Below are 517,970 nucleotides of genomic sequence, written 5' to 3'. Positions count from 1 at the left end.
CTTGGACGGGGCATGCAAATTAAGTCAAAACAATTGTGCACACACCTCCAGGGGAAAGACACTCCACACACACGGATGATGGAAGGGACGGCACACTGAAGGGAGTCCATTTTTTATACATTATAAATACATATATTTATATGTGCACTGGAAGAAAAATCTAATGCATTTCGAGAGGGTAATCGAATGAAATGTGTGTGGTAGGATAGCCCCCTCAGTCAGTACGGCGTCCCTACTCCATGAGTGTACGGCCACTCTAGAGAAAATACCGAAGATACGGCCACATAGAAAGTATGTAGATCGACGCTCGATTATTCCAAATGGCCCCTTAGGAAAGTAAAGTCGTGTTCGGAGATGTAAAATATCCAAGAAGTATTTCTATTTTCTCACACATAAAGATAAAAAGATAAGATCCGTGGTTTTGTTGGCATGTAGGTTTGAGAGTCCACGGGATCCACAATTCTTAAATCGGGATCCCATACAAATCAATTATGCGTTGATCTATTCGTGTGGGTGTGTTATGTGTTTTGCGACTCGAAGACTAAGACCAGCCTTACATTGGGAACATGCGAAATAGTGTACCAGAAAGAGCAGATGATCGAATCAATCAAGATAACACAAATGTGCGTGTGAGCAAGTCGCAATTAAAGAACGGAACGCCCACAACTACGAGTACATCAAGCATTAACATTCGCTTTGTTTCTTCGTCTCCCATTCGAGTACGAGTATTGAGTGTTCCGCTCATCCGAAAGCGCTGATTGGTGCTATCAGGCGCTCAAATTCAAACAGGAGTCAGATGGTATGTACCACCATTTAATCACTTGCTTCAAACATGCTCCCGAGGTCCATTCGCATATGAAATTCATGCTGTGAAATGCTGGTTCCCAATACTGTGGCAAATGGCTTTGGCGGGTCAGCTGGTATATGCCTGTCCAAGATTATTTGATTGCTTTGCAGTTGGAAGGTATTCGTAGATAATTGCTGTATCTATAAGGAATACAAAGTTTCATGGCCTCGTAATTGTGGATGGTATCATCAATAGGGGTATTCCCTTAGCCAAAGAACCACTGAAACCGGAATTCTTTTTGCGCAGTGTATTTGTATAAGTTTTTTACGCTCGCCGCATAATAATGTGTCCGTTAAGGCAAGGATAACGTAATAAAATAAAAGCCACTTCACACATCGTCAACGGGGCAGGATACGGACACTCCGGACACTCCGGACACTCCGCTTCTCCGGTGCTGTCCAGTTTGGGTCCTGTCCGGTGTCCGGGTCGGTCATCCTGTGGCTCTTGTGGCTGTGGCCTCCACTTGATATCTTTTTTTTCTGCGCTAATTTGTTTTACTTTGTTTATATTAAAAACATTGTTTGCCTCGTGCCTGCCCCGTGCGCCGCCCCGTGTGGCAGCAGTGCGGTGCAAATGTGTTAACCGCAAAGGATAACATTTGCCCAGCGGATGTCCTGGCCCTGGCCCTGGCTCTGGCTCTGGCTCTCGCCCATTGTCCTTTCCCTGTTCGCTCTGTGTTTGACATTATGTCAGCAATTAAATTGTCATGTGAGAGGACATTGTGGATAAGTAAATTATGCGGCAAGGACATCTGTTTCTGCAGTGGAAGATGCTGCTGTTCGGCTGCTGCTGGAACCCCAAATTAGAGCCAAGCCAAAGGGATGCTGATATCCTTTTTGTTCCGCTGCCAAAGTATCCTTCTGTTTCTGCTGGTTTGTCGGCTAAGTGACCGGAAAATTGGGATCCTTTACGGCACATTTAATTCACACATATGAGCGGGGCACAATTACCCAGAGCAGAGCACACGCCCAGGACATCCACAGATTTTACATGCCGCATGCCGCTTGCCGCTTGCCGCTTGCCGCATGCCACATGCCACATCCCTTAGCCCCATGTAAACGTAGACAAATAACACTTAAGTGTGAGATGCCAACACTGGATTCCAGCGGCTGCTCTTCATGCCCCAAAAGCCACTGCCACTGCCACTGCCACTGTCGCTGCCACTGGATGGAAGGAAGTGCCGCTGCTGGTTCTGGTGCTGGTGCTGCCCAAGAGGCGTGCCGCGTGCCGCAGCTTGCCACAGCTTGCCACAGCCGCCGCACGGGGAGAGATCCACTCAACTGCAACCTCGACAAACGACAACGACGAGGTTTTTTATATTTTCACGCACACAAATTTATACAATTCTCTCTCGGAGGTATGTGCCCCACTGTGTGGCAAGGAGTTTATCCTAAGGACAGCCCCAGCCAAGGGACGCCACGGCGTGGTGTCGCGCAGGCAGTAAGTGGCATAAAAACATAAAATCTTTTTCTATATATATATATATATATCGTACATATAGAAACAACAAATGCCTCGCGGAATCTGAGGGGGGACGAAGGGAGGGGGGGGGGATCTGTGGCACACAGGCAGCTGTGGCTGCTGTGGCACTTGCTGGTGGTACTTGCCGCCGCCTCTGGGTGACAGGCTGACAAGCTTGGGATGCCTTTTGGGTCGTCGCGTGCTTTGCTTGTGGCAACAACAGAACACAGCAAAAAAAAAAAAAAGACGAGGAGGAAAAACACAGCAGCCAACGGAGCAGAAAAATGCGCTGGCTTTGTGGTTGACTTTACCCTTCACAAAAAAGGACTACATTCCTGCCACAGGAGTTAAGGATTATTTAGTAGATATTGCGACATCATTAAGGGATCATCACGCCTCAAAATAGAACATCCAAAAGAGCTGCGATGATTTCTTTAGGCGAAATGCGATTGGATATGCCTGTGGTTTTGTCCTTCTGGAAGGAGATCTTTCAGATCAGTTCAGATCACACTTAATGCTCAGAAATCATGGTAGAAATGAGTAGATACCATAAAGAATCGTATATCCCTTGGGACTGTATCGAAAAGTATCAAAGATTCTGCTTCGGGGAGGGAATTTTGGGACAGTTTTAAGACACTTTCGATACACCATTGGATGATTATTATTCTTAGCATTTTGCAGAGTGAAATCTACTGAAGAGCATCCATTATTCACTGACCTGCACAGATTTTTCCCAGCTCCGCTTCTGGCTGCTTTTCCTGCTTTTCACGCTTTCCTCCGCTTATAAAGATGGGCGCTTAGCAGATTTATTTGTGTTAAAACAAACGGCTTATGACTTCTATAGAAATAGAATTCCTGCCGGGAGAGGAGCAGCAGCAGCAACAATGGGGCAGCAGCCACTTGTTGGCATGCCCCATCGCCGTTGGCGCCCGGCGAAAAGGGGGGAAACGGGAAATGGAGAGTGTAGATTGGAGATTGCAGATTGGAGTGTTAAATACCCATTTAATAAGAGCTCGCTTGAAGATAGCTTTGCGGTTGCTCGGGATTCCCCCCCTTTCAGCTGAAGGATCCTTATGGCTTATTAAAGGAAAAATACAGACTCTCAATGGAAATGGGGCAAAGGATACTCGAATGCAAACAGTATCCAGATGATGTACCGACCGGAGGCATGGGCGTTAGCCGAAAATGAGGAAAAGCCAAAACGCATAATCAAACACAGAAAAAGGCAGGTCGAATATCCTCCAGCAGGCTCCTGCTGGCCGTGCCACCTCCTTTTCGACCTGCTTCACTTGCAGCCTGCCGCATTTACCTGTTCGATTGTACTTTGCCTCAAACAACATTCTTGTTTGTTGTCTTCCGAGGCCTGGAAATTGCGTTTCCGCTCGAGAAGGCAGCCTCTGCCGCTGCCGCTGCCCCCCAACCACTGCATTTCCTACTCGATTACCGGAAAATATTCCGGTGCAAAAATGTTGTCTAGAAAATCCAGGTGGAGATGCGGACATTTCCCTTCGGTCTGCAGGCGCAGAGAGAGAAATCTCTCGACTTTCGCCTGCCAGCCAGCTCTCGCTTTTCTCTCAGTGTCTTGGGTCTGCTTTTCTCTCAGCGTAGTGCGTGGTTCTTTCTGTTTGCTTTTGGGTTTTTGGTGGAAATTTTGCGCCTGCAAATCGCACGGAAAATTTTGTGAACGAAGCCTCCTTCGGGGCGAGGCCGGTGCCTCCACCTCCACCTCCGACTCCGACTCCGCCTCGTTTGTTGGTTTTGGGCTTGAGCATTGGTCCCCTTTCCGTGCCGCTTTTGCCACTGCCACACATGCCCCTTCGAAGAGGATTTTCATTTCGCAGCTTAGGCCGGACGATGGGGCGGGCCGGGGGGACTGGGCAGGGGGGAGTGCCTCTGCTTTTCTAAATAATGGGATTCGCGAGCGGCAACTTGGAGGCACAGTCTGGCAGCCACCCTGCCAGGCCCCCCGCCCGTATATGTGGCACGAACAATGCAGCAGCAGACGCATGCATGGAGCAGCGGCAGTGGCAACTTGGACCAGCTATCGATTGAATTTATTTGCATTTGCAACGGCAGCAGGATGAAGGAGAAGGACGAGGAGGAGGGGGAGGAGGAAGGGGAGGGGGAGGCCTCAGCAGCAACGGCCTCCTGGTCAACAATTCTTTCGATTTTCATTTCCGTGTCCTCTCCAGGCACCAGAGGCAGGCATCAGCAGTGCTACCACCAGCAGTGGCATCAGGCAGTGCCATCAGGCAGTGGCTGCGGCAGTGGCAGTGGCAGTGGCAGCAGTGCCAACAACAAACATGGCGCAAAAATCATTAGAAACTCTTTTGTTAGCCAGGGCGCAGCACGTTTTCCATCCTCCAGAGCCAGGAAATAAAACTGCAGAGAAAACTCCTTTCTTTTTGTCGAAGGATGAGGCATCTGCCCATCTCCATGCCGCTAGCTTCAGTTCCATCTCCATCTCCATCTCCTCCTACCATCCGCCGGCTCAACGACAACGATGATGGGCGACGACGTCGCGTATGCGCAATTTTCCAACAAGAAAAGTTGGTGACGCCGGAGGGCGGAGGCGGGGACGGGGACGGGTGCGGGTGCGGGGGCAGGCTACCCAATTGACCGAGGCGGCTCGGGGAGAACCAGAAAGGACCTCGAGGGCCAGTCGCTGCCATTGCCACTGCCACTGCCACTGATGTGGCTACTTCTATTGTTGCCTGCCCCGCCACGAATGTGAGTGCCCCCCCCCCCCCCTCCTCCCTGTGGCACTGTGGCCAGTCTCTCAATAGCCATTTTTTCCTGCGCCGCTGGCCGTTGATTCCAGCATGAGCCATACTTTAAGAAGACCTTCCTCTGCGAAAGCTGAGGGCCGCCCTTAGCCGCACTCTGGATCTTCAAGGATCTTTTTTAGGAGTCCTAAGTCCTAGAGCACCTTCTTCTTGCTCAAAGTTTTGTCAGTTACCAATGCAATCCCCTGGCTAATGCCTAGAAGCCAGCCCCAGCGCATCCTTGTATGTGTTTTTTCTATCTGTTCTCTGTCCTTGGGCTCTGCTTTGGCCCGCTTTTCCACTTCAAAATCTTGAAGGCGGCTCTACTGTTGCTTTTTCTTTTTCCTTTTGGCAGGAAAGAGGAGCTTCAAGAGGCCTTCGAGGGCATTTCAATAGACGCTTTGCACAAAACTGGCAAAAGTTTGAGAGGTTTGTTGTCCACTTCGAAGGGACACGAATGGACACGCCACAGCAGGGCGATGGCCATATTCCAATATCCTTTTGCCCCCCTCCCCCCCACACCACCACCTCCTGTGTCCAGTAGGCTTTTAGTAGGTCTCTGTTTTGACTAAGTTTTTCTTGCAAATTGTGGGCTCTTTTCGAAGGGAGTGTCGGTCAGGAATCGAAGTTTGTAAGTCTCTAATTTATTTATTTAAAAAGATTTCAGTAATGCGGCAAAGTCGAGGATGTTCTACGGCCCAACTTAGCACACTTTTAATTTATTTTGTGTTTTTTATTAAACACTTATTGCCTACGATTCGCGTTTCTTTTATCCCGATTGACGACAATCGATTCATTTTCGATATATAATCGATTTCGTTAAAAGAACAAATATTTTAAAGATATTTCAAGATACAAATATTTATCGAAATCGATATACAATTGTTCGAAATTTATAAATAAGTGAATAAATATGATTAATAATTAAATAAAAAAATAAAAAAATATGTAAATATATTTACATTTATCTGATTTATATCGGGATATATTTACATAAGGGCATTCCCGTTCTAGCGTTACTTTACATTCGTAAATTAAAATGGTTACAAAATAATGAAAAAGTCCAATTTTGAAAACAAAATGATTCTAGTTGATTAATATTTGGTGGGCCCTATATTAATCCAAAAAATGACAAATATCGAATGTACGGTTTTAAAGATATAAGCCAAAATATGAACTGTCCTCACGTTACAAAAAACAGAAGTGGTTAAACTTTTCGGATCGGGTAACATTTTTTGTATAACTTTTTGTGTGCTAATATATAAAGTATTGAGTGTTCATTTTCCAAGATATTAAATGTAAAAACCTTTCCTGTTTTTTGGATATAAGTCCGCGGTTGGATCTGACGTGGGTTACTGGCGTTACGCTACCAAACTCTGGGGTAATAAGAGTTTAAAAATATATCGTTTCATTACCCGAGATTGGGGCAATTTTCTAGCGGTTTTTTTTTTAATATTTCAGCATGTTAGAGAGTCTTTGAGGAAAAACTTTCATTAAGAAACATCTTTCTTATAGGAGATAAAAGTAGAGAAAAAGTTAGGCCCTCAGCGGGCCCTAAAAAGGCCAATATGGCCCTTAGTTATACGGATTCAACAAGTAGAGGAAAATATGACTTTAAAAACACCAAGAAGTGTGGAAAAAGGGAACTTTGAACTATTTTAATATGCTTTAAAATCAAAAGTAATGAATTTATATGCCAATTGTTTGAATTATTTAAGTTTCATTCAATTTAGAAAATAGTATCTGGACAAAACCATATGGAAAGCGGATTTCATTGCCCTTTAATGTTGCGGAAATGCGCATATATCATATATATATTGTGTATTGTTAGATATGTAAATATATCAGATGTATATCGGGAGGATCTTTCACTTCAAATCAGATCCCTTTGAAACATTTTTCCTGGAGATCGAAGAACCCTTTCGGAAAGATAATGCAACATGCTTCGAGTATAGTTTCGCGTTCATCCGATTCTTTTGTATTTCAGATTAGCCTTGAGAAAGATCTTTGAAGGGTTTTTGCCTCTAGGAATTTTCATAATGGTCCACTTTCATCGTTCCTCTCCTCTTCCCAGCATTCCTCACAGCTCCTGAAGAAGCCAATTCCTTGGACGAAACCCCTCCAAAGGGTATTCCAAGCATCAGTAGCCTTCATTTGCGACTTGTCTTTCAGTGGCTTTCGTCATTTCCTGTCGCCATCTCGTCTTTTCTTTCTTTTTATCTTCTTTGCTGTAGGTGTAAAAGAAAGGCCAAGTATTGGTGTGTGTAAGAGCAAGTGTGTGTGGGGTTTTTTTTTTGCATTTTTTGCATTTGGCCGTTTGGCAATTGCGAACTCTTTTCGCTCTTTTGCCGGCGGATGTCCTTTAACGTGGTTTCCAGACCACTGCCCAGCATGCTTTTGCTTTCTTCACGCTCTCCTCCACGCTCCTCTTGCAGTAATTTCACTTTGAAATTTCCTAGTCGCCGCTGACGGAACGGAAGCGCGCTAGTTTCCTCTCCCAGAGCACCCAGAAAGGGGGAGAGGGGGACAGGGGGACAGGGGACAGGGGACCTGTTAGTTAACTCGTTTTTTTTTTGCCATCTTTGGACTTTTGAAAAGCGGAAAGGGCCTTCATTTCCGCCTCGAAAGCGTGGATTCAGCGTGGGTCCAGTTTCGTTATCAGAGTTCATCGGCAAAGGGGTCGGGGAGGGGGGGGGGGGGGTGGAGTACAGAGAATGTTCCACTGAAATCATTGGAGTATACTCTCCAAAGCCTACGCTGCCCAAAGTACTGCCTTCGTTCATTTGTCAGGGAAAAATCTTTAAGAAATCATTGGAGAAGCATCTATTCCAGGTAGAACTTGATCTTGAGAGCCCTTAGAGGTGCCTTAAGTGTACTGTAAGTGCAGATTGGAAGAAGGTATCTGCCAGATATGTAAAGATCATAGAAATCGTACTCTACGACTACTAGAATCGTCAGAATCCATGATTATTCCTTAGCACTCTTCAGGGATGGATCTCTATATGTTTTAGAGATCCATTCAATCCCTATCCATTGCAGCATACTTTTCGGTGCCGCAGAGAGAGTCCTTTGCGTGTGGCTTTGTTTCTTGCATAGTTTTGTGCTCCCAATATTCAGTCCTCGAATCCCTGGAGTCCCTGATTTCCAGCCCTAAGAAATCTCATCTGGTTGCAACATCTCAAGGCTTCTTTCTTGGGCCTCCATTTTGTTTTCTCGAAGAAATCGGGACAACAGAGGCGGGCGGGGCCTAACAAATATTTTGTACGTATCCCCAACGTTTCTTTGGCCCCGAACACACACACACACACATCCGCCCCATATATATATATTCAGATATATATATATATATTTGATATATATTTTATATGTCGGCGACCAATCGGCGTCGAGCACGAAGCTGGTGGCACACGAAGGTCACACACAGAAAAAAGCGAGAGCGCAAAATGGAAATAAAATATGCAAAATATACTACAACAAAATCGCATCGGATATATACACGGGGGAGAATATATTTTAAGTTGTTGTTATTGGTTGCACGCACACACGCACACATGCACACGCACACACCTGTCACAACTTGCAACAACAACAACAACAACAAGCAGTGTGCAAAAGGCCTACAACAATGGAGCCGACGACTATTAAAAATGCGTTCGTAGGCGCCGCCTACCGCATGACGTCATCGGAGCACACACACGAGTGGCAGCAACGGCAGCAGCAGCAGCAGCAGCAGCATTGCACTTCCTTCCTCTTTTCTGCAGCAGCAACTACCCCCCCGCCGTCCCTCTCGCTGGGCGAGTAGTTGTTGCAATTTCTTTCTTTCGCAATAATTTTGCTCTTTTCGGGCACCACCTCCTCCAAAGAGCAAGAGGCATGCAGCACCAGCAACAGCAGCAACAACAACACCAAAGGCCAAATGGCAAGAAGACAGAAGAGAGAGAGAGCGAGAGAGTGAGTGATAGAGAGAGAGAGAGAGAGGGAGAGCAAGAGCTAGAGAGAGAGAGAGAGAGACAGAGACAGAGAGAGAGAGAGCGCTTCGGCTCCATTCGTTTCGTTTCGTTTCGTTCGCTTCGTCTTTTTGCGTTTTTTTTGTTGTTTCGATTGGGGGGCCTTGGTGCCCACCGCCCCTCCCCCTCGCCGCTCCCACTCTCTGGCGCTTCGGAGGGAGCACCAACTAAGCTTGCGCACTCGCTCGCACCCATGGCATTGGCTGCTTGATGGCCAACTTTCGGGGGCGTGGCCAAGTCGTGCCGTCTCGCGCTGGCTTTCAGTAGTTTTTCTCTTTCTGCTCTTTTTTGCATGGCCATAGTTTTGGGTCTAAGCAACAGCCCCATGCGCCTCACCTCACGGTGATGCTGCCCCATGCTGGATGAATGGCTGGAGACGATGCCGGATGCCGGATGCCAGATGCCAGAGGGGTTGGCAGGCGGCAGCAGCACTTCTTACTGGACATTGGCCAGCCGTCCTCCGTCTCTCTTTCCTTCGGCCTAGAAGCTGCGATCCGCTCCGCCACTCCTCTGGTCTCTGGGCCAAGGTGCAAGTGCAGCAGTAGCAGCAGGTGCCGGGTGCGTGCCCCCCCCCTCTCTGGTTGCGTAGGCATAGTTTTTCTTTTCCCTCTGGAGGAGGCTTCGATTGGGGCAGCTAAGCTTCGATTGGGAAGTGGCAGAAGGTGGCGGAGACCCAAGCCAATGGATGCAACGGATTGCCTGCCACTTGGAGACTTGTCCAAGGCAGATCTTGGACCTTCGCCCTTCTCCCCCCCTTCCCCTCCCCCTCCCCCATTGGAGATCCCCGTGGGATGCTCCGATCATAAAACCTCAAGCGAAGCCGAAGAGAAATCCACTCCGGAGCCCTCGCCCTCTCTCTGTGCCTTCGGCAGCGTGCTCTCTTACGAAATGCCAGACGAACGAATTCGCCGCACAAACCGGAATGTGACGACGACGGAAACGACGCCGGCGCTCTCTTCGGGCGCTCGCTCGCTCTCTTCTGGCCCGCTGCGATGGGCCGGGGGGGTGGCTGCGGCGAGCGGCCAGACACAGCGCTGGCGGCGCCGTCCGCGCCGACTGCGACGCCGCTGTGGCAGCAGTCTCGAGTTTCATTCATTGCACGAGGCGGCCGACACAACGCGAGTTCATTCGAATTTCAACTTTCGCCGTGAGTGCAACGTTTTCTGGGGCGCAACAACAACAACAAAAACAACAAGAACACAAGAGAACGAAACCGTGCAACAGTGACAACAGAGTGGCAACCGAAAGTTGCAAGCAGCATTTGTTGCATGCAGTGATCAAAGCACAACAACAACAACAACAAAAACAACAACAAAGCAAAAAAAAACACTAGAAATATAAGTGGTGAAATATTCGATTAAGTCTTTGGCCGATTAAACGGAACTCCAGGCGATCCTCAAGCGATCCGCAGCAACCAATCGACTCCCAGAGGCGCCTCAAAAGTGTACGTGCAACTGTTGTATGTTCTCTATTTTTTTTTTGTTCCGTTTTTTTTCCTTGTGCTGGCGATTATTATGATAATGATGGTGTTTTATTTATGACAAATGACAAATGACAGAGTCGGAGAGGGAGAGGGGACGGTGAGGGACGGTGAGGGACGGTGAGGGACGGTGAGAGACGGTGAGAGACAGTGGGTGCACTTAATAGTCGGCTGCATGAAAATCGATTTTCCTTTCTTACATTATCAAGTGGCGTCGCACAATTTTCCGCGCATTTTGCTCGGCTTCTTCTCCCCAAAGAAATTGTAATTTATTAATTTATAACACAATCCACCCGAGCCCGCACCCGCACCCGCCACAGTCCCTGCCACAGAGCACACAATCCACACCCACCCAAAAGGTCGTAAAAAGTGTTGTTGCCGTTGCTGCCTCTCCTCCATCTTATGCCCCAAAGTTGGGAGCCCAGGAATTAAGAAAACTTACGCGAAGGAGAAGCAACTTTTCCGAGCAGCAGCAGCAGCAGCAGCACCCCCACTCCGTCCGAGTGGGTGGCATGGTGGCACGCGCCAAAAACAGTTTTGTAAACAGTTTTCCACGTACCACACAGAGTTCGTAGGAGAGCAGAGGCACAGACACGAAACACGGCAGCACAATTCTGAGGCAGCTGAGAGAGGAGGCAGCAGCAGCAGCAGCAGCAGCTGGAAGAGAAGTGGCAGCCGCTTGTGTAATTTATTACAGACTGCATAAATAATAAATAAGCGTTAATAAATAAATACAATATAAAATATATATAAAAGTGCCTCCGTTTCTCCGTTCCTCCGTTTGTTCGTTGTGTGCCCTGTGCCCCCTTTCCCCACCTCTGTGTATGTGTGTGTGTGTGCCTCCCCCCCATCACCATCCACGTGCAGATGAGGACCCAAGCGAAAATAAATTAAATAAATAACTAAAAAAAAAAAAAAAAAAATAATAATAAATAATTGAAAAGCTCAGAGGAAAAGTTGTTTCGTTGCCGTTGCCATGTTTCCCATTTTCTGACATAAATTATTTATCCAAAATATATATATATAGAAAAAAAGAAGAAAAATAAATAAGAGGAAGAGGGAGAGGCAGCTGCTCCTGAGATTCCACAACAGGAAGTGCCCAAGCAATTGGCAAACAAAAAGAAAACACACACAAAAAATTGATACGAAAAATGAAAATACAGATTTCCAAGAAAACAAGTTCATAAAAAAATTCCACTCCGCCACCAAATTTTGTGCTTAGTTTTCGCCGAAAATTCCACTATTCCACAAGTTTTTGTCTCAGTTTCGGTCTGAGTCTCAGGCTTTCTGCATTTAGGCAATTTATTCATTTATTTTTGTTATTTATTTATTTTTGGGCGCTGACTTTTGTCCAAAAAAGAATCATCAAATTTAATGCGTGGCATGGCAGTGTGGCAGACACATGAATAAATGAGCGGCACAGGGGGGGTGGGGGCAGGGCGCAGGGAAGGGCGGGAAGTGCCATAACAATAAACCAAAAGTTGCCAAAAAGGCGAAAAGGAAAAAGCGGAAGGAGCCCCACAAAGACAGAGAAAGGAGAGAAAGAGCGAAAGAGAGGAGACTGGGGGGGGCGGGAGAGAGAGAGAGAGCGAGTATTTTCTTATTTTCGCGGGGGGTGGGGGGTGGGCCAGGAGTGGTCCCTCGACGCGAGACTCCGTCTCCGGTTGTGTGCACCATCTCTGGTTCGGTTTCTGGTTCTCCAGCAAACAATAAAAACAAAAACACACCAAAAACATGCCAAGACAGAGGGATCGAAGTGCTGGATACCCTTGAAAAATGATCGTTGTTAGGGGGAGATCCCATGAGCTTCCATTTGTGAGGGAATTCAGGCCAAAAAGTACCCAGAATCCATCCGATTCCGATCAGTTTTTCCCATTTCCTTTCTCTGTGTGTCTTAAACATCTGCCCAAAGGCATAATACCCTTCCTCTCTCGCTCCCTCGCTCTATCTCTCTCTAGTTATCTGACAAAAAGGGTATACAAATAACAGGCGACGACATCGACTCCGTGTGGCATAGCATTTCGTGGAGTCGCGTCGCGTCGCGTCGCGTCAGCCGCAAGATTTAATTGGAATGAAATAATAATAAACATAAAAGTAGCAACGGAACGAATAAGAAGAAGCAGCCGCAGCAGCAAAAGCAGAATTATAATAACAATAATAATAAATATAATTAAATTTGATGGCAGAAACGGCAGCAAAAGCAAAAGCAAAAGCAACATTTCCACCCCGAAAGGCACAACAAATACTACATATACCCCATCCCCCCGCCCCCCTCCCTCCAACAGAGTCTTTACTCCGCCGCTACCCTCCCCTACCCGCACACATTCGAAATAAATTAAAATTATACAACAAAAAAAAAATAAGGAGAATAATACATATTTAAATAAATATAATAATTACTTGCGGGGCTACCCGCCGCTCCCAAATCTCTCCCTCTCTCTCTCTCTCTCTCGTCACAGCCATAAATAATAATATTTAATTAAATATAAATCTATGTGCGCAGGGAAGTACATACAGACCCGCTCTGCCACTGAAAGTACAAATAAATAGATATAGATATAGATATAGATATAGATATATATGTAGATACAGCAGGTACAGCAGCAGATACAACAATCGTTTTGGTGGAGAAAACAGAGCCACAGAAAGCACTAAAGTACAGTAGAGTGCAGCAAATAATTGTGGCAGGCCGGGCCGGGCAGGGTGGCAGGGGGCAGGGGGGGGGGGGGGGGTTGGGCCGAACGGCTTCCACAGTACGAGGAGAGTAATATAAATTAAGCCGAAATTAAACATAAATAAATGTGTGCTTAGCTTTTAGCTAATAAAGCACATTTCGCACAGGCCGAATTCCAAACATAAATTAATAGAAATTCATGGAAATATTCCGCACAGATGGGGGTAGGCAGTGGCTGGGGCTGGGGATGGGGCAGGGGCAAGATTAATAGGCTTATTTAATAGAATTATGACTCAGAGATACAGATACGGATACGATGAGATTCCCTTACTGGGGGGAGGGGGACGGGGGGTTTGGAAAATCAATTGTTAATTCCATTAAATATACAATAAGAAAATGTGATTCTATTCCAGAGACATTTAATGACCTTTTTCCCCACTACCTTGCAGGGCTCGAAAACCGTTGCCAGCACAGAACCCAGAGAGCTCCAGCATTCAAAGATGTTTTGAGCAGCCAGCAAGCCAGCCACAAGTACAGTGAATCCTCTGCCACAGCATACTATCACATAATGGACATGACCAAGCAGATAATGGACTTTGAAATAAAGTCAGAGAGCGGCGACTGCGAGGCCAACGACTACACAATGGCCACGGCCACAGAGGACCCCAAGGGGGCGCCAGAGCCACCCACCCAGAACGATGGGGACACCAAGTCCTCCTCCCACGAAGAGGAGGAACACAGCGCAGAGGCAGCCACAGGGACACAGGCCATAGCCACTGGCCCTGCCACAGAGAAGGCAGCGGCCGATATGGACGATGTGGACGAGGAGGCAGCGGAACCAAAGCAAAATCTGATCAAAGATCCACCATTGACACCGCCACCGAGGCCTCTGACCTCCAGCGAAGTGGTGGGACTGCGGGATCCCGACGATCCCGAGCTGCGCCTCCAACTGGAGGCAAAGAAGTCCCGATCGCTGCCGGTGTCGCCACAGCCGCAGGCCAGCCACAAGCTGGCGGCAGCCGCACTCTTCGAATTCGGACAGACATCGCCCGATCGCGGATCGGTGGAGCGGACTCCCGTGAAGTCCATCAAGCCCGACCAGAAGGTGGCGCCCGCCAGGCGGCGACTGCCGCCCGTCAGCGGAGGCGCCACGGACAACCAGCAGTTCTGCCTGCGGTGGAACAACTATCAGTCGAATCTGACGAACGTCTTCGACGAGCTGCTGCAGAGCGAGTCCTTCGTGGACGTGACCCTCTCCTGCGAGGGGCAGTCGATCAAGGCCCACAAAATGGTGCTCTCCGCCTGTTCGCCGTACTTCCAGGCCCTGTTCTACGACAATCCCTGCCAGCATCCGATCATCATCATGCGGGATGTCCACTGGTCGGACCTCAAGGCCCTCGTCGAGTTCATGTACAAGGGGGAGATCAACGTGTGCCAGGACCAGATCAATCCTCTGCTGAAGGTCGCCGAGACCCTGAAGATCCGCGGCCTGGCCGAGGTGAGTGCCGGCGCCAGTCGCGACGGCGCCTCCGCGCACCCCATGCTCCCCGATCAGCGGATGTCCGTCTACGGGGAGGACGAAGAGGAGGACGAGGAGCTGGCAGCCGCCATCTTGCGGCAGGATCACGAGGACCCCGAGCCGAAGAGGGCCCGACTCATGGCGGACACCGCCCTGGACCTCAACCAGCGGCAGAGGAAGCGCTCGCGGGACGGCAACTATGCCACGCCCAGTCCGTTGCATGGCGAGACCCTCCGCCCCGACGTGGAGTCCGAGGCGTCGCCGCGGACGGCCGTCACGCCCAGCGGCCAGAGCCAGCCCACATCGACGATCGTGAGGAATCCCTTCGCCTCCCCGAACCCCCAGTCGCTGCAGGCGCACCTCCTCACGGGCACAGGCACCTCGTCCTCGGCCTCGAGCAGCAGCTCCGGAGGAACCTCCTCCTCCACCGTGGGAACGGCCGCCGTGGGCACATCGTCGTCGTCGGCGGCCTCCTCCTCCTCGGCGGGCACGTACCGCACCGCGGCCCGCAGCTGCTCACCGCCACCCCACCACCAGCACCAGCACCAGCACCACCACCCCTCGGGCAGCAACGGCAGCTCGGCAGGAGCCCTGCTCCACTCGCCCACTGGCGGGGGATCTTCGGGCGGATCGCAGTCCTCGCTGCCCCCGCACATGGCCGCCGCAGTGGCCGCTGCCGCACATCATGCCGCCGCCGCTGTGCCCCAGCAGGCCCCACCACCGGCCATGCATCACCATGCAGCGGCGGCAGCCGCCCAACAGCTGGCGGCCCAGCACCAATTGGCCCACTCGCATGCGATGGCCAGCGCCCTGGCGGCCGCTGCAGCGGGCGGCAATGGAGGCGGCGCCGCCGCTGCCCCGGCCAGCGGTGCGGTGGGGGGCTCGGTGCCCTCTGCCTCGTCGGTGGGATCGTCGCATCACGATGACATGGAAATCAAGCCGGAAATTGCCGAAATGATACGCGAAGAAGAGAGGGTAAGTGCTCGCTCGCTCGATCTTTAGATACTTACCGAATAGAAAGATACAAGATACAAGCCATAGATGGGGCGGTACACATGTGTGTTCTAAGTGTTCCCATTCCTTGGGTTTCTGCTTGACCTCAGGGGGCATGCGCCACACCGAAGAAAAAGCTCTTTACATAATGCGCATACGCCCGGGCGGACAGACGGGCAGGCAGTGCAACGAGTGCATGCATATTAACGAAATGCATTTTAGCATTTACCTCCACAGCAACAACAGCAACAGCAACAACAGCAACAACAGCAACAACAACAACAATCGAATCGACAACGACTTTGGCGACTTAAGCGACTTACGCGAGAGAGTCTTTACCTCGAATGCGATGCGAGTCTTGTTATTTCTATTAGATTGCAAATTAAAGCTGATTTTCTATTTGTATAAGAAGCAGTTTACTAAAGAGCCAACAGGGTGGGAGGGGCAGGGGGCAGGGTCGAGAGACATTAAGTGCGTCAGCGACTTGAAAAATAATTCAACAATTCAACAACATTTAATGCTAATGACGAAAATTGCACAATGCACGCGGGCAGGGCATACAAAATGCCAAAGACAACTCACAGCAACGATGTGGGGCACAAAGAAGAGAGAGAGGGTGGGCAGGGGGGTGGCAGGGGGGCGGCTGCCGGAGAAGAATCAACAAAATTATAAACAATTGCCATAAAAATTGATGGCAAATGCAAACAAAAGTCGCAGACAAATATTTGATTTGTTGTGTGTTGCCTCTCGTGCATTTGATTTGCAAAATAATTGTGGCCTAATGTGGCCTCCCCCATTCGAGATGGATTCTTCAGCTCCACCGAAACGCTTGACTCTCCTCCGAAGGTGCATTCGTAGGCCTATCCAGGGGGGCATTACCAGTGATCAGAGGTGTCCAGCCCTCCCACCTCCCCACTCCTCCTTCTCCTTGGCCAGCGTTTGGCCCCCTCCAAAGAAGGAGAAACCTTTTCCCTTTTACGACTAGGAGAATGGATGGTCGCCGCTCCCTGTTTGCTATCTTTTTGCACACAATTTACTCGAATTTCTTCTGTTAATTTATTGAAATGAAATGAGAAATAAAATCAAGAAGAAATGTACGCTCGTTCGCCCGCTCGTTCGGGTAATAAAAACAAAAACACACACATACAAAATTGCACAGAGACTTGAAGAAGTTTTCGCACTGGCATGCCCCACCCCCGACATGCCCCGAAAATCTGTGGCGACGTCACTGAGGGAAGCCCCCTTTCGGTGTGTGCCAAAAAATATATAGACTCAAGACAGACGATGACGACGACGACGACGACGACGGTGGCGATGGATGGTGCGTGTGGGGTGTCTGAGGGGGGAGAGAGAGCTGAGAGCCTGTTACTTAATAGAGTGTCTTACTTCTGAGAGAGGGCTGCTCTCTCTCTGGTGCTGGCTGGTGCCCCCCAACTTCCGGCCGAAAAACTTTCATTCACAGAACGTCACACAAAGAGAGAGAGAGAGAGAACACACAGACATGCCGAGAGCGCCAGAGAGTGAGGAGACACACACGCAGCATTGTGGCAACCCAGCATTCAGCAAAATGTAGCAAGTAGATGGCTCCATCTCGTGCGAGAGTTCCTTGACTTTTCCTTGTATTTACTTTTCCTTTTCTTCCACTTCTTTTGTGCTCTCCGTGGCTTTGCCAATTGTTTTTGCAAAAGAAAATTACTGGAAATTGCCTGAAGTGTGTGGAAAACTTGTGCGACAGCCGCCAAGGGCGGGCTCTGCTCTGCTCTCTGCTCTCTGCTGCGTCTAGTGCTGCTGCTGCTCGCTCTTTGTCTCCCAAATATTAGTCATAATTTGGGCTATATGCTAAGCAGGTGGCTTGAACTCTCTTCTACAGAGGAAATGGGACTGGGAAAGGTCTGGGGCCAGCGTGAGAATCTCCCAGATTCGAGAGCTGCTGTTTCCTGTGCGGTGCGGCGGGTCTTTTTGGGGCTCATTAGAGGCTCATTTTGATTGATTCGAGAGTCTTGGAAATAAATCAAATTTATGTTCCGATGGGTTTTACCTAGGAGGAGAGTGGAAAAGTCCCTCTTATCTGTCACACATAAAAAACACGGCATGTAAGAGCCCCCTCCCCCCTAACCCATGAAGATTAAAGGATTTCGTAAGGCAAAGTGCCGCAACTCGAATCGAATCGAATCGAATGGAATGGGAATTATATATGAGAATTCTATAATTTACGAGCCAATTTCGATAATTTCTTTAGTTTTTTGTGGGGGCCCACAGAGTCCCGCCATAAAATGTTGCAGCAATTGTTCTTGGCATTTTTTTTTTTATATTTTTATTGTATATATATACATGTATGTATATATGTATGTGAAAAGAGGGAATTTCGTGTCGCTTTGTGGCGGGGCCACTCGAAATAAATAAGTAATTTATTTTATGGCCATGGCGATGGACAAATGGGGGGGCTGTAAACCCACATAGATCTTATCGCCCGAGCTAGAGCCCGGGCAAATAATACAACAATATAATCATAATAACATTTATTTGTACGTGTAATCTTAAGTCGCGTCGATTTCCACCTGATAAGATCCCCACGACAAACCCAACACCCCCCCCAACCCGCCCCACATTTTCTAATTCTATTTCTATATCATTTCGGACTCGGATTTAGGCCCTGAATGACGCAGTGAAAACGCCGTATAGCCCCACTTTTGGCCAATTCATCTTTGAGCCTCGTCTCCGTGTCCGCTGGCGGCTCGATTTACAGGCCGACGGTGATTGTTTAATTAAAGAGACTTTCCAAATGAAAAAAACAAAACTAAAAAAAAAAAACGATTATCGTATGAGGACTGCGTATGGGGACAATAGAATTTTTATAATGCTCGTATATCTGGTGGGAATTTTAGCGGGGCAGAGTCATGGTCTGACAACGTGCCAAGAGCCCACTCGTAATTATAGTATAAATATTGTATTTTTTTATATGCACCTTTAGTGGTGGCCAATAATAAGTATTCTTTGGTTTATGGCTCGAGGCAGAAGGACCTTTGAGGTCTTTGATTTGATATCGGAATTGGTTTCGTTTGTGGACTTTGCCCGATCTATGTTGTTTCTCCGGTTTTCCCCAGTTCAAAAACTACATATATCTCCTCCATCCATTCGAGGGCCTCCTCCTGCTTCTGCTTCCCTCTAGCCATACCAGCCATTCCGGCTTACTTCTCTCTGGCATTCTTTTTCTCTATTCTTTCTCTTTCTCTTTCGCGTTTCCCTTCAATTTGTTTTCCTTATGACGATGATGATGGCTGTATTTGGGTTAAGTTTTGTTATATTTTCATTTATTTGGGCAGCCTTTTGTTACATTTTATTTATTTATTCCGCACTTACACACACGCACACGCACACGGGGAGTAACTGTATCTGTGTGTGTGTGTGTGTGTGTGTGTGTGTGTGTGTGTACGCGTCGTTAGTGCAGTCGCGGCGACTGTTGTCTTTATGACGACAAAAACAACGTCGACGACGACGACGACGACTACGACTCCAATGACTCCAACGATGATGATGATGATGATTATTATTGCCATAGCCCGTTTCTGTTGCCGCTGCCGCTGCTGTTGCTGCCACTGCCACTGGCACTGCCACTGCTGTTGAGAGAGAGAGAGAGAGAGAGAAACAAGAGACACAAGAAAATTATAGGTATCTGCCCTTATGGCGCAGCGCAGCGGAGCGAAACAATAAAATATAAAATAAAATATGTACGAGTCTGTTTACGCAATTACAAACAGAGACAAACAGAGGGGCAGGCAGGCAGACGGAGTCGTATCTGAGACTCAAGAGATACAATATTTATAACCAGCAGATACAACGCAGGCACAGCCACACAGCCACAGAGATACAGAGATACAGCTACAGATACAGATACACGTACGCGTCTTGCATCTTGCAGATACTTTTGCCAGCGCACAGCTGAAAGACAATGTTGCCGCCTGCCACAATTAGGGGCAGCCAGAGATAAGAGTAGTAATGAAAACTCCAAATGAGTGAAAATTATCCCCCCACATTCCCATAGTTTTTCAACGTGCAACTGCCACAAATGGCATTATAATTCGTGCTATAATTCGGAAATGCTTGTGCAACAGTTTCCGAAAATCCTACCCACCTCCATTCTGCCACAGTGCCGCATCAAGAACCCTCATCATCTCTGTCTGTGTGTCTGTGTGTGCGGCAAACAGGGGAAATCCTGCGTAAAAAAGGACTCTCTGTAAATGCCTCTAATTTGGCAATCAACTACTACTGGAAAAAGGGGGGGAATACCCCTAATCCTTGTGCTGCACTTAGCGGGCAAAGCGATCTCTCTCTCTCTCTCCTCCGAAGGGCATAATGGTGCATGCCGCCGCACTTGCCACCCATTCGCACTATTGGCGGCTCCGCGCCACTTGAGGCACTGCGCCCGAGCGGAGCTGTGTGCCGGCGTGGCATGCTACAAGCTCCAGTTTCTTTCTTTATGCAAAGGCAATTTGCTGGAAAGGTTCGATTTGCGTGTTCTGCACTGAGAGAAAAATCATATGTGTTTTTAATGAAAATTTGCAAAAAATATTCCAGGCATAATTCGGGGAATATTTATTTAATATTCATATTTTATTTGTAATTTTTATTTTTTTTTATTTTTAATTTTTAATATCTTAAGAAAAGAATATTTAAATCTAGTTTATTTTGAACCAAAAAAAATTGCTTTCCAACTAAAATTTTCCGCTTTTTTCCTAGATAAATTCAAGAAACCACCCCTTTTTCTCTCAGTGTACACTCCACTAGCTCTCGCTGGTGCTGCTGATGCGGCTCGTGGGTTTTCCAGTTGCTTAGGCACTGCGGCCGGGAATCCTTTTGTGGCAGCGTCTCACCGGATAGCAGCAGCGGTAGCGGCAGCAGCATCCTTGTGGCAGGAGCATAATTTGGTGTGAAATTAGTGGCAGTGGCAGTGGCAGGCAGGCGGCAAAGTGAGCGAAATCGAGGAGCGGAGTCCATTTCTTGTACAAGAGAGTGTCTGTGACTGTGTGTGTGTGTGTGTGTGTGTGCGTGTGTGTGTGTGTTTTCCAATGTTTATTTATCCCGCGATTGCATTCGATGGATGTTGCATTTGCTGCTGCTGCATGCATCTGGCTGTAAACACGGCATTTCGACCAACTCGACTTTTCCTTTGAAGTTGCGCTGCCACATCGCTCCATCTCCCTCATGCCACATCGTTTGATGCATGGATCTTTTGTGTATTTGTTGCGCCGGGCATTTGATTTGTTATTTTATTACTTTACGAATTTTAACACATCTGCTGCTGGATGCTGGATGCCTCTGCTGGCTGCTGCTGGCTGCTGCAAATGCATCTGTGAATTATTAAATGTATCTTGTGGATGTGTATCTGTGTATCTGAAAGGAGAAACACATGTAAGAGGAATGTTCTTGCACTCCTCGCTGCCCTCTCCCTCTCTCTCTCTCTCTCTCTCTCTCTCCTTCTCTTTCGGGAACATCAATATTTATTACTTTGTGTACATTTCCCGTAGAACAAATTCTCTCTCTCTTTTTTTGTTGTTGTTGTTTTTGTTTTCTGTGTTTCTTCTTTCATTTATTTATTCTCCCGCTTGCACCCCGCAGGCCTCCTTCTCCTGTTCGTTGCATTTCTTAATTTAGCCATTCCTCTACCTCTACCTCTCCATCTCCTCCTCTCCCCCTCTTTCCCTTCCCCTTCGTTGCAATTGTTCTTTCTGTTGCACCCCCGCTTGGTGGCCAGAAAAGATCCGAATGTAAGAGTCCGAGGAGGCGGAGGTACGCTGCCACATGAATTTATCTCCTTTCTCCCTCTCTCTCTCTCTATCTCTCTTCTCCCTCTGCTTCTCTGAGGCGTATAATTATTACGATTGGATATATAATTTGTAAAGCGAAACATATGTTTCCATTTTTCCCGAGTTTTTAATGCTTTTTTCTTTTTTTTTTTGTCTGTAATTTTTCTGGGGTTTTTCCTCTACTCCATTTTTATGCATTTTATTAGTTTTATGAGGCATGCGGCATGAGGCAAGAGAATTGTTTAGAAAGTCGTTGCCCAATACCCTGCCACAAGGGTGGAGGGGGGGGCATCATTCTTTTTAGCAAGAATTGGGTCTAGCAGTGTGTATCTTGTGGATACACTCCACTCCAGAGACACCTGCCACCTGCCTGTGCCGCAGAAAAATGCAAATGCAAGTGCAGGCACTCCTCATCCTCATCCTCATCCTCTCCATCCCCATCCCCCCTTCCCCCCTGGTCTGCTGTTCCATCGGTTTCTTTCGTGGACAAACAGCAACTATCGCATTTACAATATTTACTCAATGAATACGAATACGAATACGAATACATTCATTTTCCATTCAATATTTATTTAACGGCACAAAACACACGGCGCACACGGCGTGTCAACAGACGTTAGAGAGCCCTGGCTATGGCCCATGGCCCCAAGGAAATGGCCTGGCTTAAAGACAAAAGCCAACTTCGTGGCGGCCTCTGACCACGCCCTGCCCTGCCTGCTGCCTGCCTGCTGCCTGCCTGCTGCATGCTGCATGCATCTGATGGAGAGTCGCTACGCTGCGGTTGCTAAATTGACACCGTTACTCGCGGAGAGTGTGTGGCAGATACAGATACATGCGGTTCTTGGCTGCTCTCGGACACACCGCATCTGTAGATGAAGCTGCTGCTGCCGTTGACAGGCCGCAAAAGCCGCACGGCGCACAGTTGTGCCCCAGCGTCTTGTCACGCACTTTTTGGTGTCACTGTATGAGAGTCGCGAGAGTCGAGTCGCCTCGCGTCGCGTCTATTTGTCTGCAGGCGACAGATGCATGCAGCAGTGGCAGTGGCAGCAACAGATACACGCAGCAGCAGCATTAATTCTTAAGCAATATTTATAGTTGTATTTTGTCAAATATTTGCACAGTTTGTTTTCTGCGCTGTCAAAGACATTTATCAAGGCACTTGCCCCAGTCTAGAGGCACAGCCACAGCCACAGCTACAGTGTCCACAGAAGATACAGATGTATCTGCAACTTCTGTTGGCTGTTGGCTGCTGCCTGCTAATTGCACTCGCAGCCGTTTGTCATGCCTCTATTTGGGTTCTGCCTCTGCTGCGGCTCTCTCATCTTCTGGCATTCATTCATTCATATTGTCGCCTGTCTTCGCCGAAGACTCTGTATCTCTGCGTTATGTCTGTATCTGTATCTGCATCTGTATCTGTCTGGTGTCTACATCTTTGTGAGGTCAAATTTACTTTATTAATTACAAACGCAACAGCAGCGGCAGCAATAAATTTAAATGAATCGCAAATGTGTGCCGCCGCTCATTTTCGGTATTAAAAACACGACAAAAATTGAAAACTAAATGCTGTCTAATTTTTCCTAAATGCCTCACGCACAGCCACGATTGGAAAAGCTACAGGGGGAATGAGGAAGGGAGGGGGTGAGGGGGGGGGGGGGGGGAAAGCCTCCATTGGCTCTGCGGGAGAGGCAGCCCAACCTTTTGCTAGCTCTAGCTCCATCTATTTCCCCATCTATTTGCTTATTTATTTGCCGCATTTCCAGGAATACTTTTAGTTTAGTCTCTCGCTCTCTCGCTCTGGCCATATAATTAATTAAATATTTTTATATATCGCACATAAATGTGCACAGCAATATGTTTCCCCCTCTCTCCTACCATGTGTGTGTGTGTGTGTTTGCCTACTTTATAATGGACTGAGGCACAAAACTAAATAAATTCTGCGCCCGAGCTATAATTAAATTTATGTGGCTGAGTCATTTTCCGTGTAGCTGCTGCCTGCCACCACTGCTGGCGTCTGTCTATGTCATTTAGTAGCATTTTACAGGGTATCTGCCAGCCTCTGCCTCAAACTTGCACCTTGGAAGACCTCTTTCTTAGATATATACCATTTATAAGCTTAAGGCCAGCACATTTCGCCGAAATTTATTTGTATAATTATAAGATTAAGTCTTAAGACCCGATCTGATCTAGGGTATTTCTTTGGTACATTTCTGGCATTATTTATGCACATTTATTGCACAATGAAATCGGTTAAGCATGGCAAAACCGCAGCGTCAGCGACTTGCAATTTAGACAAAATAATTCCCACCAGATCCGTATACGAATATCTGTATCTATCTATCTTTTCCCCTTGCTGCAGCAGCAGCGGCAGCAGCAGCAGCTGGTGGTGGCATGGCTGTATGCCCCTCGCGTTTCATGATAATTAATTGCTTGTATTTATTATTATTCATCTGTTTGAATCGCCTGAATCTGTTCTGTGATAGTTTCTTGACATTTAGTTTATATATGTTCGCCGGAACAGGTCTTTGAACTGTCTTTCGCATGTGCGCCAGATACCAGATACAAGATACTCACTCATTCGACGGCTTCCTATGCCACTTCCTCTGCCCCACAATGTTTGCCTTTTGTTTGAGGCATAATTATGTATGTATGTATGTGCAAATGCTGACTAAGAGATGCAAATGCAGACCTTTTGGGGGGTGCAACGGCTGAGAGGATTCGAGGAGGAGCAGGCCAGGTGATGCTGCTGATTCATGTCAACGGCTTACAATCAAAAATTGGTTTATTAAGTGTGTTCGGGGAGTGGTCCAGCTCCAAGTCCAGAACGGTGACTCAGGCATGCCTTGATCTGTGTCAGATCTGTCTCTGCCTCGTGCCCCAAACCTCCTGTTTAAAATTCCCTTTGAAAACCATTTCTTGTGTCTCTAATTATTGAGCGCATAAATTGTAATTACCTTTTTGGTATTTTGGGTATTTGGGTGTTTTTTTTTTTTTATTCTATTGAATCCAACAATTAAAACTTTGTGTAATAAATACTACATACGTATAGAAATTACAGACAGACAGGTGCTCATGTCAATTGAAAGCCAACGCCTGCCGCATGGTCATTAAAAGTGGACACCCCCCTCCCACCCCCCCCACCCCCTACCACCCGCCCACTCTCGAATATGAAAGTGGGAGAATCGCATCGCATATGCATAGCGGCCAGAGACCTGGAGACAAAGAAACAAGCGACAATCCTCTCTCCCCCTCTCCCCCTCCCCCTCCCCGTCCCCGTCTCTGGCTCTGCCGCACTGTAATTATAAAGAAATTTAAATAATAATAATACAAAAAGTGGGAAAACTTTTACGTCGCCAGCAATTAAAAATATAAAATGTAAAAGAGCGAAAATACCAAGCCCCTCCCCTCACCGAATACAATAAAATATGATCGTGTAATTTTGTATTTTTTTTTTTTATAGTTTTTAATTAATGGTTTTTTTTACCCCTCCCCTCTGCGCTTTCCTGCCATAGTTTTCCCTCATTTTTGTCGGTCAGTTTGAGGCACATTTATTTGTGCGGAGTAATTATATAGTTTTTCCACTGGCTAAGATATATGGAATACGAATACGAATACGAATACGAATAGTAGTAGGAGAGCCAGTCCCGCCGTTGCTTTGTCATCGTGACGAGGCTGCTTTTGATGCTAGAGGGGGCAGGGGGGCAGGGAGGGGTGTACTTCTCTCGAAACATTATTATTTTTTGTATTTTTTCGAGCCATTTTCCTGCCTTCTAAGCCCCCCCTCCGGTTTGTTTCCCTTCTGCCCCCTGGGGTCTGGCGGAAATGAATGAAAAGTCGTTTTTTTTAGTGGCAAATCTACACAGGACATTCCTGCTTAATATTCCCCCCAAAATTCCGTTATTCAAAGTGGAATTTATACATTAATCAGGCACTCCAACCATTCGCCACTCTTCTCTTTATCCATCGATCTGCCCCGATCTCGATAAACGACATTCCCGTTACTCAATTAACATTTAAACAGTTAGCCACATAATTATTCGGCCCCCTAGAACATATGGCACCTGCTGGACCTGTAATCGGTGCTCGTTTGCCATTCCCAAAATCCACTCTTGAACTCCAATTCCCATTCACATTTAGGCATTCATCCGGAGACTCATTCGAACGTTGCCTCGTTATTTATAGCCCTCGGCCTCCCGCTCCCCCCCCCCCCCCCCCCCCCCCCCCCGCCCCCGCCGATCAACCCCGAAAGTGGCGTTATTAATAATATTTATTTAAATTGTTACTTTATTAATCAAAAGCGCTGTTACACGTGCGTTCTGATTTTGTTGTATCTTCTTTTGTTCTTCTTCTGCTTTTGTTTTTTTTTTTTGGTTTTTTTGGTTTTCTTTTTTGTGGATCGTGTCGCTGGCTTTTTGTGTGTTTATTTGCATTAATTATTAATTTGCTCGTTTGGCAGTTTGCGCATGCGCAAATGTTATAAAAAACAACAACAGAGAGAGAGAGACAGAGAGAGAGAGAGAGAGAGAGGAGGAGTGGAGCCCCGCAGACGGCGACGAAATGTTTAAATTTTATTTTAATACATTTGCTTCGGCCTTTGGGCCAGCGATCTGCTGCCCCCCCCTGGGGCCACATCCCCCCCTCCGAAAATTGTTGCTACTTTTTCACTCTCCAATCACACGATCCCCAGCCTCACCTCTCCATCGTCAGCTGTTTGTTCTGTTTATTTTTTTTTGGGTCCGACAATCGGCGTGTGGCGGCTGTCGAGTGAAAAATCAAATACAAAGTTTAGCAGTGCTTAAAAATAGCTACGTTTTTGATTGATTCACACCTCGGGCTCGGCTACGTGCTACGAAGAAAGGCTGCTGGGGCCGCAAGCTAATTATACAACTCCCCATAGCGGGGGGGGGGCGACCTAACGAGGCTTCGATCGAGACCATTTCTAAGACAAATGCTAAATGAAAGCATTTCAATTGTCTGCATGAATGAAAATAGCCCCCCCCCCCACACCCGCTCCCCCCATTCCTCGTCTCCAAAACGAAACAAAAGCCACAGAGCAACAAAGCGACAGAGCGGACAGAGCGGAGTCTTTTTTTTTATGGTTCGCTCATGACGCGGCGCGTTTTGTGCGCGACAATAAACGCGCTGAACTGCAGATACATCCCATTTATGGGCCAGAAGGGCGGCAACATGGGGCATAATAATAAAATAATAAAACTTTATACTAAAAGAGTGTTCCTTTGTATGAAATATCAAAGAATATACCCGCTAAGCGTACTCATCTCCTGCTCACCCCCCTCCCGATGTTTTTGCCATAAAAACTATCTTAAACAGATGGCCAGATGGATCATAAACATATATGCATATATATAGATCGTAAATCCGAGGTATAGAGCCGCATTTATTAATCAAAACTATGTTGTTTGTACTCTAACCCCCGAAAAGAGGGGTATGATGATTGTGTTCAAGAGGAGGCCTTAATCGATCCATAAGCCATCTAAAATATGGATATTTCCAAGTGCTTTCCATAACTAAATGAGACTTTAAAGGAAATATTTCTTGTAACTAAAGAGGAACCACAAAATATCCTCAAAATTCAGAGATCCATCGAAATATAATCCATATATCATCACCTGACCATCTTATACATCGTTTATCAGCCAGATATCATATCCCCAACGACTCTCAAAGGGTATCTAACGCTTCTGGCAGCATTTTGTGGGTTTTTTGTGGAACAACTTTGTAGTTTTTGTCATAGAGCACGGCATATTTGCTCGTCAATTTTTACTAATAAAATTTAATTTATTTAAATTTCAAACGCCAGCCCATAGATGGGACATAAAAATCGAAAATCAAAAATCAAAAATCAAAAAAACAAAAAAAAACAAAAAAAAAACATTGTTAAATGAAGCGAGAGATAAAAAATAATCATAGAAATATACAAAAATAAGGAAAACAACCAGCAGTCCAACAAAAAACAACAAAATTGAAAGAAAACTTGAAGCCAAAAATGAGATAAATAATTTATGCCCAAAGACATAATAAAATATCAGTCGTTTTGGTGTTTTTGTTTTTGTTGTGAAACAAACAATGAGAAACGCATCGAACGCGATGTACCCCTTGAGAAGAGTGGCAGGCGCAGAGGCCACGGGGTCCAATATACCCCATCGAGGGGTAGGCAAAGGCACAAATTACACAAATTTAAAAATAATAAAACTAAAACGTGTCTGCATAAATTAATTAATAAGTCAATTTTCGAATGGGAATGTGAATGTGAATCCAAAAGGCGAATGGTAGATGGCGGATGGCAGACAAAAGCGATGGAAATACATTTAAATATAATCCACACTGCAGATAAGTCGCTGAAACCCAATGATATTCGTCGAAGATGAATCTGGGAAGGAGAGAAGGACTTGAAGATACTTTGGGTGCACTACACCCCCCCCATCCACCCGTTTTTATAGCCTTTAGAGCCCCCAAAATGCCTGTCATTGGCCGGCCATAAAAAAATAAACGTAAAACATTTTAGTTAATGTCTAAAAACAAATGAAAACCTTCAACAAAATGGGTATAAAGTGGGCAAAAAAACAATATGGAAAATGGAAAAATAAAACTACAAGAAAAAGTAGAGCCCTAATAGCGGCAGCAACATTTTAGCAACTCACGAAAGTCCCCATCCCAAAGCCAAATATAAATCTGTGTGCGGCTTTTCGCGGCGGGCGACTCATTAAAAGTAAATAAAAAAATCAGATACTAAAACAATCGAGAGAAGCGTTTCGTTTCGTTTCGCATTGCGATGGGATGGGTGGGGTTTGAGGGATGCTTGTTGAAAAAACGATGTTAAATAAACAAAAAAAAAATAAATATAAATATATACAAACAAAAAAAAGACAGAGAGAGAGAGAGGAACAAATAAAATATTGGAAATTCAAAGAGCAAACATTCAAAAGGCTAGTGGACAGTGAAGATCGTATACTACGGACAATAGATGATGGGATTGGGATTTTGGTGTAAATTTATAAGACCAACAATCCATCCAAATACATTTTAAGATACATACATACATATATGTACGCCCCCTAATGGCTTACGCATTTCGCATTTCGCATTTGGCTTTGAATTTGGTTTCATTTTCGAACGAGGATTTTTGATTTATTTCTTTTTAGCTGCGATGCTAAAAATACATAAATACCGCAGCAAATAAATACAAATCTAGTTTTTGTTGGCCATTTATTTATTTAATCAATTTTCGTGGGGGGCTGCTTCTTGGCCGTTTTTTTTTGGGTGGTGGGAGGGGGATTTTGGCTTTTTCTTGGGAAAACGTAAATGAATCATTTATAAAGATATTCACTCAGATGAGTATGAGTACACGCACGAGTACGTTTGTATTTATTTCGAGCGTTTATGTAATACGCGTTTTATTATTTCATTTTTCATTTAATTTCTTGCTCATTTCACAACAATGTGCCGCCCCTGTGCCGCCCCTGTGCCGCCCCTGTGCCCGCCCCTGTGCCGCCTCTGTGGCTGCGCCTTTTGTTTATAATTAAACGCAGAAAGGCAGCGTATTTCTTAATTATTTATTTTATTGTTGTTTATTTTTAAATGGGCTACAGACAATTTCCGTGCACTTTAAGCGAAACAAATAAAAGTGACGCAGCCTTTTGGCACAGACTGTGTTCTCGAGAGGAAGGGGAAAACTACTGCGGGGCGGAACTTTGCCACAATTCTTTGCCTTCATTGGAGCCGCCCTGCCATAAATGCCTCCTTCGAGAGAATTACCAAAGCCGAAACATTAGCCATATATTTTGGACTTCAAACAGATTATGAATCGGTATCAAACAGAGATAGAGACGAATGCTTGCGGCAGGTCGTCTGGGCAAACAGCAGCCACACACCCACACACACCCACAAACACCCACAAACACCCACGCATAGTGGCCAAGCCGCTCCTCAAGGAATCTCGAAAGCAAAGCGGAGAGCCTCCTTCGGGCCTCCTCTGCTCGGAATGTCCTGCTCCTGTCGCTAATTGCCAGAGAGCGGTTCCTAATGCAAATTTAATCCATGTGTGTGCGTGTGCGTGTGCGCGTGTGTGTGTGTGCTTCGAATTATTTTCGCTGTTTCCGCAGATGCGCGGCAAAATCAATTCCAAAGCTGCCACAATCTCTGCTGCAATCTCAGCTGCAACATGCAACCTGCAATTCTGCGGCAAGCTCTTTGTGTGTGTGTGTGTGCGTGTGTATTTACATATGTAATGGTTTCCTCTCTGTGTGTGTGTGTGTGTGTGTGTGTATCTGTGGGCAATAATTATCTTGAGGCAGACAGCGAATGGCGGCGGCGACTCTCGGCCTAAATCAATATTATGGCTGACTAATAAAGGTGTTGCTGCCACACACACACACCCACACACAGATACAGATGCATCACAGATACAGAATTTCAGAGATGCGAAATGCATTTGCAATGGACAGACTTTTGACAGGAGGCCTGACAATTGGCATTAGAAATAAGTTTGAAATAATATAAAATGGAGAGACCGGCGACCGGCGACCAGCGACCGGCGACCAGCGACCAGCCAACGTCACGTCACGTCATTAAAGATGCATGCGGCCTGTCCGTTCGATGGCTGCTGCTGCACTTGCCCCGCTTTTTGGGGGAGCAGTAGCTGTACCTCCATGATTGGTATTAATTACACGTACCCCATGGATGCCTCTCTAGGATGCAGGACCACTCTCTCCACTCTATCTCTCTCTCTCTCTGGTAGAAAAAAACAATCAAATATGCATTTTAAAAGTTGGCCGAAGCCCCCGACTTTCGAGAGTCGAGAGTCGAGAGCCGAGACTCCCCCATGGCCCCGTGTGCAACTCAAACAGCAGCCAAAGGCCCCCAGACCCCAAAACCGTTATTTGTCTAACCTGTGAGCACACACACCAACACACACACACACACACATGGATATAGAGTGGGTGGACGGGGCCGTGCCTCTATTTACCCAGGACCCCCAGTAGCCAGAGCCCAGAGCCCGAGTGCATGCTGCGCTCTATGTTTTAGACAGTGCCTCCTGCCCCTGCCTCCTGCCTCCTGCCTCCTCTCTCTCCCGCTCTCTCTCTCTCTATGCTATTCAAAAAATTTAATGGCATTTTAAATAAGAAATTACACAGGCCTTGCATATTTCATAAGACTTTTCCGTATAGCTCTGGCGATGGGCTTCTGACGATGGCGGCGGCGTCGGCTCAGAGTTCGACTCTTTCTGCTCTCCGGTCTGCTCGCGACTCCCCAAAGTATCAAATGGGGAAAAACTCTGTGCAGCGGGGGCCCCAAAAGCAAAGAAAAGCGTGCCATGGCTGCAAAATAGTGTTGCAGTTTTTTTTTTTCCAAAGCCAAAATCGAAAGTCGAAGACTCGGCGGATACCCTGCAGCGCAAGCCGGGGGTATGCCCCTTCAAGAGCGTGGCATAGGCTGCCCCGTAGCCTTGCATACCCTCGCACATGCACAGACACAGAAATAATGTCGGAATGTTAGCTGTAATTCTACTTGCAACACACACGGAGAGGCTCGGGCTACCTTTTTTGCATAGTAGCTTTTGTGCCTCATTTAATATTTATGTCTCTCTAAATATTAAATATTATTTCAAGGCTTTGCTGTGCGTTGCACCCTCCACCCCTTCCGGCGATTGCAGTTGCAGTGGCAGTGGCAGCGGCAGTTGCATGGTGCGGCACCGGTGCCTCTTCGATTGGCGCACAAAAAGCGTAGCATACATTTCAGCGCTTGACCTGAAGACAGCGGCTGGGCAGGGGGGGCCGCCTTTTGGGGGAGGGCGGGGGGGGTTTACTTTCCTTTCTTTCTTGCTTTCTATTTAAACTTAAGAGATTTGCTCGCACATGAATAATGAGTGACGGCACCTCCTGCCCCCCCCCGCCCCCTGCTGCATGGAGGAGGCGTACGTGTGTGTGTGTGTGTGTGTGCCTTCTCCATGGTATTTTTTTCCAGTCGCTTGTCTGTCTGCTGCTGCTTATACAAGTATTCATATTTAATGACTGTGTGCAGCCGTTTTAACACTTTGTAGACTTTCTCCTCCACCCCCTGAAGGGTGTGGGGGGGGGGGGACTGCGCTTTCAATCAGCTTTCAAAGGACACGCAAGCACCGCAGTCCAAGAGGCAACTCCCAAGTCGTTACAATCCAGCAACTCGTCGCAAAGCGCAAGCTTTTGGTGTTCCAGCCCCAGCCCAAGCCCCATATATCCTCATTATCCCCTCATGCTAAACAACAAAAAGAAAGAGAGAAAAAAACAGAAACAATAAATTACTATTTGCAAGAGGTTAATTTTTACTGTGGAAGTGGCAGCCACTGCCCTTCCCTGCTGGAAATTACATGAGCAACGCAGCAAGCGACGGGCAGAAATTGTTACAATTGTTGGCCCCACCATTCGCGCGGAAGCCTGGGGCCTGGGGATGGCATCGTGACACCCCCAGAAGGCTTGAGTATACAGGCAGGCCGATAGATGACAATAAAACCAATTGGATCTGCGATCAATATCCTCATTTAATGTGCAATGAGAGGGAAATTGATTGAATACGAGGGATATTGGGGTTCGATAGATCATAAATATATCCTGAGAATACCATAAGAATATTCCAGGAATAAATATGCTTGGTAGATCCTTTTTTAGTTCAGTTCACGCGTCATCCAACAGCTACCCTCGGTTGATTGCCAAGGCAAGCCTCGTGTCACGTTTCCATCAGTGACAAAAGGCGCGTCTCTCCACTGCAGACCGAATGAAGTCCAAGTCCGAGTGCCTGTACTCCTCCTCGCTGATGGAAGGCAAGAAGGACTCGCCTTCAAGCGGCTGAAGGAAGAGGAGGAAGTGCAGTCCACGAAAGGACGAGCGCTCGCAAGACAACGCCTGGACTCTGTTCGGGGGCGCCACAAAACAGTACAAATAGCACACAAACAGAACAGAACAAAACAGAACACAGCAAAAACCAGCGAAAGGGAAGAGTGCCTGCCCCTTTGGATCGCGCGTTGTGGCATTTTTCGAGGGTCTGAAAGAAGGCTGGCGGCTGGCGGCTGGCTGTGTGCTTCTCTGGCTGTTCTGTTCTGTGCCCCTGCATTTGAATGTTTTATAGCGAATTTCAGTTGTCGGGCTGTGGTTACTTCTGTTCCGCGCCTCCCTGCCCCCTTGCCACCTTTCCCTTTTCCCTTGTGCCGAGGCATTCATTCCCTCTGGTTAGAGTTGGCAACTTGACACACCTCAATGCACGTTGCACGTTGCACGTTGCACTCAACACTTGGCGTATAATTATTTATTACATTTAAATTATTGTTGGCTGCCATTGTGTTGTGGCTGTTGTTTGTACGAGTGCTACCCATTATAAAGGGTACTACGGCTTACGGGAGATGTTTGTGGCGCTTCGAGGGAAGTCTTTTTATTCCCAGAAAATTTTATTTATTCAAAAATATTCCATTTCAAAGATGTCTTTATTAAACATTCAACAGACTATTTTTTTCAGTAGTTTGTGTATTTTCGATAGTGTTTTAAGTATTTTTTATAGCTTTTTTTAGAATTTTTGATGGCCTTTCTAATATTTGGTATAGTATTTCTAGTATTTTTTATAGCATTTTTATATTTTCGATCGTTTTAATGGTATTTTTTAAAATTTTTGATGGCCTTTCTAATATTTGGTATGGTATTTCTAGTATTTTTCGTAGCATTTTAGTATTTTCGATCGTTTTAATGGTATTTTTTAGAATTTTTAATGGCCTTTCTAATATTTGGTATGGTATTTCTAGTATTTTTTATAGAATTCTAATATTTTTGATCGATTTTAATGGTATTTGCAGTATTTATGATGGCCTTTCTAGTATTTCGTATGGTATTTCTAGTATTTTTGATAGTATTTTTTCTATTTATGATTTCTTCAATAGTATTTAGAGTACTTTTATCGCTTTTCTAGTATTTTAATGGTATTTAGGGTATTCTTTTTACCATTTATAATATTTAGATGGTATGTTTAGTACTTTTGATAGTATTTCTAGTATTTTCAATAGTATTATTTTTAATTTTCAAAAGGACTTTTAGTATTTTAGTACTAGAGGCTAGTATTTTTGGTATTTCGATATAATGTATGGTATTTTTGTTGGCACTTCTAGTATATTCGTTGGTATTTATTGTATTTTTGGGTGGTACTTTGCACCTCCTCCAACAATATATTACTAAAGGGTATCCAGGGCTGAGCTACGCTCTCCATTTCTTTTTGTAAGCTAAACTTTCCCCCCTCCCACCTTCCCCCCAGCAGCGAAACCAAGAGGCATGCGGCAGAGAGAGTGAGCTTCATGCACTCGCACTTGGCTTTATGATTGCTACAATTATTTGTGGCATATGTTGTTGTTGTTTTGTTTCTGTGTTGTTGCAACTATTTCCCGACGCCTCCCTGCAATGCCTTGGACCCTGCCCCTCCTGCCACACAGCAATTGTTTATGGCCGCCCTGTTTGTTGTTTTGCATTTCATTATTATATGCATTCGAATACGCGAAACGATATATAGAAAACAGAGACAGCCACTGCTCAAGAAGAAGAGTTAGAGAGAGAGTTTTCCCCGCAAGGGTGTACACCTTGCCCCCCCCCCCCCCCCCCCTCAGTCCACACCACTCCTTTCTGCACCTTTCCTTGTGGCACTCGCTTTACGAAATGTGTTTTTCACATTATTCCCATGAATAATGCATTCGGCCAATATGCATATTTTATGTGAAATTCGTGCAATAAAATACTATTAAATATTTAGTTGCTGCCACCGCTGCCGCTGCTTCTTCTGCCTGCCGCTGTCTTGTGGCGCCCCCCCAAAAAAAAAGGAGAGGCAGCTGCTATTACTACTTTTGGGTGTCCTGCGGGGCGGGGGGAGGGACGAAGGGGATTTATAAAAATGCAAATCGATTCGCGGTGCCAAGCCAGCAAGAAAATGGGTCTAAAGATACAGTACAGATCCACAGATACACGGTGCTGTATCCCTGCTGCAGTGCGGAGGGTCCTCGATAATTGTGGATTGAAGTAACTTCCGATTGTCGATGTTTTTGCCGTGTAGCCCCATGGGAGGTGTACGCTTTCAAATGAATTATTTCTGGAGCGTCTTATAAAATTAATGAATGGCACGAGGCATGGGGCATGGGGCATGAGGGGGCACTAAAAACGAGCGAAGGTGCGGCCGTCGTCTTGCGGCGTAACAGGAATCGCAGAAGCAGGAGCCAGTAGTTGCAGAAAGCAAGAGAGAGAGAGGGGCAGAGAGATGGCATGCGTGTGGTTTGGTGGCCGAGAAATACTCGCACAAATAAATGAATGAATGAATGAGCAGAGAGCAGCAGTAGCAGCAAAGATGCCACAAGGAGCGACTGAGAGAGAGAGAGGGAGAGCACTCTCTCTCGTCCGAAAGCAACTGAGAGACAAGTGAGAGCTCTAGAGAAAGAGAGAAACTACTGGAGGCAGTAGTAATAGTGAAGGCTAAAAGGGAACAGGCGCCCATCAGCCAGAAGCAGCAGCAGAGGCAAAAGTAGCCCCGGAAATGGCAAGGTCCTTGGGGCGGGGGGGTGGTGCCAACAGGGGGATGTTGGCGTGTGAGTGGGTGGCACGGCATGGCGGCTCTGTGGCAAGCAAAGCAACTTGCAGACAAGAGAAATAACAAACTTGAGACACCGCCGCCGACGCTGCCACTGCCGCTGCCGCTGCCCCTGCTGCCACCACGGTAAAACACGAATCGAAAATGAATAATAAATAAAGTGTTATATAATATAAGAAATATACAGGCAGAAGCAGCGGCAGCAGCAGCAGCAGCAGCAGCAGCAGCAGCAGCAGCAGCGGTAATAGAAATGGAGGAAAAAAGGAAAGGGAAAACTACAGCAAAAGTTCGGTTAAGGAATACGCGCGATGGTCGGAGGGGGAGGGGCAATTGGGTTGGGATAAAGGTCTCGACACCCCCGCCCATCCATCTAGTTTTTAGTGGTATATCTTACACTTGGAGAAATAAGGGCCTCAAACGAAAAGGAGTTCTGTTTCCGGACCAAGAAATTAATTTTCCTACGAAAAAATTGAGTATTTTTGTGGTCTTTTTTTTTGGTACTGATAATCCATAAAGGGGGGATCCCCCTTGTTTTCTCTCTCTGTAGCAAGGGGAGTGGCTGGGTGGGGTGCGGGGGTAGTGAGGGGGGAATCGAGTGCTGAGTTTATGTGCGCGCTTGAAAAATAAAATTAAAATTGCATTAGAATCCAAAGGGGTATTACAGAACAGTGGGAGTGGGGGGGCGGAAGAGAGGAGTGGTGGGGGGGGGGTAGTGAAAACTTGAAGGCTGTTGAAAAGGTACGGGGTGGAGTGGGGGGTATTCCTTTCCATGCATTTCGATTGATGGCAAAAAGAGTGTGTGAGGGTGGGTTGGGGGATGGTTGGGCGGGGCGGGCGCGTATAATAAATTTATATTTTATTGCCAACAGACACACACACACACACACACACACACACAGAGACAAGCAGAGAAAAAGTTATAGAATTCTATATGTAATCCACAGATATTCCCGTACGAATGAGAATGCATGAGTGGCGGTTGGGGCGGGGGTTGGGGGGTTGGGGGGTTGGGGTGGATGGTTTTTCCTATATATACAAAAATATTGAAAAAACCAACTCCACAAATATATTCCTTTTTCGTTTTCTCAAGAAGCAAAAAAAAAAAAAAAAAAAAAAAAGGAAAAAAGAAATCAATAAATTTTTGATAGAAAATTTTGTAGCCAGCGGAAAAGTTAATTAAATAAATTATTATGTGAATGGGGGGCACACGATGAGTAATTGGCAAGAAGAAGAGCCGGCAACGAGCACTGTGCGGCAGCAACGTCAGCGTCAGCCAGCGGAGGCGCCGCAAATTAAATTAAATGAGTTGAAAGAAAGTTGAATGCGCGCACACTTCAGAATTTGTTTTTGTCGAAGGAAAATTCAGTGGGGGGAAAATACACACACACACAGTACGGTCTAGGGGGGGTGGCAAGACGTTCGGAATTGAAAATTTAATTAATTAAACATTTTTGAGAGCCACAGAGCAGAGACAGAGAGAGAGACAGAGAGGCAGAGACAGAGACAGAGACAGAGAAGCTCGTAATATTTTATTATTATATGAAATTGTACGATGCGCGAGAGAGTAAGAGAGACAGACGAAGAGGGATAGATGGCTGCCTGACTCTTGGCGGAAGGCAGGTCACGAGGTTGGGGCTGTGACTAATGCCCATGTGGATGATGGCAGCAGATGTAGATCACATCAGATCAAAGCCAAGAGTGCGAGGGCCGAGGGCTTAAGCGATAGACGATCCTCAACAGAGCGTTCCCCCCCCCCCCAGTCTAGAGACTCGCCCATTCTCCCATTACCCCCCCATTTGTTCTTTACAGCACACAATAAACTGTTCACACTGCCAGCCATAAGTCAGTGTACATCTAGAGCTGGTTGCAGGTGGGGCAGTGGGGCTGGGGGGGGCAAGCCTTCATCATTAACAAAGTGTTTTACATAAAATAGCATTTTTAACGCCATATTCCTTCGTTACATTTGTTACAGTTACTCGTGCAACTCGTGCCACGTTGTTGTTGTTGTTGTTGTTGTGTGTTTTGGTGCCTGTAAAAAAATGTAAAAATGCTTCCGACTTTTCAATTTCAATTATTCATACGTTTTATGACCTTTTTCCTGCTGCATGCCAGTCGGCATGTACATACGTACACATGTACATGGCTTCACTGTACCCTGTACAGTGTGCCCTTCTGCCGTTTCTGTAGCGGCGGCGCCTACTTTTCAAATATTTAAGACTTGCATTATATTCGTTTCTCTTTTTTATTCCGCCGCTGCCGTTGCCCTGCCGTGCCGCTGCCTTTCCTGTTTGTGCCTCATGCCTCTCCTCGTTGCACATAATTTGTATTACGCCCCAACGTGTATATAAAATGCATGGCTACGTGCCTCCACCCAGCGCGTTGGGGGGCGTGGCCTGGAACTGGACTTTGAGGCTCCGCAGAGCCACGGAGCTGCTGGTCAGGCAGGCGGGCGCTTTATAGCCTCCGCCTTAGCCATGGCCGCTGCACGTTGCACGTTGCACGTTGCACGAAACGTGCATCAATTTTAACTTTTTTTTTTTCTATGCTCAGGGGAGAGAGCGGGAGCAGAGGCCTGACTTTGGATACACTCAAAGAATGATCGTTTGGCCAAGGCCATCAAATATCGTTTAACTTTCGATTAATTCTCGATATTTTGGCCTTAAAGGGAATTTGGTGTAGAGAAAAAAATAAGTATTTCCCACAAAAAAGGTGTTTTTTTTTTATCATCTCTTTTCGATTAATTTCGATTAAAATTTCGATAACAAATTGCTAAAGCCACGTACATTTTAGGGTGTATATTAGCTCTAAACTAGTTTTAAGAACGCCTAGGCCCTTGGTAGCCATGGGATAAAGACCATATGTACGATATAGAGCGCCGATCTATGGATTTTTTACTTTCTTCCAACCAAAACAGGATCTCTGAAGGGTTTCCAGCAGTTCCAATCAGGAACAGATGGGAAAAAGAGCTACAAATCGCATCGATTGTAGTCTCAGATGGAGATCAAGAACCTACCTCATATCTCTGACGTTCCTCCAACAGAGTGTACAGTGGAGGAGAGGAAAAACTCCTTTTCTGCCAGGAGTAGGCCCCGCCCTGCCTTTGGGCTTAACCCTTAAATGGTGCAGCTGATTAAGACAGCTTAAGGGTTAAACTCAGTCTCAATTACAAGGCAGAGTACTGTCTCCCTTCCTAGTTGTCCCCCCACTACCGCTGAATTCCTAATAATAGCAATAAATAAATGGTGGCCCCTCTCTCTCTCCCCCCCACAACCTTTTGGGGCCATAAAAAGCCGCCAAGACAATGGATTGGGAGGTTCAAAGGGGGGCTGGTGGGGGCTGGGTGGCCCCACTTTGTATACTAATTTGCTTTTTGCATACGAAAAATGTGCTTTTGGTGGGACAGCGGCAGCAGCATTTATGGCAAACATAAACTTTTACGGCTCGGGGAAAATGTCGCGAAAAGCCAAACCGAAAAGGAAACGCGACTAACTTCCTTGTTTTTTCCCATTTTCCCTTTCCATTTTCCAGGCAAAAATGATCGAAAGCGGCGGCCATGGCGGCTGGATGGGCGCTGCTGCCGCGGCAACAGGCGCTTCTGTGGCGGGTAAGTGTTGCACCTTTGTCCCCCGGCCCCCCCTCCACTACCAGCGTTTGCATTCGTGCCTCTCGCCCTCTCTGTCCTTCCAGCAGACAGCTACCAGTACCAGCTGCAGTCCATGTGGCAGAAATGCTGGAACACCAACCAGCAGAATCTCGTGCAGCAGTTGCGCTTCCGCGAACGCGGACCCTTGAAGTCGTGGCGCCCCGAGGCCATGGCCGAGGCCATCTTCAGTGTCCTCAAGGAGGGGCTCTCGCTCTCGCAGGCGGCCCGCAAGTTCGACATCCCGTACCCGACGTTCGTGCTGTACGCGAATCGGGTGCACAACATGCTGGGGCCCTCCCTCGACGGCGGCACTGATCCGCGGCCCAAGGCCAGGGGCCGGCCGCAGCGCATCCTCCTGGGCATGTGGCCCGAGGAGCTCATCCGCAGCGTCATCAAGGCGGTCGTCTTCAGGGACTATCGCGAGATCAAGGAGGACATGGGGGCACATCAGTACGCGAATGGACAGGCGCATGGCGTAAGTGGAATCCCTCAATCTTTCACTCAATCACTCCTTCATTCGATGGTCATTTTCCCGTCTAACTTGTCCCTAACTGTTTCCTTCCTGCCGGCGGCCGTTTCTTCCTCTCTTTAGACCTACATCGGCGGCGGCACCACTTCCAATGGGTATCACAGTGCCGCAGCCGCCAAGATGGCCGCACAGAACGCCGCCCTGGCCCCGCCCGATGCCAGCAGTCCGCTGAGCACCATGACAGAGTCGCTGCGCCGGCAGATCCTGTCGCAGCAGCAGCAGGCGGCCCAGCACCAGCAGCACCAGCAGCAGGCGCCGCACATGTACAAGTCGCCGGCCTACTTGCAGCGCTCGGAGATCGAGGACCAGGTCTCGGCGGCAGCGGCTGTGGCAGCAGCGGCAGCCAAGCACCAGCAGAGCGGCGGCGGCGGCGGCAGTGGCGGCGGCCGGGGATCCGAGAATCTGCCCGATCTGACGGCCCTGGGGCTGATGGGGCTGCCGGGCCTGAACGTCCTGCCGTCGCGTGGCGCCGGCGGCAACGGGGGCGGTGGCGGCGGAGCGGCGGCTCCCTCGAGTGCCGCCAGCTATGCGCGGGAGCTGACGCGCGAGCGGGAGCGGGATCGGGAGCTCAAGGAGGCCATGCAGGCGCGTCAGTACGGCAACCAGTCGCGCGGCAGCGGTGGCAGCAACTCCTCTGCCAAGGCACAGTCGAATCGTCCTGGCGCCGCCTCCCCGTACTCCTCGCACTATGCGAAGCAGCAGCAACAGCAACAGCAACAGCAGCAGCAGCAGCAGCAGCACTCGAAGCAGCAGGAGCAGCATCCGAATTACGCGTACAACAAGCGCTTCCTGGAGAGCCTCCCGGCGGGCATTGACTTCGAGGCCATTGCGAACGGCCTGCTCCAGAAGTCGGTGCAGGCCCAGAACAAGAGTCCACGCTTCGAGGACTTCTTTCCGGGGCCCGGGGGCCCGCAGGACATGAGCGAGCTCTTTGTCAATTCCGATGCGGCGGCGGCGGCGGCAGCAGCAGCGGCAGCCGCGGCCTATGCCCCCGTCCGGGAGTCCCCTCTGATGAAGATCAAGCTGGAGCAGCAGCAGCATGCCACAGAGCTGCCGCACGAGGATTGAGGGCGGCATGGAGACCGCGCGCGAGAGAGAGGAGAGGCAATGGAATGTTTTTGGACTGCTACTTGAAGAAAACCCCCAACGTTTTTTTTTCTTAGATTTTAATTGAAAATCATGGTTTTTTTTTTTGTCGGCTAGGATCTAGAGGATATACAGATATATATGCGTATAGGATATAGGATATATAGAGGATTCTTAAAGAGGTATAAAAAAAAAGTATTAAACAAAATGTAATCTTAAAGGACACCAAAACAGGATCCCCCACCCCCATCCCCACCATGCACACACACCCACACACACACACACACACATACATACTTCGGTACTTTCCTTTAAGGATAGGATCTCTCGTGTTTTTTTTTTTTTGGTTTGTTTACGTATTTATTTGTTTGATTGATTCGATTGATTGATATGATTGGATTGATATGATTGGATTGCCTTTTTGTTGCCACGCATCGTACGAGAGTGAAGAAATAATTATGAATTAAATAGAGCTAAGGATACGAAAGAGAGAGACTTGTGCATTTCTTAAATGTAGATTAAAATTAGTTTAAAAACTCATTCACACACACACACACACACTAACAGACACACACACACACCATTGAATAATCTACAATTTAATATATATATACATATAAATGTCTAGATACATATACACATATAAAAGATACATCTACATAAACTATCTACAATTATACGGATATGATATATATATATATACGATATATACGATATATATCGTACATCAATTAATGGAATTCCCCCGATGTAAATAATGTACAAATTTCCCAATTAGCTTTAGGCTTTTTTTCATCTCTAGATCATAGATACACACTTGACAGATACAAAAGTATCTAAGGGCAGCGCATTGACATCTATTGAATGCTCATCCCACAAAAGCACATGCACACGCCCCCTACTACACGCCCACACACACGCACACGCACACACACACACACACACACACGACTGTATCTATTGTGAGTGCAACTAATATTAAATACAATTTTTTTTTATTACCATAATTATTATTATTAACGTCTATCCAATGGAAAGCAGAGATGCAGCTGCTTAAGGCATTCTCTTCAGAGTTTTAGGTAAAGCCGTAAATTATAAATCAACAATAAATACAAATAAAAACAAAGAAATAAAACCACAAATGCAAAACTAAATGTAAAACGTGAAAATGTTTGTCTTTTCTTTACCAAGGGAGGGGGGGGGCAAGGCAAGGCAGGAGCCTGACAGATCTTAAATGATTGAAAGGTTCAATGATATATGGCTTATTGCTGGAGAGAAAGAGGTTCTTGGGGTGGAAACGCTGGAGCTACGGGACAGGAACCTAATATTATAGAATCAATCTTAATGATTGAAAGGAAGTTCAATGGAATCCCTGCCAAAATATGGCATTAACTTGAACCCAAAGAAAACTCCAACAGATGGGAAAAATGAAGTTAATTCCATGGATATTTCGATGAAACATGGCTGAAAACCCTAAAGCAGAGGACATTCCGAAGTGCCGCAGTTCCAGTTTGAAGTTCCGAAAGAATGTGAGACAGGGACTAGCGATTAATGTGACCAATCTATAAGAATTTCGTATGCCTTTGGATATGTTAGGGGCACGTATCGGCAGCGTCTACAGATCTGCAATGCGCTAGAATCAATAAAAGATACTTGCAGCCACAAAAGCAGATATCATTCATAGTTTTTACCAATTGAAGGTTAGGGTGAGGGCCAGAAAAGGGTCATCATGGAAGGGAAAGAGCTGGCTCTGGGTCTGGGTGAAATGTTGTGGGAACTCTGGTCTTCCGTCGTCTAACTACGGATCTTTTCATCGACCTACCTTGACAATTTTTGGGTCAAGTTAAAGCTCTCACTCCGCCCACCAGCCGTGGCACCATTGTGTGCCACTAAGTAGCCTGATACGGCTGCTCCCGCACACCCTCGAAGGGGCAGTGCAAGGGCAACAACCGAAAGAGTGAGAACACTGCACTCCTTCTCTTTCTCGCTCCCACACAAAGACAGAGAGAAGTCTCAAGGTCAAGTGGCAAAGTGAAAGCAACGTCAAGCATTCCATGTTGCCCCATGGCCCATGGCCCGTGGCCCGTGGCCCGTGGCCCATTGTCCTTGTTGTTGCTGCTGTTGCTGTTGCTGTTGTTGGACGAAAGAAAACAATTACTTTGGCACTTAACAGCTTAACACATCACTTTACACTTTACACTTGATGCAAAACTCTCTGCCACTGGACTCCAGACTCCCCTCTGCAGTCTCTGTGGTCCTTTGGTCCTGCTCTCAAACATCCTTAACTGCAAACTGCAGATAAATAGAAGAGAAGGCCAGAAGCCAAAGTCACAGCCAGCGCCAGCGCCAGAGTCAGAGGAAAAGCCATAGCCGAAAGCAGGCGATAGGCGGCAGGCGGCAGGAGGCGTGGCAAGGATAGCAGGGACGTACATTTGTAATGCTCTCAAGGTCATTCCGTAGGAGTTGTGGCAGCAACGGCTGTGTGCCAGTGCTAATGCCAGTGGCTGTGGCAACTCCCAAGCAAAAGCTGGGTCTCGACTCGACTCCACTGAATGCTGGCTGGAGGGGAGCCCAAGTGGCTTTCATCTTGTGAGACACCCACCCTGCCACACACACACACACACACAGACACACGGAGGGTGGGCGGCTGTGGCAACCAAAAGGGTCGAGAGAGTCGTCTCGGGTCTCGGTTCGGTCAGCCTTGAATGCGACCCACAAACAACTTCCTTCCTTCCACAGCAGCAGCAGCAGCAGCAGCAGCAGCAGCAGCTTGCCACGGCCTGTGGTTGCCACTGCTGTCTGTCTTCCTTGTGTTCCTCGTCTCCGTCTCCGTCTCCTGCTCCTGCTCCTGCTGCTGCCACTCCTCTGCTGTGTGTCTGTGTGTCTGGAAGTTAAGCAGCATTTTGCGGCTGCTTGTAGCCCAAAATCCTGGGCTGTCTCTCCCTCTCTCCCTCTCTCTCTGTCTGCCTCTTCGCTGTGGCAGCCACAACTCGGCCGTTAGCCGTCTTGACAAGTGCTTTGGCAGCCCTTAACCCACTGAGAGCCACAGAGGCTTTCACGGACATTAGCTGAGTGCCCTTCTAAGCGTATTATTGCGTAGGACTCCAGCGGGCTGCAGCTTCCGCTTGAATCCGCTCTGGCAGGATATCGAAGCCCTTGATACCCTGGGTGGCGCCTGGGATCCGGGCATCTCCTTGGGTTAAAAAGTGCAACAAAATCGGCTTTCTGGAGCCGGGACCGTGCCCCAAGTTGCCTGCTTGCCTGCTTGCTGCTGCACTCGAGAAATTACAGATAATTTGTTAAATATGTGGCACAGCATGTGGAGATTTTGGGGCAAGACCAAAAGCGAAAGTGCACACAGAGGGGGAGGGGGAGAGACGTCTCCTGCTTCCTGCTTGCTGCTTCCTGGTGCTGCTCTTTCCTTATCCTGCTGCTTCTTTCCTGCCTCGTGCTGTTGCCCCTCCTGCTGCTGCTGCTGCTGCTGCTGCTCCTCTTGCAACATGGTTGTGTCCTTGTCGTCGACTTGAACACTGAGTCGGTCACAGAGTCGTGCCACAGAGCCAGAGCCAGAGATGGAGATGGAGACCCTGTGGAGGAGGCGGCGGCTGGAGTGGCAGGAGTGGCAGGAGTCTGGCAAGAGTCGAGAGTCAAGAGTCGAGACATTTTGCCAGACACTTTTGCCTCTGCCACCCTGCCACACGGCCGCCGCTCTGTGTTGCCTCCGCCTCCATGAGGGGCATTCCTCAAGGTTGTTTCAATTTTACTTTAGTCCTGAATGGGCGTGCGAGTGTGCTGTGTGTGTGTGTGCCACATGTGGCAAGCTATTAAAGAAGAGGCCGTGTGTGTGTGCGTCAAGGCAGGAAGCTGTTGATAGTGTAATGTGGCAACATTATTTGCTTGATTGCTTTATTTTACGCAAAAGGTGTTTGTGGCTTGACACCAGACACACACACACACACACACACACACACAGACACACAATTATTCACTTATTCCGAGAGAGAGAGAGAGAAACGTCTTCCGATGTGGCAGCTTCTCTCTCTCTCCCTCTCTCGCCGCTCAAACGTTTTGCTTAAGTAAATGTTTGACCTGTTGAAATTTTCTATACATTTATTAGCTCACTTCACTGATGTTGCATGCCCCACCCCCCTCCCTGTGCGCCAGCATGTGCGTCTCTGGCATCTACGACATTTGCCCCGAAAAATAAATTCAAAGAAAATATTTTCTGTAAATAGGCCTTTCTCCTGCTGCTGCCTCTGCTTTCTCCTGCTGCCGCCTCTGCCTCTGCCTCTGCTGCCGTTGCTGTTGCTGTTTGTGGCATAAGAAAGCAATTGAGAGATTTATTCGGATATAATGCACTTGTGGTCTTTCTGGTCAATGGACAGACACACACACACACACGGAGACGGAGATGGTAGGATGTGACGACAGGACGACTGACGGCCAGTGGCTGAGTCTGGCCTGAAGATTCTTCTTCGATTCTTGGCTTTGTGGCAGACGTGTGTGCGTGTGTGTGTGTGTGAAAGTGTGAAAATTCCCTAAGGATGCTTTTGCTGCATAATTGCATGCGATTTATTGGCATTGCCACAGCATTTAGGGGTTCGGTTGGGGGCAGGGCAGGGCAATCGAAAGTGAAATTTGTTTTTCTTTTTTTTTGTGTAATTCTTGGCATTTCATTGGCCAGAATGCAGGGCAGAAGAGGCGCCCGGGGATGGGCATGGACATGTTGCAACATGAAACGTGGCCAACCGACCGATGGGCGCTGCTGTAAGACGCGTGCTACGTGTAGTCTTGAGCTGGATTCTTGGACCTCCCTCTCTATGGCTCTTCCCCATTCTTCTCTCTTTTCAGATTGTATTTCAAAGATACATAGATACACTGTTGGAGGGCTAGATACTTCTAATCCCCAGAGATCTACAACAACAACAAAAACCGTCTGCCATCGCTCTCAAAGATAAAATGCACAAATCAAACAAAAACTTCTATGCATACACCGCCTGTGCGCGTCCTGCGCGTCCTGCACGTCCTTCCTGCATATCCTTCATCCTTTTGCCAATATTTTAATTAAAAATTCAATTTTAATCAATGCATTAGCAAAATGTCTCGCTCTCAAGAGCAGCGCAGCGGCGGAGGAGGAGAGAAGATAAATGTGGAAACAGTGTAACGAGGTAGCAGGACCCAGGACCCAGGACCCAGGACCTAGGACCCACGTAGAACAGTGCAAGGGAGGGAAGGGGGTCTTTAGAGGGATCCTCTGCTGCTGCAAAAAAAACACAAGTTTTATGCGACGTCGAGTTTTGAGCATTGAAAAATAATAAAAAGAGCGCAATCGAGAAAATAAAAAATAATACCAGAGAGAGAGAGAGAGTGAGACTCCTGTGTTGTATATACAACATGCAACAGCGGGTGGGGGGAGGGGTAAGGGGCAGTGGTAGCTAGAAATGACAAAAAAAAATATGTTGCCGCCGCACACACTCGAAACCAATAACGAAGGAAAAAATCTATGGAAAAGTAGCCAGGACCTGGCCGCACCACCCCCACCCCCACCCCCCCACACACACACACACACGGGGGTATTTGTATGTGGCACATAGTGTAAGTGTGTGTGTGTGTGTGTGTGTGTGTGCGGCATGTGTCTGTAAAATGTGTTGCATTTTTATTATAACTTGAAAAACGTTGATAACTCCGCCTACGAGTAGCAGAACGAGGAATAGGAGAACGAGTAGGAGAACGAGTAGGAGAGCGAGTAGGAGAACGAGTAGTAGAACGAGTGTGAGTGCGAGTGCGAGTGAGTATTTCTCCAACGAATGTACGCGACACGTATACGTATACGTATACGTAACGAAAACGAAACGAAAGCAAACGTAACGGTATACACGTCCAAGTGGCAGTGGAGTGTGGAGCCCAACGGAGAGACGATGGGTGGCATGGAAACAAAAAAAAAAAAAGGAACGCAATCTGCAGGAACAGGCAGGCAGCATCGTGGGGCATACAGAATACATTCGATTGAATTTAATATGCATGCATACAATGGCAGAAGCAGCAGCAGCAGCAGCACACATGGACATGGGGCATGAACATGGGGACTGGCAGCAGCAGCAGCACCAGAGAAGATGGGAGTCTGGGTGTCTGGGAGTCTGGGTGTCTGGTGTGGTGGCAGGAAGCCTGGAACATCCTCGTAGTCGTAGTCCTAGTCCTAGTCCTGTCGCTGCTGCTGTTGCTGCTGCTGCTGTCGTTGTTGTTATTTTTAGGCCCTGATTTCCCTATGTATTCGTGGGGCAGTGTGTGCAGCATCAAAAAGCATCAGCAACAGCAACAGCAACAGCAGTGGGAGCATTCGATGGGGCGATGGCGATGGCGATGGCGATGGCTTAGGCCAAAAGTGCGAGACAGAAGAAAAGCAACGTCGATGGCGACGACGACTCCAAACGATTGGCGACATTGGGCGACTGCTTTTTGGATGCCTTTTTGCTGCATTCCATAGTCGATGCGATACACTGAGAGAAATCTGAGAGGCAGAGGGAGGAAGGCAGCAGAAAGCCCAAAATTCATGGCACAAAAAAAAAGACAATTTTTGGTATCCAACAAATTTGAAATTTCCATTAATTTTTAATAATAGAAGGTATAGAAAATTAAGCTTTCACATAAAAAAAATTGTTTATCTTAAAAAAAAAGTATTTTAAATTAAATAAAATTAAATAAAAAATTAAATATTAAAAAAAATGTTTAAAAAGATTTTAAATGTAAAAAAAAAAATTAAAAAACCGTTAGAAACCTTAAATCTAGTAACAAAAAAAAAATTTTTTGGTATTTAAAAAATTTGAAATTTCCATTTATCTTCAATAAAATAAGGTATAGAAAATTAAGCTTACAAATAAAAAAATGTATCATAAAAAATTTTTTTTTTTAAATTTAAATGTTAAAAATATTAAAATGTAAAAAACCTTAAATCTAGTAATATTCCCTATATTGGCCATCATTTAATCACCAGCTACCGATGCGAATCCTCCTGGAACATGCCCCTATTCCATGCCCCGAATATCGCATCGATTTCGAACGGATTTCCCTGTGTTTCAGTGTTTCAGTGCATTTTATCAATATTCCACGCATAAATGGAATGACTGCTGGGTTGCTGGGATGCTGGGTTGCTGGGTCCTGCTGCTGCGGTTCCTCCTCAATCATTTGGTGGCGGAGAGAGGGCCAGAGGTAGGCGCCTCTGTGCCTCAGAGGCAGCAACACACACACACAACCATAGAAGGGGAGGCACAGCAGTAGAGGCAGGAGCAGGACTAGGACTAGGACTAGAAACAGCAGAGGCAGAGGCACAGGCAGAGGCAGGACTCTCTCCACAAACACACATGAAGCAGCATCGAAAGCCGCACCAATGCCCACGACAAAAACAACAACAGCCAAGCGGAGGGCTGTCCCCCCTCCCCCTCCCTCCATCGACGCCACCGTGTGGGGCAGACGACGATGGCCGCCACGACAGAGAAATAGAAAATGACGTTGGGTGTTCCTCTCCGGCTTCCCCCCACCCCTTACCCCTTACCCCTTTCTGGTTGCTGTTCCTGTTCCTATGGCTCCATGGCGATGGCTTTGGCTTTCGGACGATGACGACGACGACGACGCCGAAAATTTAAACTCGAATGCGTGTGCGTTACGCCCCCGAACCCCCCCCCCCCCCCCCCCCAAAAAAAAGAGGGGCAGGGGCAGGGGCAGGCATGGTGGCAATGGGCACATAACTTTTTCCCTGCCAAAAAAGGGAAAAGGGTGTAGAGGGGCGGTGGGGGGTGGGGCGTAGGCCCATGCATTCGCCCATTTGCAAAATTTCTAATATGTAAAATGTTCAATAGAGAAAACTATGTATGCGAAAGGAGCAAAGGAGTCGCCTCCTCGGACTGGGCACAGGCGTGTGTCAGTGTGTGTGTGAGTGTGTGTGTGGCATGTGTGTGGGTCAGAGGCAAACTAAAAACGAACATGGCGGCGGCGTCTGCTCTTTCTCTCTCTATCGCTCTCTCTGTCTCCCTCTGTCGCTGATGATGATTCTGCCCGGGCTTGCCCCTTGCCTCACTGCCACATCCTGTGTCCAATGTGTGTGTGTGTGCTGCTTGTGCCTCGAAAATCGAAATCTATCGCAAAAGAAATCTCGCAGGAAAAGATGGGGAAATGGTAGGCCCAGGCATTGGCCATGCAATATGCAACACCAACAACAACACCAACAACAACAAAGAGGCAACAACAGAGAGGATAACATCAATCATTCATTCGTCATATCACCTTGCAACGGACGACTCTCATTAAGGAAATGCCAAAAGCCGATGGCAGGTACCTCATTTGCCTACCGCCTCTGTACCTGCCCCTGCCCCAGCCCCTGCCCCTGCCCCGGCTGCCATGGCATAAGATTTCCATTGATAACTAGATGGTGCCACATCTCTTTGACCCACCCTTCAGCAGCATGCCATGCCGCCTTTCCTTTTGCTCGTTTTACAGGCCGCCGTCTACGGGTCCTTCTGCGAATCCTTTGCCTAGTTTTTGCCCCTGATCGATGGACGGGGACGGGGAGGGACGGGGGGCACATCAGATGCATCAGATTCGGGACTGCGTTTCAATTAGCAGCACACACCATCAAAAAGCAGCAGCAGATGAGGCAGCAGCAACGGAAGAAGGAAGGAGGAGGAGGAGCAGGCAGCATCCAGGACTAGCGTTACTTAAGCCATCGACAGGACATGCGAGGACATTGGCAACTAGAAAACCCGTGCATCATCGCATCGCATCGCCTCGCATGTCCTTTCCGCTCCTTTCCTTTCGTCCTTCTCGCACGAGCACGCACAAGGCAATAATTGAGTTTTCATCAAAGAGCAATCAGGCGAAATTTTGCACACCGAACGCGTTCTTAACTAAAAGGGACACCCACCCCTCCTCACATCCTGGCTGTGTCCTGGCTTTGAAGGACCAACCGACGGACATTTCGAGGATAAGCGCCACGCAGCATCCGCCTCCAAGTGGATGCAGCAGGGCCATAAATTTCTGTAGGGGCCACAAGGACTCAGCCGGAGGGGGTGGGGTGGGACAGGGGCGGGGGTGGGGGAAAGGCGTCGAAATGGTGGCATAAAATAAAATTTAATTAGAAACGTAACCCAGGAGCCCTGGCTACGTTAGGATGCTGGACACAGCACGCAGGACCTCCTAAAACGAGGCTCTGGCTTTGAAATATTTCCCTTCTTTCGATGGCTGAGGGAGTGGGGGGGTGGGGGGGGTGTTGGGGGTGTTGGGGGCAAATGCATTTTTGGCCGTAAACGAAAATTCAGCAGGAAAATGCAAGGCAAGCGAGAAGCCACAGCAGAGATGCAGAAAGCGGTGGGAAATTGGGTGGGAAAATGTGGCAGGAGTGGCAGCAGGCAGTGGGCAGTGGGCAGGGGGCAGTGGGCAGGGGGCAGGGGTAATGTATGTACGCGTTAGGCGTGGCACGCAGCGCTGGACCCCCCCGTTTGACACAAGACGCAGGACACTCACATGAGCGGCAGGAGTGGCAAGTGGCAAGTGGAAGCCTATGTACAGGCCCTGTTTCTGGATTGAACAAAGAACAAGTTGACGGAAACCACGAAACTAAATTGCCCCCCCCCCCCCCCCCCAGCCCCCAAGGAGCTGGCTGACCAGTCAACGTGCGAGGATATGCGAAGGCAAAAAGATAGCGCACTTTTCTGCGCAGCCAAAGGCTCCTTCGGATCGGCAGCAGCGGCACGCGTGTGTGTCTGTGTGTGTGTGTGTGTGTGTGTGTGTGTGCCGGACATGTGATGGAGGGCGTTGTCTAATTAGAGATTTTCCCCGGCCAAGGCATAAGAAACGAAGGAAAATCAAGCAAAGAAATGCCACGAACGGGATTTCCTTCTGTTTCGAGTTATTGAAATTGATTTGGCTTTGCATAAATTCCATTCAATCCGCCGCCTCCCCCCCCCCGCAAGTAATTACAATATATCCTTGCACCTGGAAACCGGAATCTACACCCACCCACGAATGGGGGGGGGGGGGGGGGGTTCTACCGTTTTTACTAGTATTTTCCCTCTTTTCTGTGTTTTTTTTTTTGTGTCGTTTCTTTTTGCATAATAAAAAACTCTAAGTAAATTTAAGCACATGAAAAACTGTGGCCAAGGGGGGGGGGGTGTGGGGGTGGGGGTGCCTGGTTATATACGATTGCATACTATATAAATTGCAAGCTTTAGTTTTTGCAACTCTTTTCTGCTGAAGAGTGCCGCCCCTCCTCCTCCGCCTCCTCCTTCACTCTTTGCGATTTTCCTCCATTTTCCAATTGTTTTGGTTCGTTATTCGTCACGTCGATTGGCTCTTTCGGATGTCCGTTGCAGAACCCCCCCCCCCCCCCCCCCCCCCCCACCGCTGTTCTTCGCCCACTTTTCAGCCCCTCTTCACCCACTTTTCAGGCCCCTCTTCACCCTTTTTTCAGGCCCCTCTTCGCCCACTTTTCAGGCCCCTCTTCTAGTACTGCCTTCAGGCCCTCTTCTTCTACTTGTTACCCCTCCTCCTCCCCACCCCCTCCCCCTCCTTCTTCCCTTACTTTTGAGTGCGATTCTTTCTCGTCTTATATTTGCTCAAGCTTTTCCTTCATTTCATTGTAGTTTTTTAATCGCATAATCCTTCACATTTCCTTTGAATATTCTTTGGATTTTCTTTGCACACTTCATGCATGTGGCATGTGATACAGGAGACTCCTCCCCCTTTCGAAAATAACTTAATAAAGGAGAGGCCTCCTCCAACCGGTTCGCCACTCCACGATCATTACGGAGCCTCCTCCCCGGCCTCCCTGGCCTCCCTGGCCTCCTTTCACTTATTTTCTGGGCTTTAGGCTAGAGAGGGTCTCTGCATTTAATGCACTCCCCTCCCCCTCCCCCTCCCCCTCCCTGCCCTGCCCTGCCCTCTGTGAGAATTCCTCTGAAATTAGCAACGCCTTTGGGGGGCAAGCACTTTACATGACATCCTTGCCCCTGCCCCTGCCCCTGCCCCTCCCTTTGCTGCCGTTTGCTCCTCAAAAGTGCAATTAATGTAGGCTTTTACCCACATCTATGGAACACGCTTAAGGCCATCTCCTTGGGTCTCCACACGGGGGTCAGGGGTCACTCTGCCGAGTATCTGCAAAAGTGCACCCAATTATGGCCCATGGCTTCCACAAGTAAGTCCCTGTCCCCTGTCTATGTCAATCCATAAAAATCCATTTGGCTGCCGTTCGAGGCGCCCTTTGCCCTCCCCAAGCCATCGGCCAAAGGTGTGACAAATGTGAGCGCCTCCAAGGAGTGTAGGAGGCGTGCCACACACACCCCCCGCCCGCAGAGCACATCACGGAACGCTGAAGCTTTCAATGGAAATTTGTGCCTCGACAGAAAACAATTTTCTAGGCCTTTTCCGTGTAGCATTTTTCTTTCTGGCAGGCTTCGTTTTTTTTTTTTCCAGCATAACTTACATCATGGGGGGGGGGGGGGGGGCACGGGCAGCAGCTCAGACATTGATATAAAGCGCTTTGGCTTAGAGGGAGGGCTATGGTCCAGAGCATGCGTCGGAGTGGCATGCCACCAGTAGCACAAAAAAGAAACAAAAAGAGAGCGAAACGAATCTACAACTAAAAAATGTATATAAAAAGGAAATGCAAGGACAAGGCAAACATAGAAGGACCACCGACCACCAAAGGAGGCGACTCCCCCCCCTGCCACATGCCCCATGTAGCTGTAGCTGAAGCTGAGACTGAGGCATGGGGCATGGGGCATGGGGCATGAGGCATGGCGAGCCATTCGATTGGTGCTGCAGCAGCGCAGGCGAGTGAGTGGCCGGCCAGGAACAGGAGCACCAGCAGCAGCCTTGGGGCAAGAGACTAGTGCGTGTGTCTGTGGCAGCAAAGTGGGGAAAACCAGCGGGGGGAGGGGGGGAAAGGCGAAAAGGAAAACGAAGAGGCACTGGCAGACACACGAGAATCTCTATTTATTTTCTTTTCGCTCTTTTTTATCCCCCCCCCCCCCCCCCCCCCCCCCCCCCCCCCCCCCCCCCGCCTCATACATTTTTGTGGCAGCTGCTCTTTACTTTGGTGGCATCGTCATCGTCATCGTCGTCAGGCTTTTAGCGCAAAAGCTTTGTCGCATGCAAATTCATTTATTCCGAATGCCCATCATCCCTGCCCTGCCACATGCCACACATGCCACACATCAGATCGGATCACATGGGGTTCAGAGACCTATACGCAGAACATGCCCCAGAACATGCAGCCGAACATGCCCCATAACTAGCCAACAATTAGAATTCGAAAAACGGGCGCAGGAGCAGGAGGCGGCGCACAAAAACACGGCGGCAGTGGCTGTGGCAGTGGCTGTGGCAGTGGCTGTGGCAGTGGCAGCATAATAATAATATATTATAATAATTTTCGATGCTGAAAATATCTTATGATTGCATGGGGCAGCTACTGCTGCCTCCGAGACTCCTGCAACATCTAACAGACAAAAAACAAAAACAAAAAACGATGCCACAAGCAGCAGCAGTGGCAGTGGCAGCAGTGGCAGCATCCATCGATCAAGCAGCGGCTCTCAGGCAAAAGTCTCAGCGCCAGTGGAACGCCCCCCATGCCACAGACTCTCGACTCCCGACTCTCCACTCCCGACTACTGTTTTAGAGGTGCAGCATGAGAGGAGCATCCCAGTAGTAGGTTGCAGGAGCATGGAGCAGGAGGGCAGGAGGGCAGGAGGGGGGGGGGGGCCTTGTCAGACGGCTTCTGTTGTACGCAGTAATTTCGCTGGAAGACGACGACTCCTTCCACGATTCGACGATGCTTTGCCTTTGAGGCAGCAAACTGCTTATTACCATTAATTTTGAATTGTTTTTCGTGATCTTAACGATTGCCGCGATTTGCAGCTTAACAAAAAAATAAAGGAGCGACGGAGAAAGGGAGGGAGGGAGAGAGGGAGAGAGGGAGAATAGAAAGGCAGAGGCAAAGAAGAGCCACGGAACGGAATACCCTTGAAAATTCAAAAGAAATAAATCTACAAAAACAGAAAAACAACTAGCAGAAATCCTCAAAAAAGTGTCTGAGAAGAAGGCATATTGAATGTTATTGCTTAAAAAAGGAGTAATATTTCCAAATCGATCCCCAAAAAAACAGGAATACCTCGGCATCGAATGGAATGGAATCTACAAACGAAAAGGGGCTCCCAGAATATATCTAGACATTTTTGGGAGTACACTTTGAAGGCCTTTGGTTCGCAAAATGATGGCTGCGAAAGAGGAAGAGGAATACAAGGCCCTCGAAGAAAATATCTCTCTGGAAATTGGCCATCTTTTGTATAGCAAAGCGAGTGTGCAGGGGTCCTTGGGCAAATAGTTGCTGTACGTAAATTCTTGATCAAAAATGCCGGTGCCTCGATGGTCCATGTTTTGTTGTTGCGTAGTGCATAGGGGGCTTGCCTCGGTTTATTTTTTTAATTTATTTCCATCTATTTTTTTTAAATCAAAAATACAAAATATAATCCTAATTATAATACAAAAAAAAAATTAAAATAAAATATATAAAAAAGATACACATTCCTTTTTTATTTTATTTTAATTTAATTTAAAATAAATAATGTACAAATAAATTAAAATAAATTAAAAATACCTTTGCAAATTACGAAAAAATAGTAAAAAAAAACAAAAAATAAACCAAAAAATAAATAGAAATAATAGATAAGAAATAACATATAAAAAATAAAATAATTAAAAATAAGAAAATCGTCTAAAAATTTTGGAAAAAAGACGTTTTCTAAAAAAAATAAATTTAAAAAAAATACAAATTACTTTTTTATTTTATTTTAATTTAATTTAAAAGAAATAATATATAAATAAAATAAAATAAATAAAAAAATACCTTTGAAAATTACAAAAAAATATTTAAAAAACAAAAAATAAACCAAAAAATAGATAGAAATAATAGATAACAAATAACATATAAAAAATTAAATAAGTAAAAATAAGAAAAACGTCTAAAAAAATTAGAAAAAAAAATAAGTTATTTAAAAAAAAAGTTTAAAAAGATAAATAAATAAATACATAAATATATAATAATAATAGCTAAAATCCAAAATTTTGTTCAATCGAAATTAGAAGGAATAAAAGGGCCAACACTTAGAGATCTTCAGACCCAAAAAGTGTCTCTAAAATGCGAAAAATCTTGCACGCTTTCAAAGTCCGTGTCTTGGGAGCTGTTTAATCCGCATAAATCCCGAAAGAGTTGGCAGAACGATGGATCCCCGTTTGTCGGTTAGAGTATCACATACACAGAACTAAAAAAAAAAAAACATAATAATATGAAAATTATACATATATTTGTGGCTGCTGCGAAAGTGTGCGTGTGTGTGTGTGAGTGTGTGTTTCCTGCCACAAAACCAAGTTCGTGAGTGAGAACTGTACAGCCAGCAGTGGGTTTCTGCCACACTGCTTTGTATGCAGCAGGAGATCATCGTTCTTAATAGACCATTATTATTGGTGGAAGATCCTGCTGCTACAATGTACGAGTATGTATCTTTCGATGGAATTACTATGTATCTCTCCGTTCGCCTTTAGAGAGAGATTATCAGATTATTGAGCAAAAACCAGGCTGCAACTTTATAGAGGAAAATGACGAATGGAAAAACAAGCAGGAATTAAATGGGGAAAATACTTACCAGAACAGAGCAGAGCAGAACAGAAGAGATTCGCAGATTCACAGCTTCACAGATCGATCCATCGAAGAGCAATGCATTCATCGCATACTTATTCCTCATTATTCAAATCGCATATATCGGGCTCCTTTCGGATGTCTCTCTCCTTATAATTTGCCAGAGCCATTTGCATGTGTGGCAAGCGATCTGTGGCAACAGCTCCCTTTCCATTTGCTGCTCCCCTGTTTTGTGCTGCGTGTGCGTCTGAATGTGTGATTGTGATTGTTAATGACTTCGTTTTGGGCTTCTCTTTTTATGAGTTTTCTTTGGAATTATTTATGTGTGGAGTTTTTTTGTTTTGTTGTGTTCCTGTGCGTGTAATTACAGTAATGCGTGTGACGGTAGGGGGCAGGGGGCAGGGGGCAGGGGCAACAAAAAGAGAATCAAATTAAGCGTTCGATTCGTTTCGTTTCGATTCGATTCGATCGATTCTTTGGCAGAAATCATCGCCCATTAAGAAAGTTGAGGAGATCCAGAGACCAGGCCAGGCCAGGCCAGGCCAGACGATGATGTTTCCAATTACAGTGCACGGTGCACTCTCCCCTCCCGGCGTATACACTGCAAGAAATCTGAATGGTGGGGGCTGCAATTTAGAATGGAATGGAATGCATTATGAAATTAAATAAATTATTATCAACATTCGCATACAGGATGGCTGGCAAGGTGGCGAGGGGGCAAGGAGGCAAGGGGTACGGGGCGGAGGGGCATGCCACGCATACGCGGCGTATACGCTATTTGAGCTATTGAATATTCATGCAGGCGAAACCCCAGCCCCCCCCTCCTTCCCCTCTCTCCACACTCTGTTGGTGCCTCTGCAATGTCGAGTATTTCGGCCAGAAATGCAGTTTGTTATATAACACACATAATTATAGGCAAATCGTGGCAACGAATTTTCGCCACGCACACACACGCACACACACATGCAACAAATACATACAAAGCGCGAGGCGAGGCGAGGCGAAGCGAGGCTTCTCTAATGCAAACTATGGAGGCGCCACCCCACGATCCATTCCTCTCTGGCTGTCAATGAGGGGCAGTGGCAGCGGGAGCGGGAGGGGGAGGGGGCGGGGGAGGGTGCGGGGGCACTTATGTGGCATTTGTGCTGCATTTTGGGTGCTGTGCTGTGCTGTTGCTGAGGCGCAGAGCGCAATGGACACATAAAGAGTGGAATGGATGGGCAGGAAGCGGGGAATCGGGGGAACAGGGGAACAGGGAGGTGGCATGCGGTACATCTCTAAGTATTATACATGCCTCCCCCCGTACCGCCGCACCCCCACACACACACACACACACACATAGGTGCATATGTAGGTGTGTATGGGCGTATGGCCCGTATATTTGTATGTTTTCTGACCATTATACATGATTTCCTCGCTTTTGTAGGCCTCTCCTTCTCTACTTACTCATCAGTGTGTATGTGTATGTGCATGTGCATGTGCATGCGTGTGTGTGTGTGTTTATTGGTAGAATGTTTGTTGCATTTATGGGTACTGCTCCTAGCAGTTGTTGTCCTCCTGGAGGAGCAGCAGGCCTCTGCATCGCGCGGCAAAACGAAAGAGGATTTTCAATTCAACGAAAAACGATTCGAAATTCATTATTTACAAAGGGGGGGAAAGGGTTTAGGGGTTAGGGCAAAGGCGGTGGAGCATCTATCGATTGGAGAAAGAGGATTGGCAAGAGGAGATTAAGGAGATTCGAAGAGGAATGGGAATATGGAGTCTTCTAGTAGTAGTTATTTTCAAGACCCTCCTGAGATCAAAGAACTTCCGTCTTCAAAATGATTATAAGAAAAGCTTAAAGAGATCTTCGGCTAAGATTCTTTTAAGGTTTTCTCAAGATCTGACTGCAAAAGATGCTCCAAATCAATGGGAATATATTTAAAGATATCCATAAATTTCCATTTATTTCTTACTCTAGAGTTTGTTCAGAGATATTCCCAATATCAATGGAAAATATCTAGAGATTTCCCTTAAGATGCACATCGTTAATTCTTAGCCTCAAGAAGAACTCACAGAATCCTTTCTGGAAACTCTGTCTATCATTTAAGGCACAAACAAGCTTTGAGCCAAGAATTCTCTGGGAAATAGTCCTCCAAATATTACATATATCTTACCCAAACGATCCACAGATATTATCTTTGAGGAGACGCTTCAGGAGAATTGAAAAGTGACAGAAACAGAGAGATGGACAGACAGTTCCAATGCCTAAAGACAGAGACAGAGAGAGAGAGTGAGAGTGAGAGAGATAGTAATCGAAGAGGGTGAGGGGGGTGAGGAGGGTGAGGAGGGGTGGTGGGGTGGTGGGGTTATATTCCCGGGGATAATGGAAAAAGCGCACATTAAGTTTTCTGCCAACTTTGGCCAGGCCTCTGCTCTACTGCATGCGGCAGGCTCCATGCTGCATGTTGCTGGTGGCAAAAGAGTTGGGTGCAACCCCCATCTCGATGCCTGCCCCAAAGCCACACGCACACACGCGGAGAGGCAGAGGCAGTGGCAGAGGCAAAGGCAGTGGCAGTGGCACACAGAGAGAGAGACGCATCAACAGTCGAGGCCCAAAGTCAGCGCGTCATCGATATGGCGACTGCAACTGCAACTGCAATGGCGACTGAAGCTGCAAGCGATGGCAGGGCAACGTGGCATGGAGTGGGCTAGGGGCACACACACTCACACACACACACACACACAGTACTTCGGACTCCGTTGGTAGGGACTAGAAGAGAAATTGGATGCGTGTGCAAAATGCATTTTCTAACACAACGACGATGGCGATGGCGATGGCGATGGCGACGACGATGCAGCGCGAGATGCAAATGCAGGAGGCACACACGCACACATACACCGACACCGACACAGGGGCAGAGGCACAGGCAGAGGCAGGGGCAGAGGCAGACAGGATCCAGGATGAGTGGACCTGGTCCATGGGTCCCTGGGTCCCTGAGTCCCTGGCAACGTTTTTGTGATTTATTTTTAATTGAAATTCTAGAATGCGTGCAAAATACGCATGCAAAGTGTCTGTGCGGAGAACGGAGAACTTTTTGGGGCAGGCAGGCAGGCAGGGAGGCAGGCAGGGCCCCTCCTGGCCCAGTGCGTGCGTATGTATTGGTATTAGTATTAGAGAGAGTCCTGGGCCGGCCACCGCCCGCCTCTGTTCTGTTTTTCGGGGCGGGAGGCTGCCTCGAGGCCTGCAGGCGCAAATTGCATATGCGTAAGCGTACGATGGGGCAGGGCGGAGGACTGGGCCTACCTCCGACTGCACCTAAAGAGGGGTCCGGGTCCGGGTCCTGGTCCGGGTCCTGGTCCTGGTTCTGGCTCTGGTCCTCCGCATGCAAGGCCCTGGCCAAAGTCAACCAAATGCTGTAGCTCTCCCTCTCTCCTTCTCTGTGCGTGTGCGTGTGTGTTTGTGCCGAGTCCTGCAGAGTCCTATGTGTGCGGTCGTCGTCAACGAGTCTCTGGTTTCAGATTCTGTTGTTGTTGTTGTTGTTGTTGTAATGTTTTTGGGCAACGCCAAAATTTTCTACAAAAACAAAAATTGGAATTAATTTTGTTTTAGAGAAAATTTCGCTTGTAGGCGCGACAAACGTTGCATGCACCCAGACTGTGTGGAGTCTCTCCATGCGTGTGGCAGGTGGCAGGGAGGCAGCCTGCAAGTGGGTGGTGGCAGGCAGGCGGATCTGCCTGCTGCATATTTGCTGATAATAATTAAGTGCAGGAAGGCGTATAAAGGCGGGCCCCGGACACCGGACCCCGGAACCCGGACTTCGGACCACGGACCCGAACCTGTACCCGGATCTGGTCCACAGATGCAGTTCTCTGCGGCAGGGAGGGGCTATGGTGGTAGGAGGTAGGGGGTGGGGGGTAGGGGGCTGCAAGTTTAGAACGCAGCCAATGCATTGCGGTATTGATAATTGGCCAAACGGGCAAACGACTTTTAATATCACTGCCATTGCACGGTGACGGGGGCGGGGGCGGGGGCAGAGGGGCTTGAAACATAAAATTCGAAGAGAAGGGAAGTACTTCTATGGGGACACGCCACACCGCTTCGATCGGTGCTTTATTTTGCAATGGTTTCAATAAAAGACTCTCCAGATACTCAGGAAAGATACAAAAGTATCTTTACATACGAAATATACAAAAGTATCTTTGCATAGAAAAGAAATGAAATAAACTTTGAGCACAAGCAAGATTCAGAAGTATCTTTCGATTCCAATAAGCTACAAAAGTATCTTTAATACCAAATAAGATACGAAGGAATTTTAAGACATCGAAAAGATACAAAACTATCTTTGGAAACCTCAAATATGCAGAAGAATTTGTTCACCCAAATAATATACAAAAGTATCTTTTGACCTCAATACGGTACAAAAGTATCTTTTGACTCCAGTAAATTACAGAAGAATCTTTTGACTCCAGAACGGTACAATAGTATCTTTAATACCTCATTAGATACAAAGGCACCTTCAGACATCGAAAAGATACAAAACTATCTTTGGAAACCTTAAAAGTACAGAAGAATTTGTATTCCCAAATAAGATACAAAAGTATCTTTTGACTTCAGTACGGTACAAAAGTATCTTTTGACTCCAGTAAGTCACAGAAGAATCTTTTGACAATAGAATGGTACAAAAGTATCTTTAATACCTCATTAGATACAAAGGCACCTTTAGAAATCGAAAAGATACAAAACTATCTTTTAAAACCCCAAAAATAAAAAATCATTTATATGCACAAACAAGATACAAAAGTATATTTTGCTTCAATAAGCCATATCTTTAATCCCACATAGGATACAAAAGTTATCGCCAGATTCTAAAAATGAACGAAAGATACAAAACTAACTTTAAAATTCTGAGAAGATGCAAAACAATCTTTGGACTCAGAAAGATACGGAACCAAACAAAATTAAAGATACAAATATCAATAATTAGAAATGTAAGAAATGCAACTATCCTTAGCAATTTTTAAGATACAGAAGACACAAAAGAGATACAAAAATGTATCTTTGGATAATGGCGAGATGCAAAAAAATCTTTGGATAAGAGAGATGCAAAAGAATCTTTGAACACAAGCAAAATACAAAAGTATCTTAGGACTCAAATATAGTACTAAAACTATCTTTTACAACTGAAAAGCACTGAAAATCATCAAAAATAATCTTTAGACTAAAAATTACAAAAAGCTATAGACATAAAAATAAAATAAATATCAAAATAATATTAAAAAAAGTATCTTTAGAAATGGTGGAGATGCAAAACTAATCGAAAACAATTAAAAGATACAGAAACACACACAAAATATGTACAAATCTGTATCTTTGGCGGCAGGAAAGATTCCTGGGGCCACTTAGGATAAAAGGCAGAAATATGATTTGATCTAAATAAAAATATGTATCTTTACAGTCAGTTACAAAAGAATTTTTAAGTCATCAAAAGGTATGAAATATTTGTTCGATCAAAATGATTTGGTTCCGCCAAAGATCTAAGGTAAAAGAATCAATCTATGGGTTTGTTTTTAATCTTGGAACAAAGTTCTTTCCTTCTTTCTAGAGCTCGTTAGGTTTTTGGCGACCGATTCGCTTTCGATTTGATTCCAAGCACGATCTGGGGGTGGAGTGGACCCCGTCTTTGAGCTTTGAAAGAAACTGATTATCATTCTTCTACGGGGGTGCTGGGTCCTGGGTCCTGGGCGCTGGGTCCTGGGTGCTGGGTGCTGGCTCCTGTGTCCCCTTTCTCGTCGTAGGGGGCTCCACTTCCTTTGCCGTTCAATCCGTAGGAAATTTCGTTTGGATTTGCTTGGGCCGCTTCGTCATTTCCGGCATTGAGGTAACGAAATTTTATGCATGGCAACTGTTTTTGTTGCTGCATCTGATGATGATGCTGCTGCTGCTGCTGCGCCTTCTGGTGGCTGTGGGAGTGGCTGTGGAGGGGCTTTGGGGCAACGTCGTCGTCGTCATCGATAACTGTGTGGTGCCCTGAAAAGTCCAGCGACTTTGACCAGATGAGGCGCCCTCGAGCGGAGGCGCCACCCTTTTGGATTCAGCTTAGGCCTCCACCAATACACAGACACACGAGCACAAGCACAAGCACACGCACATATTTACAGAGGGTGTGGCATGTGGCAAACTGTAGAAGCAGCAGCAGCAGCAGGAGCAGGAGCAGGGCTCGGAGCATAGGATGTTGGTCCGTAGTGCAAATGTGCAAGCTGGCATCCGTTTTCTCATTTTGAAAGATTTTTGTTTTTGTTTTCTCTATGTTCAGTCGTTGCATGCCCCACGCTAGTGCGGGGGGTCGACTGTGCTGCACAAACACACACACACACACACACACGGTGAGGCAGGGGCACATGCATACATAGAGGCACGCACGTTTGTCCTCAGGAAACGGAAACGAAAATTCTGCGAAAAACAACAACGAAGAGCCAGAGCAAGAGGACCCAGGATCGAGTATCCAGCATCCAGCAGCCAGCATCCAGGATGCAGGCGTAGAAAAAGCAGGCAGGAGGCACGAGGCATGTGGCATGAGGCTGGGTGCCTGCCGCAGGAGGAGCACAAAAATAACGGCGCAGCAAACATCGCTGATGACCAAACAGCGTCATAGGCATCGCATCGCATCGCATCGCATCGAATGAAGCAGCCCCCACGGAGGCCAGCAGAAAGATCCAGAAGGAGGCGCCACAGTGGGGCAAAGTCAATGGGAAAACGCCAGTGAAGAGTGAAAGGATGTGCAAGGGAAATGCACGTGTCTAGGCATATATATTTTGGAGGAATAATCATTCAATAAGGATTCATTTAGAACTGGCGAAAGATCGGAAAATAAATCTGAAAAAATCTATAAAAACGTTGCCCAAATGTATATTTTCGAGTCCCTTCGACACTCGAATATTTCCTCTTTGCGCCACTGTCCACCATCTTTGCCACTTGCCACACACCCACACGCAGGACACAAAAACGCCTAAAATCCATCTACGCGTAGCTTGAGCGATATTTGAAAAGGCTTTTGCCCCGAAATTTCATTCGCTGCCTTTTGTTGTTGCATGCAACTGCCAGCCTGCCTGCCAGTTTGCTTGTTCTTCCATCGCCATCGTCAGCTCCATCTCCAGCTCCAGCTTCTGCTGCTCCTCTTCCTAATGCTGCTCCACCTCCTCCTCCTTCTGCTGCTGCTGCTGCTACGAATATCCTACGACGACAACGATGATGACGATGGCGGCTGTTTGGATGGCGATTTTTCAAGCCGCCATTTTGCGACTTTGGCGGAAACACACACGTACACGCACACAACAACAAACACTACACACGGACACACACGAACATCGACTCTCCCCAGGAGACGGACGAACGGACGGACGGACGGAGGAACGATGGACGATGGCTTGGCTCTGTGTCGCTGTCGCTGTCGTTGGACTTGGGGACGTGGGGACGTTGCCGTGGGTGTCCAAAATCGTCGAACGTAGACCAAAATGCCATTACCGCCACCGTCAACTTTGGGGCCACCTTCAACAGCAACGGATGGCCGTTAGTTTTCCTTTCCTCTTGCCACAACAAGATGGAGTGTATCCCCACCCCCACCCCCCTCTCCCCAATGGCTGGCCCATTCAGAGAGGCTTCAGTGTGTGTGTGTGTGTGTGTGTGTCCAGGGAGTGCCTGCCTATCTGTGTGTGTGTGTGTGTGTGAGGATGCGTGTCCTTTCTCCCCGTGTATCTGTGCATGTGTGCGTGTGTAGCGTGTTTGTTTTCTGCACATTTGCATTTTACGAATATCCTTGCGCATTAGATGCCGACCAGCAGAGCAGAGCCAGAGCCAGAGCCAAAGCAACGAGCGACATGCGACTCCACTATCCACTCCACTCCACTCCACTTTCTATCCTCCACTTTGGTCCACGTCCACGTCCTCGCCCTCGTCCTTCGGCTCTTCATCTCAGCCGAAACCCATCCTAAGCATCCAACCGTCCGCATCTCTCACTCGTTCTCTGGCACTTTGGGGCGCGGTGCTTTCATTTCATTTGCCAGGACGCCCCGAAAATTTTTGCCTTCTACTTTCCAGAGTCCCGGACGACTCCTCGATGGCGGCGGCGTCGTTTGGCTAACGCATTTTTCGCCAATGTCCAGCACCAGGACATGGACACTGGACATGGACATTGACGGACGGCCCTCCGCCAGAGAGCAACAGCAAGTGGTGCGTTGTGGTGCGGGGCGGTGCGGTGTGGTGTGGGCTTTTTGAATTTCAAATTCAGTTGCAGTCCTCTTTCTCTGTTGCTCCTTCTCTTGAGCCGTCTCCGGGTGCTGGCGCTGGTGCTGGCGCTGCTTCTCCTTTGCCTATTCCTTCCAGAGTCCTTCCCCGAGTGCCCAATGCCCGGTGCCCGGTGCCGCGCCTTTTTGTGCGAAAACTGTTCAACTTTTTCGAAACAGTAAAGATTTTTGGTTGGCTGACGCAGCCAATGTCCGACGAGCAGAGCGGCCCATGCGTGGGCGAAGGCGATGGCTGATGGGGAGGCGCCTCGAATATGCATATGTGTATCCTTTTGGGGCACTAAGCAAAGTGTGTGCTGCCTCCACCTCCACCTCCTCCTCCTCCTCCTCCTCCTGCATCTAATGTGCTTTCTTTCTTGCTCTCTCTCTCCCTCCCTCCCTCTTTCCTTAGCTCCAGCCATCTCCATGGCGTATGCGCCAGCGATTGGCGCACTGCAGATTATTTTATTTATTCATTATTTCTACTCTAATTCTTGGGGTTTTTCATGGAATTTCAAAGGAAATTCTACAATTTATACCAAAAAAGAAATACCAAAAAAATACTACAGATACTACAAATGTATTAGTTAATAAAATAAGAAAATGAAAAAAAAAATATAAGAAAAAATACCCGAAATAAAACCAAAAAAAATTCTAAAAAATAGTACAAAATATCAACACATTCAATCAAAAATAGGAAAAGAAAATACTTGAAAAAATACTAGACAAAGTAGCAAAAAAAAATACTAAAACAAATACTAGAAGAATAACTACAAAAAACAGAAAATTACCAAACAAAATACATAGATAAAATGTAAATATATTTACTAAAATATTAATAAAAAGATATCAAATTAATACTAGATCGTGACTCCAATAGGACTCGCATAAAACCATACAAAATATAACCATTAGATACTAGATGCATGCAATAATAATACTAGAATTATCTAGAGGTTCTAGAGGCTTCTTTTTCGCACTATTCCTCCTGCTCTGAGACTCTCCTCTGTTCCATTAAAATCTTTTAATAACATATTTACTTAAATATTAATAAAAAGATACCAAACTAATACTAGCCAGATACCCCAATATGCCCCGCATCATGCCATTAAAAATATAACCATTAGATACTAGATACATGCAACAATAATACTAGAATTACCTATAGGTTCTAGAGGCTTCTTTTTCGCTCTATTCCTCCTGCTCAGAGACTCTCCTTTGTTCCATTCAAATCCTTTCTGAGTGCGCGGCTGCATTCCCTGCCCCAAAAGTTCTGTATCATTCCATCAGACTCTCATTCAATCAAGCAATAGATAAATAAAATACCATTAAATGTCTTGATTTTCTGCCTCGATTCGCTGGACATCGAAGATCGCGAGAGCTAAAGACCCGCAAGAGCAGAGGCAATTAATTAATTTGTTTACATTGCCACAAAAACAGAGCCACGAAGAAATAGGAAGTTGCTGCAAGATCAGACGCAGATGCAACATCAGCAGCAGCAGCGGCAGCGGCAGCACCAATCGACGAAGCATGCATTAAAACATTTTCAATGGAACTGCAACAACAGTCAGCAGTCAGCAGGCAGCATGCAGCAGGCAGCAGGCAACTTGCAACTGGCAACTGGAACTGCACTCCTCTGTCGTTGCACGTCTGGTGTTCTGGTCTCTGTTCCCCATTCAAATAATTAACTGCAAGAATGCAACACGAGCAATGCAAAATGCAAAAATGGAAAGCAGCTGGAGTTGCTGTGGCATGCTGCAACATGCTGCTGTCCGTTCAACCAGACTGCTGTTTGTTATTATTTTTAATATTAAATTGCAATTGCTGCGTTGATTTAATAAAAGGCACAAGGGGCGTCTGCACATGCAACAGCAGCAACAGCAACAACAGCAACAACAACAGCAACAATAACCAACAGTAAACAGCACGTTGCAGCGATTTTAATGACCGAAAAGAGAGCAGGCAGGCTGGCTGGCAGGCAGGAGACCCGTCGATCGATGTGCGGATCACTCGATCACGCGGATTGCGATTGCTGATCCCAAGAACCGCGACTCCCAGAATCCCAGATGTGGGATATTTTTACAATGTTTAGCCAAAGCAAACACCACAGCTCCACACGGATTTAACTTAAACAAAACTTGCAACGGAGGCATTGCCCTGCCCATGTCCCTGTCCCTGCCCCTGTGTGGCATGGGGTAGCAATTTGAAGACTGCACACAAAATAAACTAAACATTAAATAAAATATTTTATTATGTTGAAGCGAAACCAGTTCGACAAAGTCATCGTCATCGTCATCTCGTTGTCACACACATATTGCCACACACCACAATGTTGCATGTCCACAGAGACACACACAGAGAGAGAGAAAGAGAGAGGGGGGGACGTGCCCCAGCTCCAAGTCCAAGTCCAGTTGATGGCAAAATTCATAAACAACTCTTGAGTTTTTCTTTGCAGTTCAAAGTAAATCTATGGCATATACATACTATATACCCTATAGGGCGAGGCCAGGGGACTTTCAGTTCGTCAAATGTCTCATTCGAGGCCTCGATAACAATCGTTTGATGGAGATCATACCCTTCTGTGGGGTTTTATTCCCCTATAGGCAGATCTTCGCCACCATTGGATCATTGAGCTTCTTGCTCGAATGTATCCTTTGTTTAGGAATCGCCGAAAATCTGCAGAATATTCTTCATGAAAAGTGTAGTATTTATTCCACAGCTGTTTCTCCCACTTGAAGCTCGTTTTTCATACCAAAAGTAAGTATTTGTATTGGCCTGTTGCTGGTATTTTTGCTCCTACATATTATTCTGCCATATTTCTGTATTTTCTAATATTTTTCTAGTATTTTCTAGTATTTTCCGATATTTTTCTAGTATTTACGGGAATGTAATTTTTCTAGTATTTTCCTAGTATTTTCCGCAATTTTTCTAGTATTTTCAGGTGTGTATTTGTTCTAATATTTTTTCTAGTATTTTTTCTGACACTTTTACCCAATTTTCTGGTATTTTAGTAAAAGTTTATTTTATGGGATTTTTTCTAATATTTTTAGTCTTGCTTTTTTCCAAGAGGAGTTCCTCTTTTGGAGCTATTTTTTGACCACCTTCCAAAACGTTCAGTCCGTAAAGGGTATCAAGCACGTCGACCCCTGAAGACGGGGGTGCACGTTCCGTTCACGTTTTTTTTGTTTCGATTTGCAATTCAATAATTTGTACGCATTATTTGTTGCATGTCTTTCTGTCGTCTGTCAATATGCTTTTTATTGAAATTGATATAAGGAAGTTTACCGCTAGACGATGACGATGACGATGGTCCCTCGATCGTCATGGATCGTGCAACATGGAATGGCTTGTTGGTCGATGGTGGTGGCGATGGTGGTGGCACGCAGCAGATCATTGACTTGCGCTGCCAGCGGAAATAATTTAGACGCTTGCAAATAAGTTTTGTTTATGCCTATGGGATATATATATATATATGTACATATGGGATACAGATACAAAGATACAAAGATACTTACATATGTGCGTCTGCATTTTATGATTGGCCTTTAATTAAATGACAAAATATGTGGCGACTCGTAAACAAGTCGTGGCAGAGTGGAAGACAGCTGCAGAAACATGAATTATGCCACTAATTGAGGAACGGTGTGGGCCTGAGGCACGGTACGGGGGACGGTACACGAGACCGAGACCGAGACGGAGACGAAAAACCGGGTGTTGCATTTGGGTTAATAAAACACTTTAGGCCATCAAAAAATGTGTTGGCCAAGAGGCGGCAGGTCCATCAATTGCCAGGAAATATTCATATTTCTGAATGTGTATTTTAAAGGTAAAACCTGATCTGATCTGATCTGATCCCCCAATAAGCATCAGGAACCCCCCCCCCAATCGAAGAAACAGAGGGAGAAATCCGAATTGCACTGAGAGAAACTATGTTATTTTGAGGGGGGGGACTTGCCAAAAGATTTATCCGATGATTCTCGGCTTGAAAGAAGGTACCTACAATGTTTTTGTTTCTGCCAGTATGTATGCCACTCTCTGGCACTTAGGCAATGACGATTCTGCTGCCGCTAATCTGTCTCTGGGGATTATATCGGCGGGAGGGGCACCGGAATGGATCTTAGAACAAGTTCAAGATACGCGCGGACTTCGGGCCGTGTTCTAGATTCGCACGGCTGTGCCTGTGTCTGGCTGCCTGCAACAATGTTGCGGCAACTCGTTTGCCACAGACAGACACAAACACACGCACACACATGTCGATTAGAGACACAGTTAGGCGAAGCTTTAGTTAGCATACGCTTGCCTTTTGCATTAGTTTAGTGTAATAAACTAGACTGCTTTATAGAAATGTTGCAATTTAGTCAACAACTGTAGTGCTTGAGTGCCACCTGCCCCCTGCCCCCTGCCCCACTGCCCCATGCCACCTGTAACCGTTTTGCTTGGTCGTCGGCAGGCCCCTTTGATAGAAAGGCGACACTACAGACACAATCCCACAATCAACAGCGGAGGGGCACAAACACAACTACTACCACGACTACTATGCATATAGAGAGTGTCTATCGTATGTGGTGGAGTGGAATGGAGTGGTGTGGTGTGGTGTGGAGTGTGCTGTTATCATATCTTTCACTTAAAATAAATAAAATTACAATTTAATATTATAACGACAAGGGGGCTTTCGCCGCTCTTGCCCCATGACACCTCCGACGCTGTGTCTTTGGTGAACGAAAGAGGGAGCCGACACTCGAGTGCACAGCACAGCAACAAATAGTCAATTAATTATTGCACTAACAACAATACTAAACGGTAGAATGCGCCACAAAATACAATCGAATATTTGGCTACCCTGCACGGGCCTTTCCATCGCTAGTCATCTGATTGGGATTGAAATGGTCAACGCCCAGAGAAATTTTGATTAAATATATTTCCCACAAATTTAATATATATTTTATATATTTCTATTTAATTTCAGTATTTTTTTTTCATTTTAAACTGATTATTTTCGTTAAGTTAATTTTTTTTGCCATTTTTCTTTTAGTGAAGAGTTTGTGGAGTTTTGGTTCAATTTCCATAGAAAATATTGTTCTTTGGCAGGTCTTTCTTATGAAGACTAAAGTGGTATAGTGATCCTCAAATTACCAGCTCCGATTTCTAGAGAAAGAAAGAAATTACAGATCTGTTCTGATCTTAAATGGAAACACTAGAAGTAGTAATTTTTTAGTAATTTTCTACTATTTCTTTGGTATTTTACTAGTATTTTCTGGGATTTTTTAGAAATTGTATAATATTTTCAATTTTTTTTCTAGTATTTTCCGGTATTTTATAGTATTTTGTGGTATCATCTGTCATTTCTAAGAATTAAAATTATTTTCTGCTATTTCTTTGGAATTTTCTAGAATTTTTCGTTTTTTTTACCTTTTTTTTTTGGTATTTTCTAATTATTTATAGTATTTTTAGTATTATGTAGTATCATCTGGTATTTCTTAGAATTTTAAAATATTTTCTGCTATTTCTTTGGTAATTCCTAGTATTTTTTTTGTATTTTCTGGTATTTTTTTGTTGGTATTTTTCAGTATTTTTTTGGTATCTCATTAAATTTGTCTTCTTCTGGTCAATAATCATCATACCCTCATTACCAAGAGCAGCCTTCCCACAATGGAGCTCCCGGCGAGCTCTTCTTACGAAAGTGTTTTAGTATCATTTTTTTCCACCGATCACCTCCCAACTATATTTTTTGTTTGCCGTGCGTGTGCGTGTGTGTGTGTGTTTTTGCGCCATGTCTCAAGCACATAATTGAAACTTGTTGAGATACAGATACCGATACCCCTCTCTCGCCGACACGCACTTCACCCTTCTGGCGATTGATTTTTACCTATTTTTATGTTAAGTTTTTATTTGCCATGCACCTGATAGCCAGCCATGCCCGCCCCACCGCCCGCCCGACCGCCCGACCGCCCTTACACGCTCCCCCGCCCGCACCCGCCCCACCCGCTCCACCAACGACACCTCCATCGATCGCTGGTGATAATAATAATAATTAGTCATTTTATTGTTCAAAAAAAATAAACTTGTTTTTAATTGCTTGCCAAAGCAGCATGTGGAGTGGGTGGAGGTGGGGGCGGGGTGGTGTGGTGTGGGCGATAAGGAGGACATGACTTGAGGAAAATATCGGAAATTATACGAAAATAATCAGATACGTATACGTATAGAGCGTGGAATGAATTGTCGAATAGTGGCATGAATGCCCTTAAAGAATGGCAGTACATTAAGATTGAATACAATTTCCATTTCCATTATGAATCATTGGGTTTTCCCCTACCCCCTCGACTCCTCCCACACGCATTTCGGTGTCTCTAATGAATGCAGTGCTGTGGCTGCGCTGCTACATTGTTGCAAGTACATTTAATATTTGGAAAAAACATCGCAGCAGAATCTGGCCATCATTCCCATTCGCTCATTTAGTTTTAAATTGCGTGTACTACAAGGCAAAGCAGCAAAAGGAACAACAACAAAAAAACAGGCACCACCGAGAAAGAGAGCTAAAAAGTTGGCCCATAATCAGGGCCATAAAAAAGTGCAGCCGGAAATTGCATGTACATATAAAATGTTGACCCTCATTCCCATTCGCATTCGCTGAAAATTTAGAAGGGTTTTGCCACCCGCGCTGGCAGAGCGGCAGAGCGGCAGAGTGGGTGCGGCGGAGGCGGCAGGGGCATCATTCCAATAGTTGTTGCAATAATGACCTCACTGCACTGCACTGCACTGCACTTTGCTGCCCAATTGGGCAAGTGGCACTCTCTGGAGACAGACCCCTCCTCCGCACTCCTTCTCTCTCTCTCTCTCTGTCTCTCTTTCTCTGTGGAGAACCCATCGCCTGCTATAACACCAGAGAGTTTATTATGTCTGCACTTGGGTTTATTTGCTTTTACTGCCTTTTGCTGCGGCGATTTGTTCTTTCGATTTATGGCAGGGTCTGGCGGAACTGTGGGGAATGGGGCAACATCGTCTTCGCCGGTCGCCTCTCCTATGCCGCGGCGGCATGCAACATTGTTGCTGTGCGGAGGGACAGCGACTCCGCCAGAGCTGCAGAGCGTGTGCAAAAGAGCGTATAAAACGTATAAATAAAAGAATTCAAATAAAATTTTTAATAAACGAGTTGCCATTAAATTTATACATTAACTATAATTTTTATAGTTGGCGACTTTGTTTTGTGTATACGACACAAGGGGCTGGGGCAGGGGCAGGGGCAGCGGCAGGAAGACATCGTTCGACGGAGGACTGCGGATTGTGGATGTGGCATTGCCTTTAGAGTCCAGACGCAAGGCAAGGCAGAGAAGGAGGAACTTTAACGATGCAAACGACTGCTTTTTTTCGACTTCATTGTATTGCATATTGCCATTGCCCCATTGGCATTGCCCCATTGCCAGTGCCCCATTGCTCTGCGGCGATCTTAATTGTGTTTAGAATGGCAACAGAATGGGGCAAGCGAAAAACCGAATTATTAATAAACTGGAAAACAATTTCAAGACAGACATCTGTGCCGCCAATGGATGCCCTACGAAGGGAGAGCTTTAGGGAGAGTATATGGAGGTATCCCAAAAAACTCTCGATCTCTAGAAGAATCAAACATTCGAGATGAAACAGTGGTCTCTATAGAGATCTCTAGCGGTCGCGAATCCCCTTCCAAATGAAGCACGGTAGGGTAGGGTATTCAATATACCCCCTGCCCGAATCTACCGAACCCTTTTTCTCAGTGGAAAAAATATCCCAAAAAAATAAGGAGATCCCAAAATCTCTTCGCTTCTTTCGTTCTCATGGCCTGATCCGTTTATTTGTTTAGTTTTATTATTGACAAAATCCCTCGACGACTTTGTGGTTATTTTTTTCTCTACCCCCGCCCCGCCCGCCTGCAGCCTTTGATCTTCAATAAATGTTGAGTAAACAAATCAAAAGAAATCAGCAAGGCAATGGCAATCCACTGGCAAAAACGAAAACAAAAGCAAAAACGGAACATGCATGATCTTGTGCGTTCTATTACACACCCCCACCCCCCTCGGCTGAGCCACGGCTGATATTCGTTTCTCCCTTTCGCTCTGCCACACCCTCGCCATTTCTTATCTCTTGATCTGTCCCGAACATCAAAAACGCAACAGCAAAACATTTGGCAAATGCAAATGCATTTTAGGGCAGGGAGAGGGGGAAAGCGAACCTCGCTCTCGGCAATCGTTTGTTTGTCTGTCTTTTGTTTGTGTGTGTCGCTCTCCCGCTCTCGGACTCGAACTCGAACTCAAACTCTTCTGCTAGTTCCACCCCTTACCTCTCCCGCTCCCTCGACGACGCGTCGTCGGTGGCGGCGTTGGCGTTGACGCCGACGCTGGCGGCGCTCTTCTTTGAGCCTCAAGAGCAGCAGCAGCGAAGAAGACAGAAATCTTGACAGAAATTTATAATTAAACAAATGCGGCGACGACGGGCGGTGTTGAAAAAATATTGTTCCATTGGCTTTTAACATGGAAATTTTCTTTAAAATTTTCTCAACTGTCTTCTCTCCCTCTCTCTCGCTCTCTCGGCACCTATCTTTCATTTTCTGTGTGTTTATATAAACAAAAGCAATTTAATTTTGTGCTGATGAATGTTTGGTGTACATTTTGGATGGGTTTTACTCGGGGTTTTACTTCTGACTCGGGCTCGGTCTCGGGCTGTGTCTCTGCCGCTGGCTACCCTTTAGGGAGAGGGTATTACATGATCGGCAAGCCATTTGCCACAATATTTTGAGCTGAAATGACTTTAGGAATCTGGCCCCCCCCAATCAGCACTTTCGGATGAGCGGGAAATTCAATATTTGTACGAATTTCACAAATGTCTTACTTCTAGATTTTTCTATTCAAATTTCTATATCTTTTTCAAAGATATCTCAGGCCTTACCTTTTTAGGGGCACATTATAGAAAGATAATCTTCAGGATCTAAATATCCCAACCAAAGAGTATCTCCACAGAGTATCTGTATCTTCGTTCTGACCAATATCGAAAGTGTTTTCCTTCGCGTTTGATAATTGAGTTGTTTGGCTCTGGGCTGTATCTCAATCTTTAGATGTATCTCCGTATCGGTGTATCTATGTATCTGTTTCTGTTCCTGTAGTCGTTGTTGTTCTTTTCTTGCTGCTGTTGTCTCTTGGCGGCGGCGTCTGATTAAAGAGCATTGGCGGCAAACAGATTGTTTAGTTTTTATGCGTTTTGTTTATATAGAAAATACATACAACCCCCACCCCCACCCCCACGCCCCTTTTTGCGGCACATTCATCTGGGTAGGCTTTCCCTTTGGTTTGTATTTATAATTTCTGTGGTTTTAAATCACATTTTGGATTTCTTAAATGCATTCTTTACCCCCCACCCCCTCGTCCCTCGACCCGCGACCCTGTCCCTCTCTCTCCCTCCCTCTCCGTGCGCCTGTGTTGCAGTTGCAGATAGAATGTATCTACATCTGCCTCTCTTTCAGTGTGTGTTTCGATTCTGCTCCGAAAAACCGAAAACCCGAAAATCGAAAACAAAACTTTGTGAATTTTCGGAAAATTGCATTTTGCATCATTAACAACGCATTTGTCAAATGTTGCATGTACGCCTTCCATCCATATTGTGCTGCGATGCTGCGATGCTGGGATGCTGGGGCGTGGCATCATCATCCTCATGCCTGGGCACGTGGGCGTGTGGCACATGCCCCAGTGTGTGCCTGTGTGTGCCGTGTGTGTGTTAATGACATGCTCACAAATTCAAATTAACATTTTGCAGCGAAAGCTCGGCTGGCCCCCCGAAAATGATGTGTGCGTGCCACAGTGTGTGGCAAGTGTATGCGGCCAGCGGAAAAGTTCAAGAAAAACCTTTGCCGAAATGCATTTTCGGGCCGCCAACTGGCGTCTGGCACTGTAGCTACATTTGTCATTTTTGATCGAGCATCAAGCAAACAATTTAACAGGGGCATGCCCCCAGCCACCCACCGCTGGGGCACACACACACACACACACACGGCGGAGCGGCTGGAATGAAGCACATTGCACTCGTCGCTGGACAATACTAAAAATCACATCAGAAATGCAACAATAATCGCAAAAACTACAAAAGCAACACAGAACGAGACGAACGTTGCAGCCCCCGAATGATGGCCCCAAAAATGATGCTACGATGATGATGATGTTGCACCACCCACTCCCCCCCCCCCCACGTTTGAGTATCACGATGACATTGGCGACGACACTGCAGGCCTGCAGTGCAGCCTCTGCTCGGGCCTCAATCTGTGCACCCGTTTGCCCCCTATTCTTGCCTCCTTCTGCTGCACTTGGGGGGCGGGGGGCGGGGGGTGGGGGGGTGGTGATGCATTCGACATGCATGAACAACAACGAAGAGAAGCGGACAAAAGTTTGGATCTGTGGAAGTTCCTTAATAGAATTTTTGAATACGCAAAAACACTTTCAAGGAATATAAATAATGACCATTCAAATTATCAGGCAACAGGAGCAGCAGGAGTTGTGCACTGGGAGGCCACTGGGAACATGCGATAACAATAAAACAAAAGACATTTTGGGCCACCTACAAAAGAGGATTTAGCGCCGAGCAGGAGAGAGAGGGAGAGAGGCTCGAGGCTCGAGGCAGGATTATAGCAGAAGCAGTCTCTCGCAGGTCCAGGACGAGTCTTAGTTACTGTTCCTCCTGATGACAATAGTCGTTAAGGGCTTGTGGCAAGAGCCGCACGGCAAATGGCAGCCAGAGATGCCGCCTAGGGAGCCCTCTGGGGAGCCCCCTGGGTAGTCCTCGTTTCTCTCTCGGCGATCAATCGGCGATCAATCTTGGGATTTGAAGGATACAGCGCACTCGGCAGGAGCCACGAAATTACGAAGAAGCAAAAAAGACCAACAAAATAAATCATAAATCGAGGCGACAATGGGGTCCTGGTGCTGGTCCTCGTCCTCGTCCTCGTCCCGAAACCAAACAATCCCTGCCCCTGCCCCTCCCCCCTCTCGAAAATATGCATTGACAATTAGATGGGTGCCACCCCCTGCACCCCCCTGCTGCCTGCAGCAGCAATGCGTGTGTGTCCTGCGCCCATCATTATTTTCAGTTAGGAGTCCTTTTGGATTTCACAAACATTCACGCAAATTACGCATACGACAGGCGAAGGCGGAGGCTGGAGGGGGGCGGTGGCCGACTGTGATTGAGGATTTTGGGTGCATGCCCCAACCAATTGGCAGATGGGGAGTGGGGCAGTGGGCGTGGGGCGTGGCGGGGGCAGTGATATATTTTAGTTTTGTAGAATTTTGTAAATGCAAACCGCCGCAAACCGTTGGACATCGTCGTTGCAACGTCGTTGTCGTCGTCAGCAGAGCGAAGACAATATCTGTGCAGCATGAAGGGGCACGAACGGGGGCGGGGGCCCGAATTGGTTGGCTTTTCTGTTGCCTCCAGTGGCGGGGCGTGTGGGGCGTTGATTGCAACCGCAGTTGGCAATATCCGCGTTAGAATGAATGACTTGTTGTGTGCCCCACTCGCCTGCCCCTTGCCTCAATAACAAATGAACACTGTATGAACCTATGGACCCCCCCCCCCCCCCACCCCTCGTGTCTATGCATATGGAATGCAAATCAAAAAACTAAACAAAAATATGGGGGAACAAAGAAGAAGAAACGATACAAAAGGGAGCCAAGGGGCAGACACAAAGGAGTTGAGGGGATGGGGAGGGGAGGGCACTGGGGAGGGGACTGGGAAAATTGCATAAGAAATCAAAATCAAATCAAAATTGTCATAATAAAACTTCGCATAGCCGGCAAATCCCATACTTTATTCAAGAGTCCTGGAGGCATGAGGATTCCACTCGTTGGTTGCAGCATGCGGCAGGCGGCAGGCAGGCAGGCAGCAGTGCTTTATGTAGAACAAAACAAATTAATAGAATTGTTAAATGTGACAGGCAAATGTGTGGCAACGTGTAGGAGGCACACACACACACACACAGGGACACAGATGCGGCATAGAAATGGAAAATGAGAAATGGGAAAAACTTTGACTGCAAGGGGGAGGCATGTGGCATGTGGCATGTGGCAGGGGGCATGGGGCATGGGCCAGTAGTATATATGGATTTGTCGTTTCGTTTCTGGCTGCGTGGTGCATACAAAAAGCGCAGACAATGCGATTAGTTGTCGTTGAAGGAGAGGCACCAGGCACGGACCTCCAGTTGGAGGCGCCCCCTTCACAGGGGCAGGCGGCGGAGGCGGCACGAGAAGACCAGGCACAGAACGCAACGCAACGCAACGCAACGCAACGCAACGCAAAAACCAAATGACGAATGACATTTTATTACGGCACCCCAGAGGGGCATGCAACGCACGCACATGTCGAATGGGGGGTGGCTGTGCGGGTGTGTGGGTGTGTGGTGCCCCCACCATGTTGCACGGACAGAAACTCATCTTGTATGCAAACTCAAAACTCAAAAATTCCTAGACAAAAGAGTACACACACAGGACATGCAGGACGTGGCAGGACACGGGGGCACGAGGGGAGGGAGGCAGGACCGAGGCAGGAGCCAGGACTGTAGGTAGGCACAAGGCTTGGACGTCGCTTGATGAATTGGGGCCTAGGTCTAGCCTCCAGGAAGCGGCGGCGGCGGCGGCGGCAACGGTTGCCATGCCACTGCCACTCTGCCACCAGAGCTGGAGTTGCAGTTGCAAGTTAAATAAATATGAGTTCAATTTTCATTTCGTCAGGAGTCGCCTCGCCTCGACTCGCCTCGACCAAGCGACCATGCCTCATCCAGTGTCCAGTGTCCTGTGTCCATGCCACTGCCACTGCCATTGCCACTCTGTGTGTGGCACCTGGCAACGTTGTTTTTATTGGCGGTTTACTGACCTGCCCCAACGGCAACGCACGGTGTAGCGTTACGTTACGTTACTACTGCCACACAGCCAAATCCTTGCCACATTGCGCATACGACGCATAGGCCTACTGCCTCCTGCCTCCTGCCTCACGCCTCCTGCCTACTGTCAAATGCGTGAATTCATTTCTGATTACTCTTTCCCCTTGCCCCCCCCCCCCCCCCCCCCCCCCCCCGCTGTGGCGAGACACGTTAATAACGAAAGATACATGCCACAAAACTATCGACAGCCGCACAGATACAGATGATGCAAATGTTTGCATAATGTTGCACCCAAAAGAGTGCTTTTTGCGGCATTCATATTGTGCGGCACACACACACACACACACACACACACACAATCTTGCCCCCAAATAGCTCGCCAAAAGATACTCGTATCTCAAAGATCTCACGACCGATAGTAAGGGTCCACCGCCACCGAATCACCGTTTCCTGCTTGCAACACACTCTGAGGCACCGATAGAGAGAGAGAGGGAGAGGAAGAGGGAGAGGAACGAACAATTACCAAACATCATTTCCTTTGAACATATTTATTAAACCTCTGTCCAAGGGGCACAAAATGATGCACTGCCACAAATTTGGGGCTCGGGGAGCCGATTGGTTTTCTAGGTGTTGCAAACGAAGCGCACAAGCATTAAAACAAAAATCCCAAATACAAAGGGACTATTTATTTTGTTGTATTAAAAAAAAGTGATTTTTTTAAATATTTTTAAGAAAAAATTCAAGCAAATTAAATTAAATTAAAATCAGGATATTAAAATATTTTATAAAAATTTATAATACAAAAAAATAGCAAGCAAAAAATTATTTCTTTAAAAAACTAAGAGATTACAAATATTTGAATTAAAGTTTAAATACTATTTTTAAGAGGATTTTGATCGATAATTTTTACAAGATATCCCATAAAAAAGAACAAGCTAAATTTAAAAGAATAAAAAAATAATGTAATAAAAAAACAGTGTTTGTCAAACAAAAAAATTATAATGAAACAAGACATTCCACAAAAAAATAAAAAAATATTAGCCTTAATTAAGAATGTAAGAAATAAATTATTGATTAAAAAAATGTAAGATCAAAAAAAAAGTAAAGGAAGACATTCGAAAAAAAAATATCAAACCAAATTTAACAAACAAAAAATAATGATAGAAGACATTTCATAAAAAAATTTAAAATAACAAAAATATAAACCTTAATTATGAATGTACAAAAGAAATAAATTATAAAAAAAAATGAACGAATAAAAAATAATAAGAAAAGAAGACATTCCATAAAAAAATAACATAAATATAAGCCTAAATTATGAATGTAAAAACTAAATAAATTATTAAAAATATACAACAATTCAAGAAAAAATAATAATAATGATAAAAGACATCACAAACAAAAAAAAATAATACAAAAAATATAAACCTAAATTATGAATGTAAAAAATAAAAAAATTATTTAAAAAATGTAAGAACAAAAAAAAAATAAACGAAGATATTCAATAAAAAAAATAAGAAATATAAAACCTAAATTGTAACTGTAAAAAATAAATAAATTATTAAAAAGATTTAAGGAAAATACAAAAAAAAGATAGAATTAAAAACAAAATAATTAGATATTTTTGTATGCAAATTTGGAAGGCATTTTGTATAGGCGAAGAAGGTGGGGTAAAATATGTATATCAGATTTTCTTCAAGTGTAAGCCACCGCTGCAGCGCTGAGTCTGGGATTTGAGGTGGAGTAGCGGCAGTGCCAGTGGGGGTGCAGTGGGGGGCACTGGGATGGTGGATCGTCTAACAATTGCAAATGAAGTCAATTGCTACTGAATGCAGAAGAAATGAATGCTCTGGCAGCAGCGGCAGAGGCAGCAGCAGAGGCAGCGGCAGAGGCAGCAGCAGCAGCGGCAGCAAAGAGACATCGAAACAGCAGACAACCAACGGACAAACATATGATGTTTAAGGTTTAGTTTCACTTCGTTTCCCCGTTCAGCAATTCGCCTTAAAAAAGACATTATACTCGGTAGGCAAGAAGCCAAGAAGGGGCAGAGGGGGCAGCGGGGGCAGGCCACATTGGTGCATGGAAACGAATGCGAAAATACCTAGGCTTGAAAGATCTTTGGGTCTTGGCTTCCCGGAGGCCTCCTGGGCGGACTTTGGATCGGCTTCGGAGAGATCCTTCTCCGCCCAGAGAGCATCCCCTCGCCCCAGTGTACATTCCAGGGTATTCCCCCAATTACATAGTGCCCCCATGCCGCCCCCCCCGCCACCCGCTGCCGACCAAAACAGATTCCATGTTGCTGCCACAGTAGCAATAGCCATGGCCGCCGCCACCGCTGACGCTGCCGCTGCCGCCGTCGCGGTGGTGCACGTTTTCTCATAGGTTGCAACGCGGTGCATCCTCTTGGACTTGGGGGGATTCTGATTCCGACGCCACCGCAGACGACGCGTCGTGTTTCGTCGTGGGCGATGCCACAGAGAGAGAGAGAGAGAGAGAGAGAGACATATATTTTGGCTGCTACTGTGCCACACAGCCACAGCCTGTTGCAAGCTGCTTTGCATGCCTCGTTGGGCACGTCGTTGCTGCTGTTGCTGCTGTTGCTGCTGTTGCAGCTACAACTTCTTCAGCATCCATCCTGACCGAAGATTGTGTGGCATTGTGTGTGGCTATTGTTGCATGCCCTTCTCCCCGTACAGGGTATGCCGGCGGGCCGGCAGCACGCCACAAGGCAGCATCTCTGGCTGCCGCAAAGTGTATCTTTTGCTTCGTTTTCGTTCATTTCTTTTTCGGGGGATTTACGGATTTTGCATATTGCTGCAACTTGTTGCATGGGCCACAGAAAGAGTGGAGCAGGGGGTGGAGGGGAGAGGGTGGAGAGGGTGCAATTGTTCAAAAATTGTTTTCGAACTGCTACCGCATGCAAAATATGTGTGTAATTGTTTTTGATATAAGTTGTTGCAGCGGCAGCGGCAACCATCGGTGGCAGCAACAACAAACAACAAACAACAAACGACCAACGACGATGGACTAAAAATGTGGCCCATTGTTTTGTGGCATGATTTGTTGTTGTTGCTGCTGCCCCTGCCCCTGCCCCAGCCCCTGCCCCAGCTGCCGCCTCTATGCCACCCGTTGGCCCGCATTTATTGTTAATATTTTTCGCATATTACGGCCTCGTCGTCATATGTTGCAAGTCTCGATTTGGACATTTCGGAGGGTGCCCCATGCCCCATGGCCCATGCTGCCCCACCGCTTCACTTAATCGTTGAATGTTTATTATAGTTTATTATTTGTACCGCTCCTCCGACATCTGCATGGCCTTTGTTCTGCGTCGTCGTGTCTTTCCGTCTGTGTGCCCCTTCCCCACACTGCCACTGTGGCGTACAATCATTTTATTTGCAGTCCAAGACGCTCAGCCCCCCCCTTCGACACTCCAAAACCGCAAAATACTTTCCACTTTCAGTGCCTCTGATTTCCCAGAGATTTTCCACTATTTTCCCCACCTATTTTCCCCACTATCTTTTCCAGAAGGGAATATTTCGAATCATCAACTGGGTTGAAAAAGGAAATGCTCCCATATTTAAATTAAATATTCGATTTTTGTTTACAAAACTAAGGAAATTATTTGGATTTATTTCTAAATGCTTAATAAAATAGTGAACAAAAATATTTTAGTAAATATAAAAACCTTTAAAATAAATATAATATAAAGTGTTAAATTTGTAGTTTAATATTTTGAATATTAATATGGAAAAATGGTAGGATAGATTATATTATATTTTTATAATAAAAATTAAATCATAACTTTTATTTAAAATTTTTGTAATAATTATTTTCAATAATTTTTATGTGTTAATTTTTATATAAAAACTTATATATACAAATTATTTTTTAATTTTTATCATTTAAATTAATTTTAATAATTCAAAAAAATTTAAAACAAAAAATTGCTAATAAAAGTTTAGCCTGTTTTGAAATTTGCCGTCAAACATTTTCTATTTTCTTGGGGGTTTTTTTGTGCCTCAATTTTTTTAGACTCATAATTATTATTTGCGGTCCCTGTATATAATTGATAAAAATTCTGGTGAATAAATTTAAACTTAATACAAAAATTAATTTATTAATTTGAAAATTATTTATGAAATTTATTTATTCTATAGGTACATGAAATACCCGATTTTTAAGGTGCCAAAACGATTACGTTCCATGCTGTTCAATGACTGGTTGCTGTTGCCATTTTTGGGGATAATCTTAAGACTTTTAAACTCAAAAAAGCTCGGGTTCTTGTCAAAGAACGTCTTCTGTGAAGCCAAAAGAAAGCAGAAAAAACGCACACGGGCAGCGCTTACCAACACAGCACCAACAGCGGGTCTAGACGGGCTCGACGGGCTCGACGGGCTCGACGGGCTCGACGGGCTCGACGGGCTTGTAGGTCATCGCGTATTCGCCCAAATAATGGCCGATCCTCTCGGGTCTAACCCCAACCTGGTTGTCCACTAGGACACCGATCATGTCCCCTTTGGCTGCCATTGGCTGGCCCTTCAGGTCGCTGGAGAAGCAAGAGAGATCCTCCAGGTTGTGGGTCCAAATCCACAGCGCTGTAGGGGAACTTCCTGAAGATGCTGGTATGCCGATGATCCTATCAAAATTTGCGACGACGGGTTGAGAGGTGACCCAAGTCTTAAATATTCGATTCTCAGGGCCGTCGTACTCCCTCCAGGACTGAAAACGTGAGGAATATCCTTCTGTATGCCTTGATCTCGTGGTTGCCTGGCGAGTGCTTTACCCAGGGCTACTCCCTACCTCCCCTCCTCCCAGTCTCCAGTCCATTCTGCCTTCCCTCGCTCTCTGATCAAAACGAAAGAGTTCTGGAAAATTGGTTTCACCATTGAAAATGGCTTTCCTTTTAGTTCCCCTGCCACCCTGCCACCCTGTGCCCCAGACTGTGCCCCTGCCCCTTGGACCGAGGCAGCGACATATGACAAAAAAAAAAACAAAAAACTCATCGCAGTACGTTAAATATTTCCATTATATTCTTTGAAGCATACAAAATATTAATTTATGTGCGTGGCTGTTCGTTTTTTGGATTTTACAAGTCGATTTTTTGGCCAATGTCCGATGTCCGATGTCCGATGGTGTGTTAATTTTTATTTGATTTATTTTTAATGTCCAACGCAGAAGCGGCACCCCCTGTCCCCCACCCCCCCCCCCCCCCCCCCCCCCTGCCCCACCTGCCTGGTGCCTGGTGCCTGCCACATGCCATTTTCCATTTTGATTGCGACTCAAGCAAATGGATGTCCGACTCCACCCCACCCCCCTTCTACCCCTTCCTCTCGGTTGTCCTTTTGCAAGGCTTGCGACAGGCGAAAATCAAAGCACAAAAACGCATCCAGGCTACCCTTCCAAGCCTGTGACTCTGCCACAGAGATAACACACACACACACAGAGAGAGAAGGGTGGTAAGGGGGTGGGGGGGGGGGGGGGGGTGGGAGGGGTTGCCTGTAGCATGTGCAGGCAGAGTTTTTCCGCGTACTAGAAAATCAACTAAAAATTCGCGAATTTTTTTGCCACACAACAAACCAACTCCCCCCCCCCCTCTCCACCCCTCTCACACACCCTTCGGCCCTTCCTTCTCTTTTAATTTTTTAACATTTTGCATATTATTTTGTGTTTGAAACGCAGTTGTTGTACGATGGATGTGTCCCCCCCCACAGAACCCTTCCCCTCTACCCCCCTCTCCATGTGTCAAACATGCCATTTCTATGCGAAAGGCAGAGGCTGCTGCAATGCTGTCTGTGTGGGGCATGTGGAAGGATTTTGCAGCAAAACATTTGCCAAAAAACATTTTTTATCAAAGCCTTCAGCTGAAGCCGAAGCCGAAGCTGAAGCCAGGAGCCAGCAGCCAGCAGCAGCTACAGACTGTAGCATGCCACAGCCACGACACGGCACAACGCATTGTAAAAGGGCGAGTGGGCGGGGGGGGGGGGCAGGGGGCGGGGGGGGCAGGGAAATTTGAAACTCAATAGACAAAAAATCGACACAAAACGAAAGAAAAAGTAATAGAAAAAGAAAACATATAAAAGTGTGGCAGAGAGGCACAGATAGATGCCTGCCTGCCTGCCTGCCTGCCTCCGATCTTTTTTCGCTTGATTTTTACTGCACTCAGGATTCGTTTGGAGTCGCCACCGCCTGCGCCGTCTCGTGTCTGCTTTTCCCTTTTTCGCCTGTCGATATTTCTATGCCGACGCATTGCGTTTGGGTGGGGCATGGGGCATCCCCCTGTGGCAATAAAACTATGGGAAAAAACGCAGGCCCTGACATGTGACAGAAGAGAGACGCCACCTTCCTGCAGGACTGGAGAGGCATGGAAGGGGTGTCTGTCTCAGTGCTGCAGCATGGCGGAGGCATGCCACAAAAAGCTCTAAAAGAAGAGGGGGGGGGGGGGGTCCGAAATTGGTTAGATTTTTAGAGACAGCAAAGAGGCAGCAAATTGTTGCATGGCCCGAGCAGAGGTGCTGGAGCATTGCAGGCAGTGTTGCACCTAGTTAAAGGCGCCCCAAGGCGCCCCAAAAGGTAATCCATGAAGATCTTAATGCGAACAGCGTTGCAGCATGTGGCAAGGGCCTCGTGCCTCGTGCCCCTAGAAATCTCACATGTTTGCCCTTTTAATCGGTTGCAAATGCGGCACTAATAAATGCACTTGGCCCTGTGACCCATGCCCCATGACCCATGCCCCATGCTGCATGCCCCCGAATGCAAATAAAATGTGCAACAATGTGCCACAAAACGCAGCAACAGGAGGGAGAGGGGGCGGCAGCAGCAGCATCAAGTGGCAGTGACTGATAAAAGTCTGCCACAAACCACCCCCTCCCCACTTCCCCCCTTCCATCCATCCCCCCCCCCCCCCTCAGCCAACGAAAGCGAAAAATGCGTGGCGCTATCAATTACATGCGGATTTTTGTCCATTGATGTGGCATCCACAGCGGGGCAGAGGCAGAGGCAGAAGCCGGGTGGCATGCAACCACCTGCAACAGCTTTATGTTGACACGTGCAACATGCTGTTAACACCAGCAGCAGGGCCTGCAACAACAGCACACACATGTGTGTGTGTGTGGGTGTGTGTGTGGGTGTGTGTGGCATGCAACACTTTCGCTTTCAAACGCATTTCGCGTGAATCGCGCGCGCAAAAAAAAAAAAAGGAAATAAAAATAAAAGAGAGCTGCCGCTGCCGCTGTCGCTGCATGCATTTGTTGCATGCCCCACACTCGCGCGCTCTTTCGATTTGTGTGCTGCAGTGAAACGCACTGTTGCATGCACTAGTGGCAGCCACCGCATGACAGCAGCACTTTTTACGTGTGTTTTTTTTTTTTTTGTTTTTTTCGTTGCCTTTGCCCCCACGTTGCACGTCCTCCTGCTGCATGTGTGTGTGTGTCGCTTTTTCACACGCAATTTGTGCCGCAGCGACGCCGACAGCACTGCCACGCAATTGCAGTGTTTGTGTGCCTGTGTGTGTGTGTGTGTGTGTGTGTGTGGTTGTTGCAACATGCCACTGCCACTGTGTGTTTTTGTAGTGACATTTAATAGTCACATACACAGCGAGGGAGAGAGAGAGAGAGAGGGCGAGTGATGGCTAATAGTTTTCCATGTTGCAACATTGAAATTTCATTCATAAAACGATGGTCTTTGAATGGCACTTTGCAGGCCACTAAATGCCACACGTATGCGGCCACCGATTGATACGAATCACAGCTGATTGAGTAACTGCCTCAAAAGGGGGCAGGGCCAGGCAGGCAGATGATCTTCGGGGAGAGACAGTCCTGGCGTGTGGCTCCTGGCCGCTCACAAGCATCTGAGAGATACACTCGCGTCCTGTGAGTCACAGATACACAGATACAAGTGGAAAACGAAGGTGGATCAAGCCCAGAGACAGGGAGGGAGACAGGAGCTCCTCTTGGACACCCAACGGGCCACAGATGGCAGCCACTCTAGGCCTTCTTTTAGGCTGGTTATAAATCACAGAATGCCCCAACCCCCGGCACAGATAGTCCTCAAAGAGCGCCCCTTTGGACGGTAGATTCTAGGTCTAGGCATCCCGCATTTCAGGCTGATTCGTGGCCATCGATTTGGCTCATTAGAGTGGAAAAGAACTGCAGTTTGGGGATACTTTCCTCTCAGAAAGGTTTCTTCGTGAGGAGAGGCTCCTTTTGGGTTAAAGAAGCTCCACTCCTTGGCATCGAAGCCGCCTCTGTAGGCCTTCGTCGCTGAGGAGAGACAGACAGGCTGAAGGATTAAATAACTTTCAGTCTGTTTCCCATTGGAAGCCTCACAAATTTGAAACAACGACTGCCACACGAGGAGGACTCCAATCATCCATTCATCCCCGTCATTGGGGCCTAAAAAAACGGATGTCAATCGGGCCGTCCAGCCATCCAGGATATTCCCCAGCCAATCAGTGGCCCCCTCCCCACACCCCCTCCCCCTGTTGCATGTTTTCATCGCGATGGATAAAAATCAGTTGTTGCAAAAACGCCATCGCTGAGGTAAGCCACAAATTTGCGGTCAATTGGGTTTTTGGGGCGGAACAAAAGGGGGGGGCACGGCAGGCCTCAGTGCTTGTTGCATGTGCAACAAAAATGCAGCATCAACGCGTTTGACCAGAAAAGCCATCACCAGAAGGGGGCACCAGGAGGTGGCAGGCAGTGTGGCAGTGGCAACCGGCAGTGGCAGCACCGGCAACGTGCTCCCATTTTCTCCTTTTTTTTCCAATGCATTTTCACACTTCAACAGCAGCGGTGGCATGCCCCTCGCACTCTGCAGCTCCCCCCCCCCCCCCCACCAAAAAAAGGCGACACGCCGCGTTGCATAAAAAGTGCAACAATTCAAATGGGGTGCAGGGCGGGGCACGGCGGGGCGGGGCAGCCTACTGCAAAAATTCATGGGCAAAAATCGAGGCCCCCCCCCCAAAAAAAAGGAGAAAAACTCATGCAACATCAACCGCAAACAAGCGGCCATCCGTGGGGGTGGGGGAGCCACAGGGGAGTGGCAGGCAGGCCGTGTGTGGCAAGTGCAGCGTCGATTGAAATCCCTAATAATCGCGTTGAATGCACTTCTCCCCCCCCCCTCCCCCTCCCACTCACCCCCCTCTCCGTGCCTCATAAAAAACGAAACAAAACTCCAGTCCGGAAAAAATGCAAAAATGCGAATCGAGTGCCTGCCCCATGGATGTGCTGCAAGTGGCAGTGGCAGGGGCAGTGGCAGATAGGGGGCATGTGTATAGGCCATGAGGCATGAATGGAAATGACCTTCACTTTCCCGTGATTTTTGCATCGTTTTTTTTTAGGGGGCATGCGGCATGCGGCACGCGGCACGCGGCAGGACATTGATATGCAGCGCAGGATAATCGCAGGACGGGCCGTCAGTGCAATCAAAGTGCAACAGCGGCAGCAGCACCACGGGGGGGGGGGGGGGGGGACGGTGGGCTGTGGCAGGGGCAACTCCCTTTTTTTTTTGGGTGATTTTTTCCCGCGGCTGCCACCAACTGTTGAACACACATTTGCCGGGAATTGCAGCAGCACTCCCGTGCAACACGGCCCTCCATGCAACACACTTTTTGGTGTGGCAGGGTTGGTGGGAGGGTGGGGGGGGGGGGGGGGAGGGGGCTGTGCCGTACGCACGACCTTGACGCGTGTGCCGCATGCTGAACAATCGAATGGACAGCAAATTGGTGGCATCATCATCATCATCATCATCCACGCTTTTTTCGCGAGGGATGCTGCCACACACACACAGGCGGTTGGGGCAGGGGGCAGGGGGGGGGTTTGGGGCAGGTTGCACTTCTGTTAGGCTGCACCTCTCATCGTCGTGTTGTGGCTGCAACGTGGCGCTTTTTTCGGGTCGCGTGCGTGGCGCTGCATGTGGCATGTGGCATTGCGCCATCCCATTGCACTTTTTTTTTGTTTTGTGTTTTGTTTTTCACGCGCGCAGTAGCTGCAGCCTGTGTGTGTGTGGCGTGCAACAAATTTTCATTCATGCATTTTGTGGCATGCGTGTGTATGCGTTTCATTCATGCCTCATTCATGGGTTTCATGGGGCACAGACCCCGCTTTTTTTTTTGCACAGGTGCCGCACGTGTGGCAAGCATCTTGAGGCTGCCCCGAGAAACTTTCCACCCCTCGAGGAGTCGAGTAATCATCTCTCCCCTCCCGCCCCCTCCCGAAGGGGAGTTCAAACGACAATTCCCCCGACAATTACGAATGATTTCCCCCCCTCCCCCTCCCCCCAGCCACCCCCTTTGCGCGCTTTTCTTCCGCCTTTTCTTCTCTTCTGATTTTGTCGTCGTCGTCGTCGTCGTCGTCGGCGGTTGCATTGTCAAAACATCGGTGGCACGCGGTGGCAATTAGCAGGCAGGCATCTCCTGCCCCCCCCCCCCCCCCGCATCTGTGGCACGAAATATTTCCTTAGATTTCCGCCCTCCCTTTTTTGTCATTTGTTTTTTTTTTGTGGAATGAATGTTTTTTTAATTAGTCTGCGAAAATCTTTTGAGGCATTTTCTTGAGCAAAAAACTTCAATCAGCGGATCAGCCGCCTGCCCCCAGCCCCTGCCCCTGCCCCTTAATGAGGCATCCTTTTTGATTCCTTTGGAATTATGTCAGGACTTACGGCTACCAGGGCCGTGGCTTAAAGACCACGGGCTTTAAGGATGCATTCGAGTGGCGGGAGGGGGGGATGCCACACCCAAGTGGATGCTGCGTCACATATGCGACTCGGTGGCCCGGCCTCTGGCCTCCGCCTCTGCCTCCGCCTCTTCTGGCTAACTAATCCTCTCTCAATCCCCACCGTCAAAAGAGGCTGCAGCTGTGCCCCTTGCAGTGACCACATGCCCCTCCCCTAACCCCCCACCCCCTCGCCTAACAACTTGCAACAACAGACAAACGACAGAGGCCACCGAAGCCGTCTGTCGATGCTGATTCTCTCTCGCAAATACAATACAAAAAAAAAGAAGGGAGATCTACCAGTCGGAATGGCGGCACAGCCAACGCGACATCAGGATACTCCGCAGGATCCCTGGGAAAAACCCCACAAATTGGTGGACTTTTCATGGAATAGCCAGAAGTTTCGCTTCAGCTCCCGCCAGAATGCCTCAAGCCCTCCCTCTCCCTCGTTTCCCTCTCCTTTGGTGCCACAAATCGCCTCAAAGTCCCCATGGCCTCTTCTAAAACGAAGTGTATCGAGAGAGAAAAAGGAAAAAAAAAAAAGGAAATTATTTGCCTGCGTCTGGCACTTGAATGCCAGGCGGAATGGGGGCGTGGCAAAAACTAGAGGCGTTCATTTGTATATAAATGAATGAAGGGGCACAAGCACAAGAGGCAGGCAGCAGGAGGGGGAGTGGCAGAGGCAGAGGCAGAGGCCAGAGCAGCAGCAGCCAAAGGAGCGGCGACAATGCCGCCAAGTGGAAGCGGAAGCGAGCGACGCAATGCAATCAAATGGCGCAGCGCGCAAAATCTACAAAAACACACACGCACGCATGTGGCAAGGAGGCAACAGCAGCAGATGGACACTGGAGGCACACACATGCAGCAGCAGCAGGAGGAGGAGGGGGAGGGCATAGGCAGGGCAGGGCTGGGCAGGGCAACTTGCAACGCACGCGAAAATCTTGCCAAAGGGGCACGGCACCCAATGACTGGTTCCAGGATCCTGAAACTGCGACTGGACCTCCTCATCCTGCACCTCGTGCTCGTCCTCGTGCTGCTGCTGCTGGTGGTCCTGGTCCTGGCTCTCGGTACAGTTGCGCCGTCTAAGCCTTGCAACAGGAGGAAGGAGCAGCAGCAGGAGGCAAAGGAAGGAGCACCAGAGGCCAGAGTAACACCAGTCCTCCCCTACTCCGCCTCCGCCTCTGCCTCCGCCTCCGCCTCTGCCTCTTTTTGACCATCTCTCTCTGGCCATCCCATGTTTTCGCGTTCGTTTTGCCGCGTTAACTGTCCATCAATGCGGGCCCCCCGCCACACCCCCAGGGGGGGGCGGCATGCACTGAGAGAAATTACATTTTAGAGGGAAAGAAACAGTTCAAAGGGGAGTTCTGGCGGGAGAAGAACCCAAATACAAATACAAAAGTATCTCAACAAAAATAAATATCATTTTTTTACAAAAACAAGATAAAAAAATATTGTGTAACACCAGAGTATCTATAGTATGTCCAGATACAAAAGTATCTGTTTAGACATAAGTTATGCAAAAGTATCTTAGGACTCAAAAATGATGCAGAGTATATGAAGATACAAAATATACACCAAATAGATACAAAAATATCTTAAGACACAAACTAGATACAAAAGTATCTGTAAGCGAAGCAATGGATCTCTAAACGCATAATAGATACAAAAGTATCTCTAAAGATAAAATATAGATTTAAAAGAATCTTTAGACACAAGATAGATACAAAAGTATCTTTAGACTTAAAAACTATACAAAAAAATCTTTTAGAGACAAAAAAAAATACAAAAGTATTTCTTAAGGCATAAGTGTTAAAAGTATCTTTAGATTAGAAAACGATACAAAGTATCTCTAGATACACAAAATAGATACAAAAGTATCTCTAGAGACAAAATATAGAAAATATAGAATCTTTGAACACAAAAAGATACAAAAGTATCTCAACACGCAAAATGGATAGATAAGTATCTCTAGACGCAAAATAAATAAAAAAGTATCTTTAGACTCAAAAAACATTCAAAAGTATCTTTCCGCCCAAAAACTCATCTCGAAAAAGATACAGAATCCCTTGCACAGCAGATCCATCCCCGAGATAGATACCGACTGACGTGTTCCGCGATCTAAGCACCACTCTCTATATCTTTTGCCTGGACACAGCCTCGCTTTGGCCTCCCCAAAGACTCCCCCCATGTATCTGGATATTCCCCATGTTTCTGGCTCTCTGTTCCTCGACCTCCTGTCTATCTGTTGTTGTATGTGGCGTGTGCGTGTGTGTCTGTGGCATGCACCCCTCTGCCTGAGCCCCAACTCCTCGGCGAACTCCACTCCTCGATATATGCCACACACTCAACGTTACGCCACACCATGCCACACCCCCTGCTAGTTTTTGCCCCCCAGCTCCCAGACCCATGCCCCATGCCCCAATCCAATCAGACAGCCCAGCGGCGTCGGCGGCGTTGGCGTTGGCGGCATCGTTAGCAACGCAGCAGCGCGACGTTCGAGGTCCTGCGCCTGCATTTCAAAGTTCGTTTTGTGGATTTTAGAACAGAACGAAACGAAACGAAACGAAACTGCAACCCCCCGATGGTCAGCCTTCAGCCTTCAGCTCCATCTCTAACTCCAGGGCCCCCCGGCTTGGAGTGGGGTAAGCCCTTTTTCATTGCCTCTCTGCCGCTGCCGCTGCCGCTGCCCCTGCCGCTGCCGCCGATGCCCGTGTGGCCCTCGGGGGCGCTACGTTTTATTGCGCTAGGCATTTTTGCATATTTGAGGCATCATCGCTCATCGCTTTTGTGTGTAAGCCAACTTTTAGACAACGGTGGAAGGTGGACAAAACAACAACAGCGACCCCATGCCCCATGCCCCGTGCCCCATGCCCCAGAAGCAGCAAAGGGTTGTGCCGCTTTCTCTGCATTTCTCTAAGCTGCAGCCGTGGAGGTTGCTATCCGTTGTCCGTTGTCCGTTGTCCGCTGTTGCACTGTTCTATTTGCCGTTTTAATATGCAACATTTTTTGCCGCTGATCCTCCCCTTTGGGTCGTAGCGTAGTCGTGCCACAACCAACCCTCCTTCTTCTTTTGGCGCTTCCTCAGCTGCTGCTGCTGTTGCTGCCACACACTTGTGTACGTTTGGTCACCTCCACATGCAACACACATTGCCTGAGCATCATTCTGCACTTGAAAAAATTAAGATACATTTCGAACAGCAGCTCAAAGCAGATCGATTTGAGAGGCCTATCTTTGGGATGCCTCCATGAATGGGAAAATGTATTTTGGGGGAACATTCCATTCGGGGGAGAAACATCATTTTTTTCAGTGCTTCGCAGCGAACCACGGGGTCAGACAGCGACAGTCGACCGTCTCCCACTGTCCGCCAAGGCCCCCTGCCACGCCGCTGGCTCCGCGCCTCTGAAACTTTGTCTGTTGTTTGGTTCAAATGTTGTCATCTTTCCCCCCCAATGCCACACGCCACACGCCACACCCCCCGGCACAGCCCACACTCCGACTGGCGACTGCCTCTTGTCGCATAGGCTTTCGTCGCTTTTTTGTACCAGCATCATGCGTTTCCCCGCTCCTCGCTCCACGCTCCTGTGTGTCCTGTGTGTGTCCATTTCCATGTCCTTTCACGTCCGCGTCATCGTTTTGCTCGTCAGCGTCGTCGTCACCAGTTAAATACATAAATTCTCGTATAAACGCGCTCTGCAGCAGCAGCCGTACGCCTTGCCCCTCCCTTGGACGGTGGGGGGCATCGGGCGGGGCTGTGCGGGGAGTGGAATGTGGCATACAACAAACAACTTGGAAAATGCGCGCAGTTGCTGCAGTTTCGCTGTTTCGGTCTTTCGGTGTTTGATCCAAATTCTGTTTGCTATTTGCTGCAATTCATTTGTTGCAAGCAGAGAAGCTGAGGGCTGGCGGCACAGTGGGGCAGGCACGGCGCCAGTGGTGGCAAATACGGGGCACCAAGACGGTACCTTTAGACTCCAAAGAAGGATTCAAATGTATCTTTGCATGGAAAAAGATACAAAAGTATCTTGGGTTTGAAAAAAGATGCAAAAAGTATCTCCAAAATAAAAACGAAATAAAAAATCTTCACATAAAACCAATAAAAAAAGTATCTTTGGACACAAAAAGATGTAAGAACTATCTTTAGACACAATAAGATACAAATGTGTCTTGGAATGCAAAAAAGGGTAATCAAGATACAAAAGTGGCTAAGCAAGTATCTCAAGATACAGCAAAAACACAAAGTATCTTTAGATAGAAGACAAAAAGAAAACTATCTTTAGGCACACAGCAGATGTAAAAGTATCTTGACAATAAACAAGTGCAAAAAGTAACTAAAGATACAAAAAGTATCTAGAGATACAAAAAGTGTCTAAAGATACAAAAAGTATCTAAAGATACAAAAAGTTTCTAAAGGTACAAAAAGTATCTGAAGATTCAAAAAGTGTCTAAAGGTACAAAAAGTATCTAAAGATACAAAAATTATCTAAAGATACCAAAAGTATCTAAAGATACAAAAAGTATTGAAAGATACAAAAAGTATTGAAAGATACAAAAAGTATCCATAGATACAAAAAGTGTCTAAAGGTACAAAAAGTATCTATAGATACAAAAAGCATCTAAAGATACAAAAAGAATCTAGAGATACAAAAAGAATCTAGAGATACAAAAAGCATCTAATGATACAAAAAGCATCTAAAGATACAAAAAGTATCTAAAGATACAAAAAGTATCAAAAAATACGAAAAGTGTCTAAAGGCACAAAAAGTATCTAAAGATACAAAAAGCATTTAAAGATACCAAAAGCATCTCAAGATACAAAAAGTATCTTTCGAGCAACTTTGAATTCTAAGGCGCTGCGAAAGTATCTTCAAAACGTATCTCCCTCTCACCTCACACGCAAAAAGCATCTTTTGTATCTGTATCTAAAAACTGAATACTGTGCAAAGTATCTCTCTAGCCTGTCTCTCTTTATCCGTCTCTCCATCTCTCCCGTCTCCATCAAATGTTGCCAAAGTCAATTATCGTTGAATGTCGCGCGTTGATCGGAAAATACATTCTGATCATTTTGTTGCCCCTCCGCTGCACCCACCGCCACCAGCCCCACACTGCCCCACCGATGATTCCATGGCCACAGAGCGCTGTGCTGTGCTTTGCTTTGCGGTGCTGTTTATTATTATAATGTATCCCCGAGATGCCGCCATTTGCCAGTCACGAAAAAATTATGCATAATTTATGACTGGCCGAGGCTTCAGAGCAGCGGCAGCGGCAGCCTCGCCTCCGTGGCCGCCTCTTTCTCTCTCGTACCTTTACCTTTGCCTATACCTCACTCGCTCGCTCTGTACGAGTATCTTCATCTCTTTCTGGCATATATTTTGCTGGATTTTTCGTATTTCTTTTTATTTTTTATGCATATTATAAATGCGCAAGGCAAAAACAATAATCACAAAAACTACAAATGCAATTCAAACACGAACACACACACACCCAAACACACACCCACACACACACACACCCAAACGCGAATATCTGACCAGTCTCAGCCATCAGTCGGCCCCCCTGCCCCTGCCACTGCCCTACACCCATCTGGCAAGAGCGAGAGAACAGAAAAAGAAGCAGCAAAAAATAGTTGCTAGCCCCAAAAACTGCAGGTGCAGCCAGGCAGCGGCTGCGGCGCTTCTCTTAAGAGCAGCAGAGCCAAAGAGAGCAAACGAAAACGAAACGAAAGACTGCGGCGAATTCGCGTCGTCGTCGTCGGTCGTCGGTAGTCGGTCGTCGGTCGTCTCTCATCTTTTTCGCCTAAGCATTTGTTTACAATAAACGACGACTATGGCGACGCGAACGTTGACGCTGGCTGCGCTGCCGCCGCCGAGAGCCGGAGCGAGAGATGGAGCGAGAGCCGGAGCCGTAGCCGGAGCGGGCAAGAGAGTGGGTGGGCGGTGGGTGGGTGGCAGAAAACGGAACTAATTAATGGAGAATCGCTTCACGTGGGCGAATCTTTTTCTTTGCCGAAGAGCACGGCGAAAGAGAGCCACAAGGAAAGTGAGCGAGAAAGAGTGAAGATCGGAGAGATGCTAATTGGAGGGGAATAAAACGAAAGATCTTTCATTCGAGGTTTCCTGCCACCAAAAAAGTATTAGGCCTAAGCGACGCCATGCCACATTGCTCTCTGCATTTTCGGGGGCAACTTCCGTTTCCTCACGCACACACACACACACACACACACACACACACACACACAAAAAGAGAGAAGAGGCACACGCATCGCATTGACTGTGCCTCTTGCAAACTTGCATCTCGCTGTATGGGTGCTGGCGCTGCCGCGGCCGCTGCCGATGCCTCATTTTTTGGGGGTTGCACGAAGGCCGAGGACGAGGACGAGTTCGAGTTGGAGTCCGAGTCCGAGTCCGAGTCGGTGGCGCCGCACCGAGTCGTTTATCCGAGCAAAGGAATGCGAATGCGAATGCGAATGCAACGTTTGGAGCCGGCGTTTTTTGGCGCCTCGGACTGCCGCTGTCGCTGCCGTCGCTGCCGTCGCTGCCATCGCTGCCATCGCTGCCGCTGCTGCTGCTCTCCGCATAATATTTTCGTGTCGTTGCTGCTGCCTCCGTCGCTGCCAGTGGCTTTTCCTTGGCAGAGCGGAGGAGACTCTCGCGAACTTTGTCGCTGGCAGTGCCTCAGCGAATTCGCATTTGCAACGCGAGGAAGCTCAGCGGCGGCGGCACAACAACTACAACTACTGACAGAGCCGGTGTGGCAGCAACAGACAACAGACAACAGAGGCACCAAACACCGCGTTTCAGGCACACGTCTCCCCATCATCGTCGTCGTCGTCGTCGTCGTCTCCCTATCGTCGTGGTCGTGGACGGTGAACGTGGACGTCGTCGGAGTCGTTGTAGTCGTCGTCGTCGTCGTCGTCGGAGTCGCCGTCGTCGTCGGAGTCGCCGTCGTCGTCGTCGTCGTCGTCGTCGTCGTGTGTGCCGCATGACTCTGTGTGTTGCCGCCTCTGGTTGCCTCTGCCTCTGTGTGTGTTTAAGTTTTGTTTTGAGTTTTTCCGTATCGAAATGTGCAAAACGATTTCAGTCTAATTCAGACGCTCGTGCTGAGAAGACTTTTGGCCCTGTTTGTTGGCCAATACACACACACACACAGCAATCCACTAACCACAGCGTCACACGGGGCAGGCAACAGCCGGCATTTTGTTGGTACGAAACATAGAACAACACTGCAACACTGCAACAGAAGAGAACAGAACAGAATAGTAGTGTGTGTGGCACGAGGCGAGTGGCAGACAAAAAACTAATTGCCAAAAAGGCGGGGGACCTTTACGTAGTGCGCGTAACGTAACGTAACACAGACACACACACACACACACACACACACAGATACAAACGTACACAGATACAGATACAAAGATACTTAACACAAGATCGAGATACATTTACATGCAACACTCTCCAGTGCAATGTGAATGATAAACGCGCGCTTAGATCGTTAATCGATAACTATCGATAGTTCGATAAACACTGAAAAATGGCTTCACTGGAGGTGCAGCTCGACGCGGAACGGGGCAGCACCGATAATGAAACGCAGTCCAACGCCGAGCAGGCCCAATCCGCCCAGAGGCAACGCAGTGGCGGCACACTCTCCCCCCAACAGGGGGGCAGCAATCGCAGCTCCCCCACGACGCTCCACACCGACGATCGCCGAGGATCGGAGGAGAGGGGAGGAGCACCAGGAGGAGGAGGAGGAGGAATCGGAGGAGTCGGAGGAGTATCCAATGAAGAAACCGCAGGCCCCGGAGGATCATCGTCACCTGTGGCCGGGTCGCCCTCTGCCTCGGGCTCCCCGCCGTCCACGCCGTCGTCGCAACAGTTCTGCCTGCGGTGGAACAACTACCAGTCGAATCTAACCACGATCTTCGATCAGCTGCTGCAGAACGAGTGCTTTGTGGACGTGACGCTCGCCTGCGACGGCCGCTCGATGAAGGCCCACAAAATGGTGCTGTCCGCCTGTTCGCCGTACTTCCAGACCCTCCTGGCGGAGACGCCCTGCCAGCACCCGATCGTCATCATGCGCGACGTATCGTGGGGCGATCTCAAGGCCATCGTGGAGTTCATGTATCGCGGGGAGATCAACGTCAGCCAGGATCAGATCGGGCCCCTGCTGCGGATCGCCGAGATGCTGAAGGTCCGCGGCCTGGCGGATGTCACCCACATGGAGGCGGCCACGGCGGCGGCGGCAGCGGCCGCCTCGGAGGCCGCCAAGGAGACCACCCACCGCGACACAGTGGAGCAGAGGGAGGCAGAGGAGCTGCTGGCCTTCATGCAGCCGGAGAAGAAGCTGCGCGGCGACTGGGACTATCATCCCTCCTCCTCGGGCGGCACCAGTGCCGTCTCCACGGCGGGGGGCAATCTCGAGCTGCGGCTCTCCCCGCTGGAGCGGCAGCAGGGCAGGAATGTCCGGAAGCGACGATGGCCATCGGCCGACACGATCTTCAATCCGCCCGCCAGTCCGCTGAGCAGCCTGATCGCCGCCGAGCGGCTGGAGCTCGAGCAGAAGGAGAGGGAGCGCCAGAGGGACTGCTCCCTGATGACGCCACCGCCCAAGCCGCAGTTGCAGGGATCAGGCGGCGTGGGAGGAGGCGGGGGCGGTGGCGGTGGCACCCCGAGACGCCTCACTCCCGCCCTGGAGTCGGCCATCCATGGCTTGGATATGCCCTCGCCAGCGGCCACCCCGGGCCCGCGATCCTCGCGTGCTTTGGCCCCCAGCCCGCAGCAACACCACCAGCAGCAGCAGCAGCAGCAGCAGCATCCGTTGCATCTGCCACCTGTGCCTCCGCATCACTCGCACGCACAGCACCTCGGCCTGTCGCCCGTCTCCTCGCAGCACGGCGTGTCCTCGGCGGGCGCCTCCCCTGCCGGGGAGTCGCGCTATCCGCTGGGACCCACCGCCGCAGCAATGGCCGCTGCCATGGAATTGAGTGGCCTGCCGCCGCCTGCAGAGCCACGCCTGCCGCCGCCGCCGCCCCACCATCATTCGCAGGGCGTGGGAGGAGGAGGAGGAGTGGGATCACAGGGCGGCGGCCCTTCGGGCTCATCGCTGGCCGATGACATGGAAATCAAGCCGGGAATAGCGGAAATGATACGCGAGGAAGAGAGGGTGAGTCGATCATTCGCTTTAACTGTACACCCGCCCCTTCCCCGCTCTCTTGACAGCTCTTCCGCTCTCTGCTCGGCTCTCTTTACGTTTCTTTGCAATTCATTCACAAAACACGAAAAGAGAGCGACTTTTCAATTCGCCGTCGATCGTTTTCGCCGCTCTCTTTCGCTGCCAATGCGCTGCTGCTGCGCAGTCACAGCGCTGCTTCACTCTCTCGCTCGCTCTCCCTCTCTCTCTCTCGATCGTTTGTTTTGATTCACGTTTCGCGCGCCTTTCGGTTGGGATTTTTATTTCCGAATTCGAAGACGAAAACGATAATTCTGCCGGCGGCATTTCGCTGCCTCAGTCGTGACGTCACTGCCGTTGGTGCCGCCGCCTCGTGTGGAATGTATAGGGGGGTGGTGGTGGGGGGGTGTTTGGTGGGTCGACGCAGGCCGTCTCATGATTGACAGCATTCACGTGCTTCACGTCGCTTCATTGTCGTCGCCTCTCTCTCTCTTTCTGTGTGTGCCACATTTGGTGCGAGGGGGGGTTGGGGGGGCGCTACACTCCTCTGTGGATCTGTGTGGATCGAAGATTGCAAATTCCTGTGGCCCTGCGGTCGATAGATCTTTCGATTCCGATTTCATGGATCCATAAGTGTGCTTCAATTAGTGGCCTTACAGTGGGTCGATTAACCGGTTCTTCCGCTCTTTTTGTTCTCCCATCGCGGGCTCGGGGCACCACAGAATTCGCACTTTAATAAAAATTTGTATTTATTTATCTAATAGACGTCGACGGGCACGAGGAGAGAGTTGCCTGGATCTCTGGCACTCTGTATCCCTGCCACAAGACAAGTCCCCATTCCCATTCCCAATCCCATTCCCCAGAGTCGCGTCTGACATCAATCGCTTGACCATTGGAATGCAATATTTGTTTGTCTCTGGATTCTGTGGAGGGGAGAGACGCAGAGAGAGAGAGAGAGAGAGATCTGTGGAACCTGCAGAAAGGGGACACGGGAGAGGGGACTCTTCTCTCCTCGCCACTCCTCTCTCTTCCGTGTTTATTGTCGCTTTCGAGTGCATTAATCAAACAGCAAATGGCGGTGGGGAGGGGGGAGCTCCAGAGAGGGAGAGCCCAGGGTAGAGGTATGAATGCATTAGCATCTTCTCCTCCTCCTTCTCCTCTTCATCCTCCTCTTCATCCTCTCATATGTTCAATTTTTCAAGACGTTTGTTTGTTGTTTCCCCCCCCCCCCTTGCCGCCCTTCCCTCTCGTCTGTTCAGATTTTTCATATTTTGTTTTTCAGCTCATTCTTCTTCTTCTTCTTGGGCTTCTCCTCCGCTGCACTCTTTGGTGTCTTCTTCTCGTTAGCATCTCTTTTCAATAAATATTTTGTTTTTATGGTTTTTTAAATATTTTTCCAACGCTCGAGAGGGGACTCCGACTCCGACTCGAAGTCGTTTGCTTTGCTTTTTATGTGCCTGTGGAAATTCTTTGGAAAATGCATTGCAGCGGCACCTTTCCATATCTGCATTTTTGTGTGTGTGTATGTGTGTTTTGTTTTTGTTTGCATTCGTATTAGTGGTGTTGTTGGTGTTGGCCATGTTTATGCTTTCCTGCTTTCCTGCTTTCCTGCTGTGTTTGCCTTTCCGATTGTTCTCTCTCCTTCATTCTTCACACATTTCATTCCATTCGATTCCATTCCATTTCATTTCATTTATTATTAAAAATTGATGCCGCGATCGGCACCGCACCCCCTCCTTCGCCTCCTCCTCCTCCTACAGCGGAGGCGAAGCCATATATAAAAATCAAATATTGACAGCAGCCAACAGATCCTCGTATTCCGTTCTCTTTCTATCTGTTTGCCTCTTTCGATTCCCCCCTCCCCCATGATCCATCCATCCATCCATCCGTCCGCTTTGCAGATTCTTCTTTTAATATTTTATAATTCTCTTGCATTTATTTGTGCACTGAGAGAAAAAATCTTAGCCTCAGATTATATTTCCACATCGAATGGGACTACTATTTAGGATACATATGTATGTATATGTCCCAAAAAGAAAGACTTTCTTTCATGGGCATTTCTAAAATATATATTTCTATGCATTTTTTAATGATTTTAACTCGGAAAATATACATTTGGAACTAATCGAAGCAGTATTTAAGTATTTCCATAATATGTTTGTAATATCAGCCGGGAATTTTCTCACTTTGATTACCTCCCAAACCCCAAAGCCTTCAATACAATTTTCTTTTTGTTGGAAGCGAATATTCCTGACTTTTTTATATCCAAACAAACATTTTCTAGAATTTTTTCATAGCTTTAATCAAAAAAATACATTTTTCTGAAATTCTAAAATTTTCTAAAATTTTTTAGATTTGCTTCTAACTTTAATCAAACATATAAATCTTTCTAAAATTTCTAAAATTTTCTAGAATTTGTTTATAACTTTAATCAAAAATATAAATTTTTCTAGAATCTTAAAATTTTCTAGAATTTGCTCCTAACTTTAATCAAAAATATAAATCTTTCTAGAATTCTAAAATTTCTAAAATTTTCTAGAATTTTTTCATATCTTTAATCAAAAAAATAAATTTTTCTGAAATTTTATAATTTTCTAGAATTTCTAAAATGTTCTATAATTTTTTTTATAACTTAAATAAAAAAACTACATTTTTCTGAAATTCTATAATTTTCTAGAATTTATTCCTAACTTTAATGAATATTTCCATAACAAAAAAAAATTCCCATATTTTTTTATGAAATATTATTTCATCGAACATTTTGAGGGATTTTTGGGAGCAAGAATTTCCTATCCAACGATCCACATGTGAAATGCTTCCCACTTTCTTCCAGTGTACGACTTGCCACACTCTTCGCTATGCATGTGTGCGTGTGTGTGTGTGTGTATTTATTTTCGATTTTATTTCTCATTCTTTTGATGCCACATAAAGCCACTGATAAAGCCGATAAGTGTCAGGAGGAGAGTCTCTGGGTCTCCAGGGTCTTATTCCCCCCCTCCGCCCCCCACGGCCCCACGCCCCTGGCCGCTGTACGTTCCAGAATATATGTATCTGTATCTTGTGCTTTGGTTTTCTGGTGATTAATTGCACTTTTATTTGTGTGTGTGTCTGCGCAGTGCCACGGCGAACGTTTCCTTTGTTAAAAATCATTTTTTATTTCTGAATTCATTTTTTTGTTCTTCATATTTTATTGCCCGATGCATTTAAATCGGTATCTGCCCCATGCATTCAAAATGTATCTTTAGGTGTGTTTGTGTGTGTGTGCAGCATCATTAGAGGTTGTATATTATTATTTATTTCCTTCTTTATGTCGGAGGATCACGGGTATCGATCGGCGCGGTTCACTGAACTTTTTGCCACATCTCCGCTGGAGATCTTCAGAGCGGTGGGGGGGGGGGGGGGGGTGGGGGGGAGAGCATGTGTGGGCGCTGAAGAAGTTACTTTTCTTGGGACAAAATCAATATTCGGTATATTTTTGTTTTGTTTGTTAATTGTTAAACGAAAACCGAAGCCCGCACACTTTTTTCCCACCCGAATTCCCTTTCGATTTCAACTTTCCCATCGATGCCACACTCTGCTCTAAGCAGCTCAATTAGCCACAAGATGAGGGCGCAACCGAGTGGCGAGGAGTCCCGATTCCCGATTTCCGAGTCCCTTTTCTCACATTTCACGATTAGCGTGCGGTTCTCCAAAAAAAAAGTGCAACCGAAACAGAAGAAAAAAACGCTGTAGACAAATTACCGCATCTCTGGCCGATAGGCGGTGGCTGCCACGAACAGGGGAATACCCTTTAAAGAGCAATGAGGGAAGATATTTCGAGCTACATCCTTGTCTTTGTTCCAAATCGGAGCATGCAGAAGGGTATTAGGAAAGTGAGGCAGCAGCGGCAGCGGCAGCATTAAGTGGCAGCAGCACAAACGTGCCACATTCAAACTACTTCAGCGGCAGCAACAACAACACAAAAAACAAAAAAAAAAAAAGGTGAAGTAAAAAGGTATAGAAAAAAGGCCAACAATCAAAGGAAAGAGAAAGAGAAGGAAGAGACCAAAGGGGCAGAAAGGGCACAAAGGCAAGGGGCTGGGGCATGGTATACAAAAATACATATGCAACTCGAAAGAAAGGAATCTGCAACACAAGAGGCACACGAGGGCAAGAAGAAGATGGAAGATGGCCACTTAAACCAATCGACAAAAGTCATTACACTCGTCACCTTGCCCCTCCGCGCCCCTCCGCGCCCCTCCGCGCCCCTCCGCGCTCCCTGCCACTGCCCTCGTTCAACACTTCCGCCCTTGTGGCAGTAGGGTAGGGGCATGCCTCCTCTGGGAATAAAAATAATATAAATAATACGAAAATTTATTATGGCGGCCAAACAGCATGCGCCTCTGCCTGCAGATACAAAGATACATTTGCCAGAGGGCCTCGAAAAGAATATTTTGTGTGTTGCATCTGTTGCATCTATGTATGTGGTGGGGCCGGGGGCCGGGGGCGGGGGCAGCCTGCGATTTGTATACAAAAATCTTGTGCTCCAGAAAAGTAAATAAATAAAATAAAAATGAAGAAAAATTGAAGAAAATATATTTTCCGAAACGGAAAAATAAACCAAAGAAGACGAAGATCCCCCCCACTCCCCCCAGCAGCGCGGATAAAAATAAAAAAGGCCAGCAAACGGCCAGAAACGGAATAAATTGTATAATCCCCTTTGATGTATCGCCTTCTGTTTTATATTATTCAGTCATATTTTATGCCAATCCCACACACACACACAGACACATCTAAAGATCCCCCCAGATGCAGATACAGATCCCCCATCCACTCGCACTCGCACTCGCACTCGTTCTCGTATGTGAATGTGAATGAGTACAAACGAATGATTCAAGTACTCCCCCAAGTAGTTTTTACAGCGAAATTTTGTTTAAATCTTACAAAAACAGAAAAATAAAAACACACATAAAAGATACACAGATACTGCCACAGATACACTCGGGAAAAACATATAAATACATATCATTCAAGGCAATCTATGGAAAAATTATTAGCAAAAATATAATAGAATAATAAATAAATGGATATATCTTGTAATTCAAAGATACTTCCTTGCATTCCCCTCAAATTCTCCTCCAAAATACTGTTCCAAAGGATCCCAAGCCCCTCCATTTATAGATCATCAAACAAAAAACCTCCTTTGGAGAGGAATACGCAATGGAACACTGGCTAAAATTTAAGCAATATTTTCATTTCTGCTGCACAATTTTTGGGTATTTCAACACTCCAAAATCCAAACACTTTTTGGGAATATTTTTGGTTATTTCTCCATCGTTAAATTGTATCTTTTTGGGGTGAAACCTGCTTAGAATTGAAAATACATCAAATGATATAATTTTTGTAGCACAATATATTCTATAATATAATATATATAATATATCCTATAATATTATATAATAATATAATATAACTATAATCCCTCCAAAAATGATTATAAAGTTGTATAGATTTCTCTGCCTTATAGATTTCTCTCCCTTATAGAGGTCTCTCCCTTATAGAGATCTCTCCCTTATAGACTGCTCTCCCTTATAGATTTCTCTCAGTGTATAAATGAGTAGCACTCACTGTACTCTTAAATGCACGATTAGTTTTAAATACATGAGGCATAAACATTTAATTAGACAAAAAAGAAAACAAAAGAAGAAAAAAACAAAAAAAAAAGGAGAGAAAAACATCTTAAGAAAAATAACAAAACAAAAAAAAAACAAAAAACAGCAATAATAGGGAACATTTTGTTAATGTTTATATTTTCAAATACTTGGCGGAAAATTTTCATTTAGATTTTAATTTTCATTTTTATTGCAAATCCCCAAATAAATTGCTTCGAATACGATGTGGAAATTGTGGAAAATGGTAATGGGAAATGGCAGGCAAATGGGGGGTAGGGGGAGGCAACAGCTGCACAACAAAGTCTAAAACGTTGATTAATCTATAAAAATAAATTTGTATCTTCTACTTATGCATCGTGTATCTCGCTCTGTGTGTATCTTATGCTGTGTGTGTTTTCTAATCGGATTTGCAGTCGCTGGACAGCCAGCGATTCATTTATTTTATTTATTTTTATGCCTATAATGCGGCATAAATAATTTATGCAGATAAATAACGCACGCACACAGACACAGACTCCGAGGGGCGTCCACTGGCTTCAAGACGGGGCTGCCCCGTGCCCCGTACCCCTGCCACAAAGCAACAGAGAAACTCTGACAGCATTTGTGAGGCAAGGCCTGAAAAGGGTTTTGCTTCAGAGTCGAATCTTTTACATGTATTTATCCTTCCACAGAATATATATTTATTTATTCCACCGAGGGAGAGGTCTACCCACACACAATCGCCCTCTGCCCCTCGCCCTCTCCCCCTCTCCCGCTTGGAAAAACATTTATTTATTATATTGCATTAGTTGTAAGTCTCTGGGTTGTGCTCTGTGGCATGCTGTGGCATGGGGGGCAGGGCCAGGGAAAACTTATTATAAATTACTGTATAAAATATAACAAACAGGGAAGGAGAGCCGAGAAGGAGAGCCGCAGAGAGAGAGCCAAGGAGTGGCAGAGATTGAAGATTATTGATGGAGTGTGTGGCTGTGGCAGGGATTAGCGAAGGCTTCTTCAAATGAAGCTGTTGGCCCAGAAGGAGAGTGAAGCAGCAGCAGCAGGAGTTGCCACTCTACTAATTGATGTGTGTGTGTTGAATGTGGCACATACTTTGATTTTTCTATAATCCATAGGGGAAAATGCAGAGGGTGCTTTCGAATCAATTATTGATGGGCGCGAAGATCCCTCTCGCCCCTTTAAGCCTTTGGGCAAAAAAATCTCCAAAGATGCAGATGCAGGAGGCCTCATTTTGTGGCCTCTGGAGTGCATTAAACCAAAGACAAATATTTACAATAAGCCAACGATTAATCAAATCAAAAGAAGGAAACACAAAATTACAGTGAAAAAAAAAACGTATACAAAAAAAGTATTAAATAAATAAATAAAGGACAGCCAGGCAGGCAGCCAGCCAGCAACAAAGATCGGCAGCTTCATCAGCAAATAAAAGACAGAGAAAGAGACAGGGAGAGAGAGAGCAGGCAGGAGGAGATACTCATGTGTATCTGAAAGATACAAGACATGGCTTTTGTCTTTGTGCAAAAGTCTGCGAACGACTCGGCTGCTCCGACGGCTCGGCTGCAACGGCAACAATATATAAAATCGAACAAAAATAAATTAATTAAAAATGCAATCGAGTTGCCAGAGGAGGCACACAAGAGCAGGGGGCAGGGGGGCACGGAGCAGGGGCAGGGAACGTTGGAGATACATTTTTTTTTTGTTTTGTTTTGTAATTTATTAAAAGACGCGAATGAGTCAACAGAAGAGAGGGAGAGAGAGTGACAGCAGGAGGGGGGAGGTGCGGTGAGGAGACAGCCAGCAAGGGGGGGGGGAGGGCGGGGGGTTTGCAGCACGGGTAGCTCGGCGGCAATTTCTATAATTGCATTTATTTATTTATTTACAATTATTTTATTCGCTCGACTGCTCATAGGAGGGGCAGGGCAGGGCAGAGTCATGGCAGGGGGGGGGGGGGGGGGTTCATCAGATTGTCATCAGAAATCGATTGAAATTCCCTCAAGCGATTGAAATTTTTGAAACGTCATCCATTGTTGGAGGAGAACTCTTTTTGGCGGCACATTGCAACCGATAAGATACGCGCCACGTACTGCCGGCGGGATTGGGTAACCAGGTAGCCCGCGATTGAGTGCCTCGATCGATTAGAGCAGAGGAAGGGGAACGGGAAGGGGAAGGCGAGTGGCCTTCTCTCTCCCCAAAAATTGTATTTCTAGGGCAAACGATAAGAAATCTCCAGTGGAAATGCCAAAAGATACTCTGCTGGCTTGCGGTCGTCATCGTCGCGTCATTCCCGTGTCATCGTCTCATCTTCAAAACAGCTGCTGTCGACACCGCGTCTCTCTCATCGCGGAGCACCTCGCACTCTTTTCGGCTATTGTCTGTGGCGCTGCCGCTGCCACCGCCGCTGCCGCTGCCACTGCCGCTGCCTGCCTTCTTCTGTCATTCGGTGTGGCGTGTCTGTTGCTGTGTGTGTTTGGACGTGTGCTTGCGGCGGGCCATAACCTGCCACAACACACACGAAAGCTCACTCATTCAGTGGGCGAGAGAGAGGGAGAGAGCGGAAGGGGGTCTATGATGAAGCAATGGATGCCCTAACGCTTTCCCAAAACTGTATAAAAAAAAGATTCATTTCTTTGGGAGATCGATCGAAACAAAATAAACTAAAACTGTATCTAAAAGATACAAAATTTGAGATATTTCTGTAGGAATTTTAGAAAATATTTTCTTGGGTTTTTGCCCATTATTTGATGCAAAAATTAGGAGATTGATAGATACATTTTCCATTCAAAAGAAATCCATTCATATGTGTATCTTTAAAAACTAGTTTTGTAACCAAAAGATGTACAAGCCCCAAAAAGTTTAAAGTTTCTATGGGATATATTCTTTTTTTTCACATGAAAATTATGAAACAGATGGAATTCACACCTGTAGATACATTTAAATAGGTAACTTCTGCTGCAGATTAATCGATTATTAAATTTTCCAAACAAAAAATATCTTAAGTGTCCCAAAAGTTGATTTTTAATTCAAAAAAGGTAAACAATTTTCGATTAAAATTATGACACATCTTCAGATACATTTAGAAGGGAATCTTCTAGTGCTTAATTTTGTAACCAAAAGATTTAAAAAAAAACCAAACAGTGTAAAAATTCTATGGGAATTCTTCCATTCTTTTCGCATGAAAATTATGAAACAGAGATATTTTTAGGGGGAAATCTTCTGGTGCAGATCCATAGATTGTTACATTTTCCCATCAACAAATACCTTAAGTATCCCAAAATTTGTATCCAAAAGATACACAAGACCCAAAAATTGTGTAAAATGTATCTGAAAATATCACTCCCTTTTCCAACCGCTCGCCTTAGTTAATGGACCTTCCCAGTACCCGAAAATAAAACCAAAAAAACCAAAAAAAAGCCAGGAAATCAGAGGAGAATTTTCGCCAGGCACAGCCACAGCCACAGCGCGCCATTGACTTTGACTTTGATGCCCCGTTTGCTGCCGCATGCTTCGTTTCGCGGCGCCTCCTCACAGACAAACTGGCGGACAGATGGGGTGGGGGAGGGGGGGGGGGCCCTGACGATTCATTTGCACGCTCTACTAACAGCGGGGACAGCGGGGGGGCAGGGGCAGTGGCAGTGTTCGGCTGCGTGTTTAGTGCAAATCTACGTCTGCCACGTTGCTTTTTGTTTCATTCAATTAGAGATACATTTGTATCTTATGACATGAAGTATTTTCACACCTTTCTGCGCTTTCCTTTCTTTTATAATTATTGGTGTTGTTGTTGTTGTTGTAAACGACAGCTGCTGCCAGGCGGTAGAGCGTCTGTTGTATCTGGAAGATACTTTTATGCTGCGGCACTGCAATAAAAGTAAATACGTAACATTTTTCGGTTCTCAAGCGCGAGTTATTTATGGGGCATATAAGAAGATCTTCCCCCCCCACCCTTACCCCTACCCCTACCCCTCCACGAAGAAGAAGAAGAAGTTATCTTTCACTCTCTCTCACCCCTCTTTCTCTTTTGTGTGTGTGTGTGTGTACCTACGTTTAAATTTTTTATGAGTTCGTAATAAAGTTTCAACATTTTTCATCATTAAAATAAAATATAAAGCCGAAATTATATTTTATCGTCTTTGCATCATTCTTTTTCCTTAAATACATGCCACACACACACACACAAACACACGCACACAGCGAGAAGAGGGAAGAGGGAGAGAAAGACATACAAAAGATACAAAGTTGAAGTTATGTGTAGCAGCAGCAGCGTCGCCGTCGCCGTTGCCGTTGCCGTTGCCCGCCACCGCGGTGGCAATAATAATGAATATATATGATAGAGGGGGAGAGGGGTGAGGGGGGGTGAGGGGCATGAAGGGAAGACAAGAAACCGCACTTTAAGCAAAAGACGAAGAAGCCTGCAGCCTTACCAACAAATATAATAAATAAAATAACAAAAAAATACACCAAAAAAAATGTGAATAAAATAAAAAATTGTTCTGCAGAATGGGCAAAAGATCACAGATGGGGAGGCGTATGGGGGCAGGAAGGGGGGGTCGAAAGAAATATATTCTTTAATTTAGAGGTGCGCTCCCCCCCTTGCCACCAAGCTTCAGTGAATGGGGAAAAAAGGGAAATAAAATATGAGAGAACAAGAAGAAGAGAAGGAAGGAAGAAGGTCTTACCTTTTGGCTGATCGAAGCTGGGGATACCCTCTGAAGAGCCTGAAGATCGCTGTAAGAAAAAAAAGATTAATATCTAATAAAATATATAAATATATTCCTCAAGGAGTACTTAAATTTTTTTATTACAAAAGACTTGTTTTAAGATCGATGAGGAGATCTTTAGGGAGATCTCTAAGTAGCTCTTCCCATAAGGCGTACCAATCTCTCCACCGAATAGGAATGCCCTTCCTCTCTGAGTAACATTCAAAATAAAACATACAAAACGTAATATAAAATAAATATTTCAAGAAACTCGACTTGCTGTCCCCCTTCTCTGCCTTCTGCTGCCGCTGCTTCCCCCCTTTCTGCTCTGCTCTGCTTTTTCTTGCTGCTGCTGCTGCTGCTGCGGTTGCTCTCTTGCTGTTTTCTGTTTTCTGGTTGTTGTTTCTGTTGTTCCTATAGTAATTTATAATATTCCTTAACGATGTGCAAAGGGCAAAAACTGACCAAGCCACCAGGCACCAGGCAACAGCCACCAGCCACCAGCACAGTGGAGCAATTTCGGGGAAAATAAAATAATAAATAATAAATAAATAATAATTAGATAAAAAATAAATAATAATTAAATAATAAATAAATAATAATTGAATAATACAAAAAAAAACAATAAATAAAAATTAAAAAAAATCAACAATAAATAATAAATAAATAATAATTAATAATAATAGATAATAAATAAATAATGAAATAATAAATAATAAAAAATAATAATTAAATAATAATAAATAAATTATAAATAAAAAATAAATTATAAATATGTAAATAATAAATAAATAAGTCCTCTTTACATTTTCATTGTTTGATATCTTTTTTTTTTTAATTTTTAAAAATATATTTTCTTGGTGTTAATTAGCTTTAAAAATATCTCCATCACAAAGAGGGATAAATCTATAAATCTGCCTAATAAGGTACATTTTGCTCGGGGATCAGTGATCAGTGATCGATGATCAGTGATCAGTGATGGATTTCTTACGATGCTGCTTTTGAAAGCATCTGATTATCGATTGAGATGCAAGAAATGTGGCTTAAAAATATCACAATCCATATTCTGGCTCCCATATCGATAGCTCACCTATCGCTAAGGAAAAAAAAAAGCCAAAGATAAGACAAATTCATGAATTTAGCTCAACATTTCCGGTGTACGAATGTTCTTTGAAGCCCTAGCCCTGTAGCCCAAATCGATATCGTTCTGTGCTCAAAGAACTCAAAGAACATGACAGACGACACCCAAGACACGATGAGTGATTGATACCAAAACTGTACCAAAAAGTGTGATAAAGCCCCTCTGGCTTTTTTATATTTTCTCTAAGATATTTCCGCCATAAAGTCTTATATTTTTTAATTTATTTTCGCTTTTACATTTTGCCTTAAATTCACCAAAAATAATGTATGAAACCTTCTGCATTTTTTGGCATATCCTTTTTTTTCCTGTTTTTTTTTCCGATCTACAAATATCCCCGCCATAAAGTCGAAGCCCTGGCCCACTGTCTTGCCTTAATTCATTTTATTCGATTTTATTGTTGTTGTTCTTTTTACTCCCCACTTTCTTGCTGTTGTTGTATTATTTTTTTTTTTTTTTAATGCGCAGCTGCTAAGGAAATGATTTTCGAAAATTGAAGTTTATGACGATGAATGGAATACATTTGTTGTTGCTGTTTTTGTTGTTGTATTGCGGCTGCTTGGGTGTGTGTGTGTGTGTGTGTGTGTGAGAGTACCATTTATATTAATATAAACAATAATTTTAAGCGGTGTAAACTTAAGTTCTCCGTTCCCTCTCCTCTTCTCCACTCCACTCCTCTCTTCTTTTTTGTTGTATTTTTTTTCGTGGTGGCAGAGCGGAGCGCAATGAACTCTGGCAAGCTTGAGCTTCCACGGCGAGAGGAAGTGGCTAGATAGGCAGAGAGAGAGAGAGAGAGAGAGAGATGATAGAAAGAGGAAGGCTAGGAGAGACAGAGAAAGAGGAGTGCTGGGGGTCCCAAAGAAAGAGAGTATCAATCCCGCAGTTGCTGGATTTTAATATATATTTCTTCGCTATCTTTGAGCTTCATTCAGACTCCGAGCCCCAAGTAGATCTGCCGTTAAACGATGCCCCTTTTACCGACCGATCTATACCGCCCAGAGACCCCTCCTTCCCGCTGTCTCCGATTGGCAGCGGCAGCATTAATTGCGTGCAACTCGCCGCCGCGCCGCTGCTATCTCATTATCAGACACATTGGTGGCAGTGGCACTGGCAGTGGCAGCGTCTGGGGCCTGCAGCAGCGACTTGTGGCGGTGACGTTGCACGATTAATCAAATCAAACGAAATCAAATCAAAGACGCGATTTACATGCACATGCGAAATGTGAAGTACGGTCTCCAGCCCGCCTCCCCCCCCCTGTATCTGTATCTGGGGCTGGAACGGGCAGGTGGGGAGCGGGGGGTTGGGGGGGACCTGCCTATGACAAAGCATTTTTAAGCCATTTGATTGACTGACGTTAAAATATTCACAGAGAGCGCAGTGCGCGGCATGCAGCATGAGGCATGATTTTAATCGCAGGCAAGCCTTGCCCCAGACCATCCCCTCCCCCCCCTTCCCCCGTGCACCCTGGGCTCCCTTCTATGCAAAAAAAGAAGAAGAAAAGCATAATAATTATTAAATAAAAAACCCTACGAACACATGGCTTTACCTTTAGCTGCCTCTCCCCCTCCCCCTCTCTGTGTGTGTGTGTGTGTGCGGCTTAAACATCGAAGAAGCAAGAAAAATCGAGTGCAGAAGGACAAATGACAGACGACAGACGACAGAGACGTTGCAGTTGCAGTTGCAGTTGCAGTTGCCTTTGGGCCCGGCCTTTCGCAACGTGCTTCCTGGGGAGTGGGGGGGCATGCGGCTGGGGGATTAATGAATTTGATATAATGACATTTTAGATTGCATCTCTCGCTCTGCATAACATTTAATTGTGTGTGTGTGTGTTTGCTTGTTGCAAGGCTCCACGGCCATGTTGCCACGCGTTTTCTGCCGCGTCATGAGCGGCACGAGTGGAGACATTGCCCCGGGTATGCCCCACGTGTGTGTGTGGGTGCAATTTTCAATCGATTTTTGTCCCTAAAAGTTTTTGCTGTTTTTTTTTTGTTTGTTGTTTTTTTTTTTTTTTGCTTCTTTCGCTTTTTTTTCATATGCAAAATGGCGCGTAATGGTCGCCCCTCATTAAAGTTAGAGGCATGCAACAAATGGACAATCATTTTTTCCTCTTTTTTTTCGTGTGCAGTTCTCTTTCTCTCTCTCTCTCTCTCTCTTTCTCCCAATTAAGAGTGCACTCGCTGTGGCAGCCGCTGCGGCAGTGGCTGTGGCAGCGGCTGTGGCAGCGGCTGTGGCTGTGGCAGTGTGTTGCTTGCTGCCTAATTTGCCAATTAACTTAATAGGCATTTATTATTTAGCAATAAAATATGCAAAGCAATTGTTCACAAATGTGGCACACACACAGACACTGAGGCACAGAGGCACATAGGTGTGGCAGGAAGGGGCACACACATGAGGCCATAACTCGACCGAAAAAGCAACAGAGAAACGGAGCAAAAGCAATGGAACAACTGCCATTATAATACGAGTATTCGAGTATTCAAGTATTCGAGTATTCGAGTGTTCGAGTCTTTTTTTGCCCGAATGACAGCGAAACCAACAGCAAAGAAAATATCAAAAAAATGATTGAAAGTGCAACGAATAGGGTTACACGCTGGAAGATGCGGATTTAGATAGATAAATGGGTTGAAATAGGATAGATATTATAGATATATTTATTATAGAAATATGAGAGATACATATTATAGATATAGATCTAGATATAGATCTAGATATTATAGATTTAGCTAGATAAATGGGTAGATATTTTAGATATATGTACAGATAGATAGATAGATTATTATAGATATAGATATATTTATCGTTTGTGGTTTGTAGATTTTTTCGTTACATCTGCGAAGAAATCTATAAAAAATGTATACAAAAACTTTAAAAATTCTCTACAAGTTCTTTAAAAAATATCTAAATAAACTTCAATCTTCAATCTAAGCAAGATACAATTTATAGATAGCTTCTATATATATAGAAAATAGTTTAAAATACTTATATTTACAGGTTAAAATATAGATATATTTAGTATAGATACATCATCGATATTATAGATATATTTTTTACAGATATAAGGTATATAGTGCGCTGTGGTTTGTGGATAATTTCCTCTATAAAAAATCTATACAAATTCTTTAAAAAATATTAAAATAAACTTCAATCTAAACAAGAGAGAATTTTAAAAAAGCTTCTATGTCTAAAGATACTTATGTTTACAGGTTAAAATATAGATATCATCGATATTATAGACACATTTATATATTACAGGTATAATGTATATAGTACTTTGTCGTTTGTAGATATTTTCGTCTATAAAAAATCTATTAAAATTCTAAAATATTCAAATAAACTTCAATCTTTACAAGAGAGAATTTTCCAATAGCTTCTATGTATATAAAGAATTGTCTAAAGATACTTATATAAACAGGTTAAGATATACATCTATTATATCTATTATATCTATTATAATAGATATATGGTAGATATTATAGATAAAGACACAGATATATTTATTATAGACATAGCGTATATAGTGCTCTGTGGTTTGTGGCTAATTTCCTCTATAAAAAATCTGTTATTCAATCTTCAATCTAAACAAAAGAAAATTTTCCAATAGCTTCTATTTATATAAAATATTTAGGGATACTTATATCGATATTTCAATCGATGTTTTGTGAGAGATTTTTTGGAAATATTTCCGAAATGGAGAATCATACAATCCTGGAAATCTTTGGGTTTATACAGATATTAAAGAACTAAAAAACACGAAATACCCTTCAAAAAAAAAATGTGCAAAAAATCGAAACCTAATTCCATGGACAACAGGCCCCCCCCTCTCTAAGTCGCTACCCATCTCTCTCTCTCTCTCTCTGTCTCTGTCTCTCTGTCTTTCTCCCTATCTCTATCTGTGTGGAGAACCCACAAATCAGTGGAGACATTGGAGTCCACGGCCAGTTGCAACGTTCCAGCGATGCAATGCAACCGCAAAGACAGCAAAACATAATTTACTTTCCGTCGCATAAACAATGCAATAAAATAAGGGAAAAATATTGCTGGAGGAGGAGGAGGTGCAGATCCAAGGGGAGGGGAGTGAGAGGAGAAGAATTTAGAGGCCAAGACGCCAGGAGGAAGAGGAGGGCAAGGGAGAAGGAGATCCATCCGGATCCAAAGGCCATGCAGGAGGAGGGGAGAGAGGCAGGGGGGCAGGGGCAACGGAGAAGGCACAGGCAAAGGCGGAGAGCGAATAAAATATATGGCATTTGGAATAAAATATTTGTAACAATAATAACGCACGGGGGCAGGGGGCAGGGGGCAGGGGGCGAGGCAGCAGCAAGAAACCAGAATCCAGGGACACACGGCGAATGCGTTGCCAGAGACAGAGCGAGAGAGAGAGAGAGAGAGAGAGAAACACACACTCGTACTGGAAATGGGAGCCTGAGAAGTCAGCAAAACAGTTGCCTGTGGAGGGGCACTGGCTGGGGCAGGGACAGGGGCTGGGGGCAGCAGTCGGCGGCAAGCTCTACTCAGTTATTAGGGGCAATCAAAATGAGGCAGGAATTCAGAAACAGAAATTATTATCCATCCAGCCAGGCCGCCATCCGCAGATGCAGCAGACGCAGGACACAGCGGTGGCAGTGGCAGTGGCACTGTGGCAGTGGCCGTCGCACGTTTCGATTTGTTGTGCGGATAAAAAGTTTTCAAATGTATCTACCTCCCCCCCCCCTCACCCCCCCTACACCGCACTACCTCTACCTGTATCTGTATCTGTGGCCGTTGTATCTGTATCTGCAGTTGTGCAAAAGTTTTCTAGACCAAATCTCCCCCTCCCTCTGTTACCTTTTGGCCAAAACAAAATACGTGGCCCAATAAATACCCCCTCCCCCCCCCCCCCCCCCTCGTACCACCGATCCACTCCTCCTACTCGTATCTGTATCTGTATCTTTTCTTTTATATATTTTCTTCAATAAATTATTATTTTTATTTCTCTTACCCCCCTCTCCCCCCTTCGCACCCCCTCGCGCCATCAGGCATTTAGCATTTTTATTGCATTTTTGAGAGGAATTTGGAATTTATGAAATATATTACGCATAGCCTGTAGCCCCCTCCCCCCCTCTACCCACCCCCCTACCCCAAATGAAAGAAAATTTCCTTTCCGAAAGAAATAGTTTTTGGCGCATAATTTTTCTTGTGGGGCGAATGGAATGCAATGCCTTAAATTTTATATGCAAGTACTTTTACGACCACCCACCCCCACCCCCACCCACTCCCACTCCCCCTCCCCCTCTGTATTAGTAAATTTATTTTATTTATTATGTACCCATTCGATCCGATTCGTTTCGTTTCGTTTCGATCCTTGGGCAATGAAAAATTATGAGCTCAATTTATTGGCCCATTGGCAAAGGAAATAACAAAGCAATTTCGGTGAGGGCGGCGGCGGGGGCGGGGAAATTCCAAAGGAAAAATCCCCCACCCCACTCCTCTCATTAGCAGGCGGAAGAAAACAACGCCTCTCTTTTTCTCTCTGTGTATAACATACGGCGTTAAAATAAATATAAAACGCAAGCAAAAGCAAATAAATAATAGCTTAAAAAAAATAACAGACGACGTGGCGAAGGTGGCGAAGGGGGCGAAGGGGCGATGGGTAAATATTGTAAATGGCACAGAGATCTAGCCCCTCCCTCCCCCCCTCCGCAGACACTGTCTTTTGTTTAAACGAGTGTCTGTCTATCTATGTATCTATGTATCCGTCTATCTGTCTATCGGGTTGATTAAATATTTACTAAACTTAAAAATTATTGTCTAAATGGAAACGCGAGTAAATAACGGGCGTACATACGGGCATCAGTATCTCCGGATTGCGAGTGTCGTCGGTGTATCTGTATCTTTCGCCTCCCCCTCTCGCCCTCTCGCTCTGCCTCTCTGTCTGCGATCTGTGTGTGTGTTTTCCCCCATTACCATATAGCCCCGAAAACGTCAATGTAATAGAGAAAACCTAGTCAAAGAAGCAGCGGCTTGAAGCAATCCGATTTTTGTATGCCCTTTCGCGATGGGCAGCCAGCTAAGACACACTGGAAGAGAGCCTGAGCGGCTAAGAAACACTGGGAGAGAGCCAGAGCGGCTAAGAAACACTGGGAGAGAGCCAGAGGGGCTAAGACCCACTGGGAGAGGGTTTGAGAGGGAGTAAGGGCTGGAAATGTCGGATTTTTTGAATGTTTATCACTCCCTTTCCCTCTCTGTCGTATTTCTCTCTCTTATGAGGGTCGTACTTGGTTGAAAATCCCCTATTTACAGCTAAGACACACTGTGAAAGGGTTTGAGAGAGAGTTAGGGCTGGAAATGTTTCATTTTTGGGATGTTTATCACTCCTTCTCCCTCTGTCTCTCCTATGAGAGGAGTACTCGGCTGGAAGTCCCTCTCTTACAGCTAAGCAACACTGTGAAAGGGTTTGAGAGAGAGTAAGAGCCTAAAGTGTAGCATTTTTGTGATATTTGTCACTCCTTCTCGCTCTCCCACTTATTTCCCTCTCCTTCAAGGCGCCTACTTGCCGGAAAACTCCTCTGTGACAGCTAAGACACACTGGGAGAAGAGAAACCAACCAGCTTACCAGAGATATGCCCCAGTTTCGATCCAATTTCAAGGAAATACCCACCATTTATTGCCATTGAAACACAATTAGAGGCCATATCGATCCGTAATGGTTCCAGAATATATATATATATATAGAGAGGTATATGTTTATAGACGTCACAAACCTCGCCCCAAATTGCCTATACCCCTGCCCCAGCAGAGGGGCATCTGAAACGATTATTCGAGTATCTTTTTGGCTCCGACACACACGTTCGACCCATTAATAAAATGGCAAAAGTTACGAATATTTCGAGAGATTATTATTATTATTATTATTGTTACTATATAACAACAATAACATTCGGCATTAACAAAATTATTACGACTGTGGGGGGGTTTTGGGGGGGGGAATTTTGGATTTAGATTTGGGTTTCGTTTCGTTTTCGTATTTGAATTTCTATTTTGTTTTTGTGGGAAAACAACCCCCCCCCCCACGCCCCATGGGCAGAAGGAAATCATCGTCTCTCCCTCTCCCTCTCTCTCTCTCTCTCTCTCGCTGTATTTTGTAGATAATTATTATTTATATTGTATTTCTAAAACAAAATGCATAAAGTTTTATTGTCTGTCGCCCCCCCGCCTTGGTCCTTGGGGCTCCCCTCTGCTCCTCCATCGAATGACTATGACAAAAACTGCGCATAAAACGAAATTACCTACATTTTTGTACCTATAGAAGAAGGAGTGGCCCTGGAAAAGGCCAAGGGGGGGAGGGGGCCTAATGTATTTTATGGGAAAACATTTCTCCGCCTCGAAGTTCCGCCTGGGAAGGAGACCCCCCCATCCCGACTCCACAAATCAATCGATAAACAGACAGAGATGCTCTCTGGCTTGCCCTGAAGAGCTAAGCCACAGTGGAAGAGTGCGAGTGGGAATGGCAAAGCGGGGAGAGATAGAGAGAGGCCGATATAGTGCTAGATTCTGATCCGCTGAAGAGTCAGGGAATCCTTTTTGGAGCTCCAGAAAAGGCTCAGAAGGCTCTGAAAAGAAATCTCCCAAATGATCGAAAAGCTGACGCCTTTAAGGGGATGAGTAATCGGAAGAGAGACCGGGACTAGGCTCTGGAGGCTCTCTCTCTATATCTCTCTCTCTTTGGGGATCTGCCTGCCTCTCGAGAAAATGAGACCCAAACCCCGTCTTAAAGTCTCTTTATGATGAGATTTCTCGGGGGGGCTAAAGATCCAAAGAGGATATTCACTCACTTCTGGGATCTCCTTTCGATTTCCTTCGATATTTCTGTATATTTCCCGATATTTTCGACTGAAATCGAAGCTGTTGTAGCCATTTCCTTCCCCTCGAATATCTGGCTCATTGGCCACGCCCCTGGGCGCCCTTAATCAACTAAGTAAGTCTCATAGTGGCATAAAAGAAAGAGAGAGAGAGAAAAACAAGGCCTCGTAAAAGTGCAAGGCTCTCGCCTGTGCAAGTGCTGCTGCCGCCTGCCGCCTGCTGCCTGCAACATTGTTGTTGCACATTGCCTTGGAATCGAAAAAGTTGTGTGGCAGAAATGGTAAAATTGTAAGATGCCACAAAGCAGCAGCGGAAATAACTGCCACAATTAACTTGTGCGCCAATTTTTATGTGCCGCCGCCACCCGGAGAGGCGCCACAGCGGCACTCGGAGTCGGAGTGGCGCTTTTTATTGGCTGCCATTCGCGTTTAGGATTTTCCCAGCCCCGGGGCCCTGCCGATTCGCATCACATTAGAATTTTAATCATTAAAATGTAATAATAATTCGGGGGAATAAATGTTGCAACATTGTTGCAGCAGCGGCAGCAGCACAAACAGCGGCAATCGCGAATGCAAGAAATTATTTTACGATGTTGCTGCTGCCGCCGCTGTTGCTGCCTCCTGTGTTGTGCCTTCTCTTCTTCCTGCAACTTTTTATGACCGCGTGCATTTTTACAGCTGTTGCTGCCACACATTCGTGTGCCCCTGCCCCTTGCCTCTCTCTCCCCCCTCTCTCTCTCTCTCTTTTTTTATATTAAAAGTAATAAAAGTTAAAAATGCCAGAGAGGGCGGCTGGCAGGGGGGTGGCGGAGAGTGCCTCAGAATAAGTCCGGAATTTATGGCCTTAAAAACTAATTTAACTTTTATAAAAATTACCGAAACACGCATAAACACAATTTTAATGCCGCACAGGACGGACGGATGGACGCTGCAAGTTCTTGATGTTGCAACAAACTCCGAGTTGCATTCTCTCCCTTTCTCCCTCTCTCGGGAAGTACTTTCCTGGCAGTAAACTGTTGTTCTTGCCCCATCCCCCCCCTTCCCCCTTACCCGCTGCTGCCGCTGCTCGTTGGCTGTTTTTGTTATTCATATAAATTTTATTCCATGCCACAATTCCGTCTGTTGTTGCATCTATGCGATGCACTGCTCTGTCAAAGGGTATGCGGGGCACAAAAGGGGGATCTCCTTGATCCCAGAAACGATCCGCAACAGCCTCGCTTGTACGCTGTTTTTGCTCTACAAAATGTTGCCCTAAGTGAAAGGATACTTTCTTGATGAAACCCTTTTCTGCACGAAAATCTCCACATTTTTTAGGGTGATTTTTCGGAGAGATCACCTAAGGGGAGGATTTCTCTGCACAAGGCTATCCTAAGGATGAAAAGGAGCCCCAATCGAGGAATATTCTGGGGAAAATTGTAGCCCAAAAGCAAATGAGGGCCATATTTTTCGGCCAATCGGGAATATTGCTGCTAAAGAATTGAAAAACGTGATCTAACGATCTTGTATCTAACGATTGCTCAGAAGATTACACCTTAAAAGGCCAAAAAGATACTTCTTTTGCCCTGAAAGCGGGATAGATGGAAGCACCAAAAGCTTGGGGCTTTTCCAAGGAAATCTCGGCATAGAAGTCCAACTAAATATCGAGGCCACATATCATCTAAAAGATACCTTTATGAAGGCCCTGTAAAAGGGTATCCACAGGTCGCTTCTCTGCCACGTTTCGCAGTCCATTTCTTGTGTTGTGTGTTTTTTTTTCGCTCTCACAGATGTAAATGCCATTTTTGATGGTGTTTTCCAGTTGCAAGTTTGTTGCTGATTTTGTTGCAAGCACTGTTTGAGTGCAGCTTTTTGTTGCACTGCCCCGGACACGGAGTAAGAGGGATTGAAAAGTCCAGAGAAGAACAGATCCGGAGTGTCTTGGCGGCTGTCTAATTGACGCTTTGGAGAATCACTGGGCCCCCCCCTGCGCCTCCTCCTGTGCCTCCTTCTCGTTCTGCTGCCCTGTAATTAGATGTGTTTGTTTGCATCTATTGGATTCGACTCTGCACTCTGCTCAACAATAGATACTACAGATACAGATACACTCCGCACTCGAAGATACAGAGATACATCTACAATTTCGTAAACGGAAGCAATTAACGGCCGTTGGCTTGTAATTAAAATTATAATAAGATACAAGCGCGCGGAGGAAAACAACAGCAACAAAAATGCGAGTAATACGAATGCGCATGAGATACAGATAGAGATACAGTATCTTTCGCTTATGGATTCGTAGAAATCGAACAAACAGAGCAACAAATGTTCCGCAGAGGCGTGTCTCCCCCCCAGGAGGGGGGGTGAGGGGCAGGGAGGTTGCACACGGGGCACGGGCACACAATTATTTCAACAAAATAGCGGCGTGGCAATAAATTTCAATATCTACAGCGGCGGCAGCGGCGGCGGCGGCGGTGGCTACACGTACGTCAAGAAATGGAAAAATAATAACAATAATAACTAAAAAGATACACGGGCACAGCCGTAGATACAGATGCAGCGAGAGACAGAGCCAGAGCCAGAGACACCCATCAGATACAAAGATACAAACGATGACAGACGGACGGCAGCGAAACGAAAAAGAAAAGATACAACAAAATGCTGTAATTAAATTCGTGTTTGTGTTCCCCCCCCCCCCACTCCCCTCCCCCCTCCACTGCCTGCTAACTGTTAAAGATACAAATGGAACTAGCGCTGGAGATACAGATACAAATGGAGTTGCCACAGATGGAGATACAAATGCCAGAAAACACACACAAACTTTTGCCATTTTGGACCTTCGATTGAGATACAATCGGCAGCTTCAAGCAGAGGTAAAGCCAAAAGATACTTTTAGGGGGTCATAAATAGATACAATTAGGGCCAAAGGTTGAGCTACATGCATAAAGATACGCCTGAAGCTGCAAGGGGAGATACATTTGCCGCTTTGCAAGAATTCTTCTACAAGGAGATACATTTAAAGCCCCAAATGGAGCTACAAATCGAGCTTCAGATACAGATAAATGGGAGAGCTAGAGATCTACAAAGAGGAGTACTAAGCGTTGATCTAGGGCCTGCTTTTCTCACCTTAAAAGGTGGTATTTCCTCAAAAACAGATGCAGATACAGATACTTCTGCATCTTCTGCAGATGGCTATACGAAAACCCAACCCCCAAGAGTTCGAACCATGAATGGAGGCCAAAAACCTTCGCTTACAGATGCAGATACATCTACCACGCCAGGGAGTATCTTTTCGAATGATCCATTGGTTGGATAACCAACACTTTGTTCCCAGAGATCGGCCTGGGCCGCTGCTCCTCTGTGGCATGCAGCAAATGTAGGCCAATTGCTGTATCTGTATCTGTATCTGAAAGATAAAAAAGCAGCCGCAAGAGCGGCCACAGAACCCCCGAAAGATGGAAATGAAGCAAAGGCAAAGGCAAAGAGAAGAAAAGAAAAGAAAAGAAAGAACTAGAAATGAAAGCCTGTTCATTGTTTTGCTCATTTATTTCATTTATTTGCTTCACTTCTCTCTTCGGGTGGGGGGAGGGGCGGCAGGGGGGTATCTTTATCTGTATCTTGTAGGCTTGGATTCGTTATTGCCATTATTATTATTATTATTTTTATATGTGCTGCCTGCTGCCTGCTGCCTTTCTTAGAAAATTAATATTATGCAGCAAGTACAGCGGATACAGATAGAGCTCCAGATACATAGATACATAGATACATTTGGCATGTAATTAATGTTGGAAAGCAGATGCACAGACAGCCATCGGGAGGGGCTACAAAAACTACACCGAAATGACATCGAACGAGGGACAGAAGGGGCTGGAGGGGCGGGCGGCGAGGGGGGGGGATTGGGGGGAAAGTGGGGAAAAAATTGTTGTAATATTTAATTGAAATTTCCTCAAAGACTTGAATCCGCTTTTCTGCTGTTGCTGCCCCTTGCCTCTGCCCCTTGCCCCCGCCCATCCCTCTGCTTTCCCATCGAATCATTAGAAAACATAAAATTTAATAAAAATCATAAGTGCCTCAGCGTCGACGTCGGCGTCGGCGGCGGCATCAATTGGTGCTCCAGAGTCGACGCCGCAGAGCGGTGGGCAGAGTGGGGAGGGGGGGAGTAATTTATAAAATGCATCTTGTGGATGCAATTAAGTAAAAAGCATAAAAGTAAATTACACAAAAAAAAAATACACAGAAAATGCGGAAGATGATGATGCAGCATGCAGCATGCAGCATATGCCATGTGGCATGCGGCATGTGGCATTCAAGCAGCCAGCAAAGAAAATGATTTACAAATTAAGGCAGCTGCAGCTTGCCACACATTCAAAGGGCTGTGGCTGCGGCAGATGCATCTTTATTATTTTTAGATAAAATATCTTTCGATTGCCGCCGAGATTTATTCACGTTTTTTTCTCGCCGTTTCATTTCCTCGTTTATTTTGTAATACATTTTTAATGCATGAGGAAAACCTTTTGGAGTGGCATGCCACAGTGGCTGCTGCTGCTGCACCTCTCCATCATCAATTAGATGTGCAGCCGTTTGATGTTGCGGAGGGGGCGGGGGGCGGGGGGCGGTGGGCCAGAGCCAATCCCTAATTGAAATATGAAGCCCAGGAGTCCGCCAAGACTCCCGCCTTCTGCCACACCGAAATGCAACTAAAATCGAAAATCTACAACAAATTATTCAAAAGAGTTCAAATTTGATTTAGTTTACATTTAATATGCCGCCCCTCCGCCCCCCCCTCCAGTGCGGCTGCCACAATTCTTGCCCATAAATGTCAATGCCACATCGCATGGGGCATGAGGCATGAGGCATGAGGCATGAGGCATGCGGGATGCGGGATGCGGCACATCAGCGACAACTACGAAACGTCGAAAGCAATTAAAAATGTAGAAAATTCAATCGGAAAAATCTAATTCGATTTCTATGCCGCGCTTTGGCTTCGTCCTCCGCTGTGGCATCACCACTGCTGCTGGAATGTGCCACACACACACACACACACACACAGACGTATAGATACATTGATAGATGGGGCAGGCAATAAATGCCAAAAGAGGAGGCCTTTGGCCTGAATGGAATGACAAAAAAGATGCCACCATTTTTGAGATTTTCGAGCAAAAGATTTATTCGAAAGAAAAAGAAAAAGAATATTAATGAAATTATATGCCCCATCGCATCCGGTGTCTGGCAAGAGAGAGAAAGAAAAAAAATACAAATTTCCCAAATCTTCAGGCCCAAAGCTGATTTTTGATTCGTTGAGCCTTCGAGATGGAAAACTACTTTCAAATAAATAAAAATCCCAGACAAATATCTACAAAAAATGGTCTTTTGCTGGGAAATCCCTGCGGAGAGAGAGAGAGAGAGAGGGAAAGGTCCCTTCTTTGAGGCAGAGAAATGAAATCTTGTGCCAAGAAAACCGCCAAAATGCCTTCCAATTGCCTGGCAATAAGAATCTCTGTAGCCAAGGATCAAGCTGCATCTGAAATGAGCACAAAACAGCGTCCGAAAGGTGACTATCCAGGGCCTAAGGGACCTTTTCTTCCCAGAGAGGGATTCTCCAAAGGGAAACCAAGTCCCCTTCAGAGCCTGGACATCGATAGCGGGGCCTCTAAAGATCCTTTTTGTGCAGTTTTTGTTCTGTTCTTAAATTCGGGGTCTCCTTTCAGGGGGAGACCGGATATGTTTTATGGCTTCTCTCCGCACTCTCGAATGCTGGTCGTTTCATTAACACCCCGCCGGAGTCCCCGCCCCCCCGTCCCCCTTGGAAAAGGTGCGTAAAGGGCTCCCTCATCCATGGCTGTGCTTTAGCTTTACAAATGAATGCGTCTCGTGGCAAGGAGGCGGGGCACACAGCAGCAGCTACCCCTCCCCCTCTCCGTCGTAGTCTGATGGTCAAAGGAAAAAACTCTTGTTGCAACGAAACAAAACGTTGCCCGTTGCTGGTTGCCTCTGTTATTGGCAACTTCTGCTGTCTCCCCCCCCCCCCCCCCTACCGACCACCCATGCCCTGCTTCCACTTCCACTTCTCTGCTGTGCCTCCTTTTTGGGGCTCGAAAAGCCTCGAGTTGCATGGACCTTGCACCTAATGCAAACACACGCAGGCATATAGGGGTGTGGCGGGGGCAGGGAGTGTGTGTTCCGTGTTTCCTAAACCAAATCGAGAGAGGGAGAGAGAGAGGGAGAGAGAGAGGGAGAGAAAGGGAGAGCCGTGTGTCTGCTGCGGTCGCCGTCAGGCAAAAGCGCGCATTCTGTCGGCACTGCGTTTTGGCTACACACACACACACTGGTACTCACACACACACACACACACACACACACACACACACACACACACAGGCACACGCACTCGTATATACAGTGAAGCCTGGCCTGCAGGAAAACATCTTTCAAGGGCTTTAAGCCCAGCCTCCCCTCAACGGAGGTCCACATCTGTGTCTCTCCTCTCCCCTGCACCCCCCCCCCCTTCCGGACACCCCCTTCTTGCTTATCTGGTGACCACTGTAGGCCGTGCATATAGGAGTATTTGATATCTCGTCGCACACGCTGCGAAAATGCATTTATCTCGGCCTATTGCCTCGTCTATTGCCTAGAATTTCGGGAATCGGGTCCTTGAAGAGTGGCAGCACGAGCAGGGGCACGTGGGGAGGGGGGTGGGGTGAGTGTGTGGTGGCAGACGCGCAACTGGGAAAAATTTCGGGGGATTTGCCAGCCAGGGGGGGGGGGGGGGGCGCGGGGGGCAGTTGGGTAGGTGCAGACAGGAGGTGGGCACCTCTCAAGCCGCAGGTTGCATGTTGCAGGACCGGTCTGCAGGTCCTGGACTTTCGTTGGAGGTGGAGCTGGAGGCCGATGCGTATACGCAGTAGCTGCTGCATGCCACACACACACACACACAGGCCATTGGGCAATCAGAAATATCGCGCCTAGATATATGCAGCAGTATTTTTATATTATTTAAGAATTCTCTCGTTCTTCCGTTACTCATTCGCTCTCTCTCTCTCTCTCTTTTGTTTCGTTGCAGGTAAGTGTTGGTGCAACTTGTGTGTGTGTGTGGCACTCGCCATTCGTATTAATAATCTTTAATTGGAGACGACTCCGCCTCGACGGCTGCATTTTGTTGTGTGGAAATTTCTGACGAAATGTGGCAGGGTGGCCAAGGTGGCAAGGTGGATGGGGCACAAATGCCCAGCGCCCACTAGAGTGCAAATTAATGAACAGAGCGGCGGTGGCGCCACCGAAACAACACAAGAAGCAGCAGCAGTGGCAGCAGCGAGGGGCACGACGAATCCCTTTCGTAATAATAACAAATCGTCGGCCGAGAGGTCGATAGTAAATGCAATAAGCTGCTGCCACACAGCCGCTGCCCCAAGCCGCTGTGCCCCATTTAGTGGCATAGAAAGGTGGCACATAGGGGCTCTCCCTCCCTCTCCCTCTCTCTCTGTTTGTCGGATATGTAAATGATTTCAATGGAAGTCCACAGTCAACGAGGCTTTGGCTTTGCCTTTCGGCCACTGCCACTGCCCCCTGCCCCGTGTCTCTGCCCCACCTGCCACCCTCTTGGCCACAGCAAACTAATAACAAATTACAGCAGTGGAAAACGGAAAAGTCCCACTTGGAAAAAGGCAAAAAGGCAAAAAGGCAAAAAGGCGGCACAAAGTCGAATCTCGGATGCACTTTTGGGTCGCTTTTCCGGGGAAAACTAAATAGAGATTTGCTGCTTGGCACAAGGAATATTCCCATCTCCTCGGTGTGGCATGCCCCTTGGCGCTGCGCAGGCCGCAAAGGAGTGAAACAATTAATTCCACATCCGTTTTGGGAGCTGGCGTTGCAAGGATGATTATGCACCTACGAAAATCCAAAGAAATCTGCCGCCACACGTGAGGCAGGCGGCAGAGGGGCACGGGGCACGGGGCACTAATTAGAAGGCAGTTGGTGGGTGGGGGGGGGTAAAAAAAAAATATCACAAGTTGCACACAACACAAATCATAAATCACAGAAATAAGCCATCGCTTGAGGGAGGGGGGAGGGTGGTGGAGAGGGGGGGGGTGGCTGGTGCTACCCTTGTGCGGCCAACCCTAGCCAGCGAAAGCTCTCAAAAGTCGCCCTCGAGAGACACACAGAGAGGAATAAAATATATATTTCCATCTAATATTCCGAAAGGGGCATGCCACACAGATGGCTGAGAGATGGTTGCCAGCGATATGTGTGGCACTTGTAAATACTGTATGTATTTAAATGTATTTCATATAATTATGCAAAAAGCAATCCGATCCGACAGCTGTGCCTCCTGCCGCCTGCCGCCTCCTGTGGCGCTTAAAGGGCTGCCACATTTAATTGTCCCCGGTGTGGCATGCCGCGTGGTATCTTAAGCTTTTCTTTACGCCAAGTTTTCAAGTAAATTTCGGCATCTGTCAGCACACGCACACCCCCCTCCCCCCCACGCCCCCCTTCAGCCCAATGAACTCTGCTCATAAAGTGCATTGCCTTTCAATACATCTACCCCCTCGACCCCCCCCCCCCTCGCCACACCCTGCTCCAAGGCGATAATAATTCATAAGCAAAACTTTTCCGAAATATAATAATTCAAGTTTTGGGAAAATAAAGAGAGGGGTGGCAGGCAGGGGTGGGGGCAGGGATCAAGGGGTACATCCAGGGTACACCAAGAGTCCATAAACGTAGCCAAAGAGTCCTGGAATTTAGAGTCCTGGGGGTTAGAGGGGGGGGTCTTCCAAGGCTGCCCGTTGGTGCCCCCATTTCGGCCTCCAGGGTATCCCCCGAAACATACACTAAACGATTGCGCAGCTGAAAAGGAAATATATTTTCGCAGCAGCATCTAAATTGCAACTTTTTGGATGGAAAACTTTCTACACACACATTTTCCTGCCCTGCCCCCGCCAGGGGGGGCATGCCCCCGCCAAGACAAAACGCATAAATTTGAGAGCACGCGCTCATAAATACAAAGGATTTCAACGCCCCTCCCACCTTGCAACTTCTTGAGGCAGCAGCAGACAAAATCGATACGCACGCAGAGAGAAAAATTCGCCCCCAACTCTGCCGCAGCCCCCCACCACCCACCACAAGCCACCCCCTAGCCCCACCCACCGCCACCACCATCAAGGGCGGTTGCATTTTTTCGGCAACGGACTGCAGTCACGTCTCCGGTTGCATGCACCGCAGGAGAGCGAGAGAAAAATGCAGTCGATTGCACAGAATGCGTCTCGGCCAGGCGCCCAGCAAACGGCAGCAAGGACGCCCTGCACTGCCGCTGCCACTGCCACTGCCACTGCCACTGCTGGTTGCAGTCTCTGCCTCTGCCTCAGCCGCCTCCAAGTCGTGGCGTGGCATCCGAAGATGCTTTTACGCTCCAAAGAAAATCGGAAAAAGCGCGCGCAAAATTCGCGTTTACGTTTCTTCTCGGCATCGTCGGGTTCGTTGTCGGGTGGCGGTGGCATGCCACACGGCACAGCCCGGCTATGAGTGTGTGTGTGTGTGTGTGCGTCTCCTGCAAGTCTTTAAGTTTTTCCCAAGAAAATGGCGGATGGGTGACGCATTTTTCACAATTGAAGCCACAAAAAAAAAACTCCACAATGGAAAATCCCCCCCGCCGCCCCGCCCCAAACCCCTTAAAGTTGGGGTAAAACTTTAACCGGCAGTTAAGTTATTTAACAGCCCCTCCCCCTACCACCCCCTCCCCCTGGCGTGTGGCTTTGCCCTTCTGTGTCGTGCATGTCGTGTTGCCTGCCACTTGTGTGCCTTCTGTGTGTGTCCTTTACAAATAATCAATAAATCTAATTCAATTATTATTATAATTATATTTTCGAACATTCATAGACATTTGTATAAGAGGGTGGACGGGGGGGAGAGGGGGGGGGGCTCCTGACTAAGCAATTTCTTGGTAAATAATAATATAATATGTGTGTGTGTGTGTGTGTGGCATGCCACAGAGAGGGATAGAGTGGCACCATTCGTTAATTATTCAAAAGCACAGGCCCCCAGTCACCCCCACCACCCCCCCTCCCCGACAATATAGATCTATAAGTGGAGATATGTGCGTATGGTGGGCAGGGGGGGGTGTGGGGGTGTGTGGGGATTCTGACTGCATAATGAATAAACATAAAGACAAATAAAATTATTCCAATTAAAATAAATTGCAGGTCCCTGTCCACCGCCCCCCACCCCCGCTCCACTGTGGTATGCAATTAAGGGGCAACAAAAATATACATAAATACATATATATATCCTGTATCCCGTATATCCACTCAGGATTCAGGATACTTTCACATTAGACGCGCCGCACAACTAAATGCCACACACACAAATGAAGTGCGTCTGTAACTTTGTGGCAACAGCTGCACCTGCCCCATGCCCATGTGCCCCCCCCCCCCCCCACCGTTTTGGAAAGACAATTAAACTTTTACAATCCGCATGCCCCAGAGTCTGGAGGCAGCAGCAGCTTATGGCTGTTCTAATGTTGCAAGGCGATAAAACATACTTTGTTGCCAGAATTATATTTAATCAATTTTTATTGCACCGGCACCGCCGTCGACTTCATTAAAGTATAAAAGTGCTACACATGTTGCAGCACGAAGCCTTGCAACAAACTGGACAACGTCATCGTCATCGTCGTCGTCGTCTGTGGCACGGTCTTCGGGTGTCGTCTTGGCAGCCATAAAAGCAGCAGCAGCGGCGGCAGCAACAGTATTTTCTAGCTCTTGTTTTAATGTTTATTTTATAGTTTAAGTTTGCATTTATTTGGTCTTTTAGTTTTTATTTGTTGTCGCAAAAACAAAGACACTAAAACGGAGAGGGACAGGGGGGGGGGGGGGGATGGAATCTACTCTGAGTCGAAGTCGTAGTCGGAGTCTAATTCCATTTAATTTTATTACCTTCCATGACTTACATCGTTGCAGCCACAATCCTTGCCAGCCCCAACCCCAAAGTGCAACATTTAGTGGCACACATCAATAAGAGCTTGCCTTTGGCTGCCTCTCCGCCACTCTGCCACTCTTGTGGCAATTAACTATTTGCCTTTGAAACAAATCAACGGAAGCACTTTATTTGCTCAGCCCCTAATTACAACAAACAAAAAAATAAAACACAAATATAGGGGGAGGGGGGGGGATGAAAAAGGGGGTCCCACCCCCCTCCCCAACGATAGACAGACAAACTGTTGGGGCAATAATAACAATAACAATAACCAAAAGGGAAATAATGATGGAAATGTTGCTGGAACAACAACAAAATCAACCTAAAATGCCAGCAGAATTTACTTTTAAATATGGGGACACACAGCAGCGCCAGAGAGGGGGGGGGAAAGGGGGAAGGGGAAGGGGGAACCCATTTACAATAAACATTTATACACATATTTGAGTTAATTATATAACAACAACAACAACAACACAAGCAAATGACAAAAAACAAAAACCAAAATACAAGACACAAGAAAAAACAGGATTTTTGGTAACCGAAGCCCTAAATACACTTGATGGGGCGATTGATTGGGATTAAAAGGAGCTCCAAGTTTGGATACTTTCTACATACTTGATGGGACGATCGCTTGACATGGAAAGAAACCACAAATTGACATAATATCTACATACTTTATGGGGCGATTACACACTTTCTACATCCTTGATGGGGCGATTACACACTTTCTACGTACTTTATGAGGCGATCGTTTGACATGGAAGGCAGCCACAAATGTACACACTTTCTGCATACTTGATGGGGCGATCGATATAGAATGAAAGAAGTAACAAATTGACATAAAATTTACATACTTGATGGGGCGATTACATACTTTCTACATACTTCCCGGGGCGATCGAACGAAGGAAGCTACAAATTTACACTTTTTCTACATACTTCCTGGGGCGATTGCTTGTCATGGAAGGAAGCCACAAATTAACACACTTTCTACATCCTTGATGGGGCGATCGATATAGAATAAAAGAAGCTAAAAATTTACATACAATCTACATACTTTCTGGGGCGATCGAATGCAAGAAGCTTCGAATTTACCTGCCATCTACATACTTGATGGGGCGATTACATACTTTCTACATACTTGATGGGACGATCGCTTGTCATGGAAGGAAGCCACAAATTAACACACTTTCTACGTCCTTGATGGGGCGATCGACTACCATTGAAAGAAATAACAAATTGACATAATATCTACATACTTTCTGGGGCGATTACGCACTTTCTGTATACTCGATGGGGCGTTTGATTTACAATTAAAGGAGCTACAAATTAACACTTTTTCTATACACTTTCTGGGGCGACCCTTTAACATGGAAGGAAGCCACAAAAGTACACACTTTCTTCATACTTTCTGGGGCGATCGCTTGAAATAAGCTTCGAATTTACGTGCCATCTCTGTACATACTTGATGGTTCGATCGTTTGACATGGCAACGATGTGTGTATGCAGGAAGGTGGTTTAAATTCTGCCAAATCTGTGCGTGTGTATACCCCACCCCCGCTGCTACCCCCTCCTCCAACCACAGGAAAAAGGAGAGAGCTCTGCTTCATCATCGACCACTGAGCGCTTGCCGTTACAGGTGTGAGTGAGAGGGAGCGTAGAATGTAAGTCAATGTAGAGTTCCATGTAGAACTCGTACTAGATCACGTAGAATGCCATGTAGAATGTAATGCCCAATGTAATTGCAAGGATATTTCAGTGTAGAATGGACAGCAGATCAAGTAGCATGTAATGTAGAATGGGACGTTGAATTGAGGCTTCCTCTTCTGCCCCACAGACTGCTCGTAGAAATCGTTGTACCCCACCAGCGAAGGGCACACCAAAAACAACAAATAAAAAGCACTAAGAAGTGCAAATAGAAAAAAACCTCATTTACAGACTATTTTTTTGACCATGCCCAACTGACGTACTTGCAACTCGGTACCTATGCCCCCATCTCTCTCTCACTCTGCCACTGTGTTGCTTGCCGCAAATTACAATAAATTATTAAACATGCCACACGGTCACATGATTGTTGCTGTTATTTATATTTGTATTACAAACGGCTACGGCTAGGGGTACGGCTATGGCTACGGTTTCTTGTTGCTGTTTCTGGTTCTGTTTTTATTATTTTATTGTATTTTTTCCAAGTCATTTTTAATATGGCATTTGTTTGTGCCCCTGCTGCTATCTGTGAGCACATTCGGAGTCGTGGCCGACTCATTTGTGTTTAAATATTTCGTGTCAAGCAGACATTTGACATAAATATAATGTTTGCATTTAAATAAACGACATATTTGAAGGGCAGATCGCAGGCGGGTGCCACACGCTCGCTCTCGCTCTCTCTTTCTCTCCCTCTGCCTCTGCCACAAAATTTAGTTCATTTTATAGATCTGCAAAACGTAAATCTTTGCGTGGAAAATCTTTAAATTTTTCTTTAGGAGTGTCTCCACTTTCACCAGAGGGGCTCCCTCGGCGGTTGAAGCAGCACCAGCCCCAGTCTGAGGCATTAAGGAGCCGGCTTGGGGCACGGGGCTGGGATGATGCCACGCCGTGGCTATGTGGCTGCATATAAATTATTAGCAGTCATAAATATGCCATAATGTCATTTATTATATACGTTTTCATTTTATTTTTTTCCGTTCCCATTTTCGTTCTCGGTTTTTTTTTTTTTTTTTTTTGGTTATTATATTTTTTTTGCGTGTTCGCTCTTGACGGCATTTTCTTTGGCGGAAAAACTTTTATTGCCAAGTTTAATGAAAAATTATAAAAAGTCGACAACGCCTGGTGGCGCACCACCCAAAGATGCATGCACCTTGTGGCAGCTCCACTGTCTCTAGTCGTGGTCCTTCCCCCCCCCCCTTGTAGTGGGTATTATTTAAATTATAAATTATTGAATATTTTCCGCCTGGCAGCAGCATTTTCGACGGCCGACGAAGGAGAAGCGAAGCCCTTCCTGGCGCTGCGGACCCCGGGAATCATTATATATATATATATTTTTTTATATTACGTATATAAATATTAGATGATGGCCGAATTGTCGGCAATTTTTCACTGCCTCTGCTGTTTGGTGGCACGGGTATCGCGGCTTTGGCAGGCGGCCTGCAAAAATATTGAAGGATCTTTTTGGGCAGAGCAAAAGCTCAAGGATCCATGAGGACTGTCCTTCTCTGCTTTGAGGGCACTTCCCCTCCGATCTGCAGGGTATTACAATCTTCTGTATTCCCCTGGCAATTCCTTTTATACTCAATTTTTATTCTCATTTTTATTTTTTTCATATTTAAATAATAGATTAAGGAGGAGGCGGCTGGGGCAGGGGGCAGGGGGCATGCAACCGTAGAGACCGCGACGCCACTGAAGCGGTGGTAGATTCTGTTCTGTTTCCCCTGCAACATTGCGTGGCAAGTATCTGTATAATCAGGGGTTGATTTCTGGTTTTTTCTTGTTTTTTATGTATTTGCATTATTAATAAATGGAATTTCTTGCCCCGTGTGCCCCTGCCGCTTGCCGCCTGCCTCCTGCGTCCTGCCTCGGCGTTTCTCGTTTTCGTTTACTTATTTTTATATTTATTTTATAAATTGCATAAATTGATGGCTAACGGGAAACATGCGCGCGCGGGGTGGCATGCCACACGGGCTTTGTCCTGCCGCTGCCACTGCCACTGCCACTACCCTGTTCTGTTCTGTTTTGTGCATGAATTTCGAGGTCACTTCTCAAGATTTTCTCACTTTTAATTAAAAAGCAATGGCACTCTCTCTCTCTCTATCTCTATCTACTCTCTCTCTCTCTCTCTCTCTCTCTCTCTCTCTCTCTCTCTCTCTCTCTCTCTGTCCTATCTTTGTTTGCTCTGTGTCGCTGTGGCTTTGTGGCTTTATAGTCTTGTCGCCTGTGTAGTTTTGTAGTTGTGGAAATTGACATAAATTGATTTTATCACTGGAGATTTAATGACACCCCTCCCCATACTCCACCCCCCCCTCCCCTCGGGAAAAGCAATGCAATTTTTGTAATGAAAATGTTTAAACGCATAAAAATCGCCATCGCTTGAGGTCCGTGTGGTCCCTGCCTTGCCCCTGCGTTGCCCTGCCCCATGGCCAAGGGATTTTTATGCACTGCTGTCGCATTTTCGCGTTTACATTGTAAACTGGCTGACAGGCGAATGGTGGCGGGGGCAAGTGCCAGCCAGCAGGCAGCAGGCAGCAGCACGGACTGAGAGGCCTGAGTCATGGGCTGCATGGGCTTGCCCGTCTGCTCCCACCTTCGAAAAGGACTCCACTCTCCACTCTCCTGCAACGGGACTTTGTACGTGTGCCACGTCGGTGGGCAAAAACGCAAATATTTTATTACGCTTCAGAGCGCTTCCTTCAGACGTAGTTGCGTTGTAAATTTCACAGTTTTACGGTTGTGCCTCAAGTTTTGCTTCCACTCACAACACTCTCCACTTCATTGGAGCCGGCGATTGGGGGAGCGGGGGCAGCGGCGGCAGCGGGGGCAGCGGGGGAGTGTACATACGATTGAGTGTCTAACGGATAGCCATGACTGTGCTGTGGCACATGACCAACGCATTCAATGGATATCCCACACATCCCATCCCACATTCGATGTGCCCCATCCAAAAGGTGTGCAAGGGAATGCCATGCCCTCTTTTTGGAGGCATCTTGGATTGCCACGAGGCCATCTACGGCTGGAAAACCCTTGCAGTGGCGCAGGGGCACACACTCTGAAAGTCCAGTATCTTCCCATTCTACGGGGTTATCCCTCCACAGATCGATTTCCCTTGATTTCCAGATAGGCCCTCCTCCTTCGAGGTCTACTACCGTGAAATTCTACACTCTCCACGTACACAAATGAATAGACGCATCTCTTGGCGACGATTGCAGAAATACTTACCATCTACAGATACAGTATCTTACCCTTCCAGTATCTAGGCATCCCTTGCGGTCGGACAGGAATACCCCTAATTTGCACATAAGTTTTTTAAGTATAAAACGCAGTTTATTTTGTTTTCTATTTATTTTTAGATTAATATTCAGTATTATTTGTTGTTGGTATTTTAGTATTTTGCAGCATTTTGGGTATGTTATATGGTGCTAGAAGTTGTTTGAAATTTGTAGTACTTTTCGGTATTTTTAGTAATTTTTGGTATGTTTTTAGTAGTTTTTTGGTATTTTTTTGTTTTTGTTAAGTATTGTTCGGTATTTTTTCTTTAGTATTTTTTGGTATTTTTAGTATTCTTTTTCGTTGGCAAGTCTACCTCTCTCTCTGTCTCTCTTTTGTATTGCCTGCTCTTTCTCTCACTTTTCACGCCGGGTCACCTTTTCCTCGAAGTCGTATCTTAGCAAAACGCTCACTCTGCGACCAGTATAGTTTCCATTCCTTTTTGGGACCTTGCTGTTAGGATTTTCCCCCATGAAACCGAAAGCAAAACGGGAGACGTTGCCTCTAATACAAGCTATACATATGTATGTATCTGCACAACAGGATATCCCATTGTTGTGGCATAAATCTCTAGGTGTCCTGCAATGGCCAGTCCAGTGCTAGCTGCCAATCGTGAATACCTGCCCCCATCCCCCGCCGCACATTTAATTAGATTTCTCGTCTAAGCCATCTCGTCGTTCTTTGTTTGAATGCTGCTGCTTCTCAAGTGTTATGCCTCCTTAGATTTCATTCGATTTCTATTGATTTAATTAAACACAAAATACAAATAATTGCACACATAGTCATGCCTTCTTCTTGAGTCCTTTTCCGTTTCGTGCATAATCTCCATGGGAATGTATGTGAAAATTTGCATTAAATTGGTCTTAAGAATACACCCACACACACACACACACACACACACACACACACACACACCTTTCCCTATAGAATCTACATCAATTTTTGGTCTAAATCGTGTAATAATCGACACGTGTCCGTGTGCGTGTGCATGTGCGTATGCCTGTGTGTGTGTGTGTGTGTGTGTGTGTGTGCGTGGGGGGGACATACGATACATCGTAAATATTGAAGACATTTTAAAATTTAATACGCCACTTAGGCACCCGAATTAGCATACAAAGTGAATTAATTACGAGAGCGTTATACAATTAAGTAAATTTCACTAGAATTGAATTTTTAAATGCCATGGAAGGAGTAGGGAAAGGGGCAAAAAGGGGGGGGGGGTGGGAGGGGGGACGGGGAAATGTGAAATGTAATTAGAAATACAAATATAATTATGGGGGACAAACGCGACTCCACACACACACACTACCGACACAAACATTAGAGGGGCAGTGGCAGAATGAAGTTATAGACAGCCACACACACACACACACACACACACAACTATAGATATCCATCAGATATATTCATTTAGGTGGCACGAACATAACATGCCACACACACACACACACACACACACACACATACAATCACAATCCGTTAGCCAATGTCCAAGCACTGTGGCAACACGGAAAGCTCATTATGAAAAAAGGCCAAAGGCCAGACGGCGAGGAGACACAATTTTATAATAGAGAGAGAGAGAGAGAGAGAGAGAGAGCATTGAATGTTGAATGTTTTGAGCAGCCATTCGGCAATGCCGATACTTTCAAGTATCGCATGAATCAATAAATTAAACAATGAACGAATTTTAATAATTGATTCCCGATTGCATGGCCAAGGGAGGAGGAGGTGGAGCAGGGGCAGCAGGGGCAGCAGGGGGGAGAGCCGTGCCCCCTAGGGAGGAGGAAGGGAAAGGTCTCTCTCCCTCTGTGTCGTAGTCGCAGTCCTGTCCCTCGTTCGACCTTCTTTTATTATTTAAATACAATTTTTTTTTTTCATTTTTTAATGATTATGGTTCTGGTTTTTGATACCCTAAAAGAGAGGGTATGATGTTCTTGTGGAGATGTTGAAAGGATAGAGAAAGAGGGACAGCAACGGCAGCAAAGGGGACACAGAAACGACCATTTACGTAATGCTAAATATTTACAGTCGAAAGATCACAAAAACTATAAAAAATACAAACAACAAAAATAAAAAAACACAAAAACTCAAAAATAACATAACAAAATTGGTTAGCTAAATTTTACAAAATACCAAAATAAATATTAAATATACATACACACCAAAGTATACCGTAGTAAAAAATGATAAATTACCAAAAGAAAATACTAGAAGAAAGAACGAGTTACTAAATATTAGTCTGTAAATATACAAATATTCAATAAATACTAAAAAGGATAAACATGAAAGCATAGGCACTCCTCGTGGGTCTCGTGAGTGAGAGATACATGATTTCCGATCCCCTGTCTGCAGAGTGGAGCTCCTTATTCGAATAAAGAGGGTAGCCCACTACTTTTCTGCTTTGCTGCTAAGCTCCTTTCCCCTTCTTCTCTTTCTCTCTAAAAAAAAAGTCCACCCCTCAAGGGTATCCAAGTGTTCGACAGCTTTGAAACTATACTTCTGACTCCCTTCCATTGTCTCTCTTCCTCTCTCTCTCGCTCTTCCCCCACCCGCGTGATTTCATGACTCGACTTTTAGTCCTTTGGCGCCGCCTTCCATTGACCTTTCGCCATCGCTGCGCACAAAGCTCAATTATAATTTATTATTTTCCCTTTTCCATTTACATTTTCTTTTCTTTTTTTCCATAGTAATAATAATAATATTAAGAAGAAGAAGAAGAAGAAGAAGAAGAGGGAGAGGGAGAGGCAGAGGCAGAAGAGGGCGAAGACGGAGAAGATGAGACAACATCCGGCCCAGCATTTACTTTACATTTTTCTTTTTATATAATAATTTTACAGCCTCCCGCACAAGGCGGCCTTGTGTGCCTCCCCCACATAAATTTATGCGCCTTGTGTAATAATTAATATGCCGTCACTTTGTCGCTCCCCCTCTCCCTCTTCCGCTGGGTTTCTCTCCTCATTTCTGCTTATTCTTCATTTTTCTAATTTTGCACTTTTTCCTCTTCGTCTTCGACTTCCTCTTTCTTTCGGATATAATTGTATTTATTTTACATTTAAGCGCATTTTAAGACTCAAGTAAGTAGGAGATATGGATGTAATGGGGTATGGGGCAGTCGGGGGGGGCACGACGTCTTGAGGTCTGAACAATTTTAAAATGACAAAATTATATATTTAGTGCCCCGTGCCCTTCTCCTGTTCCTGCCACCTTTCGCCCTTCCATCACCTCTGCCTTTGTGCCCCTTTTCTGTGGGCTGACGGCGACTTTGAGACGGGGCAAACATCAAGGTACACGCAATATAAGGTGAGGCAAGAGGCATTTATTAGGCAGGAAGGCTTAAGGGCATAAAGGTGAAATAAAATTAGAATATTAACCAAAAAAAGCCGAAAGTTAAAAAAAAACGCTAAAAATATCAAAAGAATTCCAAAGTAATACCAAAATCTATACAAAATAATACCAAAACCTAAAAAAATACAACAACAAAAAATACGAAAAAAAATTTAAAAGAAATTCGAATTAAATTCAAATTGCAAAATATACCAAAAACACAAAAGCACAAAACAAAAATACTAAAATTGTCCAAGATAATAGCAAAATAAAAAATACCAAAAGAATTTCAAAATATTAACAAATAAAATACCATTGAACAATAAAATACAACAAAAAAAGTATTTTCAAGTGCTCTCGTCTCTCTCGCCCCCTCTCTCTCTCTCTCCGTTTCCTACATTTCTCCAAGGATTGCCCCATCTTCTCTGCGATATACCTCTTTGGCGTCTGTCCGTCTGTCTGTCTCTTTGGTTTTTCTATATTTCTATGACTTTTTCTCACTGTATAGTAAATGTAATCAAAAATATCGATCGGCTTTATGCAAATTGACTGCGTTGCCCCTTGCCCCTTGCCCCTCCGCCCGTCCTCCTCTCGCGGTTCTTCCCTTAGCTTTTCTTTGTGTCTCTCAAATTTTTGTTGTATTTTTGTTCGTTCTATTTCTATTTATGCCTTAATTTAGCAAGAAAATGGCTGCGAAATCATAAAATTACATTATAATAAAAAATACTTATTATGCCCTGGCGTCAGTTCGGTCGCCGCTCGACGGTCCCCCTCTGCCCCACTGCGGCTCAAACCCCCTCCGCCTTCCCCCTCCCCCTCCCTCTGCCCTTCTTGGCTTCCATTTCCACAATTAAATTGCATTTCCTTCTGAATTTATACATTTTTTTGCTGCTGCCCTCTGCCCTGTGCCCTGTGCCCTGTTCCTCTCCTGTGGCTTTGTTTTGCTGTATATTTCTCCATCTTTTTCTCTCTCTGGTTTTTGTCGCTGCTGTTGCTGCTGCTGCTGCTGCAATTTCTAGTTGATTGGAATTCAATTAATTTTATTTGCTTTACTCTGCAATTTCCTTTGCATTTTTTATTGTCCCCTCGCTCCGTATTTATTGGCACACACCGCAGCAACAGAATGAGAGAGGCGGGGGGCAGGGGGATGGAATGGGTGACCAAGGGATAGAAAGGAAAGGGCAAAAAGCCCGTAACCGCACGATGATGGGGCAACGACAACACAAAACTGCAGTTCAATGGAGATTTCCTTCTTCCACGGAGAATACCCTATAAAAGGGAAGGAACCGATCGATCGAATGATCGTAAAAGTTGCTCGAAATTCAATTAGTCGTTGCTTATGGTAAAATCGGTAATCTTTCATTGCATTCTTCTCATTTGTTTGAACCTCTCTTTTTGGAGTCTTTAAAATACCTGAATAAATACCAAAATAAGTACCAAAACAGATACCAAAAAAAAAAAACCAAAATAAATAGTAAAATAAATATCAAAATAAATACCAAAAATAACTAAAACAAAAACCATAAATACCAAATATACCAAAATAAATTAAAAAAAACAAGTATCAAAACAAATACCAAAATAAATACCAAAATAAATAGCAAAATAAGTACCAAGATAAATAGTAATAAATACTATAATAAATACTTAAATAAATAACAAAATAAGTAATAAAATAAATACCAAAATATGTACCAAGATAAATACCAAAATTAAAACCAAAATAAATAACAAAATAACACGCAAAAATGTAAACCAAAAAAAATACCAAATAAAAGTAGTCCAAGATACCAAAACTCACAAAAATAATATCCTTGCAATAAGCCAACAATATTACCATAAAATACCAAAATGAATACATTAAAATACCACAAAAATACCCAGATCCGTCAATCACTTGTTGCATGCGGGGAACTCCCTTCAATCGGGTATTTTTTGTCGAGGGTATTCCCCATTTCGCTTCCTTAAATTTAACCCCTACTTCGTTTTTTGTTTGTTTTGTTTTACTTTTGCTTTTTGCATTTGGCGCCAATTTACTAAATAATAAAAATGGCAGTCGTAGTCGTCGGCGTCGTCAGGAGGAGCCTTGCAGTTCGCACTTAGCGGTGCTCCCAATCCCCCATTCTCTCCCCCTCGCACTCCTTTTCTTTGCATTGTTGTGGGTGTTTTTGTGGTTTGTTTGGCCCGTCACTGCCGGACGGACAGTTTGTGGGCTGCGGTGGCCTTTTGTTTGCTTGTCGTTGACTTATTGCCTCAGTGCATTAGTTGTGACCCAACAAGGCAGCCATTCCACCTTGCCACTTGCTGCAACAGTGCCTGCCACCTGCCACCTGCCACCTGCCCCGGCCACCGGCTAACCCAAGCCTTGGCTCTGATTCCCTGGCTTTCCATGGCGTATACGTAATCTGCATTTTACGGAACGCCTCCGCCCCAATGGGTCTGCGGCTGGGCCCGTCGCCGTCTGCGTTATTTAATTGTATTTCATTTATAACAATTTCCATTCTGGTTTTTTTTGTTGTTTCCTACCAAGAAATCGATTTACTAGCGCGAGAAAAAAAAGGTTGATCCCTAGAGCGGACCCCGAGATCTTCGAAGGGGCAGGGCACAGCACACAGCGCCATTTTTTTCCCTGGTGGTGTCCAGCACTTGGTGCCCCCATTGTGGCGGCATCGTTCTTGTGGTGGCAGTAAACGTAAATTAATTTAGTTGAAAGCTGTAAAGTTAAGGCTTTTGTTCACAGTTCAGCCCCCCTCCCTTCTCTCATGCCCGTCTTTTGTCGCTTGTATTCTCTGCTGTTCTCTCCTGTTTTTCCTCGCCGACTTTGGTGGCACTTTGTGGGGCATGAACGTGTGGCCGTGTCATATGACAAACTGCCACCGATAATCTCCGCCGCTTCGAGTGGCAGGAAGCGAGTGGCAATTAACTCCCAATTAAGTGGCAAGATTTTTGCATAAAAATAAATTAAAATATTATAGAAAAAAAAAAATCCACTCGTTGAGTGTCGTCGGTTTTGTGCCGCCGGAAGATTGCAATCGCATGTGAACCAACATTCCACAAACACTAACACTAACACATTTATTGTTTAGTTTTGTTGTTGGCCTCGTTTTCCATTTGCATTTTTCCAGAGGTTTCCCATTTTCCATTTGCATATAAATAAATTTTGCGAGAGTCAAAAGGCGGCAAAGCAGCATTTAAAAGTGCAATTCATGGCGGAATAATAATAATAAAAAAAAAACTAAAAAAAAAACTACAGATACAAAGATACAAAAACCTCAGCGAATAAACCTACTAATAACAATTTCCGGTGCTCGGCCGCTGCTGCCACCGCTGCCGCTGCTGTTGCTGTTGCATTATGCAAATGCGACTTTTTAACAGCCCGCAAAAATCTCAACATTCGCTTTTCTTCAGAGTCATTTGGCATTCGGCCTTTTGTCAGACGCAAAATATCGTATAAAACTATTAAAAAAAAAAACACAAACAATAATTGCATACAAAATTGTGTGTGCGATTTATTTGAGAAGAAAAAAATATAATAGCAGCAGCGGCCAGCAGCAGCCACATTTTGTTTTGTAATGAAATCAAAGCAGTGGAAAGAAGAGGCACGGGCGGGAAGGAGGGGTGGAGAGGGGTGGAGAGGGGTACGATTGAGAGACGATTGCTTGCATCACATCCTCTCCGCAAAATGTTGGCCAAAACGTAGAAATTATAATGCAATAAAAACAACAAAACAAAAACGCGAATGAACGAACGACAAAAGTAATGCAAAAGCCACACACAAAAAAGCAAGACAATTTTTTGCATTTCCAGAGGGTAGACGAGTGGAGTACCCCACAGAGGAGTGACAAGTGCAAGAATTCAATCTATAAGAGGGGACTTTGTCCTTGCCTAAAGATCCGTTTCGTTGTGGGGATTCCTTGAAGATTCAGATTCCCAGTGGACGAAGGAGGGGGGGTACCAAAAAGGTTTGGGAAATACTTGGTTTCCATTTTGGTGCCACTTGGGAAAATCCACAGAAAATTTCCTTTCATTCAAGTAAAATATTTCAATAATAATACAATAAAAATTGTATTTTATTAAATTTAATTTTTGGCTATTTTGTCCCACAATATTGGAATATTTCGGGGCACAAAATCTCAAAGTAATTTAAAATAAATTTTCAAAAATTCTTAAAAATAAATTTTAAATATTCTTAAAAATATAATTTTCAAAAAAATGCTTTAAAATAAATTTTAAATATTCTTAAAAATATAAATCTCAAAAAAAATACTTGAAAATAAATTTCAAATATTCGTAAAAACAATAAATTTCAAAAAAATTATTAAAAATATTAACTAATTGGATTTCTTTGTAAAAATAATCCCAAACGCCTGATATAGACACTGGTCTCCTCTGTGTGCCATTCCCCACAAACGTAGCCTTTCGCTTATGGGAGATTTGTGCACAAAAATGAATGCCCTACGCCTTGAATAAGAAAAGGAAGGCATAAAATAATAAAATACCCTGCACATTGGGATCTATAGACCTCGGTATAGGCATATTGCCATCCCCTGATACCCCGTACTCCACTGCTATAATACTCTACTCTCGATAATAATACAATAAATAAATAAATAACCACTTGGGTAGCTTACAACTCGAATGGCGATGACGATGACGAATGTCGATGAATGTTGCTGCGGCTGCTGCTGCTGTATTTTTAGTATAATTATGGCATAAAAATGGGGCAGACAAAGAGGCAAGAGGCAAGAGATCGGAGGTAGCAACCGGTAGGAAACTGCAGCAGAGAGTGGCGGTGAGTCGGCGGTTGGGAGGGGGGGGACCTGCATTACACACATATAATTTAAATTTAGTTTAATTGTTATTCTCCGGTAGTCGGGGGTTTGCCTTTCTGCTTTTTGTTGCCGCTGCTGCCGCTGCTGCTGCTGCTGTGGCAAGAAATAATAAAGCAAAAAACATGACAATTGCAAATGAAAAATGGAAATGAAAACATACTCGCGGCAGGCACAGGCAGAGGCAGAGGCAGAGGCAATGCAATGCGAAAATTAAATAGATACAATTAAACATCCGCTAAATAATAAAAATCTACAAATGTTTCTGCTGCTGGGGGGGGGGAGGGGGGGGGGCTTGGGGCTGTCACTTGTCCCCGTAATTAAGTATGCGGCAGAGTACGAATGAGAATTGGGGGCACAAATAGAGGAGGAGGGGGGCTGGCATTGGGGGCCACAAGTCCATGCTGCTGTTGCGTGGGAACTACTTTTATGATCCAAAAACTAGAGCCCCAAAGATCAGGGATTTCTCTGTATTCATGCAACATTGTGGCAGAGTTTGAAGAGTCCCCGTAGCATCCCCATAGAATGTAGTCTCTAAAGATCAGAGACCCTCTTTGAAGACATTTCTCTTTCATTCGTAGACCTCCTCCTGTCCTGCAAAGAGGTGCGTGCCTCGTGCCTCGTGCCTCTTCCCTGCCGTCACATTGTTGTTCCTTTCGATTCTCGTTTACAATCAGTTTTACAGGCACTGCACCTGCCCTTAAAATGTTGCCAGAACGTTTCCATTTATATATAAAATGCTATAAAAATGCATTCAGAGGCAGGGACTGGCTCTTGCCCCATTTACACCATTTATGTAGCAATAAAAATACAAAAACCGCTCCGTGGATTCGACTTGCCACAATGTTGCGTGTGTTCAAATTTGATTAAGAAGCGATGCGGCCTCTCATGTGCATGTCCTTCTTTTGCTACCAGAGATTCTCCCTCTCCCTTTCTCTGGCTCTTTCTCCCGTCTGCAGTTCTCCACTTGAACGCTCCGTCAAGAAGTCATCGATACTCGTACTTTTGCGCAATCAGCGCAATTTGTGTGTGTGTGTTCCAAGTTCACTCCCAGAACATCCCTGCCCGCCCCCTTCCATGCCCCACGGGGAGGCCTTCCGCCTGCGGTAGGCCTGAGCCTTCGCCTTCGTCTGGGCCTTCGCCTTTGCCGTGGAATCAAATTTAATATTATTATGATACACTTGTGCGCGAAACGAAGCAAGTGATGTGCCTTGTGTGTCCTGCCACTCCCCCTGATTGACTTCGCGACGCTGCCTGGCGGGTGGGCGGCCAGAGGGTGTCACTTCTGGTCTGACATTCGAGTGGCGGCAGAGAGCGTGACTCTGCCTCGACTAGAGGCAGGGATTGATTATATATTCCAGCATATTCCAGGCCCCACTAGAGGCCTCTTCCTCTAGAAATAGAGACCTGCCTTAACCCCGCCTACTGATTTTTTATATGCATGAAAATAATAAGTGAAACAATATTCATATTCATATTCATATTCATATTCATGAATTGCGACACGTACTCCCCTCTCCCCCTCTCCGCTTTGGGGATCTCCTCTTGGCATTTCTAGTGGGGAATCCTTTGGGTCCTGCATTCATTATTTATGGGAGGCCGGAGGGCCGCATGGAATTTACAATCGAAAAATCGCAAAATCGGAAAATATTTCAATCTCAAAAACTTAAAGAAATACTAAAGGAAAAGACAGGGATCTTGTGAGACTTTTAGTCTCTTTCTCTTACCCCTTCCCCGGTGGGGTATTCCCGCTCCTTGAACCTTTCATTTCTTTCAATTTTCAGGCACTTTCTGGTTTTTCTTTTTCTCTATCTCTCAAGGGGATCTTCTCTCTCTCTCTCTCTCTTTCTCTGCCCCTGGCGGGCACTTTCGGATTTTTAGTGCATAAGATTTTTAACATTTTATATTGCACGTCATTACAGACAATTAAATGCAAAGTAGTTTCCTGCATTTGCTGTTGCTGTTGCTGCCTCTGCTGCCACATCCATCGCCCCCACGCGGTCAAACAGCAGCAGAAAAAAAAACGTTGAGAAGTTAAATGCCGACATATAGTGGTGGCATGTGGCAACAACAACAACAACAGCAACAGCAACAATAGTGGGGCATTCATTCATATGTGGCATACACACAGACAGGCAGCAAACAGCAGCAACAACAACGACAGTGTGGCAGTGATTATTGCCGCAACAGAGAGCACATTACACGTATTGTTGTTGTTGTTGCTGTTGTTGTTGTTGCTTTGCTTTAGTTTCCAGATACCCTTTTGAATAGGGAAATGGCAGGGTATCACGATTTGAAGGGAGGGAAAAGGCAAACATTTGTTGGAATTGATATTATATATATGTATTTTCCTGATCGAAAAATCTGACCAAAGATATATCTTTTGTAGATAAAACTCTAGGGAAACATAGAGAATCTTTAGCAGAGAAATCTTTATCTTTTTCTTGAGATAAAGATAAATTCCACCATCTTTAAGGGGAAAACCATATATTTTATGCTGGAATTCCTTTCAAAAAAAACCCCAATCGATCTTCTAGGGTATTCTGGGATTCGTACACCATCGAATAAACCTTTAATTTCTCTCTTCTTTTTCTTCGTTTTCTTCGTTTCGTGTTTCATGTGCTGCCTGCTGCCTGCTGCTTTCCTCACTAGCATTTTGTGCTGTGTTGATTGCAAATCTACATAGCGGACAGATAGGGAGTGGGGGGGGGGGGGAGTGGGAGTGGGAGGGCACTCGTATGCTAAAAAACAAAAAAAAAAAAAAAAAGATAAATATCAGAGGCCCTGACGTTTGGGGCGGCAGTAAAAACAATGCAAAAAGTACAAGAAAAACAATTATTATAAATACACACACACACACACACACACACACACACATACACACAGATACACAGACACATGGGCACATTCGTAGTTACCGAAATACAAAAGATACACTGCCTTCTGGGGGCTCCTCTACGCAATTCAGTTGTTGGCCCACGAAAACTGACGACAACTTCCGCCTCTGCACCTCTGGGCCTCCGCCTCCGCCCCCCCTGCCCCTCCCCCCTGCCGAGAGCCTCGCTTGAATGAGGTTGCAATTTATGCCACTTGCTGCTGCCGCTGCTGCTGCTGCTGCCTTTGCCACTTGCTGCCTTATGCCACTTTATTATTATAATACAAGAAAGAAACACACTTTTTACTTCAGGCTGCCGCCACAGTTGTTGTTGTTGCTGTTTTTGCCGCCTTTCTGCACAGAGGTTTTTCCATTGAAAATGCACTGAAATTGTGGAAATGATAGTTTGAAAGTTGAATGCGAATGAATGAATTATTCAAAGCGATCCGCAAAGCGGAAGTGGACTCGTTTTTTCTTTTTCTTTTTCTTTTACTTTTTGAGTTGTGTTTTATACAATCCCCAGGCAAAAAAAGGGGGGGTCGCATGGGGTCTTTAGGGCAAAAATACTCGTATATCAAAGGTAAATAAAATACAAAAATTCAATTGCTGGGGGCTATCCTTTTGCCCCACAATTATCCATTAATTAAATACATTACAAAAATTTCTATTAATTACATTTCGAAAAAAACAATCAACAAAATGCATTTGCCATTTGTGTGACAAATCGTTTGGAAAAACCAGAAAATCCTGCCGGAAAATGTTCTCAAATTCAATTTCATAGAAAAATTGAACCAATTCAAGGCTTAGACGCTCAAATGCGTTTGAAAAGATCCTCAAAAACATCCTTTGAGATGTGCAAAGCCCTTCATAAAGTAATATATTTTTTAATAATAATTATGGGATATATTTTTTTCTCTAATATTTTGGATATCTGATTTCAAATTTCAAACAAACAAAAATTAAAGCGAAAATCAAATCAAGAATAATCAAATCTCCCCCCCCTTCCACCGCCACTGCCCAGCCTGCCCCATAAATATGTGCAATTGCCGGCAATTACTGGACAAAATCACAAAAATCGGATTACAAAAATTAATAAACTCTGCAGTTGCCACCGTGCCACCGTGCCACCATGCACCGCATGCGGTGGTGGCACACCAAAAACAAAGCAAAAACTAAATGCCAGCAAATTATTTAACATTTTGACAAATTGATGGGGCGAAAAAAAAAACAGCCCACAAAAACAACAACAACAAAAAATGACACCATTAAATATGCATAACGGGGGAAAAACAACAACAACAACAACAACAACAACCGATATCACACAGAAAACGTATTCTGGAATGCATTTCCGCTGGAAATTGAATGCCACAAAAAAATACAAAATATACTCCCAAAAAAAAGGAGACAAAATGATGGATACTTTCAATATTTTGGGGAAGTATTTCTGGGATTTTCTACAAATTTTGGGATTTTATAATTTAATATTTAAGTCCTCGAAAATTGGCACCAAAACCCCTTCAAAATCTATTAAATTCTATGGAAATAATACCAATCTGCAGCGAAAAAAACTAGGGATAATAAATTTTGTAAAATATATTGAAATAAATGCCATAAAATGGTATATATATGAAATTCCATAGTTTTAGAGTAAATGAAAGTCTAAAAAGCAGAAATCTGAAAAAAAGAGCAGGAAAAATCAGAAAAAGGAGACAAAAAAAGCAAAAAAAAAAAATAAAGAATTCGGGGAATTCGGGAATTTTGCTTTCATTCTCCCCTCCCAGGGGAATGAATCTTTCAGGAAGGATTGAAAATTTCTTAAAAATAATTTCCATAAAGAAAAGCTTACGTTTCTTTCTACTAGAAAAATCGATGAAATTTTAGAGCAAAAGAAACTCAGAACAAGCCTCAAAGAGAGTGGTGGAGGAGGTGGAGGAGTGGCAGTAAATCAACAAATTAAAATTTTCTCTCTCTCTCTCTCTCTGTCTGTCTTTGTGGCAAAGCAACAAGTTACTGCCACATGTTGCCACAATGGTGCTGGGGGCACAAAACACACAAAAAGCCACAAAAACCCGGAAACCACAAATATTTTGCCACACACACAGACAATCGCAGCAAGAGAGAGAGAGTGGGGAGGGAGGGGGGGGAGGGAGAATGGACCATTGCGTACTGTTTATAGGCTCGACACACGCACACAGAAGAGGCCTGTGCCCCAAAAATATGCCGAAATCAACGCAAACAGATTCTACCAAGGCAGCAGCAGGCGGCAGCAAGAAGTCCGCTCACCAAGTGGCTCCTGGGAGACGAAACAGCACACGATGACGACAGCAACGACGACGGCGAAGAAGAAACTCTGTGGCAAGGCAAGCATCTGTGTGGCAACGATGAGGAGTCTGCTGCTGCTTTCCTGGCACCATTCACAGTGCCACAAACACACGCAAAATCACAGCCACAATCCGACCCAAAAAAGTATGCAACAGAAAGAGACAGAGACACCGAGAGAGTGAGAGAGAGAGGACAAGTGCTGTGTGGCATGGCTTCAAGGTCAAGTACAAGCCAAGCAGCAACCCCAAAAAAAGCAAAAAAAAAAAAAAACAGAGAAAAAAGGGAACCCTGCCTCGCCCCGGAATGGAGAGCAGCAGCAGCAGCAGCAGACAAAACGGAGGAGGACACACGAAAAGACGATTGCACAGACGATTGGGGCACATGGCCTTCCGCCATTCCACTGCTGCCATGCGGCACATTGCCAACATTTTTGGGGCAAGAGCAGTGGAAGGAGACGGCAAGTCCCAGCAACACTGAAAGAGAGCTGTGGCCGTAGCTGTGGCGCTGTGTGGCTCTGTGTGGCTCTGTGTGGCATGGACTTGTGCTTGCTGTTCGTTTTGGCGCTCTGCTGCTGCCACTGAGGGGCTTCTAATGTGGTTGCTTGTTGCCACTTTCCGACCGAAGCCCCCCTTCCTGCCGCCCGGTGCCCGCCTCTTCCCCTTTTTCGAGGTTTCCCCTTGGAAAAAGGTTGACTTTTGAGAGTCGACATGATATTTTCACGCTTTCATTGTTTGTTGCTGTTGCCCCTGCCACCGAATGGCGCCCCAATGAAAACTTGTTGAATGCTGCCTCACTCCCGCCCTCTCGGTGAAGTCTCTTTAAAGTCAAGTCGTGTGGCAAGCAAGGAGGGGGGGGTCTGTGGGGTGTCTGTGGGTGGTGTCTGTGGGGCATGGGCAAGTGGCAGCTGCATTCATCTACAAAGTGAACGAACAAGAAGTCCAGTGTCTGGGAAGTTTTCAACTGCTGCCTGCAACAGACAGCGGAGACGCAGACAAAGTCTTGTGGCAGGACTCGGACTCGGTCTCGGACGTCGACTTCTTGAATTCTGGGTTTCCTTTGGCCATTGCACACTTTTGCGGCTGCTGCACTCGGGACTGGGAAACCAGGAAAATCTGACCAGAGAGGAAGCGACCTCCCTGCCTCTCCCTCTCTGTCTCTCTCTCTCTCCCTCTCTCTCTATTTGTTGTGCGGGTTAAGTGTGCGTAGAAGATTGCGGTTTCATGGCTACTTAGTTAACAGGCGGATGCACAGGAGGATGCCCCAGAGGAGGGGTTCCCTCTTGCCACACGAAGGGCGATGCGTTCATTGTTCTCCCTCTCTGTCGCCTGTCGCTGTCGCTGTCTCTTTCTATGATTATTATTTGTCATCTTTTGTCGCCATGTTTCTGCATATAAGTTTTTCCTACAAAGAAAACTCAGGGAAACTCAGGAAAACTCAGGAAAACTCAGGAAAGCCCTCACACATGAAATATTAAAAACGAAAAAAAAAAACAAAAAAAAACAAGCAAAAGCAAAAGAAAAGTATGAAAGAAGAAGGACACCTTTTGGCACCTCCTTTGTTTCTGTTTTTTAATTTGGCACACACGGAGGTGGCATGCCCCATGCCCTGCATCAATGTTAGAAGACAAAGCGACACAAAGTTTTGTTTGATTCCTTTTGTGTGTGCAACGACATGAGAGGCAGGGAGGCAGAGAGGCAGAGAGGCATTCGAGCAGCAGAACGTTGCAAGAAAAATAATTATCATTGATACAAAAGAAAAACTGAGGGGCAAGTGGGAGGGGGAGTAGAGAGGAAATACACATTCGATGCGTATGTGTGTGTGTGTGTTGCAAGCATATATTAATGCTACAACATATACATTTGCCTGATTAAAATGCAGCAACGTTGTTGCACCGTGCCACCAGACATCGATGGCGGCAACACAGCAGACGTGGCAGATGCGAGGGGGGGGGGGGGGGGAGGGCTGACATCAATGAACAATGGAAAAGTCATAAAAGCAAGGAAAATCACAACACGTGGAAAAATGTGATGCAATTTTCCACTTCTACACCAAAACTACAACTGATCTACATCGAAACTACATCTCTACAAATGGTATTCCTCAAATCTACAAGTGATCTACATATGCAATGATCTCCATTATATCTACATGTATTTATATCTCCATATGATCTGCATACCCAAATCCATTCTACACTTCACATCTACATGTAGCAGGCGTCTCTACAGCTTCTCTACTAGAGCCTGCTAGAAAATCGATGTTTTATTCTGGCAAACTACTATATATTACAATTTCTGCTTGAAAAAGTCTCCTCCTCCTGTTCTCTACTTCCTTCATGCTCCATGGAGTCCCAGTGGATTTTTGGTAGAATGCTGGAATGCTCGTTGTAGACAAGCTATTATTCGCCAGCAAAAATCAGAGCTTCTAAGGCCATAAAACAAAGGCATCTAAAAAAATATATATTTCGATTAAAAATCAATTTTTTTGGTTAAACGATCGAGACTAAAATCGTTTCATAGAAAATCCTTGCTAGTCTACATCTTTTTTACTTCGATCCACACGACGTTCTACATCAAACAGACATCTACAATCACTCTACACTGCTTGTCAATAGGTTAGACGCAGCCCTCCTTTAATTATAACTTTTTAATTTTAAAGAATGGAAAAAAAGTTGGTATGCAAAAACCTTGGTTATTTAATGATTCTTCAACTAAATTTTTCGAAAAAGTCTAGCGATGTAGCAAAATAATGTTTTCTAAACAGTTTCTTAAGGCTGTACTTTTTCTTGGTCCCAAGAATAGACGCACTAGAGGTAATTAATTTTTTGAAGGACAAGTAAATTGCATTAAAATTTAAAACTTAGATATTGTAAATCTTAGATTTATTAGAAAAAGAACAAAAAAAATAGTTTTAGTAATGAGGTGCGGTCCTTGCTGCAGTTAGTGTTTCCTTTGGGGCGTCCAACTCTGGGCCATCTACATCTAATCTAGAGAATGCACTTCAGTTTCAATGATTTCAATGAATAATAGATTCAATCTATTTTGTCCAATCTCTGCCCCATCGTGGTGGCAAATCCATCAAATAAAATTCCACTCGCAAATAAACAAATTATATTTTACATCTAATAATAATCAGGAGGGGCGCCGTGGGGCTCATCAATTTATTGCCCGACGGATGATTTTTGCGTGTGATTTATGTATTTTGGTGTGTTGTGTGTTGCAATGTTGCATGCAAATCATGTGTGACAGTGCCACTAGCTGTGGCAGAGGTGTGTGCGGGGTGTGCGGGGTGTGCGGGGTGTTCAATATTTTATTAATCGCACGTTATCAATCTGCCAGTGCCACAGAATGCCGCAGAGAGACACAGACCGAAAGCGGAACGGAAGCTCCAAAACCGGAGAGGAGGCAACAGAAGACACAGACCACATGCCACATGCCACACACACGGAGCGTATACGTAATGCGCAAATCAAAATCAGAAATCGGAGAGCCCCAATCTTGCGCCATGCCACAGCAGCCCTGAAGGCTGCGGCTACTTGGCAACAAATTCGATTTGCCTCTTGCCCCACCCACCCGCGCTGCCCGTCCACATGCCACGCGCACACTTAAGACAACCGACATCGGACATCGGACATCGGACATCGGACATCGGACACCGGACACCGGACGATGGGTAGTCGAGTCCGAGTCGTCGAGTCCTTCTTTGAAGCAGGACGCCAGGAGGATCCTCTGCCCCTCCACCCCCCGCCCCCGGCCGTAGTACCTGCCACAATCTCAATCTCCGAATCTGAATCTGAATCCCAGACCCCCCCGTTCTAGTGTCAGTTATTAACGCAATTAATTCAATCATTATTGAATCATGCAATGCGCAAATGCGAAACGGCAAGTTGCAAGTACAAGTTGCATGCACCAGCCACGTCCACGTCCACATCCATGCGGCAGGAGACGGCAGAAGGAGCACACACGATAATCATCGCTCGCTCCAAGGATAATGACGATAATCGTTAGAAGATGACGATGATTATGATTCTGTTTGGGGGAGGACCCCCCCCTCCCCCCACCCCCTCTCGCTCTCGTTGTGTGTGTTTGTTCGTGCCCCACAGAACGCACGCACATATTTGTCATGTCAAATCGCATCCAAAGTGTTACGTCAAAATCACATGCCCCTTCTGCCACACACACAAACAACCCTTTCTCTCCATGTCTCTCTCTCTCTCCCTCCCTCTCTCTCTCTGTCTGCTGCTCCTCCGTGGAAACCCATTTGGCAACATTTTCATTAAATATGCCCAAAGTGAAGTTGCCATTTCCCTGACAGTTTATCAAATGCATGCCCCATGCACCCCCACATCCCACATGTGGCATCCATATCACCCATCGCCCATCTCCCACTCCACGGAACCCCCCCTGGATGGACGCATAGCACAAATTAGCCAGCAAATTGTTTGGCACATGGCATGGAGCACAACAAACTGTCATGGCGGGCGGGCGGGGTGCTCCCTGCATATATAGAGGGGTGGGGTGGAGGGGGGAGCACATAGGCTCTGGGGAATTCGATCAAGTGGAAAAGCCCCAAAAACAACTAAAAACTATTCTGCGAATAAGCGGGGGATAATTGAGGGCTGCAGAGAGCTATGATGATGTGATTTTTAATGGATATGCGCTTATTATGGCATTAATATGATTGATATGCTCCAAATCAAGAGCTATACAATATATATTTTATGATGGATATGACAGATATAATGCCTTAGCATCTTCAAGCAGTTCAACAATGCCCCATATTGGAATGTGGCATTCAATGCAAATAAAATAAAAAAAGACTCACCTCAAATTTACTGCTACATTCCAAGGTTCTTCCCGAAACAAAGAGAAACCAAGACATATTCGTATTTACGCTGTTTTTTCTATATCTTGCGATATATTTTATTATTTCACTCGCGCACTTTCACTCACTTTTTGCTCACATCCCCTTGCACTGCTTCGCGCCTTGCAAGGGGTCCGTTTTAACACTCACTCTCACAGGAAAAAAAGCAAAAAACGAAAACAAAAAGGCCATGGACATGCCGTTATATCACATCGAATTCTTTCCACTCAAGATCCCTTAGCTGGGAGCAGCGCTGGAAGCAGCGCTAGAAGCAGCGCTAGAGGCAGAGCTATAAGCAGCGCTAGAAGCAGCGCTAAAAGCAGAGCTAGAAGCAGCGCTAGAAGCAGCGCTAAAAGCAGAGCTAAAAGCAGAGCTAGAAGCAGCTCAAGAAGCATCGTTGAGAGCAGCACTAGAATCAGCGCAAGAAGCAGCGCTAGAAGCAGCGCTAAAAGCAGCGCTGAGAGCAGAGCTAGAAGCAGCGCTAGAAGCAGCGCTAAAAGCAGCGCTAGAAGCAGCGTTAAAAGCAGCGCTAAAACTGCAACGCAATTGCCTTTTTCCCGACTTTTTTTGCGCACAGTAAAGACATTGAAATTAATTGTTTTCGCACTAGCTGTGATCTTTTTTGAGCTGCTCCGCATCCTTTCGGCGCTCCACACACATTGACTAGCATTTGGCGGGCTTTTCCACCACTTTTTTAACTATTCGGGCTTTTCACAACATTTTTCACCACTTTTCCGACAGATTATCGTTTTAAACACCTACTACACTTATCACACGGGTTTTTACTTAATTTTCCGAACTTTTTTCGCTACTTTCCCGCAATTTTAGCTGCTGCGAAAAAACGTGCGTGTGCGCGGGGAGATTAAATTTCACACTGCATTCGATCATCGGTCAGTTGAAGGTGAACGAACTCTTTTAGCAGATCTAAGAGAGGGTTTGTCTCTGCAAGGTGTGCGGTGTTTACTGTTGCTTTGGCTTATGTTCTAGCAGCGTAGAGGGAGTGAGCGCATAGCAGCCTCTCTCCTCTTTGATCCTCTCTTCCCACGGCATTTGGTGTCAGTGCGAGTGCAATGACCCAAAGTTAAGAGCGCAGCACCGTTGCTGAGAGGATCTGAGAGCGGCTTAAGTTTTTTGGCAATGTGTGTTTGACATCTGTAGGGTGGGAATGCGTGGGTGTGAGGAAGAGCATATGAGCATTCTGTTCTTATCTTTGATCCGATTCTCTCTTCCCACTGCAGGTGGGTTAGCGTACGGTGCTTTTGCTCTCTTGCTCTCTTCCCCCCTCATGTTTAGTGCAATGACCTGATGCGGGGGCGAAAAGCTAAGAGAGAACTATTGCTGAGAGGATCTAAGAGCAGCTAGACTTTTGCAATGTGTGCCTATGCTATGCGTAATGGTGGGAGGGAGATGGGAAGTAAGCCCCCGCTATTCCTGCTAGAAGATTTCCTAGAGCCTCGCTCTTTGCAAAGTTTTTGTGTGTGTGGGGGAGTGGGGGGGGGGGGGGGGATATCTTCATTAAGTAATAATACAAATCAATTGTATGGTTCTGTGCATTGATAATTTGGTGATAAATATTTAATTAACTCTCCTGTTTCCTGTCGCACTGCCGCCCCCCCCCCCCCCCCCCCGCCCCCTGCCTGCACCGACCATCGTGCGACCACAGTTACAGGAATTTTTTAATCATTCCGCTGCCGCATACTTTGACACTTGAAGCATCCGTTTATCCGCATCCACATCCGTATGCAACATGCGACGAATTTTCCACACGCCGCGACGAAAGTGCGACATTTGACGCCAGACAGAGAAACAGAGACGGGGCGAGAGAGAGAGAGAGGCAGTAGGCTGGAGAGTGTGGAGTGTGGGGCAAGGCAGTGCATGGTTGGGGCATTACTATAATAATTGCATTCCCCACCGGAGTCCGCGAGGACTGGCATTTTTCCCCTTGCTTTTCCGCCGTGGACAAAAACCACCGCCGCAGACGATTACACAGAAGAATATTCCACGCCATTCCCGAAGTGAAACAATTTTTCATTTTGGATATCAATTTGTTGTTTACATAATTGTAAAAAATGTTTTCAATAAACAAATTATTTGATTATTATGGCCGCCAATTAAAACAAAAGACAACGTGCCACGGATGCAGGATGCGGCATGCAACTCCGACTGCAGATGGCCGCCAGCCGCCAGTCGCCGGTCGCCGCAACAACAGCAACAAAAGTATCAAGCGACAATCAGAGGCAGATGCAGATGTCGGACCAGAGCAGCGGCAGCGGCAGCACCAGGACCAGGACCAGGACCCGGACCCGACGACTCGACCACCAACAGGATAAACTGTTTGTCGCTTTGCGTTTTTTACCCCAGAGCCAGGAGGCATGTGCCCGCCTGCCTGCCACACTTTGAATCCTGTTCGTCCGTCGAGGGGGGGCGCGTGGTTCGAAATATTTAATTGCCTTGTATTGCGGTTGGCTGCGACGCGTATTAAAAATATTTACCCGCAGAAGTACACACACAGGCGGGGAGTGTGTGTGCGCTTGGCAGGGTGTAATGGCGGTGGGGGCCTCCTGAGGTGTCCGTGTGTTTTATTTTCACGCTCAGTGTGTGTCCTGATGTCCCGGCATTGTCAGTGCCTTCAGTCTCTGCCTCCAGGTGATGGGCATCAGATACTCTTGATCGGTTAGAGAGTCAATCTTTAGTATTTTTTATTAGTTTGTTTGGTATTCATTTAGTATTTCTTTCTTATGACTTTTTGTGATTCTACTTTTTTATAGTATTTTTGTGATATATTAACGGTATTAACTTTTTCTAGAGAGAGTTAATCTGCAGAATTTTTTTGGTATTTTTTAAATATATTTTTGACATGACTTTTTATGATTTGACTATTTCTATATTGGTTATATGTCATTTTAATGGCATTCATTTGTTCTATCTTCAATCTTTAGTATTTTTCAGTATTTGTTGTATTTTTTAGTTTTTTTTCATATGACCTTTTATGATTTGACTTCTTTTATATTATTTATGTGATATTTTAATGGCATTATTTTGATCTAATGAGAGTCAATATTTAGTATTTTTCAGTATTTTGTTTGTATTCATTTAGTATTTTTTTATATAACTTTTTGTTTATTTTGTTGTATTCATTTGTTTTAGAATTTTTGTAAATATGAATTTTTTCTAGTATTTATGATGTAGACAAAATTATTAATATTAAATAAGTGCTATTTTTTGTAGTTGTGATATAGTTTTTAGTATTGTCAGTATTCCTGGAATGTTTGGTATAGTTTATATTTTTTATAATGATTCTTGAAGAAAATCTCAGTCTTTGACGGAAAGGCACGGTCCAATCTAGTGAAATTTCTGAATGCTGATGGAAGGTTGTACGCTGTACAATCGGTTATAGCTCTGTTTCTACCCATCTATCCAAATGACTCACTATATCCATAGTTTGAGGAAAGCTCACTCCCAATGCCTGTTCTGTGGCCCATATATCGATCGTTTATAGCTTATTCCTTTGAACTTTTTATCGATTAAAGAGCAAATCCTTGCAAAGAACAATCCATTTTCCCTGTAGTTCCTTATATTTCCTTATAGCACTCTCTTGATTGATGGTACATCGTCTGCATTCCACGAATCGTTTTCCATCCACTGCCATTCGACTGATCGGTGGGGGATCTGCTTAAATTATGTTTCATCTCATTTTCATTCAATTATTTGTTTAATCAATGTTTAATTTTGATGAAGTCGCATGAGATTATGGAAATTTACTGCCATCTTCTATCCCCACCCCCACCCCTTCCCCTTCCATTCCCATCGGAAGGATTCTGTTAAATTTTATTTTTATTTCCATGCCGTTAATATTGAATTTTAATTTGTAAGCCCCCGGTCCCCAGGTCATCCGACAGTGGATGTATCGCTGGTATCTCTATCTGTGTGTGTGTGTGTGTTTGTGTTTGTATCTTTGAGCCGTGACAGATTGCCCTGGCTGGGTTCTTGCCCCATGCCATCCTGGGGCACAGCCTACATACAACTCTCTGCCCCCCACTCGCCTGGACACAGTGCAACAGTAAGTTGTCAATTAAATTTGGTCAGCCACATCAAGCAACCTCTCTGTCGCCGTTGCTGTCTCTGCCACTGGTCGGCCTTCCATCTGCCACACACCCCCCCCTCCTGCCGCACCTTCTCGCTCTCCCCCCTACCGCCTCCCCTCTGTCCGCCCCTTCAACCGATCTGCCGTTTGCTTAATTTATATGTATCGCCCGTGTAATTGTCAATATGCCAATAAGCTGCGTGTGGCAATATATATAAAAAATAATCGAATGCCGGCCGAGGTGGGCCAGGGGCAGGAGGCAACCTGCAACCTGGAGTTGCAAACAATTGTGGGTAAAAAGGGGGGGTGGGGGGGTTCTACAAGAGAGGAGTGATTGTTTGTTTCAGTTTATTGAAAGCAGAGAAATCAATCGGGAAAAAAGGCAGCGGTTCAGGGATGCAAAATATCAAAAAAATATTCATGAAAAAAAAGAGTTTATAGAGCAAAAAAATTATAAATATTATTTTCATATATAAAATAGGGATTTAAGAGAACTGGAAGAAAAACATTAGCTATGGTCTGTAATTGATGCCATTGTGGAGTGTGGAGCCCAGCCCTGAGTGCAGTTTGGTGGGCGGGCAGGAAGAATAACAAGTCCAACGTGTTGGACGTAAGTAGCTCAAAAGTGTTAAGGATTCAATTAAAGCGATACAAAAACATACGCACACACAGGCATCCATACAAACACACCCACAAGCCCACACAGATACGCAGAGAGTGGGAAAGAAATGCAGCAGATATATTTGGGTGAGAGAGAGAGAGAGAGAGAGAGAGATGGGTAAACAAAAGAGCCGCAGAGCTATAATTCGATTATGGATTTTCCGCCATATTAATGCGAAATATTTGCAGCGCAGTCAACGGCGAGAAGCAACAATGCCACCAGCAACAACAATTAAAGCCAGGCTCTTGCCACACACACACACACACGCACAGTGGGGAATGGGGGGGGCTCAACCATAATGGCAACAGAAATTATAAATGACGCGACAGATGAAATGTCACTGCATTGACTCTTACTTATTTCATTTATTTAATTAAATGTGTGTGTGTGTTCCAAAGATATTGAACTTCGATCGGGTATAAGTCGGACAACGGCTTTAATTGGGAATTGGTGGGGGTACTCCTTAGATTATCCCACTTTAATCGGCTCTTAAAGTCTGGCTTTCAAACGGAAGTCGAAGCTACAACCAGCCCTGCACAGAACAGACCAGACCAGACCAGACCCCCGCTTCTTTGGTGGGTTATACAAATAGAACTGCACTTGGGAAAACTTTATCGGCTCTCCGAAACGAAAACTAAGCTAAAACTTAAATATGCAACAGGAAATATACGCCAATCAAGTGCCAATCTCAAGAGCCTGACGTCAGGGCAGTGGCAACAACATGAAATGTCTTTAGGGGGGCATGGGGGCTTTCAGCGTAACGTCTTATGACCTGAAAAGTGGCAACAAAAGCGGCCAACCAACTAACAAACCAACTGACGGTACGGACAGCCACAGCCCAACAACAACAGCTCCTCCTGCTCCTCCTCCTCCTCCCCCTCTTCCTCCAACTACAACTCCAACTCTTCCACCGAAAACAACGTCTCTTGCACTTTTACTGGCGAGGGCCAGGGCTGGGGGCGGGGGCGGCCGGCACAGGGTATGCAAAATACTTTTGCATAGATTAACGAACAAAACTTTTTGTGAACTGCCTCCAGTCCCCCCTTCTGCCCCATCGAATCTAGCCATTAGATGGGGGAGGGGGTTCAAGAAAGGTTGCCATCCGAATATAGCGTAATATCCACTGTGTAAATGGATCAAAACTTATTGAGCTCATAGAACTAGAACATAAGCAGTATTAAAGGAGGGAAATAGAAATTTATTTCGTATTTTTCGGTATTTTGTACATATTTATAGGACGAAATCGTATTTGTGTTTAAAAAAATGTTTATGAGATTAAGTTGTTTTGGTATTTTTCAGGTTTTTATTTTGTATATTCGGTATTTAGTAAATACAAGAGGATGTGGTACCTTAAAAGATGTTTATGCACATTTTTTCGGTATTTTTTTGTATATTTACGTAAAAGGATGTCGTATTTTGGTTTAAAAACCATGAACATAAATACAGAGGGTGTGGTACCATAAAAAATTATTAGGCAAATTGTTTCGGTATTTTTTTTTATATACTTGAAATGAAGTCGTATTTTGGTTTAAAAACCATGAACAAATGGGACTCAATTGATTTGGTATTTTATGGTATTTTTGGTATTCAGGATAAGAAGAAAATTTTCATGTTTGTAATCAATTTTGGTATTTTTCGGTTTTTTTCGATTCTTGGCATTTATTGATTTTAGTGCTTTTGGTATTTTTCAGTATTTTTTTTTTTTACTGGCACAGCACAATAATGTTTTTTTTCTAGTATTTATAGATTTTGATAATTTAAATAATAATTTTTTTAAATATTCGCTTAGCATTTCTGGTATTAGCAGGCTAGAAATGGATGGTTCCCCTCATAGAACCCCCCATGGCATGGTTGCAGAGAAATATTTATGCCCGTACCTAATGCATATTATATGTGGTATACGTACAATATATGTAGATGAAAACTTATTGAGCTCTCAGAAAACTTTAACGAAAATCTGTGGTGCCGCTTGCCGCTTGCCGCGTTGCCTGCCTGCCTGCCTCGGTCTGCCAACAAATATGCATTTTGCCAGCGTAAATAATTTATTAAATTTTATTGCTGAACGACAGGTGGAACGAGAACTGAGAACTGAGAATGAGAGCAAGAGAAACAACAAAATGGAGAATTGTGAATGCCATTGTCAGTCTGTTGTCTTTTGTCTGGCTGGCCCTCTTCGTCGAGTCGTTGATGTTACTGCTGTTTTGGTTGTCGGCCAAATTGCCCTTTTCTATGGCCCGAAACTGCAACAGAAAGTACTGTCTTGTGCCACACAACAACCTGCCACCTGCCACTTGCCACCACCCACCCCCCTACCGCCCAGGTGTGCAGCCACGTTGAAGTTTCTGCTGCTGCCGCGCGCTGTCTTATGAAAAATGCAAACCGAGCGTTGAATAATTCATTATGAATTGAAATACATAATACTCATTTTGTTGCAGCATTTGAATGTGGCACCGGGAAATAGCCCTGAGAGACAGTCAGCCATTTTCTATGACTCCATTGCCCCCCTACCGACCGCCCTCTGAATTGGGCGCCAGACAGCGGCTTAATTGTTTTTCATATTTTAATGCCACACAACTTTCTCGCGAAGACACAACCCCCGTCGCCGAACCAAGGATTTTGTTGATATGCGCACATAAAATTTAAAATTAAATTTAGCCACGCTCCAAGAGACCCACGGGCTAGACAGACAGACATTCGCCACCGCCGCCAACGCCACCGCCCACAGACGATTCGCCATTTCTCAGAGAGAGAGACCAAGCCAGAGACCAGAGAGCCAGGGGACAGAAACGACTGACAAACTGCCGCGATAAGACCAGGACCCAGCCAGATACGGAGACGGAGACGTTGAAGGTGGAGAGACCTTAACTTAGCGGAGACCTAATCAGCAAGGAGTAAGGACTAAGGAATGACAAGTTAGAGAACGGCTGATATTCGGACTAAGGAATACCCGTTAATCGGAAAGCATCGAAGGACTAGGGTCTCTTCGATTGGGTCCACATTTGAACAAACTTTTTAGTATTTTTTGTTTTTTTTTTTTGGTATTTTGTTTGAGCTCTCAACACTTTAATATATTTTTTCCTTCTTTTTATGGTATTCTGAATACGAGAATGCAAGTTGCAGTATTTTTGTAGCAATTATGGATTATGTTAGTATTTTTTGTATAAATTTTTAATGCTTATTTTATACCATTGTATAGTTTTTTTTAGTATTTTTCTCGTATTTTATGGTTTTGGGTTTTAGAATGCAAGGTGCAGCATTTTTTAGTAATTATTATTATGCTAGTATTTTTTGAATAATTTTGTAATGCTTATTGTATACCATTGTATAGTATTTTTCTCGTATTTTATGGTTTTGGGTTTTAGAATGCAAGTTGCAGCATTTTTTAGCTATTAGTATTATGTTTTTTTATCATTTTTTTGTATCATTTTATAATACTTATTGTATAGTATTTTTTAGTATTTTTCTCGTATTTTCTAGGTTTGGGCTTTAGAACTTTTTGAATATAGTTTTTTTTTTTCTTTTTAAAAGTGCTATATTTAGGTATTTTGTTGTATTTTTTAGTATAGGCTTGAGAATTTTCCAAAATTATTTATATTTCGATATCTCCTGCTGACTGAAGTATACAATTTTGCGGTATTTTCTAGTATTAACAGCCTGGACTCGCTTACGTTAGAGTTCAAACCTTTTTGGGAGTCGTAGGTGTCATGATACCCCGAGTACAGGGTACATTCTACACCCAAGAATTAGCATTTGGCTTTCGTTTTACCTTTTTCAGCTCTTTCCTCCTTATATACTTCTGCTGCATTTGCATATTGTAATTTATTTATATAAATAAACTCGGAGAAATTAGTAGGGATCTAAGGAATTCCCCGTAAATACATATACCAAAAGGGCCGACCTGTCCGCCCATCGATGGAGTCCATCTTTCACACTTTCAATTACTTTCGAGGGGCCGGAGGGGGGGGGCCTGCTCTGGCTCTGGAATTTTGGGCTTTATTTTGTTTTTGGATTCTATTTACAGACCCAAAATACCGCAGATCTGTGTGCCCTGTTCAATGTTTGGCCAGTTATAAATCACGAATCTTTAATGGTTACGGGGCCATAAAAAATATGGCCAAAAAGCCAGAGAGCTCCGGCCAACAAAATATTTTGGTCCTATTTTCGGGCGCACGGAATTGCAACAGATGCAAAGGCGATTGGGGGGAATGGCAGCAGCAGCACATTACGTCTGTCCCCGGTCTGTTGTACGTGCCACGCGCCCCTCGAAATATAAAATATAAAGTGAGAAAAAAACGCCACCCTGCCCTGCCCCCGACCCGCTGACGCGCGTCGCATCGTCAGTGGCGCTGTTGATAATCTAATAAGCAATCAATGATGTGAAAAAATGACTGGCAAACCATTTTTAAACGCTGCGGTGCACCGCCACTCGACCACAGCAGCCGCAGCAACAACAGCAACAACAGCAACGAAAGCCGCATGCAACATGCAGCATGGGGTGGCATGAGGCAGCACCCCAATCGAATAGGTAGTCCATTTTTGCATTTCGGCTGTTGCTCTTCACCATGTTTTTTTGTGTGCCCAATTGTTGCATGCAGCATGGAAAAAAAGACCCAGAGGAGAGCAGGAGTCTATTGGCCACTGGCCACTGGCCACCGGCCACTGCCTCTGGGGGCGGGGGGGCATGTGTGGCATGTGGGATATAAACTGTAAATGCCGCACAATGACAGAGTGTCAATTTATTAGGTGCCACAATTTATGATGCAACACGAAAACCGAAAAACCCGACCAATTGGCTGCCATTTCGTTTACATTTTAATTTGCCAATAATTGAATTTATTTTTCTTTATGGCGATTTGGATTAATTGCCATTTAGTTTGGAGAGTGGCTATTTTTCGGGGATTTTACGGGGGAGATGGCTCGATGGTTCGAAATCCCCAAAGCTGCTGTTTGACGGCGGGGACTGGTATAATTCCCAATGGAAAGAACGATGTTTGGAGGCAAATAGCAATCTCTAAAGATTCTGTTGGGCGAAGGATTTGTTTCAGCTTCGATTAACAGGAACATGGCTATGGGTCTATGGCTCCCTTTTATTCCTGGATTTCACATCAGAGTCGGAATGGAGTCGGCAACCTCGTTTGGGGGCACATTCAACGATCCTCAAACCTCTAATCAACATTCTATTCTCAGAGTCTGCCTCCACCTGCCACCTTTGTTTTTCGAATGCGTTTTTGCACTTTCCAGACTAATTGCCGCAATCGCATTTAGCCCATCTACACTGCCCCTCCCCTCGCTCTCGCTCTAGAAAACAAAACAAACAAAACTTTAATTTTGTTGTGCGCACAATTTTTATCATTGTTTTGTTAAAAAACTGCAGTAATTTATACATCGCTTGCATAGAGAAACAAAAAAAGAGAGGAAAAAGTTTTTGCACCAAACGCAGGTACAAAATGGTTTGGGCACGGCTGTGGCGGGGGCGGGGGCGGGGGCGGCAATCAATCGACAAAATAATGCGTTAACTTTTGCATAAAACAAACAACACAACAAATCAACAAACAACATTATACACGCAACTTTTCCCGCACACAGAAAGAGAGAGAAGGTACAGCACAACTTTCTGTAGACTCAAAATAGGCGGAAAAAAAGCGATTAGAAAAATTTATTCCACACTAAGAGCAGCAGAACAGAGGCCTCGATTACGTTTACAGAATGGTGGAAAAAAGTTCAAAGCACGCAAAAGATATTCGTAGATATAGTACGCATTTTTCTAGTTTTCATTTGTGCGGAACTTTGGCCATGGGCCGGTTCCAAAAGTAGATTCAAAGTACAGTCATAGTAGAGGCTTGGGCTATAGCTCTCTCTCTCTCTCTTTAGCAATGACTACAAAATACCAAGATAGGGCATTAGAAACAAATTCTGTTTCAATTCTCGTTCGATGCTTCTCGCTTAAGGTTATTCTTCAAGGCTGAGTCGGTCCCCAGCATGCAACAACAACATACACAGTGTTTTGCGAGACGCAGAAAGGACTTAATTTTCGGTAAAACAAAATAAACCGGGCCAAGTCGGTCCCATGAAAGCAAAAACAATATGTGTATGGACCTATACAATAGGATCCCAAAAGGAAGCCCACATTTTCAAGGCAAATCCTTCTATACCATAGCTTTTCCGGTACCTCTTTAATGCAGTTTTCATCAACATTTTCCATCAACAACAGGCATCAGCTACAAGTATTTTCTAATAACTGTGCGCTAATTTCATATCCCTCAGAGCCCTCGTAGCCCCCCCATTTTCCGATTTACATTCAAGCTTAACTCTCGGCTGTAAAATATTATTGAACTGTTTCGCATTCGTTGATTCTTTCCTTTATTTTCCCTGCACCATGCACCATGCACAAAAACATATGAGGGAAATACTAGTACTAGTCCCAACCCTTAGGCAACAACCCCCCCCTTGCAACATGTACCCCTCATTGGAATGAGCCGTATTCCGTATTCCGTATTCCTCATCATAATGTAGCGAACGATTTGTATTTTGTATAAATTTTACAGGCAACGAACGTTCAATGTTCGCCCTGTTATCGTCTATATCCGTCTATATATATATATATATTTCTACACACGTATATGTATATGTATATCGTATGAGATGTGTGGAGAGGAACGAGCGAACAGAGTTATGTATGAAATATAATAAAATTGTACAGGAAATGACGAACAAGTCGACGAGGGAGAAGGCCCCCGCCATCAGCACCCATCGAGTGGGTGCTCTCGATGAAAGAGGGCTTTGCCGGGGCTGCTCGAGGAACATTTTAACCATCGAATGGTTTGATTATTAAATCCATGAAGTTTTTCCGACACACACACACACACACACGACACGAGTATAGATATATGTATAGTATGTGTGTTTCTGGATGTGTGTGCGTATGTATACGAGTATATATCAAAATTCACTTGATTGCAGTTTTCAAGTGAAATCCTAGCACACTCCAGAACGAAACGACTCGACTCGACTCGTTGGCTCTAGGAGAGCCCAAGGGCTGAGGATATCGCGATGGTGGCTGGGTGGAGGGGTGGATGGGTGGAGCTTTGGCTGTGCTGGGTTGGGTTGGGTTGGGACATATAGGAAATACATATATTCCCATTCCTCTGGCATCTGTAATTGATGTTTTCAAGTAGCAAAAGTGCACGGCGGTGGCCCCAAAAACTAGCGGAGTTGATTTTGTTGTTGCGGAATTTTAATGAAGTACTACGAGAGGAAGCAAGTTTTCTGCGACTAAATCAAATTAAACCATCGACTGAGAGGCACTGCCTGGCAACGCGACATCCCATGTGTGTGTGTGTGTGTGTGTGTGTGCATACGAGAGGAAGTGGAAATCTGAAGGAAATGAGCTACCGCGAAAGCCTATTCCTTCTCCGATTTCCCAAAAACTAATGCAAGTTTTTGTCAGCCTCCTGCCAAGATTTTACTCCTGCCTCGCTTCTGCATTGCTTTTTGCCATTCAATAATACTTTTCACGCTAATTAATTTTTGGTTTTCCACAAACACGAACCCAATCACACACTCACTCGCCCTCGCACTCGCACTCGCACTCTTCGATGGCACTCGACAATTTCCTGAGCGTCAAAAGGTTGCTGCCAAGGACCTTCCTTGCCCACTCAAAAGAGCAGAGGGTGAATCTGTCCAGAGTTTAAACACAGGGTGTGGGAGAAGTCGTTTCCTTCTAGCAGCCAAAACAGGATTCTATTTTGTTGTTTGCCCTTTAAGAGAGTATAAGGATTTTGGCTCTTGGAGTATTAGATGTTTGCTAAGGTGAACAGAAAAATACTTGCAATCTTTTTCTTACAAAAAAAAAACATTTTTTTTTTTTTTCTTTCCAAATCATAATAAAATCTTGCACATAATTTTCTTATATAAAAAGCACATCATTTGGCGGATTTTGCCAGATCGGATCGCTATATCATATAGCTGTCATTGGACCCACAAAGCAAAACTTTTCATTTTTTTTTTTTTTTTTTTTTTTTACACCACTCCCACAGATTTCACGAAAGTCGGATCACTATCTCATTTGTATATAGAAACGATAAGAACGAAACAATCCTAGCAAAATTCCTGTGGGAAAGGTCCCTTAGGGTATCCAGAGTTTCCCTATTACGAATCCCTGCCTATTTTCTTTGCTATTTTTTTTTTTGGTACACTCTCTGCAGTGACATTAGAAAATTTGTAGCCCCTGCTGCCTTCCCGTTGGCATTTCCTGCTGTGAATTTGGTTAAATTGCATTGCCAGAAACGGGGAGCGGTGGTATGAGGCTGTGTTTTGAGGCATGTTGCTTGAACGAATCACAAGTTGTGGCAGCGGCCACCCCACGGATTCGACACCGCAGAAGTGCTGCTTGTTCCGTCGCTCCTTCCTCTTCTTTCACGCCCAATTGATGCTGGGGTTTAACGCCTCAGTAGAGACTCCAGGATGAAGGGGGAAACCTGCCTCACCGTAGTCACAGGATAATGGGGGAACCTGCCTTACTAGACACTCGGTATAGTCGGGATGAAGGGGAAACCTGCCTCAAAAAGAGGCTGGCCTGGCGCAGAAAAAAAAGGTTTCAATTGCGTGGCAAGGAACGCCCTCTTCCCGTCTCCCTGACACGCTGGGCGTGTCTGTCTCCAGACAGAAAGATGGCGAATGATGCAAGAGATTTTTTTCGGTGGATAATCTAATTCGATTTTGAGGTCTGCGCCCCAAAGGGACGCTGACGAAGATCCACCGCTTTGCTTCGCTTCGATCGCTTTAATGCATCAGTGTACTGCAGCCCCCTCCATCCGTCTCTCCGTCTATCCGCCTATCCGTCTGTCAATCTGCTGATTAAATTCGTTGTTTGTTCGTTGCATCAAACACAAACATCTACCAGCAGTAGGTGCATTCGAAGGCGCTGTGGAATCCGCCAAAGACAAGCCAGCAATGGCGCTAAGCCGCATAATTCTATATATAGAATACATAAATGCAGGTCTATATATATCGTATATATATACTACTCTTCCTCTAAGGGAAGGATGTGTGTGTGCGTGTGGCAGGCAGACCCGCATTCAAGGCAACATTACAACTCAACTAATGGTCCATTCGTGGCACTTGGTTATTGACGTTGGACTCGAATCGTATTAACAATGCATGGGAGGCGCAAGGGGAGTCACAAATAGCAAGCGGGCAGCATTTCGCTTTGATGCGAAATCGAAGCGTGGTCAACTTCATTTCGCTTAATTTCGTGTGGAGTCTGCCCTGGCCCCAAAAGCAGCGGGGTGGACAGGGAGTGCTGTGCGCGTTGCGTGTCCGCTAATCCGGGGCTGTGGGGAGTGGGGCATGCCACTCAGCTATGACATTTTGGCAGCGTCGAGTGCACCAAGACTGTCAAATGAGTTGTAATGAAATCTCACTCAGGATGGAACGCCACGCCGCTATATGCCTCACATACACATACGTCTACACACACACACACACACACACACATATATCGTGTATGCATTTGCCACAGCGAGTGGCATACATGCATATGTATGTGTGCGCGTGTGTGGCAGTCAGCTTTTGGTCAGTCAGCTGCAACATATAATAAATAAATTATTTGCCATTTGGCTCTAGGCGTATTATTTGGAAAGGCAAGAGGCTCTCGGCTTGGCTCCGCATCTGAGGATAAAGGGAAGCAGTTGCCCCATCTGTCGGCTGTCTGTCTGGCGCTGGTCAAGCGCCATCTGTCGGCTGTCCTTAGAGAGCAGACTAAATCATTAGCTTGATTAGTCTCGAAAGGCGCTGCACTGGAAACATTTGAAGATCTGTTTTAAATACAGATCGAAAACATTCCCTGTGCGCGCCTACATTTTGAAAATGGTCAATCGTTTCTCATATTCGTCGAACTTTAGATATTTCTCGTTACTCTACACTCCTTACTCGTCACTTGTCACTCTCTAACATCTCTTGTTACTAACTAACGTTCGAGTCATCTCTCGTTACTCGTTACTCGTCACTCTTTATTCATCCTTTGTCTCTTGCTAAATTTTTGAGCCACATTTTGAGTTGTAGCTTAATAATTAGGGAAAATGTATGGGTTGCAGGGTGGCCTACACAAATAAAGCAATTTTTGAGGGAAAACTTTTGAATAATATATAATTTGCAAGCGGTAATGAGCCGAAAAGTAAATCGTAGCAGGTCGCATGTTTAGAGCACATAAAAGTAGGCAACGATTTGTGCTGGTTGCTGGGCATTGTCTGACGAGGATTACCCGCGCGGTAGCCATGTGAGGGACAGGACAGGACACGATAGGACAGAAGAGGACGGGAAGAGCACCTCCAAGCGAGGAACAATAGCAGACGCCAGTCACATGGCACAAAAAAGTTACAAGTAATACTTAACGCTAAATGGGCACAAGTGGGGCCCCGTGCCTACTTGATATCCATCCAAAAGTACTGTGCTGCCGCCACTCTGTTGTTTCTCCATCCATGCAATGCATGAACATTTTTGTAATGAAGTTATCGAAGAGGTGGATCCAAAAAAACCCCCCCATCAGCCCCACACCACCTCGCTCTACCCCACTCTACCTGTCTGGCTAAGCACCAGCACTCCTAACTAACATATGTAGAACAATATGCAAATGTTACTTTGTTATGCAATTAGTGGATTCAATGGGAGGCAACGAGCGAGGCACACCAGGCACTCGGCACGGGGCAAACGTTGCACCGTTGCTCAATGCAAACAGACAACGACAGACATCATCGTCTGCGAAGCCACCTACTCGAGGGCTTAGCCATCCAGTTAAATGTATCGTTGACATCGGTATCGGAATTGGAACAGGGCTGCCATTGTTGGAGAGCATAAAAAGTGTTGGTCCTTACAGAGGGTTTGAAATAAAGAATACCCCTTATAGTTGGTATATATTCGAGTCTATGGAGATTTTGGTGGAAAATTGGGTGCCATAAATGTACGATTGTTGCAGAATGGAGTCGATAAGGCTAAGAATTAGGTCTGTAACTGGAAAATGATAGATCACACAGGGAAAAGAGTGCAAAAAATAGCCTTTAACAAAGTTACTCGTCACTCTTCAGTCGTTTATCACATTCGGCAGTCTTTATTTATCTCTTGTTACTCGGTACACTTTACTCGGCTCTCGTTACTTTGTATCATATCTCGTTACTCGACCCTCATCTCTCGTTACTCGTCAACGGTGTCTGTTTTTTCTTGTACGCCTCACTATATCTTGTATCTCGTTACTTTTTAGTTCTTATCATTTCTCTCAATCTACTCTGGTTACTCGTAGCTCCTATTGAAGTGTTGCTATTGAAGTGTTGAAGATCATATGGCCCCAATGGCTCTTCAATCTATACACAAATATCCTATTCCTAATGGTGTTGTCACAGTATCTGTCCTGTCCATTACACCCTCTGTTCGAAGGGCATCGAGAAATGAAATTAAACGAAAAATAGGTCGATTTTGCAAGTCAATCAAGTGGGAAACAGGAGACAGAAACAGGGAATGAGAAGATACTAGGAGGACAATAACAGATGCCGCATTGAGCGCTAACCAAAGCGATTCATACAATTAATTGAAGAAGCCCTCAACCGATTGCATCTCTGCCTCCATGCCTCCGTGCAACACTAATCATTCTCTTACTTATTCTCTCTCTCTCTCTGATTTCGTTGCAGGCCAAAATGATGGAGAATTCGCAGGCCTGGATGGGGGCCACCGCTGGCTCCGCGCTGGCAGGTTCGTACAAAAAAGTGTAATATGTCTTGTAAATATCCACAACTTGATCCTTTCCACTCGTGTGACCCTTCCAGCAGACAGCTACCAGTACCAGCTTCAGTCCATGTGGCAAAAGTGCTGGAACACCAATCAGAATCTGATGCATCACATGCGCTTCCGGGAGCGTGGACCCCTCAAGTCGTGGCGCCCCGAAACGATGGCCGAGGCCATTTTCAGTGTCCTCAAGGAGGGGCTGTCGCTGTCGCAGGCGGCCCGCAAGTACGACATTCCCTATCCCACGTTCGTGCTGTATGCGAATCGGGTGCACAATATGCTGGGACCCTCCATCGATGGCGGACCCGATCTGCGGCCCAAGGGCCGTGGGCGACCCCAGCGCATCCTCTTGGGCATATGGCCGGATGAGCACATCAAGGGGGTGATCAAGACGGTGGTTTTTCGCGATGCCAAGGACATGAAGGACGACAGCCTAGGCGGCCACATGCCGCCCTACGGTCGTCACTCGGTACTTTTCCCGCACTCTCCCATAAGCAATCCTTTCTTGAATGTCTCTCCCTCTCCCTTTGCAGGACATGACGCTCAGCTATCCAGGCGCTAGTGGCGGCATTCCAGGGCCAGGAGCCGCTAGCCTCAGCGCTCTGGCCTGTCCCAATGGCATGGGCAGCGGTGGAGGCGGAGTCACAGGACCAGGAGGAGGCGTCGGTGTGGGTCCTGGCGTTGATCAGCACATGTCACAGGAAACAGCAGCCGCCGTTGCCGCCGTGGCACACAATATACGACAGCAGATGCAGATGGCCGCCGCCGTGCAGCATCAGCACGGGGAGGCGGGGCCGCCGGTGGTGCCACCGCCCGGGCTGTTCAACCTGCCGCCGCACTTGGCAGGTGGGCCAGGCCCGCCCGGCAGCAGGGGCAGCATTTCCCCGGCGTTAAGCAGCGGTTCAGGGCCGCGACACGCTCCCTCACCGTGCGGTCCCGCCGGCCTGTTGCCGAATCTGCCGCCCAGCATGGCCGTTGCTCTGCACCGTGACCCGGCGGCGGCGGCGCTGCTCAGCCAGCACCAGCAGCAGCAGCATCACCTGCAGCAGCTGCACCTCCAACAGCAGCAACAGCAGCAGCAGCACCACTTGCATCAGCAGCAGGTGGCGGCAGCGCATCATGGGATGCCGCACAAGTCCGGTTTCGGTGCCAGTTCCATGGCGGCGGCCAGTGCCGCCTCCACATCCGCATCATCATCATCCTCCTCCCACCAGCATTCGCACTCGCATCCTCATTCGCATTCGCATTCGCATGGGGAGAAGCAGCAGAAGAAGGGGAGTCCTCACCGCAGCGAAACCCCGCGCCTGCACTCGCCGTTGGGCGATTTGGGGCTCGAGATGTCCAGCTACAAGCGAGAGTACTCGCCCAGCCGCCTCTTTGCCGACGATCTGGCGGAGCTGGTGGGCGCCAGCGTTTCCTCCTCATCATCGGTGACGCAAGGAGCAGCAGGCGGGGGATCTTCGGCGGCCATTGGAGAGGCTCCCCGTTCCAGTTCAAGCGGAGGCATTAAAGTGGAACCCATTACCACCACAAGCGAGTAACAAGTGGCGACTAGCGAGTGGCGGTTGGCGATTGGCGAGTAGCGAGTAACGAGTAGCTAATGAAAGAGTATGGAAATGATACTGAAAACGAATGAACAGGAAAAGCAATCAAAAGCGCGAACCAACTAAAATCAGAAGAAAGAAAAAACCCATAAGGGCTGGGTCTCTCGCCAGAGAGACTATCCCTAATATATATACATATATATATATATATGTGTATATATATATTTGTATTCCTCTAGTTTCCTTCTACAACAAACAAAACAAAACTCAAACTTCGCCCTTAGGTTCTAGCCGTACGACTATTTTTTTTTTTTTATTGAATCAAAATTCAAAGTATTATTATATTATAGTCCATCGGAAAAATAGCGATCTCTTTAGTTTGTAAGTCCCAAAAAGTCCGAAGGAGCCCGGAACATTCCACTAAAAAAATCAGAAGAAAATCCCCTACAAAAAAATCGCCCACAGCAAAAGTTTTAACTCAAAAAAAAGAAACAAAAAACAAATATAACAGTAATTTTAAATGTAAAAGAAAACAAAAAACGTAACATAACGTAACATAACATTTTTTTGAACAAAAAATAATAGTAATTTTAAATGTAAAAGAACAAAAAAAAACAAACCGTAACATAATGAAATTTTTTTAACGAAATAATTGTGTGCCCGACTTTTGTTTAGACTTTAATTTATTTTAGCAAAAAACGGATAAAAGAAAAAAGTGTACAAAAAATATAAAAAAAGAGGAAAAAGAAAACTAAATTTAATGTTTAGGCTAACACACACAAAAGAAAAATTCACAAAAAATGCCTTTCGGAATTAAATTCAGCGATGAAAAAGAAACAAAATTTGTAACAAAAAAAGAAACAAAAGAACAAAAATTTTAAAAAGAAAATGTGAAATTTTTTTAAAAATCGTATTTATACAAAACGAAATTTTAGATCAAATTTAGGAGAAAACGAAGCGAAATTTTTTTAGTGAAAAAGCGAAAATTTTTGTATGACGACAGCTGCTGCAATCTAATGGGTCTCTGGGGGAACTTTATTTGGGTTTTCAGAACCCTAGAACACTTAAACTCCCAAAACCCGTCTCTAAAAAGCCCCAAATGATCCTGTAATACCTAACCATAAAATCCCCATTCTAAAGTGCCTTTTCTAGCCTTAATTTGATCTCTGTTTCGTTTCTATTCTGGCCCCTGTGTTGCTCTACAGATCTGCAGCAGTGTTCGTTGTTTTATTTGAAAAAGTCTGGCGACATTACATTTGATACATAGGATATATATTTTAGGCGTACCTTCCGGCAATTGATTTGATTTTAGCAAGCACACAATTGATGGGGAGAAATCATTATAATAACGAGTAAAGAATACCTAGAGTTCCATTTTAAGCAGGGCATTCGAAACGACTGTAGCCGTTCGCTTAGAGGAAATTTATACAGCAAAATGAAAGAATAGCCATCATTCAAGACGTCTATTTCCTTTTGATTATCGAAAAATTTTACAGGGAACATCAACCCTTACATATAGCGAATTTATCCGTTTGCTTAGAAGAAATTGGTACGACTGTAGCCTTTCGCTTATGAGATATTCGTATAGGCGAAACCAACGAATGCATCCGTTCGCTTAGGGGAAATTTGTACAGCGAATCAATAAATGTACCCTTTCACTTGTGGGAAACTTCTACAGCGAATCAAGATATCTGCTATTCGCATCGAATGTCCTGCTATTTGGAACATGGGCTATAAAACAAAACATCATCATCAGCATAAAGCGCAGCAATAGCCATAGCCCGAATATATCTATATGTATAATCCACCTGCCCCCCCCCCCCCTGCCCCCAACACATGCCCAAGAAATCCCACATAGAATTTGATGTTCCACAAACTTAACTTAACGATTACTTTCGGTATAGCATGTAAAATAAAAACTATAACAAACACGACAGATGGATGGAATGGAATCGAATCGAATGGAATGCAGAGAGAGAGAGAGAGAAAGAGAGAGAGAGAGGAGTTTGAATGGAGAATCCAACGTCCAACGTCGAAATGTTTCAATTTTTTTTCTATCAAAACTTTAGTGCAAAACTTTATGTTCAAATTAATCTTAAATATCGACAAACAAACAAACAAACAAAAAAATGAATGTTCTAATTAACCGAAAAACGAAACGAACGACAAAATTAAAAAGTATTTTATAAAAACATTGAAAAAGATAACCCGAAAAACCCGATGGAATCGTCTTCTCATTTTTGCTTGCCAAAAGAACGCATTCCACACGAATGCGATTCGGCGACGCTGCTTTATTGCTTTTTAGATACTTGGAATACTGGATAATAGTGTATGCGATGAAGGATGCGGTGCCTCATCCTCCTAGAGTTGGGTCCACTCCTGTCTAGGGCAGGTGCTTCTCCTCCTCTAGAGCGGGCTTCACACCGCATCCTCCTAGAGCATAATGGGCAGCGCCTCTGACGAAAGCTGATTCATCTCCTGGTGGCGCTGCAGGAGGCCCAAACACTGGTGCAGGCACTGAGTGCTGGCTGTGGAGATGGCCTTGAGCAGCAGCAGATCGGGATCAGTGGGCGTAAAGGAAGCACAATCGATGCTCTCAATGGCCCTGGCCAAAGAGGCATTGCTGCAATAGAAAAATTCCGGATATTAAGAGGGATTCCCATCCAAAGACAAGCTATTTTTCCCAACCATTGCTCTGTGAGGAACAGCGCCTGACGGGCCGAAACCATCGCATCGGAGGCTGCCAGCAGCTCCCGTGGCGGCAGTGGCGACGAATTGCTGATGTCCATGGCCTTCGTGTGGCTCTCAACCACGGCCCGGAGGCCGTCCACCCATTCCTGACGCGCCCGCGCATCGTTGGCCCGCAGCTTCACCGTGTCCCCCGAGGCGCAGGCAATGGAAAACGTGCGAGAGTCCTCGTCGCTGGGGTAGACCACGGCGCCAGCCAGCTGAACCTGTCCGCGGGGGGCACTCGCCAGGACATGGGGCGAGGGGGCAATGTCGTCGCCAACGGCAGAGGAGTCGCACAGGTAGTAGCTAAGGAAGCCCGTCTTGGCGTCCACAGTGAACCAGCGATACTGCCAGCCTGAAAAAGTAGGAGGGATTTCGGGCGATTAGAGGAAGATCCTAGAGGATTTCGTGGCATCACTAACCCTTCATCACATTCGTATATTTGCTCAGCTGGCCACTCAGCTGATGGCGCAGCGTCTGGTTAATCATTCGATTGAGATTGCTCTCCATTTCCGCGTCCGTGGCCGCCAGAAGGCGACTTTTCCTCGCCGAATCTCGGTCTGCCGATTCTTGTTGCGCCTGCTGCTCCTGCTGCCGCTGCTGCTGCTTTTGGCGTGACTTGTTCTTGCGCTGCCTTAAGTTGTTTCTTAGTTTGCGTAAAATGTTTGCAAATTTACAATTAAAACCGTGCGAAATAAACTAAAAAAATAAAACTTCAGTAAACTTTTTGCCACAGCTGTCGATCAGAAATATACCAAAATACGTCAAAATTTTCAAAATATACCGTAAATATACTGGCCAATTTTTGTACTTAAGTTGCATCATAATTCCTCGATTTTGATCTTCGGTTAAATATTACTAGCTAGCTAACACCCTCAGTTCTGAACTCATAATTTTATCCAATTGTTAAATAAATTTCCTACAACACTGGTCAAAGTTAAGTTCTCATCTTTATTGCATTGCTTATAACATAAGGTTTAAACAAAAACAATTTCCACTAAATTCATTTCCTTACATTGTAACTACACATCAACTGCACATTTTCTACATATTAACTACATGCTTGTAATTACCAAAGGCGACACCTGAAGGGGAAATGTACGTTTGTGTACGTTTCCAAAATTTAAGCCCGATGGAAGCGCCAGTGTGAAACACCTCCGTTATTCATTTCATGACATACCTTTTTTTCCGAAAGTTTTTTACAAAATTTAGATTTTGATGGTAACAATCAGCAAATTGATGCTGATCACGAATTAGTATTCGATGTGGCCTGGGCTCCAAATGGCACTTCTACACGGTTTCTACATTGGACAAAAGGGTGAGGGTGCGTCTAAAAAATACTGGCAAATTCTAGAAAATACCATTAAAAAGTGTACAAATTTTCAATGTGTCTAGCTGGCAGTGTGCCCCGACAAGCTATCGATACATTCGACTGGTGACTGTTTAAATACACACATGACTATTATGACGTTGAACAATTTAGATAGAGGGAGTAGGGAGGAAGGCGTAAGTGGGCTAAGTTCGTTTTTTCATCGGTATATTTGCGGTATTTCTGAGGGTCAGATTGTCACACTGCTGCTCTGTCCTGCAACGAAAAAATGAGTCGTAATTTGAATGTGCTATAAAAACGGTTATAGACAATAGGCAAAAACAGCCAAGACAAAATCGGATTTTTGTCTAAAACGTATATTGAGCAAATGGGGTGGACTTTACCTTGCATGGCTTGCCTCTTCTGGGCCGTTTTTCCTGTTGTCATACCCTCTTTTTCCTTCCATCATGTAGCAAATGTGTAGCTATTGTGTAGATATGTGTAGCAAATGTGTAGAAATGTGAAATGCTGTTGTCGGAAGCAGAGCTGCCAACTTTTTATCAGAAAAAAAATCTGTTTCTAGCTTGAAAAAAACGTATAGGAAGCTGAAAATTTTTATATAATGCTGTTAACAATTTTTTATTAAAGTGATATTCAATTTCTGAATATTTTCAACTTCAAGGTAATTCAAAATTTTGCTAATATGTTGACGAAAAAAGTAAACCTGTTTTAAAAATTCTAAATTATCTGGTAAGCTCGCAACTATCGTTCAAAAATAATGATGAACCGGCCACATTTTCTGGCTTTTTATGTTATAGGTGGCAGCATCAAAAAAAGCTGAAAAAAGCCAAACACATTTGTAAAAATATCAAGAATTCCCGCTTCGCGCAGCTCACAAATTTTTCCCGCATTTGGTCTTCAAAAAAAGCCAGATCTGACGGGAAAAAAGCGTAATCGGCAGCACTGGTCGGAAGTCGGGGAGCGTTTAATTTTTGCGAAAGACCCACGAAAATTGTTTAAATAAAATAAATGCTACAGCGGTGTTGCTGCACATGCAACATGTCGGCGGCATTGTGATCTCGGCTTGCGTTTTTATGGTAATTTTTTTGATTGTGAAGCACACAACAACAAAAGCGCTGTGTATATGTGCGCGCGGTGTGAAAAAAATCAATTGGTGGCAGAGATGCCAGTAGCAAGAAAAAGCAGCAGCAGCAGCAGAGGCAAAGACGCAGAACTACGGGATGATGTTGGCGATGATATAGTGTTTGTGGTGCCCCTCTGTGGCTCTTGGAGTTTTTTCAGTGAATCTTTGGTGAATTTGTGGCAATTAAAATGATGGGGTGTCCCCCTGCCCCTGCCCAATGCCCACTAAATGTTGCAATTGGCTGGAGTATGTATTTTGCGCGCCGCATTCGCCACTCGGGAGATTTGTTTGGTTCTTTCTCTTTCTCACTCCCCCCTTTTCCCTAATACGCGTGTGTGTGTGTGTGTGTGTGTGTGTGTTTGTGTCTTTTTCCCACTCCCCCATTCATGCGTGTGTGTTCTTGTATCTCTTTCCCACTCCCCCCACCCATTCGCGTGTGTTTAAAAATAAGAACAAGAGCAGGAGTGTATGTGTGTGTGTGTGTGTGTGGGTTTGTGTTTTTTTTTTTCAAGTTTTTATGTTTTTATGCGGCTATCGCGTGACGGCGTCACTTGATTTATGACATTTAACATATTCCTCCGCACCCCTTATGGCACCCCTCGCCTTTTATCTCGCTCTCTCTCTCTCGCTATCTATCTCCTTCTGTGCTGCAAAAGAAGAGGGGTTGGGTAAAACTCCCCCCGCAAATGAATTTACAAATGAAATGTGCAACACACACACACACACAAACACACACACTCACATTCACTCTTTCGTTTCTTCTTTCATTCCACTGCTCCTCCTCCCACTCGCATTACGAATAACAATCCAAAAAGAGTGACCATGAAAATGCCAGCGAGAAATTTTCAAAAATCAATGAGCACAAGTGAAATACAAGCAACAACAACAAAATCATTCAACAAAAAAGTGAAGCATCAACCATCAACCATCAACAACAACAAAGCGAAACGCGCAGAAATAACCGCAATACAAAAATAATCAAAAAATAGTAATATTAATAATAATAATAGCGTTTAAGTGAAATCCGCTACTGGCTGGCTGGCTGAAGAAAACCGTTATGCTGCACTGCCTCCCTCAGCTGGGCCGCAGCTAGAGCTAGTGGACACTCGGACGAACATCATGGATGGACAGCGGGCCCGCGATCTGCTAACGCTGCTCCAGGAGCGTGTCGTCTTCCTCACGGGCGGCAGGGACAGGCGTGGCGGTCCACTGCTCTGCTTCCCCGCAACTCCGCGTCGCGACCGCCTCAAGCCGGAGGATCTGCGACGGCTGCTCAGCTACCTAATCAGCATACCCAGGTGAGTGTGTCCGCCAGCGCCCGCTCTCTCTCTCTCTCTCTCTCTCTCTCCTCTGCCTCCTGTCCCTCTTTTGATAATCTGCTTTTGCTGCTCCTAATCTTCCATTCAGTCTTTTATAGTGCTATTCTTCCTATTCCATCCTCTCTTTCCGTTCTTATACCCGATACTCGAAATGAGTATAGGGGTATATTAGGGGTATATGTGTGTAACGTCCAGAAGGTAGCGTTTCCGACCCCATAAAGTATATATATTCTTGATCAATAGCCGAGTCGATTGAGCCAGGTCTGTCCCTATGAGCGCCTAGTGCTCAACGACTATTAGAGCTAAAGCAACCAAATTTGGTATTCACACTCCTGTAATATCGAATCTGCACAAGTGTATTTCCAAACTTCGACCATAGCCAAAAGTAACAGCTCCCGACGACACGCTGTGTCCCACTCGCACACAGTTTTTATCGCCATCTGCCGGGGGAGAGCCACACTGACTGAGTATCGGGTATAAATGTAGAGTTGCGGTCGCAGCACCAGCTCAGTACGTTCCACCTCGTTTTGTTTACTTTGCTCTTTTCTATAGGGTGATCTTTCTCTGGTACCCTAGCTCTCTCTCTCTCTCTTATGCGCGGCTGCTCCTCTACCGCTGATCTTTTTTGTGGTCATCCTCCTCTGCTACTCCATTTTCTGATGTGCTACTCCCATCTCTGCCAATGCCTCTCTTCTCGTTTTTCCCCTCTTTGTGGTACGATACCCCTCACAATGGCCGCTCATTGTGTCAGCTGACGTCGTCGTCGTCGTCGTCGTCGTCGTCGCTGTCGCTGCCTCTGCCGCTGCACGCTATGCTTCGTTTGCAATTTCGGCTGACGTCGCGACATCTTCTTGCACCCGCACTCTTGCCAAGGGGTGGGTGAGAGGGGGCTGAGAAGGGTCGGGGTCCCAGGGGCAACAGCTGCTGCAGCTGCAGTGCCACATTCCACTTGATTTTCCTGTTATAGTCGCCTCGCTGCACCAGCAGTCGCATATTTTATGACTCATCACGGCATACGACGACGCACATTGTTCTTGGTTCTTGGCTCTCGCGTTCTGCATCGGCTGCTGCTGCTGCTGGCAATTGGCTGACATTGAATGGAGCCGCACATAAAGGGGCACAAGAGAGTGCAAAAAAGTCATAAAAGTAAAGATTATAAAAATAAAACTAGAAAAGAGCAAAAGACTCGCGACGAGAGCAACAAAAGTTGCATAAATCTGTGCGACAAAGAAAGCAATAATCAAAGAAGAAGAAGAATCAGCACACACACACACACACACACACACACACACACTCATATGTAAACCGGGGACCGGCTCTGCCGAAGAGCCGTGGAATGCCAAGAAGCTTTCCGCTCGAAAGTATATTAATGGTGAGGTGAGGCCTGCTCTTAGCCAGACACACTCCACAGCGAAAAAGAGTGACATCTCGAAGAGTGGGAGCACACCTTAACCAAAAAAAAAAAACACCAGCAAACAACCAAATGAGCGCTGGAGAAAGAGAGAGGGTAAAGAATGAGAGAAAGGGTAATCGAACGGGAGTAGCCGAAAAGTGCCAGCAGGGTTCCCACCTTCCACCAAATGAACTCCCGACCTGATGTACCGTCTTTCGCTGGAATGTAGGGTATCCCGGAGAGGTAGCCATCGGAGGAGATGGCAAAAAAGTCCGAATGATAATCAGGCAGCACTGCCCTCTGCCTCTGCTGCTCCCGCTGATGATGATGGCGACCCCAGATTGCGACACACGCCGACAAGCAGCAGCCGCAGCAGCAGCAGAGGAAGAAGAAAAAAACAGTTGTAGCAGCAAAAGACATGCCCCAATCATTGAAACGATACGTAGAGATATTTTTCAACAAATTTTCAAAATTGAAGCGCTAACAAGCTTCGCTAGCCGTGAATCACACCTCGCACGGCGAGTCTCCTCCGTCAGTTCCCACGCTGGCATCGTCTTCTCTGAAACCCCCCACCCTCCCTCCCCCCCATCGCTCCTCTGAGGCTGCCCTCCTCTTATCGGTCGAGTAACAAGTCACAAGCATTGTCCCACTTATTATTACTTATCACTTATTATTACGGTGTCAGACCCGCCCTCCCCAGGTTTTGCTGATAAGAAAATCGACCAAAGACGTCGAGCAGGCGGGAGGAGGAGGCTCTCCCTCTACCACTCCCCCTCCCCGCAGAAACGCTGCGGCAGCCGGTCTGTGCCTCCAATGTGCGCTTTATCTTTAGCTTCCAGAACTCCTCCTCACCCAACCGCACAGCAGTTTTTGCTTTGTTTTATGCTTATGTTCTTCTTTTTTGGTACCCTTTGAATATGGAGATATTCTGTGCTTGCGTATGCCCTTTCCTTGGATCGTATATCTACCAATTATAAGTAAAATTCTATTTTGTAGGGTATCAAACACTTCGCCAAGCGCTCGAAACCTTCCTTACTTCTTTTTTGTTTTGTTTTGCTTTCGCCTCGTTCTTGCTTGCATTTTTGTTTATTTGCTTTGGCGTGAAACACTTTTTGTTTATTCCGCCTCTCTCTCTCTGTCCTTCTTCGCCGTGGTCCCTGGGAGTCATGAAGGAAGGGGGGCCTTTGTCTCCCCCATCTTCTGACTCGTTGTCGGCCAATTTTGTGTTGCTTCGCGTACGTCAATGCAAATTCTGTGAAACGGCTCTGCTCCTCCTCCTCCCCCTCCGACATCCAGGGATCAGAGGGTTCTCTCAGCATTTTAGACACGTACAGCCGCTGGACTTACTTTTTGGGGGCTCCCTCTGTCCTGCTCTGCCATTCCCCTCCCGCACATCAGATTTATGGGTTAAATAAACGATTTTTGATTAGTGCGACGCGACGCGACACAAGACGTGTCTTTGTTTTCGTATTTTAAAATTTTAAATGCGGGCGACATTCCCTTACTCTCTCGCTGGCTGTTTTTTTTCCCCCCTTTCTGTCCCCCCCCCCCCCAAAAAAGTGAACAATTTCGATTTTTAATAGCCTTCCTTCGAATAAACATAAATCGTTTTATCGGTTCGTTCTCTGAGGTTTTATTAGTCATCAAAAGAGTTGCTTGTTGTCCACAGAAGAGGAACAGAACCCGAACAGAACCCTCCCATGGAATACACAAATTTCCAGATTTCCAGACGCGATAAGAACTTCAAGGGGGGTGGGGAGGGGAGGGGCGGTAGAACTCTTAAAGTTCTCAAAAGCCAACATTTGATTTGGTTGTGGTTCTTTGAGCTCTTCCCACCATTTCCCAGAGACATTTCCTTCCGTGTGTGGCGTGACACTACCTCCCCCACCCCCACCCCCGTCGTGGAAAGTGGAGTGGAGAGACGCCTCTTCACTTTCGCATTGTTTTGTGTGGCAACACAGAGAGGTAAACCCCTAGAAATGCCCAACCGCACGACAAGCACGAGAATGATTCGTGGTTCAAAAAGAAACCCCAAAGAACCCCCAAGAACCGGCAACAATCAGGCCAAGAAATAGCGGCAATAGAAGAATGAAAATGGTAGAGGAGCAACATCAAAGAACATCAATGAAAGAGAGAAAGAAATATTTATAGTTAATGGCGCGATTAAAATTCAAATGGAATGCAAATCAGAGCAAAAGAACGAACGGGGGAACAGGGGAACAGGTGGGCAGGGGGTGGGCTGTAGATCGGTGTCAAAGCTTATAGAAATCGAACTGTGAAGACCATACAAAGAAATGCTGTCATAATTTATGCAAAGAACGTAAACAGACCAATGAACCATCAAGCCACAGAGACAGACAAAGAGAGAGAAAGAGAGAGAGAGAGAGAGACTCTACTGCACTCTCACTCACGTATTTAGGCTTCTCTCTTTGCTCTTTGCGCTCTCCTGTATCTAAAAACGCACCTTTCACTCAGCACTCTCCACTCTCTCCAATCCACAGCGATGCGGCCAAGAATCTCGGCTTCACAGTCATCATTGATATGCGAGGGAATGGCAACTGTTCGACGAATGTGAAGACCATACTGAAGGTCCTGCAGGAGCACTTTAGCGCGAACATCCATAACGTGGTGATCATCAAACCGGACAACTTCTGGCAGAAGCAGCGTGCCTCCATATCGTCGCATAAATACAAATTCGAGACGACAACGATATCGATTGAGGCCCTTAACAAAATCGCCGAGGGCCATCAGCTCACTGGGGACTTCGAGGGGCAGCAGCTGTACGATCATCAGCAGTGGACGGATGCCCGTTTGGCCATTGAGGATTTCTTCTGGCAGGCGGGGGATATGGCCGATCGCATTGATGATCTCCAGGAGGATCTCAATCGGAATGACTTCGCAGAGGATGTGGCATTGGCGCGGCATGCCATCGATCATCACAACGAGATGAAGAAGAAGATCACGAAGCTGCCAATCGAGGATCTGGATATGCAGGGCAAGAAGCTGCTGGCAAAGATCAATGCGACAGGACAGGGCTCGGGGTCGCAGGTGAGTCTCCCTCTCTCTCTCTATCTTCTTTGACTAATCTGTGTGCTCTTTTAGCCGCCTGGTGGCTCCGCCTCCGACACGGCCAGCCTTGATTCGGGCACCTCGTCCGCGGGACAGCAGCAACAGGGAGGCGGAGGAGGACAACAGAGCGCCGCACGGGGAGTAAGCACCAATCCGGACATGTCGGCGGCCATCAATAAGGCACTGCGACAGATCGACCTCATACACACGGGCCAGGAGCGACTCCTGATGCTGTGGCAGCACAAGAAAGTGAAGCTCGATCAGTGCTTCCAGTGGCGCCTGTTCGAGCAGGACTGCGAGAAGATGTTCGACTGGATCCTGCACAATCGGGATGTCTTCCAGATGAGCTACGTGGAGATTGGCCAGAACTATTCGATGGCCAAGTCCCTCCAAGATGAGCATCAGAAGTTCGCTGTGGCTTCAATGAATGTCTCGGTAAACATCGATCGCATCCTGGCGGTGGCGGCCCGGCTCATCGAGAGCCAGCATTATGCGGCACAGCACATCAAGACGCTGGCCCAACGCTTGGACAGGACATGGAAGGACTTTGCCGCCGGCCTGGACGAGCGCACGGCCGTGCTGCAGCTGAGCGTGCTCTTCCACCACAAGGCCGAGCAGTACTGCAACAGTGTGGCAAGCTGGGCGGCCGCCTGTCAGGCCTCCCAGCCGTTGCCCTCGGACATCCAGAGCCTGGAGACGGCCATACGCACGCATCAGTCGCTGTACGAGGCCATGTGCCAGGCGTACACCGAAGTCCATTCGACCTCCAAGAAGCTGCTCTACCAGTTGGATCATCTCGTCCAAGTGTGCAACCAGCCGCCGCCCCCGGGGGTGCCGGATCATCGAAAGAACAGCAGCTTCAACAAATATGAAAGGCAGAACCCGGCGGCCGACTACAGCGAGGGTGCCAGCCATGTGCTGGCCGTGATACACCAAATATTGGGGCACCATCGCACCCTGGAGGCCAAGTGGCACCAAGAGCGGATCCGCCTCCACCAGACGCTCGCCCTGCGCCTCTTCCAGGAGGACGTGAAGCAGGTGCTCGACTGGCTGAAGAATCACGGCGAAGTGTTCCTCCGCAAGAACACGGGCATCGGCAGGAACTTCCACAAGGCGCGCGTCTACCAGACGTCGCACGACAACTTCGAGAACGTGGCCCAGAACACCTACAGCAATGCCCAGAAGCTGCTCTCGGCGGCAGAGGAGCTGGCGCTCAGCGGGGAGGCCGATCCCATTGACATCTATTCGGTGGCCAGGGAGCTGGAGCAGCAGGTGGGAAGCTTTGCGGAGCGAGTGGAGCAGCGAAGGAGGCGCCTGGAGATGGCCGTACACTTCTACACGCACGAGAAGGAGGTGACGGCATGGATCGACAAGCTGCGGACGTTCGTGAGTGCGGACGAGACGCGGCTGTCGCAGGAGGACCTCGAGGGCATCGAACGGATCCTGCAGCAGTACCAGCGGGAGCATAAGGAGAGCACCGTCAACCTCTGCATGACCACAATAGCCCAGGGCGAGGCTCTGCTCCAGGAAATGCGCGCCCTCGACTATGTGGACAACACGGGGTCCATTGCGGCCCTAGAGGCCACGCTGGAGAAGCTCAGCAAACAGAAAGTGGAGCTGGAGGAGCTCTGGTCCGCTCGCAACTTCCGTGCCGATCTCATACTCCGTTTGCGATACTTTGAGCGCGATGCCATGGAGCTGTCGTCGCAGCTGGAGGTGTGGTCCGAGGAGCTGCAGCATGCGGATCTGTCGCGGGACTACCAGAAGGCCGAGCAGCTCATTCGGATGCACAACGAATCGGTGACGGACATACAGAACTCCACCTACGAGATCCTGCAGCAGGGACAGGACCTGCTGCAGATGTTCGAGAACGCGGGCTTCATTTCCATGGCCGATGCCACGCACACGGCCCAGGCACGCATCGAATACCTGTTGGACTTCCTGCGCGAGCGGGAGATCGATCTGGAGGAGCTCTCAGAGGCGAAGCGCGCCAAGCTGGAGCAGGCCGTGCAGCTCTGTCAGTTCCAGAACGATGCGAATCAAGTAATCTCATGGATACGCAATGGCGAGGCCATGCTGGTGGCCAGCTTTGTGACGCCCAACAGTTTCCAGGAGGCGGACCAGCTGCGCCAGGGACACGAACAGTTTCAGGTTTCTTCAGAGTGCATTTCCATGTCGTTTCGCATATTTTAATCCCCTTTCTCTGTTTGCAGATTGCCATTGAGAAGACGCACACGTCGGCCGTGCAGGTCAAGTATCGAGCGGATGCCCTGATCAATGCGAATCACTATGATCCCCAGTCGATCCGAGAGATCAGCGACGATGTCACCAAGAAATGGCAACAGCTCGTGACGTACGCCGAGGAGCGGCACAAACTGGTGACGGCCTCCCTCAACTTTTACAAAACCGCCGGGCAGGTGTGCTCCGTGCTGGACAGCCTGGAGCGGGAGTACAAGCGGGTGGATGACTGGTGCGGCGGCGGCGGCAGCAGCGACAAGGCCCAAACGATTGTCCAGCTCATCTCAAAGCATCAGGAGCAAAAGGAGGCGTTCCTCAAGGCCTGCACCCTGGCCCGGCGCACCGCAGAGACATTCCTGAAGTACGCGAATCGCTCGCAGCAGTACTACCAGTACAAGGGAAACTGTGAGGCGCATGTGAAGAGCAAACTGGACCAGCTGCTCACGCAGGAGAACCAAGTGCTGGACTTCTGGACGCTGCGCAAGAAGTCGCTCGATCAGTGCCAGCAGTTCGTGCTGTTCGAGCGGAGTGCCAAGCAGGCCATCGAATGGATACACAACACGGGCGAGGCATACCTCTCCTCCCGCACGAATCTCGTGGGCATTACCAAGGAGGAGACGGAGGGTCTGCTCAAAGAACACAACGAATTCCGGAGCACCGCCAAGGAGACCCGCGAGCGGGTGAAGATGCTCATCCAACTGGCGGACAGTCTCGTGGAGAAGGGCCATGCCCATGCCGCAGACATCAAGCAGTGGGTGGCCTCGGTGGACCAGCGGTACAAGGACTTCAGCAATCGCATGGACAGCTACTGCGAGCAGCTGGAAAAGTCCCTGGGCATGTCCCAGCAGCAGCTGCTTCTGGATTCCTCCGACGCCAACATCTCCATATGCTCCTCCTCGGGCATAAGCAGCGGCGGAGGGAGTGGCGGCAGCGGCAGCAGTGGCGATCGCCACTCGGACCCCACGCTGGAGGCCAAGCTGAACTCCTCCTCGAACTCGGTGGCCAGCAAAGAGATCAACGAAGAGAAGCGCAAGAGTGCGCGACGAAAAGAGTTCATTATGGCCGAGCTGATGCAAACGGAGAGGGCGTACGTGAATGATCTTGCCACATGCATCAAGTGCTTCCTGGAGGAGTTCCGCGGGGGCCGCAATGTACCGCCTGCCTTGGTGGGCCAAGAGGATGTGATTTTCGGCAACATCCGCGAGCTCCATCATTTCCACCAGAAGATTTTCCTACGAGAACTCGAAAAATACGAAACAATGCCCGAGGATGTGGGCCATTGCTTCGTCACATGGGCCTCCAAATTCGATATGTACGTCCATTATTGCAAGAACAAACCAACGTCCAACAATCTCCTGGTGCAGCATGCGGGCAACTATTTTGAGGAGCTGCAGCGGCGCCTCGAAGTGGAGCATCCACTGCCCGCGTACCTCATCAAGCCCGTGCAGCGCATCACCAAATACCAGCTGCTGCTCAAGGATCTGCTCTCCTGCTGCGAGGAGAGCCACGGCGAGATCAAGGAGGGTCTCGAGGTAATGCTCAATGTCCCCAAAAAGGCCAACGATGCCATGCATCTGTCACTGCTCGAAAACTGCGATGTTTCCGTGGATAAGCTCGGAGAAGTGGTCCTGCAGGATGCCTTCCAGGCATGGGACACCAAGCAGATCATCCGGAAGGGGCGCGACCGGAGGGTATTCCTCTTCGAGCTGTATCTGGTCTTTGCCAAGGAAGTGAAGGAGTCCAGCGTGGTCAAGTATCAGTTCAAGAGCAAACTCATGACCACGGACATGGGCATCACGGAGCACATCGAAGGCGATGAAGCAAAGTTTGCCGTGTGGACAGGAAGATCGCCCATGTTATCCGATTGTAGGATTGTCCTCAAGGCCAACAGCCTGGAGACCAAACAGGTAACAGTGGCATCCATTTGATGGTCTGAGCTTGCGGCTTAATTGATATTTCTTTTGTGCTAGATTTGGGTTAAGAAACTGCGTGAGGTCATGCAGGAAACCTGCTTCTCTGGCACTTCACTGACGCTACCAAAGTCCCCTGCCAAGCATTCGGGCTCCTCGCAGCGATCCTCCAGGGATCTCGATGAACAGCTCACGGAGAACGATCACGATCGCTGTTCTTTGGCCAGTTTTGGCTCGGGCAATACCACAGATAGTGATAATAAGGTGAGTCCATATGTTTATACTGCTTTTTGAGAGCTTTTATGATTAAGGAACACTTTTCCTCCCAGTATTCTTCGGTTTCGCTGTAAGATTCCAAATATTGGGGTTTGTTTTTAATGAGATCCCCACATAAAATCAGTTCCTATACTCTTCTTCGAACCTTTCCAGCATTTTCTTAGATAAGATTTAAATATTCAATGAAAATCATTCTGTTCCCAGTATTCCTTGGGCAAATATTTGATCATAATGACAGCTTCTGTTGCCACAATTATCTGGGGTGAGCTTTTACAAAAGCGTTTTTATTCCTATCTCGAATGAAAGTGCATCTGTTCCCATTCTGTATCTTCAGTACTCCCTGTACTTATTTTTAAACACACTACTACCTCTATTACAACAAAAACAAAAAACACTCTCATAAGACTCGAATCGAGCCGCAATTAGTCTCCGCCCGCACACTGTATGTATTCTCTTTGGCTTTCTCCGTCTCATTTATTTTGTTTTTACATTCTCGGCCATTCTCTTGTGCGAAACGGCCGTCGAAGCCGTCGTACGGTGAGGCTTAGTCGCATCTGTTCCCAGTATTCCTGTTGCAAACTGGAAAGCTCCTTAGTCCTACCTCACATGAAAGTTGTTCCATTTCTCTGGTACCCATACGATGCGTGCTTTAAGCACTCGCTGGAAAGCTTCTTAGCTGTGGTCCTACCTCACATGGAATTGGCTTACACCCTCTCCTATCCGCTGTCTGTGGTGGAGGTGGGGGGTCGTCTGCTGCTGCCATTGGCCAGCATCTGGAACTAGTTTCTCGGCAGCAGTTGGACTCGGTTCGGCTCTCGGGTCGGGTCCTGTGCATCATGTTTAAAATTCATAGCATGGCTTAATGAGATTTCTCCTCCACTCCACTTCAATCCGCTCCGCTCCGCTTCTCTGTGGCTGCTGCTGCGTGCCCCAATGCGTAGCTCCAGCAACGCGCGACATCTCTAGCCTGTCGGTGTGTCCTTTCGCCACCTTTTCATCCCTAACCTATATCCCTCACGACTCTCTATCTATCTGCGAGTATGTGCTGGATTATATATGACTGCTTTTAGCGTTTCGTTACATTTCGCTTAATGTAAATTTTATGTGACACTTCTTTATAGTTAGGAGGTCCTTCAGTCCTTCTGTCCCGTCCGTCTGGGGATTCCTCGCGCATCAGATTTCGTCGTCTGAGTCTCGCAGCTTATGCGAGGTTTTTATGACCGAAATAACAGTTTGTCTTATGTACCGTGCCGCACAACACGAAACTTAACAGTGGAACGGGGTCATGGATTAAAGGCACTTTTTTTATGACACTAATATGGCTTTTCTCATGGATTTTCCACAACTATTTTTTGTTTTTTGTTTTTTGTGTGCTTTTCCAATGTTTTTTTTTGATATTCTATAAAATGCGAGTATTTTTCATTAATTAAATGGTTTAAGCGCCTCTATTTCAAAAAGAGGCTTTCGTCCGGCAGATGAGAGCAAAAGTAAGCTTTCTCTCTAGCTGAAAGCTTTGTCTACAAATGAAAGCTCTCTCGAAACTACAGCTAATGGCAATTGGCTTGCTCGCTCGCTCGCTCTCGCTCTCTCCCTGCTGCTGCTGCTCTCCCACTTTTTGACCACCCATTTTGTGGGCAGAATTGGGCATGGGTGGAGGCGGCCGGCCGCCCATGGGTTAAGACATTTCTCGTTGCGAATGTGCGTACACTTCGTGTAGAGATTCGCGAATCGCGACTCGCATGGCTCGTGTGTTCGTGTGTCCGTGTGTGGCTCGTGTGTGCTTTTTCCCGCGGAGGACGCAGTTGCTCCAGTTGCTTCGCGGAGTTTAAGCCAAAAGGTTCGTCGGTTCGTGTCGGGGGTGCCGCATCTCGCGTCGGTTTCTGCTCTGCTGTGTGTGTCTTCTGCTCTTAACCTTCGCCTCTGCCGCCTGCCTGCAGATGCGCGACGCCGCCCGGCAGCAGCACCAGCAGCAGCAGCAGCACCTTGCCTCCATCTACGACTACTACTCCATCTTTTGAGCCAGAGCCCGTTGCATCTTCCAACACTCGTCTCTGGTCTCTTTTACGGATTGCACCTTTCGTTCGCCTTTCGCCTCTCGCCTTTTGATTTCTGGTGATTGCCGCGCGTCGCGTTACAAGTCTAGTTTTTCTTTTTTTTTTGAAGTGAAAGAAAATCTGCAACAGCAACATCTATACACAGCTATAGCCCCCCATTTTTTGTATGAGGAATTCCTCTATCTCTATCTTTTCAAAGTGCAAATTTATTTGAAAATCGCCAAAGCAATCAGTCGATAAGGCGGCCAACACCGAGATATCACTCAATAGAACTTCAAGAACCGAAACCTCCCTTTCTTTGGCATTTGTTATCGCGAAAAGTGATCCCGCTTCAGAAAGCGATCGATCCCATCAGCTGTTGAACAAAACAAAAACAAAAACGAAAACAAAAACAAATAGAATAATTGAAATTGCAAAGCCCCGTGAAAACATGTAATTGTTAATGACAATTTCCCAGCCTAAACAAAAACAATTGTAGATTACATAAATGAGTGTCGCGGCGGCAGAGGGTGGGGAGGGTGGTGGGGGGGAAGGGTGCCTTAAACTGTAAACAAAAGATATGATGGCTTATATAAATATCCACGAAAATGAAATGCGCTAAATGTGAATATAAATATGATAAAAAGCTGTTCGCGTTGCCGCCGCTTCTGCTTCTGTTGCCAAAAACTGTAGTTCTCTGTAGAAAATGGGTGAATGAAACCAGCTAAAAACAGAAGCACAGAAATCGGAATAAAAGACAGGGATAGAGAAGAGAGAGGAGTGAAGAGTGAAGAGTGGGGGAAACCCTTTTTTGAGAGGGACAGGGAAAGGAATAGAATGAAAATGAGTTGAAGAGGAAAATGTCTACAGCAGCCTCGGGGCCAATGGGCATGGTCACGGGCACGGGGCACCCACTAAACAGCCACGGCCACTGCCACTGCCACTGCCACTGCCACATGCCTTTGACCTTTTTCACGCCTTTAGCTACTTGAGTAGCAGTTTCATTTGGCGAACGAACGAGCATCAGAGCAGCAGGCAGACAGACAGACCCCTAGAGCATCGGAGGAGCATGCCCCATGAGTGTTGCTGTCAACTGCAACAAAAAAAAAACACCAGAACTGAACTGCGATCGCAATTTGAGCCCAGCTTCTCTGTGTGTGTGTTCGTGTGTGTGGAAGGTATCTGTGTGTATGTATTTTTGTGCGATGGAGAGTGTATGCTTTCAGAAACAGAATGGCTGCGATTTTGATTAAGATATCCCACATTTTATCCTTCCTGTAGGAGGGCTTTCGTCTGTGGCACACACTCCTTCGACTCTGTCCTTGTGACAATTCTATCTTCCCTTTTCGTTATACTTTATAGACTACAAAATCCTTGAAACTCGTAGAATCCGAGTCAGAATGCCATCAGTCGCAGATTCTGCTGAAATCCTATATTTGCTTTTCTTCGAATGAGTTACAAACTTTTCGTGGAATAAATATCAATTTCACCCTGGCGATCCCCCCAATCCGCGTAGAATTCTGAATTTTGTATACCCTGTAGAGTGCCCCATAGCTATAGCTTTTTTTAGCATTTTGCCCTCTTTTGATTCTTGATTTATTCTGGTTTTGGATTGTATTACCCTTCTGTAGCATATGACACCCATTTGTATGCCTCTTTTCCTCTTGGGTTAGCAATTGTTGGTTCCATAAGACATGCCTTTCTGCAAAGATTCCCCTTTGGTTGGCCTTACCTTCCACTCCTATTCCATAGCTCCCTGAAGAGTGTGTTTTCCTTGGTATATGCTTACCGAAGATAACCCACATTTCCATTCCGATTCCGTACCCTTTTTCCTGAATTCCCCCATTTTAATATTTCAACGCGATATTGTGTGTGTCTGTGTGTGCTGTGTGTGTGTGGTGCCTCGCTTGTGGCTTTTGTGGTTTCTATAGCGATTGTGGCAGAAGGGTGGGGCACGGGACACACATGACATGTTTTGGTCATTATAATTATCGAGTCGATGCGATGCAATGCATTGCAATTTAATTTGAGTGCCAGCTGTCGTGCTCTGGCCAAAGAGAGCACCCCCCCTATCCCCCATCCCCCAACAATGCATCGACACTGTCGAAAGAAAATACTTTCTCAGGGCTCTCTAGCCGTGCCCCGTTTTCTAATCCAATTTCCCCAACAGAAAGCAATTAAAATGCGAATAACAAAACACTGCCACTGGAAACCGCTTTGTTAGTCTTTGCTAAACCGCAAAACTAAACCCAGCAAAAACAAAAAAGAACAAAAAAAAAAAAAAATGAAAAGTTTCCCCGGAAAAACTGGGGAACAAACATTTTCCGAAAGAGAAGCTTTTCCTCTGTCTGCCAATCAGAAAGCAGGGAAAAGTTTTTAAGCTGATTTTCGAAAAAAGCGAACCCGATCGGGGTCTGGGGCTGAAGCTGGGGCTTTGGGTATTAAATTAATTTAGTTTGAAATCTAAGGATGCGATGCCTCACATCCTGCCACTGCCCCTGTCCCTGCCCCTGCCTCCCTTTTGTGTGCTGTGTGTGCATTCATTTGCAAAGAATTGAATTAAGTTTTCGGTTTCTGAGTGAATGAAACGATGAAAAGTATTACAGAGAAAGAGAGACAGAGGGACAGAGTGGTCCCAGCGGATGTCCGTCCAGTGGAGCCACAAAATGTCAACGAAAGCCGCCTCTCTGCCCAGCTACACGACACGCCACAAAAGACGGCAAAAAGGAAAACTTTCTAAAGCCATTGCCACACACACACAACGAGTAAAAAGAAAACGAGAAAAAGCAGAGGCTGAAACACAGAGAGAATCCCAATCCCAATCGCAATCTCAATACCAATCCCAAAGCCCATTGCCTGCTGATGGTTTTGCCACTTAGCAAACAGCTGCTGCGGCTGCTGCCACCAAACGGTAAATGGTGGAAAACCAATGCAAATTTCCTCGAACATATGCAAATTTTCACGCCGCAACAACCGAAGCAGAATATACCCTAACAAAAAGAAAAAGAATACCAGCGGCAATTGGGCAGGCAACCAAAGTTTTCCAGTCTCACTGGGAGACAGAAAGTTGCCAAAAAAGAGTACTCTCTCTTCGTAGATCCCTGGCCGAAAGAGTGTTTGGAAATCTTTTGATTGTTTGCTGTTTTGGTGTGTAAAGAAACACACACACACACACACACACGACTCATAATTGCTCTCGTGGCCTACAGAAGAGAGAGAGCGAAGATCTTTTTCGGTTCAAACACCAAGTGGCAGAGGCGGTGGCAATGGCAATGGCGCACCTGCCACACAGAAACACACGCGCGCTGCCCGAGCGCCACCAAAGTGTAAAAATAACAAATATATATTCCCCATTTCCCATTCCCTATTCCAATTCCTTACATATATACATATGTACATCGTATATCGTATCGCATCTAGAAGGTAAACGAGTAGTTTTCACGGGGTAAACAAACGTGCGATTTTTGAGGCTAAGAAACCCAAAGAAACACACAGAAAAAAGATCTTGTTGGCAGGCGGTTGGCTTTTTATCTATGAAAATTAAATAAATAAATAACCAAATGCTGAAATCAAAACAGAAACAAACAGATGGGAGGAAAGGCAAAGCTAAAGAAACAAAAAAAAAAAAAACCATTCAAAAGAGTGGAAGGAAAAAGCCAAAGACTGGCAGCAGAACAAACTAAAGACCGGCGGGGCACTTGACTCGGTGCATGTGAATGACAAGGGAATGACAGAGAAGGGTTCTTTCCGCTCTGTCGGCCCGCCGGACTGGAGATTTCCACTTCACTAGAGGATCATTCCGTCTAGAGTGCAAGTGCTCTCAATTAAGACTCAATTAACTTGAAGATTTTCATCAACCACAAGCTGTAGATAGTCTTAAAGATGGAAGTTATCCATATAAACTGTGGTTAATATATAGTCTTTCACTGAATGAATTATGAAACGGAAAATTTCAATGTTTTATTGATTTTTATTCAAAAATTACACAGATTTTCTCTGTTGAAGGTTGATATATGTATTTTTATCGATTTATATCAAATGTTTGCCAAAAAAATATGTATCCCATTTGAAGCTGTTGAACTTTTGTTGAAAACTATAAATTTGCAGCCCAAAAATACTTTTTTTTTTTTGCGATAAAATGTTCAAATTCTACTAGATCTGTTCTAGTCGGATATCTATAGATATTAGGGAATTTAATTTTCCTGAATTTAAGAATTTAAGGATGTGCAGCAGCACTCATCGGTCTATATATATAGCTTGCTCTGGAAATTGTCAAAAGCAAAGAAAAGAAGGTTCAATGACTCTTTTTCCACAGAAACAGAACAACAGACGTGTCATGCGTCATGCAGCAGTGCCCCTCAGTTTGTTTGAGATTTTCTGCCTGGAATTCTGAGCGTAAAAGGCTGCGTCTAAGCGAAAATAGATCAGGAATGATTAGGGATCAAGGTTCAAGATTCATTCTCTAGCATTAACAGAAAATGTTAGCAAGCCAGGTGTTCAAAGAGCCAAATGAAATCATGAATAAGGATATTTCCTTACGGGAAATGGAATAATTTTAAACTTGAAATCAAAGTGGGAAAACTCTCGGCGGAAAGCCCGGGCACTTTATTTCGTAAACGGTACATTGATTGAATAAAAGAGAGAAATTCAGGGAAATGTTGGGAAATGCTGGGAAATGCAGGGGCCTCTCCTCTTTCTGTCGCCTCGAAAATTGATCATCCGCCGCGTTGCACTAATTGAAAGTCAAAGGCAGGACAGGGCGTAAAACCGAGACCACATTTCAGTGGCTGTCAGTGGCATAGCCATCTCTGTGTGTGTGTGTACGTGCGTGTGTACCCGAGCGCGTGTGTGTATCTGTGTGTGTGTGTGTGTAAAATCCAATCAACAACACACACACACACACAGATACCAACAACAACAAAAATAAAGCGAAAAAGGGATAAAATAAAAATAAAACATTGTGTGTCTCTAGGAGAACTTTTTATCGATTTTGAGGCGGAACAAAAGCCCCCAAAATTTCTGTGTTTTAAAAATATAAAAAAAGAAATCAAAAAAAAAAAAGAAGTCCTGCCACATACAACCCACCCACCCGCAGCAGCCCCACCATACCCCCGTTTAAAACCGACTGTGATTTTTAAGGAAAAATGAAAATGAAAGCCGAATAGAGACAGAGTGAGAGAGAAAGAGAGAGTGCTAGAGTGCCAAAGAGAGAGAAAAACAATCATGAAGAGTGTCAAGAAATTCCTAAATGAGCGAATGAACAGCGTTGACTCGGCGGATGGTGGCGGAGGTGGAAGCGGAGTCGGAGTCGGAGGCGCCACCGTTGCCCAAAAGAAGACATCGCTGGATCGCTTGAGGTACGGTGAACCAGGAGGAGCAGGAGGTGGTGGCAGCCTCGACAGGGATTCAGCGGTGATCAAGGGATATGTGTCCCTGCCGAATACTCCTTTGCCGCTGAGTGCACCCATCGCCGTGGGCGATCCCTCGCCCTCACCCTCGCTGGCGGACTCGGCACAGAACACACCGCTGTGTACGCTGCAAGAGGATGACGCCACATCGCCACCGCCAGCAGGAGCTGGAGGAGGTGCCTCCTCCCAGAAGCAAGTGGAGCATTCACCCTTTACGTTTCCATCGGTGGCGGCTCCAGCCTCAGCATCAGCATCGGCATCGGCTCCGGATGCATCTCCAGTTGCAGCCCCAGCTGCAGCTGCAGTTCCTGTCCAGCGGAAGAGTCGCCGCAAGATCTCGCTACCTTGGTTCCGGCAGTCGAGTGTCAGCAGCCATGGAGTCCTGGCGCGTCAGCACACCATCGATACGCCCAGCTCCTTTCGGTTCTTCCGGCAGCCCAGCAGCAGCGGCTTTAAGGTACCTTTTAGAATGTTAAGAAAAGAGATACGATAAAAAGGGACAAGGGACTCGGGATGCGGGATTTGTGGTGCCCCAATCGAAGGATTGACGGGCGACAGGCGACAAGCGTCAGTGCGGCGTGGCAGTAAATATTAATGCCACAAGAACGGCCATCGATTGCCTTGACCTTATCGGAAAACTTTTGTGGTGCCCAGCTAATCTTTTATTTAGCTGTGGCTTGCAGAAAGGTCACCCCTCCCCGCCCGCTCTGGCCCTGCGGTCTGTGGCACGCACACACAAATCATGCGACAGCAATGGAATAGCGACCGTTCGCCGTTCGTTCAAATCAATGCCATTCCTCATTGCTCATTCCTCGATAAGTGGCGGTGTGGTGTGTGCGTGCGGCTTGACCTGTGATTAATGTTGATGCCACGTAGGAGTCGCCTCAGCTCTGCGGAGGAGGCTGCCGCGGGTGCCGCTCTTCGGTTCTCTTAGTTATGCTAATGGAAACAATAACTTTGAATGGGTGCCAGTGCCAGTGGCAGTGGCAGTGGCAGGACTCGTATCTGTATCTAAATTTAGCCAAAGGACCCAGCAGGGAGCCGGCAGCCGGCAGCTATAGATATCAGAAATCTACTTAGCCATGCAGCAGCCAACTGATGTCCCTCTGTCGTCACCGAAGGACTCTCTGGCATTACATTTTTGTTTGTTTCATTTTTTTGTGGGGTGGGCAGAAGGGACAGGGTCTCCCATTTATTTTGATTAGTTCCGAAGGATGTCCCCCCACACTGCAGGGGGGGGGAAAGAGAGTGGACTGTAAACTGGTTGTTGACCCACGAAGCAGTGGACAGACAGCAGACACTAGAGAGGACATCGTTTAATAAGCAGCCCATTAATCATACGCCGTGTTGCTGTGTGGCAAGCGCTAATTTATTTGCCATTGTCAGTGCTTCAATTACTCTCTCCCTCCCTTCTCTGTGTGTGTGCCACAACTAGTTTCAACATCATCACATAATGTATTTATCACATCATCAGAGAATGTGTAAGCCTTATCCTCCTCCTCCTTCTCCTCCTCCTCCTCATCATCATCATCATCATTGTGTGGCCCTGCCCCTGCGTCCGCCTGCGTCTTGTGTGCGCTGCATTGTGTCTTGAGTCTACTGTTGACCTTGCCTCCTTTGACACTGCCTCGTGGTGGCCCCCTCTTCCGTCTCCACCGCCTACCCGTGACATCCATTGTGTCACATTTCGGTGTTTGAGGAATGTGTCTCTCTGCCTCGGACTAGTGGCAGCTTCCTGGTCTGGTCTGGTCTGGTCTGCTGCCCTTCCGTTCCTTTTATAATCGCATTGCCCTTTCACTCAATTTGCTTTATGATTCGCTGAGGCGGAAGCAGAGGTTGCAAATCTGAAAGCCAAAGCAGAGATTGAGGCGGACTCTGGACACAGGCGAATTCTGAGGCTCAAAACGAGACAGAGGCGGGATACTGACTCCGAAGATGAGGCAGAGGCTGATTCTCAGACTTCAAAAGGCTGAGATTGAGACAGAAGTTGATTTCCATTTCCATGATGATGTGTTCCAGGCCAGTGTTCTCGGGTTCATTGATTTGCCTCTGCCGGAATACCTACAGATATATACAGAACGCTTTAATTTGGTGTTGCAAGAATGCCCCACCCCACGCTCTGCCCCCCTGCTCCCCAGTGTGTGTGCCGCAAATGAAAAATGTTTGTGCCTTGCAGAGAAAAGTTTTTGTGACGATGCTGCTGCTGCTGCTTCTCTCCTTCTCCTTTGAATGGCAGTTGTCCTTCTGGTGCGCTGTGTGCTGGTTCTTCCTGCCTTCATTTTCGCCTGGCAGCCATCCCAAAAGTTTTCGAAGCGCAGCGCATACCACGGGGCGTATGCTTTATGCATTTTATTATGGCATACTTTTGAGCGCACAAGCCAAATAAATCCCCAGACAAGAGCAGCAGCAGCAGCAGCAGCAGCGGCAGCAACAGCAGCAGCGGCAGCAACACTTGCAAGGCGTATTAAAGAGGCGGGGTGAGGCACAGCTCGTGGATGCAACCTCCTCCTTAACATACCTTCTGAAGTGCCACCACCTCTCTTACTCTCTCTCTCTCTTGCCAGAAATGGAATAGAAATTTTCTGGCACACAAAAATATGTCCTCATGTTGGCTGTCACTTGCAGCAACTGCTTTGCATCGCTTGATCCATGCTTCAGTCCTGCCTGTCACGACGCAACTTAAGCAGTGCTCGGAGGGAGAGAGAGAGAGAGAGAGGGAGAGCGAGGGCTGCTGCCCTGAACAATAGCAGACATTTTTTAGGCATCGCACAAATGCCACAAAAGAGGGAAAACGTCCACAAAACTAAATGCAAATAAAACATGAAACCCAAACAAAGTGCAGAAAGACAGAAACAGAAACAGAATGCGGAATGCGGACTGCGGAATGTAGAACAGATTTTAATAAATCCCTCACTCAATGAAGGACCCAAAAGTTACCTTCACTTCTCTGCTTGAAATGGAAACTACTTTCGCTTTTCAACAGCCCTCAATGGCATCACTGATATGCAAATTGCCACAGGGAAAAGGCACCAGAACGAACGAACGAACGAACGAACGAACGACCGAAAGATGATGTTGCAGCATCGCATACCAGCAGAAGGCCAAACAAATTTGTAACTAAATTTGTGAGCAGAAGGAAAAGCATGCAACGACAGCAGGAGGCAGGAGGCAGGAGGCAGAAGGCGGAGAGCAGCAACCAAGCCCCTGACTGCGATACATGCTCTCCTCGTAATCGCATCTTGAGATACTCAAAATACTGCAGAATATAAAGTGGTAAAAGGAACTAAAGCCAAGGCCCCCAAGGGGGACTTCGAGAAGGAGTATCCTTGTCGTTGCTCGCTCGCTCGCTCGCTCGCTCGCTCTCTGTGCACATGTACACGTAATGGCCATCACAAATTTGACGATGCTCGGGGCATGCTCCGGGCGACTCCTTCTGCCCCATCGCCTCGCCATAAAATCAATGGCCAAATGCTGCTGCTGCTGTTGCTGCTGCTGCCAGTGACACGCCTCTCGATAGACATTGCTTTTTAAAGCCAGAAAAACCAGAGACCCCAGAGGCTGCCAGTGTCCGAAAGTCCAGGCTTTCTTTCGGACAATTGGTCCTTTGGTTGGTGGACTGCCAGCCATGTCCCCCATGTCCCATGGGGAAGGCCCACGCAACACGTAACAGGCCACAGTGCCAGCACATATCCTGCTGCTTCCACTAGCATCGTGGGCTCCCCCATCCTGCAGATCTGACCATCTGTCATCTTCAGGGTCGTCCCTCCGCTTGGCAAACGCTTGGACATGGAGGAGGCTCACTCCGGCCACAAATTGCTCATGTCCTTGTCAGAAGAGTGCTCCTCCCCCTCCCCCTCCCTGTGCAACAAAAAGTTGGTCCTCGCTTTGTGCGTTCCCCACTAGATTGCCCCCCCACTGGACTCCCATCGCTGCCTGCTCCCAGTGGCCTCTCTGCTTTGGCCATGCGTTTGCTCCCACTTGACACTGGGGGTCACAACTCTTTTTGCAAAAATCCCAAACAGCAATTGGGCTTGGTCAAGGCTCCCTCTGGGCATCCTCTGGGCACCCTCCAGGCTGTGTGGCTATGTGGCTGTGGTTTCCGGCTTTTTCCTGTTGCGGCTTCTCGGCTCTGTGTGTGGCATGGCTGCTGTCTCTCTGTCGCTTCTCTTAAATGCTAAACCACCTTCGGAGAGAGCGGCTGCCTCTCCTAATTGCTGCCTTCGTTCATCCATTATTGCATGGCGCCCATCCCCCATACCCCATACCCCATCGCCCCCATGCTCCCTGTCCGGCCCGTAGTTGCTTGTAATGGATTTAGAATATTATTCGATTTGCACTGTAAATGACTTTCATTCAGCTCTCCACTCACCCACACAGATACACGGAGGCAGACAGACAGTCAGTGGCTTCGGGGGGTTCGGGGGGTACCGGGGGCCAGCGGAGACAATGGGCCTATCCCTGGGTGCGAGGGAATGGCCCGCTGTTGGTGTTAACATGTTGTCGCACAATTACCAGACCACAGCAGAGCGATAGCTGCTACTCTTCCTCCTCTCAGGCACTCCCGCTCCCTTTTTTGTGGGTAGGAAGAGGGTGGGGGGGGGCTCCATTGTTTGTTTGCCATCTTGTTGACGGCTGTATTGGTGTTTGCCACAACGTAATTGATGTCGGGGACCCCCGACTGCTGCACCTGACGAGCCACGTACCCACTGTACACCCCGGTACACCCCCGGGAGGACCCACTGTGCGAGTTAATTGAATAATAGACGTTTATGTTTTATGTACATGCCCTCTGGAATACATCTTTATGTATCCACCGCAGAACATATACCCACAGATACACTCTCCTCGCCGTGCATACAGATACAGATGCAGATATACGGTTCGCATGGTAGCCCTCGCATGTATAGATATTTCCGTGTGTCTGTGGGGCATATCTATGTGATTTATGGCTCTCCCACGAGGCCATTTACCAGAGTACATTTTTTTGGGAAAGAAACGAAAAACACGACAAATTCTGTCTGGAATTGGAACCGAGGACCAGGGATCCGGGTCCGGGGGACGGGGGACCGGGGACATTTCTCTGGGGCTTATCAAAAATGTATTGAATGAAAGAAAAGGATTCCGTTTTCTTGGCAGGCCCGAAAGTAGGCTACAGATTTTTCTCTATCGGAAAACATCAATCAACGAACAGTGCTGCCCATCGGAGCGACGCAGTGCTGCCCATTTGTGATAGCCATCTGTTAAATGATGTTTGTAATTTCACTTGACAACTGACGCTTGCTTTAATGCTCCTTCTGCCTCTCTTCCCCTCCCCTCCGCTCCCTCACATATTTTTTAATGACTTAACAATTGATGGCTTTTTACACACACACACGCTCCCCCTGTCCCCCTCTCTCGTCTCGTTTCTGGTGGCAGCAATTGCGTTTTTACGATGCCATGAGAAAGGCAATGGCTTGAGGCATGAGAGAGAGAGAGAGAGAGCTTACACCCAACCAAACCCAGCCAACACTCCCGAAGGAATACCCTCGAGAGAGGGAATAAACCATCAATAATAACGTAAACATTTTGGCAAATCGCTTTACAATTTCCAACAAGCGAAAAGCTAAGAAAAAAACGAGGGGGAACGTTGTGAGTTGCTGCGGACACCGCAACTCTACGGTTATACCCGATACTAAGTCAGTATTGCTCTCCTCCGGCAGACGCCGCTAATATTAAACGACACGACAAAGAGTGCGTGCGAGAGAGACAGAAAATCAGTCTGAGCGTGACGTCGGGCGCTGCGTAGCCACTGCAAATTGATTTGTTCCTATTGGCTATAAAAATGATCTGATCTGATCCAGATTCAGCAATCTGATAGATATGGTCATTATCTATGATTCTGCGTTTTTAGTTTTCTCGAATGTGCAATATTGTGGATGCAACAGATTTTCGTCCTTTGTGTGGGCGGAAGGGGGTGGGGCGAAATTTTGAGATACACGTTTTATAGTAAGATCTAACAGAAGTGCGGATACCAAATTTGGTTACTCTAGCCTTAATAGTCTCTGAGATTTTTGAATATCCCCAGATTTTCGTCCTTTGCGGGGGCGGAAGGGGGTGTGGCGAAATTTTGAAACAAACTCGTCTCGGTCCGATATATTAGGAGTGTGGATACCAAATTTGGTTGCTCTAGCTTTTGTAGTCTCTGAGATCTAGGCGCTAATGTTTTACTCTAAGCAAAGCCGCCTATGCTACGTGTGTGTTAGAGAGAGACAGGGCGAGAAAAAATGAAATTGTTTTCTTGATGCTGGCTATAATAATAATACGATCCAATTCAGATTCCGCAGTCTTAAAGATATGGTCATTCTCTACAACTCTACGTTTTTGGTTTTCTCATATCTTTAAAATTGTGGATGCCACAGATTTTCGTCCTTTGTGGGGGCGGAAGTGGGCGGGGCGAAGTTTTGAAATATTTTTGTAGCAGTGACATATCACAAAAGTCTGGATCCAAAACATCGTTGCTCTAGCTCTTATAGTCTTTGAGCACTAGGCGCTGAAGGGGACGGACAGACGGACAGACGGACAGACGGACAGACGGACGGACGGACAGACGGACAGACAGACAGGGCTCAATCGACTCGGCAATTGATGCTGATCAAGAATATATATACTTTATGGGGTCGGAAACGATTCCTTCTGGACGTTACACACATCCACTTTTACCACAAATCTAATATACCCCAATACTCATTTTGAGTATCGGGTATAATAAGGAGAGTTCGCGATGCGAGCGATAAAACAGAGAGAAAGGAAAGGCGAGGCACGGAACATGAAAGAAAAGAGGAGAAAGCGAAGAAAGCGAAGAAAAGGCAGCATTTTCCGCGCAAGACTTTTCATTCTTCGAGTTGTTTTTCGTGGCAGGGCCTAAGCTATTATTGTTATCGGCATGTAATCAGGCGAAAGCAGAGTTCCCTCTGCCTGCCACGCGAAAACTTGGTCCTCTGCGTGGATGTGGGTGTCCCCGCCCCTGTCGCGTTCGCTGTCATCGAGGCGCCCCTCCAGCCGCCGCGAAGGACTTTAATCTAGAAAGTTTACCCGTATTTCGGCTGCATCCTGGATTCCCAGCAGCAGCAGGCGACTACCGATATGCAAATCCTGCGCTGAGTTTTTGGCGTGTGCAAAGTTTTCAATTGAATATGTAAAATAGATGAGCGGGTGGGGGGGGAGGCATCCATTGAGGTTTGATTTGCCATTGGATTGGCATTGTTATTCCTAGGTTTCCATCACGCTTCTCCCCAGCGCCTGTCGTTCTCACTGCTCTCCCCACTGCCTTCTTTCCCGCTTGCCTCCTGCACTTGGAGGGTCCTTCAATGTCCAACTTACGGCCTCAACCTTAAGGCTTTCTGCTGCCGACATTTCGGTGCGACGAGAATCCCCGGCATTGTGTTAAAACAATGCAAAATCTGTGGGAATCCATTTGGGAGAGCAAATGCCGACGGAAAAATACGGCAAAATTTCAGTAACAGCTTTAAGGACTCACTCAAAGAAAAGCCTCTTCAAAGTCTCGAACGCCAACGCAGTTTCCATTTCCGCCTGCTGCCACGCCCCTCCTATTAAATATGGAAATGCGCAAAGGAAACTGTAAGCCACGTTAATTATTTTAAGCAAAAAAAAAGGGCGCGAGAGCCAGAAACCACGAGGAAAAGCGAAGGGATGCGAGCGAAACCCAACAAGGCGGCGCTGATTGCATTTCTGCAGCGGCAGCAGCAGCCACGAGTTCTCTGTAAAACGCCGAGAAGGAGGAGCTATGGCTCCCTCTGCTCCGGCTCCACCTCCTCAGGCTCCTGCTCCTGCTGCGGCTCCTCCTCCTCAGACTCCTGCTCCTCCTCCTCTGGCTCCTACTACTCTGGTTTCTTCTACTGCTGGAATATCCTTTCATTATTTTAATGAAAGACTTGGGCCGAAAGGCCAGACGAAAAGTAAAACGACAATGAAAGCAGTAAAGTGGAAAGTGTGGCAGGAAGGTGGAGGCGGAGGTGGAGGTGGAATGGACAGCAACTTAATTTGTAGCTACAAGTTTTTGCCAGCCACCCAGCAAAAAGGAAACGAAAATTCAAAGGAAAAGCTAAAGAAGTGTTTAATTTTCAGTGAAAATTGAGAAGAAATACCCAACATTTTCAAAATGGTAAATTAAAGCCATTCTGCCTCTACGCCTGTCTGCCTGTCTGTCCATTTGGTACTCTCTCTTTCGATATCCTTGATTTTCCGACAGCTGCTGCTGGTTTCTGCCCCATTTGCAGACTTCACAAATCATCTGAGAGCTGCTGCTGCTGCTGTTGCCTTCTGATTGCAGCTTATTAGTGGCAGTGGTAGTGGCAGTGTCTGTGTGGTGCAAGGGCGTTGCGTGGGTGCGTGACTGCAGCAATTTGCAGCAAAGACCACAAAACAAAGGGAGACAGTGGAGGATACTCCCACGGCTACTCCTCCGCACTGCTGCCACACTGCCGCTCCTGCTGCTGCTACTCATGACGATGATGATGATGATGAATCCTACCACAGCTTCTGCTCCTCCTCCTCCTCCTCCTCCTCTGGCTGCTGCTAATCATGAGGATAATGATGGTGTATCCTCCAGCTCCTGCCACTGAATGATGATGTTGATGTGGGATCCCTATGCTGACGATTATAATCGATGCTTATGGCCCATTGCCGTATACGTAATGCGGCACACAGCCTAGCGGCTGTTGCACACTCTTGGAGCATTTATTGGAATAGTTCTTTGCCTTTCCCGAGTATCAAAATCCAGCAAACGAATGGAATCATGTGTGCCACGCCCACACGCAAACGCCTCCTGTCCATACTCCTCCCACCCTTTGCGCAATTTCCTCCTTGTTGTTGGTAAAAACTTTCTGCTGGAACTTTTTCTCTCTGGTTTTTTTTTTCTGTTTTGCACACAGAAAGTTTTCAACTAATTGCATTACAAGAGAGGAAACGTGCACACAGGCACACACACACACATATGGGGTCCTAACAGCCCACACTAATGCACACACACACACACACACACATATACACGTGTAGGAGGCACGTTTACGTGTCAGTGCTGCTTAATTAACAGCGAGATGCCATGGGGCAAGCCACTGCCTCCATGGCATGCCAGAGAGAGGCAGCTCTCTCTCTCTCCCTGCTCTCCCTGTTGTACGTGTGTGTTAATTTCATTCACACACACACACACACACACACACAGACGCACACGTACACTCTCTCCCTCTCGCTCTCCTCTGACGCTTGAAGGATGGAAAGCAGTCAGGCGGTCATAATATACTAAGCTCCTTGCCACCTCTTTGCCGCCTCCTGCGCCTCTTGCGCCTCTTGCGCCTGTCGTACGCTGATGAAGTTGATTTAATTGCGCTTATGAGCGGCAGGCAGGCCAGTCTCCCCTCCCCTCCCCTCCCCTCCCTGTGCCTTTGCGACAACGTTTTCCCATTTACCGTACGGCAGCCCCCGTACAGCACCCTGCACCCTGCACCCTGCTCCTTGTGAACCAGCCTGGGTCTTGTGCCGCCTCCACACCTGTATTTTCCCCCTCCATTTGCCTTAGCTGGCAGCAGGCAGCAGGTGTTTCCATCTGGCCTGCTCCGTCAGTCACTTAACGGCGGCTACCACATAAATATTATATGTGAAATAAATATCATCAAATGGGTGGTATAGAGTACAGTGGGGGGGGGGAATGTCATATAAAATTGAAATATTCCACCAAACACTTTGAATGGAGGAAACAACCTCGCAACCACTGAATGGATGGAACCTCGCAACGAATGCAGCAAGAATCTCCGTGCCACACTCCCAGCCAGAAAGGAAAAGGGAGGAAACCTCTGCTAAATGGTTTAATCTCTCTCCCCCCCCCCCCCCCCCCCCCCCCCCCCCCCCCCCCCCCCCCCCCCCCCCCCTCTCTCTCTCTCTCTCTCTCTCTCTCTCTATGTCTCTCGCTGTCATCGATTGCCGATTAACCACAACCCATCTGTGGCATTTTGCCTCTTCTTTTCATCATTTGTGGCACGTTTGCTCTGCTTGCCATCATTTGTGGCATGTTCTGCCCGCTTTTAGGGGAGGGGGGGGGGGAGGGGGCTGTGTTGGGATTTAAAGACCCCAAACCGATAGACGCCCACACATCAACACCCACGAACGACAAGGCCGCATGTAAATTAATAAACTTATAAATTATTAATACAACACACACACAGGGCAGGGAGGGAGGTGTGTGTGTGTGCTTGATTAGGCGGTGGCTCCACCTCCTTCGTATATGGAATGTTCGGTGGGTGTTGCTCTCCGTTATGCATATTTAATGAGAGACAATAGAGACCTGGGCTCTTGAATGGCTTCCTAATTAGTTCCTTGTGCTCTGCCAATGATCCTTGAGGCAAGCCTCCATTGTTCCGTCAGTGACGGTCAATCAATACAAAAGAGGATGCCACTGCCACTGTCTCAACATTAACCTAAACCTCGACATTGACATTGACCTCGACCTATGGCTCGTATTAACTGCACTCCTTGCCACAAGCAACACTCGATACTCATCTTTTCTTTCCCTCTCTTTCGCTCTGTGTCTCTCTTTCCAGTTGGGCAACCAGGAGGCCACTTGGGTGGTGGCCGACTACATTGCCACCAGCGGCACCAACGAGCTGAGCGTCAGCAAGGGCCAGCAGGTGGAAATTATCGAACAGCCCTCGGCCACCGAACCGGACTTTTGCCTGGTGCGCCTCAATCCGCAGCACGACGATGCCGCCGTTCAGGAGGGCCTGGTGCCCGTCTCAGTTCTCAAACCGCCGCCGGGCTCGCACAAGCAGGGATCCGGATCCGCAACGGCCGCCAAGACCACTGAGAATATGCAGGATCAGGGTAAGTCTCACAAAAACATACCCAACATTCATTTGCGATATTTTAATTTTCCCTATGTGTTTGTTTTTGCAGGCAATCGAAGCAAGACGGATGCCCTTTCCTCGTCCACCAAACGTCGTGGTTTTAGCGGGTAAGACTCGGGCTTTAGTGGCTTTTATTTTCCCATTTAATGGGTATCTCTCGCTCTCTGACTGAATGTCACCTTTCTTTGAGGTTTCTATTGCGGTGGTCAGATAATGAATTATCAGGCACTTCATTGGCATTCGTCACTCGGGTGCCACCCTCTCGTCACTCTGATAAGACGCTCTCTTTCGAAGACTCCTCTTTGAGTATAAGAGCTCCCCGGGCCATGGGTAATTTATCATCCATTTAGCCGCCTAACTACTGTGATTTCTTCGGGCTCTGTGGCTCGTGCCGCGTTCCGCGTGCTTTGTCTTGCTTATCCATTAATCATGCGTCACTGGGATTGACTTTTCGCGCTGCTCTTCGAACTCAAGGAGGGGAACGGAAAGGACGGGCTAGACTTCTTTCGCCGAGGAAACAGCTGCTGGAAACTATCTGCTTCTCTGTGCTATCTGGTGACTCACTTAAGTGAACTCTGGGCGACACAGAGAAGACTCATTGCATAAGTGGGCGATTAAACGTTTATATATGTTGATAAATTCCAGAATCACCCGATTTTGGGCATTTGTCATGAACCACTGCCCCTGGGCTTTAATCCCCCCTCCTTTTCTTATGGCAGAGATACATACACATGTACCCTTAAATTCCCAACGCTCAACAGCGTTTGCCTCTCCTAGAGATACATAACCTACACCAACCCGAAACTAATTTCCAGACGGGGGAAAACTTGATTTAGAAGTGTACATTCTTTAATGACTTTTGTCAACTTTTGTCAACAGACGCGCGCCTCAAAAGTATAGAAATTCGCTTCAACTTGTGTTTGTCTGGCGATTAAATTCTCGCACTTGGGCTTACATGCGAGTTGTACTAACATTTTCCGCCTGGGCGATTAATCGCGTGTCGCAGAGCTCAGGCGTAGCCTGGTGGGGGTGGGGGTGGGGGCTGGTCGAGTCGGGTCGGGGCGGCCATAAAGATATAAACCCATTACACAGCACCCAGTGCTCCCCTCAGCCAATGACAAAAACTACAACTATGAGCATGAGAGCGAACACCGAATAAAGAGAGAGCGAAGTGAGAAAAGCAAAACCAGAAATAAACATAAGAGCTTTTTTCGGCAGTCGAAGTGAGGGATACCCTAACCGATCTTAAAGATCTCTGCTTGTTTCGGGATATAGAATATATATTCTGTCTGGAATACCATTTGGTAAAGCTGTGAATATGGAATATAATCGTGAAACCAAGACTTTTCTGAGGTTTTTATTGGCATTCCGTCATAGATATTCTTTTTTTTTTTCTTTACAAAGGCTTGTTATTTGTTCAATGGCCTGGATTTTTGGACTTCATGCATCTATAGATTGTGGTGTTTTGGGCTGCTTTTTTCTTTTGTATAAAACAGTTTGCCATCGACTATATGCTAAAGGAAATCATCATTTCTCTGGCATATTACATATTCATTTGTACACTTTATTACGAGTTACGAAACGAGTTTCAGACAGAAACCTTTTTAGGAGAGATGGAAACTATTTTGTTTTATTTAAACAGAACATATATTGATTGATAGATAGAATATGGGTAATAGATTGATAGATAGATAGATTGATGGATAGAATATGGGTAAAAGATTGATATATATATATATATAGATAGATCGATGGATAGATAGACTATATGGGTATTTTCCTGTAGTACACATCGTACACATTGAAAGTGGTAAAAAGGTCAAATTGAGACGGATTTTCCAAATTATTTTTCCACTATAAAGAAGCTATTGATTGGCCCTATAATAAGTGCTAAGAGCGATTTTGGGCAACTATCAATTTTTGAGATTTTAGTTTGCAAAAAACCAAGATAGTCACATGGGACGACAAATATCAGTTGTTTTCGCGGGGATCAATTCAAACGCAGATTTCAACGAAAGTAGTGGATATATATTGATGCGAATTTCTGATAAATGTTGAACATTGATGTGTCTTCGAAATGGCTATAATTTTAGGCAAATATGATGTGTGATTTTTTTTTTTTTAATTTAATTAAAACCTCTGTCGCACGGAAAAAATAACGTGTTGGGTTAATAAAAGTTAAAAAATATACCATTAAGCGATATTGAGCAAATTTTCTGGAATTTGTTCGATAATTCAATATTTTTGATAGACTTTAAGGAGAGACTTTTATCAAGGAGAACCTAAAAATATAAAAATACCAAAAAAATCACGAAAAATTGTATTTCTGATTAGGTTTTCAGATCAAAGTTAATGAAATTATATGCCATATAGGTTTTAATAATAATATCGTCACAAAAGTAGGTGGAAATGTGTTCATATTGGCCTTTAATTATTTGATATCGCTGGATTTTTCCATGAAAATGCCCATAGATAGGTACTATTTTATATCTATTGAAATATATCTCTATCTATCTATGCAAACATCTGCCTGGAAATGATTATACCCTCTTGCTCTGTAAATTTCTGCTAAAGGGTATCCCAGAACAGCAAAAATCATAAGAACGGAACACGCGCTCAGCTCAGCGTTCGCTCATGCAGCCACCTTTCGCTCTCTCTCTCTCGCTCCCTCTCGCTCCGTTGGCTTATGCTGCTCTTCGCTCTTCTTTACCCTCTTCTCCGTCCTTTGGGCAGCGCTCCGTTAAGCTGTTTGTTTTTGTTTGTGTGCCGTAGGTGTGGTGTGTGGTGTGTGGTGTGTGGTGTGTCCGTGTGCGTGTGAGAGTGCGGGGGTTTTCTCCAGAAAGCGAAAGGCGAGAACTTTTTGCACGCTATCGCGTTCGCGTTCCCGCTTCGCTCTCTGTCGGCGTCGGCGTCGAGCAACAGTTAATCGTTAGACGGCGGCCAAGACGGGCAAAGTATACGCACCGTGCAACGTTCGTGTTGAGTGCCTTAAGAACTGATCGGAAGGGACGACAACCACTGCTCCGAAGTGTTTCTGTGCTTCTTTTTTTTGTTGTTGCTGTTTTTGTACACCTCTTCGACAGCGTGTCCCCGTGTGTGTCCGTGTGTGTTATCTGGAATGTGCAACAACAACAATAGCAACGGCACCACCGATAAGCCGGCCGAAAACGGTTTTCATTTTAAAAATGCCGCTATACCACCGCCCCCTGCCGCCGCTCCTGCCGTCGACGCCGTGGAGGACGAGTGCGATAACAACAATGTGACGGACGCTAATTTGAATTTGAATTTGAATTTGAGTTCAAGTTCCGATTGCCCTTCGATTCAAGTGAAACGCAGCTCGGCGCCCACCCACATGCGCAGCCACAGGCGCTCCACGTCGATGCCAAAGTTATTCAAGTCCATATCTTTGATTGTGAACGGAAACGGAAATGGAAATGGAAATGGCAATGGTGGAGATGCAGCACCAGGCTTCACCTGCGTCTGCTGCCAGGCAGCGGCGGCGGGGCAGCAACAGCAGCAGCAGCAGGTCACAAAAGAGCGAAGGAAATCCTTCTTTAGGTTAGTCTTAGTCCCCCGCCCCCGCCCCCGCCCCCGTTCCTCCACGTATTATTGTCGCCTCAATTGCAATAACAGATTTGTCCCCCAATTGCCGAGATCTTTCCCTGAAATTTAAACCCATATTAGCTTTAATTCTGTGTGTGTTTTTGATACTCTTCAATGCGAGCTTCACCGATCCGAAAAGTATACACTTTTTTGTTCAGAATCTGTTCATACTTAAAGAATCGATGGATGAGACCCCCATTTCCATCAACTTCTAAGGCTATTTCACATTCGAATGAAAGTTCTTTAAAGCAATTTGTAAGGGTATCAGCAGCTTCGGTTCTCCCTCTTCCATTCTGCTGTTTGTTTTCGTTTGCCCCAGGCGTTTGTTTTCGTGCTTGTTTGTTTCCGTCGGACACATTTACAAGTGACTAAGCTTCAATCAGAGCCGGAGCCGCAGCCGGAGCCGCAGCCTTCTCCAATGCAGATTTTCAGCGTGGATTTATCAGCTGAAACGTGTATCGGAGACGATTTGGTGCCCGGCTGTCGCTCATTATGCAGGTGGCTGCTGCAGCTGGTGGCTCTGCCTGGTGTCTGGTGGGGCATCAACTCGCGTCACGTTTCTGGCCGTGGCTGGTGGATGCTAAACAGACACGTTGTTTGTCCAGCCACAATTTAGCTTCGTTAAGTTTTCACTTTAAAGATTTCTAGACTCTGCCGAGATAAACGAGGAGGTCTATGAGGCTTGGACTTCCCCCTCAGCGGCGGCTCGTTATCTATCCGCTCTGCGAATTGGGGCTTATTTTTTGTTTTTGGGAGTTTCCTTCTCTTCTCTGGCGCCTCTCAAAAGAAGCCAATTCTCTTGGGATCTTTAGAACGAAATGAATTTCTGGTTATTCCCAGATGGGATCTCTCTCTCCCTCTCTCTCTCTGGGGGGGCGATCAGGGTTTCCCTCGCGATAATTGCGCAATTATATCAATGCTAGCGTTTCAAATCGGAAACCTGTTCTATAAGCCCCATGCAAACCCATTAAAATCATTATCATATTATTGCAAAGAATGCATACACATTCGTATGCACATATGTACTCCATAAAAACAGCCAGAGAATATTTTAGAGGGGGGTTATGGAAACCTCTTTGTCCTGTGGCTTAGTCATTGGATGGCTGGGGGTTATGTTGTGGTGCTGCAGCGATAAGAAGGCAGGGAGGGAGGGGTCTGTGGTCTTTGGTCTGTGGTCTGTCGAATGATAAGACTCTTACCCTTTCGCATTCGCGTTCGCATTAATCATACGCAGTGGTGGTCTGGTGTGTCGCAGAAAACCCAGAGAGACGATTAGAAATTGATTTGTTTTGATATTACTAAGGGAATGAGTTCGACGAAATCACTACGATGGCTTCCTCAAATTACGCATTCAAACGAAACTCGCAATCGAAGGAGAAGGAGGTGTAATCTTATCGGGAATGAGAGCTTTGCCCACAGCCCAAGTAGTTCCCAGTTGTTCTCCCAGAAGGCAGAAAGCATTGTTCTGGGTGCCTAACATCGAAACTAACATCCCCTGCGTATTTCATTTATGGCTCGAGGAGGAGCCGCAATGGCAGTGGATGGAGGAGGGAGGAGGGAGGCGTTTAACCCACAGAAAAGTACTTTCAATATTTGCACACTAATTGGGCATTTTGCTTGTTGCCGACTCACTTGAGTGAGCATTAAGTGGTGGAAGAGACTTCCTCCGTCGCCTCCTCCTCCCTCTCTGCCACTCTTCCGCTCAACATGAATATGGATTATTGTTCGTTTCGGTTCGGTTTGCTCTGCCCCTCAGCCCCACTGCCTTGTGTCTTTCGTGTCACAAGTTTTTGGTCAGTGAATGGGGGGCTCTTTGTCTCAAGCACTGTGTCAATATGCGCGTGTGTTTGTCCAGGATATAGAATAGAGGAGATAGATGGTGCGGATAGAGGATAGAGGAAGTGTAAGGACAGCGCGTGCTGCCTCAAGTCCAATGAACCAAATGGACACCCACACAGACAGAAAGAGAGAGATAGAGAGAGAGAGAGAGAGAGAGAGGGGGAGACACTTGGTCACAGGAAACTGCAAATTTGTGACTGCCTTCCACTTTTGTGTTGCATACTTTGCGGCGACCCCATTAATACACACACACACACACACGCAGACACGCGGACACCCAGGGAGAGGCGCACACTCGCTGTGGACTGGCAGGCGACTCTTTGTCTATTTGCCTAAAACATTACATCAGCCAAATGAATTTTGAACGTAACGGAACCAGCCTCATAATAAATTAAATACTTTTCCGGGAAAATGAACCTCAATCCACGAGCGGATGAAGTGTCCTGTGCTGTCCATGCCGCGCGACCCTCTTCCGTGTGTCAATGTTTATTTTTACTTTGAATTATGTTACCCCCTTTGCACTTTGGGGGCTCAAAGCCAATAACAATGGCCAATTTTTGGACTTTTCATCGATAGTTTTGGAACTTTCCACCATTTTCTAACCGTCCAGGGCTACGATGTTTTTAGGATCATTGTCTATGATTCTCCCTTCTTTGGTTTTTATGCGATTGGAGCCAAGAAAAGGGAAGGGGTCCAAACGACCTCACTGGGCATATAATTGGAGCATTTTCGTATGCAATGAATATCCAAACTGAATATCCTTCACCGAGCTGCTTCGAAGCGATTTGAGACATTTTTCGCCAGGATATGCTCAACAGATTATCCCAAATGCCTAGAAAATGTGTTTTAATGATAGGCCCTCTCAAAAAATAACCTTTTTCCATCCATTAAAGACATTTTGAACGTCATTTGAAGTGAAACTGGTTCGAAAAATGAACGAAAATGTGCATAAAATATTTATATTTGACCAAATAATTTATTTAATGGATCATCAGGCCCGGACTCTCCTGCTGTTGTGCCGTTTTTGGTTAAATGGAAATTGATTTTCGCAACGCCACGAATTTTCGCACTAGTTTGGCCATTAATTAAGCTTAATTAATGTTTTATGTGGCAGTTTGCACAAAGCAAAGCTTTTGCAAAATGCAAATGCATTTTCCATTGCCACCGCCCCAGCCATCCATTCAACCATTCAGCCATTTAACCATCCATTCATAAGCTCTGCTGATGAGCTGTTGAAATCTCTGGCCATCTGCCACACGGAGAGAGAGAGAGAGAGAGAGAGAGAGAGATTGGAATGGAGATGGAGCTACCCCAAAGTGGGGGCTGATTAATGATTCGTTCCAATCCGCAAAAGTCGGAGGTCGGAAGCTGACCCATAAACTTTTTTGTGGGGGGCTGCCTGTGGCTCCGAAATTAATCAAAGGAGCGAGAGAATAAATAAAAGACGAAGGATGCGAGACGCGAAACGCGAGACCTGACCTCCTGCTTTTATGACAAGAAATGATGCTGTGAAAAGTTTGGCTCATAAAAAAAAGTACAAAATAAGGCGGGAAATTTGGGCTTTTAAAAATCATAAAACATAAAAATACAATTGCCTTGGAAATATGGGATGTGGGAGTCGTGCTCTGGCCCACTGTGCGGCCGAGAGGCGCGCGAGTGGCGGGCGAGTGCCGGCGGCGACAGAGCAGCGGGAGGGCGGGCGTTTGGGCCAAGTGCTTTTGGCCAAGCTAAGCAGCAGCCCGCGAGGCTGGCGACAGTCTGGTGTTGGCCACGCAGCTGGACAGCCAACCGCCAGCCGCCAGCAGTCGACATATCTTTTCCCATTTTCGGTTCACAGAGAGCGCGAGTGAGAGTGAGAGCGAGAGAGAAATGAGAGATGGAGGATTGTGTGCACACGACAACATCCATTCGGAAGTTTCTGTAGGAAAACACGTCCTTTCGGCGCGACTTTTGATTGACAGAGCGAGAGAGAGAGAGAGAGAGAGAGAGAGAGATGTCTCATGTCCTGTTTTCCTTCTGCTCATTTCCAGGCGAAACTGGTTGCCGCTGATCAATCGCAAGGTGGAAAAGCCCCCCAGCAATAAACCGCTCATCAAGAAGCCCTCGGAGAAGAGTCTGCGAGTGAGTATCGTCCGCCATCGGACATCGGCCAGCGGCCATCCGCCGTATAGCTAATATTTTACGAGCGTTTATTTATAACAAAATCATTTGACGTTTCAACGTTTCTGCGCCTCTGCCGTTTGCCTTTTGCAGCTACCACAAAAGCACGCCGAGGATTTGGCCGCCGAACAGCAGCAACAACAACAACAACAACAACAGCAGCAGCAGGGGCAGCCAGGTGGCAGCCCCTCAACGGCGGCTCCCCAATTCCCCACACAGCAACATGCGCCGCCCCCAACGGCCGGAGCCGGTGCCGGGGCCGACTATGAGCCGGATGAGGAGGCCGGTCTGGAGATGCCGCCGCCCATGAAGCCCATCCAGGAGCCACATTTGATTGCCAATGGACCGCCCGCATTTACAAAGGACGTCAAGGAGAGCTCCTCGAATTTGGTGAGTTTTCTTTTCGTCCATGGAAATGTTTAAGAAGTCAAAGATTCGAAGCACTCTGTAAATCGAAGGGACAACTCTAGGGATTTGGAGGATTCGTTTGATATTACACTCTACAAATCGAAGTATTCGAACGTTCCATTGTACTCTAAGAGATTGAGGACTCAGAGCTTCTAACACACCCTGATTCGAAGCCTCAAAATGAGGCGCAAGTCACTGCAAAACTGGGTACTCCAAGCTTCTCTCTTGAGGTATTCGAGGCTCCCTTCAGACTCAGGCATTCAGGAAATCTAGAGCACAAAATTCCCTCTTCCATGGCGTGAATGATGCGAGTATACGTCTGCTCATTCTCCAATCTCCGAGATAGTGTTTTTCTAGCCTCGTTTTTTAGCGCCCCAGAGTTTATTTGTCTAGGCAGCAGCTCCCCTGGAACTGGACTGGACTGGACTGGACTGTGCTGTTCTGTTCTGAAATGTGTGTGTGTGTGTTGTTCCCACACAAATCAAAGCAGTTTATTGTAACTTCTGGCCCCTATATCCACAGCCACATCCACAGCCACATCCCCATCATAGACGTCATCCAAACACGGGCCGTTTGCTCAATTAGAAAGCATAGCGGATGGAGCACAGCACACACTCTACCTCCTAAGAGGGGGGTGGCTGGGTGGGGGCGATGTGTGGGCGCCATTTGAGGCATGGGGGGCGGGAGAGGGCCAGCCACCTTTGGCCATAAATGCGCCACTTTATTTTGTTTGTTTACCCATAGAATGGAGAGCAAATCAGAGAACAGAAAAGAACGTACACCCGTGTAGTCGTACGCGTAGAGAAGATAAACTGAATGAGCCACAGCATGGGAGAGAGCCTGAGGTCTCCACAGAGAGCAGGAGGAGGAGGAGGAGGATGAGGAGGAGGTTGGGTGCGGGACGCATAAATTTCGGACACTCAAATTAGCTGCAGACGAATGTCGGATATCGGACGATACGACGATGATTCCGTTCAAGGGAATGTCTTGCGTGGCAGAGGGACTTTTCTTGGCCGCTGGTTGAGGGGTGGAGGGGAGGGGGGAACAAATTACACAGAAAGGATACAATGATTCATGGAAAGCATCGAAATAATTCTGGAAAATTTGCATTTGCATAAAAGATTTAAAGTTTTCCCTGTGATGTGTGTATTCCGCTCGCCTTCCAATTTGATTAATGATTGGGGTACCCCCGAATGGAGCTGAAGACGGAGAGATGTGCGTGTGTGTGTGGGTGTGTGTGCGTGTGGGTGGGTGGGTGTCCATCGACAGAGTGTCGCCAATGCAAAGTGCCACTGGCACTGGCACTTTGTCGTCCGTTGTCCGCTGTCCGATGTCCGCTGTCTGTCCGTGTTGTCAATAAATTGAATGTCGTCTCAGTGTATCTCTCTCGCTCTCTGGTGTGTTCTCGATTCTGTTTCTGTTTCTAGTCTGATGATGGCTTATTAGTCGCTGAATTTAATGTACATTTTCGGGGACTGCCTTGCGCCTTGCGCCTCGCGCCTTGTAAATGTTGTCGATGCCGCCTTGATGCGTCAACGCTTCCACAGTCCCACCCACCCATCATCGTTCCATTGTGTCTTTCCTGTGTGTTTACCTGCGGCTGTTTACAGGTGCGAACTTCTTAACCCAGTTAGAGGCCCGTCTGTCTGGCAGTCCCTCTGTTAACTTTTTGGCCCACTTGTCAATGGGGTCCGAGGGTTCCGGGCTGGTTGCTGGTTGCTGGTTGCCGGCTGTGCTCCACCTTTGTTTAGTTCGCTGCCATTTCGCCTATTTGCATTGTCATTAATTTTTAATAGTTCTCCTTGTCGAATTTCCATGCCCTTTGTTTCTATATGCTATACATGTATTTGTTCAATATATATGTATATGTATGTGACATCATTCACCCTGTTGCACGTTCCTCCTGGCTGCCCTGCCCCCCGTCCACTTCCCAAAAAGGCTAATTAAATGTCGGACCACTTTGTGGGGCTTGTGGATGGAATGTACGTCATGTGCGTGGGTCTGGCAGCCAGTTCTTGCGGCGGTTTCTAGGGTTACAGAGCTCCACTCCGTGCCACTCGGTTCTGCCCTGCTCCGCTGATTAGTTTTCAATGTCGGCAGTCATATCGCTTGACAGCAGGAAAGGGTTCGTTCTATTTTTGTTGAGTTCTTGGTATGCACCGACGGGGTATCCCTTGTGTCGATCATTCGCGAAAGTCTTTACACAGTTTTTATTGCTGCCTTGTTGTTGCCGCAAAATGCGAATTAATTTATGTATTTAAGTATTTATACAGCAAATGCTACAAAAGTGGCAACACACACACACACACATGCAGAGGAAAGTCTCATGCAGGGTATATAACGCCTAAGGTGGGGCCTGCCCACCTCTCAAGGGGGGCAAAAACCACACAAAGAAGGAAAGCAGGCAGTGCCCTACCTTCTAGTGAATATACCTTGATCTTAGCGCCATCTTCCACACTCCTACACTTTCTTTATATACCTTGTATATCATACGTCATATATACTCCCTCTTCGATAAGTGGAAACCCTTGGAAAAACAGAAGTAGCAACGCCCCTTCCTTACCTTCTTTCCATTATACCTTGTTCCCAACCAGGCTCTCTTTCTACCTCTCTAAATATATACAGAGATTCACTCATATTCTTTTCGATATATAGCAACAATTATTTCAACGCTTTTCCTCAAGTGACTTGTGCGACGAAATTGTTAGCCTAGCGTTGATTGAGAGTTTCTTTTGATATCACAGATATCACAGTGCCTCTGCCTGTGTGTGTGTGTGTGTGCTTGTGGCACCCACATATATACACACATGTAAAACATGATGGCAACAGGCGAAACTATTAGGCCGTTCCGTGCAGTCCCACTCAGCGTTCTGCTTTTCAGTCGCTCGGTGGTTCCCTTGGCGCTCAGTCCTCGTCGTCGTCGTCGTTGTCGCCTTCCAAGATTCTCTCCTCGCTTTGCCAAAATGCGTCGCCGTCGTCGTCGTGATTTGAACGCAGAGCGGACGACATCCTTATAAAGCATACAACACTCCCCATTGAAAGACAATTTCCCCCAAAACGAGCCAACAGAGAAAAAAGAAAAAAAATACAACTCAATTTGTGACGCGAATTTTAAGCATTCACGTGTGCCATCATGAGCTGCTTTTTTCGTTTATTTGTAAGCCAGTGCATACTATGTAGCATTACTATTATTATTATTATTATTACTATTATTTTGAGTGCATTCCGAGTGTTGCAATAGCCATTACCACCATTGTGTATCATTCGGTAGCAGGCAGTGCCTCCCTCCCCCCGTTCCCTGATGACAAACTTCGGGCCACAAAACAGCTGACAGCCAAAGCGAGTGCACAAGTGCCCAAGTGCCAGTGGCAGTGCCAGTTACCAATCTTATCGCTTAAAGCTCTTAGAAAAACACACAAGAAAGAAAGAATGAAAGAAAAACATGTTCAGTGACAGCAGCTTTAGATACACTTACGGACAGATAAAGATCTTTCTTGGAGCAGCTACACGATTGATCGAGCTCTAGAATATGGCTAATATGAAGTAGGACTTGGAAGGTGAAGTGTTTTTCCTCCCATGAAAGCATAGCAGACGGGGGAAACATGGCAACTAGGACTGAGGCCTGAAGTAGGGAAAGATTTTGATGAAAGCATAGATATTGGGATTGGCATTCGCATTCGCATCTGATTCTAGGAATTCATGGTTCTGAGGGACAGAAGGGCAAAATTCCAAGTGTCCTGCGACTTGGCTATGGAACTGTGGCTATTACCAGAATACCCTCTCTCTGGGAAGAGTACGGGGTAAAGAAAACAGAAAGGGAATTAGAAGCAGAAGCAGCAGCAACCACGAGCCGGGAAAAACACTCGGAATGGTTACACAATTTTATCTGTGGCTTACCAGCGAACCAACTGCCTGCCTGCCACTCTTCATCGCCTTTTGGCTGGCACTATTTGCACCGAAAACCACATTCGGATGCCATTTGTTAGTTTAGTTTTTTGCCCAACAATTCTCCATAGTACAAGGCTGTTTCGTTATTTGTGCAACAAAAACAAAACACGGCAACAAGAATAACTGAAATTAATTAGAGCTCTGAAAACAAAAAAAAACACACACAAGCCGAAAATAACGCGAGTGATTCAAATACGAGCTAAACATGCAATCAAATGCGAATATTTATTTTGAAAATTGCCACAAAATGATAAAACCACCAGCCATCGGACCCGTGTGTGTGTGTGTGTGTGTGTGTGTGTGTGTGTGTGTGAGGGGGCATTTCCCACAATTGTTGCGTACTTTATTTTGTTCTGCTGTTAATTTGAAAACAAGTGAAAACATTGTGGGGAATCCATTCGCCCAGAGATGCGCCAGAGAAATGCAACTGCAGCGGCAGTGGGGCAGGGAGGCAGCGGGGCAGCGGGTCAGGGATTAAACCAGTTTCGGACGATTCACATCACCGTTTATTCAATTTTGGCCCCTTTTTTCTATTATTTTCGCTGGATTGTTTGTCTTTCAAAGTTTACCTGTTCAGCGCAGATACTATATCCATTTGAGTGGGAAAAGTTTTTCAATTAGCCGCCTGGAGGGTTTTAATGCAATAATCGTTGCTCTATTGCAAGTCAAACACAGAGGAGCAACTCCTGGGGGGGGCTGGAACTCCTGAAAGTTTTTCATTATGTATTTGAGCCGAGACCATCATTGAGTTTTCCCTTTTCTCTTGCTCCACTTGCAGGCCAACAGCGGCAAAATGGATGGCAATCCACTATCGGAAATTGAACAAATTGTCAGGGAGAGAACGGTAAGTGTTTGACCATCAGCTGGAGCAGCCAGAACTAGAGGGCCAGATCTAACAAACTTTTACCCCATGTGCCCCCATGTGTGTTTGCCCTCGCCCTCGCAGGAACAACACGAGTCCAACAGCCGTGTGGATGTGGGAGGCGGCGAGAATGCCAGCACCAATGGACATGGACGCTCCCATGGCGGCACCGATAACAATGAAGAGGTGAGTGGCGGGTCGAGCGTAAGAGCGTAACTCTTAAGGTCAGAAGTAACCGGCTGTTTTCCATCCCATCCACAGAGCCACAGTGCTGTCAGCGACAAGGCAGCGGCTCTAAAGAAGCGACAGTGCGTATTTGCCGAGTTGGTGTCCACCGAAGAGTCGTACGTGCAGGATCTCCAGGAGATTGTCAACGGGTGAGTGCAGAAATCTGGTATGCATGTGGATATATTGTGTATAATATGATGTGTCCCTTACCTTAGCTATATGTCTGAGATCAACAACCCGAACAGTAATATACCCATGCCAGAGGACCTCAAGGGTGGCAAAATGAAACTGGTTTTCAACAACATCAAGGACATTTACGAGTGGCACAGAGAGTAAGTAACTGAAAGAACCCAAAGAGGAGGCATATCTTAATGGTATTCCCTTTCGTTTCAGCTTCTTTTTGAGGGCCCTGCGTAACTGCCAGAAGTCGCCAGCGGATCTGGGCCCACTGGTCAAGCGTTCGGCCACAAAGTTCGCCCTGTATTACACGTACTGCAGCAACAAGCCCCTGTCCGAGTATATAGTCAGCGCACACTATCAGTATTTCGATTGCATACGCCAGAAGCTGGGACATCGCTTGGATGTAAGTGAATCTGTCGGAGATCTGTCTATGGCTATCTGTCCCTCACAATCCATTTTCTCTGCAGCTAAGCAACCTGATCATCAAGCCAGTGCAACGCATTACCAAATACGAGCTGTTGATCAAGGAGATCATCAAGGCCACGGAGGCCGCCGGGCTCTACAAGGAGGTGCCCATGCTGCAGGAGGCCTATCAGCATATGAAGGTCGTTGTGAAGACAGTGAACGACATGATGGTGGTGCTGCGCAGCCTGCAGGACTTCGATGGAGAGATCACTGCTCAGGGCAGTCTCCTGATGCAGGGGCCACTCAATTGTCTGGTGGATGCCGGACAGAAGCATCGAGAGCTGCAAGTTTTCCTTTTCCAGCAGATAATCATCTTTGCGGACATTGAGAAGGCAAAGAATCAGTACTCCAGCCCCACATTCAAATACCGATCGCATATACAGGTATGCCAGTGGTTTTTTAGACCCAAAGAACATCGAACTTATAGTCTTTCTCCTTGCTCACAGCTCAATCACATGCAAATGAAGGAATTGGGCGATTGTCGCTTTCAAATCAAGTCAACGGATCCCAACAAAATCCCCGAGGTCACAGTCGTGTGTCAGGCCTCAACGCAGGAGCGCTATGCTGACTGGCGCGATATGCTGAACAAGATCTTGCAACAGCAAAACGATTTGATTTTCATGCTCTCCAATCCTCTGCAAACCAAAAACAAGTGAGAAACAACAAGAGAGAAAGAGAGATAAAGCAGCAGCAGCAGCAGTAGCAGCAGCAGTGTTAGATTCCAAATGAAGCAAAGCAAAACAAACGAAAGTATAAGAAGAAAATGATATTGTAATGTGTTTTTGGGCGAAGCCGAATGCGAATGCGAAGGCATGCCCATGCCCCCACCCAAGTGAGCATTTGCCTCGCACTTGTTTTCTCCGTCTGTTTAATGAATTCGTTTTGCTCACATACTCAAAAAATCCTAATTTGTACGAGTAGTAATTTTAATTTATTTATTTTGTCATTCATCTGCGTTCATTGGCGTTCCGCGTTCCGCGCTCGGCACTCGGCGCTCGGCTTTCACCGTTTCTGTTTTATGTTGTCCGATTTTGTGTTTTTGTTTGTGTATGAAACGCAAAGTATTATATGCTCAAGAATACCTTCGATTTCTTTTTTTTTTTGTATTAACATTGTGTGCATTTTTAAACTTATTTGCAATGAACGGCTACTCAGAAATCAAAAAGCAATTTACATTTTTTTTTGTCGTATTTCGTATTATTCGCGCAGAAGGCATACAACTATTTTACGAGTGTAACTGTACTTTTAGTCCTTAGTTGTCAAGTTTAGATTTAGTTGTAATAATTTTGCTTTAGACTAGATCTTCATTGTGTAATGAGGCACCTGCACTCGAGTGCAGGAAACTTCGTGAAAGTAATCTAAGTTTAATTTTAGTTTCTATTGATGGAAATGCAATGCAAATCGTATTTGCACATTATGTTCCACAAATGTAACATAAAATATGTAAGCTTTAAAAGTAAATCAAAACCAGAATCACTAAGTTTATAATTTTTGGAGTATTTAATTTAAATTATGCGTAAAAATAAAAAACAAAATGCCTGCTCAGTTATAAATCGAATCAAATCGAACGATTTTCTGTTTACTCATCCTTCACTTTTGTTATCTTTTCTTTGGTTCTACACACATACAAACAACATACATGATGAAATGATAGCGTGTAAGAGTGGAAAATGGAAGAAATGGAAACCAAAATACCTTATAGATCTTGCTTAAGCGAATCCCGAAACTAATCTGTAAACCCAAAGCATTTTTGAAGCATACTCTCTTTTTGGTGTCTGTGCGTTATTGTAAGTTGATGATCGAGTCGAGGGGGAGTAGGAAGGGCAGGAGGACAGGATAATGTACAGTGTAGAATACGATAAGTCAGTCAGATAAATAACGGATACGTGTCTCTCTATCTCTCTATCTACATATATGTATCTTTATATCTATATCTCTCAAGCAAGTACTTTACAAATTGATAACCGCAGATGGACCAGGATTTGAATATTATGTATAAAAGCACGTTGCAAAAGTTACTAACCGGTTGTTCACACACACACACACACACACACCACCCAAAAACAATTTCGACTTTGAAAGCACACACAGACACACACACACACACACCCCACAGTAGTAACACTGGTAACAACAGTCTGGAACATGAATGCAATTTGAAATACATATATCAGAACTCGATGAAGAAGAAAAACAATAATGATTTAGCATAGCTAAATGTGTAGGGAAAGCGAAGCAAACGATGTGAAAGACGAACATGAAATGTATTTTTTTTTTACAAAAATTGTGAAACGAACCTCCGGCATATTCATAATTAATGTTAAAGAACGGGGACAACGGATCGATAGATCGATGGATCGACGACACCCAAAGAAGAAGCAAACGCACAGAGAAAACTCAAATGGCCACAACATTTTTCTACATTTTTGCACTACCAGAAAACCAGAAGAGAAGAGTAGAGCAGCTCACAGCAGATTGAGATTGAGATTACGATTAAGACATACAGACAGAAGGAAAGACCATTCGATCATTCGATGGGTATCTAGGCCCAACCATGTATAATACGGAATTCAATTTTCAACTATAATTATTGCACTTAACATTTAACTAATTGTTGTACTTTAACCTCCAAGAGACGGCGGCAGCAGGCACCTGTGTGGGCCGGGCCAGCGATTGTGGAAATTCTAGATAATTGTGGTGTAATTGAAATGTGTGTGTTTAGTTTATCAAATTAATCTAAATAAATACGTATTTATTACATATAGTACGACATTATGTACGCCAGTGCAATGCCAACAGCATTCAAGTAAACGTGTTAATCTGTGTTTTAGCCAAGTAAGCAGGAGGATCCACGGCCGGCAAGGCCTAACATTTGGGAGCACTCCCCATCCACAAGATTCAAGAACAAGCGCCCCTTAGCCCAGGCTTAATCAACAAATATATATATTAATATATCCAGAAATCAATATACGAATTGTATGTACCCAACAAACGCATGTAATCTGAATTTAAAAATTTTCAAAGTGAATAATAAAAGCAAAAGTAGCTGAATAAACAGAACGGAAAGAGCTAGACAAACTTTAGGGTCGAGCTGTGAAGATAGGTAAAATGCACACACACATATTTATGGGTTGTCAAATGGTGTCAAAATCTTTCTTTGCATTTCAGCTGTATATATGTATGACTGGGGTAAAATTCCTTGATAAGGACTCCATGAGAGCGGTCCACACTCCGGTTCCTCATGATCCTGGGATTCGTTGATAGCGCCCCGATCTTGTGGCTGGGAGAATAATTCAAATAGTGTTTTTTTTCTAAAGGGGCACATTCCGATGGATTCCTTATTAAGGATCAAAGATATTTTCCCCACTCATTCATACTTCCGACTCCATTGGATCGAGAGAATATCCCTGATCGCTTAAACCAAGATTGACGTCAAGGACAATAAGGATAATGCCTTTTTAAAGCGATTTCGTTTCCTGTATCCAGCCTCTTGTGATATCATACTGTTACAAGTGTATTTGTACGAAAATCTGTGGCATTCACAAATTTTAAGGTACAAGAAAACCCAAAGCAAAGTCAAAGAAATTTACCATATCAATCAGATTGCCGAGTCTAATCGGCATCACTATTATAGCCAAGAGGAACAAATTCAATTGCAGGGGCTACGCAACCCTTATTCTCGCGCTGGCTCATTCTCTCTCTATCTCTCCCACACACTTATAAGCGTGCAGTGTGCGCCCTCCGGTGGAGGGTAGCGGCACAAAACGAGTGGTGTTGGTGTCAAAAATGAAACAGAGAGAGACGGATGTATCGGAATAAAAACATTTGCGGATCGGGGCATGGCATGCCTTTTTGTGATCGGGAGAGTCCTGCCAACCGATTGGCACCGGAAAAAGGGACATCCATGTCCTCACGATTTTCGCAAGAAATCATGATGTAACCATCATTGAATTTGCCAAAAATCGGCCTAATTTTCGAAGTCGAGATTTTGATGCCGATCGACAGTCTGGATCTCCACGATCCTGGGCGAGTGGGTCCTGCACCGATCTGGCCCTATTTGTCTGAGATATAGCCTTGCAAAGATTCTGATTTTCACACCAATAAAATACTGGTTTCTTTTGCACGCTATATCTCGACTATTTACTTGCCGATCGGGGCGTGGCATGTCTTTTCGTGATCGGGAGAGTCCTGCCAACCGATTGGCACCGGAAAAAGGGACATCCATGTCCTCACGATTTTCGCAAGAAATCATGATGTAACCATCATTGAATTTGCCAAAAATCGGCCTCATTTTCGAAGTCGAGATTTTGATGCCGATCGACAGTCTGGATCTCCACGATCCTGGGCGAGTGGGGCCTGCACCGATCTGGCCCTATTTGTCTGAGATATAGCCTTCCAAAGATTCTGATTTCCACACCATTAAAATACTGGTTTCTTTTGCACGCTATATCTCGACTATTTATGGGCCGATCGGGGCGTGGCATGCCTTTTCGTGACCGAGAGAGTCCTGCCAACCGATTGGCACCGGAAAAAGGGACATCCATGTCCTCACGATTTTCGCAAGAAATCATGATGTAATCATTGAATTTGCCCAAAATCGACCTCATTTTCGTGGTCGAGATTTTGATGCCGATCGACAGTCTGGATCTCCACGATCCTGGGCGAGTGGGGCCTGCACCGATCTGGCCCTATTTGTCTGAGATATAGCCTTCCAAAGATTCTGATTTCCACACCATTAAAATACTGGTTTCTTTTGCACGCTATATCTCGACTATTTATGGGCCGATCGGGGCGTGGCATGCCTTTTCGAGACCGGGAGAGTCCTGCCAACCGATTGGCACCGGAAAAAGGGACATCCATGTCCTCACGATTTTCGCAAGAAATCATGATGTAATCATTGAATTTGCCCAAAATCGACCTCATTTTCGTGGTCGAGATTTTGATGCCGATCGACAGTCTGGATCTCCACGATCCTGGGCGAGTGGGTCCTGCACCGATCTGGCCCTATTTGTCTGAGATATAGCCTTCCAAAGATTCTGATTTCCACACCATTAAAATACTGGTTTCTTTTGCACGCTATATCTCGACTATTTATGGGCCGATCGGGGCGTGGCATGCCTTTTCGTGACCGGGAGAGTCCTGCCAACCGATTGGCACCGGAAAAAGGGACATCCATGTCCTCACGATTTACGCAAGAAATCATGTAACCATCATTGAATTTGCCCAAAATCGGCCTCATTTTCGAAGTCGAGATTTTGATGCCGATCGACAGTCTGGATCTCCACGATCCTGGGCGAGTGGGGCCTGCACCGATCTGGCCCTATTTGTCTGAGATATAGCCTTCCAAAGATTCTGATTTCCACACCATTAAAATACTGGTTTCTTTTGCACGCTATATCTCGACTATTTATGGGCCGATCGGGGCGTGGCATGCCTTTTCGTGACCGGGAGAGTCCTGCCAACCGATTGGCACCGGAAAAAGGGACATCCATGTCCTCACGATTTACGCAAGAAATCATGTAACCATCATTGAATTTGCCCAAAATCGACCTCATTTTCGAAGTCGAGATTTTGATGCCGATCGACAGTCTGGATCTCCACGATCCTGGACGAATGGGTCTTGCAGCGATCTGGCCCTATTTGTCTGAGATATAGCCATCCAAAGATTGGGATTTGCATATCATTAAGATACTGGTTTTCTCTGTACCGAAGGCAGAATTTATTTTGAAATAATTCTAAAAAGCTATATAAGCTGTTACTATTCCACTTTAAATATGAAAGTGGGCTGAAGACGCCGCCTAGCGTCTCTTTTTTGCAAACTTTGAGTTTATTCCTTTGCCGTAAGGTGGCGCTCCGTTAGTAGCCAAGAAAAAATAGGAGGTGGCGCTGTAAGAAAATGTACTTTGAAAATTTGTACTGAAATTTCCGTTAATTGTCTCACCTGCGGCTAACCTGTTCTCCCATGAAAACCCCCTCAGAATCAACCATATTTTCAGATGCCGTTCCGCTCTGACTTGGCCTCGACCTAGCCTCCCGCAGGCAACTATCCACATGACGACTCTTGATGGCCTTCAAACTGCAGGGAATAGCTGGAAAGTTGTGGGGCATTCCTATGGACTCCGCGTAGAACATCACAGCTCTATTATGACTGCAGCTGTCTGGGAGGTAGGGGAAAGATGAATCGGTAAAAACGGACAGGGAGAAGTCGCTTACAAGCTTCGCGAAGGAGCTTACTGGCAGCAATTAAGTCCACGTCCTCACAGCCCGGCTGCGGGGCGAATCCAAAGTTGGGATAAAAGTCCACAGTTCCACGGGGTCTTATGTCGCCGAAAAGCGGGTAATCCGTATGAATAACATCAACAAACTGAGCTGCATTCGAGCGAAGACTGTCAACGGAGCGCTGGGTAAACAGGGGGAGCGCAGGATCGAGACCCGTAACCCTTCCCAGAGTTCCATTAAAGTAGTGGCCAATGCGGCCAGCTATGTGAGCTCCCAAGCTGTGTCCCACCACATGGACAGCAGCGGTGGGTATGCTGTGTCGGAGGAGGAACCTCTGCAGTTCCTTGGCCAGGGCCAGGGACACCTTTCCCACGGCAAATCGCGAGGTTGGATAGTCCAGACTGGCGGCAGGCGACCAGTCAGCCACCAGGATATTCTCATAGCCCTGGGAGCTGTACGCTTGGGGATTGGGCAGCGTTAGCAGTGGCATTAAAGGCTGAAACAGCCGGCTAGACCTCACCATTCCTCAGGGGTAGTATGGAGCCGTGCGACCGCGAGGCCAAGTAGCCGTGGACAATCAGCTTGACCGAGTCCACCGTTGCCACCTGGTCCACGCTCTGCAAGGGCAGCTCCGACGAGGGCCCCAGGTAATAGATGTTGCTCTGACTCACTAGGGAGTCCAGCAGCGCGGCATGAAGACCCCATAGCTGGCAGAAGAGGGGCACTAGGCAAAAGCTTGTCTTGACCATGTTTAGATTACTCCACGGAAAACGCACGAACGACTAGCAGCCCCTCCAGAGCTGCCCCGTTTATATAGTCTATCATTGCATGCTGGAGGCATCGCATGTTAGACAAGTCGACCGATTAGTAAACATCTCCGGTGCCGCATGACGTACATACGTGTGGAGAGAGCTCCGCTCCGGTCTAGGCAGTACTCTCGATATAATGGATACACATAACATTACTGTATTATCTAGGTATTAAGTAATTTTCCATAAATATTACACATACGAGTACACGCACAAGTTCGGGAATAAAGCTAGGCTAGGGTTAAAATGCATAAGAAAGCGAACACTCATCGACGATGGAGGCTGTAGCGGGTTCTTGGCTTGGGGATCCCTGATTTACACGAAAAATGGCAGTTCCAATACAACACATAGCGGAACAGAGAGTATCATGGCTTAGCGCCGGGCCTCCTCCTCGCCGATGGGGCGTATCATCATGCGGACCCTTTTCAGCGAGTAGTCCTTGCCCTGGAAGGTGTCCCAGAAGACACCCGATTCGCCGGCCTTGGCATAGTTCTGCTGGTGGTACTGCCCCATGATGTTGCTGGTGCCGCAGTTGTTGAACCAGCCGGCACCCTTGTGCTTCTGCGCGCAGTTGCAGTCAACGCAGTTGTCGTTGTCGCTGTCGACGGTGCTGAACTTGGCCCCGGCGTGGTAGGACAGGGAGTCCCCTGCCGAGGGACTCAAATCCGCCTGGAACGGGCCCAGCAAGCTCAACGGGTACAGCTCCTTCTCGCTGCCGATGGCGAATGTGGAGTAGCCCGCATAGGCCACATGCCCCTCGAAGTCCTCGAACACGATCCGCAGCTCGTGGATGGCCGAAGAGGTCAGGGCGTGCAGTTTGTTCAGGCCAATGAAGAAGTCCCCGGCCAGATTGCCGAAGCCATCCTTGTAGTCCAGCCAGCCCCGCTCGAAGTTGATCTCGTCGGAGCTCCGGTTGAGGATCACGGTCCAGTCCCCGTCACAGGCCACGTAGAAGGACTCCGACTCGGGGGTGAGCTGCAGCTTCAGTATGCCCTGCACCGACAGATAGTACTGCAGGCAGCTGGTGGGCGGACTCAAACGGGGATAGGCGGGGAAGGGAGCAGCTCCTGGTTGCCCGATGAGGTTGGGTGCAACCCTGCGATGCGACAGGCGACGCTGGCGGCTAATAGAGAAGGGGAATGGGATCTCTGGTTATACCCATGGAAGATGTGCATTATTCATTATTCTTTGCTTACTTGATTGCTTGAGTCAGCTTGAGGACATCCTCCTGCACACCCCTCACACTCAAAGCCGTGGAGGTGAGCAGCGTGGCCAAGGCGTCCAAGCGATCCGTAACACTGAAATCATTATTATTACCGAAACTCGAGTTTGGGAACGGAGCATCCTGCTGGGGAGCAGCCCGAACAACACGCGACAGATCTGCGGTAAAGAGAGGAGCGTTAGAGAGGGGTTTCCTTGCGGATAGCACAGAGTTAGCACAACACCAAGCACATTCGCCGCACAACATCGAGGTCAGCATGCAGGATTACCCTTCATCTTTCTGCGATTTCTTAGCTTTTGCTTCAACTCCCTAACTCTTCGGGGACCCAGGGTCAAGTCTGTTTCACCTTTTAGTTCGTCCAGGGTGCTGCGCGAGAGCCGCTGGATGTGCTCGAAGCTGTCCAGACGCTGCTGGAAGTTCAGCTGCTGGGCCTTCAGGGACTCCATGCGAGCGGCATTGCTGTCCACCAGCTGATCCAGTCTGCGAATAGCAAAACAATGAGTTTACAAGATTAGAATTTGACAGCTGACAACAAAGCACAACAATCAATACCACTGCTCCCACTCGCACAATCTTTGTGACCGCATTTGATGACCTCTAATCGCCACAGAAGCTGTTCTAAGTAAGTCTCTCTATTTCAGTCAGTCTTTGTGTACAACATTCTCTTTCGCTTTTAAATATTCCGCTCGTTTATCAAGAAAACAGCAAAGCAAAGGAAAGAACTTGGCATTTGCTTCTTTCCATCGAAAACCAATCGTAAATAAGAGCCACAATTATAGACACAAAAGCCTTAAATATATTAACAAAACAGGCGGCGGCACAGCGAGTGCTGTTCAAACATGACCGAATTATAAACACTCTGGTGTCTGGGGGGCTGGCGGCGGCAGTGCGAAATCTCGCAGAAATTTCAGCAAAAAATAAAAGATATTATGAACATACAACAATTTAATGGCCAGCAATTTCTGGGCAGCAGATGTTTTTGGGGCATTGCTTCATTCATGGATAATTGCTACCATCTCACTTGAGCATCATTAAAGATTGCTTGTTGAAGCATTGTTCTGCCAAATAAATCGCATTTGGGTGTCGGATTCGGATTCGGTGGATTGACAACGAAACAATAAAAGAAGATGATAGTCCGACGTTTCCAATAGACGATGTTGTTTCTTGCTGTTTTGTTTTACCGGTTTTTTTCCCAAAAATATTTCATTACGTGCCCATCGATAAACCTGTTCGGGCCAGAGAGCTGGGGGCCGAAAGTCTACTCACTTCTTATCGATGACTTCCAGGCGATGGCGCTGGTCCTCGTCCAAGGTCGCCAAGATGCCCACTCGATCGTGCAAATTCGTCATCAGCTCCTTGTACTCGCAGCGGGGCGGAGTCGTTGTGCCACTCACGGGGCTGGCCTAAAGGCAGAAGGACAGAGGGGAAGAGTCAGTCACTTGGGCAAGAAAAAAAGCGATAAAAAAAACCCCGGACAAAGGCAAACACACGAGGCCAGCGCATTGAACTTGCTGGAGCCAAACGAGACTTGCTGCCCAAAACCAGCCGAAACTAATTTTAAAATTTCTGAAGAGTCAGAAAGTGTAACGCACTCGGAAGTTGGTGCGCAGGCGCGACCGCACATGGGCTGGCGACAGTGTTGGAGGCGCTTGGGTCGTAGGTGGCTCCACCAGAGAGGAGCCGTCGCAAGCACAGATCGCCGCCAAGAGGCAGGCGAAGGCGATGGCCATCGCTTCTAATTGGGGCCGCATCATAATATCACTTTGATCGAATATACGTGTTGATTGATTGTACGTCTGTCAATCAATCAGTCATACACAAGATTCGGCACCTAGCCTTGGGTGCATGCAAAACCGAACGAACTGAAGAACGAACCAACGAGCACGAGCACGAGCACGTCCGTTCCGGGCAAGATTCGCGAGACAATTAAACGAGCAAGCACGAAAGAGCCGCCACACCACACTCGGCTGTGGGTCGGCTGACCCACGCGAGCTTTTTCTCAGCGAAGCTTCCGAGAGATCAAGAGAAGATCGGACCTGGGCTTCTTTTGCTGTGTTTGGAGGGGATTGTCTTGCTTTGTTTACATGTCTGTCCGTCTCGAAGACTGGCGAAAAACCCCCTCGGGCTTTTGGTTTCTTTGCGGGGGCAGGGGGAGGGGGCTGGCTGTCAATCACTCGTGTGACTACTTAGCACGGGAGAGGCATGCAAAATAGTTCTGTTATATGGTGATTGAGTGGTGATCGTCAGCTGATAATAATTGATTGAGTATTCGAAGAAGTGGGGAGGGATTGTCTTCTTTACTTTGTAGGAACCTTAATCTCTGGCTTCTCAATTGGGAATTCCATTACCTCATCATCGCTGTAGTAGTGTGTTGTTTTCCATATTAATCACACACTTGTGAATGATATGCAAAGCTTGTTCATTGACACTTGCTGTAAACCTGCCTCAACCTGCAGTCCGATCCGTTCCGTTCCGATCCGATCCATATGCAAATGTTTGCTCATGGCCAACTACGGACTGCTGGCCGATAAGAAAGGGTTTTGCTATGAGTAATCCGATGTGAGGGAATGCCTGCAGTCCGTCCCGTCCGTCCACGTTCGTACGTAGCCTCTGCAGCGGTCGCTGTATTTCCCCCTTTGATGTCCGTCTATTTATAGCCTTATTTATATGGATTCTGGCCTTAGACGGCATCGTTTGTTCAAAAAAACCTCACGAGTCGCATGAATATGGATGTGACTGAATGCAATGCACTTTTTACATTTGATTTTACAGCTTGTTCACGAAGTGCAGAGTTACCTTTTGCGCTGCCTGTGTTCCGCATTGTGTCACTGTTTTTTTAGTTATTGCTAAATTATAATGCCATGACGAACGGCTATAGGTTTCTGAAGGTTGGCCAATTGATGCTTCAGGAACCTTTCGCCCGGCCATCTGTTGCGGAATCGTGCAGAGATGATTGCCGGCAGATACGCTGCACAGAGACGGACCCCAAGCTCAAGACTGGGCCCCAAGCTCATCTCTTTCCAGTTACAGCCAAGACGAATGACGCAATCGGGAGGCAGCCAGCCCATAGAGAAAAAAGCCTCATGTACATACAATATATTGTTTGCCATTTGCAAGGCCCCCAAAAGTAAAAAAAGAGTTGTGTCATTTACATAATTAATGCTTTTGGGTCTGCTTTTGGGGCTGGGATGATGATGCTGGGGCGCTCCACCCCCGGTTTCGCCTTCGCCTCCCCCAACAACCGAACCGTCGTCATTCACTAAAGCATTTCAATTGGCGGGAGACGGGGTTAATTTCAGAGCATGCCAACATTTTCAGTCATCAGAAATTATTAGCTTAGATTGTTATTTATGGGTGAAGGACCAGGCATTCATCATGCCGTCATCTGAGATCCATCCAAAGTGGGACAGACGCCATCTAATAATACTATGGTGCGCTCTAGATTATTTTTCGCTGGCTTTTGCCATTTTTATTTGTATTTAATATTAAATTATTGTACAGGTTGAACTTATTCAAATTGTATTTAGTTGCCATCCATTTTGCATGGTAGATCGTAAATCATAAACATTCAATATTCTGTATTCCGTATCCGATTCTCAATATTACGAGTATTTAGCCCATACAATCGTTTCGCTACTTAGAAATCAACTACAAATATTTACAAAATTTCTCCACACTCTGCTCGGGGGGAGGAATGGGGTTTGGGAGGGGGCGTGGGCGTGGGCGTGGGCGGGTCGCTGGGGGGAAGTTTGGGTGCGGGGTGAGTTGTACCCGTGATTAACCCTATAACTACACAAAAAAAATTGCATGCTCCATCTATTCATAATTTGCTTTACTTGATTTGTGTTAATAGATTTATTTTGTTTTTAACAAAGGTACATTAAATATTTACGACAAATTCAATGCATTAAAAATATTTAAGTTATCTCATTCGTATCCCTCTATGTGGATCTTTCAATCTCGTACACGTATCTCCCCGTTCCAAATAGATTTTACCTTTCGTTCCTCCTTCTCTGGCTCCTCCTCCCAGGGCTCGCTCTCGATCTCTAACTCTATCGCTATGTCTGTCTATAGGGTATAGGGTAGGGGGACAATATATACTATATATAGATAGAATACCACTAGACACGTTCAGCTAAAAACATTCTTAGTTTATGTACCATTTCGATTACGTTTAGGGATTAGCTTAGTTTCTTTCTGTTTCGGTTTCTGTTTCGGTTTCTGTTTCTCTTATTTAAATTGTCGTTTAATCTGTTCTTGGGGTTTTTTTTTTTTTTGGTTTTTTTTCGCGAATGTTGTGCAAAAGGATTGATTCAATTAGAGAAAAATGCCTCGAAAAAGCATCGATACGTGTATCCGTTAGATTGCAAAATAGAAACGAAAACCAGTTCAATCTTCGTTTGATTCATATTCGTTCGATTCGATTTGTTGTTTCCATTGGCCATTGGCTTACAAACTATGGACGTAACCTTCGGGATGGGAAAAAGTGCAAAAAGTGCGTTGCCATGCTTCGTTACAATGTCACTACCTCTGTTCTTTCATCTTTCATCTTTCATCTCTCTTTATCTGTATCTGTTTCTGTTACTGTTACTCTGTATCTCTATCTGCCCCTGCTCAATTTTTATGGGTGAAAATTCGCAGGAAACCCAAAAATATATAGAACGGAATCCAGTGTTTACCTCTCGAACAACTTTTCCCAATGCTTTTTGGCATTCATTAATTTTGAGTGTGTGCAAATTTCGGTTCATTTTAATGTACTTTTCTTTGTTTCTCTGGCTAGCAAATAATTCTAAACAATTTTCGCTTTGCGCCAGCATCTACTACTTGAGTTTTGTTTTCTCTCTAAAGTGCCTAATTTTCATTTTCATTTTCATTTTAGTTTTAGTTTCTGTTTAGTTTATCTTCATGCTGGAGTGTTTTTTTGTGTGCTTTCTGTCTATGTCTGTGTCTGTGTCTATCTGTCTGTCTGTGTCTGTGTCTGTCTTTGCATACTTTTTTCATAAATCACAGAAAAAGTTTATTCATTTGAAATATTTTTTTGTTTTGGTTTTTCTTTTTGTTTTCTCTTTGTTTTTGTTTTTGTTTTAGTTTAATTTTTTTTTTTTTACTTTTGCTACAAAATATAATCTGGTATCGCTACGAAAACGCGCGCGTTGATCATGGCACACTGCCTGCCAAAAGTCTAGCAATGGCCTGCATGTACCATTTGAAGCCCCCACAAAGTTTCTCGTTCTTTGCTTGGGGGCTGCGGGCTTTTGCCTTTCATAAAACCTTCATCAGTAATTTTCATCTCTTCTCTTCTCATCTCATCTCAGCAATTTGATTGCATACGACTCAAATGTGCTCGTCCTTACGTTCCGATAGATAAATCTATGTATATGTATACGTATGTATATCTATTTGAGATAGATATTCATAATATATTTTGTTCTACGCTTTAGTTGCTCTATACTCAAATCGTTTTTGATTCATTTACTTGTTGTTTCAAAACCGTCTCAAGTGTCTTTGATTTCAAATTTGCACATTTTGTTAGCTCTTCATTTCATTCATTTAAAATCGCCGCGACCCGCCGTAATCAGCGGGCGTCCTCTCATCGGCGTCGGGTCCTATATCGTACGTAACGTTTCTTAGAAATATGGTAATGGATTAATGGATTCTGGATTTTGGATTCATTGGTTGCGATTCTTGCGCTACAAACTCTATGTAAAATACTCGTATTTGGTTAGGTTACTTTAGTGTTTAGTGTTTAGTTGATTTGATTTGATTTGATGGCTATTTAATGTCGAATTTACTCGTACTTTCCTTCGGTCGATTGCTAAAAATTTCACTCTACTATTTTCGCTTCTTTGCTAAATTTAATTGTTTATCTAGTATTCGTTCGTTCGCTTACGTTTGCCTCGAAAATGTTTATGATTCAATCAATCAGCCTCCCTCCTGGGGGTCTCCTCGCTCGTCGCTCACTCGGGACTCGACTCGAATCGCCTCTCGACACACTACATTCATTCGCCTAAATGGATGGAGTATATCACTAATTTAGGAACTTAAAAAGTACAGAAAAGAATCAATTAATAAACAATAATCAAATATAAAAGATGCAACAAATTAAATGGTATAAATGATTTAAATTTATTTGTTTTTACATAAATTCATTTAATAATTATAAAATTATCACTTAAACAGCGCGGCGAACACCCCCCATTTTATTTGATTGACAAAGAAGCATTACAAAAACTATATAGTACTGCAAATATGCGGAACCAACTAAAGGACTTGTGAGAGAAATCATATCAGAAATAATGTTGTTCTTTTTTAGTGCTTGATGGATCGCTTCGCTGAACAAATTGCGTGAAAATTGATGCCACTTTTGCACTGAGCGAGCAATCCATCAATTTTTGTGTGGATTGCACTCGATTAGGGCGATTCCTCCCCTCAAAAATATACTAAAAACTAAAGAGCAAAATATATGGGTAGGATATGGGTACACGCACATTCACATATCATTTCACGCAAATTAAACACGAAACGCACATATCTCTGCGCACTGACTAAATTGAGTATCCTTATTGACAAGGCCGCGGGTTTGAGAAGGGATCGGATCGGGACGGGACACGATGGTCTGCTTAAAATACAAGAAATCTAAACTAAATTTTACAATTTGACTGAACATAAAATGCCACTGGCTGGCCGCTGTATCCGCTGTATCCGCTCTATCTGCTGTGTATCTAGGTGTATCTGAAATTGTATCTGCGTACTGGAAGAGTACTCTCTCCGCTCCGCTCCGCGCTACACTCACTCGCTTTCGAATGGAACTAATAACTAGAAAGTATCATAGAATTATAGTACAAACAAAAATATAGGTCTGCAACTGGAACACTCCTTCGTCGGTTATATGGCTGTCTGAAGTGATTGGTTGATAGGTTGATTGATACGATTGATTTACTGATGTCTTGTGCCTAGTCCAGGAGGTTGATTGGGGGGCTCTGGGTATATATATTTCATTTGGGGCTCGGGTTTTTACGAGGATTATGCTTTAGGATCCCCTAACAATAGAAACGTACGCCATCCACAGAGAGGACTTGCTTTAATTTTCATTTATTCTGTCGATTTGGCTCCGTGTACAGCTGCACGCCTTCCACGGTGAATATTGAGGTTTCTGTAGAGAGTGAGACAGAGAGAGAACCAATTAATACAAAAATAATAATACAATATATATTCTATAAGTAATTATACGTAAGTTCCAGCATTTTTCTCTCTCTCTCTCTGTCTATTTGGTATCGCTGATCACCAAAGGATCTCTTCGCGATCTTTTATAATTTTTCTCGAACTTGTCATTAGAGATGGGCAAAAACATGTTCTAAAGGTTATTCTGGCACTTCATTAATCCCCTTTGCTTTCCATCTATTTCCAACTATTTTATTCGAATATTAAGCAGATACAAATCTGTTGTCCCTCTCTCTCTCTCGCTCCCCTCCGCCACTGCACGATTAAGAGCGAGACAGAGAATAAGAGTGAGAGTGAGATAGAGACATAGCTTGGTCATTTGTTCTTTCTGGCTATAATAATGATCCAAACTGATCCAAAAAATCGGCGCATTAAATGTCTGTCAGTCCGATTCTCAGATTCTCTTATGATTCAGTGTTTACGTCTTTATCGTATCTTCAAAGCTGTGGATTGCACAGATTGTCGTACTTTTTGGGTGGGAAATCCCACCAGTCTGGAGACGGACGAACCGACAGATGGACAGAGAGAGAGCGACATGGCTATATCGACTGGTCCTTATGGGATCGGAGACGCTTCCTTCTGGGTGCACCATTGCACCACAAAACGAATACATATTTCCCTAAAAACCATTCGAGTACCGGGTATAAAAATAATAATAATTGTAATTAAAAATATTGAAGTTACGACAACATCCTGAACGACCTCCTGGCCATGACATGATTTAATTTACGGCCGGGCCGCCATCGACGATGGAGCGCATGCGGCAATTAAAATTGCCTTTTGCAAAATTGCATTTGCCCCAAGCCCGCCCCCCCAGTCACATGATATGGTTACACACAAACACACACACACACACACACAGAACGAGCCCCTGCCACTGCTACACCCCGCTGCTGCGGCTGATACCCTCTCTGGAAGACCGCAAAAACCTCACACGGGGTATGTTGACCTTTTCGCATGGCCATGATAAATGAAGCGCATTAGTTGCATTTTAATTGATTCTATCTGTCGGCATAGCCCCAAACCCCAATTTACTGACCAGACCAGACCAGACCAGAACCCTACTTTCCACCCTCCCCTCATTAGGGAAGTTTTTCCCCTCGCGGGTCCCGACTGTGATTTAGACAGAAATTAGCATACTGCACAGCCATTCTATCCCCTCTGTATAAATCACGGAAAAACCGGTAAATGGAACATGGAAAAAATGGGTTTCGGGGTTTAGTTTGTGTTTTGGTGTTCAGGGTCCTGGGGCCAGGGGCCAGGGGTTGTCTAAACAAATCACGCGTTAATCGCATTTTAAGCACCCTTTAAGCTGTGCCCTCGATTGGGAGGGGAATTTGCACTTCATTCATTTTATCCTAGTGTTTTTTTTTCTTTTATTTTTGGACACTGCAACCACTGGACTGCACTCTGGAGTGGCCCTACCATTGGATTGCATTTCATTTGCCAAATTGCATAGTCCACAAGTTGATGTTTGTTTGTTGGTTGGCTTTCGGGGGCTCCTTTACTCTTCCTTGAAACTGTTTCCATTTACAAAATGTTCTTTCGCCCAGAGAAAGCGAATGGGCGGGTCTTCCTAATGAATACCCGAGTATCCTGGCTGTCGGAAGTGAATGTAAATTTTATTTACTGCAGATTGCATTGAGTGCCTTTTGGGGGCGCATCGAAATCGATTTGGATTCCATATTCCAGATTGCTAATTGCCTATAGATCCCATAGATGGACTGTCTGAGATTTATATTCCTCGAAAAAGTCTTCTAATTAGGTTTACTTGTGGATATTCTGGCTACCAATTTCTATACGTTTCCATTCAGTCGGTTTTTCCTCCAACTTGTTGGGAAAGCAAAGTTTTGCCACCACTTGGGATACAAATTAAAACTGGGAAATGCAATTACTGTTAACTATACCTCAGAAAACATTCCTGCCCCTGCCCCTGCCCCGGCCCCTGGCCCAGCCCCTGCTGAAAGGGAGCACTGAGAAAAGGCAAACAAATTGTCGCGAAACTTAAATGAGTTGTCCCCCCAAAAGAATGACTACTTCTTCAGCAGCAGCAACAGCAGCAGCAGAAGCAGCCTACCATTGAAGGAGAAGGACCCCTCCATTCAATCTCAAAAGGGAGGGGGGAGTGGTGACAAACTTTAAGCAAACATTTTCCTCTCTTTTTGGTCGTAGTATCGTACTAGTGCTTCTGTTAATTGGTTTTCTTGCCGACCGGCCACACAGACAATGCGACAAAGTTGCTCCTCGTTCACTCGTTTACTCGTTCACTCATTGGCTCATTGGCTCGTTCCGGCGGCAAATGTTGTAAATATTTAAGGCCCCTTAATTCAATCTGTTGGTATCTGCTGGTGGTGTTGGTCGTACCGTCTGGCAATTCGTAGAGTTTCTTTGGCAACTGCGCAAAGTAGGGATGCAGCAGTGCATCATCGGCGCCGATCCGCTCCTCTGGATTCAGCTGCAGGAAGGCGTTCGCTATCGTTTCGCCCTCGATGATGTCGTACAGTCGTGGGAAATTGTGACCCAGTTTCCTTGGCCGATAGAAGCCTATACAGAGAATACACATCAAATTAGTTGCAATCAATTGGCTGTGGAATGGTCGGTCGATTACTTACCCAGCTTGTGGGGCTTGTACCCCGGGAAATGGGTTACCCCCGTCCACGTCTCCTCGGTGGGGGTGCCCAGCAATTTGAATATCTTGTCCAACTGATCGTAGGTATCACGTATGCCGGGGAATGTTGGCATCCCAGTCACCATCTCCACGAAGATGCAGCCGACGCCCCACATGTCCAGTGATGTTGAGTACTCGGTGCTGCCCAACAGGACATCTGCAGGATACACAGAGAACACGAAACATGAAACATGAAAACTTTCCTAAGTAAATGCAGTTTCTTTCCACTATCTCTCTCTCTATCTGTCTCTCTGTGTCTCTTTTTCTCCGTTTGTGGGTGAAAATAAATTGCAATTTTATATACAGAAAGGAGGAGGTGTACATGAGGTGTGCAGGAGGTGTGTCCTGTTCTGGTTGTCCGGGGCAACCTTTATGCTTATCTTTTTGACCAGCAGCTAACAAAGTTTCCACACACACACACACACACACACAGATAGACAGGTGCCGACAACACACCACATCCGCTCCCTGCTTTCCCGGCGAGCACATCCTGTGCATTTTGCTACTCCTTTTCTGCGCTCTCCTTTCAGCCGCTGCCAAGAAGTGCAGATTAAATTTGTTTAACATGCTTCAGGATGCCGCATGCCCCCCAGATCCCCCACAAGGATGATGATGATGTTGCCATGGCTTGGCTTGGCCTGGCCTGCCAGCGGCAGTGGAATTGCATATTAGAAAAAATTAACTTTATTTCTCTGGGGGCTCTCTCTCTTTCGCTCTCTCTGTTTGGCTTTTCCCCATTAGTTTTCCATTTAGCTCTGGCAAATTGATGGAAAAATCTGAATTGTTTACCCTTTGTCAGCAAAAGATAGGGTGGCGGTAGGCGGTAGGCGGCAGGGGGTAGGCGTTAGGGTATGCTTAGTCCTGGCATTAGTTTAATCCAACTCAAGTCCTGGCTGCCTGCTGCCTGATGCCTGCCAGCTCCTAAATGAACAGTTTTCAGCCTGAATGGCGTTCGTGGCGCCAATTAATGGCTGCCATTTCCCCGAGAGCTGAGAGCCAGAGAGCTTTTAGTGTCGACTGCACACAAAAAACAAAAAACAACAAAAAAAACAAGCAAAAAACTTAATGCGATTTGGATTTTGAGTCCTCATTCTCTGAACTACAGATTGTTTGGGGATATATGACGAGGGTTTGCCTTTTTCGTGGATAGAAATGGCATACATGGAAATCCTTTTTGGTGTGTGCCGGAAGCCAGGGGATTAATTTTAATTGCGGGGTGGAGCCCCACTGAATGCACAATTAGCGTGGGAATGGCGGAAGGGCTTTCCAGGGAACTGGTGGGCCCCCACCCCACCCACAATATCAGCTCGGGGGTACATCGAACAGGAGCTCAAGAGCCAATGGGTCTCAGCATCTGACACTGACACACTGGGAACCCTTCTTTCCCTCTGAAGAACTTCCTTTAGCAGAAGGAATTCAAGGAATTCTTTCAAGGATGGCCATGAGATACAGTTAGTTTCTAAGGAACTTCTTTCGACTTCAACAGGGCACTTCTAGGTTGATGCTAGGGGACATGCTTTCCTCTATCTTATACTGCTTCTAGGAGCGCTTCCTGCAGCTGAAACATCCCTCATACAATGCTGATTCTAAGCCATAAGCTGCCAGTGACCCTTGCCCTGGCTTTCATCCTCTTCTCTCCTGGTTTTGGTATGGAAAAACCCACCTGGTGGACGATACCAGAGCGTGACCACCTCATGCGAATATGTGTGACTGGGTACACTTTTGGCCCTGGCCAGGCCAAAGTCGGCAAGCTTCAGTTCGCCGCAGTCGCTGATTAGCAGATTCTGCGGCTTCACGTCGCGATGGAGGACACGACGCTTGTGGCAGTAGGAGAGACCGCGCAGCAGCTGGAAGAGGAACAGGCGCACATTGCGATGGTCCAGACCGCCCGGATGTTTCTCCATGTATTGCGATAGATCCGTGTTCTGCAGGCGAGACCGAAAGGCGTGTCAATAGGGGCATGGGCATGGGCATGGGTCTGGCAACAACAAAGATACTTACCACATACTCAAAGACAAAGGTCAGCGTCTCACGGGTGTGCACGATGTCGTGCAGTGTCACGATGTTGCTGTGCTTCAGTTCTTTCAGCAGCGAGGCCTCGCGGATGGCCGTGAAGGGTGCCCCCTCCTCCTCCTGCAGCCGGATCTCCTTCAGCGCCACCCGCTGGTAGGTTAATCTGTGTGAATAGGAGCCACAAAAATTAATAAAATAAATACTTAAGTGGGGCAGGGCAGGAATGTCCAGGGAACAACAATTACACAGCTGCCACACACGGAGGAACAGAGGAACAACAGGGAACAGGGAATTAGGAATTAGGAGGCTCCATCCTATGTCCTCCCGTTTTTGTGGGACATGGCCTTTGTATATTAAACAGACATAACGACCCAACACGCAGAGAAATGTATGGCAACAAACACTTAAATTAGGATAAGGGACAGAGCAGCAGACAAGAGGAGCAGCCAGGGCCTGGGCCCCGCCGCACATTTGAAGTGTCAAATTAGGTTAAATTATTTGACACTGCCGCCACAGAGGCCAACAATTTATGCGCCGAGGCAGGGCAGCATTCTAATTGGCAAGGATTTCCATGCCACAGGAAGAAAAATGTAAGAAAAACACAAGGAAAAAAACCCCCCCAAGAACCATAAACTAGTCAGGGGCTTTAAGAGGGACTCTTCTAATCGCAGATGCAAAAGTTTTTTATGGCTCAAGCAGCGCACTGGAGCAGGACCCCCCCTCCCCCCATGCCTGTGGCATGCGTCGTCGAAAGTTAAAAGTGTCCTCCGACACTGAAGAGTGAATTTCGGTGGCTATAACTAATTGCTTAAACGAGGGTTAATGATGATGATGAGACCCCTAAAGGATCCATCCATCCATCCATCCATGCAGCGGTAGGATGGTTAATGATGATGAGAGTAGGTGCTCCTCCATGGCCTCCCAAAAGTAGGTTCCAGTCTGTACTCTTCTATCTATCTGTCTATCGTAAATGTACGGGGATCCTAAACTTTTTATCGCGGCCATAAAAGAATATCCTCCGTATGTTCGTCGAGGGGAAAGCGAATTAAACCTTTCGTTTCATTTCGTTTCAGTTAATAAAGCAACAATCTTTTGGCCATAAAGCGTTGCCACATCCTGCAGGATGCAGAGACAGCTGCCGGATTCCCATGAAAAATTTATGCGGAGAAAAGCCTTCAATTGGGGCAGGGGCAGGGGCAGGGGCACAGACACAACTTTGTCAAGTTTTGTGCCGCTCTCTTGTTAATGCAAAAATAATACGATTTAGTTAAGCATAAACCGAAAATTGCGTGCGCCATCAAAGTTTTCCCGGCTTTTCTGTCTGCTTTTCCTCAATCGATGTTTTTTCCTCCCCCCCCCCTGCTCCTGTGACAGCTGACCTACTAAATGCTAATCAGGAACTTGACTTCTGCTCCAAGTGGCTCTCGGGGCTTCATTCCGTTTCAGATTTGGTGCCCCCATGCCCCGCCCTGCCCCCCCCTTTTCGAATCTGTTTGTTCAGAAAGGTAGAAAATAGTACGGAAGTACAAAAGGAGCAAAGGATAAGGCAGTAGCTGGAGCGGTAGCCTGGGCAAAGGACAATGCAAAGAAAAACGAAAGTCAAATAGAAGTGAAATCATTCATGAAATCTTTTACAATTGACAAACACAGAGAGAGGGAGAGATTTAGGCGAGGGGCAGGGACCTGAATAAACTTGCCCAAAAAGAAGCCCCAGAGAGGAGGCAGCATAAATCTTGGAGCAGCAGCAGCCGAGAGAAAGGAAATAGGAACGATGGAAAGTGACCTAAATTTCCATTTGAAAAGGAGCAAAAGGCAAAGCAGAGCGTAAGGAGTCGTCGTCCCCGTCGTTGTGCAGTGTACAGTGTGCCAAAGGACATCCCCCCCCCCCCCCCCCCCCCCCCCTCCATCCTGAACAAAGAAGCCAAAACCAAAGCCTAAGAAAAAGTACAGCCCTAGGGAGGTCGGTGGGGAGGTAGAGGGGGCTGGGCCAGGGTTACTTCCATTTGGCAGATAAATTAGAGCGAATTAATTGCATTTCGTATAAACAAAGGCTAATTGGAACTCATTTCGCATGTAGGCGCTGTCTTGCATATCAAATGAGAGCAGAATGGAGGGGAAAATCAGAGAGCGAAAGAGAGGCTGTGCCTACACGTAATGCCCCCCCATTATGCCTGGGCGGGGGGTAGGGAAAGAACGGAAAGTTGAACAAACACCAAAGCAAATGATTGTCAAATAAATCAAAAAACAAAACAGGCGATTGCTAGGCAAGAAAAGATGAAGTGCTTCGAGGGGGTTGTGGGGGTTGAAGCGATGTTTAGGCATGACGAGGGCGACTGGCGGGCATCTATCATGGTGGGGGGGGAGGGGGAGGGGGAGCAGGCCCTGTCAAAAAGGTGACGAAGCCCTGTCCCGGCTTCCACCTTTTGCACACATTTTCCAGGCTCATTTGTCAAATTATGAATGGTTAGAACTCCACTCCATCGCCTCTCAGAACGCCAATTCCCAAAGAAATCAGAGCCAGACGAGGCGCAAATGAGGCAGCATTTTGACCAAAAATGCGGGGATGGGCGATGGGTTGCTAAGAGAAGGAAAGGAGTTGGGATCTGGGCTCAAAGAAAGCAAACGACATGGTATGGGAGTTGCCCTTACAGAAAGGAAGGAAACAGGACAATGAGGGAGAGGGCAGGGGGGGAATGAAAGTCAACTCAATTGTGGAGCAGGAAGTTTTCAACAGAAAAGTGCGTGTCCTGGAGCTGGGCCAAAACAACAATTGGGGACAAAAACACAACGAAAAAAAGAAAACAGGGAGTAGTAGAAGGCTGCACTGCATCCCATGACCCACATGAATCCATCTTTCCATCCTTCCTTCCTTGTGGGCTCTGGGCTCTGGGCCAACCCTCCACTTGATTGATGGCCACATTTGCATGGCTCTCTGGCTCTCTGCGTCTCTGCGTCTCTGGCTTTGTAATGAGTCTGCCAACGGGGACAAAGAAATGCCACTGCGTAATGGAGACCCAACTCCAGAGAAAGAGCCACAAAAACGAATGCAAAACGGGGCCTGGGTGGGGGCTCTGAAACTAGCTTATAAATCAGGCCAAAATGACACAGTTTTTGCCTGAATTCTTCTCTACTTTTGCTATTTGTGGAGCGAGGTCCATCATGAGGGGAAGCTTCGGCTTGGTTTGGCTCACGACCGACAATCATTTTTTATTTAACCCACTGACATGGCAACCCCAAAAAGCAGGACTTCCTCTGCTCCTTGCTCGTTGCTCCTGTCTGGGGTGTGGCTGGGGTACTCACTTGCTGAATCCTTTGTAGACCGTCGCATAGGATCCCTCGCCCAGTGGCTCCAGCTTGACGTAGGCCTCCTGTTTCCCGAATGGGGAGTCGCCCTGTGGGGAAAAGTGCAAAATGTATCATGTTTTCGTTAATTAATTAACAAAGTTAGTTGCTGTTGTTGTTGTTGCTGCTTTAGAGCATGATGTAATCAGAGAGGGAAATGAATGCCCACAGGAGTGGGTGTCTGTTACAGGGAGACACACACACACACACACACACACACACACATAAAACTCATCTATGTATGTACATCGGAATGAATTTGAAACGTTTTTGTAATTTCACACCCGCTTTTTTGGGAGGGATATCTCTTTGGTTCAGGTCTTTCTTTGAAGAACACGCTCCTTTGTGCGAATATATATGATTTGATTTCTGAAACTGCACATTGGAATGTGGATATACTCGTAAATATTGCTCTGATTAGTGGTCTCTTTGGCTATTGAATTCTGGGTGAATCTTTATTGGTACCCTGCATCGCTGGAGCCATTCAGCAGCAAGAAATTCAACGAAAAATCATTCTGGTTTGAGTTTCTGGTGGAATTCCGTAATTGTACTTATGAATGAATAAAAGAAGTAAGAAATACCCATTGAGATGTACAATTTCGATGTAAGAGACTCTTTAAATCCTAAATAGATAGATGAAATGTCCTCCTTTAAGAGTACTCTACACTTTGGCAGCCTTTAAAGGGTCCTTCCTCTTTCAGAGTCCATAATTGAAACCTTTGGCATGGCCAGAACTACAGTTTACACTGATTTCCATTACTCTTAGTAGTATTTTTGGTACAAACAGTCCTCAAAGGGCCGTTTGGAGGGCAAAAACGTGGCCCCCAATCACCACTCTTAGTAAAAACCACTACTTTTAGTACAAAATGTTAGTACGATACCAATTTCAAATGCATTTCGTATCGGGAACACTCAATTGCATTGACAAAAGGGTCCCACCAAGATAAATTTCAAAGAGATTAAAAATTTTCAATAATACTTTCGCTGTGCCCAGAGCCGTCGCCTTATGGCCGTGCGGCCAGAACCAGTTGGGAATTGTAAGTGCCGGCATTTACGCGAAAGTATGCAACAGTTTTTCGGTCCGCCGTTCTGCTGTGGCGGAGAGAGAGAGAGAGGAGACGGGAATGATACTTACACCAAATGCACTGAAGCGTTTGCGTCGCGGATGCGGATCCTGCTTGTTGAGGAATACTTCGGACTTGGGTCTGGGCGGCTTCTTGGGACGCATGACCACATGCGAATGGTACTTCATCTCCTCACGGATGTCCTCGTCGAGCAGCTTGCTGTCGGAGGAGACGGACAGCTGCCTCTGGACGCGATCGTGATGGTCGGTGCTGTCCGTGCTGCGCCAGTCTGCAAATAACCAGAAAGGGAATCCGTGAGCAAAGTTGAAGGAAACGTAATGGAAAAATGAAGAAAATGGAGGAAAGGCAAAAGGCAAAGGAAAAGACAGAGGAAAAGGGCAGCTTAATGAGCAGCAGAACCACTTAAAAACCAAATTAGTGGACCCCAGCCCCGGACGGAGAACAGGGGGCTTACAAGGGACTCCGTACAAGTGGATAAGCTGCCTCCTTCAAGTGCAGGGAAGTCCTAGAAGTATGCCATTCCGCATTTCCATAATGAGCACAAAAGTTGAACTTTCGAGAGGCCCCCCCGCACCACCGCTCCACCCTCATTATGCACATCATCAATACACCCGTGGAATATAATGAAGCGGAGTCCACAGATCTTTTTCGTGGTCCAAAAAATCGTATTCAGACAACCTTGAAATGGATTGGAAGATGGGGCAGGCTGCTGCACCTTTTGCTCGTTATAATAAAATGTTTCAAAAGCAGCAGAAGCCACAGAAGCGGCAACAGCGGCAACAGCGGCACCGGCAGCAGCTGCTAAAAAGTTGGTCTAGGACAAAGTTCTGCAGTCTCCTCCAGGGCTCCATGGCGCCTCTCACACACACACACACACACACAGACAGGTGTGTGTCCAGGGGTGTCGATGGGACTGGGTCACCTAGTAACCTGCTGCTGCCTGCTCTCCACCATTCATTCATTGACTTTGCGTGGAACAGCATTTGGCTTCTGGTTCTGTTTGCCATTGGGGCGAGGTTCAACAGCCACGCCCCAGTCGCCGTCACAGTCGCAGCCCCAATGGCAACACGGAATACGTATACGTGGGTCTCTTCTGTTCTGTTCTCTACTGTTTGTTTGGTTTTCTATTTGAGCACTAATTACATTTTAAATTATGTTTGCTTTTCCCCACACAGAACAGAGTCTGGTCTGGAGGCAGGTGCCCGATGCTCGATGCCAGGTGCCAGGCAGGTGGCAGGTGCATCTGCTTTCATTTGAAATATTTATATAATAAACTTCCAGCGGAGTGGCTCCCCGGCTCCGTGGCTCCCTGCAGCTTCGCTGCACTCTCTGTGTGCCGTGTATATTACGGCCTTAAAGCGATAGGCGACAGATTTGATCCCTTTAAGGATTGAAGGGGAACAACACCCGAGACACACATAACTATAAAAGTAAATATAAAAGAAAATATAACACACACATTCGAGTACATATTCCAGCATCCTCCCATCCATTCTCAGCACTTTGGGATTCGCAACATGTTTCCCCATTCCCCCGTTCCCCCCTTCCCCCATTCCCCATTCGTTCAGCAAAACTTTAGTCTTATTCTTATTTTTCCATTTCCATTTCGACTACGGCCGAAAGCATAAAAAATTTAATATTCCCGCGCAAGATGTTCTTCCGGGGGGCAAAACGCGTTTCCTTTTCCGCCCCTCACCCCTCAGAGAGAGAGAGAGAGAGAGAGAGAGAGAAAATGCTGAAAAATTACTAACATAAAAATTAAAAATTCAACAGCAGCTGATTGTAGAAAAAGAAAAACTTTCAGCGGGCGCACAAAGAGGGAGGAGGCGGAGGCGGAGAAGACACAAGGATGGATGATGATCTAAGGATACGAGTGGTACGAGTGTGTGTGTGTGTGTCCTGATAGCCGATTAAATTGCCAGGCAATATGCGAGGAGAGGCCATAAATGAAGACAAATAAAACGAAGCGAAAAGAAAAGAAAAGAAAAGAAAGGAAAGGAAAAACTTCAATAGATATTCCGCATGGCAAATGCCTCTTCTCGATGCCGTCGTCTAGCCATTCGAGTGGAATGGCATTTGGCATCGGTTTTCCTGGCAAATCAGCGAAAAGAAGGCGCAGCAGGAGCACAAGGAGAGGGGGGAGGGGGCGGAGAGTGGGGCAGCGCAGATATTTGATTTGCAAAAATTGACTGAGCATTGGAAAAGTGCCTGTAAAATTCACGAAAAATGGCAGAGAGAGAGAGAAGGAGTGCCGCAGGGGCTGTCTCCCCCTCTCTCTCTTTCTCTCTCTCTCTTTTGGAATATTAGAAACTTCTAAAATTGAAATGCTCATATGTGTGTGTGTGTGTGTGCGTGTGTGTGAGTGCCCCAAGCAGCCAGCAAATGTCAGCGAGCAGCAGCATTTGGCAACGATAATTGGATACTGAGAGTGTGTGTCAATAGTGGAGCGGGGGGAGGGGGAGGGGGGAGGGGTTAAAGTAAATGGAAATGGAAATGCGCGAGTTTCCATTTCTTGGCATTGGATTTTTCGGGTCATCAAAGGCGATTATTGTTACGAGTATATGGCCATTCCACATATAAAGATATTCCCATCGATTCTGTGCGTTGAAGCGAATTAGGGCGATTAAGTGGAAAACTTAAGAGCCACAGAAGAAAGACCCCTGAAAGATGGTCTTAAATTTCCATTTTTGGAGCAAGTTTTTGGGGTTTTTCGGGGAGCGATGTGGATAGTTTCCTTCAAGATCTTTGTGGCCAGGACTCGTTGACACACTTTTGGCTGGCCTCCGAGAACCTTTTCGCCTTCGTTGCCATAAACCTTTTTAGTGTTTCGAGTGTTTTTATCGCCTCGGGGATAACGCCACGCCTTTCGTATAAAGTTTTACTGCACCGCAAGAAAGAGTTTGAAATGCAAACAGAAAATCAGTGCAGTGCCGTGAAGGAAAAAATTTGGGAAGGAAACTAAAAGAAAAGTTGGGGGAAATTCGCTTGTAAAATGAAAACAATGAAAATTATGCAAGCGCATCAAGGAAAAGCGTCGCGTCGCAAGTTGTTGGCAGGAACAAAAAAAAACACAGAGAGAGAGAGAGAGAGAGAACTCTGATAAAAATAGCACCAGGGACGGGGACCAGGAGCGCCAGGGAGGCAGCTATGGCGACAGGAGCGACAGGGAAGACAGGAGCGATAGGGAAGACAGGGACGACTGGGGAGTATTCAGATTGTGGTGTCCGCGCGTTGGCACTCGCTGATGTCTGCTCCTCCTGGTCGTCCCAGTCCTGCCGCTGCTCCTGCCTCTGCTCCTGCCTCTGCTCCTGCCTCTGGTCCTCCTCCTGCTGGTCCATGGGTCTGGTCTCTCTGTTGATATAGTTATGCAAATGCTATGCAAGGATGTCACGTCCTGCTGTGACTTAAAGCCACGCATGGGACAGGCAGACACATGGGCCAGAGTGTATCTCTCGGCCGTGTGAGGCACTGTGGAAGGACCTTCCCTCTGTTGTCCTTTTGCATTATTGCATATTATTGTAATTTCTGTTTGCTATTTGTTTTTTGGCTTTGCCACAATATTTATGTTCCGTTTCGTTCCCCCTGGAGGCTGTCTGGGGGGCGGGGCTACGGGAAACTACTGGAAATGTCATAAAAAGAATGAGAGGAAATCACAGCGCGGATTGTTGCTGAGTGGGTCACAGCCACGCCCCACTCGCACTCGCACTCGCACTCGTCCTCGTAAAAATGCATAAATATTGGGGGCATAAAAGTTTTTACTTTTCATTTGCATAAGGACGAGGCAAGGCCTCCCTTTTGTTCAAATTTACTATATGCCAGAGATCCTTGTATCCCATATGTGTGTGCAACACATTTAGTGTCCTTATGTGTGTACGTATGTTGTTGTTATTCATATCCGCGTGCCGTGCATTTGCGTAAAAATTTAATAAAGCGACACTCGAAAGTCGACACTTCCGTCCCCCCCCGTCGCACTCCTACTCCCCACTTCTGTTGCCCCCCCCCCCCCCCCCCCTAGGAAATGACATTTTGATAAGTGCAATGGCAACTCTGGCCGAGGCAACCCTTGAGAGACCGGAGACAGAGCGCCGAGCCACCGAGTCGACTGCCATCGACAACGAATTTCGAATTGCCTTCACCGACAAAAAAAGAGGGACTAAGGGGGTGTGGGTGGGAGCCTTTATCTGGCGACATCTCCCCGTCCCCACCCCTCCACCCTTCCTTTTAGAAGCCCCCTTGTGTGCCGCTGTTTATGTTTGTGATTTATTATTCAGGCAAGAAATTAAATTTTCTCTTTTTACTGCATCGAACTCTCGCCTGCCGCCTCCCGCCCGTCTACCAACTCCCATCCCCACCCCCCACCCCCGACTGTCTGTCTGCACGTTTTGGCAGCCGTGTTAGCCCTCTTTTAAGTCCCACTCCCGTCATTGCGTTTTCCGTTTAGTGTCTAAAATTTATTGTGTTGTTGTAGAATTCAATTACAATACAGCAGAGAAGAGCAGAGCAGAGGACATAGGACAGGACAGGACAGGACAGGACAAGGACAGGACAAGGACCAGACAGGCGCAGCCAGAAATCGACTCGGATCTAAGGGTAGCAGTAGTCCTTTCTTTGGGTGCGACAGGGACGGCAACGGGGTCGGGGAAGGGGAAGGGTGTTGCAATGCTGCATCCTCAAATATTTACTTTGGGCTCTCCTCCTGGCCTCTTCAGCCATGAAAAGGGGGGGCGGAGGGGCATAAACATTTTTGGAAATTTAGAAATTACTCAGAAAATCAAAGTTTAGGCCCAAAAACAATCTACTAAATACTATTCGAATATTCTCTTAATTGTGGGCAAAGTTTTGCCTCGAATTTTGGAGTTTTTTTTATTGCTGCAGCAATTAAACAGAAAGTGGAATGCATGGCCAGGAAATCGGTTTAAAATCATGAATCTTCTATACATTTCCATTAAATCTGAATAAATCTCATACATTTTAGGCCACTTTACGCCCTTGGTAAAGCTTTTCCTTACCCAAAAAACCTAATTAAATTTTCGATTGCCATTTAAAACATTTGGAAATCCCAAAGAAACCCACCCCCTACCCCCAAATATTCTCTAAATGCTGGTGAAATCTCAATCAAAAAGTTCATATTTTAATGGGCCGGCGCCCAGCCCAGAAAAAGTTTTCCTATCCTTGTTTACCATTTGAGAGAATTTATAGTTTTCGGCCAAGGATTCAATTACGGAAGAGATGACAACCTTTTGTGGGGGAGACCACCCCCCACCCCTCCCTTTGGTGGGGGAAATGTGTCTCAATATGCGAATGAAAACGATAACCCGCTGCGTTTTGTCATTACTTTTGGCTGTCGCCTGCACACTCTGCATATCCCAGGACTATCTATCCACAGAGGAGAGGATATTCCTCTAATGGAACAACAATCAGTGGGAATCAGTGGGGGTGGGGGAGGAGCTGGAGCTTGGAGCTTGGAGCTTGACTTGAGACTCCGCTTGACGTCCATTTTAATGGCATTTTCTGAAGGCTTTGGCGCATAAAATATGACAATTTAAATTGCTGTCCAGGAAAACTATTAAAAAGTTTATGTTCTCAAAGCAAATAAGGAAAACTAAAGAAAGGAAATGTAATGTAAAAGTGTAATAAAAAGAATTTTACCTTGTGGTTTCTTACTATCATTTTTCGCAGATTCTTGGGCTGAAAAACAAAAAAGAAAGGGAAAAGAAAAGAAAAGAAAGGAGGATAAAAGTGTAAATTAACAAAAAGGTAACCAAAATTAGAGATTAAAACTAAGGAAAAGCCCAAGCCCAAGCCATACAAAAAAAGGGCCCCCGTTTTTGATGTGCCACAAAACGCGTCATGGGCAAAAGTTGATCAAAATATGACCCTGATTTGATGATTTACAATCAATTATGAGTGTGTTTTCCACTCGTTTTCATGAGCTCTGAACTTTGGCTGGTCTTTCGAACTTTTCCTGACAAATAAAAGCATAAATCGCGCGTAATAATTGGCCGAAAACAGGAAAAGGAAAAGCCAAACAAGCGGAGAGGGGGAGCTGTGCTATGGGGCACATTTAATGGCTTATACACAAGCACGTTGGACATTTGGACATGGCCAGGAGAGCGCCAGAGCCAGAGCCAGAGCCAGGACAATGTGGAAAGCCATAAAAGGGGAAAGGAAACGCCAGGAAAAGCCAGCCACAGCCACAGCCACAGCCACAGTCGTAAAAGTCGTTAAAAGATTTACTCTATCGTACACTTATTTTCTGTTTTTGTGCAGAGCGAAAGCGAGTGCTTTCTCTCGTATGTTTTGGATTTTTATTGAATAAGGAATTGACATTTGATTAGAGATTTCGGTTTGCTTCTGCTGCCGCCGTATCCTTCCATCACTTCCAATTACTGCCGTTATTTATTGTGGCCAAAAGAGCGGAAAATATGGTGAAAGTATTGCTCGTAAATTGATTCGTGTGCGGGGATTAACACGAGAGTCCCCCTCTGTCGAAGGACACAACTCTTTTTCGGTGGGGGACGACGACTTGTCACTTGATTGTCTTTCAATTACTCAAACCCCGGGGAAAGGCTCCAGCTCCAGCCAGCAGACACATCCGAATCGATTCCGATGCCCCGAATGGGGAAGAAAGTAGCACCAATTTCCAATTAAGACGAAAAACTCTCATCTCAAGGGAAGGTCCGACGAAACACGTACAAACAATTTCCAGTTTGGGGCACGGCACGGCACGGCCCGAAAACGTGGCAAAATATTAATTGCTGACACGAAGGTCCGATCCATTGGGGGGACCTGATCCTTTTTTGCTGAACACCGGGAGTGTTCGTTGAATTAATTACCCATTCCACCACATGTTGCATGCATCAATTTAATCGGCAGCGGAGGACCGGAGTAAAGACTCTATTAGAGGCTGTGCCCGGAATGTGTTAGATTCCGAAACACTTGATGGAGTGACGGACGGACGGGCGGACGGGCCACCGAGATTGTTGCCACATCAATGGCCCCCACCCAATGTGGCATGCGGCACACACACTCGCCCCGGCTTAAGACTTCAACAACAGACTCAACTCTTCGGACCACTTTGATGTTTCGTAATTAAGGAGTACAAATCCTTCCTCGTTCGAACTTTTCCGCTCTCTCTCTCTCTCTCTCTCTCTGATTCACTCTCTTTCCTGCCACAACGAAGCGAAGGAAAAGCCACATCCGGTCGAGACAGCCAGACAAACAATAACAAAACTCCCGGGGAAAAATGTGTGTATTACTTAACAAATTACATACAAATTACTTTACTTCGCTGCTCCACAGCTCCACAGCTCCTCCTCCTCCTCCTCTTCCCGTACTCCACATCGAAGGGAAAGCGGAAAAGAGTGGAAATCGCTTAACGTTTATAGGGAATACATATTATAGTGCCCTGATATGCGCCTTCCTTACCTCCCCCCCTGCCTGTCTGTCATGTCAAAATGTTTGCTTTTGTGCCTCATGTGTGTGGGATGGGGTGGGGGGTTTTCGTTGCGAGAGTTTTCTTTCTATTAGACATTTGTTTGTAATTCGCAAACAAAAGCAGAGAAACAATTGAAGGAAATCCATATACATACAGCCTGATGGAGGCCGAAATTTAAGATACCCTAACCATACACCTACTACATTTGTATGTAAATACATTTGTAAAGTAGTGGCTGGACTCTGGCTGCGCGCTCTCTTTCTTGCCCATCAAACATGACGACAAGGCGCTCTCAGTAGTTGCGAACGCAGAAGAAGAACCCAAAGAGAGGCAAAGCAACGGCCAGCTCACAAGCGCGATCGATCATGTTCCTTGAGCCCGAGCCAGTGCATTCCAACCCAAAGCCCACGCCCGAACAAGTACGAAGAGCGCCCTACGATAATGAAATTATACAAATTGGTGGCTGGACTCTGGCAGCGCGCTCCCTTTCCCACCCTTCAAACCTGACGTCATTCCGAGCGCAGAAGAAGAACCGCAAGAGAGAGAGGCAAAGCAACAGCCAACTCACAAGCGCGATCGATCATGTTCCTTGAGACCGAACATGTGCCCAAGCACGAACATGCTCGAAGAGTGCCCTCGGGTTCGTTGCGGACCTGCGCTAACCGATCGTTTCACGTTGCTGCAGGCAAAGCTTTTTTTGAATGCTTGTTGCTATGGCTGCTCAGATTATGAATCTAAGCATGTGTACAAACATTTGTTTGTATGTAAGAAACGTAGGTATCCAAAGTTTTGATTGATTTATCCACCAAAACAGCAAAGGTATACCCACATATACCTTCTCACGTAATTCCGTAGGTTCCTGGCCAAAAACATTCTCAAAATCACAATACCCTCTCGCTGTAAAAGAGTAGCGCAACAATTGGTGGGGCATCATTCATCATGTCTGCCAGGAATCGGGCTCGGGCTCGGGCTCGGGCTCGGGCTCGGCAACGGGTAGAAAGGCGCCTTTCCAGAAACATATGACAGCAGATTTGTCTGCAGAAGGGTTGGCGTTGCCGCAGCTTTTCCGCCCGTCAGACACTCTGCATGTGTAGACATTTAAATTGGCTAAGAAAATCGCACGGAAAAGCGCCGACGCCGCTCCCAAAAAATAAAGACAAAGGGCTACAAATCTAAGAAGGCAGAAGGCGGAAGGCACCAAACCGAAATGCCAGACCAGACAAATGCCGACGTTGATGGTAATTAAAAGCGAAAGAGTGGCTTTCTATTGCAGGAGAAAAGGAGAAAAGGGTAAAAAGTGGCTTTTTCGCTTCGTAGACGGGAAATGAGTGGCTTTCGGTGGGAGAATAGGAGCGGGAATAGGAGAGAGAATGAGAAGCATTCTCACATTTAAAGCAATCAACGCTCTGGCGTCACCTCAAAGTGGGTTTTTTTTTGGGGGGGAAGGGGTAGAAGCGGGAGGGCAGGAAAAGCGGCGGCTTGAAATGAAATTACTAACGGAAAATTAGTGGCACACATGGCCCACGTGGCACACATGGCGTATGCTTAATTTCCTGTCTGCCAGCAACCAGAAGGCTGGCATTTTCCCCCCATTTTCTCTGGCCTGGCCTGGCTTTTCAGCGGCACTCCTTTGTCCTGGACAAAGAGCGCTGAAAATGATGCTCATCATTGTGACACAATTAGCAGCACGAACGGACGGACGGACGGACGGACGGACGGACGCACTTGCAACTTAACCCTAACGGATGCCCCGTGACGGGACGCTACTCACGTGGCACGTTGCACGTTTCACGTTGCGGTTCTGCCACTGCCACTGCCACTGCCACTTTTCTCATTTTTCTATAAAAGCCATTTCATGCATGCGGAATTAGTTTATGTGCGCAATTTTTGAAAAAGAAGTGCTTGCCGCCGCCGCCACAGAGAGTGGAAAATGCATGCGGAAAATGCCGAGAATGAAGGGGCGTGAAAAATTTCACACTAAACGCCAGGCATTGTGCAACATTGTGCAAAAGCGAAGTGCTGAGGAGGGGCTGAGGAAGGAGGGACTCCCCTTTAGTCTTGGGGATATCATTAGCTACGTTTCCCCTACAAGAAACATCCTGCAATACTGTATCCTGTAGGATGTAAGCAAGACTAAGTCAAGTTCAGCACAGCCTTTATCGCCAATTGATTGGCCACAAATGGCTCCATCACAGAAGATTTACAACCTCAATTTGTGCCCCCTCCCCCTGCCACCATTCGGGCCCCAACCTATGGCTTCTTTCTCCACCTTTTTGGGGGCTACTTTTCTTACGTTTTTCTTTTTTGCTGCTTCTCTAAGACGAAACGGAAATTGCACAATAGAAATGAAATGAATTGATTTCTAATACGATTTCTCTGGGGAGAAATGCAGCAGGGATACGGCCAAGGATAGTTGCACAGCGATGAAGAGATTGTATATATGTATGTATCCCCCTTTCCTGCCCCCTCGGCGTGTGCGAGTGCAACAGGAATCCAATTTATTTGCCGTGGAAATGAAAGCACTGAGAAATATTAATAAGCTATAAAAAATGGAGGGGGAATAAATGGGTTTTCCCTGTTATAAAACGAAGATTTATCAATAATATTTTTACAACTTTGCTCGTAAAAAGCATTTAAGGAGGAGAAGAAAAAAACCAAACAGAACGGAGGACCATCCCATCTTTCGAACTCGTTTTAATTAACTTCAAAAGGTTTGCTCTCTATAAACAACGAGCCAGAGACAGAACCAGAGACATGGCCGTGGGGCATTCATATCCACATCCACATCCAGAAACAGGAACCAGGAACCAGTAGCCACCAGGATTCCAGATTCCTGGTTATTGGCCACTGATTTGCGGCAACTGCAAACAAAAGGCACTGGGCGTGGCACTCGTCTGCTGCCACTGCAATATATCATCCCGTTGTTTGTCAGAAAACACACACAGAAAACGAGGGGAAAAGCGGCGCTTCGTCATACGCGTCCATGTTTGCCCCACAAAATGATGGAAAAAAAAAATGGAGCAATAACACACCCAAAACGATTGAGCGGATTGCAGCAGGGCCTGCCCTTCGCCGCCCACAAAGGACACGTAGACAATTTCACAGGACAAAACGGCATTCGATACGCATTCAAAAGAGATGTTTGTTTGGTCAGTAAATAGGGAATAGGCCTCTCTGTGGGGGAGGGAATGTGGCGCATACCCTTCCGCAGGGAGTCCTTCATTCATTTGGTTATCGATAAATTGATTTTTAATCGATAACATGATTGATTAGCATTAGATTTAATGGGCTAAATGTATCTCGGCAATGAAGAACACTTTTAACGCCTGTCGCATGTCAAATGTCACATCCAATGATCATTCATCATTCATTCACTCGATTCATGCGTTCGATTGCGTAAATAATCGATTTTTGATCGATGAATTATCGCATAAATCAACGAAACATTTGCTCGATTGCCGGACGACAGGAGGAGCCCTATGCCAGGACTCAATCAAGGCCTATATCCACGCACAGACATCCCTCGTGCCGCGTCACTCCCACTATTTGTATCCTATTCGGTTGTTGTGGGGCTGCTGCCTATCCTTCTGCTGCTGCCTATTTGGTGCTCTTCGAAATGTAAACGACAATCAACTTGAAATGCAGGCCCTCCAAAAACGTAATGGGAATAATTTGCAGCAATTTCATTCGAACACACACACACACACACCCAAGAACCCATAGATGGATACCCGAACACACACTCGTGTTGTATGCCCCGTCACGTAAATGACAATCAAAATTTGAAGTAGTCTGCGTGCGGGTCGTGTGGCAAGGCAGGAAGGAAACGGAAACGGCAACTGGAACTGGAACCGAGAGCTCCGGAGTCCGTTGGCTGACCAAAATGAAATGCGTAGGCCATAGGTAGACCAAGGGCCAGGGCTACAGCGGAATGGGGTGCATGTGGGGATGTGCGGACGCTGCCCCAAGGCTCTGTCAGGAAGCGTTATCTCTGTGTGTGTGTGTGTGTACCGGCAGGGCAGGACAGGCACATGACGCAGCCAGGATCCATTGGAATCATTGGAATGAGGCACAGGCATGGTGGGAGGTGTGGGAGGTGTGGGGATATGTGGAACAGACGACTGCTTATACGCTCGTTCCCTGTGGACCGATACGAATGTCTGTGTGTGTGTGTGTGGCATGGAGTTGGATGGTTTCCACCTTCAACCACAATTTTCGAGCTGCAGCTGCCATAGCTATGCCGTGTCCTGTCTGTCCAAATGTGTTACAAGGATATCAGTTGGCACAGGACGTAACCCTTAGTTACAATTTCCACAATCCCCCCCCCCTGCCCCACCCAAAGCCCAGCACTTTGTCATATTATGAATCCTAATTCTGTTGTGGGCTCGGCCTGAGGCTGGGCAGGCATCGTCCTCCCTCGATGACGTTATGGATACTTCAGCTGTCACTCAAAATGAATGCTGATTGCAACACGCTCACCCCACCCCCCATCCCCCCTCGAACCATTAACAACTTAAAGGCTAAGGGGAAAAGGCGCTTTTTATATTTTTTTATTGGCTTGTTGGGGAGGGGCTTGGGTTTTCCCAAAGAATTCATAATGACAAGCGAGAAATTTTAATATTGTGCTACTTTCGGCTCCAGACATAATGTCTGCCTTGGGGGCATGCCACAGCCCTCAGCCCACTGGCCATGGGGCATTGTTAGCCGCCGCACAGCAGGACAGCCAGAGATGCAATAAAATATATATATATATAAAAAAAATGCTCATCAAATTGTCTACCGAGACGAGGGGCGGTGGCGGTGGCGGGTGGCGGGGGCATGGCCATTGCTGAAAGGCGACTGCCACTATTAAAAAGTTTTTCCTTGCCAGACCCGCCCTTTCGGTTAAGAAATAATAAAGAACACCAGAAAAGGAGACGAAAGGATGTGTCCGTGTCCTGAAGTTCTTGCCCCAATAATGAGCTTAGTATGCATAAAGCGGTGTGGCAAGCGAATGAAATTCTCAAAATACATATATTTTCTGGACAATTTTCTTTTGGTGGACAAAGGAGTGGGGGGGGGGGGGGTGGGGGCTGCAATACAATGGTGGAAATTGGCATTCGTAAGGCAAAAGTTTTGGGGCGCGGGGGAGCTTGGACTTGGACTTGGATTATTATAAAGTCTTTCAGTCTTTCATTCATTTTGGTCACTTGGCCAGAGAAAAGTTTCACAAAAGAGAATTGATTGCATTACTTGGGGGCGAACGGAGCCCCGGCATAAACGGGGTATCTGTGCGTCTCTGGGGTATCCTTTATGATCGCCTTAAAGTGGCTTAGCAACAACAACAACAACAACAAAACACTGCTCTTTGGTTGATGGAACGCCGCCTGGCATCCAATGGCAAGAGGGATCTTCATTTTCAGAGCTAGCGAGCGGCAAAGGCCGCGGCTCTACTCAGTTCTCCGCCGCCGCCGTCGCCTCCACCTCCTGGCATCCAAATACTGGGAGATGCGGCAAGGGCCGCGGCTCTACTTACAAATGAATACGCGATACCCAGTCCTCCGTTTATCCTCTGTCCATTTGATGATCTATTTGACCAGAATTATGGAATATTTCATTTGTTTCCTTCCAACTTTCATTCTCTACCCAAAATGGCTGTTTTCGCCACTCTTCTCGCAAAACAAGTTGCCAGCTTCAACCACAGACCCCACAAAATGGTTATTTCTTTGTATTTACCCCCCCCCCTCCCTTGCTGGTAAGCCCCCAACTGTGGCAACTTTTTAGCATTCCGCACAACATTCGCCAAAGCCAATTAGCAAAGTTTTCATTTATCAAAGCCCCCCCACCCCCTTTTCACAAAAACCTTTTGCTCTTTTGATGAACTTCCCCTTCCCCACCCACTCCATCCCTCTACCCCCTCAAGGCGTCATGCAGATGCTGTGTAGTGGCCGTAAAAACACTCAAAAAAAAAAAAATGAGATAGAGAGAGGGAGAAAAATCAAACGAAAAAGAAAAAAATGTGAACCGCAAATTTTCCATGTCATTGCATAAGTCGCTTCATTAGTCCGAAACCAAAAAAAAAAAAAAAAAAAAAAGAAGAAAATGTCCCACGCAAGATGACATCAAAAGGAAAAAAGGGGAAAAGCCAGCAGAGCGAGAGAGAGAGAGAGAGAGAGAGAGAAAGAGAAAAACAACCACAGAGAGAAAAAAAATCTTGCCACAAAAGTAAAAGAAGGCGACATGTTTTGCCGTTCGTTAATAAACTGCAACGAAATCTGACAAGGGGGGAAGGGGGAAGGGAGAAGGGGGGGCGCCCCCACAGCCGTCATGAATGCCGGTGCAGGGATTCCGCGGCTGCCATTTAGAATTTTGAAAATGAACCGCAAAGAAACCCCCAAATAGACCGCGGAAGTACCTTGCCCCCCCTCCCCCCTCCCCCCTGGCAAATAAAAGGCGAGAAAACAAAACCAAAAATTGTCAAAGGGTTGTGCTCGTAAACACCAGCCACCCACCGCCCCACCGTCCCACCGCACCCCAAAGAAATGCCCGAAGAAAGTGCCACCAAAAAACAAGAGGATTTTCTTTAAGTATTTTGCCAATAAATTTAAATCACAGACAGTTAACCAAGGAGCAACGCACTCGCTGGGGGGCAAACAAAAAAAAAAAACAATAGACAGGGTAAAAATCCAAGCCGGAAAAAAGGGGTCGTGCGAGAGAAGAGGTACAAACGGAAGCGGCATTAAAAACCAACAAACGCACAGAGAGGAGAAAGAAAAAGAAAATATAGAATAAACAAAGGACCCAAAAGGGAAAAACCAGTCACGAAGCAGAGAAAACGGCAAGGAAAGCGCGTCAGAAGCCAAATAAAGCGTTAAAAGGATTTATTCGCAAGGCGAACAGGGGGGAGGCCAGGGGGTGGCTAGGGGGAGGGACAGGGGGGGGCCAGAAGGTGGCCAGGGGGTGGCTAGGGGGAGGGACAGGGGGAGGCCAGAAGGTGGCCAGGGGTAGTGCCCCATAAAAACAGCTTACAGGTGGCATCTGCACCCCAATCTGCCACCAATCTTTGCTCCTCCTTTTTTTTCCCCCTATTTTTGCAAAAATTAAATACGCGGAAATGTGTGCATATATACTTTTTTTTTATGTTTCACGCATAATTGTTACACCCCCCCCCACCCCCTCACCCTCTTTTTTTCCTGGGGTTGAGCCCATATGTTTTTTTACAATTTTTGTTTAGAAATATTTTGTGCCATAATTTGCGCATATAAACAATAATCTTTTGTGAGAGTTTTCAACATAAATTGCGTATATCCTGACTGGATTTTCTTTCCCACCCCCAGAACCCCCCACATGGTACACAATTTGTTGTTCCACAACTGAAGATAACTTATAAATCATGTAATCAGAACAACAGCAGAAAAGCAGCAGCACAGCAGAACAGCAGAACAGAAAATGGGAGCAGAGCATGAAAAACTGAAATTGCTTTTTGTTGCCAGGGAATGGGCTTGTGGGGGGGGGGGTGGGCTCCCCCGCGCCAACTCTGGAATGCTTTCACAACTCTCTATAATTTATTGTGCCTTGTATAACTTTATGATTGCTTGGGCAGTGGGCGATGGGGGGTGGCGAGTGGCACAGGAATTGATTTTGATGGATAAGGGAATTAAAAAGTACTCGCTAACAGAGTGCCTGCCTTGGGCAGGGCAAGGGGAGAGCCCAGAGTTTCCCTAGATTACATATTATATGTGCAAGTGGAGGATTAGTGTTCCATAAGTAATCGAACAAATGGTAATACATTTCGAAGCTGCTTTGCTGGGAATTTACAGGGTCCATTGGATTGATGGAATTTGCAGCTTGTTATGGATTTTGGGTATATTTTTTGAATATTTTTCGAGGTCTACCCTTGCTCTCTGCTTAACCCTTTTTCGCCTTCTCCCTTTCCCTTTGCCATGGGGTATTCCGTCACATTGTTTTCCAACTAAATAAATACTTGAAGAACTTTTTGCCGCCGCCTTTTTGTGTGTCAAAGCCACGTGAACACTTTCGTTCGTTTCCCTTTCACGGGAATAGTTTTGTCACGAGTTTTTCCAGAGTCACGGCTGCAACAAGCACACCACCTGGCGGTGGGGATTAATTCAATGTCAAGAAGTGCATAACTTTGAAAGAATGCCACAGAGGTGGGGGGGGACTCCAGCGGCTGCCCTTGGCACCTCCTGTGGGGGCTGTGGAGCAATAATGGAAACCGGTAAAGATATATGGAGCATGCAGAGCATTTCCCCACCCCCATTTCCCCCCGCACTTCCCCATTTCGGTTATGAATAATTCCCCTTTTGGAGCTGTCGTGGCTGTTGTTGCTGTTGCTTTTGCTGTGCATTTGCTTGTTAATATTTTCATTTCCGTTGTTTTATGGCCCGATTCCGAAACATTGCCTAGACAGGCTAACAAAGGATATACGCTGCTTCAGAGGGGATATACACTCCTCGAGAGAGGGAGGGGAGGTGGGGGAGGGAGGGAGGTAGGGTGGTGGGTGGTGGAAGCGCAGCAAGTCGAGTGGCGCCCTGTTTTGCAAGGACAAAACGAGAGGCGAAACAAGAAGCAACAGCTTCGAGTACAAGAGGAGAAGGAGCCACAGGAGGGGAAGGAGGAGAAGGAGCAGCAGGAGAAGGAGCTACAGGAGGAGGAGCCACAGGAGGAGGAGCAGCAGGAGGAGCCACTGGAGGAGCAGAGGGATCCACAGCAAATGAAAAGCATTACATTACATTCCACAAGGCTTATCATTGTGGAGAGGGGGGGCGGGGGAGTCGTCCTCCTCTCGTTTTTCCACTCCATTGTTTGCATAAAATTGCAATTTACAATTATGAGCAAAGAACTGTGAAAACAGTGTACAGCGATGATAAGTGAAAATGGGAAATGCTTTCCCTTTAGATAAGGCGCTGGGCGATGAAATGTAACAGAAACGAAAACAGAGACACAAACAGAAACAGAGACAAAGACATTAGCTAAATGAGACACAAAACGTTGATAAATTGCCAGCAGAAAGCAGAGGAGAGGGGAGTAGAGAGAGGGAGGGAGGGAGGGGGAGGGAGGGAGGTTCCTTCCAATAGAAAGAAGTATTCCCCGATGGATTCCCCGACGAACGGAAAAGATCCTTCCATAATTAGACACGCGTCTCTTCAATGGGGAGGACACAAGATGGAGGCAGTGGCAGGCATAAATTAATGCCAGCAAAGGCCCAGACGAGACATCTTATCATTAAATTAGTTGCCTCTCCATCCGCCCTGCCTAAATGAGAGATTATGGGCACAAGCGGGGGCAATAAATTACCCAAAAATCCGAGAGCATTTGCGCCCCCAAAATCTGAATGATGGACAAGGACTTACCTCCATATCTGCAATTTGTTTTATCAGCGGGTATATTGCCATTCGGTTCGAGACGATCCAGATATTCCTCCGAATTGTAGCCATTGTATGGAACTTTGTTACCGTGATTATGATGCCCGCCATGGCCGCCGCGATGATGATGATGATGATGGTGATGATGGTGCGCCGTCGACTCGTCGCCATCTTCGCGGGAAATTGCTGCAAGAAAAAGCAAAGAAAGCATTCATTGAGGAGGATTTTCACACAGAGTTTTCAACACTAATTCCTGTGGTCACCCAATTGCCATTCACACGTCTACCTCGGCCATTCATCTGCGCATTCCCCTGCCCTGCGCATTGCCCTGTCAATAACCATAAACGTTCAAGTGGTTTTTCCTCCACTTTACAGTTTTACACATCCTTTTGCGGACAGTTTTAGGCGACCCATCTTTGAGCACACCCTTTGGAGGGGCGCCAGGCTCTTTGTGGGACCCCGCAGGACTCTCACTTTTCTCGATTGATGCCTTTCTCTGGCTGCAAATGTTTTCCGGTTTTGTTCCTTGTCAAAATTTATCAAATTAAACCTTTATGGGGATACGTTTTGCCCCGCTGAAGGCTCCCTAGGGCTCTCTGGCACTAAGGAGGGGGAAAGGAGTCACGAGTGGACGCCATTTTCGAGGCTATTTTCGAATGTGTCGAATATGCAAATGAGGAGTCGAAGCTCTGGCCACATAAGGCCACACAAAAAAATTGCCTAAGCTTTTGTACAAATTTATATGGCACTCGAAAAAAGCAAAAAAAAAAAAAAAGGGAACAACGACGGCATAGCAGGACATCAGAGAGGCGGGGCATGTGGCACAGTGGCTTCTAATTTCCAAAACGGAAACACAAAAGGCACCCAGCACGAGGCAGCGGCAGCGGCAGCGGCAGAGGGCCAGGCCCAGGCCCAGTCAGTGTTTTGGCCAAGATTACCAGCCGGGTTCTAGCCAGGTAGCTTCTGCCTTCTACCTTGTTTTTCCGCCAGCCCAAAGCAAAAAACGCGAAACGAGAAAACGAGTCAGACGGGAAATTGGTTGGATATTAGCTTACCGCACACACACACACACATGCACCCCTTTTAGCCCCCCCCCCCCCCCCCCTCCTCCATTTCCATGGGGTTTTAGATGCCTTTCCTGGTGAGCCTGCAATTTGCTAACGATATGCATACAAGTGGGCGTGGCATGGCGTGGCGAGGGCCCACTCCTGCCGGACCCATGAATTTTTTTGCGGCATTCAAGTCAGTCAATAAATTGTAATCAAGCAGAGTGGGGCACAGAGATGGAATTCAGGGCCTTTTAAAAAAAGGTAAAGACGGGGAAAACCTGTGCATCAAATTCCGGAAAAACCTTTGGAACTTTACAGAGTTTTTTGGGAGCTCCCCGTTTCCCTATATTTAGGCACTTAGATTCAAGAAAAGCCCCACAAATATCTCCCCCCAAAGAGTTGTGTTTCCCTCCACAAACAAAATGAATTATGGAACAGCCAGTGCGAGGGAGGGGGTGGGGGGGGGGGGTGGCCAATGAGCGGAGGAGCAGCAAATATGTTTAATTAATAGCTAAAGCAAATACGACATGAACCCAAGGGATAGATAGATCCACCCTCGACCACGACCACTCCCAAGGGATGATGTCACCCCCCCCACTCCCGCACTCCCGCACTCCCCACTCCCCACTCCGCACCCCAAATCACAAATCACAAAATTACCGCAAATTGTCGCTACAAATAAGCAATTTATTTGGGTCTGCCATAAGAAATGAAAGAACAGAAGACTTTTCGAATGATTTTTGGGTGGAAAGAGCGAAAGAAATCTCATAAACTTGTGCCAAAACACGATGTCCACGAAAGGGGGGGAAGGAGGAGGAGGCGGGAGGCAGGAGTTGGAGGAGCAGTAGATGGACATGCAATCAATAAAATATGTTCCCCATAAACCATGCACACACACACACACACAGCCCCAAAAAGGAAGCGCTTTTCTGCACATTATGCAATGAGAATGGCAACCACAAAGACCAGAGTTGCCAACATCCACATCAGCATTAGCTTCAGCGGGATATTGGGAGAGTGGGGGAGAGCGGGGGAGCATTATGCATGAGAGTATTTCCATTATGTGGGAAATTGAAAAGCCAACAACCACATGGCCCTGCCCCTGCCCGTGCCCTGCCCCTGCCCTGCCATGGAAAAACTTTAAAATAAGTTTTCCTACACTTTACTTTGGGTTTATTTCTCGGGTGATTTATTCGAAAGAAAGCGCCACACAAATGCTGACGCATCGCAGCGGAGTGACAGACAGGACAAGGCGAGAACACTAGTCGGACAGGACTTGCGACAAGAGGAAAGCCAATTGAACAAAGCCCGCAAATTGCGAGAGCAGCAAGAGTGAGAGAGAGGGGGAAGAAGGGGTTAGAAAGCAGAAGAGAGGCTAAATTAAATCAAAGCAAAACCAGAAAAAAAGAAGAAGAAAAAAGCTAAAAAAAAAGGAGGGAAAAACTTCATCGAATAAATGCAATAAATTGGTAAAAAAAAAAGAAAAAAAAGGAAAAGAAAGAGGAGAAAAAAAGAGAAAAAAGAGGAGAAAATAAGAAAAAAAAAATGACATAGAAAAAGTGGAAAATACAAGACAGAAAGTGAGGCAAAGATATGGAAAAAAAGTGACCAAAAAACAAGGAGCCAAAGATGCACGAAAAAAACCACTGAGAGCCACTCGTCGTATCTTGGGGATACATCTTTTGGTTAAACGATTCCCCGAGAACTGTAAATCCCATTTATAGCTTTTGGGGGGAGGGGGGTGGGGTTTGGGGGCTACTAAAACTACTGACCAAATCAAGAAAGTGTTGAGCTGGCAAAGGATTTATTTTGCAGCCATAAAAGAGGATCGCCCATGATTATGAGGCGTCGTGAAAAGTCCTGCCATTCGCTCGTAGGTTTTCCGTTCGGAGATGGATTGTGGCTCGACCCCACATTGACCTCCGCAGAATGTAACTAAACGAAGGAGCGCCAGACAATGGACGAAAATCAGTAATTTATCCTGGAAATTGGTCGAGCAGGACTCGACGGCCAGACAAAAGACAAAAATCCAATTGAAAGCAAAGCTGATGCGGCGACACTTGAAATGCTGACAAAATACATCGCATTAACAAACCCCTCGCCCCTCGCCCCTCGCCCAACCCCCTCCACGAAGCACGAGCCCCTGCGAAATGGAACCCCGTATGGAAGCCGTCTTTTGGTCGCTGGGAACAATGCTCTAAATGCAATTTGCCAAAAAGGACAGCCCTCTGTCCCCCGCACAGAGAGGGAGTGTGTGTGTCTGTGTGTTGCATGCCACATGATGTGGCCTCACTGCTGACTCTCACTTGGCATGCAATTAAGGCTCTTTTTGCAATTTAATCAATTTATCAATTAAACAAAAAGCAAAAGCAAAAGCAAAAAAGGGAGACTTTCTGCTGGGCAGGACCGAGCAGGACATTCCTGATTGTGCTTCATTTTTTTTTACATCGTACTTTAAAAGGCAATTTCATTAGCATTTCAAAGTGGCGCCGTGCCGCCGTGCCACCAACTGAAACAGTACTGTACTCATGGACGACTCATGGACTCCGGTACTGCCACTGGTACTCCACTACGGAGGACTCCTCCGTCCTCCTCCTCCGTTCTCCTCCTCCCTGCTCCTCCCTTCTCCAATTCGAGTCAATAATGTTTGTTAATTGCCCTCCTACTCGTTGTACAGGCTGGGGGCGTGTGGCAACTGTGGGCGTGGCACTGGCGTACAACAATAAAGGCTGCTGTTACGCGCGTCGGCAATTAACTTTTGTAAATAATGCATAATTGCCGGGGGAGAGAAAATGCTGCTGCAAAAAAAAAAAAGAAAGAAAAACAGAAACAAGAAACTGCTGCCCCGGGGAAAAAAAGAGTAGGAAAAACATGTTGCAATGAACTGTTTAAATTACTGAAGAAGGCATATTCGTGGTTGGGGGGCAAGAGGGTATGTGGCATTGACTGTTAATTTCTGCAGAGTTCAATTAAATCGTTGGGCCAGACAGACCGACAGGGTTGATTGAAATTGTTTAAATGATTTGCATATTGGAAAATAAGAACAAAGGCAGCAGAAACAGCTTTATCGGGTCACTGTCAAACTGTTTACAGAATGGCTTGTTCCCAATGTTAATGTGTACCAATAGAGAAACTGCTTGCTAGACAAACGATCAAAAGTGTTATTTAAAGAGGCTGAACAACGGTTAGAAAGAGCATCATCAAGCTGTTCATAGAAGTAGAAACTGTTAACCACAGAGAAGGTTTTGAACTGCTTACACTAATGATGACATCAAACTGTTAACATTAATATCAGAAACTGTTCTCAAACTGTCTTCGATCGCAGTTAAAGCTGTGCATCAACTACAGCAACTCTTAGACTTGGATAAACCACTGCTTGCAACAGTAGCTTATATTCTGCTTGAACGAGCAGCAGTTCTGCAGCCACTGCCATTTTCATTTAAAATTCATTAAAAATTTGAAAAGCTACAGCTACAACTTGCTGTTTCAAACAACAACAAAAACTTTCGAAAGAGACAAAGTACCAAAGCAATGCATGTTAAACTGCAAAAAGTGCTGTTAAAACTTTCATAAGCCGAGCGAAGGCGCGGCGGCGTTGGGAGCATTTCAAGATAATTTCCATGTTTTTTGCTGTCGTTTGCATAGTTTTCATGCTGATGAGATGCTGAAGGGAGGAGGAGAGGAGCGTGGAGCCTGGAGGGTGCTCCCAGAGGTAAGGGGATAGAATCCCATTCTCGCTGACGACAACGATGGCTGAGAACTTTTTAATTTAATTAATAGAATGAAAATGAGAGAAGCGAACGAAGCACCAGAGAAGCGCCATGCCGCCGTGCAACAACAGAAAGAAGCCAAGGAGCATTGAATTACGTAAAGTTCAACGGTGAAGAAATAAGGGCAGGGGCGGGGGCAGGGGCAGGGGGGTGTGGCAGGACGACAACGCACTTAAAAACTTATTATTAATTAAAAATAATTTCCCCTTTCGCCAGCGGAGAGGCAGAGCGTGCGTTAATTTATGGAATCGAAGGATTTAAAGCAAAAATATCTTCTTGCAGGCGTTTCAGCAGTTATGAGGTGCGTACAGATGTGTGGCACCGAGACGTGTGCACATCTGAGGCAATGAGACAGCTCCCTTCATCACTGCAGGTGGCCCCCCCTCTGCAGGGGGGCCTCTGATAGTCTGTTCGCCTCAGTTTTGCGCACAATTCTCTTCACCGAACACACAATTAACTTTAATGACTGCAAAAAGAGCCATGCCATGTGCCGAGCGGGCACTTATGCGAAGGATGGGTGGGGGGAGCAGGTCCTGCCATCCCAGACGACAGACGACAGACGACAGTTGAAATTGTAAAATTGTTTGTGGCATTAAGTGCGGTTAAGTGGTTTTCCCAAGGTGTCCTCTCGACTTGATTCGTTTTGACAGAAATTGAAAATTACAACAATTCTTGCGGTGACGGGGGGGAAGGGGGGGTGGGATGCCTCCAGTTATGTTGCCACAGCCAGTGACTGAATGACTGCCACTTCCACATCAAAGCGAGTCCAAAACCCGATTTATGCTTTTGTCAGCTGGATTTGAATCCCAGGCCTCAGGGCGCTACACTCCACTCGACTCCGACGAAAAAGGTGGGCAAAAGAAATCAACGACGACTTGTAAATCTTGGCCAAACAAGTTAACACTTTTGGAGATGCCACATCGACGGGGCGGACACTTCTGGGGGCCAAAATCAGGGCAGGGCGGAAGATGGAGAGTTCGACACAGACAGACAATCAGACAGGCCTTTGGGGCACATACTATGCAGAGGATAGACGGGGATTAGGCGAGGCCAGAGAGGCGGATACCCAACGAGGGCTCACAAATGGCTGACAGACGAACGAAAAGACGCAAAATGTATTTCTTGGATTTCTGGGAGCTGTGTTGTGTTTGCCGCCCCACGAGGGAAAGGCAGGGTGGCAGGGAATAGACATGAAAGATGCTGCACAGGGGAGCTCAAAACAGCCCTCAGTGAAAGCAGTGCCTCTACTACAGTACTGCACTGCTTTCAGCTGCCGATCGCAACATGTTCTCTGTTCAGGCAGTGGCTCTGAAACCTTATCTATAGTCTTCGACAGTGAACTGCTTGCTGTAGTAACTGCAGAACTGCTTCGATGGCAGTTCCAGGGCCACTGAGAAGCAGAAATCTCCTCGTCTCTCATAGAGCATTCCATCGTCGTCTTGTTCGAAGCCAAATCCAGCCCCAACACAAAAAGAAAAACTTGCTTTCGACTCCTGTCAATCCTGGGGACGCCATACATTCAATGGCAAAACGGAGAAGGGATATATCGAATGGCAAATAAAATATTTAAGCCAAACATTGCGCCAGGACATGGCCAAATTGAAGGCTCAATAAGGGACAACTTTTGCACACTTTCTGGAAGGTCCTCCTGCCCCTCCCCTCCTTCGCTCTGTGGCCGCCACTAAACCGTTTTGCAGCAAATTGTCCTAGGAGGCCTCTGGCAGACTTATCCTTTTCCATAATATTCCTTTTTTTTGTTTTGTTTTGACAAAAATCAATAAATATTCAAGGAGAACGAACCTCGAGATTGCATTTTAATTTAAAACTCATAAATACGAAATGCGCGCCTCAATAATACAAATTCTCGTCTCTGATTCCCCAAAAGGGAGGGCCTTTGAACATCTATCGCTCTTCCCCCCTCTCTCTCTCGCGCAAATCAAAGATTAAATTTAATGGAAAATTATTGAAAATTCTGCAGGTTTAATTGAGTGTTAAATGCGAAAGGAAAAGTCAGGCGCGTGCTCGAGGCTGAGGCGACAAATAATTAAGAAAATATTTAGCAGGGCAGATCGAAAGTAGAAATGGAAATTGTTGGGAAAACTTACAAGTGAACAGGGGAGAGAGACAGGGAGACAGTCTTCAGACAGCTCTTGAGATGCTAAATTCGATGCTGAATGAGAATTATAATAGACACAACCCCCCCACCCCCCCCCCCCTCCCATGCCCCTCGAATGTCTGTTGGCTTGGCAGATGAGCATGCTCCTGCCGCTTCAAGGGGCAAGAAGGGGATTCTGCCTCTTACGCATATTTGAAATGCACAAAATGCCGAATGGAGTTTAAGGGTTAAGTCCCCGCCCCCCCCTCCTTTGGAGGACAAGTCAAGTGCTGGCAAACATTTTTGCAGCAATTTAATTTGTTCAACTCCTTCTGCTCCTTTGCATAACAATCGTTCGGAAGGAGCCGCCAGAAGTACTCCCCGGAGGAGTGGAGTACGTGGAGCATTCTCTTCGCTCTCCGCTACCCGCTCGCCGCTCTCAGAGAGAGATAATCAACATTTTCACTCATTATCATTATCAAGTCGCTGACTTTTCCGACAGTGCCGCCAGTGCCTGGCCAAGTGGCCTCCAGGGGTCTCCGTCTTTCGTCTTTCGTCTTCCGTCTCTTCAGCTAATGGCCCGCGGCGCCGGAAGCTATTTTTGTCTCCCCCTATACTCCCCCTGCCCCATCCCCCCCCTCCTCTCTGGAGTCTATAGTGCACTTGACTTCGTCTCTCACTCTCGTTCTTCGGCGGCTGCCCGCCCGCCTGCCCGCCTCCTGCCTGAAGTTTTGTAAATATGAACTTTGATAAGTGGGCGGCAGTGGGTTTAAGGGGTAGGCGTGGCAGTGTCTAAGTGTTTGGCCTGCTTTTCGGGGGAGGCTTACTTGGGCGCAGACGGCAAACGTCGCCGAAAAAGTTTTCCTTAGGTGCAGATTCTTTATGAGATTTTTCCGAGGGCAAAGTCCCCTTCACTCTTCTTTCGGGGGGTAGGAGGGGGAGTTTCTTTGGTTCCTTCTCCATGATATGTGAGGAGAATCTGTAGTTTTTTGTTGGGGTTTGAGTGGAGGGGCGATGGAAACTTCAATTCCATTCAAATAAAGTCTCTTTCCGAAAATTGCTGCCTTTAACATTTGCTTTCCTGTTCCATTCGCTGCCCCCCCCCCCCCTCGTCCTGCTGCCACTTGGGAGCGCTCCTTGAGCAATCTTTGGCAAAATGCTTTTGTTTATGTTCTCCTAAAAGTGGCAATCGCTGACTTGTGGCCCCTTTGCCCCTTCCCCGCCGAGTGCTGTGTGTTTTTGCACCACAAATGTCGTTACGTGCACAAGTTGCGCTTTTAAAATAATTACAAACGAGAAGGAGGACACACAGACAGGAGGAGTGCAGTGCCCCCCCCCCCCACTCCCCTTTCGAAAATATGGTCAAAGTTTCGGAAGAAGAAAAAAAGACGAAGAGGAGATGGGCAAAAAGTGTAGCCTGCTTTTGTGCGCAGGGGCTGGGCCAGGGGTTTGACAGCCACTGACTGAACGAGCAGCTGTTTCCCAAAAAGAGAGAGAGAGAGGGGGGGGGGGGGGGGACCCAGTGGAGTGTGGGATAGTGTCTAGCATATACATAATGACATCAGTTACCGTTTTGGATAAGAAAATACAAGAAGCAGAAGAAGCCGCAACAGAATTGGTGGCAGGCCACAACTCAAGCCAAGTGTGTCTAATGCGTCACAAGGGAGAGAGGGAGAGAGAGAGAGAGAGGGGGAGAGGGAGAGAGAGAGGGGGAGAGGGAGAGAGAGAGAGAGAGGGAGATCCACTGTCTTGGCAAATCGACTGCAGTCACAGCTCCTTCTGCTCTCCTCCTTCTGTCATATGTCAATAGCTTCATAGCCAAAAAAGGAAGACACTCCACTCCCCCCCCCCCCCCCCGGATATCCCCCACACCATCTTTGAAAACTCGTTGAATACGCAACATCCAAAGAACTTAGACGAAAATTTATTATGCACAGACGATAAAACGTTTTGTCGAAGGCAAAATAGGACAACAAAAAAAGTGCAGGAAACAATAGACAAAGCCTGAAGCCTTATGAAGGGGGGGGAGGGAGGCAAGGGACTGCCAGGGGAGGGGGGAGGGTGTGGGGGGGCTGCCAGTGTTAATAGTGCCCCATGGCTGTGCGAGGGCCTGCATTAAAATGCCGCAAACACAGAAGTTGACACTATTTTCTTCAGGAAAAAGGAACAGCAGCGGCGGCAGCAAATATGGGGGGGGGGGGGGCGTTGGGGGGTGGCACGGGGGTGTACGTACAACTTTCAGCCACGTCATCAGGCAAACATTAAGTCAGGAACAGCAGCATCCCCAAAAGAGTAGGAGGAAGGACACCAGCCAGCAGGAACTGCCTGATGCAGGCCTCGGCCCTCCCCCCCCCCCCCCTTTGTGTGGGAGGAGGGGCGTTAATGGGTTAAAAGTGCGCTTAGAGCGTGTATAGATTTTATAATGTGTTTGCTCTACGGCCTCTGCGCCCTCCTCCCCCTTGCCACACCTCGTTTTTCCAGCATGAGTTGCAGTTTTTCCTCTGCAAGAAAAAAAAAAAAAAGGAAAAAAAAAGGGGGACGACACCTGCAAACGGCATTCTCTTCTCTTTTTTTTTTTTGCTTCTTTCCCTTTGCCAGCTTTCACTTCCGCTTGGAAAAGCCATGCGTGTGTGTGTGCGTGTGTGTGGGGGGGGGTGTGTGTGTGAGTGGGTTGATTACAAAATACAGTTTAATGTTGATTACACATGCACGAAGCAGCAGCATCAGGGACCCCTTGGGCCAAGGCAACAGCCATTGAAGAGACACTGCGGCAAAAACCCGGGAAAAGCTTTCTTTGCTACGAAAATACGACTATAACCCATTTTTCTGCATCGAAATCTTTTCTACCTAGACATTTCTCTCAGTGTAGTCACCGGCTGTTGGCTGGGGCTCTCTTGGATGATGCCTTGGCTTTTGCCATAACAAAAGCCTTCTTCAGGCCTTCACTATCCAGCTATCTCTTTCTCTCTCTCTCTCTCTGGGGCACGGCTCCTCTTCTCTCTGAAGCCTCATTACTCATACAATGTTGACACTAAACTAGTTGTCTGCCAGAGTCTTGCATTAATATAAAAGTGTGAAAAGAGTGTGGGGTCTTGCTCTCTCTAACCGCTATTTCTATAGCTATCTCACTCATTCTCATGTGTCTTGAAATTGCTTTAGGAATTGCATCAGACAGGCACAGGCCCTGGCACTGGCACTGGCACTGGCGTTCCAAAATTGCTTTTAAGAACTGCTATTCCTTTAAAAATCTACGTTAAACCGTTGTAAATAGTTTTAGACTCATTATGGGTATAACTGGTATACATTTCATTAAAAATTGTTTTGAAATATATTTAAAATCTGCCTGAAAATATCGCAAATCTCTGCGATACAAATTGATTGAGGAAATTGCATGCAAACAGTTGCACGAGCACTGGCTTTTAACAGTCCACAAGCTAACAGAGGTGTAGGAGCAAGCAGTTAACATACTGCCTCATACTGCTCGATCATTAAAGCAGTTAACATAACGCTGTTAACATTGCAACTGTTAGACCCAACAGTCGCGTCTCCCTCTTGGGTTTCACAGCCACTGGGCTACTCTAAAACTGTAGGCAAAGGCAAGCAATCAGGCCATCACGCAATCGTCGTTAATATGCAAATTACAATAAATTCACTTTTGTTTATGAACTGCTAATGATTTGCTTACGATTTGTGTTTGTTTTGCTTAGCATTCGACAGGAAATGAGGAAAAACTGTCGCAAATTTGATTTACAACAGCCGCAATTTTCCATTCAACGGAGAAACGGAGGCCGGGGCAGGGGCAAAGACAGCAGCGTCTGAGGAGGCCCCACAATTGTCATGACAGATACGATTCATTATTCAACAAATGTCTGTGTGTGTGTGTGTGTGTGTGTGTGCGCGACGAAAGCGAACGTGATGTGGCATTCAACGTCAAATGAGGGCGATAATGATGCCACTGCCGCTGCTGTTGGCTGTCGGCTGTGAGAGTTTTGCAAATGTGATAATCAGCAAAAATTATATTAAATTTAATGCGATTTTGTCACAAGTTTTCAAACAAGCAAACTTAAGGTCCGGACTGCTTTGAAAGCCACAACAAAAACAAAAACAAACAAAAAACAAAAGGCGAATGTAAGCCATGAAATCCCCACTTGTGCCCCCACGTTTTGTGGCACATCTCATATGCTCACAGCTAGGTGTTGAATGGTAATCCCATACCAAATGCTTTGTCTTCGTCTAGAGGTATTGTTTTTCTTGGAAAATGTAAGAGTATCGGGGAAAGGAGGCAAAATGGAAAGTGCCTAGTCAGTGCTTGCTGAACCGTGGCCCAAACCAAAAAAGAGTTGCAACAAATGGGCGGGGGAGAATGTATCATCTTTCGAGCATCCCTCAAGCGAAAGTTTTACCTGCCTTACCCACCCTCGTGGCACTCGTAATACCCGAATTTTCCCCTAATCATTAGCCGAGCAAAAGAGGAGGAAAAATCTTATAAGAATCTGCTCTTGAAGCCCCCCTCGAAAAAAGAAAAAACAAGAAATTCAATTTTCAATTTCCTTCCGCCTTGTACGCGGCAATGAAATTGAAAACTTTCGACATCTTTAATGAAAATAAATACCTTCCAGAGGGGAAGCCTTTTAGCCCGTGGATTAGCTTGTCAGGATTCAGGACTCAGTCGGGATGCAAGTTTTGGGCAACTTTAATTGGTTTAAAATTAGAAAAATGCTCTCAAGACCTGTACAAACAAATGCAAATGAGACGAGGAGGAGGCAGGGGAGGAGGGGAAGCAAACAGCAGGAACAGAAACAGGAGTGTGAAACAAAATATTTTTGCGACAATTTGAGGAGGAGGTGGAGATGGAGTAGGAGGAGGTAAAATGAATCCCCAGACGGGGATGGACAACATCAATGGCTGTCAGGAGCAACGGTACGAAACGAACCAAGTTCTATATAAAAATCATAAAATACAGCAACAACAACAACAAAAAAGAGAAGGAAAAACAAGGAAAACCCTCGCTTATCGAGTGTTTAACTTTGTGTAACACGAGGAGCAGGCTGGAGAGGGATTCTACAAGGGAGAGTGTGGTTTTGGGTGGGGGGTGGGGGTGGTGGTGCTTTGGAGCTGTAGCTTTTCGGTAGATGGTCAATGGACAATTGTTGTGCCTACCACAAGCCCAAAGAGCCAACAGGAGGGTCCCAGTCGCAGTCCCCGTCCCCGTCCCTGCTGGTCGTCATATCGATTGCAGGGACCACCTCATGCTGGAATCCACCCTGCAACACGGCACGGCACGGCATGGTAAACAACCCTCGAAGGAAAAGTGCTTCCTGGCTGATAAGCAAAACACAAAATGTTGAATGTTGCAAATGCCAACGTGTGGCAGCTTGTGATAGCGCAACAGCGCCAAACGGAAGGGTGGCTTGCATATTTTGAATGATGTATGGGTGGTCTGGGGGTGGTCTGGGGGTGGTGGCTGCTTTCCAGGGTGGCTCTCCATCGTTGTGGCCATGCAAATCCGTCACGGGTGCGTTCCAGCCATGTCCAATGAACCCCCGAAAAAGGCGACGACAGTCTGCAATATTCTGCACCGCGACTGTGCGAATGTTAACCCATGAAACCCAACCCCTACTGTGGCACGGCTTATGGCACGTGTCTGCACTTTGAGCTCAAACGAGGCAGCAGGCAACTCCATTAGCAGCAAAGGAGCAGACCAGATCCAGAGGTGGCTTACAGCAGGCGGTGGCGGTGGCGGAAGCAACCCTCCTCCTCCTCCTCCACGGAGTACCGTCAACGCTCTGGTTGTTCCACCTGAGGCTATCACAAAATAGAAGGAACAAACAAAACAAAAAAACAAAAAACGGAGCAGAAATGGAGCCTGTTTATTGAGAGAGTCCTTGTTGCAGGATTGCCTTTGCTCCTTTTATTTCTTGTGCCTTCTGTGTGTGTGTGTGTGTTACCTGTTACCTACTGCACTTCAAATGCATTCAGCCATGAATTGAATCAGAGGAATGGCTTTAAACAATTTTCCAGAATTTTCGAGGTAGCGCCACTCATAGGCCACTTTTCCGCACATTTATTGCCGTAGGAGTCGTCGCTTTCCATTGAGGGGAACTCGTCTCTACTACAAGGGCATTTTCCAACACTACCAAATGGTATGCTAGAGAAAAACTGCCTCTGCTCTTTTGTATTTCAATTGGAAATAGCTTCGAAATAAATTTCGGGTTGAAAAGATATCCTCAAGCGACCGAATCTACTTTAAATGGGTATTTTCCAACACTACAAAGCTGCAAGTTCAAGAAACACAGACTCCGCACCTACATTACAAAAAAAAACACGCCCCAAAGCGCCCCAAGAATACAAATTAAACACTAAAAACTCAACTTACCAACATTGATAATCAGTGTGAGATATAAACACAGCCTCTTTAGTCAACAATTTCACATTGAGGTGCCACAGAAACAGGTAAAAGTAAGCTTAGATATGGATCTGATGTGTAGTATTTAAAAGTTCTAAATTGTTCGTTATTAAGCCACTTTCCAACACTGCACTGCAGGTACAGCTGTCACAGATGAAAGCCACCTTTGCTATGGAGATATTTAGTATTCAAAAGCGCCAAATTGTTGTGTTTTAAGCCACTTTCCAACACTGCACTGCAGGTACAGCTGCCACAGATGAAAGTTACCTTTGTTATGGAGATATTTAGTATTCAAAAGTGCCAAATTGTTGTGCTTTAAGCCACTTTCCAACACTGCACATCTGTAGCTACCCATTTGTTAGACTTTAAGTTTGTTGTCTTTTCTTTTAATTCCCTTTCTATTGATTTTCAATTTACAAGATTTTTTTCCCTCTCTTGGCATTTTCTCATTTTCAGCATTAGTGGCCTGATTTTCAAGCACTCCTCTCTCCCCTCTCCTCTGCTCCCCCTTTGATCCCCTTCCCTTAGACTTTTTGCACGTCTTGCTTCATTATTTTTTATGGCCCTGACATTATCGCTCTTCTACATATGTCTAGGGCTCTCCCTCTCTTTCTTCTTTTTCTTTTATTACATTTTCACATTTCCATTTCCATTTTATTGGCAATGACAGTGGCTCTCCAACTGTGGCAGGACATTTAACGGGCATTAGAAAATGTCTCACACACACATTTTTGATTCAAGTGAAGTCGTATTAAGCATCCTTCAGTGGCAGGAGGCAGGAGGCAGGAGTACTGCACTGTACGGGTATCCCGCATCTCTGCAAACAGTTCAGCATGCAATTTTCCCTCTCCTCACCCCCCACTCACCCCACACCACCCCTATAGCCATGGCACAACCCTCTAGTGACATTCAGGGGCTTGCTCTCAAACAGATTTACATGCGATTTGCATAAATTGAGTGCTTCCTTTTGAGGCCCGCCTGCCCCTGTCCCCTGTCTCTGCCCCCTGTCAGCGAGAGTTAAGTATCTGATCTGTCAGAGTCCCTGAGGCCACTACTCTCATGCCCATATCCCCGTTCCTTGGGTTTCGGTGTCTTTCAAATGAATTTAAATCTTTTATGTAGCACAAAAAGTCAATGTTTCAATTAAAGGCCTCTCTTTCGAGGAGGAAGTGAACAATTAGTTGAGGGTTTCTCTTTCTCTTTCCTCTGGGGATTTCCTGATTCGATTGAAATTTCTTTTGATTTCAAGGGTTCGCCTTTAACCCTCTTCACTGTGACACACATCCCATATATAGACGTGCAATTTGAGGTCAAGTCAAGCGGCAACGATTAAGGTTTAAGGTTGAAGGGTTTAAGGGTTTGAGGGGCTAAAAAGTAATTCAATTTTCGCTGGTTTACAGCTTTTTCTGTTGGCTGCTGGTCTAAAAAACGGCAGAGGGGTACAGTTGCCACACCACACACGTACTTCCTGTCGCATTGCGTCAGAGCTGACACGCGAATGTCCTGCCACACACACACACACAGAGAGAGGCACCCACAAGCCCTCTCTTTACATAACCTTTGCCCTTTCATGGCCTTCCCTCTAGTTTAAACTTGTTTGCCCCCCCCCCCCCCACCACCCTCCCACCCCTAACTGCTGGTGCATTAAAAATGCATGCGAATGTCGTTTGACGAAAAGTTTTCCCCTCTCTCTCTCTCTCTCTTTTTGAGACATCTTTCAGGGTTTTCTCAGGCTAATGTCCGACCCGAAAGTTTCCTCTAAAAACAGAACTGTCTCTCCAAAAGCAAAGCAAAAGTTTTCTCCACCAGACAATCGATAATTTCCAGCAATTCAATTACGAGAATCAGAAGCAGAAGCAGAACATTCCGTTCTGTTTCGAAAGAAAAGTGGAAACACATGCCACGACAAATCGAGATTCCCACGGTACTTTTTTCCCACATGGAAATGGCTTTTCTTTTGCCCTTTCCCTCCACCATTTGGGGGGGGGGGGGTCTATTAGAGCGTTGGAAAATATGACAAAAACTATGATTAAATTACTCACGAGCGGGGCAGGGCGGGGCAGAAACTATCCGAGTTATGTCAGGGGCCACACATGATAAGGAAAAACTCATGTGTGTGCAGGGGGCGGGGGCGGGGGCGTGGGGGTAGGGCGAAAATGCTCAAGCAAAATGTCAGGGAAAAATGTTGACATTGTTGGCTTAAGATACAAGACACAAGGCACACACCAGAGACGACACAAGAGACGACACAAGAGACACTAAGGAAAAGACTGCAAAAGGCACCCAAGGCATTGTTGCTTGGCTTTTGGGGCGTGTGGGGGGTGTCTCTCTCCCTCTCTCCCTCTCATTTCTCTATTTTTTTTGCATAACGAGGCAAATGCGAGCATTCCTTATGTTTGGATTGCAACGAGAAATGACTGCACGCCGTATGGATGGGAAAAGGCATGGAGGAGAGCAAATACTGGCGAAAAATTATGAAAATTCAGAGGATTTTCTAGTCTAGTGGCAGGCAAAAGAAGTCAAGTGCAAAATGGTAGATAAAAATTTCATACAAAAAGAAAAATCTGACAATCCCCTCCATATCTTTTGTTGATCCCCAGATTTGGCTCTCAAATTGAATACAAATTCTCTGTCTCTTGTATCGCAGCTCGGCTACAAAAAAAAATCAGTCAAAATGTTGGGAAAATTCACAGAAATTTCCAGTCTTTCTGTCGGGTATTAAAAACCTTTCTCCAACCCCGAGAATCCTTCAAATTTCGTTTAGAAATTTCTTCAATTTTAAAGCTCAATAATAGAGTGTTTCAGCTGCAGATCTTCAATCCATTAGAGCCACTCAAAGGGCCATAAGTAATTCGCTAACAAAGCTCTAGGGGCGGCCAGAGCTGTTGTTGCACAATCATTCGGGGGAGAGGAAGGGTTTGGCGTGGCACATATGCTCAGTGCACATACAGCTTTTATTCAAATTGTCAACTCTCGAAAAAAAATACAAGAGCCAGAGTCAGAGTCAGAGCCAGAGCCAGAGTCAGAGAACCAGAGAGATGACAGGCCAAAAGAATGGACTAGGGGCTGCAGATATAAGAGGACTGAGGGGAGTCTAGTAGGGGATACATATGCCTGATAGCTGAAGCGAATAGAACGCGGAACACAGGAACAGAACGTGGAACAGACTGTAAACTGTAAACTGTTCAACTGTTCAACTGGGCGTATGTGTAATGTTTGCGAATGACAATTTACGAGCACAACCCAGCCGGAGAGCAGCCCTCTCCGGCACTTCTCCGCTAATTGCCAGCAAAACAAGCTCTCAACTTTTGCCAGTCCCCAGAGCAGTGGCTCTTCCTGGTTCCCGGTTCCCGGTTCCTGGCTCCTGGTTCCTGCCATTTTTTAAGTGATATTTGCCAGAGCGCCCAAAAGTCGGCCAAGCAAATGTTTTCGCTCACATTATTAATGGCTTTGCAAACGAAATGGCAGGAGGCAGAGACCATGAGTCATATGCTAATTTAAGCCCTGAACAAATGTACAACAAAAGGACACCCAAGACAGGTGTCCTGTACGGGTTTACCCACCAGCCACGAGCCACGAGCCACCAGCCGATGACATTCAACGATATGACGCCTCTTTCGCCCCCCTATCCGAAGGCTAAACGTTGGTGTGTGTCCCTCTCTGGTTGAAAGCGGGGCTGGCTGGCTCCCACCTTTGATTGATGGCCATTACAAGTTTTTTCCCCTCTACGGCTGTTGCGGTTTTTACACTCAAGGACAGCGAAAAGCTTTCACTCAAATGAGTAACGACAGACGGGATGATAAAGAACAGGCGCCTAAATATGTGGAAAAGGCAGGAAAGCAGTTGGAGAGGGGAGGAAAATCTATTGGCAAAAAAGTTTCAAAGTGGAAAATCAGAGTTGGGTAATTTTAAAAGGAAATCAAGGACCTTTTTTGATAAGAATTTATGGAATATACGGAGAGGAGAAGGCTCTGTCCTGGCAAATAAATATTTAATACAAGAAAAAGTAGCCAAGAGGGTACAGGATATGGCACGATCTGGAGTTCTCTCAGATCCAAGATTTCCTTGCCCCAAATCCCTCGTTCGTGGCAGAAAAACCTGCGAAAAACTCCCATGAAATTTGATGTTTCTGCAGGAACAAAAGAAGAGAGGCGGGAGGGGCGGCGAGCATATAAAATAAAAAGGAAAAACTTGTTTATTTTGGTCGTGGAAATGAGGAAACTTGTCCCAGAAACAAATCAACTTTTTGGCCACAACTAGGAAGATGGAGATTACGAGGAACTAGAGAATAGAGAAATGACTATAAGGAAGAGAAGGAGCCGCCAGGAGGCACTGAAGAATGACAAACGAAGTGGAAATCGCCGCAGCAGAGCAGTAGTTGAGTAAATAACTAAAGACGGAAGTGTAACCATTCGACCGGTGGGGCTGCAGCAGGAGGATCCTGGAGAGGAGGCAGAGGCAGAGCAGGAGACTAGGAGACCAGGAGGAGGAAGGATGGAGACCAGGAAGAGGAAGGATGGAGACCAGGAGGACAGGAGGAAGAAGGATGGAGACCAGGAGACCAGGAAGAGGAAGGATGGAGACCAGGAGACCAGGAAGAGGAAAGAGGTAGCCCACGAGTCCAGGAAGAGCAAGCTTAGCCAGAGGAAGGATACCAAGAGGCTTGAGGGCTCCGCGGAAGTTCCTCTGGTAAGTAAATGAACTTAAAAATCCTTGATGATAGCCACTCCAAGAGGTGGGCCTGAGGGGCATGCAACACACCCCACACACACAACTACCAGTAGCGCGACGAATAATGTAATCAAATCAAAATGAAATGGCAGCCAAGCAACTAACCAAAAAGGCAAATTGCAGGCAAGACAGAGACGGGGCCGTGAGGCGATTCCAGAGATCACTTTTGTTGGAAGAAACCTCCACTCTACCCTCGGACAGACAGAATCAGAAAGGGATAGAGAGACAGACCTCCCAGAATCCTCCTCAGAGTCCATGTTCCTTCGACTGAGAGGCCATCATTCATGGACACAGCGTCTCTGATTCTGGAGGCAATCTGAAGAGATGGCAGAAGGAAGGAAGGAAATATTGTCATTGAAATGCAAGTCCTGTGCCGCCGCTACCTGCGCGACTATGCAAATCGAGAGCCACAGAGAGGAAGAGGCAACAATAATAATAAAAGTAAGAAATAAGAAATAATAATTTGCAACAAAAGTCAGTCAAGTGGTGGGGCGGTGGTTAACCCCTGGAGAGCGCTGGAGAGCGCCTCTGTTGTCCCTTGGTCAATATTTGCCACAAGCATTGCTGCCACTGCCACTGCCGCCGCCACTGCACTTGTCTGTGGCACTTGTCTGCTTTATCCATCATCAATTTGATGACTTCTCGGCCTGTGGCAGGGCCTTCCTGCGGCTACAGGCTACAGGCTACAGGCTTCATCGATATGCAGGACAGAGAAATCTCAGGCGACAGCCAGCGACAAATTGTGTTGTTCTCTGTTCTGTTTTCTGTGGGCGTATCTTTTGGCCACCATCTACCGTGGAGCGGAGAGCCGTTCATTTGCATTCTGCCAACGCATTTGTTCCCTCATTCGAATCATTTGGTTATTTGTTTATTTGTTTATTTGCTTATTTGCTTTTTTGCCGGCAAATCAACAACTTTTTCGAACGAAAACTTCACTCTGAGAGAATCGCTAATTGAAGTTTGCCTTTCAGCTGAGAGTTTCTCGAATGAAAAGTGAGTCACGGGCAGGGACTCAAGAGAGAAAATCAAAAGTTAAGGTAAACTTGCTCGGGACCGAACTGTTCCGTTAGGTAAACACATCGAGAGGCGCCTCCAGGCAGGCGGGCAGCCCCGAAACTCCCCCCGAAAAGTGGCGTAATAACTCCTTCAAGAGGAGCCCACCAACTAAATATAAATCAACATTATTTCCCCAACTTTATTTGCTGCTGCCGGTTTGCTCAAACATTTTCTTGCTTCATTTCTCAACGAATTTCTGCGGCAGCCAACAGCAACAACTCTTGACCGCTGGTCAAAAAAGGAAGGAACTAAAATGTACATATAAATGGAAAATAATTTTCCATTTAAGTCTATCTTTCGCTGTGCAAAAGCCAGAATTTATGCGAATATGTTGTTCTTCATTCTGTTCGGTTCCCCTCTCTCCTCTCTCCCTCTACAGGGTTCTGTTTCTCCAAAGGACACGTTTCGATGGGAAACTTCGGCTCTTGGGAGTTTTGAACATGATAACACATAAAATGGACCCTGAATAAATAGAATTAGAGGGGAATAAATAGTAAAGAAATTACCTAAAATTTGACCATTAAAAATACTGATGAAAATACCAGAAAATACTAGAAAAATACCTTAATATACTAGAAAAATACCAAAATATACAAGAAAAATACCAGAAATTATATTTATAAAACTAGATACATACAAAATATACTAGAAAAATGCCAAAAATACTAGAAAAATACTAAAAATACTAGAACATTCACTAACAATTCCAGAAAAATACTATAAAATACCAGAAAAATGCTGGAGTAAATAGCAAAGAAAAACGAGGAAAAAATGAGTGATAAGTAATGAGAAAATGCCATACAAATATACAAAAAAATTAACCTGAAATACTAAAAGTAAAATACCAGATAAAAGAAGACTAGAAAACCTATAAGAAATAATTTCAGAAAATATAAGAAATAATGCAAGCGAAATACTAGATAAAGTATCAGAAAAATACTAGGAAAATACCACTAAAATACTTGAAAAAGCCGATAAAGAAAACTAAAACCACTCGCTAGTTTATTTGGGTAATTTCAGTGGTCAAGTAAATGTAAAAAATAAAAAGAAGGAATAAATGGGAAATAATTTTCAATTTTCACTGGGGTCAGGTCATTCCCTCTGTCGGCGCCTCTCTTGTTGGTACAATTTATTGGAATATGTTTTCTCCTCTCTTCGTTGGCTCTTATGCGGGGTGTGGTGTGGTGTTCTCCTCCTCAAGACACAGGCCACAAGATACTCGTAGTCGTACTGGTAGTCGTTCTACAATGGTAATTGTGAACGACGCTTGGTATGCACTGCTCGTGGTTTATTATTACCAACAAAAACCCCGCCCCGTGGTGGCAGCACTACTGCCGCTGTAATCCCCTTGCCGCTGGTCCACAATCCGCAAAAGTGTGTGTGCATTGCTCTTCTTGGGGCAGGCAGGCAGGCAGCCAAGCAAACATTTTCCACCAGAGGAAACACACAATAATATATGAGCAGGGAAAAAAAGAAGAGAGAGAGAGGAAAAGATATATACTAAATAAAACTGAGAGGAAAAATGAGGAAAAATTCAGCCCTAACAAGCGAGACAATGGCCAAAAGCTGTAAATTGTGGGTGTGGGTGGGTTCTGGTCTGTTCTGGTCTGTTCTGTTCTTCAGACAAAACGCAGACCAAATGGAACAATGGGCCCGACGGACGGCTGGCCTGGCTGTCTGGTGGAATGTCTACGCCGAGGCTCGAGAGCCCAGTGGCCCCGCAACTGTGATTGCAACTGTGACTCTGCAACTGTAGGGCCCCGTCGCAAGGATCAGATCAGAGCCCCTGCCTCAAGAGTGTCAAGTGCAACGGCAGCAGCAAGAGGCATGAAAACAGAAATTTCAAGTAGGATTCCCGCCAGAGGAATGTCAGAAGGAAAATCATTTTACGGCCACATGACAGACAATAAAACGTGGACGGGGCTAAAGGGGGGACTGGAGAGGGCGCAGAGACAGGAAGCATACAAGGAAGCCATTACCAGGTGCCACACATGCCTGTACGCTCTTTACATGCCTCGTCCTCGTCCTAGCACTCGCACTCGCACATGCAACAAAGTCAACACCTTGAACCAGTTTGGGTGCAAAAAGAAAGGAGAAATTATGACAGGGTCTCTGCTAAAGAGAGAGAGAGAGAGAGAGGGGGGCAGTGGGGAGTTGCAGAGCAGGAAGAGAGCCAGAAATCTCAAAATAATGAAGTGCGAGGGCGCCGACACTGACATGACGCCTGACAACGTCAGAGGGCGGCAGGAGTGGCAGAGAGGGTTGGTATCCCCCTCGTGACGAGGCAAGCAAAAGTCATTAGCGAAGCACCAAGAGACACTGCCACAAGAGCCACAGTGGTTCGGGTTAGCGATTAAAATGAAATATAAGACACTTAAGCACTACTTTTGGAACATATATCACATATTTCTCTGGAGTTAGCGCCTAGAAAGGCGATTGCCGAGTCCCCCTTTTGTGGGCCCACCAAAAATAGGCGATTTTCTGTGTGAAAACTCCGCTGGGAAAGCCTTTTGGGGGTCTCTTTTCCTATCGATTTCCTCTATTGAGGGAACAAGTGAGGCAGAAAGGGGCCACGTTTGTGTCGCCAGGCTGTGAGAGGTCCTTGAAGCAGCGTTTGCTGTGTCTCCGCTTGGTACAGAGACCCGTTTGCTGGGGGCATGCCCGTTCTTAGAGGTGTTCCTTTCTGTTCTGTTCCTTAATTCCTTAATTCTTGGTCCTCCATTTCCATAATCGAGAGGCCTCTCTCCCACGAGGCCTCCCTTTGTGACCTCTGGCGAGATCTCTGCCAGAGAATCGACTCCTCTTTGGTTGCTTGATCTACAGAGCACTCCTTTTCCATTCATCTCCCATCTAATGGTCCCACTGTGGCTCTGGGGTGGGCCTCTTTTTGGCCAAAAGATTTGTTGGCCGTGTCAGGCCGTGTCAGGAAATGCAGCAGCGCAATGTCTGTGGCGTCTCTCTAGCCTTCGGGCGCAAGAAGAAATTCTAAACGTGAGTGCCCCATGCGCCATGCCCCATGCCCCATGGCAAATATTTAACACTTGGTTTACTTTGCATTTGTTTCGACGCTCTGTGTGTCCCTGTGGCACATGGAAATTAAATGTTTACGCTTTTTGTGGCAGCAAGTGGGCGACGGTTGCGTCGTCCCCTGCAACATGAAGCAGGGGCATGAACGAGGGGCAAAACTCAAGTGGAATTTCACAAGGCAGCAACCAACAACCAAATGGCAACCAATTTAGAAGAGAGGAGAGGAGAGGGGAGTGGAGACGGGAGGGGAGGGGCACGCAATCAATGTGCGGCAGCAGAAATATTTCACAATTGCTGCAAGCAGCAGAAAATGCAATCAGGAATCAGGAATCAGGAATCAACTCAGAATTCAATTCGAGATTCAAACATTCACTAGAATTCACAGATTCCTGCCAGCCAGTATCCACTGTAGCCATCCAGAGTATTCTCATTCGAGAGGCAACAACAAGCCAAATGCTGAACAAATCACGTACCATAATATTTATTTGTTATTCGACTGTCTGCCCCTGCCACAGACCCCGCCTTCCGTCTGGTTGCATTGACAAGCATAAGTCTATGAAATATGCCACGGAATTGAAAATCCTATACACTCGAATGAAAACAGATTTTCAAAGTCACGCGCGAACGGGTGGAGCCTCCATGCCACGCCACGCCACGCCACGCCACGCCACACCGCGCCATGCCACAAAAACAGACGAACAATCGATGATGGGCAGATAGATAGAGGTGGCAGCAGGGGCAGGCTTAAAGTATAACTGGTAATGCAACAAATTTCTAGAAATACTCTATGCAAATCAGGGAAATGGAGTTTTAGCAGGTAAAAAGCATAGAAAGGCGATCCTTGGCCACATTTCTCTTTGAGAAGCGCATGGAAGGGTCCCAGGGTGGCCCCTGCCCTTTGCGAATCCCCTAAAAAGCGCATAGATTCTCCCCAAAATTGGGAAAGGAAAACATCAAGGAGTACTCTCTGCTCCTGTAGGGAGATAGAGAGAGCGCACAGATCACTGATTTCCGAGAACTCCCCTTTACAGAATGAAAGGAAGCCTCCTTCTTCAAGCGAAATCCTTTGAAGAAGCCCTAAGAATCCCCAAGGTCCTCATTCTACAGAGTACTAGCCATCAATGTACCCCCACTATTTGATAGGGAATACTACTCGCACTCGTCCTCCTTATATCTTCCTTCCCCAGAAGGACGGCCACAAGACCTGCAGCTTGGAGACGCGAACGAAGAACATTTCTATTAAAATGCGAAAAGCCTTTTGTGGAGCCTCCCAGACTTCCCGCTCCTGTTGCCGCTCCTGCCCCTTTCCCCTAGTGTTTGCCTTGTTTATGCGGTTTTTCCGTCTGTCTGGCTTGTGTTTATCGCTGCTGTTGCTGCCCCTCCTGCTGTTGGCATTGCACTTTGCATGCAAAAAACATAATAATCAGAGAGGAGGAGGGGAGGTGGGGAGGAGAGGAGAGGAGGATGCGAACGTGTTGCAACGCTTCCGATCAGCAATGATGTCGTGAAAGGAAAAGCCAAAGATGAAAATTCAACAAACACATAGATAAACAATAAAAAAGACGAGAGACAAAACGGAGTACCAGTAGTGGGGGGTGGGGGGTGGGTAGGGGTGTTGCAGCATCAACAGAAAATTGCAAATTGAAAACTGCATTAAATAAAAGGCCAAGGGAACGGGAGGCTCCCCTGACATTCGCCATCGCCATCGCCATCGCCCAAGAATGCCGAGTCATTGAACGGACGCGGCGGCAGATCCGCCGCTGCCGCTGCCAAAAATAGAAAAGAAAAGCTAACAAAAAGAGTACGGAAAAAGTACGAGAAAAGCGAGACAAAGTGGCGGCTAGCGAAATAGGGCCAATGCCCAGTGGCTCTCAAACTGTTTTCGGCGGGGGCCTAATTGAATTCCGGCCGCGTTTCTCGGACACAAAAAAACAAACAAACAAAAAACAAAGAAGAAAACATGTGAGGAAGACTACCCTTTAGGGGGGGTACACCCTTTCGGAGACATTATAGAGCCGATGGTCTTTCACTGATTTTTGGGGCCATACATTTTGGAAATACAGAAAACATTTTAAACTTTTGGTTGGTTTATCGGATTCATCGTTGATATAGTACTCCGATTTGGCCCAGATTTGTTGCAGTCATCTATAAAGGCAAAGGGCAACCTCTCTTAGAGTTTCATTGGGATTATCCATCCATATATGTACCTTCCCGATTTGGCTGGTTCTTTGCAGTTTAAGCTAGTTTCTTACAAGACTGCGATATATCTAGCCTTTGGTTGGCTTACTTTTGGAAATTATTAGGTTTTTAGCATAAAAGACTTCCCTTAGGATCGTTTAAACGTTGATATCCCTTGAAGATCCCCAGCTTAGTGGTAATATAGTGTTCCGTTTTGCATGTATATATAAGATCTTCCAATTTCCCTGTATTTCATTCTAATACCTCAAGAAAACAGTTTGTTTTTTTATGGAATCTGTATATGATTGAACGTTCCGCTCTTAGGGGTTCCTTTATCTATTTATTTGTGAAAATAATACACCTATATACTATAGAGCGAATCCACTTCGGTAACAGACATACGACCCCCCCCTTTACAGGGTATATGCCCGAGGAAACACACGAAGAAAGCAAACAGAAAGCCGCATTGAAAACTGAATTTTTACGATTTACGTCGGGAAGACTGTGAAGGTTTCACTTAAAATACTTTTATTATGGAAGGCGGTGTGCTCCCCCGTCCTCGCCCTCCACCCCCACAATGCTGCTGCTCGCATTCGAGGCACGTTCCACGGGCTTTGCCTGGTGCTTTGGTTTTTTGTCTTGAGGGGCAACACATGTACCTGTACGACCATCCGAGCAGTCGACAAAAAGCAACAACAGTGGGCCTCTGAGCCGTTTAAAAACAAATTATCGAACATGTACGCGAGAGGAGATGCCACGTCCTGCTCTGCCGTGCCCCGTTCTGTCCTCCTGTCCTGTCCTCCTGTCACCGGCAAAAGAGTAAAATAATAAAAAGAAATAAGCCAGGGACCAGCAGCCAGAGAAATGTCTATACGAAGAGTCAATGATAGTCGCTGGCAAAAAAAAAATGGGGCATAAGCCCCTCCCCATTCCCCCTCCCCCCTCAAAAGGGGTTAAGCTGAGGGCAGAACTGCGTGAAATGTGAAGGGAAAATGTGGAAAAGCTGGAGGAAATGTATATGGGGATCAGCATGCGATAAATACACGTAAATAATTGACACAAATGGAACACAGAATGGAAGATGGACTGACAGTCGAGGGGGGGAGGGGAGGGAGGGTACGATACTCGTATGCAAAGTGGGAAAAAAAGAGATCCGAAAGGGAACAAAAATATCTATTTATTTGTGGATTTCTGTACTAAGAAAACCTTTGGGTATTCAAGTTTTTGTTTGGTTTTTTGTACAATTTCGAGACTGTTTTCGAGTTATCCAGAAATTATTCCCATAAAATACAATTTTTATATAGATTCTAGTAGACCTATACGACTATCATACCCCCAGCCTATTCTGTTGCATCCAAAAACTTGCCTTTTTTCGCCTTTACCCCTACCCTTAACCCCTTTTCCATGCCCTCCATTGACCTCCATTGAACACTCGAATAATCAAAAATACAGGACACACGGCAAAGCCTTGCATAAATGTCCTTTCAATGTGTTATACGGCGTAAAACAATCTTCCGGTTTATGAATTTATGTCCTGATTTGCGGATTTAATGGTTGAGGGCTTGGGGCACAGATGGAAATCCATTAAATCTGCTTAAGCGAGCGAAAGGTCAGGTCATGTGCGTGATTCATCATCAAAAGCCGCACAGACAGACGCCTCGGAGAGGGAGAAAGAGGGAGAGATAATGATCCGTCCCGTAAGTATCCCCAAAAGAAGGTCTTCTCATCGTCTCATGGCATGGCAGGGAAACCCTGACATATTAAACGCTTGGCCCGCCAAAGCGGATTTGTCTGTATGTATCTGTATCTGTAACTGTAACTGTGTATCCGTATCCGTATCCGTATATGACACGAGTAGTGTTTGTATCTCTGTGGCACTTCAAATCTTTGGATACTTTTCGAAGGCAAAGCTTAAGCTTAAGCGGCGGAGGGTAGGGTAGGAGACGAGTGGCCAACACATGCTCTCTCTCTCTCTCTCTCTCTCTCCCTCTTATCTTTTCACAAATCAGAGCGTAAATACAATGAAGACGACGTCGCTGAAAGGCGCTCCATTTGGATGGACGATGGAAAGCGAGACGAAAGCTTCAGCTAGAGAGAGAGAGGCAGAGAGGAGCGGCGAGAGGCAGTGACGAGAGGCAGCGACGGGAGGCGGCGACGAGAGGCAGCGACGGGAGGCAGCGACGAGCGGGGCTAAGGCGAGAAGCGATGCGTGTTTTGATAGCGGAATGTGATGCCTCGAATGGCACTTGAATGGACAGACTACGGTGACTACGGTGGAATGGACTACAGTGGTGACTCCCTAGGGAGTCTCTAGGGAGGATGGGAAACCCAAAATAGAGATTTCGGAGTTTTATTTGCCTTTTCCGCTCTTCCGTTCAAATTCATTCAGTTTTCATTCAAAATCTCACCTTAAAGATCTCTTTAAGGCACTGCCACCCCCACTCAAACCCACATCATGAATCATTCGCTCCAAGATCTAAGATTCGTTCGTTAAATCCACTCAAAGGCAGTCATCACTGTGGCACACACACATGCGATATGTGCGATATGCGATATGCGGGTCCAGTGTGACCAAAAGACTTTCTAGAAGGAAAGGGGGAGGTGCAGGGGGAGATGGGGAATCATAGAAGTAAAAGGGCAGATAAAAGCAAAGAGGTTGGAAGGCAGGCGGCAACAGTCGACCGGCCATTAGCTGCTTATCGCGCGCTTCGTTCGTCTTTGGCTCCCCCTCTCCCCCTAGCCCTGGGAAAAAGGGCAGGGCCAGAGAGCAAATAGCCAGGGAGGGGCAGTGGGCGGGGAGGGGGGAGTCTGTATCTCAAGTGTAAAGTTATCAAGTGGCTGCTGCCTGTCGCTGCAGACGAGAGTCCGACAGATACATAGATACAGGCCGGACAGGCAGTCAAGGGTTAAAGCCATGGACAACGTGGACCGTGTGGAGTGTCGTTTGGGCCATAAAATGTTATCAAAAAGGATTATGACAGCCCAGGAGAAGGGAAGAAAGAGAGAGAATCCAGAAGGGAACTGTATCAGTGGCACAAAGAACATCAAGACGATGATGATGATGATGATGATGATGATGATGAGGCGGCGGCACAGGATGGAGCCCACGATGGGGCTGTATAGAAAGGGAGGAGCCTCCTCTGTGCGGCAGAAAACCAAGTGTCAAAGTCGGACACTGGACTCTATGAAATATTTACACGAAAGGAGCAAAAGGACCCAACCAAGCCAAACATCTCAAGATATCTCCTCGCTACTGGAATCTCTAGCTCTCACTTCAGCTGCAACTTCATCTCCCAGCATCAGGAGTGGAGTGGAGTGGAGTGTCACAATTGTTGGTCTACTCGCAAATAAATACAAGATTTCTCACTTGAACTAAAGGATTTTCTAGTTTTTATTAGAGCGGAATGCGATACTAGAGGCTCCAAGTGGCTCTCGGCCATAGATTTGTGGGCCAGAGTGGCTTCTAGCCGTACATTCGAGCCGGAATGTGGGTTTAACTGGATGTTACGTATGGAGTCAAGGGTTTCTAGAGGCGTGGGCAGACAGAAGCCATGCCTGAAGCTCTACGATGGAAAATAGCACGGCTCTCGATTTTATTTGTGATAGTTTAAGCAGCAAATGGGACACGTCGGAGAATTATATACTATAGAACACCATTTTAAGGTGAAAACCCTATGAAAATTTCAAGAAAATGCTGTAGAAATATGACGTCTAGAGTTTTTCGGTTGATATTAAGAAAAAAAAATGGTTTTCCAGGTGATAGGTTAATATAAAAAAAAATATATACAAAAAAATAAAAATAGCTTTACAAATATAAACTAAAATATTAAAAAAAAAAACATTAGAATAATTATCAAACAAATTTAAAAAAAACTACAAAAAATTAACTTAAAAAAAATTATTTAAAAAAAAAATTTACAAAAAATAAAAAACAATATACAAAAAAAAATAAAAAAAATTAAAAAAAAAAATTAAAAAACAATATACAAAAAGAAAATACAAAAGAATATACAACAAAAAAATAATAAAAAAAATAGAAACAAAAAAAAAAAGCAATATTACAAAACAATAAAAAAAATACATAAAAAATTTAAAAAATAAACTTAAAAAAAAAAACATTGTCTCCGATGTTATATGTTATATCAAAAATATTAATAATAAAACTATAAAAAAAAAATGAAAAAAAATTGATTGAAAATATGTCCAAGATCATAGAACAAAATGTGGCTGTAGTTTTCCACAAGAACATCGTCTAGTGAAGCACTTTTTCATCAGCAAAAAAAAAGAGTGAACACAAAAAAATAGCAGTATTTAAACGGAAGCAATAATAATCACAAAAGAGCGACAGAAGAAGAGAGAGGGGTAAGCCAATTACAGCGGGTCTTCCGTCTCAAGAGCGTATAAATATCAACGTCTCAAAGAAGTCAAAAGAGACCGTAGAATGGGTTCCACAGATGAATCATATGAATCATTCTATACGAATAGTTATCTCCACAAAAGGAAAGAAAAAGAAGGCAGGCCCCAAGAGAGACAGAACAAAGAAATCACGATCTGTAGAAGTATATAGTACATATATATTTGTATATATATATTTCTGGTTTCTAGTGGGTCTTTGGAATGCTGTGCTGCACTCATCAGAACTCAACGAGAGAGTGGAAATTCTCTGGCTCTAAGTGATTTCACTACTTAGCGTTTTCATGGGCGTTTTATGGCCAAGGAAATGAAGTGGTTCAGAGCGATGGAGCGGTGCACAGAGAAACATAATTAAAATAAAATTAGAAGAGGCAAAAAGCGGGCAAGGAGAGAAGCTGAAAGAAAACAAGTCTGCAATTAACGATGGCTTAAGCAGAGTAATATCCGCACGGAGGCGACTCCGATTACGAATTCCCTGCCGCCCGACGAGCGACAAACAAGTCTCGTGTCTCTCAATCTCCCTGCTAATAGCCTTGACAGCAAACTTGGCCAGCAGTTGTTGCTGCCACTTGAGTGACATTCTTTCCACCGACAGATGTTGATGCTGCCTCCTCTCCTGCCTCCTGCCTCCTGCCTCGCTGCAGAAAAACTCTTCAATAATGCAATGAAAACATTTAAACTTGCAGCCAGAATAAAAGGCAGTCAGCAAAGAGTTTTCGTTTCTGCAACTGCAACATTTATGAGCTGCCGCTGCCGTCGCTGCTGCTGCCCCAAAATGGCATCAGGATCGTGAGAAATTCTTTCTGGGGGAAGGCATCAAAGTTGCAATTGAAATTGTTTCTTCCACTTGAAGGATTGCTCAATTGTGAGACACACACACACACACACACAGAGAGACGTACTCCTCGCGGACAAGACGCTGACAAATTGTCTGTGTGGCGGAATGATGGAAAATTGTGAGGAAAACTTATACTTTTTGTTTGTTCTCTTCAATGGAAAATTGATCAATGAACAGTTGATGAAATTGCTGAATGAATGATGGCGGTGAAATGGGGCATGAGTATAGGAACACGAATTTGATTTAGCAAGGGGGAAAATGCATCCGAAATGTGTAATGGAAGACCATGTTTAGACCTTAAAAGAAAGGAGGAACATGGTGGATTGTTCTATGGGTTCCATGGGTTTAAGTACGGGGAATATGTCTCCCATTGGAGGGCCAAAATATTATTTATACTACGAAAAAATATTACAATTTTAGGTACATTTGTTACCCTAAAAGTAGAATGGCACCAGTCTATAGTTGGGGGTTTTTAAATATCACAAAAACCAGAATTATGTACGGGGAAAAGTGTCTCCAATTTGATCACCAAAATATTATTTAGTGCCACATTTTTGTAGGCTACAAAACTACAAAAAATATCACACTTTTAGGTACATTTGTGCCCCTAAAAAAGACTTCTTTAAGCACCTTTAACCCCAGAACCTGCCTTTAAAAATCCACTCAATATTCGCTGTAGTGTTCCTTTTTTGTTCCATTTTTTTTGTAGCTTTCAAATGCCAGAAGTTATGAATTCCGCCCTGACTCCCTACCTGCCACAGCATCCAGCAATCCTCCTGCAATTCTCCAGGGAGAGAAGGAGAGAGCTTTTTCGGCGTCAAAAACACAATGCCACAAAAAAAAACCACTGCAGAGTTTTTTTTCTACTCCTCTCTGCCCCGCGCAACCACAAAAGATACAAAAATTGCAATGTAAAACAAATTTGCAGTTCGATTTTTTGTTCTCTCTCAGTTGTTGGCCAAAAGGCTATTAGTGGCCTAAAAAGTACAGCATTTTGATGGCTGTGTCGTTCGTGCGGTAATTGAATGCACTCTCTTTTTTTGGATAGGGAATGGGGGTTGGGAGGGGGGGGGTGAATGCGATTGACAGCCAGAGAATGTGTGGAAGAGAATATTTTTGGGGAAATTGTAAATTGAAATTTTGGAAATGCTGTGTGGCATCCAATCGAAAAGCTCCTTAATTACAGATATTCCATGCATTTTATGCGGAATTTATTTATGAAAAAACCCCCGCACTGCAGCACCAATTGGATATGGGATATGGTTATGGTCTGTTGGCCTGATGGCCTGATGGCTGCTGTTTTTGTTTCTGTTTCTCTGTCTGTGACTCACATTCGAACCGAAACCCGTTTCGGACGCTTGATTTTGCGGCATGCGGCATGCGACTAATTGTCTTTCAACGCCCCCACACAAACGGTTTTCTGTCGTTGTCTTTTCTGTGTGTGTTTTTCAAAAACTAGTTCCCCCAAATGAACAGCTGTTATATTTTCCCATAACACCGTGGAGTGTACGGGTGGAGGGGGGTGGGGGGCCTGACTAACGCCAAAAGTGTGGCCATATTTGGCCGACAGTTTGAATATTTTACAAGTGATATTTTCATATCAGAATTGTCTTCAAAGGTTGTCCAAAGTCTGGTGCCTTAAAAGGCTTGAGGCATATACTATAATGGCGGCAGGAGGCCTCTGGGTGTGGCTTCAATTTTTTGTTTAATTTGGGTAAAGTTTTTCCAAAGATGGAATCTAAAGGTTTTGATTTAAAAAAATTTTTTTTTTTATTTATTTAATTTATTGTTATTATTTTTCCAATTGATTTTTTATATTTTTTTTTTTTAATAATTTATTTTTTTATTATTATTTTTCATTTTGCTTTTTTAAAATTCTTTTTTAAAATAAATAATTTTTTTACTATTATTATTTTTATATTTGATTTTACAACAAAAATATATAGTTTTTTTTAAATTAATTTTATTTATATTTATTGTTTTTTTTAATAATTTTTTTATTTATTGAATTTAAGTCTCTCTGCATGTTTTCCATATGATTTTACAACTAAAAAATATAATTATTTTTTTTTAATTTAATTAAATTAATTTTTTATGTTTTTTTTTTCAATTCTTGTAGGTTTTTCCATTGTTTTCCACCATTCTGTGATGACTTTTTTATTTCTTTTGGTTTTCCTTCAACACTCACATTTGAATGAATGACTGAATGAATGATTCATTCAACATTTGACATTTTCCGATTTAATGCGAGGGGCCCAACGCCTCAGAGACAGAAAAACAAGTTTTCTGAAGCTTTGCATGAATATCAAACCATTGTAAAAAAAAACACAGACAAAGATACATGTATGTATCTATCGGATAAAACCATAAGCCAACGATTGTGGTTCTTAAACTGCACCCAAAAGGCAGTTCTCTCAAAAATTCCTGTGGAATATTCTTTGTTTTTTCCGCATATGGCCATGGCTCTCCCATAAATACTTAATAGATCCCCAATAAATAATATACCATATTGAAGATGATGTTTTCTACTCACTTAATCGCCCAAAGCTATGGGATAGCCTCTTCTTGAGCTTTTGCAGGGCTCCTCCTTTCTTCTCCCGCATTGTGACGCCTGGAAGAAACAGAAGAAAAAAGTCAGTCGGTAAATCACTCAATTTCGGGCGGTGGCGGAGGCGAGGGGGGACCCATTCAAGTGCCACTTCGTTGATTGCATAATTATGGCCTCTTGCCACAAACAAAAACCTGCATATATACACTTTAAATCCAAATCAAAGTTGGGAAAACTTTGACAAAAACAAAACAAAACAAAGAGAAAGACAAAAGAAAACACACACGCACGCACACAGAGAGAGAGAGAGAGAATTTCCATGTTTTTCGAAATTCGAAACATAAATCAGTGGAGCGTGGAGCATGGAGCATGGAGCATGGAGCATGGAGCATGGTCTTCCATAATAAACAGGGGCGTGACCCCTTAGAGACCCAAACACACAGGGGAAAGCAGAAGCCGCGGCGGATCCCCAAATGCACTTCGCCACCACATGAACCCCCCACCCCCGCCAAAAAAAACAAATAAATAAATAAATAATCAACTCGGAGAATATTTACACAACAGAAACCTAAAAATAATCCACACTTAAAATAGAATCCACTGCATTTTTGGGGTTTATTTCTGGTTAGACGATCCCACACATCCACCCCCTCTCCCCTCCCCTCCTGATGCGCAGACCCCCTTTATAATTGAGTTTTCTTTCGATCATATAATAATATCCATTTAGCAGAGAGCACAAAATACCGCTTTATTTGCATGTTCGTTGAGGCATGAAAATAATTTTCTGTTTTCTGTTTTGCAATTTTTCAAATTATCCACTGACGGGGCAAGCAACACCATCCGAGAGGGGGTTGGGGGGCTGGGGGGCCTAGGGAGTGTCTGTTTTCCCTGCTTTTGTTGATTGCCCATAATGATTGAAGATTTTCGTTTTTGTTGTTGAAAAAAAAACCGAGTAATTTATGGGTTTTTATAGAGAAAACAAAAGGCAGCGCCGAAAGTTGTCGATGAAAAATGGCAGGAAAATCGATTCGAAAGATTCTTAAAATTATAGAAAATTATAGATAAATAAATTATAGATTTTTTTTTCTGGGATTTTTCATCGGGAAAACTAACAGAACAGCCCCCAAGGGATTACGTTTTCGGTGAGTTTTGGATTTGGTATTTTGTATAGCATTCCTTGGTGTTTTTTCGGTATTTCTTGCAGTTTTGTGAAAAACCGTATTCAGTATGTACTTGGTTCTTTTTTGGTATTTTGTATTTTCTTGGTGGCATTTTTTTCATTTGCTTGGTGGAATTTTGTATAAAATTTCTTGGTGTTATTTTGGTATTTTCCAGTATTTCTTGCAGTTTTGTGAAATATTTTATTCAGCATTTACTTGGTTTTGTTTTTTGGTATTTTGTATTTTCTTGGTGGTATTTCTTATAGAATTTCTTGGTATTATTTTGGTATTTTTTGCAGTTTTCTGAAAAATTGTGTTCAGTTTGGGTTTTTTTGGTATTTTTGAATTTTCTTGGTGGTATTTTTTTTTGTATTTTCTTGGTGTTATTTTGTTGTATTTTCTAGATGGTATTTTTTTGCTTTTTAGGCATTTCTAGAAATTTTGAATTTTTTTTGGTATTTTTTAAGAGTTTTTCCATGGATTTTGATAATTTGTAATACTGAAATGAACTGCATTTGGTAGATGTTTCGATTCTTTTCTTCCATTCAGGTCCTTGGATGATATTTTCCTAGAGTTATTTTCCTCCACCATTGGTTTTCTTTATCCAACATTTGTCATGGTCGATCTACATTTATGTTTATTCTCTGTAGCCTTGACAATTCCAGTTCTATTAGTCATTGTCTTTCATTTGATAGACCCCCCCCCCCGCCCACGACGACACTCCACTGACATTCTATCTGTCTTCTGTCTGTCATTAGCCATTCACACTTCCTGAAATACAGAAAACACAAAGAGAGAATAAAGACGGCGAGTATTCCGTCCATCTATTGATTTGCCGCCTTCTCCGTTTAAGGAAATTGGCACTTGATTCAATCAGTTGTCTTTGGCGCTTCAGTGGAGAGTAGAGTAACGCTCGAGTGAAACCCACACACAGACGCTGTGATGGAGATGATCCCCCCCCCAGTCGAGCAGATAATCCCATTGAACAAATCAACAACAAAACAAAAAACTCTTGAAACCTGTTTGTGCCACAGAATGTGTCTGATTTTGACAATTAAATATGGAAAATAAAGCACTCTTTTGCATAAATCTCTGGTTAAAGTGTGTGTCCTGTGTCCCTCTGGAGTGGCTTCTTGGGGGGGGGGGGGGGGAGGTGGTGTGTGGTAGGGGGTGGCTATTTTCCAAAAAGCAATTTGGCTTAAACAATGCATAAAAGCCAAGAATCTCGAGCCAAGAGCAATTTATGAGATACTTTGCATAGAAATATGTACATAGCCGCCCTCCCTCTCTCTCTCTCTCTCTCCCTAAATGCAACTCAATTACAGGGGAACCACCATTCGAGAGATTCGTTCCGTTGTAAGCGTGTTGTTGACTTCTAAAACGAGGCTATAACGATCGAAGGAGGACCGAGGGCCGAGGGCGATGGGGCAAGAAAGAACCAACAACCAACAACCAATCTCTGTGTTCAACTGGAAATATGATTATAATGCTGTTGTCGCATGCCTCCCTGCCTCCCCGCCTCCCCGCCTCCCCGCCTTCCTCTCTGGATGGGAATGATGCTAATGCCCCTTGACAGACCCACACACAGACACACACACTGACGACTGACGGCATACAAATTGCACTCACTGTACACTGTACACAGCAATTGTGATTTGCATAGAATGGCGGCGCCAACGTTAATAGTTTTTTGATAAATTTGTTGTCCCCAACACCACCCCACCCCACCCCAAACCCCTTCTTCAACGAAGGCAGGGCTGCCTCTGGGAGGTATCTTGGCAGTATAGATACAGGATACATATCAGCTATAGGATCTACATTTAGGGCTCGAAAAGGAGCACTTCCGACACTCAAAATTCGAATCTTCAAACCACACTCGAAAGATTTTCCTACAAGAGGGGGGAAAATCTGTGGGGGAGGCAGCTGGAAAGCTTGGCCAAAAAGTAAAAACTTATTTAATTAAATGCAGTAAAAGTTTTTGTGCAGTTGCAAGTGCAGCTTGTTGTACGGCATGGGCGTGGCGTGGCGTGGCGTGGTTGTGGCACTGCATTAACGAGTGCCGCGTGTGGCAGATAGAGAGATGCAAACATCAAAGTTGCAGCAGAGGAATCAATGTCACCGCCAGACGACACCAAGCCTCAAAGGAGGGACAGGGAGGGGTGGGCAGGAGCCGCAGATACAAGTAGGAGTTAGCGCAGATACAGGTGTATCTGTAGGTGGAAGGTACACGCACAGCGCTGCCACACAAACCGTTTGAGTGGCATTGACTCAGAAGAGGGTTCAATGGCCCCTGAAATGGGATTTGGTGTGGGCGTGTGGGCGTGTTGGCGTCCAGTGAGGCATGCAACAAGCGCAAAAATAGCAAAGCAAAACACGCAGCAGACGGGAGACAAAGAGAGGCGGGCACAGTGAGTGCCACAAGTATTCGTCAACATCTAATTAGAGAACAAAAAAGCAGGAAAATGCACAATAAAAAATAATGGGGCATCGATGAGGGGAAAGGGGGATTCCCAAAGGCAAGGGGGATTTCGGGGCTCATATTCCAAGAACTAGAAGCTCCCCCCCTGCTCGCAATTCCTTTGAAATCTTCCCATTTCCATTTACGCAGTGCAGAAATTCTCTTCTTGCCCCGAAAGTAGCTCTATTTTCCGCCCAACCCCCTCCCGGCAATGAATCTTTCCTCAATCCTTCTCAAACCATGCCCCATCACCGCAAATGAGAGGCACTTTCCAAATTTCTTGTTAATGACGTAATTACCTCAAAGAAATGCCAAACAAAAGGCGGAACACAAACGAGGAACTAAGAAGCGAATGACACGAGGCACAAGAAGTGGCAGAAACAAAACGCAGAGGCAGAGAACCGCACAAGAGGAGCGGTTGAAGCGGAGGAGGCGGCAAAAGGCGACACAGGCCACACGACGTATACGTGACATTTTGGCCATGCCACACGGCAGTCAGGCATGCCACCTCTTGCTCATACCCAACCCCCCCCCCCCCCTCCTGCCGCCCGCTCAAGAGCCATGGCTCTTGGCCAAATGTTGAAAACTGATTCTCTGATTCAATCGCAATGGAAAATAGAATGCTGAGCAAAACGCAGTGGCAGCCGGCGGGAAATGCAGGAGGAAAAACGATGTGTTTTCTAGCAAAAATATTTTGACACTTTTCGGGGCGACAAGCAGCTGACTAATTGAGAGAGCGAGAGAGCGGGAAGGAGGGAAAACCCATGTCTTTGGAGAAAGCCTAAAAATAGAGTGAAAGTGCAGCTACAGCGAGAGGGGGGCCGAGGGGGGCGACAGCTGAGAATCTGCGTATGTTGCATGATTAAATGGCTTACAAATGACGCCACAGCCGAGGAGGGGCCTGAACTCCTTCCTTGTTTCGCTTTAAAATGGAATTCCAAATATTTCAATCAATATTAAATTTCGTACAAATTTTATTTCGTTTTTCTGCCTCATCGAAGGAGAGAGGGCGAGGGCAGGCTCTGGTTCTGGCTAAAAGTTTTCATTTAATTAAAATGCATTTTTGTAACTAATTGAATTCCACAAAAAAAACAAACAAAAACACACTCGGAAAAGCGGCTAAAGCTTCAAATAAATGGGGGGGAAAAAAAGTACGGCATTAGAATATTAAATATGGAATAAAAAGCAAAGAAACACTCAGATATTTAATAAATAGAAAATACAAAAATAAAAAACATTTTTAGTTGCAAAACAATTTATAAATTATAATCCATTGAATATTTAATGATATTTTAAAGCCCAGAGGTCTTTGACCCTAGACCTTACTCTGGTCTTTTCAGTCTTTTTTTCAGTTTTTATTCAATTCTGCAACTTTTTATCAAAAAAAAAAAAAAAAAAAAAAAAATGTTTTAAAGCTTTTTCCCCCTGCAGCTGCCAGCTGTTTTTTTTTTCAATGTTTTTCCATATGGTTTTTCGTGCTTCAATTTTAATTAAGTTTCGGATTTATCAGGCACCACATTTTCATTTTCTTCGGTCTTTGGCAACGATGAACGATGGCGAAACAGCACGCAACTGCCAAAAACTCCAGTGTCAAAAAGTTTGTGCCCCGCTGTTTCGTGTGCAAAAACCATTAAAACAGGTGGCCCATACACGCTCCCCTCCCCCCCTTCCCTCCCCTTTTTATACGATTTCTGTGGCAACTTCATTACCAAAAACATGCAACTGGTTGACTCATTTTCTTGGCCACTTTTTCCCCCCCTTTTGGGCGGAGTTCTGGCAGCCCTTCTTGCCCCCCATATAATTTGATGAGATTTTTGTGATGTTTTTAGCAATAAAAAATCGTTATATATGGTAATAAAAGTCGTGTATGTGTGTGCCCGCATATTTCACCTGGAAATTTATTTAAATTCAACCAAAAAATAAATATTTCTGTTTATTGGATGGTTTTTTAATTTTATTATATTATTGGGATAAAGGGTAGAAAATAGCCAATGATATCCAAGTTTAAGTCGAAATATAATCTCCATTTAAATGCCTAATCTTTCCGCAAGCATTTCCCTTGAATTAATTGGCAAATAAATCTTGGCTTAAACCACTTTTCACGGCATTCCGCTAATACAAGTCTTAAAATGGTTTTCCATCATAACTCTAATTGTTTTAGCCTCAAAATTTAATTAATTTGACATTGTGCGACTCTTCTCTCTATCGATAGTCATGTTTTTCCATGTATCTCGATAATTAAATTGTATTTAGGCCCAAAAAGCAAAGCCACAATCTCGAAAAACGAGAGTTGCACTCATAAATCAAACGAAACGGATAGATAGGCGGCAATTACTAGCCAAAATGGGGCTTTTTAGGGGGGGAGGGGGACACACACACATACACACACAGATGTATGAATGGTTTCGATTTCCCTGTGTCGAGTGCCACGCCTGCAGGCCATTGTCTTTGGGTTGCTCGGGTTCAATGTTCTCTAATAAACACAAAATAATGTTCAATTCGTCTTGAATTAATATCAATTGGAGGAAAGATATCTCTCCCTTTCCCTCTCTGGCGTCAAACGGGTTTCAGATGGAGAGAAATGGGAGCAAGAGTGGAGCAAAGAAATGAAGAGAAATGGCTGCAAGAGCGGGCGGAACGATGAGAGTGAGAGAAATGGGGCACTAGAGTGCACACAAATTTTTCAATTAAATGCAGTTTTCTGCTGCTTTTGGCATCTCTCTCTTTCTCGCTCGTTTCAAAATATTTACGCTGAATTTTAATACAAAATAAAAAAAATACATGTACTTTGATGACTGGCTTTCTGCTCCTCCTCCTCCCCCTCTTTCCCCTTGCCCTTCCATCAATATTTGCCTTGCATTTTAAGCGTACACATTTTGTACGCATATTTTAAAATATTTATTTATTTACTCTGGCACTGGCATCGGCACAAAAAACAAATAAATTGCAAAAATAAATACATTTTTTGGCAGATTTCAAGCGGAGGAGCAGCACAGCAGGAAGGGGATTGGGGGGGGGGAGGGGGATATGCGTGCATCTGATGGAAATTTAAATTGGTAGCAAAATTTATGGGCGATTTCTCTCTCTCGGTTTTTATATCCGGATACCGGATATATGCGAATAAAATGGAGATAAATTATGCGAAAGAGTGTGAAATAATCGTATATTTTAAGAACTTAAGGATTAATGATATTTGCACTTTTGTTTCTTACTTTTCTGAACAATTTTATGATGTGTGTTTAGCAATCAATGAATCTTTTGTGTTGAAATTCATTGAATATCTTTCAGTTCTCTCAGTTCCTTAGTCAGAATATAAATCAAATTTCTATAATTTTGATTGGTAAATACTTTTAAGACTTTATTCTTGCAATCAAGAATCAATTGGCACTAAAAACACATTTTGTGGCATTTTTTTAAGAGGATAAAGTTGGAAAATGTTTGCAAAATATATTTATTATTTTTTTTTTATTTATAATGGATTTTACAGGGCAAATATACCATCCTTTGTTGCCTTTACGGCTCCAACTAAAATCAATTTTTTAGTCCCAATTATTAATAAACAGGCTCTTGAAAGAAGTCCCTGTTTCACCTCAAGGTATTCCTCCCAATGCCCACTTTTCTCCAACGAAACCTACAAAATATTCTCCATTCTATTCTACATTTTTCTCTTTTGATTTGCCACTTAAATTGCTTATATTTAATGCAGGAAGAACACAATAAACAAATGAACTTTTAATGGCACTAAAAATTCCGTTTAACTAAAAATAAATACCCCGTAAAAAAAAGCTAAGAAAAAAAATCAATTAAAATAAAATCAAAATGTAAGCATGGGATTTTTGTTTATATATCAAGGAATTTCATCAGAAAATACTTATAGCTATAAAGGGGGTAAAAAGAGGGCAAAGGGGGTAAGGGAATACGCACCGGCACCAAAATTATTGTTGTTAATTTTAGTGGGCTGTTGATTGATTAATTCAGCCATTCTTGAGGCCGTTTTCTGTGCTGCTTCGTGTCAGAGAGAGAGCGAGAGAGAGAGACAGAAGAAAATACGATTTTCCACACGGACTTGTGTGTGTGTTTTTCCTTCTTCTTTTGTTTAATTAATTGGTTGATTGTTTAATGAAATTGAATTATTTATTTGGATTAAAACTTTCATTTATGGCACACATTTTACACTTTTTTTTTTTGGTTTTTTGTTGTTTTGTTCACTTTGGTCTGCTCTTTTTCCTCTTTTTTCTAAGGCTCTTTCTTTTCGTTGGAAATGGAGATATATGAACTCCTCATGATATATATTATTGTTCTTCTTGGGGTGTTATGTCCCTCGTTATATCTCCGTAAATGGGGTCAAATATTATCTGCAGACAAAACAACAATAAATCGTTTGGACCACAGACAACAGCCACCAAAGACCACAGCCACAGCCACAACCCCCCCAATCCCGAAAAACGACAAACGCCGCAGACCCCAACAAACAAAAAAAAACAAAAAAAAAACTTTTGCCGCTTGAAAGAATTTTACGGGTTCTTTTGCTACACTTCCTGCAGAAGAGGGTGCTCTAGGTTTTGGCCAGCGGTCTGTAGTGCCGGAAAAGGGAAGGTCTTTCGGAGACTATATTCAACAAACGAATTCTTCTGTTCCTAGGGGAACAAGTCTACGATTTTTGCAGATATTCAAACAAAGTCCTATCATTCAATTGCTAAAATTATTAAATTTTTAAGATAATTCAATGAAATCACTTCATATAAAACTTTTTAGGCAAAAAACCTTATATTTTCTAAGATTTTTCATTGAATTTTCGCAATGCCTGTTACCCATTTCCGTATTCTATAGTTTTCGTAAAAAAAAGAAAAAAAAGAATGATATTTTATTTGTTAATTGAATTAAAGTTCTGTTCTTTTTATAGTTCTCTAAGAAAAAGGGTTCGAAAGACAAGTCTCAACTCCTTGAAGTGGAGTATTTTTGAAGATATTTCAGAAAAAAACATCAGAAGTCAAGGCTACAATAGATCGGATCACAATCTACACACTATATTCAACAATTTGTTTGAGAAGAAACGGTAGCAAAAGAATTCCCATGGAACATTTGGTATTATTTCTGAAGATAATTTAAAGAAACTTCACAAATTCTAGTATCTAAATGGTAGTTTTCATAGTTTCACAGTCACCACAAATCAGGTCCCACATTAAAAAATTCTACAAAAATATCTCTCGTTAAAAAATCCAATTTTGAGAGCATTCAGAGCTCTATCATTTGATTCCTACGTATTTCTGAGTATCGGAGGGGTTGTTATTGTCGTTTCCGACATAACCGTAGGATGGTTGGGGTGGTGGCTGTTTATAATCTTTGGCACTTTTTTTTAGGGTTTGTGTTTCACAGTTCTTCTTCCAGAAATTAATGAGAATTGCGAAAAAAAAAAATTGTATTAAATAAATAAATATTTATTCAGTCACTTTGTGGGAAATAATAAGAGTTATATTTCACTACGACAACAGAGAGATTTGCCGGGGACGACGCACAACCTGCCGCTTGGAGATTCGCACACGAAATGAGGTCAAACGAGATACGGGACACAAGGACGTCGACTGCGACGGAGACGGCGACTACGAGCAGCACGGCACCGACTACGGGCAGAGACAGCCACGCAGCGACGTCGTTTTTACGTTACGATAAACGAAGAAGAAGCAGCGCCTGCCTAAAGCCCACACGGCCCACAGCCCACAGCCGACAGCCCACATGAAAGTAGCGCAAGGGCGACCGACAGCCACCACCCAATGGTTTGAGGGGGTGGCAAATGTGAGAGAGACAGACAGAGAGAGAGAGAGAGAGAGAGAGAGAGAGAGAGAGCTTGCAAGCCGGCAATGGTCTGTGGAACGTAAGAGCACAAGTTCCACTCTCTCACCCAGAGAGCAGAGCACAGGCAGAGGCCCTTAGAAGTGAGGGATGCTAGCGTGGGGTGTGAGGATGGGTGGGGGAGGCTTCTGCTGATTTTATCTTACACTGTATTCCGTTACAGTTACAGTTTGTTATGGAATAAAACTGATTACATGATTCGTCGGTGAGCAGGTCGTGTCGCAGGGGGTGGTAGGTGGAGTTGGGAGGGTGGCAGCCGCATCTGCTCTCTGTGGAGATCAAATGGTGGGCGCTCTCAGGCATCCAGCTCGAGGGGTCGACAGTTGCAGAGCCACTGTAATTGAAGACCATTTGCGTCACAGACGACGTTTCTCGATGAGACATGCAAATGCATGCACAAAATAACCGTTAGAGTCAGCTGATGCAAATGGCACAAAAAAAAGGGGAACAGGAAGGGAAAACTAGAGGATATGCAGATTTTACTTTATTTTGTATCAAATAATATGCTCTTAACAGCAGAAGACCTTTTTTCTCATTCTCTATTTCTATTTGTTATTTCCTCTCTTTGCCAACTTCTTTATTCCTTTATTTGTTCATATAATCCCCCTCAAGATCATATCATTATCGCGATCATTATCATGTTTAGCAGTCGCTCTTTCCCCTCCCCGTTCTCCACTCTTCTGTTTGCACTTCAAAAGTTCCGCACCCGCACCGCCTTGAACCCAAATAAATTATGATATTCGTACACACACACACACATGTATATTTATTCAAGCAGATATCCGCCTTCTAGCCCGCACGGGAAGCAAAGATCCAACTTGCCAAATCAAAAAAAAATAGATAGCAACAACAGCAACAGAGAAGTGGATGAAATGGAAGAAGCAGAAGAGCATTAAAAGCCTCTCTTAACCTTCGGATTTTGTGTGTGTTTCGGCTGCTCTGCTGCCAATGAACGCTCTTCACCCGAGACCCGAAAGCACAGCTTAGAAGTGAAGAAACGAAGAAAGGCTTGGGTGCAAGCGGGAGAGGAAACGAACAGAGTTCTGCCAAAGAGAGGGGAGAGGAGAGGCGGATGTTCTAGAGCGAATCTCGGGATCGTTTTGCACTAAGAAAGGGTACGGGACGGTACCCGGGTACCGTAACCACCAGCTGCTTAAACAACAAATACAAAAACAAACACAAACAAACACACGCACGAGGTAAATAAATAAATAACGTGTGCAGTTACCGTGCACGAAATTATTAAATATATTTATTATATTTATTCACTTATAGTTGTTAAGGGGGGCTGGCAGCTTCTGTGTTGCTATTTCGGTGCTGATTTATGGGGCTGCGACAAAAAAAAAAATCAAAATCAAGTGAGGCCCCTACCGCGGGAGGGGAACGGAGAGCAGCGCAGCGCAGCGGAAGCTCTTCTCACGTAACAAACGAAACGACAACGTACTGTACCGTATGACGTACACGAGATTTTTGTGCAGTTGTAGAGTCACGAGGCTCTGGGTGCTGGATGTTAAGCATTCACTAAGCTCTGGCTATAGTTGCAGAGCCACTGGTCAGCACACGCGAAGATAAAGCGATGTAGAGAGACAGAGAGAGAGAGCGAGAGAGGGAGAGAGAAAGAGTGAGAGTATGTGGAACGCGAACGAGAGGCGATACGAAGTCGCGTCAGACACGGCGAACGGATTTTATGAACTAAAAGCAGCAGCAGAGGAACAGCAGCGGAAAAGCAGCAACAGCAAGCAGGCAGCAAATGCAGTGGCAGCGACAGAGAAGCCAGCAGAGACAGAGACCGACCGCCTGCAGCTGTTCTCTGCCTCTACCACCCACCACTGCTCTGCCGCTGCCGCTGCTGTGGTGAACTTCTCTGCCTCTTTTCTACTACAAATATTTCATTCAAAAGCCAAAAGCAAAGGCACAAAAAAAAGCGCAGCCGGCAAAAAGTTTGAACAGCTGAAAGACGAGCTTTGCCCTGGACTTACGTCACAGACAACGGCGGCAGCGGCAGCAGCGGCAACGGAGCAGAGCAGAGCAGAGGAGAGACAGCGTCAGCGACGGTTGCAGCAAAACAAAAAGTAAACAAATATAAAAAATGAAAACAAAAGAAGTGTGGAAGAAAAGAGAGAGAGAGAGGGGGAGAGAGAGAGGGAGGCATAAAGCGTGGAAAAGAGAATGCTGACGCAGCTGGTTTTACAATGGTGAGCGGGAGTGGAAGAGAGGCCTATAAGGAAGTGCTGGCACAAATAAATTATTTAAACAATACAAAAAAAAAAATCCATTGTTTTATGCAGCAGTCCGAAAAAAAATGCATGAATCATCGGCCAAACAGTGGGGGCACGGAGGACAATAGTGGGAGGTGAGAAGGAGCCACTGGGTATGCAAAGGAATCCACAAGAGAGAAGCAAAGAGAGCCAAAGCATCCCACAACAGCAAGACAAAGAGAGAGAGAGAGAGAGAACCAAACGGGAATCAAACGAAGGAATGCGGCCCACATGAAAGGTGTATTGCGACAAGGTGGGGACATTCGCAGGAAGCCGACACACGATTCACCTTCCGCCGAATATACCCTGCCTTGCCAAGCCAAAGCCAAAACTAAAGAGAGCGTAAGAGAGCGCTCTTGGCAACGTTCAGCGTTCACTCTTCGAGGTATGGAAACTCACCACAGGAAGAGGGGAAACGAGGAGTGGAGCACCAGAAATGGGGGGGGGGGGGGGAAGCAATGTTATGTGGCCGTGTGGAGCCCAAAAAGAGAGGCGCACATGGGAGCATCGCACACTCGTTTTGTTGCTATATTTTAAATAATTAATGAGCGGCTTGTTCAGTTATTAAAAGCCTGGGAATAAACAACAGCAGCAGCAGCGACAGCACCCCTCGCCCCCCCATTCACCAATTCCCCATTGCGGCAGGTGAAACGCGTATCAGGAGCCCAGAAATGCCCCTCCGAACCGAACCGAAATTTGATTAGGGGATTGCCGCCTCAGAGTCCCGCACAACTTTGTGGCCCATAAAAAAAAGAAGAGGGAAGAAAGAGGTAACAACTGTTTAATACCTTTCAAATGAGATAAACTTCACACCCCCTACCCCCCCACCGGAAAGCCTGAATAAAACCCAAATAAACCTCAACATTTTTTTTCTTTTTCTCTGCGGATTGGACTAAGTGGACTCATCAAAGGGTCATAAAATGGGGAATAGCTAATGAAGAGCGATATTTAGCCTTTTGGAAAGCTTAACAGCAGGACAATAAAGGAGCTCGAGTTCCAGAACAGAGACGAACCAGTTCCTCAAAGGCCAAAGGCAGAGAAGAGAGATATTCCTCAATGATTTGGGTAGATCTCAATAGCGAAACCCTTGTGGCATCCACAATTTTAAAGATGTGATATACAATGATGTTTTCTGCTAGATTTCTTAAATTTCGTACACTTTAAGGCAATAACCATATGGTTTCTTCTAAAAATAGACCCAAGAATGCACTTTTCCCTAGAAATCAATTCATTCGATGATTATTTCCATCAAATATTCATCAAAATCTAATAAAACTAGAATATTCCCCAATTTAAAGACAGTTTCCATTAGGAAATCGGGACCTTTACGCATGAAAAGTCGAAAAGTAAACTTGTCACACCCTTTAGGTCCGTGCAGGGCCCTGCCTAACCCTTATCAGGCGGCTATCTTGCAAGCCACAAAAAATATCAATCATTTCCACTTTGCCGACTCTCTCCCTCTCTCTCTCTCTCTCTCTCTCTCTCTCTCTATTCGTGTGTTGCTCTTTCAATTACCGTTGCTCTGACTCTCAGCTAATTTGCATTTCGGTCGCCCTGCGGCCCTGCGGCGGGCCGCAACCGCAACCCCCGCACCGCAGAGACCGCACCTGGACAAAGTTTTCTGTGCGGCTGGAAAATGGTATAAATTTTGTAGTCATGTCACTGTCCTCCCCTCGGTTCCCGTGTTGGGATCCACTTGTTTTTCGTGCCCCAAAAGTGTTGCATTTGTTTAGGCTGTCGAGACACGCACTCCTCGCTCGCCCGCCCCTCCCACTGCTCCTGGCTAGTCTTTTCCCTCAGGTGATCTCCCCTGGATCCCCATGGAAGCAACAGTCGTCGTCCTCGTCGTAGGCTAAAAATTGCGTGTGAAATGGTTTTAACTTTTGCTTTTTATCTTCAATGTGGCAGTGGCACGTGAGGCAGGTAAGAGGGAGACGGGTGGGAAGCAGAAGCGCGCGTGTGTGTGTCTCCTCAGAAGTTACGCATTCGCCATGCGAGCCCATTGCCGATGCCAAAAGCTGCCACAGCTTACAGTTTTGTAACGCTTTTTATTGTGTTGTGTGTTCTTTGGGGGGGGAGGGAAAGGGAAAAGCAAAAGTTTCTCTCTACACTGACAGAAAGCAGGGAATTTATTCCGATTTTTTTCGGGAATATTTGTATTTATTCTGCTATCCAAAAAGCAAAAAGAATCCTCTTTAAATCTTTGTTTTCTCTCGGTGCATCTCTCCCCCCCAACAAAAGTCAACGAAAATGCCAAATCTCATGTGAAACTTATTGTTTTTTCGGTTCTTGTTCTTTTACTTGACATTTTACTTCTTACTTTTGCTTGCGTCTTGTGTGGAAATTTAATGGAAAGCGACGTGCCACGGCAACTTGGTCTCCCCCCTTTTTCGGACGGAGTTGCTCTTCTGACTTCTTTCCGTAAGCCCCTTTTCGGAGCATCTTTTGGCAGCATTTGCCCGATTTTTTCACCTCCCCCAAAACAGACCAGCCCAAAATCAGGTAAAACTTTATTTGAATTTCGAAAAGGATTAGGCATTGCAGAGTTGCAGATACACACTCTTGCCACAAAACCATCTTCAAGTCCAAGAACCCAATATTGAGGGTGTGTGCGTGTGTGTGGGGCGTGTCCCAGGGCTTAATTGACTTTCGAACTGACTAACCATCCATTCCCAAAAGAAGACCAGAAGGCTGTGCCCCACATGTGAGAGGCAGGCACACATAAAATCATTTAAATAATAAATGTTGCCAAAAAAAAAAACCCGAAAAAAAGTGTATCCGATGGCAAGTGGAACTTATGTAAGAGATATGGGGTGGGGGTGGGGGTGGGTTTTGGGGGTGGGTGAAGTGAAGCTTAGGATGTAATCAAAGTTTGGCTAATGAAAACATTTCGAAACAGAGCCACTCTGATCCTCTTGGCTTCCTGCGGAAGGAGGATGTGGTGGTGGCTTCCCATAAAATCAATAAAGTTAAATAACTACGAAAATAACTGAGAAATTGGGCCACAGACGGAGACAGAGACAGAGACAGAGAGAGAGAGAGAGAGGGAGAGAGATGGAGTGCTGAAATGTGTGGAAGTGCATTTTCCATCCTCCCCTTGAACCCCTTCAAACATTTTATTACACAACTTATTCACAGGATTTTTTGGGGGGGCAACTTTGGAGTCGGAAATTGGGACATTGCACACGTTTCACTCGCATCTCTGCCGCTCTCATCCGTATCCGTATCTGTGACCAGCTTCCACTCTGCTGTGTTTTTGCTAATGAGATGGATTAAGGGTCACAGGCCACAAGACCCTGCCTGTCTCCCTCTCTTCTGTGGACCACAGTATCGTAATAATTCATGTTTCATGTCAGACAAATAATAAATATATGCTAAATGATGTTTGTTTTTGTGGTTTAGTCAGGGCATCCAAAATGGTTCACTTTTCCTGGGGAAAATGTGGGAAAATGCTTCTACTTTCAGAGGGGGTAACGAATGGTTAGAGGGGGGAACCCCATCAAAGGTGGGTGGGGAAAATGCGGCAGGAAATGTACAATTTCCTACACCGACAGTTGTAGAATTATTGTGTGGCATGATATGTAAATGGGATTAAAGTGCAAAACCAAAATATAAGCCAATTAAAGAGAATATTTTCGAGTGGCTTTGAGGCGGGTTTACAATTGAATGATGGCTGGCACTGTACGGTTTTACAGCCCCCAAATTATGGAAAATATTTATATATTTTATTTCTTGCCAAAAGCCAAAGTCTTTATATACTCTCCCTGCTCTCTGGCGATATCCATAAACAATCTCCATCTAGTCTCCCCATAAACTGCAGGCCGTATCCAGAACATAAAGCTTCTCGCCTAAACAATAATTAAAGAACTTCCCGCCCCCAACCGGGCCGTCCTTCTCTTTTTTATAAAGCCATAAACATTCGGAATGTGCATTATCCACACATTCGATTTCCCCCTTTTGCAGAGGAGCTCTCCGGCGATTCTCCAGGCGGGTATTTCCCTCTGAACCAATCGACCGTGAACCATTGGGTCGCCGGTCCCCGTCTCCCGTCTACCGCCCCTCCCCCCCCCCCCCCCCCTCTCTGGAAACAATCGACAATGAGAGAAGCACACACTTCCGGTCTCACTTTCATTCAATTCTTTGTCATATCCCCCACCCCCGCCCCCCCCCTGCACCGATTCTACTGCTGCTGGCTGCACTTTTATTGCAAAAGCAAAAAAAAACAAAAACAAAAGCAGATGAAAAAAATCGCATAAAATGCAAAACGTTCGCGCGTTTCGTTCGTTTCTCCACTAAAAAGGTCTATAAACATTTTGAGTCATCAACTACGTCTACCCCCCACTCCACCACACCCCATGCCATCCCATCCTCTTCCCTTTGGTACTGCTCTTCCCCACCTTTGCGCTGCCCCCCTCTCATCGTTGCACGCTCTCGCCGAGTGTTTGAGTGAGAGTGAGAACCAATTTACAGCCATGCCGAAGAAAAAAATAAACGAAACCAAAACAATTTGCGGCAACAAAATGTGAGGAACAACGATCAGGGGATACCTCTTTCCATGGGAAGAAATATATTTATGTATTTTTTAAATCGTGGTATATTTGGCGGTATTTTTTCACCTTCCTACCACTAACCACCATTTTTTTTTTGTTTATCGGTATTTTGTATCGAACCATCCCATAGAAAAGCAAGTTTTCTTTGATCTGGAAGCAAATATTTCATATTCCGCTCATCCGAAAGTGCTGATTGGTGCTAGGCTCAAAGAATAACCACATTTTCACAGCAAAATAGCCACTTTCTCATCGTCTTCTTACTCTCTAACCAGCCATAGACGATCCCCCCTCTGTTTAGACCCTTCATACCTTTTCGAAACTCCACAAATTACAGGGTAGCCAACGCAAAAGCCAAACAAAATTAAAGCAAACAAACAGCACGCACAAGCATTTAATGGAGGCCACATGTGGGGCAGCAGACGGTGTGGGGGGAAGGGGATATGTTGCAGGGGATACACACATGTCTATCTCCTTTTCGGTGTGTGTGCTTTTGCATTGAACTCAAATTCAAATTTCAAATTTGAATAAAAAGCACAAAACGGAAATCATTTGCCATTCAACTCCCCCCCCCCCTCCCCGACCATCTTCCAATGGAGAGTGTGGAAAATGTCTCAAGTGTTTTAATTGCCTGCAACAGCCACAAAATCCGATAGGAAAATCTACAAACCGACAAATAGTTTTCCCCAGCCAGCAATCGCATAATTTCCATGGAAACTGGGGGGAAAATGCCAGCAGAACCCTTCACCAAAATGAAAGCAAAACTGTACCAGCACAAAATCGAGTGCAAATGGAAGCCTTTTAATACCTGTCTCAAGTACTTTAATTGCCAACTAAATTTAGTACAAAAGAAAAGAAAACGAAAAAAAAAAACAAGAAAATGGATTGTGAAAATATTCTCGCATTTTCTTAGACATTTTCCATAATTTTCTTAGACAAGCAAACATAATTTCCACAACTTTAAACTGCATTTTCATTGAATTTTCCATTTTCCATATATTTTAATTGCCAGCAAAAATCAAATTTGCAAAGAAACTTTGCTTTTGCTTTTGCTTTTGTGTGTATTTTGTGCAGTGTAAGACCGTGGTCTAGTGTAAAGTTTGGGGCCATCAAAATTTGCATAATTAGACAAAAGAGCCCCCAGCCGAAGGGGAGTCGGAACCCGCCTTCGACTGCCGCCAGGATGCCAAGAAAATGAACTTCCTTTTCCGGTGCCCCCCTTTGACCTCTATCTACCGCCTCACTGTCCTGCTTTCAGGTCCTTTTCGTTCTTCAAATATTTCCCTGCCATTTTAGTTTATTTTCCGATTGAAGCTGCAACTTTTTGTGGCCAAAAAATCTTGTTGCTTAAGACAAACAAAAGAGACTACTTTGGAAGAGAGTTGGGGGTGCCTTCCAGGCTGCAAAAATTATCTACTTCTCCAGAGAAATTGATGCAACAAATTCTCCTCCCCCTGTCCCAACTTCTCTCATTCTCTTAGACATTCTACTGCTCTGGAGTTCACTTTTAATTGGAATTCGTTGCACATTAAAACCACAAACATCCTCTCGTTCTTCTATCACAAGTTTTCTTGGAATTGCCTGTCGTTTTGATTAATGGAATGGATATCTCGAGCCAAAATACATGCACAAATTATGGCTTCAATCGGGGGGAAGTCGGGGAGGGAGGCAGCATGGCATAATGATGCATAGAAGTTTTGATTTTGATTGAATTATTGATATACCAGGCATTACGGGGGGGGGCCTAGGGTAGGGTAGGGGAGTGGAGTGGAAGGGAATGCAATTGCTGGACTATTTCCGTTTTAATTAAGTTGTGTTTTTGTGGATAAACATCGAAGACGACACAAACATCAATGAAGGCAAATTCCTTGAGACTTAAAGACTTCGATTTTGTTTAGATTTCGGGCATAGATTCCTTCGGGCAGAAGTCAGAACTCAATCCACCGTTGCACAACCAAATAAAGGCAGATGCCACATGCCTTCCTGCAAGCAAATTAAAAAGTGTTCCGCTACCCCCCACCCCACCCCACCAGCGCCACAAAAGGGTTAAATGGCTTAAATGTTGGGGCAGGGCAGGGCTGGGCAGGGCTGGGCAGGGCTGGGCGTGGCATGGCCAATAAAAGCACGTGAGTAATGTGCCAAATGGTGGCAGCAGCGAGCGCGCGCATTGCAGGTCATAAATTGATTGAACCCCAGAGGGGGGACCAGGGGGGAGGACAAGGAAAAAAGCGTGAAGAAAAGTGCACAAATATTTGTGGCTTTGTCGAAGCCACTGATACCCTGGAAAAATGGAATGTAAGAGAATTTATTTCAGAAAAATTTCGTTTCCGTTTGATTTTTCCTCCAAAAACTATAAGATATAGTCCGATCAGTCTCTGAATCTGTGATAAGTTTTGAGAAAGATATCTCTAAGAATCGGGGAATAATTAGGATAACCAACCCCCCCCCCCCCAAAAAAAAAAATAAAAGCTATATGTCTATATCCACGCCGATATCCCACTCAAAGTCATAGTTCCCATTGAAACAGAGAAATATTCATTTAAAAGGCAAGCAAAAAAAACCAAAACGGCAAAAAACAATTGCAACGTGACACATGCCACAGGGCAGTGGCAGTGGCAGGGCAGCAACACTTTATGCCTCTGATGCCACACTCCAACGAGCAGCAGAAAACTGCGAACAGAGCCCTGAAGAGCTGAAACCACAAACAGAGATCCGAGAGCAGAGCAGAGCAGAGCCCACGTGGCGTATGAGTGACGTGAATTTATGTAATCTGTCCCACAGGCGGAAGCAGGAGACAGCCGGAGGAGGGACACAGGGGTGGGGGGGGGGGGGGGGGGGGGGGGGGGGGGGGGGGGGGGGGGAGGGGGCGTTGTTCCTTGCCACAGGGGTATTGCTTAACCTGCCACGTTCTAATCAGTGAATGTAACTGCAACAATGTTGTTGCCACGCGGAGAGGCAGGGGCAGAGAGTGACGGAAAACCAGTTTCCATTGCATTTGTTGTTCACCTTCAGCGTCCTTTAAGCCAGTTACTGCAGAGCAGGGGGGCATGGGCAGGGGGGGGGAGGGGGAATGGACTGCTGGACTGCCAGTGGGCACATCAACCCAAACAGCCAATGTTGCATGCCACACACAAACACACACAGAAACAACAAACCAAAGAACAACCAAGAGAGGGCTACAGAGGGGGTGGGGGAGGGGGGGGGGAGGCACAACAAGAGCGAGAACAACAGCAGAACAGAACAGAAAACAAGTGCTGTGGAATGCCACCGATTGCCCACCAATTGAAAGACTCGATTTATGTAGACCCTGGGGATACCCTGTTAAATAAATGGAAAAGGCAAGGGGGAATGGCAAGGGGAAATCCCTAGGATTTAGGGGGGATTTCTTTTGGCAAGGAAAGAGCTTTTCATTCACTCAAAGACTGGTGCATTCCTTGCATTCTTTTTTCCCTATAAAATCGATTTTTTATTTAAGTATTTTGTCATTACAAATATTACATGTTACTGGGAAAACCATTAAAATCATATTTTTTTATTTATTTTTTTTTTTTTTTACCTAGTCAACAAAAATATATAAATAAATAAAAGTACATTGATTATTAAAACTACTTTTATAATGGTTTGGAAAAATCCCATTAAGACTGAGTTTTTTTATGTTTTTTTTTTCTTAAAAAAAATTGTTTTCTCTTAGCTTAAGAAATACATTTATTTTCTGTAAAATTGGCATAAAATCATCTAAAGAATTTACATATTTTTTTCTTAATTTTTTTTAAATTTTTTTTAGCTTAAGAAATAAATTTATTTTCTGCAAAATTGTCAAAAAAAAATCATCTAAAGAATTTATATATTTTTCTTAATTTTTAGTAGCCAAGAAATTGAATTTAACCCTTAATCCACCTTAACCCTTAAGAGACCATGAAAGTTGAAGAGTTTTAGAGCCGAACCAATGAAAGATATTCCAATAATACTTATTTTTTACTTAATTTTTAGCAGCCAAGAAATTGAATATAACCGTTAACCCATTAAGGACCCATGAAAATGATGAAACTGGAAGAATTTTAGAGTCGAACCGATGAAAGATATTGTTATATATATTTTTATATTACTTCTTTTTAAGTAAAAAGAAAAAAAGACTTTTCGGGGATCACCCACTGTGAAAATTTTGAAATAAATTTCATTTTTCTAGCACTTTTCAAGAGAATCATCATATCGCGCATTAAATGGTATACCCTGTAAATCACAAATCAGCAACTGCATTGGCCAAATGCCTGGCATGCACCGCACTGCTGCCACACAGCTTGGAAAACTCACCATTTTCCATGGAGATGGAGTCGGAGTCGCAGTCGGAGTTGGAGGATAAATTTAGAGACTGACAGGAAAGGGGCCAACAGAGGGGGTTCCGCTGGCAGGAAAAAGGTGGCTTAAGGGGTACCAATTCAGGCGGTACGCAGCTGTGTCTGTGTCTTTATCTGTGACGTGTGTGTGTGTGTGTGTGTGTGTGTGTGTGTGTGGGTAAACCAGTTGGAGTGGCAGGGCGACTCTCATTCCGCCTTGATTTCAATTCCAAATCGGCGACAAACACTTCACAGAAGAGAAGAAAGAGATGGCTATAGCACGAGTAGGAGTAAAAGAGATAGAGAGAGAGGGAGAAGAAAGAGCTCTGGCTGCAATTACAATTCAATTAAAGCGCTTATGTGCCATTCTTCTTGATTCATTCTTTTGGGCTCTTTATTCGTTTCATTCCTCATCAAGACTCTTCTCTCTCTTTCTGCCACCACTCACATGCCACTTCTGTTCTCCTCTTCCACACTTGTTCGTCCTCTTTCACAGTGTAGTAAACACATGATAAGAATGAGCGAGAGAGAGGAAAGAGCAGTCAAGAGGCGAACGCGGAGGCGGAGGCCGTCTCCAAGTCTGAGTCTGAGTCCAAGAACTTGGAAATTTAATCGCCGTCGCAAAAGTTAAACGACCGCGCAAGTTGCTTAAGACATTCGCTAGAGAGAGGGGGAGGGGGAGAGGGGGTAGGTGGGGAAATAATGGGTGTAAGCAGAGAGTAATGGGCATTGAGGGTGACTACAGGGGGATTACAGGGCACCCAGGGGCGGAGGAGCGTCTTTCAATGGGCGTTAGGTGGGGCCTTGCAATAGGAGTAGCAAGTAGGCAAGTAGGCGGTGTGGCATGCCGCATAATCAGCTCATGTGTGAGCGGAGCAGAGCGGCTCGAGAGTTTCCAAAAGGGAAATACCAAACCACTTCCTACACCAGCCCCTGTCCCTGTCCCTGTCCCTGCCCCTGTCCCTGGCCCTGCCCCTGTCCCTGTCCCTTACCCTGCCCCTTACCCTGCCTCTTGCATCCTTATGGCTGCCCTGCCATTGCCATGGCTCGTTCCATGGGTGTTGTTTTTTAGGTTGTTAGGGGGATTTTCGTTTTCGAGTGGGACATTGCACAATCAACGGTTTTAAATTGCATTTTATTTAATTAAGAAGAAAACACACACACACACGCACGCACACCTAAAAGATAGAGAAGTTTTCACATTGAAATAAAGAGGGAAAATAGAGAAGTTTTCACCGAGAGAGAGAGAGAGAGAGAGAGAGAGAGAGTCTCCCCGTTTGGTTTTTGCACAAACTTTGCGTTTTTTTATTATTATTTTTTTTTCTTCTTATAAATTTTCCTTACATTTTCCCTCGAATAACAAGCAAAGTTCCTTTCCACACGGTTCAAAAGCCAAAGTTTAAAGTCGCTACGGAAAAGCTTGCTTTCTCCGCGAAGATTTGTTGTTTTTTTTTTTATATATATATTTTTTGTGGGATCATTGAATTTGCTTTGTGAAAACAACTTGGGAAAAGCTTAAGAAAAACTTCTAGAATTGTTAACGATTAACACAGGTGGGTGTGGGGTGGGGAGTGGGGGGGGGGGGAGGAAAGGAAATCGCTTAAGGTGCAAAACTATGGCACTATATGGCATACAATGCAAGAGTTCACAAAAGAAACTCAAGAACATTGAAAGGCATACGAGTTCTTAATGAATAATCAGGCAGAACAGACTCTCCGTTTTCCGCCCGAAAACATTCCATTTTCCTCTTAAGGGGCTCCTGTTTTCACACGTTTTCTGATGCACAACATCCGATATGTTTCGATAACAAAATCGGTCAAAGTTTTGCTGCATTCAAAAACAAAATTTGACGTTGGTTTACGAAAAAGTATTCCTTATAAAGCAGCCACAAGCTGCAGGGTCCTGGTAATGGCGTCATTTAAATGTTAGGGCCTCAATAAGTCTTTTCTTTTTTTCTTTTTGCAAGACGAAAGCGGGAGCACCAATTTTTCCGTTTTCAAAAGTAAATCGCAAAGTTTTTGCGAAATTGAAGGCCGGAGAATGCCTGATCCCAAGAGAGTCAAGGAGAACATTACACTCCCCTTTCTTTCCCTTTTCGTTCTCCAGATTTTTCCTTTTTTCGGTTAAAAAATTTGTACAATTTGCAGTCATCTTTTTTTGTTATTTCTGTCTCTCTGCCAAACATTTCTCCTCCTTCGTGTTCTGTCCTTTCTTTTTGCCTCCCAAAACTTTTCACTTAACATTTGAGTGCAAAATGTTCATCTAATTAGCGAAAATCAGCAAACACAAAAAAAATAAATTCATTTGTCAATCTCCAACAAAGAGAAATGACAAAGTTCTACAATAAATAAAAAACAAATTGCACAAAACACACAAAAAACATTGTAGTGTGTCTCTTCCATTAGCATAGGTCCCTTGGCCGGCCTCTCTCTGTCTCTGTCTGTCCATCTCTCTCTTTGTCTCTGTCTCTGTCTGTTCAACTCTCTCAAAGGTCGCATTAGACATGGACGACTCCCCGAACTACTGTGAAAGTTCTATAAAATAAAACTAATAATAATTATCAACGCCATTGTCAGGCCATCAAAAACGAACAGAGAAACCAGAAACCAGAAACCAGAGAGACACAAACACAAACAAAACAGAGAGAGAGAGAGAGAGAGAGAGAGAGAGAGAGCGAGAGACAATAACAGAGGTGGAGGATATGGGATATGGGGGGGGGTCCGGAAAAACTTTTCCAGTTGTTGGTGTTTTTGGCGGCGCACTGGAAAAACAACAGGAACACCATTTTCTAGTTGTTTTTGATGTCCTGCCACCGCCGCCCACGAAAAGCTGAGCATTTGACATTGCCACACAGAGGCTGTCCTGCCTGTCCGCCTGTCCCCCTTCTGCCTCTCTCCGATGATGGCTTCGGTCTGGCGGTCGTCAAGCATTTGCCATCATCATTGTCATTGTCTCCTTCTGGCAGGCAGAAACATCAGCAGTGCCAGTGGCAGTCAATGTCTGTCTTGCCACAAGAAGAGGCACGGGCACAGGCACAGGCGCAACACAAATGGCGGGGCAGCCAGGACAATAAAATGTCATAATGAAAGTTTTTTCAATGCCAGCGAGGGAGAGCGAGAATGAGGGGCATTTTGGAGTTGCTTATAAATGGGGCACATTAATGGGTTTGTTGACTGCCGCCGCGGCTGTCTGTCGGTTATGGCCCAAGACCATCGTATGGCTCTCATGTCCTCTGTTATGTTATCTGTTTCATGTTTGTCCTTGACAATGGGGGATTGAAAGAAAAGGCTTACCAGAAGTGGGGTGCGGAGTGCTGCTCGTTGATGGAGGGCTTGACTTTGACCAGAAACGGAACTTACCTGAAACGAAAATTACCGAAAGTTAGTTTTATTGAAATGGTAAAAAATGTATCATAGATGATTAAAATATGCATGGGTAAGAAGAGGAAAGAAGATTTACAATTTTTAATATTTACTAAAATAATAAATTTAAATTTTAAAAATTTTAAAAACTTTAAAATTGTAAAAAGAAATTATATAAAACTATTTCACATTTAAAAAACAAATAATAAATAAATAAATAATGTGTAAATTCATATTAAGATTTAATATAGTTTCCATTTATATTAAATATTTTCATATTAAATTTCTCACCGTTTTGCATTTAAAGACAGAATTTTTAATTGAAATATGGTTGAAATAATAAATTTAAATTTAAAAAACTTTAAAATTGTAAAAAGAAACTATTTAAAAATATTTCACATTTAAAAAACAAATAATAAATAAATAAATAGTATTTAAATTAAATATTTTCATATAACGATTAAATATATTTTCCATTTAAATTAAATATTTTCATATTTAGATCAAATATTTAAATTACAAATATTTTCTATAAATTTTATATATATTTTATAATTATTTTAAAGCGTTTAATTCATAGATAAAATACTTTAAAAAAAATGTATGTTTGAATAAAAGCAAAATCTATTATTTTTTAATTGAAATATGGTTGAAATCTTTTCTCTGATTGTGTGGATAGGTTCCCTGTAAGAAGTAAGAAAAAATCATGTGAAAAGCCACTAGTTTCCATCAGGAAAATCATTCGCCCTTAAATCACAGCCCTCTCATATTTTCCACAGCTCTCGCAATGCCATTTTCCCGTGTGTGTGTGTGGCTCGATGAGGCAGGGCGGCGGCACTCAACAAATCATAGGAGGAGTACGGAGGAGTATTATGGCAATTTGCAGTTATTAATAACACGATACAGCCGGCCCTCCTGCCCCCGCTGCCCCCCCTCCATTCACTCATCAAATATGCAAAAGCAGTTGCAACATACTGGCGTGGCGTGGCACGGCATAAGCCCCCAAAAGTGGCAGAGATTTACGACCTACTTCCATATGCATGACAGCTGCAAAACGCCGCTGCTTCGAGCCTGCCTGCTGCCTGCCGCCTGCTGCCTGCTGCCTGCCATCCTGCAACAAAGTGAGTGACTAACTAACTGAAGAGAACTGCAATTGAAACAGAAACAGAATCAAAGCCAGAGACATACTCGTACATATGCAAATGTCTGGCAGGTTACCCTTCGACTGCAGACGAGACGAGACGAGACGAAACTCCTTTTAGTGGCGGATATCCTTTGGCAGCAGCAGCTCCTTTCGGAGCTCTGTGGATTGCAATTTGCATTACTCATTTGACACTCACTCGTGTCTCAGACAGACAGACCGACAGGCAGTGTTGCAACACCAGGTGGCAAAAGAACCCAAAGAAAAAGAAGCACGAAAAAAAAAACAGCAAAACTAAAAGCTGGCAAAGAAAACCCAAAGATGAAGACAGAACACAGCCAAGACGTTGATGAACGACGGAGAGGCGCATAAAATGTATAATCCTTGAGTGCCAGGGCATACAACATGCAACATGCAACACACACACACACACACACACACACAGACAATCTCTGATATATGTACGTGTAAATCTGTTGAGTGCAACTTTTGCCTGTCATCCGCAAACATGAAACCACTAATTGATGCACGAAGGAAGCACCGGAAAACACCAGAAAACACCAGAAAACACCAGAAGAGACTCTCACTCTAGACTCTAGAGTCTCGGGGCCTGAAATGGAGATGAAGGTTAGATGAGGCAAGTTCTCTTGCTGCTGCAAGCTGCCAGTGCAAAAAGTACCAGACGTGCAAGTCGTGTGTTGCATGACTAAACTTTTGGGTTGCTTTTTCAATATTAATTAACAAACAGAGGAAACAAAAGAAACAGATACTTTTACAGATGCAAAGATGCAAGTTTCTGTGGCAGATACACTTCACAGACCTGCAGCTACAGTCATTTTATTGTCTTCCAGTTACAAAAAGACTCTCAAGGGGGGAAAAAGGGTTGACAGTTGTTGACCTTGACACAAATTTCCGTGGATTCCTATCAGGAATGGTAGAACAGGAACAGGTAGCACATTTACATAGATAAACCTCCTGTTGGTTCCATTATCCTAAATGTGGTTTATTTTTTGCAGGCCTTCGGGATCTGGCTTTTTGAACAGAATTTGTGGAGAACATTTTTTTTTTAAATCTAATTTTGATTTATAGAAAATATGCATTTTTATTTTGCTTTTTTTTAATTTTAATTTTTTTTTTATTGTTATTATTTTTTTTTTTTGTATTTTTTATTTGTTTTTTATTTTTTTTTCGATTTAATATTTATTTTTTAACTTTTTGTTTTTGTCAGCAGCAGTTTTTTGGAAATTTTTTCTTATATTTTTTATTTATTTTTTATATATTTTATTTTTTATATATTTTATTTTTTATATATTTTATTTTTATATATTTTATTTTTTATATATTTTATTTTTTATATATTTTATATATGTATATACTTTATTTTTTATATATTTTATTTTTAATACTCTTTTTATTTTCGTATTTATTTAATTTTTTTAATAATTTTTTTTTTCAAAAACTTTTTTAAAAATAATTTTTTTTTAAATAAGTTTTTCTTAAATTTTTTTGATGTTTCTTCTTTTAACCACAACAAGAGCAGCACTTCTCCTTCTTTTTTTCCTTTCTCAGAGGTGCTCTCTCTGATGTAACGGGAGGTTCCCGGCACCGGTTGGACTCTTCGAAATCGCAGACATCGGAAACTAGGTCTGGGACCTTGAAATTTCTCACCAGCCACGCAAGATATTCACAGAGGTTGCTGCATGCCAACAAGAGAATGATAACGCAGCCACAGATCAATAGAAACATGGGCACTTTCCACCAGCACCACCAACTATCCTCCTCTTCGTCAGCATCTCTACTGCGAATGGTATTGTACGTATCTGCCGCACTCTTGAGATCGATGCTGTCGGAAGATGCAAACCTCAGGCGGCACTGGCTGCAAATATTGTTGAACCAATCCATATTTTGGGATATCTGGGATATTTTGTATGGGAAAATCTGATTTCTGAGGGCAAAACTATTGACAGAAAAGTACAAAATATCTGTATTCAAAGATTTTGTTTTAAGGTATTTTTCCTTTGGATTTCTCAATTCTCCTTTCATTTTCTTTAAGCTGCGCAGGAAAAACTGTGTCAGTGTGTCTCCCACAATCGATCCACAATCCGCAAAACCTTTGGAGACCACTTTTACCTCCGCCCGTGCCCCACTGTGCCCCCCACAGCCTCTTGTGCCCACTGAAGCCTTCTTTCTTATCCGCCTGCGCCTCCCATTAGCCGTCTTGCCTCATGACAATCATAATTGGTTGGACAATTTGCCTTTGGCCAAACATTTACAACAATTTGCATGTCGAAGGAGCCTCCTCTGTCCCTCCTCAAGTACCGCCTCTCGATATTTTTTAATTGAATAAAGTGCACTGTGAACCCAGGCAGCAGCTGCCTTCGGGGGCCATCCGCCCAACTTGTGACACTTTTCATTGTGAAAATGTCCTGCAAAAAGGAGCACAACGATAAGGGACGGCTGGCTATGGAAAGGGGACAGTCGAGAGGGATAGGGGGAGGGGCAAAGGTCGAGAGCAGCACCAAATGAGGCATGAGAAAGGCGACAGAAATCGTGCGACAAGCTATTTTTGTGCCGGCCATAAAAGTGCGCCAATAACCCACTGCACTTTGCAGCACACACCCTGCCACCAGCACCCCCCGCCCCTCTGAGAGGCCTACTCTACTTACAACACACATACAAGAGGGGGTGGGGGAGGGGGGGGCGACAGCAGATTGAGTTGTGTGGAAGCCACTCGAGTGAATGCCCCCAACCCCATATATCCATTCATTTTTGTTAATTTATTGCCTTGTGATTGCCCCAAAGATGGGCAGAAAAGCGAGAGAGAGAGAGGGAGGCGGTGGGGCGAGAGAGTGATAGCCAAAGGAAAGAGTACGATGGATAGTGTCTAACAGGAGAGGGGGGGGGGGGGGGGGGGGGGGTTGGCAGAGAAGGAGGGCAGGAGGTAGCCATTGCACGTCGCAAGTGCCAATGCTTAAAACTTTTTGCTACGTGACTCGACAAGTGGCCAAAACGAAGGATATACTGGCCAAAAGGAGGGGGTGATAGAGGGACAGAGGGGCCCATCAGCATCAGCAGCAGGAAGGCGTGAGCAGCAGCAGAGCAGCGGACAGGGGCGAAAGAGGGGGTGGTGTGAGAAGCCCTGCCCAATACGTGTCTCAAATATGCACGCACGCACACAACAATCCACTGAGCGAAAAACTAATTGAAAAGCAACTACAAAGTATTTTTAGAACCGGCAGCCCTAGCCCTAAAGAGTAGCCTCTTTCCCCCTCTAAAAGAAAACATTTCCAACCACAAGATCTCTCAAAATCTGCATGGAATGACTCCTAAAGAGCCCCATGTACAGTCTTCTTCTTTCCTCAACAAGGAATTCCCTTCATGAAAGCAATGCTGCTGCCTGCCACTGTGAAGAGCTTAGAACATGATTGATCGCGTCTGTAACTGAGAGAGAGAGCCATAGACAGAAGCAGAGAAGGAATGCAGTCGCGGTCAGCGTCGAGAGAGCAACAGAAACTTCCAACAAAAATGCAAGAGTCGGCAGCGCAGCTCGGAGTCAGCCGAGTCGGGAGCTCTGTCCTCGGGTCTTTTTTGCTGGGCACAACAGCAAACTTCGTTCTTCGCTCTCCCATCAAGCAAGACCCGAAAGCTCGGGTCAGCCGAGTCTGGCGCATGAGTGAGAGAGCAAGAAATCAATGAAACGAAGCAATCGCTGGAGTGGTGGTTTTATGGCATGCAAGCAGCAATGCTCTTGCAGACGAAATGAAGATCAAAAGATAAGACAATTGAGACGTCGCGACGGCTCTGCTCTCCAAACGCAGCAAAAACAATGCAAAACCAGGAGCCGGCCGTCCCCAGGGGAAACATTGAATCGGTTTTATTCCGATAATAACTGATGAATCTCTGACACCACTTTCTATACTTCTTGTATCGCTCCTTTTCTTTCAGTGTAAGCCTTCTTGTGGCAGTCTGTTGCCGCTTCTTGTCTTTCTGCCTAATTTCTTTCCCGCAGAATCTTTCACCCACACTTGGACACGAAGATACACTACACTCGCGCGCGCACACACACACACAAACACACAGGCACATACATACACATAAAAATCAGGTCATGTTCGCTGCTCAAAGTAATGGAATTTGTAATGCGTTCATTCTCCCACCAAAATCCCATCCCATCCCATCCCCACCCAACGGCATACTCCTGCCACCGTTCTCCACCCTCCCTCTCTCTCTCTATCATTTGCCACGGGAATGTCGTTTTGTGTGCTCGTCTCTGTCTTAGGTTTTCGCCTACTTTCCTCCTGCCTGTGTGTGTGTGTGTGTGGCATGCCCCACCAACAACCTGCGCCGCAGCACTCTGCCCCGTTTTTAGTGCTCTTGCCTTTATTTTGCGTGTGCCCGTCCGTCTCTGCAAATTAACTTCTTCCAGCAGAAGGGGGAGTGGGGGGCAAGGCATGGTGTCACGATGGTGGGGCATCCTCCTGTCCTCTCCTCCCCCCTCCTGTCGAATGCGCTCAAGTGGCGTGGAGAGTGGAAACTTCAGTAGCTACGCTTGTTTCCCATTATTAACAATCTTTGTTGCCATTTTGTGTGTGTCTGTGTGTGTGTCGTCTCCTGCCATGTGTTTCCATGTTCCACCTCCCAGCGGTGGCAACTCCATCTATGCCCCACACACAGATACAGCCAATCTAACCCCCCCCCCCCCCCCCCCCTTCGACCATTTGGAAACGCCTTCTTCTTCGTCTTTTAGCAAATGTATTCAATTAGTTAACTGAAGAAAAATTATATCATTAGCGAAAGGTTTCACGGGGGAAAAGGGATGCAGGAAGGGTCTGGCATGGCAGGAAGAGGCCTTGGAATGGCTGGAGGCATCTACCTTCGAAGGACGGTTTATTAGAATTAATAATTGCCTTGGCCTGACATTAAACGGGGCTATAATAGTAGTGGCAGGAGAAGGCGCCACACGAAAAGAGCTGGGGGGGCGAAAGAGGGAAAGAAAGAGTGAGAAACAGGTTGCCTCCCCAGGAAGGTAGCTAAAAGGCCGGCAAGGTGGGTAGCGACATTCCTTGGAATGATTATAATCGAATTTGAATGGATCTGAAAATGATGAAAAGTGCAAAAATTCTGATGAAAGTTTTAGTCAAACAATAGAGATATTTATTCAACAACAACAACGTATCCCAAAGGAAACTTCCCATTCACTTTTCAAGTACTTTCCTAGTGACCGAAGGGCGCGACTGCATGACGCGCGAGACACTTCTTTCTTTAAACCTAAACTTTTATTTTCAGAGCATATTTATGACTTTATTAAAAGGTTTATAAATTTGATAGATATATTTTATTTTATAATTTATAATTATTATATTTTTGTTTTTTTTTCCCCCATAATATTCCATGTAGTAGTTTTTTCTTCAGTAAAAAGCAAGTCTAAAATTCTTTATTTCATAGAATAATTAGCTCTCATTCCCTGAGCTTTCAATATCTTTGTAAATTCCTACATTTCCACAAAATATTTCCTTCCTTAAGAGATTTTCATATTAATCGAATTCCTTTCGCCTCGAATTTTCTTCAAACATTTCCTTTGTCTTCCACAAAACTTCATTCCTAATTTGCTCTACAACATTTTTGATATCAACTTAAGTTCTTGTCAACTTCAAACCGACTTTTCCTCATAATTTAATTAAATTGTGTGAATATCTACCCCCCCAAACCCCTGCCCCGAACCCCCCTCTCTTTTCTCGGCCACTTGCTTAGTTTTTCCCCACTAAAATTTGACTCAATTGAGCGACAGAAAAGCTGCTTTTCTTCTCTCCCGATGCTCTCTTCATTATTTGGGTCATCATTGGGAGAGGGGGATGGAGGATGGGGGCAGGCACACAAAAAGACGGGAGAAACTTTTCAATTGGCCTAATGACGGAGGAAACTTCCTGGTCCTGCTGCCACTTGACTCTATGGCCAGGAAAATCAAGCAGCCAGGCACAAGGCAAAACTCCTCCACAGAACTTTCCACATTTGGTAAAATGTTTTAAAAATAAACCCCCACACACACACACACACAAAAACAAGTGGCCAAAGTGGGGAAAATCAAGGAAAACAAACAGAAATTCCAATGCAGAGCATAAGTTTTGTCTATTTTCACACATTCATTGGCCAAAATCCAAGAATTATAACACGAATCCCATTATTTTGGTAGCAGCGGGTACGGCAATGGGAAACCCGTGGAAATTCCAATGGGAAGGCAGCCCAGGGGCAGGGGCAGGGGCAGGGGCAGGGGCAGAGATGATGAGTAATGTCTATGAAGGAATGCTAGCAAAAAGTGGTTCTTGGGGAATGTTTTCTTGCGTGTTTTTTATGGTCTATGCGAAATGGAAAATGGCAATACGAGAGTGTGAAACGAAGGAGCTATGGTTGGGCATGGGCTAGGGGCTATCATCGGAGGCAGATCGGGTAACTGTAGAAGCAGCGAAAGGTACCAAGAGAGTGCATCTTTTTATGGGAAAATTATCGAAATATTTTGTATTAATAGATCTACGAATGGGTTTTATTAGTATTTCATTGGGGTTTTTAGTGACCTTTAGGGTAGATACCAGGGACCGTAACGATTAGAATTTTTATAGAAAAAATTAAGATATAAGATTTATTTAGTGAATTTTTTTTTTTAATTATTATTTTTATATTTTAAATTTTTTTAAATTTTTTAAGATTATTATTGTTATATCTAAAAAAAATTTTAAATATTATTACTATATTTTAAATATTTTTTATATTATTATTATTAGATTTAAAATTTTTTTTAAATTATTATTATTATATTTTAAATTTTTTTAAATTATTGTTATTATATTTTAAATTTATTTAAATTATTATTATTTTGTTTAATTTTTATCATTTAAATTAATTTTAATAATTTAAAAAAATTTAAAAAAAAAATTGCAAATAAAAGTTTATTCGGTTTTGAAATTTGCCGTAAAAAATAACATATGTCTATTTTCCCCACTCTTCTTGGTGGTTTTTTTATTATAATAAATCATAACTATTATTTGCGGTCCCTGGTAGATACATTTCATTGTGAATTTTCATAGGAAATTGTGGATACTGCTCTGCTCTAGATTTTATAGCCAAACCCACTTGAAAATGGTTTATCCACTATTTATTTCATTGCAGTAAAAATCTTCCTTAAATTGAAGAAAAATCTTTAGTTTCAGTGGAATAATATATGGCCTCCTCTATGTATAGAGATTTCCATCGAATAACAATTTCCGTATTGTGATTTTAATTTGCTTTACCCTCAAATCCTTTGTAAATCCCTTTCCTTTGGGCATTTTTTTTTTGCCTCCAAATCAAAGATTATTTTTGTTTTCCCACTCAAAATGCAATACGCAAGACCGAAAACCGAAAACCGAAAACCGAATGTCTAAAGATCTAAATCCTCATCTAAATCAGTCGAATGTGTGTGTGGCACATGCCCCCACCCCCACCCCCCCCGTGGCTTCGCATAGAACGAATGCCCCAGACAGAGACGCGCATCTGCTTAGCATATCAATGCGGAGGGAGATTTGCATTTAATGCTGCCACCAAAGCAGATATTAGCACCACAGACACACAGCCATTCGGTGGCATGGGGCACGGGGCACGCGGCATGGGGCATACGAAAAGTCTTAGGTGTTTCGTTATTTATGCGTCTGTTTGCACTAATTCCAGGGAACCTCAACAAAGTTTAATGTGCTCCTGAAAGGCGGAGGGAAATCCCAGGGAAATGGAAAACAGTCACTGCCCAGAGGTCAGCGAGGGTGAGGGCGTGGGTGGGGGGGGCGTGGCACTTGTGGTGACACTCGACTTCAAAGTCGGGACTTATCTGAAATTCTAATTGAAAACCGAGAAAAACAAAGAAAACAGAAAAGTATATAAATTGAATTACATATTTTATGCACAACAAAAGCGCCCTTTACCCTTCACCCTTTAACCTCTTGGTAGTGGCCAAAAAATACCTCTGCTTTGGCATCAACATGATGCCCCATGTGGTGTCCACACGGTGTGTCTCCCCAAGCTTTGTGCTACAAATCGCTGGCAGCCCCACTCTCCCCACAGAAGATCAAAATTCAGACAGCCCCAGACAAGGTGTCCCTTCCTTTTTAGAGGGTATTTTGGGGGGTATTTCTAGAGGGCTTGGAGTCCCCTAATAAAAAAAAAAGAAAACCTATAAAAAAATATATTCTTGATTCGTTTTTTTCCAAGCTTTTCTCGACTACAACTTTACACAGAAAAAACAAGTTTTTGGAAGTACAAAAAATACTTCTTAAAATTTGTATATTTCCAAAGATATTTCCACCAAAAGTTTCCCAAGTTTCTCGACAAAATAAGTTATCTTTTGGACAAAAAATTAAACGAAAAAAAAAAATCAATTGCTGTAAGAAAATAATTTTAAGTGTTTTCAGTCATTTCCAACACTGTTCAGGCCTAAAAACGGAGTACAGCTACCTTTCGCATTTGTTTTTCCATCTTTGAATCAATCTTTTACCCTTCCTAGGGTATCCCTGTCTTTGTTTCTTCATTCTGTGTACTTTTCTATCCTTTTATTAAACACTTTGGCAGTACAAATCCTTTGGCACTTGACTCTCTCTGGCTCCCTGGGAAACCTTGTCAGAGATTAGTGTTGAACAACCCGTTTTCTGTGTGTCTGTCTGTCCATCAATTAGGGAGTGTCCTGTGTGGGAGAGTGCTTACAAAGAAAGTATTTGGCAACAGAATCCCTGGTAGCTTTGTTTGGGGATTACTTTGCGAGAGTATTTTGGATTATTTTCTAGTTATTTTATTCTAGTTTCCATACACGTAAATGGCGGGAGCATTTTGGCTAAAACGAGGAGGGGGGATACTGTTTTTGGTTCGATTATCATAAGCTTAGGTTGGAAATTCCTTTCTGGAGCCCGTGAAGCCAATAAAGAACGGAATTTCTATTTAAAATTCAATAATTCTTCTGTGATTCTTCTGTGATTTTTCTGTGAATGGCATGACAATTATTCAAACACCTTTCACATTCGAAAAGCGAATACAAAATACAAAGTAAGCATAAATTAGATTAAAAAAAAATGAATACAAAAAATGCGAAATATATCTGCATAAATCTGCAGACAAAGCGAGATACAGATACATCTACCTCTTCCTCTCTTTCCCTCTCCCTCTCTCCCTCTTTCGTTTTAGCTGAATAATCAAATCAAATAAAAATCACATTCGCATTCGCATTCGGATTCGGATTCGGATTTGGATTCTGAGTGAAAAATGAAATTAAAATTTTCTGTGGCAGTATGATATTTTGCTTGCCACAAGAGTAATTCAATTAACGCCACACAATGCGGCAAGGATACACATATACACATATACTGTGTCTGTGTATGAAAAGGCAAAAGGATACTCCTTTTGTGAAAACCAGAAGACGACGACGGACGACGGACGACGGACGTCGGGTTGGGTCCTTGCCCTCGGACTCAAATCTCACACAAAAGGCACGGGCCACAGGCCACAGCCACAGCGGAAAGGCAAGGGGCCCAAGGCAGGCTGGACCGAAGGTATACCTTTTTTTAGTATACAAAACACGCGCTTGCCACACATGTGGCATGTGGCATGTGGCAGGGGTATCAAGTGCACTAAACTGCAAGCGGCAACATCCGTTTTCATAAACGTAATATACAGAAAATCGCATGCCACAGTGTCCAAAGACCTGTCCAGGGGGCTGTCCAGGGCCGTCCAGGGTTGCCAGGTGCATAAATTACCCATAATTTAAACGCATTTTCACTCGTCTCCAACCACTGTGCAACTTCTTTTCAAATCAAAAGCTGGTTCCTGGAAGATAGGGGCGGTGGGGGGGGGAGTCTCCTGAACTCTGGAACTCAAGTTCCTGCCTCCCGTGTGACAATTTTCCATGACCCCTGCAACCTGGCATTTTCCTTCACCTTTTTGTTGGTGTGTGTGTGTGTGCCATTTTCACGCTTTTACGCCGCAATTGTTGTGGCAGAAACCAGCACCCACCGCCTGCGACGGGAGGTGTGTGGGGGGGGGGGGGGGGGGGTGGGGAGGGGAGCCTGCTCCATTGAAAGCCAACAACGAAACGACGACTCACTTTATGAAAAGAAAATTGTGACTTTAAAACTAAACCCACAATCAACAGAGGCTCCCCCCCACCCCTAACAGAGTTTTCCCGGGCATTGTTTTCGCCCACAGTTTGGCAGTCATTGTGCAGCAGAGGAAGTCTATTTAGAGCGGCGTCTATTGTGCGGAGGTCACTGAATTTCAGCGGAGCCAAAGTTCATCAACTTTCGGCGGAGGCCTGCAGCTGTCAAGCCCTGCCGCCTCCAATCAATGATTGAAGTTTATTAAGAAATTAAAGACCCCCCGCCCCCTGGGTAGTGGCAAGAGAGAAATGTCACGACGTCGTGTCATTGGAGAGGCTCCAATGGGTGCTGGCGTAATGCGTAACGCGTGATGGAACACTTGGAAAACCATTAATAAGTGGGTTATGCCATCGAGACCAGTGGCACCAACGAATGATTGACAGCGGCGCGACAGAGGCAGAGAGAGAGGGGCGTCAGAGAGGGAGAGATGGAGGAGACAGGCGCCAGGCAGGTCGCGGGAAAAAGTCACTGCTTTAGTGGCATTCTGCGAACTGCAATCTGCACTGCTTTGTACGTTTATGACTGCCTGTTGCACTGCTTTATTTGCTCATCCTACACATAGCTACTCTTTTTGCACTGCTTGTGTGTGTAACCACTTAATGCACTGCTTTAACCGATCCTGCTGCTTGCCTTCCTGCCTTTCTTCCTCGAAATATTGATTATTGAAAGAATTTTCTTTGTTTTTCTAGAGTTTTGGGCCTTTCAATGGCTTTCTCCTCTACTGCCCTTGGCCCTGACTCTCTCTCTCTCTCTCTCTCTCTCCCTCTCTCTCTCTTTACTCTTCCTTCCGCAAACCACTTCCCCCCTCTGTTGCACGAAGCACTTTCCATCATCATTCCCTTTCCGATTGCATTGCCTGCCGCCTCTGTGACGGGCGCGTGTGTGACAAGTGTCAACAATTATCAAGTATACGCCACATGCACAGCTCCACACGACTCCACTCTCGCTCCCCTCCACGCAACACGTGCCTCAATTGCCACCGAAATTAATTGAGCACTCCGCTTCGATCTGCTCTGCTCTGCTCCGCTCTCATGAGACTGTCAATTAGCAGGAAAATCAAGCAAATTTATGGCCGCAAGTGCGAAACCAGCCAAAAAATATATCAATAGATACACGTATTTACAGACAGCTACAGATACAGATACACATACGATATAGCCATCAAATCCGCCTGTCAATTTGTGAATTTAAGCAGAAAACGCGTGTCCGTGTCGGACCCATAAAAACACAAAAACAAATCACAAATAAATATTAAGATGCTAACAAAAGTTGCCCGAAAAGAATCAAACACACACACACACGCACAGATACAGAGATCCGAACATGGGGATACCCCTTTAAGAAGATATATTTAATTTTTTCTATAAGAAATAAACCCTTGAAACCATAGATTTTTGGAGTCGAAAACTCCTTTTTCTTCTACCAAAAGTTGGAAGTTTTTATTCCTATAAAAGCTATTCCTATGATGTGCCAGTAGTCATGGAAATTTCCATGCTTGAAGCTATTTTTGTTGCAAATCTCTTTGGAGAAAAGGTTTTCTCTACAACGAATGATTTTTTATCTTCATTTATAGAGAGATATCTTTGAAGCTATGCATAATCCCATGAAATGGACACATTTTCGATTCGAAAACTTGTAAAAATTATACTTTTTTCCCCATCAAAACTTGTTTTCTTACGATATTTCTGTGATTTTTCTTATAGAAATTGTTTTTTTTAGCGATTATTCTAACATTTTCCTTATCGCTTGCCAAACGTGTTTCTGGGGGTCGTATTCTCGTAGCACTCGTAATTCTATCATTCTACCAGTAGTATTATTTATTGTTTTATTTATGAAATCATTTCTCTAGCCAAATACCGGTGTGCAGATCTATCGGTAGGCATTTAAAGGTTCTCTTATTTCTGCTTGACAAAAGTTTTCTAATAATCAAGACACCCTCTTAAGAAAAAAGGGTAATAATAATACTCGTAGAAATATCTTTTGTGAAGAGCAACAGAATGTCAAAAATTAGCAACGAAAATAAATGAGCCGCAAAAGAAAGAGAGAGGGAGAGAGGGAGAGACAAAGAAAAGAAGGGGGAAAAAAGGAGGGAGAGGTAGATGTAGAAAGAAAAGAGGTTGAAGAGGCAGAGATTTCCTATAAAGAAAAGCAAACTTTTTTCCATAAAGTTGATTAATATTTTTCCTTCTTTTTTTTCGTAATTTTTTGTCTTCTTTTCTTATTTTTTTTTCGTATATTTTTTTTCGTAATTTTTTGTCTTCTTTTCTTCTTGTTTCGTTTTTTTTTCTTAATTTTCTTCTTCTTTTTCCTTCTTTTTTTCTTATTTTTTTCTTCTTTTTCTTCTTTTTTTTCTTCTTTTTTTTTGTATTTTTTTCGCTCATTTAAGTCACTTTTTTTACAGTTTCTCTCTCTCTCTTTCTCTCTACTTTCGACCAACTCTTTTGGACTCTTTCCTTCCCCCCCCGCCCCGCCACGCCCCGCCCCACCCCCTTTCTATGCGCCAAATCTCTTTCATTCTGCCGCATTTTGTGGTTATCCACATTATCCACATTATCCACGAAACTTGTTGCTAATTTTGACAGGCATTTTCGCATCTTAGCCCTCTTATTGCCACCCTGCTTCTTGGCCAAAAACTTTGCGTGAAGCCAACTTAATGATGGCTAATTAAAAAAAAGAGAACTCCAGACTGCCAAAAGTATCTCTGTATCTTTTATCTACTTTAGAGCCAAAAAAAACAAAAAACAAAACAGGGAAGCAGCGAACATAAAACCCCGAAAACCAACCCCCGCCCTCCGCTCCCCCCCCCCTGAAAGATAAGTCTCGTCTGTCATGGCAATTAAACAGAAATCATTTTTGTATCTTTTGTGTTTGTTTGGAAAACAAGACGCTTGCCTGCTGCCGCTGCCGCTGCCGCTGCCTTTGCTGCTGCGTTTAAAAATAGCTCAAAAAGATAGCCAAAAATATCCCCAAAAGATACGCGCTGGCAGGGCAGACACACACACACACACACAGACAAATAGATGTATTCAGTATTCAGTATTCAGTAGTCGGGCAAGTGCTTTTGTTATTTCAAGAAGCAGCTGAAAGCAGCCCACGCATTGGAGAACAGAGGCTGGAGCAGGGGCAGGGGCGGGGCAGGAGAAGTGACAAAAGTGGGGGGAGAAGTGGAGACCAGCAAACAAATTACAGCCTACAGATGACAGCTGTAGGGCCCGAGGAACAGCAGCATCCTGTGAAAAATTCAATGTTTTTGGGAGGGAGAGAGGGAGAGCGGGGGGGCGGGAGGGCGAGAGTCAATAAATACACAGCTCTACAAATACTCTATCCATGGAATTAAGAGGCCAACAAAACAGTCTCTAAGAACAGGCGAAAACAGTCTTAAAATCGAGGGGAAATGCTTTAAATGTGTGAAAAATTAATCTTTAATTATGGGGCAAAATTCTATCAGAAATTATTGATTTTCCTCTACCAAAAAACCGAAACTTTGCCACGATCTATCGGGTGTGAATCCACCCACTAATTCCATACCCTAGAAAGTGCTTCCAAGGGCAGATTTAAGGAGTTCTCATCAAGTTTCCCTCGCGACAAACCACAACAAGTGATATCCCCACCAGGCCACAGACTCTCCCAAACTGGAAAACCACCCAGCGAACGAAACCTAGACATTTGGCAAGGACATCCCCTAGAAAAACAACACAAAAAACAACCAGAAACCAACAGCAAAAAACAATAGAAAAATGGGGAGGGGGGAATGGAAACCCCCTTAAAAAAAGAGGAAAAACTAAAGGAAAGCGAAGACACAATAACAAACAGAAAATGGCATAATAGGCTTTCCGAAAGGGGGGGCGATAGGGGAGGGGTGGCTGGAAAAGTGCAATCAAGCGTTAGACATAGTTTTGCTGCCTGCAAAAAAGAGTAAAAAATCATAAAAAATTCGAGAAGGAAATACGAGTAAAGGAGGAAAATTCTAGAGGGAAATGCGAGTGGATAAAACGCAATGCTCATAAAAATTCTTACGCACATTTGGGCGCAGAAAAGGAAAAGCCCAAAGGCAGAGAAATCCCGCACACACACACACACACACACACACGCGCACACGCACACCTGTCAGAGGCCCAAGGACAACAGATGGAGGCAGAATGGAGGGATGGGGTGGAGGGGGTGGGATGGGGCTCGGCACCCGCTGTTGCTTTACGCAAAATTGAAAAAGATACAAATTTCCACATTACACTTTTTGCCATTTGCCTTTATTTGTATCCCCTTTGGTGCCCTGCAATCGGTGCCACATGCGAGGGGGTATATGCGACTCGGGGGGGGGGGGGCGAGAAGGGGCCACTAAGGATCTCTCTAGTGAGTACAAATCTGCTACAGAGACTCCCAAATAAATGCACTACACGTCGTCGTATTATTCAATGGGTTACAGGATTTATTCTTCGTTTTAGGTGCTTCAAAGTTCATATCTTTCAACGAACGTCCTCTGTTTTCCGAAGTCAAACTCTTAGTGCACTATCGATATACCTTCTTGGCCTGCCATGGACTGTCCGTATCGATTGATCCGCTGGCTAAAAGGCTGCCAAACCTACACACATTTTAGTGCCATAAATCTCTCAAGAAACTCCGCTGTGGCAGAGTCGTAGATATAGATATAACCTAACCTAGATATATGTAGATAGTATCTAACAAAATATAAATGAATAAATACATAAATTTATACTTAACAAAAACTACCAAAAACTATGGCAATGGGATATTTAGTTATTTATTATTTAGTTATTATATTATTATTATTATTATTTTATTTTTATTATTATTATTTTATATTATTATTATATTTTTTTGTTTTAATTCTAGAAAATTTTCCGTTCATAGAACCCCATATTCCTCTGAATATGAAACCCCCAAAAAAAAAAAGAAACAACAACTAAAAATCGCCCATCAGTGGGTACCATGAAGTCGTTACACGGCTCTGAAAAGTCCTCTATCTCTCTCTCCCTCTCTCTCTCTCGCACACACACTTTATTTAGCTTTCCTTTCATTTCTTTCGTGTGCCTGAAAGTGGCAGTAAAATTAAATGAAAAAACGAAAACGAAAACGAAAACGAACCAAAAATAAATATAAAATATAAATTCAGAAAATTCAGGAGGAAAACTCGGTGAAAAACTAGATTGCCAGAGCTCATCCGACGGGGCGACGGGAAGGCAGGGGGACGAGTGAGGGAGATGGAATATTGCACATTTGCATTTAATTAATGTTCATTAAATATTTACAAATTGCGGTAAATTACCGCAAAATGTTTCGGGTGTGGAAAACAGAGACAAAAACCCAAATGGAAAATGGGGGAAAATTGGGGAAAATTGGTAGTGGGCGTATAGTAACTGTTGTAGTCTCTTCCTCTCCCTGTCTCTCCCTCTTCCCCTCTCTGTCTCTGTCTCTGTCTCTGTTCTACTCTGTGGCACTATGCGGCACTCTCCTGTAGCATGTGGCACACATTTTGCGGTGCCACTGGGTCCACTAGCGTGCGAATTTTCGGTTCGATTTGATGCGTGTTCCGCTGCGGTTATCACTTGGTTGCATACCCCCCCCCCCCACCCCCTCCTCCACCCACAGGGCGGCGATACGATATGTGTGGCATGTGGGTGGGGCAGGGGCTTACAGTGGTCACAATTGTTGGAAATTTTCGGTGGTTTTTGCTTATTTGATTCGCGGTGAAACGTATTTCGACAGCAGGAAAGTCAATACCAAAACATGCAGGCGGGGGTGGGGGGCAGGAAAGATCTCTCTATTGGGTTGCAAACATTAAATGGAGGCTTTGACATTCTTTGCTTAAGATTCACAGCCAAGAATCTGGAGTCTCTCTGGGGATAGCATTAAGGGAGATCTACACAGATGTATCTTCTGCTGAGGCAGATGGAAAACCATCTTTGGAATCTGTAGAGATTGGCATTGATAAAAAGGATTATATTTCAGGTCTTAAGAGAAGGATTTGGAGAGGAAGAACGATCTCTAAAGAGAACATATTTGTTGTGGAACAGATGAGAGGGTTTCGAAATATTTCTTGGTCTTGAATCGCTTTTTTGGATCGAAGCTTGGGGGAAAATGTTCTGCTGTACCCTCTAGATCCCCTTCTCTTAGCACCATTAGTGCCTCCCCCCCCCCCCTTTCTGGCGGCGAATCACCCTGTAACCCCTCCCCCAAAGACCCCCGTTCCCACCGATCCCGCTTTTTGTGGCCTAAAACCACTGTTGCAGGTGCAGATTCCCCTCAAATGGCATTGATTGGAGTAGACATGCCACATCAGATGCATACCTTTACGAGTGTTGCAAATTTAATTAGTTTGAGAAGATGCCCAGATGGCACGATGGGGAAAAGGGGGGGGGGGGGGGGGGGGGGGGGGGGGGGGGGGGGGGGGGCATGCAATTGACAAACGGAATTCTGTTCTGCGGCTGCAACGGATCCTGCTCCTTCGATGTGGAATAAATCAATCAGAGAGGGGGTAGGGGTGGGTTAGGGCGGCATAACTTCACGGCACTCAATTATCGAATGATTTTCCATTCCATTTCCATTTTTGGGGTTGGAGGTGGGGGTGGGCGATTTGTGTGTGAAACTTAATTTGAAAAATATGCAAAAATTCGCCATTCAATCGATTTGGCGGTACTCAGAGAGAGAGAGAGAGACAATGAAAATAACGATAAGGAAACACAAACGAAACGCCGCAAAACGAAAAAAAAATTGCAAATTTCTTGGTTTATTTTTTTCCATTCATTCGATGACAGAAGCGACACTCAAGCGACAATTAAGCAACGAAATAAAAACCAACAAAAAATTCACAGACGAAACGGAGAGGGACGGGGGGGGGGGGGGACGGGGAGGGACGGTGGGACGGGGAGACCGAGAAATTGTTAGTCGATGATGTTGTCCGATTCAGAGTCCGAGGCGGAGATGTTTCCGCCACAGATACAGATACAGATACGTCACAGAACATTCAACGGCATTCAAGTGGAAACATTCTGCTGCTGCTGCTGCTCCACACCGCAATTGTGGGGCAAGGTATCCATTGAGAGAGAGAAGAGGGGTGGAGGGGAGGGGGCATGGGCATGGGCATGGGCATTCGTGAATCATGAATATGGAATTTGTGGATACATATTTTCGAGGAGTAAAACTATTTGCGGGTTTTTGTGGCGAATGATAGATTTAGTTCGAGAATTCCTTAGAAAAATCATTGGAGATTGCTCTGGAGAGCTCTCCAGTGGAAATTCTTCTACCAGAACAGTCACGTTTCCATCACTAAATCGGAGAGGACTCTCAGCTTTTATGCGTCCACGCGCCATTTGATTTCCATGGCGCCCTCCCCCTCCCCTCCCCCCTCCCAAAAGTAAGGTGGAAAATACTTGAAGGCAGGCAGCAAGCCAAATGTCTCTATCGAAAAAGATACGTTTCCGTGGTCCATGGGGGAGGGTGAAAATTCATATTCCAAATGAAGCAAAGAACATAAAAACTGAACGCCAGACGTTCTTGGGGGTTCGTTGGTTCCTTAATGGAGAATACACTTTTATTCGCGCAATTAGCAGCAATTAGGGGGCGTGGCCGGTGGGGGGGACATTCAATATTCGGTAAACAGAGCTTAACATTCGGACATGGGGCCATTCATTAAAGTCTGACAGCAAATTGCATTACATTACATTACTCGACTTTTTTCCTGCCTTTTTTTCACACGCCTTGCCTTGGCCCAAGGGGCAGGGAGGGGGTGGGGGGGGAGGGTCTGGTGAGGGAATGGCATTTGCAAAATGCAAATTACGCTAAGCAAATTAGCGCGGAAGCAGCGCCAAAGTGCAAGACGAAGACAAGGCAAGAGGCAATGGAGGGGATGGGAGGAAGGGGGGTGTAGTGGAGTGGGGGGGAATGGAGTGTGTGCCCTGGAAATGTAAGACAAATTAGTTGGGGAATTTCACACAGAGAAGAACGAACGTACAAATGTGTATGTGCAACGTGTGGGTACCACATTCAGTGGCAGTGGCAGTGGCAGTGGCAGGTTACATTCAGCAACGAGGTGCCAAGAGATACCTTCCTCAAACATGTGCTGGCAGTGCAACAGAATATCCAAGGCAGGAATAAGCCGGAAAAGCGAGTAATACGATTATTTTCGGGCCAATTATGATTGTGCGTGTGAGTCATGCCACAGCAGCAGGCAACGTGGCTCCTAATGGAGCTTCAAAAGGGTGGAAATTGAGCAAAGGAGTAAAAGAAGGCATGCAAATAAAATACATTTCGGCTTTAAAAAAAGGGGAAAAAAGAGGAAAAAAGGAAACCTCAAAAATTTAAAAAAAAAAACCTAACCCAAAGCCCCTTTAAATGGCAAAAATAAACTTTAAAAAAAAGGAAAATAAATAAAAGAAAAATAAAGTCTAAAAAAAGATATACAAATACAAAAAAAAACAGCTAAGACCCATAGGAATGGGTATTTTTATTTATATTTAGTTTCTTATTATTTATTTATAATTATTTATTTATTATTATTTATTTATTATTATTTATTTATTATTATTTATTTATTATTATTTCTTTATTTATTATTATTTATTTTTATTATTATTTATATAATTTTTTGTTACTTTCAGCTAAAACCCCATACCCATGGGTATATTTCTTTATTTATTTATTATTATTTGTTTATTATTATTTCTTCATTTATTATTTATTTATTATTATTTATTTTTATTATTTTTTATTTATTTATTATTATTTTCTTTATTTATATTTATCATATTTATACAAAAAAAAAGCGAAGCTATTTTTGATCATAATTTTCCACATATACAAACCGCTTGGTTTGCTTTGAAACATAATTAAGATTGTCTCAGAGAAACATACATTTTTTTGTCAGACATTTAATTTATAATCTATGTAAAATCCATCCTAATTGAATAATATCATCTATCTATCTAGTCTAAATTGAATATTAAGCGTACTTTAGCAAAAGGATCCCCAAAGCGGGTCTAGAGATCTCCCAAGTAACATTTCCAGCTGAAAAGTACGGCTCCCAGGATTTTGTTTTTCCTAAGATATGAGAAAAGATCTCCAGCAATCTTAATGCTTTTCATTCGTTAATTTCCTGCAACTTCCTTGAATTTTTAATGATACAAGTTGACATATTACCACAGGAAGCCCCTTTCAGAGGAGCCACCCCTCCACTAGCCCGCGTGTCTATGCCTCAGTTGAGTTGTTAAGAAATGCACAATAAGCCCATTCATAAGTCTGGCCTGGGGCATAAACTCTCACGGCAATTTAGCTCAAGTCTTCACACTATAACCACCATGGAGCAGACCACGGAGCAGACCGTGGTCGCCCACAAATCAAATTGCAATCCCCGCGAGAGCCGCGAGAGAGCTGCTACAGGAAATGCGATGAGCAGACATACACCTGGCTTGGCATGGCCTGGCCTGGCCTGCTGCTGCTCATGACAAACTGCCACTTCAACTGTGTGGCACACAGCAGCGGAGTCGGAGTCGGAGTCGGAGTCAGAGGCAGAGGCAACTGTGGCAATTGGAGAAGGGACACAGGTTGCGCGGGCAATTGAAAAATGACGCCCAGCCGTTGGCCGCTAGCCGGTGAAATGCATTCCACCAAATGAAGCCCAGGGTCCAGGGGTCCAGGACGACTCCAGGCACGTAGCAATAAAATATAGAGTGCTACGACTCAGGGATACCCATTTGAGGGGATTGTTGTGGGAAAGAGAAACCAGAGGAGACTGGAAATGGAGTCACAAGAAGGGGCATCCATGCCAGTCTTTTCTTGAGATTCTAATAGCAATCATTAACAGATTTCTATGGTTTTAGGCAATGAGGTAAGAGGATAGGATTCCCTTATGTTTTCAGATCAAAATTAGTTTTTTTCTAGCTCTTTTGGTGTCGAAAAACACTTCCTTTTATCATCTTCCAACTTCAGGAACATCTCTTTCGTCTATGATATCTATGATACCCCTTTGAGGCCCCCAACTACGGGGCATCAAGAGTCGCGTTGGCAGCATCTGGCTTTGGGGGAAATCCACTTTTCTGCAACTGTTAACCGAACCGTAAACTCGAACCGATATGTCAATATAAATACCGTGCACCTGCTGTCCCTGTCCCTCTCCCTCTCCCTCTCCCTGTCCCTGTCCCGCACTCCGCTGTGTACATTTGAGTTTATTTTGTTCATTATGTTTTATTAGCAATCCACTAATTGCAAAAGTCTCCTCCACTGGCAAATATGGGGAGCCGGCGAGAATATTTGTATTTATTTTTTATGATCATTAAATATTTGGAAAAAAGTTATCTACAAGCCTATTGGTGGCCGAACTTCAATGAATGTTTTTCTTCTTTTGCTAAAATGAAATTATAAAACATTTTGCCTGACTTTTATTGACTCTCTCGGGGTCCGGGCACTCCGTACCGTGCACTAATTGGAAATGGGAGAACGACGCGTCGTCTTCCACCAAAGGTAGGTACATATGTATGTATTTGTTTGTACATATGTACATATGTATTGGTTCTCTTATAGTAGTATTTACTGTTGGGGTAAACGCATTGCATTTGCTTTGGGCGATAAGCAACTGATAAAAGCAAAATAAAAGGCAAACAACAACACAAAATGTAATGTCAATAAGGAATGAGGAATAAGAGATAGGCAGAGAGGGAAGAGAGGGAAGAGTGGGAGAAAGGGAAGAGAGAGTGGTGCTGCCGCTGATAATGGTTTTTGTAGTCCCAGTCTTATATGCGCCACAATTAGTTGTGATAAATGGAGAGGGGGAGGGAGTCTTTCAATCTGCAATGGCCTTTCAACTGTAAAGGTTATTCATTCTTTAGATGTCAATGGCAGTTCATCTCAAACTGTCATAGTTATCGATTGCACAAATTCAATGTTCAGTGCTTCTCAAACTGTCAAATAGTTTGCTTTCATAGCAGTCACCGTAGCAGTGGGCTTTCAACTGTAAAGGTTATTGATTCTTTAGATGTCCATGGCAGTACATCTCAAACTGTCATAGTTATCGGTTCTACAAATTCAATGTTCAGTGTTTCTCAAACTGTAAATTGTCATATCAATGATTCTCAAACTGTATAATGTATTCATTCTGCAACTGCTATCAGTTCATCTTAAACTGTAAGACATAGTGACTCTCCAACAGTAAAGGGTCTGGGTTCTATGACTGTAATAGTCAGTGATTCTTCAACTGTAAGCATTTTGGATCGACTCTGCCATTACGAGTAGGGCATCTGCAACTGTACAAACGAATAAGAATGATATCTTCAACTGTTTTTGGTAAGTGACGCCACAACTGTAAGCGGTATATACACTTGAAGTGGCCACAAAACTGTAAGTTCTTGACTCCGAACAGCTTCATCATAGTTTCAAGTCCTCAAATGGGTCTCTTAAAGCCCATCTAATTGTGTGAAGGGTTCAACCAGCACTAGAGACGATTACTAGCCCCAACTAGACCATTAAACCATTCAACATTTACGTATAATTTCAGTCTAAAATCGCAGACCAGTCATTCTGTTCTCCACTAATATGCACATCACTCAAGTGAATCACATATGACTGCTGTTTCCAAGCCATCTTATCAGACATTCCTTCTTTTTTACTGTGTTTCCTTCAGTGATAACAGGCAAAAATTGCTTGAAAATTGTCTAAATATACATAACATATGTACGGATAAAAACAAAGAAAAGAACGACTAGATATTTAGACGTGTTATCTAATGATGGAAAATCCATAAAAAAAATCCAGACGGGTTTTTGCTTGAAATTAATTATTATTGTACGGTTTTATCCAAGTTTTCTTTAGCCAATCTTTTTGTGACCATAGTTTATTAAACTTTCTTGCGAAAAAAAATAAAAACAACAAAAAAAAACTAAACATTTGTGGCGGCCATGGTTTGAGGGGGACTTATATCGTAGTAGTTGTGGCGTTTTCTTATGGTTTTTGGCTTTAAAAAAAGCAGGTTTTTGCATTTGGCCTTTGGCATAAGCCAAAGCCACGCACACAGCCACAGAAAACTACAACTTGAGGGGCAAGCCCCTTCTCTGCCGCAAGTCGCTCTCTGACTTGGAGGAGGAACACACGTATGTGTGTGTGTGTGTGTGTTTGTGTGTGTGTGCACCATTCACACAGATGTAAGGGTATATGCATAAATAAAAGGTAAATTGAAAGAGCATAAAGAGAAATATGCATGTGGTGTGGTTTACCCTTTTTGCTGCACGGGTATTCCGGTTTCAGCGGCAGACCAGAGATCATTCAGTATCTCAGGATATAGTGTGCAGAGTTCTACGAGTATTCAATGCCCAGTATCTTTAGTTTTGATAATTTTCATCTCTTTTTTTTGTCCGATTCAATGAAAAATCTACCAGAAAAAGGATATGCCCTGAAAGATCTCTGGCAAAGGGTATTCCCCTTACCATCCTCCATTTCTCAGTGATTTCTTTCTCTCTTTTTTTATTTTTTTTGAGTGCTTTCTGAGGCTGAGGCTGAGGTTGCCGCTGCTGCTTCTGCGTGTAAAATCAATAAATTCGAGCGGGTTCAGAGGTGACGACAGCGTCGAAATGCCTATGACCTTCAGGCATTTTGCTGGACTGACCTTCGCCACGCTCGAAAAAATGCTCCAAGCTCCCTCACCCCTCGCCCCTGACCCCTGCTCCTGCCCTCCATTGCTTCGCATTTTCCGCCTTGGCAATTACATTTTTGGTACTTAAACATTTTTTTTTTACACACATTTTTGCAGCCGCAGCAGCGGCAGCGGCAACAGCATTTCTTAATTATTGTTTTTAAGCTTCTTATTGTTGCTATTTCTGGTTATGGTTTTCTTGTTTGTTGTTGTTATATTTTGTTTGTTTTATTGTTGTTTCTTTTATGCTTGAATTTGTTTGCCATTCAACGGCGGCTCTCATTAATTTCTTGCCTTATTTGCTGCCCTCGCCATTGCCATCGCGCGCCCCCGCCCCCGCCCTCGCCCTCGCCCTCGCCCCAGTCTTGTTTTGTTGACCAATTTTTCTTTAAACAACTTTTGGCCTGATCCGAAATGAGCCACAAATCCATACATCTACTATGTACATGCATATGTATATGTACATATATATCTAGCCGTATCGCATTCGCATTCGCATTGCTCAACAAGTTACATCAGCGGACGGGGGAGGGCAGGGAAAGGGGGGAGCAGGAGAACAAAGCTAAAGATTAAGCTCTTGATGGATTAGCAGTTAATCTGTGTGTCTCTGTGCTCGAGTTTTGAGTGGAAACCCCGAAACGAGGAAATGTATGAAAGACTAGCAAAAAATTTGAATATTTAAAAATATGAGACGATTTTTGTACGAAATTTGCAAATTTCTGCCTCCATAAATCTGATTAGAGAATAATTTTTTCTGATAAGCCCCATACTCTTTTCTGCCCCGAAGATCTTCTATTGGCAGTCCAGCAATAGGTGAATATTCAAGAATTTAATAATTCATCACATTTGGACTTTGATTTGTTTCATTTTCAGCTCAAAATTCTCCTTTTTCGTTTAGTTTCAGAGCCATTTTCTTGAACTACAGTTTCTGAGTAACTGAACCGGCTGCTCAAACTGTATGCCCGCTCGCCTTGAACTCTAGCTGTCTGTAGCATCCTCCTCTCTTAATTTCCCATTCCTTTTCTTTTGCTATTCCCTTTTTCGCTGACATCTGGCTTTGCATAAGTATTGGATTGGTCCTATCGCTTACTAGGTCACTTTTTGTTGTTGTTGTTGTTGTTGTTGGTTTGTTAGTTTTTAGTTAGTATAACCTACCATCTTTAGCATTTGTTGCCGCTTGCCCTGTGGTCGCCGTTACCCCCGTTGTGGCCATTGTTGTCGTCTTGTTCGACGTTGGCGTTGTGCTGGCCGAGGCTGCTGCCGACGCCGATGTTTGTGCTGCTGCCGTATAGAATGTTGTTGTTGTGTTGTCCACGGCGCCAGCAGCAGAGAGGCTACGCGAGCAGTGCATTAGTCACGTTTTTGGATGACGCTCGGGGGTGGTAGGGAGGTTGGAGAGCACTTGCTGCTGATAAGAAAGAGAGTGTCGCGGATATTATAGTTGGATGGAACGTGGGGCGAGAGGGGGGGAGTGGGAGTGGGAGCAGGAGCAGGGGAGCACACACACACACATATAAAAAAAACACACACACTGAAAGACACACGCGCCAGCGGTAGATAATTTCTTCTTTTATTTCATCACCGAAACGTGCGGGAGAGAGTGAGAGGATAAACAGCCTGCAGGCAGAGAGGCGGCAGCAGCACTGGCAGAGGCAGAGATCGAAGCCTTACACGCACACTATCGCACGCACACGGACACACGCTCTCTTGAATTTGGGGCAGCGCTTAATTATTTATTGGTTAATAATTTTCTCTTAATTGTTCTTCCTCTTCCATCCACATTCAATTGTTATTTCTTTTCTTTCTTTTTTTGTTATTATTGGCACTTTATTGCTCTCTCGCTCTCGCTCTGCTTGTGCTGATGTTGCTGCTGCTAGCGCTCTGCCAGCGCATTTTTGTTGTTTTTGTTGCTGTTGCTGTTGCTCTGCCGTAGCCGCAGCCGATGCCGCTGCTATTGCTCCAACACTTTTGTTGCACTCAAAACGCACGTGCACTCACCGTCCTTCACTGCTCATCGATCAACAACAACACCGAGAGCAGATTGCACATGTTTTTTTCACAACATTTACGCGTTTTATTGTATAATTTTAAAATTAATTTTAACGCAACGACTCGCGGGACTCCACATAATGGGAAGAAAAAGAGGGTATGGACGAGAGGCAACACGGCCACGAAGTTGGACGCAAGCAAGGTGAAATCCACCCCATCTGCCTAATATACCTTTGGAAGACCAAAAGCCGATTTTGTTTCCAAGGTATAATGTCCGCACACGCGCCGTGAGGGGTGAGGTTCGTACGAACCTCGCAATTTGCTTGGCTATTTCTGCCTGTTGTCCATACCCCTTTCCATAGCCCATGCAAAGTTACGACTCATTTTTTCGTCGCACTATGAGCGTCTGAGCTCAGAAATATACCGAAAAATACCATAAATATATTCCTCGTTTTTGATATTCCGTCGAGTATTACTAGCTAAATAGAATCCTCAGCCCTGCCCACATAGTTTTATCCCATTGATTAATAAATTTTCCACAAGATTTGCTACTTTTAAGTGTTCCTTTTTATTTTGTTTTGTCTAAAACGAGGTTTAAACAAAACAGTTCAACCAAAAAACAGTGGCAAAGTAAGTGAGTATGAAATCAGTGTTGCCATTTCAGCTTATTTTAAGCTAGATTTGGCTTATTTTAAAACAAAATAGCTTGAAAAATAATTGAAATGCTTATGGCTTGAAATCTATCTTCTTTCAAATTTCATTTAGCTTATTTTGGCTTCAAAAAATGTGGTACAAAACAATTTTTGTTCTTTGATTTTATTGTAATACTTGTTAATATTTATTAAGAAAGAAGATTTGTCCTATTTTTTCTTGCTATGCAAAAGTGTTTTATAAAAAAAATTTCTACATTTTCTGGTTCAATTTCGATGAATTTAAGGAGAGGCTACGCAATGTGCCAACTGAATCCACATAAGCGTACTGCTGCTTTTGTAAGTCAACAATTGGGGCCAAGACGTGGGAATTATGGCAGTATGCTGTCGCTATAAAACATATGCGTCCAATGCTAGCATGACACAAACTAACAAAATACCTCTTGTTAGAAACTCCTCAAAAACAGAGGAGCAAAAGGCTGTACATTGCTGAGCACTCGGCCATGGCATAATGAAGTGGATAAAATCATGTCATTACTTTCATTAAAAATTAAAAAAATATATATATATAAAATTTAATTATACATTATTTTGATGTGTTTTTATTGTTAGCTTATTGTTAAGCTTTTTTTGTATTTAGCTTATTCTAGCTTATTTTTTCTTCAATCTAACTTATGGTGACTCTCAAGATCTGGCAGCACTGGTGCCCAGTGTCAGTATATTTACGGTATATTTTTAAACGAGACGGTATGTTTCGGTATATTTCGGTCTTGACCAAAATTTTTATTCGCCGCAGTTCGCTTTAGCAACAATGAGTCTCGTTCCATACACACTGTTGCGGCAACATTTACTTGAAACCCGTATTTTAGTCAAAATAAAATACGTAAAGGTAATTAAGAGAAGCAATCTTGTAGAAAATGCATTTATCTATGGGATAGAGCTAAGTGGGCATCCATATAGCTTGATATAGGCAATACCCGATTCACCGCAGTTTCGCTATTGCAACAATGAGTCTCACTCCATACACAAACATGTTGCTAATTCCATGCACACATACCCTGGGGGAAATGGATGCTATAGAATTGTGAATATGTTTGTCATCCCAGGCAAAAATAAATTTATTTTCAATACATTTTAATATTATTAAATATTATTTCAACGATATTTTAAAGCTTATTGTCTTCTTGCAGAGACAAAGAATAGGTACCAGGATCGAGATATATATACAAAACACTCATCATATACATGAATATGTTTAAAAAATGTCAATTTGAGAAAAGGTCTTTATTAGTTACGTTTTATCTTCATATCAATATTTATACTTTCATATAAAATTAACAAAATAGGGTATACAAAGGCCTATACTACGGCTTACATCCACAAATCTCAGAGACCATTAACGCTAGAGTAACCAAATTTGGTATCCGTACTCCTGTTAGATCTCACTATAAAACATATATCTCAGAATTTCGCCCCACCCCCTCCCGCCCCCACAAAGAACGAAAATCTGTTGCATCCACAATAGAGCAGATTCGAGAAAACTAAAAACGCACAATCATAGAGAATGACCATATCTATCTGGTTGCTGAATCTGGATTAGATCGGATCATTTTTATAGCCAACAGGAACACATCAATTTGCAGTGGCTACGCAACGCCCGACGTCACGTTCAGACTGATTTTCTGTCTCTCTTGCACGCACTCTTTGTCGCGTCGCTTAATATTATCTCACAACTCACAACGTTCCCCCTCGTTTGTAATGTTTTTGAAAAAATTAATAAATAGCTTTAAAAACGTGTCCTGGAAACCACAAACTTTCTTGCTTTATTAACAATAAATCAATCTATGCACAAACAATTGTTTCATATAAATCGGTAAGTTGGTTAAAAAGATATAGCGGTTTGACTTTGGAAAATTGTTGAACCTATTCAGTTGAGTGGCACTGTAAGTATACAATAAATATATAACACAAAACCCACCCTTTTCTGCTATCCTGCAAAAGCAGAGAGAGAGAGACAGAGAGACACCAGCTGCGGCTGCGCTGTCGGCTGACGTATTTTTGTTGTACTCAGAAGCAAGCGCATACAAAATCTCACACATGCAGCGACAGCCGATATATCTCTCTCGCTCTTGCAAGGCAGACCTGCGGCGGCGCGACTGCGCTACTTCGAAGTCATTTTCGCAAATGGCGGCGCTGCCAATTGCTATAAAAAGGCGAGCACAGTCGAAGCCACGCGACTTTATTTTTTTTTTTTTTAACTGTAAACATCTACTCTTCTAAACCTAGTGCGCAGGGAGTCAGCACCGTGCGCACCATGGCACCCCAGAACCTCCGCAACCACACTTCTCGGAGCGTAATTGAACCTCCGCAACCACACTTCTTGGAGCGTTATTAAACCTCCGCAACCAAACTTCTTGGAGCGTAATCGAACCTCCGCAACCACACTTCTTGGAGCGTAATTGAACCTCCGCAACGAATCTTCTTCTCGGGGGGCATGGCTTTTGATTCTTTTAATTGGTTTAAATCGTTCAAAACTAAATTATTTAAAAGCTAATTTAAACTTCAATTAAATAAACCCTCGGCGGGGATGATGCAGGCACGAGTGCTGTCGGCCACCCCGACGGAGGGCAGGCCGTGCTCCTTGCACATGGCCAGGAGGTCCTTGTTGGTCCTTGTGTCTCCAGGTTCGAGAGCTCCGACATTTCCGCACAAAAACAAAACGGAAAACAGAAACAAAAATCTAGAGCTGACGACCGACTTCTCTGAAAACCTGAAAACCAAATAATGCTCCCAATCGCGTCTCGCCTGGAGTATTGTAATCTGAATATAGTATATTCGCATACATGGTGCTAGCTTATGGTGACTCTAAAAATCTGGCAGCACTGGTATCACTTCAGCCGACTGGATAGCGACCGTCTTAGATACTTAAATCTGTTGCTTCTATAGAAAGTTCTAGCTCTGCATCTTCGTTAGTGGAAATCAAGATATCGTCATCAAAAGTTTTAGACTCTGATGCCGACTCACTTGACACATTATCTTTTATAATGCTTGTTCGGAGCAGAACCCAGCCGATTAGCTGCTTGCCAAACAGCACCTAATTCTTGGCCCTCAGCCGCTTATTTTGTTTGTTACTTATGTCTATGTCACTCATGTAAAGGGCAGGCAAGCCACACTTGCAATTTGGATGTCACGCATTAAAGAACATATCATAATTTTATTTCTGCGCCGAGTTTTATTTAATTCGAAATAATTAGTCGGCCGATTGGGGATAAAAAACATTATCTCCACAGTGCACTCCTAAATGGGTTTTTATCGTAGAGGACATGATTATTTAGACAGTTGAATAATCGATTCATTTTTTCAATAAATGTAGCCGTCGCTTCTGCATTTTCTTTGCACTTTAAGAAGCCTCCAGAACTAAAAATTGTTCGAAGAGCAGCGGCCACACTATGGCTAAACACTTGAGTGGCATATTTGACCTTAATTTTTTCAAAGCTATTTGGATATATATGCTTTGTTGTTAATTTCGGGCAGAGTCGCGTTGAATTTCTAGAATCGATTTCATACGTTCTTCGTTCTTCGACTATTTTCCATGAAACAACGCCATTAGGGGTATAAAGATTTCTATTTCGGACAATGTTCCTTAGCGATTTAATCAAATGTGGAACATCGTAAATCGAAAATATTTTATTATCTTGAACTTTAAAGCTGGGGTTCTTAATGTCGACTCCCAGTCTTCTGAAAACAGCCCTGGTCGCAAATAGCTGCTCGTACATTAAGCCCTAAGACTTGTGCTCGTTCAATATTAGCTGTCACTTTATTTGTCTTTTTTTGCAGGATGCGTCTCTCAGCAATAGTCTAGAGAGCCTCAGTAGCATTTACATAAAGAAAAACATAAATGAAAAGTAAATGAAACCTAAAACATGAAGTTTGGGAATTCACGTTGTTGTTGAACAACTCTTTGGATGCTTTCTGCATTGTTTTGATTATAGATGAATACAGATATTCTGTAAATAATGGAAGGTAGGGCCTTGCCTTGCCGTTTACAAATATAGTAATAGTTGTCTTTTACGATAAAAGTTTCTGCAACCCCTCAATGCGCAGCGAGTAATTGTTTTCCTCGTTCTCCACAATCTCATCAACGGTCACAATTGCACCTACTTCCAGTTGTTTCTCGAGACGTTTAGCCTGCGCATCGGTGAGTTCTTCGGGCAGGTCCATCAAAACATATTCCGTAGTCAATACGGGGTATGTTAATTGCTCCGGATATCCACGTATTTCCGTCACATGGATTGGAACAATGTTTCCATAGTCCAGAAACAAGATGCTGGGATAGCCATCACCCACTAGCTCCATGGAAAAACCGCGACACCATTTTCCCATATACTTGGCCATGCACAATTCTCCCTTCGGAGCGGCGGAGGTCTCAGCTTTGGCGATGTTTTCCCCATAAAGCTATTTAAGGCTCTATGGCTCTCCCGATGGATGAGCACTGCCGTCTGCATGTGGTTGCCATAATCGTACTCACGACTGTGGGCTTCGTGTTTTATACCGTTTGCAGTTACAGTATAGCTTAGAACGTATTTCCAGTTTTCAAATAGGCCTCTTATCATGAAAACACAGACTTTATATTTGAATAATTATCCATGAGAGTATTCAAGGTGCGACCGGCATCTAAATTTTTTCTTTCCACATTCCCATCGGAAAGCGCGCGATTGACAATTTATTTAAAATATATGTAAAACCAATTCCATTTATATTTATGCATATTTATTTTAGTATATATGTATATATATTTTTTTTATATTGTATATTTAGATACATCATTTTTTTAGTTATAATAAACAAAAAAGTCGAGAACCGACGGCGTTTACATAATTTTTATAATTTATAATCAACCTGCTTAAGATAAGGAAAAAAGTGTGCAATTATATTATTGTTATACCCGATACTCAATATGAGTATTGGGGTATATTAGAATTGTGGGGAAAATGGATGTTTGTAACGTCCAGAAAGAATCGTTTCCGACCCCATAAAGTATATATATTCACATTCTATTCTAACACACACGTAGCATAGGCTGCTTTGCTTAGAGTAAAACATTAGCGCCTAGATCTCAGAGACTATAAAAGCTAGAGCAACAAATTTGGTATCCACACTCCTAAGATATCGGACCGAGACGAGTTTGTTTCAAAATTTTGCCACACTCCCTTCCGCCCCCGCAAAAGACGAAAATCTGAGGCATTCACAAATCTCAGAGACTATTAAGGCTAGAGTAACCAAATTTAGTATCCGCACTTCTGTTAGATCTCACTATAAAACGTATATCTCAAAATATCTCTGGACCCTACAATTTTCCAAAACTGTAATACATTTGTATTCAGCAATGAAACTATTCCTTAGTAAATTTCTAACTACTTGTCTACATTAGTTTTTACTAATTTTATTCCACTTCTTTGGTGACTATCAAAAGCTTAAAAAATCTGCTCAAAAATAGTCACAAAACATTCCATCACTAGGCGCAGCTGCCATCCCTAGATTTCCACAGCACAGACAAAAAAAAAAGGCATACACATGCACACACATATACAAAGTAACGGCAAGCAGACTCTGCTGTATGATCATTTGTATACCCTATTTCGTTAATTTTATATAAAACGAGAATTTATATATGTATTAGATATCAGTATTAAAAGCTGCTTTAAAACTTAATATATAAAGACATTTACCTAGATTGATTTTTATTAGTCCTATTCATGCATTTGATTTATTTCCTGTAAATATATCCTGATCCCGATAGTAATTCTTGGTCTCCGTAAAAGGACAATAAACAAAATATCATTGTGATAGCTTTAAAACAGAGACTTACTTGTTTTTCCATACATTGGAGATATTCTATCCATTTCCCCAAGGATGCAGAACGTTGCTCAATCCCATACAAATTAAATGTTGCCAGCAACATAGGACGTATGAAAACGGGAGTATGGGACAGTGCTGAGATGAAAAATCCCTCCACGAAGAGATGATTTCCCACCACGAAATAGAGAGCAAGTCCCACCAAACTTGAGCGCCAAATATAAATTGTTTGAAGTGAATGAGCGACAAGGATTTAAATGCCATTGGAATAAATGATGCACGGAAGTTCGATTTGAGAGGGCGCAGTTAAAAAATTCTGCGTGTGGAAGTTTCTATACCCTTTGTTCTTAAATATACCTTTAAAAATGCCGGTCGCCTTCTGTCCGCCGCGTGTCTGCGTGTTGTCAGGTGAACAGATGTTCGTCCTCCCCACCACATCAACCCACCAGCTAATGCATTTTCTTCTTCTTCCTTTCCCTATGGTTTTTTTTTTTATTTTGGTTTGATTTTAAAATATACCGTAAATTAGTCGACAATGGGTTAATGTACCTTGAAATATTCCTTGATTTAATATTTGGTTTAATATTACAAGCCACAAACACATAATTTTATCCAATTGATGAATCAATTTTCTTAGATATATGTTAATTTTAGATTAAGTTTACACAAAGAAGATGATAAAATATTGTTAGTTATTCCATATCTTTTATCGTTTATGACCGGGTGCTGCCAGAATGATGAAAAATATTACGCCGCGCTGCCAGATAAATGGATCGCTTGGAGGCTGATAAAATGTTTAATATAATTTAATGTATTTTAATTGATCAAATCGATCAAAAAATAAATACCAGCACCACCTCATTGTTGTGTCTCACTTTGCGTTTGCAAGGTGTCTGTGGCGTTGCCGTATCATTAAAAAATATACAGAACTTGGTTTTGTTTTATAGTTGCTAGATGGCGCTAGCCACGGCTCTGCCAGACAGTTTAATTTTTTCAAATTTAAATTCAAATATTTACATAAATATTTTGTTAATGATGTTTATTTGTTTTACAAAAACGTATGAAAATTAATGGTAAATTATAGGAAAATAAGCAGAAAAAGAATATTGTGTAAAAACATGTAGCGTGTCGCAAGAATATAAAGATAGATCAGTAGGTAGGCGGGAAATAGAAGAGAGTGATAAACTCAAGCCTTGCTAGACATTTTGAGGTTTCGAATTTGAATTTCGAATGCAAAATCTGACAATTTAGTGTTATCTGAACAAAAACTGAGATCGGAGCTCCCAAGAGAACTGGCGCAATATTTCGAGGATTTAAATGTCATTTTAGTAAATAAAATGGAGGCTTCTTTCAATATTCGACCCATTGAACTCTAAAATTTCCCTTAAATCAATCCATTCGTTCGCGAAAGCTCGTCAGCCTTGCACACTTGCAAAAATGACACAATTTCACTCATAAATAATTTTTTTAGGCTTTTTTGTTGTTGTATTTGTGACCTTGACAAAACATGAATGACACAAATATTACAAGTGTGCGCGACGTTTGATAAGTGAGGTAATTGTTGGATGACGAGAGATTGCCTACTTCTGTCAAGCACTCCGCAGCACCCCCACCCCCACTCCCGTGCTCACTCCTCACTCCACCCCCATCGATTGTTGGATTGTCACCCACTTTGCATGTGAAGTGTACTTTTATTTGTTGCTGTTTTTGCTGTTTCTTTATTATTCCACACGATTGTTGAGTGAAAGTTGCCACCGTTTTAGTAGGGGCCACGCCCCAATGCGGGCATAGTAGCGTCGTCGCCCACCTGCTACGTATGCTACGTATGTGAGCAAGGTGTTAATTCGACAGGCGATTCGCGACCCAAGACAAGCCAAGCGATGGGTGCGATAACAGAAAAAAAAAAAACAAAAAAAAACGTCTACATGTGTGTTTGTTGCATAATACAACGCATACATTTTGGAGTCGAAACTCGAGCAAATGAGATCTTCGAACGCGTGCAAAAAACAAAAATAAAAAAACAATTAAAGAAATCCCAGAAAAACCATAAAAATCCGTACTTAAGAACCCAAATTATGAGATTTGGGTTGGTTCGGGTCTCTGGGCGCAAACTTGTTCGGAAATCAATTTGAAAGAAAGAGGGGGCCCCATAAAAAAAATAAAACAAGTCAATGTCCTTAGCAGACGACTTCGATCTGAGGAGATCTGAGATCTCTCTGTGCTGTTTTTTATGCCCTTTTTTTGCGCAGAGATTTCAGAGGGTACCTTCCTTCAGAACGGGTTCTGTTCTGGGCAGGGAGATACATCAAATCCATGGATTCCAAAAAGAAAACTTGGGGCGGCGTAGAGCTTTACGTTTCCTACAATTTTCTCTTCCAATCGATTGACCCATTTACTTACATTTAAATCCCCATCATTTGCATAGAAGTATAACATGTATTCCCCGCCCCCCTCCCCCAGGCACAGGCCCTGCACCCGCCTGGGCCACTCAAGAGTCTGTGTTTTTGTGGGCGTTGAATGGCTTTTTGTGCATTTCTAATGAATTATTAACCCAGAATGGGTGAAAACGCATCTCCTAAGAAGAGATGCGATGCTGCATCCACAAAGACCATCGTTGCAAGCTAATTGAGTCTAAAAATAGACAGAGCAGGTTTTTCAAAGCCCCATCTTTGAGACGAGACTGGGGAACGGGTTTGGTCACCAAAAGAGCCAAAGACAGAGCCACCAAAGGCCCCAGCAGCCGAAGAACTTTCAAGCAGAACGCAGTCCAAGAAAAGAAAAAGAAACAACCAAAAGAGAAGAGTTTCTTTGTGGAGAAAACAAGAAAAATCTGCCGATCGAAATCGAGTCAACAAGGAATGAGAGTGAAAAACACAAAGTGTGTTGTGTCTGTCTGTCGTTTGCCGTGTTGCTGGAACGGAAGGGGCTTAACATGATCAGATATCGCAGAGATATCTCAGAGATCTCAGAGGTCTGGTCTCTGCTGTGGAAAATCGAATTTGAAGGATTATAAGTGCAAAGATTCCCACACGAAAAGAGTCAAAGAGACCTATATCTAAGCTTATCTTTCCTTAAGTAAGGGATCGTATATGTAAATAGCACCAGCTGCGTGGTTTTATGGCACCCCAACAGGGATTTCTACCTAACGATAGCAGGTCATTAAAATACATTTAGGGAATCCCTTCCATAGGTTCTTCCACATATCTTCTTCAAATATTATAGATTGTGATCAGAAAATGCACGCCTTAAGTCTTAGAAAATCAATGCTAATCCGCTAGAAATCTGTACAAACAATACAAAGTCTCAACTTCAAATCCTTACTGAGTGATCTTCAATGATGTCTCTCTCTCTCTCTCTCTCTCTCCCTCTTTCTCTTTTGTTGCCTTAACAAGATGATCAACATTTGGTTAGCAAATCTCTGGTTAACCATATAAGCACTCGTAAGTACTGCCATGCCTATAGAAAGATGGCCTCTTCAGGGGTTTTTTTTTCTGCCTCCTGCCACTCACTACCTTTTAATGCCCGCCCCCCGCTCCCCCCTTCCATGCGAGAGGCCAATTATGTCTGCAGCTTCTTAAACCACTTCTTGGCCAAAGCCCTGTAAGAGACCCTTTCTTGAGGGCCCCGCCCCTTCGATTCCTTCTTGTAACTCAACCTCGAGCCGCAGAGGCAGAGGCAGTGGCAGTGGCAGTGGATCCTCTTCTTGAGCCTGGTTATGGAGAGGTTCAATGACATTCAGCACCAGAATTGGCCAAGACATTGGCAATGATATGATGCCCCTGCCACCGTGCATGCACTTCCCCTCTTGGCCCGGTCGGCTGCCGCTCGCTCTTCAGGTTATTTGTCTTTGGCTCAGTCGATGCCGAAGCCGATGCCAACGCCAACGCCGCCGCCGACGTCGCACTCGGGGCGGGTGTATAAAATGCCAAGAGTCCAAACAGATTTCCAACAGTTGCGGCCGTGAGGCGCTAGTGATCGTTGATTTTTTTACAGACAGCAGAGAGACCTGTGTGCGTGCGCCTGAAACGCGAGTGAATTTCCATTGAAGATCTGCAAAAATGAAGTCCATTGTCTTGGTGATACTCTGCCTGGCGGTTGCCAGCCAGGGACGTGTGCTGCAGCCGCCCAAGGAGGCCCTCGATATACCCGTGACGATCATCGAGGATAAGGAGCCGCCATTGGCCCTGGCTTTGGTGAAAGAAGAGGCCAAGCCGATCGTCGAGGAAGCCCTGCCCAAAGAGGCTCCCAAACCGATCGTGGAAGAGCCTGCCAAGCCGATCGTCCAAGAGCAGGCCATACCCATCATCGATGCTCCCAAGCCGATCATTGAAGAGGCTCTGAAAACGATCATTGAAGAGGCTCTTAAAGAGGAGTCCAAGCCGATCATTGCAGAGGCATCCAAGCCAATCCTTGAAGAGCCCAAGGTTCAGGAGAAGTTGGAGGAGGTCAAGCCCAAGCAGGAGATTAGATCCTTGATCAAGGAAGAAGAGGTCAAGCCTGAAATCAAGGAAAAAGTGATCAAAGCCGAAGAGATCAAGCCTGTGATCAAGGAGGAAGAGATCAAGCCCCTGATCAGTGAGGCTGAAGCCATCAAAGAGGAGCCAAAACCTGTCGAAGAGCCGGCCCAGACCATTCTCAAGACCCTGCCCGCCGAAGACACCGTTGTAGTGCCCGCCGAAGAAGTCGATGCCAGTCCCGCGGTCGAGGATCAGGCCGATCTGGGAGATCATGGACAGCCCCACTTGCGGCAGGCCACCCAGGCCACGCCCACGCAGCAGAGCACCACCCAGGGGAACTTTGTGCAGCAGCTCATCCAGAACTCGCCCATTGGACAGTTCCTGAATCAGTTCCAGCCCCAGCAGCCGGCTCAGCAGCCAGCCGTACAGCAGTTGGCTGCCGATGAAGCCGCCCAACCCACGCCGGCGCCCACAATTCCCGGTTTCCTGAACCCCGCACAGGCCATCACCTCCGCCCAGCAGGCAGTGCAGAGCGCAGCCCAATCTGTGGTGAACTCCACCACTCAGGCCTTCCAGGGTATCCAGCAGTTCGCCAGCAATCTGGGCAATCAGTTCCAGAGCACGCTCACGGGGCTGACCAACCCAGGCTCCACCACGCCCCGTCCACCAGGCCCCATCCAGCAGTTCGTGAGCAACATCTTTGGCGGTGGAAACAATGCCACTGCCGCCGCTCCAGCCCAGCAGCAGCAGAACCAGAATCCCCTGCAGGGCATCATCAATTTCCTGGGCGGCAACCGCCCACAGAATGCCCCCGCTGTGGTGCCCTCGCCAGTGACAGAGGCTCCGGCCAAGCCCGAGGTGGATGACAAGATCGATCCTGCCAGCGATGATGTGGCGGAGTTTGTCCCCGAGTCGGAGGACCAGAACGAGGTGCGTGCCAGCGGAGAGGCCATCGATGATTCGTTCGAGGAGGCCATTCCCACCAACGAGGTGATCGTGGTCAATGACGATGCCAGCGATGGCCGGGAGGTGCTCGTCGATACCATTGTCCAGCCCCTGCCAGTGGCTGCTGTCGATGCAGTGGCTCTTTAGAGAGCGAGAGAGAGGCAAAAGAGAGGATCAACCGATCCGATCCCCACACGACTGACGCCATTTTCGTCGCCATTTTTCGATTTCAATTGAAAATGAAGGAAAATGTTTCTTTAGTTTTCTAAGTGCATGCCGCCACACAACAAAAAACACACACAAATTATTTATTTCATATTTTGCCCAGGAATTTTTTTTAAATATCGACTAAAACCGAATAAAAATCATAAAATAAAAACTATACAAAAAATATAAAATATATACAATTTATTTCATTGCCCATCTTGATTGAAAGACTTTTCAGTTTTATTCAAAAAAAAAAATTATCTCATATTTATTATATTTAAATTATTTTCCATTTGTTTTCTTGTTTCATTATTTTTGATGTTGTTGTCTGTTTTGTTTCACATTAAGGTGGTTCAATAGCTCAAAAATTGATTACATTCAACCAAGAGAGAGAGGCGTTATACTCGTTACATACTCGTACATATATCCATCGTACATTCGATATAAGGCTAAGTATCTGACAGAACGTTTCGAACAAATTAAACTTCAAAAAACGGTAACTAAAATTCGCAGCTTGAGTTAAACTTATGCCCAAATATTTAAGCTAGTTTTTTGTTTTATATTTTAAGCTTTTTTTTTTTTTTTGCTGAAATTCCATTTCAATTTTTTTTTTTTTCTTTTTTCTTTCTTTCTTTTAGTAATTCTTTAGCTAAGGGAATGCTTTTCTTATAAGCAGCCTTACGCACTGGTTTTGTGTGTTGTCTTTTGAGCTGGATAATGATTCTACTTAAAGTTAGTTTTTTTTGGTGGTAGGGGGTAGATGATGGGGGTATAGGGGGGTCTGATTGGGGGGCGGGGCAGTGTATATGGGGACGTGGGACAGGGATTTGATTGAATGTTGATATAATTTGTTTGTTGAGCACAGGAGTTCCACAGGTGAAAGGAGCAACGATTGAGGGAGCTATGGGTCGATGGAGATTGAAGATTGAAGGGGTTACCAGGTGAAGGGAGCAAAGATTGTTGGACCACAGATTGGAGGATGAAAGAAGGTGAAAGGAGAGAGCTGAGATTGAGGGAGTCACAGGTGTCAGGGGATAAAAGATTGAAGGTGCTAGTGGGCTAGGTAGGTGGCAAGAGCAAAGATTGAAGGATGAGAGATAGAAGGCCTACATATCGCACGATAACAAATAGAAGGCTCATTGATTGCAGCATCAAAGACTGAAGCATGAGAGATATACAATGGTAAAGGGTGAAAATGATTCGAGTTCCTTAATAAACGACAAGTCTTTCATTAGATTGGTTCATAAACTTAAGCCAAAGTTGTTTTGATTTCAGCGATAATATCATAGGATGATCGAGTGCTTAACAGGCAAAGGATAGAGTAGGAAATTACGCTAGAATTGGGCCAAACATAACATTCGTCTTAAAGCATTTCCATTTAAGCATTTCGCTCAGTGTAGACACATGGTAAAAAAATCGGAGTTATAGATATACAGATACATATATAGTAGGTAGATATAAATATCGAGTAAATATCGAGGCATTCTTTTGGGTTTTTTTTTTGTTTGTTTGGTTTTTGTTTTTGTTTGATTTTCGATGAGTGGAAAAATGTGAAGCCGTTGAATGTTTTCTTGGGGTTGGTTTTCTTGTGGGTTGGATACACGATTATGATTTGGATTCTATATATATATATATGGTATATATATATATGATATATATGGTATGTATAATGTATATATAGATGCATGTAAATATATATGGGATATTACAATCATATGTCTGTTCAGATACGTTTATAATGCTTGTGTGTGTGTGTGTGTGTGTACGTCTGTGTATATATATCTTTGATTTAGCAGTTAGCAGAGGATTATAGGTTCTATATGAAGGTCATCTAATGGGCAGGAATTGAGTACAGTTGTGTGGTGTTTTTTTCGCTAAGAAGGTACAGTACTTTTGTTTTTTGTTTTGTTTGTTTGTTTTTTTTTTTGTTTTTTGTTTTTGTATATATCTTTCAATAGACGACGGGTTTTCATAGCTATAGCGCTGAAGCTTTAGGCCTGAAGAAAATGCTCAATAGAAATCTCAAATAAAATCTCAAAATTAAAACAGGTTTCCCCTGGTTTTATTTGTTTTGTTTTCTTTTTTTTTTTTGGTTTTGGTCGCATTTTATAAAAATAAAATATCATTTTACGCTAATAAAAAAAATATATATTGCACAATCGGAATTCTAGAATTATGGAAAAAAAACACGCGCTTATCAAATATCAATCGTATCGTATATATAGCATATATAATATATATCTTTGATAACCTAAGCTTTTATGGGTTTTCAAATTGTGGGTTAACATTCAGACACATAAAATGTTACGTTATGAGATTTTCTTTCTTTCTTTTTTTGGTTTTTTATTTTATAAAGAATAACCATATCATATGTCTTAGATTTGCTTTCGGTGTAGCTGCTGCTGCTGTTGTTGTGGTGTGTCCGAGTGAGTTGTGGCATTGGTTGGGAAATAGAAAGCATAGAAATTCCAGGTTCAAGGGAAGACTTTCGGACTTTGGGAAGATGGTGAAAAGAGAGTGGTTTTGGGAGTATAAAAGCGGAAGACTTGGAAAAGTTTGAGTAGAAATTATAGTGGAAAGATATTACAAGACAATCTATAAATTCATTAAAAACTCAACCACTTAGAACTTATCCTATAATGAACATATAATATAGGAACTTTGAAAAGGATAACTAAGGAATATAAGAGAACTTTCTTATAAAACCAGTTTAGAATGTTTAGAACAGATTTGGTCATTTAAAAACCCAACTTTTAAAGGAAAAACGACTGATATTATTGCAAAAATGTCTAGTATGAAATTTCATAAGAAAAGCTATGAAATATCCAGGAATAACGGAATGATATCATACGAAACATAATAAATGTGGAAAACATTCTTATAGGTAGATCCCCACAAGTGCCACAACTACATATCTCTCTCTGTCTCTCTCTCCCTTGTCCACAAACAGTTCTAAGTTCTTTTACAGAGTAATCTTATGGCAACAAAGCAGTATTCCTAGTTGTAGTTTGTGTTTGTGTGTATTAGATATATCGTACATATAGTATCATCCATTGCTCCTATCGGATCGATGCCCTAATCCCAACTTAAGTCACATCTAGCACATTGCTTAGCCTTCTATTATATATGTATACCTTGATCCATATGGATATGGATATGGATCGAAGAATACTCGTATGAACGTAAAAGTAGCAAACAAAAAACAAAGAACACAAAAACTAGACTAGAATACAGTTTGGTTTACTCTTTGAATTCGTCGCTTGCAGCCATGCGGCATGCCATTCCTTCTGCAACTCCTGCTGCTCCTCCTTCTTCTCCTTGTGCTCCTCTTTCTGGCTTCCCTTCCTTCGCTTTTCTTATAAATTCGTTTCAGTTCTGTGCGGCGCCATGGCGCCTGGTTGGGCGGCCACAACTCCACCAGGCGTGGCCATACGCACCCGTTCCCCCACTCCTGGTCCCATCAGACGTGTGTGCCGCACCAGACGGACTCCTCCCGGCATGGCTGCTGCTCCGCCTCCTGTGGCATTAGCTCCTTGGGCGGCACCATCCTGTCCGCCCCTCATGGACCACTCGTTCTGCTTGAGCAGGAACTGCTTGACATTGTACTCCATCTGGGCGATGTCCACGTGCTGTGTGGTCGTGTGCAGCTCCGCCTGCACGGATCGCGTCTTGTCCGTGTCATTGGGATAGTATTTATAGTTGAGAATATCACACGTGGGCTGTTCCGGGCACATCAGAGGCGCCGAGCCGGAGCCAGACGACAGCGAGTCCCCACCTGGAGTGGTGCCGGCAGTGGCGGCAGCCGCGGCTGCTGCTGCAGTGGTGGTGTATGCCACTGGCAGTCCCGATCTGGTGGTCCGCCTGTAGTATGTGGTGCAGAGCTCTGTCTTCTTGGCCATCGGTGCACCGGCGGCTGCCTCCGGCAGGGAATTGCTTGTGATGTCCGTCTTGGGGGACAGTGAGTCCTCCGTGGGGCCGTTGGTCAGCTGCTGGGGCGTTGTCTTGTAGCCCGAGTCCATTGACAGCTTCTCTATCGAAATGGAGTCCATCCGATCTAGCGTGGAGTACGAGGACTGTCGCTCTGTGCCCGCTGTGGAGTCGCTTGGTAGCGGCGGCTGCTGGAGATTCCTCTGCTCCAACTGCTGTGTGTTGTGCTGCACCCATTCGGCCACGCGACTCAGCTGCTGGCGGCGCAGCAGGACGCTCTCCTGGTAGTCGATGGCATCGCTCATCGAGCTGGAGTTTGCCGAATGCTTGGGCGAGTGCACTGCCGGTCCACTGCTGACGGCTGCTATGGCTCCTCCTCCTGTTTCTCCTGCTGCTCGCTTGCTGTTGCTGCTCTCCTCCTGTTCAGTCTCTTGCTGGGGCTCTACGAGGGGTTCTAGTACGGGTTGCAGCACCACATTCTCGTGTGGCGCCGCTGGTCCCTGCCATGCCTCCACCGCAGATGCGGCATTGCTGTCCTTCGACGTGATGATGTCCTTGCCATCGTTGAGTTCCTCATCTAAGAGGCGTTCGCGACGCTTGTAGATCACGGGCTTGTAGGCCTCAATGGACTCCAAGTTGTCCAAAAGGATGTTGCTCTGTCCGTTCTGTTGGATCCGCATCGCACACAGTCGAGGTCCTCGATACTTGGGATTCTCCGCCTGAAAGGGTAAAGGAAGGGAAGAAGTGAAAGCGTTTATTTTCTGGAAAATGCTAGCAGGCAAACCCCTTTTCTAACCTTAATGGTTTTAATGAGGTTCCGATTGAAAGTCTCAAACATTCTGGCTCCTTCACAGCTGCTGGTCTTGTTGCTCCACAGGCTCTGAACGCTGCCCGAATTGGTGGACTTCAAATGGGCAGCAGCTGCCGCTGCAGCTGCAGCAGAAGTCACGCCTGAAGCTGCCACAGGAGCTGTCTTCAAGGGTAACGGCTCGCACACATCCTCCAGCTTTGTGGCCTGCACTGGCACCTGTGGCAGTGGCAGTTGGTCGGCCTCCAGGAGATTACCCTGCGAAATGCCCGCTAGCAGGGGCTTGCTCGATTCATCCTCCAGCTCTTCTTGGGGTCCTGCAGCGGCACTTGAACCTCCTTCGAATTTGGTCAGCAACTGCAGAGCGGTGCCACCGCCATCCAGGAACCTCCTCTGATAGCCATTCCTTAGCTGGCCGAGATTACTCGTCTCCAGGAGATACTTCTCAGCCGCATAGGCCCCCAGATGTGTGGTCGGATACATCATCGTGGAGGCCGTAACGCCAGCAGTCCTCTCGCACAGCCGATGGTGCCCCAGAATGGGATTCACCATCAGATCATCCTTTTTTGCTGGCGTAAAGAGTTTGTCCATGTCGTTCAGATCCGACACCGAGCTCTTTGTCTCGGAGATCACCGAATCACTGGACTTGACGAGCTTCATCATGTAGGGACTGTTCGTACGCGAGGGCGAGTTCAGATTACTGTGGCACCTGAGGCACAGCTGGGTGAGCGGCTCGTTGAGGGTCGACGATCCCTGGAGATGATGGGGCAGCTGATGGGGCGTCTGGGTGGCCACCGTATAGGAACGTGAGACGTCGGCCAGCACTTGGAGATCCTGCTTGCTGCAGGCACACGTGTCGCAGTGCTTCACCTCATTGGCCTTCAGTTCGTCCTCCAGGAATTTGGCCATAATCGTGGGGGATATCATATCGGGATTGGGATTGATCGAATGACTTGTCGTGTGATTTCCGTTTCCATTCCCATTTCCATTTCCATTGGAGTTGTTGTTGATGTTGTTGTTGTTGAATTTGTGTGGATTATTGTTGGAATTATTGTTGTTAATATTATTTTTGTTCAGAGTGTCCTTGGTGGCGTTGTTGTTGTTGCTATTTGTGGTTGATTGCTGTTGAGGATTGTTGCCCGTATTGTTGCCATTGGTTTCATCTGTGGTTTGGAGAAAGTTGAAGGGAAATTAGTTGGTGTGTTCTATGAGGAAATCGGAAGATGTTTCACCATCTACATATCTGTAGTAGAGCCATTGAACAACGTTTGTTGGTGGAAAATATCAATTCAAATCATAATTTAATTAATTTAATTTAAAATTAAAGAAATAAATTATATCAGAGCATTCCAACAAGAGAGATTCGAGTCGAACAGCGACTATTGTTGTTGTTGAATTCTCGGGCACTCGAAGAATAACTTCGGAGTATCCTTCAATGAAGTATCCTTCATAATATATCCTTCATTATTACCGCAGAGGCATATTTGTTTAGAACTTTTCTTCCCATGCAAACTTTTACGTTATTTAAGTTTAATCATATTAAAAACTTTCATTTAACCATAATTAAATGCAGAGTTTTAGTTAGCACCAAAGACTAATATGCTTTTGTACTAATTTGTACATCATTTTCGCTATCAAAAAGCATATTTTTGCCATAGAAAATATTCATAAACAAGAATGCGCATAAAAACAAAACAAATATTGCACAAATTCGTGGCATAAAAGTTACAATAAATGCATTTGGTTCTAACAATTCATAAGTTTACACGGAAAAACATGTAAAATATTTGTAGCAGACGGAAAAACCAACCAACGAGATCGATGCATTACATACTCTGCCAGAGGGATTGTCTTATGAACCCGAGGGGTGCTGCCGCATGACGCACGATACATGCAGGAAAAGATTCATTGTACTGATTATTTCTGTGGAAGTTATAGGATTTATTGAGCCTGTCTAAGAGGACATGTCGAACAGAAAATTTCCATAGAAGTAGGCAACGAAATAATGCTTTGATTCCGCCAATTCTTTGTCTAAACTATAAGTATATTCTTTAAGGTTTATCTCTGGCTTCCAACTGTCTCTTCCAAATCATAATACCCTCTTTCGAGAGAGTGTGTGCACACACAGTCGTAACAAAACATGGCACAAAATTATTTTATGGCAATTTGAGATGGAAATTGTAGCAGCATCAAAAACAGTAATAACAAAAACACACACACACACACACATACACACAGTTAACACATGGAAAATTGAATGAAATTGCTGGCAATTAATGTAAATGAACAATAACCAAAAGGCTTTATGAATGACAATGCACACAGTGCATAATGATGTGGAAGGGATTCAATTATGATGCAAAAATCAAATGAAAATGCAGCTGCAAAAAGAAAATACAGGAATTTCTCTTATTTCCAAGCCGTAAAATGAATGAATATTTCTGCAAAATGCATATCTATGATTTAGAAGCGGAAAATGCTCGAATATTTCGAATATTTCCATACAGAAAAAGGTAACAAACACAAAATCAATCATTTTCTAGGAATTTTCTTCGCCCTGAAAAATGTGCATAAAATAAATCATATAAAATCATATAAAATCGAATAAAATCAATAAAAACGTTACCGTTGCGAGCCACGGCAAGGGCCGCGGCTCTACTCGATACCCGGTACTCTACCCCTATACTCTCCGCGTACCGGGTACATTCAATGGAAACATAAACAGAAAAATGTTAAGAAAAAATGATAAGGTTCAAGGCATGGTCTACTAACACCTACCGAGTCCCCGCATCGAATAGACCATCGCTGTGGGCGGGAAGGGACAGGCCGCTGGGGGCGGCGAATCGGAGGCCGGAAGCACTTTGTAGGAAGCTGTGGTGGCCACGCCCACACCACTATTACTGCACTCGGAGTCGGAATGCGAGTTGGTCTCCAGTCGCATGTAGGCCGATACCTTGGCTTGGATATCGATGGGTAGCTGCAACACCAACAAAAAAAAAGACATATATTATTCGGTGGGGTACTGCAAGGGGGGATTGGATGTATTAGGAGTGGGTGGGGAGGGGGTTGGGTGACTCACCGATGACACCTTTTGGGCCACAAAACTATCCGGTTTGCATTGCAGCAGTTGTATCGCCAGACTAATGTCAGCCTTGTAGCGTTCCTGTGTGTTCGTATGTGTGTGTGGTGTGTGGTGTGTGGTGTGTGTGTGCCGAGCCGGAAAAATGGGTGGAAAAGAGCAAAGAACATGATAAGAGAGAAAGCATTGCGGAAGTGGTTGCTGTCTGTCTGTGTGTGTGTGTGTGTTTGCTTCTCTATCTATGTGTATGTGTGAGCGTTGTCTTTGTATGGGTTAGTTTATATAGCTTCTTGCTTCTTTTGACACTTTTCGTATGCAAATGTCAAATATGTTTGCTGTTCGTTTTGTTTTACTCGACTCCTGCCTTCTGCCCCATGCAGCAGCCTTTTCCTTTTCCCTTTCCTGGGGTAACATTCCCTTGTTCCCAAAACCCTTTTACACATTGTTAAGTAAACTTTTTCAAGGAGTATCTAAGGGAATATATGCTAAGCAATCTCCATCGATATATGTAATAGTTTAGAGATTGCAGAGAAATATTTCAAACAAAACAGAATTCATTAGAATTAAGAGTATTATAATTCCATTTCAGAGTCATTTAAAGCTTGGGATTCCCTCCAAACAGTCTGTATTCAAAGCCTCAAACTTAAGACCATATTTTTAATAATTTTTTGTTGGAAAACACAGCCTTAAACACTTTTAAATCAAGCAATCTTAAGTATACTTTGATTACTTTCGAATAGAATGACATTTGTATGATCTACTCAGTTTCACAGGGTCTGTGCACCAGTTGCAACGTCTTTGTCGAGGCACACACGCTTTACTACTGATAGAAAAGGACTAACAAGTCTTCCAGAACTCAGCTAGTCCATGGGATTCCTTGTTTCCCCATCTTAAGACTCTCCCAAAGCCTGTTGAAGCTCTCCATTTGCTTGGATCTACATCTATTCATACAGGGTATCTCTCAATCGTTTCTCTCTGGCATAACCGCACACATTCTTAGCTCGTTTGGATGCTGTGCCTTTTGTGCATTTTGGTGTCAGCGACAGCCTCAGAAAAGTTCGCTCCTGTTTTGCTTTCGGGGGTTTTTTGTGGCTGCAGCGACACATACGAGAGTGGGGGGGGGGGGGGATGGGAGATGCCTTTTAGGATGCCTTTTTAAATTTTCACAAATGCGATGCACTCGAACTTGTTAAACAAGCAACAAGAACAACAAGAACCAAAGGGCGTGAGAGAGAGAGGCAGAGTGGCATCCTCATCCTCTGGCAACGACAACTGCATTGGTGACCTAAAAACAACAAAAGCAACAGCAGAAAACCGGGCAGAATAGAAGGGGTATTCCCCTCGCTATAGATGCCACGGCAGTAACGGTATTTTGCACCACGTTTACCAACACTTACACGCCACGGCGCCCAGGCCCAGACCCAGGCCCAGGCCCAGGCCGTGCCTGCCTGCTATTTTTTTCCAGCTTTGGTTTGCACTTTGCTTCGGTTTCTCACGCTGCATTTTCACGCTGCAGCGGGCAGCATTAGCGGTAACCAGAGGGGGGGGGGGGGGGGGGGGAACCGGGAAGAAAAAGAAAGGAAAATGGCACTGGGAGAGAGACAGAGGGAGAGAGAGAGAAGTAACTGCAAAATGCCGCCGCTTGCATTTTATGTTCAGTTTTGTTCCCCTAGTTTTATTTTCTTTTGCACTTCCTTTTTGGCCCCTCGTTGGCATTTTTATTATTTTGTGTGTGCGCTGCCAGCAATTTTATAAATAGAAAAATGCATAAAAATTGCATGAAATAGAAATGAAATAAATTCCAACATAAGAAGACGGCATCGAGCATCGAGCATGGGGCATGGGGCATGGGCCATGGGGCACGGCTTGAAGCTGGCAGCTAAGTAGCTGCTCTGATGCATTGATTGAACTCGACACAAATAAAAGAGCCAGCCCGATTGTCAGCTCGGTGGCAGAAAGTAATTTCTTTAAGCAGGATACAACACAAGTGCCGGGGATTGTGTTTGCTGTTCAGGGGAATTTTCAATTTCCAAATTGCTAGAATTGCCGAGAAAATCTCCCTGGGCAGCAGTTAAACCCCTTAGGATTGGCACTCTCCTGGATTCTCGTTGGATTTTAATGCTTTCGAAACTTAATTGTCAGTTTTTTTTCTCAGTAAAGGTATTTCTGATGCAGTTTGTTGAGTATTTGCAAGAGAAACGCAATATAGACAAGTTTTTTTACGCAATCTTAATCTCTCTATAAGCACAGCTCTACTACTCCCCTCTCGAATGAAAGAAAAACGTTTTCGTCGAGGCACATTTGGTGTTTTAAATGGATATTATATCTCTGAGACTTGTACATAATTCAATGGGATTATGGGATGCTTCTGTCTTTAAATTTGCTCGAGAAATTCCATTGGTTGAAATGGTATTTTATCTTTAAGTCCATTCAGAAACAAATATATTAGGTTTAGCCTCCGAAAGATGGACTCTGTCTTTGGCCACTTTTTACATTGCAGCAATTTATTGTCATTGGAAAACTCCCACCATCATCGGGGTGTTACCAATCCAATTCCAATAGAAGAGACGATCTTTTATGCATCTGCTGGGAGCGCATCATCTCCGGAAGTCCTTAAAATGTTACCCGTTCATTTATATCCTTTGAAAAGTTTACATGCACATGTACCCTTGGGATCGTTTGTTTCCCTTTGATCCCATAACAGTTTCACCATTTCGATTGACCCATTTCCCGGCATTGCATCTCCATCCACCATCCACCATCCACCATCCTCCACTCTTCAATCCATTTTAGTGCGACAGCTGCTGGTGGTGCTGCTGCACCCTTTTTCACCATTTTCTCGCCATTTTCCCTGGCACTTCAAATTCCATTTGGCCTCAGCACGTTCGATATGGCAATGCAGGCAATGCCCAATCCCAATGCAAAATAAATTTCCCTCGCTTTGGCACTCTTTAATGAAGTGAGTGCTCGCTCCAAGGACTCGCTCTGGCTGCCCGCCTCTGGTGCTAAATTTAAAACGTGCCCATGGACGTGGGCCATCGATTCGAATGGGTTTTAATTAAAACAAGAGGCATGCCACACACTACACTGCCTGCTGCATGCTGCCTGCTGTATACTGCCTGCATGCCCCTTGAAGATGTTTTGTGCCCACATATTTAGCATTGCGTGATTGTAGTAAGTACTCTGTGGGGCTGAAAGGAAGGAACTAATAAAGATAATTGAATCATTAGCGTGTGCAGCATACAATTTGTATGCATTTAATTAGCAGCCAGTGGAAAAATCCACCTCCCCTTCCTCTATTCGGCAGGGGTGGGGCTGCTGCCTTTGAGCCGCAGATCAAACATCATCCATCCAAGGGGCATTAATTACAAAATGGTGCCATAGGGAGTCCCTGCCATCCCGGGGACTCGCATGTGAAAAATCCATTGCATACTTTGAGGCTGCACGCGAGAGATACCTAGGAGGCGTGGGCAAAGGAAAATGGAGGAAAAACATCCATAGGCCCGCAAGTCTGATTGCCTTTACTGCTGTTTTCCTGTGGTTGGGGGTTTTTCTCACGACTTTTTTGCCTGCCTTTTTCTTTTTTGCGTGGCTTAGAGTCCGTCACGGCTTTTGTGCAATTTCACGCTTGTTTGCTGACCAACACCGACGAGGACCAGAGGACCAGAGGACCAGAGGACCGTTGGGTTGTAGGACCCACTGACCGCAAGCCAAAACCAGAGCCAAAGCAAGGGGTTATACAGAGAGAGAGGGGGAGTGATGGTTACACAGCACGGGGGCTACGTTTAGAGGTACTTTCTGTGTGTGGGCTGCCATTTGCGGTCGCTTTTGATTTGCCAATAAAACGCGTTGACATCCACTGGACCGACCACTGGCCTGGCGTTTATGCGGTGCGAGAAGTTTATGATATATATAAAAAAAAAACCCACACATAAACAGGAAGAATGGGGCGCGTGTCATAATGAATAATAAATAATAAATGTGTGGTTTCAAAGCAATCAAAACGAGGGAGCACAAGAAACTGCAGTTAAGCGGGGCAATTAGTGAAAGATATATGACTGCAACTTGGGGGATTATAATATTTGTGACTCATAAAGTAGGAGCATGAAAGGAGCTTAGTGTACCATGGGGCTGCCAGTTGGCAGTTGCCAACTGAAAAGAGCGCTTAAGGGCACAAAAAACTACCTTTCAACGGTATGGCAGCTTTTTTTTTTCAAAGATATCAAGTTGATCAGGGAACAGTGATGGACTTCCGACGCACATGATTAGTGTCAGAAAGGGTCGCGTTTCCACATTTACATATAATCCGATGCGCAGTCAGTATGGCGCTCCACCGCCAAAGGGCGCACATTGCACGACGAAGAGTGTGTGAAAGAGGGAGACAGAAAGAGAGAGAGAAAGAGTGAGGGCGTGCAAGGCGTTGCCTAGCCACTGCAGTTTAATTTAATCCTTCAGGTCATAATTGTAATCCCACTCGGCGATTGTTGCTGATTAGTAATTTCTCTGGGAACTTCCAGTAGAAACAGTAGGACCCATTAGCTTAAGAATTTAGCTCTACACTTCGTTTTTCAAAGAACTATTCCCATTTGTTGTCGCGAAACTTCGAAACCAATATCGATAGGTTCTGCGCGATAGTAAGGAATGTATCACAGTCGCTAACGAGCATCCAAAACCTGATAGATGACACCTGATACATGATGAATGATAGAACGCGGCTATTCATACCTTAAACGAGTTGGCAGCTCTCTTCACTCAACCTTTCAATGGATATTTATACTCAAACTTCGTCAAGGCTTTCATATAGAGACGAATTTATAGCAAAAGCGAGTCAGAACAGAGCTGCCAACTTATTTGAGGGCGCAGAACATGTCGGCCAGCTCTGTCTATGGCGGTATCTATAAATCTAATTAAACCACTGCCATTTCCATGAAATCTCCTTCAGCTGTCAATTTAAATGATTACACACACAGAGAGGATGTTTTTGTTATACAAAACCCGCATAAACATTTATCTCGATGCTCTCGGGGGAGCATCACGGCACAGAACATTGATGTTTTATGGCAAGTTGGCAGCACTCTGGCGGCCACTGCGGCACACACGTGTGCTGCTGTAACTGACGATGCATGTGCACAAATATTATGGTTAATTATGTGGCACAGTTACCCACTGTGGTGGCCCCAGCCCCCCACCCCCAACCACATCATTCCACACACTATCACATGCCAGCGCCGAGTCAGTAATTTCATCCGCCAATTAACATTTTTCTGTGCATTCTGATGATTTGAAAAGGGTTTTGGTTGCGTGCCTTAAAGTTCGACCAACCGCAAAATCAAAACCACAAATGCAAAATCCCCAACTAAATTATGAGAAAATGAATTTCCACAAATGACAACAACAACAACAACAACAACAACAACAATAAGCAGAGAAGGCCGACACAGAGAAGGAGAAGGAGGAGCAGAGCAGAAAGGGCACCATCAGGCAGAGATTGCAGCAGTAGAATTGCATAGTAAATTAAGTTAGAAGGAAAGGGTAGATCAGAGGCTGAGGCGGAGTGGGAGTGCCATGCCATGCCGTTCCGTGCAGTTCCTGGAATTTAATTAGTTGCTTCAAAGCTCTGCCAACGCGTGGCCACCACCCACAGATGGGGTGACATCAGGAGACAGGCATTTGAGTTAAGTGAATCTGCATGTCATTCATGTCGGGACATTTAGTGCAGCAGGCAGGCAGGAAGGCAGGCAGCAGGCAAACAGGCAAACAGGCAGGCAGGCAGGCAGGATGATGTTTCTGATGAGGCATACACCATGATTTTGATACGGAATCAGACGAGGATTCTGCTGATACTCCTGCTGAAGAGGATTCTGCTGATATTCCCTCCTAATGCTGATTTGAGGATGATACTAATGCCTCTCCTCGGGCTCTAATGCTGATGCGAGGATGATGTTTCTGCGACGGCTGCTGCCTACTGCCTGCTGTCCCAATTAGGTTGAGCTTCGCTGCATTCTGGCATTCAGATTTATGTGCAATTAATCTGCAGGAGTTACAAATGGAATACCAGGCAGACATCAAAAGGGGCACCTGTTCAACTCATATGATCCAAGCCAATCGCAAAAAAAAAGGCAGACAGAGATTATTTTCTGTATGAGGAAAATGCTGAAATGTCAACATTTTGCTTCATAAATACAGAGATAGAGACGGAGATAGAGACAGAGATACATAGAGAAGGAAAACACACAGAGTGCGGGGCACACATAATGCATGGAATGGACCCAAAAATTAGCATAAGCGTAAACATTGCCAAGTGGGGTTTTGGGGATCGGAGGAGGGTTGCACGATGGGGCATGCGGCATGGGTTTATGCCTCTTCTGCCAAGTCAAACATTTTGGCACTGCATTAAATACACAAAATTTGCACAATGCCCAGATACAGAGGGACGACAGTCGTCTCGTTGCTCCTCCGTGGGTGGAACGAGGGTTAAGCATTAGCCCAATGCCAGAAGCAAAAACAAATAAAATTTCGAAAAAAAAAAAGTACATAAAGAGGATGCCACTGATGAGGCCACACTGAGTTGCATGGTGGGTGTTCTATGGTGTTCGCTTGTGCGTGGCAAATTTGTAGAATTTACATTTTTATGGCACCCAAAGATGTACGAGTATTAGGCAACACATGGCTGGAATCAAGGGGTTAAGGGTCAGGGGTTAATGAAGGCAGAAAGGACCGCCTATCCTTACGAGGCAAATGGAAACGCTTAAGGTCTTGGGTTATCTATTGATTAAGTGGAGGTGGCAGGGCTCGGGATAAAGGTTATCTGTGGCTTAAGTGGGATTAATATGGGGACAGACATATCTTGCAAAAGATATTCTTTATTAAGGTTTAAGGCAGATAAATCAGGATTCATGAATGGTTTAATAGAGGCCAAGATAGTGTCAGCCCTTTTTAATAACACTTTCAGTAAAATACCAAAGAAAATGCTATAATTAATGCAATAGAGAATAATAAAAAAAAAACTAGATAAAATACTCGAAAATTAGAAAGAACATATCAGAAAATACTAGAAAAATACCAAATAACTAGAAAATACTATAAGACACCCGAAAATACTAAACAAAATAGCATAAAAATACCTAGGAAACACTAGAAAAACTAAAGCAGTTTTAATCGAAATTTATTCCCAATCAGAAACCCAGAAAATCCTAAAATTTAAGCTCGTCCCAGCCTCTGTTTTCGTTTCGATGCTCAACACTCATACTCCCATGAAAATTATTGGTTTAATTAGTGGAAGTATCGTACAATCCAAAAGCTATAAATATCCATTGCCAGATCTAGGGGAAAACTTTCTAGAACCCCAACTATTTCAATCCGAAAGACTATCTGTCAGCATTTCAATGCCGCCCCCGCAGAAGTTTCCAAATCATTTCGCTACCATTCCGAGGAAACTTTTAACATTCCCATTCACAAAGTTAATATACCTTTCTATTCCCCCCCAATACCAGACACATTCCTCTCTTTCTATCTTGTTCCTTCTCTATCTTTCGACTACAAAGTATGAGGGAGAGAAAAGCTGAGAACCATTGAAACTTGAATGTGAAGCGCATCATTTATTCATCACGCACACACAGTCTGAATGAATGACAGAAAGACATGGTCATACATTATCGTATGCCACCCCAAAAAATCCCCTAGAATATCAGCACCACTATATCCACAAACCATATCCTTATCCAAACACAGACACACACAGACGTTCGTGTCGGTCAATCATGGAAATGGTCACAAATATATACATATATGTACATACATATATATTTGTGTTTTGTGTTTTATGTCTTATGTCTCCTGCTGCTGCTGCTGCTGCTGCTGCTGCTGCTGCTGCTGCCCCATCGACTTGACTCCAAAGTGCGAATGTTTTTTGACTTTTTGGCACCAACAAAGACACCCAAAAAAAAAAAGATGAATATCTATCTCTATATTCTTGTGCTTGTGTGTGGTATTTATGTTTGTTCAGGCATCTTTATCTGGGCTTTTGACCGCAGCAAACGAGGGAAAAACTTTCCTTGAGCAGGCATTTTATTTTTAACAATTGTCTTGGAAATTTATTTAATCAGGATTTTGGGTTTCCATTCCAAAAACATTTCAATGCTTAGCTGGATTGGATTGGGGATTCATTTGAAATATATTTGAATTTCTGAAGATATCTTTAACTTGTCTTGGAAATCTCTTGGGATCTGCCAGGACTCAAGTTAAAGCTTAAGTTTTCGTTTAAGAAACATTTAAACTTCTTTTAATCAGGTTTTTTGCTGTGGCAAAACTGGAATTTCTTTGGCTTTTTCTTTGGCCTCTCCTTTTATTTTCTTTATGGGTTTTCTTCACATTTTTTGCGCGTACGAAATGCAGATGTAATTATTTTTAATGAGCGACTGCAAAATTACACATCAAACGGGGCAAAGAAATGGGGCAAGGGAATGCCATATGCCGCATATACTCATACATCTTGTACAGTAGTACGAGTATATGGGCCGAAGTGTCTGTGGCAGGCACAAAGATGGAAACAGAAAGAAAAAAACAAAAAAGGGAGAGGTAACCACAGGTGTGGACGAGGCGGAAATTTCCCAGTGAAAAATGTGAAAAATCATCATGAGACCCCCAGAGGGCATCAAATCTTTCAATCTCTAAACCAAATATTGTAACATCATCAACCAAATGACTTCATTACGGGCCTCAAAATGAGATAAAAGCGTAAAGAAAGAGGAAAAACTTATTTCAGGTCAAGAAAAACACACACACGCATACACACATGTGTGGGAATGATGTGAGCCTTAATTTGAGACTTGTGTTTTAATTAAAAAGGACAATATATTTGCATGACAGGCAGAGGCAGACGAAAGCCCACCAGCTGACAGCTGTGGCCCATAAAGCAGCAGCCAAGGACATCAGCGGCAGCAGGCCGGCAGGATTCACACAAACAGAAGAAAAGGCATTAAGGTGGTGGCCAGAGCCCAGATGGGAGTACGGGTGGAGGTAGGGGTAAAATGGCCACCACTGGGGTTATGGCCAAGAAAACAGTTTGAGGCTAAAAGTTGATTGCGAAATTTGATAGAAATTTTCTTGATTAGGTTTTCTGGCATCATTTAAAGGAACCGCTGCAAGGGTAAGGCACAATTTAAAACTAGTTTTGTGGCATTTTCTTTCAGAAACTTATCTAAAGATACTCCAATCTTCATGCCCCAACAAATATACCCCATTCAATACCATCTTCCACCAAACAAACGACTGAATCACGTCACAAATTTAATTGACGGATCGATAAAAAACAGATTTTCCATAAAAATGAGTTTCCATAAAAAAAAAAAAAATAAAAAACCGAAAAAAAAGGAAAAAAATGGTTAAAAAAAAGCAAAAAAATAAAGTATAAAAAGTGGGAAGAAAATGGTAAAAATCCAGATAAAATATAATCAAAAAGGGAGAGGGCCAGACGACAGGGCCAGAAAATGAAATGAAACCAAAGGAAAGGCCGTCGACATTGCGTAAGCGAAACGTGCGAAATTTTCAAGCGAGACGGGTGGAGAGAGAGAGAGAGAGAGGGGGGAAGGAGAAAACATATCACGATGAATCATGCAACGCAGTTGGCGCCAAATGTCAAAAAAAAACAATGCAATCTCATGCCACAGCAACAGAATTATGATTTACAACAATTGTTGTGGGCGGGAGAGAAAGAACCGGCTATAGAGGGAGATCGAGAGAGTGAAGGAGTGAAGGAGTGAAGGAGAAGTCTCACAAGAGCGGGCAGGAATCGCTGTAATTACAATTGTGGAATATGGCCTGGTATCAAGTATCCGCCCAGCCATATTTCCCTCATTTGTGAGCATGTAAGTGGCTGCCAGAAGGGGGTGCCAGAGCGGGACAGCTAGGTGTGTGTGTGTGAGAAAGAGACAAAAAGGGGTGCCCAAGAAAGCGACAGCTATCGCTCGAATATGTGATTTGTTGGCCCCATTTTCGTCGAGAAAGTTGCACCAGGAAAAGGAAATTTATTTGCGTGCCGCGCGGGTTTACAACAACAGAACAGAAGGCCGGCTTCAGGGGTCGAAGCTGTTGATACCCTTCACAGAAGAGCGGGGAAAAGGGGGCGATTCGAATGAAAATCGGAGGTAAACATTTCCTTTAGAGAGGAGGTGCACTGTTCGCACTCTCTCCCTCTCACTTGCTCTCAACATTTTCCCAAAATCTAGAAACTCTCTGAAAGGGTATCGGAAAACGTGAAACCCGTGAAAATGCGAAGCTTGGAAAACAATAAAGAAACTTTCGCCGGGGGAGACCGACCGAACAGTAGGGACAAATGGAGAGAATGGGCTGCGAAAAGGAGAGGGCACATAGAGGGAGAAAGAGAGAGAGAGAAAGGGCTAGGAAATGCGACAGAGGACAGGGAAGGAAGTCGGTGCTTCTGGAGGTGGAGGCGAAATACTAAACAGTTGCAATTAGTGTAGAGTGTGTCTGTGGTAATACCGAGGCGAGAGAGCCTGGCTAAAAGGATTGGAGCTCGTCGTGTGGCCAAATTGATGGATGGTTGTGTGTGTGTGCGTATATGAGGTGGTTGGGGGTGGGGGGAGCATGTTCAGTGTGGCCCATAAATCAAATGAAAAGGTAAATCGAACTAATGAATAGTGGAAGGGCAGACCCAAACAATGACTGTTAAAGGAGCAACAGTTTCGAGAACTCCGGCAAGACTTTAATACCCCTCAATGATATATGATCCCTTTTGCCTCCGATGCCCTATTTGTCGATATTAAATCCTTTCAAATCCCATCCAGAAGTCCCATTCTCGACTTATAAAAGATTACCACCCAAAAAGGAACCCAAAAATACGATACATAAAACTGTTTTTGGATGACTGCTTCTGTATTTCTCTCTCTCTCTCTCTCTCTCTCTCTCTCTGACTGCTTTTTGCTCTATTTATTTAATATTTATTTCAATTTTATTTATTTATCACACACACACACGCACACACACAGGGAGAGAGCCAGGAAAAGGGGGAAATTCTAAGCCAAAACAAGGAACCACGCGCCAGAAAAAAAAGACCAAAACCCTACATTTAGGGGTGGAGGGGGGGGGAGGGGGGGGGGGGAACTTGCGCCACCCTCAAAACATTTTTGGGTGGAAAAGTGGTAGCTTGGCGGCATAGAAATTGGGTGGGCTGTGCAATGGGGTGCCAGATTGTTAGGGGAAATAGCCACGAACATTCCCCCCACCCCCCACCACATGGCTCCCAAAAAGGTATTTCAAATGTGTTGCAAAGTGCTTAAAGTGCTGGCAAACTATTTGCACAGAATTTTTCACTCCTGCTGTTGTTTTCCGGTAGCCAACACACACACAAAGAAGATCGAAGAAAAGTTTTTTTCCTTGAGCAGAGTGATAATGTGGACAAAGTAGAGGCAACTGAGAATACAACACCGTCCCGTCATACAACAAGTTGCAAAGCTTTTACACTAAACAACAAAGTTAAGCTGATATTTTTTCCCTGATCCCCCCCCCCCACCCCTCTCTCCACCCCCCTCGTGTCTTGCGGATGGGGAAAGTTTCATGGTGCTGGGCTGCAACAAAAGCAGCAGCCGGTGCTCCTTGGGATCCTGGGAAATGTTTTACAGCACGCACGTGCAATGCGGCGTATGAGCAATGCGAATTCTTGCTGTCCTTTACGGATTCTATGTAGGATTGCAAATGCATAAAAGATAAGTAGGGTAAAAGAAAGATGCAAGCGAATGAAATGATTTAAACACAAAGCGGATTATAATGAAGGGGAACAAGGAGGAAGAATAAAGAACGAGGGAGTAGTATGAGAAATCGGAGCAACGACAAACCACTGCAATGAATCAGCGCAACGAGTAAGCCCTAAAGCGAGTGGCATTAACGAGAGAGAACCATAACGAATTGGAATCAACGGAGACAGAACTACAACGAATTGGAGTAACGAGAGAGACAACTATAAGGACCTATAAGGAGAAAGAACTAGAATGAATAGCAGTATCGATGGACTATAGCCACGGGGAGCAATGATAGAGCACTAAAAAAATATCCTTGTAACCAAAAAACACTAACAAATCGGAATAACGTAAAAATTGCTATCGAATCGGAGTAAAAATAAAAGCGAATGGGTATACCGAGAAAGCATAATAGCGAATTGGAGTAACTAGAAGGAATTCCTACGAATCGGAGTAACGAGACCGATCCACAACGAATCCAAATGACGGGAAAGCATTACTCTCCAGCGAATCGCATAAACGAGAAAGCATTATAATAAAATGGAATAACGAGAAATAATTACTCGCATAACGAAAAAGAGAAAGAGAGAAAAGCCCAACGATTAAAAGCTCAGCTGGAACAAAAGAAAAGCATCAAAGAAAATCTCAGAACGTGAAACAGAAGAAAAGTGTTGAGGAAATTAAATAAATTTGCATTATCCAGCAGAGTGTAAATTTTCCTCAAGGCTTTTACATTCACAGAACATTGACTCTGCACCGCCACAGGATGCCACAGGATGTGGCACTTTAACCCGCTTGGACACACACACTCCACTCGACTCCACTCCACTCCAATCCAGAGATCCGTAGAGAGGCCATCAAGATTGATTTATGTAAATGATTGCCACACTTTGCGCCACATAATAAATAACCCCGAGGCCCGAAGCCAGAAAGGAAACTAATCAGAAAACTAAAAGACAACAAAAGTGATAAAAACCAGAAGCAGGAAAACCAAAGACGGAACAAAACAGCAAAAAAAAAAAAGAGGCAGCCAGAGCAAAAGGAAACTTCAACGTAATGCAGCGCTTGGCTTTTGCCCCTCCTGAAAGACCTGAAAGACTGACGGAATGACAGACTGACGTTGGAAATTTTTGCATGCCACTTAAGCCATTCGCTTACCCATAGAACAAAAAGAAATAACGAAAAATAAGAGATGAACCAGAGACAGGCACAGAGCGAGAGATAGAGAGAGAGCCATAGAGAGGAATAGAAGCAGGAGCACCAGGAGACACAATGATATATGGCTGATTCGCGTGCCTTCTTGGCACAAGAGGAAGTTTCCTTTTACAGTCCGCTAAGGGCAATTCAATATGCATACATCACAGGCAAAGACACGAGTACAGTACTCCCAGAGCCACCCATTCAAAGTTGTTACATGGCAAATACCCGCTGTAGTACGCATCGAGTCTGACAAATGGCACTGTTCGGGAGACCCTCAGGCGGGCATTGTAATGGGGACTGCAATACTCTGATCTGCTTAAAGATCTCACGTTTCGATTGTGAATTTAGTTGGTTTGTACTTCATAGAAGGTATCAATGGAAGATGGGTTGTTAATCTATACTCAATTCGTTATATCGCTTTCTCGTTATACCAATTCGTTATAGTTCTTTTGCTGTTCTCTCGCTATCCCAATTCGGTGTACTTTTTCCTTGCTATAACGATTCGTTACTTGTCTGGTTTCCTGTTCACTCGCTACCTTTACTTACTTCTCCTTCTATTTCCTAAAATCTTAGATCTCCATTCCTCCGAGTGAAACCCCGACTTCTCTTCCATGTTCTTCCACCCGTTCTTCTTCAAAGGAGGATGGGTTGTTAATTTATACTCAATTCGTTATATCGCTTTCTCGTTATACCAATTCGTTATGGTTCTTTTGCTATTCTCTCGCTGTCCCAACTCGTTGTAGTTTTTCCTTGCTATAACGATTCGTTACAGTTCTTATTCGTTACTTGACTGGTTTCCTGTTCACTCGCTACCTTTACTTACTTCTCCTTCCATTTCCTAAAATCTTAATCTCTATTCCTCCGAGTGAAACCCCGACTTCTCTTTCCTGTTCTTCCACTCCAATCACTTTGTGCGGCTATCCTTCTTTTTCTGCACTTCTTTCGCCCTACTAAAACAAGTGTAATCGTAGTTAAATCTTGCATTTGGTATTCCAGTTCAGAGAGCAATTCAACCACTCGAATCAGTTAATTTTTGGAGAGCAGAGGAGCACAGCAGAGAACATAACCACTCCATCGGAGCAGGACCAGGGCCAGGACCAGGGCCATAACCAGGGCCAGGGACTGGCAGCAGTTGACACTTGGCTTCAATAGAAGTTGCTCGTCCGCCCGAGAGCCGAGGAAGCGAGCAAATTAAAAACGCTGCCAACTAATGGTCCGAATGCACCGAAAACTCATTCGAGCACAAGGGGGGCCGCTACGCCGCTCTCAGCACTCTCAGAACTCTCAGCACTGTTGCACCCTTAACTTTAATGGTTGTGCAGGGCGGAAAACTTTGAAATGAAAATTGCATAACTCCCAAGCTGCTCATAAGCCCAGCCGCCCCACTCGGACCCATGTGCAGTCCATACTGGGGCGCGGGGAATCACTCCAAAAAGTGGGCAATGGCACACACTTGACGCATATGAAAGTTGCATGTGGAGCCCTCGCATGGGGTGCCCCGTAATTCCAGGGATATCACGATATAGTTGCATACATGCATGTTCATATATTCTGTAGTGATGTATACATTTGTATTTACAGCTTTTGATCTTTCAGGTTTTTTTTTTTTTTTGGTCATTTTGTTTGGCTAACAGATTTTTGGTGTTCCGATATTTGTTCGCTGGCCATTCGTTGTGTTTCCATTGTAAAAATCATGTCTACTATGTGAAAATATTCATTTAAGAGGCTTAGCCGGATTTATGGTATACGTGAAGGACCTCTAAAAGGGGGCTTAAAATGTTCGGAAGAGTTTTAGAATGTTAGTTGAAAAAGTATTAAAAGCATTTGAAATGCCATGTAACATGAGAGAGTTTTGAATGTTTGAGAACTATAGAATTTTTTGTAGTTACTAAAAAGTTCTATGCAGTTTTAGACCCATAGATCACTGTTCTAAAGCTCTTTTTTTTTCTATATAACTAAGACTCTCAACTCTTCAGTTGTACCCTTTAAAGAAATAACCCATATTATGATTGCTTTTCTCTGGCATCGCATCTCATCTCAAGCACAAGACTCTGAAAATTGCCCACATTTATGTAAAGTGTGCTCTTGAACATTTCCTCTCAATCTGCCACATTAATATATCTTTCGCACCACTTGAACATTTTCCTGCTTTTGGCATGCAAATATATCGCTCCCCTCGCTCAAAATCAGAGCCGCTCGAGACTTAAATTGCTTTCAAAACTAAAGCACACGTGCAGCTGGAGCTACCGACTAAATATAGATATGCTGGGAGGCAAGATATTGTAATTCCGAGTACTAAAAATAAATGAGGGAGCCAGAGAGTTACAAAGTTCCAGAGTTCCAGGAGCAAAGCCCCGCTATCATGATTGATTTGACCGAATTAAGGCTAATTGCATGAAAAATATGAGGTGCACACTGGGGTTGAAGCTCAATTAAGGCTAAAACATGCATACACACACATACACTTGGCCACGTTAGTAGACGGCGCCACAATCATGGACACGGACACGGACACGGACACGGCTACTGCGGACATGGACATGGGACATGGGACATGGACTCCGGCACGGACACGGACACGGACACTCAACCCTGGCCTCGCTCTGGAACTTGGATGTTGGCGCCAACATTTTGCGTTTGGCGCAGACATTAAAATGCTTCAAATATCGATCTGTTACAAAAGGGCCCCAAAAAATATACTATAAGCCCGCAACCAGGCGCAGGCCAGCAACAGTCTGCCACTTAAATGGCCAGCAAGAGCAAGACAGAGAAAGAGAGAAAGAGCACAGGAGAGCCGAGAAGCTGCCCCATGAAGCGAGTAATTTGGGGGATGTTGCGAGATTTGGTTAGCTTCTGCCGGGTGTATTTTTATAGCCCGGCCAGTATCTAATATTTCAGCAATTAGGAATGTAAAGTGGGCTAGAAAGACATTTAAGTAGAAGATTTGTGGCTAAAATTGTGGCAAATGATTTGCCTTTAAAGAGGTATTCGATTACAAGAAGGTAGGAAATAAGACTGGATTTTTCGGAACCCTTAAGAGGTCTTTATTGTAGCTCCCTCTGTGATCGATTCTATTGTTCTTTTATTTGAAGATAAAGATATCCATCTATACATACACCTGTGTCAATATATGTTCTAGCCATCATATCTTTTCCTATCCATCCTATCTTCCTACCCTTCCATCTGCCTACTCGTTTCTATCTACTAGTCCTTTACCCTCCATCGATATTTATATATTTCAATCCTACTACGACTAAGGCTATTCAGATATGAACTTTCCATCAATCTGCTTATTCTCTCAGACCTTTGTGGGTTTGTCTCTACCATCTACCATTTCTTTGCCTGTATAGACATTTATTGGCCGAAAAGTTTGGTCTACTCTATGCCCACCGCCACATCCTCCCATATCCTCCCTGGGGCTGGTATCCGTTGGTATCCTTGGCTATTTAGTGTGTGTATATGGCTTCCGTTTTTCTCTCTCCCTCTCTCTCTCTCTCTCTATTTCATCTTTTTTGCACCTGTGTGTGTGTTTTTTTTTGGGTAATTTCTGTAGACCGCTTAAGGGCCGCCTTTTTTTTAACATTTAGCTTTTTATTTTGGAAAAAGTGGAACGGTAGGGGAAAGAGCAAAAGGATTCCTGTCATGGGCTTGGGCTCTGATTTTTCCCGCACTGTTATTGCTGTAATATGAAACAATCTTTTTTCCTGTGCCGGGTTCTCTTTTTTTTCCGACTGTTTCAGTTTGAGTTTTGTGTACTCTCCTCTCCCCTGCACCTTTTTCCTCACTTTTTCGTCGTTTTTTATCTGTTTTGGGGTTTATTCTCGTTCTACGTGCATTTTGGCCGCATATTTTCCGGCTGCGTTGCCTGTCATTGCTTTGGTTCATTTCACATGCACCCATTTCTCCATTGTTTGTGCAGGGGAAAATTAAAAAAAACGAGCACGCAAACCCGTGCTCGCGGTGGAAAATGTGTTCGCGGACGGAATGGACAGAACGGAGTCTCCGCGGCCACCAATGGAATGGAATGCAAATTGTTCAGTCCGTTCTTGTTTTTCAACATTGCATGCATCGTGCCCAGGAGATAGCGTTATAGTTATGGTATTTACGCGGGGGATTTATAGAATGCCAATCCCCATTCCCATCCCGCCACCCCCCACTCGATGCCTGATGATTGAATGCCGGATTTTCGCCATCATCCTTTGAATTTTTTTCCAGGGATCAACTGGGTTTCGAAAGTACAGAAATTACATGGGTTTATAGAAATTTAAATTGAAATTTTTATCAAAATAATTAATGGAAACCGGATAAGTGATACGTGATACGGGCGTATATAAATAAAATAAAGATACAATTAAAAAGTATTCTTGGAGTTTTTTAAATTTACAAATCGTATAATTCCAGGTAGCTTTAAAGCCCGACCTATGTACCTGTTACCAAAGTAACAAAATCTCTGGCACGAAGCATTCCGTAAGCAACAATTAACTTTCTCTCCTTGCCAAATAATCCCTTGCTTTCTACTCTGCCTTGTCTTTCGCTCAGACACCAGAGGCTATTTAACCATTTGATAATTTAATTATTGCAGAATTTGATATTATTTGAATCCGGCTTATTGTCGATTAAATCAGAGACAGAACAGAACAGATTGTGTGTTTGGAAGCCAAAAAGCAATTCCATCAGTGGCCAAAAGGTCTCTTAGTGGCCCGGCTAGCAGACGTAAGCCGCTGAGCACTGGCTGAGTGCTTAGGGGGCATGCTACATTAGGCAAATATGTAAATAACTTTTAAGGAATTAAGCCCACGCACACGCAGACGAGACCCAAGGAGAGGGGCAGGGCAGGGCATAGACGTTTCTTGGGATCCTGTTCCTTTCCTGCTTATCAGCTGATGAACAAGGCCTACAATGCAATCACTTATACGCCATGTTGCACCACCGTTGGCCTGTGTCTGGGTCTGTTCCGACTACAAAATGGAACATGCAACAGGGGGAATGGCTAAACGGAAATGAATACGCCATGGCCCTGCACTGAGCGAAGATTTACAAGGCAGGAGATCCTTCGGCTGACTGAACAGCATGTTGCCCCTCTCGAGGAAGATTTGAGGGTTGAATAGGAGTCGAACCATGGGCCCCCCCATGAGGAATGGGATACCACTCAATATTCCTCTGTTTAATCGCCTCCCTTATAATCTTTCATTTCTCTCAGTGTTTTCCAGGTGGAAAACATTAATTACACACACACACACACGTTTGCACTGGGAGGCGCCAGAGGAACAGATGAGAGCAGGACTGGAGCAGACAGGTGTAGGGCAGGGCAGACCAGGTGTAGGGGAGTGCAGAGGACACCAGAACAGGAGCAGGACATGGCAGAACAGGAGCGGAACATAAGGCAGACCAGAAGGCAAGCCGCAAACGCGTCATTACCAAACGGGTACTTCCCCTGTTTCACAGGCGGATTGCCAGCAGTGGAGGGATGCCAGAAGACAGAGTAAATAATGGGGGGGGGGTATGCCACAGGGCAGTGAAAAAAGGGGAATTGGGAATCATTTCATTGCCTGCCACATGAACTGTGTGGGCCCCGACGTGGCGGCTCTTCACTGCATTTTATCTGCTCCAATTGCAGCGCAGTGGGAGGCAGACAGCGGGGGAGACACAGAGGGGCAGTGGATCAGGCACAGGCACAGGCACAGCCAGAGCGAGAGCCCTGAGCATATTTACTGTTACTCCGGCATTCAATGCAAGTGGGAATTACAAAAGGAGGGCGTGGCGTGGCATAGCGACGTTGCTGTTGTTTTTCCGTGTTGCTCCTGGAAGTGCCTGCCGCCTGGAAGGCGATTTAAAATATTCGCACCCGCATGGCCACAGAAAGGAATCCAGTGAGTGTTTGGGAGAAAGCAGAATGAAACGAAAGCTTATACGAAAACATCAGTAATATGCCCTTTTCGAATACCCCTTGCACAGAGAGGGTATTACGATTTTCAGCAGGTGTTTGGACGTTACATAAAATAAAGAGCAGTTCCTCAACTTGGATCTGTCTGTAAGGTGCAAATACGCTTTAGTCAGTGTTACACCGATCCAAGGAAAATAGCTATACAAAAAAAAACAAGGGATTTTATAAAAACTTAACTATTTCTCAGGATGAATGCCATTAAACTTTGCAAACTGCAGTTTCAGATGTTAATCCAGAGCTCTATGAAATTTGATCAAAATTGGGTGAATTTTTTCCATAGATAATAAAGAAAATATGTAAACAAACCCCGATCTTATGACTGCTCGGGTGAGAGCGGAGATCTATGTACAAACCCATTAACAAGTGTTAATAATAGCATACAAAATTGTACCTCAGACCTCATTGTTAGATCATATACAAGGCTTGGGATTAAAGAATAAATTTTGGTTCGAATTTGTCTATATCAAAGGGTATCAAACCCCTCGTGACCCAAAAGATGTCATATTTTTTCACCCCATCCTGTTGTGCAACGTCTGCTGATGCTCTTCTACCGCCTCTTCTTCAATCATCCTCTTCTGCGCCTCCGCCTTTCTTCCACCATCATCAATTTTGCCTGCGATTTCCCTGCCCGTACCGCCGCCCTCTTGGGCCATCGTAGCCACCGCCTGCTCGCTCCTGTTTCAGTAAGAATGGTAAACAATAATAGCAGACAACAATGAAGGACGATGGCCCAGAGGAGGATTACAGGACACTCACACACGGAGGGAGAGCGAGAGAGGCAGAACGAGGAGTGAGGAGAGAGAGGAAAAGCTAAAAGCTGAAGCATCGGACGAGTATGCGACTAAGTGTTTTGCAACGGAAATGCCGAGCTATCATGCAAAAAGCCACTGTCAGATTAACGAACCATGGCCAAAACAGACAGCAAGGTAGAGAGAGAGAGAAAGAGAGAGAGAGAGAGAGAGAGAGAGAGAGAGAGAGAAGAACGGAAGGCACAGAGAAGAGGACAACAACGTAGCTATTGCCAGAAGGTAAATGGCATCAGGAGAGATCCGCCAGTCAGCGCACGTGACGCAGCGACAGTCCATGACCAAGTGCTGATTTTTTATCAGAGCCAAGAATGCGGCACCAAGGGAGGAGGAGGAGACACAAAAAAATTGTGGAGCAAAATGCACGAAAACTGGCAAAAAGGTTATTGACATTGTTGTTGCTTTTCCGGCCAGCTGTCACTCTGTTTTTCTGTCATTGAGAGCCGACTTTTCGGATGGGGCAAATATTGGCTGAAAATCGAACAAAAAAAAAAGATTGGGCATTAAACTCGATGCCAAATTACTTTAAAATTGCAACAAAATATCATTTGGCAGGTCGAAAAATCCAAATAATACCATGTATGAAACTTCAATGTCGCCATTTTGAGCGGATATTGAATCGAAACCCTAAATATCTATAAGCATTTCGCGTATATCATGTATCCGAGTAGCCTTTTGCACTCGTCTATCCCCGAAAACCCTTCAAGAGCCAACACACACACATCACTCAGACGAAGACACACAGACACAGCCCGAAACCGCTTGAAGAGTATTGCATACTTGGAGGCGCCTCCTTCAGAAAATACTTGCAACAAAATGCTGCACAGAGAGTGGGGCGCAAAACAAAAGCAAAGTCAAGCGTAACGTAACAGAAAACTGCGCAACTTGTGAAGAGGTGGAAATGCTTTTTAAGTATTAATTTGCGCAAACACTCGACGCAACAGAAAAGCAACAAAAAACCAGAAAAAAGAGAAAACAAAAAAGCACAAAAGAGGGCGAAAAAAACAAGTTAATAAAGCGGCACTGCAAGTGCCCACCCATACGCCCCCCCCCCCCCCCTCGCCCAAGCACAACCGCTTTTCGCCACATTTTGTGCTGGCCGCCTGCTGGTCGGGAGGGACACTCTCCTCCTTTGGCCAATGCCTCACTAATTGTTCGGAACATGGCCCAAACACCTAGGACACCCGCAGGACACCTACGTTAAAAGGTTTCCCCCCCCCCCCAACCACCTACCCCTCTTGCCTGCCCTTCGCGAGCAGAACGCTCTTTTCCTCCTGCGTTTCATTGCATTTTCCACAGTCCTTCTGTCATCGTTTCTGCCAGTCTTTCGCTCATAGTTTGTCCCCCACACAATCCACCCTTCCCCCCCCACCCCTCTTTGGGTGGCTCTCTCAAGTGCATTTTAGCTGTTTTGCGTTAATTGAAAACTTTTTCGCCAAGCAGATATTCAGTATTTTTCACAGCATGGCAAAAACAAACTGAATTGGAAAAGTTTTCTAGTTTTCCACACTACCAAAACGAAGAGGACAGAGAGAGAGGGAGAGAGAGAGAAAGTTGTCCTAAGTAGAAGTGCAACTCCAGAGTTTTGTAACGCTTTGCCGCTTTTCATTTGCTTAGACTTTCCCCTCAGCTTAAAGTCCGCACCCGAAAACCCAAGACCCCCCTCTTAACGTCGTCTCGAGTTTGTTTGTGTTTCCTCTCAGAACTTGGTGGCCAATTAGTGGGCAGGAGGGGGATTGGGTGGAAACTATAGATGCGGCCTTAACTGGCGAAAGGCAGATGGTACTCCGGTACTTCTGGCTAAATCGGAAATCCACTTTAAGCTCTTTTCGGGGGTTGCTTTCGAGCGAAATTGTCAAAGAATGAGCTCGGGTCCAAGGTGTTTTTGTTTGGAGAAACACGAAATCCCTGATGGCCATTACGTAGCCCCAAAGACACCACAGGAAGTCCAGAAATTGGCATAAACTCGCCTTAAACTTGCACAATAATGCGCTCAGGGAAGTACCAGAGAACTAATAGTATAGGGAAAATATTTGTATGCTTTGTTTCGGGGGAAATACTAAGAAGAATAGAGCACTCTATATGGTCTATAACCCCTTGGATTGGAATAGAGAGCTGCTCTGGGCTTCAGCTTCGTTTATCTTAAGTTTTCTAGCAATCTGAATACCCCAATATTTACCAAGAACAGCAAGTAATTCTTTTTTGATGGCACTGCTAAATGAATCCATACAAAAGCGTGAGTTTTGTTGAAGTTTAAGCCTTCCTTGTCATGCCTTAAGCTCTCGTTGGAATTCCGATTGCCTTTTTGTGTACAAATATTCAAATTAGATAGATTTTTCTAGGGAATATAGTTGAGGGCAGCCTAGAGGTCCCTCTGCTAAAGTGTGGCCCTGGATTGCTTGGTCCCCTCAATTTGTGTATTAAATGTTAATCTTAAATCTGAAATATTAATTGGATATGCTACTCACGATTTCCCTCTGCAGCTTGGCAATGTTGAAGTTGGCCTGGGCCAGCCGCACGCTCAGTGTGGCCACATCGCTCGTCAGCTGGGCCCGTTCGCTGGCGTTCCTGTCGACCAGCTTCAGCATCTTGTCCTCGAGACTCTGATTGACCTTCTGGACGCGCTTGTGCGACTCGTAGAGGCGATCGTACTTGTCCTGCCACGCTATCACGCTGTCCTCGAGCTCCACCTGGCGTTCCGTCTCGCGCAGGCACGCGGATTCCAGGGCGTAAAGCTGTGACTGTTTCTCGATTAATGCCTGTTGCAGTTGTTCAATTTCCTGCGCGGCTGTTGTGGGTGAGCCGGATAATGCCACTGCCGTGGCGGTGGCGGTGGCGGTGATGGGAGGCGTGGATGCCACCACCGATGATGCTGTGGATGCTTCTGCTGCTGCTGCTGCTGTTGCCGCTGTGGCAGCCTGCAGAGAAAGAGGCACACACACACACACAAAATTAAATTATGAGCAGAAAATATTTTGTAATTAATTTTACTTCCGTCCGACGAGTGGCTGGCGTTGAGTGGGGTTCTGTGTGGCACTTTTGTGTGGGTGCGTTCCACGCATATACCAGATGGTCGGACGGACGATGGACAGACGACTGGACGACTCGACGACGCAAAGTGTCACACAGTTTCGGCTGTGGCTGTGGCTCTGGCTGTGGCTGTGGCTGTGGCTGGGCTGCTGCAAAAACGCTACTGAAAGCACGCCCTGCCTGGGGGGAGCATCAGCGTCAGCATCAGCATTGTACGTGTATTACAAGCGGATGGATCTCTTTCTACCTCTCGCTCTTTCCTCCTGGGCTGTGCCATCCATCGGTTTTTCGTTTGGGTTTTATTTTAAATAACATTTCAAAAAGCTTTGAGCTGTGGGAGCGGTGCGGAGCGGCGTGGAGCTCGGAGCATTTCATGTCATAAAAATGCACGTCATGCCCATAAATTTGTGGGCCTTAGCGGGGGAGTGGGCAGTGGGGGGAGGCAATACGTGTACTGTGTGTCCAACCCGTACACAGCAGCATCTGCCAGCAGATAAGACAATGCGTTCCGCCAGAGCGAAGCGTGCAATGCCCTAACATGTTCATTGGGAGATAGGCATGGATTGGAGAGAGCGGGAAGGGTGCCTGGGGAAGAGAGCGTTGAAGGGGCTGTGCCTGTTCGATACTCCCTGCAGTTGTCGGGGAAGCGTGCATTGGGATCTAGGGCTTGCTTTCTGTCAGCAACTGATAAGCGGCGGCTGTAAACGCTGTACACGCAGAAGAGACAGCCAAAGCAGAGCCATATGGAGCGTAAGAGAGAGATAGATCACCGAGGGGCCATATAGAGCGGCAGAGGGCGAGAGATTAGAGCCAAAGAGAGCTGGCATCGGAGAGAGGGAGAGCTTCAAAGTCATTCTTATCAATGCCAAAGCGAGACTAAAACTATTTTTGATGCTTCGAAACTACACTAGATTTCATTAAAGCCCGAAGCAAACAAACAAATCTCTCATCCTGCCAAGGCTTGAAAGCCTTGTCATGTGATACGCAGCACCAGCTGCCCCAGGTCATCCATAATGGTCTGAGCTCCGGAGCTATCAATATCAATACTCATCCATCTCCGGACACACCGGATCTGGCAGAACTTCCTTGGGAGCCAAGAATCCTTGCCACAGCCGCAGGCGGGGGACGTCTGGCGAGACGCAGATGTCGTGGCTCAAAATCAAAGTGCAAACTACATTCTCAAACAACTAATTGGATTAACTTGGCTAAAAAAGACGGGGGACGGGGGACGGGGAACAGAGTGCAAGCCAGAATGTCGCCAGTGTGGAAACTTTATCTTTGGTTACTCCGTCAACTCCCACCCCCCATCACCCCCCGTCCCCGCGCATCGCATATGAGCTTTCCTTTCGTCACATGCTCCCCCTCTCCGGCTGCGCCTCAAACCTAAAAACTGCAAAATGTACAGAAAATTTAATTAAAAAAGGATTTTCGGGCTGGAAAGTTACTTGGCTTCTTCGCTGACTTGGCCTCTTTCGAGGCGGCTCTTCCTTCTTTTTTTTTTTTTTTGCTGGGCTTTAACGGGTTCGTCTTTTCCACAAAGAAAATCATTTTTCTTCTCCCACGCACACAAACACACACACATATCCCTCTCGCTCTCTCTTTTTCTGTCTGCTTTTCTTTGCCATTTTGTGCTAACGCATAAGAAAATTCAATTTATAGTTTGTTTGAGTGTAAGTGTGTGTGTGTGTGTGGGGGGGGGGGCGTGGCAAATTGCCAAAGACAGACAATGCTATTAATTAATTTAGAAACCATTTTCCGAGCGGAAGAAGGCGGCAACAATTAAAACGGAACCAGTTAAAGTGTCCATGGCAGAGGGGGTTGGCGAGCGGGCGGGGGGGGGACGGTGTGAGAGTCCTGCTGGTGGTGTGGCCTTCCAAAAGTTTGCCCCCAGAGTTTATGTGTATGATATGTGGGAAAATGTTTTGGGGGAAAACATGCTGTGCCATTTTTGGAAAGTTATGTATTTTCCCTGCCCTCCCCTCTGGCCCCTCTATCCCCTCTAGCCGTATTATTTGTTTTTGATTTTGGTTTTCGTTTCGGTTTTGGGTTATTAAAACCATTTTCGTGTGTGGCCTGCCTCATGTTTTATGTTTTATGTTTTTCCAACATTTTTTGTCATCGTTCATGTTTGTTGTTGTTTTTTTTTTGTTTTTGTTGTGCATGTTTTTCAAATAATTAATTAAATGCTTGCTGCCTTTTTCTGATCAAACACAAATGATTTAACATCCTGATGGATGGTGTACACTTGTCGTTTTGTTGTTCTTGTTGTTGTAGTTGTTATTGTTGAATCTTTTAAATTGTTGTTATTAAAAGGGATTACGCCATAAATTGAATAATAAATGCAGCCGGGTGTCGTTTTTTTTTTTGTATTAGAATCATTTGATAAAAGAGTAAATATCAGCGATGTGGTGGGGCTTGCTTTATTTATGGGACTATTGTAGAAAGTCCTTAACTTAAAACCGGTCAAAATGGGTATTTTTAACCACAAATTTCAGATCACTATTTCTATATAATTTCATATGATTTTTACCCACTTTATCTCTGAAAACCCAATCTAATATTTGAATCTATTCAAATAAAGTTCATATTTTAACTAAATATTATCCTTCATAAACCCTAAGATCTATACTTTTCTTCTTCAAAGTTTTTTTATTTCATTTTCTCTATATTTTTTTCTATTAGCTCTACACTGAGAAAAAAGGACATAGTGTAAAGAAACACACTCATATTTAAAAATAAATATTCGGTTTTTATATGAAAAAATAAGTATGCGAATTTAATAGAATTCACTTTGAATTAAATATGTATGTAAATGTATTCCAACATTTTTTAAAATTATTTTTTCATAAATTATTTTCAATCACATTATTAAATTTTATTAAATTTGTGGGAATTTTAGGAATTTATTTTAATTATGAAATATATGCATTTTAAATTTTTATATATTTAAAAATTTATTTTTCATACGTTTCATATTTAATCAAAATATAAAACACTTTAAAATTAATATATTTTATAAAATTTGTAGGAATTGTTGGAGTTTATTCTAAATATCAAATATATGCATTTCAAAGTTTTTTATATTTAGAAAATTGTTTTTAATACGTTCCATATTTAATCTCAATATAAAACATTTTCAAATGAATATATTGTATAAAAATATTAAATTGCACTTGTAGAAAATATATTTATTTTAAATATAATTTATATTTATTTTAAAGTGTTTTATATTTAAAAAAGTATTTTTAATACCTTTCATATTTAATCTAAATATAAAATACTTTAAAATGAATATATTAAATTACATTTGTAGGAAATATATAATTAAATTTTTAAATATATTTATTTAAAATATAATATATATTTAGTTTAAAGTGTTTTATATTTAAAAACGTATTTTTAATACGTTCCATATTTAATTTAAGTTCAAAACACTTTGAAATAAATAAATTGTAGGAAATATATTTTTTTTAAATATAAAATATATTTATTTTAGATATGAAATATATTTGGATGAAATATTATCACCAGAATGTCAATATGTAAATGAAAACACTTTATTTGAATTTCTGTTCTATTTCTATTACATTTTGTTGTCATTTATTATTTTTTAATTGAATTTATGTTTACAGATGCGGAGACCAGGGCTCCTTTACAAAAACTTGAGCAAACTTTCAAAATATTAATTGAGTCATGAGGTGCTAAACTTGTCTTTTCCTTAGACACATCATCCTTCAGCCTCCAGTCTTTCCCTGCCACATGACCAAATACCTCCAAAATAACCTTAAACTCACAACTTCTTTTACCAGGTTAAAGACTTCAGCCCACGCACACATAACCACTTAAAGGAGCTGTTTTCTGTAGAGCTTTTGTTTTCCGTCAATGCCCTCTTCAAGCCTTTTCAGCTGCTCATTTTTCTTGGTTAAGGAAAACTTCAGACTTCAGGTTTCAGACTTCAGACTGGGGAAAACCCTGGCCAGTGCATGACTTTCCGAAACCGTTTTCTAATTGTCATCCTCTTCTTCGTCGTATTGGCGGAGAGACAGGAAAGTAATGAGTGGTGCTTGTGGGGCACAGAAAGAGTGGGCGGAATGGAGTTGTCATTATTTATTATGTTGCTCAAGTCTTTCATTAGTACAGTGGCATTTTTCTGTCCTTCTTCATTTGTTGCCGAAACGGAGTGAATGAGCAGCGAAACGAGCAAGAATTCGGTTATCAACCTCATTGAGGATGTTGTCGCATTCCTTTTCCGCTTATTTACAGTTATTTGGCTGCTCATTTTGCACACCCTCCTGCCACACCCCTGCAGGACCATCAAAGGATTAAAAACGCGAAGCGGAAGTGGCGGAGGCGGCGTCTGTGAGGCGCCATGAATATCAGTGTAATTCCCATCATTACGATGTATGGCGTTTTCGGGGACCTTTTCCTTGCCTTTCTGCCTGATTGACCTTGGCTCCCAGCTGTGCTCGGGTTCAGCCTCAATTCAGGGGATAATTACAGATCAGACTCCGCCTTCCGCCTTCCGCCTTCCGCCTGCCGCCCCCACCCCTGGACAACCCACAATCCCCAATCCCAGTCCCAAGTGGTTTATTTTTTTTGTTGGTGTGTTTTTTCAGTAACCAAAAACCCGCGTAACTTTCTTCAATCGATAAGCAAATGCGGTAAACATCCATGGATATCCCTCAGCGAGTGCTTGTCGAGGGAAGACACTTCTGTAAACAATATTTTTTGTGGTGGTGCGGGGCATACGGCCAGTGATGAATGGGATGGAAGGTCAATTGGTGTGACCCCAGCAGCGGTGTGGTGCGGCCCCTCCCTCCTGATTCACCAAGGCATCGCTGACATTTAACGCACAACGACGCGAGCCTGTCAATGCCAATGTCCTGGATGGCAGGGAGCAGGGAGCACGGAGCACGGAGCTTTTGGGGGGCACAGTGACGGAATGTTTATGCGAATGCTTGGGCACAATAACATACGTGACGTGCCACTGTCTGTGGCCCTATCCATGGCTCTGGCTCCTCCTATGTGTGCTCGTGGCCCCATCTAAGGTCCTGGCTCTTCCCTATTCATGTGTGCTGCTTAAGCGGCGGAAGCAACTGACAGCTGAAGGAATGGAAACAAGAGAGAGAGCCTGGGCTCTGGCGAAATCCCTCAGCTGGAAAAATGCCTTCAACTTCAGTTGCCGTGACAGTTGTCTCCTTCTCCTTCTCCTTCTCCGTCTCCGTCTCTGACTGCTACGTTACGTCAAACTTGTCCTCATATTTTTCACTCAACTAAAAGTTCTCGATGACTTTTCGCAATGCGATGACGGATGGTTGGGTGCGGGTGCGGGTGTGGGTGTAATAAGGATAATGGTTGAAAGCTGGTTAAATATCTATAGCATTCGATGTGAGAGAAAGGCTGTCCTGCCTGGGGTTTAATTACAAGTGTTGAAAGAAAAGAAATGTCCAGGATGGCCAGGAAAGGGACATTAAGTACTTCCTTCTGGCGGCTAAAGTTGCAATTAATTATTTGCTGCTAATTTGTGGCCTCAAGTGGATTAAATTAAAGCGTGATCGAATCAATTTTAATTAGGTTATTAGCTGGCAAAGGACAAAAGGCATATGTATGGCAATATTCTTCAGCTTTTCAACTCGGGCCCGTCCCCTTAGGACCTTCAAAAGACAAATATTCCACAATAATCTCTGGCTAAACTTTAGTACCACTGTGCATTATCTTTATCCCCACAGCAGTGGTCAATCCCCCCCCCCCCCCCCCCCCCCCCCCCCCCCCCCCCTTCTGCTGTGTTCTCCGTGCTCCGTGCCTGTGCCTCTGTTTGGGTACATATTTTCCGAGTGACACATTATGTTAATACATTCTACAGTTTAATGCGGGCAAATATTGAGCTGCACACACACACACACACTGTAACACAGATGAAATTTATGTATATTTTGATGACATTTTGAACGCATAGCGCACAAAATGTCAAATACATAAAAATGAAAAGCCAACCAAATGGAGAATGGAGAAATCATTTCCCACCAAAATACACGCACATTTCAGAACCCAATCGAACCCTTCCCTTGCACCCCTTCTGGGGGGAGAAATATATATCGAATAACACGAAAGCGGAAATCGATGACGGCCATTTTGCTGTAAATTGAGGCATTTTTCCCGAAAGCTTTTGTAATTGTGCGACTGAAAAGATGAGGGATCTATAGGGAGGGACACGATGGTCCCAAGGGCGGCGGCGGCGGCGGCAGCGGCAGCGGCGGCGGCGGTGGCGGTGGTGGGGACTATATATCTCTATGGGATATCTCTGTTCTCTGCTTGCGACACATTCGCTTTTGCTATTTTTAGACGCGATTTTCATTTAATTTGCTGCCCATGGCTGCATAACTAAAAATGGCTGAAACCCGGTAGCCGGATGTATACCGCAGAAGGAGAGGAATGGAGTGGAGTGGAGTGGAGTGAAGTGGAGTGGAGTGGAGTGTAGTGGAGGGGCCAACAGTCTGTTAGGGGAGCAGCCGAGTGGTACCCCATGTCGGTTGCCGGTTTATGTTTTTCAATTACGGCGACCGCAAAATTTGCAATTTAGATAGCAATTTTTAGGTGAAATTTTGCGCTGTACTGCCAGTAATCGTAAGGTCTCAGGGTATACTGCAACAGGGGCATCTTGGCGCATTATCTGCCAGGTATAGGGTGTGGCCTAGTCGATAGTTCGATGGGCAAGCCCGGGCCTCTATTATAGTACCATCATCATCGCCGAACAGGGAACGTATTCTGTGCAATTTGGCAAATTGTGCGGCACAAAATGGTGGAGGCAGAAAGGGAAGGCCGCCTGCCACAAAGTGGGGCAGACGAGAGGTTGAGCCACACACACACACACACACATCCGCCTGTCATACGTGCATATCCCATATATAATCCTAATTCCAATTTCTAGTCAATTACGCAAATTCGAAACCCAAATTTATTTTTTTATTTTATTTTATTATTATTTTTTTTTTTTTTTTTGGGTGAAAATTGATTGGAGGCACATTTTTGGGAAAATTAAAATTTCGAAAAATCTTGTTAGAGTAAATAAATTATGCAAAAATGGAATAGCGATGATATTTAATCCCAAAAAGTGGGGGGAAATTCTCTAATCATTTTAATTGAAATTTAAATTATTTGCGAGCCAAATTGTGGAAGGTCGGGGGGTGGCTGTAGCCCCTCTATCTCTGTGGAATTATTTGTCTTTCAGTCTTTCAGTTGCTTCCGGCTCATGTGCGCCCGCGCTGCATGCCACCATTATCGCTGGCTCTGTGTGTGTGTTCAGAGACTTGGAAAATCCGTGTGCAATGTCAGCTTTGAGTTGTGCCACTGAATGCAGTCCTCAGAAGAGAGAGAGTGAGAGGGAGGAGTGAGGCAGGAAGGAAGAGGCACTATGACTATTTATGTGAGTGCAACGTGGCGTATGATTAATGTTAAAAACAGCCGGAAAACCAAGAGGGAATATCCCATGTACAGCGAGAAAGAGCAATGCAAGGACGAAACATGACTGTGGAGCGCAACATACATTGGCTGAAAGACCAATGCGACTGCATGTTGCAAGATAGTATGCGAACTAGAACGAACCGTAGTCAAAGCCAATCCCAGGCAAGTGCCAAGCGGAATCGATTAAAAAACAAAACGTTGATTGAATTTGCCAACGCCAGAAACCCCCCAACCCCCCCCTACCCCTCATCCATAGCCATAGACGACATACATATGTGGGGTATACGAATGCAAGTCCAAAGACAATGAAAGAGTAGTCCTGGCTGTGGCTGTGGCAGTGGCTGTGGCAATAATAACAATCAAAACCCCCGAAGCCAGCGATGCCGCCCCGATGCCAATTTCCTTTGGCTACTGCTGCTGCTCGTATTTTTTGCGGCTCTTTGGGCTTCGCCGATGGCAAAGCCAAAAAGGGAAATAAGCAATTTCAGCAAATAAATCGTAAAAAGTAAAAGTAATAAAATCACGAAAATGAGAAAAGAACTCACGCACACACACACACACACACACATGAGAAGCAGGAGGTAAAGATAGAGACAGAGAGAGTGAGAAGGAGAAGGAGAGAAGAAAATGATGAGAAAATGAAAATATTTGCAGCTATCAAAAACAGACAGCAAACGCAATCGAAGTTCACTGAAATCCGAGAAGCACTGCGAAAGAGGGAGCAGGTGAGTGGGGGGAGGGGGTGGCAGGGAGCATGAGATAACAGTTAATGTGGTGCCAATTGTGGTGCCAACAGTGGGGCGCAGGGCAGAGGCCCTGATTAAGAAAACACGCAAACAAAAGGGCGGGAACACACACATTAAGGATTTAATGAATAAAAGATGAAGCTAACTTACTTTTCCTCATGGAAGTTATGAAAATATTGATTCGATACGGGATGGAATATTTCAAGATATTTCTTTGGTTTGGTAGATCTTTAAGCAAAGATTATACCACATTTGAGCATTCCATATTATAGAAATATTCATAATTTTGTGATTACAAAACTACTCTAAGAAACCTTTAATTACTATATCCTTGGACCCTTAAGAGTAGCCTTAAACCCCGCCACTTCTTCATCTTAAAGCCTCGCCCAGGACTGTGTATTTTGTTATTGAATTCGGGGGACCGACTCGGCTGCCCAATGGATTGACGAGTGGCGCGATCGGAGAGGAGCCATAGAACCCATGTCAAGGGCCAGCTTTTTGGTGCCTCATGCAAGATCTTGGCAAAAAATTACCCTGCCAGAAATGCTGTAAGAATCTATGGAAATATGTTATCTTTCCTTCATAGATGATTAGTCCAAGATCTCTATCTGTGTGCCCCTGAGAGATACTATTCAAAGAAAGGAACACTCGAAGCCATTCAGCACTCTTCCAATCAATCGTTCGTTGCATTCTCTGTTCCCAAATAATTGATTTCTTCGTTAGGCAAAGATCTCTCCTGCACGGATTAGTGCGCCAATCTATTCCCGAAAGAAGAATGCTAATCATTGGGGGAAAGCAAAGGCAAAGCCAAACACAAAATGAAAATCCGAAAGGGAATTCAACAGAATGAAGAATGGTAGAATGGAAGAATGGTAGAATGGCAGAATGGCAGAATGGCAGAATGGCAGAATGGAGTCATATGAAGTCATACACTTGGAACTTTTCCATCATCTCTCACTCTCTCGCTTTGTCTCTCTCTCAGACAGATAAAGGAAAACCTCTCTGCCACACACACACACACACAGATGTATAGTTTTTGTCTATAAGAAAAAGGAAATGAGCAAGACATTGAGTCACCTCAAATGAAATTCGGGGAGGAATGTGGGGGGGTGGCGTGTGGCAGTGGCAGTGCCACCAATGGGGGAGCAAGTGTGGAAAAGCAATCAAAATACGAACCAGAGACAAAGGAGAAGATAAATAGAGGCAGACAAGCAAAATATTGCCTTTTGTGGCAAAGCAACAAGGCGAACGGTAGGCGGACCGTGGACTGTGCCACAAAGCGAGCGGGGGGCGAGGGGCTGAGAGAGTGTGCGGCACAGGCAGGCAGCGTGTGGAGCAGGTGTTTTTGGTTTTGGGCGGATTTTGCCTTCTTCTTTTTATGGATGCAACAATAAATTAAATCAAAACGACTAAATTTGACCTTGAACATGTGCTACAGGGGGCATGGGGGCATGGGGGCATGGGGGCATGGGGCAGAATGATCACATCAAGGATGCACATGGAAGGGCAAGCAATTTTATGGCCCTGCCACATGCTGCATGCCCCCGTACACACACAGACACACAGTCCATTGGCGGTCAGTGGCAGGGCCATGAACCCTGCAGCTGTATATGTGTCCCCCGCACACTCCACACTCCACCCTCCCCCTGCCCCTCCCCCATTTCGCTCCGTCTCGTTCGCTGTGGATGTCCTGGACCTTTGGGGCAATTTCCTTGCCACATTCGTGTGCATCATGCAACTGTTTCTGCAGCTGTATATGTGAGCAAATAAGCATAACGAGCAGCCGTATCCTTGGGGATTCACCGTACATATATGCTGATGGGGCTGCTCCATGCCAAATGCCCCATGCTCCCCCCTCTTTGTTGCTCCCTCTCTGGCACATTACGCATACGCCGTGTGACTCACCAAGGAAAACTCTTTTGTTGCACCGCCAAATTGAAATATTATGCATGGGGCAGCATTAAAAAATATGAAAGGAAAGTGGAAAGTGGAAACGGAAACCGAAACCGAAACTGAAACGATATACATATACCCCTTTGCAAGATACGAACAAATACAGGATCAAAGATACGAGTACGAGTATGACCAATTTCCGAACAGAAGAAACAGCACAAAGGAAATAAAATTACACTTGAAATATGTATAGCCTGGAGGCATGGCGGAGGAGACATAGAGAAATACGTGTATGTTCTTGGAATCCTAAGCAAATGCGGCAGGATCCTCCGATTGATGGGATCAACATTAGATAGAAAACTTTTTGAAATACAAAAATCGTATAAAAGTATTTTAAGGAGATCTTCAGATTCTTTATCTTAAGCTTTATCCAAGTCCTTAAAAGGTAATTCTTACGGATATTCCTAGAAGAAACAAATTCCAGCTGTTCGAATACTTTTGGGAATTTTTTTTGGATTTCTTCAAACATTTTTAGTCGAAAAGTAGCAACCAATAGAATCTATCTATCGTAGATCTTAGTTCTATATATTTACGACATATATCTAGACATACTCTGCTTCCATAATCCTCCTCGTTCTTTCTTTTATATTGAAACTCTACTTTAAAGACAGACACCTCAGCTTCCATCTAATATCCATTTATCTCTGTTAGGTCCTTGCTGCTTCATGCGGTAGTGGTCCAACGAATAAAGTAGGGAGAGAGAAAAGGCAACATAACAACAAGGATTCCTTCCAGTGGATGCCGGAGAATGCAGATCCTGTAAACTAGAATGAAGAGAGGGCCATTGTACACACGGAGGTCACAAACGACCTGGCTGTCCTTCCCCTCCCTTTTGGCTCTGACTTTTGTTTTGGCAAACGGCATGAAACGAGCTTCCCTTTTGCCATCTCTCTATCCCTCTCTCTCTCCCTCTCTGGCTGTCTCTGTGTGTTGCCGGTTGGGGGCAGCATCATTAACATTATGTAAGCAGGAGCAACGGCAACAACCGGCGACACTGACGGCAGCAGCAACAGACGTTAAAGGCTCTCCATTCTCCATTCTCCTTTCGCCTTTCGCCCTTTGCCTCACCTGCCACACTCTCTTTCACTCTCCTCTCTGCCGCTCTGGGCATGGGGCAGGTATGCCCGAAGTTGTAATTTATGCTCTGACAAAATGGCGCACAAAAAAACCTCGAGCAAATGGGTGGCACAAGGGAGGCGAAAGCCTCTCACGTAATGCCCCAACTATGGGGGTTAGAAAAGGGTGGCCGCATAGTTGGCCTATGTGTTGCACTTGACGGGGCAGCCACTTCTACATACATATGTATATGTATATGTATATGTGTTTATGTTATGGCTTATGTTTATCTGGCTTATATACAGCAGGCGTTTGGCCTTTGCGGTGGCATCAACTAAAGCTTCAACAAAATCTTTCATTTGAAGTTCAGCTGGAATTTAAAAGTGCTAATGCGGTATGATCAGAGATGGTAGTAGTATCATCAGACCAGCGCAGAGACCGATTCCCTTAAAACTTTCTTCCATATTCAGAGAGTATTCCATTTGTATATACTCTTAAATGTGGCTTACAGATTTACAGATATACAGCTTGAATGGCTTGGCCATAAAACGAGACAAAACCCTGCAGAAATGTTTATCTTCTTGCCACCACAATTCCAAAAACCTGAACAATGCCAAAGATATCTGTATATCTGTACGTGTATGTATCTGGATGGGCATGGATGCCCGTGTGGCTAGGTGAAAAACTTTTGAGCAAACTGCATAAACGAAACTTCTTATAAAGTCTATAAAACGTAATGACTCGCGCTACACGCGCGCATCTCCCGACAAAGTATGCAACAAAAAGTTCCAGTGACTTTGACAGCGCGACAAGGGAGACCGACAGCAGACTGGCACGGCACTGAGCGTATTACTATACGGAAATTCCTGCAGGTAAAAAAACTCAACTCCCCCAGCGGTGGGGCTTTGATTAAAGGCAAGACTTTGGCAAGAGTTCCGAAGGCTATTGGTTAAGTTTAAGCATTGAAGTCCGTGTGGAGTTCAAGGTTTGCCAAGTGAATCCCTTACGCGCCTATAGCTGGAAGGGATTAAAGCCTAACAATGATTTGGGTCCATAAACAAATAAAACTCTATGTAGGATATGGTATTCTAGTTTTAACCTACCCCTTCATTAGTGAATCAGTCATACAAATACTAAACTATAAATAGCTTAAAGATGGATAGATTTGTGTCCTTCTTCATTTGCATTTGATTTGATTTGATTCCGTGACGTCAAGTCAGGCAAATAGTTGTGTGACTGCACTTGAAATCCCATCCGAAGGCGGAAAAGAGTTTGAAGGATTTTGTGTGCCGCAAAATGTCAAATCACCAAACACCAATACCAGAGCAAGTCAAATTTGCATGCAACATCGCGCGTCCAAGTGTTTGAGTATTCGGGCGGGTGGGGGCATGGGAATTGAAATCCGTTTGCAAAATGCCAGCTATTTATATTTGTCCATTGGTGTGGTATGCTTTCCTCTACGTGTACATGTACGTGAGGGATTGTGCCTTTGTGTGTGAGACATGTCTGCACTTGTCACACTGATTCTGCCGATTAGAAATTAATCGAATTTTACTGTCGAATCGAAAGCAGTCCGACGGCAACAGCAACGGCGACAGCGACAGCGACGGTGGGTTTTCGCGTCAGGAAGTACCCGAGACGTTGGGCGGGCGCCCATGCTGTTTCCATGGTAATGCAAAAAACAAGCAGGCAGGCACATGCCAAACACACACACACCGATACACTCTCCGTTCAGTCACACAGATACACACAAATACAATCAAAACACCCATCCACACACGCAAGACTGTCTCAGACACTGACACTGAATGTTACGCAGTCGGCAGGCGGTCTTTCAAGCAAAATACCAAAGCATTTTGCCTAATGGCTGATAAGCTAAGCTCCATTCATTTATATAAGAAAACGGAAATGGAGGGAACGCCGAAGCCCCCTTCCAATTTGATTCTTATTTAAATTTAATTTTATTTGTAACGTGCATTCCTCTGTACGGGGCGCTCGTTGGCTCTCACCTGTTCCACAATTGTCGACATTTTTTTGGTGGCTGGGATATTTCACACCCGCTTGAAGGTTTCTATATCACTTTTGTCGTTGTGCAGAGCTCTTTTTGATGGAAATCCTGTGCGAGATTTCATTCATATTCAGCCACTGCACCGCATTTTATTGCTGTGGTTCTTTCTTTCTACTCTTCGATTTTCAATGAACGCCAAAAATAATTCAATGTAATGTGGTAGTACGAATAATACGCGACTTGTCCGCGGCGGCGCCCGAGAAAGATTGAGGCAGCAAAATCCAGTGTCCTTCCCAGGACGTTTTTCCCACAGTAACTCTGACTGCGCCGCGCAAAGAATGTGCAAAAAGGTATGGACAACGAGGCAAAACGCTCAGAAACATTAGAACGGCATGCTACAAAGCTCACCTTCTTAACAAACCTTGGTTTTGTTGCTATTTTGTAAATAACAATTGAGAACTGCCAAACACTGCCGTTATAGATCATTTTTGAAAAAAATTATTTTACTGTCTGAAATTCATAGAATTTCTGATGCCGCATGAAGGGAAACGATAGTAAATGGCATTTCTACATGCATTTTGCATGGTGCGATAGTACAAGAAGGTGCGTCAATCAGCGCCAAAACGGGAACGACCTACAGCACTGTTTCCTAAATATTACCACTAACCATATAGTACTGAATGGTTAGCTAAGACCCTCAGCCCTGAGCACATACATTTATTCAATTGATGAATTTATTTTCCACTTGAAGTACTATTTTTATTTGATTGTGTCTATAATAAGGTGTAAACAAAAAACTTACCATGTACAAAAATATCAATTTTGTACATGGTACAAATGAACTACAAATGTAGTGTGCACATTTTTATACCCTATCTCCTTTTATTGATGTTGAAGTTAAAGCTGCTTTAATACGTAATTAATAATGTCAATTTCACAGATTGCCACGTTTTTGACCCATTCTTTCTGTTTTCTGTATATATCTCGATCCCGATAACTCTTCTTGGTCTTTGTAAGATACCATATACTGATCCATTTTGTTGGGATAGGTTTAAGCATTGTAGCCTGAGATGACAAAAATTTCCTCAATTCTATAATATCTCTTTCCCAAGGGGTATGCAGAATGTTTCTCCTTCCGTGACCATGTTTCTAATCATTGTTAATCATTCCGCGACACATGCTGCTGGCTCAAGCAAATTGAATGCTGCCTACGGGATAATATTACCGTTATAGATATTTTTTGAAAAAAAATGTTTTTATTGTCTCAAATTATCAGAATTATTATTCAGATCTTTAATTGGTATTCAATAGTGTTTCAAAAACGACATTAAATGGCATTTCAACACGAATTTTACATGGTGCAGCGAACCCCCCGATAATGGTGGCCGCAAAGTACGAGCGTACAAAACGAGAACGACCTACAACACTGTTTCTTGCCTTTATTGAATATTATTGCAAGGTGTGTTAGAACAAGGAGGTTGTTTATCAGGCACGTGCAAGAAAACCATAGTGAAAACACATCACACACATTCAATTGTAAATAATTAAGAATATCATAAAGAAACCCAAAACCTGCGCACCATGTTCCGCCTGCAACAAGCTCAGCCCGATCCCGCCGAGGAGCAGAAACGTGTGGCATCCGAGGTCCACTTCAGTTTCATCATTTTCGGCACACTCTGCGCCGCCATCCGGCTGGGTAAAATTTTCTCCATAGAAAATTATGTAAAATGTGTGTAATCATTCCCGTTTTTCTCTTATCTGCAGCTCCTATTGTACTGAAACAGTTGAACACTGCCTAAATAGCAAATAAAACCAAATGGCACGACATCGAAGCAGCTTGCAGTCAAACAGATTATCAATTAAGTGTTAAAGCTACTCAATTATGATGGAATTGACTATGAAAGGCACTTCATTAATACACAATGCATTTATTTAAACGCACAGTGACCAAAAACAGCTAGTTTAATGTATAATTAAAGCCTCATGACCCAGCAAATATGCACATCTTGTTCCCAATGTTCACAAAATTAGTTTAGTCGTTTGTTTACGTCGTTTCGCACAGAAACAGTAGCCGTGAAGAGTGGTAATGGAACATAAAAAGTCAATTAGGTCCAGAACCTCTTGGGTTCTTCTGACAGTCGAAATGTTTGATCTTCACGCCACCCAGCCTGTAAGGGGGAGTGGGGTGGGCACCGTGGAGACTTTTTGGGCACGTTTAGTTTTGTTTTTTCACACAGAGATGTGGTCTGCAAGTACGGTCCCGGTTTAAGGTGACTTGTACATAGATAATGTTCAAACCTTAGACACGTTAACACTTAGCTCCAGCGATTATGCAGTCAACATGAAATCGTAAATCACTTGATAAAAGTGAAACGGCATAACGGGAAAAATATACAATTATACATAAAGAAGAGGAAATGGATGAAGGAATGGCAACATTAATAATTCGTCAGTTCTGAGGTCCAGACGCACATAGTGCGACGAAAAAATGAGTCGTAATTTTGAATGGGCTATAGAAGGGGGTATGGACAACAGGCAAAAACAGCCAAGGCAAATTTCAAAGTTCGTACGAACCTCACCTCGCGAGTGAGAACAATATATGTACCTTGAAGACAAATTCGGCAAGGTATATCGGGCAAATGAGGTGAAATTCATTTTGCATGCGTGGCATTTTCTGGGGAGTTTTGCTTCTTGTCCATACCCGCTTTTTCCCCCCATTATGTAGCTAAGTGTAGCAAATGTGTAGTTACCGTGTAGTTCTTTTCAGCCCCCACCGTGGGGGGGGGGGGGGGGTGGCCTTATCGATAACTGAAACAGTTGGCAGCAAACAAAACAAACGGACGGGGCAAAAATGAAAACGTAAATTTATTTTATTGGCGAACGGAAGAAACCAATACAACCAAAAACCTGAGTCAAAGCCGCCTACGCAGATAACAGGCACTGGAACGTGTCGCGGGACGCGGGGAAATTGCACAAAACACAAACATATGGATGGATCCATAAACTTTCCAGATAACGAAGCGACGAAGAAGTAATGTGAGTATTTCTGTTTTTTGCTGTCTTTTAGCCTGGCTTTTCTTGTTAACTTCTTACGGTTGCGCGACAGCAGCAGCAGCAGCGAACCCCCCGATAATGGTGGCCGCAAAGTACGAGCGCCTCAATTCCCAGAGTGGAGGGGGCGGCGGCGGTTCCGGCGGTGTTGGCAGCAGCAGCTGTGCTGATGACGATGACTGCGAGGAAATTGAGCTCAGTTTGGACAAGAAGACGACGACGTCAACGACAACGCTGCAGAATGGCAAAGATAGACGGCTGGCTAACTTCAAATACGTGAACAGCAGCAATAGCATTGGTAGCGGGCTTGGAGTCGGCGACGTAGCAGCCACGTCGGCACAGGAGAAGATCATGGCGCGGCAGGCGGATGCCCGCTTTATGCAGATGGCCATTGGCACACTGGTCATTATTATGATCTACCTAACGCTCTCCATTTCGCTGACCTTCTACCAAACGGACATCAATCGCGAGATGCCATTCCCCCTAACGATTGTCACGTATCACCTAATCCTTAAATTCATTTTGGCTGCCCTCGTGCGTAGGATTTATAAGCTGCGCGTGGGTCGATCCCGTGTGCAGCTGGATTGGCGTGTGGCACTGAGAAAAATGGCACCCACTGGCGTCGCCAGTGCCATTGATATCGGTTTCTCCAACTGGGGATTGGCCCTGGTGCCCATATCTCTGTACACAATGACCAAATCATCTACCATAGTGTTTATACTGCTGTTTGCCATAGCTTTAGGATTGGAAAAGAAGGTACGTCCATCTACAATATGGGAAGTGGAGTAAATATGTTAATGCGCGTTTCGATCCGATCCGATCCCTTTCTTAGAGCTGGTCTCTGGTGTTTATTGTGGGCCTCATTGGCGCTGGCCTGGTGATGTTCACCTACAAGTCCACGCAGTTCAATGCCTTGGGCTTCTTCTTCATACTGTTTGCCTCGCTGAGCAGCGGCCTGCGCTGGAGTTTCGCACAGTTTATTATGCAAAAATCAAAACTGGGGCTGCACAATCCGATTGACATGATCTACTACATGCAGCCGTGGATGATTGCCTCACTGCTGCCGCTTGTTTGTGGCATTGAAGGTGCGTATGGGTATATCTTAGCATATAGCCACAGGAAACCATGCTAATCCCACTCTCGTTTTCCCCTTGCAGGTGTAAAGCTTTACGATGTGGCGGAGAACCTAAAGATGTATACGACGGATGAAATAACGTGGGCCATTGCCAGGATAACCTTTGGGGCACTGCTTGCGTTCCTCATGGAGTTCACCGAGTTCTTGGTGCTGTGCAAGACCTCCAGCCTGACGCTTTCGATAGCGGGTATATTCAAGGACATCTGCCAGCTGTTCCTGGCCGTCACCCTCAAAAAGGACCAGCTGAGTCCCATCAACTATGTGGGTCTGGTTGTCTGCCTTGCGGGCATTGCCTGCCATCTGTGGCACAAATACTCCACCATGGCCGATGCGGAGAAGCAGCAAAAGGACCTGCATCTGGACAACGACCGTGACGATTTGTCGGCGGAGTACAACTTCAATGAGGGAGGAGCTGGTGGCGGCGGCGGCGGTGCAGACAATTCCATTGCGGGCATCCATGTGAGATCCCACTCGACGTTGACGGTGCCATTGCTGGAGCAAACCGATTCCGAGGATGAGTCGGGCAATGATCTGAACAACAAGCAGAATTCCTCCGATGTCATATTCGATGTGCTCAAGCGACGCGATATGCAGCGATGAGGCGAGGTGAGGCGGCCCGGACCTGCGCGCCTGGACGTTGTGCTGTAAATGTTGTAAATTCAAAATGTTTCTGCGGAACCACTTAGGCCGAAGATTAGAAAGATAGTTAATCCCCAAATTCCACTCTCTGTCTCCCTCTTCTCTCAAACAATCTTGCATTTGAAATTAGGCTAGAACTTCCCCTTTGGGAGCAATATCAAATTGTAGTGTCCCCCCCCCCCCCCCCCCCACGATCGATACTTGAAAATTATATATTTCCATTTTTGATGATACAAACTGGAGCTGCGTCTAGCGGGTATTCCTGCCCTGTAGATCCGATCCTTTACTTTGTTCTGTTCCTTTCTTTTAGGAGTGCTCGCGGCATTCAGCTCCAATTCTTTGCTCCATCTCTACTATTTTGAATGCATTTAATACTAGCATTTTTGAAATGGATAACAATGTCATTCCTTAATTCCCTCCCTCCTCCTAACTCCCCTCAAGACTCTATTCTCGATTGGATTGGATTTTGTTTTTTAGAAAATTGTTTGTCTAGTTAATAACAACTCTTTTATTGTTGATTTTTTTTTATGTGAGTGTGTGTGTGTAATATTTTTTTTGATAAGAGAATGATTCCCATTATACAATAAAAATACAATAAAGAGACATTTTTGTGTATGCATTACGATATGGGAGTGTTCAATACAATTGAATGGGGATATCGCATGAGAAACAGCATGATTTTGAAGTATACCCATCCGCGTGGGGTATGTGTTTAAAGAATAGTGTGTAAGTGTTTCTGGTACTTCTATGAAATTATAAACCTATTTGCTTAGCAATCATCTTCAGTGCGCTTGAGCTTGTGAGTGTTTTGGTCTTCGGTAAACCTGATTACCGAATCAAAATCTTGAAATTGGTCAGTCGGTCAGACGCTTCGCTTGCGGCTCATCTTGGCAGTCATAATCTATACGCTTACGCTTGAAAGCACGTTCCAGTTCTTTTATGATCACTTCTTTATCTAATTTCTTCGCTTTTTCCTTGGAGTCTAATGCTAATTCATTCAGCTGTAAGGTTGTCTGTTTCTGCTGCTCTTTGTATTGTAAGTCAGTCTGTTCCTGCAGCTTTCCTTGAGAAAAGACAGCTGCTATCTGCAGCTCTCCCTGAGAAAAGACAGCTTGTTCCTGCAGCTCTCCTTGAGAATAGACAGCTGCTATCTGCAGCTCTCCCTGAGAAAAGACAGCTTGTTCCTGCAGCTCTCCTTGAGAATAGACAGCTGCTATCTGCAGCTCTCCTTGAGAAAAGACAGCTTGTTCCTGCGGCTCTTCTTGAACAACTCCAGCTAGATCGGACCATGGAACAGCAGGTTTCTGCACCGGCACAGTAGTTATATCATACTGCTCGGTCACCGATTCCTTCACTATGACCATCGAATCCCCAACGCCAGAGTCCGGTGTGGACCAATTGGGATTAATGATATCTGCCGAAGATGGGCCCATGTTTACGTATGTTGGCAGGGCATTGAGCGCCACGGAGCTGTTCTGCTGCCAGTTATAGTACTTTATGATCTCCCCCACCAATGGCTCAACCTCGTGTTCCGGATAAGATGTCAGTTTGGAGAGATACTGTGACCAGCACTTGAGTCCGCTTAGATGACGCACCGCACCTATGCAGGCGGCGGCCAATAAAGAAGGTCGCGCGTTTGCAAAACTTGTAACTGAAAGAGAAAATAGTTCACTTGATTACGATTTTAATAGGAAAGTCACTCGATGCTTACTGCTCAATGTACAGTCTGCCAGGCGGAGCAGCAGCTGCAATGGCGATTGATCGTTCTGCTCGCTAGGATTGTTCTCCAGCATGGCCTTGTTGGCGAAGTCGTTGCGCGTGAGAAAGCTGCAAGCAAAAAACTCCACAAAGCTGACCGTGGTGGGACGCATTAGCTCAAAATTCAGGCTGGCCAGCACCTTGCGCTCCACCACATTGTATTCGAAAACGGTGTACAACGAATCAGGTATCAGGCGGTTCAGTTCGCTGTAGAGCGGCACACTCGCATCGTTGTCCTCGATCTGGGCCGCAATGTGAAGACATGTGAGGGCCAGCAATTGCAGTTTTTCGCTACAAATCGTGTAGTAGTCGGTCATACAATCCATATAGTAGATACCTGGTTAAGTGGGATTGGATTTAGGAATGTGAGTGATCAATAGCAGCAGGATATTCGCACACATTTACCCAAATGCACTGAGGCGCGATTCAGTTTGTACTTTTGCGCTGCGAATTGACAAAGCTGCAACAATTTGGGGCGCTCCTCCAGCTGCATGGAGTTGAATAATATGGGACGACGACGCATCTCTGCCTCCTTCATGTTCACAAATATGTCCTGGGCATAATCGGTGAGCCATTGCGTCTTCCAGAGACGCTGCAAGCAGGTAATTTTTTTGTAGCCACCAAAAAAAAAAAAAAAAAAACACCGCCTCGAACCTCAGGATCCAGTTGAATCTGTTCCGGTGCATCTCGCTTTCCTAATGCAAAAGCATTCTCTTCGATGGTGGTTGTCGCCATTTCATTCACTTGCATTAAAATTACGTTTTTTTAATCTAATTCCGCAGTCTACAAAAATTATGACCTGCGGCTTTTTTTTACAAAGAACACAACAAGAAAAACATGGCCGCTCTAACGGGTCTTGTCAATGTGACCGCCCGCCGTGTGCTGTCGCTTAAAAGAACAGGGCTGCCAGACTTTGGCTGTCGCAGCGCACTTATTTAATTAAAATTTACTAAACTGCGAAAACAGAGACAGTCTTAAGGGAAATGCATGCAGTGGGAACGATAGATAGGGATATATATGCGTCAGTTTGGCTCACCAGTTTCGCTGGGAGCGGCGCCTGTGGCAGAGATGATCGATTGTTACCCCTTAAAGATCAAATTCTGCTGGCTTCGCGGGTCTTGTGTGTTGAAAAACATAGTGTCCGACGACGGCTACGAACACTAATTTTGCGTTTTTTTTCTCTCATGCTATCTCTTTCTTCGCAGCGACACCATAAAACGGGCGGCTGCTTCCTGACAGTTTTTTACTAGCCCCATTTTGGCTACCAAAGGCCAATTTGTAGAGAAACGGACATACGGACATCGTTAGTTTGCCCCAAAAACCACACACATATGTGGATTTCTCTTTATAAACTGAAATGTACACATATACATACATACATACATACATACGTATGTATACATACCCCTTACAGTAATCATGAAATTTCTTTCCCACAATGAGTATGTTTTTCGTTCGTTCTTCGTTCTAATATTTATTTGTATTCCATTTGGAAATAAAGCTATGGTTGATGAGATGACGCCAATTGTCGTCGACGCTGAGGAGATGGGGATTACCGTATATGACCAAAAATGCGCGGGCGCGCGCTATGGCCAAAATTATGCGCTTATGGCTTATATGGTCTCCAGTGGAGCGCACAGTGGAAATCAGCATTATGTCGCGCTCCTGGGTTATATTTGTAGATCAAGAATATACATTACATACTATATAGATTGCATAAGACTTCATGTCTGCTCACCTGTCCTTGGAACTTTTCAATCGAGTCAACCTTCGGCATGACAATATCTGTGTCCATGAACATGCCCCTTAACGTCTTCGCCTGCTTCGCATAGGGCGTCAGAAGACCAATTTGGTCGGAAGTCACTCCGCGACAATACAGCGATAAGACCATGAGATATAACTCCGTGGCTTCGAGATCATCGTACCACGAGGCAGAGTCTGGGTGCTGCATATCCTGCCCCTTCATCTCAAAGAAACAGACACCGTGGTTGCGCGGCTTGCCAGTACCTAGTAGGGACTGCACTGTGGCCAACAAGGTGGCCTCTCGGGAATCCTTCTCGGATACCGTTGGTATCAATTCATAGTCATAGAACAGCTTACTATATGTGGCCATGACCGAGGGCAGGGCCCGATAGTTCGAGTGTTCAGCAGGCGCTCCAGCATGGAGGTGCCGAAACCACAGGCACGTCCATAGCTGCTGTGAACTACAGGCTGCAACTAATGCGGATCACCGGCCAGGATGACCCGACCCCGATCCTTGGAAAGCAGAGCTGCCGGCATCAGCGTCTCCGGCTCGGTCGACTGGCCAGTCTCATCCATAAACAGGTGAGTGAAGTGTCCGCCCGGAAATGTCTTGGTGATTAGCATCTGAGCGGGATGGGGAGATTCAGAGTTACAGATTGCTTTAGAAGAACTGAATGGAATGGAATGTACTTACGGTGTCTTCAGCGGTTTCTTTGGCGCATATGTCCAAGGTGGCACAGTGGGGCATAAGCTCGGGTGGAATGAGTTCTTCCTTAATCAGACTTTGCCGGACGATTCGAATGAATTCGCCAGTGGTCAGCGCTTTGATGGCAATGATTAGCTTGCTAATGAGATCCGCGACAATGTTCGAGGGTGCGGCCACCAAGATGCGATTTTGTACCATCTGCAGCACCGCCTCCACCAGGGTGACGGTCTGGCCGGGTCCGGGCGGACCGAAGATCACGTACGGCAGGTTTTTGGCCTCGCCCCGCAGGATATTAAAGACGGCTCGCATCTGAACTGCTCGCCCATGGGAGAGGTGCTCCCCTTCCCTACTCGATTTTGAGGGATAGGTACTCCCCTTCCCTTTTCACGTGAGCCCTGTGTCTGTCAAATCTTCGAATGCTAATGAGCACTTCCATTTCCTCCAGATGCAAGAAGAAACAGAAGCGCTGCACATAGTTGGCCATGCACAGGGCCTCTTTCGAGCACGGATACAATCTTTCTAGGTCATCGACCTGGGATTCTCTCAGGTAGACATTGCGCAGAATCTCTGGAACTTCAAAGCCGCCAATGCATCACCAAACATTCGGTCGCAACCAGATGATGCTCGCCTCGTCGGCCTGCTTCTGTGTTTTGCAGGCAATGATCTTGAAAATGCGCTCCACCTTAAAATTATCGAAGTGCAGGGTATATTTCTCCGCCCATTCGCCGATGCAGCGGAACTCCACCTCAAGGATCACCAAAGGGCTGTCGTCAACAGTAATACTGGTCTTGGCAATTGGCTCGATCACACTCATATATGACTAGGCCCCATTCTGTAGCTGGACTTTCAGAAGCTCCAAATTGCGATTCGTATTTTTTTGTACCTGGAGGTTGATCTTACGCTTCTCATACACCTCGGTGGTTATAAAGCGGTTTGCGCCAGTGATGGTGACCGCCCGAGCGGCGCAATAGGTCTTCTCTTTCTTGATGCGGGGTCACTTTGATGGAGCGATGCGTGAATTTCGACTGAAGGAGTAAGGATTATTGCAAAAATTTATATTTAATGTTCCCATTCATCCCATCATATTCAACTTACGTAAGCACATTCGATGAGATCCGCCAGGACGTAATCGCCCGTGTGAAGATCTGTACCAGTGGTGAAAGTCTCCCGCAGCAAATAGGCATAGTTGCCAAGATCAACGAACTCTGGGAAACAGCGTTCAACCTCGACCTTTTGGTTCGAGAGGATGCGTGCTGGAAACACCTTCAGCAACTCGAGAATTTCCCCCTGCTTGTCCACATAGCCATCGTCCAGCTGGACAGCGCATTTGAGTGTCACCCAGTCGCCCTTCTTTGGCACAAATGTCATCTGCACGTTTTCCAGTTCAAACTTTTGACGGCCTGAGCTGGTTAACAGTTCGATGGTGGACTTCTGGCGCTCGATGAGTCTTTAAGCTTTAATTCCTCCATATCCCGAAGCATCTGAAAGTGGATGAATGGGACTTCTATATTTGGTATGATATATTTGTTGCTTTGGGGATGGATTGGATCGGTCGAGCCATACCGTTGATTCGGTGACTGTTTCTCCCCAGTTCTACTTCAGGGAGTCCTTTTCCCCCTTCTTGTACCCCAAATACTCGACCACGTCGACACACGTCTAGCTGATAGACAGCTGATATATGTTTGATAATAGAATGATTCCCATTATACAATAAAAATACAATAAAGAGAAATTTTTGTGTATGAATTACGATATGGGAGTGTTCAATACAATTGAATGGGGATATCGCATGAGAAACAGCATGATTTTGAAGTATACCCATCCGCGTGGGGTATGTGTTGAAAGAATAGTGTGTAAGTGTTTCTGGTACATCTATGAAATTATAAACCTATTTGCTTAGCAATCATCTTCAGTGCGCTTGAGCTTGTGAGTGTTTTGGTCTTCGGTAAACCTGATTACCGAATCAAAATCTTGAAATTGGTCAGTCGGTCAGACGCTTCGCTTGCGGCTCATCTTGGCAGTCATAATCTATACGCTTACGCTTGAAAGCACGTTCCAGTTCTTTTATGATCACTTCTTTATCTAATTTCTTCGCTTTTTCCTTGGAGTCTAATGCTAATTCATTCAGCTGTAAGGTTGTCTGTTTCGGCTGCTCTTTGTATTGTAAGTCAGTCTGTTCCTGCAGCTCTCCTTGAGAAAAGACAGCTGCTATCTGCAGCTCTCCCTGAGAAAAGACAGCTTGTTCCTGCAGCTCTCCTTGAGAATAGACAGCTGCTATCTGCAGCTCTCCCTGAGAAAAGACAGCTTGTTCCTGCAGCTCTCCTTGAGAATAGACAGCTGCTATCTGCAGCTCTCCTTGAGAAAAGACAGCTTGTTCCTGCGGCTCTTCTTGAACAACTCCAGCTAGATCGGACCATGGAACAGCAGGTTTCTGCACCGGCACAGTAGTTATATCATACTGCTCGGTCACCGATTCCTTCACTATGACCATCGAATCCCCAACGCCAGAGTCCGGTGTGGACCAATTGGGATTAATGATATCTGCCGAAGATGGGCCCATGTTTACGTATGTTGGCAGGGCATTGAGCGCCACGGAGCTGTTCTGCTGCCAGTTATAGTACTTTATGATCTCCCCCACCAATGGCTCAACCTCGTGTTCCGGATAAGATGTCAGTTTGGAGAGATACTGTGACCAGCACTTGAGTCCGCTTAGATGACGCACCGCACCTATGCAGGCGGCGGCCAATAAAGAAGGTCGCGCGTTTGCAAAACTTGTAACTGAAAGAGAAAATAGTTCACTTGATTACGATTTTAATAGGAAAGTCACTCGATGCTTACTGCTCAATGTACAGTCTGCCAGGCGGAGCAGCAGCTGCAATGGCGATTGATCGTTCTGCTCGCTAGGATTGTTCTCCAGCATGGCCTTGTTGGCGAAGTCGTTGCGCGTGAGAAAGCTGCAAGCAAAAAACTCCACAAAGCTGACCGTGGTGGGACGCATTAGCTCAAAATTCAGGCTGGCCAGCACCTTGCGCTCCACCACATTGTATTCGAAAACGTTGTACAACGAATCAGGTATCAGGCGGTTCAGTTCGCTGTAGCGCGGCACACTCGCATCGTTGTCCTCGATCTGGGCCGCAATGTGAAGACATGTGAGGGCCAGCAATTGCAGTTTTTCGCTACAAATCGTGTAGTAGTCGGTCATACAATCCATATAGTAGATACCTGGTTAAGTGGGATTGGATTTAGGAATGTGAGTGATCAATAGCAGCAGGATATTCGCACACATTTACCCAAATGCACTGAGGCGCGATTCAGTTTGTACTTTTGCGCTGCGAATTGACAAAGCTGCAACAATTTGGGGCGCTCCTCCAGCTGCATGGAGTTGAATAATATGGGACGACGACGCATCTCTGCCTCCTTCATGTTCACAAATATGTCCTGGGCATAATCGGTGAGCCATTGCGTCTTCCAGAGACGCTGCAAGCAGGTAATTTTTTTGTAGCCACCAAAAAAAAAAAAAAAAAACACCGCCTCGAACCTCAGGATCCCGTTGAATCTGTTCCGGTGCATCTCGCTTTCCTAATGCAAAAGCATTCTCTTCGATGGTGGTTGTCGCCATTTCATTCACTTGCATTAAAATTACTTTTTTTTTAATCTAATTCCGCAGTCTACAAAAATTATGACCTGCGGCTTTTTTTTACAAAGAACACAACAAGAAAAACATGGCCGCTCTAACGGGTCTTGTCAATGTGACCGCCCGCCGTGTGCTGTCGCTTAAAAGAACAGGGCTGCCAGACTTTGGCTGTCGCAGCGCACTTATTTAATTAAAATTTACTAAACTGCGAAAACAGAGACAGTCTTAAGGGAAATGCATGCAGTGGGAACGATAGATAGGGATATATATGCGTCAGTTTGGCTCACCAGTTTCGCTGGGAGCGGCGCCTGGGGCAGAGATGATCGATTGTTACCCCTTAAAGATCAAATTCTGCTGGCTTCGCGGGTCTTGTGTGTTGAAAAACATAGTGTCCGACGACGGCTACGAACACTAATTTTGCGTTTTTTTTCTCTCATGCTATCTCTTTCTTCGCAGCGACACCATAAAACGGGCGGCTGCTTCCTGACAGTTTTTTACTAGCCCCATTTTGGCTACCAAAGGCCAATTTGTAGAGAAACGGACATACGGACATCGTTAGTTTGCCCCAAAAACCACACACATATGTGGATTTCTCTTTATAAACTGAAATGTACACATATACATACATACATACATACATACGTATGTATACATACCCCTTACAGTAATCATGAAATTTCTTTCCCACAATGAGTATGTTTTTCGTTCGTTCTTCGTTCTAATATTTATTTGTATTCCATTTGGAAATAAAGCTATGGTTGATGAGATGACGCCAATTGTCGTCGACGCTGAGGAGATGGGGATTACCGTATATGACCAAAAATGCGCGGGCGCGCGCTATGGCCAAAATTATGCGCTTATGGCTTATATGGTCTCCAGTGGAGCGCACAGTGGAAATCCGCATTATGTCGCGCTCCTGGGTTATATTTGTAGATCAAGAATATACATTACATACTATATAGATTGCATAAGACTTCATGTCTGCTCACCTGTCCTTGGAACTTTTCAATCGAGTCAACCTTCGGCATGACAATATCTGTGTCCATGAACATGCCCCTTAACGTCTTCGCCTGCTTCGCATAGGGCGTCAGAAGACCAATTTGGTCGGAAGTCACTCCGCGACAATACAGCGATAAGACCATGAGATATAACTCCGTGGCTTCGAGATCATCGTACCACGAGGCAGAGTCTGGGTGCTGCATATCCTGCCCCTTCATCTCAAAGAAACAGACACCGTGGTTGCGCGGCTTGCCAGTACCTAGTAGGGACTGCACTGTGGCCAACAAGGTGGCCTCTCGGGAATCCTTCTCGGATACCGTTGGTATCAATTCATAGTCATAGAACAGCTTACTATATGTGGCCATGACCGAGGGCAGGGCCCGATAGTTCGAGTGTTCAGCAGGCGCTCCAGCATGGAGGTGCCGAAACCACAGGCACGTCCATAGCTGCTGTGAACTACAGGCTGCAACTAATGCGGATCACCGGCCAGGATGACCCGACCCCGATCCTTGGAAAGCAGAGCTGCCGGCATCAGCGTCTCCGGCTCGGTCGACTGGCCAGTCTCATCCATAAACAGGTGAGTGAAGTGTCCGCCCGGAAATGTCTTGGTGATTAGCATCTGAGCGGGATGGGGAGATTCAGAGTTACAGATTGCTTTAGAAGAACTGAATGGAATGGAATGTCATTACGGTGTCTTCAGCGGTTTCTTTGGCGCATATGTCCAAGGTGGCACAGTGGGGCATAAGCTCGGGTGGAATGAGTTCTTCCTTAATCAGACTTTGCCGGACGATTCGAATGAATTCGCCAGTGGTCAGCGCTTTGATGGCAATGATTAGCTTGCTAATGAGATCCGCGACAATGTTCGAGGGTGCGGCCACCAAGATGCGATTTTGTACCATCTGCAGCACCGCCTCCACCAGGGTGACGGTCTGGCCGGGTCCGGGCGGACCGAAGATCACGTACGGCAGGTTCTTGGCCTCGCCCCGCAGGATATTAAAGACGGCTCGCATCTGAACTGCTCGCCCATGGGAGAGGTGCTCCCCTTCCCTACTCGATTTTGAGGGATAGGTACTCCCCTTCCCTTTTCACGTGAGCCCTGTGTCTGTCAAATCTTCGAATCCTAATGAGCACTTCCATTTCCTCCAGATGCAAGAAGAAACAGAAGCGCTGCACATAGTTGGCCATGCACAGGGCCTCTTTGGAGCACGGATACAATCTTTCTAGGTCATCGACCTGGGATTCTCTCAGGTAGACATTGCGCAGAATCTCTGGAACTTCAAAGCCGCCAATGCATCACCAAACATTCGGTCGCAACCAGATGATGCTCGCCTCGTCGGCCTGCTTCTGTGTTTTGCAGGCAATGATCTTGAAAATGCGCTCCACCTTAAAATTATCGAAGTGCAGGGTATATTTCTCCGCCCATTCGCCGATGCAGCGGAACTCCACCTCAAGGATCACCAAAGGGCTGTCGTCAACAGTAATACTGGTCTTGGCAATTGGCTCGATCACACTCATATATGACTAGGCCCCATTCTGTAGCTGGACTTTCAGAAGCTCCAAATTGCGATTCGTAATTTTTTGTACCTGGAGGTTGATCTTACGCTTCTCATACACCTCGGTGGTTATAAAGCGGTTTGCGCCAGTGATGGTGACCGCCCGAGCGGCGCAATAGGTCTTCTCTTTCTTGATACGGGGTCACTTTGATGGCGCGATGCGTGAATTTCGACTGAAGGAGTAAGGATTATTGCAAAAATTTATATTTAATGTTCCCATTCATCCCATCATATTCAACTTACGTAAGCACATTCGATGAGATCCGCCAGGACGTAATCGCCAGTGTGAAGATCTGTACCAGTAGGGAAAGTCTCCCGCAGCAAATAGCCATAGTTGCCAAGATCAACGAACTCTGGGAAACAGCGTTCAACCTCGACCTTTTGGTTCGAGAGGATGCGTGCTGGAAACACCTTCAGCAACTCGAGAATTTCCCCCTGCTTGTCCACATTTGAGTGTCACCCAGTCGCCCTTCTTTGGCACAAATGTCATCTGCACGTTTTCCAGTTCAAACTTTTGACGGCCTGAGCTGGTTAACAGTTCGATGGTGGACTTCTGGCGCTCGATGAGTCTTTAAGCTTTAATTCCTCCATATCCCGAAGCATCTGAAAGTGGATGAATGGGACTTCTATATTTGGTATGATATATTTGTTGCTTTGGGGATGGATTGGATCGGTCGAGCCATACCGTTGATTCGGTGACTGTTTCTCCCCAGTTCTACTTCAGGGAGTCCTTTTCCCCCTTCTTGTACCCCAAATACTCGACCACGTCGACCCACGTCTAGCTGATAGACAGCTGATATATGTTTGATAGTAGAATGATTCCCATTATACAATAAAAATACAATAAAGAGAAATTTTTGTGTATGAATTACGATATGGGAGTGTTCAATACAATTGAATGGGGATATCGCATGAGAAACAGCATGATTTTGAAGTATACCCATCCGCGTGGGGTATGTGTTGAAAGAATAGTGTGTAAGTGTTTCTGGTACATCTATGAAATTATAAACCTATTTGCTTAGCAATCATCTTCAGTGCGCTTGAGCTTGTGAGTGTTTTGGTCTTCGGTAAACCTGATTACCGAATCAAAATCTTGAAATTGGTCAGTCGGTCAGACGCTTCGCTTGCGGCTCATCTTGGCAGTCATAATCTATACGCTTACGCTTGAAAGCACGTTCCAGTTCTTTTATGATCACTTCTTTATCTAATTTCTTCGCTTTTTCCTTGGAGTCTAATGCTAATTCATTCAGCTGTAAGGTTGTCTGTTTCGGCTGCTCTTTGTATTGTAAGTCAGTCTGTTCCTGCAGCTCTCCTTGAGAAAAGACAGCTGCTATCTGCAGCTCTCCCTGAGAAAAGACAGCTTGTTCCTGCAGCTCTCCTTGAGAATAGACAGCTGCTATCTGCAGCTCTCCTTGAGAAAAGACAGCTTGTTCCTGCGGCTCTTCTTGAACAACTCCAGCTAGATCGGACCCTGGAACAGCAGGTTTCTGCACCGGCACAGTAATTATATCATACTGCTCGGTCACCGATTCCTTCACTATGACCATCGAATCCCCAACGCCAGAGTCCGGTGTGGACCAATTGGGATTAATGATATCTGCCGAAGATGGGCCCATGTTTACGTATGTTGGCAGGGCATTGAGCGCCACGGAGCTGTTCTGCTGCCAATTATAGTACTTTGTGATCTCCCCCACCAATGGCTCAACCTCGTGTTCCGGATAAGATGTCAGTTTGGAGAGATACTGTGACCAGCACTTGAGTCCGCTTAGATGACGCACCGCACCTATGCAGGCGGCGGCCAATAAAGAAGGTCGCGCGTTTGCAAAACTTGTAACTGAAAGAGAAAATAGTTCACTTGATTACGATTTTAATAGGAAAGTCACTCGATGCTTACTGCTCAATGTACAGTCTGCCAGGCGGAGCAGCAGCTGCAATGGCGATTGATCGTTCTGCTCGCTAGGATTGTTCTCCAGCATGGCCTTGTTGGCGAAGTCGTTGCGCGTGAGAAAGCTGCAAGCAAAAAACTCCACAAAGCTGACCGTGGTGGGACGCATTAGCTCAAAATTCAGGCTGGCCAGCACCTTGCGCTCCACCACATTGTATTCGAAAACGTTGTACAACGAATCAGGTATCAGGCGGTTCAGTTCGCTGTAGCGCGGCACACTCGCATCGTTGTCCTCGATCTGGGCCGCAATGTGAAGACATGTGAGGGCCAGCAATTGCAGTTTTTCGCTACAAATCGTGTAGTAGTCGGTCATACAATCCATATAGTAGATACCTGGTTAAGTGGGATTGGATTTAGGAATGTGAGTGATCAATAGCAGCAGGATATTCGCACACATTTACCCAAATGCACTGAGGCGCGATTCAGTTTGTACTTTTGCGCTGCGAATTGACAAAGCTGCAACAATTTGGGGCGCTCCTCCAGCTGCATGGAGTTGAATAATATGGGACGACGACGCATCTCTGCCTCCTTCATGTTCACAAATATGTCCTGGGCATAATCGGTGAGCCATTGCGTCTTCCAGAGACGCTGCAAGCAGGTAATTTTTTTGTAGCCACCAAAAAAAAAAAAAAAAAACACCGCCTCGAACCTCAGGATCCAGTTGAATCTGTTCCGGTGCATCTCGCTTTCCTAATGCAAAAGCATTCTCTTCGATGGTGGTTGTCGCCATTTCATTCACTTGCATTAAAATTACGTTTTTTTTAATCTAATTCCGCAGTCTACAAAAATTATGACCTGCGGCTTTTTTTTACAAAGAACACAACAAGAAAAACATGGCCGCTCTAACGGGTCTTGTCAATGTGACCGCCCGCCGTGTGCTGTCGCTTAAAAGAACAGGGCTGCCAGACTTTGGCTGTCGCAGCGCACTTATTTAATTAAAATTTACTAAACTGCGAAAACAGAGACAGTCTTAAGGGAAATGCATGCAGTGGGAACGATAGATAGGGATATATATGCGTCAGTTTGGCTCACCAGTTTCGCTGGGAGCGGCGCCTGAGGCAGAGATGATCGATTGTTACCCCTTAAAGATCAAATTCTGCTGGCTTCGCGGGTCTTGTGTGTTGAAAAACATAGTGTCCGACGACGGCTACGAACACTAATTTTGCGTTTTTTTTCTCTCATGCTATCTCTTTCTTCGCAGCGACACCATAAAACGGGCGGCTGCTTCCTGACAGTTTTTTACTAGCCCCATTTTGGCTACCAAAGGCCAATTTGTAGAGAAACGGACATACGGACATCGTTAGTTTGCCCCAAAAACCACACACATATGTGGATTTCTCTTTATAAACTGAAATGTACACATATACATACATACATACATACATACATACGTATGTATACATACCCCTTACAGTAATCATGAAATTTCTTTCCCACAATGAGTATGTTTTTCGTTCGTTCTTCGTTCTAATATTTATTTGTATTCCATTTGGAAATAAAGCTATGGTTGATGAGATGACGCCAATTGTCGTCGACGCTGAGGAGATGGGGATTACCGTATATGACCAAAAATGCGCGGGCGCGCGCTATGGCCAAAATTATGCGCTTATGGCTTATATGGTCTCCAGTGGAGCGCACAGTGGAAATCAGCATTATGTCGCGCTCCTGGGTTATATTTGTAGATCAAGAATATACATTACATACTATATAGATTGCATAAGACTTCATGTCTGCTCACCTGTCCTTGGAACTTTTCAATCGAGTCAACCTTCGGCATGACAATATCTGTGTCCATGAACATGCCCCTTAACGTCTTCGCCTGCTTCGCATAGGGCGTCAGAAGACCAATTTGGTCGGAAGTCACTCCGCGACAATACAGCGATAAGACCATGAGATATAACTCCGTGGCTTCGAGATCATCGTACCACGAGGCAGAGTCTGGGTGCTGCATATCCTGCCCCTTCATCTCAAAGAAACAGACACCGTGGTTGCGCGGCTTGCCAGTACCTAGTAGGGACTGCACTGTGGCCAACAAGGTGGCCTCTCGGGAATCCTTCTCGGATACCGTTGGTATCAATTCATAGTCATAGAACAGCTTACTATATGTGGCCATGACCGAGGGCAGGGCCCGATAGTTCGAGTGTTCAGCAGGCGCTCCAGCATGGAGGTGCCGAAACCACAGGCACGTCCATAGCTGCTGTGAACTACAGGCTGCAACTAATGCGGATCACCGGCCAGGATGACCCGACCCCGATCCTTGGAAAGCAGAGCTGCCGGCATCAGCGTCTCCGGCTCGGTCGACTGGCCAGTCTCATCCATAAACAGGTGAGTGAAGTGTCCGCCCGGAAATGTCTTGGTGAATAGCATCTGAGCGGGATGGGGAGATTCAGAGTTACAGATTGCTTTAGAAGAACTGAATGGAATGGAATGTACTTACGGTGTCTTCAGCGGTTTCTTTGGCGCATATGTCCAAGGTGGCACAGTGGGGCATAAGCTCGGGTGGAATGAGTTCTTCCTTAATCAGACTTTGCCGGACGATTCGAATGAATTCGCCAGTGGTCAGCGCTTTGATGGCAATGATTAGCTTGCTAATGAGATCCGCGACAATGTTCGAGGGTGCGGCCACCAAGATGCGATTTTGTACCATCTGCAGCACCGCCTCCACCAGGGTGACGGTCTGGCCGGGTCCGGGCGGACCGAAGATCACGTACGGCAGGTTCTTGGCCTCGCCCCGCAGGATATTAAAGACGGCTCGCTTCTGAACTGATCGCCCATGGGAGAGGTGCTCCCCTTCCCTACTCGATTTTGAGGGATAGGTACTCCCCTTCCCTTTTCATGTGAGCCCTGTGTCTGTCAAATCTTCGAATCCTAATGAGCACTTCCATTTCCTCCAGATGCAAGAAGAAACAGAAGCGCTGCACATAGTTGGCCATGCACAGGGCCTCTTTCGAGCACGGATACAATCTCTCTAGGTCATCGACCTGGGATTCTCTCAGGTAGACATTGCGCAGAATCTCTGGAACTTCAAAGCCGCCAATGCATCACCAAACATTCGGTCGCAACCAGATGATGCTCGCCTCGTCGGCCTGCTTCTGTGTTTTGCAGGCAATGATCTTGAAAATGCGCTCCACCTTAAAATTATCGAAGTGCAGGGTATATTTCTCCGCCCATTCGCCGATGCAGCGGAACTCCACCTCAAGGATCACCAAAGGGCTGTCGTCAACAGTAATACTGGTCTTGGCAATTGGCTCGATCACACTCATATATGACTAGGCCCCATTCTGTAGCTGGACTTTCAGAAGCTCCAAATTGCGATTCGTATTGTTTTGTACCTGGAGGTTGATCTTACGCTTCTCATACACCTCGGTGGTTATACAGCGGTTTGAGCCAGTGATGGTGACCGCCCGAGCGGCGCAATAGGTCTTCTCTTTCTTGATGCGGGGTCACTTTGATGGCGCGATGCGTGAATTTCGACTGAAGGAGTAGGGATTATTGCAAAAATTTATATTTAATGTTCCCATTCATCCCATCATATTCAACTTACGTAAGCACATTCGATGAGATCCGCCAGGACGTAATCGCCCGTGTGAAGATCTGTACCAGTGGGGAAAGTCTCCCGCAGCAAATAGGCATAGTTGCCAAGATCAACGAACTCTGGGAAACAGCGTTCAACCTCGACCTTTTGGTTCGAGAGGATGCGTGCTGGAAACACCTTCAGCAACTCGAGAATTTCCCCCTGCTTGTCCACATTTGAGTGTCACCCAGTCGCCCTTCTTTGGCACAAATGTCATCTGCACGTTTTCCAGTTCAAACTTTTGACGGCCTGAGCTGGTTAACAGTTCGATGGTGGACTTCTGGCGCTCGATGAGTCTTTAAGCTTTAATTCCTCCATATCCCGAAGCATCTGAAAGTGGATGAATGGGACTTCTATATTTGGTATGATATATTTGTTGCTTTGGGGATGGATTGGATCGGTCGAGCCATACCGTTGATTCGGTGACTGTTTCTCCCCAGTTCTACTTCAGGGAGTCCTTTTCCCCCTTCTTGTACCCCAAATACTCGACCACGTCGACCCACGTCTAGCTGATAGACAGCTGATATATGTTTGATAATAGAATGATTCCCATTATACAATAAAAATACAATAAAGAGAAATTTTTGTGTATGAATTACGATATGGGAGTGTTCAATACAATTGAATGGGGATATCGCATGAGAAACAGCATGATTTTGAAGTATACCCATCCGCGTGGGGTATGTGTTGAAAGAATAGTGTGTAAGTGTTTCTGGTACATCTATGAAATTATAAACCTATTTGCTTAGCAATCATCTTCAGTGCGCTTGAGCTTGTGAGTGTTTTGGTCTTCGGTAAACCTGATTACCGAATCAAAATCTTGAAATTGGTCAGTCGGTCAGACGCTTCGCTTGCGGCTCATCTTGGCAGTCATAATCTATACGCTTACGCTTGAAAGCACGTTCCAGTTCTTTTATGATCACTTCTTTATCTAATTTCTTCGCTTTTTCCTTGGAGTCTAATGCTAATTCATTCAGCTGTAAGGTTGTCTGTTTCGGCTGCTCTTTGTATTGTAAGTCAGTCTGTTCCTGCAGCTCTCCTTGAGAAAAGACAGCTGCTATCTGCAGCTCTCCCTGAGAAAAGACAGCTTGTTCCTGCAGCTCTCCTTGAGAATAGACAGCTGCTATCTGCAGCTCTCCCTGAGAAAAGACAGCTTGTTCCTGCAGCTCTCCTTGAGAATAGACAGCTGCTATCTGCAGCTCTCCTTGAGAAAAGACAGCTTGTTCCTGCGGCTCTTCTTGAACAACTCCAGCTAGATCGGACCATGGAACAGCAGGTTTCTGCACCGGCACAGTAGTTATATCATACTGCTCGGTCACCGATTCCTTCACTATGACCATCGAATCCCCAACGCCAGAGTCCGGTGTGGACCAATTGGGATTAATGATATCTGCCGAAGATGGGCCCATGTTTACGTATGTTGGCAGGGCATTGAGCGCCACGGAGCTGTTCTGCTGCCAATTATAGTACTTTGTGATCTCCCCCACCAATGGCTCAACCTCGTGTTCCGGATAAGATGTCAGTTTGGAGAGATACTGTGACCAGCACTTGAGTCCGCTTAGATGACGCACCGCACCTATGCAGGCGGCGGCCAATAAAGAAGGTCGCGCGTTTGCAAAACTTGTAACTGAAAGAGAAAATAGTTCACTTGATTACGATTTTAATAGGAAAGTCACTCGATGCTTACTGCTCAATGTACAGTCTGCCAGGCGGAGCAGCAGCTGCAATGGCGATTGATCGTTCTGCTCGCTAGGATTGTTCTCCAGCATGGCCTTGTTGGCGAAGTCGTTGCGCGTGAGAAAGCTGCAAGCAAAAAACTCCACAAAGCTGACCGTGGTGGGACGCATTAGCTCAAAATTCAGGCTGGCCAGCACCTTGCGCTCCACCACATTGTATTCGAAAACGTTGTACAACGAATCAGGTATCAGGCGGTTCAGTTCGCTGTAGCGCGGCACACTCGCATCGTTGTCCTCGATCTGGGCCGCAATGTGAAGACATGTGAGGGCCAGCAATTGCAGTTTTTCGCTACAAATCATGTAGTAGTCGGTCATACAATCCATATAGTAGATACCTGGTTAAGTGGGATTGGATTTAGGAATGTGAGTGATCAATAGCAGCAGGATATTCGCACACATTTACCCAAATGCACTGAGGCGCGATTCAGTTTGTACTTTTGCGCTGCGAATTGACAAAGCTGCAACAATTTGGGGCGCTCCTCCAGCTGCATGGAGTTGAATAATATGGGACGACGACGCATCTCTGCCTCCTTCATGTTCACAAATATGTCCTGGGCATAATCGGTGAGCCATTGCGTCTTCCAGAGACGCTGCAAGCAGGTAATTTTTTTGTAGCCACCAAAAAAAAAAAAAAAAACACCGCCTCGAACCTCAGGATCCAGTTGAATCTGTTCCGGTGCATCTCGCTTTCCTAATGCAAAAGCATTCTCTTCGATGGTGGTTGTCGCCATTTCATTCACTTGCATTAAAATTACGTTTTTTTTAATCTAATTCCGCAGTCTACAAAAATTATGACCTGCGGCTTTTTTTTACAAAGAACACAACAAGAAAAACATGGCCGCTCTAACGGGTCTTGTCAATGTGACCGCCCGCCGTGTGCTGTCGCTTAAAAGAACAGGGCTGCCAGACTTTGGCTGTCGCAGCGCACTTATTTAATTAAAATTTACTAAACTGCGAAAACAGAGACAGTCTTAAGGGAAAAGCATGCAGTGGGAACGATAGATAGGGATATATATGCGTCAGTTTGGCTCACCAGTTTCGCTGGGAGCGGCGCCTGGGGCAGAGATGATCGATTGTTACCCCTTAAAGATCAAATTCTGCTGGCTTCGCGGGTCTTGTGTGTTGAAAAACATAGTGTCCGACGACGGCTACGAACACTAATTTTGCGTTTTTTTTCTCTCATGCTATCTCTTTCTTCGCAGCGACACCATAAAACGGGCGGCTGCTTCCTGACAGTTTTTTACTAGCCCCATTTTGGCTACCAAAGGCCAATTTGTAGAGAAACGGACATACGGACATCGTTAGTTTGCCCCAAAAACTACACACATATGTGGATTTCTCTTTATAAACTGAAATGTACACATATACATACATACATACATACATACGTATGTATACATACCCCTTACAGTAATCATGAAATTTCTTTCCCACAATGAGTATGTTTTTCGTTCGTTCTTCGTTCTAATATTTATTTGTATTCCATTTGGAAATAAAGCTATGGTTGATGAGATGACGCCAATTGTCGTCGACGCTGAGGAGATGGGGATTACCGGGCGCGCGCTATGGCTAAAATTATGCGCTTATGGCTTATATGGTCTCCAGTGGAGCGCACAGTGGAAATCAGCATTATGTCGCGCTCCTGGGTTATATTTGTAGATCAAGAATATACATTACATACTATATAGATTGCATAAGACTTCATGTCTGCTCACCTGTCCTTGGAACTTTTCAATCGAGTCAACCTTCGGCATGACAATATCTGTGTCCATGAACATGCCCCTTAACGTCTTCGCCTGCTTCGCATAGGGCGTCAGAAGACCAATTTGGTCGGAAGTCACTCCGCGACAATACAGCGATAAGACCATGAGATATAACTCCGTGGCTTCGAGATCATCGTACCACGAGGCAGAGTCTGGGTGCTGCATATCCTGCCCCTTCATCTCAAAGAAACAGACACCGTGGTTGCGCGGCTTGCCAGTACCTAGTAGGGACTGCACTGTGGCCAACAAGGTGGCCTCTCGGGAATCCTTCTCGGATACCGTTGGTATCAATTCATAGTCATAGAACAGCTTACTATATGTGGCCATGACCGAGGGCAGGGCCCGATAGTTCGAGTGTTCAGCAGGCGCTCCAGCATGGAGGTGCCGAAACCACAGGCACGTCCATAGCTGCTGTGAACTACAGGCTGCAACTAATGCGGATCACCGGCCAGGATGACCCGACCCCGATCCTTGGAAAGCAGAGCTGCCGGCATCAGCGTCTCCGGCTCGGTCGACTGGCCAGTCTCATCCATAAACAGGTGAGTGAAGTGTCCGCCCGGAAATGTGGGGAGATTCAGAGTTACAGATTGCTTTAGAAGAACTGAATGGAATGGAATGTACTTACGGTGTCTTCAGCGGTTTCTTTGGCGCATATGTCCAAGGTGGCACAGTGGGGCATAAGCTCGGGTGGAATGAGTTCTTCCTTAATCAGACTTTGCCGGACGATTCGAATGAATTCGCCAGTGGTCAGCGCTTTGATGGCAATGATTAGCTTGCTAATGAGATCCGCGACAATGTTCGAGGGTGCGGCCACCAAGATGCGATTTTGTACCATCTGCAGCACCGCCTCCACCAGGGTGACGGTCTGGCCGGGTCCGGGCGGACCGAAGATCACGTACGGCAGGTTCTTGGCCTCGCCCCGCAGGATATTAAAGACGGCTCGCTTCTGAACTGATCGCCCATGGGAGAGGTGCTCCCCTTCCCTACTCGATTTTGAGGGATAGGTACTCCCCTTCCCTTTTCATGTGAGCCCTGTGTCTGTCAAATCTTCGAATCCTAATGAGCACTTCCATTTCCTCCAGATGCAAGAAGAAACAGAAGCGCTGCACATAGTTGGCCATGCACAGGGCCTCTTTCGAGCACGGATACAATCTCTCTAGGTCATCGACCTGGGATTCTCTCAGGTAGACATTGCGCAGAATCTCTGGAACTTCAAAGCCGCCAATGCATCACCAAACATTCGGTCGCAACCAGATGATGCTCGCCTCGTCGGCCTGCTTCTGTGTTTTGCAGGCAATGATCTTGAAAATGCGCTCCACCTTAAAATTATCGAAGTGCAGGGTATATTTCTCCGCCCATTCGCCGATGCAGCGGAACTCCACCTCAAGGATCACCAAAAGGCTATCGTCAACAGTAATACTGGTCTTGGCAATTGGCTCGATCACACTCATATATGACTAGGCCCCATTCTGTAGCTGGACTTTCAGAAGCTCCAAATTGCGATTCGTATTTTTTTGTACTTGGAGGTTGATCTTACGCTTCTCATACACCTCGGTGGTTATAAAGCGGTTTGCGCCAGTGATGGTGACCGCCCGAGCGGCGCAATAGGTCTTCTCTTTCTTGATGCGGGGTCACTTTGATGGCGCGATGCGTGAATTTCGACTGAAGGAGTAAGGATTATTGCAAAAATTTATATTTAATGTTCCCATTCATCCCATCATATTCAACTTACGTAAGCACATTCGATGAGATCCGCCAGGACGTAATCGCCAGTGTGAAGATCTGTACCAGTAGGGAAAGTCTCCCGCAGCAAATAGCCATAGTTGCCAAGATCAACGAACTCTGGGAAACAGCGGTCAACCTCGAGCTTTTGGTTCGAGAGGATGCGTGCTGGAAACACCTTCAGCAACTCGAGAATTTCCCCCTGCTTGTCCACATTTGAGTGTCACCCAGTCGCCCTTCTTTGGCACAAATGTCATCTGCACGTTTTCCAGTTCAAACTTTTGACGGCCTGAGCTGGTTAACAGTTCGATGGTGGACTTCTGGCGCTCGATGAGTCTTTAAGCTTTAATTCCTCCATATCCCGAAGCATCTGAAAGTGGATGAATGGGACTTCTATATTTGGTATGATATATTTGTTGCTTTGGGGATGGATTGGATCGGTCGAGCCATACCGTTGATTCGGTGACTGTTTCTCCCCAGTTCTACTTCAGGGAGTCCTTTTCCCCCTTCTTGTACCCCAAATACTCGACCACGTCGACCCACGTCTAGCTGATAGACAGCTGATATATGTTTGATAATAGAATGATTCCCATTATACAATAAAAATACAATAAAGAGAAATTTTTGTGTATGAATTACGATATGGGAGTGTTCAATACAATTGAATGGGGATATCGCATGAGAAACAGCATGATTTTGAAGTATACCCATCCGCGTGGGGTATGTGTTGAAAGAATAGTGTGTAAGTGTTTCTGGTACATCTATGAAATTATAAACCTATTTGCTTAGCAATCATCTTCAGTGCGCTTGAGCTTGTGAGTGTTTTGGTCTTCGGTAAACCTGATTACCGAATCAAAATCTTGAAATTGGTCAGTCGGTCAGACGCTTCGCTTGCGGCTCATCTTGGCAGTCATAATCTATACGCTTACGCTTGAAAGCACGTTCCAGTTCTTTTATGATCACTTCTTTATCTAATTTCTTCGCTTTTTCCTTGGAGTCTAATGCTAATTCATTCAGCTGTTCTTTGTATTGTAAGTCAGTCTGTTCCTGCAGCTCTCCTTGAGAAAAGACAGCTGCTATCTGCAGCTCTCCCTGAGAAAAGACAGCTTGTTCCTGCAGCTCTCCTTGAGAATAGACAGCTGCTATCTGCAGCTCTTCTTGAGAAAAGACAGCTTGTTCCTGCGGCTCTTCTTGAACAACTCCAGCTAGATCGGACCCTGGAACAGCAGGTTTCTGCACCGGCACAGTAATTATATCATACTGCTCGGTCACCGATTCCTTCACTATGACCATCGAATCCCCAACGCCAGAGTCCGGTGTGGACCAATTGGGATTAATGATATCTGCCGAAGATGGGCCCATGTTTACGTATGTTGGCAGGGCATTGAGCGCCACGGAGCTGTTCTGCTGCCAGTTATAGTACTTTATGATCTCCCCCACCAATGGCTCAACCTCGTGTTCCGGATAAGATGTCAGTTTGGAGAGATACTGTGACCAGTACTTGAGTCCGCTTAGATGACGCACCGCTCCTATGCAGGCGGCGGCCAATAAAGAAGGTCGCGCGTTTGCAAAACTTGTAACTGAAAGAGAAAAAAGTTCACTTTATTACGATTTTAATAGGAAAGTCACTCGATGCTTACTGCTCAATGTACAGTCTGCCAGGCGGAGCAGCAGCTGCGACAAGGCCGACATAATGACTGCAAAGCTTTCGTATTGCAATGGCGATTGATCGTTCTGCTCGCTAGGATTTTTCTCCAGCATGGCCTTGTAGTTGGCGAAGTCGTTGCGCGTGAGGAAGCTGCAAGCAAAAAACTCCACAAAGCTGACCGTGGTGGGACGCATTAGCTCAAAATTCAAGCTGGCCAGCACCTTGCGCTCCACCACATTGTATTCGAAAACGGTGTACAACGAATCAGGTATCAGGCGGTTCAGTTCGCTGTAGCGCGGCACACTCGCATCGTTGTCCTCGATCTGGGCCGCAATGTGAAGACATGTGAGGGCCAGCAATGGCAGTTTTTCGCTACAAATCATGTAGTAGTCGGTCATACAATCCATATAGTAGATACCTGGTTAAGTGGGATTGGATTTAGGAATGTGAGTGATCAATAGCAGCAGGATATTCGCACACATTTACCCAAATGCACTGAGGCGCGATTCAGTTTGTACTTTTGCGCTGCGAATTGACAAAGCTGCAACAATTTGGGGCGCTCCTCCAGCTGCATGGAGTTGAATAATATGGGACGACGACGCATCTCTGCCTCCTTCATGTTCACAAATATGTCCTGGGCATAATCGGTGAGCCATTGCGTCTTCCAGAGACGCTGCAAGCAGGTAATTTTTTTGTAGCCACCAAAAAAAAAAAAAAAAACACCGCCTCGAACCTCAGGATCCAGTTGAATCTGATCCGGTGCATCTCGCTTTCCTAATGCAAAAGCATTCTCTTCGATGGTGGTTGTCGCCATTTCATTCACTTGCATTAAAATTACGTTTTTTTAATCTAATTCCGCAGTCTACAAAAATTATGACCTGCGGCTTTTTTTTACAAAGAACACAACAAGAAAAACATGGCCGCTCTAACGGGTCTTGTCAATGTGACCGCCCGCCGTGTGCTGTCGCTTAAAAGAACAGGGCTGCCAGACTTTGGCTGTCGCAGCGCACTTATTTAATTAAAATTTACTAAACTGCGAAAACAGAGACAGTCTTAAGGGAAATGCATGCAGTGGGAACGATAGATAGGGATATATATGCGTCAGTTTGGCTCACCAGTTGTGCTGGGAGCGGCGCCTGGGGCAGAGATCATCGATTGTTACCCCTTACAGATCAAATTCTGCTGGCTTGGCGGGTTTTGTGTGTTGAAAAACATAGACGAGTCCGACGACGGCTACGAACACTAATTTTGCGTTTTTTTCTCTCATGCTATCTCTTTCTTCGCAGCGACACCATAAAAGGGGCGGCTGCTTCCTGGCAGTTTTTTACTAGCCCCATTTTGGCTACCAAAGGCCAATTTGTAGAGAAACGGACATACGGACATCGTTAGTTTGCCCCAAAAACTACACACATATGTGGATTTCTCTTTATAAACTGAAATGTACACATATACATACATACATACATACATACGTATGTATACATACCCCTTACAGTAATCATGAAATTTCTTTCCCACAATGAGTATGTTTTTCGTTCGTTCTTCGTTCTAATATTTATTTGTATTCCATTTGGAAATAAAGCTATGGTTGATGAGATGACGCCAATTGTCGTCGACGCTGAGGAGATGGGGATTACCGTACATGACCAAAAATGCGCGGGCGCGCGCTATGACCAAAATGGCTTATATGGTCTCCAGTGGAGCGCACAGTGGAAATCAGCATTATGTCGCGCTCCTGGGTTATATTTGTAGATCAAGAATATACATTACATACTATATAGATTGCATAAGACTTCATGTCTGCTCACCTGTCCTTGGAACTTTTCAATCGAGTCAACCTTCGGCATGACAATATCTGTGTCCATGAACATGCCCCTTAACGTCTTCGCCTGCTTCGCATAGGGCGTCAGAAGACCAATTTGGTCGGAAGTCACTCCGCGACAATACAGCGATAAGACCATGAGATATAACTCCGTGGCTTCGAGATCATCGTACCACGAGGCAGAGTCTGGGTGCTGCATATCCTGCCCCTTCATCTCAAAGAAACAGACACCGTGGTTGCGCGGCTTGCCAGTACCTAGTAGGGACTGCACTGTGGCCAACAAGGTGGCCTCTCGGGAATCCTTCTCGGATACCGTTGGTATCAATTCATAGTCATAGAACAGCTTACTATATGTGGCCATGACCGAGGGCAGGGCCCGATAGTTCGAGTGTTCAGCAGGCGCTCCAGCATGGAGGTGCCGAAACCACAGGCACGTCCATAGCTGCTGTGAACTACAGGCTGCAACTAATGCGGATCACCGGCCAGGATGACCCGACCCCGATCCTTGGAAAGCAGAGCTGCCGGCATCAGCGTCTCCGGCTCGGTCGACTGGCCAGTCTCATCCATAAACAGGTGAGTGAAGTGTCCGCCCGGAAATGTCTTGGTGATTAGCATCTGAGCGGGATGGGGAGATTCAGAGTTACAGATTGCTTTAGAAGAACTGAATGGAATGGAATGTACTTACGGTGTCTTCAGCGGTTTCTTTGGCGCATATGTCCAAGGTGGCACAGTGGGGCATAAGCTCGGGTGGAATGAGTTCTTCCTTAATCAGACTTTGCCGGACGATTCGAATGAATTCGCCAGTGGTCAGCGCTTTGCCGGCAATGATTAGCTTGCTAATGAGATCCGCGACAATGTTCGAGGTTGCAGCCACCAAGATGCGATTTTGTACCATCTGCAGCACCGCCTCCACCAGGGTGACGGTCTGGCCGGGTCCGGGCGGACCGAAGATCACGTACGGCAGGTTCTTGGCCTCGCCCCGCAGGATATTAAAGACGGCTCGCTTCTGAACTGATCGCCCATGGGAGAGGTGCTCCCCTTCCCTACTCGATTTTGAGGGATAGGTACTCCCCTTCCCTTTTCATGTGAGCCCTGTGTCTGTCAAATCTTCGAATCCTAATGAGCACTTCCATTTCCTCCAGATGCAAGAAGAAACAGAAGCGCTGCACATAGTTGGCCATGCACAGGGCCTCTTTCGAGCACGGATACAATCTCTCTAGGTCATCGACCTGGGATTCTCTCAGGTAGACATTGCGCAGAATCTCTGGAACTTCAAAGCCGCCAATGCATCACCAAACATTCGGTCGCAACCAGATGATGCTCGCCTCGTCGGCCTGCTTCTGTGTTTTGCAGGCAATGATCTTGAAAATGCGCTCCACCTTAAAATTATCGAAGTGCAGGGTATATTTCTCCGCCCATTCGCCGATGCAGCGGAACTCCACCTCAAGGATCACCAAAAGGCTATCGTCAACAGTAATACTGGTCTTGGCAATTGGCTCGATCACACTCATATATGACTAGGCCCCATTCTGTAGCTGGACTTTCAGAAGCTCCAAATTGCGATTCGTATTTTTTTGTACTTGGAGGTTGATCTTACGCTTCTCATACACCTCGGTGGTTATAAAGCGGTTTGCGCCAGTGATGGTGACCGCCCGAGCGGCGCAATAGGTCTTCTCTTTCTTGATGCGGGGTCACTTTGATGGCGCGATGCGTGAATTTCGACTGAAGGAGTAAGGATTATTGCAAAAATTTATATTTAATGTTCCCATTCATCCCATCATATTCAACTTACGTAAGCACATTCGATGAGATCCGCCAGGACGTTCGCCAGTGTGAAGATCTGTACCAGTAGGGAAAGTCTCCCGCAGCAAATAGCCATAGTTGCCAAGATCAACGAACTCTGGGAAACAGCGTTCAACCTCGAGCTTTTGGTTCGAGAGGATGCGTGCTGGAAACACCTTCAGCAACTCGAGAATTTCCCCCTGCTTGTCCACATAGCCATCGTCCAGCTGGACAGCGCATTTGAGTGTTACCCAGTCGCCCTTCTTTGGCACAGATGTCATCTGCACGTTTTCCAGTTCAAACTTTTGACGGCCTGAGCTGGTTAACAGTTCGATGGTGGACTTCTGGCGCTCGATGAGTCTTTAAGCTTTAATTCCTCCATATCCCGAAGCATCTGAAAGTGGATGAATGGGACTTCTATATTTGGTATGATATACCGTTGATTCGGTGACTGTTTCTCCCCAGTTCTGCTTCAGGGAGTCCTTTTCCCCCTTCTTGTACCCCAAATACTCGACCACGTCGACCCACGTCTAGCTGATAGACAGCTGATATATGTTTGATAATAGAATGATTCCCATTATACAATAAAAATACAATAAAGAGAAATTTTTGTGTATGAATTACGATATGGGAGTGTTCAATACAATTGAATGGGGATATCGCATGAGAAACAGCATGATTTTGAAGTATACCCATCCGCGTGGGGTATGTGTTGAAAGAATAGTGTGTAAGTGTTTCTGGTACATCTATGAAATTATAAACCTATTTGCTTAGCAATCATCTTCAGTGCGCTTGAGCTTGTGAGTGTTTTGGTCTTCGGTAAACCTGATTACCGAATCAAAATCTTGAAATTGGTCAGTCGGTCAGACGCTTCGCTTGCGGCTCATCTTGGCAGTCTTAATCTATACGCTTGCGCTTGAAAGCACGTTCCAGTTCTTTTATGACCACTTCTTTATCTAATTTCTTCGCTTTTTCCTTGGAGTCTAATGCTAATTCATTCAGCTGTAAGGTTGTCTGTTTCTGCTGCTCTTCGTATTGTAAGTCAGTCTGTTCCTGCAGCTCTCCCTGAGAAAAGACAGCTTGTTTCTGCGGCTCTTCTTGAACAACTCCAGCTAGATCGGACCCTGGAACAGCAGGTTTCTGCACCTGCACAGTAATTATATCATACTGCTCCCTCACCGATTCCTTCACTATGACCATCGAATCCCCAACGCCAGAGTCCGGTGTGGACCAATTGGGATTAATGAAATCTGCCGAAGATGGGCCCATGTTTACGTATGTTGGCAGGGCATTGAGCGCCACGGAGCTGTTCTGCTGCCAGTTATAGTACTTTATGATCTCCCCCACCAATGGCTCAACCTCGTGTTCCGGATAAGATGTCAGTTTGGAGAGATACTGTGACCAGCTCTTGAGTCCGCTTAGATGACGCACCGCTCCTATGCAGGCGGCGGCCAATAAAGAAGGTCGCGCGTTTGCAAAACTTGTAACTGAAAGAGAAAAAAGTTTACTTTATTACGATTTTAATAGGAAAGTCACTCGATGCTTACTGCTCAATGTACAGTCTGCCAGGCGGAGCAGCAGCTGCGACAAGGCCGACATCATGACTGCAAAGCTTTCGTATTGCAATGGCGATTGATCGTTCTGCTCGCTAGGATTGTTCTCCAGCATGTCCTTGTAGTTGGCGAAGTCGTTGCGCGTGAGGAAGCTGCAAGCAAAAAACTCCACGAAGCTGGCCGTGGTGGGACGCTTTAGCTCAAAATTCAGGCTGGCCAGCACCTTGCGCTCCACCACATTGTATTCGAAAACGGTGTACAACGAATCAGGTATCAGGCGGTTCAGTTCGCTGTAGCGCGGCACACTCGCATCGTTGTCCTCGATCTGGGCCGCAATGTGAAGACATGTGAGGGCCAGCAATGGCAGTTTTTCGCTACAAATCGTGTAGTAGTCGGTCATACAATCCATATAGTAGATACCTGGTTAAGTGGGATTGGATTTAGGAATGTGAGTGATCAATAGCAGCAGGATATTCTCACACATTTACCCAAATGCACTGAGGCGCGATTCAGTTTGTACTTTTGCGCTGCGAATTGACAAAGCTGTAACAATTTGGGGCGCTCCTCCAGCTGCATGGAGTTGAATAATATGGGACGACGACGCATCTCTGCCTCCTTCATGTTCACAAATATGTCCTGGGCATAATCGGTGAGCCTTTGCGTCTTCCAGAGACGCTGCAAGCAGGTAATTTTTTTGTAGCCACCAAAAAAAAAAAAAAAACACCGCCTCGAACCTCAGGATCCAGTTGAATCTGATCCGGTGCATCTCGCTTTCCTAATGCAAAAGCATTCTCTTCGATGGTGGTTGTCGCCATTTCATTCACTTGCATTAAAATTACGTTTTTTTAATCTAATTCCGCAGTCTACAAAAATTATGACCTGCGGCTTTTTTTTACAAAGAACACAACAAGAAAAACATGGCCGCTCTAACGGGTCTTGTCAATGTGACCGCCCGCCGTGTGCTGTCAGTGCGTCAGTTTGGCTCACCAGTTGTGCTGGGAGCGGCGCCTGGGGCAGAGATCATCGATTGTTACCCCTTACAGATCAAATTCTGCTGGCTTGGCGGGTTTTGTGTGTTGAAAAACATAGACGAGTCCGACGACGGCTACGAACACTAATTTTGCGTTTTTTTCTCTCATGCTATCTCTTTCTTCGCAGCGACACCATAAAAGGGGCGGCTGCTTCCTGGCAGTTTTTTACTAGCCCCATTTTGGCTACCAAAGGCCAATTTGTAGAGAAACGGACATACGGACATCGTTAGTTTGCCCCAAAAACCACACACATATGTGGATTTCTCTTTATAAACTGAAATGTACACATATACATACATACATACATACATACGTATGTATACATACCCCTTACAGTAATCATGAAATTTCTTTCCCACAATGAGTATGTTTTTCGTTCGTTCTTCGTTCGTTCTTCGTTCTAATATTTATTTGTATTCCATTTGGAAATAAAGCTATGGTTGATGAGATGACGCCAATTGTCGTCGACGCTGAGGAGATGGGGATTACCGTACATGACCAAAAATGCGCGGGCGCGCGCTATGGCCAAAATGGCTTATATGGTCTCCAGTGGAGCGCACAGTGGAAATCAGCATTATGTCGCGCTCCTGGGTTATATTTGTAGATCAAGAATATACATTACATACTATATAGATTGCATAAGACTTCATGTCTGCTCACCTGTCCTTGGAACTTTTCAATCGAGTCAACCTTCGGCATGACAATATCTGTGTCCATGAACATGCCCCTTAACGTCTTCGCCTGCTTCGCATAGGGCGTCAGAAGACCAATTTGGTCGGAAGTCACTCCGCGACAATACAGCGATAAGACCATGAGATATAACTCCGTGGCTTCGAGATCATCGTACCACGAGGCAGAGTCTGGGTGCTGCATATCCTGCCCCTTCATCTCAAAGAAACAGACACCGTGGTTGCGCGGCTTGCCAGTACCTAGTAGTGACTGCACTGTGGCCAACAAGGTGGCCTCTCGGGAATCCTTCTCGGATACCGTTGGTATCAATTCATAGTCATAGAACAGCTTACTATATGTGGCCATGACCGAGGGCAGGGCCCGATAGTTCGAGTGTTCAGCAGGCGCTCCAGCATGGAGGTGCCGAAACCACAGGCACGTCCATAGCTGCTGTGAACTACAGGCTGCAACTAATGCGGATCACCGGCCAGGATGACCCGACCCCGATCCTTGGAAAGCAGAGCTGCCGGCATCAGCGTCTCCGGCTCGGTCGACTGGCCAGTCTCATCCATAAACAGGTGAGTGAAGTGTCCGCCCGGAAATGTGGGGAGATTCAGAGTTACAGATTGCTTTAGAAGAACTGAATGGAATGGAATGTACTTACGGTGTCTTCAGCGGTTTCTTTGGCGCATATGTCCAAGGTGGCACAGTGGGGCATAAGCTCGGGTGGAATGAGTTCTTCCTTAATCAGACTTTGCCGGACGATTCGAATGAATTCGCCAGTGGTCAGCGCTTTGCTGGCAATGATTAGCTTGCTAATGAGATCCGCGACAATGTTCGAGGTTGCAGCCACCAAGATGCGATTTTGTACCATCTGCAGCACCGCCTCCACCAGGGTGACGGTCTGGCCGGGTCCGGGCGGACCGAAGATCACGTACGGCAGGTTCTTGGCCTCGCCCCGCAGGATATTAAAGACGGCTCGCTTCTGAACTGATCGCCCATGGGAGAGGTGCTCCCCTTCCCTACTCGATTTTGAGGGATAGGTACTCCCCTTCCCTTTTCATGTGAGCCCTGTGTCTGTCAAATCTTCGAATCCTAATGAGCACTTCCATTTCCTCCAGATGCAAGAAGAAACAGAAGCGCTGCACATAGTTGGCCATGCACAGGGCCTCTTTCGAGCACGGATACAATCTCTCTAGGTCATCGACCTGGGATTCTCTCAGGTAGACATTGCGCAGAATCGCTGGAACTTCAAAGCCGCCAATGCATCACCAAACATTCGGTCGCAACCAGATGATGCTCGCCTCGTCGGCCTGCTTCTGTGTTTTGCAGGCAATGATCTTGAAAATGCGCTCCACCTTAAAATTATCGAAGTGCAGGGTGCCAGTGATGGTGACCGCCCGAGCGGCGCAATAGGTCTTCTCTTTCTTGATGCGGGGTCACTTTGATGGCGCGATGCGTGAATTTCGACTGAAGGAGTAAGGATTATTGCAAAAATTTATATTTAATGTTCCCATTCATCCCATCATATTCAACTTACGTAAGCACATTCGATGAGATCCGCCAGGACGTTCGCCAGTGTGAAGATCTGTACCAGTAGGGAAAGTCTCCCGCAGCAAATAGCCATAGTTGCCAAGATCAACGAACTCTGGGAAACAGCGTTCAACCTCGAGCTTTTGGTTCGAGAGGATGCGTGCTGGAAACACCTTCAGCAACTCGAGAATTTCCCCCTGCTTGTCCACATAGCCATCGTCCAGCTGGACAGCGCATTTGAGTGTTACCCAGTCGCCCTTCTTTGGCACAGATGTCATCTGCACGTTTTCCAGTTCAAACTTTTGACGGCCTGAGCTGGTTAACAGTTCGATGGTGGACTTCTGGCGCTCGATGAGTCTTTAAGCTTTAATTCCTCCATATCCCGAAGCATCTGAAAGTGGATGAATGGGACTTCTATATTTGGTATGATATACCGTTGATTCGGTGACTGTTTCTCCCCAGTTCTGCTTCAGGGAGTCCTTTTCCCCCTTCTTGTATCCCAAATACTCGACCACGTCGACCCACGTCTAGCTGATATATGTTTGATAAGAGAATGATTCCCATTATACAATAAAAATACAATAAAGAGAAATTTTTGTGTATGAATTACGATATGGGATATCGCATGAGAAACAGCATGATTTTGAAGTATACCCATCCGCGTGGGGTATGTGTTGAAAGAATAGTGTGTAAGTGTTTCTGGTACATCTATGAAATTATAAACCTATTTGCTTAGCAATCATCTTCAGTGCGCTTGAGCTTGTGAGTGTTTTGGTCTTCGGTAAACCTGATTACCGAATCAAAATCTTGAAATTGGTCAGTCGGTCAGACGCTTCGCTTGCGGCTCATCTTGGCAGTCTTAATCTATACGCTTGCGCTTGAAAGCACGTTCCAGTTCTTTTATGACCACTTCTTTATCTAATTTCTTCGCTTTTTCCTTGGAGTCTAATGCTAATTCATTCAGCTGTAAGGTTGTCTGTTTCTGCTGCTCTTCGTATTGTAAGTCAGTCTGTTCCTGCAGCTCTCCCTGAGAAAAGACAGCTTGTTCCTGCGGCTCTTCTTGAACAACTCCAGCTAGATCGGACCCTGGAACAGAAGGTTTCTGCACCGGCACAGTAATTATATCATACTGCTCGGTCACCGATTCCTTCACTATGACCATCGAATCCCCAACGCCAGAGTCCGTTGTGGACCAATTGGGATTAATGATATCTGCCGAAGATGGGCCCATGTTTACGTATGTTGGCAGGGCATTGAGCGCCACGGAGCTGTTCTGCTGCCAGTTATAGTACTTTATGATCTCCCCCACCAATGGCTCAACCTCGTGTTCCGGATAAGATGTCAGTTTGGAGAGATACTGTGACCAGCACTTGAGTCCGCTTAGATGACGCACCGCTCCTATGCAGGCGGCGGCCAATAAAGAAGGTCGCGCGTTTGCAAAACTTGTAACTGAAAGAGAAAAAAGTTTACTTTATTACGATTTTAATAGGAAAGTCACTCGATGCTTACTGCTCAATGTACAGTCTGCCAGGCGGAGCAGCAGCTGCGACAAGGCCGACATCATGACTGCAAAGCTTTCGTATTGCAATGGCGATTGATCGTTCTGCTCGCTAGGATTGTTCTCCAGCATGTCCTTGTAGTTGGCGAAGTCGTTGCGCGTGAGGAAGCTGCAAGCAAAAAACTCCACGAAGCTGGCCGTGGTGGGACGCTTTAGCTCAAAATTCAGGCTGGCCAGCACCTTGCGCTCCACCACATTGTATTCGAAAACGGTGTACAACGAATCAGGTATCAGGCGGTTCAGTTCGCTGTAGCGCGGCACACTCGCATCGTTGTCCTCGATCTGGGCCGCAATGTGAAGACATGTGAGGGCCAGCAATGGCAGTTTTTCGCTACAAATCGTGTAGTAGTCGGTCATACAATCCATATAGTAGATACCTGGTTAAGTGGGATTGGATTTAGGAATGTGAGTGATCAATAACAGCAGGATATTCTCACACATTTACCCAAATGCACTGAGGCGCGATTCAGTTTGTACTTTTGCGCTGCGAATTGACAAAGCTGTAACAATTTGGGGCGATCCTCCAGCTGCATGGAGTTGAATAATATGGGACGACGACGCATCTCTGCCTCCTTCATGTTCACAAATATGTCCTGGGCATAATCGGTGAGCCTTTGCGTCTTCCAGAGACGCTGCAAGCAGGTAATTTTTTTGTAGCCACCAAAAAAAAAAAAAAACACCGCCTCGAACCTCAGGATCCAGTTGAATCTGATCCGGTGCATCTCGCTTTCCTAATGCAAAAGCATTCTCTTCGATGGTGGTTGTCGCCATTTCATTCACTTGCATTAAAATTACGTTTTTTTAATCTAATTCCGCAGTCTACAAAAATTATGACCTGAATTATTTACAAAGAACACAACAAGAAAAACATGGCCGCTCTAACGGGTCTTGTCAATGTGACCGCCCGCCGTGTGCTGTCGCTTAACAGAACAGGGCTGCCAGACTTTGGCTGTCGCAGCGCACTTATTTAATTAAAATTTACTAAACTGCGAAAACAGAGACAGTCTTAAGGGAAAAGCATGCAGTGGGAACGATAGATAGGGATATATATGCGTCAGTTTGGCTCACCAGTTGTGCTGGGAGCGGCGCCTGGGGCAGAGATCATCGATTGTTACCCCTTACAGATCAAATTCTGCTGGCTTGGCGGGTTTTGTGTGTTGAAAAACATAGACGAGTCCGACGACGGCTACGAACACTAATTTTGCGTTTTTTTCTCTCATGCTATCTCTTTCTTCGCAGCGACACCATAAAACGGGCGGCTGCTTCCTGACAGTTTTTTACTAGCCCCATTTTGGCTACCAAAGGCCAATTTGTAGAGAAACGGACATACGGACATCGTTAGTTTGCCCCAAAAACCACACACATATGTGGATTTCTCTTTATAAACTGAAATGTACACATATACATACATACATACATACGTATGTATACATACCCCTTACAGTAATCATGAAATTTCTTTCCCACAATGAGTATGTTTTTCGTTCGTTCTTCGTTCTAATATTTATTTGTATTCCATTTGGAAATAAAGCTATGGTTGATGAGATGACGCCAATTGTCGTCGACGCTGAGGAGATGGGGATTACCGTACATGACCAAAAATGCGCGGGCGCGCGCTATGGCCAAAATGGCTTATATGGTCTCCAGTGGAGCGCACAGTGGAAATCAGCATTATGTCGCGCTCCTGGGTTATATTTGTAGATCAAGAATATACATTACATACTATATAGATTGCATAAGACTTCATGTCTGCTCACCTGTCCTTGGAACTTTTCAATCGAGTCAACCTTCGGCATGACAATATCTGTGTCCATGAACATGCCCCTTAACGTCTTCGCCTGCTTCGCATAGGGCGTCAGAAGACCAATTTGGTCGGAAGTCACTCCGCGACAATACAGCGATAAGACCATGAGATATAACTCCGTGGCTTCGAGATCATCGTACCACGAGGCAGAGTCTGGGTGCTGCATATCCTGCCCCTTCATCTCAAAGAAACAGACACCGTGGTTGCGCGGCTTGCCAGTACATAGTAGGGACTGCACTGTGGCCAACAAGGTGGCCTCTCGGGAATCCTTCTCGGATACCGTTGGTATCAATTCATAGTCATAGAACAGCTTACTATATGTGGCCATGACCGAGGGCAGGGCCCGATAGTTCGAGTGTTCAGCAGGCGCTCCAGCATGGAGGTGCCGAAACCACAGGCACGTCCATAGCTGCTGTGAACTACAGGCTGCAACTAATGCGGATCACCGGCCAGGATGACCCGACCCCGATCCTTGGAAAGCAGAGCTGCCGGCATCAGCGTCTCCGGCTCGGTCGACTGGCCAGTCTCATCCATAAACAGGTGAGTGAAGTGTCCGCCCGGAAATGTCTTGGTGAATAGCATCTGAGCGGGATGGGGAGATTCAGAGTTACAGATTGCTTTAGAAGAACTGAATGGAATGGAATGTACTTACGGTGTCTTCAGCGGTTTCTTTGGCGCATATGTCCAAGGTGGCACAGTGGGGCATAAGCTCGGGTGGAATGAGTTCTTCCTTAATCAGACTTTGCCGGACGATTCGAATGAATTCGCCAGTGGTCAGCGCTTTGCTGGCAATGATTAGCTTGCTAATGAGATCCGCGACAATGTTCGAGGTTGCAGCCACCAAGATGCGATTTTGTACCATCTGCAGCACCGCCTCCACCAGGGTGACGGTCTGGCCGGGTCCGGGCGGACCGAAGATCACGTACGGCAGGTTCTTGGCCTCGCCCCGCAGGATATTAAAGACGGCTCGCATCTGAACTGCTCGCCCATGGGAGAGGTGCTCCCCTTCCCTACTCGATTTTGAGGGATAGGTACTCCCCTTCCCTTTTCACGTGAGCCCTGTGTCTGTCAAATCTTCGAATCCTAATGAGCACTTCCATTTCCTCCAGATGCAAGAAGAAACAGAAGCGCTGCACATAGTTGGCCATGCACAGGGCCTCTTTCGAGCACGGATACAATCTTTCTAGGTCATCGACCTGGGATTCTCTCAGGTAGACATTGCGCAGAATCTCTGGAACTTCAAAGCCGCCAATGCATCACCAAACATTCGGTCGCAACCAGATGATGCTCGCCTCGTCGGCCTGCTTCTGTGTTTTGCAGGCAATGATCTTGAAAATGCGCTCCACCTTAAAATTATCGAAGTGCAGGGTATATTTCTCCGCCCATTCGCCGATGCAGCGGAACTCCACCTCAAGGATCACCAAAAGGCTATCGTCAACAGTAATACTGGTCTTGGCAATTGGCTCGATCACACTCATATATGACTAGGCCCCATTCTGTAGCTGGACTTTCAGAAGCTCCAAATTGCGATTCGTATTTTTTTGTACTTGGAGGTTGATCTTACGCTTCTCATACACCTCGGTGGTTATAAAGCGGTTTGCGCCAGTGATGGTGACCGCCCGAGCGGCGCAATAGGTCTTCTCTTTCTTGATGCGGGGTCACTTTGATGGCGCGATGCGTGAATTTCGACTGAAGGAGTAAGGATTATTGCAAAAATTTATATTTAATGTTCCCATTCATCCCATCATATTCAACTTACGTAAGCACATTCGATGAGATCCGCCAGGACGTTCGCCAGTGTGAAGATCTGTACCAGTAGGGAAAGTCTCCCGCAGCAAATAGCCATAGTTGCCAAGATCAACGAACTCTGGGAAACAGCGGTCAACCTCGAGCTTTTGGTTCGAGAGGATGCGTGCTGGAAACACCTTCAGCAACTCGAGAATTTCCCCCTGCTTGTCCACATAGCCATCGTCCAGCTGGACAGCGCATTTGAGTGTCACCCAGTCGCCCTTCTTTGGCACAAATGTCATCTGCACGTTTTCCAGTTCAAACTTTTGACGGCCTGAGCTGGTTAACAGTTCGATGGTGGACTTCTGGCGCTCGATGAGTCTTTAAGCTTTAATTCCTCCATATCCCGAAGCATCTGAAAGTGGATGAATGGGACTTCTATATTTGGTATGATATACCGTTGATTCGGTGACTGTTTCTCCCCAGTTCTGCTTCAGGGAGTCCTTTTCCCCCTTCTTGTATCCCAAATACTCGACCACGTCGACCCACGTCTAGCTGATAGACAGCTGATATATGTTTGATAAGAGAATGATTCCCATTATACAATAAAAATACAATAGAGAGAAATTTTTGTGTATGAATTACGATATGGGAGTGTTCAATACAATTGAATGGGGATATCGCATGAGAAACAGCATGATTTTGAAGTATACCCATCCGCGTGGGGTATGTGTTGAAAGAATAGTGTGTAAGTGTTTCTGGTACATCTATGAAATTATAAACCTATTTGCTTAGCAATCATCTTCAGTGCGCTTGAGCTTGTGAGTGTTTTGGTCTTCGGTAAACCTGATTACCGAATCAAAATCTTGAAATTGGTCAGTCGGTCAGACGCTTCGCTTGCGGCTCATCTTGGCAGTCTTAATCTATACGCTTGCGCTTGAAAGCACGTTCCAGTTCTTTTATGATCACTTCTTTATCTAATTTCTTCGCTTTTTCCTTGGAGTCTAATGCTAATTCATTCAGCTGTAAGGTTGTCTGTTTCTGCTGCTCTTCGTATTGTAAGTCAGTCTGTTCCTGCAGCTCTCCCTGAGAAAAGACAGCTTGTTTCTGCGGCTCTTCTTGAACAACTCCAGCTAGATCGGACCCTGGAACAGCAGGTTTCTGCACCTGCACAGTAATTATATCATACTGCTCCCTCACCGATTCCTTCACTATGACCATCGAATCCCCAACGCCAGAGTCCGTTGTGGACCAATTGGGATTAATGATATCTGCCGAAGATGGGCCCATGTTTACGTATGTTGGCAGGGCATTGAGCGCCACGGAGCTGTTCTGCTGCCAGTTATAGTACTTTATGATCTCCCCCACCAATGGCTCAACCTCGTGTTCCGGATAAGATGTCAGTTTGGAGAGATACTGTGACCAGCTCTTGAGTCCGCTTAGATGACGCACCGCTCCTATGCAGGCGGCGGCCAATAAAGAAGGTCGCGCGTTTGCAAAACTTGTAACTGAAAGAGAAAAAAGTTTACTTTATTACGATTTTAATAGGAAAGTCACTCGATGCTTACTGCTCAATGTACAGTCTGCCAGGCGGAGCAGCAGCTGCGACAAGGCCGACATCATGACTGCAAAGCTTTCGTATTGCAATGGCGATTGATCGTTCTGCTCGCTAGGATTGTTCTCCAGCATGTCCTTGTAGTTGGCGAAGTCGTTGCGCGTGAGGAAGCTGCAAGCAAAAAACTCCACGAAGCTGGCCGTGGTGGGACGCTTTAGCTCAAAATTCAGGCTGGCCAGCACCTTGCGCTCCACCACATTGTATTCGAAAACGGTGTACAACGAATCAGGTATCAGGCGGTTTAGTTCGCTGTAGCGCGGCACACTCGCATCGTTGTCCTCGATCTGGGCCGCAATGTGAAGACATGTGAGGGCCAGCAATGGCAGTTTTTCGCTACAAATCGTGTAGTAGTCGGTCATACAATCCATATAGTAGATACCTGGTTAAGTGGGATTGGATTTAGGAATGTGAGTGATCAATAGCAGCAGGATATTCTCACACATTTACCCAAATGCACTGAGGCGCGATTCAGTTTGTACTTTTGCGCTGCGAATTGACAAAGCTGCAACAATTTGGGGCGCTCCTCCAGCTGCATGGAGTTGAATAATATGGGACGACGACGCATCTCTGCCTCCTTCATGTTCACAAATATGTCCTGGGCATAATCGGTGAGCCTTTGCGTCTTCCAGAGACGCTGCAAGCAGGTAATTTTTTTGTAGCCACCAAAAAAAAAAAAAAAACACCGCCTCGAACCTCAGGATCCAGTTGAATCTGATCCGGTGCATCTCGCTTTCCTAATGCAAAAGCATTCTCTTCGATGGTGGTTGTCGCCATTTCATTCACTTGCATTAAAATTACGTTTTTTTAATCTAATTCCGCAGTCTACAAAAATTATGACCTGAATTATTTACAAAGAACACAACAAGAAAAACATGGCCGCTCTAACGGGTCTTGTCAATGTGACCGCCCGCCGTGTGCTGTCGCTTAAAAGAACAGGGCTGCCAGACTTTGGCTGTCGCAGCGCACTTATTTAATTAAAATTTACTAAACTGCGAAAACAGAGACAGTCTTAAGGGAAAAGCATGCAGTGGGAACGATAGATAGGGATATATATGCGTCAGTTTGGCTCACCAGTTGTGCTGGGAGCGGCGCCTGGGGCAGAGATCATCGATTGTTACCCCTTACAGATCAAATTCTGCTGGCTTGGCGGGTTTTGTGTGTTGAAAAACATAGACGAGTCCGACGACGGCTACGAACACTAATTTTGCGTTTTTTTCTCTCATGCTATCTCTTTCTTCGCAGCGACACCATAAAAGGGGCGGCTGCTTCCTGGCAGTTTTTTACTAGCCCCATTTTGGCTACCAAAGGCCAATTTGTAGAGAAACGGACATACGGACATCGTTAGTTTGCCCCAAAAACCACACACATATGTGGATTTCTCTTTATAAACTGAAATGTACACATATACATACATACATACATACGTATGTATACATACCCCTTACAGTAATCATGAAATTTCTTTCCCACAATGAGTATGTTTTTCGTTCGTTCTTCGTTCTAATATTTATTTGTATTCCATTTGGAAATAAAGCTATGGTTGATGAGATGACGCCAATTGTCGTCGACGCTGAGGAGATGGGGATTACCGTACATGACCAAAAATGCGCGGGCGCGCGCTATGGCCAAAATGGCTTATATGGTCTCCAGTGGAGCGCACAGTGGAAATCAGCATTATGTCGCGCTCCTGGGTTATATTTGTAGATCAAGAATATACATTACATACTATATAGATTGCATAAGACTTCATGTCTGCTCACCTGTCCTTGGAACTTTTCAATCGAGTCAACCTTCGGCATGACAATATCTGTGTCCATGAACATGCCCCTTAACGTCTTCGCCTGCTTCGCATAGGGCGTCAGAAGACCAATTTGGTCGGAAGTCACTCCGCGACAATACAGCGATAAGACCATGAGATATAACTCCGTGGCCTCGAGATCATCGTACCACGAGGCAGAGTCTGGGTGCTGCATATCCTGCCCCTTCATCTCAAAGAAACAGACACCGTGGTTGCGCGGCTTGCCAGTACCTAGTAGGGACTGCACTGTGGCCAACAAGGTGGCCTCTCGGGAATCCTTCTCGGATACCGTTGGTATCAATTCATAGTCATAGAACAGCTTACTATATGTGGCCATGACCGAGGGCAGGGCCCGATAGTTCGAGTGTTCAGCAGGCGCTCCAGCATGGAGGTGCCGAAACCACAGGCACGTCCATAGCTGCTGTGAACTACAGGCTGCAACTAATGCGGATCACCGGCCAGGATGACCCGACCCCGATCCTTGGAAAGCAGAGCTGCCGGCATCAGCGTCTCCGGCTCGGTCGACTGGCCAGTCTCATCCATAAACAGGTGAGTGAAGTGTCCGCCCGGAAATGTCTTGGTGATTAGCATCTGAGCGGGATGGGGAGATTCAGAGTTACAGATTGCTTTAGAAGAACTGAATGGAATGGAATGTACTTACGGTGTCTTCAGCGGTTTCTTTGGCGCATATGTCCAAGGTGGCACAGTGGGGCATAAGCTCGGGTGGAATGAGTTCTTCCTTAATCAGACTTTGCCGGACGATTCGAATGAATTCGCCAGTGGTCAGCGCTTTGATGGCAATGATTAGCTTGCTAATGAGATCCGCGACAATGTTCGAGGGTGCGGCCACCAAGATGCGATTTTGTACCATCTGCAGCACCGCCTCCACCAGGGTGACGGTCTGGCCGGGTCCGGGCGGACCGAAGATCACGTACGGCAGGTTCTTGGCCTCGCCCCGCAGGATATTAAAGACGGCTCGCTTCTGAACTGATCGCCCATGGGAGAGGTGCTCCCCTTCCCTACTCGATTTTGAGGGATAGGTACTCCCCTTCCCTTTTCATGTGAGCCCTGTGTCTGTCAAATCTTCGAATCCTAATGAGCACTTCCATTTCCTCCAGATGCAAGAAGAAACAGAAGCGCTGCACATAGTTGGCCATGCACAGGGCCTCTTTCGAGCACGGATACAATCTCTCTAGGTCATCGACCTGGGATTCTCTCAGGTAGACATTGCGCAGAATCTCTGGAACTTCAAAGCCGCCAATGCATCACCAAACATTCGGTCGCAACCAGATGATGCTCGCCTCGTCGGCCTGCTTCTGTGTTTTGCAGGCAATGATCTTGAAAATGCGCTCCACCTTAAAATTATCGAAGTGCAGGGTATATTTCTCCGCCCATTCGCCGATGCAGCGGAACTCCACCTCAAGGATCACCAAAAGGCTATCGTCAACAGTAATACTGGTCTTGGCAATTGGCTCGATCACACTCATATATGACTAGGCCCCATTCTGTAGCTGGACTTTCAGAAGCTCCAAATTGCGATTCGTATTTTTTTGTACTTGGAGGTTGATCTTACGCTTCTCATACACCTCGGTGGTTATAAAGCGGTTTGCGCCAGTGATGGTGACCGCCCGAGCGGCGCAATAGGTCTTCTCTTTCTTGATGCGGGGTCACTTTGATGGCGCGATGCGTGAATTTCGACTGAAGGAGTAAGGATTATTGCAAAAATTTATATTTAATGTTCCCATTCATCCCATCATATTCAACTTACGTAAGCACATTCGATGAGATCCGCCAGGACGTTCGCCAGTGTGAAGATCTGTACCAGTAGGGAAAGTCTCCCGCAGCAAATAGGCATAGTTGCCAAGATCAACGAACTCTGGGAAACAGCGGTCAACCTCGAGCTTTTGGTTCGAGAGGATGCGTGCTGGAAACACCTTCAGCAACTCGAGAATTTCCCCCTGCTTGTCCACATAGCCATCGTCCAGCTGGACAGCGCATTTGAGTGTCACCCAGTCGCCCTTCTTTGGCACAAATGTCATCTGCACGTTTTCCAGTTCAAACTTTTGACGGCCTGAGCTGGTTAACAGTTCGATGGTGGACTTCTGGCGCTCGATGAGTCTTTAAGCTTTAATTCCTCCATATCCCGAAGCATCTGAAAGTGGATGAATGGGACTTCTATATTTGGTATGATATACCGTTGATTCGGTGACTGTTTCTCCCCAGTTCTGCTTCAGGGAGTCCTTTTCCCCCTTCTTGTATCCCAAATACTCGACCACGTCGACCCACGTCTAGCTGATAGACAGCTGATATATGTTTGATAAGAGAATGATTCCCATTATACAATAAAAATACAATAAAGAGAAATTTTTGTGTATGAATTACGATATGGGAGTGTTCAATACAATTGAATGGGGATATCGCATGAGAAACAGCATGATTTTGAAGTATACCCATCCGCGTGGGGTATGTGTTGAAAGAATAGTGTGTAAGTGTTTCTGGTACATCTATGAAATTATAAACCTATTTGCTTAGCAATCATCTTCAGTGCGCTTGAGCTTGTGAGTGTTTTGGTCTTCGGTAAACCTGATTACCGAATCAAAATCTTGAAATTGGTCAGTCGGTCAGACGCTTCGCTTGCGGCTCATCTTGGCAGTCTTAATCTATACGCTTGCGCTTGAAAGCACGTTCCAGTTCTTTTATGACCACTTCTTTATCTAATTTCTTCGCTTTTTCCTTGGAGTCTAATGCTAATTCATTCAGCTGTAAGGTTGTCTGTTTCTGCTGCTCTTCGTATTGTAAGTCAGTCTGTTCCTGCAGCTCTCCCTGAGAAAAGACAGCTTGTTCCTGCGGCTCTTCTTGAACAACTCCAGCTAGATCGGACCCTGGAACAGAAGGTTTCTGCACCGGCACAGTAATTATATCATACTGCTCGGTCACCGATTCCTTCACTATGACCATCGAATCCCCAACGCCAGAGTCCGTTGTGGACCAATTGGGATTAATGATATCTGCCGAAGATGGGCCCATGTTTACGTATGTTGGCAGGGCATTGAGCGCCACGGAGCTGTTCTGCTGCCAGTTATAGTACTTTATGATCTCCCCCACCAATGGCTCAACCTCGTGTTCCGGATAAGATGTCAGTTTGGAGAGATACTGTGACCAGTACTTGAGTCCGCTTAGATGACGCACCGCTCCTATGCAGGCGGCGGCCAATAAAGAAGGTCGCGCGTTTGCAAAACTTGTAACTGAAAGAGAAAAAAGTTCACTTTATTACGATTTTAATAGGAAAGTCACTCGATGCTTACTGCTCAATGTACAGTCTGCCAGGCGGAGCAGCAGCTGCGACAAGGCCGACATCATGACTGCAAAGCTTTCGTATTGCAATGGCGATTGATCGTTCTGCTCGCTAGGATTGTTCTCCAGCATGTCCTTGTAGTTGGCGAAGTCGTTGCGCGTGAGGAAGCTGCAAGCAAAAAACTCCACGAAGCTGGCCGTGGTGGGACGCTTTAGCTCAAAATTCAGGCTGGCCAGCACCTTGCGCTCCACCACATTGTATTCGAAAACGGTGTACAACGAATCAGGTATCAGGCGGTTCAGTTCGCTGTAGCGCGGCACACTCGCATCGTTGTCCTCGATCTGGGCCGCAATGTGAAGACATGTGAGGGCCAGCAATGGCAGTTTTTCGCTACAAATCGTGTAGTAGTCGGTCATACAATCCATATAGTAGATACCTGGTTAAGTGGGATTGGATTTAGGAATGTGAGTGATCAATAGCAGCAGGATATTCTCACACATTTACCCAAATGCACTGAGGCGCGATTCAGTTTGTACTTTTGCGCTGCGAATTGACAAAGCTGCAACAATTTGGGGCGCTCCTCCAGCTGCATGGAGTTGAATAATATGGGACGACGACGCATCTCTGCCTCCTTCATGTTCACAAATATGTCCTGGGCATAATCGGTGAGCCTTTGCGTCTTCCAGAGACGCTGCAAGCAGGTAATTTTTTTGTAGCCACCAAAAAAAAAAAAAAAAACACCGCCTCGAACCTCAGGATCCAGTTGAATCTGATCCGGTGCATCTCGCTTTCCTAATGCAAAAGCATTCTCTTCGATGGTGGTTGTCGCCATTTCATTCACTTGCATTAAAATTACGTTTTTTTAATCTAATTCCGCAGTCTACAAAAATTATGACCTGAATTATTTACAAAGAACACAACAAGAAAAACATGGCCGCTCTAACGGGTCTTGTCAATGTGACCGCCCGCCGTGTGCTGTCGCTTAAAAGAACAGGGCTGCCAGACTTTGGCTGTCGCAGCGCACTTATTTAATTAAAATTTACTAAACTGCGAAAACAGAGACAGTCTTAAGGGAAATGCATGCAGTGGGAACGATAGATAGGGATATATATGCGTCAGTTTGGCTCACCAGTTGTGCTGGGAGCGGCGCCTGGGGCAGAGATGATCGATTGTTACCCCTTAAAGATTAAATTCTGCTGGCTTCGCGGGTCTTGTGTGTTGAAAAACATAGTGTCCGACGACGGCTACGAACACTAATTTTGCGTTTTTTTTTCTCTCATGCTATCTCTTTCTTCGCAGCGACACCATAAAACGGGCGGCTGCTTCCTGACAGTTTTTTACTAGCCCCATTTTGGCTACCAAAGGCCAATTTGTAGAGAAACGGACATACGGACATCGTTAGTTTGCCCCAAAAACCACACACATATGTGGATTTCTCTTTATAAACTGAAATGTACACATATACATACATACATACATACGTATGTATACATACCCCTTACAGTAATCATGAAATTTCTTTCCCACAATGAGTATGTTTTTCGTTCGTTCTTCGTTCTAATATTTATTTGTATTCCATTTGGAAATAAAGCTATGGTTGATGAGATGACGCCAATTGTCGTCGACGCTGAGGAGATGGGGATTACCGTACATGACCAAAAATGCGCGGGCGCGCGCTATGGCCAAAATGGCTTATATGGTCTCCAGTGGAGCGCACAGTGGAAATCAGCATTATGTCGCGCTCCTGGGTTATATTTGTAGATCAAGAATATACATTACATACTATATAGATTGCATAAGACTTCATGTCTGCTCACCTGTCCTTGGAACTTTTCAATCGAGTCAACCTTCGGCATGACAATATCTGTGTCCATGAACATGCCCCTTAACGTCTTCGCCTGCTTCGCATAGGGCGTCAGAAGACCAATTTGGTCGGAAGTCACTCCGCGACAATACAGCGATAAGACCATGAGATATAACTCCGTGGCCTCGAGATCATCGTACCACGAGGCAGAGTCTGGGTGCTGCATATCCTGCCCCTTCATCTCAAAGAAACAGACACCGTGGTTGCGCGGCTTGCCAGTACCTAGTAGGGACTGCACTGTGGCCAACAAGGTGGCCTCTCGGGAATCCTTCTCGGATACCGTTGGTATCAATTCATAGTCATAGAACAGCTTACTATATGTGGCCATGACCGAGGGCAGGGCCCGATAGTTCGAGTGTTCAGCAGGCGCTCCAGCATGGAGGTGCCGAAACCACAGGCACGTCCATAGCTGCTGTGAACTACAGGCTGCAACTAATGCGGATCACCGGCCAGGATGACCCGACCCCGATCCTTGGAAAGCAGAGCTGCCGGCATCAGCGTCTCCGGCTCGGTCGACTGGCCAGTCTCATCCATAAACAGGTGAGTGAAGTGTCCGCCCGGAAATGTCTTGGTGATTAGCATCTGAGCGGGATGGGGAGATTCAGAGTTACAGATTGCTTTAGAAGAACTGAATGGAATGGAATGTACTTACGGTGTCTTCAGCGGTTTCTTTGGCGCATATGTCCAAGGTGGCACAGTGGGGCATAAGCTCGGGTGGAATGAGTTCTTCCTTAATCAGACTTTGCCGGACGATTCGAATGAATTCGCCAGTGGTCAGCGCTTTGATGGCAATGATTAGCTTGCTAATGAGATCCGCGACAATGTTCGAGGTTGCAGCCACCAAGATGCGATTTTGTACCATCTGCAGCACCGCCTCCACCAGGGTGACGGTCTGGCCGGGTCCGGGCGGACCGAAGATCACGTACGGCAGGTTCTTGGCCTCGCCCCGCAGGATATTAAAGACGGCTCGCTTCTGAACTGATCGCCCATGGGAGAGGTGCTCCCCTTCCCTACTCGATTTTGAGGGATAGGTACTCCCCTTCCCTTTTCATGTGAGCCCTGTGTCTGTCAAATCTTCGAATCCTAATGAGCACTTCCATTTCCTCCAGATGCAAGAAGAAACAGAAGCGCTGCACATAGTTGGCCATGCACAGGGCCTCTTTCGAGCACGGATACAATCTCTCTAGGTCATCGACCTGGGATTCTCTCAGGTAGACATTGCGCAGAATCTCTGGAACTTCAAAGCCGCCAATGCATCACCAAACATTCGGTCGCAACCAGATGATGCTCGCCTCGTCGGCCTGCTTCTGTGTTTTGCAGGCAATGATCTTGAAAATGCGCTCCACCTTAAAATTATCGAAGTGCAGGGTATATTTCTCCGCCCATTCGCCGATGCAGCGGAACTCCACCTCAAGGATCACCAAAAGGCTATCGTCAACAGTAATACTGGTCTTGGCAATTGGCTCGATCACACTCATATATGACTAGGCCCCATTCTGTAGCTGGACTTTCAAAAGCTCCAAATTGCGATTCGTATTTTTTTGTACTTGGAGGTTGATCTTACGCTTCTCATACACCTCGGTGGTTATAAAGCGGTTTGCGCCAGTGATGGTGACCGCCCGAGCGGCGCAATAGGTCTTCTCTTTCTTGATGCGGGGTCACTTTGATGGCGCGATGCGTGAATTTCGACTGAAGGAGTAAGGATTATTGCAAAAATTTATATTTAATGTTCCCATTCATCCCATCATATTCAACTTACGTAAGCACATTCGATGAGATCCGCCAGGACGTTCGCCAGTGTGAAGATCTGTACCAGTAGGGAAAGTCTCCCGCAGCAAATAGGCATAGTTGCCAAGATCAACGAACTCTGGGAAACAGCGGTCAACCTCGAGCTTTTGGTTCGAGAGGATGCGTGCTGGAAACACCTTCAGCAACTCGAGAATTTCCCCCTGCTTGTCCACATAGCCATCGTCCAGCTGGACAGCGCATTTAAGTGTCACCCAGTCGCCCTTCTTTGGCACAAATGTCATCTGCACGTTTTCCAGTTCAAACTTTTGACGGCCTGAGCTGGTTAACAGTTCGATGGTGGACTTCTGGCGCTCGATGAGTCTTTAAGCTTTAATTCCTCCATATCCCGAAGCATCTGAAAGTGGATGAATGGGACTTCTATATTTGGTATGATATATTTGTTGCTTTGGGGATGGATTGGATCGGTCGAGTCATACCGTTGATTCGGCGACTGGTTCTCCCCAGTTCTGCTTCAGGGAGTCCTTTTCCCCCTTCTTGTATCCCAAATAATCGACCACGTCGACCCACGTCTAGCTGATAGGCAGCTGATATATGTTTGGAAGCCTGCCCGTCGGAGGTGATGTACATATCGATGGTACCACCGTTGTTGTGCAGAGAGGTGATGACGCCCTGCCGGCTAAAGCAGGACTTATCGTCAGGCTCTTTCCCCTTGCTGTTGTCCATGTCTAGATTGCTTTTTATAATGTTGTGCATTATGTCTTTTCAGAGGCTGCAAATGGCTGTCGCTGGACTCTGCCTGCGACCCGCTTCCACCCGCAAGCTGCGACTCTGCCTTTTCCGACTGATTCTCCGGTTTCTTTGCCTAGAATACGAAACAGACAAAAAGAATTTTAAAAAATGTCGGTGAATAAACATTTGGACCATTTCTAATATAAGCAGAGGGTAACTTTTTCGCTTGGATCTCGCATACTTTCGTATTATAATTTGTATTTGTTAATTGTTACAGTTTGTTTTTTATTTGATAAGATTCTTTCTTTTTCCCCCCTACTTTTTAGTCGCTATGTCCGTGCATGGCGACTCTTATCTGGAAACGCGTCACAATGTACCCTTTTCTTCTACCGTTCGTTTTTTCTTCTATCTCCCTCTCTCTTACGCTGAGAAATACCAACAACTCACGTCTATGGGCACCTGTGCAGTGCCGCTCGTCGATGCCTCTTCTTTGATTATAATGCCGGTCGCCTCTTTGGACAAATTCTGCAAAGCCTTCTCCGCAAATATCAAGCTATGAAGATAAGAAAACACAATAAGCCGCGCGAAATTCGAGCCGACCCCAAAATTTACAAACACTTACAGTGCCGGCAACGAAATGCGTGCGAAAAGCAAAATCACTCGAAACCCAGACTCTGAATCTAGAATGTTCCAAAATAACAAGTCTGCGAGATTGTGGCAAAAAAGTATCAAATTAAGCTGTAAAGTTTAGAAAGATTACCCGCTCGAAATTTGAGCCGCAAACACTTAACACCTGCTGGCCCTGCAATGCGAAGAAAAAGCGAAAAAAAAACTCGAAACTCTTTATAAAAAAACCCGAACAGAAAAGATCCTAGAATAACCCAAAAATATCCGGTGAAAAAAGAAAATGGCAGAGTGAGAAAATGTCGAACGAGGAGGAACAGAAAACTTGAATTCGGCAGAATTTTTGTTGTTCAGACAACGCAGACAAGGAGAAATCCACGCCACTTGCCCAATATATCTTGCCGATTTTGTCTTCAAGGTATATTTTCCTCACTCGCGAGGTGACGTTCGTACGAACTTTGCAATTTGTCTTGGCTGTTTTTGTGTGTTGTCCATACCCTTTTTATATACCGTCTAAGTATACCAAAATATACCGTCTCATTTTCAAAATATACCCATAGAAATACGAACTTAGCACACTTAAACCCCCTTTATTAAAACTGAATGGCAAACTTGAGTTAGGCCGCCGAAAATGCTGGTCAACAGGTATCCGTAATGAATTTGGGCATATTTATACCATCATTCATGAAACTAAAATTCAAATTCTGTTTTCCAAGCTGATTTGATTTTCAATGTTACCGCCCCAAAAACGGGTCATCCGTAGGTATAATCAATTTTCTTTTTTCCAATACCAGCTATAGCTTCTTTCTTGAACTCTTCATCATCATGGGCCAGCCACTTAGGACCAGGGCAATGGGATTTCAAGGATTCTCTTCCTGATGACTTATTGCTACAATTGGTCGCAAAGCGCTGCGCTTCATCACGAATAGAAAAGATATGATTCTATTCGTGATGAAGCGCAGTGTATTAAAGTTGTTAAGGAAATCGTTAAGGATCCGTTAAGACTAGTAAATACTTTTTTTAATTTAAACTGAATCGGTAGAAATATCGATGAAAAATGAAATATATCGCACAGTGTGTTTGGCCAAAATAGCAAAATTTCAGATGACTTTTTACATCGAATCAAAAGTCCAGTAATCCTAAAATATTATTAATATATTTATTTCTACATATTTACTACATTGTTAAAAATACTAGTTTAACGCAGCAATATCGATACCGCAGCAGCTGGTACCAGTCGAAATATCGCACGAAAAAGAAACCCTGGCGGCAACTCTGCCCCGAATAACAACAACATATGATGCACATAACCTCAACATCAGCTGCAACAAATCGTAGTGTTTGTGTGCATTTTCTCCGAAAAATTTGCGAAAATTGGCATTCAGTTTGCCAAATTGCTCAATAGCCAAATTGTTGCGCGAACACAGAAAAGTCAAGGTGCCGTCGACAGCGGAAGCGCCAATAGCAACAGAAGCAGCAGCCCCCATTGTTCTGCCCGACGTTGCGGAGGAAAAGCCCAAGCACCAGCACCAGCGTCTTTGCTGCCATCGCGTCGCGTGTGCGGAATTTTCAGCAGTGAATAACTTTCGGCATTTTGTGGGTGTCCAGAGGAGGAGCGTGTTGCGACTACGCCAGGAAAGATGGTTAAAGCTAAAAAGGGCAAGAAAGAGATATTGGCGACGGTCGAAGGCGGTTCCTCGGCCGATGAAATGTAAGTAGAGTAGCGTTGTGAATGCCGTGTTGGCAACTTTCTAAAACAATTGCAAATTTGCATCCCATCCGCATTTCAATCACACAGCGAAAGCCAAAGCAATCCCATGGACTCCGATGTGGACAGCGACAAGGTGAGCGCCAACAACAAGAAGAACCAGCAGCAGCAGCAGGCACCGCAGCAGAAGGGCAAAAAGAAGAACAAGAAGGTGTCTGACAACGAGGATAGCGACGCTGCGGCAGTCCAGGCATTGACCAAAGCCGTCAAGAAGCTTAATGTCAAGGGCAAGGGCAAGAAGTCAAAGGCTGACATCGACTCCGATGAGGAGGCGTCACCCCAAGGCAAAAAGTCGGCCTTCGAACTGCTGATGGACGACGACGACGATGATGCGCCTGCCGTGCAGAGCGCTCCCGACGACGACGAGGAAGAGCCGGAGGCAGTAAAGGCCCAGAAGAAGAACGATAAGAAGAGCAAGAAGGCCAAGCGAAAGGGAAAAGATGATGATGAAGAAGATCTGGACAAGGTCTTGGCCGATCTGCAGGCGGAATATGCCGGCGAGGCACCGGCACCGGCTGTTGTCACCCCCGAAGAGCTAGCCGATGAGTTCTCCAAGAAGAAAAAGAACAAGAAGTCAGCTGGAGCCGGCGTTCCAGCGGAAAATGATGCCGGCGATGAGGCCGCCGACGGAGATGATGATGATGATGGCGGCAGCACCATGAAAACAGCTGCCCAAAAGAAAAAGGAGAAGAAGGAGCGCCAGAAACGCGAGGCGGCCCAGGCCAAGCAGAGAGCAGCACTCGAGCCCAAACAGAAGCCAGCGGAGAAGCCTCCGCCAGAGGTCACCGAGCCTGAACCAGAGCCCACCGAGGAGGACAAGCCAGAGGCCGATGGCGAAGACCCTGCAGAGGATGCCACCGCCAAAGGCGGCAAGAACAAGAAGAAGGGAAAGAAGGACAAGAAATCTGAGGCCGAGGAAGAGAAGAAGGATGGCAAAAAGAAGGGCATGTCGGCTGCCATGGTGGCGGCCATGCAGGAGCAGTTGAAGAAGCGCAAGGAGGAGGAAGAGCGCCTGGAGAGACTCGAGGAGGAGCGCAATCGACTTGCAGATGAGCGCGAAGAAGCCCGACTAGAGGCAGTGCGTCTGGAGGCCGAAAAGAAGGAGAAAAAGAAGCAGCGCGAGGCGGAGCGCAAGGCCCGGCTAAAGGCCGAGGGCAAGCTCTTGACCAAGAAGCAGAAGGAGGATAGAGCCAGGGCGCAGGCTCTGCTGGATTCGCTCAAGGCTCAGGGTCTCGAAATACCCGATCCCAACGACAGGAGAGCACCAAGGCCAGGTAAATGGAGTTCCGCTGTCCAGCGATTCCTTACTCAATCTTTATTGAACCCCTTTTCCAGGTACTCGCATTCGGCCCAACAAGAAGAAGGGACCCAAGGGAACGGCCGAGGAGGAGGAGGCCAAGGCTGCGGCCGAGGAAGCCGCTGCAGCTGCCGCGGCCGCCACAGCCGCCGAAACACCCAAGGAGGAGGTGGTCAAGGAGAGCTGGGATGCCACCGACAGCGAGGCGGAGCCGGAACCCGATGAGGAGTCCTCTCAAACCACAAACAATGGCAAGGCCGACGAGGATGAGGACACCGATGATGATGACAGCGGCGATGATGATGACAGCGACGATTCCGATGATGAGAGCGACGAGTCCGATGAGAAGGAGGAGACCCTCGCCAACGATCCCGAATCTCGACGACTGCGCGCCGAGGCGAGAATCATCAAGCGTCAGTCGGAGGCTGAGAAGAAACGCACCACGGATGAGCTGCGTGCGGGCGTTGTCTGCGTCCTGGGCCATGTCGATACGGGCAAAACCAAGATTCTGGACAAGCTGCGGCGCACCAATGTGCAGGACTCGGAGGCTGGTGGCATCACGCAGCAGATTGGAGCAACCAATGTGCCCATTGATGCCATCAAGGAGCAGACAAAGTACGTGAAGAGCGCCGTAGGCTTTGAGCATCGTCTGCCCGGTCTCCTCATCATCGACACACCCGGCCACGAGTCCTTCAGTAATCTGCGCAATCGCGGCTCCTCTCTCTGTGATATCGCCATTCTGGTGGTGGACATTATGCACGGCCTGGAGCCGCAAACACTCGAGTCCATACAGCTGCTAAAGAAGAAGAGATGCCCCTTTATTGTGGCTTTGAATAAGGTCGATCGGCTGTACGACTGGCAGGTGCTGGCCCGGCGAGATGTGCGCGATGTTATCAAGGAGCAGCAGAGCAACACGCAGCTGGAATTCCAGCAGCGCACCAAGGAAGTCATACTGCAGTTTGCCGAACAGGGCCTAAATGCGGCCCTCTACTACGAGAACACCGATCCCAAGACATATATCTCTTTGGTGCCCACCAGTGCCATCACCGGCGAGGGCATGGGCAATCTCCTATTCATGATCACCGACTACTGCCAGAATATGCTGACCAAACGGCTCATGTACTCCGAGGAGCTGCAGGCCACAGTTCTCGAGGTGAAGGCCCTGCCTGGTCTGGGCACCACCATCGATGCCATCCTCATTAATGGCAAGCTGCGCGAGGGCCAGACCATGGTCTTGGCCGGCACAGACGGCCCCATTGTCACCCAGATCCGTTCCCTGCTCATGCCCGAGCCCATGCGAGAGCTGCGCGTAAAGAATGCCTATGTGGAGCACAAGGAGGTTAAGGCAGCCCAGGGCGTGAAGATTGCCGCCAAGGATCTGGAGAAGGCCATTGCCGGCATCAATTTGTTAATTGCCCACAAACCCGATGAGGTGGAAATCTGCAAGTGAGTTGGAACTCTTCTCTGCTCTAGAATATCGATATTAACGCCTCTCTTCTTTTTCAGGGAGGAAGTGGCCCGCGAGCTTAAGAGTGCCTTGAGTCACATCAAACTGGCCCCATCCGGTGTCTATGTACAGGCCTCCACCCTGGGCTCCCTGGAGGCTTTGCTTGAGTTCCTGCGCACATCGAAAATTCCGGTAAGCAAAAAAAAAAAAAAGAGAAAAAATAAGTTCCGTGATGGAATTCGAACTCAAGGTGTCCTGTCTTGCGAGCGGGATATGCTTCCCCTAGGCTATTGCACTGAGAGACCGGCGCGTGGCTAACAGCTTAGTTGACTGGGTTTTCCTCTGCTTTGGTGTGTCTGTTGGGTGCGCTCGGGCCTCGAGTGGAGTGAATGTTAAGTCCAGTCATCCATCCCATATTGTCTAGTGGTTAGGATACCCGGCTCTCACCCGGGAGGCCCGGGTTCAATTCCCGGTATGGGAAAGAATCGTGATTCTACTTTTTTTCAGTTTTTCCTTCTTTTTTATATATTTTTTAAATGCATTTCACCCAAAACCTATATTTATCATTGGTTTGCCCTAAATATTTCCTACCTTTAATATTTGTAGTATATAGTGCTGCTAGTACTGTACAGATCGTACTTGTTTGATTTTTTCAATGGAATTGTTTTAAAATTCCTTTCGTTTAACCCATTTAAAGATGGCCTTGAACCCACGAGAAGCCTGGTAGTATTCCTTTATTATCACACCCACGCCCCAATAATGATAACACGTGCACCCCATGCAGCAATTACCAAATTAATAATACACAAGAGTACAGAGGAACAAAAATCCACCGCAGACGAATCGCTAACATAATTTCGCACTGTTTGTTTAGACAATTAGCCAAAGAAAATTCTCAAAGCGTACTCTCGTCGAAGAGAACCCATTGAGGGGGAGATAACCTTTTAATGGGTGGAGAGGTGAGAGCTCTGAGGCTCTGCAATTTATGTACACATTATTTTTGCCCACCACCAAGGCGAAATATTTCTAACAGCTCGTATAGTCGAGACGATAAACAAAAATCTCCCTCTTGAAACAACAACAAAAAAAAAAAAATAAAAAAATAGTACGCAGTATGGAAAATTTGCAATTTTCTTGGCTACTTTTCGATTTCTTGCAAATTGAGTACGGTAAACGGGTACGGGACGCGACAAAGTTGTAAATTCTCGCTGGCCGAAAACTATTTTTGATGAGAATTATGAGTGCGTGAGACGTGGCGGTGGGCAGGAAACGAGAGGAGAAATGCTGCTACTGTCTCGTCGTCTGCATTTTGTTTTTTTTTTTTTTTTTTTTTTTTTTTCGGGCAGACTATGCCGTAAACATAAAATGCGTATTTTTGTAAATGCAAAAATTGCAACAAAAATATGTTGTTTGCACAAAAAAAAACCCGACCAGGCCATGTCTTCTGCTGGTGCTCTCCTCATGGTTGATGATGATGATTCATGCCAGAGGCAGCCAAATGGCGGGCGCATAGCCAACAGAAGACGACGCACTGTATCCACTCCACTCCACTCCCTCCGAAATAGCCGGCAGGCAGGCAGAGTCCCGTCCCCCAACTCCTGGCAATTCGCTCGTAACCATTTCATTCGCTGTCTGCCCCCCAGTCTCGAGAAGATTGAACACCCAACTAAAAATACTAAGCGCTCTATATACCATATAGATACGCACATACATATACATACATACATATGTATGTATGTATCTCTTTATATCTGTCTATATTTCTGCGGCAGAGCAAACGCGAGGCGAACCCAAAACCCGAACGAACGGATATGACAACTCAAATTCCAATTTAGCAAATATTTATTTTCTAGCAAATTCTTTAATCAATTTCACACGCCTTAAATGAATGAAATTAATCGAATTTCCTTCCCTTAGATAATCAGAATGTATTTTATTTAATTTTAATTTCATTTTCGCTTGCCTCAGCTGCGGAAATGTTGCAACGGAAGCGTGGATATACCAGTATATATATACCAGTATATACTACATTTTTGATACCAAAAGTCTGACATTTGAGCTGGCGTTGGATCCGTTCGTTCCTTCATGCCTTGGCAGCACTTTTCCTATTCCAATGCTTCCCCTTCCCCTGCGATACTACTGATACTCATTCGCTCTTCTTTCGTTAATATTGTAAATGTTTCTTTTTAGTGTGTGTGTGTTTTTTGCTGACACTACAAGCTCATTAGCGTCAGCAGCCCACAATTGCTATAAGGTTTCCCACAACAGAGAGTGTCATCATGGTGGTGATCATCTTGTGCCGTGTAGCCGCAACACTTTCCCAGGCCAGGCCTTAGGGTTCCGTTCCTCGATTCGTAACGCCAACGCAATATCCAAAGCACACCACAGAGCTGAAAAACTATGCAAATTAGCTACCAAATGCAGTTACAGAGCGCGTGGTTGTGAACTAAATGAATGAATGAATGGAGACGAGACACTGTTGAATGATGAGCCCCAGTCCCAGTCACCAGCCCCAGGGACGGTTCAAGCCCTTAGAGGGCGCTATGACTAGGCAGCCCTATAAACCCTTTTAAGCTCTTATTCCACTCCTGTTTCTATATTCTTTTGGAGCCTCCTTTTGTCTTTGCATCCCACTGAAATTTCCACTTTTTTCTCTGAGACTCGAGACCATTAGATTCGGTTTTCGTTAGCTTTTTTTTTTGGTTTTGGTTTTCTTGGACTTGACTTGGACTCCCAATGAATGAATTAACAATTTTTGCAGTAGCCTGCACATGTTGTCCATATGGTTCCACTTTTTGTGTGTCGTTTTTTTTTCGGTCTTTGGGCTTTTTGCTCTTTTTGTCACATTTTAGATGCGAAAATTTGTCGCCGTCATGTTAACTGCGCTCATTTCGAAAATCAATTATGGTCATGTGACTGAGCGACAGACTGACTGACTGATTGACTGACTGGCTGGCTGGCTGGCTGGCTGGCTGACTGACAAAACGAACAGACTGCTCTGTTGACTGGTGGCTATTCATTCATGATTTGAGTCTCTGATGCCTTGATGCCTGATTGCGATGCCTGACCATGTGGGCCGACCACCGGCCGGCTACGTAACAAGTTTCGCCTTCATTTAAGCCAAATTTAGTAACTGGCTAACAACATTCACACACACACAGCAGACTCTTTTTTTGGATCGGCTAATGCTATGTAAAATGCCATAAAATTTTATAGTTATCGCTCTGCCTAGAGTCATTTTTCTAGGGGGGCACCCACATGGTCGCCATACACTGATTTTGGTATTTTTTTTCATTTTTTTTTTTTCTCTCTCTTGTCATTTGTTTGTCGCTACTCTGCTGCTGCTGCTGTGGCTGTGGCTGCTGCTGCGTGGCTGTTGAAATACGAGCAGGGCTGCCAATTTATTGGCACTGCCCAAAACTGACGGCCGGAAATTGTCATTTGAGTGGTTGGGCAGACACCGACACACACAAACACACACAACACAAATGTTTTTGTATAGCCCATTAATTTCTGACACGTCGCAGGTTGCCGCCGTCATTCCATTTTGGGGATGCAATCCTCCTGCATTTAATTGACATTCGTATTCGTATTCACATTCATACGCATGATCTGTGGTGCAATGGAGTTGCCCCGGAGCACTCATTAAAACGCAGATATTAAATATTCCGCTCATCCGAAAGTGCTGATTGTTGCTAAGAACAAATAAAGTTAGGAATAGGAATAGAGTTAGGAAATAATGGGAGGAAGGGCCCTGCCCTGCACTGCTCTGCTCTGCCCTGCCCTGCCCTGCCCTGCCCTGCCCTACCCTACCCTGTACTGCCCTCAAAATGAAATGAATTTATCTCTTGTACAACAAATACCGAAATATCGGCGGCGGATGAACAGTAGTTTGCCGCACCACATGGCCCCCACAACAAGTGCAATCAATTTTTATGAATGAAAAACGCAGCATCGATCAGTTCTCCTTCTGCCCCACAGTTACGCCCTGCCGCTGTCAGGGGCATGGAGGCTGTTTTCGTGTTTAATTTATCGAAATGTGTAGCAAAATGTTTATTTGATCAATGAAATGAATTATTGTACGAGCATATGTCTATCTTTCTGTTTGTGTTGCTGTCTACCAAATGAATGAATGAATGAATGAGTGAATGAATGAAACAACAAAACAACAACAACAGCTAGCGGCAATAACTTCCATAAAAGCCGCTCAAAATGTGGGACGCAATTAAAAGGAGAGCGAAAGAGCTGCCAACACAATTTTGTAATTGATTTGTTTTCCATACAATTTATTGTCGAATGTTTTTTTTCTCTTTTCGGGTTTCTTGTTGCTGGGTTTATTGACAATTAATTGAACGCAACAAAATACTCAATGAAACGATGTACGACGAGAGCTGGAATGAGATGAGGCGTAAGACTCAATCAAGCATGAAGCGTACAACGTTTTGGGCAGCATTGAGGATGTTCTCCCATGGAGACCCACCCACCTTCCACAGTACCATCTGGTAGAAGCACTTCCCTCCACGCGTTCTGCTCTTTCCGAAGGGAGATTCCGAAGCCACTTCCTACCCTTCTCTGGCTCTGCTGTGAAGACTTGCATACCGATAAAACATACGATTTGTCTATCGATTTGTTTGCATGCCGCCTGACAGCTACATGCATTCCACGGGCGTTACGTCATGGAAAATGTTTTCGCTAGATTTATGGTCCGTTGGTTGCACATTTTTATGATCGCCTGCCGGAAAAAACCAAACCAAAAGACAGCATGAATGAGCCTGCTACTCGCGGTGTCGACCCCCCCCCCCCCCCCCTGACCCTCTCTTCTACCCACATTTTCAAACCCCGTTATTCATTTGGCCTGCAATTTCTTTTGCCGTCGCTATTGCTGTTGCGTTGGCTTCATTAACATTTGCACCTCGTAGCCGTCAACGACCAAATATAGCGGTGGTTGCTGCCACAACCTGATGGCTGTTGTTGCAGTTGTTGCAGTTGTGCCTTGCCATTCATAAAAAAGAGTTGGTGCACCTCTCACTCACTCGAATGATGCCACTCCGCCCCACTTTCGCCCCTCCGCCCCTCCGCCTCTTCACCTTTTTTTTTTTTTGCTTATACAACAACTGCAGTTGCAATTGCAATTGCAATTGCAGTTTTCTGTGGCTGTGGCTGTGGCTGTTGCTGTTGCTGTGCCTGCATTTGTCGTTCGTACACCCGCAACGTGGCGGCATGGGTTCATGTTCATTCATACATTTTGCAATGCAACATCCATCCACACATGCACTGAAATTGTACCTGCACTTTCTTCCGCAACTCTTAATGTACCTCGTGGAAAGTCTTGGGGCAAGAGCATGCAGGGCATGCTTGATCAGAAGGAATCGAACCTAATCAGTGGTTATCCATAAATCTTAGAATTTTTTGAGTACATAATAGATATATCCATCTATTATCTCATTTTAAAGCCAGAATATGGAATGGAACAGCAATTTTTATGATTGGGCGGGCTCTCTAATTATCTACAGCATATCCTCTGGTTCGGATAATTATCCCCGAAAGAATCTAGTAGACTACTGGGTATTCCCTAGTCGAAATCCAACCTGTACCTTTCTTACTTCTTTCTCTGTTTTTTGTTGCTTTTTTCTACTTTTCTTATGAATGAACAAATTGAGCACTCGAAAGGTTGCTAGACTTCAAAAGTGGCTAGTCTTCTGCCTGATGCCTCTCCATCGCTTTGCAACCTTTCGACCTGCCGCCTGAGAGTGGGGCATGCAACCAGATGCTAGTGCTAGTGCTAGTGCTGCTGCATTTGGGCGAAAATGTAATTATGTAGCCATCAACTATTTCCATGGAGCAGGCATGGCATTCATTGTGCTGCTGCTGTGGCTGTGGCTGTGGCTGCCATAATTGTGTGCCACATTCTCGCAGTGCGAGTGCGGGTTTTTTTTTGGTAGGTGGGCTACGTGGTGGGCAGGTGGCAGGCCACATACATAGACACGACGACGTAATTTGATTCCCACATGCATTTTAATTAAAAGCAAACAACAGAAAGTTTCGCAAACAGAGCTCTCGTCATGCTCAGCGACTTGATGTGTCGCGTCTCTGTTTGAGTTGCCGCTCAGTTGTGGCATGCTAAACTCGCCTCGCCTCGCCTCGCCCACTACTCGCCCCAAAAACATTGAAGAAGCAGCACCAAGCAGTGCTTGAAATAATTAGCCATATCGGTCAGTTTTCCTACGCAATTGTTGAGCAGAGAACGAGCAAAAAAAACCAGTAAGAATCGTAGGCAAACATCTTGAGAAATATTGAAAGCATAAAAACACTGGAGTGAATCGAGCAGAGCGTGACGGTACATTCATTCATGAATCCTCCACTCGCCTCAGAGCCCCCGTCCCTCCCCCCAAAATGTTGTTGTCCATTCCCATTGTTGGGTGCTCCCTACCCCAGCTCTGGCCCCTTCCATGGCTTTTCGGTTGCGTTTCGGCTGAATTTCATGAATGAATTTAGTTTTTGTTGCCGCGCGGCACTCTTTCGCCGGTGCCTCAGCTTTTCTGCTTCCCATGTTTCCCATTTGGCGTGTTTCGTAGTACTAGAGACGAGGCATTAAAGCGAAATGTGGGGAAAGGAAGGAAGTGAGGAAAGAACCCCAGAAACAGAGACCAAAAACCAAAAAAAATAAGACGCCGAAGAGGAAGCGGACAATGCCAATGTTTTCATTAATGCGACGTAGTTGCCAAAAACAACAATGAAAATCAGTTCTGTGGAAACACACACCTTTGGATACCCTGAAACCCAGAAAGATGTTGTATTGCTTTGAGGTCATTAGTTCTTAGGCGACAAATTTATTTCCCTTAGCAGATATCAACGAAAAGGTCGATCGATTTTAGAGTATCATTGGAAATGATCGATAATGGTAATAAAATAGCGATAGCTATAGATAATGATGATAAATAATCGTTGATGTTCGAGAACGGTCCGTTATTCATGGGTTTTTATCATAAATTGTCGATTAGTTATTGATTATGATAATAAACTATTAATATGGCTCGATAAATGATCGATAGCAGTCGATAATGTTCGATAAATATGGGTCAAAGGCCTGTAAACAGAAGACCGGTCTTCAGGGACTTGTTTAAATAGAAAATGATGAAAGAATTTCGCTTTATCCAGAATCGATACATACATACATACAAGTGTACATATGTATGTGTGCATACACTCAAGAGAATCGGAAGTACTTCCTTCGTTGCATGGCAAACATCTGTTCAAAATCGCAATGCCCTCTGAAAAGGGCACAACAACAACATAAGACCAAGAGAGAGAATAAAGGGAAAATAAGGAGGAAGAGTGGAAAAAAAAAGAACAATGAATGAACGAATGAATGAATGAGCCCAAGGCGGGATGGGCCCTGAATCCGAAGTGAATGAGTAAATGAATGAATGTAAAAATGAAAGACGAAAACAAAACCAACAACGGAAGCAATTCTTCCTGCCACACACACACACATACACACACACACACACACACACAGAGATACGATTACAAAAACACAGATACTACTCAGTGGCAGACTGGCACACAGTCCACACTCAAGAGCTTATTGCTTAATTTTCATTCATAAACACGTAGCGGCCGCATTTTCAATGAAATCAAATGCCCAACACGACGACAGTTGAAGGAAGTTGCTCTGTGCTCCGTGCTCTGTGCTCTCTCTGCCGTGGATTCAGATCCGAAAAAACCCAACCAAAAAAATAGATATTTATGTACGAGTAGTTTGCCGAAACGGAAGTTTATACGGAACGTGCAGCATTTTTCTTGAATTTGAGCGTAATTTTTCCCCCCCCCATTCCCCCCCTCAGGAAAGGTTCTCTCTTCTCTTCTGTCATTAATTAGCTGTCCGCCTCAGCGAAAAAGTGACGTAAACCGGACACGACCGCAGACACAGACAGAGACACGGGCGGAGCTATTAATTTTCTTGTTTTCCATCAAACAAAATTTGCATCATTTGACGGGCTATAGCCCGTCACTGGGCTGTACCTGTACTTAAATCTTTGGTTCTTTTCGGTGCCATCGATAGCATTAAGTGGCATGTAGATCCGACTTGACGTCAGCGGCGGCAGCATCGGTTGCCAGTGAAAGCATCCATGCCGGAGATGGCAACCTTTTACCTTTTTCTGCGACCACAAAACTGCATCAAATGGCAGATAAAACCGAATATGGTGTACACTTCTAGGCGGTGTAGAATGTGCAGCAGTGCCCCTCGGTTGGTTACAGTTACGCATATCAATCATCCTCAAATACATGTGGAAACACCTTCTTTGAGAGTGTAGTGAAACGATATATGAACCGCTTTGGCTTCTCTCTAGTTTTTCTCGAATTTCTCTGGGGCTTCTGCTGGTGGCGATGCTGCCACTGCCGTGTCAGCCATGTCATGCGCACGATTTGATTGTTTTGTGCGAAACGATATCTGAAGCTTGGAAATTGTTTACGGAGCTGTGCCACGTGGATTGCCTCCCCCTGCCTCTGGCACTCTCTCTTCCTCTCTATTGGGTCGCTCCCCAAGCAACACCGTAAGGGGTTGGGGCTGGGCATTTTGCTATCACTTCCGTTTGACCGTTTTACAAGGAAATCGAGGCTCTCGACTCTACAATTACTGCGTATTTTTGTTGCTGTGCCGCCTCTCTTTTGTGTCGCGCTGTTGCCCCACAATTGTGCATTCAACACAATAAACTTCCGATTTCATTCATTGTTTTGTTGATTGCAAAACTCTTTTTACCCCCCAACCCCCCATCCCCGTCCCCCTACCTCAGCTCACTCTCTCACTCGCTTTTAGTTTATTTTTATTTGCTTTTCCGTTAGTTACACACACACACACACACACACACATTTCTTTTATAACAGCAGTGGAGCAGCGGTTCTGGGTAATGAATGAAATTTTCCTGAATGGCTTAGGCTGTAATTGAATTCAATTTACAATTGAAACTCGAAGCGTAAGATGGAGACAGAGAAAAGAGCAATGAGGCCAGCGGGGCCAAAGGCAATCACAGAAAGAGTAGTGGCAACCCTGCCGGGCAGAGGCACAGTAACAGGAGCAGTGACAACTCTTTTATTTTAATGATATTCTGCTACGATGTTCCATCGATTAATATAAGTAATTAAATAGCAAAAAAAATAGGAATAAATATAGTGGCAACCCTGCCATAAAAACAGTCCAGCAACCATTCCCAGAGGGTCTTTTAAAGTTATTTCTACCTTAAATAATGGGATTAGTTATAGAGACAATATTTAAGAGGATGATTAACAAAAAGAGCCCTCAAAAAGGTGGCAACGCTGACAGTCTGGCCACAGACTGAAACGCCCCTTTCTTAGAGGCTTATTTGGATCAGATTTGTAATTTATTTACGCGTTAAACTGACATTTAAATGCAAGGCACACGCCCAAGAGATGCAGAGACAAAAACGAGTTGCACATTCCAATTAATGTTTGGGCAAGTGGATGGATTGTGGCACTGTAGTCCATCGGACCGGTCGACCGACCGACCGACCGACCGACCGACCGACCGCCTTATCAGTGGCGCGTGCATATCCGGTGGCGCAATTAAGTCGCTATCGAAAGCAAATTCCATTTGCCCCACTCATTGAAGCCCTGCCCTGTGGCACCATCCGCCAAGCATGCGTTCAACCATCCATTCATTCATTCATTCATTCATGTCAGACAGAATCTCTGGCTGCTGCTGCTGCTGCTGCTTCTGCTGTTATTTTTATCAATGATCATTTGTAATCATCTGGCGACGAACAACAAAAATAAATACAAAATAAAAATTGAACATCTTCGACGAGATGTGAATGAACTCGTCGAATGGCCTGTCGCTCTGCTCGGTGGAGGTCTGTATGTCTACACACACACACATATATTACATATAGTACATGTGTATGTGTGTATGTATCTCGGTCTGTCTCTGTCTCTCTAGATGTCTGCCCGCTTTGGGCCATTTGAGAAAATGTTTCACTTTAGTTTTTCGTGCCGCTTGTTTAGTTTAGATTTTCCTTTTTTTATTTTTTTTATGGCCATGTGTCTAAAAATAGCCAAAAAAAAAAACGTCTCTTTGGGTCAGATGGTTTTGGGCCAAAAAAAAAAAAATGTTGTTTTCGTACAGCTCTTAAACATAGATCTTAACTCGTGTCTACTATATGTATTATCTGTATCTTTTCCAGTACTCTGCCATACGCATTGGTCCCGTGGTCAAACGTGATGTGATGAAAGCCTCTACGATGTTGGAGCACGAAGCACAGTGAGTAAACGCCATCCCCCCAGCGACCCATCCATATATCGATTCTAATTCCATTCTTTTCCCATTCGTTGACAATGTGTCACACAACACAAAACATTTGTATGGCTATCAGAATTCTCTGGAATTCGCTGAATGCGGAAAATCAGTCAGGCCCTCCCTAGGGGGGTGGGGACTCGTTGTAGGAAAAACTGGCCCTATCGAATTCACGTCGCGTGGGTTTATTGAACTTCCTCACCAAAAAAAAAAAAAAAAAATATAACAGAAAGAGAAAAAGAAATGCTGTCGAGTGCATTGAAATTGTATGCCATGTGTGGAAATTGATTTGATCTATGGGTTATTTCTATGAATGGGGCATGGCATGTGGAAATATGCGATGAATCGAAAGGAAGGAGAGCCAAGTGGGGTCTGACGACCCTTCGAATTCGATTCCACTTATTTCTGGGCAGTTTATTGACATTTTTATTCAGGCATATCGCAACAACAACCAAAAATTCTGTCCGTAAATGTTGATTCGGTTAGTTCTATGAGGAAAAAGCGAAGAAATGTGATGACCAATTGATCTTTGAGCAAAAGAAGAAGCTATATTTTGTAAAAGCCATGACTATCTGGCAACTCTTTAACATCCATTGATCTGGCAACTTCAAAACGGGATGCCACTCAGTGTTTTTTCAGGCAAAACGATGTACATTTTGTATATCTTATATCCATTGATATGCCAACTCTATTTATTACGTTTTCCCCAAGAACTTCCTCTTTGAAACGTGTCCCACAAAGACCTTCCCCAGAGCCAAGGCATGCCCCACCTTTAAGCCATTTACAACACATTCAATCACACCACACAACACACACCTCTCCCTCCTTTTCGACTACATTGTATGGGCACTATGCCGCCTTATAATCGAACACTTAAAAACAGCAAGAGGTCCAGAGAGAGAGAGAGAGGGAGCGAGAGACACAGCAGATACTGCGACTGGAATAAACGACTTTTTGATATACGACAATGAACAATGCAATTTTATTGCCGCTTAACTTCATTAACACACACCATCCGCTCTCTGCGCCCCCACCAGCCATCAGCCACCAGCCACCACGATTATAAGCGGATCTTTGAAGATTGTGTTTGTGATATAGCCGCCAAGAAAGGAGTATGGTGTATGGTGTATGGTGTATGGTGCATGGGATGGGTCCGGGTTAAGTGATTCATTTAGCGGCAATCACAAAATGCACTTTACACCAAAAGATAGAGAGAGAGAGAGAAGGAGTGGGCAGTGGGCAGTTTGCAGTGTGCTAAGCGATGCTCATGATTTATTATAGAGAGCGAAACCTTTAGACAACATTTGCCAGCCGGCAGCTTTGTCTCATTAGCGTCTCGCGCTGCACTCGTCTCTGGACGTTAAGTGGTGCCAAATAGTAGACCAAGATGCCACTTATATGTATATTGGCTCCCCTCACTTCTGTATCGGTATCTTTTGCTATATCTGTATCTTCCTAGAAAGGCCTCCTATGAAAAGCCCGCGTGTATCTGAGTCCTTAGAACCTGCTGCGATATCTTTATTTCCTTCAAATTCTTGGTGTATCTTTAACTCTGAAAAGCCTTCCTTTATCTCCATTTCTTGTATATATAGCTCTTGAAATCTCACCGGTATCTGTATCTCTCCCGTTAGCCCCCTCCTGTATCTGTATCTCTCTTGGAGCACCCCTCTTGTATCTGTAGCTGTATCTTTCTTGAAACCTCTATCTCTCTCCACCTTTCACGCCTTGGCTGACAAGTTTCCAATTGCATTTTGCCGGCCAACTGAAACTATTTTCGTGCTCTGCTTGGCAGCAACAAAAGCGGGGCCTAACAGATGCTCAGATACATTTACAAACTACAGATGGCGTTGCCGAGATGCAGATACATTAACGGCCCACTCAAATTACGCTGTCACATGCGCGAAAAACGAATGAAAAACGAAAAATGGCCAAGGCAGCATAATAGAAATGTTTACCAGCACTTTGTGTGTGTGTGGATACATTTGTATCTTGTATCTGTACGCCCAGCATTTCCGTTTGGGGCACATTTCCGGCAACGGGCCCTTTCTGCGCATGCGTGCGGCGCGCTGTTGAATTATATTTGCTTTTAGGAAATGTATCCGCATATCTTATAGATACACTTCACTTGTCTTTCGTTCTTTGGTGGGTGCTCTTCATTTTATTTATGACTTTTACGCGTGTGGAATTTTTAGCCATCAAATTTTGCATTTTACGATCGTAAATATCTCTCCCTCGCACTCTCGCACTCTCCTGCTTCCCATTCAGGGCTCGTATTTATCCCCCATAAAATGCTTTTTATGTGATCTTTTTATGCATAAAATTAGCTCTCGAATGAAGCCATTTATTGGTTATTTGTTTCCGTTCTGCAAAAGGGTTTCTGTTTCTGGCAGGGATCTCCTCCCATGATTCGCCGCTTCGTTTATTAAGTTTCTCCTCCAAAATTGAACATAATTCATAGATCGATTAGCCTTTTATTCTGTCTGTCCCCTGCCCTCCCCTTCCCTGACACGAAGAACCCCAAAAAGTGGCCCCTCATTAGTGCCCCTTCTGTTGGACCCTTCCGCTGTCCAAAGAGGGTTTCGATACGATTCTCGAAATGCCAACCATTTCCTGTCATTGAAAGCGCACGCTGCGCCACGGATGGCCAACACACGAGAGTATCTTTCGCGCTTCTCTTGGACAAGACGTTGTTGTGATTTCAATTATTAACGCTTCCTGGTGGGGATCATTAGGCCAGACTCCAGGGACTCCAGAGAGACAGGAAACTGCCTTCCCATTATCATTATACTCATACTTATACTTATTATTATTACAATTTTAATTGTTTTAAATGACGTTTTTTTGTTTCTTGTTCTCTTCTTGCTTTTCGGTAACGCCCTTAGATATGCAACAATTTTGGCATTCGATGTGAAAGTTGAACGCGAAGCCCATGAAATGGCCGAATCGCTGGGCGTGAAAATATTCCAAGCGGACATTATCTATCATCTGTTCGATAAATTCACCGCCTACCGTGATAAACTGAAGAAAAAGAAACGCGAGGAGTTTCGTTCCATTGCCGTCTTCCCATGCAAGCTAAGGGTAAGTGGACCGATCGAGAGAGATCTCCAGAGGAAGGTACTACTCCCGATGTCATTATGGGTATTATTATTTTAATGTGGGCTTTTCCCCCCTTTGGCCCTGCCCCCATCCGCACCTCGCGCACACCGCGCACAGGTGTAAAATGCAATCGAAGCGACTTGGACTTGGGGTATCTCCAGCTGTGACCTAATGATGCTTCAGGCCAACAGAATGAGAACACAGCCAAGAGAGAAGCGAACCACTCAACAAGCGATTAAAGCCTTAGTCGATCCACAACCAGTGCCCAGAGCCCAGAGCCCAGAGCCCAGAGTCAGACGCCTGCATCTCTCACGTCCACACTTCCTGCTCAAATAATGCTTTTTAACAGCGTATTTGATTTATAGGCAATCATTAGATTATGGTCGTATGCAAGATCCCCACACACACACACACACACACACGCAGACACACATCCAGATGGGGCTCTGGCTCCCACTGTGCTGGTAATTGGACACAGAGCGAACACACAGCTGTTCCCCCACAATATCCCACTAGAACGATGGTAGATATAGGAGGAGCCTATGCACCCAGCCTCTAGACAAGCCGAGGCATCGTCTCCCAGAGACCCAGAGACTTCTTCTTGTTTTTGTAATAACAATGACGTTGTTTTAGTTTGAGTTATTAACTCGCCTTCAGTCTTAAGGAGCTGGCCAGCCACCAGTCAGTGCATGGTGGAATGGGTCTGTCTGTCCGTCTGTTCGTCTGTCTGATTGCTGGAGAGAAAACGTGTTCTTTGGGCCACTTTTTCTAGTCCACTGTGGCTCTGTTTCGATACCATTTTCTATGTCGGCTGTAGCGCTGCTGTTTCTACTGCTGCTGCAGGCGGCATCCCATTTGAGGCCTTCTTCTCCCAACAGTTGACGCAACGGAAATTAAGTTGTTCTTCGGCGGTTTTCTTGTACGCTGGTTTTCCTCTGGGTTCAGCCACAACGAAGCTACAAAGCGCTACAAAAATGAGTCTCAACTAGAAAAGGAAACTTGAAGATTCTTTGAAGAAAGAGTCGTAGGCTAAAAGTATTCCCAAATGATTTCCCTAGAGATGCTTCAGAAAAACAATCCATAAAACGAGATACTTTAGAAAAAGATGCCCAAAAGATTCGATCTCACAAATGCCTTACGCACTTCTCACACGCACCTCTCATGATTTTCTTTGATCGCTAAGAAGTTTTCGCACAAAAAGTAGCTGCAGGATCTTCGTAGAACTTTTGAAGCCCTAATTTGTATTCCTTAATCCATTAAAAATAGTAGTTTTCTTAGTTCTTCCTGAAAAAATCGCTGAAAGTTTTCCCATAATAAAGAACTTTACCGAAAAATAAACAAACCATACAAACTGTAGGGTGCTCTTAGATCTGATAGATCTTCTGAAGAATGGCATCAAATTGTTATGCTATCCTATCGACAGAGCCAGTGCTGGCCATCGCATCGCCTTAGCCACCATAATTATTAGACATTATTTAAAAAGTAGTTAAGAGCCGGCCGCCCATCGTTATAGATCGTAGCCGCTTATTAGTTGTGCCTAGGCCTAAGAAATGATCCGGTATCTTTCAGTCATTGATCTAATTCTCTCTCTCTCTGTTCGCATCTTTTAGATACTGCCACAATTCATATTCAACAGCCGGGATCCCATTGTGATGGGCGTTATGGTGGAGAATGGCATTGTCAAAGTGGGAACACCGATTTGTGTGCCCAGCAAGGAGGTAAGTGACTGATAGTCCCTAGCGCATGTCTAGCGCACAATCTATAACTATATTGGCACAGCACACAAAAGGTTCCATTGTGATTGGAACTGGGATTGGGATTGGGAGATTGGAGATCATCAATGTAGATCTCTCGCGCCATCAGCGCACAATGAAAGTCCTTTGTGTGTGTGTGGGTCCGGAGAGGCCTCTGAAAATCGTGTCAAGTACTCGTACCACTCGTCCGTCGTCCGTCGTCCGTCGTCCGCCGTACGGCTGTTTGTTTGGCTTTGCTACCTTTTGCGTGGCAAGCCTTTCATTGTTGACACAGGTGTTGTTGTGTCTCCGACCCGACCGATCCGATCCGTGGTGTTCCGTGATGCAATTGTTGTGTGGCACATAATTATTAGCTCATCGCCGATACGAAATTGCGACGCAAAATTCATTCGTTTTGAAATTCTTTCATAATTAAAGCAAAACGTCTTGAAGCTCCAATTATTGTCCCGGGGATGGTGGTGGGGGGGGGGATGGACAACGAAGACGACACTCATTTCAATTTATGCGCTGACATGTCCTGTTTCCCGTCAACGACAACTGTTTCCTCTCGAAAGACAACAACAAACCATCGATGATGGCTACTTCTTTTGCCGCTTCGATCTGCGAAGCTAAAGGGTTTCTTCTCTCCTGTGCTTGACTTTCGACTTGAAAGCACCAGAAGGAGAAGGAGACTCGGAGGAGGAGTAGGATCGAGTGGTGGAGCCAGCCGGCTGGCAGGCATCGCATCGCATCGCATGGCATGGCATGGCATGGCATTCATTGGCAATTATAACATCCTCAATTATCCACAGAGAGCAGAGCAGAGAAGAGCTCTGCTAAGCTGTGCGCTTCCCGTCATTCATCGTCATTCTTTTTAACGTTCTCCTTTACTCCTTCTTCTCTCCACCTCTCTACCTCTACCTCTACCTCTATCTTTCTTTCCTTCTTTCTTTTTTTTGCTGCTGTTGTTGTTGCGCTTCTTACTTTTTCTGCAAAGTTTTAAAACAGATTTTGTTCTTTTTTTTTTGTTAGTAGATTGCCCTATCTTTTGTGGGCATAGGTTTTTCCTAGACGATTATATATTTTATGATGATATTTGCTTTGGGATTTTTTCTTTGTGGTTTTTCAAGTTTTTGTTTGGGAAAAGTTTGGTATAAATGGGATTCTCCATACATGTATCTAATCTATTTTTGTTGAAAATATATCTCTAGGAATTATTATGAGTACCAATGAAATACCCATTGACGATTTTATAGTACTTTAATCTATTTTTTTCTGGTTCTTCAAAAGTCAAAACTTTCCTTGGAAAAACATAAGATTACTATTGGCAAGAAAGAGTCGGAAATACTTGGATAGACCATAGATTTTGCGAGAGTCTTTGTTTTAAATGAAATTTGATTTTAATCTGTGCAGCTTTCAAAGTATCTTTGAGAACACAAAAGATCCAAACATGATATTTCTATAGGAAAAAGAGAGTCGAACATCTAGCTGAAGCATTTTATGATGCAGACCGGCCGAGGGGCACAGCCGCATGACGCCCAACACGAGTAACCGCATCGATCGCAAACATTTAGAGGCTGTAATAACTGGCCCTTCCAAAAGGGTACTCCAATCCATCTTTCATTGCATTTCTTTAGGGTATTTTAGAAGTCACCAAAAATCAAGTGTGTTCTGCTGCCTCCCTGGTCGCCTGGTGCCCTGGCTGCCGCCTTGATCCAATTCTACTTTAGATCTGCACGTTATTTTCTGCCCCAAAGAATGCTGGGCTTTGTCGCTTTTGTGCCCCTGCCACATGCCTCATGCCCAATGCCTCCTGCTTGGCTTTTTTTTTTTTGTTGCCTTTGCCTTTGCCTTTTGCCATTTCCGTTGACTTTCAGGGGGAGCTCGTCGAATCGTCCAAGAGGATGGTCCCCGGGATGTGGATGGGACTGGTACTGGGACCCCCATCTCTCTCTCTCTCTCTTTCTCTCTGTCGCTCTGTCTCAGCGACAACTTCCTTTCGTATCTTTTGATGGCAACGGCTGCTGTTGCTGTTGCGGCGGCTGCGCATGCGTGCCACAGAAGACCCTGCCTGCCAGATGGTCGGTCTCTGGTCTCTGGTCTCTGGTCTCCGGTCTCTCCCGGCCCTTGCCTGGCCGGGCCCGTTGATTACATTTATTAATTATATAATTAAATCTGTAATAGCAGGGCCAATGCGGCTGCTGCTCCTTCCCCTATGCTGATCTGATCACTTGGGTCTCTGTCTTTTGTTTCTCTGCGTCTCGCGTGTAATTGTTTTGCTGTGTGTCCGGGGCCCGAAACATCCGTTCTCACACGCATTTTTGGACAACGACAACGACAGCCATCAAACCACTTCCACTTCCCGTTTTGGGGTTTGTCATTACACTTTCACGACAAAAAGAGGTTCAAACAGGTGGAGTCGTCCACTAGCCGCAGCAACCCTTAACCTCCCTGAGCCTGAGCCTCCCCTGGGGGCACTGAAAGTGTCACAATTTGGTAACCAGATACGAGAGTCTGAGTGCATTTTATGGGGGTTAATCACAGGTTGAGGGTTGAATGGACGGACGGCTAGCCACACGGGTTCATTGATTGGCAGGGGTGATTGAGGTGAGCTAAGGTGATTGATCCAGAGGGCACTTCGTCACGGAAGTTCTTTTGCAGATATCAGCAGCTCAAACTTCACCTCCGACCGAGGGGCGCAAGTGCATTCCGCGCGAGATATCAGAGGCTCAATTTCTTTAGATAATCAGATCGAGATTTTCTATCTTGTAGATCTTTTACTCATCTTTTGATTCCCGATTCTCCATCTCTAACAATGGACTGTCATCTACCAGAAGATATTTCCAAAGATCTCAGGTTTTATACCAAGATCAGTCCCTAGATCACTTCTCAAGCCTTCAAAATATTTAGAGCCTTCAACAGTTGTCTTCAATCTGGTGTCTGTCTCCCGCAAAAGATTGATCTTTGGGTCTCAGATCACTTCCTCTTTAATCCCAAACAAAATTTCAATTAAATTTCGCTCTTGCCAGGGAATTGTTGGGATCATCCTACTACCTTTAGCCATATGGCCATAGCCTTGGGGGTCATTGCAGCTAATTAAGCAGCGATCTTCTGTTCTCTGTTTTTTTTATCCCACACTCTCATCAGATCCGCCTCAGAAGGAGGGGCTCGTACTACATCAAAGAGTTTCACTTTATCGAGGCACAATCTAAGCCACAAGAGCACACGCCCCACTCTCGCACTCTTCGCATTCATTCGCATTCGCATGGGATACGATACGATCCGAACTGATCCGATCCGAAGCGATCCTCCATTCAAATCTCCCACTGACATCAGGCGGAATACATTTATTTTTCGTTGGTTTTTGCTTTTTTTTTCCCCGGTTTCTGAGGGGCCTGTGCACTTAAAAACAGCAAAACAGCAAACGGAAGTTGGAGGCGTTACCCAGCGCCAAATCCAAATCCGTCCAGATCCGTCCGTCCGTCCGTCTGTCCGTCTGTCAGTCAGTCAGTCACTTAACATATGGACGATGTGTCTACGAGGGCAATTTATATCTACTCCACAGAAAGATACTCCTACAGACGCGGAGAGGCGCAGCTACAGGGGAGGGGTATATAGGGGGATCTATGGCTAAAGACGGTCTTTAAAACCGAGTCTGTGGCCTGGCGAATTGGTTGGCAGATCACTTGCAGATCGTCTTGCATATGTTGTATATAGATATTACTTGCAGCAGGCCTGGCCTGCTTGCCCCCCCCCCCCCCCCCCCCCCCCCCCCCCCCCCCCCCCCCCCCCCCCCCCCCCCCCCCAAAACCGCAAGACACAAACCAGAAATCTGCTGGCAAGATACAGGGAGACAGAGACAGAGAGAGGAGGGAGAGAGAGTGAAGAGGCACAGGCGATCGATATCTTTTAATATTTTCATTCATGCCTCAAGTGTTTGCTGTAGCGGAAATGAAAGCTCATTCAGTGTTGCTGCTGATGTTGCTGCTGGTTTTTTGTTAATTAAATGCCTCTGGGGTTTTCGATTTACTTGAATATACTACACGACTACCAATATATGTATATTTATATATATATATATATATATGTATAAAGAGGTAGCCGTTTGCCTTCGATCGGGGACTGCATGTTGATCTTGGGCTAATTTATGGGCTGCTGCTGCTGCTGCTGTTGGGAGACTTAAGTAGGTAAGGGATTCGCTCTCTTCTCTCCTTCTCCCAACTCTCATCATATATGTATGCCTCTTCATTATATCTCTGGGATGTGTGTGTGTGCCATGGCATTTATGTATAAGATTTAAGTATTATTTTCTTTGGGTGTTGCCTCCAATTGTTAAGCCTCTTCATGGCTTATGACTTCCGTTGTCGCCTCGAAATGGGACTGGGAATGGGAATGGGTATGCCCGGTGCCTATTTTGAATGATTCTCTCGAGTGACGTTGTGATCAACGTCTTAACGGGGGCTTAGGCATTGTCTATGGCGGGGAAAAGGAAAGAAATTTAATTGTATCTGTGAATGGGCTTCTAGTAGACATTATTCGAACATAATCTTTAGATATTATGCTTTAAACTGTATAAGCGATCTGTGCTTGGCCTTTCTTTTACTAAAATATAATCCTAAACTTCTATATTCATCCTCGTTATTTTTCGATAAAATATATCTTAAAGCTAATCCCCGATTGGTCTCAAAGCAAGCCCTGTATTACAGAAGAACTTCTGCTCAAAATTATCAAATAATTGGTGATATATAATCTCTTTATCCGCTTTACACTTTTCGAACGTTTTTTTCGAGCCACAATACGCGATATCTGGGTACCCGTAGGTAGTGAATTTATTCTTCTCTATGTATCTCTAGATGGATGGATCTCCTTCATATTTCCAGCCCATAGACTCTCAAAAGAGTATCTATTTATCTCTTCAGAGATCCCCTTCCATACCATTATCTCTCCACAGAGTATCTGTCTATGTACCTCTTCATAGATCTCCTTCCTACAGAGAACATCTCTCGGTCTCTACTTCACTTGACACTTTCTCATGTGTATGCCTCCTACCACGTTTTGGATCGACAACTGCGTCATCTTTTCTGTGACATGAATTGAAATCCGTTTTACGGCTGTACGTGTGCCACAAAGGAACACTTTAAACAATGCCACAACAAGGGGCAAGCGGCAAGCGGCAATAATGATGATGCGGATGATGTAGATGATGGAGCGATAGAAACAGCGCTAAGAACCGGAACAAGTAATTAAATTACAAAAGAAGTTGCAGCTGAAAGAGAGGCACAGAACAGCAGAGCAGAGCACCGCCTGCGGAAGCGGATTGAGCAGCAGCTGGTCTGGCAGTGCCCCGCAGCGACAGCAGAACGGAAGCAGAGCGGAAGTGAATGCTTCCGCACGTAGAGAATGAATGGAAAAAAGGGGCGGGGGAAGCAGCTGGAGCTGGAGATGGCGAGAGAGCGTGGAGTACTCCTGGCAGAAGTGTGCTGCAGCGGGGAGGGGCACGCTGTATCCTTAAAGAGTGCATCCGGAAGTGCAGGAAGTCGAGGAAATGGCAGGAGCAGGGCCATGGGTCGGGGGCAGGGGGAAGTGGTATGCAACAACCCCTAAAACCCGATAAGGCAGGTGGTGCTCTGCGCTTTGTACGTGCAGGAAATTCTACTTATGAATGAAATGGGATTTTTTTATGAATGAACAGAACACAGATACAGCAAAAGCAGCAGCAGAACCGGCATATTCATCTACGAGATACATTTGTATCTTATTATGATAAGCAGGCAACGGAGGAGAGCATTTCACAATAGAAACAGAACATGTGGGCGCACTCTGCCATGGCAAATGGGGTATCTCTATCGCATCTCCACTGTATCTCAATGGGCATATTGTGTCTGTGTGCGTTTCTATCAGATACAGATACAATTAAGAGCTTTTAATATAAAATAGAGCAAACAGACCATAACAAAAAACCCAGAGACACAAAAATGAGATACAAAAAGGCGATTAATGAATGAAAAAGTAGAAACACAAATATAACTTTTCTATAGATACATTTTCAAAAAGAGGGAGAGAGAGAGGAAAGCTGCAGATGAATTATAATTATATTTTTAGACTGTATTTGATTGGTTTTGTTATCCCATTAAAATCTGTGTACATTCATCTCTCAAAACTCAACCAATCTGTGTTTTTGTTAACACTCTTTAAGCCCTGTTTTAAGCAACGATTTCCAGGGTGAAATCCATCCCATTCTGAACGTTTTTCCACATAACTGTAAGTGCCTGGCCATGTATCTACGTGTCCCACACATGGAAAAGTATCTGTCTATCCGCATAGAGGTGTATCCGTGTGTCTGTGCGCCTAGCTTTCGTTTCATTCATAAAAATGCTTATTTCCTGTTGTACCGTACACGTCCAGAGCGTCGTGTTTCGTCGTGGTCGTGGTCGTCGTCGTCGTCGTTGTCGTCGTCGTCGCTGGCGCTGTCGTTGTCTATGGGGTTTGCACAGTCATAAAAATACCCTATAGTTACTCTGTCCTCTATAGATACAAACCTAAACACGCACACATATGGAGAGAGTCATTCAGGCAAACGATAAGATAATAAAATCCGCTTAGATACGCGCTAATATTTCTTCTTTTTTCTTTTTGCGTGCCGCGTCTTGCTGCCTTCCCGCTGTAGATGTAGCTGTATCTGTTACTCTATATTTGTATCTGTATCTGTTACTCTCTGTGTATCCGTATCTATGAGTGCTTTATATATTTATTTTACTATGAAAATAAACAGCGCAGCGGCCAGGCACCACCAGAAACAGCAACAGCAACAATGGCTCTGCGATTACAAATGGCAATTGCAATAAAAGCAGCAGCAACAACAAAAGAAATTAGCGTAATTAGCAAATTACTCGACGACTGTTTTTTTTTTCCCCCCCCCCGCTCTCTTTGTTGGTCTCTCTGTGTCTTTGGCTTTTTGATATACTCTTTAAAGTGGGTATTGTGGACTTTGAGGTGCATTTTGAAAGGTAGAAAGTTAAGAGGTTTCCCAGAAGATTCGGTTTCCATTCAGATAAACTTTTGGTAGATAAAGAATCATTCACAAATCTTGTATTTGGTTGAAAGCAGCCCGAAACGGACTTCAAAAGATCTGTATCATATAGTTTTTAAAGTAAAATTGGTCTTACTTCAGGTTTCTGTGAGAAAAATGAATTCATTTCTAAAGATAATCAAAGGAAATCTTCTGGTATTTGATATGTTTCCACATATCTTACGGAAGATAGTCGGAAGACTATAGCATATATATTTTATGGAAAATTTGGGAGATAAACTCATTGATTTTCAAACAATCGAAGCACAAACTTTGCAAATTTTAGTTTAAAATATTTCTACATATATTTGAATACATCCAACGACTCAACTTCTGTTCCAAGAACTTCATTATAGCAAAACAAACAGTTCTATAAGTGTATCTAAAGTTGCGGCTCAACTCAAACTCAACCTTTCTATCTTGCCTTGTCTTTGGATTTTTTTTTTTTTTTTTGTGTTTATTTTGCCATTTGCCTTTTGTTTTTGTATCTTGGAAATTGACGTCGTCGTTGTGGGTTTTATTTTGCTTGGTCGGTCAGTTGGTCGCCTTCGTCACATTTCAGTTCAGTTCAGTTTTTCTTGGGCCGGAAATGCTGAATTTGCACACAAAAACCCGACAGGGGGGGGGTTCAAATGGCATTAAAAATGTTCTTATTTCCCCTCCGCTGCCTTCTGCCTTCTGGCAATCATTCTTCTTCTTCTGGCTGGTGTTTTCTCCCATTTACACGCGCACCCCAAAAATAAATAATACTTAATTGACGCTTGTTTAATCGTGGGGAGCCCTGGTCTGAGCCATACAATTTTTCTCCACCGCTGCGACTACGATATGGAACACCTACGCGAAAATTCTACAACTAAATGGAACGGCACGAAAAACGGTTGAGAGTCCAATTGTCTGTTGAGATTCATTTGAGGTTGTTTGAGTGCCATGTCTTGGGGTCTAAGTCAGCTAAATGCTGAAGAGATTAAGTGGTTGGTAAAGTAATAGGTAGGAAAAACATATACCTACAGCTGTTACTGGTAAAAAGAAACCTTTTCTTATAAGTTATAGACGAGAAAACCATCTTTCTGCACTGCAAATGCAACCGACCGAAGGGCACTGCCGCATGACACGGGGGAAACAGAAAACGATCTCCCGAAAAACACTATTCCCCAAAAATCTTGCCATTTCGAACACCTGTTTTCAATTAAATTGCCTCCCACTTTAGATAAACCTCTTCCTGTTCGAATCTATGTATGTTTTGTTTTTGTATAGATGTTCTTTTTATTGGGTAGTGGGAAAAACCGCTCCACTCGAACAATCGTTGAATGCGATTTTATTGCCTCTTACCTGACAAGAGGCGTGACAAGAACTTTTGTGAGCAGAGAGCCAGAGAGCCGACAAGGCAACAAAAATAAGAAAATACATATTAATACCAGCCATTAAAGACAGGCATTGAACTTGATACGCATTCAGATGATAACTCTAGCCAGCCCACTACTCATTCACACATACACTCACCACTCACCACTCACCACTCACCGCTCACCCTGTCATTCATACACTCACTCTTGTGACTTTCGGTGCGCATTCACTTCCGCTCGAGCAGAGTCCACAGAGCGCTCTCGATTGCATTTTAGTGTGGCCTTCGTTTGGCCCATTCGGGGTCTTGTTATCGCATTGGCGAGCGATTGTTTTTGCCCTCTTATCGATGACTCTGATCGGTCTCTCGCATGTGTGCGTGTGCGTGTGTGTGTGTGTGTTTCATTCATTTCACATTCATTCAGGGCTGGGCTGGGCTGGGCTGGTCGGCGGCATAATTGATTGTTTTGCACTTGGATTAATTTGTATCAGTGGGCCTTCAATGTGTTCCCCCCTCGTTCTCATTATTCGCATTATTGATACGAGTATTACTGATTAATAAACAAAGCACAGCTGTGCGACGAGGTATCGATCAAGTATTTCCGATGTCCGATAAGAAAACTCAAACAATAATCAATGAATTTTAATATTCGACACTTCTCGAGTGTACTCCCTCGAATAATCATTTTCCTAATCGAATGGAAAGATTTCCCTATGTCTGGAGTAGGTCTTTAACACCTTGGCTGGCAACAGACAACAAACAAAAACCGACACCCACATTTGAGTTTTGGTTTACTTGAATTTTGATGTTCATGATGACGATGATGATGTTTGCCCACAAACTTCCTGTGAGTGAAAGATTTTCTTTTTGGGATTTCCAGTCTTCATCTCATCTTGGTCTCTTGGTCTCTTCGCCTCCTACGAGTGTCGATTGTGGGCGTTGTGGGCGTCACTGCTGCATTCACCGCTTGAGATGCTAATGAGCATGACTAGACACATGGCCTCATGCCTCTGTTGGCGGTTGGCGGTTGGCGGTTGTCGGTTGGCCGTTGCCTGATGCCTGATGCCTTCTGATGCTGCGATGATGATGGCTAGGGGAAATGAGTGTCTGTCTTGCTTTGGCTTCGCTCTTGACTTGACTTGGCTCATTTGATAGGTGTTGTTGGCATTGTTATTGCTGTTGAAAGCCTCGCCAGTGGATGCTGTGTTGCGGTTTCTGTTGGGCGTTGCATGACTTGAAATAAGCTGGAGTTTTGTGCAGGTCGCTGGAGGTGCTGAAAGCAGTTAGGGATGGGTGAAATGCATACAAAATATAACAAATACTGAGAGAATAATCTCTGTACATTCAAATTTGTTTTTTTCATGTATTTTAAAGTTTTTAAACCCTTTGCAACACTGTTGGCAACTTGAATAAATGTACAACATTGTCTCACTTTATTCTGTATATTTCAAACCAAAATGTGGGTTTTTTGTGTTGTTTCTTCAGGATACAAAATAAGTAATGAAGGTGTATTGCAATAAAGACACCCTGTAACCTTAGTCATGACGCTTTCCAACACTATTAGCATAGAAAATAATTGAGCAATGCTGAAAAGACAATTTCTTAACACTAAGATAGATCTTCTTTAACTTCCAGATAGCCCAAGTGTTGGAAAGATCACTTGCAGCATCAAGATACGCTTTTTCCAACACTAGCCCAGAGTATCATCATTCACAATCTCTTGACTCTCTCTCTCCCACTCTTCTTCTCCAAACCCTAACCCCCATCCGTCTGTCGTTTCCTCCTCTTTAATGTTTGTGGGCAGCAGCAGCAGCCTCTGTGGCTCTCTAACGATGAGTGGGGTTATCTGCCGCTCTGCTGCTCTGGGCTCTGATCGTGATCATGTTCATAATGATGATGTTCCTCAAATGTGGGGGCTCCCTCATACCTCCCTCCCCCTCTCACTTGGTGGCTAAACACTCGAATCAGCGACAAGTTCTTTCCGCTGGCTCTCTCTCTTGAAAACCATGACGTAGGCATGTTTGCCTGCAACAGCATGCCTCTAAAACCCGTCAAGAACCCAAAGACTGGAAGCCCAAAAGATTGAAAGAAATTGATGTTGTTGTTGATGTTGATAGAGAGGCTACTGTTTTTTGAAGGAGCCCACAATGGAGCAGAAGGCTGGCATTGTCCAGCAGCTTTTACTGATGACGTTGTCAAACGCTGTACTCTTTCAGGGATTCCGTATGCACATAAAGCTTGTATTTCTGGGTTAATTATCTCATTTAATTTAGTATTTCCTGCGAATGAATTGTGTCACCAAAACGATGTTTACTTTCCAAATAAAATATCACACAATCTACATATTTCTACTCGTATTGTTTGGCTCTATCTAACATTTCACAAGCACCCCAATCACTTTTTTTTTTTTGAACATTTTTCCAATTCGGTTTTAGTTGTTTTTGTTGCTGCCGCTGCTAATGTTTTCGGTTCATTCATGGCTCTTTTTTTTTGGTTTGTTTTTCAAAAATAGACGACATCCGGTCTGCATGAAAAATATAAATCATATTTTTAGATAAACGCCAATACACAGACACCAACAGACGGTCGTCTGTGCAGCGGCTCTGTCGGCCAGAAAAAATATCAACGAAAAAAACAAAAAAAAAAAAGAAACCGAATGTAAAATGTTGTTTTCATAGTCAACTTGTTGTTTGGGTCTGTGGTGGGGGCCTCACGAGACGACCGACCCGTCCGACCCGACCCGCCCCGGCAACGTCATCGTCATCGAATTTTTCGTTTCGATGCCCCAATAAAGAATTTTTGTTTGCAACGAATTTTACGGGGCTCAGAATGGAGAGAGGATAATTTATTAAATGGCAAAATAAGTTAAACAAAATGGGCTGAAAGGTGTACAGAGATTGTATCTTTAGCTGTAGATAGCCACAGATGTGTACTCGCATGTATCTAAGAGGGATTCTTCAAGTGATCTTTGAGATAGATCTCAGATCATAAAATATAGTGAGTTCTCTTCTAAAAGTTCTTTGTATTTTTGATGATGATGAAACACTAGAATCTAAAGATATAAACAGATATATTACACATTAATGCACAATTGATCTTTGAAATCCCTTCTATTCCCAATGATCTTTAAACTGAAGATCTATCAATGATTTGTGATCACTGGTGCAGAGTTTGTGCGGGCCTGACAGGTCTTTGTGTGATTCTAGAGCTCTACAAATGAAGACCCTCTATAATATTTGATAGTTCTTGTAGTAAGGAACACATATCTAAGTTCCAATGAAGATCTTCAAATCTATAAAAGATTTCCATGTGCATAAGGTTCAAATCTTTATTCTAAGGATCTTTTACATTCCCAGCCGATCTCTACACGTTTTCTGCGATCTTTGTGTTCTAAAGATCTTTAAAAATTCTCACTGAAATACGAGTATCTATTTGAATGAAAACATACCACACAAAGGATCTCCTCTGCTGACTTCTCGTTTGGTTAGTAGAATGTCTGCCAAATATTCGTTTTATTTCATTCATGAATGTATGAATGAATGATTCATAGTTTTTTTTATGCCACTTGCATCAACAGAGCCATCAATTTTATCCTCTCATCATATAGAACAAATTTAGTATTCTCCTCGTCCTACAGCCTCCTCATCTCCCTAACCCCCCCCCCCCTCCCCTCACCCGCCACGGCTGTCTGTCTACTCCTCCTCCTGTGGCACTCCTCGTTCTTTCTCCTGCTCATCCTCCCTCCTGTTCTATCATTTATATCATAAATATTGCCCCCCACTGGCGTATATGATTTCGTTGCTCTCATAAAAGACGAAAATTGCCAGAGCTACTCACAGCACAGCACATCACAGCAGCAGCGGCAGCGGCGCAATGTTGAAAGAAAAAATTGTGTGGAAATGGAAATAAATTAACACATTTAATGAAAATTTTTGTCGAAGAACATTCGAAAGGAGAAGGAGAAAGCAGGAGAGAGGAAGAGGCGGCAGGCACCAGGCGGCAGGCAGCAGAAGGCAGTCGTTGTCGAAAGAGGAAGACGGTCGTCGAACGGGGCGTATGAGTAATCAACGACAGGAAATGGTGACAAATGCGCCCCCACCCTATGCCTATGGCCCCCCTTCCCCCCACTCTCCATTCTGAGAGTGTGTATGTGTGAGTGTGTAAATGTGTTGTAGCTATTTGCACCGATAGCAACAGGCCAAAAAAAAATTTAAAAAAAAAATATTAAGATGGGAAAACTAGCTTTAAAGAACCGAAGATTTTGATACCCTGGAATATCAACGATTGCTATGGCTATTTGGCTATAGAAAGGCTTTCATTCCATTAACTTTATAAATAAAAAAGTTTTTCTGCCAAAAGACCATAGAAAATATCAAAATTGTCTATTGTTTTAACCGATTTCTATATGAATATCTATAGAAGCACAAAGAAAATAGAAAAGATTCAAATGTATCTGCAATTCAACGTTTTCTTGGAAGTATAACCATTTCTCTTACAAAAACTTGTTAATCGAGTCGTTTTTTCTATGAAATTAGAAGATTTAGTAATCAGATGTTGATTAAGACTTTAATTTCCAACGTTTGCGGATATTATCTTTAGAAGTTTCACGATATATTGATCGGATCTTGCCTTTTTTTCTAAAGATAATGGATCCATATATAGTGTCTTTTCCTTCTCGCAATGCATAATACCCTCTCTCTGTTGAAGGGCATCAAAATTTCAATAATTTATTTGGTTTGAATGAAATACGAACGCGCGGCAACAGCAACAGCGACGTGGCCGCCATTGGGGCGCCCACAGGAAACGCTCAGGCGGCAGCGGCGTTGGCAACAGTTTCCTGTGCGGCGGCAGCTCTTGTTGCTGTTGCTGTTGCTGTTGCCGTTGAGTGCAAACGGGTTACGACAACAAACATGTTACAATTTGGTTCAATGACTTTGTTAGGCCATCGAGATAGGAGCCCCCCGAATGCACAGAGAGAAAACAGGGAGGCGATCCAACGCCAAAAGTGGAGAACTATTAAAGAACAGATGGGAAATGTAGAAGAACTAGGAAAAACCTTTAAGAAATACTTTCGGAGGCAAATCTATGGATCCTATACCAATTTCAAGTTTTAGTTCTCACGATCCTAATGATTTTTGGTATTTAGGCAGAAAATAGCCTTCCTCAAAAGCCTACAAAATATGAGCGTATGAAATGTAGAACTTACAATATAAAACATCATAGTTTTCTCCCAGTGCACAAGTGGAGTCGGCTCTTGGGTGTTATCTAAACCCCACCCCACGAAAAAAGAGACTTCCCAGAGCAGAGAACTATCCCACCCACCCACAACTGGAGATGGGAAGGGGGATGGGGTCTGTTTATCTGTTGTGGTATTGAGGAAGTGCCTGCCTGGCGTGGCCTGGCCCGGCCTGGCCACACATGAAACTTGGGCCAGATGTGGGCTGATAAGACACTCCCCAGTTGCCCATCCCCCAGACCCTATTCTACTTTTTTTTTTTTGTTTTCTTTTTTTGGCAAATGCTTAACGTGAAGCTATTTTATGGCTGGGAGGGCATACCAAATGAGCTGGCGAACGCGACTTATCAGCGATTCAATGAATGACATGCGGAAGTCCCCGCCACCGCCTTAACCTTCAACGCCCCCTAGCCAACCCGCCCCTCTTTCATTTAGCAAGGAAACACTTTCACAATTTCTCTTTCTCTCTTTTGTTTGCAGTTTGTGGACATCGGCATCGTGACTTCCATTGAATCGAATCACAAGAACATTGATTCCGCACGAAAGGGTCAAGAGATCTGCATCAAGATCGAGCCCATACCCGGCGAATCGCCCAAGATGTTTGGCCGACACTTTGAGGCCGAGGACATGCTCGTGAGCAAGGTAAGTCGATCGGTTCTGAGGGGATTGAAGTGCTTGAGGGCCACTTGAGGATCCCTGATCTCTTCTTCTGCGCAGCAATAAATTTAATTTCGATTGAACATTCAGGAGCGGAAAAGTCTACTTGGAACTTGAGATACGATTGGAGTGCATTTGTCGGGAAGTTCCTCCTAATAACAATAATATCACTTGATAAATCAGAATGGCACGTGGAAGATAGTAGGAATATCGATGTATCGAATGATACGTGTGGGCTTATTAGCGGTCTCTTTAGACTCCCGAATGAACAAGAATAGATGTAGAGAATGAGAGTGCAGGAACTAGAAACCGCCCTTTCGAAAGCCCACTAATACCCAACGTCACTGTCAATCGCTAAACCATTTAAACTCCTGTACTAATACACCAATCAAATCAAATCAGCAAACACTGTTTAACCTTTAAACCGAGTGGGTTATTTCCCGTCAGCAAACCCATTATTATGTCACTTGTCGTCCCATCACTTAAGTTCTCTCTAACTCTCCCACTCTGTCGCTGGCCCACGAAAGGCAATCAGATCGGGAAAGTGCCAAAGTTGTCAGCGGCCAGGCCAGGTGCACATTATATCCACCGCCTAGACAGTAAGCCCCACCTTCGGAGGGCACTTAAACTTTGGCGCCTTATCGAATTACATGGCCAAATTGTGTTAAGTGGCAGCAACAGCCAAGAGCAGTGGCACTGGCTAGAGGAGGAGAAGGTATAGGTAGATAATAGCAGGTTGTGGTGCTACGGGATGACGACTTAACTGTGGGCTTGGGGTTTGGAAGGGGCTGGGGCTGGGACTTAAGTGGTGCCCAGGTCTATGGAGAACTTCCTTTCATTCCAATCATTTGATTAGCAATTACTTACGCAGTCCCAACGACTGCCACTGACGTCAGTGGCAATGAATCGATGGCAAAACTTAATTTTTCAATCCACTTGCTCCTTATCAGTGACGTCAGTGTGCAGAGCGGAGACCACCTCTCTCTGCTCCCCTAATTGTTCATTGAGTTTCTCTTTAATTTTGATTCAATTAATGGCTGCTGCTGCTGAGTGGATGTTTTTAGGCCTCTGCCAAATTGAATAATAAACCTAGAGCAGGCGGAAGGCAGTGTCACATCAAAGCCTATCTATCTATCGAGTGGGTGGGTGGCAGAGCCTCGATTTTCCATCTCTATTTATAGACCTCCATGTCCATGAGCTTCCAGCCATGAAAGGGTATTATGTCATGGCTGACCTAATGATATCTATGTACACTTATGTGGCCACCCTTTGACCCGGTCTCTGATGCACTGACGTCACGTTTCACCTTCCACGGCAATGCACTTGCAATGACACCGTGGCGGCGGCGGCAACGGCGACGGCCGCGTTCATTGACATCTCGCTGGCATGGCTGTTAACCCAGTTTCTCTCTCTCTCACTCTCTCACTCTCTCGACCCAGTTGTGTGCTGTCGGGTTCTCGGTGCATGGCTTTTTTTCGGGCTTTAATTTGCTCTTTTTATCCACTCAATGAGATGGCGATGACGCATTTGTCGACCCAAAAATAGAGTACAGAGTAGAACCATCACAGAATGTCAGTCAGTGTGAGGTCAACTATGGTTTCAGCCTTGTTGGGCTCTAATCCCAAAATTGGACAAGGCCTTTTCGTTGTGTAGGGCTGCTAAAAATAGACACAATTAGGGTTGAATAATTGGATTAGTATGGATTAGTGTTACCTGATGGGTTTTGTGGTGCAAAAGTTAATTAAATGCAAATTGCAAATCGAGCTGCAGAAAATTGCATTTCAGGTTTGTGGAATTAGTGATAGATTGAGTGGGATAATTTGGGAGTACCTACCATAAATATACATACATATATCTACTTATAGTCAGCCTTTTTTGTCTTTTAACAACCTCTGGCATGCCATATCCTTTCAATCTGCAAACAAAAGACTACTTTCGTATGCACAAGCCATAAATGGCCGAACAGACGGAGTCTCTTCCCCGGGAGACTTATCGTTTAGAGAAATCTTTTGTGCGAAACCCTAGGCCATAAATGTATACATATGTACATATAGTAAAGACCATTGATCGGTCATCGGTTGGGGCCTTAATTAATATGCGATGCGCCAAAAAAAAAAAAACAGACAATAAAAACCAATAATTAAACGGAAAGAATAAATGTAGAAGACACAGACAGAGCAGTGCCTTTTATCAAGGGCCTGTAATCAGCACGAAAATAAAAACTATTCATAAAGTCTCGGGGAGTAGTCGTAGCGTAGTCTCCTCCATAAACGTGAACACACATTAAATGAAAAAAAAAAACGCATTAAAAAGCAGCGCCATAAAAAATGGCGACACTAAAAAAAAGCTGCGTTCGATAAAGCGTTGTTGCTGGGGCATTAAAAAATAAAGCTGATTCGGATACAAAAAGCAACGAAAAACAAAAAAAAAAAATATTGTTTAAAAATGATTTTTAATTGTTATGCGCCATATGTCGGGGGAGAGGGCCCCCGGGAGACCCGACCCCCGTCCGACACGTGCCGCCCCGTTGCTTGATTGATGGAGCAGGCCGCATCCTGGCAGTCCCCCACTCCACGGATCGATCTCTCTCGCTGTCTGGCTTGGCTGTCTCGCTGTCTCGCTGTGGGAGTTATGACAATTGGCACGTTCCAATTAAACATTCATTTTCGGAATTTATAATGATGAAATTAAATGATTTATGTGTAGCGCAGTGTGCCATTAATATGCATTTATATATAATGTACTTAGTGTATGGATTTCCATTTGATTTTCCCCCTCTCTTCATTGCAGATCTCCCGCCAGAGCATCGATGCCTGCAAGGATTACTTCCGCGACGACCTGATCAAGGCCGATTGGGCCTTGATGGTGGAACTGAAAAAACTCTTTGAGATTTTATAAATATGTAAATGAAATATTTGCCAAAATTACTAGCAACAAAACATAACGTACAACACGAGAAGATTGCAATATACTATTACTATTCAAAAAAAAAAAAAAAAAAATAACAACAAATCTACAGACTGTGCGCTTGCGGTGTTTCCTGCAGAGGATTTTTTTTAAGCTTAGTTTTTCCTCCTCATTTTTTTTATTTAATTTACAGAAGTAGTCTCTCCTCCCACATCGTCGTCGTCGTGGTCGTCGCTTACAAATTGTGTTAATGGTTTTAAATCAAATTTTTGTGAAACGCTTTTTACAACAGAAAAATACATATTTTGCCAGCGATTTTTTTGTTAAAGCCTCCTAGAAATAAAAGCATATAAAAAAAAGACGTTGTACTCGAAAAACTAAAACAACAACAAACAAACAAAAAGTTGAATGTTAACTGTGTCACTGGTGACGTCACAGCGTTTTGGAACGCTTGACGTGTGGGGCGGGGTCCGGTCCCGGGTTCGGGGTTTAGCCTCCATTTAGGATATTGACCCACTTGGCATGCGCAAAGAACTGTAACAGTAGCAGCAGCAGCCGTAGCCGTAGCTGCCCTTTTTCATTCATAGCCACGACACCGCAGTGGTTTCTGCCGCCGCCGCCGCCGCCTCCTTCCACTGATGACGCTGCTGGTGCTGCTGCTGTTGCTGCTTCTGGGGCTAGCTGTGTCATTGAACGCGACAAGGATGCCGATGAATGGGGAGCCTGTCGTCCGTCGCGACCGCCTGGCAACGGGCCGCTGCTGCTGCTGCTGCTGCTCCTGCAGCCAAAAAACTAGGTCAGACCCAAAAGTTCGTTCAACCTGCGCCTGTGTCGCAGCATCGGTATGCGCCACATACAGAATGCATAGCCATGTCCCAGAGCCGTTTTTGTGAATGACGCAAATGCTGCCTGCAAGAGTCCTTCAAATGTGCTGCTGCGTTGTCCTGAATGAGCTCAAGTGTGCCCGGGTCCGGGTATTTGTCCTCGAGGTAATGTTTCGTGAAGTGCAATCATTAAATAGGATGCTTGAACCAGATATTCCCAAAAGAAAACAATTACAGCGGGCAGGGCTGCAGACGCAGCTTCTTGATCGTGATAGCTATCGATTGGCAAGGTAAACAGCATATCGGTGCGTGAAAATAACAATTAACGATCAGTTTGAAAGAATTCCACTATATGATCCAGTAAAATAAGCTTGAAATTACACAACAATCAAGGTGGCAAGGCAGCAGATAAGATCCTGAGATCTTTAACTATCGACAGCAGCATATCGATAGGTGAAAATAATGCTGAAAGGTAAGTTCAATAAGAAAATAGCAACAAGATATTGCAGTTTAAAATAAATCACTATAATCAAATCAAATTTAACTGATCAGCAAGATTATTTAACATAGAAATCAACACCTGCAGCGTATCGATATCTCCAGCCCTGCCACGTTCAAGGCTCAGTAATGATCGGAATGTCGGTTCAAAGAAGAAAGCAATTGGAAAAGTGCAATAAAAGTTAAAGCGCGTAATAACAAGTGCAGTAATATGATATTGTGCAATAAATTCAACGCTTATGATATGTATATTTCCTTGTGATGGTGTTTTAGTATAGCATTACGTTGATTTTGGCACGTAGCAGTGGCCTGTGCGGGAGTGTTTGTGTCGGTGTGAGGAGGTGCGCCAAGAATTTGATAGACGGAGCATTTTTCTTTTGACCAAATGTAAGGCGAGTGTTCGAGTGTTCCTTTCATTGAGTAAAATATATGTACGCATAGATATACATACAGCGTTGGCTACGTGTCTCCATGTTCATTCATTGATTTTCTTGGCCAAGATTGCCTTGGAACACACACACACACTGGTACACTGGCTGCTGGCGGCCCTTTCTGTATCTGCGAGAGTGTGCGTGTAGTGGATTCAAGAATGACTTGCTCACCCCGCGACCTCGTCCTACGTATGGGCTGACATAAAAAGGAACCCCAAACCGTTATAAATGCCGCAAATGTGTGAGAGAGAGAGAGGGAGCGCGCGCGCGCGAGAAAGAGACACACAGTGTGTGGAGAGCGAGGTTCCACGTTGATTTTCATTCACAAGGCGAAAAGCATCAAAATGGCTTCCACAAAGGGCTCTGTGTGTGGAACTAGGGCAACAGGCGTTGCGGCTGTGGTAGGTAAGTTCACGTCCCACAACGATGCTGGCAGGGCAGCCCATTGTGTATTATGTGTGGGAGGCATTTGGATTTTCATTGAGAAAAACGAAGCGAATGGTGGGATTGGGCAACGGAGGTGGAGGTGGATGTCGATGTAGAGGACAACTCAATCCAGGGCCACTTGAGCATGCCAGCTTAAATGCTTAGCAGGCATTGCTCATCCCATCCCACCTCGCTGCGTCCCTGGGCAGCAATCTATCCCTCTCTCTCGTGTGCGTGCGAGAGAGTGGGAGTGTCATGAATGGAAAGGAGAAATAAAAGTCAAATGGAAATTCACAAAATACACTCAAAGAGGAATAGTAAGTATTTAAAAATTGAAAATAATTAGTTTATTTTGTGAAAAATAGTAATTTTATTTTGGTCTATTTTATGTCAAAAATCCACCTACAAAATTGCTTCAAAATAAATCATTTGACAGATTTCATTCTAATTTTTATTAATTACAATTACAAAAATTTCATTATATTTGCTTAAAAATATTAAGAAAAATACATCCATATATTCGAGCAAATTTCCATCTTCCTACAAAAATCACCTTATGTGCGGAAATCCCAGAAAAAAAAGAGAAAAAAAATGCTTACAGTGCTTCCCATTGCCATCAATTACGCCGTCAAGCGGAAACGGCATTGGGAACGGATCTGCTTAAAGGCTAGAAATCCAAAATCCAAAAAAGAACATCCGTTTTCCGAATGTTTTCCAAATAAATACCAAGTGTTGTTGGCTTGTTTGCTGTCGAAAATTGCCCCCGAGTTCATGTTTATGCGATTCACCTCGATGCCACACCAACACATTACCTCTCTGCCGCAGCCACTCTGCCACAGCGATTATCTAGGACACTCGTGACGTCAGACACTTGAAAATTTATTGCACCAGCAAGAAGAGCCTCAACTCAGACCTCAACTTTTGATATGTCTTTCTTTTTGGTTTCTTTTCATTGAGAAACATTCAATGAAATTTCATTTATTTTTATTCTTTTTTTTCGTACTTATTTTTATACGTTTTTCGTATATATTTATATTGTATGTAAATATGTGTGTGTGTGTGTGTGTGTGGGTTGTTTCGTACGATTTATGTTTTGTGTCTTTATTGAATGGCAGACCATTTTTTGCGATCAAATGATTCAACATTTTGTTTGGCATTTCAATTTCAATCATTTTGTGTGGCACAACAATGAAGGCGACGGATGGATGGAAACCTTTGGCATTCCATTTGGTAATACTCTAAGCCATGGATGTGATATGGTTTTAGTGGCCTTGCTGGCAGCATCTGGCAGTTCTTTATGGGAAATAAAGGAAGAGACCTTCTTGGAGGAGACTCTCATGGCTTCCAGAGGACGCGAGAGGGAGAAGCTCTTCTTCGGAGATTAATGCTGCTGATTAATATGATAATATTCCTTTTTTTTTTTTGGCTGTTTTCCCCCAGCAAAAGGTGCTTTCCAGACTCCAACTGCTTTCTTTGGCCATGTAAAAGCGCTTAGAGGCAGCCATACCCATCCCAGAATTCCCTGAAAGAGGCAACCAATGATTGTAGAATCTACATGGCCTTTCCAATTTTCCATCATTCGTAGCCGAAAAGTGAAGGACTAACAAATTGTTACCCACTTTTGCATCCGCTGAAACCAATCTTCAAGGCGAAAAACTATAGACTTGGAACCCCTGCATCATCAGGCATATCCGAATCGGAAATCAATTGCAAAAGGCCGTTAAATCAGTGCTTGTTTCCACATTTTGGAATTCAAATACCCTGGAAAATCATTCTTTAAGAAAATTCAATGATTATTTGCTTATTTCGTTGCAGATTAATGCCTCAAATATCTTTGAATCCAGTGTGCTGCCTGAAATGTTGAATGCATCTTGGGGGAATCACAGGGAATTATAATTAAGACATATAGCCCTTTAAGGTTCAGGCTGGGCGGATAGTCCGAATCGTACGGATAGGTCGACAAGGTCGCAAAGTCAATCGGAACCAAACGAGTTTGGCAGCCAACAGTCCAACAGAGAAGGAGCCCATTGAATTGGTCTATTCTGCGATGGGTCTAAGGGGATCTAGCAGAGTCCCAGCCTGCGGGCATCACCCTTAAAAGGACTCTAATATTGTTTCCCTTTCACTTCGTATAACTCCAAAAATCAAATATAAAATCTCTAATAAATTAAATTAAATTGAAATTCATTTTCTCCATTTTCGTTTTGCCACGCCTTTCCTTCACGACTCCATGGAATTGTTTTGTTTCTTCATTATATATTTGCATTATAATGTATATAGATATAGACATCTTTATCTGGATGTCTCGTTCCATATGGTGTTGCCTCGTTGTGAAGTGGCAAACCAAATTTGGTGCCGCATTTGCCCGACCGGATGTCGTTTCGGGCATTCGAATATTGAAATCTTTATTGTTCTTCTTTTAGATTAATTTATGGGGCAGGGGGCGGTGGCGGTGGCAGGGGCAGGGCCAGTGGCAGTGGCAGTGGCAGTGGCGGGGGAGGAGGCAGTAAATGAAATGACTGTTCGAATTTAATTGCGAGGCGGGAGGCGCAACAATCTAGTTCCATCCCATAATCGAATCATTCGATTGCACATCTGCTGTGTGGGGCTGCAACTCTGGCCGTCAGCTGGGCGGGCGACCTTGCAACCCCCAGTGGCAGGCAGCGGCAGCAGTCAATGTCGAGGCTACGCCTACCCGATGGATGTTGCCAGGGCGACGCTCAGACAGCAAGGACATTGGAGGCAGCGCCATTGGGCAGGAAATGCAGACAGCAGCAGTGCCACATAGAGCCGCGGGGGTGTGTGGCATGTGGGCGGCAGTGCATTCAAAATGGCCGTCAAATGTATGGCAGCATGACCTTGAAAGCAGTTGCCCCATTGGCTGCTGCCACACGGGTTTGGGTGGGGTGGGGGCAGCAGCCAAAGCAGTGGCAGGAAGAGATCCTCGTGGCAGCAGCAACAGGAGCACGATGGAACAGGAGCAGCAGTCGAAGTCTCCGGATTAGTCCGCTGCCTGCCACACGAACGGCGGAGTCGCAGAGCCCACGCAGCGTGCAGCAGCACGAACAGCTCTTCGGGCTCCTGTCGTGTGGGGCCTCGTGTGGCGTCCGAAGGAGCTTTTGCTGGCTGCTGGCTGCTGGCTGCAGCAGCAACGATGCAAGCGTCGTGTTCTGCATTGGTGCCTCAGTCATTGGACAAGCGTCAGGCTGCATTCAACGTGGCATCTCCTCCGATTAGAAAATCAAAGATAATACTTTTGGAACAGCCAGTATCTGCCAGTCACCAGATATACTATATATACAAATATATATTGTCCAAGAAGAGAGCGAAACAGGAGCCAAAAGCATACACGATACACCCCTGCGTATGGGTAATCCCCAAAACAGTGCACCCCGCCAACAAAAGTGTTTTTGTACATTTTTTTTTTAATATCAAATAAGACAATTGTTTTTCGATCGCAATATTATCCAAAAACAGTACTAGAACTCCAGTGAAATATCGTATAAATCCAATAGAAATCACCCATTAATCGAAGCAAATTAATCAGAAAAGCCGCCTCAAAAGTACAGTTGCCGCAAAAACAAGCCAAAAACCAACTCTCCCTCGAATCGAATCGAGTGCCAGGCGAAGCACAGAAACCGAATCGAAACTCAAAACCGACAGCAGAAACCAAAGCAGAAGAGCCCGAGGACAGCCAAACAATTGCTAGTCAAGCTATTACTCGGAAATCAAATCAATAAGGCCAAATAAAGCACCGGGAACTCACCGCAAGGGCTTTCAAGCATCCATCTTTCTGAAGAACCCGAACAAAAAGACCTCATGCATCAAGCAGTCAGAAATTCGAATAATTGAATCAAATCGAGTGCCAAGAGCCCACAAAAAAAGGACATCCTGCATCAAGCAGTCAGAAATTCGAAGAATCGAATCAAATCGAATGCGAAGAGCCCACAAAAAAAGGACCTTTTGCATCAAGAAATCAGAAATTCGAAGAACCAGAAAGAAATAATCCGCTCGTTGCTCTTGCTAGCTTTTCCCGTAAAATTGGTAAGTGCCTTTTCCCGTTACACTTCATCCTTATCAAATATCAGTCTATAGTCCTTATTTTATTACCTTTTCCTACTGCAAAGTGCTGTCAAAAGTTCAACAAAAGGTGAAAGTGTACTTAGAAAAGGTGTCATGAGCATGGCAAAGATTCAGCTTTCAATAGCCCCTTCTAGGAACTGGTGTAAAGCCACAGATTAGCTATAGATTGGCCCTCTTCGAAACCTTTTCAATTTGACAAGATTTTGAGGATTTAATCAAGAGTTTTTATCGAATGTTTACTACATTTTTGCGACTTTTATGGAATTGTGAATAAATAATACAGATTAGAGATCTTTTTAGAATTAATTCAACAATATGTGCCACATTCAAAGCCATTTCGAATGGTGCCAAAAGTAAGCCAAGGCATAGTCTCTTATAGATCCTTCAAAAAGCAAAATATTGTGGCGTTTGACTCATGAATTTTTGTATTTTTATTAAATCTTGTTATATTTTTTTGAATCCAATAGGATAGTGTCTTATGCATACATACATATGTCCTTAAGAATTGTACAAGATTTTGGAGCTTAAATTAGTTTGTAACCCTTCGAATAGGTTAAAATTTAGCCACAGGCTTAGTGTCTTACAGATGCAGATTAAATGTTTTTTTTTTCTATAAAAATTTTTACTACAATTTTTAAGTATAAGTATAAGCTCTAACAGCCTTTAACTGCTCATCGTGATTCATTAAAGATTATACATTAATTTTTAGAATTTCATAATAATTTTGTGTAATTTGTGCTCTTCCCAAATTCGATTGGAGCTGGGAATAATGATCAATATTGAATCCTTAAAGATACACTTTCTTCTTGGGGTCTATATCATAGGGATACTCTAAGCGTGAGGGTTCTCCAATAGACGCTTAGAGTAACGCAAGGCCATAGAAGTTTCCCTATTGCTCAAGTTGTAGTGCAAACTGTATTTAGGTAGAGGTTTTCCATCCACTGATTCATGGTTTATTTCACACTTTTACAACAATTTCTAGCTATTTTAAATAACTTAAAAGGATCCTTTCAGAGCTAGAACCCATTTCTTGGAAATATTTTCTTCCTTAACTCCCAAGATTTTTCCCTATAACCAACAGCTGAACGGAGTCTCTGCTAAAAGCCAAGTATAACCTTTCCTTCTATGCGTATTCCGCGTATATGTACCTTGCCCCAAAGGCAAATCAGTAGCCGCAGCTTTAGAGCTTAGTCTTCGCTTTGGAATGTGCCATAAATCATTTTCAGTGGCCCAAAAATAAAACGAAAAAGAAGCTGCAGCCCAGGCAGCGGCAAGACGAAGATCGGCGGCAGAGTGGTGCGGCAGAGTGGAGCAGTGGAGTGGCTCTTAAGTTAATTTAGTGGCAGATCATTAAAATTATTTGGCGACTTTGAGAAATTCGAAACAGTAGCCGCACAAAATACCGACAGCCGAACGAATCTTGAAATGGAATATTGGAGCCTGAATGATGGCGAGAATGGAGGATGGGACGACGGGTAGATGGGGAGATGGGGAGATGGAGACCCGCTGCGTTCATCTGCAGATGTCTCATAAATCCAAAAAAAAAAAAAAAAAATCCCCAGACAATCGTGATATATACTCATACATTTGATTGTATTTTGTTTCTTTTTGGGTTTTATTTTTGTATGAAATTTGTATAATCTGTGAGTGCGCATCATATAATGATGCAAAAATCAAGATCAGGGCCTGCAAACGACACACTTTTGCTTTTTGTGGCTTCAATTTGAAAGATTTTTTAACCCATTGCCAGCTCTGGAAATTTAAGGAACTCTAGAGCAACAAAAACGTATGTATTTCTGCAGAAAACCATATGGAAATCTTGATAAATCCTGAAAGCATGCGATTACTGGGGAATTTTTTTTAAAGAAGAGCCTTAGGCCTTCTTCGGTATTTTTTTATAGAATTTTCATTAATTTTTGGCTAGAAAGAAGGCTATTTCCAAGTCTACCAAAGGGGTTTCCTCAGAGCCTATTCCACAGGGTTTTTATCGCGAAAGCAGATCCCAAAAATTGTGCAGATTTCAGTAAAAAGTTACTCGTTACAGAAATTACAGAAATTTCCTATGGGTGAAGGATTTCCTACGAAAGCAGGATTATTTCCCATCGAGGAAAAAGCCCTTCAAACTTAAATTACGATTCTGGGTATTTGTTTTTCACATTTCCAGTTTCAGTTCCCCAATGGGTTAAGGCTCCTCCCATCTGTATCTGTATCCGTATCTGTATCTGCAGCATTCAATTAGCCTCGTTTGGGGCTGGCGACTGTATCTGAAGCTGGAGTTGGGTCCGAGGATTGGCTGGCTGGGGGCCCTGGCGTTGACCAAGACTAATGCGCACATTTCATGCTGATCGTCGCAGGAATTTCAATTCCAATTCCCATTCCCATTACCATTCCCCCCCGCCTAAGTGAGTTCTCATTTTGTTGTGGTTTCTTTTGGCTTTTGGGTTTTTGGTTTTTGGGGATGGGCCTGAAGACCCCGACCTTTCTGTTGTTGGGGCTGTTGCGTGAATAACTGCGTTAATTTCCCAAAAGACTTGACAGCGGATGTGGCTACCGATCTGCCATCCTCCAGGGGTCTCCCCTTCATTCTTCACTCCTTGGAGGCTCAGCTGTCTCCACTCTTGAGAGAGAGCATTTATCTCCTCCTAGTCTTACTCTCTTGATTCTTTTTTGCATTTGACATTCCATTCCATCAGATCTTTGCCTTCTGCCATCGATCCTCAAATTTTTGGTTTGTTTTTGGGGTTTATCTTGATGTCGCGGCACGTGTATCTTCCGAATGACCATAAATGGTCGCCGAATGTCCGAATATGTCCAGTTTTTGGGAACAGGGAGGGGATGGGGAGCGAATATGAATCATTATGAATATTCAATGTGGGGGCCAATGGCTACCACTCCTCCGCCTTTAAAAAACACTCGAAAAGTATGAGCTATGGCTATCATTACAGTTTCTGCTGTGGGTTTCAGAGATCTCCATTCTCTCTCTCTATCTCTTATATCATTTCCTCAATCTCTGGGTGTATCTCTCTCTCTCTCTCTCTCTCTCTCTCCCGCTGGCTGTCGGAACGGAAGCGAGTTGGCGTTTTCTGCCACATTTTTCCACCGAAAATCAGTTAAAAATCAACACAACACAACACAAAAATTTAATATAGTTTTTTCATGTGGGGGCTGTCCAGCGTTGAGTGCGGCTTGTTAGGCCTCCTCCCCCCCCCCCCCCCCCTTTCTCTCCGCCTTTTTATGATATGCAAATCTCCGACGGGAGGGAAAGCAAGGCTTCCAGCTTGGACTTTGATTTTGATTTTGGTTTTTTTGGATTGGTTTTTGATCTTATGAGCCCACACTTTAGGCCATGTCTTTCCCATATTTGGTTGTAATTTTAAATATGCATTTATTATTGGTGGCATGTGGCAGATACGCCTTCTCTCCGCTGTTTCCCACGAGTTCCGTTCAGTTTTGGGCCAATAAAATCAAAGACAGGGGGGTTCCCATTCTAGAAAGATTTTCTATAATTTTTCTTAAATTTTTTCCAAGAAAAAAAACTTCTCGAATACACCCGGAAATCCTCGCTCGTGATTAAATATTTACTGTATGGAATTATCAAAAGTTGCTTTTGGCAAACAACAAAAAGACACAGGAAAATGCCTACAAAAACTGTTCTTGGCCAAGTCACGAGTTGGCCCCGTGACTCAGAGCCAGAGCCCGTCCGCACTGAATGGCAGACCTGATAAAACCCCAAAATTCTTATCTTCGAGATACTACCATGAAACGGAATGCTCTGCAATTCTGATGAAATTTTTGCGATGCCCGGATTTCCATGGAATTTAAATTCAATTTGCAGTGAAAGTAGAAAGCTATCGCTAGATTGGGCTCCAAATAAAATTCGAATGTTTGAATATGGATCTATATGTGTCCCGAAAGACCCCAAGTTGTTGGTAGCTCATAATATGACAAATTTAGCTCTATTTTAGACGGAAATTGTACCCTAGAAGAAGGTCGAATGAGGGTCTTTTCAGTAGTATTGTGTCAAGTGCTCAAATGGCCCCAAAGGAGGGAAAAAATAATAAATAAGGACAAAGATTTCTGGTAGCAAATAATTATTGAAAAATTGTGCAGGTTTTGGAAGAAAAAAATGGCCTAAGAAAGGCCGTATGACCTTGTCCTCCGATGAGAGCCCACGAAAAAGAAGCGCAGGAAAGAAGACCCTTCAGACCCTGTTTGACCCTTCAGTGACACGGAAGCTGACGTTGACACAAAGTTGTTCCTGTTGCGATGAAATCACAGATCAGAAGAGGATCCTTTTTGGTATATGTATTCGGTTTCATATGCTGCAAATATTTATGAGCTGGCCGAATGAGGTCTGCCGTGCCGGTTGCATCTGTCTTCTAAAAGTGTATAGCTCTTACGCAAAGCTAAAGGCAAAAGATTGAAAACTTCAAATTTGTAACTAACTTTGAAAAATATATAAAATGAGTTTATAGGCAAAAATGCATACTAGTTTTTGATTTATTTGAAATATATATATACAAATATTTAAAAAAAATCTACGCTCAACTGAATGGGCACAAACATTTTTAAAAGTAAAACCTCTATATATTTTCTAAATAAAGTTTTTAAACTGTTTTCACTGCCAAAAGTCGAATGAAAACTCAAGAGCAGAGAGCAATTCCCAACAACTTGAATGGTGCCAAGAGTATTCTATGATTACTTGTATATCTATTATTACTGTAATATTTGAACACCTGTGCTTCTGTTTTCTGAGGAAAGTAATTCTCCAATTACTGCCATTCGAGCCATTGTTCTCCTAGGGTATCACTAGCTTCGATTGTATGTTGTTGTTCTCAAAATTTTAGTTTCGTTTTTGTGACTGGTTTTAGCCAAATGTGGAACGCCTCCACGCCCCAATAAAAAGAATCACAAAATGTGGGCAAAGTCGAAAAATTCAGAATAAAAAACACCTTATATGGGGTATTTTTTTTGTTTTCTGATTTATGGCGACGAATCGTCTGCGGCGGTAAAAAGTCTTGGAAAAAATGACCTGCTTTAAGCATTTTTCCAAAGAAAAACCCCCCGAAAAAAAACTGCAACTTCAACAAAAAAAAACAAAAGAAAAAAAAGCGAAAATTTAAACAAATTCAAAGGAAAATATTACCAGAGACGAAACAGAAAAGAAAAACACTAAAGAAAACCCCAAAACGAAAAACCCAAAAAGCAAAGACAACATTTTTGACTTTGCAAAAAGCGAACACACGACGAAGGCCTCCATTCATTATATTCCGTTCCGTTCATTCATAAAAACGACGACGAAGCGAAACGAAACGAAGCGAAAACACACGCTCTCGCGCTGTCGATTTGCCTGCTCTCCCGACTGCCCAATTCGCCGCTGCGCTGTGCTCTTTGGCTCATTCCGAATCGAAATCGCTGCGAAAAGAGTTGAGAGGAAATTTGCATGGCCTGGCCTGGCAGGCGACGGCGAATCTGTATGAGTGTGTGCGTGTGTTGAGCGCCTATTTTGTATGCTGTGTGTGCCCCCCATAGTAACTATGATGATGCCTCTCTGCCCCCGCCTCTTTCTCTAGTTCCCCTTTGGAAAGTTCATGCTAATCTCTGGATCGGCCCCCGCCCTCTAACCATTTCTCTAGTCGCTTAGATTATCTCTGTGTTTACTAGAGCTCTGATTTTTCGAGGCTTGGCTTGCCACCGACCCTCGCACTCACACTCACACTCACATCATCGTGGCTCACACTTAAATCATTCGCTGCTGCTGGAACGCACGCTTTTTATTTTCTCTTGTTGTTGTATTTTACTTGATTTTTTTCTGCCCCCCCCCATTTGTTGTTTTTCTGTTATGTAGAAGCCAAGAAAAGTGCTACTGGTTTTTTGAGATTTCGCCACACAGGGTTGTCGAGTCCCCAGTTGTGGGGCACGAGTCTGGTGTCTGTTGGTTCTCTTCGCCGCTCGGCAGCTCTGCTCCAGCACAGCCTTGTTGTTGGGTTGGCTTTTTCAAAATCATTCACACTTTGAGTGGGGCGAGATGTTTAAATTTTGAGTACGTTTTGAATAGAGAAGGACAGGCAGTGGAGCATGGAGTAAAGGAACCAGAAGAGTGCTGCAAACAGAGAGAAGAAAATTGGAGAGAAACGAAAGAAAGCTCACTCAATATTGCTGCCCCTCATTTCTCGGTGTGAATGATTTCTGATTGTCGTGGTCCCACCTGATCTCACACACACACACACACAGATCCACTCATTCACATGTAGGCCCAACATCTTACCTCATGCAGCGCACACACACACACACACAGAGCGAGAAAGGGAGAGAAACAACATCTTGAATCCACGCATAGACCATCGTTCGCCTCTCCTTCTCCAGCAGGTCGGTCCGCCACCTCCACCTCCACCTCCACCCTCTCCCTCTCCCTCTGACTTCTCCAGCAGCTACTTTCTAGCCTCTCTCAGTGTCGTCGGGTCTCTCCCTCTCTCTCTCTCGCGCTCTCTCTCTCTCTCGCTCTCTCTGTGTGTGCGTATTTTTCATTCATATTGTCCGCCAACGCGACGACGCCAACAGAGCAGCAGCAGAGCAGAGGTAGCAGCACCGCGTCTCCGTTTTGGTGAAAACAAGCCAGAGGAAAATTTCATTGAGGGAAAAACGTGGATTATATGGAAAATGCGACACTCGCTAGAGGGGAAAAGGGAAGACTGTGGTGTGGCTGGGAGGTGGAGGTGGAGGTGATTGGCAAATTGACGACGAGGAAAATTACCAAGTTTATGCACGCAAAGGCCGGAAAAGCGACGGCGGCAGCGGCAGCGGCAGCGGCAGCACACCCATTCGTGGAAAACTTGATTCCGATTTGGATTCGCCGCATAGCCAAAAGTCTGGTCACAAACGAGGGGGTGGGGAGGGGGAGGGAGGGTGTTTCAGGTAGTCCCACAGAAGGGAATGGTAGGGTAGGGTAGGGTGGGGTAGGGGTAGGGGGGTATTGTGGGGAATCCACTTTGCTGTTGTTTGAATTTAAATTTAAATGAATGAAAAAATAAAACTGACATGAATTCGCCTCGACCCCACTGTCTCGCCCCTCTCTGACATTCTCTTGCCGCCTTCTCCCCTCTTCTTCTCATTCACCATTCCTCTATCCACCCACCCCACCCCACCTCTTCTTCCCTCTTCCCTTGCGACAGCAGCGCGCCTACAAGTTGGCATATTTTCAATTTCCGTTTTTTTTACACACAAACACACGCACACAGGCAGAGAGAGAGAGAGAGAGAGAGAGGCAGACACACAGACACAAAGCTCCACCACACTCAACGCTCCACAAACATGAAGAAGGGAGCGAGCAGCAGTGCCGTTGAGGTGGGGGGCTGGGGCGGGGTACACACTGTCACAAGAGGGGGTCTGTTGAGGGGCGACGGCGGCGGCAACGTCCGGTTGGTTTTTAGTACGAAAAGTCGTCGTCGTCGTCGCTCGCTCTTGCTCTCAACATAGGCCGCCCGCCCCATTCGTTCCCCTCTCCTCTCTCGCCCGCCTCTTCTCGTCTTCGCACTGCTTGCTGGGTGTTGGGGAGGGGATCCCAGGGAAGGCCGTTTCATCGCCAGCCATGTGTCTTTGCAACAACACAAATTCTGTTGTAGCTGTAATACATACACTCTCTTTGAGTGGGTCTGGTCTGTCTGCTCGCTCTCAATGTTTTGTCTGTGTGTGTGGGTGTGTGTGTGTGTTTGAATTCGCCTGGCCACTATGGCACGCGATTTCCTGTGCTCTATCTGACTCTCCTTTCCATAACTCCCTACTAATTGGCCTTATTACAGTCGATTTCTATCTACTACTAGCATTTCGTCTTTTCTAATATATTTTCTAAAAAATTCACTTAAAACTGCTCTGAAAACGCTTTCAAATCGCTGGTAAAACGCCCATTCAGCAATAGCACTCACACACAAACATAATTAAGTCACACACACACATACACCCATCGGTATGGTATGGTATGCCTCTCCACTCGCCGATTTTTGAGAATGAAAAATTTGTTCAATTAAAAAACAAGGCGAAATACAGAGAGAGAGCGAGATATACAGATACGGCGAATAAACGATCGGCAGCCGGCCTCACACACGCTCTCACTCCATCGATTCGCCACAAACACGCTCTCTTCGCTCATTTCGCTAAAAAAAATCGTAATGCTTAACATGAGTGTTTTTTTGATGCTAAGGGGTTTATAGCCTGCTTTTGTACCAACTTGAGAGAGAGAGTGTGTTGTTTCAGTACTTTTTCATATGTCGTTGCTGTTCTCAATTTCTCGCTTCATTTCGCTCTCTTGTATCGCACAAATATCTCACTCAATACCTAACATTTTCTCGACAGCAGCTCAGCAGCATGTTGCATCCAGCATGTCTCGGCAACATGCTGTTTGGATTGAGAATTTCTTTCGTCCAATGAAAATATTTAAAATTTTCTGCTGCTTAAAATACAATCGAATCGAAACGTATCGATTTAATTATCGATGAAGCGGAAAATATTGAAATAAAAAGGATGATCAGGAAAAAGACGAATTTTTTCGTTTAAATGTATGACGGCCCTTTTTAGCACTATTCGTGCAAAAATGATTGGAAAATTGGGATCTGAATAGTGTAACCATCGAGACGAATATATGTATCTCTCTCGCTCTTACTGCATGATCTTCCCACAAGGCTGTCTCTGTGTAAAGTCGAATGTCATAAGGCCATACAATACTTTGGTCAGAATCATCTTTCTTTTGGATATAACAATAAAAAAGATACAAAAATAATGAAAAAATGTATTATTGCTGATTTAAACAAGCTTTCACACCAAAGTTAATGAAATATTATATCTTTAGCAAATTTAGAAAATAATATCGGGGCAAAATTATATGGAAATGTGTTTTTTATTGACTTTTAATGTTTACCAATGATCGATGTATTATAATATTGGCCAAAAAGAAGTCCTTTCGCAAACAACATGAGTGGATTTGCCAGCAACATTTTTTAGGGGCCTTAAGAACATGTGCACATGTGCACTGTTATGGGTTATGGGCAGGTATGGACAAGATCACCTCACCTCAGGCCCCTACATGCCATGATTGTTGTAAGATTTTACAAGAAAGTATTTTGAGCGAGGGGTGAGGAGCCTAGACTGGCCATGCGTTCGATATTTCTGGTCGTTTCACCTGTTTTCCATACCTTTTTCTCTCAGCAACATGAGTTTTCTGGCCAAGAAACATTTTTGCAAGCCCCGGCAACATTTGGAGCGCGCGCACGGCCTTGCCCCCGCCCCCGCCACCGTTCCCGTTGCCCAATCGAGCTCGTAAAGCGTAAAATCTCCGGCACTTAACATAACAGGGGCTCCTAACATGTTTCGGACAGGGCCCTAAGTTGCTAAGCTGCCTCGCTCTCTTGAGTGCGTTCGCGTTTCGAGTGGCTTTTTCCCTCACGAATCGGTGGCGGCGGCGGCACAGTGGGAATCATGGGTACATTACATTTTTTGAACTCGGGCCGCGAACAATGAAACGACGTGTCGAATTTTTTTTTTAAATTCAGAAAATTACGTTGATTATCCCACTAAAATATCCATACTACTGATATTTTCGACAACAAAAATAAAGCCAACAACATCAACAAATATTCAACATCCCTGCCGCGGACAAGGAAACAGCAGATAGGAATTTTTTTTTGAATTCAGAAAAGTCCGTTGAAAATACCACTAAACAAATATCCATATTGATATTTTCGGCAAACAACAAAAAATATCAACCAAAAGTCTATGGATTTGTCAATTTTCAAGATCCATTAATTCGCCCCGCCTCGTGCTGAGAGGTTGCCGCGACTCGACTTCGACTCGAAAATCTACCACACTCCTACAAAGATCAAATATTTTTTTTTCAAAACAACACAACAACAATTTTTTTGAAACAATATCTAACAGAAAATACAACAAATATCTGTGTGCAGCAGCAGTAACAACCACAACAACGACAACAACAAGTGAGATCAAATTCTGTGTTTGAATGTTTTTTTTTTTTTGAATGGAATTCCTGCTTCCAATGGAAATAATGTGCCTCTAAAAATGCAAATTGCGCAAAGAAAATCAATGTCTATTTAAACATCAACAACCACAAGCAAAAGCAAAAGCAACAGCAACAGCAACAGCAACAAAATCATAATTCAAATACAAAAACGTGTTGAAAGAGAGAGAGCAAAAAAAAATGAAATAAAAAATTAAAATCAAACAACAACAGTCGCCGTCGCAGCAGCAGCAAACATCTATATATACATATATATATTTATATATAAAATTGCATAAAAATATTTTACACACACACACACACACGCACACACGGAAGGCGAGACGACGACAAACACACAAACACACTCGTACAATCGAGCGACAGAGAGACATACACCGACACACACCGACAGGCGACGACGTGGCCCCCGTTTCCCGAGAGATCGTGTGAGCGTCGCTGTCGACGTCGACGTACATACGGTTACCGTTTCGTTCCCGTTCCGATCGATCGTTCAAAAAATCGTATATTATTATTCTTAACAACAAAAATAATAACAAAATCAAACAACGCGGGAGACCAATATCGAAACCAGACGCTGTTCGCAGTTCGCAGTTCGCAGTTGGCGTCACAGCTGCAGTCAGCGTCAACGCCAGCGTCAACGCCAGCGTCAGGCGTCCGGCGTCAGGCGTCATCGTTTTTGTGTTAATTAAATTTACTTTTGTGAATGAAATGCGAAAAAGAGCAAAGCGAAAAATCATTTTTAATAAATGCTAAATAAAATACAACTACAACAAACATATATATATCTGGAATATATATATATGCATATGTATAGATCGGCAGATCGTGTATAACAAAAAAAAAAAAAGAAAAGAGGAGATCTTGAACCCCCGAAATCCGAACCAGCAAAAAGTGCCTGTATCTACTATCTTTTGGATTACATTTTTTTTTTTTATATCTACAACACGAATCCCAGTGCCAGAAAAGGATTATATCTAGCGGATATATATGTTGATTTATTACGGAATAAATTGCACGGATTGCTATTGAAAATCAATGTAAGTGTGCCCCCTTCTCGCCCACAAACAGCTGCTTGAGATACAGATACAAATTGTGTGCTGCAATTTCAGTTAATTTCAACGTGCTCACGTTTTGGCCTTCAGAATGTATCTCTAGATGCTGTTGTTGTTGCTGTTGCATAGCCAGGAAATGCAATAAAATTCTTATATGTAGTATATAAATAATTGGTGTACACTGTACATATTCGCAGATACATAGATGTATCCATAGGAATATCTGATTAATTTATGGCCACATCGTGACACAAAAACATAACAGGAAAGCCACAGACTCGTACATACATATGTATATGGAATGATAGAAGCAGGAAGGAAAATAGCCACAAAATATAGATGCAAATGGAAATGTAGGAACTTATCCACATACAAGACAGTTAGACATGTATCTTGAAGATGTCGATTTCTCAATGAAATACTCTCCCGAGAACAAACTAGAATGCTTGTACTCTCGCCGCCTGTGGCTTTCAGCTGTCTGTTTGCTTATCAAAACATACAGATAATCCCTCGAAATATAATATTAGAAATACTGAAATATATTCTATATATTCTAGGAACATGACTGATAACCGAACCGATTGATCTATCGATCGATCACTCTCGCGTTTCGTTTCCATAGAGAATTCCATTCACAAATCAGCCACAGACTTTTGTACCTCTTCCTCTAATCAGTTTTCCCTTATTTTTGTTCTTTTCTTTCTTGTTTTTTTTGTGTGGCTTTTAAACCTTTGGACACTCGAGAATGTATTTTTCTCCCACTCCCGCTCTCCCCCTCTAACTTTTTTCTATTTTTAAACTATTTATTGTGTTTAATCTAGAAAAAGAAACCGAAGAAAAAGTGCGTTAAGCGGAGGTGTGTTTCGTCATCGGTACACCTCTCGTATTCCCTTCTCCTATGACACTTTTTGTGTGGCTCGATAAGGCCGTACCCCTACCTTTTTGCTTTTGCTTTCTTTTTCCAACGCGCTGACACACGCTTAAAATATCAGCAGACCCTTCCACCAAAAAATGGAAAAAAAGATTGATAAAAAAAAAAACGAAGAACGCAATGAAATATTTTTAAGTTTATTTACTTTTTCGCTTGCTGTTAATTTTTGAGGCTAACGGAAACGCCATCGCAGTGCCAGTCGCATACACAACGAAAAAAAAAAACAACAACAAAAACGAAGAGAATAAATAAAAGAGAGGCGTAAAAAACACTTATTTTTCGACCGATAAACGTCTTAACATTTTAGTTTTTTTTTCTTTTCTTTTTTTGATCGATGGATCCCCTGCCACCTTCTCGCTGTCTCGTTTTTGAGGTTCGTGTGTCTTTCCAAGTGTTCCAAATGTGCCGCTGTTCCAGTGTTCCATTTATGTTTTTGAAAGGCAACCCCAATAACCCATGGAAAACCTTAGCTTTTCCCCTCCAAAAATACGAAAAAAGTCTTCCCGCCTTTGGCGAATATTCTCATCATCATCAGCTTCTATCGTCTGCGTCATCAACGTCATTGTAGATCTTGTGCCTCGTTTCGCTCTGCGGCTATCGCCTGGCGATGTGTGTCTGGTCTGTCTTGCTGTCTAGCTGTTTATTTGGCTAATAAAAATTAAGCATTTAATTTATTTATTTATATTTATATATCGCATACAACGTATCGTATAAACGTGTGTCTCTGTCTGTGTGTGTGTGTGTCTGTTTTTCTGTGCGAGAATCTCCTTCTTCTTCCATTATGAATGAAACGTATTTCGGGGCGATATTTTTGGCTATGACATAAATATTCTACACGGCGATTGCCGAGTGAGAATTGCCTCTTGCCACTTGATTCGATTGAAAAATTTGATTGCAATATTTGAGCCATATTTAATACGAATATTCCTGCAAGTAGATATAGTTCCAGCATTTCTACAGATGATTAACAAAAAGAAGAAAGATACAACATCATATCGTGGGGGTTGGTAGTTTCTGGAGCACCTTTTCCAGGTGTTCGTAGAGCCTTCTCAGGAGTGGAAGAAAGGATATATACTCCTGCGACTACCCTTTCGAATTGTGAGGTGAAAAGTACTTTGTCGACAGATCGCGATACCCGAATTCAATCAATCTTCGTACCCGCCTGCCGTCACTTACTGATCTTTCCACCTGATTTATAGGCAAATGTTGTGTACGAATATAAAGATATAGTATCTAACGGATAGTATTCAAGAATAGATTGAACGACGGACGGAACAACCCTACGAGATGCAAAAATAAAATCAAAAGCCCAACAAAAACTGCAAAAACCAAAAACAAAATGACAGCAAATTAATTGCATTTTCCCGCTAGAGAAAGAGAGAGAGGGACAGAGAGAGAGAGAAGGATTAAAAATAGAATAATCACGAAATACTGTTACCAAAATGTAAATGCAATTCAGAATATACATTTGTATCTCATAGATATCTCTGTACACTTGTATTCTCTATCTGTATCTTTAGAGATGTATCTGTAGCTGTGGCTGTGGCTGTATCTGTAGAATAGTTAATATAAACCAGAACACGTTCTGACGACAACAACACAGACAGAAACGACGACGACATAATTGCAAAACAAAGGCTTAGAAGGCGACAGGGGGGGGGGGGCCCTGTGGCATGGGGCAGGCGGCAAAGCGGACAAAACTAAAGATAGAAAATTGCAGAAAAAATATTCTCATAAATGAAAAACTTTGTGGGGAAAACGAGCATACAAAATGTTTAGCGATGGGGAAAATGCAGGGAAAACAGGCAAAAGGGAGACGAAAAGTTATGGAAAAAGAAAAGATCGAGGAGAAAAGGAATTAGAGGAGAAAGAACAAGGATAAGAGGAGCGAAAGGGAAGTGGAACAAAATATCAGATAAAAGTGGGGGAAAAGTGGGGGACAAATTGGCGGTTTAGGCCAAGAATTGCGCATGGCCTGCACCCCATGTGACATTTACTGAACTCTCGAGTAAAGGTGGCTGCGAAATATGTGGCAGAGGGGCGCTGCAGTGGCACTGGCACTGGCAGTGGCAGTGGCAGTGGGGGCGGGTGGCGGTTGGCGGGTGGCGGCACGTAGCACGCTTCAATGAAATTTCGTTTTGAGATTTTTCAGATATGCCATAGAGAAAGATAGGCACACACACTCGTGTACAAGTATCTATCGGTAACACCACAAAAAGTATCTTTGTATCTGTGCTGTGACAGCCGCCGCCCCACAAGAAGAAAAACTGCGAGCAAAAACAAGAAGCAACACAATTTTGATGCCGCAAGCAAAACATGTGATTTTCATTATTTTTGTCGTCGTCGTTGTCGTCGTCGCAAAAACCAAAATAAAACCACAAAAAAACAAAAAAAAAACAACAACCGAGTCTCTTGTTTATTTTTGAAAATTATATTTGTTATAAATAAGTTGTAGTCTTTTTAAGGGATTCATGAGACGATCGTACCAGAAGTAGAAGGCATAATACCACAAATAGATGAATAATGGAAGAATGTAGAGGAATAATAGTTAGATTTTTGGGGAATTTATATCTAGAAAGGAGACAGAACCCGCTTTGAAATGTGGAGTAATATGTGGAATGGAATCTTGGAAATGGAAGGTCTACACAGGTTTGAGGTGTCTGAAGAGCTCCCAAAATAATGGATTAATGTACATGGTATACAATCATCTGCAGATCGTTTCTGCAAGAGGTTCCTCATCTTCTAAAGAGGGTTTTCAATGGCAGTAAATCCCAAAGATTCAGCCTCAGGGCTCAATGAACTCCCGAAAGAATCGATTACTGTAGAGGAATCGTACAAGTAGGGCTGGATTTCGATGAAAAATTTGACAGAAACAATGGATAAATGTCTAGAGAAATTCTGATAATAGAAATAAAGTTAAAAAAATAGGCCTAAAAAACAGAATTAAATCCCAAATAATAATCAGATTCCCTTGCCAATGGATACTCTGGGATTCCTGTGGTGGATCCTTTTGGAGCACATCCCTCATAATTTCATTAAAGCCAATCCTTTTTTGCATCTCAATTTGGGTGTTTGCCACATGCCGCATGCCGCCAGAAGCTTGTCCATTAGCCGAAGAAAGACAATAACTTTGTGGCAGGCACTGCTGCCCCCTTGCCACACGCTGTCCTCTCTCCCCAACCGCCTTGAGCTCTCATTTCCGTTTTGTTGGCTTTAGTTTTTGTGGCACTTTGTTCTCTCTCTCCAGCATTTTGGCGGCGGAATGGGGAATGGACTGAATGGATGGATGGACGGATAGACGTGCCACCCAAGTGGTTCGTTCGCTACGTCCGAGCAACGCATACAAAATGCTCATTAATCGCCGACACATTCAACATCTATATATATCCATCCGTGTACATATCTGTACATCTATCTATATCTTTGTGCGCAGCTAAGCAAAACAACAAATCGCTGAATATATCGCTATAGAAATTGTCGTCAATGAATAGCCGGTGGGTCGGTGGGACAATAACGAACGATTTAGATACGAATACGGATTCGGATTGGGATACAAAAACAAAAAGGTTTGAAGGTTCTTTCTGTGGAGGAACTCAGGGCGAAATATGTGCTCTAAAGGTGTCATAGTGGGAAACAGCTTCTATAGGATGATGAAGATGGAAAATGTAGCTTTTCCGGTGGATAAATCGAGGAAAAGATTCGGTTCTGATGTATCAAGTGATTAGAAAATGGTGTCCTAATGGTATAAGTGATCGTTAAATGAGTTTCTCTGCCCCAAGGATGGGGTTTCGCTGGAAAAATGACACAAGGATGGGGTTTCATTGGAAAAATTAAACATTTTGGATATAAAGTGTTTAAAAAAGAACGCTTGGAGCTGGAAAAAACAATGTTCTTTGGGAACGAGTTTGAAAAATACAAGTTTCTGAGGTTCTAAAGTGAGTAAAAGCCAGGGCTTGAAGCACCAAAGTGCCCTAGATGATGTTCCCAGCACCATAGAGCACTAGATGATGTTCCCAGCACCATAGAGCCCTAGATGATGCTCCAAGGGATGAATGGAGCAGAATAGATGCCATTTCCTATGACACCTCCCTCCCTCTCTCTTTCTCTTTCCATCTCTCTCTGAATTGTGTAATTTTCTAATGAATTTGTAATGCAATTGCTGCAACCGTTTGACCTTTGCCACCAGAAGAAGCCAACCAGGCAGGCAGCAGGTGAAAACTCCAACGTTTTTCATCGGGAAAATATGAGAATATCCACGGGGCTTAGGTTTGGGCTTGCGGTGGGGGTGGGGCTGGGGGTAAGGGATAAGCAAAAGCTAAAAGAGGCAGCAAGAGTCATGGTCCAAAATAGCACTCTGGCGCTTGAGGAGGCGTCTGGAGGCGGGATCTTGTGCGTGGGCCACAGGACGCTCTCTGTCTACAGGACTCTGCAACGTTTTAGCCATGTGTTCGCGTAGGTGACCTCAGGACGGGCCTTCCCACGCAGCAGCAGCACCACCAGCCTTCCTCCTTCCGTAAGGCTTTTGCCTCCGTGGGCGTGTGGGCGTGTGCTTGTCCACCCACAATCAAAACGATTTCCACCAGACAGCTTAAGCGTCCGCCTCCGCCTCCGCCTCCGCCATGCCCCCTACTTTTGCCTGGGGTTACAGTTACAGGTGTGTGTGTGTGTGTGTGTGTGTGTGTGTGGCAGGGTGACAGCGCTCTCTCTAAGGCTTTCCGCTTTTCGTTCTCTTTTTGTTGTTGTTGTGGTTTCTTTTGGTGGAAATTTTCGTTGAATCTAAAAATAGACTTTTTGGGGTTCAAAGGAAATTTTGTGGGACGAAACGAGGCAGACGCAAACGCAGACGCAAATGATGACGAAGACGAGGAGTCAAGTGCGTGCAGCCCCCCAGGGGGTATGTGCGTGACACGAAGTGGATCTAAATTTAACTTCCAAGAAATCATAGAAATTATAGCACTTTTCCTATGATTTTCTATTGTTTAAAGTGGAGGAAATTATCTCTAAAAAGTGCCTACCATATTTGCAGGGGAATCTGTGGAAAAAGTGAAGATTTCTTTGGCTTGAAACCTCCTTTCCTTATAGAAAACACTCTTTTAGAGATCCTTTTTTGGTGCGTGCCTGCATTTTGGAACGAAAGTTGAGGGGAAAAGGGAAACCCTACCTACCATACACAAAGTATCTGGTAGATGTTCCATCTCTATCTTTGCACACACACACACGCCAGAAAAACTTTGCCCTGAGAGTCACGCACTTTTCGGGTCTCATTCTTTGATAAACTTTTGGCTTTGCCTCTGTCTGCACGCACCCCCAGTGGGTGGCTGTGTGTGCGTGTGTCTGTATCTGTGCGTGCTGTATCTTTGGGATACATTAGGGCGGGTCAGGTTGTTTACATAGCCCACAGTCGCCTGCCTCTTGGCTGTTGTCCCTGTTTTTCTTCTTCTTTTTTTTGGTGCTTTTGTCGGGTGGGTAGGACTGTTCCTTCCCCAAAAAGGAGGCCGTTGCCGTCGCCCAAATATTTGCTGCTATTTTTGGGGCAAGGACTCTATAAATAGAGGAGCGTCAGGCGGCTAGAAAAGACACGAACGCGGAGGCGGCGGCGGACGGAGAGACAGACAGGCCGGCGGTTAAGGCGGTGCGTAGATGTATCTGTATCTGTGTCTGTGTGCTTGTAAATGTATCTTTTGGGTGTGTGTGTGTGTGTGCCGTTTCATTGACGTCATCACCAGCATGTCATGAATTTTTTTTGGTTTTTTTTGCAATTTTTATTCTATATATATTTTTTTTTGTCTATGGGCACAGATACACACAGCCAGCTGTCGCCGACTGCGCTGCCGCAGCGTTGGCCGCGTCTTCAGATACTTAGATACTTCTGCCGCTGCCGCTGGCGCTGCCGCTTCTGTGTGGGCGTTTGCGCGTGTAAGAAGGATGTGAGCGGAATTTTTGAATAGAGAATTTCACGCAAATTAGATATATAGAAAATAATGTTGTGTGCGTGTGTGTTTGTTGCCTGCCTGCCCCTCTGCCTCTCCCTCTTCCTTTCATTCTGTGTGTGTGTGTCTCTATTAGTCTGTGTTTTCATTGTATTCCCCCGTTTCTATTGTCACGAGAGAGAGAGATGGAGCCCATTCCCAAAAGGTGTGGGCGTTGCTTTGAGGACTAGAGAAAGAGGAGGAACAGAAAGAAGGGATAGGTATCTGTATTATAATTTCAAAATTATAATAACAGACGATTGACGAGGGGATGAAACGGGTACCAGAACGAACTAAGAAGGGAGGCCATTAGGAAACTCAATTCAAATATATTATGGAATTTATTCCATATTTATGCCAATAATCTGGGCTATAATGTTCATATTTATACGTTTTGATCCCTGTTTGGAAATGCTTCGAATGCTTCCCGGCAAGTAAAACCCAAACTTTCATCAAATATATGTTTTTACAATTGAAAATGCCTTATGTTCTACCCCTAAATGGAGAAATATATTCTTTGATTGCCTGCCAAAAACTTATATACCTATTCCTGGATAGATATGAACATATAACCCAAGAATGGAAGGGAATCCAGCAGTATTTCCATATGCAATGACTGACTGGACTCGATCCACTCGATTCACACATCATTTTCGTCCCCTGCCTCACAAGGCACCTCCTGCTCCTGGCCGTATCTGGAAGATACAAGAATGAAGGCAGCAGCTTGCAGCAGCGATGATTCGATTGAGAATTTCAACAAAAGCGATGCAATAGAAATCCAAATCAAGGAAATCATCAATAAGGCTAGAGAGAGGGAGAGAGTGAGAGAGAGAGACAGACAGAGAGGGATAGAGGGGGGAGAAAACATTTTTCACAATGAAAAATCAGGAGAACATCTGTTGGATGCGTGGGTTTTAGCTGTATAGAAAAAAAAAACACAGGGAGATCTCTGGCGATGGAAAGGTGTTTCTCTGGCTGTGTGTGTGTGTGTGTCTACAATGCCTGCACGCACAACACGATCGGAGGGGCATTATACCATCCTGGGAGTAGGAAGATGTGCCAGGGCAACACATGTTGCAGCTTCCTTTTTTGGCTGCCACTTAACTCGCAGCGGCAGCGGCAGAGAAAATTCTACCTGAAATCTACCTACTTTACAAAAGGCACGGACACACACACACACACACGCGGAAAGAGACATAGATACATAGATACTTTTGGTTTGTAGCCTAGAGAAAATTGTAAGAGGAGACAGATGGAGCAGCAGACGGCAGGAGGGGAGCGACAATCGGCAGAAGAAAATCTTAAGGTCGATCACTTTGTAGTTTATGTGGCTTCTTCACCCCACTGCTTCCTTTCTCTCTCTCTTTTCTGATCTAAGCTCGAAAGAGCAGACACCAGAGACTCAACAGTCGTCTTCGATGCAGCGATGAGCCTTCAAAAAGAACTAGTTCCAGGGATTTTAAACACCTAGAAGGTTCTCTAGGCATTGATCGATAGTTGGGTAGTACGTAACCCCAGGGAAATGTGAGGAAAAGATCTCTTAAAGCCGAAACAAAACGACCTGCCAAATCCTCAGTTTCCTCCATCTTCAAAGCGAATCGGGATTTTGGCCTCCAGCAAACCTCAAGGCTCAAAACTTGTTCTTTGAACTAGTTCTTTTGAGAGGCATCTCTGATGGAAATTGGTTCGCCATCTCTGTCTCTTCTTGGGCTCTTCGTTTCATTCGTTTTTGCTTCATTTGTTGGTGATTTGATCTCTTTTGATGCTTCTCCCTCTCTACCTCTCAGGCGATCTCTGGCTTCTCTGTTTCTTCAATGATTTCTATATAAAAATGTCTAAAGGAAAACCCAAAAAAAAAAAAAAAAGAAACCCTCAACATTTCAGACACCAAGAATGAAAGAACATAATCATCATTATCATATGATAATTATCATTGTGGAGAGGGCCCTGCCATACACGAATGTGGCTGTGTGTTGGTGTATCTTCTTTCATTAACACACATTTCGGTAGTATCTGTATCTGTGTGAGGAGCCCTTTGCCGCTGCCACATGTGCTGCTCATTTGCTTTGAAAACTATTAGCCTGCTGGCTGCTTGTGGCTGCTGCATGCAACATATGGTCTCTGGCGGTGCCTCTCTCCCTCTCTCTCTCTATCTCCTCACTCGATTGGGCATTTAAATAGTTTAATGATCTGTGGGCTCTGCGCTGTGATGTGACTCTCATCTGGAGTTCGGGGACTCGAGCTCTCGGCTGTATCTATATCTTGCTGTCGCTCCGTCTCTCCCCGTCTCCCTCTGCATCTCTGTATACTCGTGTATCTCGTGGCAGCAGCAGCAGCATCTTCTACCGGATTCCCGTTTCAGATGCCTGCAGTCATTAGCGTTTCCTGTGTAGGTTTTTCATCTGTCGCTCTTCACATTTCTCATACATATGTATCCGTATCCGTATCTGTATCTGTATCTGTATCTGTGTCTTTGCATCTTTGTGTGTAAGTGTGTGTGTGTATATTTTTAGCAGACATCCCACAAAATGCAACATGTTTTCAAAACAGAACCCATAAAATAGGGATAAACGGAAACAGTTTTGTTTTTCGAAAGAAAAAAAAAACGTATCTAAAGAGTTTTCTAGTGTTAATATTTTATTTGCATAAATATTATAATTGCTTCTTTGTTTTGTATCAAAATTGAACAGAAATCTCCCCCCAAGAAAGGCCTCAAAAAATGACGAAAATTACAATCAAAGCTACTCGCTTTTCACACCATTTCCTTAAAGCCCAACATTGACACATTTGTATCTTTTATATGGCCAATTAATGCTTGTGCATACAGATTTTTGCTGCCACCAGAACTTGACATAAAATTGAAAATCAGAGCAGCAAAAAAAAGTCCAAAAGAAATGGCAAGAAAAAGAAAAAAACAAAAGAGTTTTTCGTGCACGCATTCCAGACATGATAAATGCACAGAAAAATGGGTGGGGAGCTCTCTCGAATCGGAACAGTGTCTATAGGAAAAGTGGCAGTAAATGCAACGAAAGGTTTCGAGCACTTTTGGGGGGGAAGAAAACCTTTGAAAGGGCACTACAAAAATCCATAAAAAACATTTGCTCTTCGGTGTTCAGGAAACTGCCTCGTATTTCATTATTGTATTTATTTTTGTTGTTGGTTTATTAATGAATATTTTTTTTTAATTGGGTCACATGTTGACATTACCATTTTCGCCAGGGCAATAATATTTTATTAATTAATTTGACAATTGAAAACGGTAAATGGCCATTGATAAGGCAGTGTGGCAGGGAGGGGGGGGGGGGGGGGGGGGGGGGGGGGGGGGGGGGGGGGGGGGGGAGGGCAGCGGAGGCAGGGGCAAGTGTCTGGTGTCTGGTGTCTCTGCCCGTCGCCGAGTTGTTGACCAGAAACAGAGCAGGGGTGGGGGCAGGGGCAGGGGCAGGTGCAGAGGCGGTGGCAAGCGGCGGAGGCTGCGGAGTGAGAGACAAACCTGTTTGCATTTGATTTTTTGCCTCGCTTTGGGAAAGGGAGAGGGAGAGGCAGAGAGACAGCGAGGGGTATTATGATTTTAAGAAGAGGTTTGTTTGTGGTGGAAGTATTTTGGGATATATTCTTTCGATATCTGCCCATCTTCCCTGAACAATCGTCCCACTATATCCCATTGTTTCTTTAAGCAAAACGTGAGATCTGCGACCCATAAACCTAGTTGTTGCCTTCGGTACTGCCGCCCCTCCCTCGGCCTCCCCGTCCCGCGATTGGGCCCTCTGCCGTCTGCTGCGTTAAATAATTTTGTTTAAATCGCGACTGGCAGTGACACTTGTTTGTGCAAACAGGCGAACAAACAAACGCAAACCCACAGAAACACACAGAACCGAACACAAAACAGACAGAGAGGGGAAGCGAGCGAGAGGGAGAGGGAGAGCGAGAGTGAGAACGAGAGAGACACGACACCATCAACACCAGCGACTGTGAATGCGAATGCGAATGAATGTATCTTTTGAATCGTTTGGATGAATTAGCCATGGGGGACATCGCCCCCGCTCTGGCGCTCAACCCTCCCCCCCCCTCCTCAGCCCCTGTCTTTGCCTGCCTGCCTGCTGCTGCTGCGGATCCCCACTTATTAATGAAAACGTTTCAAATGCCACATTTCACAATTCGTGCGCCATTGAATCACATCTCTCTCTTTTCGTTTTCGTTGTATTTTATTCACAAAATACGAATACGCGAATATACGTGAATGCGAATGCGAATTGGCAGCACTGCTGCCGCCTCTGCTGCCACTGCCGCTGCCGCCTCTGCTGCGTTCCAAGGTCAAAGTTTGCCTCAGAAGAACAAGAATTTTAGTGCAATTAAAAATAAGCGTGAAATGAACAAAAAACAATAACAACAGCAACAAAAACAACACTAAACAAAAATTGTTTTCAAATTACGTGTGTACGCGAGTACGTGTGTGTGTGTGCGTGTGTGTGTGTGTGTGTGTGTGTGTGTGTGTGTGTGTTCTGTTTGTGTTTGTATTTGTATTGCCGCTGCTGTGCTTTGCGGCCAATTAATTTAAGAATGAAATCGAAATCTTGGCATTACTTTTGTCGGGGGGGTTACAGAAAGGCAGAGGAGGGGGTAGGGGGGGGGGGGGGTGGAATACGTCAATAGAAATAAGAAATTAAGGCTAGATATTGGAGGTGAATGGGAGCTTGGGATACCCTCTGAAGAAGAGTTTTTGTATGGAAACATAGGTGTAGAAATGTATCTTGAGAAATAAGGGAGACATATAAGGATTTGCAGGATATATGCAGGATATGCGTATGATTCTATGACAGTGCCTGGTGGAAAGTTCATTGGATTATCTTTAGAAACAAGGAAGATATAGTGCTTTTAGTCCAGAGGATACTGCGCCTAGAAATAGGGTTTTCTTCAAAACTGAGATTTTTCCACTGAAAATTCAGAATACCCATAAAATGCCTCGAAATATCATCTAGGGTATCACAAAAAATAAGAATTATTTATTGTTCATGTATTTTTGTAATTTTGTTGTTGTTTTGTTTGAAATTTATAAAGCAATTTAAATATGTTTTTATGGGCAACATTTACACCTTTTAATGGGATTTCCAGCAGCCCCCGAATCACATGGGATTTATTGGTCAATATCCACTAGTTTACGCGGGAATTTATGGCCAATTTGCACTAGTTATTGATATTAGGAGAAACAGAGAGAGACGAATCAGAATTCCATTCATTGGGAATGTATTTCGAGCAGTTCTGCTAGTTCTATATCTTTTTATAGCCACATCAAAGCATTTTCCCCATAATTCATTCTTTAAAAAGATACCAGAAAAAAGCAACAAGAATTTACTACCAAAAGGAAAGAAAAAGTGTATATCAAAGAATCCGAGAATGACGCTTACATATTCCCAACGATTGCCAAAGATACAGATACAGATACAGCTACAGCTACAGATATATAGAGGGACCTGTATTTTTCTTATTGGCAATCACTGGGCCCCCAGTACCGATCCCAATCCCGAACCCGATTTGTGTGTGTGTTTTTCTATTTTGCTTTTTTTCCCCCCCAATTGTTGATCATTCTCGAAAATTGTTTTTGAGTACCGGACATGACGTCAATAAGTGGGCGTTTGTGTTAATTTTCTTTATTTTATAACCCCCTGCCGAGGGGACGTATACTTTCGGTTCGCAGTGTACGTGGATCTATGCCATACTATGTATAAGCACGATATTTATGGGGAGACTCTAACGTCCCCTAACGTGTACCTAGGGGCATGGCCATGCCACTGGAATATCTCTCTCTTGCTCCCTCTCTCTCTCTCTCTCTCTCTCTTTTCCTTGTGGATATATGCCCCCATTGGCGCTAGAAACAATTTTTATGCCTCCATATAATAATAATAATAATTCGTTGGCCTTTTTTATCGCTTCGATATGGGAATATACTTTGTTTTGTTCAGTAAACAGTCTTATTTTTTCTTCATATTTTTTTTGTATTTTTTATTTTTGCCTATATGGCATTTTATGGTTATAATTTCCTGTATTTCCTTATTTGCCAGCACCAGCGAGTGCTCTTTAATTATGTGTGTAAGCAAATGTTTATCGCGACTGCGACAGAGAACAGAGTGCGGCTGTCTCCTCTGGAGATCGTAGAGGATCGCCTGCTCCTCTAGAAGATCGTGTTCCACCTTCTTCTCAGATCTTTTTTCTTCTTCTAGAGAGCTTTCTCTACTCTCCAGAGCTTCTAGAGATGTTTGTCGCCTTTAGAGATCTCTCTCGGACTCTCGAGATCTTTCTGTTAGTCTCGCGAGGCAATCGATCAGTGGGCATTACTCATACGCCGCATGGACCGGGACCGTGGCCTCAGGCCTCAGCAAAAGAGATTAACTTTTGCTCTCGTTCTTGTTGTTGTTGTCTTGCCATAAATCTGACAAAAACATGCCATAAAAATACCATAAAAATACCATTGTTTTGCCATAAACATGTGCCATAATCATCAGCACATCATATCATACGGTCTACGCGATACGCGATCCGATCCCCAGTTCAAAGTTCATTCAGAATCTTGAGATCTTTTTACGCTAATTTTTGCGCCATTTAATAATGAAAGTTATGTCCATATTTTTAATAGACAAACGGAAATACTGAATGGAATTTGTGGAAACACGAAATCAAATCAAATAAAATTCTAGAGGCCAGATAGAGGCGGGCTGGGGTGCGGTGGGGTGAAAGCAATTAAGACAGATAATGGGGGTTACCAAATGTCGAGGGCGGCATTCGAAATTTGTTTGTACATATACTCGAAAGCAACGAGAGAGGGAGAGAGGGCGAGAGACAGAGAGAGATTACTACCGCCAGATCTGTTTGGCAGCAGTCTCTCAAGTAATTTGATCTCCAACTCTAGATCTCTAGACCGAACCGAACCGAACCGAACCGTACCCACAAATTCCATAGAAAAAACCCCAGAAAGCGACATAATCTTCAAAAACATCATGTGCTCCCGCCCCATTTCAAGTGAAACTCCAAAACGAGTGACGAGAAATATAATTATTATAATAAAAACCTCAAGATTGTGCCTTTTATAAATATGTATCTCAAGAAATGTTTAAAAGATGGGTTTCTGTTTTAATTAACAACAAAACATTAAACCCGTAAATAGAGATGAAAATTTGCAAAAAGTTAATTAAAAGCAAAGAAAAATGTACTTTGAACCCCGGGCACGCCCTGGTTTCTTATGGCGAGAAGAGACCTTGTGTGTATTTGTGGGGTGCCCACGTGATCTACGTGATATTTTGATTAATTCGTGGAATTCTTGCAGTTTCTTCGGGATCAAAGACCCCCATTTAAGGCACGGAAATTTACTAGAGAAATATCATTATAATACCGCCGAAAGAAACTTCAACTAATGATATATCATCGCTAAATGTTTAGAAATTCTATAAAAGCATCATTATTATCAGTATGATGGATTGGAAAACCTTTAAACGTTAGATATATCTCAGGAATTGACTGAAATATCAGTAGATATCTTTAAACTAAGGAGATATCTCATTAAACTCCAGATACGAGTGATGCAGCAGAGCCCCTCGGTTGATTTGAGCACTGCTTGCGTGGCCTGCAATTAAACAAATTATAATAAAATATATGCTAAGATATCCTATAGATATAATCCCTAAACTAATGAAAATCTCTCTTTCTTTTTCGTTTACAGATAGCAATCGTAGCAAAAAAGGCAATCACTGCAAAAGGATGAAGGCAAATCGAGCTGATTCCGAGGGCAGAAACTATTATCGAAGGCATTGAGAGACCCGAGAGAGAGAGAGAGAGAGCGAGATATATCCAGAGAAAAGATATATATGCAATAGCGAGAGAGAGAGAGAGCTCTGGAGGCAGAGGAGGCGGTGGAGAGGAGACGGGAGAGAGGAGAAAGGAGAACGAGAGGAGAGGAGAGGAGAGAGAGTGAGTGAAAGAGAGAGTGTAGCAGGAGAGGAGCGGTAGCGGGAGTATTGGAGTACAACACTACATGGATCGCAGAAATGGCGGCGATCCCTTGGCGCCACCCCGGCCCCCGAAGCTATTACCGCGCGTGCATCGACCAAGGGCGCCGGAGCCGACAGCACTAAGTGGTGTCCAGGGAGGAGCATCCGTGGCATCGACAGCAGCAACCACAGCAGCAATCCACAATAATAATTCACAGCAGCAACAACTTAGTATTAACGCAACGACGACAGCGATAGCGACAGCGACGACGATAAATAATAACACGATATCGATAATACCCGCATCACCGATTTCGGCCGATTACGATTCCGATTATCAGATCCATCATCTGACATTTCTGCCACAGCGACCGAGCAGCTTGAGTCGCAACAGCAGCAACGCCTCCTCATCGACAGCGACTGCGACTAGCAGTAGCACGGGAACGGGCACCGGCACGGGCTCGGGCTCCATTTCCGTATCCGGTTCGAGCTTCCGCAGACGGCCGCCAGCACCGGCGCCACTGTTGAGCCTAGCATCCGCGGCGGAGAACAACAACTTCCTTAGTCATTTCCAAACCAGCGCTGATCAACCAGTGCCCCAGTCTCCAGTCACACTGGCGCAACCGCGACCCGAGTCCGAGAGGCTAACGAACGAGTATGTGGACACGCCGCTGCAGCATGCCACGCGCATGCAGCATCCGGCTGGGCAGCAGGACAATGGCCAGACGACAACGCATCATTTGCTGTTGCTGCCACAGCGGCAGCAGCACCATCAGCATCTGCAGCACCTGCAACACCCACACCCGCACCAGCACTCGCATCATCATCAGCAATCCTCCTTTGGCCAGCAGCATCAGCAGCAGCCACCTCATGTCCGACTGGGAGCGACGACGGCGGCAACGACGGCGACGCAGGGAGGAGCAGGAGCAGGAGGAATCGATCATACCGATGGCTTATTACATTCACATTTGCACTCCACAACGCCAGCGCAACAGCAGCAGCATCACCTAAGCAAAGGACAACCCGCCACAAAGCCTCGACTGGGACTGGGACTGGGCTTGGGCTTGGGCCTGGGTCTGGGACTGTCGCAGCAGCCCATCACGCAACCCATCATCACCAAGCAGCCGACAGCCACAACACCCGCCACGCAGACGCTTCAGTCGCAGACGCAGACGAGCAAGGAGCACATGCACGCACTGGAGGAGCTGCTGCAGGCCCAGCCCGGCAACGGAGGCGGCGGACCCGGACCCATTGTGATGGGGGGCGATCCCACGCTAATGATACCCATTGTGTGTCCGCGGTGCGGCCGCTGCCGCTGCGAGCAGTGCCAGAGTCCGCGCCCGCTGCCCCAGACATGGGTCTGCAACAAGACCTGTCTGTGCAGCGCCGAGTCCATCATCGACTATGCCTCCTGCTTGTGCTGCGCCAAGGCGTTGTTCTACCACTGTGCGCGGGACAACGACATGGACTGCGATGACGGCAACGGCACCCCGTGTGTGGACAATCCCTGCTCCTGCGGCCCCTACAAGCGCACCCAGAGATGGGGCTGGCTGGGGGCACTGTCGATTGTGCTGCCATGCCTGTGGTGCTACTGGCCGATGCGGGGATGCATGAAGCTCTGCGAGAAGTGTTACGGGAGGTTTGCGGGCCGCGGATGTCGCTGCCAGGGCGTGGGCGGGGCAGGCGGCATTGGCTCCACCAGCAGCATGCTGCCAATTGTTCCACTGGGCGTCAACGGAGCCAACGGCGGACTCGGCGGCGGCCTCAATGGGACGACCAACGGAGGGCAGATCGGTGGAGCAGGCATGGGACCCTTGAGCCAGGC

The 517,970-nt window shown here is 45.0% G+C and overlaps 32 protein-coding genes, 8 long non-coding RNA genes, 2 other non-coding genes and 1 pseudogene across 71 annotated transcripts in view; 17 read left to right on the top strand and 26 right to left on the bottom strand.

Annotated features, from left to right (window-relative positions):
- Window positions 1-10,192: 10,192 nt before the first annotated feature.
- Window positions 10,193-41,568, top strand: LOC108152859 (protein bric-a-brac 2). 3 transcript variants are annotated; one of them, XM_017282483.2, is made up of 5 exons: window positions 10,193-10,524; window positions 13,684-15,728; window positions 38,678-38,753; window positions 38,840-39,267; window positions 39,385-41,568. In XM_017282483.2, the coding sequence occupies exons 2-5, from the start codon at window positions 13,803-13,805 to the stop codon at window positions 40,387-40,389; spliced, it is 3,435 nt and encodes a 1,144-aa protein (XP_017137972.1). In that variant the 5' UTR covers window positions 10,193-10,524; window positions 13,684-13,802; the 3' UTR covers window positions 40,390-41,568. The 3 variants fall into 3 exon arrangements, with proteins under 3 accessions (XP_017137972.1, XP_017137969.1, XP_017137970.1); XM_017282480.2 differs by having other exon boundaries at window positions 38,837-39,267; XM_017282481.2 differs by having other exon boundaries at window positions 10,193-10,539; window positions 38,837-39,267.
- Window positions 41,569-93,883: 52,315 nt separating this feature from the next.
- LOC108153542 (protein bric-a-brac 1) lies at window positions 93,884-169,791 on the top strand. 2 transcript variants are annotated; one of them, XM_017283610.2, is made up of 4 exons: window positions 93,884-96,101; window positions 165,973-166,033; window positions 166,111-166,535; window positions 166,600-169,791. In XM_017283610.2, exons 1-4 carry the CDS (start codon window positions 94,473-94,475, stop codon window positions 167,605-167,607), a joined length of 3,123 nt encoding a protein of 1,040 aa, XP_017139099.1. In that variant the 5' UTR covers window positions 93,884-94,472; the 3' UTR covers window positions 167,608-169,791. The 2 variants fall into 2 exon arrangements, with proteins under 2 accessions (XP_017139099.1, XP_017139098.1); XM_017283609.2 differs by having other exon boundaries at window positions 93,885-96,101; window positions 166,108-166,535.
- A 45-nt stretch (window positions 169,792-169,836) lies between these two features.
- LOC108153480 (oxysterol-binding protein-related protein 11) lies at window positions 169,837-171,039 on the bottom strand. Its single transcript, XM_017283520.1, has 3 exons — window positions 170,763-171,039; window positions 170,299-170,695; window positions 169,837-170,233 (listed from the first exon to the last, which is right to left on the bottom strand). The coding sequence occupies exons 1-3, from the start codon at window positions 170,848-170,850 to the stop codon at window positions 170,044-170,046; spliced, it is 675 nt and encodes a 224-aa protein (XP_017139009.1). The 5' UTR covers window positions 170,851-171,039; the 3' UTR covers window positions 169,837-170,043.
- Window positions 171,040-172,478: 1,439 nt separating this feature from the next.
- Window positions 172,479-218,087, top strand: LOC108151629 (triple functional domain protein). Of its 5 annotated transcripts, none has more exons than XM_017280328.2 (17): window positions 172,479-172,746; window positions 173,609-174,091; window positions 178,007-178,553; window positions 178,608-180,725; window positions 180,788-182,719; window positions 182,783-182,986; window positions 201,032-201,311; window positions 201,384-201,441; window positions 208,807-208,897; window positions 209,030-209,326; window positions 214,071-214,136; window positions 214,239-214,340; window positions 214,416-214,531; window positions 214,598-214,714; window positions 214,776-214,965; window positions 215,030-215,410; window positions 215,474-218,087. In XM_017280328.2, the coding sequence occupies exons 2-17, from the start codon at window positions 173,913-173,915 to the stop codon at window positions 215,681-215,683; spliced, it is 6,888 nt and encodes a 2,295-aa protein (XP_017135817.1). In that variant the 5' UTR covers window positions 172,479-172,746; window positions 173,609-173,912; the 3' UTR covers window positions 215,684-218,087. The 5 variants fall into 5 exon arrangements, with proteins under 5 accessions (XP_017135817.1, XP_033242551.1, XP_017135818.1 ...); XM_033386660.1 differs by lacking the exon at window positions 172,479-172,746 and adding an exon at window positions 172,961-173,039; XM_017280329.2 differs by lacking the exons at window positions 172,479-172,746; window positions 173,609-174,091; window positions 178,007-178,553; ... (1 more) ...; window positions 180,788-182,719; window positions 182,783-182,986 and adding an exon at window positions 190,021-190,896.
- A 2,641-nt stretch (window positions 218,088-220,728) lies between these two features.
- Window positions 220,729-222,110, bottom strand: LOC108151631 (lipase member I). Of its 2 annotated transcripts, none has more exons than XM_017280335.2 (4): window positions 221,767-222,110; window positions 221,241-221,705; window positions 220,969-221,185; window positions 220,729-220,913 (listed from the first exon to the last, which is right to left on the bottom strand). In XM_017280335.2, exons 1-4 carry the CDS (start codon window positions 221,993-221,995, stop codon window positions 220,826-220,828), a joined length of 999 nt encoding a protein of 332 aa, XP_017135824.1. In that variant the 5' UTR covers window positions 221,996-222,110; the 3' UTR covers window positions 220,729-220,825. The 2 variants fall into 2 exon arrangements, with proteins under 2 accessions (XP_017135824.1, XP_033242555.1); XM_033386664.1 differs by having other exon boundaries at window positions 221,262-221,705.
- An 86-nt stretch (window positions 222,111-222,196) lies between these two features.
- Window positions 222,197-225,214, bottom strand: LOC108151630 (microfibril-associated glycoprotein 4). 2 transcript variants are annotated; one of them, XM_017280333.2, is made up of 5 exons: window positions 224,870-225,214; window positions 224,544-224,680; window positions 223,546-223,757; window positions 223,252-223,435; window positions 222,197-223,178 (listed from the first exon to the last, which is right to left on the bottom strand). In XM_017280333.2, the coding sequence occupies exons 1-5, from the start codon at window positions 225,029-225,031 to the stop codon at window positions 222,428-222,430; spliced, it is 1,446 nt and encodes a 481-aa protein (XP_017135822.1). In that variant the 5' UTR covers window positions 225,032-225,214; the 3' UTR covers window positions 222,197-222,427. The 2 variants fall into 2 exon arrangements, with proteins under 2 accessions (XP_017135822.1, XP_017135823.1); XM_017280334.2 differs by having other exon boundaries at window positions 223,624-223,757; window positions 224,870-225,213.
- Window positions 225,215-227,510: 2,296 nt separating this feature from the next.
- LOC108151898 (cyclin-dependent kinase 14) lies at window positions 227,511-338,614 on the bottom strand. 7 transcript variants are annotated; one of them, XM_017280802.2, is made up of 13 exons: window positions 338,426-338,614; window positions 337,583-337,835; window positions 312,421-312,486; window positions 288,506-288,583; window positions 256,398-256,595; window positions 245,256-245,294; window positions 239,657-239,874; window positions 238,480-238,571; window positions 235,168-235,342; window positions 234,830-235,091; window positions 233,111-233,323; window positions 232,863-233,042; window positions 227,511-230,430 (listed from the first exon to the last, which is right to left on the bottom strand). In XM_017280802.2, the coding sequence occupies exons 2-13, from the start codon at window positions 337,776-337,778 to the stop codon at window positions 230,366-230,368; spliced, it is 1,782 nt and encodes a 593-aa protein (XP_017136291.2). In that variant the 5' UTR covers window positions 337,779-337,835; window positions 338,426-338,614; the 3' UTR covers window positions 227,511-230,365. The 7 variants fall into 7 exon arrangements, with proteins under 7 accessions (XP_017136291.2, XP_017136292.2, XP_017136294.2 ...); XM_017280803.2 differs by having other exon boundaries at window positions 337,583-337,832; XM_017280805.2 differs by lacking the exon at window positions 245,256-245,294.
- LOC117186869 lies at window positions 239,424-239,490 on the bottom strand. Its single transcript, XR_004471741.1, has one exon. It is a non-coding gene; the product is annotated as a U7 small nuclear RNA (small nuclear RNA).
- Window positions 338,615-348,867: 10,253 nt separating the features above from the next.
- LOC108153405 (20-hydroxyecdysone protein) lies at window positions 348,868-350,627 on the top strand. The gene has a single exon (XM_017283399.2). The coding sequence runs from the start codon at window positions 348,981-348,983 to the stop codon at window positions 350,469-350,471; it is 1,491 nt and encodes a 496-aa protein (XP_017138888.1). The 5' UTR covers window positions 348,868-348,980; the 3' UTR covers window positions 350,472-350,627.
- Window positions 350,628-351,101: 474 nt separating this feature from the next.
- LOC108153227 lies at window positions 351,102-394,594 on the bottom strand. 3 transcript variants are annotated; one of them, XM_017283057.2, is made up of 6 exons: window positions 394,304-394,594; window positions 380,517-380,966; window positions 358,346-358,429; window positions 358,039-358,243; window positions 355,255-356,429; window positions 351,102-355,177 (listed from the first exon to the last, which is right to left on the bottom strand). In XM_017283057.2, the coding sequence occupies exons 1-6, from the start codon at window positions 394,322-394,324 to the stop codon at window positions 353,888-353,890; spliced, it is 3,225 nt and encodes a 1,074-aa protein (XP_017138546.1). In that variant the 5' UTR covers window positions 394,325-394,594; the 3' UTR covers window positions 351,102-353,887. The 3 variants fall into 3 exon arrangements, with proteins under 3 accessions (XP_017138546.1, XP_017138547.1, XP_017138548.1); XM_017283058.2 differs by having other exon boundaries at window positions 358,045-358,243; XM_017283059.2 differs by lacking the exon at window positions 394,304-394,594 and adding an exon at window positions 381,040-381,239.
- Window positions 394,595-395,765: 1,171 nt separating this feature from the next.
- On the top strand, window positions 395,766-396,298 carry LOC108153228. The gene is made up of 2 exons (XM_017283061.2): window positions 395,766-395,998; window positions 396,067-396,298. Exons 1-2 carry the CDS (start codon window positions 395,884-395,886, stop codon window positions 396,099-396,101), a joined length of 150 nt encoding a protein of 49 aa, XP_017138550.1. The 5' UTR covers window positions 395,766-395,883; the 3' UTR covers window positions 396,102-396,298.
- An 805-nt stretch (window positions 396,299-397,103) lies between these two features.
- Window positions 397,104-399,749, top strand: LOC108151883 (solute carrier family 35 member C2). 2 transcript variants are annotated; one of them, XM_017280780.2, is made up of 4 exons: window positions 397,104-397,338; window positions 397,412-398,109; window positions 398,186-398,438; window positions 398,511-399,749. In XM_017280780.2, the coding sequence occupies exons 2-4, from the start codon at window positions 397,435-397,437 to the stop codon at window positions 399,086-399,088; spliced, it is 1,506 nt and encodes a 501-aa protein (XP_017136269.1). In that variant the 5' UTR covers window positions 397,104-397,338; window positions 397,412-397,434; the 3' UTR covers window positions 399,089-399,749. The 2 variants fall into 2 exon arrangements, with proteins under 2 accessions (XP_017136269.1, XP_017136271.1); XM_017280782.2 differs by having other exon boundaries at window positions 397,409-398,109.
- On the bottom strand, window positions 399,729-401,753 carry LOC117186317 (cyclin-J-like protein). The gene is made up of 4 exons (XM_033386946.1): window positions 401,540-401,753; window positions 401,291-401,477; window positions 400,839-401,222; window positions 399,729-400,778 (listed from the first exon to the last, which is right to left on the bottom strand). Exons 1-4 carry the CDS (start codon window positions 401,633-401,635, stop codon window positions 399,982-399,984), a joined length of 1,464 nt encoding a protein of 487 aa, XP_033242837.1. The 5' UTR covers window positions 401,636-401,753; the 3' UTR covers window positions 399,729-399,981.
- A 311-nt stretch (window positions 401,754-402,064) lies between these two features.
- Window positions 402,065-402,607, top strand: LOC117186265. Its single transcript, XR_004471376.1, has 2 exons — window positions 402,065-402,327; window positions 402,387-402,607. It is a non-coding gene; the product is annotated as an uncharacterized LOC117186265 (long non-coding RNA).
- LOC117186255 (probable RNA helicase armi) lies at window positions 402,329-403,662 on the bottom strand. Of its 3 annotated transcripts, none has more exons than XM_033386775.1 (3): window positions 403,323-403,662; window positions 402,624-403,252; window positions 402,329-402,550 (listed from the first exon to the last, which is right to left on the bottom strand). In XM_033386775.1, the coding sequence occupies exons 1-2, from the start codon at window positions 403,641-403,643 to the stop codon at window positions 403,103-403,105; spliced, it is 471 nt and encodes a 156-aa protein (XP_033242666.1). In that variant the 5' UTR covers window positions 403,644-403,662; the 3' UTR covers window positions 402,329-402,550; window positions 402,624-403,102. The 3 variants fall into 3 exon arrangements, with proteins under 3 accessions (XP_033242666.1, XP_033242667.1, XP_033242665.1); XM_033386776.1 differs by having other exon boundaries at window positions 402,624-403,186; XM_033386774.1 differs by lacking the exon at window positions 403,323-403,662 and having other exon boundaries at window positions 402,624-403,103.
- Window positions 403,663-404,218: 556 nt separating this feature from the next.
- LOC117185921 (probable RNA helicase armi) lies at window positions 404,219-404,984 on the bottom strand. The gene is made up of 3 exons (XM_033386789.1): window positions 404,898-404,984; window positions 404,430-404,815; window positions 404,219-404,359 (listed from the first exon to the last, which is right to left on the bottom strand). The coding sequence occupies exons 2-3, from the start codon at window positions 404,700-404,702 to the stop codon at window positions 404,240-404,242; spliced, it is 393 nt and encodes a 130-aa protein (XP_033242680.1). The 5' UTR covers window positions 404,703-404,815; window positions 404,898-404,984; the 3' UTR covers window positions 404,219-404,239.
- Window positions 404,985-405,062: 78 nt separating this feature from the next.
- LOC117186250 (cyclin-J-like protein) lies at window positions 405,063-407,087 on the bottom strand. Its single transcript, XM_033386764.1, has 4 exons — window positions 406,873-407,087; window positions 406,625-406,811; window positions 406,173-406,556; window positions 405,063-406,112 (listed from the first exon to the last, which is right to left on the bottom strand). Exons 1-4 carry the CDS (start codon window positions 406,966-406,968, stop codon window positions 405,316-405,318), a joined length of 1,464 nt encoding a protein of 487 aa, XP_033242655.1. The 5' UTR covers window positions 406,969-407,087; the 3' UTR covers window positions 405,063-405,315.
- Window positions 407,088-407,398: 311 nt separating this feature from the next.
- On the top strand, window positions 407,399-407,765 carry LOC117186266. The gene is made up of 2 exons (XR_004471377.1): window positions 407,399-407,661; window positions 407,721-407,765. It is a non-coding gene; the product is annotated as an uncharacterized LOC117186266 (long non-coding RNA).
- LOC117186256 (probable RNA helicase armi) lies at window positions 407,663-410,297 on the bottom strand. Of its 4 annotated transcripts, none has more exons than XM_033386779.1 (5): window positions 410,206-410,297; window positions 409,764-410,123; window positions 408,657-409,693; window positions 407,958-408,586; window positions 407,663-407,884 (listed from the first exon to the last, which is right to left on the bottom strand). In XM_033386779.1, exons 3-4 carry the CDS (start codon window positions 408,975-408,977, stop codon window positions 408,437-408,439), a joined length of 471 nt encoding a protein of 156 aa, XP_033242670.1. In that variant the 5' UTR covers window positions 408,978-409,693; window positions 409,764-410,123; window positions 410,206-410,297; the 3' UTR covers window positions 407,663-407,884; window positions 407,958-408,436. The 4 variants fall into 4 exon arrangements, with proteins under 4 accessions (XP_033242670.1, XP_033242672.1, XP_033242671.1 ...); XM_033386781.1 differs by having other exon boundaries at window positions 407,958-408,520; XM_033386780.1 differs by lacking the exon at window positions 410,206-410,297 and having other exon boundaries at window positions 409,764-410,191.
- Window positions 410,298-410,380: 83 nt separating this feature from the next.
- On the bottom strand, window positions 410,381-412,307 carry LOC117186252 (cyclin-J-like protein). The gene is made up of 4 exons (XM_033386766.1): window positions 412,115-412,307; window positions 411,867-412,053; window positions 411,415-411,798; window positions 410,381-411,354 (listed from the first exon to the last, which is right to left on the bottom strand). The coding sequence occupies exons 1-4, from the start codon at window positions 412,208-412,210 to the stop codon at window positions 410,624-410,626; spliced, it is 1,398 nt and encodes a 465-aa protein (XP_033242657.1). The 5' UTR covers window positions 412,211-412,307; the 3' UTR covers window positions 410,381-410,623.
- A 331-nt stretch (window positions 412,308-412,638) lies between these two features.
- Window positions 412,639-413,187, top strand: LOC117186267. Its single transcript, XR_004471378.1, has 2 exons — window positions 412,639-412,907; window positions 412,967-413,187. It is a non-coding gene; the product is annotated as an uncharacterized LOC117186267 (long non-coding RNA).
- On the bottom strand, window positions 412,909-415,543 carry LOC108161504 (probable RNA helicase armi). 2 transcript variants are annotated; one of them, XM_033386773.1, is made up of 5 exons: window positions 415,452-415,543; window positions 415,010-415,369; window positions 413,903-414,939; window positions 413,204-413,832; window positions 412,909-413,130 (listed from the first exon to the last, which is right to left on the bottom strand). In XM_033386773.1, exons 3-4 carry the CDS (start codon window positions 414,110-414,112, stop codon window positions 413,683-413,685), a joined length of 360 nt encoding a protein of 119 aa, XP_033242664.1. In that variant the 5' UTR covers window positions 414,113-414,939; window positions 415,010-415,369; window positions 415,452-415,543; the 3' UTR covers window positions 412,909-413,130; window positions 413,204-413,682. The 2 variants fall into 2 exon arrangements, with proteins under 2 accessions (XP_033242664.1, XP_033242663.1); XM_033386772.1 differs by lacking the exons at window positions 413,903-414,939; window positions 415,010-415,369; window positions 415,452-415,543 and having other exon boundaries at window positions 413,204-413,677.
- Window positions 415,544-415,616: 73 nt separating this feature from the next.
- Window positions 415,617-417,618, bottom strand: LOC108151884 (cyclin-J-like protein). Its single transcript, XM_033386763.1, has 4 exons — window positions 417,426-417,618; window positions 417,179-417,365; window positions 416,727-417,110; window positions 415,617-416,666 (listed from the first exon to the last, which is right to left on the bottom strand). Exons 1-4 carry the CDS (start codon window positions 417,519-417,521, stop codon window positions 415,870-415,872), a joined length of 1,464 nt encoding a protein of 487 aa, XP_033242654.1. The 5' UTR covers window positions 417,522-417,618; the 3' UTR covers window positions 415,617-415,869.
- A 332-nt stretch (window positions 417,619-417,950) lies between these two features.
- On the top strand, window positions 417,951-418,474 carry LOC117186268. Its single transcript, XR_004471379.1, has 2 exons — window positions 417,951-418,214; window positions 418,274-418,474. It is a non-coding gene; the product is annotated as an uncharacterized LOC117186268 (long non-coding RNA).
- On the bottom strand, window positions 418,216-418,970 carry LOC117186260 (probable RNA helicase armi). Its single transcript, XM_033386788.1, has 2 exons — window positions 418,491-418,970; window positions 418,216-418,417 (listed from the first exon to the last, which is right to left on the bottom strand). The coding sequence occupies exons 1-2, from the start codon at window positions 418,863-418,865 to the stop codon at window positions 418,325-418,327; spliced, it is 468 nt and encodes a 155-aa protein (XP_033242679.1). The 5' UTR covers window positions 418,866-418,970; the 3' UTR covers window positions 418,216-418,324.
- Window positions 418,971-419,317: 347 nt separating this feature from the next.
- Window positions 419,318-422,859, bottom strand: LOC117186251 (cyclin-J-like). The gene is made up of 6 exons (XM_033386765.1): window positions 422,642-422,859; window positions 422,395-422,581; window positions 421,901-422,326; window positions 420,713-421,840; window positions 420,271-420,630; window positions 419,318-420,200 (listed from the first exon to the last, which is right to left on the bottom strand). Exons 1-4 carry the CDS (start codon window positions 422,735-422,737, stop codon window positions 421,131-421,133), a joined length of 1,419 nt encoding a protein of 472 aa, XP_033242656.1. The 5' UTR covers window positions 422,738-422,859; the 3' UTR covers window positions 419,318-420,200; window positions 420,271-420,630; window positions 420,713-421,130.
- A 185-nt stretch (window positions 422,860-423,044) lies between these two features.
- On the top strand, window positions 423,045-423,700 carry LOC117186261. Its single transcript, XR_004471372.1, has 2 exons — window positions 423,045-423,431; window positions 423,491-423,700. It is a non-coding gene; the product is annotated as an uncharacterized LOC117186261 (long non-coding RNA).
- Window positions 423,433-424,196, bottom strand: LOC117186257 (probable RNA helicase armi). The gene is made up of 2 exons (XM_033386782.1): window positions 423,717-424,196; window positions 423,433-423,643 (listed from the first exon to the last, which is right to left on the bottom strand). The coding sequence occupies exons 1-2, from the start codon at window positions 424,089-424,091 to the stop codon at window positions 423,542-423,544; spliced, it is 477 nt and encodes a 158-aa protein (XP_033242673.1). The 5' UTR covers window positions 424,092-424,196; the 3' UTR covers window positions 423,433-423,541.
- A 425-nt stretch (window positions 424,197-424,621) lies between these two features.
- Window positions 424,622-428,022, bottom strand: LOC108151885 (cyclin-J-like). 2 transcript variants are annotated; one of them, XM_033386770.1, is made up of 6 exons: window positions 427,800-428,021; window positions 427,554-427,740; window positions 427,060-427,485; window positions 426,692-426,999; window positions 425,523-425,906; window positions 424,622-425,452 (listed from the first exon to the last, which is right to left on the bottom strand). In XM_033386770.1, the coding sequence occupies exons 1-5, from the start codon at window positions 427,893-427,895 to the stop codon at window positions 425,835-425,837; spliced, it is 1,089 nt and encodes a 362-aa protein (XP_033242661.1). In that variant the 5' UTR covers window positions 427,896-428,021; the 3' UTR covers window positions 424,622-425,452; window positions 425,523-425,834. The 2 variants fall into 2 exon arrangements, with proteins under 2 accessions (XP_033242661.1, XP_033242660.1); XM_033386769.1 differs by lacking the exons at window positions 424,622-425,452; window positions 425,523-425,906 and having other exon boundaries at window positions 426,064-426,999; window positions 427,800-428,022.
- Window positions 428,023-428,483: 461 nt separating this feature from the next.
- LOC117186510 lies at window positions 428,484-430,937 on the bottom strand (annotated as a pseudogene).
- On the bottom strand, window positions 430,878-432,749 carry LOC117186254 (cyclin-J-like). The gene is made up of 4 exons (XM_033386771.1): window positions 432,547-432,749; window positions 432,302-432,488; window positions 431,808-432,233; window positions 430,878-431,747 (listed from the first exon to the last, which is right to left on the bottom strand). Exons 1-4 carry the CDS (start codon window positions 432,640-432,642, stop codon window positions 431,158-431,160), a joined length of 1,299 nt encoding a protein of 432 aa, XP_033242662.1. The 5' UTR covers window positions 432,643-432,749; the 3' UTR covers window positions 430,878-431,157.
- A 130-nt stretch (window positions 432,750-432,879) lies between these two features.
- LOC117186262 lies at window positions 432,880-433,597 on the top strand. Its single transcript, XR_004471373.1, has 2 exons — window positions 432,880-433,328; window positions 433,388-433,597. It is a non-coding gene; the product is annotated as an uncharacterized LOC117186262 (long non-coding RNA).
- LOC108165432 (probable RNA helicase armi) lies at window positions 433,330-435,716 on the bottom strand. Of its 2 annotated transcripts, XM_033386784.1 has the most exons (4): window positions 435,420-435,716; window positions 434,313-435,349; window positions 433,614-434,242; window positions 433,330-433,540 (listed from the first exon to the last, which is right to left on the bottom strand). In XM_033386784.1, the coding sequence occupies exons 2-3, from the start codon at window positions 434,631-434,633 to the stop codon at window positions 434,093-434,095; spliced, it is 471 nt and encodes a 156-aa protein (XP_033242675.1). In that variant the 5' UTR covers window positions 434,634-435,349; window positions 435,420-435,716; the 3' UTR covers window positions 433,330-433,540; window positions 433,614-434,092. The 2 variants fall into 2 exon arrangements, with proteins under 2 accessions (XP_033242675.1, XP_033242674.1); XM_033386783.1 differs by lacking the exons at window positions 434,313-435,349; window positions 435,420-435,716 and having other exon boundaries at window positions 433,614-434,087.
- Window positions 435,717-436,011: 295 nt separating this feature from the next.
- LOC117186253 (cyclin-J-like) lies at window positions 436,012-437,903 on the bottom strand. The gene is made up of 4 exons (XM_033386768.1): window positions 437,697-437,903; window positions 437,451-437,637; window positions 436,957-437,382; window positions 436,012-436,896 (listed from the first exon to the last, which is right to left on the bottom strand). The coding sequence occupies exons 1-4, from the start codon at window positions 437,790-437,792 to the stop codon at window positions 436,307-436,309; spliced, it is 1,299 nt and encodes a 432-aa protein (XP_033242659.1). The 5' UTR covers window positions 437,793-437,903; the 3' UTR covers window positions 436,012-436,306.
- A 143-nt stretch (window positions 437,904-438,046) lies between these two features.
- Window positions 438,047-438,747, top strand: LOC117186263. Its single transcript, XR_004471374.1, has 2 exons — window positions 438,047-438,478; window positions 438,538-438,747. It is a non-coding gene; the product is annotated as an uncharacterized LOC117186263 (long non-coding RNA).
- LOC117186259 (probable RNA helicase armi) lies at window positions 438,480-439,243 on the bottom strand. The gene is made up of 2 exons (XM_033386787.1): window positions 438,764-439,243; window positions 438,480-438,690 (listed from the first exon to the last, which is right to left on the bottom strand). The coding sequence occupies exons 1-2, from the start codon at window positions 439,136-439,138 to the stop codon at window positions 438,589-438,591; spliced, it is 477 nt and encodes a 158-aa protein (XP_033242678.1). The 5' UTR covers window positions 439,139-439,243; the 3' UTR covers window positions 438,480-438,588.
- Window positions 439,244-439,668: 425 nt separating this feature from the next.
- On the bottom strand, window positions 439,669-443,052 carry LOC108151887 (cyclin-J-like). Of its 2 annotated transcripts, XR_004471371.1 has the most exons (6): window positions 442,848-443,050; window positions 442,601-442,787; window positions 442,107-442,532; window positions 441,739-442,046; window positions 440,570-440,953; window positions 439,669-440,499 (listed from the first exon to the last, which is right to left on the bottom strand). XR_004471371.1 is itself a non-coding variant. In XM_033386767.1 (4 exons), the coding sequence occupies exons 1-4, from the start codon at window positions 442,941-442,943 to the stop codon at window positions 441,457-441,459; spliced, it is 1,299 nt and encodes a 432-aa protein (XP_033242658.1). In that variant the 5' UTR covers window positions 442,944-443,052; the 3' UTR covers window positions 441,151-441,456. The 2 variants fall into 2 exon arrangements, 1 of the variants encoding a protein (XP_033242658.1); XM_033386767.1 differs by lacking the exons at window positions 439,669-440,499; window positions 440,570-440,953 and having other exon boundaries at window positions 441,151-442,046; window positions 442,848-443,052.
- A 314-nt stretch (window positions 443,053-443,366) lies between these two features.
- On the top strand, window positions 443,367-443,897 carry LOC117186264. Its single transcript, XR_004471375.1, has 2 exons — window positions 443,367-443,628; window positions 443,688-443,897. It is a non-coding gene; the product is annotated as an uncharacterized LOC117186264 (long non-coding RNA).
- On the bottom strand, window positions 443,630-444,393 carry LOC117186258 (probable RNA helicase armi). The gene is made up of 2 exons (XM_033386785.1): window positions 443,914-444,393; window positions 443,630-443,840 (listed from the first exon to the last, which is right to left on the bottom strand). Exons 1-2 carry the CDS (start codon window positions 444,286-444,288, stop codon window positions 443,739-443,741), a joined length of 477 nt encoding a protein of 158 aa, XP_033242676.1. The 5' UTR covers window positions 444,289-444,393; the 3' UTR covers window positions 443,630-443,738.
- Window positions 444,394-444,818: 425 nt separating this feature from the next.
- On the bottom strand, window positions 444,819-447,467 carry LOC108151888 (probable RNA helicase armi). Of its 2 annotated transcripts, XR_001774767.2 has the most exons (5): window positions 447,061-447,467; window positions 446,886-446,991; window positions 446,186-446,571; window positions 445,720-446,103; window positions 444,819-445,649 (listed from the first exon to the last, which is right to left on the bottom strand). XR_001774767.2 is itself a non-coding variant. In XM_033386790.1 (2 exons), the coding sequence occupies exons 1-2, from the start codon at window positions 445,988-445,990 to the stop codon at window positions 445,546-445,548; spliced, it is 375 nt and encodes a 124-aa protein (XP_033242681.1). In that variant the 5' UTR covers window positions 445,991-446,170; the 3' UTR covers window positions 444,819-445,545. The 2 variants fall into 2 exon arrangements, 1 of the variants encoding a protein (XP_033242681.1); XM_033386790.1 differs by lacking the exons at window positions 446,186-446,571; window positions 446,886-446,991; window positions 447,061-447,467 and having other exon boundaries at window positions 445,720-446,170.
- Window positions 447,468-448,259: 792 nt separating this feature from the next.
- Window positions 448,260-484,240, top strand: LOC108152649 (eukaryotic translation initiation factor 5B). Its single transcript, XM_017282140.2, has 9 exons — window positions 448,260-448,773; window positions 448,861-450,104; window positions 450,166-451,573; window positions 451,634-451,766; window positions 461,777-461,853; window positions 464,769-464,964; window positions 466,593-466,700; window positions 480,842-481,003; window positions 483,809-484,240. The coding sequence occupies exons 1-9, from the start codon at window positions 448,703-448,705 to the stop codon at window positions 483,914-483,916; spliced, it is 3,507 nt and encodes a 1,168-aa protein (XP_017137629.1). The 5' UTR covers window positions 448,260-448,702; the 3' UTR covers window positions 483,917-484,240.
- Window positions 451,984-452,055, top strand: Trnae-cuc. Its single transcript has one exon. It is a non-coding gene; the product is annotated as a tRNA-Glu (tRNA).
- Window positions 484,241-499,655: 15,415 nt separating the features above from the next.
- The window catches only part of LOC108152882 (protein sprouty), a 20,296-nt gene continuing 1,981 nt past the window's right edge, over window positions 499,656-517,970 (top strand). The window contains exons 1-2 of one of the 2 annotated variants that reach the window (XM_017282516.2): window positions 499,656-500,173; window positions 515,878-517,970. The exon at window positions 515,878-517,970 is cut by the window's right edge and continues 1,981 nt beyond it. In XM_017282516.2, the coding sequence (XP_017138005.1) occupies window positions 516,190-517,970 (1,781 nt within the window). In that variant the 5' untranslated portion in view covers window positions 499,656-500,173; window positions 515,878-516,189. Of the gene's footprint in view, window positions 500,174-500,498; window positions 501,255-515,877 lie in introns of those variants that run through there. The other variant, XM_017282515.2, reaches the window with a different exon arrangement.

Source organism: Drosophila miranda, chromosome XR, assembly GCF_003369915.1.
Source record: "Drosophila miranda strain MSH22 chromosome XR, D.miranda_PacBio2.1, whole genome shotgun sequence".
NCBI lineage: Eukaryota > Metazoa > Arthropoda > Insecta > Diptera > Drosophilidae > Drosophila > Drosophila miranda.
This window is presented reverse-complemented; position numbering and strand designations above follow the sequence as displayed.

Bases quoted from the DNA above. Each gene is read 5' to 3' on its own strand.
- LOC117186258 (XM_033386785.1), bottom strand. From the start codon at position 444,288: ATGGCCACATATAGTAAGCTGTTCTATGACTATGAATTGATACCAACG. The intron at 443,841-443,913 runs GTGAGCAGACAT...AATATAACCCAG, and splicing joins TTGAAAAGTTCCAAGGACAG to GAGCGCGACATAATGCTGAT.
- LOC108151887 (XM_033386767.1), bottom strand. From the start codon at position 442,943: ATGCAAGTGAATGAAATGGCGACAACCACCATCGAAGAGAATGCTTTT. The intron at 442,788-442,847 runs GTTCGAGGCGGT...ACCTGCTTGCAG, and splicing joins AGATTCAACTGGATCCTGAG to CGTCTCTGGAAGACGCAAAG. The intron at 442,047-442,106 runs GTAAGCATCGAG...TTTCTCTTTCAG, and splicing joins GGCAGACTGTACATTGAGCA to TTACAAGTTTTGCAAACGCG.
- LOC117186257 (XM_033386782.1), bottom strand. From the start codon at position 424,091: ATGGCCACATATAGTAAGCTGTTCTATGACTATGAATTGATACCAACG. The intron at 423,644-423,716 runs GTGAGCAGACAT...AATATAACCCAG, and splicing joins TTGAAAAGTTCCAAGGACAG to GAGCGCGACATAATGCTGAT.
- LOC108165432 (XM_033386783.1), bottom strand. From the start codon at position 433,988: ATGGCCACATATAGTAAGCTGTTCTATGACTATGAATTGATACCAACG. The intron at 433,541-433,613 runs GTGAGCAGACAT...AATATAACCCAG, and splicing joins TTGAAAAGTTCCAAGGACAG to GAGCGCGACATAATGCTGAT.
- LOC117186250 (XM_033386764.1), bottom strand. From the start codon at position 406,968: ATGCAAGTGAATGAAATGGCGACAACCACCATCGAAGAGAATGCTTTT. The intron at 406,812-406,872 runs GTTCGAGGCGGT...ACCTGCTTGCAG, and splicing joins AGATTCAACGGGATCCTGAG to CGTCTCTGGAAGACGCAATG. The intron at 406,113-406,172 runs GTAAGCATCGAG...TTTCTCTTTCAG, and splicing joins GGCAGACTGTACATTGAGCA to TTACAAGTTTTGCAAACGCG.
- LOC108153227 (XM_017283057.2), bottom strand. From the start codon at position 394,324: ATGTCGACAATTGTGGAACAG. The intron at 358,244-358,345 runs GTGAGTCACCCA...TTGGTGTTGCAG, and splicing joins TGGCCCAAAAGGTGTCATCG to CTACCCATCGATATCCAAGC. The intron at 355,178-355,254 runs GTTAGAAAAGGG...TTACCCTTTCAG, and splicing joins ACCTCATTAAAACCATTAAG to GCGGAGAATCCCAAGTATCG.
- LOC117186317 (XM_033386946.1), bottom strand. From the start codon at position 401,635: ATGCAAGTGAATGAAATGGCGACAACCACCATCGAAGAGAATGCTTTT. The intron at 401,478-401,539 runs GTTCGAGGCGGT...ACCTGCTTGCAG, and splicing joins AGATTCAACTGGATCCTGAG to CGTCTCTGGAAGACGCAATG. The intron at 400,779-400,838 runs GTAAGCATCGAG...TTTCTCTTTCAG, and splicing joins GGCAGACTGTACATTGAGCA to TTACAAGTTTTGCAAACGCG.
- LOC117186260 (XM_033386788.1), bottom strand. From the start codon at position 418,865: ATGGCCACATATAGTAAGCTGTTCTATGACTATGAATTGATACCAACG. The intron at 418,418-418,490 runs GTGAGCAGACAT...AATATAACCCAG, and splicing joins TTGAAAAGTTCCAAGGACAG to GAGCGCGACATAATGCTGAT.
- LOC108152859 (XM_017282480.2), top strand. From the start codon at position 13,803: ATGGACATGACCAAGCAGATAATGGACTTTGAAATAAAGTCAGAGAGC. The intron at 15,729-38,677 runs GTAAGTGCTCGC...TCCATTTTCCAG, and splicing joins TGATACGCGAAGAAGAGAGG to GCAAAAATGATCGAAAGCGG. The intron at 39,268-39,384 runs GTAAGTGGAATC...TCCTCTCTTTAG, and splicing joins CGAATGGACAGGCGCATGGC to ACCTACATCGGCGGCGGCAC.
- LOC108151629 (XM_017280328.2), top strand. From the start codon at position 173,913: ATGGATGGACAGCGGGCCCGCGATCTGCTAACGCTGCTCCAGGAGCGT. The intron at 201,312-201,383 runs GTAAGTCTCACA...TTGTTTTTGCAG, and splicing joins TGAGAATATGCAGGATCAGG to GCAATCGAAGCAAGACGGAT. The intron at 215,411-215,473 runs GTATGCCAGTGG...CCTTGCTCACAG, and splicing joins AATACCGATCGCATATACAG to CTCAATCACATGCAAATGAA.
- LOC108153228 (XM_017283061.2), top strand. From the start codon at position 395,884: ATGTTCCGCCTGCAACAAGCTCAGCCCGATCCCGCCGAGGAGCAGAAA. The intron at 395,999-396,066 runs GTAAAATTTTCT...TCTTATCTGCAG, and splicing joins CTGCGCCGCCATCCGGCTGG to CTCCTATTGTACTGAAACAG.
- LOC117186253 (XM_033386768.1), bottom strand. From the start codon at position 437,792: ATGCAAGTGAATGAAATGGCGACAACCACCATCGAAGAGAATGCTTTT. The intron at 437,383-437,450 runs GTAAATGTGTGA...CCACTTAACCAG, and splicing joins TCGCGCCTCAGTGCATTTGG to GTATCTACTATATGGATTGT. The intron at 436,897-436,956 runs GTAAGCATCGAG...TTTCTCTTTCAG, and splicing joins GGCAGACTGTACATTGAGCA to TTACAAGTTTTGCAAACGCG.
- LOC108153542 (XM_017283609.2), top strand. From the start codon at position 94,473: ATGGCTTCACTGGAGGTGCAGCTCGACGCGGAACGGGGCAGCACCGAT. The intron at 96,102-165,972 runs GTGAGTCGATCA...ATTTCGTTGCAG, and splicing joins TGATACGCGAGGAAGAGAGG to GCCAAAATGATGGAGAATTC. The intron at 166,034-166,107 runs GTTCGTACAAAA...TGACCCTTCCAG, and splicing joins CGCTGGCTCCGCGCTGGCAG to CAGACAGCTACCAGTACCAG.
- LOC108151631 (XM_017280335.2), bottom strand. From the start codon at position 221,995: ATGGTCAAGACAAGCTTTTGCCTAGTGCCCCTCTTCTGCCAGCTATGG. The intron at 221,706-221,766 runs GTGAGGTCTAGC...CCAATCCCCAAG, and splicing joins CATACTACCCCTGAGGAATG to CGTACAGCTCCCAGGGCTAT. The intron at 220,914-220,968 runs GTGAGACAATTA...ATTTTCTTACAG, and splicing joins GGAGAACAGGTTAGCCGCAG to CGCCACCTCCTATTTTTTCT.
- LOC117186255 (XM_033386774.1), bottom strand. From the start codon at position 402,998: ATGGCCACATATAGTAAGCTGTTCTATGACTATGAATTGATACCAACG. The intron at 402,551-402,623 runs GTGAGCAGACAT...AATATAACCCAG, and splicing joins TTGAAAAGTTCCAAGGACAG to GAGCGCGACATAATGCTGAT.
- LOC117186254 (XM_033386771.1), bottom strand. From the start codon at position 432,642: ATGCAAGTGAATGAAATGGCGACAACCACCATCGAAGAGAATGCTTTT. The intron at 432,489-432,546 runs GTTCGAGGCGGT...ACCTGCTTGCAG, and splicing joins AGATTCAACTGGATCCTGAG to CGTCTCTGGAAGACGCAAAG. The intron at 432,234-432,301 runs GTAAATGTGTGA...CCACTTAACCAG, and splicing joins TCGCGCCTCAGTGCATTTGG to GTATCTACTATATGGATTGT.
- LOC117186259 (XM_033386787.1), bottom strand. From the start codon at position 439,138: ATGGCCACATATAGTAAGCTGTTCTATGACTATGAATTGATACCAACG. The intron at 438,691-438,763 runs GTGAGCAGACAT...AATATAACCCAG, and splicing joins TTGAAAAGTTCCAAGGACAG to GAGCGCGACATAATGCTGAT.
- LOC117186251 (XM_033386765.1), bottom strand. From the start codon at position 422,737: ATGCAAGTGAATGAAATGGCGACAACCACCATCGAAGAGAATGCTTTT. The intron at 422,327-422,394 runs GTAAATGTGTGC...CCACTTAACCAG, and splicing joins TCGCGCCTCAGTGCATTTGG to GTATCTACTATATGGATTGT. The intron at 421,841-421,900 runs GTAAGCATCGAG...TTTCTCTTTCAG, and splicing joins GGCAGACTGTACATTGAGCA to TTACAAGTTTTGCAAACGCG.
- LOC108153405 (XM_017283399.2), top strand. From the start codon at position 348,981: ATGAAGTCCATTGTCTTGGTGATACTCTGCCTGGCGGTTGCCAGCCAG.
- LOC108152649 (XM_017282140.2), top strand. From the start codon at position 448,703: ATGGTTAAAGCTAAAAAGGGCAAGAAAGAGATATTGGCGACGGTCGAA. The intron at 448,774-448,860 runs GTAAGTAGAGTA...TCAATCACACAG, and splicing joins GGTTCCTCGGCCGATGAAAT to CGAAAGCCAAAGCAATCCCA. The intron at 481,004-483,808 runs GTAAGTCGATCG...TCTTCATTGCAG, and splicing joins AGGACATGCTCGTGAGCAAG to ATCTCCCGCCAGAGCATCGA.
- LOC108161504 (XM_033386772.1), bottom strand. From the start codon at position 413,578: ATGGCCACATATAGTAAGCTGTTCTATGACTATGAATTGATACCAACG. The intron at 413,131-413,203 runs GTGAGCAGACAT...AATATAACCCAG, and splicing joins TTGAAAAGTTCCAAGGACAG to GAGCGCGACATAATGCTGAT.
- LOC117185921 (XM_033386789.1), bottom strand. From the start codon at position 404,702: ATGACATTTGTGCCAAAGAAGGGCGACTGGGTGACACTCAAATGCGCT. The intron at 404,360-404,429 runs GTAAGTTGAATA...TTACTCCTTCAG, and splicing joins ATCTCATCGAATGTGCTTAC to TCGAAATTCACGCATCGCTC.
- LOC108151888 (XM_033386790.1), bottom strand. From the start codon at position 445,990: ATGACATTTGTGCCAAAGAAGGGCGACTGGGTGACACTTAAATGCGCT. The intron at 445,650-445,719 runs GTAAGTTGAATA...TTACTCCTTCAG, and splicing joins ATCTCATCGAATGTGCTTAC to TCGAAATTCACGCATCGCGC.
- LOC108151885 (XM_033386769.1), bottom strand. From the start codon at position 427,895: ATGCAAGTGAATGAAATGGCGACAACCACCATCGAAGAGAATGCTTTT. The intron at 427,741-427,799 runs GTTCGAGGCGGT...ACCTGCTTGCAG, and splicing joins AGATTCAACTGGATCCTGAG to CGTCTCTGGAAGACGCAAAG. The intron at 427,486-427,553 runs GTAAATGTGTGA...CCACTTAACCAG, and splicing joins TCGCGCCTCAGTGCATTTGG to GTATCTACTATATGGATTGT.
- LOC108151883 (XM_017280780.2), top strand. From the start codon at position 397,435: ATGGTGGCCGCAAAGTACGAGCGCCTCAATTCCCAGAGTGGAGGGGGC. The intron at 398,110-398,185 runs GTACGTCCATCT...TCCCTTTCTTAG, and splicing joins CTTTAGGATTGGAAAAGAAG to AGCTGGTCTCTGGTGTTTAT. The intron at 398,439-398,510 runs GTGCGTATGGGT...TTCCCCTTGCAG, and splicing joins GCTTGTTTGTGGCATTGAAG to GTGTAAAGCTTTACGATGTG.
- LOC117186256 (XM_033386778.1), bottom strand. From the start codon at position 408,332: ATGGCCACATATAGTAAGCTGTTCTATGACTATGAATTGATACCAACG. The intron at 407,885-407,957 runs GTGAGCAGACAT...AATATAACCCAG, and splicing joins TTGAAAAGTTCCAAGGACAG to GAGCGCGACATAATGCGGAT.
- LOC117186252 (XM_033386766.1), bottom strand. From the start codon at position 412,210: ATGCAAGTGAATGAAATGGCGACAACCACCATCGAAGAGAATGCTTTT. The intron at 412,054-412,114 runs GTTCGAGGCGGT...ACCTGCTTGCAG, and splicing joins AGATTCAACTGGATCCTGAG to CGTCTCTGGAAGACGCAATG. The intron at 411,799-411,866 runs GTAAATGTGTGC...CCACTTAACCAG, and splicing joins TCGCGCCTCAGTGCATTTGG to GTATCTACTATATGGATTGT.
- LOC108153480 (XM_017283520.1), bottom strand. From the start codon at position 170,850: ATGGAGAGCAATCTCAATCGAATGATTAACCAGACGCTGCGCCATCAG. The intron at 170,696-170,762 runs GTTAGTGATGCC...CTACTTTTTCAG, and splicing joins ATATACGAATGTGATGAAGG to GCTGGCAGTATCGCTGGTTC. The intron at 170,234-170,298 runs GTTGGGAAAAAT...TTTCTATTGCAG, and splicing joins CTGTTCCTCACAGAGCAATG to CAATGCCTCTTTGGCCAGGG.
- LOC108151630 (XM_017280333.2), bottom strand. From the start codon at position 225,031: ATGATGCGGCCCCAATTAGAAGCGATGGCCATCGCCTTCGCCTGCCTC. The intron at 223,758-224,543 runs GTGAGTAGACTT...TGCTATTCGCAG, and splicing joins CTGGAAGTCATCGATAAGAA to ACTGGATCAGCTGGTGGACA. The intron at 223,436-223,545 runs GTAATCCTGCAT...TCTTTACCGCAG, and splicing joins AAATCGCAGAAAGATGAAGG to ATCTGTCGCGTGTTGTTCGG.
- LOC108151884 (XM_033386763.1), bottom strand. From the start codon at position 417,521: ATGCAAGTGAATGAAATGGCGACAACCACCATCGAAGAGAATGCTTTT. The intron at 417,111-417,178 runs GTAAATGTGTGC...CCACTTAACCAG, and splicing joins TCGCGCCTCAGTGCATTTGG to GTATCTACTATATGGATTGT. The intron at 416,667-416,726 runs GTAAGCATCGAG...TTTCTCTTTCAG, and splicing joins GGCAGACTGTACATTGAGCA to TTACAAGTTTTGCAAACGCG.
- LOC108151898 (XM_017280802.2), bottom strand. From the start codon at position 337,778: ATGCACTGCTCGCGTAGCCTCTCTGCTGCTGGCGCCGTGGACAACACA. The intron at 256,596-288,505 runs GTGAGTAGAAAA...TTTTTCTTGCAG, and splicing joins CCATAGCTTTGGGCGATTAA to CAATTTCCCGCGAAGATGGC. The intron at 235,343-238,479 runs GTGAGTACCCCA...CTATTCACACAG, and splicing joins GTCTACAAAGGATTCAGCAA to ATTAACCTACCAGCGGGTGG.